We start from the raw sequence: 456,856 nt of genomic DNA on the forward strand, positions 1-456,856 counted from the left end.
CCTTGTCAATGAAACTTCGTTTTTTGCTTTTTTTCTTTTCCACTCATCTCCCGGCCCGTGGCTGACCGTCGGAGAGGCAGGGTCACGGTTGGCGTGGGCAACAGCTGACTAGAGACGGAGCTGACGAGTGAAGCTCTGGGGCCTGGCTTCCGGCGGCGAGGCCTGGAGAAACACAGAAGTCACCAGAAGAGTGCGGAGAACCAGCTCCTTCGGGAGCCAAGCAACACGGCGCATGTGGCAGCCAGCCAGTTGGGTTCTCGAGGAGGGTGGCCAAATTTATTGGGGTGAGGTTCATGTCAACTGACCACCAGCGCTGCCTCCTGAGCTGCACGTCACCCGCCGTGTCTAGGTTAGCAGCCGTCTCACTCTGCTTCAGCCACAACCAGGCTTGAACGGCCTGTCTCCTCCGTTACCACGTGAGCTGTCTGCAGGGCTGAGTAGTGTCCCCCCAGCAGGTTCCCCCCAGCAGGTTCCCCCCACCCCGGGAGTGGGTTTGGGCCTGGTGCACGGTAGATCGAGGCTTGGCTGAACTGACAAAGGGATTCACGTTAGAAGCAGCTAAGAGATGCTTTTTGGGCCTTCTTGGCACAAACCACAGTTAGAAGATGCAATTAATAGCTCCCCATTTTAATTTTTTTATTTTAATTCATTTTAATTTTTTTTTAATTTTTAAAGATTTAATTTATTAACGAGACACCCACAGAGAGAGGCGGAGACACAGGCAGAGGCAGAAGCAGGCTCCCCGCAGGGAGCCTGATGTGGGACTTGATCCTGGGACTCCAGGATCACACCCTGAGCCAAATGCAGACGCTCAACCGCTGGGCCACCCAGGGGTCCCAATAGCTCCCCATTTTTAAACAGAATGAGAAGACAGCTGACCTACGATCCAGGAGAACTGCTCCGAGTCCTGGCTCTACTACTCTTTCTGGTTGGATGACTCTTGCCAAGTTATTTGACCCACTTGAGCTTGAATTTCTGGCATAAAAATACGCGCCCTAATTAAGCTGAGGCGTATTAAGAGACACGCATGAGCTCACACAGGTGAAAATAAGTGTAAATGGGAAGTAAAAGGTGGACAATGTTTGTGCTATTGAAAAAGATACGAGTTCAGTCCAGTGATTGTAGCAGGTTTTGTCATGTTTTGGTGTCTTCTCTCTCTGTCTCTTGGTTTCTCTTCTGCAATCACCACCCAAATCCTGGCTTTTATGGAGCTCAGGTGAGAGTTGGGGGGAAAAGGTGAGAGGAAACAGGGCGATGTATTAACATGCAGACACCTGGGAGCTAGCGATTGACCAAACGCGCTCCCTCCGTGGGTAGCAGTGTGGCTGTCCCAGCCCGAGGGAGGATGACACTTTGCTACCCAGGAGCGGCCACGTGATTAATTCTTTAGTTCTGGTCTGTGGAATGTGAGTAGAAGTTGCTTCTGGGGGGGGCCCTTAAGAAGTGGGTGGGTTTTCTCCATACTCTCCCTTTCCCTCTGCAGTTTGAGCATCAGGGACCTTGAGGCCATAAAGCATGACAGGCCCACGAGGCCACAGGAGCCTGGGGGCCTAAAGAAGCCATCTGCTGACCAGGAATGTCACCCTGGGCTGATACAGGATTTAGAAATAGACTTCTCCTGTCCTAGGGCCATTGAAATGGCCTCATTTTCCTTTTTTTTTTTTCAAGATTGTATTTATTTATTCATGAGAGACACAGAGAAAGAGGTAAGAAACATAGGCCGAGGGAGAAGCAGGCTCCCTGCAGGGAGCCCGATGCAGGACTTGATCCCAGGACCCCAGGATCACAACCTGAGGCAAAGGCAGACGCTCAACCCCTGAGCCCCCCGGGTGGCCCATGGCCTCATTTTCCTTACACGAAGCCTTAGTCCTCTCCATTTGCCCCCCCTTCCTTCTAGTCACATGAATAACCTTTCTCTGGATCCACCCTCTTGAAACAAAATGTGTGTGTGTGTGTGGGGGGATGTTTACTAAATACCCGTAAGGCTCTCTCTCTCTCTGTGTGTGTGTCTCTCATGAATAAGCAGATAAGTAAAGTAAATAAAATCTTTAAAATAAAAATAAATAAATAAATACCCATAAGATTGTTCATCATAGCAAGAACTAAAAAAAAAAAAAAAACAAGCCTATTTTTTTCCTTCTGCCTTAAAAAAAAAAACACTTAAAAAAAATCTGACCCAGTTTGAACACCTTACACATCTTTACTGGGCTGTCCAAGGGTGCTGGGAAATACAGGGAATTGAGTAAAAAGAAGGCACCATTTAGTTTGCAAGTGGAGTTGCGATGACAACAGGTATCATAACCAGATGCTTGAAAAAAATTTGTTGATCCACCCAGCGACGCAGAAGGGAAGAGCTGGTCTGTGCCACGTGGTGGCATCTGACGGCTACCAGCAGGTGTAAGCTCTGGGCCACAGACACCTGCAGTTTTGCATGTTGTTGGTCAGACCACAAAAGTGCCCCCAGGGGCCAAGCAATTTGCCTAAGGTCATGCGGTAGGTGAGAGGGGGAGGCAGGGACCCCAAGTCCAGGGCTCTCCACCACCACGTTTCCCAGCAGAAACCCTTTCCCGGGTGATTCCGAGGTCCCTTCCACGAGAGAGAACACATTTGTTCTTGTCTTGTCACTTGTTCTGGCCAACGGGTTGTTAACAGACACAGAAGAAGGGACTCGACCCGCATGTGCGTGCTTGGGCTCCTCTTGCTCCTGCTTTTGCCCCCACGCGGTTGACATTCAACGTTTATTATTTCCTAACAGCTGATCGATCCGTTAATAGAGGTTCCTTTTAGTGCACCCTCAAGTTTTCTCTGCTGCATTTATAAGGAAAATAATTTTACAAACCTTGGTCAGGAGGCCTCCTGGATCCAGATGTTCCCAAGTTCAGAAAGATTTCCCTAAATTCTGGGGAGGGCTGGGGCGAGTCTGCAAAGGAGATGCTGATCATTCGAGAATGAGAATCTGTTATTGCATCTTGAATAAATAGTTCGATATTGTAAACGCGACCCTCCTCTTATCTTTAGGTTAAAGCATTAGGGTGTTCAATTCTGGCGAAGTAAACAGATTGCTGGGGAGGGAATTTTTGCATGTGTCCGGAATTTGCACAATCTGAAGTGCCAGACTGTGGAAACTCTCCATGAAGCCCCAGGACTAGGGAACACCCCAGTGCCTTCGAGGGCATCCTCCTGCTTTCAGGAAGGACCGTATTTTTCTTTTTCTTTTTTTTTTTTTTTAAGGACCGTATTTTTCAACACGGTATTTCTGTTCTGATTTGTCAGAGATACATCCCCATTTTGGAAGATACAGAAAGCAATAATGGAGAAAATGAAACTCGTCTATAATCTTGCTACCCAAAGATAATCCTAACCAACACTTTGGAATTTTCTCTGTGGCTTTTGTTTATTAATTTTTTAAAAAAGATTTTATTTATTTATTCATTCATGAGAGACACACACAGTGAGAGGCAGAGACACAGGCAGAGGGAGAAGCAGGCTCCATGCATGGAGCCCAGTGTGAGACTTGATTCTGGGACCCCAAGATCACACCCTGGACCGAAGGCAGGTGCTAAACCACTGAGACACCCAGGGTCCCTTTTTTGTGGCTTTTTTTCCCCTTTCTGTGGCCTTATTTTTTTAAATAAATTTATTTATTTATTTATTTTTAATAATAAATTTATTTTTTATTGGTGTTCAATTTGCCAAGATATAGAATAACACCCAGTGCTCATCCCGTCAAGTGCCCCCCTCAGTGCCCGTCACCCAGTCACCCCACCCCCCCGCCCACCTCCCTTTCCACCACCCCTAGTTCGTTTCCCAGAGTTAGGAGTCTCTCATGTTCTGTCTCCCTTTCTGATATTTCCCACTCATTTTCTCTCCTTTCCCCTTTATTCCCTTTCACTATGTTTATATCCCCCAAATGAATGAGACCATCTAATGTTTGTCCTTCTCCGATTGACTTACTTCACTCAGCATAATACCCTCCAGTTCCATTTTCTGTGGCTTTTATTTTTTTTTTAAAATTTTTATTTTATTTATTTATGATAGGCACACAGTGAGAGAGACAGAGAGAGGCAGAGACACAGCCAGAGGGAGAAGCAGGCTCCATGCACCGGGAGCCCGACGTGGGATTCGATCCCGAGTCTCCAGGATCGTGCCCTGGGCCAAAGGCAGGCGCCAAACCGCTGCGCCACCCAGGGATCCCTTTCTGTGGCTTTTAAAAATGTCTTTTATCCTGGGGCACCTGGGCTACTCAGTTAAGTGTCTGACTCTTGATTTTGGCTCAGGTCACGATCTCAGAGTCATGAAATGGAGCCCTAAGGTCAGGCTCCTTGCTCAGCAGAGTCTGCTTAAGATTCTTTCTCTCCCTCTCCCTCCCCCAGACCCCCACACATGTGGGGTCTCTCTCTCAAATAAATGCCTTTAAAAACTATATTCGATCCTGCTTACTTTTAGTGTATAACTTGATATCTCTTTTTTTTTTATAACTTGATATCTTAAGGATTTTTTTCATGTCGTGAAAGACTTTGTAAACATCAGTTTCAATGAGCACTACTGCCTCATCAACAGTTATCTTGTCATTTTTGCTACCAATCCCCTCATATTAGTAATTTGGTAATTTCCAGTTTTTCACAAGTGTAAGTAATACCTACACACCTGTTTGTATGCAGCTTTTCTTAGCTTTTATGATCTTCTTAGAATAGAGCCCTACAAGTGCAAACTGAATATTTTTAAGACTCGGGAATGAATTTCTGAATTAATTAAATTAATTAATTTCACCAGTTTACACTCTTACCAGATACACGTGAGAGTTTCTGTTTTGTTTTTCCCACTATTCTTTGAGGATACTTTAAACATCTTTGCAAAAGATGCAAAAAAAAAAAAACAAAAAAAATTTTTTTAAACCCTATTTTGTCTTAATTATTTGAAGTCTGTGTCTATTCCAGGCGTGCTCTGGGGTCGCTGAGTTGGCTGGAGAAACAACCAAGCTGGTTTCACTGAACTCCATAACTAGTGACCTCAAGCGGGCTCTTGTTTTTGCTTTACAACCTACCCCCGTTTTCCCAAACTATTTCACACCTTCTCTTCTTTTCTCCAACCTCCTCTCCCTCCTCACTGTCTGCTGATGACCTCAGTCCGTATTTCTACATGCTTCCCCCACCATCCGGCCTGTATTGGCGCCCATTTACACTGCCCATAATTAAACCATGGTCTGGGATGAACTCTTCTTTGATAGCCTCCAGATTTAATCCTTCCCTGTCCACCTCAGCACCACTCTGGCAGTTCTCTTCTCTCTCCCCTGCATCACTTCAGTTATCAGACAAACAGGCTCCAGTGTCTCCTGTCTTAAGGACAAAACAAGCCCCCAAACCTCCACTGACTTCACATCTCCCTCAGCTACTACTTCTGTTCTCTCCTTGATAGCAAAGTCCTCAAAAGATGCGTCTCACTGCCTCTGCTTCTTGTCCTCCCATTCTCTTTTGGCCACAATCAGTCTTCATTCTGCCCAAAAGGCCATTGTCAAGGTCACCAGTGACCCCCTGTTGCCAACAGTGTATCTCCTTGACCTCTGCCACACTTGACGCAGTTGGCCATTCTTTTTTTTTTTTTTTGAAGATTTTATTTATTTATTCATGAGAGACACACACACACACAGAGGCAGAGACACAGGTGGAGGGAGAAGCAGGCTGCATGCAGGAAGCCCGATGGGGGACTCGATCCCGGGTCCCCAGGATCATGCCCTGAGCTGAAGGCAGGCGCTTAACCGCTGAGCCACCCAGGTGTCCCTACAGTTGGTCATTCTTAATGATTTGCTTCGTATTGGCTTCTGAGGTACTGCTAGTTCTCCAGCCTACTGGTTGCTTTGCTCAGTGTCTTTGCAGTTTCTGTGTCTCCCCATCTTAAGGTTGGAGGCCCCAAGGCTTAGTTCTTGGACCTCCTCTCCTCTTTATTCACCTTCCCTGCCTTTGGATCAACCCAATCTCATGACTTTAAATGACATCTACATGCCAATGACTCCAACCTCATTTTCTCCCTGAGCCCCCAGTTGGATGCATTTTCTCCCTTGTGCATCCAACTGCCTGCTTGACTTTGCCAACTGGTAATCTAACATCTCAAAATTAACATATCTAAACGGTCTCCTGATTCCATCCTTATCATCAATATGCAGTCTTCCTCAGGCAAACACTGTCCTTCCACGTATTTGTTCAGGCCCCGAAACTCTGGAGTCAGCTTTGATTCTTCTCTCTCTTTTTTTTTTTTTTTTCACACTGCTGATCCAATCTGTCGAGGACTCTGTTGACTACCACTTACGGATACGACATCCACCTCTCACTACCTCCAACACTTCCAGCCTCATCGGAGCCACCATTGGTTCTCCCCTGGATTACTGCAAAGCCTCCTAGTTAATCTCCATCATTCAGCCTCCCCCCCCCCCAGAACCATCCTCCATACACAGTGGCTGACTCACCCTCTTAAAGCTAAATTCAGATCACGTCACCCTCCCTTGGCTTCCCATCCACCCCACACAGAGTAAAGCCCAGGTCCTGGCCTGCGGGCCCCATGAGCACCAGTCCCTACTATTCTCTGCCCTCATCTCTTCCCACTGCTCTTACTCACTGTGCTCCAGCCAAATGGGCTTCCTTGCTGCTCCTCAGACGTGTCAGCTCTCATGTTAGGGCCTTACAGCTCACTGTTTACTCACTCAGAGGCGGCATTCTTCTCCAGCTGGCTCAGTGCTTCAACCTCCTTTCCTTTTTGCCTCTTTTCTTGGGTCCTGTCCCCGAGAGGGCCACCATAAAAAGGCCTTTGCAGAGAGGAGTAACAGACCAACCAGATGATAGATGCAGGTGTTCTTGTCAAGGGGACTGCAAGAAAGTGCCCCCGCTAGTTGGGGGGATCTAGTAAGAACCCACTCTTGCCCCATGACAGAAAGACTCAGCTTCCAACACCTTTTCGTCTCCGAGAGAGCCAAGTCAATCTATGGCAGTACCTGTCAAGGAGGAGCTTGCTTTCTTCTAATGCCTCACTTCTCCCTCCACCCCATCCTCCACCCACTGTCCCAGGAGGGATCAGAAATCACGGTGAGCAAGATGGTGAAGGAGGAGAGAGGAGTACAAATAAAATTGCCTTAAAGTCTTTATCATGTCTTAATCTTTTCAAGAATGAACATTTTTATTGAACATTTGTCCAATTACTTGACATTTATTTAATACTTAATTAAAATAAAGTTAACATTGGGATCCCTGGGTGGCTGGCGCAGCGGTTTAGCGCCTGCCTTTGCCCCAGGGCGCGATACTGGAGACCTAGGATCGAACCCCATGTTGGGCTCCTGGTGCATGGAGCCTGCTTCTCCCTCTGCCTATATCTCTGCCTCTCTCTCTCTCTCTCTCTCTCTCTCTGTGACTATCATAAATAAATAAAAATTAAAAAAAATAAAGTTAACATTGATTTAAAATTGTCCATTAAAATAAAAAAAATAACATATACTGCAGATTATTTTCACCTCCTGAAAGTCCCTCCGGGCAGCCGCTGGCTGTGGAGAAAAGTCTGGGGGCAGAGCCTGGGAGCCACCGAAAGGACGATAGAGAGGAAGACCTTCTTGTTTTTCCCCTAAATCTCTTGCTTTTTCATGTTTCACAGAAATCTTTTTCCCAGCAATACACATCAGTGGGTGGGATTTTTTTTTTTTTTAAGATTTATTTATTTATTTGAAAAAGAGAGAGAGAGAGCTTGCGCATGTGCCCGCACGGGCGGAGGGGCGGAAGAAGAAGGAGAGGGAGACCCCTAAGCAGACTCCATGCTGAGCGTGGGGCCCGGCGTGGGGCTCCACCTCACAACCCATGACATCATGTTCTGAGCCGAAATCAAGGGTCTAACACTCGGCAGACTGTGACATCAGATGCCCCAGCAGCTGAGTTTTTTTAACCCAAAGCAAGTAACACATCATCTGAACATTGACATTGAAATAGATTTTAGGGTTTTGTTTTTTTTTTTTAGGAATTCTGGCTTGTTCTATCAGGGAAGACTTCCTGGAGGGAAGTGGATGTCCACAGAGATTGGATGACGGGGACCATGAGTGGATGCAGCCAGGACAGAAGAAGGGGTGTTCCAGCTGAAGGGGATCAGAAGAGCCCCCCACCCCCTCCCTTGCAACATGCAGCTGAAGGCACTTGAGGAATGGCAGATGGTGGAGGAGCTTCCCGACTTCCCCTTTTCTACCTAAAAGCAGGTGGTTAAATTCCCCGAGAGAGATGCCTTCCCTGTACCAGGAAGAGAACATTCTTAGCACGGGGGAAGGTTCCGTACAAACCAACCGCCTAAAATGACTCTGATCTGTCGTTGGTGTCCCCCAAGCTCTTTCTAGTCTCCGCCACACCAAGGCTCCTTGTCTCACCACAACCCCCAACATTGGTCATTCTTTGTCTAAAATGGTGACGCAGCTTTGGGGCCCAGTGGCTTCTACAGGTCTTTATTTTCCATTTGAAGACTTGCATGGACAAGTAAAAATGTCAGCTAAACTGTGTACCCTTTTCTCCTGTTGGTCTGTCTTACGTCAGTCGAAGTCTTCGCGCCACTCTCAGAGGGCTGAAGGAAGTCCTTCCTTCTCTACACAGCCGAGGTCGTGTCACGAGGGCGGCACCCAGGACCTGATGGGTTGCTAGATGTTGCAACCTGCCCTGGGCTGTCCTGTGGGGAAGTGGGGTGCCCTGTGCCTGCACTTGGGCCCTCCCCTTTGAGGCCATGGGAGATGACCATGGTCATTGTGGAGAGGTCCCCAACGGGCAGGAGTTCTGGAGGACATGAGGCTAGGCCTTCCAGGGGCCATGGCAGGTTCGCTCAAATATTTTGACACGTTTGGGTAATCAGTTGCTTGAGTCCCCGGGAATGGGATGGAAGCTATACTGTGGAGAGGTGATGAGAGGGGATTGGAGTTGGGGGCTCAATCTGGAGCCCGGTGCATGGCCCCAGAGGGCACTCCTTGTGGGTATGTGGCAGGAGGCTCTCGGAGGCTGGGAAGCCTAAGGACGTCAGGGACCTCAATCAAACCGGGGCTGGCAGTGAGAAGAGGGCAGACCCGCACGTGGGAGTGAGGATGGGGTTTGCAGACAGTTTGGCCCCCGGGCTAGCTCTAAATAATTAGAACTAACGCTCATTAAGCGGTCATGGGCTAGAGGCCTTCCAAAGTGTCTCGCACATATTGACTCAATAGGTGGGAAGGGGGTGGATCCATTATTACAATCCCACGTTACCCTGGGGAAACTGAGGCACAGGAAGGTTAAGTAACTTACCTAGCACGCAGCTCGTTAGCAGCAGAGCCAGGGTTTGAACTCAAGCTGTCTGGCCGCGCCTGCCTCTCGGTGATGCTGGAAGACAATGACGATGACGATGACATTAATGTGCACATGGTACATGTCTTGCTCTGGCCTTGTTCTAGGGTCTGGAGAGTCAGTACCGAGTGGAACAAAGCCCCTGCCCTCCGGGGCTTCCATTCTAGTGCAGACGGAGGGAAAAACTCCCCACCACCAATAGGTGACAAAATAACTTGAGAGAGGGGGGCACCTGGGCGGCTCAGTGGTTGAGCGTCTGCTTTGGGCTCAGGGTGTGATCCTGGGGTCCTGGGATCCAATCCCGCATCGGGCTCCCCTGCTCCTCCCTCCGCCTATGTCTCTGCCTCTCTGTGTGTGTGTCTCATGAACAAGAGAGCTTTATTTTTTTTTAAAGATTATTTATTTATTTAAAGATTATTTATTTATTTATTTATTTATTTTTTCATGAGAGACAGAGAGAGAGAGAGAGAGAGAGAGGCAGAGACACAGGCAGAGGGAGAAGGAGGCTCCATGCAGGGAGCCCAATGTGGGACTCGATCCCGGGACTCCAGGATCACGCCCTGGGCCGAAGGTGGCACTAAACCCCTGGGCCACCCAGGGATCCCAACCAGAGAGCTTTAGCGAGTGACGGATGCTATGGAAAGCTTAGGCAGGGGGCTGTGACGGAGGGGGACAAGAGAGGAGTTCCGGGAACGCTCAGGGCACGGATGACTGTGCATGAGCAGTTGGGGCGTCGAGGCCTGCAGGTGCCTCGTGAATGCAGACAACCCTAAGCACCTGCCACTTGCTGCCCCAGCCTGAGGTGCCCCCTCTCCCCCGCCCCACCGGATGCAGTGCGGGGGGCCGCCCTGAGGTCGTCTCACCCAAGTGTTCACTCCTTACACGCCTAGCAGCCGCCCCCAGCCGCCCCCCACAGTTGCGGCAGGCCTAGAGTTTAATGTTCAATACGTAAAGAAATTAAAAAAGAAAATCTTTTCCCTGTTTGTCCAGTGACGTCGGACTTCTGGTGCAGGGTGTGCAGCATGCATTTTTCTCCTACCGTTTAATGTGCTACCACTCAGACTTGAAAAGAGATCCCTTGGGAACCAGGAATCATGACTTTTGAGTGATAAGATTTCCTCTGTTCAGCAGCCCAAAGGGACCGCTCTTTCCTGAGAAAAGCTTATCGTTGGCTTATCATTTGCCTTATCATCCTGGGACCGGTTGCAAATGGAAAGGGAAAATATCCCAATTTTAAGGCAATTCCGAGGAAGTACCGGTGCAAGGTCAGTGCCTTTGCGTCGGCAAAGTAAACATATGGAGCATAAAAGCGTTTCAAGAGTTCCACGGGAACAGTGCCACCGGCTCAGATTGTGGAGTGTCGCACCAGGTCCGCACCCACCAGCTCCCTGAGCTTTAAAATCATCTGCGAGGCAGGGTCCTGTCCTGTCACCTAGCTGGCAGCTGGGTCCCTGGAAGGAAAGCAGCAGATTGGGAAAGTGCTGCGCCCGGGTGCAGTGCCGAGGCCTGGGTTCTCACCCTCCCTTCACTGTCCCCTGCGCCCACGGCAGGTGCCTGGCGGTGAGGCTCCCTGCTTTCTGGGCCTCCCCCTTCCCTCTGCCCCCGGTCCCCTCTCTGGTCATCGCCCGGTTTGGGGAAGGGCAGGGTAACTGTAGCCAGAGAGGCCCGGCCTGTGGGGCTGGGACCCTTGGGACAGCAGATCTGGCCCCAGGAGTGTGGAAGCAGGCAGGGCAAGGCGGGGGGCAGCCGGCCGTGGGCAGAACCACAGTTACAGGGAGCCTGGGGGGTGGGGCTAGCAGATGGCAGGGGCGAGCCAGGGCCAGCTCCAAGCCCTGGGCAGGGCCTTCCGCAGGGAGCAGGTGTCCGCCGAGAGTCACAGGTAGGGAAGGCCCGGCCTTATCAGCGGACTGTGGTGCGCTGGGCCAATTGTCACTTCTCTGGGCCTCGGTTTTGTCACCCACAGGAGGGCCATGTCCTTCCCACTGAGACGGGGTAGTGAGAGTGACCGGGGGCCGGGGCTTGGGACAGGCTGCTCTTGCAGCAGGTGTAGATCCAGGTGTCGGCCGAGGCGCCAGGGTGGCTGGGTCTGGAAGGCAGGGCTCAGGTGGGAGCCGGGGAAGCAGCAGCTCAGCGTCAGGGGGACACAAGGCGGTGGGACTAGTTGGCCCACCAGGTGGCCAAGGTCAGGCAGGTCCCTTGTTAAGTACTTCGGGGCGGGGAGGGGTAGAGAACAGCTCCCCTTAGAGCCCCTCCTGGAAGAGTTCTCTAACCTCCAGCCTGCTGATGGCTTTGAGAGTCCTGCAGTTCCGGAGGCTCCTCGGCTTCGCTGGTTCTCACCCTCACCGCCCCCTTCTCCCACCCCAGGGTGGGCCTCCCTAGGAACTCTGTGTGCCAAATTCTCTTTTGAGTTTCCAAATTCTCTAAATGCTTCCTCCAGAGAGCACTGATCTTAGGGCTGGGGCCGGGCTCGGAAGCAGCCGGGCCGGGGGGACCAGCGCAGGGGTGCGGCCTAGCAACCCGGCAGGGCCTGGCACTGTTTTCTTTTCCTTTGTGAAAAATACTCTTTTTTACTCTGGAGTAGCTGTAGGTTTATAGGAACTTTGCAAGGATGGTGCACACAGCTCCCACACAGCCTTCCCCCTCTCCGCCTAGTGTTACCGTCTCACACTTACACCCCAATACCATGTGGCAGCTGAGATGGGATCCCCGGGTCAATACGCTTGACTATCTACTCATTTGGATCCTCTTTCTGTTCTGGAACCCAATGTGGAACCAGGTTACGTTTAGCTCATTGTTCTTTTCCTTCTTTGTCTCTCTCACCCCCAGCTTATGTGTGTGTGTGTGTGTGTACACCTCCCTGTTCTCCCGCCTTGTGGATGGGACAGGGAGACTGAGGTAGGTGAGAGGGACCGCCAAGTGGGGGCACGAGTCCCCTGCATTGGGGACAAGTCACTATGATGCCTTTTGTGAGGAGAGGCCCATGGTGTGGCTGGATGGAGAGGGCCCCAGGGACTTGATCACCCCTCACCAGCAGGAAGAGGAGGCTTGACGGCCGGTAGGCTGAGAGAGCAACTGTCTGTATCTGGGAAGTAACAAGACCCAACAGAGAAACCCATGAAGCTTCAGGGGCCCCTTTCTGAGGACAGGACCTCACCAACACTCCCCCTCACCAGAGATGATCCAGGCATCCCCTCCTGGTTCCACAAATGGCGGTGGTTCCTGCGGTGTCCCCTTCAGGGCATGACTCGCACAGACCCCGGCCCGACATGGTTCTCCTGGTATCTCCCACCACCACCTCGGGAGACTCTACTCAAGTCTAGTATCTGCTCCCTGTGGGAGAGGAGAACCTGGGCCACAGAGAGACAGGGACTGTGGACACAGAATGAACTTTAGCCACTTCAAAGTGGAAAGAAATGGGGGCCTTGTGTGTTCTCCAGCTAAGAAAGATGTTGTGAGAGGTCTACCAGATGGCTTAAATGAGGCTCAGCTTTCCCTTAGAAGCTCACTGCTTTTGAGTCCCCTCAAAGACACCAGAGCCCCAGAAACAGATCAGGGTGCTTGGGCATCTCTCAGGGAGTTTGCACGTCAGAGTTGGGCCCTAATACCCAAAGGCCACTGATCTGTTTCTCATCCATTTTGGACACTTGGCCAAGCTTGTCGTGGGGAGAATTCAGAAGAACTGCAGGGTCAGCTTGCAGGGGGAGGGGGTTCCAGCCATTTTTCTCCTTTATGCCCCATGCTGGGCTTCTGGCTGGGCCAAGGAGCACCACGCATGAATCCCAACCGAATTTTCCATGTTGCAGCCCTGAACACGTCTTCTGCCTTTGTAACGCGTCTGGAGCAAAGGTCACCTTGACTGTAAACCGACGGGTTGGGAACAGTCTCAAAGATTTACAGCTTGCAATGCCATGGCTTGTGGCTGGGAAAAGGACACGGAAGAGAAATTTTTGGAGCCATCAACAATGAGGCCAGAGCATTTCCATTTACCCTTAGCCCCACGAAAGGATGTGGAGGGAGACGGGTGAAGTTAGCCTTGGGCAACATCTCCCACAGCCCAGGGTGGGCGGTATTTCCTAGCCTCATGGGTGATTCTACTTCCCCACCCCCACCCTGTGTCTAGCCTCCTTTAGAGCAGTTCCATTGAGGGGGTGGGGTGGGGAACATGCACCAGCTTCGGTGTAGACCAGTTCCCACCAGGAGAAGGAGATCAGTGACCCAGGAGATGACAAACAAATTTTGTTTAGAGAACAAGCGACGTCTTAGAGGGCAAAGCTATAGCCTCCTTAGGTTTGTCTAGATTCCAGCGCTCATACCCCTGCCTTGGTGACTCTCCAGAGGACTAGGCACTTCCACAAAAATGCCTTATTTCCTGGCTGATAGGGGAAGGACAGAAGGGAGGAAATAGGAGCCTTTACCCACCAGAAGGCAAGCACGGCGGGTGGTGCCATCAACACGTTCAGAGAAACTTCTCCAGTAATAAACTATGGAAATGATCCCTGAAAGTATAGTCTTGGGCGGTGCCATCCAGGGCTGATGTGGTGCACGGTTCTGCTACCCTGGAAGGCCTTCTCGCCTTCTCCGGGTCTCATGCTTCCCAGCTGGGTCACACCATCTCGGCCCTTTCCCACTCCAGAGCGAGTTGTGGTGCATCAGGGGATAAGACATGTGGCAACACAGCTCTTTGGAAAAGAGCATGACCTGGCCATCTTGTGCTCATGGGAGCAGGACAAGCGCAGCATGTCTCGCCGTCCATGCTGACCCCCTCCAAGCCCTCAGAGGCCACACATGTAATCAGTGGGGGGCGGCTTCTGGGAAGGCGTCAGGCTTTCAGACACAGTCATATGTGAGGGAAAAAGTCCCACAATGTGGACACTCAGTGGACCGAGGAGGTGGCTCTTGTGCGCGGTTTTGGCATCTGTCAGTGTCATGGTTGGGAATCCATCCTGGTCCTTTCGGTTGCTTTGGGATCTGGGCCAAGTGTGGTAGGGGAGACCCCCTGGGGGTTTCCTAGATCTACAGGGTCTGATTCATCCGGCTCCAGCCCACGGTGATGACAGACATAGTCCAATTTTGGGCAGGGACCAGCCAACTCAAGTGTTAATAAGAGACAAACCTACTGGATGCTTCTGGAAGTATTTCAGCTTTGTGCGCTTCCCTTATCTCCTTTCCCACACTCAGCAGCAAAACAGCTAGGAAACCACAGGCTCCAAAGAGTCTCTGGAGAAGGGGTGGTGGTTAGAGCTTGTCTTCTAGAAAGCCAAGATAAAGTGGAGGAGCCGGCACACATATCCACGTCGGGACATGGTGCCTCCGTGATGGTTAGAAAGGTGGGCGGTGTCTTGAGATCTGAAAAGGAGAGATGGAGGCATCAGGTGTCGGGGCTGAGGGACATCCTCAGGAGTGTGACCCCTGGGAGGCTCTGGCCACGCTGTCCATTGGCTAAGGACACCGGATACTTGATAGGCCCTTGAGAGGCAGAATTTGGGAGGATGGCCTACAGGAACTCCCTCTTTAGCCAAGGAAGGCAAGATCCTCTTTCAGTCAGGGTTCAGAGCTGCAGGCCCTGGGTGAGGAAGCAGGGAGAGGATTGATTAACAAAGTATTGAGCAGCTCACAGCATCTCCAGGAGCTCCGGGTGTGTGGTTTGGAAGCTGCACCCCGGGGATAGCACCCCATGGCAGGAGCCATGGGACCCATATGACGAAGGAACACTTGCTCGGCTGAGGGGCCCACAGCCAACACCACAACACTGGGCACCCCAACACAGAGGCCCTGCTGTCCCTAGGACCTGGAGGCCCTGCCCCCAGGACCACCCCAGCCCGTCGCCAGAACTGCTGAGCTCTCCCAGCTTCTTCCGGTAGGTGACAAAGCCCCGGCCACGTCCACTCCCTCTGCCTGTGAGATGTGGGCTCCGCCTCACAAGGTGGGGCAGGGGGTGGGGTGGGCCCAAGCACAGAAGGGGCAGATCCTTGGTGACCAAACAGATGACAGTTGTCCCCTCTAAGGCAGGAAGTGAAAGGAACCGACCGCAGGGGTTTCTGGTGCTGCTCTACTTCCTCGCCCTGTGTGGACTCTGGGAACCACTACGGTCTGGCCTCTTTCCCCGTGAACCCGCTGACCTGTTCTTGTTAAGGCCTCCCGTGACCTCCATCTTGCTAAATTCCGTGGTCGTATCTCCGTCGACATCTTGGGCAACCTCTTAGCAACATCTGCCAGTTAGTCACTCCTTCTTGAAACACTGTCCTCTTTTGGCTTCCATGACACCTCACCCCACTGCTTCCCCTCCACCCACCTCCGCTCTGTCATCTTGGCCGGCCCTGCTTTCTCTGATTTCTGGACACCGGCGTTCCCCAGACGTGGTTCTGGCCCCTTCTCTTCACCTTTGATGTCTCCTCCATTAGCTTCACCTGTTCTTAAGACTTTTTTTTTTTAAGATTTTGTTTATTTGAGAGAGAGAGAGAGAGAGAGAGAGAGAGAGCACAGCAGGGGAAGGGGCAGCGGGAGAAGCTGGCTCCCCACTGACCAGGGAGCCCAACTCGGGGCTCGATCCCAGGACCCTGAGATCATGACCTGAGCCAAAGGCAGACGCTTAACTGACTGAGCCACCCAGGGGCTCCTCTTGGGACTTTCAACGCCATCTATGTCCCGATGGCTCCTGCATTTCGGCCTCTAGTCCAGTTCTCTCCTTGGAAGGCCAGGCCTTGGACTCCGTTGCAATAAAAAGTCCCTTAAGTTGAAGATATTTCAGACTTTTAGAAAAATTGCAAAAATAAAAATAGCACCTAAGACACCTGCACCCACATTCACCTCATGTGGACATTGACACCATTTGTATGCATGTACTTATGTGTGACACACACACACACACACACACACACATCATGGCCTTTTACTCCAAACCACTTCGGTATTTTTAGGGGTGAAGCGTATTCTCTCGCATAACGCAGCACAGTTATCAACCTCAGGGAATTTCGCGTGGCTCTGGCACTTTGCTCACCTCCACCAATCCCATTTCAGTCTTGTCGGCTAACCCAGAAATATCTTCTGTGGCGTTTTTTTCACCTTCTGCGCAGGATTTGGTCTAGGACCAGACTTAGCATTCGATTGTCATGTCCCGTGGGCCTCATTTTATCTGGAATCTTTCCATGGTCTCTTCAAGACCGTGGCTGGGTATTGAGCAACTCACAGCATCTCCAGGAGCTCCGGGTGTGTGGTTTGGACACACACCCAAAAAAATGGGTGTGCTGGGAGGACGACCCCTTGATTTTTTGAAGAGAAGAGGCCCCTCCTATTTTGTTAAATAGAATATTCCTCATTTTGGGAGTGCCTGCTGTTCTCTCCTGATCGGGGCCAGTTACTTACACTCTGTTGACACGCTACCTGGGTTAGTGCGTGGTTTTCTCGGAGTGTCCCATCTGGAAGCACACAGTGTCTCTCACTGCGGATGTTAATTAATTTTGATCACCTTGTCAAGGTGCTGTCTGAGTTCCCCACTATGCAATTGCTGCTTTTTTTTCCTTTTCCTCATAATTAACACATGGTTTGTGGGGAGACACCTTAAAACCACGCAAACCTCCTGTCACTCGTCAGAATTTACCTCTAGATTTAGCATCCATTGATGCTTCTTGTCTGATCTATCCGTTCCTGGGATGGTTGGAAAATGATGCTTTTCTAACTCCAGCGCTGCCGACATGTTGACCTGTCAACTCTTGACATGCCGCTCTAAGTAAGAGCTTTCTCCCCCATCCATCCCTCCCTTCCTTCTCTCTTTCCTTTTTTTTCCCACATTTTTAGAAGTTCATCTATTTATTTGAGTAATCTCTATACCCATGGTAGGGCTTAAACTCACCACCTGAAGGGGCACCTGGGTGGCTCAGTGGTTGAGCATCTGCCTTCGGCTAAGGGTGTGATCCCGGGGTCCCGGGATCAAGTCCCACATCGGGCTCCCTGCAGGGAGCCTGCTTCTCCCTCTGCCTGTGTCTCAGCCACTCTCTCGTGTCTCTCATGAATACATAAACAAAATCTTGAAGGAAAAAAAAAAAAACCCAACCAAACGTTTTTGTTTGGACCCTGGCCCCAAGGTCAAGAGTCATATGCTCTTCCAACTGAGCCAATCAGGCGCCCCTGCTCCCCTCTCTCCTTCCTCATCAATTTATTATTGGTATGGACTCATGAATTTTGAATGGTGTGTAATTCATTAATGCACTTAATTATTTAGGTGCTCAGATCACGTTTTTGACATCTTCACTTGGCTGTGTCACAGAAAGTTCAAATTCTACACATTCAAATTGGGGAACTCTTCATTTCCCACCACAAATGAATGAAGCTCCATCTCATCTTAGTCTTCTCTTCCTAGGAAATGTCACCATCATCTCCCCAGTTGCTCAAGCCAGAAACCTAGACGTCATCCTCAATTCTTCTGTTTCTCAGCCTCTATACCTAATTCATAGGTGTAGGCGGGTTCTGTTGGTCTATCCCCAAAGTATATCTTGAGGCCTCCTCCTGTCTGCATTTCTACCCCATGGCTCACATCCCTGCCACCCTCACCTGTCACCTGAAATGTGGCAATATTGCTCCTTGCTCTACCACTGTCTCTGATGCACATTCCAATCCCTTGACACACACGAGCCAGTGTGACTGTTGAGGAAAAATTTATAATCAGATCATGTGTTTCTCCTGCTTCAAACCCTCCAATGGCTTCTCGTTGCATCTAGAAGAAATGACAGCCTTGGGCACCGCCTCCAGAAGTCTGTGGCCTCTCTGACTGCGTCTCCACTACTCCCCCTGCCCTGCTTCCCCCCACCATGAGGTGCTGCCCTGCTGGTGCTGTAAGGGGACACCCTCACACCCAGGGTACCTGATTGACTTGCCCCTGCCGGCCTCCCCATGGAACCTTCCCCAGAGTGCTTCCTCGACAGGAACCCCAATTCTGGGGATCATGTTCTACTGGGTATTCTTGCTATTGAGCCATAGCTGCTGTTCAAGGGGTCGTCCTCCCAGCACTTGGATTCAAAAGCAGTTTGTGGAGATGACTCATGTGGGCTGTGGGTTCAAGAAAGCCATGGTTCATGGTTTGGTTTGGTTGGTAGGGCAGAGAAGGAGATTACGAAAATGAGGAAAACGTTCTGCCCGGAGTCAAGGCAGAACAGTGGACAGAGGCCCCCCCTTGATCCTCTTCTTAACCCCTAGGAGGGGCTCCACCAGCAGCCACTCCTCCACAGCAGCCACTGTGCTGGCACCCCCATGCCTCCTCCACTCCCTACTGACTTCCGGGTTTGATAGCTATTAACCTCAGTTGATATGTTGGGCTTTGGTTTTTGGTTCTATCCCTGGATTATTGCTCTTTGGAGATTCTGGGTCACCCTCTTTTTAAAAAATATTTTATTTAAATTCAACTTGCCAACATATATTATAACACCCCGGTACTCATCCCATCAAGTGCCCTCCTTAATGTCCGTCACCCAGTTACCCCAACCTCCCACCCACCCTCTCTTAATCTCACTTGTCTAACAGACAAAACCAAATGGACACCTTCTCCTGGGGGTTCAAATGGGACTTGGGTTCACCTCTCACTCCATCCTGTGCTCCCAGGTCCTGCTTGTCTTCTGGGCTCCAGCCCCCAAGAACGTCAGGCTCCCCCTCAACAATGTGAGTCCCTGCCTCAAGCTCTGCCGCCTCTCTTTGTAAGTGGGGGCCTGGGGGTGCTGGCTATGAACACGTGGCAGTCCCATCTTGTCACTTCTTGAAGCATCTGGTTGGGACCAGTCTTTCTGGCAAAGCAGAGCCTGACTCTCTGGATCCTTGGGACCCTGCCTTGGCAAGATGGGGTCCTCATATGATTTGGGCCGTGGGAGGGCAGAAATCTAGTCAGCAGTGTTGGTCTCTCCCTAAGCCTGGTTTAAACTCCTAGGAGGACTGGCCTTTGCCCTATACAACGGGCCAGGGCTGGGCCAGCAGCCTGACCCCCAGAGGGGCTCCTGGGGGTCCACCATGGGCTTCTGCATCTGGTGCATTTCTGCTTTGTGGCGGTTTGAGTATCGCCCACAGCTGACAGCCTCCCTGAGGCTTCTGGAAGCTGAGGGCTGGCTTTGGGGGTCTTTCTGGGGGAGGAGTCGTTGGGGGCATTTCTGAGACTGTCACCTGAGCTCTGACACTTACCAACTGTGTGGCCTTGGCCAAGTTCCTCGGCCTTTTCTGTACGGTTGGGATGATATGAGTCCTCTGGCACTGGAATCGGGAGGATAAGTGAGCGCAGCACACCATGAGTTCTTAATAATTAGTGGTAATTACTGTTGTTGCTGCTACCACTTACTCATCCTGCTTATAATTATTTGTTTACTGCCTTCCCCAGTAGCTCATCGCTCTGTATCTGTCCCATCCTCCTCTCTGGCCTCAGAGCCTGAATATCACTACGCATTGATAATGAATGAATGAATGAATGAATGAATGAATGAATGAATTTGTTGTGACGACAGTTAACCAAGATGCTGTGAAAACTCTAGGCACAGAGAGGTTCTTCATCTGGGGCAGGGTAATGGCCAGGCCATTAAGAGCTGGGCTGCGGCAGGCCGGGCGGGCGGAGGCCCAGGGCTGAGCGTCAGGCGCAGAGGGAAAGCCCAGGTGCTGCCATAGGAAGGTCTCCAGGTGCTTCTCAAACCAGGTGGCACCACCTCAGCAGGCAGCTTCTCACTTCTGACTTCTGGGTGAAGTCTCGGCCACCGCCGTCTGTGAGGCCTCCTGTCTCCTCAGAGGAGGAGGAGAACGCTCTGGGGCCAGGGTCTGAGCAGTGGGTGATGGCTGGGCCAGTCCTCAGAGAAAATGCCATCTCTTTCCCGTCGGCGTGAACTCTCACATTTACAGTGTTGCCAAGCTGGAAAAAAACAATAACATAAACTCCCCTCCCCTGTGACCCCTGAAGAGAGAGGAGAAAAAAGCCCGGCCCCGACCAGGAAACAAAGTCCCCTCTGTTGGAAGACACGGGCTTCTGTTCAAGTCCCCAGGGTCCCTGTGGTGGCACTCGACTGAGCTGGGCCCAGCAAGTGGGGTTTACTGTGTGGTCTGGGGCAGCCCCCCAAGGCCTGGCCTTGTTCCCCACCGCGGGAGAGGGCAGCCCGGCTGGGGCACCCAGCAAGGGGCTGATCCCGCCAGCCCTGTGCGATCCCAGGGGCCTGAATGCCTCTCCTGTCCCGGGGGGTCAGTGCTGCCCACCCCCGGCCCCTGGGAGCCCCGACCACGGGCACATCACGTCCCTTTGCCAAACTGAAGCCCAGTGTGTGTCCGGAGTCCCTCTCCTTCAGAACAGTCTTCCTTTTCACTGCTCTGCTCAGGAAGTAGAAAAGGTTAACATTTCCATCTGCTGCCTTGGTTCCTGCTGTGACTCAGTTTCTGACCGAGGAGTCTTTTTTTCCACCTTCCAGGGTGGAGTTTGGAACTGGAGACTCAACGCAGCGAGGCTGACAGCACGGAGCAGTTTGGATGTGCCGCTGGAGAAGGCGTCGTGCCACCTCCACCCCAGGGTGGCCATGGGGACAGGCAGCCCTGAGCCCAGGACCTCAGAGAGGCTCGACCTCATGCACATTTGAGAGGCAAGTGAGCCTGAAAACATTCTCGTCCGGGCCTCCCTGCCTCCCCCAAGAGCTACAGACACTCACCTTCCCTGCTCTCGTTCTGCATCAGCCCCGCCTGTTCTCAGCTCGTTACCTCATGGCTCTGCTCTCTGTTTGCTCAAGTGACAGCTCATTTATAAGGAAACCCTTGCACTGTGGCTGGGAACTTGTGGAGATGCCATACCTTAACCTTTGAAGGCTCTACGGCCTCCAGAGCACTGACGAGGCCCACCCTCAGGAGCCCCGGGCCTGTGCTTTCTCACTCACTCTGACTTCTTGGGGAAATAAGGACTTCCTTCTTCTTCTTCTTTTTTTTTTTTTTTTTTTTTAAGATTTTATTTATTTATCCATGATAGAGAGAGAGAGGCAGGGACATAGGCAGAGGGAGGAGAAGCAGGCTCCCTGTGGGGAGCCTGATGTGGGACTCGATTCCAGGACCCTGGGATCACGCCCTGCGCCAAGGGAGATGCTCAACCAGGTATCTCGGGAAGTAAAGACTTTTTCTCAGCAGGGTCCCCAGGGCAGCCTTCCCTTCCTCCAATAATTTTTCAAACTAAGATGCTTCTCACAGAGCCTCTGTGGCATCTGGGCCTTTGTTTTGGACAGGGGCCCCGGGTTCTGGGACAACCGCCTGCAGGTGGGGGCTACCCTGACGTGGCTGAGCAGGGCCTCATGGCCACGAGGCCCTCAAGGTTTGGGGAAACTTGTGCCCTGAACAGACTGCAGAGCGTCTGGGGTGCCGTGGGGAGCGTTGCTGTGGTGACTCAGGCCAGCCTGCCTTTGGCCTAAAGATCTGTTAACCTGGGGAACTTCTCTGGTCCCCAGGGTCTGTGGGTTCAAATAAGACGCTTTAACTTCCTAATGGTTGGGGAGGGAGTGAGACCACAATCAGCTGGAGTCATCAGGGGAAGACAAATGTCTGACTGGTAGCTCCACAAAATTCTAAATTTTCAGCCGGATGGCAATTGTCCCACAGCTATTATAGTTTCTGCTGCAATGGAGACATCCTGAAGGGTGTTTCGCCTCATTTAGGAATGATAAATAAATAAATAAATAAATAAATAAATAAATAAATATAAAATAAAACCAGAAAAAGAAAAACATGTAAAATAAGAAGGTGATTGGAACCTCCCGTCAAGGCTTATAAAATCGAGACCTGGGTTCTCAGAGGACACAGGAAAAACGTCATGAGATGTTTGTAGCCTCATTCCTATCCCCAACCCCAGAGACAGACTCTTGTCTTTTTTTCGTTTTTTGTTTTTTTTTTTTAAACATTTAGTTTTGTAGAACAGAATTACACAGAAGTCAGTCCCTTACAGGCCACGACTGTTGGCTTTGACGGCTTGGTTTACAGCTACTGGAGCCACTTCTGGTTTAAATATCATTTATAGGGATCCCTGGATGGCTCAGCAGTTTAGCACCTGCCCTCGGCCCAGGGCATGATCCTGGAGTCCCGGGATCAAGTCCCATGTCGGGCTCCCTATGTGGAGCCTGCAAAAAAAAAAAAAAAAAAAAAAAATCATTTATACATCTGAAATCTAAATAGCAACTCTGATCGCCAAACAACCGGCAGGCTGGATCAAAATCCCTAACGCTGCCCAGCTGCAGGCCTCTGAAGAGGATTTCCCGGGCCGCACTGGCCTGGTTCATCTGCACGGTTAAGTGAGCGGCTCCAGAAGGGATCCAAGGCGGCCGGGAGGAAGGAAGACTCGAGTCCGCGAGAGGCCTGCCCACTGCCCACTGCTCACCGCCGTGTAGCCCGGTGGCTCCGCACCGGCGGCCGCCTGGCTTCCAGGGACCGGGTGGCACCGTCTGCGGACGTCGCTGGTGTCCCCGCGGAGGGGCAGGGCTGCCAGCGGCACCGGGGGAGGCCAGGCGGCTGCCGACGTGCCCTGGTGCTCACACGACTCTCCCCTGAGCCCCCACGGCGAAGGCCGATCTGGCTTGAAACTCAGTCAGTGTCGAGGTTTGAGCGACCGTGGTAGAGACACTGCGGGACACGTGCGGAAGCCTGAGGCACAATGACTATTTTCCAGGAATTCACAAGCGACATGGTTTTTAAAAGGCCACATGATGGACACGAGACTCTCCTCTTCCAGCTGCCCTTCCTCGTTCTGTCTCAGATTTGTGGGGAGGACAGGAGTCCTGTCACGCTTCTGGGCCAGGCGTCGTGGTCAGGCCGAAGCCGCAGAGCCGGGGCCTCAGGTGACGGGGCCACTTGCTCCGGCTGCCTCTTGGCTGGACCCTGTGCCCTTCTCAGGGGGCCAGTGAACAGCTAGACCCATGTTTTTTATTTTGTTTTATTTTATTTTATTATTACTTATTTTATTATTTATTTTATTTTTAAAAGATTTTATTTATTCATGCATGAGAGACAACAGAGAGAGAGAGAGAGAGAGAGAGAGAGAGAGAGACGCAGAGACACAGGCAGGGGGAGAAGCAGGCCCCATGCAGGGAGCCCGACGTGGGACTCCAGGATCAGGCCCTGGGCCGAAGGGAGGCACTAAACCACCGAGCCCCCCAGGTGTCCCCTAGACCCATTTTTCATTTCAGGGGGTCCACAGCTCTGATAGGAGACGGTGGGAAGAGGGCGGGCAGGCTGTGGGGCAGCACTTCCGGTCAGCTCTGGGGAGCCTCCTTTCCTGTTCTTCGTCTCTGACTCTCGCCCTCCTCAGGCTCCCCGGGTCCACCCCCCCCCCCCCCCCGTTCCGTCTAGCACCCAGCTCTGGAGCTAACACCCGGGGCCAGGCCCAGCCCTCCGTCGTCTCCCTGCCACATTCCACGGTGGGCCTGACCTGCGGGGTGGCAGTCCCGGCCGGGGCCTGGCCCAGCTTGGGCTTCTCCAAACCTAGGTTCCGAGGCGACGTGGCTGGCAAGGGTACCCCCGCTTCTAGACGTGGTGCCGAGGCATGGAGGGCTAACATAGGACGACGTCCGTGGTTTGTATCAGAATGCTCTGGAAGGTGGGTACTGGGGGGAGCTGACGAGGTGACACAGATGTGCTGTGGGCCCTGGACGACGGTCCATGGGCGTTTACCGTGCGTCTCTCTCAGCCTTTGCACATGTTTGGAATTTTCCTAAGATGTGCACAGGCCGCACTTGACCCTCAGAGCGGGCCGGGCGCGGGCTGGGTGCCAAGGCTGGGAGGGCGCTGGCGCTTCTGACTGCGGCCTGGGTTTGGAGTGGGAGCTCTGGAAATCGTCCTGCTTCTGCGGAAGGTCGGGCTCCGTCAGGCGGGCGGGCTCGTGGAGGAGGAGGGGGGTGGACGAAGGGTCCGTTAGGAGGTGCCGGTGAGGGGAGGGTGGGCTGGAGTCCACCCCTGAGAGCAGCCCTAGAGGCGGGAGGGCCTGGAGGAGGGAGGAGGCCACGTTGGCCCTCCAGGTTACGAGGATCGGGCCTAGAGGTGCGCCCGGGTCAGAGAGAGAGCGAGCGAGAGGAGGTGGTGACTGGGGGCAGCGGATCAGAGACGACCCCTTGTTTGAAACCTGCCTGGGCCGGGAACCAGGCCGCCCAGGTCTCCGTACTCGATGTCTGCCCGAGCCCTGGGGTCCTCTGCGCTTCGGCTTTGGGTGGGAGGGCCGGGGGCTTGCTGGCAGGGCCTCTTAGGTGCGGAAGCAGGAAGTCACTTAACAGCACCGGGCACTTTGGCCGTTACCTGTGGCTCTGGTAACAAACCTCCTCCAAACTTAATGGCCTAGAAGAGCGAGCATTTTAATGTTTCCCAGACTCAGCGGGGCGGCTCTTGGGCTGGTCTCACGTGGGGTCTCCCATGTGGTTGCGGGCAGGTGATGCCTGGGCCTCGGCCACCTGAAGCCTCCTCGGGCCTGAGAACAGTTGGCCTCTCCATGTCACCTCGAGGCATCTGCCTGCCATATGGCCTCTGCATGACGTCTCCATGTGGACTTTCTGGCAGAGGAGCTGAGCTTTCTACACCAAGGTTCAGGTCTCCCCAAAGTGCCACAGCAGAAGGCGTTTCAGGGCTTAGCAGGCATTTGGCCCGGTGTCACTTCTAGCACTTTCTGATGCCTAAGCAGTCATGGGCCAGCTCAGGCTCAGGCGCAGGCTCAGGGAAACAAACTCCAGCTCTCGACGAGGAAATGACGTAAAGAATTGTGGCCATCCATAGGCCACTACAGGGGCCCTGTTTGGAGCCTGCTTGGGAGAAGAAGGGAGCAGCGGTCACACTAAGGAGCGCCACCTTGTAGATGGGGGAGATCCCAGCACCGCCATCCCTTGCTCCCTCCTCATTTTGTCTCTAATTTGGAAGGCACGGATTATAAAGGTTATAAAGTCTTTAGATGCTTCTCCAGACCTCATGTCATCATGGTGAAATGGTGTCACCGTGATCTCTCTCTGGGACCAGTCCTGGGTCGACCATCACCTCACTGTGCCTTGCTCTTGAAAGCCATTCACCCAACAGGACTCTGAAGCCAGACCTGTCCCTACGTGCTGGGGGCCTCCTCCATGAGGTCAGGCCTTGGCCACACCCTGGCCCATCTTAGTCTGTTGGGGCTGCTACAACAAAAATACCATGGACTGAGTGGCTTAGACAAAAATCACTTATTTCCCAAATCCAGGCTCAAGATGCCAGCAGGCGAGGTCCTGCTTCCTGGTTCCCTGACGGCTGTCTTCTTGCCATGTCCCCACATGGCAGGAGTGAAAGAGCTCCCTGGGGTCTCTTTATAAGGGTACTAATCCCCCAATCACCTGCCAAAGATCCTACCTCCAAATACCACCACACTGGGGATAGGATTTCAACATATGAATTTTGGAGGAACAAAATCATTCAGCCTAGAACCTGGTCCTTTCACTCTCCTCCTTCTGGACCCACAGAAAGGAGGTCTTCGGGGGATGTGGGAATGAGACCCTCACTCAGCTTTAACTGAGTCTGGCAAATAATGGGTCCAGTGGGCCACCGAGGGGAGCCCAGGGGAGACAGCGGAACAGAACACCTTCACATGTTAGCATCTGCTTAATTTTCCTGCAAGCCTGAAGCTCAAGGGTTAAAACTGACTTTAAGGGGAAACAAGGGGTCAGTCCTGGTGGACTCAAGGGTCAAATCCAGGTTGGCCTGACCACTGTACCCAGCCTGTCCCCACAGCGCCGAGTCACAGTCCCCATGGCCTCCCTTTGGGGGGGGCAGAAGGTGGGTGTAGAGAGAGTCAGCCCTGTGCTCGTGCCCAGATGCCTTGGGGATTCCCTTTCCTCAGTTACAAAGGGCCTTCACTTTGGTTTGCTACCTGGGTCAGATGTTCTCAATTTTCTTTCTTTTCTTTTCTTTTCTTTTCTTTTCTTTTCTTTTCTTTTCTTTTCTATTTTCTTTTTTTTCTTTCTTCTTTTCTTTTCTTTTCTTTTCTTTTTTTCTTTTCTTTTTTTTTTTAAGATTTTATTTATTTATTCATGAGAGACACAGAGAGAAGCAGAGACACAGGCAGAGGGAGAAGCAGGCTCCATGCAGGAATCCCGATGCGGGGCTCGATCCCAGGACCCCAGGATCATGCCCTGGGCCAAAGGCAGGCACTAAACCCCTGAGCCACCCAGGGACCTCCCCAAGTTTTTAACGATGTTCTCAATTTTCAAGGAGTGAAACGTTTCTCATTTCATCTTCCCTTCATCAAATAATTTGGGTTCTGTCCACAAAGAGTCCGGGGGGTTGGGGGGGGGTCCCAGCCACCTGCAAACCTGGAGGGGAGAGAGAGTCTGTGCCTGTGCCAGGCCAGCAGAAGGGAGCGTGTCACTCTGGCTCCTGGCTCTGTAATTGAGATTTGACCTGTTTCCAAGTCCGTGTGTCTTGGAGGACTCCTTCATTCTCTCACTCTCCTCTGGCTCCTGGCCACCTGCCTCCCATCTGTCCCGGTGCCCAGGTAGGAAATGAACACCCCAGGCTGTGGGCCCGGGGCCCCAGGCTCTCTCCCTTCTCCGCCACATTCCACACGCAGGTGGGCTCTGCGGGGAAGACATTCCCAGGCAGAGCGTGGCATTTTAAAAAGTCTTTGAAATACACTCCTATTCCAGGCAGGACTGGCGGTGGAGGCGTGGAGCGAGGTCGGTTAGACTTGCGATTCTTTCTCGGAGATCGATTCGGTTTCAGTTCTGTGCAGAAGAGTGCACTGCAGCCCTTCATGGTTCCTCCTGCTTTACCCCGCACGGGTGTTTCCCTGCCCCCTCCCCCACCTAGCCCCTTGCTAAGCACCACTGGACTCAGCAAACACCAGGAGGCACTAAAAGGAGCACTTGTTGGCTCAAAGTAGTGGCTCCCAACTTTGGCTGAGTGTTAGGATCTTCAGGGAAACTAAAATACACGGGTGCCAGGCTCCCAGCCATAGCTACTCTGATGGAGGACCGTGTGGATGAGAACTTCCCTCGTGACGCCAACATCAGACAAAGGTGGCAAGCTCCTACGTGATGCCCTTTCCCTCCTCTGCCGGCCCTGCTCGAGCCTGTCTGAGCCTCAGCTGGGGAGCTGCTCATGCGGGTGTCTGCGGCATTGCCCTTTGTCAGCCACCCGGACCGGGTCAAACTCTGCTGGTTCCCTGCGTATTCACACAATGTGACCCGCAGAAAGGGGATCTTCGCTGGAGATGTCCAAAGGGCCTTCAGTCCACCACCATCAAAGGATACAACTTGCAAGTGTCTGCAGATGGCTCCGGAAGCCACTGTAGAAGGGATGTCGTGCCACAGCTGGCCTGTCGATGGAGGAGACCTCGGGGGCGGAGGGTGGGCAGGCCACATCTCTTTCCCTTTATCTGCTTGGCTTCCCCATCTCAGTAAATGGCAGCTTTATGCTTTCAGTTTCACAGGCCAAATACCTGGGGATCATCTTGGATTCCCGGCCTTTGGTCACATTCCACATCTAACCCATTGGCAAGTGCCGTTGGCTCCACCTTCAGAATATATTCAGATTCTGACCACTTCTCACCACCTCCACTGCTCGCCCAGGTCCCTGCACCATCTTACCTGGTGCAGTGAGTTCCTTACCTGGTCTCTCTTATTTTGTCCTGGGCCCTTCGAGGTCTATGCTCTCTCTTTTTTTAAAAAAGATTTTATTTATTTATTCATGAGAGACAAGAGAGATAGGCAGAGGCATAGGCAGGGGAGAAGCAAGCTCCCTGTGGGGAGCCCAATGTGGGACTCGATCCCAGGACCCCGGGATCACACCCTGAGCCAAAGGCAGACGCCCAACCACTGAGCCACCCAGGTGTCCCCAAGATCTATTTTCAATATGGCAGCCCAAGTGCTCCTTTCAAAATGCAATTCAGAGTTCACCACTGTTGTGCTCAGAACCCTCCATTGGCTTCCAGACTTACATCCAAAGTCTTCCCATGATCTGTAAGATCATATAGTGTGGGGGCTGATATGTCTTTGGCCTCATTGACACTCTCCCCCTTATTCACTCCCACCCAGTCATACCCACCTCCCTGCTGTTCTTTAGGCTTGTGAAATCCGCTTCCACCCCAGGACCTTTGTACATGCCATTCTCTCTGGCTGGAATGCTCTTATCTTTGAGATCTGCACAGCCCAGGACCTTACTTCCTTTACGTTTCTGCTCAATTGTTTTCTTATCAGACTCAGGCTTCCATGAGTACTTTAATTAGTGCCCCCCTCCCCCTGCACCTTAACTCTCATTTTTATTCTCAGAGCTTATACCACCTACACATTTCCTGTTTGTTTTTGGCCTTGTCACTAGATTGCATGTTCCACAGAGCAAGGTCATTGATGTAGCCCGGCCCAGGACAGTGCCTGACACAGAAAGTACTCAGCAAATATTTGTTGAATGGCTGAAAAAATCTATGAGGTGGAGCGTGGGAGAGGAGGCTGGAGGAACACCAGGTCTTCCAGGGGCTTAGCACCTTGCTAACTAACCAACCTGCAGGGCTGCGTGAGGCTGGGATGACGGGAGTGTGCCCTGGTGGCCTGTATAGCCAAGGAAAAGTGCGCAGAGTCGAGGTTCAGTGCCCTGACTTTGTTGCTGTTCCTGGTTGATGCCACAGACCACATAACCTCTGAGTTGAGTCTTCTTAGAATCATTCATTCCTCTTCTACAAAAGTCTCCTTAGCTGGGGAGGCCTGACGTGCAGGTGGATAGAGCTGGGGTGGTTGGAACGAAGCGGAGTTTTTCTGCTTCCCCCAGGCCTGAGCTGGCTGTGGCCTCCTTCAGGCTTGGGACCCGTGAACCGAACTGGGTTAGACCCTCAGTTCCCGGGAGGGGTGGCGTGTGAGTAATGAGCACGTCAGACATCAGACAGCTGAGGGAGTGCAGCTTGGGAAAAGTAAGCTCTGGCAGGGAGACGGGAATGAAGGCGATGGCTGGGTTTAGGAGGAATGGAATGGAGCCCCCGGTGGGGGTAGCCAGAGAGCTAGTTGGGTGTAAACTGAGTCATTAGAAGATTGCATTGTGTGTTCCAGAACAACCCGGCACATTCCCTGCCATTTCTTCTCTCCCTGCTGATAATAACTTTCCTGACATTACCTTATTAATCACCAGCCCCCCCCCCAGCCCCCCAATGATGGAAAGACAATAACACAGTTGAAGAAATGGAGGGATGAGAAACTTCTCGAGAGGGGATAATGTGAGTGACGATGGTGGGGGTAAGGACCTCTGAAAATCCTCCCCTCCATAAAAACAATGAGAACACTGGCCAAAAAATGGTCAGAGTCAACGGCCTCAAAATTCTGCAAGCTACCCCAGGGTTTGCAACAGTCGAGATCATACATTTGAGCGGCTGAATCTTAGTAAGAATAGTGCGCTTTGCGGTGTGTTGACTTGCTCTGCGGCAGCTAGTAAACGGGCTTGGCAAGATTGTAAGGTGCGAGCTCACTATACAAAACTCAGTTGTGGGATCCCTGGGTGGCGCAGCGGTTTGGCGCCTGCCTTTGGCCCAGGGCGCGATCCTGGAGACCCGGGATCGAATCCCACGTCGGGCTCCCGGTGCATGGAGCCTGCTTCTCCCTCTGCCTATGTCTCTGCCTCTCTCTCTATCTCTCTGTGACTATCATAAATAAATAAAAATTAAAAAAAAAACTCAGTTGTATTTCTATACTTGAGCGATGAACAGTCGGAAAATGAAATTAAGAAAAGAACTTCACGTACAAGAGCACCGGAAAGAATTAAAATACTTAGGAATAAATGAATACACACACAGGGGCACCTGGGTGGCTCAGTGGTTGAGCACCTGCCTCAGACCCAGGTCATGACCCCTGGGTCCTGGGACCAAGTCCCGCATCAGGCTCCCTGCAGGGAGCCTGCTTCTCCCTCTGCCTGTGTCTCTGCCTCTCTCTGTGCATCTCTTATGAATAAATAAATACATAAATAAATAAAATCTTAAAACACACACACACACACTTAGGAATAAAAATGAAAGAAGTGCTAGCATTATACAACTGAAAACTATAAAATATTGTTGGATGAGATTAAAGAGGTCCTCGAGGAATAGAAACTCACCCTGTGCTCATGGATTGGACAACTTAATATTGTTACATGGCAATACTCCTCAAAGTGATTGGCAGATTCAATGCAATCCTACCTATTAAAATCCCAGCTGGCTTTTTTCTTTCTTTCTTTCTTTCTTTCTTTCTTTCTTTCTTTCTTTCTTTCTTTCTTTCTTTCTTTCTTTCTTTCTTCTTTCTTCTTTCTTTCTTTCTTTCTTTCTTTCTTTCTTTCTTTCTTTCTTTCTTTCTTTCTTTCTTTCTGTCTTTCTTTCTCTCTTAATGGCAAGCTGATTCTAACATTCATACGGAAATGTAAAGGACCTAGAACAGCTAAAATGATCTTGAGAAAGAACAAAGTTGTAGGATTCATATTTTTCAAATTCAAAACTTACAACAAAACTCTGCTAATCAAGACTTTGAGTTAGTAACATAGGGAGAATCATATGGATCATTAGAATAGAATTAATAGTCCAGAAATAAAACCATACATTTATGGTTGCTTATTTTGACAAAGATGCCAAGATGACTCAATTGGGAAAGAACTGTCCTTTCAACAAACAGTGCTGGGAAAACTGGATATCCACATGTAAAAGAAGCTATTCCCTTATCTCACACAAAAATTAATTCAAAATGGATCAAAGATGAGAGCTTAAACCATTAAACTCTTAGCAGAAGATGTAAGTGTAAATCTTCATGACTTTGGATTAGGCAATGTTTTTTTTTTTTTTTAAATATTTTTGAATTTTGATTTTTAAGTAATCTCTATACCCAACATGGGGTTTGAATTTACAGCCTCGAGAGATCAAGGGTCACATGCTTTACCAACTGAGTCAGCCAGGCACCCCAGCAATGTTTTCTTAGATATAACACCCAAAGCAACCAAAGAAGAAAAAAATAGACCAATTGGACTTCATTAAAATTGAAAACTTCTGTGCTTCAAAGGGCACTTACGAGAAAGTGAAGGCAACCCACAGAATGGGGGATATAATGACAAATCATATATCTCATAATGGTCTGACATCCGGAATACATGAAGAATTCCTAAAACTTAACAATACATAGACAAAGAGCCAATTTTTAAAAAAACGGGCCAAGGATTTGAATAGATGTTTCTCTGAAGAAGATACACCAGGGACTAATAAGCACGTGAAAAGATGCTCAATATCATTAGTCATTAGGAAAACACAAATCCAAACCACAGTGAGATGCTATTTCGCATCTGCTAGAGTGGTTATGAGAAAAAAGATGGAAACTAGCAAGTGTGAGAAAGGGTGCAGAGAAGTTGGAACCCTCGCACCGCTGGTGACAATTTAATGATGAAGCCATTTTGGAAAATGGTTGGTCAACTCCTCAAAAAAGCTAAACAGAGAGTTACCCTATGACCTAACCGATCCACTGCTAGGGAACTGAAATCCTATGTCCACACGAAAGCTGGGCCTTGAACGCTCAGAGCAACAGTGTTCACATCAGCCAAAGAGCAGAAACAGCCAAAATATCCATCAGCTTGTAAATGGGAAAACAAAATGTGGTATATTGGTACAACTGAATATTAGTTGACTATAAAAAAGAATGAAGTAGTGATCCATGGTACAACACGGATGAATCCTGGAAACATGGTAAATGAAAGAAGCAAAAAAAAAAAAGGTCCCGTGTTGTATGGACCCACTTACACGAACCATCCAGCATCGGCAAATCCATGGAGACAGAACGTAGATCAAAGTTGCCAGAGGATGAAGGAGGAGCAATGGGGGATGACTAGGATGAGTATGAGACTTCCTTCCGGGCCGATGAGAGTATTCTGGAATTAGATGGTGATGATGTTTGCACGACTCTCTGAACATACTCCAAACCACTGAATTGTGTGCTTTAAAAGGGTCAGTGTTATGGTATGTGGATTATCTCTCAGTCAAAAAATGTTTTAGGAAACTTCCCAAGGACACTAGCGAGTTTGATAGTCACGATTTGAATCCAGTGCCCATGAGCTTAAAGACATTTGTCGCCAAGTCCTCTGAGCCTTGGAGCTGACTCAGTTACCCATAGAAAAATGGCTTTGTTGGGTATCACGGCGTCTTCTGGGCCCAGCTGTCTGGATGTGTGCTTGTCACCAGGGGCTGACCCAGACACAAATTTATGCTCAATACCACACAGCATCCTTGCCCCTCCCACTACTAAGATTTTGTTACAGGGTCAAGCCTGGGTGTCTGGTTTGCTCTTCCCTTGGGATGACATCCTCTCCCAGGGGCTCCTCGTCTCATGCAAACGGGTTAGGGGTGGGGCCCTACTGCCCCTCTAGCAGATGGGACAGGGTTCCTGCTTAGGCTAAAGCTGGATCTCTACCTCTGCTACACTATTATTATTGTGGGAACTAATCTCCTTTCCTTTAGGTATTTTATTTATTTTATTTTATTTTTTTAATCACATAGCCTTTATTTAGAAATTATATATATGTTCTTTCTAACTAATATAGCAGCATAAAATCAACATAAAAGTAAACTTTGAGAAGACTGTGACAAAGATGAAATAAGTACAACTTAAATAAATACAAGTATAAAGTACAAATGGGACATTCGTGGCGTTTATAATGTATCAAACAATTCCAAAGTCCAACGCAACTCCAGATTTTTATTTTTTTAAAACTTTTTTGTGATATATACAACTTCATTAAACAATTTAAAACATTATTTTTTTAAAAAAATTTAAATTCAATTTGCCAACATAGAGCATAACACCCAGTGCTCATGTCATCAGGTGCCCTCCTCAGTGCTCGTCACCCAGTCACCCCATCGCCCCCTGCACCTCCCCTCCTGCAACCCTTTGTTTGTTTCCCAGGGTTAGGAGTCTCTCATGGTTTGTCTTCCTCTCTAATTTTTCCTTTAGGTATTTTAAATAGGATAATATTTCTCCTCTTCAACTCATATACCTACCCATCCACCATGCCTGCCATCCATCCATCCATCCATCCGTCCATCCATCCATCCGTCCATCTTGACCAATCCATGTTCTGCTAGGCTCTTTGCAAAGCATCTTGCTGGAGTACGGTTTTGCCCGGGTTTGGGAATATGGGCCAACTGATTTTTCTCTAAGTCTTCTAGAGATTTAGGAGTCTAGGAGGGCAGGAGGTCCTTCTGGGTTGTGTGTGGGGTTGACATGCTTGGCAGCCATGATGATGGGCCAGGGGGCCCAGGCAGCCTCACAAAGGTGGAAATGATTCTGATCCTCTGCTAATTTCTTTCTTTCTTTCTTTCTTTCTTTCTTTCTTTCTTTCTTTCTTTCTTTCTTTCTTTCTTCTTTCTTTCTTTCTTTTTCTTTCTTTCTTTCTTTCTTTCTTTCATTTTCTTTTTTCTTTCTTTCTTTCTTTCTTTCTTTCTTCTTTCTTTCTTTCTTTCTTTCTTTCTTCTTTCTTTCTTTCTTCTTTCCTTTCTTTCATTTTCTTTCTTTCTTTCTTTCTTTCTTTCTTTCTTTCTTTCTTTCTTTCTCTTTCTTTCTTTCTTTCTTTCTTTCTTTCTTTCTTTCTTCTTTCTTTCTTTCTTTCTTTCTCTTTCTTTCTCTTTTTTCTTCTTTCTTTCTTTCTTTTCTTCTTCTTTCCTTTCTTTCTCTTTTTCCTTTCCTCATCTTTCTTTCCTTCCGTTCTTTGCCACAGAGCCAGCCATTTTCAACAAAAGAGCTTGCAAATGTAAAAGCTTCTCCCCGAGGGCTCCTTCTGCCTGGCACAGACCTTTCATCACCAACCCAACTTGTAATCTTGGGTAAAAGAAGGTTCTCCACTCATTTTCAAAGACCAAAAAAAATAAAAAAAATAAAAAAAAAGCAAAGCAAAACAAAACAGCCACATCACGAAGTTGCTCCACGTAATGAGGCTTGCTCTGTTGAGCTGTCATTACTCCGGGCTCCAGGAGGGCCTGGGCTGCCCACTGGCCTCCCACCTCCCCCCGGCCAGTCAGGGCTGGAGTTAGCAGCTGGACAGCCCAGGAGGCCACCCGGGAGGGTCTGAAGAGAGGCCAGTTTGGGGGGCTGGGCCTCACTTAGAAATTCCTGGCTGGTCAGTGGCAGCCAAGGATGGGAGAACAGTCCTGTCAGGCCTGCCACCACAGCTACCCCCCAGAACCTTCCAAATTCAGGCTTTTGCTCGAGTCACTCTTACCCTTACCTTCCCCCAGGACTCCCTGACCAGTCCTCTGGGCTCCTAGAATCTTGCTCATCCTCGAGAACGAGTATAAGCGCCACCTCCCGGGACCGGGGAGCCTCTACCTCCCACAACTAGTCATTCAACAATAGTTTATCGAGCACCTTCTCAGGGCCAGGCTAACGACAAACGGGCCTGGATCCCTGCCCTTCCCCGCAATTGGAAACAATCACGGGACAGCGTGCTGGAAGCATCCGTAGCTCTTCCCAGGGATTTTCAGGGTGCCACATGCACTGCTCTCTCCCTCGGTCAGCCAGGTGGCCTCATCTTTTCTCTTTTAGGGTAGACTGGTGGTCTTTGCTTTTTATTTATTTTAATTAATTAATTAATTAATTAATGTCTTTGCTTTTTAAATAAAATAAGACTAAGAAGAGGGCCTGTCTCCTGAGGTTATCGTGAGGATTTAATGAGTTTGTTTGGTGCGAAGCCCTGGGAAAGTGCCTGGCTCGTGGGAAGTGCTAGGTGACAGCTCTTGTTATTTTGTGCGATAACGCTATTCCTCTTTATTATTCTCTTCACATATGATGGGACCGTGGGCCCTCAGGCTGAGCCTTCCCAGACTCCTCAGTCACCCTCCCAGAAGGGACCGAGTACAGGGACCAGTTCCCTTCACCGGCTATCTGCTGCGTCAGGGGTTCCCCCTGGCTTGAGGCCCGTACCCCACAGGCCAGGGTTGGGGGGACATCCAGAGGACTCCGCTGTCGTCTCTTTTAGCACCACAGCTCTGGTGCTAACAGTAACAGCCTCCTGAAGGGAAAGCCGTGGTTGCCGGGCACCCAGCTGGGGCCCCTCCGAGGAATCACCCCTGTGCCTCACCCGAGACACGCGATGGTGAAGCCCGAGCGCCCAGGTTCTGACCAGGAGGCTGGTGTCTGCAGATGGAGAGCACGGGCCCTGTCTGTGGGGTCCTGGAGGGATGGAAAGCCCTGGAGCCCAGGGGCCTCCCGGGGGCCCTGCACCCCCACCCCCTCCGAGCTCGTGTCCATGCTCAGCTGTTGGACCAGGCCAAAGGCTGCCCTGGCCCCCAGCGAAACTGGCCAGAGCCCCTCACCTCCAAGGGGTCACTTCCCCCAGGGAGATGCCTGCACTGGCTACCACGTCCTGCTCGTCAGGGGGCTTCATCACGCCTTCGTGGGCCCCGAGATGTCCGATGCTGAGGCTCATGTTGGAGGCGAGGCCGGGAGAGGCGTCTGGAGCCCCGGGGCAGGGGGGACTCCGCGGCTGGCCCCACGTCGGGGGACCCGGGGTTTCTCGGCGGCGGGGCCTGGGGGGATGCCCCGGCTTGGGCAGCTGCAGGGCGAGCGGCGCCGGCTCAGGCTGGCTTCTGCGCGGCTCCTTGGCTCCCCGACTTCGGTGAAACCTGCAGCCTCAAGGCTGCTCCATCAGGCGGTGCGGGACCGGCCCGGGGGGAGCCGGCGCGGCTCTGAGGGAGAAGCTGATGTCGTGGTCCTTAGAGGCATCCTGGGCGCAGGGACGGGGGGGGGGGGGGGGTCACCCGCAGGCCAGGGGAGGACGGGGGCCAGCTGCACGCGGCGGCCTCCCACAGCATCTGGCAGCGGCCGGTCAATCACTATGTGGCCCCCCAAAATGAATACAATGTCGGTCATATCTTAAAAAAAAAACAAACAAACCAAAAAACCCAACTGCTTTTTTTTGGAAGGGGGGAAAAAAAGAGAACCGTCTCGGAGAAAAACAAAGGAGCTTTTTTCTTTTAAAAAGCCACACTCATTTTCCAAAGGTCCTTGGTATTTTTTTTTAATGCTGATAATAGGTGTTTTTTTAGAAACTGTTAGAGGGCAGCCCGGGGGGCCCAGCGGTTCAGCCCTGACTTCGGCCCGAGGTGTGATACTGGGGTCCCGGGATCGAGTCCCACGTCGGGCTCCCTGCGTGGGGCCTGCTTCTCCCTCTGCCTGTGTCTCTGCCTCTCTCTCTCTCTCTCTCTGTGTCTCTCATGAATAAATAAATAAAATGAAAAAAAAAAAGAGACTGTTACACAGCTTCTTCCTAAGGCCTGAATTACAGGCGCCTCTCCGGACTTCTACGGACACTTCCTAGAGGAATTCTCAGTAGTCCCAATGTACAGGAGGATCATTCTGGTCGAAGAGGCTCCTGTTGATCTCATTCCAGTCCTTGCCAGGACGGGACGCGGGATTGCATGGGATTGCATGAGATTGCACAGAATTGCACGGGATTGCACGGGATTGCACGGGATTGCACAGGATTGCACGGGATTGCACAGGATTGCACGGCTCCTTCCTCGGAACGTCCCTGTGGCCAGGCCTGGGTCCCACGGGGTGTGGGCCAGCCCTGTGTCTGCAGGGAGGGAAGAGGCTTCCAGTGAGGACTGTGGCCTCTCAGGGGTGTAAAGCCCACAGCACAGGGGCGAGGTTCTCTTGGCAAGTTGAAAAAAAAAAAATCTGATCTGTTTACTTCCCCAGAGGCTGGGGGCAGGCGCCCAGTGTTGAAGGGCCCTGCCCTTTCTAGAGAATCGCCTCCCTGATGGTGCTGCGCTGCACCTGACTCTGTCACCCAGACACCAGCAAACGTGGACGGTCCCTAAGTGGGAGTGGTCCCTTAGGGTCCCTAAGTGTCCCTTGCAAAAGGCAAGCGGAGATCCGGGTACATCTGAAAAGGCAGGACTGCAGAGCGCCAAGCCACCGCGCACCCATACCCACACCTGACGAAGCCTTCACTGTGTGCTCCCCAGAGGAAGGGGGTATGATACACGCACCCCGGGGGTGCCCCTGTCTCGTGCCTGCACGCGGAGTCCCGGGCCCAGGCCCCTGCTTGGGCGATGCTCCAGCTGCAAGCACCCCAGCCCCCACTCTGCTTCCTCACTGGTCACAGGCCCAGTCTGGAACCTTCATCTCAGCTGGGGCCTGGAGGGACCGCGTGTGAATGAGGGAATTCAAACCAGGATGGGGGTGATGGATAGGCTCCCAGGGCTATTTGTATTTGAAAGAAGCCCCTCTCTCTCGGGGAAACGCAGCTCCAAAGACAGACTTCAGATGTTGGGGGGCAAGGAGCCAGGCCAGCTGCGCGGAGCTGTACTGCAGCCAAGCGACCGACTGTCTGCTCTGCGGCGGTCTTGCGGAGCTGCCACGGAGTCCCGCCTCTGCGGAGAGGGCTCCCGTTTCCCCCGGGCTCCCCGGAGAGGCCAGAGAGGAAGGGAGACCCTTTGGGGGGACACTGCGTACTGAATATCGGGCTTCTGGAGCGTCGTACTCGAGCCTGCAATGTGTGGCCATGCACGCTCTTTGAAGAGAGTCGTTCAAAAACCTCGAGGCCCCCAAGGACACTTTTCAGGGAGGAATCCTTTCTTTGTCACACGGGTATTCCCCAGACCACGCCTCGGTGAACTGAGCCCTCGCACCTTCCCCCGTGTCCCTTGCCATCTGCCCTCTTTACTTTTTGTGTGCGATGCCCCGGAATCGGAGCAACCCGGCATGCTGCAGAAGCCCTGTGGGAGCCCCATCCCACCCCCCAGGAGCCAAGGCCAAGGCTGCTCAATGGGCTGCCTCCCCTGTGCTGCCATTTCCACTGCCCCCCCAGCCCCCGAACCATGTGCTCCTTTCCAGGCCACTGTTTTCAGGGCTGAATCTTCTGTGGGCCAGAAAATGTTCTGTAAAAGGAAATGGGCCCACCAGCTCTGCTAGGACTTCCTCTCTTCCTGGAGCCTCGAGGATAGGAGACGTCTTAATTCGTGTTGGAATGAAGAAAGGCTCAGTCTCATTACATTGGCATCAGTATTTATTAATATAAATATATTGCACCCAGAAACCCAACTTTAAAGTCCCGTCTGAGTAAGCGTCCTTATTTTATTTCATTTCAATTAATAAGGCTTCATGTACGGCATCATGAGACCAATTACACAGAGTACTCCTGGCAGGCTCATTATTTTCTTGTCCCATTGCGGCCAGCATAGGGAGACAAACCTGCTGTGGGATGCTCAGGCTGACAGGTGTCCCCTTCCCTTCCCAGGTCAAACCCTCACTACTATTCCTAAGGCCTCAGAGTTGTACATCATTTTAAGAAATTTCTTTAAGAAATTTAAGAAATTGTAAGATATGCGGACACTTCGGGGGGTCACACCCACTGTCTCTGGAGCCAGAGTTCAGCGACCAACAGCTGATTACTTTTTCAAGGAAAAAGCTGGCAGCTCCAAAGCACTTTGACGAAGCCAGGGAGGAGAGCCTGATCCTGGTGCCTGCCTGGAGGAGAGGGCCTTGTGCGGCGGCTGATGTTTCTTGGAGCTGACGTGTCGGTTGCTGAGATTTCTTCGAGCTACGTATGACGTTCCCACCACGCTCTGGATCCAAACCACCTTCGGAGAGAGTTCTGCTTTGCTCGGGGTGGCCAAAGACCACAAGCGCCACTCAGTTTTGAGGTTATGTAACCCCGGCATTCCAAAGCGTTCGGCCCCGGCTGCTGCAAGAACAGGCAAGGCCTCTGTTGGAAGGTGGAAGCCCCAGACGGTGCTCAGTGTCAAAAAAAAAAAAAAAAAAAAAGTCAAATCATTTTCAACCAGAGAGGTTTGCTTGGCAAGCATTTCCCCCCGCCTCTGGAGGAGATTTTTGTTTACAGGATTCAACAATGACAAAAAAAAAAAAAAAAAAAAAAAAAAAAAAAAAAAAACCAACCCGCACACATAATTGTGCATTGTTCAGCTTGTGGCACAAAGGTCAGCTCTCGGCACTCAGTAGTTTTCCAATTCCTGATCCTTTTTGATCTTCTGCAGATTAGTGGATTCGGGGTTTTAGTTTAAGGCAGCAAGACGCAAAGAGGGAGGCGAGGGGCAGGAATCTGGTGCCTTCCTATCCGACAGCAGTGTCTGTCCAGCTGGCGGGGGAAACCCTGCTTGTCCTAATCTAATGATTCTTTGTAGCTTTTAGGCCGCGGACCCTGCCGGTGACACTGTGCTGTTGGGGCACTGGATTTGGGGGCTCAAACCCTCTGTACAACAGGGGCGGTTTGTGGGGGTTCTGGAGCCAAAACCACATTGAAATGACGTGGTTCTTGCAGGTCTTGCGTGAGGGACAGGGTCAGTTGGCCATATGAGATTTAGAAACAGGGACTGTAGTGTTAGAATTTGGTTCAACATTTTAAATTTAAGTCTTTTTAAAAAAGATTTTATTTATTCATGAGAGACACACAGAGAGAGGCAGAGACATGGAGAAGCAGGCTCCATGCAGGGAGCCCGATGTGGGACTCGACCTCGGGTCTCCAGGGTCACACCTGGGGCAAAGGCAGATGCTCAACCACTGAGCCACCGGTGTCTCTAAACTTTAATTTTTAAAAAGGTTTTATTTAGTTAAGAGACAGAGCATGAAAGAGAGAGCGCACCTAAGCAGGAGGGAGGCGTGGAGGGAGAAGCAGGCTCCCCACTGAGCAGGGAGCCCGACGTGGGGCTCGATCCCAGGACCCTGGGATCATGGCCTGAGCTGAAGGCAGACGCTTAACTCACCGAGCCATCCAGGGGCTCCTTAAATTGATTTTAAATAGATGAAACAGGGGATCCTGGGTGGCTCCGCGGTTTAGCACCTGCCTTCAGCCCAGGGCCTGATCCTGGAGACCCGGGATCGAGTCCCACGTCGGGCTCCCGGTGCATGGAGCCTGCTTCTCCCTCTGCCTGTGTCTCTGCCTCTCTCCTCTGTGTCTTTCATGAATAAATAAATAAATAAATAAATCTTAAAAAAAAATAGATGAAGCAGTTGAGACCCAGAGGTGACAAGCCCAAGGTCACACCTCACAGCAGCATCTAGAACTTCCTTTCTACTGACTCTTCTACTTCGAGTTTACGAAGCCTTCCGCCACAGGATCCAACACCGATTCCTTTCCGTTTACCTGTAGCGCTTTGGCCACAGCAAACCTGAGAGAAAGGGAGGGGAAGGGCAACGGCGGGGACTTCGTGAGGACACCCTGACCAGAAGGCGGGAGCGCGTCAGACTCTTCCTCAGTGTTTGAAGGCTAGATGTTACTGGTTGGAATAATTTTTCGAAAGTGGACATTTATCCCTTAAGGCGACAAAGTCACGTACAACCTACTAGATGCGAGCGGGCATTTGCCTATTCTTTGATGCAACTCTGGAAGACCAGGTGTCCAGGCAGGAGATGCTGGCTTAGAACTTGCGGGGTCTCTCTCACACCTGTGATTGTTGGGCCCTAATGGAAAGGGGACAAACTGGCGGACCCCCGCTTGTCCCCCCAGTCCCATACCTCTCAGCTCCTCTGCTCCCTGGAGGAATTTAATCCTGGCTGATTTGACAGGGGACAGGCACAGGAAGGAGCCAGGTGGAGCGAGGGCTGAAGCCTCTGGAGCTGGTTCTGGAACCGTGACCATGCTGTCCCCAGAAAACTACTTCTCAATGGCTTTCAGAGCCCCCTAGTTTTGTCGAGAGAAAATCCCGCTGGCATTGATGGATTTCTCCTCCTCTGACAGGTCACTGGAAAGGGTGTAAGTGCAAAGAATTAAATGATTCATTCCCAACGTGTGACAGGCGCAGGTCCTCCGGACCGATCCACTGCCCCGTGTGATGAGGTCATCTTGCCGGGGCACACAGAAGGTTCTGGGGGGAAGGCGCCCCTGATGCTGTGGCCATTCAGTGCATTCATTCCTCCCGGTGCTCAGGGGTAACAATGAACCTTCTCAGGGCTCCCCGGGCTCACTGGGGAGACCCAGCTGGTGTCCATGCCTTTCAATGGGACCCCCCTGAGGCAAACAATGCATTTATTATAATGTCCTGGCCCCCGGAAGGGCCTGGGAACAGCCTGGAGTGGCCCGTAATTAAGTGCGTTTAATAATAAAGGCACAGACTTCTTAGGTATTCCAAGAAGTGAAAATAAACCCTCCTCATGTCTTCTCTGTCCTCTTCCCCTCCCCTATCAGCTTCCCCTTTTACAAATAAGTCAGGAGTTACATGATCTTTCTTTCTTTCTTTCTCTTTCTTTTCTTTCTTTCTTTCTTTCTTTCTTTCTTTCTTTCTTTCTTTCTTTCTTCTTTCCTTCTCTCTCTCTCTCTCTCTTTCTTTTTCTTCCTTCCTTCCTTCTTTCTTTTCTCTTTTCTTTTCTTTTTCTTCTTTTTTCTTTCCTTTTCTTTCTTACAATTGCAAGGATGTCTGGCCGGTGGGGAAAGGAAAATTTAATTACATGAGAACATTCTTCCCATGTTAAAAAAAAAAAAAAAAAGGCTTCTGCGCACTCAGGTAGTTAGGGCACAGGTGAGATTTGTTAAAAGGCCATTCTCAGGGCACCTGGGTGGCTCAGGGGGTTAAGCACCTCCCTTTGGCTCAGGTCAAGATCCTGGGGGATCTGGGATGGAGGCCTGCATCTGGCTCCTTGCTCGGCAGGGAGATTGCTTCTCCCTCTCCCTCTGCTTGCTGCTCCCCCTGGTTGTGCTCTGTCCAATAAATAAATAAATTGTGAAAAACCCATGCCATTCTCTACCCGACTCTTGGATTCTGGGCCCAAACATTTGGGGCTGTGACCCTCTCGTGGAGGGGCACCCCCGGGGTTAAGCTGGCCCTGCGAAAGGCACTTCCTCAAGTTTGTGGCTGAGCCCAGGAAGGCCCGGTGAGAGGTGTCCCTCCAGCAGTGTTCCTGTCCTGGGTCCCCACACCTCCCTCCGAGCGGCCGAATGTGTGCAGGTGGTTTCTGAGAGGAAGGAAAGCTCCTCTTTCTTCCAGGGAGTGGAAGGAAGCTCCATGAACTGCGGTCAGGTTGAAGAAGAGAGAGCAGCGAAGGCAAGGAGAGCTCGCCTGAGGTAAGAATAATGCACCAAGGGGGCCACCACCGCCCCACCTGACCGGGGGTGTGGCCTGCTTTCTTGAGCTTCCTTAGGCCTCAGTTTCCTTACTTGTCAAGAAGGATGTTAAAAGGACAATGAATAGTCAAGAGTCTGGTATTGGGAAGTGACTTGCCTTCCTTGTATGCAAAATGAGGTTAAAAAGTACCTGTTTTGCACACATCGTTGTGAGGACTGAACGGACCCACCCCTGAACGGACCCACTTAGCAACCCTGGTGCATTCTAGGTCATCAGTGAACACTGGCGGCTGCCCTTGTTATTATTACTACAGTTCCTAATGCTGGTACAGGGTTAAAGGGACTTACTGGGTTGCGATTGCATCACTGGATGATTCAGTACACAGAGCAAGCATCTGGCTGGAAAAACAAGACAAGTCGGCGAGCTCACGGGGCAGTCCCGACTGCACTGGAAATCTGATTGCTTTTATTTCTTTGACAGTTGTTAGGGGGTTAGGCTGGTGAAACAAATGGGTGTTTTCTTTCCTATGATTGATTAAAATGAAACGAATCTCTATAATTTCACTACATATGGACAAATAAGTCAATATTATTAACAAGATTAGTTTTTCCAACCCATGTCAGGAAAGCACACGTACATCGGTACTCCCCGCAATTCTGACTTTGCATCACCGGTGAAGAGGAAGTCCTTATGTGGTCGAACAGAGCCTGACTTTGGCTGCAGCGTTTGATTTTAAACAAAGTGACATTGAGCCCGTTGATAAATAAAGGTCAGCCGAAGAGCAGGTGGGGAATAAGGTGCACTTTGAAAGAAAAAAGAACAAATCTTGAAAAAAGAGGTGTTTTTGTTTGTTCGTTTTATAGCTAAAGACATCTCCAGTTACCATTCAACTCAAACAAACTGCCTTGCTTTCACTTTGCTTTAAGTAAAACCATAAGGCGTTTGTTATTTCGAGCCTTACATTTTGGCCACCAAAATACGTGACACTTGTGAGAAGTGCTGGACGAACAAGAAGACACAGGAAATTCAAGGCAAGACATCCTTTATCCTTCCACGCTGACAGCACGGAAATAGGACGGTCTCTCTTCATTATTTAAAGTCTTTAAACAGTCGAGTGGGGAAGGAAGCAATGAGGGATCTTTTGATTCCTTTTTAGCTTTGGCCAAGAAAATGGAATTATTGAAAAAAAAGATCTGACCTTTTATAAAATACTGCTGCTGGGCGGCTTTTCAGTGGGTTTAATACTATAAAATCATCGTTTGCTGGGCGATGGAGGGTGGAGGAGAAAATAATGATTCCTGGTGGGGCGAGTTTACGCAGACTTGTATCTCGATGGCAGAAAATGGCATGAGAATGACTCCTGTTCCCTCAGGTGACCAGATGTTCTGTTAAGGCAAAAGCAAGGAATTCTCTTTCCCTGAGCTTTCTGGGTACAAACCAAGCACCACAGTTCTCAAACCGTCTTCCATGAACCCTGACACCTTTTATAAAGTGCAGGGCAACCTTTCCCTGTGAACCCGTCAGTGGTGGTAGATTTCCATGCACAAGCTCCTCTCCCGCTGCTTTCCTCACTTCTGACTCCTGAAGCAAGCACAGAAGAGCCAGAATGCCAGAATTATCCAGTCATTGCACAGGGTCACTTTACAGATGCCTTCTTGTCTTCACAGCACGCCTTACTCCCATCTTGTTTCAAATCCCGGGGTCATCAGGGGGGATGAAGGGCACGTCTTAAACAGTGGACAACATGGTGGAGGTGAAGATCTGCTGTAAAATCTGAGGGATGTCCTTGGTATCCATGGCGACGAAAGAGCGGCCAGCTGGTAGAGTTCTCTGAAGCCTGCCAGGAGGGAGAGGGAAAGAAAATCACCATTGCAAATGGGGGCTCCCCTTCCACCTCCTGCCCTCTCACCAAGCAAACCTTGGCATCCAAATGATTTCTCAGGAAAGGAAGTTTTTGCTTTCTAATACCTTGTCCCTGCCTGCAACCCAATGGGCTGTCACCAGGCAATGAAAGGCCTGGAAGGGCAACAGAACAGAGACAGGCCTGCTGAGAGAAGTGAACCAAAAGAGAGGTCTTTTCAGTGAGAAAAATCAGTTAATTTGAAAAGAAGAAATTTCCTTCCTTTTATTACTGTCATTTCCTGGTATTCCCGAGGCAAAACAGCCCTAGGGAAGGATCTGGGATTAGCTCACCTGGGTCCAGCACATGCATTGGCCTCACAGTGTACTTTTAGGTGTTTTTCCTGCCTTAGAAAACACCCCCCCAAGATGCTGCCCAGCCAAACCCCAGGTGGTTCTCTCTCTCTCTCTCTCTCTTTTTTTTTTTTTTGCCTCACATCATACAACATGAAGGGGAATCTGACTTACGCAGTTGCAGCTTGGATGACACTAAGGTTACATAGGCTTATGATAATTTTTTTAAATGGCAATTTATCATTTGGAACAAAGGGCCATTTTTGAAAGCAATCAAAGTACAAGACACAGTTCTATCCAAAAGAACGCCTCCTTTCACTGTGCCAACAAAGTTTGGTTTTGGAATGACATTTAATAAAAGTCAACCATCCTGTGTAGTATCATACATTTGGCATGCCTGGTAACCGACCAGCTAATTCTGCAACATATCTTTTGCCAGTGGATGTTGGACCATTTCCCTAGGAAACCACAAGGGTATTATTGTACTTTCTTAAGTATTCAAACAGGATCTGTTCACTAGAAAGACAAAATAGCTATTTCAGCTCAACTAGTATTTGTTGAACTTGCTGTCTGCTTAATACTGGGCTGGTCCTGAAGAAAATCTGAGTGGAAAAGGCATGGTTTGCATTCAAGGGCATGGAAGTTCTAGAAGGGGCTACAATACAAAACTGAGAAAAATCAGTCAGTTGTGTTAAAGTGACTGCAATGACATGATAGTAAGGCAGTTCTTAATGTCCCTCTGTGATCCTGCAGTGAGGTGAAGGGAATAGAAAAAGATGCCAAGCTGTTTGGACACTAAAACATTTCATAATCTAAACAGGACTCTATACCTCAGAGAGTGACAGGTAAAAGACAGGAATAACAGAAAGGTAGGTGGTCTGGGCAGGAATACTGTTTTGGGGGGATGGAGGAGATATACTTTCATTTGTGTTTTTTGCTTCATACAAATATTTCAAGCAGAGAAAAATCACAAGTTCTTTCTGTTTATAATTTGAAAAGATAAACGTTAGTGTGTTCAAGAAATCAAAGTGTTTCCAGAGCTCTCCTTTTAGCTCATCTACAATGGTATCTGTTATCTGGCCATAAACTTCTCTACTGAATATTCCACATGTTCAGTGTAGCATCTTACTATATATTCTGTTTTTCATGGTCTCCGCGTGCTTCACCTGCCTGTCTCCCCAGTGAGAAGAGATATATACATACACGTCTATATGTATGTGTATATAAATAATATATTTTATATATTATTTAATATACATAATATAATAATAATATATTTTTATATATTATTTATATACACATACATAGCATCTTCTGCTAGGAAAATAGTAGATGTTTGCTACTATATTTATTTTTTTAAAGATGTATTTATTTATTTATTTGAGAGAGAGAGAGAGAGAAAGGGAACTCACCGAGGGAAAGGAAGAAGCAGACTCCCCACTGAGCAGGGAGCCCCATGTGGGGCTCAGTCAATCCCAGGACCTTGAGGTCATGACCTGAGCCAAAGGCAGACACTTGACTAAGCCACCCAGGTGCCCTGATGTCTGCTACTTTGAATATGATTCAAATATGAACTAATTAGAACTGAGCTTGAGACTTTGACGTTAAGTTCAAAACATGTAAAATACTGTCTAGTTTATTAGTGGACAAATCAATTTGTTATTCTATTGTTGGTTTAAGTAGAGACTGAAAAATAATCAATTTAGAATTATCGCTCATCCGAACACAGAGTATTATATCCTCTCAAATCGACTACCAGCTCCTTGACTGTAGCAACTCGACTGCCTACCCTTCTATTTTCTCCCCCACTGCCCCTCGTGAAGCCAATCCCATGAAATGGCATGTGCTGGGCAGGTACTCAGGTGTCCCTATACCTGTCCTTTGCCGGATCCGGAGGGGATGCTTACCTGGTTGCTTGATCACCTAAAGAGCCAATGAAAATGGCAAAAGCATTTACTTGAGGGTTGCTTGTCAGGATTTGGGCAAACTTGGCAGGATGTATTCCATATCGTGACAGGTTTGCATCACTTAAGACGATGACAAAGTACTCGTCAGCTTCTTCTTTGACTATTTCCTTGATGGCATGCTCTGTTCCCTCTAGCGTGTGGTCCCCACTCATGCAGAATTGAGCATGGGCATGCATGGTCTGGGGGTAAGAGATGTTGCACGGAAGCCATGGGTGAGAAACTTTTAAACAAACATAATGATATTTCTATTGGCCATGAGAAAGCACAAATACCCATTACTGCCCTTGAATAATAAATCTCTAAGTAAGTTCTATTTAATTTGCACCTTAGAGTGACAACAGTACACAGTGATATTTATATGCGGTTAAGACTTTTGTTAGAAACAGGGAATGTTTCCAAACTCTCCCAGTTGGCACTTGCTCTTAAAACTCAAGCTGCCATTTAAAGTGGGAAAAATGTAAGAAAACATAAAACTTGGTATCACACACACACTCAGTGGGAGGCAAAACTCCAGGGTGGTCCCTGAGATTCCTGCCCCTGCTATGCACAGCCTGCATAATCCTCTCCTCTTAAATGTGGGCAAGTCCTGTGAATGCACATGGAAGAAAAATGAGGAATGGGTTCAATTTCTAATGAACAAAGTTGTAGCACTAAACACTGTACTTAGAACTATGGGGGGCAATTACCTTAAACGCACGGTGTGTATTTCTATTGTAGATCGAGGTATGTGAAAAATATCATTAGAAAATACTAAGTACTTAAAAGGGGTCATCCTTTTTCTTTTACTGAGATATGTAGGGACTGAGAAGACCTGTAGAGGATACAGGAGGGGACCCAGGCTGTAGAGTCCTGATAATAATATTACTCAGTATTATTAATAATAGTATTACTCAGGGTAATGCTGAGTACCCTGGAAATAGGTAGGGAACAAAGTTTAAAATTTGTACTGTGGAGAAAAGGATTTTAGGCACGAGCGTTTTCTCCGTTTAATGCTCGAATGTTTGGAACACAGTTCTGTATCTCCTGCTACCTCAGCGAATCTTTTCAGTGATCAGAAGATGCTTTACCTAATCTGGGGGAAGTTTTCACGATATAGAAGTGACTTAATTTACTTACCTTCAGGATTTCTAGTCTTTGCTTATTGTCCTTGGGGATTTTGTTAAGGGGAACGAGACCAATGTTGTAGCCATCTCCAGAGTGTCCAACGATGTCATACTATAGGCAAGAGAATCAGAGAGTTAGAGGCCTCCGTCCACTAAAGAATTGTCATCAGACCTATAAGCCTCCAACTCTCTGGTCTGCTACTGTACAGAAGTGCTCGACAGATGGCCGTGGAGAAGTACGGAGAGACGGATGTGTGTTTATCAACAAAGGCAGATACACTCCAGGTTCCTTTACTTCTGGTCCATCCTCTTATGATTTCTACCAGCAGGAGGTAGAAAGTATAATGAGGGCTTCAGGGGCTACCAAGAATTCCATTCTTAACTCTCAGAGAAGAGCTCAAAAAAAAAAAAAAAAATCACACACACACACACACACACACACACACACACACACACACACACACACAGTGGTAGCCAGAATTCCAATGTGGCCCCCAAGACCCCAGCCCCTGCTATATACAGTCTGCATAATCCTCTCCCCTTAAGTGTGGACAGGATCTGTGAATGTGATAGGATGTTACTTGTGATTATTTACGTTATGTGGTAAAGGGGATCTTGCAGATGTAATTAAGGCTGCTAATCAATTGACTTTGAGTTAATTAAAAAGGGAGATTATCTGGGCACGCCTAATTTAATCATACAAACCCTATAAAGCAGAGAGTTCTTCTGGCTGGTAGCAGAAGGGAAGCCTTGAAGTATGGGGGGCATGTGACATGTGGGAATTGTCTGTGGCCGGGATGGGGGGTTGGACTCTGGGGTAAGGCCCTGAGAGTGGCCATCTAGTAGTGACCCTGGCTAACAGCCAGCAAGGAAACAGGGACTTCAATCCTACAATCACAATGACCTGAATTCTGCCAAAAATCCAAAGGGGCTTGACAGCAGAGCCTCTGGGTAGGAGCCCTGTCTGACTGACATCCTGGTTCCGGCCTTAGGAGATCCTGAGCAGAGAACGCAGCCGAGCCTTCCTAGACTCCCAAACTCCAGAACTAGGACCTAAGAAACGGGTATTGCTTTCAGGTGCTATGTTTGCAGCAATTTGTTACACAGCAGCAGAAAACTAACACAGATGCTTTTTAAAATCCTGAACGCAAAGTGGAAGGTGTTCACCATAGAAATTACAGAAAAGCACAAAAAGGAAAGTAAGAATTATTCATATTCCCATTATTTAAAGATAACATCTGTTAATGTTTTGTTGTATAAGTTTTGAGGCTTTTATTTCCTCTCCATATACGTGTAAGAGGTTGCACATTCATACATATAGATGACATCTATATTTTGAATTTAGGAAATAACTTAATTCTTTGTCTCACAATGCACATCGTGAAAGGCTAGAGCTGAGAGTGGGGTGCAGCATTTTTGTGGAATTTGGAAAGAAGTTCAGGACCCGCAGCAACTATAATTGGAGCAAGGTGGTTCTTAACTGTTGGGTTTGTTCCCAAATTCTCTTCTTCCCTCCTATCTCCCTCTAAGAATTTTCATGATGCTCATGTGAAAGTTAGAACGGACTTTGGGGTATCTGGGCAATTAGGGCATCTGCAAAGAAAACTCTGAGTGTGGGCAAAAGATCTTTTGGAGTATCTGGAATATTACTGAGGAGCAAAATGCTTATGCCTCACTGCTTTCTACTCACCAGCTGACCATCAGTCAACAGCTGTCTTTTGAACACGTACCATGTGCAAAACATGACTCTAGGTGTCGTAGCGGAATGCAATAATTTCTTTTCATGTCTATTCCTTTTTAACTGGTGAGTTCTTTGAGGCCATATCTTATTCATCTTTGAATTTTAGTATCTGTGAGTGTGCCTGGTGTGTTTATTGCACAGATGCAATCACGTTGGGGCAATAAGAAGCTTTCCTTTCCCATGTGGGCTACATTCTTTTACAAATAAGCTGTTTGGAAGCTGGAATGCATTTTTCCCCACCATGTGATAAATGGTGGTTAGCCCAAGCGAGCTGACAAAACACCCCATACTGTAACTGAAACCACTGTACTTGAAATGAAAAGAAGTAGAAAAATTTCACAGACTCAGAGATGTGGCTGTTCCCCCTGCCAGGAGCGAGACATGTCTGCCAAGGGCAAATGCATAGAGACGGAAGAGCAGAGGATCCCTTCGATTGAACCCTGGGGAGTATCCTCTTTGGCGGGTGGAAGGAGGACACAGAGCGGAGTGGAGAAGACACAGGAGACAGCATTTGGTGAAGCAGGATAAGGGGACAGCCCTGGAGAATCTGTGTGCAGGGTCTCAGGGAGTGGTTGTGCAACTGTGCTGAATTACACTAACCCCAGCCATCCCAGAGGAGGGTGACTAGTGAGCCTGGGGCCTCAGAATTGACAGCGGCCTTTGTGGGGACAGTATTAGGGAAAAATTTGTGGGATCGGAAAGGAAAATGGAACTGCATGTACAGCGCGTGCTGGGAGAGAGACGTCCGTGCATTCTGCAGGCGGCAGAGAAGGGGCAGTGGGGAAGGAGATTAGGGTCGCAGTCAGAGGGTCTAGTTTGGAGGAGGGAGGACACCTCTTTTCCTGAGATTTAAAAAAAGGCAGGAAGAATGGGAAAGGATAGAGAGAAGTGCATAATCAGAAGGGACAAGTAAACAAATGAAGATGTCTAAATATTTAAAATCTATAAACTAGGCCACAGATTGTTAAATAAGGTATATTCTGTTCTCCCTCTTTGATCAGTAAATATAGATTATAATGACCTGGAGAGCCAGGGGCCCTGGAAGTTCTGTGCAAGAACAGGGTGGCGTGGGTGGCACCGGCCCCTTGCTCACACCCACACGCCATCATATCCCTCCACACAGCTGTCCCTGGGCCATACCTCAGACCTGGGTGTTCACACCATTGGCCAGTCTGCCCTGAGAAGATGGACCCAGAAAAGGGACCCACGTAGGTCCTGGAAGCAGGCTTGGGCTCATCTGAGGTTTCTCGGGGATCCCCGAAACCGGGAGCATGATCTAAAAATTGGCTCTAGGGGCACCTGGGTGACTCAGTTGGTTAAGCATCTGCCTTGGGCTCAGGTCATAATCCCGGGGTCTTGGGACTGAGCCCCATGGCAGGCTCTCTGCTCAGCAGGGAGTCTGCTTCACCCTTTCCCTCTGCCTGCTGCTCCCCCTGCTTATGCTCTCTAATAAAAAAATGAAATAGTAAAAAAAAAAAAAAATTGGCTCTAACTTGGCATATCTGCCTTGGCCCCATAGCTTCTTTACTTCATTGGAGGGGCATGGTCAGAAGAGGGCCAGAGCAGGGGGTTGGGCAGGGGCTGGTGCGTTACCTACTCTGGGTTTTATTTTTTTATTTTTTATTTTTTAAAAAGATTTTATTTATTTATTCATAGAGACAGACAGACAGAGAGAGAGAGAGAGAGAGAGAGAGAGGCAGAGGGAGAAGCAGGCTCCATGCAGGGAGCCCGATGCGGGACTCGATCCCAGGTCTCCAGGATCACACTCCAGGCTGCAGTCGGCGCCAAACCGACAATTTCTCTGTGAGAGAAATTTACCAGTGCATTAAAAAAAAGCTCGAGACCCAATGCTTCCTAAGGATGTAATAAATCCCATATGTGAAAAAAACATGTCCTTAGGAGAGTCTGCTATCAATCTGGTGGAAAAGGTCACAGAATTTGAACCCTCTAAGCTGTCCAGCTCTTGACAACGGCTATCTGCACCAAAGTGCTGGCTTCGGTGGATGCCTCGGGTGCCCCCCGAGCGCTGGCACTGGCACGGATGTGGGGACAGCTTGCCTGGTCCCTCCATGGCAGCACGCTCCAGGCTCTATCAAGTCTGATTTGACAATGGTCACGGCAGGAACTGCTGGCAGCCAAGAATAAGGCCGTCCTGAGAAGGTACCGGGCAGGCTGCCTTGGTTTACGGGCCTGGTGACCTAATCTGCTAAACAGGATCTTACACCTGAGGGGAGAAGGGCAATTCCTGGAAACAGAGGGAGGTCTCTCTGATGTGGCTCAGGCAAGGGGGCTGGGAATGTATTAGACTTTCTCCTCCCTATTAACTGGAGGTTAAAAGTCTTGCTAATCAGACGACCATGGGTGAGGCTGCATGGATACACGTATTTGACCACGTGGTCTGCTCATAGGCTTGACGTTACCTGGTTGTTGTGAAGAAAAGAGTGGATTATGAAACAAACAGCAGTCAAATGAGCTGTTGGATGCTCTTTAAGAACATCAAAAACAGATAGTGGCCGATTAAATACTTCGGAAACCTCCTAGTAACTATCCCTCTATCATTTGCTTGACTGCGTGCTCTACCTACCTACCTACCTACCTACCCACCACCCACCTACCATTTAATTATTTGCCCAGGAGTAGAAAGCATACCATACTTTTTCACACAAGTGAGGTAAAAGACAGCTGAATTGCCAATCTCCCTTTCTTCCTCCCTCCCTTCTTCCCTTTCTTTCTTCTTCTTCTTCTTTTTTCCTCCCCTATTTTCCCCCCTCCCTTTCTAATTATTTGTGGTAAGGAAAGTGCTATTTGCAGAAGGATCTGCCTTTGTGTCTCGGCAAAGGCCGAGAAGACACACCTCAGGGACAGGATGGGGCTTAGAAATGGTTTGCAGGCTCTGGTTCTCATTTTCCAGACAGGCTTGGGGATTATTCTGCGCCCAAAGTAAATAAAATGGTTGAGAGGAATCCAAAGTACGTCCAAATGTGGAACATTCCCTGGTGTGACTGTAGATCATTTTAAGCTTCCATTAAAAACAATACTTCTATGTCATAATTATCTAGTATCTGCCATCCAAGGACCCCAACACATTTTACAGACAGAAATTTGCTAATCCTCAAAACCGTCTGGGCTCAAGGAAAAAAAGTACACAAACTCATTCATGTCCATTCTCCAACAGTTGATCGTGCCATTCACCTGGTCTGGTTCCTGCTGTGACCACTGTCCAATCAGACTCGACAGGGTCTCAAGCTCGCTGCCGTGCAGGATCACAGAGTCATTAAATAAGAACCTCACTGTTGTTATCAAACCACCTAACATTTAGAGGGTAACTTGTTTTGAGTAGCTCAAAAATTATACCACCGTGATTTCTCCACTCAAGGTCTCCCTTGGGTCCTTGTAGAGTCTTGCTTTTAGCATACACATAAATAATAGACCACAGCAGTAAGAACAGCCTCAATCACAGAAGGCTCATTTTAATACTTTTTTGGTTTAGAAGTTTGCTTAAATGCCCTTTTGCTTTATTTTCTTCTGAAAAATCTCATTCATTTAAGGAAAGGTATTCAAATGAAAATAAATGTTAAGTTTTAGTCCAAGACACATTTATCAGCATATAAGAAGGCTGGTTGGTGATATCTGGGCTGCAAAGAAATCTCAGCTTAGAACAAAGAGCTATTAGTGTGTGTTTTTTTTTTTTAATGAGTAAGATTTATGTTTAGATTTCTATAGGGAAGGATAATCATCTAACTTTAGGAAAGGCTATGCTTTATTACACAACCACATTATAGCTGGTATGAGACAATCATTGGAGGCTATTTCTCAAGACTGATGACGTGTGAAATTCTTATCTCCTAGAAATCCAAGCACACCATTCTAAGATGGCACCATTGACAGAGGGCAGTAAAGGCTTAAAAGATGAACATGTGACTTAAAAGGTCAAGAGAGGTGCCAACAGAACCCTAATATTAGCCAATAAGCTATAGTAGCTAGCTAGCTAACCTTTCTTCATATCATAGAAATCAATATAAAAAGAAGGATCTGAAGGTCAACGATTCTAGACTTACCTCTCATATTAACAAGCCTTTTGACCTGGGGTAAGTCATTGAATGTTTCTTTTCTTTTTGTTTCTTTTTTTTTTTTTTTTTAAGATTTTATTTATTTATTCATGAGAGACGCAGAGAGAAAGAGAGAGGCAGAGACACAAGCAGGCTCCATGCAGGGAACCTGACATGGGATTCGATCCTGGGTCTCCAGGATCACACCCTGGGCTGACGGCGGCGCTAAACCACTGAGCCACACGGGCTACCCAAAAAACTGAACTTTTCTAAATCTTGTTTGTACCTTATAAATAATACTGGTTGGATGACCTCTAACATTATATGCTTATAAGTCACTCCACCTCTCTGACAAATAGGAATAATCTCTGTTTTATCTAACCTCACAGGGTCACTGAAAGTATAGGAAAGAAAGAAATACATGTAATGAATATAATGTCAGTGTTTGTATAGTTCTTCACAGTTTATAAACTGCTTCTATATATCTCATCTCATCTGGATTCTCTTCACAGTCTCTGGGGTGGGTATTCTTTACCTCATTTCACAAATGAAGAAATGAATGCTTGGAGAGATGAACAGCCTTTCTTAAGGTCAGAGATCTAGTGCTAGCAGAGGTGGCACCTGCTACCTGACTCTAAATCCCAGGTGCCCTGACTCTAAATCCAATGTCTTTACCATAGAGAAATAATCATTCCCTAACTGTTCCCCTCGCTATCCGGCCCTACCCCAACCTCTTTGAGTCTACCAACTGAGCAATTCTGCAACAATTGAGTCAATTCTGAATTCTTGCTTCACTTTGAATGGAACCAGAGAACTCTGTACACCCTTCTTTGTTCTTATCTCCATGTTACAGTAAGAATTTACTCAAAGCCTAAGCCTGATAAGATGATTTCTAAATGTGTGAAATGTTCCTGAGGCATTGGGAAAAGGTTAATTACAGACACTGAGCTAAACTGTTGATAGAAGAAATTTTCTCAGCAGGTGCTAGTTTGTGAGTCATATCTTTCCACACCCTTTTGAGAATTAACCCAGCCTTTCTGACCAAGATATTTTTGAGAAAAGTTATGCCTATTATACCTCACTTGGATGATGAAGTGCTAAGGGAAGGAAAAGATAGAGTCTTTATGTAAATGGTACATTTGGTCCTGAATTACAGCTTTGTAAAAATACTAATTGGGCAGAAATAAAATGGCTGCAAAAAAAACAAAAAACAAAAAACAAAAAACAAAAAAACAAAACAAAACAAAACAAAAACCAAAAACAACCAGGGATAAAACATCAACTAAGAAATAAAGGGCCCTGAAGTGGGAGTTAGAACTCCTGGCTTTTTCCAGTGTAGCTATGTGACCTTGAGCAGAGGACTTAATCTCTCTGGATTTGATTTTCTCATTTGTAAAGCAAAGAGGTTAGTGAAAATGATGGCCAAGGCCATTCCTGCTCCCAAGCTTCTGTGAAGATTCAAAGGTTCACTCTAGAAACAGAATGAAAAAGTTGGCCTCACTTAGTCATAGGAAAATCTGTGCTTTGCTTTCTCTTGTCAAAGTCATCTAAATTTACCTGAGGACTGATGAAGCCTTTTCTAAAAAGAAAGCCCTCAGAGTCTATAAGAAAGAACAATCCAGTATTGGCTCTTGAATAGTGGTTTTTTGTTTTTTTAAATCTTTAAAATGTTTTTGAGTGGTGGAAGTCTTTCTCCAGATGAAATATTGCACAAAAGCCCAGATTATGAAACATCATGCAAAATCAATATAAGTGGAATTGTTTTGGTTTAATTGGGGATGAAAGGGGAAGGTGTATAACTTCCTTTCCGCTCACCATTGCTCCCCGACACCCTTCGAGGGTTCCCTGTTAGGAAACCATGGCCTTAGAATATGATTTATTGTCCACAAAAACAATAAACTTGAGTACTTTTTTTCAAAGTCCAGTTTCTCAGTGACTAAATAAATCTGTTTTCTGGTGTCGCTACTTGAGTGCGCAGAGGAGAAACAGTCACCTAACTTTTGGTGATATGGAGTACTTTGAAGAAAAAAAAAGGCACTAAGAGCTTTTGAAAAGCAGGTCTACTCTAAGGTTACAGTGAAAACATTCCCAGGAGTTTGCAGAAATCACAAGGAACAAACTGGAATGAAGATAAAGGGAAAAAATGTTTCTGGACTTAAATACGATGGTTGACACAAATGTCACCATTCCTCTGTTCACTCTGGTGTTTAAGCGCTCTGTGAACATTAAAAATTTTGCTGATTATAAGATTGAAGGAGTTTATGATGATGATTAGCAAATAATGTTATTCCTGCCTTAAGAGACTGACTGTAAATGCTGTCCCAGAGAATAACTGAATGCAATTGGTAGACCAATTATGAGAAACTTTAAAAGCTCCAGATGGCTTTGAAATGTGTCCTGCCATTGCATTACCTTTTCTTCTCAGCAATTCTTACTCGAGGGTCCCTGTGGTTTGGCATGGCTCATGCTAAGATGGAGTAGAAAGTGGAGGCTGATTCCAAATGAGCCTCCTGGACACGGACTGTAATGACCCAGAGCTTGGGAGCCGAGCCCAAGCCAAACGAGACACACGGCTGATGCCAAGAGAGAGGTTTCGGGGAAGAGTCCAGCTCACCAGGCCAGACCGGTGGGTTCGGAAGGTTTCAAAGCAAACGTAGATTGGACACCTTTACAAAGGAGGGATAACTGCAGGAGGACCACATTAAGAGCATCTGGAACTGGGGAGCGAGGAGTCTCAGAGCACATTGCTGATTCCTACAGACACCCCAGGTGATGCCGTCTTGAGCCATGGAATTTAAATTTTTCACTAGGAACTCCTAAAACTGTCATTTGCTCATGCATCATTTTATATTTGTTGGGAAAGTTACATACCTACAGTAGGTATTCCTAGTCCTCATGCTTCTGTCGCAAATGAGAACATGTAGCATGTTGAGCTGAATGTGGTGCAAAGATACAGAGCAGAGGGAATGGGACACTGCCACTTAATGTACACGCATCAAATATCATTAAGAAGATACCACAAAAAATCCACTAACAGCAAGTGCCATCGGAGGGGGAAGTGGGAGCTGAGAGGGGGCAGAGGCTTACACTGAGGCCACACTCTCACTCTTTTTGTACCTTCTATGCATGTTTAATTACAAAAATTAAACAAAACAAAAAACCCTCTCAGGGAATCGCAGTAGGCTCTATCCCCCTCTTTCCTACCCTTGACAAAGGAGGCCGGAGACCCCCCCACCCCGCCCCCAGCAGAGATCGGGTGGCCGGTGGCCACTCAAAATCTTCAACATGTTGCCTGGAGGTGATTCAAAGTCTCTAGTGCACCTGGTGGGGGCGGGGTGGGGGGAGCCTGTCAGGAGTTCTAGAAACACCTGGAACATTGGGACAAGATAAATGGCACTATGAGGAAACCACCAGATGAATCCAGGATGAAGGACATGCTGCCAAACAACTGATCTGAACTTGCAAGAGAGTGGCCACCCCGAAAAGCAAAGGGGGTAGTGACAGGGGAGATGGCTGCCTCAGATTAAAAGAGGCTAAGGAGACCCTGCAACCAAAAACCAAGAGTGGGCTTTTACTGGATCCTGGATTGCAATTAGGGGGTGGGGGGTGGGATCAATTAGAAGAGACACTTTGGGGATATGCTTATCGTGGTAGGCACTGAGTAATGCATGGAATTGTTGCATCATTATGCTGTACACCTGGAACTAATATAACCCTGCATGGTAATTATAGTTCAATAATAAAAAAAAAAGACAGCTTTGAGATAGTGGGGAAAAGTGAATTTGGATTGGACATTAGCAGCTATTATGGAATTACTGATAATTTTCTCAGATGTGAAAATGGTATTGAGGTTGTGCTAGAGACTGTTCTTACTGTTAGGAGAAGGATAATAAAATATTGGGAGGTAAAGCATTATGATATTTATAATTTACTTTCAGATGATTCAGAGGAAGGAAGAAAGTACATATTTAGAGAGAAGCATAAAGCAAATGAGGGAAAGTATCAACAATTAGTGAAACTAAGCGAAGGCAATATGGGTGTTCATTTTACTGTTCCTTCCACTTTTTTGTAGGTTTACATTTTTTCAAAATAAAAATATTGGGAAATAAAGGGGAAATTTTAAAAACAAAACAAAACAAAAATGCCAAAAAGGGAAAACAAACAGAAGGGCAGGCTCCATCCTATTCGGTCTCCAAATGGCCTTCTGACTTTGGGAAACGTCCTTAATGTTTCTGGGTCTTAGTTTCCTGTCTGAGGAATGAGGAAACTGAATAAATGACCTAGAAAAGCAACCCCCATTCAGAAATCCATGGACATGGTAAAGAATTTGCAGGAAAGGGACTCCTGTGCTTTCCCTGTCCTGCCTCCTCCCCATCCCTTGACATACTGGTCCCAGTATCACTTTTCCTCAAAGAGCTTGTTTTATGAAGTCTTAATGTCTTTTCCTTTTGTTGGAAAGATTTTAATGCACTGGGGACTTTCTGTGCTCCTCAAAAAGTTCTAAAGGAACCGTAGTGAATGTAAGTGGTATGTTTATAAGAAAATGCACAGACCCCAAACCATTAAAGTGCTGTCTATTAAGAATCTAATAGCATAAAAAAACCCAACGATAAAGATACTTCAAACTTCGAAGGAAGTTTATCTTATCTTGGTGTGTTGCTACAATTTCTTGCTCTAAATAGTGACTGGATTTGGTAATAGTTTATATTGCCATAGTAATGTAATATATGGTTATCTTCTCAATATATCTGTGGTTTTACTGATAAAGACTGAGGAAATGGTTTGCACTGTGGGAACCAAAGACTATCAGCAAAATACTATTCTAGGGGTGAAGCCTTGGGGGGGGGTGCTGTCTGGAGAGGAGTGAGCTGTTACCACATGTCTCTCGCTGATTCTTCCATCAGAATTGGTAGTCTTTATGGGTCTCCCTCACTAGGCTATGAACCCAAGGATGGCAGGACACTCTGTCCCTAGCAGAGTACTCTGCCCTCAGCACGTATGCAATTTATGTTTGCCATTTTATGGAAATCCAGTACGTCCTATGGCAACAACTGGGTGATAACTATTGATTAGAAACAAAACAAAACAACATCCTGGGAAATGCTCATTTCCGTGATATTGTTTCTTTTTGGTGCGATATATCCAGTCTCATTAAGAGTCGTTCCAAAAAAAAAAAAAAAAAGAGTCATTCCATACAATAGACTTTTCACTGAGAGAATTGGACAAGTATCAGTCTCTCTGTACACACCACTGTAGGGGATGGAATGAAATATCAGTTTGCTCTGTGATAATCACACCACTTCCCTGCAGGCTATTGGAATGGTTCTCTGAACTCCCCATTAGTTTTGTCACCTTCTGCCTTCTGTCTAATTCTTTACCCAGTCTTGGGGAGCCGTGTCAACTGATTTCTTGGTGAACTAAAAAAATCTTTCTAGGGCAGCTCAGTGGTTTAGCGCCACCTTTGGCAGATCCTAGAGATGGGGGATCAAGTCCCACGTCGGGCTCCCTGCATGGAGCCTGCTTCTCCCTCTGCCTGTGTGTGTCTCTGCCTCTCTCTCTCTCTCTCTTTCTCTCTGTGTGTCTCTCATGAATAAATAAATAAAATCTTAAAAAAAAATCTTTCTAAAAACTTAGAAAAAGCAGTTCTCAAAGGCACAGAAATCCTCTTTCTAACTAGAAATTTTATTCTAGATAGTATGAACATGTATGCCAATTTTAATGGTGATATGTTTACTATGATCTATAATGGATCAACATCTCCATATAACTCAAAGGGAGCTGAGGAACATTGACCTTCAAGATTTACAGAAGAGGCAGGGGCACCTGGGTGGCTCAGTGGTTGAGTGTCTGCCTTTGGCCCAGGGTGTGATCCCAGGGTCCTGGGATCGAGTCCCACACCGGGTTCCCTACAGGGAGCCTGCTTCTCCCTCTGCCTATGTCTCTGCTTCTTTCTCTGTGTCTTTCATGAGTAAATAGATAAAATCTTAAAAAAAAACCCAAAAGATTCACAGAGGAGGCAGATGGGCTGATCTAAACAGTAACAGAACCCAAGAGTTTTAAAACACGGAGTGAGATTTATGCTGATGTGATGGATGTATGTTTAAGTATACTCTGGTCATCTGTGGTCCAAATGACTTAGGGATTATACTCAACCTCTTACTAGAAATGATTTAAAATATATCAAAATGAGTATTTTCTAGAAAATCATAAAACAGAAAAAAAGCAAAAAATCAAAATCAAGAAAAACTTAACATCTAAAGGGAGGGAAGGCTCAGGGAAGGTAAAGGCTGAACACCAGGGCACAAGCTATAGAACAGAAGGCTGTCATGGCTGGTCTTTGAGTTTGGCTCTGAGCTTTCTGGCAACTAAAACCACGAGGCAATCCTGAACAGTTCCATGGTTTTCATGAATCACGGCGGGAAACACAACCCCGTTCTTCAAGGGAAACAAAGCTGTTCCCTACAGTGAAAGTCCACATCCTATGTGGGCTTGTATCCCGCACTTGTACAGAGCCTGGCGAGCCGCCTTTTCCTACCACTTAATTCTAAAAGGAATTTCATGTGGAGCTTCCTATAAGGGACCCTGGGAGACCTGGAGCTCTAAAACGGGCTAAAAGGGGGATCCCTGGGTGGCGCAGCGGTTTGGCGCCTGCCTTTGGCCCAGGGCGCGATCCTGGAGGCCCGGGATCGAGTCCCACATCGGGCTCCCGGTGCATGGAGCCTGCTTCTCCCTCTGCCTGTGTCTCTGCCTCTCTCTCTCTCTCTCTGTGACTATCATAAATAAATTAAAAAAATTTTTGTTTAAAAAAATAAATAAATAAAAGCCAAAAGAGGGATGCCTGGGTGGCTCAGGGATTGAGCAACTGCCTTTGGCTCAAGGTGTGATCCTGGGGCCTGGGATCGTCCCATATCAGGCTCCTTGTGGAGAGCCTGCTTCTTCCTCTGCCGGTGTCTCTGCCAGCCCCCTCCCCACCTCTCATGAATAAATAAATAAAATCTTAAATAAATAAATAAATAAATAAATAAATAAATAAATAAATAAATAAAACGGGCTAAAAGGGAATGAAGTGATGGGTTCCATCTAATCTGTTTCCATCATAATACACAGACACGCCTTAGGACAGCAATCCTGTAAGTGGGATGTCGAGCCTATTTCTTTCTTTTATTAAAAATATTATTTATTTATTTATTCATGATAGGCACAGAGAGAGAGAGAGAGAGAGAGAGAGGCAGAGACACAGGCAGAGGGAGAAGCAGGCTCCATGCAGGGAGCCTGATGTGGGACTCGATCCCGGGTCTCCAGGACCTCACCTCTGGCCAAAGGCGGCGCTAAACCGCTAGGCCACCGGGGCTGCCCTCGAGCCTATTTCTGAAGGACGTGTTCGATCCTGAAGATGATCTAGAATGCCTATGGAGAGACTGTGCACCTTCTACACATACACCGTTTCTCTCCACTTCTGATGGAAATACATCTACCACTTCTGATGATAACCACACAGCACATGACTGTGTTATCTGCTCCGGGAAGGGCCAGAAGTGCAGGTGCTCTTGTGGACTGATGGGCTCATCATGGGCAGTCACCTGGCTACGGGGGATCCCTTCTCCACATTCAGACCAGGAGGCAGAGCAAACAGTGCAACAGCAAAATGGATGTGGATTAAATGGGAGACTGCATTTCTCCCAGGGTTGCCATCTTCACCGTTTGGGGGGCGGGTGTCATCTATTACGTGTAATCCTTGCGCACGTGGATAGGCAAAGCAAGGCTGCGATCTGGGCTCCTTGAGGATGCCCTCATAGCTTGGGAGGCTGTCTGCTTGGTGATGGGGCAAGAATAGGGTGTGCAGGGAATTGGGATGAGGATGGCGGCTCTGGGAAATTCCGGGAAGAGACCTGTGGTGTTTCTAAATGCTGGTTTTACTCCATAACATGACTGACATCATACCCTTGTAAAGTGCAGTGCTTTCTTCTACAGAAATTGCTAGTCCTTTAAATTACAGTATTATTTTCTGATGATGAGGGCACATAGAACAAAGGGTTCTCTTTCTCTGTGCTGGGAAGGGAGCTGATGAGGACACGATGTCTGTCCACGCAGGTGGAGCTCACACCCACCTGTCCATCATCACGCCCTAACTTGAGGTGACCCTTGGGCAGATGTGGTCAGTGACGCCTCTCGCCATCTTTAGTCCATGCCATACCTTGAACTTCTCCTCATAGTTCTCGAAGGCTTCCATGACCATACACACGGCCTCCATTGAGCGCTCCAGCCGGCCATCCACCCCGTTAAAGCGGTACATGCTGCCAGATACATCTACCACCAGGCACAGGCGCTTGGGTTTCTGTTGGGGGCTGCCCAGCTGAGGGAGGGAACAACAGAAGAGCCTTGTGAACCAGAAAACCATCCCTGGTCGCTGTTCTGAGGGTCTCAACAGAGGCTCCAGGGGGCTAGCCACGGGGCACGCACATCAGCTGTGGGCTGGGCATTGCATAAGGCTGTCCCGGCAGGTGGAAGGGATTGTATTTCAGTAAATGGAATCTCAGACTTGTGCTGGTAGCTGGGGCCATATGGGAAAGATTTTCCTTTCGAATATGGTCCTTTCAAGGCCCAGCCTAGTCTAGTAAAACTGCCTGACTGAGGCTATTATTCTCAAAAATAATAATCTGGAAAGACTGAAACCCCAACATGTCATTTTCCTGTCATGCCTTGGAGTCAGTTACACTAGCAAGATTGAGTTATTTTGGAAGGCCGCATCAATTTTACTCCTACCTGTTATGTAGTGACCTGCAAATCATTTTCCCATAAGAAATGTCAGATTTCTGAAACAAGGTTATGTGTGAGAGGGGGGTCTGGCAAAGAACCGAGGGAATATATTTCTTCAGTGTTTTCTGTTACTGGTAAGCTTTCAGGTTTCTCTTCCTTCCAGTTACTGCATTACTACTCCTCTTTACTTGTCTTGGCAGTTAAAGCATGAAAGTGGCATCCAGTTGTTGTTGAGTGACAAGTGTCGATTAAAATGTGAAACTCCTGTGGGTTTCAGTTTGATTTTGAACTCATGCCTGCCAATGGGCAGAATTAAAAACAAAAGTCTGTTTGTCAGTTTTACTTACAGGAAAAAAGGAAGAAGAGAAATTCCAGATTATCCTGTCATTAAACACTTGCTGACATGTATGAAAGCTAATGAGCACAGTTAGTAATTTAACAAACATAGTGTGGGTATTTGAGCGCAATGATTTCAGACAAAATTCAGTATATTTCTTAAAAACTGGTTGAGTCGGCCTGAATTAAGAACAGTGCCACATATGCTTCCATGACCACTCTCAATTCAGATAGATCTGAACACATTTGTTGACCGCGATGAATCAGTAAAGAAAGCAGTTGTTGTTGACTCATGCCAATGACACAGAAGTGAGTACTGCCCAAATTACCAAAAGAGCCTCTCTGAATAAACATTTAAGTGGAGTAAGTGACTACTCTTCCCCACCAGTCACTGCACCCCCAGCTCTCAGGGGCTGCTCAGCAGTTCTGGTTATTCAGGGACGTCGGGGACCACAGAGCCCTCGAGAGGAGAGATGCAATATTTCACCTACTGCCATTTTATTTTTGCCACCTTATTGCAAATATTTTAATATTAGGGCTGTCTAAAGCTCTACATACTACAGCTGGAATTATTTAAGGGAGAGTTTCTTATTTTCTAAAATTGTCTTCAGGTTTAGGATGGGTATAGACCTTTAAAGTAAAAGGCCAGGAGGAAACCACTAAGATTGCTTCAGGGTTTTTACCAGCATAATCCTCCAGGGTTCATGGAAACTGAGTGTCTTCAGTTTCCCCTCCAGGGGGGCTCCTGCTCTGTGTCTTAGGAACTGATCTGCATGGACAGCAGGGGCCTTTCTCCCAGCTGCTAGCTGGATTCTGCGGATGGAAGGCCCTGACAGCAGATCTGGTTGCCATATTTAGGGTTTATGATGTTTTGACAAAGATGGCAACCCAAGAAAGCATCTGTTTGTAAAGAAGCCTGAGCTCCATAGACCCGAGGTGATGAGTTCACCATCGCTTACCTGTGGCTCCAGCTCACCCCGGCGTTTGTAGATGGCTTTTTCTCCAGTCAGCCCCTCAATGATCTTGGCATCATCCAGTTCCCCTGTAGCTTGGTGTCTTAGCCACTGTCTTTCTTTACCTTTAGCCTACGAGGACACAAACACACACGCACACACAAATCCTTATTTAAGTTACTTCTGGAGGATACTTGACACCCTTACTGCATGAAGAACAGGAAACACACCCGGGATCTTTTCAAATAAGGGATGGTTTTGCATAAACACAGTTTCATAAATGGACTGGCTTCTGCTCCGCTGACAAAGAATGCCCTTTATGTAGATTTTGCCAATTTTAATCGTTTTAACACATGGAATGATAAAATGAACTCACTCAAAGCACGTAAAAATGGGAAAGCAGTGTGCAAATGAGCCCTTGGAGAGACATGCAAAATCCAGAAATGTAGCGGTGACACATTTCTTATGCATTTTCTGTCACGGTACTTTTAGCGAATTTCTTAGGTAACACAATAATCAGCTTGAACTTGTTAACATTGTCTGCAAGCACAGAGAAAACGTGAGCTTCAGAACTTTTCCTTTTGGAAAAGAAGTTATTTGAGTTCTCTGTGACTTATGGTGCAAGGGGAAACAGCTGAAAACAATAGTTCATGAACATGTCGTGTCCCCCATGTCTCACTCATCAGAAATCTTCGGAATTACTTTTCCAAAGGCATTTCCACAGAATATTTTCTTACCTACCATGACTTATAACTATGCCAGGTGGACCAAGATGGTGGTTAAACAATCAAGAATGACAATATGCCAGTCAAGGCATGGGTTTGTTATAGCCAATGACTGAATTTACATTAAGAAGTGGGAAAGAATGGCTAGAAAATTTTTATGTGTGCAAATGAGAGTGCCAGTTAAGATCATGTGCTTTTGAGTCAGACAGCCTGGTCCCAATCCTCCCTTCACTGTGATCAGATATCTGACCTCAAGCAAGTTACTTAACCTCTCTGCATTTCAGTGTCCTCATTTCTAAAATAAAGATAACACCAATTCCTGCTTGGAGTTATTGTGAGGAGTCAATGAGCTACTATGTGGGATTGGTTGAGGAAGGGCCTGGGTATCTGTGTCAGGGGCTATCGTCATCATCATCATCGTCATCATCATCATCAAATGGGGCACATTATAGGCAACTAAGTCCACATTAATTTAAGCACACTTCCATCACTGCGTCATGGAGGTGGCCGTCGTGGAAAATGCAAAGCCAAGCTCTGGGCAGCTGGTATCTACGTCAGGGGCAGATCAACCACTACACAAAGAAGCTCTAGGCTGGACTACTTAATTTCTTGTTCTTGATACCCTTGCTGCAAACAGGTGCAAAATTCCCTCATTTGAATACAAAAGTATTAATGTGAACATGAACTAAAGACAGAGACGCTCCTAAGCCACCAGCATAAAGATATTATATTTGGTGGGCAGTTAATTCCAGGAATTATCTTATACGCACCCCTTGGAACTACGTTCTTTCCTAATGTGCGTTCTTGGTAAGAGCACCATGATCTTACGGAAAAGTAGGATTCATCAGAGCATAGCTCAACGAGCTCATGGAACTCTGCGATATAATGCAGCTACGGTTAGGAGGAAGGGGTGAGCAGAGTCTTCTAGAATCCTTTCCCACTGGGCTATGGATCAGAGAGACAAGCGTGACCACACAGTGCTGACCTTCTCAGGCTCCCTCCCCTGCAGCGGTCATTGGGACCTGACTCCTATTTCTTCTTCCTTGTCATGCCTGATGCCTGGAGTGGATCATTCTGCAAGTTTCCAGGATACTTTGTGCAAGGAGACGTGATTGGGGTGCACATTGAAGTACCCTTCAATCCCGAGACTCTATGATTCTTGGAGATACCACATTGCAGAGCACTGGCTTCTAATGCCTTTCATAGATGAGGACAGGCCCTCACAGACCAGTCTAGGCTGGGAAAATAAGCAGTGCAGGAAGTACAAGAGAATGCGGTAGCAATAGTTAGCTGTCATCAAAGCAGCACGGAAGGTGGGTTCTAGGGCTGGGTTTAAGAGGAAGACGGGATTACAACAGAAACAAGATTACGTGACATGTCACGTAACAGCCATGCCACTGTCATCACTAAGTTTCTATTTTCGACGTTTTGTCAATGCACTGACAAGGCAATGGCATTGAAGAAGTTCAAGGGAAGCTGTTCAGTTTCCAGTGGGATGTAATTCAACTAAATATAATATGGAACTCTCGGTTTAACCAAATAGGAAACGTAGGGTGCATCACAGTTTCCAATAAGTCAATCCTAAAGGAATTGACGAGGTCCGATCATGAGCATGGGTTATTAGAAAAGAAAAGAAAAAAAAAGCACTGTGTCACTTTGTAGCTCTGTTTTACTTTCTTCATACTTATCATTGTTTCCAAATGTATTATTTACCTCTTTGCCTCTATTATCTATGTACTCCATTAGAAAGTCAGGTTTATGGCATAACTTATGTAACCCACTGCAGCACCTAGAATGATTCCTGATACATAGTTGGCGTTTGATCAAAATTCACTGGCAGAAAGTTGATTGCTACCCTAAAATGTTACGTGATAAACATATAAAAACATGTCCATACAGTATTATCTCAATGTATATGTCTGTGCATCATATACATGCAAGGAAAAATATATGGGAGAAAACAAAAATATTAATAATCATGGTTAATTTGGGCTTGTGAAATTATGGGTGATACTTTCTTCCCTTAATTTTTATATAATATCTTACCTCTCTTCCTTCCTTCCTTTCTTTCTTTCGAGAGTGAGAGAGCACATGCCTGCACATGAGTTGGGGTGGGGGGGAGGGACAGAACCTCAAGTAGACCTCCCATGCAGAGTGGGGAGCCTGACACGGGGTTCAATTCCACAGCCCTGAGCCCATGACTTGTGTGGATCAAGAGTTGGACACTTAACCAACTGAACTACCCAGGCGCTCCTTCAATTTTCATATAATGAACTCATGACTTTTATAATTGAAAACAAACAAAAATAAGTTCTTTTTTCTCAAAAGGATTTAAAAATATCCTTTCATATTTTTTTAATGAAATATAGCTTTGAGACTAGCTTTCAGGTTATAGAGAGCTTTAATGTGCATACAAATAACTCAGGCATCTTGATAAAAAAAAGTGGTTTTTGGGATCCCTGGGTGGCGCAGTGGTTTGGCGCCTGCCTTTGGCCCAGGGCGCAATCCTGGAGACCCAGGATCGAATCCCATGTCGGGCTCCCGGTGCATGGAGCCTGCTTCTCCCTCTGCCTATGTCTCTGCCTCTCTCTCTCTCTCTCTCTCTCTCTGTGTGACTATCATAAATAAATAAATTTTTTTTTAAAAAGTGGTTTTTGATTCAGTAGGTTTGGTAACAGTTTTTGATTCAGTAGGTTTGTTAACAACTAGCCCAGCAGCACTGCAGAATTCTTTTGCTAATAATTAGTAAAAAGGATAAAAGGGGATCCTTTAGGGGGCCTATTATTGTCCCTGCTAAGGAGGCTACAGAATCATAAAATGCTTACTTTTCCCTTAGAACATTATACTTGTCTGCTGTCTCTGGATTCACCATCATGGAAGAAACTAGGGATTTTAGATCTTGATTTTCTCATGCTGATGTTGCTTCTTTCCCTACATATGATTATCACCCCTTAAGGTACTCTCTGGGTTGAAGACTATTTCCATTGTGTGTGCCAAAAGAAGAAAAGAATAGTAAAATTTGGGGTGAGAGTGAGGGAGGCAATATGCTTTTTAAAAATAAATCTGCTATGCCTTTCTTTTCTTTGGGGGGGGTCAAAATTTAAAATTTAAGTATAATACACTTATATAACAGTCAAGTGCATCAATCTTAAGAGCTCAGTGAACTTTAAAAGTGAACACCCCATGTAACCACCTGTACCCCCACGGCCCCCCAGGGCTCCTTCTGGAATTTACCCTCCCTCTGCCACAGGTAACTTCCTATTCTGATTTCTATTAGCGTGGATTAGGTGTGCCCGGCTTTGGACTTCATAAAAATGGAGTCACACAGAATGTGCTCTTTTGTGTCTGGCTTCTCTGGCTCCACACCGTTGCTGTCAGGTTACCCATGCTGCTGTGTGTAGCAGCTCTTTATTCTCGCTCACTGCTGGAGTGATATTCAATCCTAGGATTTTGTCACAATTTCTCCATTCTACAATGGCATTGTTTCCACTTTGGGGCTATTAAGAATAATGCCACCGGGAGTGTTTCCTAAGCATGTCCCTTGGAGCACATGTGTGTGTATTTCTGTCGGGCAGGGACCCTGGATACGTTTCAGCTTTAGTAGATACTGCTAAACAGTTTTTCAAAGTGTTTTTTCCAATTTACATTCCCATGACCAGTATGAAGGTTTCATCTGCTCATGGCCTCACCACCACTTGATATTGATGGCTTTCAAAAAAAAAAAAAAATTGCCATTTTGGTGGGTGTATATAGCATATTCCCTTCCTTTTTTATTTTTATCTGTGGAAAAATGAATTTTGGTTCTGCTTGTCATTGATATTTTTAGGAACACGAACCAGTAGTTTTTGTTTTTGAGAAGTGAAAGTATGCACTAGGTCTTTTGATCCAGAGCGACCGGGCACAAAGACATTTTTACAATAGTAGCACTATTCATTAGTTTTCAAGTCTAGAACTTGCAGATTAATATGGGCAGATAATTTATTATCTGCCATGTAGCCAGCCCACCAATTTTTGGAAACTCAAAACAGGAAGAGGCCTGTCAGAATGGATAGTCTTGGAGGCAAGCAGCGGCAGCGGGAGCACTTTAAAAATTTACTGTGGGCTGGAACAGAAATATTTATTATTATGGAACGTGTATTTTGTGGGACTCACTGAAATGCATCCTTAACTAGTAAGTTCTTACTGGATTTAACGTCATGCTTTTATTGATAACAAAGGTCCAAACATGAGCTTTATAGTATATTCCTATTACATGAAGTATTCTTATAAATGTCCATCTGTTTTGTATTATACAATAAATTCATACTAATGAGAATTTATTATATATAAAGCTAGGTTTCACTAGTAAAAATCTATGTTACAGATTTTCTAGAAAAGAAATACAGTTTTATTATGTTCATGTAAAGAACACTTAGACTCACTGAAATGCTCAGTGGATGACATAGTCTGGTTAATTTATTTTCTGGGAAATAACTGGCTAACCAGAAAGTACATCCACACTCATCCGAGCAAGGAGGATATTAGGAGGAATACACTTGAAAAACCAATTATCTTGTGGTTTGTGACACTCGATCTTGTGATTTCAGCACCGAAAGTATTCTGATTAATGTTGAGTCTTCACTTATCTGGGTTGTGGTTAATTAAGACTTCCTTTACCTAAACTACTAAACTCTCCAAGTAAGCCAATTTTTTATTATTCCTTCAGAATTTATTTAATGAGGGGATCAGAAAGACTTAAGTCGCAATTTTTATAGAAAGCACATACATTCTACAGAATAAAACATGCAGATGATCATCAGTAAACACTTCTTGTGTGAATGAATAAATGTAAATGGATATTTGAGGATACCTGGGAGCAGCGATTCTTTTATTAAGCATTAGCTCTGTTATTCTTAACATTTCTTTGTGTTCAACCAACATATACTTACTAATTTGCTATTAATTATGCTATTAATCTGCACCTTAAAAAAATAAGATGCTGGATTCAGGGAAACTTGGGCACAGTAACTACAAAATAACACATGATAAGTCAGTGGAAACAAAACATTTTTCTTTGTGGTTCTCAGTATTTTGACATAGCTAAAAAGATTTTTCTACATTATCTGTTAGGTCGCTAGCTGCTCTAAATGATGAAACAGTGTTGCCCAGAAAAGAGAAGACACAGACCTTCCTATTTTAAGGAGTTCCCTGTTTCCTGAAGTGACATCTCACTGCAAGATTAAACGGTGATTCATGTACTTAACAAAGACGACCCTGGTTAGAAGAGTTTGCTTTCCTGTTTGCTGATGTGAACTGAAACTATGACTTTGGGTCACAACGTACTGTCATTTTATAATTTGTTTTTATGAATAAAAACAATTTTGTATTTTCTTCATGAATATATATATATATATATTTTTTACCTCCAAGGAGCCAGGAACCACACGTAGCAGTGTGCATGTTACAGCTGGCAACTTACAGGTTCAAATTGAGCCCTAGATCCAGCTGGCCCTGATTCCCCAGTGGACCTCATCTCAGTAAAAGACAGCCCCTCTCCCCATCCTCTGGGCTGTTCAGGCCACAGGCCCACAGGCATCTCTGCCTCCTCTTTGTCTCACAGCTCACGTCTAGTGCGCTGGCAAATGTTCTAGGTTCTCCGCATCTACCGTCTCTTCCCATTTCCAAGCCCGTCCCCAGTGCCAGCGCCTTTCTCTCTCGCCTGGGCCACTGCCATGGACCCCTGCCTGGCCTCCCTGCTTCTTCCCTTGCCCCATGGTCCCCTCTCCACACAGGAATCAGAAGAATCTTTATGTGAAGACTCAAGATTAATCAAAAACACGTAATTTGCAGAAAATGCGTTAAAAAAATGCTGGTGTGATTAAATTTTTAGACGCCCGACTGACCTCTTTAGTTATTTTTCGGGACTGAAATGGAATTCTCACACTTTTTGCTTCCTTCTCTACCTCCTATCACCTTCCTGATTTTTGCTTAATTTGTGAGATACTCTGAGAATTGAGGCCCCGCTCATTATTATTTCGCTTTTTAAAATATTGTGTATCTTTTTCAAAGCATTATCCTTGGTATTTGAGCTTTCTGTGAAACATATTTACCACAATTATTTAGACTTGATGCTTCGTTTAACTGATTCTGGGGTTCACTGAGAGTTCTTTTATACCATGAATTTCCTGTTCTTAAAGAATTCTAATTCCCTTAATTGGCTGGAATATTTATATATACGTGTGTGTGTGCATGCACATATGTGTATACATATTTATTTCAAAATTATTTTCAAAAAAAGTACTTAAATGACATATATTTTTAAGGCTCTGAATATCTGAAAGTGTCTTTCTGTCTCCTTGTACTTTGGCTGAGCATAGAATTCTCAGGTCACATCTCACCCCCACCCCCTTCCTGCAGGTGTTCCGTTACTATCTTCTGGCATTCAGCGTTTCAGAGACAACTAATGTAAGATGAACATTTTTCTAACAATAGCTTATTTCTTATCTGCTGGTATGCTTTTAGGAGATTTTCTTTGGGGAACGTTAGAGCTCCATGAAGCCGTGGTGAGGTGCTCATCTCTTTTTATTACTTTCACCTGGTCCTGTGTGACGTGTTTTTCATCATAGACTCAAGCCTGTCTTCAGCTCAGTACAGGTTTTGTTGTCCTTGTTGTTGCTATTTCTCTTGTTGTTTATGTGTTCTTTTTGATCCTCTTTGGGAATACCATAGGCTCAGTCGGCATGTATTTACTGAACACGCACCACGTGCCAAGGTTCTACTTATGGCAATGGCTCATGGCTCTGTGTGTTAGCTCTCTGCTCTGTTTTTATTGATCAGCTTTCCTTTGGTTTTTTATCTCTTTGTTTCCTCTACAGACTGGAATAATAATTTAAGTTTCCATTCACGTTGGTACTCAGACTTACAACTGGATTGAGGCTGCTTCCTCTACTTTCAGATTTCAGTTTTGGCACTGCATTTTTAGTTTTTTTTTTTTTTTTAATAATCTTTCCTTACTGCATTCAACTCCCTTATTATTCCTGCTTGCTTCTTAGCCAGACCTTTTTAAATCCATGTCTTACTTCACATACTTCAAGTTTCTTTGAATTGTGAGAACACAAAGCAGATGTTTTCTAGAAATCTAGTTTCTGAAGAACGCACTCCAGCCTAGCAGAAGCATCTTCCTCTACACCTTGGAATGCTTGTTACTCTCCCTCCCGGCAGAATCATCCCATAGACCCTGTGTTACTTCACTTTTGGGTGTCCCTACTCTTGAATGATGAGATCGCTGTACAAAACCATTGAGGAACAGATTTGGAATAGACTCTCCTTGCTTGCACTGACTCGCCACTTTGTTATCACTAGAGTTCTCCTGGAAGATTTTATTTATTTATTCGTGAGAGACACAGAGAGAGAGAGAGAGAGAGAGAGACAGAGACATAGGCAGAGGGAGAAGCAGGCTCCATGCAGGGAGCCTGACGTGGGACTCGATCCCAGGACTCCAGGATCACGCCCTGGGCCGAAGGCAGGCGCTAAACTGCTGAGCCACCCAGGCTGCCCATCCTGGAAGATTTTAAACTGGTGTTCTTAGTTGAACTAAGTCTACACTACTTAGCTCAAGAACTCAGTAGGGAAGGAGCTGGAATTGTGGACAGTCCCAGCATGAGAACTTCATCTCCACATCATTTCTTACTTTGTTTGGAAAAGCCATCGCAACGGGGCCACTTGGCATTTGTTTGATCTCATCTTCAAGCCAAGTATAAGTTAAGGCTGGTCTGGCCCCTTTCCCGGTGTTATTCCCTCTCCAGCCTTCTATTTGTCGTAGCCACCGCTGAAAACCTAGACCTCCCCACCCCCACTGCTCCCAGTGTTGCTGCTTTCAATTGCTGCTGCTTGGCAGAGACAAAATGGAGGTCAAGTGATCTGCTACTCACCAGCTTCAGGACTTCTTTTTTATTTTTTTAAACTTTTTTTTTTAAGGATATTATTTGCTTATTCATGAGAGACACAGAGATAGAGAGAGAGAGAGAGAGGCAGAGACACAGGCAGAGGGTGAAGCAAGCAGGCTCCATGCAGGGAGCCTGATGTGGGACTCGATCCCGGGTCTCCAGGATCAGGCCCTGGACTGAAGGTGGTGCTAAACCGCTGAGCCACCCGGGCTGCCCAGCTTCAGGGCTTCTTTTCCCCCCTCTCCATGCAAGGGAGCTCAACTGGATTCGGTTGGGTTTCATGCCCTTCCTGGCTAGTAATGCTATTTCTTAGGGAGGTTTTTGAGTTGTCGCTAGTACTATCATTCATAGGGTCTCATCATACTCCATTCAGCACAAATTCTTCAAAGCTTCTTGCAAGTCACTAGCACTCTTTCATAATTTCTACTGTCATATGGTTTTTCACTGCTTACAGCTTTTTGTTATTTTAACATTTTCATGGTCATCCAGTGAAAACTGAGTCAGATGCCTGTGTTCAAGCAGCCTAGAAGGCAGGACTGTATTTCTAGCCTGCACTTGGTTGAAGTTGTCCCCTCATGGCGACTAATGTCATGTGCTGAGTGATGAGCCATTTGGGTGCTAAAAAGAGTAACTGGCATTTTACTACTCTCCCCGAAATGCAGACATTCCCTGATGTGGCTGGTCCCACCTCTCCTCTCCCTTTGCTCCGTACTCGCACCTTCATCAACACTCCTCTTCTCTTGGCTTGGGCTGCTTCTATACAGATGACCTTAAGAATGAGGACGCAGATGTGTTTATAGATATGCACCCTCTCTGGTCCTAACCTTGCTCCTGAACTCCAGATTCGCATCTTAAAATCTTCAAATATCAGGCTTGACATTTTTATACAAAGGTGTCCCAGGAGTGAGAAACCCTGACAACATCCAAACCAAACATTTGCTTTCTCCACAAGCCTCTCTTCTTCCTGGCTTCCCTACTGCTGTTCTCTAGGGCTTGGAAACCTCAGCATTCCCCTCACCTCACATTCAGTCAGTCACTGTCTTCTTGTCTTACCTCCAAACTGTCCCATCCTTTCCATTTTCACTTCCATTACCCTGGTTCGGGTTCTTATCACTCCTTACCTGGATACCGGAAATAACTATAATGATTTGATTTCTGGGTTTGCCCATGTCTCTCTTCTCTGATACTTTTCCTCTCCATGGTTATGAAGCCTCCTAAAGAAGATACAACTATACGACTCCCTTTCTCAGCCACGTTCACACTCCTCCCTTATTATGGAATACGGCCAGCATGGTGCTCAAGGCCTGTGGGGGTTCACTTTTCCCTCATTTTTTCTCCCACTACCCACTGCTCCCAGCTCCATCCCCAAACTCTGAACTCTAGTCCCTCTGCACTGTTTGTCATTCCCCAAACAGCCTCGTACTCAAGGCTTCTTGCTCTGTTCATAGGTTCCTTCTGTCTAGACCAGAGCTATGCCAACTTTGGTGAATAAACAGTTGCTACTGGTCCATGATGAAATAGGTTACAGAAGTGAATGGTAAGCATTAAAAATGGGTATGGCAATTTGACAAAGTGCTTTTATGTTTGCTGAGTCTAATATTAAATAATATGGGTTTGTATCTCATATGTTCATTTTTATATCTTTTTTTCAGTAATTCATTTCTGTTTTATTTTATAAAAGTATTAGTCTGTGATCAATGAAAAAAACCTGGCCTCTCTCCACATAAGGTTTGAGAAGCTCTGGTCAAGACTGTCCTTCCACCCCAAGAGTTACCAGTTGAAACTACGCTATTCTTTCTTGGTCCAGCTCAAATGGCGGCACTTCCTCCATGAGTTTTCTCTACCTGCACAGCCCAGAAATTGCTCACACGTTTGTCTCCATAACATGGTACTTTATTTAAAACACTGCTGTGGCCTTTATTGTATTGTGTCTTCTACTACAACTACACATGTATCCTCTTTCCCAGGTTAGTTTGAAGGCAAGAAACCTTAGGCAAAAGAGATATTCAACAAACATCTACTGGGTAAAGTACAGTTATTATAAACTAAATAAAAGGAATGGGGAAATGCTTTCCATTCTTTGTGTATGAATACAGTGGGGGCTCAGGAATAAACTCTAAGTTCCTTGCCTGACACCTACCTGTCTCTTAGTTCCAAGTCTTTGGGTGTATTTTACACCAAGTGGAATCCTGCTCACACTGAGGGTTGGTCCTCAGCTCACACCTGAGGCGGCACAGTGTCATGCCTTTGTCTCTGCCATATTCTCTGCTGGGGCACTGTGTTCACTTTCCTTTAACTGGCTAATACTTGTGTATTTTTCAAGAGCCAGCTCATGGATCCTTTCCTGAAAAATAGATCCTAGAATCCCTTTCCCCTGGGCTTCCACTGCATTCTATGCATCTGTCTACCCGGACGCCTACCATATTCAACTGGAGTGATCTGTTGTTTGGGTGCCTGTTTTCCCTATTCCTCAAATCTCAGCCTTCTGGAGTGCAGGGACAGCATCCCATGAGTCTCTGTGCCCTCAGTGCCAAGCACAGTGCATGGCACATGTCATGGTTCAAAAACATTCTTTATCTCCAGCTAAACTCATTTTGAATTCCTAGAGGAAACAAAAAGGAACATAATTGGTGGTTCATGGAGATATCATGCTAGCCAAAGCAATCAGAGAAAGGCTAATTTAGTTTAGCCCGAGAATGAAATTACTGATTGTAGATTAGCAAAACGCTGGAGAGAAGATATGATTACAATCAGTGGCTTTTGTGGAAGGGATATTTTCTTTTGTTAGGGAACGCTGGAATCAGATTCCGATTCTGAACCAGTATAATTGAAGTTATGATAGACTCTATTCTAATAAGAAAATTCTTGCTATTGATTCATAAAAGGCCCAATAACCAGGACTCTATGATATCCCATATAGAATCCAGTCAAGAAGCAAAGGGAGGTCACCAGTGATGGCTATCTTAGTTGAGAAGAGAGCCACAGCTGCAACAGATGCACACGCTGAAGCCGACATTAACAGGAGTGGCAACAACGTTCCCTTTCTTCACATCTCAGTCCAGTCACCCGGAATCAGTGCGTGGGCTTGAAGCTGTACTTTGAGAAGTCATCTCAAATGATGATTTGCTAGTTCCTGGCCAGACTTTCTGCTGTTCACCAAGGAAACACCCATGGTTACTGGGATTACACAGCAACCTCAAGGCAGCTGGGAGCTATTAGTCAATCAGAGCCACACAGGATTGGCAGACGATGGCGAAAAGGGGACCAAACAAAGCCTTCTTGTTTTGGTTACAAACTAAAGACTCATATTCCATCCAAGGCTCTGTCTCTCCTTGGCCAGTAGCTGTGTTTTTAACAAGCAATCACTCTCTCTACATGGAGCACTAGAAGGCCCACCTGAGAATAGCACTTCTGTGGATTTAAAAAAAAATCTATATATATATTCAATAAGGGAAACACTTGAAAATGCTATGTTGGCATCTGGATAATGATGCAAAACACTTGACGAGTATATGCGAGAAGGATACTTCCCATAGACTTGTACAGTTGGCAGCAGATAGCAGAGGCCTAACAGAGAATAGGGACCCGAGCTTCGGGCTCAGACACCTGCTTCACCACACATGTGACCCAGGACAAGTCACATCATCTTTCTATCCTTCAGTTCCCGGCGTACAAAGCAGGAACAAAATAGCTGCGTTTCAGAAGACTGGGAAAATAGATGACTTACATGCCTCAGCTTCCTTATCTATCAAAGGTAGAAAATAACTCTTACTGGTTATCGTAAGGATTCACCAGCACAATGAGTGAACGTCAAGGACGTGACTGGGTGTCTGGCTTGCAATCCAGGCTGATGAGTATTAGCAAAAACCATGGAAGTAACGAGGAAACAAATTCTTCCGTAGAGAATGCTACGCGCTAATAAGCATGGTTTTAAACAGTTTACATGTATCATCTGAGTCAATCTGCATAACTTCCCTGTTATTTGTCATAGCCTTTTACAGAACCCAGGCTGTCTGGCTCCAGAGCTGGCACAATTAGTCACTAAGGGATGATGATGACGACGACGATGATAGAAGAGATCTTGATAATGCCGCTGATAACGCAAGGCATCTAGTGGCATGTCTGGCACATGGCAATTGCTCAGTAAATGCTTGCTATTATTAAAATGCTCGTATCATCTGTGAAGAGTTGGAGAGATGGTAGTTCTACATCCGTTTTAGGCTCTCATCCAAGGATTAAATCATTTTTATTCCCTTTCTTTTATCTTAAAACTCTTTCTTGCTATTTTTTAAACCCAGGTTCTCTTTTTCAGATTTCCAGGGAAGAAGAGAATAAAAACATCCCTGAAATAGTTAGTGACTCTATTTGAGGATATCTAGAAAGTTATTAACCCCGATTGCTTTATGTTTTTTTTTTAATATGTGCCAATTTCTTGTTTTTCATCCATTTAATTGTATTCGTTGCTTGTCTTTGAGCCCTTTCCAGTTTTTTTTTTTTTTCCACATCTCTCTTGGAGTGCAGAATGCAAAACCTGACACTGTTTCTGATACTGGTCTCATTACTGTGGATTTTAGTAGAAATCACTCCTTAATGGTAACTAACTCGAACCCAGGCTTAACTGGTGTCCTACTTGAAGAAGTCACAGTAATGGGTCAACCTATTCTTCCTTTGGCTGATCTGGTGAACAAGGTATCATTTATCTTAAAGAGCTGATGTGAGGATTAAATGTGGTGATGTTTGTAAAAGTCACTAGAGACTGGTGCCCAATGAATACCAATCAAGATCAGATGAGGATTCTCATTCCTTCAATTAAAAATGTATTCTCGAATTCCTCTCTGGTACTGTGAATAATCTAATGGCCCATTTGTAACCAGGGTAAAACCCAATGCTGTCTGCATGGAAACGTGGAATCCAGGGCCAGGTTGTAATTTTTTTTTTTTTTAAAGCTTTATCTTTTCATTTGGGAGAGAGAGAGAGAAGAGGCAGAGAGTAGGGGTGAAGAGAGAGAGTCTCCAGCAGACTCTCTGCTGAGCATGGAGCCCCATATGGGGCTTGATCCCACGACCCTGAGATCATGACCTGATCTGAAACAAAGAGCCAGAAGCTCAACTGACTAAGCCACCCAGGTGCCCCAAGGCCTCTGTGACCTTCTTCTTTGCCACTGTCCTCTACCACACACATGCTTTTTCCAGCCACACCCAATAACCTGCACTTGTACATCCCGTGTCCTGTGTCTGGAGCGCCCTGACTCCTCAACCATCTGAAAAATCCTCAGCATCTTTCAAGTGTGAACTCAAGTGTTATATTTTCCATGAAGACCTTCTTGTACATTCCGTAGCATCGTGCACATACTTCTCTACAGAATGTAAGAAATCATTAGCCTATTTGTCTTTGGGTTCCTTCTTTTGAGGGCAGGGGCTGCATTTTGTTTTTCCATCCCTAATATCTGGTGTGTATCACAGACTTAAGAAATGGGCAACTCACTAAAGCATTCATTCTTCAGTCTTAGCAATAAGCACTGCCGTTCATCGCCCCTCACATCCTGTGAACCACCCACTTTGGTTCTTTTTCATCTTTTGCCTTACCCTGGAGATCACAGCCCACCCAGAAGGTGCCCTCAATACCCAGGGTGATAAGCACTGGTAATTGAGTGTCTTTACTGGAAAAAATCCAATCATTCCATGTTACCTTTTCACACAATTTGCATATGGATTTTTTCCAAAGCAAATTCTCCAAATAAGAGGTCTTTGCTTGGGAAATACTGAAGCATCTTAATCAGTATTCTAAGGGACAAGAGCAATATTAACTGGTTCTGAGACAACCGCAGTTAAAAACTGAAAAAAGGCAGGCAAAGTAGGGGTTGGGAGAGCACAGGAGGAGATGCCAGGAGACACAGAGAATGCACAGCTGGATGATCCAAAATGTTCCTCCGTCTCCAGAGTCTGTAACAATAAAATGATTTGTAGGAAGACAATTCTATCTGTGAATTTCTAGTTAAGGTGGGATACTCACAGATCTCAAATGAGGGGGAATCAGGACATCTAGTGTCTTCTAGGGTTGCTGGTCAAATTATTGCTTCCTTGATTGGACAGGTGTGGTCAAATATTTTTCCTTGGAGAACTCACCTAAGAAGGCCATGGAGTGATCCAGAGTTTTGCACAAACATTTCGGCATGAATATTTTTTGACCGGCTGATTAGGGTTTGGATAACTTTCTCCAATAGTTTTGGGGTGGGCCCAGCTTTGGGCCCAGATTATTTTCTTAGTTCATTGTTGGAGGATTACCTGTAAATTATCCAGGATGACTCGGAGGGAGTGCACCTGCCGTCGAACAGCCCCTGAGAACCTTTCGTATGTTGTGGCATCATATTCACTCATCTGGATCTCCTTTAACCTGAAACCAGAAGGGGTAAAAAAAAGATAACAGCTGAAATAATGTAGATGTGGTCTTTTACTTCCATTCATCTGCTGCTAGAACTGTAGCAATGTCTTAGGTAATTGAGGTTGCCTTGGAGGAGAATAGGCAAGAAGTAATGTTTCCAGCTAGGAGTTTCGAAGGAAGAAAATGTCCAGCAGTGGGCTGGTAAATGATGAACAAGTAGCCTTCCAGAACAAACCGAACAAACCAACCAAACCAAACCAAACCAAACCAACAAAAAGCCCTGATTTGTAGTATTTGCTGACTTCTGTGGGGTCAATAGTCCCACGGTGATCAATTCCAAGCTACTAACAGGAAGATCACGGAGCACTGACTTGGAAAGAAATGTGCGCAACTGGCTCCCATGAGCCAATGAGTCAGCTCTTTAGCAAACCATTGCCATAGCCCACAGACGTGTCATGGTGTTGGCAGCTGGTCAGTTCATGTGGCAAGTTCCTAGAAGAGAGTCTGTGGGTTGCTTTTAGAGACCAAGGACAGATATTGGGTTGACCAAGATAACAGTCCAGGCCCCAGGAATGTAATTGAATGTGTCGTTAGGTAGAATATAAGAGTTTTCTGGAACTGCTGTGTATTTTTAATGAGATAATTGTGTTTTGATATTACTGTGGCTTTGAAGTTCCATCCTGCTGGCACAGTGCTCCTTTTTTTTTTTTTAATTTTATTTATTCATGAGAGATAGAGAGGCAGAGGGAGAAGCAGGCTCCATGCAGGGAGCCCAATTTGGAACTCGATCCCGGGACCCCAGGATCACGCCCTGGGCCGAAGGCAGGTGCTAAACTGCTGAGCCACCCAGGGATCGTGCGCGCAGTGCTCCTTTTTTGTCGCTCTTCCTCATTGGCTTCCAACTGCAGCCCCACTAGTGCACTCGCAGTTCCCTGACACACCACACACCCACCACTCCGAGCTCCTGCTGGGCTTGTCCTTCACTAGGAACTTCCTTTCTCTGTCCCTCTGCCTAGAACTCCCACTTACTCTCCAGGACTCAAATCCATGAGGACTGCCTCCAGGAAGCCTGGACTGATCCCAGGTCTGTCTTCTGTGTTCTCACAGCACTTTGTGCTTCTCGATCTCAGAATATTTATTACCCATGCTACACCTGGTCTCTCCAACTAGACTCCTTTAGGAGAAGGATTGAATCTCCCTCATGGTTAGGTGTATGGCGCCTAGCATGGTGCCTAGCACTTCACAGGTGCTCAAAATGAAGTGAAATGAGTGACTGAAATAAAAGTAAGACTCAGGCATCTTAAACTAATCCTAAGAGGAAGGTTCATTCACCTTCCCAAAGTGAGGCTCTCTTGGGTTTTACAGGGTTGTATCCATAATACACTACATTTGATTATGTTTCTGTAAGTTTTGATAAATGTAATGGTGCCAATCCTAGGACAGGCAATAATGAACACATATATACAAAGCCCAGAGATAGCATGGGCTTCTAAACTGCTGTGCACATGTGCATGTACGTGTATGCATGCGTGCAGTGTTGGGAGTATGGGAGTATGGATCCCAGGTCCATAGCTGAAACTCTTATCTCAAATATAGATTTATCATCTTGAGTGGAACAGAAACCCCAAATGGTGAATGAGAATGAACAGTCTCTATTCCTCCAAGTCAGGCCAAGTGCTAAGGAGAATCCAGCCATCACAGGGCTGAGTGCTGGAGGCCTGTTAGAAACACATAACCGTAGGTCTCTACGGCCATGGGCAGATCTGCAGTTCCTGCCCTAACACCTGGAAGGGTTAGCTAACACCAACTCAGCTTTCAAGATCCCACTGGAAGGATTTCCAATGAAATCCTGCTCGATCCCTCCAGTAAAACTGATCATTCCCATTCATGCCTTTCCTACAGATACCTACTACAAAACCTCTGCACGTTACAGCTTTTACTAGAGAAGTCTGCTTCCTTGTTTCATAATGTTTTCAAATTTTATTTTCCACAGAAGGAAGTATGCTTTACATTGAGATCGAGTACACAAAAATGAATACATATGCATATGTGTGTGTGTGTATGTATAATTAAACCAAAAATTTCATGAAAAATACATTTACCACATGGATAGTTTCTCTTCTATTCCTCTGGGAGAAGAAATAGCCTTATTTTTTTCTGTGAATTTCTAATATCTAGCACAATGCCTGGCACTTGGTAGCACTCAATAAATGCTGTTAGGTAGCACTTTGAAAACACTGACTATCAAAAGGTAAATAATAGCTGAATGGTGTTTCCCAAGGTGACATGCCAAGGGGCCCTTCTAAATCTAATTTACTCTGTTCTGAAGAACAGCTAGGAATACGTGTACGGGACTTGACCTCCTAACAATACCTCTTATGTTTGGTTTTGGCAATCTCTTAAACCTCTCTATAAATTTTCATTAGATTAAGTTATGTCTCAAGTGTCAAGGCTGACAGAAGCTGGGCACCAGGAACATTGCAGGATATGCTACTTCCCCCCTTCATTCATAGGAAGCTAATATGCTCTTTCCCAAAGAAGGGAGATTAGTACTTTTCCAAAGGGAGGTTAGAAAAAAAATACAGCTTGTCCTTAGCAGGGGGAAAAATACACACACATACACACATATGTCAAGAAAGGAGTCAGGCAGTTGGCAAGTCACCTTGGGCAGACTGGTCTTTGTAGTCAGATGAGAATCAGCTCCAGTTATAGGGCTACCTCAGGCACGATCATGTTGCACCCAAAAACACACTACATACTGTTGTAATTATGAAGAAATCTGGAAATCATATTCCAGGTTGTGTCAGCTTTCAGAAAGATCACCTACAAGGTGTTCAAAGCTGATAAATTCTGAAAGATGAAGACCGAAGCAGGGAATGGGGAAAGAAAATAGGAAATTTTAGCCTCTGGATCAGATAAGCTTCCCGGTGTTAATACTCTCAAGCCCGCAAAACTAGCTGGAAATATGTCTTTTTGCTGCTTTAACCCTGATCAAAACTGCAGGGCACAGCTGCTTCACATCCTAGTAATCTATGTGGACTAACTGCATTTTGTTGGCACGGTATATTTTTAAAGGGTATATTTATTGTTACGTAAGAGTCTGGGAATTTTGGTTCTCATTTTACTTTTCTTATAGGTCAGCCTTAAATACTATAATTTTGGATCAGTTATGAGGAAAACAAACATAAGCTGAGATCTACTGTGTAAGGCTGATTAGTTTTACAAATGGTTGTAGGTACAACGTCCACAGCTGGTGCCCACCTTAAATGCTCTTTTAGGCATGGAAAAGTACCTCACCATCGATTTCATTCATAGTTTGTTGGTTTAATGTTTCTGCCCTGCTTTCTCCCTGTCTTATATTGTCTACCTCTGTTAGTCCTCCTGAATCAATCTATCAAAGTTTTAACTTAAATCCCAGTTAATTAATATACAGCATAATATTAGTTTCAGTTGTACGGTATCATCAATTCTTGATGTACAGAAAGAGGCATCAAACTGGAATCCAGATACAAGTGAATGCTAACTAGAGGACATTTTGATGATGACAAGAGCCTATCAGTAGCGTTAGGCTCCGTAAGGCAATATGGGGGACCTCCAGGCGGATGGCTGGGTGTGGCTGTCAGTCTGGTTTTAGCCAGTTTCTTTTCTTTTTTTTAAAGTTTTTATTTATTTATTTATTTTAAAGATTTTACTTATTTATTCATGAGAGACACAGAGAGAGTGGCAGAGACATAGGCAGAGGGAGAAGCAGGCTCCATGCAGGGAGCCTGACCTGGGACTCGATCCCGGGACTCTGGGATCAAGCCCTGAGCCAAAGGCAGATGCTCAACTGCTGAGCAACCTAGGGTGTCCCTTAAGTTTTTATTTTAATTCCAGTTAGTGAATATACAGTGTTATATTAGTCATCATGACGAGTGCTCTCCTTCATGCCCATCACTCATTTCACCCATCCCCTGACCCAATCTGGCTTTAGCCAGTTTCTGAATTAAGTATTAGCCAATCTGTGAATAAAGCGTTGCTATTCATGTGTGCATTATTCATCCCACCGCTGTGGAATGAGTGCACTGAATTCGAGGTACTGGGGCTACAGTAGAGAACAAAATGCCCTGCCCTCAGGGGACTAAAAGTGGAGAAACAATCAACTCTTAATACAAATAACATAATAGGGGGAAAGAGTGAGAAGAAGCATGGAGAAAAGGTATAGGCCATGATAAAGCTTAAAAAGCATAAATGACCTCATTCTACATGTACCGAGAGTTGCAAAATAGCTTTAAAACAGACTATTTGATGATAGTGAAGAACGATTACTTTTTAAAGACATGATAGTCGTAGTGCGTGTTTTTATTTTTTTAGGGGGTCTTACCTTTCAGAGGTTTACTCTGAAATATTTACAATGAAAAGACAGGACATCTTGGATTAGCTTCAAAACAATCCAGGGGTGGGGCCTGGGAGTGGAGCCAGATTTTTCTTCTTGAAGTTGGGAGAGCAGGTCCATCGGGTTCTCTCTCTGGGTCTCTCTCCTTTTATTTATGTTTGAAAAGTTTCATAATACATAACGTTAAGAGAGAGCCTTTAGCAGTACTAAGTTGGACACTCACCAAAGAGGAGTAATTACTACAGGAAAGTAGAAAGCACCCACCTTGCTCTCTGTTTTGCTATGCCCTGAACTTCTCAGGATTTCCACGTGTTTTTATTTCTTCCTCTCTTTTCTCATACTCTTGCTCACCTCCTGTCTTTCAATCACCATATGGTCTTCTCTTTTACTTGGACTAGATTCTTCTCTGCAGTGATTAGCAGAGGTGTATGCTTTTTTTACTCCCTTCCCCATGTTTTCCCTTTCCTTTCCCACTGCCACTAAATTTAGTTGCCTTATAAATGCTCCTTGACATCTTTTCCCTGCAGGCTGGGGGTTAATAGAACCAGGTTCCTTATCCCTACCATGGAAATCACAAAAGGGGTTGTATACTTGTGCCCAAGCACCACTGAAAGGTCTTTCTGCCTCCCCATGTGCTATGTGTATCAAAGCACTCTCTCTATTTGTCTCCTTGTGCCAAAATTGAGACCCCTCTGAGCATGGCAACAACAGGAGCTCGTTAGTCGGGGAGGGGAGAATGATGCATATCTAATGTTCTGGTTCTTTTCCTAAATGGATGTTTTATTGTTTATATGAAATGTAGAACAGTATTTGAATCCTAACAAGTTCTTTCATATAGCATTCCTTCCACCTTTTTTTGAGAAATTTAAATTGCTTTCATTTCTAACAGTTATCTGTCCCCTCTCAGAGAAGGAGAGAGGAAAGTCACCCATCTCCAGAAGAAAAATTGTGGGCACAGTGAGCATAAATAAATAGTTTCAGGTCTCCAGGGAAGTCAGCAGAAAGGCTGGGAGTGACACTCTTGCCTTATTTACCTGCTGGGTACACGAGGGTCCTACAGGCTTTCCTGAGGGTGGGGCAGGAGGGGCCCGTATTTTTGTCCCTATTGTTCTGTGCTGTTTATTTGCAGGATGTGTAAGCACAGCGTGTAACGTAATACCAGATGTTCTACGTGGGAGGAACTTCATAACTCACATACACTGGAGCATGCTTTTTTCCAACGGCACCCAGCCCCTTCCATTGGGCATGACGGTGTAAAACTGCCTCCCAAAGCACCACCAGTTCCCTCAATCCTGAAGGAGATATTGCCCATCTTTTGGTATTTTTTGCTTTTGGCTACGGAACACATGTGGATGTCTAGTGAAAGCATCATGCGGATTCTTATTCTTTAGATGGTTCCAATCCAAGTGGCCCAGATTGGTTCTGGATCGTCTAAAAGCCACAGGCTTGTTGGCCTGGATTTCAAGGCCTCCCTTCACCCACTGACAGGGACTCCACATTCAACCTCGCTCCCCACCACCCCAGCTGGAACCCTTTATCCTGGGGAGGCCAGCTGGCTCTCTCCACCACAGACACTACGCTCATCCTGCTCTGGGGCCTCTGCTCATTTAGGTTTCCCCTCCTGGCAGATCCAAATCCTGGCTCAGCTCAGGCCCCACCTCACCTACCTTAGGCTTGACTGCATGGGGCAGGGGGCACAGCTCCCATACCACATGACTGCAGCACTTGAGTGTGTGAGCGTGTGAGTGTGAGTGTGCGTGTTCACGAGTCCCGTCCCCACATACATCCATGAGATTCTCTGAGGGCAGGAAGAGAACATCACGGAGACTTTTCTAAATTCCCTTTGGAGACTAAGAAGGGATATGGATGGAGGGTCTTGAACTTTAATTTCTCCTAAGAGCTGTTATCTTTGGTTTTCCTTTCTAATGGGCTCAGCTCCCTTTTATACTCAGCCATATGGGATCGATGCATTTAATACATCAAGCAAAAAGGACAAGGCATTGTGTTCGCTTGGCTGTCTGTGCTGGGGAGGTGGGCGGTAGGGGTCTCTGTGCTGCGGGAGGTGGAGAATGTGAGGGCTGGGGGCAACTCAGGCTCGGCCACCGGACACAGAGCCAACCTGCCCCGGCAGTGGCCCACTCACCGCTGCTGAAATGCTTTCTGGCCCATCTCTCTGGCGGCTCTCTTGACCTCCTCGGGAACTGCGTCCTTCTCAGCCTCGGACACCTGGTACACGGTATGGCCTGCGTCCAGCCGGTAGGGACCTCCTTTGCCACCTAGCCCTGCGGTGTCTCTTCCTCCTGGAAGAAAGCCACAAAAATCCAGTGGTGAGTCTAAAAAAGCCACAGGCTCGTTGGCCTGGATTTCAAGGCCTCCCTTCACCCATTCCACATTCAACAAGACAAAAAAGTCAGATCTCGGCTCAAAAGCAGTCCCGTGAAGCATGTTAACTGCACCTAATTAGTAATTCAATATTCAGATGACCTCCCTCTGGAAACAAAGGGGATCCCCCTATCTAGGGTGTCCTTTCTCTTCTCTATCCAGCCAGGGTTTATCCCATAGTTCAAGGGTCAGTCCAAATTCCAGGGCACCTCCTCACCTGACAGGGAGTGCTCCTGGCCACTATTTATTATTTTTTAATATTTGTTTTTTTCTGGTCTCACTAATTAGTGGGTGGGATTATATCTTACACATTTGTATACCTTTGCACCTATAAGAGTGGCTTGAACACCACAGATAACTTGTTATGTGTTTGTTAATTAAATGAGCAACACTCCTTGTCCCTCACATGTTACCTTATTTTTCCCTAAAGTAAGAGAGACAGCTAGGATAGAGATACAGTCAGCCTTAGGGACTGTCAGCTTCAGAACAGTTTTCCTAATACAAGCCCAAGTCTGCATGCTTGTAAGTGTACCTTTGTCTAAACTGTTTATGTTGTAAATATAAATTAAATGCCTGGAAGTCCAGGTAGATAAAACTGTAAGAGGTGGCAAGGACTTTGGCTAGCTAGAGAAAGCCTGCCTTGTCTCAATAGATTCAGATTCAAATTATTATAAAACACTGTGCTGCTGACCCCCCAAATACATATATTGGTTAGCCTGGGCCTCTGAGCTACCAGCTTATCACCTCTTTTATAATGATTAAAATACTAGCAATCAGTTTCTTTTGTTCATTCACACATAACTTGGGCACTTAGATGAGAATTCAATATTGGCGGGGGGGATATCGTATCATATTGTATCAGAGACTAGTGTTACGTAGCAGAGGGTTGTATAGTTAAACTGGACTGCCTGAATTTGAATCCTGTGTCCGTGCGCTAGGTTGTGTGTCTTTGAAGGAGGTTCCTTAACTTCATGGTGTCTCAGTCTCCTGTTCTGTAAAACAGAGTCGCTAGTATTATTTACTTCTTGGCATTGTCACGAGGCTAAAGTGCTTAGAACGGTAACTGGTGCAAAGTAAGAACTACATTATAAGCGGCTGCTCTTACTATTATTATTCAGACAACTTCCAGTCACACAGAATGAGGTCATTTCTAAGTTTAATAAAGTGGAAATTTTGAAAGCTTTTAGGCTTCAGTTAAATTATGTCACATTTATCTTTTCTCCTTTGGAGCCATAACTGGTGTAATAAACTAAAGGTAGGAACTCAGCACGCACTGCTTCCCTTACCAAAGTCCAGGTAGGTCATTTCCTCTGGGGAAATACCAGGAGAAGAGCCTATTAATAATAGTCTGTTTATCCTTTGATTGGAGTACCTCTGATTTCATTTTTATTTAGAAATCAGTGGTGGAAAATTGCTTCTTAGATGTGTGTGATTGCTGGCTCTCACTCAGGGACAGCCTGTAGGCAGAGGGGCCCAGTAACTGGAAAATGAGTGAGTGACGGAGGCAAAAAAACTGTTTCTTTGGATGATTCCCTTCCTAAAGGAAGTTCCTCTCAGGCATTGGGGGGTGGGGTACATAGGGGTCATGGTTTACAGCATTTAAGGCTTCTGGGGAGCCGAGATGATGTCAGTTTTAGTGTAGAGGAAAAACACCCACAACTGTTCAGAAGGTGGTATGAACGGTGCTCAGCATGGGTCCCAGGAGCCTGTGGGGCAAGTTGCACCGGGGTGGAGAGGGCATGAGTGGGGAACTCTTCGTGCCGTCTACTTCTGAGAGCCCTTAATTTATACTATTTAAATGAAAATGCTGGTCAGAAATAGTGAAAGGGAATAGAAGGGAAGGGAGAAGAAATGGGTAGGAAATATCAGAGAAGGAGACAGAACATAAAGACTCCTAACTCTGGGAAACGAACTAGGGGTGGTGGAAGCGGAGGAGGGCGGGGGGAGGGGGTGAATGGGTGACGGGCACTGAGGGGGGCACTTGACGGGATGAGCACTGGGTGTTATTCTGTATGTTGGCAAATTGAACACCAATAAAAATAAATTTATTATATAAAAAAAAAAAAAAAGAAAATGCTGGTCAGAGGTTCTAGACTTCAAGGCATAATCTTGAAGCTAATCCTAGACATCCTATTTCAGCTTCAAAGATATGGGAAAATAAGCAAGGGAGGTGCTCTGATGATGAAAGAGGGATCAAGTGACTTGGGTGAGTGCTAAGTTCCACGTGGAGAATTCTGAGGGAGAATGACAGACAGACATACAGAGAATCTGAAGCCAAAAAGATCCAATAGATGGAAAAATAAAGGCTAAGGGAAACAAAAGCAGGGCCTTCAGTCTGGACAGAGGTGAACTAGTAGAGTCAAACTGAATAAAAAGGGAGAACCTCTGCTCCAGAGTAAGCCCACTGCTGGGAAAGACCTGCATCTGGCTACCTCGCTCCACAATGCATTCCATATGGATTAATCTTGCTGGCTTGACACTAATTTCAAGATCAAAGGACATTTCTAAAAATACCCTTTCTTTAAAGCTGATGCTTGATGAATAAACAGAACAAGCAAGAAGTCTCCAGGCCTATGTGATAGCACATTGTCTCAGCATAGAAAGCCATTTCCTCCTGAGCCTGTCAAGGCCAAGAGGCACACACCATCCTAAGGGAAGGCGAAGTACGGAGCTCGTGCCAGCACTGCTCCTGGCCAAGATAAGATCGGACAGTGCGCACACCGTCTGGCCCTATTCCTGCAGCCCAGCAGATGTGTCTGCTTCAGCTGTCGCCGAGGAAGGAGGAAGACAGCAGGCATGGGAACAATGCTCCCGTCAGGCAGCCAAGAGGAAGGAATAGACCACAGCCACCGGTTCCAACTGCAACCAACTCTCTTATCTCAAAATCCTGCATCCTCCACATACTCACTTCTGAGATGTGGAAGGCAAGGCCCACTCCTCTTCCAAGTCAGCTGGTCAAAAAGGAATCTACTATAGATTGCAGGCAGCATGCCAAGGGCACGGAATTTAAAAGAAGGGATTAACATTTATAACGAATGCATTCTTCAGACCAGGTCCTGGGCTCAGCACTTCGTGATCATGACTTTGTTTAATCCTCATCACCACCTTGTAAGGTAGTTAATATTTTCCCCTCTTACTGATGTAGCAAGGTTGGGGGTTCAGAATGGTCTCGGGGCTCAGGATAGCAGAGTCTGTGGGACTCCCAGTGCCAGGGTTTTTCCACGTGTGATGTCATGCTGGGACACAGGGTGAAAGGCACAGTCCACCTGACTCACGGGGATCGCAGAGACGACAGAGGGTCCCTGAGCCTTCTCAGGGGTGTTGTCCAGTTTATATGGGCCTGCGAGGCCTCGGGGAGCTCGACCCAGGAGAATGCCAGGGCTACCAACCTGTTCCACCAGCCCAAGTATTGCCGCCCACGTGAGGCATGTTGTCCGGGTCCTCCTTCCCGTGTTTGGGGGAACTCACGTCTTTGCCACTGTCTCTGTGGATCGTGATCTACAAATGAAGAATTGAGACATTATCACTATCTCATGACCAACACCAGAAACTCTAGGGCAGGAAGAATTCTTTTCCCCCAAATCTTTAAGGTATCTTATAACCTCAGGCCTATAGGACACAACGGTTGCTGTCAGTGTCTCGCAAAAAAAAAAAAAAAAAAAAAAAAAAAAATCTCGTCATATTTAATATCCATTTTGTTGGGAAGGAAACATTTAATTAAAAAAAATTCCTTAAAAAAAAAAAAGAAACTGGACTGAGTTACAGTTTCAGAATTCTCCTGGGGCAGGACATGCCTCGGGCATTTACACAACGCACAACACCCACCAGATGCAGGGAAAGTGGATCTCACTGGAGACTGACGCTCTGGATGGTTGAAAAGGATCACTGCCCAGCTGTTCCAGCCGAGTAATGGCAGATACACGTTTGCAAAGAAAATTAATTTTTAAAGAAATCCCAGTCTTCTGAGAAATACTTTGTATAAAATACATGGAAAGGAAAAACAGGAAATGTATCTATGTGTGCTTCAGTGGCCTACACACAGACATGAAAAACCCCTCATTTATTTTCCCAACCCTCTCTAATTTTATTATGGTGTTTTGTAGGCTTTCCTAATTCATCTTTTTTTTTTTAATTAATTTTTATTGGTGTTCAATTTACCAACATACAGAAAAACCCCCAGTGCTCATCCCATCAAGTGTCCACCTCAGTGCCCGTCACCCATTCCCCTCCAACACCCGCCCTCCTCCCCTTCCACCACCCCTAGTTCGTTTCCCCGAGTTAGGAGTCTTTATGTTCTGTCTCCCTTCCTGATATTTCCCAACATTTCTTTTCCCTTCCTTTATATTCCCTTTCACTATTATTCATATTCCCCAAATGAATGAGACCACCTAATTCATCTTTATTTTAAAACCAGATTTACTGTTTCTGCAGCGGCAAACAGAAGAAGCTGCGTTTTAGCCCTCCTCCGTGAGAGCCTGTGGCTCATTGGTCCCTAATTTCATTCAGCACAGATTCATCAAAATGACTGATAATCACCCGAGAATTCCAGTCCTACTAAGTTAGTTCAGTAGATATCACTCCACAATAAAAAGAACTTGAAGGAGTCCCACTTCATGAATCCTATGAGCCTGCTGTCAAATGTAATGATTTCCAGGGCAGATCAGATAAAAAATCCATTTATTTGTCTAATAAGACTTCTAGGAGATGTACTGGCAAGACATCATGTGAAGTACCATGGGGCCTGCAAAAGCCATGGAGGACTGGTCACTGCTCTCTAATTGCTTAGGGTGGAGGAGGGAGGCTTGCAGATGGCCCTGAAGCCTGATGCCAGGTCAGTCTTTAGAGCTGACGCATTCCCTGTTTGCACCTGCCCTTTCATTCTGGATGCTGAATTAATGAAGGTGGGCAAGTAATTTAGAATCTTTACAAATGAAATGACTATTAAGAATGAATTCAGGGACGTCTGGGTGGCCCAGTGGTTGAGCGTCTGCCTTCAGCTCAGGTTGTGATCCTGGGGTCTTGGGATCGAGTCCCGCATCTGGCTCCCTTCAGGAAGCCTGCTTCTCCCTCTGCCTGGATCTCTGATTCTGTGTCTCTCACAAATAAGTAAATAAAATCTTAAAAAAAAAAAAGAATGAATTCAACATGACTTGCCTTGTCTATGTCCAGACTAATTTCAAATGTTACAACATCATAGAGAGATGTCTGCCAATAGCTTTGGCAAGATTAACGGAGTTTTGGCCACAATTTTAGCATACTTTAAGAAAATTTTAGCAACCAGGACATGACAATTGATATGAATTCCACTCACATAATCAGGCTCTAAAAATGGATGAAAATAAATATTTTCTCCTTTTTACAATTAAACTATGCAGAATAGCTAGAAACATTTAGAGAACAAATAAACATTTAAAAAACTTTTCCAGGGGCACCTGGGTGGCTCAGTGGTTGAGCATCTGCCTTCTGCTCAGGACATGATCCCAGGGTCCTGGGTCAAGTCCTGTGTCCAGCTCCTTGCAGGGAGCCTGCTTCTCTCCCTGCCTATGTCTCTGCCTCTCTCTCTGTATGTCTCATGAATAAATAAAATCTTTAAAAATACCACAAAACCCCAAAAAACAAAAAAATAAACTTTTCCAGAACTTGTCACCACTTTCTAACTTCTCCAGAGGTAATGTAAGAGATTAAAATATTAAAATATGTATACTGGCTGTAAGAATTCTAGACCAGCACTAACCGATAAAATTTTCTGTGTTGATGGAAATGTTTTCATTTATGGTATCTTATATGGTAGCTATTAGCCCGCTGTGGCTACTGAGTACTTGAGGTCCTGAATTTTAAATTTTACTAATTAACTAAAACTTAAATTTAAATAATCACATGTGGGTAGTGGCTATTTCACTGGACTGCACAGCACAAGGACAAGCTTGCCTCAGCCCAGCAGATACTGTCTGGAGCTCTCTGTAGCATTCTCGAGATGTTCTCCTTGAGAAATGAGAAAAACAAGGAATGTTTAAGAACTCGGATAGGGTTTTATTCTGTTGCTAATTTAAGAAACTTATATAAAAGATATAACTATAGTCTAATTGGCTTTTCCAAATACAATGGAACTTACAAATGGAGATATATTTACTATGATAATATAGGGTTTTTAAAAGATGCACTTATGACAATCGTGTCACCACTCAGAAACACTTCTGCATGGCTTCTGGGGGAGTCTATTCTTTAGACTTCTTTAATATTTTTAATGGTGGCAACTATGTGTTAAAACTAAATAAAAAAAATAAATTTTTTTTAATGTTAAAACTAAATTTGATTTTTAATCAACAGCCAAGGGATACTTAGAGTTGATTTCTTGTATAAACTATTTGCTAACTCGTTATGTGCCCTTTGGCAAGTCAATTAACTTTTCTGGCCATCGACTTTCTCATCAGGAACTAAGGGGGTTGAACTGAATGATTTCTACCATTCCACCTACTGTTGGGATGCTCTGATTCCAAATCTGGTGAATAAGGTGATCAATTTGGGGTTTTACCCCAAACACGTGTATTTATATAATAATAAGATTAGTTTGCTTATAAGAGTTGTGACTCTGCTTTAGGCCCACCCTAAAAGATGAAGTGCCAAAAATGGTCTGAGCAATGACGGCATTTATAAGACTAACTATTCTGAGCATTATTTTTAAGAACAAATACTAAAAATGATGGCACAAGATAAAAGAAGCCTTTCAAATTGCCCCTTTCCGTGACCCCTGAAATCATGCTCTTGGAGTTGCAAAGACACCTACAATGGGCCAACAGGGAAGCAGAAAATTGGCTATGAAACTTCTGGGCAGAAAGGAACTGGTATGTTCTTTGCCGCCTGTGTCTTCCCAGGCCATCTGCCGGGAAATGGCATTGCTTACATTGCCAACAACACGGCCGCCATAAGCCAATCCCAAATGGGAGCCTAGAGATGTTTCAAAATTGACAAATTCTTGACAAAAACAATCATCAGCCCAAACCTGATTTATTCCAGAGAAATACATACCACAGAATTCCAGGACACTTACTTAAAAACAAAACAAAACAAAAACATTTTGGGAAGTTTATCTAATTTTGTGTCATTTTATAAATGTCGCTATACTCACAGGAAGATATTTCTCTAGTACATCTGCCAAAGGGTTTTCAAAGGCATTTTAGGGCATCTCCTACATGAATTGACAATGGTTCATAAAAAGTACAAGGCAGGAAGTCTAAGACAGTCCAACCCAGGAGAGAAACTGAAACAGATACTAGGGAAGGCCTATCCTTTGAGGAAGCTTGTTTCCTGGGGACAGACAGACATGAGCCACTGGTCATTCTAAAGGTTGATAAACTGCTGAATACTTTGAAGTATGCTTTGAGGATTTGGAATGCATTTCCTTTGAGGGTTTGTTTCACCTAGAACGAGATTAAGTAAGTCGTCCCAATTACTGAAATAGATACTACTATATTCATTTAAATGGATCAAAATACTCCCCAAACCACAAATATCATGGACTTTTACCACTTTAAAAAAAAAAAAAAAGATTTATCTTAGGGGGAGGGGGTTGAGGGGAAGTGAGTCTTAAGCAGATTTCAGGCTGAGTGTGGACCCTGACGTGGGGCTTGATCCCATGACCCTGAGATCACCAACTGGGCTAAAATCAAGAGGTGGATAGTTGGATACATACTGACTACACCACTCAGGCGCCCTGGACCCTTACAACCTTTGATACAAAGTGATGTATGCGCTGAGACCTCTGATGTGTTTTTCACGGCTGACACAATCTACTTCCTTTTAGGTAAGTGTGCCGTAATCCTAGAAACTGTAATCCCAGGAATCCTCTTACATATGAATTAAAATGGAAAAAACATGGATCTTGTAAAATAGAACTCATAAAAATGTTCCAGAGTAAAGCAACCCAAAATCAGAGCAGGGAAGGGACATGACTCATCAAAGCCTTGTAATTCTGGGTATAAAGCTCATATATTTTAGGATCCTCCTTAAGTTCAGGATTTTTAAAAACCATCAATAAAATGATATAAATAGCCAAAATATAATTTTGGAAGAAAAGTTAGCTCTTGGAGGTATGACTGGACAACATAGCTGATTCTCATTTTCCAGCTGGAGACTAGGTGTGGTGCAGCAGATATTTCTAGTTGCCTACCCAACATCCACACCCTCTTGCTTCTTTTCAAACAGAAGTCAGATGCATCGTTATTGAGTGGAATTAAGCAGAGCCATCCCATTGCCCTTTGCCAGTGACTGGTTTAGGCAAAAGGATGTGGCCTGAGATGGAAGAGAGAGTCCATCAGGAGGTTTCTGGGAAACATCTTCCTCCCAGAGCTCTCTTGCTGCCCTGGATGCACTGCTCTGCCCTCCCCTGAAACACATATGCACTTGCTGCCTTGGGAAACACGGTGAGGGTGTGATGCATAGAGGTGCAGCCTACGTCTGATAATCGTCTGGCAACAAGACGAAGGTGGCAGAGGGAAGGATGGAGGAGCTTATGTCCCCAGTGGCACTGTGGAGCTGCTGAGCCAGCCCTGGAGTCCCTTCACTCTGATCTTCCACATAAGCAAATAATACATGTCCTTCTAGTTTAAGCTACTGTCAATTGGGTTTTCAATTGCATGCAAATTAATAAAATTGCGTGTTGAAGGATGAATGACAGGCAGCAGGGCTGAAGCTACTGTGTTGACCTTTTGGAGGATGTCCTATTTCTAAAAGGAAGACATTCTTTGAATTTTTTGACATCAAAACTGTCATCATAATTCCAGCACAGAAATCCTACTGCTTAAGGGTAGCCTACAATCTTCTTGATTGGTTAGCAGGCAACTGAATGAACTTATTCATTCTCTTATTCCAACATTCCTGTGTATGTTTATGATACATCTGCTACTCACTGGGACACAGAGATACATGAAACAGGATCTTTGCTTCTAGAAGAATACTGTACAAAGGGGAACAAAGTCACAGCATAGGGCGATATAGGCCAGAATAAGGTACTGAGCAAACCTGCCTAAAACATATTTCTGTCTGAGGTCACTGTGACAGATTAGAAATTTCTTTCATAGCTACAATGAAAGTCACATGAATATGTGCCTAGGAATGATGGTCTTTCATATGAAGACAGCTGGTTAAAAAAATAAGCTGACCCTCATCCAGTTTTCATAAGTAACATGTAGCTTCTATAATGAAATGCATGACAAAAATACCTTTATCTGTAGGTACTTTCATGTGTCCCAATTTCTACTGCTGGCAAACCATCAAGCATGCAACTCATCTTCAGGTCTTCCCTGGCTGATGGCAACATCTGCTTTCAAATACGCAATGGCCTCCTGCCCTCTTTAATCCCTCTTCATTTTTACAAAGTAGGAAAGGATCTCATTTTTGATAGTTAATATTAAAAAATTACACTGTGGCTGATATTCATTCATACTAAGTAATTAAGCCCAGAGGGCATTCACACTGTAAGTGCCTTTAACACTAACCGAGAAATCAAGTCTTCCCTTTGAAAGTCTAGGCATAAGCAAGCAGACAGAGTGGCAGATGGAGAGGATGGGGCAGGGGATGGGGAGTGTGTACTTGGTCTGCTCCCTGGCCCTGAAGACAAATGCTCGTTATGGCGATTGTAGTATTACATGTAAGAAGCAGAATAGCTGTCTGTGGTCTGTCTTGTGGCAGCTCTTGCTCTGATGGAGTGGGTGGACTCTTCTGGCATAGAAAAAGTTCCCGTCTTTCCTCAGCGGCTTCTTCAAGTCACCTAGCAGCCCTTCTCTCCTGACTTTGAGCTGGACCCCTTTGCCCATCTCCCCAGACTCAACCAAACTGTCTTACTCTCCTCCTTTCTGCTTGAATGCTCCTAGCAATTCATATGTATTTTGCTTTCCGGCACAAGTGATGTGCTTGGTTAAGTTTTTTTTTTTTTTTTTGGTTAAGTATTTTTAAACATTTGAAATTACAATCTAAAACACCTCCCTTCCTCTATCTGATACGATGTTCTGGAACACATACCTATGTATACATCCTCTGTTATTTCTCTAATCTGAGTGTACAGGTTCTGACAAAGAACTTTCTCACTGAAATGATTCTCTTCACTAAGTCTATCATTATGCAACAAAAATACTCTGTTTGATGAAAATAGAGGACACTTTAAAGATTTCACAGACTTGGGCTAAAAAGGGGGACCAAGGATCAGTTTATAATTTTACTTTACATGTTGTTGTCTGACAGCAGTAGCTGGCACAGTGGCTTACACACATATCCTTAAACATAATAGATGCTTAATAAATATGTTAAACGAACGTGTGGGAGACTGCTCACAACAGAATATGAGTTTAATCCTCTGTGTACAAACCTCTCCACAACGAGCTGTCAGCTGGGTGTCTGCTAGGACTCTTCCTGGCTCTTTCCTGCCAGCCTATAATTGGCAAACAGCACAGCAGGGCCCAGCCTCTGGGTCAGCAGAGAGCCGTCTCCCAACAGAGGCAGGAAACACATGGCCCTACTGGCTCTGGGTTGTTCTTAAATCCTGATCCTGCACCTCCCTCTGCCTGACTCTGATCCCCGCAAGGCCTCAGCTCAGTTTCTGGCCGATCCTTTCACTGGGCCGGGATGACTCCCCCTCCTGGCCTCCAAGTCTGTGGGTAGTGGCCTCCTTGCTCTCTGACCCACAGAGAGCTCTTTGAATGGCTGTCCACAACAAAATTACAAGGCTGCAGAATCCATCCAAAACAACCTCTTAATTTACTTAGAGTATTTATTCATCTCTTTCTTCTACTTCAATTCAAACAGACACAAAAGATGAAGAAGACTTTTGGAAAACGTGAGAATGGAATATAGAGGATGGGATCAAGAGAATGTCTCATGGGATAAGAGGCTATAATTACAGACAAATATTTTTTTTAAAAAAGATTTATATATTTTAGAGAGAGAGAGAGATAGCATAAATAGGAGGGAGTGGTAGAGGGAGAAGCAGATTCCCTACTGAGCTGGGAGCCCAATGTGGGACTCTATCCCAGGACCCCGGGATCATGACCTGAGCCAAAGGCAGACGCTTAACCGACTGAGCCACCCAGGCGCCCTACAAACAAATCCTTATGGGAAACCAAATGTTATCATCGTGTATGTGTGAGTGTCAAAAACACATGTAAAAAACCCACAAATAATTGGCGTGGCAACAGTTTCCTGGCACAGAAATGCACCCTCCCCGCTGCCACTTGCAAGCACATCCGGTATTCTACAGTGTTCCCCCAGAAACACCTGCTAATTGAATTCAGACAGTGGAAGTGGGGTAAACCATCAGGTCTTTATTTAGTCAACCCTATTTTTGCCTCTTTAACTTTCAGGAGCCCTCCAAAGGTTACTATTCAACACTGGAGTGAATTCCAGCCTGGCCATCAGGCTTCCATAGGCAAGGAAAAGGTCAACAATGCAGGGCCACCTCGGCTATAGCAAAGCTGGCGAGCACATGCTTTTGGTTGTGTGGTATACGAGGTGGCCCCGGCGAGGGATAGCTACTGTCATGTACTTTTATCATTACTGCAGCTAAATGATCTCTCGTGATGTTTCCCGGCCAGGTGATTTCAGTCTCATATTGAATTTTTGTGTTCTAAGAGGTAAAACCTATTTGGGAATTTTTAAAGCTCTTGTGCCTTCCACGTCAACAGAATTCTCTGAGGTGTTACGTAGCTAAGGAAAAGAAAGGATGGGTAGAAAAGCCATTTGTACCACTAGAGTGGATGGAAGCAACAGGGGCTTTTAATACAACCCAGATTCTAAAAATTCTTGGAAGCACCGATCACAACCCACATAAATGCCCCTGACATAGGAATCCTCTGAAAATAGAAACGCTCAGTGGATCAATGCTGGGCAGCTCCTCACAGCGTACTTCCTCTAGGGCATCCCACACTGGCAACTGGGTTTCCATTTTCTTTGTTTTCACTGAAATCACAGTCTGCCACTGGCTCTCTCTTCTTCCAGTTATCCTTCATACAATCATGGGTTCATCATCTCAGGCTGTAATAATGTTTATAAAGTGTTGCCTACCGATGTTTAGCCTGCACTTCCCTAACCATTTCCTCAGGTTCACGGAGTTTCTGTGGAACCTATGTTGTAACATCCGGCAGCACCATCTTCCTTGCTTCCTTTGCAACAGGGCCCACATTCTCACACACTTTTGACAGCCACTGTGGGTCAAAAGTAGTCATCAGGATGCAAAATAACGTCATAAAGAGAGGCCAGAGAGAAATAAGCTATATGCAGTGTGCACACACTTAAGAGAGAGTGGTGCATTGCTCAGTCACTGAGCACTAATGGTTTGTGCTCCAAGGCTCATTCTGTGACGGAACATTCCAGGCTGCCGCACCGCACTAGCTCAAATGGGCTGAGAGTGAGCATGGGCAAAACACAGCCATTAAGTAACTGTGATGTACACTTTTATCAGACTCCACTTATGTAGGTGTGGACCTCTACACACATTTTTTAAAAGACCGTATTTCTTAAAGTGATAAGTAGCAGTGCAGTGACTCTGTGAACCCCAACCGGAGGTATATGGAAATGTGCAGCCGGATAGGTTTACCGGTACGGATGCCCTGCCGTGAACATCCAGAGGGCAGGACGAGGTTATAGCACCTTTGTGTCATCTTCGGCACCTGCCACAGCCACTGTGGTCACTTCGAAGCTGCAGGATGGCTCTCGAGGTACATAAGCCACAAGAATATATAGAAACCTGCTAACTGCTCTCCTGGAACTTAGGGGGGGCAAGGTGCAAAGCAGAAGCTTTGGGGTGGGAGAAAAGACTTCTACTGGATCTTGCTTTGTGAAACATTCTTTTAACTGTAGTTGTGCTTCCTATGTGAGCAACAGGTTAAGAACACTCAATACCAATGGGTCAAACTTTCTAAGGACGTTGTGGCAGTTATGTGACATAGGTTAGGTCACGTATCTTGGACACTGAGCTACACAGTAATTAGACACAGACAAATGGTTCCTAATAGTGACTCTAACTCATTAGGGACCTGTGCAAACACAAAGGAGTTTGTCATCTTCTCCTTTTTGTTAGTTTTCCAGTTTTTCTCAACAGTCTCCCCTTTACACCCTGAAACTCAGACTCCCCCAAAGACAAAAGCCTTGGCTACCATCCCAGCACATTCCCTCTGCATTCGCCTCCCGTGGTTCCCCTCTCTCCCCACACTTTGCTCTGGGCACCCAGATCTGAGGATCCCCCCCCTCCAGCAGCGCCAATTCTTGTGAAGCCTGGAGGTCAAAGGCAGGAGGCAGCAGGGACTCTGCAGCACGAAGCTGTATGTGTTTCCAAGAGTGCCACTCAGGGCCATAGGTGACGAAGGGGATCACTCAGAAGGGAGAGGGGCCGGGCACCCTCCAGAGACTGTCTGGGGGCTGAACTGGGGTGAGTGGGGTGGCAGCCAGTCCTGCTCTCCGTGGTTTCTCGGTGCTGGTACTGTCTTTTACTAGTAGTGACACTAATTCTTCTTGACACTCAGGAATGTTTTCTTGTCGGTCTCCTTCTGCTGACATCATTGTACTCTGGGTCCTCAGCAGTGTGGTGCTCTAGTTGTGCAGCCAGGCGAGGGAGCTTAACGGAACCTTGGTTTTAAGAAATGCACTTCATACTCTGCTGTTGACTTAACTTGACATGCTTTAATGTCATTTTTGGGGGATGAATAAGTTTAACGTAGGGAATGGGTTTAGGTATGTGTACGAGAGATTTTATACAAAGAAGAGTGCCTGAGTGGAGTCTGAGGGGATGGGGTACTCAGCTGAGCTCGGGCTGAAGGCTGGACTGAAATTGCAGCCCCCCTGGGGCCCCAAACTCCTTGTGTGACACTCAGCAAGTCATTTAACCTTTCTGGGCCTTAGTCTTCTCATCTTCAAAATGAAAAACCAGATGAAATTCTTTCTAGTTCTAAGTTCCTTCTTTGGGCCCTTATCTACATTTATCTCAGTTCTAGTTTACGGGAAATATAAGCTGTCACCAGGGATCAATTTGACTAAAACCAGAGTTAAGTGTAAAGAATATTTTGATAGAGTCACATAAACGCTTGGCTTTTCTTCACATGGGTTCACTAAGATTTTAAAACAAAAAAAAAAATTTTTTTTTTTTTTGAGAGGCAGCTTGATGTCATGGAAAAACCATTTTACTGGGAATTAGAAGGCTGGCTTTTAACCCTGGTTCTGGCACTAACAGGCAAAATGATTTTGGCTAAAGTTACCTATTTTCTCTTAGCTTTCTTCACGCAGAAAATGAAGGGGGACTGGCAGAAATGTAATTCAAGTACACTACGTGGTTCTTCTGGTCGATAACATTTAACATAGTATAATATGGAACCTGAGTGCTGGTCTAACCAGAATTCCAGCACAAATTGGCTGGGGGGTGGTGGGAAGCATGTGTCACAGAGCAGGTGTATGGAGGTACGACTGAGTGTCATGGAGTAGGCATGGGAAAGTGTAAGGATGCCACCCTTGAACGCCCATGGTTGAAGTGAAGAGATCATACTTAAAATGGAAAATAATGAAGAAACAGAAACATGTTAGTAAGAGATAACAGGGGCAAAAAAAAAAAAAATCAGCAAAAGGAGCTGAAAGTGTTTGTCTCTGAACCATTTCTCATACAAGTCTTTTGAAATTTATTTTAAAAAGCTTTACTTATTTTAGAGAGAGAGAGTGGGTGAGCATGGGATGGAGGAGCAGAGGAAGAGAGAGAGAGACAGTCCCAGGCAGACTCCTTGTTGAGCTCAGGGTCCAACATGGGGCTCTGTCTCACAATCTTGAGATCACCGCCTAAGCTGAAGCAAGGAGTTGGGATGCTTAACTGACTGCACCACCCCAGTGCTCCACAAGGCTTTTGAATTTAATTTTAAAACCCTGTACATATATAACTTAGATGAACCATCCGTTGCCACCCTTTCTTTTTTTTTTAAAGATTATTAATTAATTAATTAATTAATTAATTAATTATAGACAGAGAGAGAGAGAGAGAGAGAGAGAGGCAGAGACACAGGAGGAGGGAGAAGCAGGCTCCATGCTGGGAGCCCGACGCGGCACTCGATCCCGGGGATCGTGCCCTGGGCCAAAGGCAGGTGCTAAACGGCTGAGCCACCCAGGGACCCCCACAGTTGCCTCCCTTTCATCCTTTCCTGTCAGACCGCCTACCTGCTTGTAGTAGTTTTCAGCAAGCACAGACCAGGAGCTGGACCCTCTACTAGATGCTAAGGATACAAAGATCCATGATTTCGTTCTGTACCCTAGGGAGTTTTCAATGGTGTGTAGAAGGAGGTGGATTCGTTATTTATTTATTTTTTATAAAGATTTTATTTATTTGGCAGAGAGAAAGAGAGCGAGAGAGCACAAGCAGGGGGAATGGTAGAGGGAGAGGGAGATGCAGGCACCCCGCTGAGCAGGGAGCCTGACGTGGGGGCTCGATCACAGGACCCTGGGATCATGACCTGAGCCGAAGGCAGACACTTTACCTCCTGAGCCACCCAGGTGCCTTGGATCTGTTCTTATTAATCAGTGCAGAGAGCGGGTTGGGGTGCTATGCCAGGGGTAAGTACAATGTGCAAGTGGAATATAGTGGAAGGGCTCTTAAGGCGGGGTGTCAGGACCACTATCAGGGAATGTTTCCCAGAAGAGGTAACGCCCAAGAAGAACCTTGAAGGAAGTGTAAAGTTGCTCGGTACAGGAGGCTGGAGGCTGGAGATTTCAGGCAGAAAGAACAGCAGTAGGGGTGTTTAATTGAAAATAAGAGGGTTAAATGATAGTTGACATGGGGAGCCCTTTGCTGGGCTCACAGCTCTTGCTACAGCACCCAGCACAATCTACCTGCGTAACACATATTCACTGAGGCTTGTGACGATGCAACACCTCATCCTAGAGCCCATCTAAGTAGGAAGAACTAATCAGAGCACCCAGAAGTTCATCACGTGAAGACCCCAAAAACCAAAGGAGTTAGGGCTCATCACTCCTACATTTATTCTCCTTCACTGAAGATCATCAGGGAGAGGGAGAAATGTATTTATAACTGTGGAATCAGTTCACCGCTAATCAGTACATGCATGTAAACAAACAAACAACCTAAGTCAGTCTTTGAGTATGGATAAACACTTACACTCAGGATTTCTAGGATGTGAAACCCCCCTCGCTGCCTCTCTTCCCCATCACCATGCCGTGCTATACTAGCAGGTGTGGCGGTTGTTGTGTGCCCGCCTCTCTCTTTTTAAAGGAAATCTCATTTGAAAATCTAATTTAATTAATTTAACTGCACCGATGTTAGGAATGCAGAGAAGTGGTGTGGGGCACTGCTAAGAAACGAAGTGACCCGAGTTCTAGTCCTGCTACCTACGAGCTACGCAACCGTGAGCAAGATTCAAACTTGCAGGTCCACAGTTTTCCCATCCCTTGGATGGGAATAAGGATACATGTCCTCCTGGAGTTCCTGTGAGGGTCAAATACGGCGAGAAGCAGTTGTGTGACTCTAGGAAAAGCACTCCCTGGCTTTGGACTTCCAAGTTCTGCATCTACAAAATGAAGAGGGGTTGATCTGTTTTTTTTTTTTTTTTTCCCCATTCTGAAGCCTGTGCATGGCTGTGTAAAGATGCTTTCCAAAACTGTAAAGTCCCATTCAAATATGTGAGGCAGCAGAGATGTATTGTTATTTTACTAAATAAAACAGAAGGGAAGGGCCAGCTCATTCTATTTTTTTAACAGGCACTTTTATAAAGCCCTGCCACTTCTCTGGTTCTTTCTGAGCACCAACCACCTCAAATATGGAAGGGAATGAAGTCGCCTTGAAAGAGAATGTGGAGTGAAAAGGGCAGTGGCCCGGGAAATGAATCAGCAGGTGAGACTGAGAGGAAGCGGCGAGAGGCAGGAGGAAAAGTCAGGGATAGACTGTGGTTATGAAGCCAAAGGAAGACTGAGCTTCGACAGAGTGTGCTGAGCTCAGAGCAAGGGAAGGCCACATGAGGTGATGACTGCGGGGGGGCCCATGGAATTTAGCCACCTGTTGAGGGTCCTCAGGACTCTAGCAAGAGGTGGGGCTAGAATTTCATACGAGGAGGAGGTGTGAATGAACAGTGGTCTGGAAGCAGAGTCAGTGCGTGGAGAGGATTGGATTCTTTTAGGTTGGATTCTTTTAGGAGGCTTCCCTGTGAAATGGTTTAGAGTTATCTAGAGTAGAGTTTGAGTTATAGAAAGTGCGACCTGTGGGGTCTGGGAAAACAGGAGAGCATGTTTCAGTGCTGATGCTCCCAGAAGGGAGAGCGAATGAAGATACCTGAGAAAAAGGAGTCAACAGCATGGAGGTTAAGTGCCTGGGAAGGTGAGAGGAGAGGCGGGCCTTTGTAGAGAGGAGGGGAGCCTAGTCCTGCCGTGGATGGGCTTGCCCCTTAGGGCTTGGGAAGCTGGAAGGGCTGCATTCTGGTAGCTTCCATTTTATTTTGGAAGCACAAGACTAGAGTATTGTGTGAGAGCATGGTTAAGAGTTGCTTGACGTATAAAGAAAGTAGAGGCTGCATGAAAGTCATTAGGGAGATTAGGCCGAAAAGACTTTTTTCCCATCTCAAAAGAATTTTAAAATTTCCAAACATATTCCTTTAAATGGAAGTTTTGTGGCATATAACCATCTGTTTGGAGATTAAGTATTAGCTATGTTGGTTGTGGAGAAAACGATAAGGAGGTTGGATTAGTGAAATCTGAAGCTTTAATTTGGACAAACTGCAAGTATCTGGCCAAGAAGAGGGCCATTCTGCAAATGATACTTTCTAGAAGATGCTTTTGAATTTCCCAAACAAACGATGCTTTTATTCCTTTGGGGTCTCACAGTACTCCTTCTCCAAACTGTCCTCTGTGCCATAACAGTCTGACAACTCGTGTGTGCCTATCCACCTGCCAACCTCTTTGAGGATTTTCAGTCTTTGAGGATTGAAAAGGCAAAAGCTCACAGCCCATAGCTTAATTGTACAGTGTGCCTTCCAATACATGTTGGAAGGCATGGTGATGTAACCAAGAGGAAACGTTATCTGATTTGTACAGACTGGCCTTATACATGTCGAGGAAGACTCTCATGGCATAAAGTGAGGTATCTCTGTAAGAACAAAGGATTTCCAGAAACAGCAACATAACAAATGGGTGGGCCACGCTTGGAAGCGATGTGCTCTTTACGTGGGCCACATCTCCGCTCTATTTTACAATTTCAAGAGCCCGATGTAGCCTAGCAAAGAAAATTCAAGGAAATGAAACAACTCCCTCCCTCTGCTCCTATTCTTCTGAGGTACAAAAGACAGATAATTATCTAAATTGTTTCTCAATATGAACAAAATGGAAAAGTGACCTTTGAGTCTGTGACAGAGTCTATTCATGTCAGTGTTTTTAGCAGAGGCAAAGCCATGTCCAGGCTTAAAGAATGCTCACAGGAGCCAGCTTTTGCTCTCCCTCATGTTACAGAGACCATAAATAAATAGGCATAGTTTAACAGGCAGCCAGACCCAAATGGCTCACACTCACCCTTGGGGAGTGATAAAATTCTCCTGCTGGTAGACTTACATAAACTAAGATGCAGTGAATTTTTTAAGGATACTCCCTTTGCTCAATAAACCTGAATGTTTTAAACTTGAAAGCTGGCTTGACTACGAGGGAAAATAAATCAATGTGGCAAGAAAAAGCAACCATTCAAAGTGTTGGTAGATTAACTGAAACATATAAGAGATCAAATTCAGTGATTTAAAATTCATATGCTTGCTAGTTAAAAATCTCTACTTCTAGTTTTCTGCCTATTTTAAAACACACTAGAGGAGCTGTATCTAGTGATTTGGCTAGTCCCTGCTAAAACTGGACCTTCTGTCTTGTTTATATTCAAAAAAGAAGGTAGACTGGATTTCAGGGTCTGAGGCTTCTTATGGATTTATCTATTGGTTGGTGGCAATTATTACTGGCTTAATAAATTAATCCAGTTGATCATTCTGATGATAATGAAAATCTTAGAATTTTTTGGGAAAGTGATATTTTTAATTTACTGAAGCAAAGTATCCAAACAATTAATTGCTTTATTCTGTTTAAAAAGAAAAAGACGGGATCCCTGGGTGGCGCAGCAGTTCGGCGCCTGCCTTTGGCCCAGGGTGCGATCCTGGAGACCCGGGATCGAATCCCACATCGGGCTCCCAGTGCATGGAGCCTGCTTCTCCCTCTGCCTATGTCTCTGCCTCTCTCTCTCTCTCTCTGTGACTATCATAAATAAATAATAAAAAAAAAAATAAAAAAAAATATTAAAAAAAATAAAAAAAATAAAAAGAAAAAGACATATGTTGATTATGCTGGAATTAAAATAAAAAACTTAATTAAAAACATAAGAAAAAACATGAAAAAAATTACAAAAACAAAGAGGACAAGATAAACAAGAACAGGCTGGAGGAAGCAATAGGGGACTCTGTCTGAGAAGTCCTTCTATACACTCCTGATCTCTGATAACCCCTGGGTTTATCAACAACGTGCAAATATCCAACAGCACACGTTCTGTCCTCAAGAACTCTCATTCTTTCCGCCCAGGTGTAGATGCATATTTTTAAAAAAACCTTCAAACAGCAGCTTGAATGAAGACAAAGGATAAGAAGGAATAGCAAGGGAGTTATGTTCTTTGTAGACAAGATACGGATAAAAGGGTGGGGGGCATTTTCTGGGGGAAAGTATATACCGAGTGTACAAGTAGAATAAGAATTACAGTTCTTGGGGGGATCCCTGGGTGGCGCAGCGGTTCGGCGCATGCCTTTGGCCCAGGGCGCGATCCTGGAGACCCGGGATGGAATCCCACGTCGGGCTCCCGGTGCATGGAGCCTGCTTCTCACTCTGCCTGTGTCTCTGCCTCTCTCTCTGTGACTATCATAGATAAATAAAAATTAAAAAAAAAAAAAAAAAAAAAGAATTACAGTTCTTGGGATCCCTGGGTGGTGCAGCGGTTTGGCGCCTGCCTTTGGCCCAGGGCGCGATCCTGGATACCCGGGATCGAATCCCACGTCGGGCTCCCGGTGCATGGAGCCTGCTTCTCCCTCTGCCTGTGTCTCTGCCTCTCTCTCTCTCTCTCTCTCTCTCTCTCTCTCTCTGTGACTATCATGAATAAATAAATAAAATCTTTAAAAAAACAAAACAAAAAAGAATTACAGTTCTTGGGCAGCCCGGGTGACTCAATGGTTTAGCGTCACCTTCAGCCCAGGGTGTGATCCTAGAGACCCAGGGATCGAGTCCCACGTCAGGCTCCCTGCATAGGGCCTGCTTCTCCCTATGCCTGTGTCTCTGCCTCTCTCTCTGTGTCTCTCATGAATAAATAAATAAAATCTTAAAAAAAAAAAAAAAGAATTACAGTTCTTTCAGAAAAAAAAGTGATCTTAAATATTCATAAAACAAAACCAATTCAAACTAAAATCTTAATTGTATGATGAACAATTAGGTTTCGAAGCATTTAGAAATGACAGGTTTTTGAGAGAATTACAAGCTAAAGTCAGGTAGATTATTTCACTTTGAAATCGCTTTAGAAATTTAATGTTTGGGGGACCTGGTTAGGGTCATGCGTAGAAGGTCACGTTTGTTTGGAATTCTGAATTTCCTTATATGTACCAGCTCAGCTTTTTTGAAAAGAGTTATAACATCTATTTACTAGTGAGGGGCCAGTCCTGCTGTGATGCTGATGATTCGTTTTAAGATGGCTCTTACGCTCTCTTACTTCTAAAAGAAAGCAATTTCCATCAATCTAGAGAGATTCTGACCATGGGGAATGATGTCTCCCTGGCAACACCAGGACCTTAGCTAGTGAGCCAGCCATGCTAATTTGTATTCATATGGTGTGGTATTCTAGAATGCGTTATAGGTTTATAATCCAAGAAGACTTTTATTAAAAAAACCGCAAGTGGAGGAGTGAATAAAACCCTTCCTTGGTATGCAAATATGTCTTATATGATCATGTGTTCTGGATTTATATTTCCAAAATACCAGAGGAATCCTACAAAACTGCATTCTAGATAAAATAAAACAAATGAAAATAATATGACTAATAACCAGTTTCTCACATGTCCCGTTGTGTGGGGACGGTCCTAGTTAGTGCCTGTTGTCCCAGGGTAATTATTAATGGCACCATTTCAGTCTCATAAGTGGAATTATACAATCATTCATCCTATAATAACTGAGCGTTATACATATTACAACCCAGCCCCTTGGAGGACTTTATAACTCCTTTTGGGTATTTGAATTAAACTCTGTTTCTGGGCAGCAATTGCCAAAGGCAATACTGGGTTATATACATCTTGCCATCTGAAAGAAGAACACGTACATGTTTGTCTACATTTGTCTGTAAAGATCTGTTTATTCCACGTCCATATTAATAGCAATTTTGTTGGATGCAGACGTTTTTAAATTTTAAAATAAAAAATTTGAAGTTTTGAATTTTTGAAGTCTTCAAAATTCACAGATAAAGTTTCTGGCATGTTTCTCCCAGTGCCTCTTTATAAAAGGTTAATAGACAAATTTCAGATTTTTAAGGTAATTAATTCTATGGGTTCTAGACTAAGGCAATGTGACAGCTCTGGCCACGTGGGTCTCTTCTCTTTTTTGCACCTTACATCCTCACTGACCTTCTGGCTTTTTCCTTGTGAACAAGCCCCTACCCTGAATCCCTCTTCTTGTAACCAGGTCCCTGTTTGGTTTCCTCCTGCACAAATCTGTTTTGGTTCCCTGCTTTGTCCCTTCTCTAGAGTTTTAGGGATCTCTTCACCTGATCTGGAACCTTTCCTCCCTGGGCTCCCAGCCATTACCAGGCATCATACATTCCTGATTCTCTACTTTGTGTTCTTGACAGTAAGACTAGACATTCAGAACTTCTCATCTTTGAATAGCTGGCACCTGGCACAATGCCTGGAGTATAGTAGATCCTCAACAAACAGCTGTTAAGTGAATGAATGATGAGTGAACCCTGCGGCTTTCTTCTCATTGACTGGAGCTTGGTTTCCTTATAAGGGCCACTTCCACCCTGGTTCTTTTCATTGTTGACAGGGCTCAGGGAGCTAATGTTGCTTGCATATATTACTGTTGGATGAGACAAGACAGGCACAGAGTTTAAAGAATGCTGGCATGTCCCTAACTGCACAGCTGCTGTCCTGGCTGAGGCAGTGTGAGTGCGGATGAGGTTCACACTATGTGTCACTAGCACCAGGCACGGGGAGGATAGCCTAGAGAAAGAGGCTCTTTCTTTTTCCCTAACTGGTTTGTCTACAGAGGGCTCTCTTGCAATCCATCCCCCCTATGGGAAAGCCTTCTTCCGCTGTGTACAGTGGCCAGGTGTGCTGGTAGGGGCATTGGTAGGACTGTCCCTCCCACGAAGAAATGTTTTACGTGAGTTTTGATGAGTGCAGCTCTTAAGAAACAAGCACCTGTGAAGGAGTGAATCTACTTCTCCTTTTCTTCCTTTTTATTGTAGGTAAAACCCAATCACTTTGCTAGAAAGGTCATAAAGATAGACTTCATCAGAATTTAAAGACAAGAATTTCAGTGTGATAGCTGACTAACTCAGATGTTTTCATCGTGTCATTATATTAAAGTGTCTTTTTCCCAGGAAGGGAAAAAAAGACTTAGTCTTGAGAGTCTAAGAAATCTCCCTTAGTCTTGGAAGAACCCTTGGAGGGCTCTTTGGTAGGATCTCCTCATAACAGCCTCTAATCCACACATGAAACCTAGGCATGTTGCACATGACAAAAGCAGAGTGTAGGGAGGTGGTATGCCCTGCCCCTATGTACCTTTCTAGGATGGTCAGAGAAATGAATCCTAATAAAGATATGCATTCCTGCTACTCAAAAATATCTTCTAATGTAGCAGTTAAGAGCAAAGACATGAACCAGACTGCTTGGGTTCAAACCCTGGCTCTTGACACTTATTAGCTGGATAAGGTACCTCATCTGTAAAATGAAAATAACCATGGTACCTACCTCATAGGGACACTGTGGGGTTTAAAAAGGATTAGTACACCTAATCACTTAGAACAGAGCCTGGCCACAGTTAGTGTTATAAGGTTAGCTATAGTTACCACTGCTTTACTTTCTGGGAGTGAAAAAGGTATTGCTTACTATAAAACATTCATTTTTCAGTAGAGATGTGCCAGATACATAACATGTTAATATCAGCATTGGGAAAAAGTGACCCAGAATTTTAATCAAGGATATTTTCTGAAATTTAAGTTGAATGAGAATTCAACACTCTGTCTAATTTTTATACTAACACTCATGATCTGTTCATTCATGACCTCACACAGGAAGTTCAATATTGCTGCAAGTATTACAAATACCAAACTGATGTTTCCTAATGTAGCGCTCTGTCCAGAATGCAGCAGGCCTCTTTTATGGCTCTGGCAGCTGGAATGAAAACTTGATTATTTCTGAGCTCCTGAAAACATGTTTGCTCTCAGCTGCAAAAGATGTGACATGAAGGGGACTCAAAACATTTCCAGCTACGTAGCTGCTCCAAGCAAGACTTGAGAGAAATGGATACCTTAAAAAAATGAGAATAAAATGTGAGGAGTACCAAGGAAAAGGCCATTCTTTGCCTACAAATCCCAAGTTAGGATTTGCACTCTATTATTATTATTATTATTATTATTATTATTATTATTATTATATTTTAAGTAGGCTCCATGCCCAGTGTGGAACCCAACGTGGGGCTTGTCATGACCCTGAGATCAAGACCTGAGCTGATACCAAGAATCGGATGCTTAACCAACTGAACCACCCAGGTGCCCCAGGATTTTCACTTTAATGCACTTTACTTGTTCACTTGTTAGATTAAATTTTTTTCTTTTCTTTTATTTTATTTTATTTTTTTTTAAATTTTTTTCTTTTAAAATTAGGTAATATTAAATGTGAGTTTTGCATTTACATCATATTTTTCTGGGCACATCCAAAAGAATGAAAGGCATATCAAACAATGCAAAGATGAAAATGTGTGCCATTTTTCTTCTTGTTAAAATTTCTTATAGAATTTTCCTGATTTATTTTATCTTATTTTTTTATGATAGTCACACAGAGAGAGAGAGAGAGAGGCAGAGACATAGGCAGAGGGAGAAGCAGGCTCCATGCACCAGGAGCCCGATGTGGGATTCGATCCCGGGTCTCCAGGATCGCGCCCTGGGCCAAAGGCAGGCGCTAAACCACTGTGCCACCCAGGGTTCCCAATTTTCCTGATTTATATGTATGGAGTTGAACAACAGAAACTACCTAAACTGGTTTCTGAAGAGAATTCATGCATTCACTTACTCATTCACTCAGTGAGTACCAGTGATGAGTGCTCATGTGGCTGTCCATGCATTAGGAAGGGAATGTGGATCATACATCCATGATCCCTGCCCTCATGCTGTTCACAATCTAGTTACTTCACACATATTATGTCTAATATTCACAATTCTTCATGTGAGGCATTGTTATTTCTACTTTGCAGACCAGCAGTCTAGGGTTGGGGAATGTTAAACAACTTATTGTCACATAGCTCTTAGGTGATAGAGCTAGGATTCAAGTCCCAGTCCATTTTATTCCAAAAGCCAGGTTTATTAGATTTTTTACTATATCACACTGGCTTTAAATAATAAATGTGTTCTTGAAAGTCACAGAAGTCAATGTTTTATAAAGCCCATCGCAGTTTAAGGAAGCAAGGAATATTTCTGAAAAGCAACTGCTTTTTCCTTTTTACTGTACATCAGATTTGTAGAAAACAATGAATATCAGTAGGGCTAGTATAGTTTTCAGAAGGTTAGTAAAATATAGTATTTCTATATGGTTTGAATCAGTTTTATACCAGGCAATCTTGAGCATAACTGGCAAACTTAGTATCTGCTCTGGTGGCACAAATCTGATAGTGTCACTTACTGGCCACAGGACATTGGGTGTATTACATAATGAACTTCTGTTTCTTCATCTGTAAAAACCATCACCTAACCTAGTTCATGGAGAGCTACAAAGAGTAAGTGAAGGAAAGCATAGAAAGTGCCTAACAAAAATAAATAAATAAATAAAGTGCCTAACATTGGTCGACAAGCTCCAGCCTCTTCCCTTCCTCCCACATACAACACCCCAGCTTCTCTAACAATGGTAGTAAAGCCTATCTCTGCTTAGCGTTTACAGACAAAAAAATACCTCCGGTGGAAATGTGCCAGAGCATGAAGATCACTGATCCTGATGCCCTGCTTATGGTATAATATAAGACATAAATGAGGATTAGAAGCTTTTAGGATCCATTTCTAGATGGCTCAGGTTTAGGGTGACCGAAGAAGGGTTTGAATAGCTAATCCCTAAACCACAAGTAATCACCCATTTATGTAAATGAGGTAAGGGTAGAGAAACACACGATCACAGAGAATATACCTACAGACCAATGAGATTCTTTTTTTAAAAAAGCAAACATATACTCATATAAATGTCTTATTTGAAATTGTTATCCTGAAAGTGTACGTATTTATTTCATTCATTCATCTAAGAAATCCTGACTGCATGTCCAGTAAACTCAGGTCACTGGGTTAGCACCGGGCATGTGGGGATGAATAAAACAGCAATGCTTTGTCCCTTCAAAATCAGTTCGCATGCGGAAACAGTCACAGTATTTGTTGTTAAATAAATAATGCTAGATAATTCAGATCAGGGTAGTCTAAGCCTGAGTTTATCATAAAGCCAGTTCTGGATCCCACCAACTAGGAGAAAACATGAAAGCTACACATATCTTAGAGCATCAATACAGTCAGCAGAGAAGGTCCCTCCCAACACAATAGAAAAGTGCTTTTGGACTATATCTGTAGCCCCGAGAGAGTGGTCTCCTGTTTCCTGAGCCTGATCACTGTTAATTATGATGATAAAAAAAGATTCTCTTTTTTTAGCCTTGGAAAACATCTTATCCAAATAACTTTTCTGAAGCTTGACATGACATTATTTATCTCTTTCAGTTTTTAAAAGTTTTCCTGATTTTTTTCTGCCAATAACCAAGCTGTCTTTCCTCACGGGGAACAACCTTGATTTCTGAAGCAGCTCTTCCCTTGACATTACTGGGGAGGTAGGCATTATTTCCCCTGAAAAGCAAACAAGGGAATAAAAACAAGGTGACTCAAAGGATGAGGAAGTATGTTTTTCTAGAGAACAAAAGGTCCTTTCACAGTATGTCAAAGACTTAACTGTGAACTTTCCTGAATATAAACACTGTTCAAATGGCAAAAGGAATTTCATCTATGTCTATAAAAGGTCCTGAACAATAGTTCTTGCTGGAAGCTGCATTTGGCGGGCAAGTAAAATAATCTTTTCTTCAGATACTTTGCATACAGACCTACAAAAACCTTTTTATCGTCTCAGGAGTGATGCAATTATAATTACCTTCATAGTAGCAATAATAACACACAGATCAGAGCACTTGCTAAAGGCAAGTAATGTTGTAAGTTACAAGTAACACCATTTATGCTTTGGGTCTTCAGGAATATAAAGAAACACTCTAGGAGAAAGTTTAAAATAATAGGCTGATGTTTTCCATTTAGCATAAGAGTTTAAAACTTACAGGGCACTTGATTTTTAAAACAGATTTTGTTATGATAATAGAAGAGGATTGTTGATATTTTAAACTGACAGGAATCACGAGGTATCAGCTAAATAAAATAAATATTCAACTTTTCCTACATTAAGTTTTATCCTTCACAAACCTCCTTGTTCTAATAAATTTAAAATTGATCCTGGTAATTGTGTTTATAATATTTAACAGCTATATGCTATAAGCAAATGTATAATTATTGCGAAAAGGTCAGAGATCTTTCCTTACCTGTCTGCAGATTTTATTATGTTTTTAATTATTTAAACTAAATGGTTATTATTATTATCATTAATCCAAATTGTAATGCAGCTAACTGCTGGGGTTCTTTCTCCCACCATTACAGAAGGATTGCATAGGTTCTAGTAAATGACCTATAAGGGCTAAACCTCACAGTCAGAGGATGTTGAGCTTTTATTTTGGGTTTTCTACTTCCAAATGAGGAGTATAAAATTACAGTCAGATATTCTCCAGGACCCTTTGGTCGGGGGTGAGAGAGTGGGGGCTGGAGTTTACTGTGCCACAGAGATCAGCCTCTGTGTGACATTCCCCATTCATGCCCATGGGGCTTTGCAGGGTCAGTTCTTACCAGGATCATAGAAGGAATGTGTTGTTTAGTCAGATCCTTGAGAAAGGAGCTTGGTGCTTCCTCAGAGTCCTTGGGAGGGTGGGGGTGGGGGGCACCGAGGAGCTCCTGAATGATTTATTCCATGTGGAAGAAAGAAGGTATAATGTCTAGAGAAGGTGATGACATCTCCTGGAAGCCACCCCTGGTCAGAGTGGGTCTGGCACTTTTCCTGGGGGAGGAACATGTGATTTCAGGCTCTCGGAACAGACCCAGCTGGGCAGAGGAATCATGAGGTTCATGTTCTAAAAACAGTAAGAAAGAATGGTCCCTCCAATTCTCTCTTCCTCAATTCCCTTTTCTTAAGGAAAGGAAGAATCCTAAAAATACAGAACTGACTTTTCAACTTCTGTCATGAAATAAACATAATTTCAGGTAAGTCACTTAATATTTCTGGGGCTCAGTTTACTCATCAGGAGTACCTTGTGATCTTTGAGGTTCCTAGAGTCAATAAATATCATGCATTTACTAAGCACTAATAGTTGCTCTATGATGAAATAGATTCTATGCATGGATTATCTCATGTATCTTTGTAGTTCCTCTTTCAATTATCATAATTCCCATTTAATGTAGAGAAACTGAGATTTAGAGAAGTATTGTGAGTTGCTCATAGTCACATAGCTAGTCTGTGGTGAAGCCATAATTCAAAGGCTAGTCTGTCCGATTCCAGAGCTGGTCCTTTTTGGAGTTACGCCAGATTCTCCATTCCATGATTTTCACAATAATGAATAGGTGTAGTCAATTTGTTACAAAAAGGAACCATTAGTTTTCTATGGGAAGAATAAACTAGACATAATCGACAGCTTTGGTCGATTATGAGAGCAAAGCTTCCCTCAGCTTTTGTCTGCTATATCTTCTTTCCTAGCATCTGGCAGGGAAGAACTGTCAATCTGACTTATCAAAGACCAGGACATCCACTGGGCTACATTTTTCTGAGTGTGCAGAGTCATTGTGCATTCAGTGTGTAAAAGGCTCCCTGGTAGCTCCTACTCTGGTGAAGTGAGCTGACCAGTGGTATGACTTTTCTCCATTACAGGGATCCAGCCAATCTTTTTCTTTCTTTTCTGCCTCTTCCATGCTTGCACCCAATAGGGGAGTTCAGGTTGGGGCATCCGCTGATCTAGCTTAGAGTTTAGGGGAGGAAGCAATAGACCCGTCTCAGCTTCCAGACCTAAGTTTTTGCTTTCTTTGTTTTTAACTACTCCTGCACTGAAGATAGTTGGGTACTGGTCCGCTTACTAATAGATGAGTACATATGCTTTGGTACTTTGTGTCCCATTTGGCTAGTTTTCTTGAATTTATAGCTCCCTTGGTTTAGAATCCTGAAAAGATAAAGTATAAGCAATACGTAAGGCATTCCTTAGTCCTAGTCCAATATCTAATACCTTCAAAGTCTCAGGTTGTCCAAAACAAATACAGAGACTGAACTAGTGACTTGAAAAGCTCCCACAAAAGAAAATTCAGGCCCTGACTGTTCACCATTAAATTTTAACAAGCATTTATAGAATTAATAAATATTATTCACAAATTCTTTGAAGAGAAAGGAACATTTTTCAAGCGAGCTCAGCATAACTCTGATGCCGAAACCAGAAACAAACATCATAAGAACACTACAGATCAATACCTTTTATGAATATAGATGTAAAAATCTTCAACAAAATAATAGCAAACCTGAATCTAGCAATATATGATAAAAGGACTGCGTACAATGACCAAGTAGGCTTTACCACAGGAATGCAAGATTATCATCACGTGAAAAACGATTCATGTAATATACACACTAACAGAATGAAGGAAAGAAACCTACATGATCATCTTAGTAGATGCATAAAAAGCATTTGACCAAATTCAGAACTCCTTCATGTAAGAACACTCACAAACTAGGAATGGAAGGGAACTTGCTCAACTTGATAAAGGGATCTACAAAAACCCCACAGCCAACATCATACTTAATGGTGAAAGACTGAGTGTTTTCCTTCTTGATGAGGTACAAGACAAGGGTGTCTGTGCCACATGTAGTCAATGTTGTACTAAAGAATCTAGCCAGGGCAATTAGGTAAGAAACTGAAATAAACATCCAGATTGGCAAGGAAGAAATAAGATATCTCTATTTGCCAATAACATGATTTTGTATTTCTAGAAAATTCTAAGGAATCCACTAAAATATGTTAGAATTAGTAAACAAGTTCAGGAAGGTTGCAGAATACAAGACCAATAATAAAAGTCAATTGTATTTCTGTACACTAGCAATGAACAATCTGAAAATAAAATTAAGAAAACAATTCCAACTGCAATAGCATCATAAAAATATTGTAAAACATATACTCTGAAAACTATAAAATATTCTTGAAAAAAATTAAAGAACTAAATAACTAGAAGTATCTCCGTGTTCATGGATCAGAAGGCTTAATGCTTAGATTGTGCTATGATCAGAATGTTGCTATCTTTCCAAATTCTTATGTTGAAATCTTAGTGCCTGATGTGATGGCGTTAGGAGATGAGGCTTCTGGGAGGAGCTTAGGTAATTGGAATGGAGTCCTCATGAATAAGATTACTGCTTTTATCAAAGAGGCCCCAGAGAGCTTGCTAACCCCTTCAACCATATGAGGACACAGTGAGAAAATGCTGGCTACGAACCATGTAGAGGTTTTTCACCAGAATGGTGCCTTAATCTTGGACTTGCCAGACTCCAGAATGGTTAAGAAATAGATTCAATTCAATTCCTCCCAAATCAGAGCTAGTGGGCTCCCCAACCCTGCCCTGCCAGAAATGCCAAACCGATTCTAAAATCCATATAGAAATGTAAGGGATCTGGAATAGCAAAAACAATTTTGAAAATGAAGAAAAAAGTTGAAGAAGAAGAAGAAGAAGAAGAAGAAGAAGAAGAAGAAGAAGAAGGAGAAAGTTGAAGGACTCATACTTTTCAATCTTATAACTTACTGTAGCTTACAAAGCTACAGTAATCAAACCTATGTAGTGGTTGTCATATAGATCATTAGAATGAAATTGGTAGTCCAGGGCAGCCTGGGTGGCTCAGCGGTTCAGCGCTGCCTTCAGCCCAGGGCGTGATCCTGGAAACCTGGGATCAAATCCCGTGTTGGGCTCCCTGCATGGAGCCTGCTACTTCCTCTGCCTGTGTCTTTGCCTCTCTTTCTCTGTGTGTCTCTCTCATGAATAAATAAATAAAATATTAAAAAAAAATTGGTAGTCCAGAAATAAACTTATACATCTATGATCAGTTAATTTTGACAAGGATGTCAAGACAATTTAATTAGGAAAGAACTGGCTTTTCTACAAGTAGTACTGATAAAATTGTATATTTACATGTAAAAGAGAAATTGTACCCCACCTCATCCCATATACAAGAATTAACTAAAATAGATTAAAGGCCTAACTGTAAGAAAACTATAAAACTCTTAGAAGAAAATATAAGTTAGCTCTTCAAGACCTTGGATTAGGCAATGGTTTCTTAGATATGACACCCACAGCACAAGCAATCAAAGGAAAAAGTGGATAAACTGGATTTCATCAAAATTAAAAACTTTTAAGCTCCAAAGGATTCTGGCAAGAAAGTAAAAAGACAACTAGCAAAATGGGGGAAATAATTGCAAATCATATATATGATAATGGTCTAATATCCAGATGTATAAAGAACTCTTACAATTGAATAATAGATAACCCAATTAAAAAATGTGGAAAGGATTTAGTCATTTCTCCAAAGAAGATATACGAATGGCCGGTAAGCACATGAAAAGATGCTCAACATCTTTAATATAAGGGAAAGGCAAATCAAAACCACAATGAGGTCCATTTCAGATCTACTAGGATGACTATAATAAAGACAGACAACAAGCGTTAGCAAAGACGTGGATAAACTGGAATCCTCAAAAACTGGTGGTGGGAATGTAAAATGGTGTAGCTCCTTTGGGAAACAGTCTGGCAGGTGCCCAAAAGGTTAAACATAAAGTTGCCGTATGACGTGGCCATTCCACTTCTAGATATGTACTTGAGAGAACTGAGAACATCTGTCCATACAAAAATTTGTACACAAATATTTATAGCAGAATTATTTATAATAGCTAAAAAGTGGAAACAACCCATATGTCTGTGAATGAATAAACAAAATATGGTATATATACAAAATGGTAACTATTCAACAATAAAGGAGATTAAGTACAGATACATGTTACAACATGGAAAGGGGGAGAAGAGGGAATGGGCAGCAATGCCCTAATGGGTATGGAATTTCTTTTTGGAGTCAGCTTAAACCACTTAATACCATGGCTGGACATTAAGTGGTTTAACTTTGAAAATTATTTTAATTTTTTAAGTGTAATACATACCAGGATCTAGAAAAAATAAATATGAGGAAAACACAGTCCCTGGCTTCAAACAGTTTAAAACCTTACAGAGAAGAATAATGCAATTTCACAAGCAAGGCAGGTTGTGAAAAGTATCATATGAAAGGCATAAGCCTAGTGGGTGGGGAGGGTTGAGGGAGGTAGAATTTGAGATGGATCTGGGAGACTGGATGGTCATGACCCACAGAAACGGGACAAGAGTGATAGAAGGGAAAGTGCCACAGATGGAAGTAGCATGAGCCTAAGTGCAGGAGGGGCAAGGATGGGCTGTGTTGGGAAAAAGCCAGTAATTTAGCTTGAGGTGTAAATGGGGTGCTTCCAGGCTGGAGCATGCCATGGAGGCCCTGAACACTGCCAAGCATTGGTTGTATTTTTGGGTTAACAGTGGCTCAATTTCTGAAGGCTTCTGACCTAGAGTGACATGTTCAGAGCTACTATTTATAAAGAGTTAACTCAGTAGTTTATGTCGAATGGATTCATGTAGGAAGATTCTGGACCTTAAGCAAACTTTCATTTTTAGTCAAGGATTAGATATTGCAATGTTAAAAATTTCCATTTTTAGGTAAGGATTAGATATTGCAATGTAACACTTCCGTTACTCAAGAATACAATAATAGAATGCTAGGGAATTCAGGGATACTTGTATTAGATGAACAATATATGAGTTATAGTCAGGCAGAAAAATCATATTATCTGTATTTCTTGTGGGATACTTTTACTTTGTGTGTGTGTTTCTTTGTGAATCAGTTTTAGAGCAGTCTTTCTGTTGTTAATATTTTAAATATTGTTAAATTTAATATTGTTAGCATTCAATGACAAGGTTATTGCTTTTTCTTTCATACTAAAGTTATTTCTCTCAAAACGGACTTCCAACTTTATGTTTCCTAGTGTCAAAACAGAATTCACTTCCAGTACAAAGATGTACCAAGGCACAGAATTTTAGAGTTCAAGGAGATATACGAGAATCTTTTTTTTTTTTAAGGGTTTTATTTATTTATTCATGAGAGACACACACACACACACACACACACAGAGAGAGAGAGAGAGAGAGAGAGAGGCAGAGACACAAGCAGAGGGAGAAGCAGGCTCCATACAGGGAGCCCGACATGGGACTTGATCCGGGGTCTCCACGATCAGGCCCTGGGCTGAAGGCGGCGCTAAACCACTGAGCCACCCGGGCTGCCCTAGAATCTTTTATGTACACACTCAGAAGGAAGACATTGTACCACCAGTGGTTCTTTTATTATCATACAGTAACACAATTAATTATACATTCATTTACTGATTGACTGACTCATTAATAATTTATTAAGCTCTGGCCCTGTGTTAAGCTCCTAAGCAGATGCCTCAATGGGACATTTATTCTGCTTTTGGGGAGCCTGCCCTTCTGACACCAGCAGTTAGAGATCGTGTGTGGCCAGGGCATAAGGACACCGAGAAAGAAGAGAGGAATTCAGCTGGGGGGTGCTCAGCCTTGAAGGGTGAGACACAGAAATGGGTGGTGGGCATTCCAGCCAGAGGACATGACAATGCATTTGGAAGAGCTGTATGGAGAGTGTTCTAGCTTTATCCTTCTCATTCTTGTTCTAAGTGGAGAACTTTGCTTTGTCACTCATAAAATACATTAAACAAAACCACTCTGGGACAAGTTAGATTCTTCCCCTTCCAGTTAAGACCTACATTGTTTCTCCTAACTTAAATAGCATATAAACCAAAAGAAAAAAAAATACATTTGATATACTATGGCTTCTTAGAGGATATGCATATAACTTTGGAAGGAGAAACATATTTTTTTATCTCTTTCTGCCTGGATAAAATTTTGAGACATTTATGATTATTTTCCCCTTTTCCTTTCCTCTAATTTAGGTAGATTCCATTTTTCAATCTCAGGGTAGGTATACAAAAGGAGAGAAAGAAGAAGCAGATTGTCCACCTTTTTGCTTTTGTATTTTAAACCAGGGGCAGGCAAATGTTTTCTGTAAAGAACCAGGTAGTAAATATCTTAGGCTTTGTAGGCTATGATCTATGTTGCAACTATCCAGGTCTGCTCTTGTAGTGTAAAAGCAGCCATAACAAATGAATGGATGTAGCTATGTTCCAATAAAACTTTATTTAAGGACACTGAAATCTGAATTTCATACAGTTTTCATGTGTCACTAGATATTGTTCTTTGATTCTTTTTCAACAGTTAAAAATCTAAAAAATATTCTTAGCTTGTAGGCCATACAAAAACAGGTGGTGTAATTTGCCAGTTTTAAGGGCTTAATTCCATTGGGAGGACTTAAACATTTTGTAGAGCAAGTAAGGGAATTTACCAAAATAGGTAAGTTACTTCAAAAAGCTTATAAGTTAATAGGGCTTCATTTCTTGATATGGTCCTTCGTTGGTGAGAAGAAAGAGAGATCTGTGGGTCCCAGAATATTCTATCACCTCCACCCACAAAAAAATCTGAATTTCAGTCTCCTCTTGAAAATGTCCAAATTGAGCCTGCATTCTCATATGGCAACAGCTAAGTAGAGGCTTCTTTCTTATCTGGGGGCATGACTTTCTGTTTACTTCAGACCCTTCTGGTCTGTGTCCCCCATTCAACACCTGTAAGCATTTGGTCTCCAGGGCAGAGAAAGAATGATTTTCTCCTCTACGGGTATAATCTCCATTGACATTAGTTTTCCGACCCTAGGGAAGTCATATGGTGAAGAGGAATAAAAACATGGCCTTCTGAGTTAGATAGATCTAGGCTCAAATCTCAGTCTTGTTCATTGGTTAGGAGAGTGACCTAGGAGACAGAACACAAAGACTCCTAACTCTGGGAAATGAACTAGGGGTGGTGGAAGGGGAGGAGGGCGGGGGGTGGGGGGGAATGGGTGACGGGCACTGAGGGGGACACTTGACGGGATGAGCACTGGGTGTTATTCTGTATGTTGGTAAATTGAACACCAATAAAAATTAATTTATTAAAAAAAAAAAAAGGAGAGTGACCTAGGGCAAATTACTTAACCCAACCTCCAGAATAAAACAATCAAATGGTGGTTGTAATGGTTATCTGAGAGAATGTACTGATAGCGGCTAGCACATCCTAAGCAGTTAATAAAAAAAGAATCACTAGTACAGAGAAGTTCTTTGATGTTTATCTTCATTTTAGGTCCTATCTTCACTACTGCCTTTTGCAGAATGGCCTAAAAGATCAGCTTACAATTTATCTCATTTTATAGATCAAGAAATTAAGGTCCAGAGAGATAGCATGACTGGTTAAAGCCACGTATGAGTGGTGGAAGCAGCAAGAGGATCTAGATCTCTTAATTGACCTGAGAAAATTCCTGTGTACACACAAGCTCACTAAAAGTTCTAGATTCTTCTCGTAAAAGCTTTTAATAGTTAAAAGATCTTCAAATGGAAAGAACATTGACTCAAGTCTTCTGGTTATCCTGACTGTACTTTTTAATCATAACTTCCAATATAGTGAAATGACAACAGTTATTAGTTATTGAAGTTCTGTTAGTTGTTGAAATTATCTGAAATATTTCTGTTCTAAGCTCACAGACACCCTCATGTGGTCAGTAGAAATCCTAATTCCAGCCAAATGAATAAGAAAAATCTGAAGCTATCTAACGATCAAAGATAGCAAGATGGATAAGCATCAAAAACAATAATAAAGTCAGTATACTAATATTATTTTAGGCCTTGGCCAATGGCCAGATGAAAAATTATTTATCTCTCTCTGACCAAATCTTTAATGAGACTGAAAGATTATAATGGATAATTTTTTAGGCCTTGTTCACAACCCAACTCACTCTGCTATAATAAAGAAAAATATTCAACATATATGGTGGCTACATTATCTCACATCTCTGTAGAGTTTCCTTCAATATATATATAATTATGAATGACAAAGCATTCTGGGATTCTCCGACTAAAACTGGTATGTGTAGGTAGTTCAACCTGAAGGTTCTGTTAAAATGTCTCCCGTCAAAGGTAAGTACAACTAAATTAATTGGAGTAAAAGTGCTAGAGCACAATTAGAGAGAAGCTGATGAGCTGCAAATATTCAAGTTGCTCTGGACATTCATTCAAGAGGGTAGGTTAATTTGGTGAGTTGGTTGAATGGAAGTACTTTAGAATGCTTCTTTTCTATTAACAGGTTGATGATCTAAGTCAACAGGCAGTACCCAAAGAAACTGCACAAAGAAATAGTATTCATACCTGGACAGAAAATCAGAGACAAAAGTAATTGGCTTGATTTTTTTGTGCCACAAATTAAAGAAGTACTAAAAAATGATGACAGGCATGTCAAAAGGACAAAGAACTGGCTTGAAGGGGTTCCCACTGGCTAAATCTGGAACAATCTGAACATTAAAATAAGATTGGCAAGAGTTATAACCTGTTAAATAAGATAGAAATCCATGAGATAATACTAATAAAAAACAAAGCGTGGTGGGGTGCTGCCTGAGTGGTACAGTGGTTAAGTGTCTGCCTTTGGCTCAGGTCATAATCCCAATGTCGGGCTCCTTCCTCAGCAGGGAGCCTGCTTCTCCCACTCCTCCCTGCTTGTGCTTTCTCCCACTTTTTCTCTCTTGAAAGAGAGAGCTTTCTCTCAAATAAATAAATATAATCTTAAAGGAAAAAAAAAAGAAAAACAGAAAACTCCCCAAGGGATAAGAAAGGTGTATCCTTCCTTATCTTAGAATACCAACTGATAAATGCAGGATGACTGATGAAATTGGGAAAAATCATTGTTTGGCAACCATAGGAGTAATAATTGATTCAAACAAGAATCTCTGATGGATGGTAAAATTAGTGAAAGTTTGAGGAGACATAGATATTCACATAGTCTCAAAATGTATGCCCATAAAAGACATATATTAGTTATAAAAGGAGAAAATATTAGCTTCATTCATAGTGGAGAAAAACAGTGGAGATAGAGAATACTTTAACCAGATGTTCGAAGTTAACATCACCAGTCATGGGACAAACGAACACTCTGTGCCACATAACAGGACACACTGAGAAAAACACAGCATCACTTCTGTGATATTTCTGCCACAGATGTATAAACTAAATCTCAAAGTGAGAAAACATTAGCTAAACCCAAATAGAGGGATATTTTTACACAAGAATTAGGCTGTGCTCTTCAAAAATGTCATGGTCATGAAAGCCAAGGAAAGGACGGGAAACCGTTCTGGATTGAAAGACAACACATGATCTCTTTGTCTCTTTGTGCTAAAAAGGATGCTATTGGGACATGTGAAATTTGAATAAGTTCTGTGGATTAAACATTGATGATGTCTGGTTGCCGACTTCCTGATTTTGAGGTCTGTATTGTGGTTATGTAGGAAAGTGCTTTTGTTTTGAGTTAATACTCACTGAAGCGTTTAGAGGCAATGAGGTATCATGTCTATGGCTTACTTTCAAGTGGTTCATGGAAACAAAATATATATAGAGAAAGATAAAAAGTTTTAAAACATAATTAGATTTGGTGAGGAAAATAAAAAATTAAATTATTTGTTTATACCTGAAGACAGGAAATTACAAATAGGCTTGGGTTTAATGTTCTAAGGGGGAATGCTTTTCCTTTTTATTGTTTTTATCAGCAGTTGTCCTTCATGAACAATATATTCCTTTCAAACTCACCAAAGATTAGAAGAGACAATAAAAAACTCAGAGTGGAAAAGGCCTGTTCTGTAAAAGATACTCTGTTTTATATATATGTGTCTGTATACATATATATATGTATGTAAATTATATATCTCATATATTTTTATAAACATATCTATCTATCTAAGTATTTCTCGAGCTGAATGAGAAGGAGAATTATATTCAGAAGCTTGAAGTCTGTTTAATTTTGAGAGTGGTTAGGTTAGAAGCTTATCCCTATCATCAAGCCAGAGTGATGCGTAGCTAATTTTTAAACTTCTAAGTAATTATGGGCCACGGGATAGGAAAAAACATCGTACTTTAGTACTAAGAGAGCCATAGTAACTATAACAGGTTCTATTTATTGCTGTGAAACAGTTCTTACATATTTGTTGGGAGGTCTACGGGTTAACTCAAACCAGATTTAGAACACATGAATTTGTTTCTGATATTATGTCAGGGTTTCCCCTTTCTGGGCAATGACTTATATATGTAAATATGATGGCAGAGTGGTTGAGGTAATGACTCACAGTCAAATGCGGCACTTTCCCCTTTGGCTAGCACAAAACCTAGTTACGCTTAGACTTCCTGACTAGAGCTCTAGAGATGTCATCGCTCTTTGTGGAAAGGATTATTCAACCCATACCAGCACTGTGAAATGCAAGGCCTTTAACGGCATTGTGTTCACTTCCTTTTTTTTTTTTTCACTTCCTAAAACAGGAATACCTAAGTGCAAAAAAAATAATGAAAATTATCCAATATTGGTAAGTTCTTTGCACTAGGAGAAAAACCTACCATAATACCATCAGAGGGCTGTCAAAAAAAGACTTGACCATTTCATTCAGAACTCTCGCAACTGGAAAGTCTCATAAGACAATTATAACTAGAATATTTATTTCTGCCCTACTTGTGCTTAGAAAACCAAGCATATATTTCTGAGGTATTCACTCTAGGAATTAAATGGAAGATGAAATTAATGAATGCTATGGATCAACGACTGGCCTAATTATCTTCATATTGCATTTGCTAAGCATCATGTTTCATGAATGTCACGCTGAGTGCAAAACAAAATAAATCTGACAATAGTTCTGGCCTTCAGGAAGCCCTAGCCTAGGGAGGTCATTAGTTGTCACTACCAAGGGGGTGGCTCTAGCTGTCAAAACTGCCAAAAAGAAAAAAAAAATCACAGGTTCAAGTCTTTTGCTTATTCAGTATTTCTTTAGGGCTATTTACCCTATTCCCAATTCCTGATTTTGTGGTTTGGATGGGACCAATAGAGTCCTTGCTCATTCCAAACTCTAGGAGTGAGGACATGACCTAAGTCTGACCAATTAAGAGTATTTCATCCCTGTGGTCACAGTGATTGGTTCGGGATGGGCTTGTGACCTCACAGGCCTATTGGACTATCCCTGGAGACTTCTGCTGAAATGACTGGCAGAGACATGCCCCTTTGGCTAGAATTGCCAACTATGAGAACCATGTGTTGCCTAGCGCTGTGAGGAGGGCTATCTTTGCCACTAGATGGAGAAAAGGTTTTGTAACAATGAAGCAACTCCAGGAAAAAGAGCCAAGAGGAAAGAAACTAAGTCATATGACATATGTTGAGCCCTTGGTTTGAGCTGTGCCTAAGGCCGGGAGACTTCTTGGTTACATGAGCCAATAAATTCCCTTTTGTAGTTTATGTCAATGTGAGCTGAATTTTTGTCATGTTTAATGCTCTATGTAAGCATCATTTTTCATACCTTTTCCATAATAAATCTGGAATCACATGAAATAATAGGTCCTCTCTTCAAAGGTATAGGGATAGGTTATTCTTTTAACTGTCAACCCTAGATTTATTCCAGATTTATTCTCTGAAATCATAAATGCCATGCAATGTGGCTATATCTTGACCTGAGTTAGGTTCAGGATTAGCAATGAAGGTCTTGTACACTATCATATTTTTCCTCTTTGATGACCTCCATCAGTTCCTAGCCACAGGAAGCCTAGAGACCTCATGCAGCCTAGTTTCTACTATTCAGGTAACTCCTTACTGCACCACTCCCCAAAAGGTGCCCCTTGCTTTTAGTTAAGTTTGTCTTACAATTTGCTACAGATATGCCTAACCAGACTAACATCCTTTCAATCGCTTTTAAAAATGTCCTGTGTCCACAAGACTGTGCTGATACTAAATTGCACCCTGTCTTCTGAAGTCCCCCAGCCTGTGGGTTTCTGGTGGTCACAGACCTGGCTCTTACTGCTGCCCCTGCTCCGGTATATCTTCCACTATCTCTTTGGGATACTTGGTGTTCAACCTAGATTTGCCCTGTGGGCTTTGTGCTTGCATCACACTGGCTATGATGTTTGCTTACTCTTCTTCTGGTTTCTGCGCCAGGTCACTCCTGGATTTGTTGTGATCCAAGCCTATGGCACAATTCATCCTCTTATTAAGGAAACACACAGTGCTCATTTGTATCCATGCCTGTGGTCATGATTTTTGGAATGCCTGGAATGCTCTGACCTCTCATTTTGAGAGGTCAGAGAGAAATAAATTTTGTATTTATTTATACAAATAAAATAAAAGTTCAACCTAAGCCCCATCTCCTTCACTTATAAATTTCGTCTGAATACATACTTCTCTTCTGAACTACTGTATGGCACAGGGCCCAAACTCCCCAATATAAATTGAACTACACATTGCTTTGTACTATGTCCTGCTGTTTCATGACTATCAGCCTCATCTCCCCAGTCACATAGTATAAACTCCCTGAGGGTAAAAACCATGCCGCATATTTCAGTATTTCCCCATCTCCCCATAGGTCCTATATTGGTGGGTACAGAGTAAGTGCTCTATAAGAACATTCTGGATGGCTGGTTTCCAAGGGACTCAAATATCTATTGTTTGTCCATAATTTCCATAATTCAGTAGATGACCACCGGCCCATCTCACAAAGAAACTCTACAACTTGGATCACCACCATCTCCCTAGGAGATTATGGTTTGTTGACTTTCCTGAAGGCAGGTGTAGAATATATACACTGTTATATGAAAATCAACTAGAAATACAGGGTGGGGTTGAGGGGAACCAACAGAATTTTTAAGGGACTGACTGAGATTCAACTAGTAGAGCAATTAGATTATACATACAATGACATGACAGGAAAACTTCCTCACCAAAAAAAAGTATTTAGAATGGCAAATATGTAATTATATTTGGATCTACAGGCGTCAATTGTTGCTTGAAATCTGTGGCTAGAAGGCCATTCATTACCACATATTGAGATTACTTAAAAGTTTTCACTGTATTTATATGCAGACAATTACTGATAAATCAATTAATTTAAAAATGCAGTGACAGTTTTTTTGTAGGTACACAAATATGGCTGAAATAAGATTGATACTTGAGTGGTTAAATAAAATCATGAGAACACAGCACTTTGGAAAAGAAAAGTAACTTCTAAGTGAATAAAATGCCAGCTTCCTCTGGGACAGACCAGCTAGTCTAGTTCCTCTGGCTTTTGGGTCCCAGCCAGTTTTCTGCTCTGCCCTGCAGAAGGCTTCACACTCCCACTCCAGAAATAGTGCACATTTCTCTACGGGATCCAGTGCTTTTAGCAGTTTTCTGATGGAAGCAGAGAATATTGATAGCTCTGTTGTTAGGCTATAGATCATGGAGGACATATATGGGCTGTGCTGGAAAGTGAGCACAAGTCCATGGGAGAAGACCCATTTTCCTGCCTCTGTCTTCCTATCAGCAAGTCCTACAGAGGTTCACATGAAACTGGTTCTAGAAAGTCATTTTAACCCCCTACTGGGCCTTGTGTCTTTTAACTTGTCACCTTTTAAATGTGTTACAGAAATAGGAGACAAGACATTGAATTAATGCAGCTGACTTGAGTATGCCAAATACTAGCAAATCAATGTCCAACCCCTCCTACAGAGTTTATTTTTGCTACCACTCCCCCGCCCCCATAAGCATTTGTTTGTTTGTTTGTTTGTTTGTTTTTTAATTCCAGTATAGTTAACATGCAGTCTTATTTTAGTTTCAGGTATACAATATAGTGGGGTTCAACACTTTTATACCTGACTCAGTGCTCAATTTCCAAGACATCTTTCCTGTTCTTTGAAGGTTCCTATGTTAAATAGCATCATATTTCTGTTTTATGACTAACATATTTTCTTTTACTTCTCTGAGAATATCAATTGTCACTTTGTGAAATGTTCTTTCTCCATCACATTTGTTTTCTCTGTTCATTTGTCTTGATTTCCATTATTTTTATAGAGGAGGCTATCCAATAGTATTTAAGAATAAGGCATTACAAAGTGGGCTGAAAAGTTTTTGCACAAAGGTAGGTCTTGATAATAAGTGGGTCTTCTTGTAAGGTTACTAGGGAGAAACTTGCAAATGTTAGCATCAGAAAGGTTTTTCTCTTGGACATGTCAGTTTCCAGAAAGGATTTTTCTACTCTTCTGCTCAAAGTGTATAAATGTGGATGCCAGCGTCACAGGGATCTAAATAAGAAAAGCAGACTTCCGCTTTATCTTCTTGTTTTCTATATGATCTCACTCTTGTCCCAAATTATACAAATCTCCATTATAGCTCCTGTTTTTGATCAATCTATAGAAGAGCCAGTGGCCCAGGTGCATAAGATGGAGAAGAAAATCTGGATATCTAAATGGTCCCTATATAGACTTCCAATTAATCTTCCAATTTTTGGTGCCACCCTGCACTCCAACCTTCAGAGGTACATGGTGCCTGATGTCCTAATGCTTTGTGGCTTCTGCAGAGTATAGCAGCTTGTGCCTTACTGGAGGAATGGGTTTTAGTTCTCTAGTTAATAACTCAGTTACTACCCACCCATTTATTTTCCATCCAAAGTGTCAGTGTGTTTCTAGTTCTCTTTGTCCATGTGGGTACTTTTTTTTGATCCTTTATTGTTCTTTTACTAAGATTTTTGGCGAGAGACAAAACTAATCACATGTATTTGATTTATCAGAAGTCCCTTCCCCATTTCCTGAAAAACTGGGTTCAGGGATTATTTCGTCTTGGAACTCCTTCCAAAGAGACAGTCAAGTTTTTCTGTGCTGTCTTCTGATCCTTTGATCACGCTTCTATCGGTTTATTTACCATATCACACTACAATTTATTTGGTTATAGCTCTGCTTGACCTTAAGTTCCCTGGGTCTGTATCTGTATCCTATTTATTTCTTTCTCCTAGCAATTGTGGGTGCTCAGCAAATGTTAACTAAAGAAATGAAAGAATGGTTCAAATGGTTTTAAGAAGAGAGGTTAGAGATGGTACCTGTGGCCTGCCCTTTTGAGGAAATAGAAAATAAAAAAAGAGACATTTTTAGAATGTTAGAAGGAAAGACAATAGAGTACTACTGCATATGGAAAAACTAAGACAAATCCAAATTTGACTTGCTCTTTTTAGTGTTCTTAGGACTCAGGCTAGAGATGATGTATATTTTGCTGTGTGTTTTCTGGTCCTGTTCTAATTTGTCTTTTGAATAAGGCTAAACATTATAATCCTCTGCTGACAATTGTCCTATCATTGATTTCCTGCTTTTCTTCAAGCTGACAGGTTTAGGCACAGACCATTTTTTTAATTCCTTTTTTGGGCCTGACAAAACTTTTCCTAAACAGGATTATAAATAAACCTCACATCTTATAACACTAAGATAGATGATGAATTATGTAACTCATTGGGTCATGATATAATATTAGTTGTTTAGGGGAACACTGCTTCTTATTAATTTGGCTTTGTTTCCATATAAGCATTAAAGAACTCAATGGCCGAATATTACCTAAATTCTAAGTTCCTAACTTTTATTTGTTTACCGAGCGCTCCATGCCAGATATTAATACATTTCATTCTTAACACAACTTTGCAAGGTACAATGGTATTGTCTTTATATCTAAGTGGAAAGTAGAGCCAATAGGCTGTACTGCTTATGAATAAAATTACAATTTAATTTATAGATGTGACAGCAAGGTTTTATTTCTATAGCCATTGTGATGTGGTGCTTATACAGAATTATACACATAATGGGCTCAGAATCATAAAAATTCCAGAGCCATTGCTGGCCAACATATTCAATCTATTTGACATCTCAATTTATAACTGATATATTATAGAATTAATTTATTTTCCTTACATACTGAAAATATTGCTAAGATTACTTCTTTACTTGCTGATCATATTGTTAAATAGTATGCATTGGGGATACAGTACCATATGGAATAATCATCTTAAGGTCTGTCACGAAAGAAAGGAATTGAAATAGTTCTGTTGCTTCTGATTTAAAAAGCAATTTCCTAGGGTTAGGTCTTTTCTACAATGAGAAAGTGAGATGATATTTCTGTTTTTATATTAGTTTAAGACATTATAATGCCCTCAATTATTGTAATTTATAGGATTATTATTTTTGTTGGATATGCACAAAAGGTTAATGAAAACTCATGGCCTCCCTGAAAGTCATAAGCTTGTTGATTTGCTGGTCTTAGTGGGGTGGTTGCTCACTTAATGTTAGTTATATTTAGCAATTACTGACAAAGTTGTGATCTAATGGAGGCACTGCTTCTGGAGGAATGTAAAAATTAACTGGTAATTTCCTTCAGAAATGGCGTTTATAAGAAAGGAGGCTTGTACTCATGAACCCATGAGTGTCATCCTACTTGAGTGCAGACTTCATTCCAATTCTCTGCTCAGACTGAATTCCTGGTTCAAAAGAGCATTGTCAATCTATAAATGGAACAACTACATGTGTCAACATTTCCTAGGGATAACATGATACCATCTCACCTGTGTTCTTAGTACTTCTTTCTTTTTTCTGCTTTCTTTCTCTCTCACTCACATTTTTATTGTCTGATTTCTGGAAGACCTTGCAGTTAGGTAACTGTGATAATTCTCCTTAGAGAGTTAAAGGTTTAATCAAGCCAGTGGTATCCTGGAGCTTGACTGTACCACTTTTGTGAGAGATGGCTGCTAAATACTTAGACATTTAGCAAGTAAATTGTTAACTTTTGGCAGCTTGAAAGCAGCTACGGAGGGAGTATTTACACTATGGAAACTGGCAAATGTTATAAACGGCTCCACCCTCACCTCCCCAAAGAGCTGGTCTATCAGCACATCACTGGGTGTTCTACTCCCCCAGCCATCTTGCATTTTCATTAGAAACTTTATTCAAATCTGGAAGTCTTATTCAAAATCTAGATTCAAAATGAATTTCTATGGATGGGAGTTTCTTAACAGGAATAAACATGGGAAAATCATTAGAGGCATTGCTCAAATGTTAACATAGGCAAATGGCTAGACCATCTTGCTGAAAATGAGCTCTATTGACATATTGCTAGGAGATATGTGGGAAATTATACATTTTTTTAAAAAGCACTACTGTTTCAGGCCAAGGAAGATTTCCAAAGATACATGTACAGAGGATAATCCTACAGAGTATGGATTGTTTTATAATAATGACCCACTGAATTAGGCTGTTAAGTATTTTTAGAGTTCCCAGCCAAGGTGAAGAATGAAGTACAAGAGTAAGCTATGAACTATCCTCCTTAAAAAGAAAAAGAATTGCAAACCCCCTTAGAGCATGTGGAGAGAACAGTCTGTATACTGTAAAACTAAATGTACTAATAGAGGTCCAATGAAATGATCTAGTGCTTTCTAAAACTGGAAGCAGGACTTTCCATCTTACTGAGATCTTAAAAAAAAAAACCAAAAACCAAAAACCAAAACCCTGTTGAGCTAGTAGTTAAAGAGAAGGCCAGGATTATTTACTAAAGTACAGCAATCTACCTTGACTCATAATCCTAGAATATCTTCTTTAAAAGGGGGAAAAGGATTAGTGGTGGTTAATATAAATTAGTTATCTTTTCTATGTATTTGTTTTATGCCTCTACTGTGCATCTACTGTGTACTAGGCACTATCTTCACTGTAAGAATGAGTAAGTGCCAGTCCCATGATGTGTTTCAAAGATTCTAACCATTTAAAAAGTATATAGGTAAATAAGTACTATTCGAAGGCTTCAAAGAGATTCCACCAGTAATACACAGAGGGTTTACTTTCTAATTAGTTTATTTTAATTAGACAATAACATTTGAAAGCTATTATCTTTTAGCTTTTGTACTCCCACAAGAATAATCATCGGGAGCTTTTTAGAGAAGATGATTTGATTTCTGAAGAAAACTGGGGTGTAGCTTAAATAGTCTTCTTGGGATGAATCCAAATGTAACTAAATAAAAATATGAAAAATATGCTTTATAAAGAACACAATGAAGCACAGTCAGAAAAATTTTTACTTATAATTAACACATGCTTCTAAAAATATGGAGTCTAAAGGTAATAAATATGAATTCTTTTTTTAAAAAAAGATTTTGAGAGAGAGAGCATGAGAGCAGGAGGAGGGATAGAGGGAGAGGGAGAAGCAGATTCTCCACTGAGCAGGGAGTCCAAAGTGGGGCTCCATCCCAGGACCCTGGGATCATGACCTGAGCCGAAGGCAGAAGCTTACCTAACAGCCACCCAGGTGCCCCATAAATATAAATTCTTAATCATGGGCTTTTAGAACTACCGAGTTACACTGACACTATGAGTTTGTTGTTATAGCTGTTTGCTGTAAGAAAAACACATGTTCCTATCAAAGCATGTAAGATTAATGAGCACATTTTGTATGCAGAGCTCAATAAATATTCTTCTTGGAAACTGTGCTCCTAAAAGAAAACTATCAGTGAATTGATTAGGCAAAACCAAAAATTCGAGCAACAATGGCTTCTGAACTGATAACTCTAGAAGGCTGAAATGTAGCAAGATATAAAAGATAGTGTTAAAGCATGTAACTGACATAGTTTATCTAAGTATGAACAGTTCTTTTGCTACCACGCAGAAGAGTCAGGGAAAAAAGTGGGTCAATAAGTAAGGCATGGCATGACCGGTAGTTTGCTCAGCCTTCACTGCTGCCCGAAAGGAGCACCTCGTGACCAAGAGGAACCACACAAGACAGGCGTGTGTAAACCTCCCATGCCAGCAGGCCTGGGGCTGCCTTTCAACTACTGAAGTGCAAAGCAAGCCTTTTAAATTTCTTGATGTAAAATAAGTCCATTTCGCCACTAGATGGAGATCGGGTTACTCTGCCAGGAACAGGGAAAGCGACTGGCATTCAGCCAGTGATAAGGATGGTACTGAGAACATACTCTTTTCTCAATATTTCTAAGAAAGGCGTTTTTCCAGCTCCAAAACCAGGAGTAGACATATGCTGAATAAAGGGCCCATAAAGGAGGAATAGATTGAAGGATTGCACCTTATGGGGAGTGTAAAAAAGACACATTTTTGCTTGTTATTACTGTTGCTCCATAATGATTCCTATTTAGATTTGGTTGTGTAAACTACTTGTAAATAATAACATGAGCTGGTCTAAGTAAAAACAATTAAATATACCATCTCATTATTTATCAAGCAGAGAGGAGAGGTGTGACCAAGAGCTAAAGCAATGGCAGACCTTTTGGGCAATGAATCCTGTCTGTTTAGACAATAAAGATGCATGCTCACAGTCTGTTTCTTGGTTTGAGTATGAACATAAATACAAATTTCACTATCAACCAAGATGGATTAAGGAACATCAGGATGAAGGGAGAAGGTAGGATAACATCTGTTCTAATTTTCCAAATGAAACTAATATCCAATTCTCAACTGTAGAACTTTATTTCTAAATAAGTCTTGTTTCTATTACAACTGAACTTTCAACTGGAGACATAAAGTTATATATTTCCTGGAAGATGTTTGGTCTGGGAAGGATCAGATGTTGCCATGCATACTGTAGCCAAATATTTTGATTACTTTTGAGATGTTAGATAATACATTTCTAACTTCATAACTATGGATATTCACTCAATAAATATTGATTCGGTTACATAAAAACAAATGAATAATCTGTGACAGTTTAAAAGAACAATTCCATTTTTTTTATCGAATGGGTTCAATGGCCAATGTAATTTAGTATATGTGAGTGTGAGCAAACACAAGCATATTAATTGCCTACTGTGGATCAATCCTTACACTAGGAGCTGAGAACAGGAAGGTGAACAAGAGTCGGAGAAGTCACTGGGAAGAGAAAAGAATATGGCTAAAACACAAACAGGGGTTAACTTTTGGAGCAGTCAAAACCAGTTATGAAAATCATGAGTAAAATTCCTTCTTAAAGTTCTGTTGTGGAAGAAAGTTAATTTAGGCCACAATCTTGACCATAGGAAAAATATGACCTTTCATCTCTATGACACATGAGAAATTGAAATGAAATATAAGAAGTACAATAATTTTTACTATTTGGCTTCAATCACTGTAATGAAAAGAATCACTTAATTCAAAGGAAGCAGAAACTAATGTTTAGAATAATAAGAGAATCAAAACCATGGTTAATTAATTTTCTAATTACTGTTATGGATAGTGACCAACATTCAGTCTGTTGCTTTGATAGATTCACTGGACTTAATGACATGTTTATTTTTGAGCAATACATTTGTTTTAGCTTAATTAAATTAATATATTCATACCCTTTCAAAAGAAGTTGAGGTTGCTTGCCTACGTTGGTTTACGATCCTCAAAATGTTCCTATAAGCTTTTAAGAATCTAAGAGAAATATGTATTACTCATTCATAAATCTATACATTTCTCCCCTAAGGGAAATCACAAAAGTAACCATGTAAAATAGTAATTATCAATCAGGTATCAATGGAATAGTTGGTAGAAATTTTTTGTCTTGCTACTTGGCTCTTTACAGAGCAGCACAGCTGGCAGGAACCTACTTTTCTTTCCTACCTTGCTGTATAAAAATGAAATGTACACAGCCACATTTTCTTCTGAAGATTAACATAAATCAATAACAAATAAATCCTTTTATGATATGCTTCAGTACTTATGGGCACACAGCTTTCCTGTTGTTCCCGTGAGTTCTAGACAGCAACCAGATTAGCTGGTGGCTGAGTCATTTCTGGAGTTTTCCTCTCACCTTGGTGCCCTGCTTCCACATTTCTTTCCAGCGCATGGTTGGGTCTACTTCTCACTACCACTAAGTTTGTATTATCGGGACCTATACGGAAGTTGGTAAAGACACACCTCTACTGGATGCCTTATTTGCTTATCTTATCTAGTCTATAGGCTTTGGCCTTAGGGTAATGGGCTGCATTTTATATCAGTATTTCTGCTTCCTTGGTAGCATGTAGAGAGATGCTGAAGATGATGGTAGTAAAAGAACAGATGTGAAGGCAGTGCTGGAAACCGATTAATGCTGGAGGTTAAACAACAAAAGTTGATTGTGTTCTCATGTTGTGATGTGAGGGGCCTGCATATTTAAGCACTGGCCAAAAAAAAAAAAAAGAAAAAAAAAGTAAACGTTTTAACTTTTTCACTATCTAGAGGGATAGATTTGTCTTTTTCTATTATGAGAAATTGTTTTAGCTATTTAAGCAACAATATTTAAGTTTGGGGGCAAGAAGTTTCCACAATTGTAGCACCTGGAACTAAATTTATACCTGAGTATGCACCTTTTAAGGTCAATTTGAGTGGTACCTGCATCTGTCTGTCACTTTGTCCGATCATGTTTCTCCATTCCATGAGCGATCGCTGCAGATGTTCAAGTCCAGTTTCCCAAAGCCTGATATGACCTCCCATGTCAACAGTAACAACACCGCCTTTGTCCCACTCAGCTAGAAGGGCATCTGTGTCTGAAATAGTAGATAGCCATGTGGTATACGGCGAGAGAGATTCTGACCTGATAACGAAATTACAGTAGTCAATTGTTTGGTAGTAATGAAGCTAGTTTACCTAATTTGGGTTCATTAAACATGCTATAAAGAATTCTAATAGCACATTCTAAAAGCATATTAAAAGACACCAAGAAATCCATCTGTAAGAAAAAAAATACACAGTTATCTATTGATTATTTATACTTTGCTGTATTTGCGGACCCGTGATGATACTAACATTCACTGTCAGAAAGAAAAGAACTCTAAACCAACTTATATCTCATGCACCTGCAACACTGGACTTCCTCCTTAGGGCTCTAAGTTTCAGTCTAAGTGCTGACACTGATGTCTTGTTTATGGGCCTTAACTGCATTTGTATTATTATTTTGCATTTTCTAGCTTAGGAAGTTACAGGAATTTATAACAAGGAATTTGTATATTTCTCATATTATATATTTCATACATGTACATCTTTCCTTTGTTATATATTCATTCCTAGGGATGCTGCTTTTGCCTATAAGAGTCAACTGCATACTTCCTTTTCCTGAGTATTGCTCTCACTATATAAAACAAACAGATCAGAAATTCTAATTACCAGTGTTAGCTCTCTAAATACATTTGATATTTTCAATATGAAATAAGTGGTCTAGAGGGATTGTCTGATCAGATAATAAAAACATAATAAACCATCAATGTAGATCTGGGAAAACCACAAAACCACTATATGTTGGGTAAAATCTTATAATATCCTAAAGAATAAACCAAGACTAGTTTGACTTTTTTTCCAGTCTGCCTTAGTAGATATTCCACACAGAGTGACAAAGCTAGCTACTCTGGGACACAGAAGTTTTAGAAAATGTTAATATGAAGAGGATGATAACAGTAGGATGGGTCCTAGGGTTTCAGAACTATTTTACAGTTCCAGAAGGACTCAAAGAAGGTAACATTTGATATAAGACAGGATTTATCTCATGGGGTTCTCTCAAAAATATGTGCCTTAGGAAAAAATTAATAGGTACAGATGGTGAAGTAAAGGGCTATTCCAGAACAATGATGTTTATCTACATGCAACAATAATGTTTGAAATTATTCCAAAAGCACTCAAGATGTAAGACGTGGCGTACTGTATATACTGGCTAAACGTCTAACTCTTCATACCATGAAACTTGAAATTTATAGGGGCAATTTCTTCAGTATGTCACAAAAAAGTGCTAAAAAAAGTGCTAAAAAAAAATCACGTATTTACTACAATTTGCTCCCCAGCTCTACAATCTCTTCTTCATCTCATTTTAAATGTATATTCCCCTTTATACATAATAGCAAGATCTTTAAAGAATACATACAATTATAGTAGAGCGAGGCCCAGATTTTCATACACTCACAGATGAGAGCTAGGCAGTATCATTTTACAGATGCAAGCAATACAAAGATTTGAGGAAAAATAGTCAAGTTTTACTGGGAGCACAAGTGATGTATTCATTCTGGCCCTGTAGTTACATACGGTGTTACTGTATTTTATGTTATTTGAAGTTAGCCATCAGATGGAAAATTCCAGCTATCTAGCAGAATGCTAAATTTAAGCAACTAGCAGGAAAACTGAAATCCAGATGGGTTGTTCTCTTGGATTGCATATATGCCAAAAATGGCAATAGCTAATCTCAAGAGAAATTCAGGATATACTGATAATGAACAGACTCCAAATCACATGGCACTTGAAATATGGCAAGTCCAAACTGAGATATTCCAAAAGTATAAAATACATACTGATTTCAAAGACTTAGAAGAAAAAAGGAATATAAAATATCTCATTAAAATTTTTATATTGAGCATGTGTCAAAATGATAACATTTTTTTAAATTAAAAAATATTTTATTTATTTTAGAGAGTACGCATAATAAAATGATAACATTTCAAATACACTGAGTCAATAAAATGTTATTAAAGTTAATTTCAACTGTTTATTTTTCCTTTTTTAAGTCCTTTTTTAAAATGTGGCTAATAAGAACTATAGAATGACATACATGACTTATATTCTATTTCTGGTGGACAGTACGGCTCTAAATGAATGCATCATGGCGACCAGCTGGCATTGGCTCTATACACAGCTGTTTTTCCAGATGTTTTTTCCATGGCAGGTATAACATATGGTTCACACAGAAAGTTAAAAGAGAAAAACAATGAAATAAAAACTAGAGCTAATGAAAGAGAAATTAAGAGAAATAGTGGAAAAAAAAGACTAATGTAAAAAACAAAAAGTTGTTCTTTGCTTTTGTGGCTTAAACTAATATTATATTTTAATAAGCACATAATTCATCTGGAATAAGTAATTTCCCCAAATGACTAAAAGCCATTTTCCATTAAACAGACACATTAAGATGCTCTAAGAAGGCACACTTACATATGTTGGAATAAGTAAACCTTTCTTTTTGAGTTATGCTTTTATTATTCCTAGTTATTGAAACTGATTATGGGTCCTAAGAAATGAAACTGTGTTTCTGAGTTACTGTGTACTGTCATGTTTGGCTATTTTCTTTTAGGAGTTGGAAGAGTTAGGTGGAAAGTGGCCTGATGATGCTGTGGGTGACTGACAGGTCTTGGTGTGGCTGACCTTTCTTTCATGCTCCAGGCTCCTCTGTTGGGAGATTTCAGATGAGGTTTTCACCCCTGTGTTGTGAGGTCTCAGTCTTCTGTCAGGAAGTATATGTAAGGAGGGGATGTGATGTCAAACTAGGCTAAAGCAGAATAAAAGATTAGAAGGAGGCAATGGCCTGGGTGGAGGTGGGCAAAGTATGGAAGAATGAGGGAGCTAGGCCAACTAGACGAGCGCAGGTGCATGGTTCAGCTGAAAGAGGGAGTTCAGGCATGGATACATTCAGAAAGGGACAGACTCCTGGTGAGGACACTTGTGATCCTCAAGGGTATAACCAAGCACATAATTTTCCTTCGGTATCCTCAGTCTAGCTGGTTTGGGTACTTTGCTTCCATCACTGGACAGTGATAGAAGCAGTAAATGGTCATGAGCTCCATTACAAAATCTCTGGAAGCCTTTAGCTACTGTAAAGCCTTCACAAAATTTTATTTTATTTTATTTCTTTTTTTAAATTTCATTTTTTAAAATTTATTTATTTTTTGTATATTTTTTTATTGGAGTTCGATTTGTCAACATACAGTATAACATTCAGTGTTCATCCTGTCCAGTGCCCCACTCAGTGCTCATCACCCAGTCACCCCCTTCACATAAAAAAAAAAAAAACAATTTTAGGGGATCCCTGGGTGGCTCAGTAGTTTAGTGCCTGCCTTCGGCCCAGGGCGTGATCCTGGAGTCCTGGGATCGAGTCCCACATTGGGCTCCCTGCATGGAGCCTGCTTCTCCCTCTGCCTGTGTCTCTGCCTCTCTCTCTGTGTCTCTCATGAATAAATAAATAAAATCTTTAAAAAAACAAAAAACAATTTTAAATAAATGCTAATTAAATTCCTTTGATATTTTGAACACATTTATCTCTGAAAACTAAAATATAAAGTTAAGTATGGTGGATGGAGCTCGAGAGTATTATGCTAAGCAAAGTAAGTTAGAGAAGACAAATACCATATGATTCCATTTATATGTAGAGTTTAAGAAACAAAACAAACAAGCAAAGGGGGAAAAAAAAGAGGGAGAGAGAGAGCAAGAGAGAGAGAGAAACCAAGGAACAGACTCTTAACTATAGAGAATAAACTGATGGTTACCAGAAGGGAGGTGAGTGGTGGGATGGGTGAAATAGATGATGGGGATTAAGGAGGGCACTTATTGTGATGAGCACTGGGTGTTGTTTAAAGCACTGAATCCCTAAATTGTACACCTGAAACTAATAGAACACTGTATGTTAATTAACTGGAATCTGAATAAAAACTTTAAAAAAATAGTAAGGATGAATATTTCTGCAATACTGAAAACATTGTTTCAGATACACAAAAACTGATCACTGGGATACATCAATGAATAGATCAATGATAGAAAAATGAAGCCTCATAGGTTGACTTACACCTATATATTGTTTGAACATTTTTCCCAAAGGAAAATAAAAATAGCAGTAAAACAGGCAGAACAGCAGCAAGATACAAGCCAACTGCAACTGGGAAAAAAAAAGGAGCTTGCTATTTTTTTTTTTTATTTTTTTTTTTATTTTTTTTTTTTAGGAGCTTGCTATTTAAGGAGGCAAAAGCACACATTTATTCAGAGCGCTTGGTAAGACTTGACTTGCTTTTAATCAGACATACAAACTGAGAACATAGGTGAAAGTGGATTACCTGGGAATAGGGATATATCGGAGTTTCTTTGATTGAAGGTCAGTGATTTCTATATAACCAGCTGTTTGTGGAGGGGTAACATCTGCAAACAAGTCATGACACGAGCTGAGTATTAAATTACTGCACGGTATCAAAATAAGACCAGAAGAAAGCATGAATGTTGCTAAAAGTGGAATGAAGTTAGCAGTGGCCTAGGGCAGAGCTTTGAGACCCACCTGACAAGGTCCTGAGCCAAGTCTAGTCTCTAGGGTTGTTTTTGTCAAGGAAACACAAAGATTGTCAAACACCATGGCATATTAGGCATAATCATGGCATATTAGGCCATGATTCTTTACTGTCAGAAAATTACCTAAATTCTTTTCATTGTCTTTACTAGCTTCCCAAGATGAGACATTTTAGCATTTACAGTTTATTTGAAAAGATTTCATCACTTGAAACACAAAGATTGTCAAATACCTGCATATTAGGCCATGATTCTTTACTGTCAGAAAATGACCTAAGTTCTTTTCATTGTCTTTGCCAGCTTCCCAAAATGAGATGTTTTAGCACTTACAGTTTATTTGAAAAGATTTCATCACTCGAATTGTTTTTCCTTCTTAGGAAGTCATAATGAGAGTATAATGTGGTGGAAGCACCCATATAAGTGGGTACAAGCCCACTTTGTAATCAGACTGGCCAGGTATACAATCCTGGCTCTGGCATTTCCTAGTTGTGTTTTATGCTGGTCAAGTGAGTTATCTCACTGCTTTTGTCACTTGTAAAATGGGGTCACAACAGCATCTGAGCATCTGAGCACATTATTTTGAGGCTTAGATGAATTTAGTGAATGAAAAGCACTTTATTAATAGTTGCTCAGCACATGGTACTTGTAATTATAAGGGCCCTCTGACATAGGTGAGGGTGAGGTGAGGATGAGCCCATGGGATGAGGACTCTGGATCATGGAAGCTATGAAAGGGTTGGGGAAAGAGAGGGTATGACAAACAGGTGCCAGAGCTCCCATCTCCAATTCTGGAATTGCTTTCCAGCCAATTCCAGGGGTCTGCTGACTTCTTTTCCAAAGCCTTGAGTACCATCACGCATGATCACTGGCTGACACCACCAGAAACTCTGCTCAGTCTTTATAGGTAGTGATCTTAATACTGACAGCAAAGACACATGATTCCTGCTTGAGAGAGGAGGAGGCTGAAGCTAATAGAGGTACAATAATAATGTGACTTGCTTGAGGTAACATAGCTGGAGAGTGACGGAGATGGCTTTCTAACCCAGGCCTTTCTGGCTTTGAAATCTCTGCTCTGTCCACCATTCCACACAGCTCCCACCTAAGCTGATCCTAGGGCAACAACTTTTTAAAACAGCCTCATTTTACAAGAGATTGGTCATTAATGTCTCTTGAAAAAAAAAATCTCCCTTACACAGAACCTTACAACTTCACGTTAGAATGAGATATCCAGGATAAGCACACTGAACTTATCCAACTTATAGTTTACAAAAAATAAGAAACTTGGTATATTTATTTCATGTTTGTAGCCGAAGGTTTTTGAGTAGACCCTCTGAAAAACTCAAAACTCAAAATATGTCTTATTTATTCAACAAACATGGTTAGGCTTACTTTGTACCAGACACTATACAACAAAGCACTGAGGACAGAGAAGAAGGAGATGTGATTCCTGTCTCATCTGAGGAGCCCACAGTAGAAAGAGGAAAAGTTCCTTTAAAAACAAAAGCAAACAAAAAACTACAACAAAACAAAATCCACTGTGGTCCTCTGGGGACTCAGAAAACACTCCAGGGTGGGACTCACAGGCCTGGGGCCAGGTATGAACTGCAGAGTCAGGCAGGGGGAAGTGTCAAGGGTCAGAGGGCTAGGAGGAAAGGAAGGTAATGTCCAGGGTTAGTGGAGGGTAAGAAAAGACAGTTACTATGGTAACCTGACCACCCGGCTGAATTGGCTGTCCCTAGATGGCCATTTATATAAAACAAGCACGCTTATCATCAGTCACACACAGCCTGCATTAGAAATGCTGCCTGAGATAGAAGGTCAGTCTTGGATAAAGTTCTGCACCATATATCATTTTTGACAGTTCCTGCTGCTAAGACCCAGCTGAAGTGGGTTGAATTATTTATAGACCCAAGTTCCTTGCCAAAAATGACCAGTTATTGAAGCGGTTGGGATGACTCGAGCTGCCTAGCTAACCAACTTAAATTTTGGCTTGTCACTCACGGGTGCTTTTTTTTTTTTTTTTTTTTTCATAAGTAGTAGTATTAAGCTGAGCTACAGGCCACCAGTGCTTTCAGACGGCCCATGAAAGCAAAGTAAGCCAACTTATTTTAAAATATCTTTTCTTTCACTGTGCAAATTAATTCCATGGCATAAAGAGGGTGAGAAAAATGCAGTAATGGCTGTGTCTATTTCAAGAAGGAGAAAGTAAGAATTTTACTCCTGGCGCTAAAAAATATTTTCACGTATCAGAAAAGGCAATTTGTGGCTATAAAGCACTTCAGAACAGTATTAAGGGAGTGGTGGTGGTGGTGGTGGTGGTAATGGTGGTGGTGGTGGTGGTGGTAATGGCAAGCAGCTGAAAAATAATCAGAACTGACGTTTACTGATTTGAAAATGAATCAGCTCAGAATATGTGATTGAATTAAGGAAGTGAACACCGTGGCCAGATTTCCCTCGAAATTTGGCCAAATCCTTGTCTATCCATTTTAAACATTTCAACACTATAGAGAGGACAGAGGCTCAGTAAATTTCCATTATATTTACAGTCCAGGTGGATTTCAAAGAGAGGTATAAGCTATGCGTGGGGATGAATTCCCTAATGATGGAAGGCAAGTCACAGCTCCGTGTTTACTGCATAGGTCCCATGAACAGTGGGGACAGCTTATATGCACAACACCAAGGTTAGGAGGACGTATAAAAGCTGTCAGACAAAACAACCGAGAACACATTCAGAGGGAGGATGAAATCATATTAAAAAATTCACTCCTTTTAGGAATGTAATTTGATGTACACCTGTTAACTACCAAGTTTAATGCACTTCTGTGTTAAGAGATGAAGAGTGATATGAAGAGCCCTACAATGTGGCTAGTTGCCAAATCTTTGAATTTACTCAAAGTTCAAAACACAGAGTATCACTTCTAAACCAGAGTTGTTATTTTGTGTTTAAAGAGCTGAGGTCTGTAATTAAGAAAAAAGAAAAAGAAGAAAAAAAAAAGCTAACATTTAACTAGAAGAAAAACAACTGGAAGACAACAGTAAATCTCTCCCTGTCTGCAGTCGGCAAAAGTTATACCATCTTTGTGAAAGCCACCAGGAAAATAGCCTTTATAGTTTCTATTGATTTCTTTAATAAACAGGCTGATATGCATTAGTTCCTGACTAATCAGATGGCTGGATTCTATTTACTTAAAGAAAAATAACTATTTTTTTTATTCCAGTGTTGGCTCACGATTGCTTCTTAACCAGAGCAAAGGTATTTCTTATGCCATAATCTTTCTTCTACTACTTTGGAAATTATATATTCTATTCCACATAATATATATATTCTATTGACACATAAACGTAATTAATATCATTGCTTTCCTCTTGAACAATATAAGGCACAAAGAACACTTTAACATCAGTTACTCCTCTCTTAACTTGTGGATTATAATGGTCTCACAGTTTTGTTACATGCTTCTTAAAATTTCACAAACTTATTATTTTTGTTCCTTATAACTGATGCTTGTTAGCTACATATTTACAAATTTCTCATGTGTCCTCATCTGAACTGGCTGATCTCCAAGGTCTGTGCATAGCTATCTTCCTGGGATCTCCCTTTATCATTCTCCTAGGGTTTTCTGGTTGTTTTTTTTTTTTTAATAGTCCATGTTTATGAAATTTTTCCTATGTGCTGGACACCATTCTAGGCACTAACAGGCAACTCTCAGAAGAGTAAATCACAACATATAAAAAGATTCTCAAGGTTATTAAGAATTAGGGAAAGAGAAACTGAAACCACAATACAAGGTCTGATCCTTACAAGAGTAGATAAGGATTGGGAGCACAGGACTTCTTTTATGCTGCCAGAACAATATTTGGGAAACAATTTGGTAATTCTACTCTTAGATATATATCCTATGGACTCTCAGCATGTACACAAGGAGAAGGGAATGAGGCTATTCATTGCCTATTATCTGTAATAGCAAAAATCAGAAAGAACTTAAGTGTGCATCAACAGAGACCAGATGAATAAACTGTAGTGTGTTCAGCAGTGAAAATAAATGAAGGAGCTATCAATATGGATGATGACAAAGACCATTCCCCTGGGACCAAACTCTAGTCAGGCTCTTCTGGATCCTCGTTCCAAATAGGCCCCAACTTTTGGGCTTCTGTGTTCATCTGTGCACTGCTCACTTTTAGCAACAGTCTTGCTAAGTCAGTTTAACCAGAATCCTCCACCCTCAACATGTGATCAGGTGTCCTCATCCTCCACCATCCTCGAGGTAAGGTCTCATCACCCTGGCCCACATTCAGCAAGAATCCTCCCAGGCCAGTTTAGCCAGAAGTCTTCCTTATCCTTGATTTCCTCTTAGTTTTCTACCCACTGATACCTACCAACAATTAGAAGCTCTATACTATCTGACTTTGACACTCATTATAAAGAAGTGTCAAAGCTAGAAAGTAATCAAGTGTGCTACTAGTGAAGGCATAGACACAGAGATCAATGCAACACAATAGAAAATACAGAAAGAGACCCAAACATATGTGGTCAGTTGATATTCAGCAGAGGTCCAACTGCTGAAATTCAACGGAGAAAGGACAGATTTTCCAGCAAATGGTGCTGAAACAAGTGAATATCCACATATAAAGCAATGAGTCTCAATCCACACTTTGCACCATATAAAAAAAAGATCTCAAAATGGAGCATGACATGTAGAATTCAGAACTACAAAATTCCTAGAAGGGAGATTTTCCCTTCATCAAAATGGGAGAAAATGTTTGAAAAGAATGTATCTGATAGTGGACTTGTACTTCAGAATATATAAAGAACACACAAAACTCTTTAAAAAAAAAAAAAACCCAAATAACTCAAGGGCAAAAAATCTGAGACATTTCATGAAGGAAGGCACAAATGACAAGATGCTCAACATCATTAGACACTGGGGAAAATGCAAATTAAAATCATCATGAGATACTGCTGCATGCCTCCTAGAATGGTGAAAGACTGACTGTACCAAGTATTGGCAAGGAGGCGGTGCAACCAGAACTCTCCTTCATTGCTGACTGGAATGCAAAACGTATTGTCACTTTGTAAAACAGTTTGGCGGTTCTTTCATTTAACGTAAAAATGCCACTCCTACGTATTTACTCAAGTGAAGCAAAGACTTATGCTCACTTAAAGATTTGTGCGCAAGTGTTCACAACAGCCTTATTCAGTATTGTCCAAAAGAGGAAATGACCCAACTAGCCCCCAACTTGTGAATGAATAGACAGTGTGCACATCCACACAACAGACTACTACTTGGTGATAAAATGAACTAGTGGCACACACAATAATATAAATGATTCTCAAATACATGACATTAGGTGACCGAAGCCAGAAGTGAAAGATCATATACTCTATGATGCTGTTTATATGAACATTCTGGAAAAGGACAGAAATCAGACCCGGTCAGGGGATAGGGAAGAGGCAGAGAGGCTGAGTGCAAAGCGGGGGTTTGGTGAAGATTGAATTGTTCTTTGTCAGTTATGGTGATGGTTACACAACTGCATGTGTTTGCCAAGCTAGCAGAATTATATGCAAAAAAGGATGACTTTTACTCCATATAAACTGAAACTTAATAAGAACGAATGCATACTTTAAAATATCATAGATGTGTGGGGAATGGGTAGGATGAGGAAAGAGGGGAAGAAGAAACGTCAGCAGGCTGTTGCAATATTCCAGTGCAAGATGGCAGTGATTTGGATGTTGGTAATAGAACTCTAGTCAAGTAGTATACCAGTGAGGTTGTATCAAAAGGACATGGTAATTTATGATGGGATTAGATAGAGAGGATGAAGGAGAAGAAGTATCAAGGTAGACTCCTGGGTGCACTAAATTCTAGTACAGTTTCTTGTATTCCTGGAATGTTGTCATGCCCCTGTACCTTTCACACAGGGTTCCCTCTTCCTGAAATAATTCCTTCATTAGATTCCCTCCTATTCATCTTTTCAAGGGTCAGCTCATAATCACCAGTCTGGACTACAAGCTTCTCCTTTTATAGATCATCTTGTGAATATACCTATCATAGTAGTATATGGAGACTGTTACTTTATTCACCTGCCTCTTCAACCTTAAGAACATTTTGGGGAAATGATGATTTCTTTGGAAGGAATTAATTCTAAAGATTATCATATAATCAGGACTTCTCAAACCCAGTAACAGATTATAATACATCTAGCATTATATTTATTAAGTCCACAGTGATAATAATGAATGTAGACACAGGGTATGTTACGACTATGATGCAAATAATAATCAGTGGCTCAATGATCAAACAATGTCATCATTATCCATTGTGATGAAAGCCTGTGTAGTTCAGTGAGAATAGACCTGGAAGACTTGGTGCAGATCTGAGCTCTGGTGGCCACTTTGGGGCTGGGATGGGGGGGACCCTTGGCCTGCCATCTGAGCTCCCTCTGTCAGCTTCCCTGCATACAAGTTAGAGAGTTCATCGACGACAGAATGGAGATTTGAAGGTTAAATACATGTATACAAGGAAAAGTGATCAGTACAGGAACTGGCATATGTTTTGCAGTAATAAATATTAGACAGCTCTGAGAGCACTGCTAAGGCAGTAATTCGCATGAGCCCTTGGCCTTTCATCATGGGAGTTCAAGACAAAAGTCGGCCCCATATTCTATCCCTATTGGTCTGATGATTTTTAAGTCTCTTTGACAATAGCTTCTAAGTAAAGTTATCATATAGACTGTAAGGCAAAGGAAGAAGAGTTTTATTTATTTTATTTATTTTTTAAAGATTTTATTTTATTTATTCATGAGAGAGAGAGAGAGAGAGAGAGGCAGAGACACAGGCAGAGGGAGAAGCAGGCTCCATGCAGGGAGCCCGACGTGGGACTCGATCCTGGGACTCCAGGACCACGATCTGGGCCGAAGGCAGGTGCCAAACTGCTGAGCTACCCAGGGATCCCTCTGGAAGAAGAGTTTTAACAGCAGTGGCTTCCACCACACACTGCGAGAAACTGAGTGAAAACCTTCTGGGCATACACGTAGGTCTTTTTAGCTACTTGACCCTGATAAAATTACATTTATAAATACAGAATGATAATGACAAATTAAATATCCCTACCAAAAGCAAACTACACCTTGACTACCTTGGCAAACTAGGAGTTGGTAAGTTTCTTACCTTTTGGGTAGATATCTTTTAGAGGGACTTCTCCTGGGGGCAGAATCCTGACGATCTGGTTAGTATCTAAAAGAGTCACACAATTGCTTTGTTTTGGAGTTTCACTTTTCTTTTTTCCTCCATAGAATGTTGTATCAGTGACACTTGGTTTATGCAAGGATGATGGCCTTTTCCAAGAATAGACTTCACTGGGTGACTGAAAGAAAAAGATTAAAGTGCTGAAATATAGGGGAGCTCGGTCAGTTAAGCGTCTGACACTTCATCTCAATTCAGGTCTTGATCTCAGGGGATCAAGCCCCATGTTGGGCTCCATGCTGGGCGTGGAGCCTACATGTAAAAAGAAAAGTACTGAAATACTGTTGACCCTTGAACAATACAAGTCTGAACTGTGCGGATCCACTTATATGTGGATTTTTTACAGTATAGTAAATGAATTTTCTCTTCCTCATGATTTTCTTAATGACATTTTCTTTTCTCCAGCTTACTTTATTGTACATATAAAATGTACGTAACATACAAAATGTATGTAATCAAATGTTTATGTTATCAGTAAGGCTTCCAGTCAACTGTAGGCTATTAGTAGTTAAGTATTGGGGAGTTGAAAGTTATTCATGGAGTTTTGACCGTGTGAAGGGGGTCAGCATCCCTAACCCCCATGTTGTTCAAGGGCCAACTGTACTATAAACTACGTATACCACACCTGGTATAATGCAGCCCTTTAAGCAGACACCAGATACTTGTATTTCACAAGTATAAAAAATCAGATTATTTCTCAACATTTTTGAATTTAGTATAGAAAATAGCTGCTTACCAATAATCATAATTTTCAGGCAAATGTGAAATATACAACATATTTTTTACCTTTAGATGAATTATAACTAAAAAGAGGGAGTATAACAATAAAGTCAGTTTGAAAATGAAATATCTAATACACCTACTCTCTGGCATTGCCAGCATTCTGAAGTCCCTGAGTGTTCCTTACTATTCATATTTCTCTGTCTGCCCTAGATGTTTATAACTCTTCTGGAATTTTGAGTTAATTTTCCCCCTTGCTTTACTTAAATTTTTTGCCATATATGTATTTACCCTTCCCTACCCCCAAATCATAGATACTCTCCTATATATTTTCTAAATGTTTTAAAGTTTTGTTTTTCACATTTAAGTCCTTAATCCATTAGAGATTTATTTTTGTGAATGGCATGAGGCGAGATTCATTATTTGTCCTTTTTCCACTAATTGGAAATATTGTCTAAATACCATCAAATACCAAATGGTACTGATCAACACTGTTACTATAAAATACAGTTCTGAATATGCATCCATCTGTTGCTGGGTACTTACTCCACTCATTTATTTTTCTATCCCTACACCCATACCATTGTCTTAGTTACTGAAGCTTCATAATAAGCCTTGAAACTTAGTAGGGCAAATACCTCTGCTTCTACTTGGTTCTTCTTCACATCTTGATTATTGTTTATCCTTGCTCTTCCATAAAAATGTATGAGCTGGATTTGTCAGTATTTTTTAATTTTAGCCGTTCTAACAGGCATATAGTAGTATCTCATCATGATTTTAATTTGCATTTCCCAAATAACTAGTGTTATTGAACATCTTTTCATGTACTTAATCTCTTAGCCTCTTAAAGCAAATTATGTGCCTTTTTCCCACATTTACCCCCAATATATTGAAAACCAGGAGTTCATGCAAATGGATCCAATTCTGGAGTTCTCCCTTTCTCTATCTGTTACTCCCTTCTCCAACAGTGAGAAACTAGACTTCATTATCTTTAATAGATTTACTTTTCTTGCTCAATTCCACTGAATGTGACTTATATCCCATCCCATTACGAACCCTCCCTCCTGGGCAAATGCCTTCCTTACTCTGCTTGGTTCTGAGAGCCCACATTGGGCAACACTCATGAATGGATGCCTCCTCCCTTACTGGGGCTTCTAAATCCTACACCAGGCTACTTCTACCTCTTCATGGGCACTGTCTGCATCCTGCCTGGAGTTGATTCCCATCACTGGTGGTTACACCCTCCCCCATCTTGGAATGGGCTCATCTGCTCAGACTCTGACCTCTGATGCTTCACACTGAGCTACTGTTTGCCCATTTTCTATATTGGATGATTTGTTTTCTTGCCTTTGAGTTTTAAGAAAACTTTGTAGGTTCTAGATACAAGTCCATTGTGGGAAATGTGATCTGCCAATATTTTTTCCCAGCAGTACCTTTTGATTCTCTTAGTGTCTTCTATAGAGCCGAAGCTGCCAATTTTGAAGAAATTTAATTTATCAAAAATTTTGATCATATCTGAGATACTCAGTAGAGCATTTAATGTAAGTGGTGATGGTGAGTATCCTTGTCTTATTCTTGATATTAAAAGGAATGCTTTTAATGTTTTGCTATTGAGAATGATATCTGCTATAGGTTTTTATGGCTACTTGGCATTAGGTAAGGAAGTGATACTATGTTTATAATAATTTAGGTGCTTCTGATAATGCTATAAAAAATTAATAGGTGACATATCCCTTTATTGATAGATTTATGAAGAGTCAAAAGAGATTCACATAAAAGCAGAAAGGCACTGTGGTACAGGAGAAAGGATACAGGTTTGAGGGTCAGTCACACTTGACCTCAAATACCAGCTCCTTTACTCATATTTTTTTTTTGTGGCCTAGAGGATATACCTTCTCTGTTTCTTCATCTTTATTTTTATTTATTTATTTATTTTTTTTTTAATTTTTTTTTAAAATTTATTTACGATAGTCACAGAGAGAGAGAGAGAGAGAGAGAGGCAGAAACACAGGCTGAGGAAGAAGCAGGCTCCATGCACCGGGAGCCTGATGTGGGATTCGATCCCGGGTCTCCAGGATCGCGACCTGGGCCAAAGGCAGGCGCCAAACCGTTGCGCCACCCAGGGATCCCTGTTTCTTCATCTTTAAAACCTTATAAAATTGTTTTAAAAATTAATTGTCATGTATGAAAGGATTTAGAATAGTGCAGTGCCTGATTTTTGTATTAGGACCTAAAAAATATGATTGTTATCATAAAATGCTGAAAGGCTGCCTAACTGACCGTAGTCTTTTATTTAACAAATATTCACTAACATCTCCTATGTGTTGCTTACCATACTGAGTAGGGGGGTAGGACTTTTAATTTAACACTAGTCCTATAGGCTATAAAGCATTTCTACAGGGTTAATACAAGGTGTCTTATACTCAGTGCCAAATACTTTTTAACCGTTTTTTTACAGTAACATTATATTTCTATACTAATTTCTTCAATCAGAAGATCAATATTTTAAATGAATACACCTTCAGAAACATAGCTCTAGTTTTTCCCTACTGAGGGCAGCAATCATTGAGAAAGCATATTAAACACAACTCTCATTCAGTCAAGGCTATGTAGATACTGTATTACAACAATGTGTTTCATTTTCAGTTATATAATACCATAGCGAACGCTTTTTACTTAATAATTAGGAAGACATATGGCAAAATCCTAAGCCACATATTATCCACTGGGTTTTGGATTTCAGATACCTTATATCCTGAAGTAGTCACCATTCATTAATTACATTAAAAATCTGAGATTATTTGAGATTGGTGTACCATCAGGCACAGCCCATATCTTTATCCTTAAATGATTCTATTCAAAAACAAAAGCTACAAAGGTAATCATGAAAATTAAATGTTAAATCAAAATACACGGAGCTACATCTAAGGTCATTAGATGGCATCTTGGACTTAAATAACCTTTATATTTCATTTTCCCCCGTTTTCATCAGGGGAAGATGGTGACTAGTTTCATCTGAAGTCAATTACAAATAGCCTCTTCTTTACAGATAATGGTACATAACAGCAGAAGAGACCACTTAAGAGCAAATTAAGTTGAGACTATCACCATAATCTGGATGCTGCAAAGATATGAGAAATCAGAGCAAAACTCAATGGAAAGTGAATTGATGTTCAAGAGTGTTGAAAAAATGTAATCCACAGTGATGAGACCCCCCCCAACAAATATAACTAACAAATTCTAGAAGACATATTATTTTGTCAGTCTCAAATGCTCCTCTTGACAGATTACATAAGCACACATTAAGACAACATAATGTAAAATTATAGTCAGTAGGTTAAACATTTAACCGTGTCACATGGACTCCCATGTATAAAGAAGACTGGTATCCCATGACTAAATCACATAACTGCATTACCCTCCAAATGTTAATTTTAAAGAAGCAAGAGAAGTTCAATAGGTTGAATGCATTTTCTAATGACTGATTTGGAATATAGACTTGATCTGAAATGTTTACCAGAATATTGTTACATTTTTAATTAGCCCTATGATAGCCTTATAGATTACAGGCTAGACTGAGGAGAAGAAATATTTATTCAATAATTGAAAAAAAATGGTGCTTACCATAAGATCTGGGAAGCCGATAACAACTGTAGCATAACTATTCTTATCTGAGAGAATTCGGTTAGGAGAGGCAATTTTCTGTCCCACAGCTGAACTTAGATTTTCTGATGATAGCTGATCACTTGAAATTTTATGAGGTATGCTGAGATCTGTTTCTGAAGTGTCAGAGAAACATTAGATACCATATGCCCCAAGATTTCATTCTCGCTAACTTGAACAGAAAAGCACCAGTTAAAAAAAGAGAAAACACTTTAAATTATATTCACGGCCTTTTGTTTGAGAAAATTCAGTTTTTACAATCAAGGCATCTTCTCTAAATGAATACAAGTATTTACTGAATTTGAAATTTCATTAGCAATATATATTATTAATAGCACCCGCAGGAAAGATGTGAAACTGACCCAATCCAGTGCTGGTAATGGTATGTTTTAGGTTTTTTTCATAAGTACTATTCACCCCTCAAAACTGTGATGAATTAAGTAGAAAATCTGAGGTCCTGTGTAGAAAGAGAAAAGATGCAACCCTAAAAGGGTAATATATAATTACATTTAGTATACATTTAGAATTACATTTAATATACACTTAGAATGTATATTATTTATACATTTAGAATGTATGAATGTATATCTAAATGTATAATATACATTTATACATTTAGAAACTAAATGTATATTAAAATTCTGCTTTCTCAGTTAAAAAAATTCAAAGAACTTAAAAGATAGTACATTCTTATTTACTAGTTCTAATGTAGCTACTAAGTTTCTCTCTTGGCATAAATTTAACATTTGTGGATGTTATTGTTCTTAAATGATGCTAGAAGACTGTAAGCATGAACCGTATGGCCATAAACACAAAGAACACACAATTTACCTTGTATAACTCCAAATCCTGAGCTAGGTGGTTCTTCTTTCAACATGTACAACTGGCAAACCCCACTATCCTCAGATTCAATATGTGCAGGCTTAGTTAAAAGATATTTCCTGTAAACGAACAAAACACCTAAATGAAAAGTTTTTCCTTTTTGATAATTGTGAGTCCAGGCTATGAAAAATCAGAATTCTACCCCAACCCCCCGCCAAAGCCTTGTTTTTATATTTTGAGTATGATTTGCAGTTTCAGAGTTACACTCTGAACTAACAACTTCTCAACGTGGTATATGGGGAGCATTGCATAATAACAATGCAGTAATAAATATGAACTAGAATCCTGTAAGAGGAAGGGCTGAAAAAAAAAAAAAGCAACCCTAATGCGACACACCTGCGTTATCATGGAACCTGCTATTGATAGGACTGTTTGATTAGCCAGTAGGTCAAGTGGCAACCTGGCCTCTTATTTGTGACCAGATGAGGGACAGAGGCCCTAACTGCTATAATTCCCCATCTATCTATTTTTAAGGTTTCTAAAATAGGGATGTATGAATAGCCAGAAATCTTTTGCAGCAATATATTTCTGCTTGTCACCCAAGGGGCAGAGAGAGAGTCTGTATTTAGCCAGTCAAGGTAATGCAGGAGGGAGGGGGACAGAAAATTTACTGTGCACCCTTTTTCATGCCACGTGCATATATAATTCCCTTTCATGAAGAACTACAGCATCCAGTGGGAGGGAAGCAACACAAACATGAATGTAACTATATAAGAGCAACCAAGACAAAATGAAGAAGAAACTTCTAGGGGGTGAATTTTGTGAAGCTCCAAAAAGGCAACAGCTCTAGGACAGACACCGTGGTCCTCCGAAGAGAGGATAAATCAAATATCTATTTTGAAATATCTCTAGTTGGGCAAGAATACCATGAATTTTCAATGTAGTAATGGGAAAAATCCAAGGAAATATGGATCATACATAAAAGTCATTATGTTTTTACTGTTAACTTCAACATCATTCTCTGAAACACTTTATAATTACTCTGTGAAGTGATATTTAATTTATTTCCATTTTTCCCTTCCCTTTCCTTTAATTTTCATCTGCAGAGATGCCAAATTCAGAAATTGTTAAAAGCCGGACATTGGAAGACAGAAGAGTAAGGATGCTGGATAACTGCATACACATGGTTGAGCTATGGTACACTCCATGAGATGCTATGTAGATCTACCCACTGATTTGTTTTGTCCTCCACCAGAAGCCACTTGTCCTCTGCTACAAGAAAAACTGTCTTGAGGTTGATGGGAAGTGAGATGGTGTGAGTTCGACCTTCTAGAACATCCAGCACAGTCAGGTTGTTCCTGAAAGAGGAGAAGAAAACTATCTGAAAGGAAATGGTGAGGATAATGGATGAGTAACAATGGCATCGTCATTTCATGATCTATCATGCAACCCTAAGAAGATCAAAACTAAATAATAACAAAGAAAAATGTTAATTGAGATAATGGGGGAGGGGAGGCAGAGGGAGAGGGAGACAGAGAATCTTATGCAGGCACAGAGCCGGACATAGGGCTCAATCTCACGACCCAGAGGTCATGACCTGATCTGAAATCAAGAGTTGGAAGCTTAACCAACGAGCCACCCAAGTGTCCCAAGCACTGTCATTTTTACGTCTGTTTTTAAATACTCTACAATGCGGGAGGAGTTACTTTTACAATAAAACATTTGCAATTTGTTACATTGGTTTTATAATAAGCAAGTATAATTAAATGAGGAAACAGAATGGACAAAACAAGGATCCCAGGTTAAATCTTCTATAACAAAGAGCTCACCCATTTTCTTTGTAGAATACTAGCCAGTTTTTGTGCGAAAATTCTTTACACATTTTATAAGTTTCCTAAAGACAAAACAAAATATTCACATTAAATGTGTGAGATGCAGTCATGTCTCTTCAGCTGTTTTTTCTTAAATAAAGTTCTTTGACATGTAAAACATGTAATTCTCTGAGAAGCTACCTCTTTATTTACTTCAGATTGTTATCATAATGTAGATCAAAGTATATTTCAAAATTTATTTCAACTATGTACTAAAACATCTTTAGGATAAAAATTTAAAAAATAATCCCAAATACTGATTAGAAATAAACCTACTATCTTGTGGTTAACTGTGGAATTTATACCATGATATAAACACATAAGAAATATAGTTTTTGTAGATTTGAATATATTTATGGTATTTAAGATATTTGGGTGTTTTTTTTTCATGGTCTTTTAAGACTTAAGTATGCTCTTGCATAGGGCAAGAAGTCAGACTTATTTTATATCTATTACTTTTTTTTTAATAAATTCAGAATAAATTCTCTTGGGTTGGCCTAGAACTTATTTACTAGTTTAATTTAGTTAATATATTCAAATGTTTATTTATTTAGTAGGTGCAATCAGGTGTCATATTCATCAGTTTATTACATAAAGCCAAGACATAAACATACAACTTGAAAATAGTTCAGTGACTGTATGCTCAGGAACCTGTCATGAATATCATGCTCAAAAAGTTCATGATGATCTATTATTATAGTTCAGTCCTGACAAGTCTTCATGTGAGTATGAGGTCTACAAAAAAATAAGTTACTGGTAACTTAATGATATGTGTATCTATGTCTATTTGTATTACATTAACATCTACAGATGCACAATGAGAATTTTCTTGTGCAGTGCAGTTATAAACAATAGGTACTGAGAGGGATGGGCATGCACACATCTTTCAGGTAGAAAGCTCCAGAAATCCTTGGAAATTTCTGGACAAGTTGAGTGTTCTTTACCGTGTCCTCTTTACTCCACCAGGAAGGTTTCTTAGACGGAACCTCTTCTGAAGGGAGGATGAGACGTCGAAGTGCTTGGCCAGTGGTATCCAATAATAGGATAACATTACTCTGGAAATAAAGTGAATAGTAAAAAGGTCAAGATTCATTCTTTTTTTCTTTCTTTCTTTCTTTCTTTCTTTCTTTCTTTCTTTCTTTCTTTCTTCTTTTCTCTCTTTCTTTCTCTCTTTCTCTCTCTCTCTCTCTTTCTCTCTTTCTCTTTCTCTCTTTCTCTCTCTCTTTCTTTTCTTTCTTTCAGCAGTAGGCTCTTGGCAATGTGGGAATAAAGAATACAGTGGTTAACCAAAGGGAAGATGATGATATTGAAAGACTTAAGAGACACCATAAAGACACTACGTGGTTTTCCTTAATATAGAATGTAAAGAATATATATATTTATAAAATCCTTTCTAAATATATGCTACTTAACCATGATTCTGTTTTATTATATACTTGAGGAAATTAAGAGGATCAATAATTTTTAAAGTCTGTTCACTTTTATTAAAATGATACTTGGGATCCCTGGGTGGCGCAGCGGTTTGGCGCCTGCCTTTGGCCCAGGGCGCGATCCTGGAGACCCGGGATCGAATCCCACGTCAGGCTCCCGGTGCATGGAGCCTGCTTCTCCCTCTGCCTGTGTCTCTGCCTCTCTCTCTCTCTCTGTATGACTATCAAAAATAAATAATAAAAAAATAAATAAAAAATAAAATGATACTTAAAGAATATTTTGTTGAAAGCTGTCTTACACTGTGCATAATTAAATCTTGTTTGTGGTTTTCACAAGGTTTACTTCAGAAGATATGTACATGATAAAATGATGGTTTAGCCAGAAAAGATCAAGGATCCTAAGAACCTAGTTTGCAATGAGTGTTTCTTCATTTTAAAATTCACTAAGCTTGAAGAACTCACAGTGGTGCTGTAATGATATACAAACAAGAGATTTCTCCAGCCGTATTAATTATAGTTTCGCAAATGAAGTAATAACCTCCCAGTGGTTAGCTTTTTTTTCCCCAGAAAAAAATGTTTAAATAAACTTTAAACATTTAAATCAGTGAACAGGAACACATGAATAAGAATTTAAAATTGAGAAAGGCAGAAAAGACGAAATATTTTAAAGAGACACAATGAACTTGGCTCTTTTTGGTTAAAACTTAAAAGATGTTTGAAGATTAGACAAAAAGGCTTGCGAAAAAGGGCACCTTTAAGTTCTTTTTCAGGCCTCATTGTTATGCAATTGTCTTCTTGATTTTCTTTTGTTTTGTTTTAAATTTAGGGCTCCTCCAGTTGTCCTAACCTGTATGAACTTTCCATTTCACAAACTTTCTTTGGGGAAAATGAAGTCATAATGCATCCAAAGAATGAATAGTTTGCAAGATACAGGAAACAAATAAATATCCGTTTGCTTATTCCTTAATAGTTACTGAACAGCTTAGGTTTAAAGCATAAAGGAGGACACAATGTTGAATTGACCACCACTCTTGCCCTGTCTTATGTAGTCCAGTCTCAAATGAAAAGAAATGCAACAAGACTGATGATTCATCCATACATCTGGGACTTCATCCTGTGGTTTCAAGTTTATTTGACTTAGCTAATTGTACTGAAGTGCTCAGGCATTAAAGTCATTATATTTGTACTGTATAGATTCCTACACTCCAGATGGTGGCTGTATTAAAAAATCCTACTAAGCATGTTGACAGAGCTTAAGCTTCTCTGCAAACATCACTCTTTGAGCGCGTCATTGGTATAATATGCAATTCTCCATTCAGAATGTACGTTAGGGATATTTTTTTAAAAAATCATCATTTCCTATGAGAAGTATTACTTCTGGCCTTTGAGAGTTCGAAAAACGGTGGCAATACCTTAACAGTTTTACTTAAGAAAATGTATTAAGTCAAAAATTTATAGTCTCCATTCTAGATTAAATCTTTTTTTAGCAAGTATTTTTTGAAGGAGACACTCTTTCTCGTGTGGCAAATGTGAACTACATTAACATGATTTCATAGCACTTCAGCCATTTGGGATAATATTAACTCTTCTAAGCAAAAGAAAGTCCTAAAAATAATGTTTGATTTCAAAATATAATTAGGCAGAAGAATAAACAGATGATTAAATAGATATGATGAAGCAGAAAAAATAAGTACGGTTTTGCATTTTTCTTCCTTTTTAGGGCCTAATACTTATAGGCTCATAATTTGGCATAAGTGGACTGAAAAACTGTTATCGTCTCACGTGGCAGAAAACATACATATATTTTCATCCATTGTTGTATTTAGAATGTTTTAGAAGCAATTGGCAACACCAAGGAGCTCTGTTGCTCCGTCCTTTTAGATGTTAATGGCTTCCTTCTGTAAATGACTAATAATATATTCTGTCTGAGTTTAAAAATAGAATTTTGCGTCACATCTGAGTACGTGTAACTGTGGCTTTGGTGCTCCTTTAGGGGGGCAGGGAGAAGAAGCAAGTGAGCAATTTTATTATGCTTGTATCTGACTGGGAGAAAAGTAACCTCTGGATGACCTCAATGTCCTAAAGTCTGAAATTCTAAACTCTGTACAGATGAAATAAGTAATCTCATGGCAGGGGAGGGGGAAGGGAGGAGGGTCTTTATTTTTAGGCATGGCAAAGTTTCCCTTCCCTTACTTCAGATTTTATTTTAGCGAGGAAGTTCTGAACAACTTTTTTAGCCAGAGAAATGCATCCTTAGCAATGCTTTATAAAGACAAGAGATAGAGGAATTAATGGGAATATTTCTCTACAATATTTTAGCTCTGCTTTCAGGAAGGGCAGAATGGAGAAGGAAAACAGAACTGAGGGCAGTGCACTTATTTGCTAGTTGGGGAGAATTGTTCACCATTTGCTAAATTTTACGGATGCATCCTGTTCAGATGGAATTAAAGAGGTCTGAACAATCTGCTTCTCCACTCCCTGTACCACGAGGTCTTATCTCCGAACAGGGCCATAATATAAAATAGGCAGCTAAGAGATCCTCTCTGGGAAAAGAAGAGGCAGTTAAGGGTACAGCAGAAGCGTTCCTACAAGCTGTGCATGCTTGCTTAGGGTGCCAAGGTAGTTTTCCAGAAAATGGTTCAGACTCTGGTCAAAGGGCCAAGTCAGGTAGCAAGGAAGACCAGGAGGCCAAGGCTGGCTATGCAAGTTAGGCACCTCTTTACACTCAACAGAGTATTAATGAGCAATGTTGCCAAATAACTAGGTCTTTTGAGAAAATATAACACTTGCTAAGAACCTAAAAATCTTGTACTTTCAAAGAACTGGTATGTGTAGATTTGACAGCTAATTTGACAGCTGAAAATCTGGCAGGATCATTTGGATAAATACTCCAAATTTAGATTCTTATTCAAATTTCAATTGGCTTACTGAATTAAAAATCACCAAGAAATGTGCTTTTTATGACAAATTCTTCTCGTTGTGGAATTCAATTCAACGGCATTGATGTTTTATTAGAAACCTATAAAGTGAAACCCTTATTCCATGTGCTGGACACACATTTTTATAAGCAGTATCTGGATATTTGTAACTCTGCTTGTAAGAGAAAGTGAAAATTAAAAAAAAAAAGTGAAAATCAAAAAAATTTACTCAGAATTTATGATAATTATTTACACAAAGTCTAAAGTTAAAGTTGGCTTATTGACTCAGTGAAACACTGACATGTGTTATTTATGCAATATTTCCTCCTGATTAGACATGGTCTAAAAGTATTGCTTCTTGGTGACACTGTGCTCTCCTAGTGACTTTAAATACTTATAAATAACAACATTGCATTTCTTGAATATCTTCCTATTGTGAATATGTCTTAACTGTTCAAACTATTCTTTTCCCCAAATAGTTGCCATGAGTGAGAGGGAGGATGCAGTTTAATTCTGCTGGGGCCAATCCAATTTCGTTTGAATCTCAGTTTTACTGTGTATTTAATGGGCAGGTTATCTAAGCTCTAGGAGCCTCCGTTTTCTCACATGTAAATATGGTTAATGGTGACCTCAATGTGCTGCTGCAAGAATGACATGGGATAATGTATGTCATCTTTTATTTGGCACATGGCCAGCATTTAATAATCGATCCTTCTCCTTGAGGGGTTCATCACTTGCTTTCTGGGATACCATACTCCCTGGGCTGCCCACCTACTTTGCTGGCCACTCATCTTCAGTCCCTTTGGTTGATTTTCCCTGAATCTCCCTGGTTTCTTAATATTTTATTGCCCCAGAGCTTGGACTTCTTTATCCACACTCACTCCCTTGGTGATCTCTTTCAGTCTCACGGTTTTCAAGAAGATTTGCGTGTCAAGAACCCCCAAATTTGTATATCCTGTTTTGATCTTTCCAATGAACTTCAGGCTCAATTATTTGTATGTCTTAGAGGTACCTCATATTTATTATTTTTTAAAAAGATTTTTAAATGTATTTATTCATGAGAGACACAGAGAGAGAGGCAGAGACATAGGCAGAGGGAAAAGCAGGCTCCCTGAGGGGAGCCCAATGTGGGACTCAATCCAAGGACCCGAGATCACACCCTGAGCCAAAGGCAGGTGCTCAACCGCTGAGTCACCCAGGTGTTCTGGCACCTCAGATTTAATCAAATGTCTCATCCTTCCCAAATCAATTTCTCAACTCAGCTCGTGCCTTTACCCTTGGAGTTGCCCTTAATTAACTCTACCCTCTCTCACCCCATGGCTCCGATCTGTTCAGAAATCCTATCAATTCTTTCAACATACATCCAGAATCCACTATTACTGACAGCCTCCATCCTCTAAACTGCAATTATCTCTTGCTGGGTCACTGAAAAAATCTTCTTAACCAGTCTCCTTCATTCTGCCTTAGCACCTATAGAATATTCACCACAGAGGAGCTGGAGAAATTCTTTAAAAATCTAAGTCAGGTCATGCTACTCCTCTGCTTGAAACGCTCTAACACCTCCCTCTTCCACCCATAGGCAGGGCCCAGGACAGTACAATGGTCTGTGAGGCTCTGCACAATCTGCTTCTCCACTCCCTGCACCATGACCCTGCCCCACCCAGCTGAGCAACCTCTGTGACCTCACCTCCTTGTACTCTCCCTCTCAATCTTTCCCACCACACTTCTTTAAAGATGGAACAAAAGCATGCTCCAGCCTCTGGGCCTTTGAACTTACGATTCCCTTTGCCTGGAACTCTCTTATTTTAGATATCTGTTCTTATTTCCCTCAAGTCTTTGCTTAAATATCCCCACCTTAGTTAGGCAATCCCTGCCCATCTACCCTATTTTAAATGGCAATCTTCCTGCCAGCCTTCTATTTTACTCTCCCTTACTTCTCATCTTCTAACTTGAGATGCAACTTAATGATTTCTTTTGCTTATTATTTACCTTCCTGCACCAGAATGTAAGCTTCTCAGGACAGAGTTTTGTGTTTCGTTTGCTGCAGCATCACCAGTAATAGGCGCATGATATATATTTGTTGAATGAATAATACATTTGGTATGGTGGATACTAGGCAGATAATAAGTATGCAAAACATCACATTCCTTTCTATTGGTATAGTACAGATTAACTTAGACCTTTGAATTTTCACTAATTGTAACACAACTTGCTTTTTGATATATATCTTCTGTGTAGAATTATTTTAAGCCTGATTCTAAGCATCTGTACTCTTTATTAGTGCTATCTTACTAGTGGTGGCTAGACCTTGAGCATCATTATAAATCAAAGGGTCTCAGTGTAGTCTTGCAGGGAACTGAAAGTTTATGTCATTCCAAAATTCAGATGTTGAAATTCTAAACCCTGATGTAGTAGGAGGCGGAGCCTATGGGAGGTGATTAGGTTGTGAGAGTGGAGTCTTCATGAGTGAGATTAGTGCCCTCATACATGGGACACCAAGGAGATTCCCCTGCTTTTTCTGCCACGTAAGGTAACAGTGAAGAGACAGTGATGTAGGAAGTGGGTTCTCACCAGACACTAGATCCAGATCTGCTGGTCCTTGATATTAGATTTCTCTGCTTCCAGAACCATGAGAAATAATTTTTTTTTAAAGATTTTATTTATTTATTCATGAGAGACACACAGAGAGAAGCAGAGACACAGGTAGAAGGAGAAGCGGGTTCCTTGCAGGATCAGGACCTGAGCCCATGGTAGACGCTCAATCGCTGAACCACCCAGGCATCCCAATTTCTGTTGTTCTTAAGCTCCCTGTTCTATGCTAGTTGTGTGACAGTAGCCTGAACAGACCAAGACAAGTCTATTCACTGTATTTATAAGGCTGTTACTACATAATGTCATTCAGGTTTCAGATACAACGTCATTACCTAAGAGGAGCACTCTTTGATACTGTTCACTCTTCCATCTCCCCCTACCCAACCCCTATCACTTACTCCTTAAGACATTACCTTATTTCTACATATTATTTACCACTACCTGAAATGGGTGTATTTATTTGTTGGTTTCCTCTGTCATTTATCTCTCTAAGAAAGAATGTAAACTTCACAAAAAAGAATTATCTGGCCTCAAATGTCATCAGTGCTGGGGTTGAGAAACCCTAACTTACATGCTTCCAGAGTCACAGGTCAGGTCTAAGTCTCTACAGAGAGGAAGATATTGGCGTTCCTTTGTGGTACTGACAAAACACAACTCCCATCCCTCCTCAATCTTTACGAAAGCATGTGTTTTCACTCATGTGGCAAGTTACTCACTCTTGCCTTTTCCTTCACATAGCTCACTCTTGGCATAATTGTACCATAAAAGTAGCCTGGGATGCATTACCTGCTGCTCATGGAGAATCACTTGATCCTTGAGGGGATTTCCTAGAGGTGCCACTGTCACAAATGGGTGCCAAACTCTACCGGCTGTTCTTGGGAAGATGTCAGAAAAGTCCACCAAGTAGCCACTTTTCCCAGCCATATTCATAAAGTATAAGGTGATGGGGTTGCATGCAACTACATAGAGGGTATTTTCCTCGTTTTCTGTAATGACAAAAAGGTGTTAATTTTGTGGTCTGCAAGAGATTTTCTTTCTTTTTTAAGATTTTATTTATTTATTCATGAGAGACACAGAGAAAGACAGGCAGAGACACAGGCAGAGGGAGAAGCAGGTCTGTGCAGGGAGCCCGATGTGGGACTCAATCTGGGGATTCCAGGATCACACGCTGAACCAAAGGCAGATGCTCAACTGCTGAGCCATCTAGGTGTCCCCGCAAGAGATTTTCTGACTGGTCAAGAGGTCCAGTGAAATCTGATTCATGAAACTGAGCACATAGTTGGAACTCAGTGGATGACTTACAAATGGGATTGATTGGGATATATACATATACACACACACACACACACATACACATACATACACAATAACTCTGATTCTAAGCTCTCAAAATACTTTTCTCTCACAAATACAAAAGAGGTAAAAAAAAACAACAAAGAAAAAAGCAACAGAAGCTCAAATTTGTATATGTAGACAATACTAAAATAAGGAGTCAAATTATAGGAAGGGCAGCATCTGAGTTTTGTCTTACGGGCAAATTCTTACTGACAGCAGTGGAAGGTTGTTTTGAAAAGGAAGGCCAGAAAAATAAATAAATAAAAAGAAAAAAGGAAAAAAAAAAAAAAAAAAAAGAAAAGAAGGCCAGGACAAGGGTTAACCAGAAACATGTTCCAGATCAGTGACACCTCTCACAGGCGTGGGGCAGAGGATCTCAGCATACTTATTTCCAATCCCGAGAGATGTGACAAGGGCCAAAGTTGAGACCGTATCCCCAAAACCCATATTTATTTTCTACTAGTGAAAGTAAAGTATCTTCACAAGAGCACCAGTCTTTTACCAAAAAAAGTGTATTTTTTTAGAAGGTTTTATTTATTTCTGAGAGAGAGAAAGAGAGAGAGAGAGGCAGAGACACAGGCAGAGGGAGAAGCAGGCCCCGTGCAGGGAACTTGACATGGGACTCGATCCTGGGTCTTCAGGACCATGCCCTGGACTGTAGGCAGCACTAAACCGCTGAGCCACCCGGGCTGCCCAAAACCGTATATTCACTAACAATGAGACTGATTTAAAGCACGTATTTTCACTAACAATGAGACTGATAAAAGAGAAATTACAGAATGAATCCCATTTACAATTGCACTCAAAAGCATAAGATACCTAGGAATAAACCTAACCAAAGAGGTAAAGGATCTGTACCCTAAAAACTACAGAACACTTCTGAAAGAAATTGAGGAAGACACAAAGAGATGGAAATATATTCCATGCTCACGGACTGGAAGAATTAATATTGTGAAAATATTAATTTTCACAGGGCAGCCCTGGTGGCTTAGCGGTTTAGTGCCGCCTTCGCCGGGGGTGTGATCCTAGAGACCCGGGATCAAGTCCTGCATCGGGCTCCCTGCATGGAGCCTGCTTCTCCCTCTACCTGTGTCTCTGCCTCTCTCTCTGTGTCTCTCATGAATAAATAAATAAAATCTTTTAAAAAAATATTGTGAAAATGTCAATGGTACCCAGGGCAATTTATACATGCAATGCAATCCCTATCAAAATACGATGAACTTTCTTCACAGCGTTGGAACAAATAATCTTAAGATTTGTGTGGAATCAGAAAAGACCCCGAATAGCCAGGGGAATACTGAAACAGAAAACCAGAGCCAGGGGCATCACAATGCCGAATTTCAAGTTGTACTACAAAGCTGTGATCACCAAGACAGTGTGGCACTGGCACAAAAACAGACACATAGATCAATGGAACAGAATAGAGAACCCAGAAATGGGCCCTCAACTCTACGGTCAACTAATATTCAACAAAGCAGGAAAGACTATCCACTGGAAAAAAGACAGTGTCTTCATAAATGGTGCTGGGAAAGTTGCACAGCCACGTGCAGAAGAATGAAACTAGAGGAAGCCTGGGTGGCTCAGTGGTTTAGTGTTGCCTTCAGCCCAGGGTGTGCTCTTGGAGTCTCGGGATTGAGTCCCACGTTGGGCTCCCTGCATGGAGCCTGCTTCTCCCTCTGCCTCTGCCTCTGCCTCTCTCTCTCTCTCTCTCTCTCTGTGTCTCTCATGAATAAATAAATAAAATCTTTAAAAGAAAAAAAAAAAAAGAAGAATGAAACTAGACCATTCTCTTACACCAGACACAAAGATAAACTCAAAATGGATGAAAGATCTAAATGTGAGACAAGAATCCATCAAAATCCTAGAGGAGAACACAGGCAACACCCTTTTTGAACTTGGCCACAGCAACTTCTTGCAGGATACATCTAGGAAGGCAAGGGAAACAAAAGCAAAAATGAACTATTGGGACTTAAGATAAAAAAGCTTCATCTTTGACTAAACTTTTATAAGCTGCTCAATAAAAAGCTGAACTCCTGAAAAAAAAAAAAAAAGCTTCTGCACAATAAAAGAAACAGTCAACAAAACTAAAAGACAACCTACAGAATGGGAGAAGATCTTTGCAAATGACATATCAGGTAAAGGGCTAGTATCCAAGATCTATAAAGAACTTAGTAAACTCAACAGCAAAGAAACAAACAATCCAATCATGAAATGGGCAAAAGACATGAACAGAAATTTCACCAAAGAAGACACAGACATGGCCAACAGACACATGAGAAAATGCTCTGCATCACTTGCCGTCAGGGAAATACACATTAAAACCACAATTAGATCCCACCTCATACCAGTGAGAATGGGGAAAATTAACAAGACACAAAACAACACATGTTGGAGAAGATGTGGAGAAAAGGAAACCCTCTTGCACTGTTGGTGGGAATGTGACCTGGTACAGCCACTCTGGAAAACTGTGTGGAGGTTCCTCAAAGAGTTAAAAATAGACCTGCCCTACGACCCAGCAATTGCACTGCTGGGGATTTACCCCAAAGACACAGATGCAATGAAACGCCGGGACACCTGCACCACAATGTTTCTAGCAGCAATGTCCACAATAGCCAAACTGTGGAAGGAGCCTTGGTGTCCATCGAAAGATGATGGATAAAGAAGCTGTGGTCTATGTATACAATGGAATATTCCTCAGACATTAGAAACGACAAGTACCCACTATTTGCTTCAACGTGGATAGAACTGGAGGATATTATGCTGAGTGAAGTAAGTCAATTGGAAAGGACACCCATTATACGGTTACATTCATTCAGAGAATATAAAGAATAGTGAAAGGGATTATAGGGGAAAAGAGAGAAAATGAGTGGGAAATATCAGAAAGGGAGACAGAACATGAGAGACTCCTAACTCTGGGAAATGAACAAGGGGTAGTGGAAGGGGAGGTGGGCGGGGGAATGGGTGACTGGGTGACGGGCACTGAGGGGGCACTTGACAGGATGAGTACTGGGTGTCATACTATATGTTGGCAAATCGAACTCCAATAAAAAAATATAGCAAAAAAAAGCACGTATTTTTATTCAACAAAGCTGATTTTTAGGAATACACAATATTCAAAGAACTTACAAGAGGAAAAACTTGCTTCTGTATTTTCACCCCAACGATCCCCATCTAAGGCAAGTGAGAGACTTTCTCCTTTTCCTCTGTCACCACCTCTGTTTAATAGGAACTTAATAACTGCCATCAATTGAAAACTTCTGCTAAGCCATACCCAGGGAACATTGCATGAATCAGTAGGTAATGGCAACAGTCCAGAAATGTAGATGCCAAAGTTCACATCCCTTATTTGCCGTTCTTTACAATAAGTTTAGCGACTACAAATCACTCCAGCCCGGCTTTTGTGGTTCATGCAATCATCAGACTGGAATCCCAGCCCCCAAATCCAATGTTTCTCTTTTTCTTTTTCCCCTTCTATTCTTAGCACATGCCTGGGTGTGTTTAACTTTGTGCTACAATTGTAATGAGAAACAGACATATGCATACAAAGTTAGCAGCGCTTATGTAGATTCCACAATAGTATTTTGTTAGGTTGTTACAGGAAATTAGTTCTAAATTACATACAATTACTATCCAATCCAAAAATGACACTGTTACTGAATCTATCATAGACTCCTTGATGTTTAGAGGTTCTTTTAATCCCTCTTAAAAAAAAAAATCAGTCCAGGAAGGAAAAATCAAAAGAATAAATTGACATACCACGTGATGTAGCAATGTCACAGATTAAGTTAATTTCATCCAATGGTAACTTCCAGGAGGCACATTCTTCAGTAAAGGTTTGGGATCTTTCTTCATATCTTTCTATTGGATATTCCTGTATGTTTATAAGTGCTGGACCCTAAAATAAAGTAATTATCTGGGTTAAGGAATTTAGGTGGTTACCAAAATGTAGAAAAGCTAAAGTTCCTCTAAAATAGAGTTTAAATTCAAAATACTCAACGTGTTGAATTAACTCTTCTAATTATTTTGACTGCCATGGTACCTATAACAATAATGATACCATATACTTGCATTTATAAATGCTTTCATTTGTGCTATCTTATTTGACTTCTCACTTTCTTTTCTTTTTATTCACAAAATATACCAGATATAAAATCCCACAGGATCTCTCATTACTTCATTCCTTCTTAAGCCAAAAGTTAAGTTTTGAACTCCAAGTATTAGGACCCAGGGCTGTCCCAAACAGGAGAATAATGTAAATGTATCAATCAGGTTCTGATACAGTTCCATTGTAAAGAATGATTATTATATCATTATATAGAAAATAAGGGCAGGACCTAGGTCTTTGAAATAAAATATTTAAAAAATGGAATTTGAAATAAAAAAAATGCTTTCTGATAACCACTACTTTTATTTATAAAACGTAGACTATAACACACACACATAGTGAAAAGTATTAAATATTAACATAAGCAGGCAGAATTAATTTAATAATGTTATTTATATTAGGGCTGGGTACTTAGAGATGAGAACTATATAGAAAAACTATATAGATGGAACCAGAGTTTCAATATCTGCATGTTGTACTGTCCTTAATTTATCAAAAATGTCTGGGTTAGATATTGGCTCTTGTAGCATCCCTGCCACACTCTACCTCGCCCCTTTCTATCTAGTCTGTATCTCAGGAGCTGGAAGTCTAGAAACTACATTCCTCATACTCTCTTCCAGTAAGGGTTCTGGATATGATTCAGGTCCTGCCAACTAAATGTACTTGAATGGCCCACAGGTCAAGTTTGACCCACTGCCTACTTTTGTAAATAAAATTTTATGAGAACATAGTCATGTTTCTCTACTAAAATATTGTCTAAGGTTGCGTTTGTGCTACCACAGCAAAATTGAGTAGCTGCAACAGAATCTGTACGGCCTCAAATATTTTCTGTTTGGCTCTTTACAGAAAAAGTTAGCAGATCCTGCTTGGCCACATAGCTGCCAGCAACAGGGGTGGTAGTAGAAGCAGGAACATTGAACTTGAGACTAAAAATCCAGTGGTGGCCCATTGACTTCTGTTTCTTCTGTCCTTTCTAATGATTTTATAAGCGTCTAATTCGTCACAGTAAATCCCTTTCTGCCTGAAATACAAAATGGAGTTTCTGTTCCAACTACTGATGACTGATACTTCTTCCCTTTGCCTCTTTACATGACAGCAAATATCATGGAGTAACTGTCCTAGGATAAAACACAACATACCAAAACTCACATACACACAACATACCTGACTCTAGTTTAGGTTAGCTCTTAGGAATTTTATTAGCCATTAGTAATTACATACATTGAGTATTATTAATTATTAATCTCAGAGGCCAGATTGCCCTGAGAGTTGGAGCAGAAGCTAAACCTAAAATAACCTCAGAACAAGTCATTTCTGAGATTGTATGGGTTTCTTTCCAGGGAAAATATAGAAAAATCTGTAACATTCAATATTTTAATGAAGAAATAATGGTATCAACCTTTATGTCTATATGGTGAGTTTCTGCTGGACACAACAGTTTTTGTATTCCATTTCTTGACTGACCAATTGTCCAGTAGCCCATGAACGTCTGCTCTGGCAGAGGCAACCTGGCAAGGATGATTTGAAAAGTAAACATTTCTTCTTGTTTCCAAGCCATAGTAAAAAAAAAAATAACGAGCTATTATCAACCACATAAAAAATTTTTGAAGAATGCTTCACTTACAGGTAAGTTATACTTTATTTTATGAAAAGGTAGTCTACAATACAACATTTAGAATATAGTTTAAGAAGATTACACTCCTGCCATTTGCAATGACATGGATAGAGCTCGAGAGTATAATGCTATTGAAATAAGACAGAGAAAGACAAATACCATGATTTCACTTACCTGTGAAATTAAAGAAAGAAAACAAGCAAAGGGAAAAAGAGAGAGAGGGAGAAATCAAGAAACAGACTCTTAACTAGAGAACCAAGTTGATGGTTACCAGAGGGGAGGTGGGTGGAGGGACTGGGGAAATTGGAGATGGGGATTAATAAGTGCCCTTGTCGTGATGAGCACATGATGATGTATGGAAGTGCTGAATTGTAGATCTGAAACTAACTGTAAGTTAACTAACTGGAATTTAAATAAAAACTTAAAAAAATTCTGAAACTCAGAAGGTAAGGTCCTATTCTGTTTTTACTTTGATGATAAATATAATTAAGGTTTACATATTTTTTCCTTGAGTTGGTAAAATACTTAGTGACTTAACACCTCAATTCCTAGTATAGGAAGGATATAGAGAAAAAATGAAGCAATTCATCCATTTTTAAAGTCTATTCTATTAATTTGGAATCAAATAAATACTACACAATACTACCAGTCACATATTTTTAAGTTTTTAAGAACACCATTATTGTATTCTCTCTTTTAAATGTAATAAAAACACATTTCTGTGTCAAAAGGGTAGATCTTGAAAACCTGTTGCAGACTAGAATCTCTTTCTCTTTATTCAGTGAATAAACAGCATTCTTCACTTGTTTTCAGCAGTTCACTAAAGGAGAATTGAATCTCCAAATAGAGAAAGAGAAAACAAAAGGACACACCTAATTTTCGTCTAACCTAGAATTTGTGTAATAAAATGCAGGAAGCCTGGGTTCTAGTTCTTTCATTAACTAGCTCTGCAAACTTGGGAAGGGAAAGTTGGCTAATTTCTCTGAGTGTTAATTTCATCTTTTGTGAAATGAAGGGGATGATCTGCAAGGTTCCTTACAGCTTGAGGAGTGAGTGGAGGGAAATATCAGTGCTAGATTCCATAGTCTTACATTACCTTGGTGCTCTGGAGTGAAAGTAAATAATCAGAATGAAAATACCTATACCTACCAATAATCAGTGCCCTGGCAGACAAATATGCTTTGTTAAAGCTTATAAAAAGAGCCTCTAAATGCTTCTCAAATTAGCTCTTTAAAGACAACAGAAACAGTTACACATCTTGAAATCTAATTAGAAGTGGACAATTGCTTTAAAAACTGATCCTTGGTTGACAGGTTGATATCTACCCTTAAAAAATTGATCAAAAATAGCCTTTAATCATCCCACAAAAATATACAGATGCTTAAAAAAACCTTCATCCATTTGAGAAAAAGTAACTTTATTCAACTTGCAGTTCTTATGGATAATTTCTGAGATACTCATGAAATCTGGTTTGAACTTGAAAACTCATTCTAAATAATACTCATGGAAATTACACGCTGCCTGGCTCCATCCAAAAATACCACTAGCTGTTTGGTTGGTGGCGTATGGGAAGGGCCTTCAGGTACCCCATATAGAAACTATTTTGGAACCACACAACAAGATTGCTGTTGGCAATAACAGCTAAAACTGAAAGATACACGTAGGGTGTTCTGGAGTCAGACAACACATGGACTCCATCCTGCTCCTTGGGAACACGAAGTGTTTTCTCCTAAGACTTTTCCTGTGGGCTCCAGACTGGTCAACTAAAGTACACCAAAGCCCATTTATTTTTCACTACTAGGTCCTCCCAATAAGCTGTGGAAAAAATCTAACCAACTATTTCCCCTTATCTTCAATAAGTCAGTAGTCAGGGGGGAGGGGAAGCATTGTATTTGGGTGCATGAGCAAGCTTTGGAATTGGAAACATAATCAACATTAATTTGGGGCTAACACTAAACAAATAATCAGGTAGCAAAAGGCCCTACATTCCATTACTGAAATCTGTCACCCAACTTGAACAACACTTGAATTGTTACACCTGATTTCATGGAAACAACAATGGTATTTTCCATGATTTTTAGGTCCTGACACTTGTGTTGTTTAACTCTGTTAAAGTCTTGGTTGGAATGATGTCTGGATTTGATTTTAGTAGGGAGGAGGATGAACTTAAGGCCTATAAATAGCACTACTTTTTAATCTTCAATGTCATTCATGAATTTATGTTTTTTAAAACAACGAAGTATTCATATGTTGTGATGTTTCTTAATCCCTTGTGGAAGTATTAATAAAGATCTGGAAGTGAAAGTTTTAACTAAAAGGTGAATACCAAAAATTATGACTCAGATCAAATTATAGCACTTGAGCAAGTTATAGAAAGCCAAAAAAAAAATGTTTTTCTAAACATGCATACAATTCATAACATGATGCATATGGACACCAAAGCTGAGTAATACAGTCTGAATGACATGCAAGAGATTTGTCTAAGATTGTTTCCATAAAGAGGTGAGCTGGGGTTTTAAAGAGTATGCTCTGGCAAATTTCTGCCTTCTCTGAACATTTGCCAATACTATTTCTGGAGTCTGAAAGAAACAGATGAAAAAGATTTGGATCTTTTTAGGGGCATTATGCAATTGAAAGTTGTTGACGTACCTATTAGCAACAATTCCTAAAACATCTCCTTACCACAAGAACTACTAATTTTTATCGGGAGAGTGGAACCCTTCAGGGTAGTTCCAACCAACTCTCAAAACTTCATCAATTACTACCATCTTGGAGAAGAAAAGGAACTCCGATTTTAGCAGTCCTCACGAACTCCTGAAGTTTTAAATCTAACCTCCGGTAAAAATTAGGTTGGACTGTCCAACTGAATTTACTAGAGCCTTTCATAGAATAACCCCAACACATAATTTTTCACTTTTGGCTCTTAATGCCTTCCTCTTCCTCTCCAGCCAATTTAGGCCTTAGCCACCTTGAACTGCCAGCTGCTCTTCCTGAACACACTATGTATTTTCATGCTTCCATGAGGCTATTACCTCTTCCCAGAACTCCTCTACTATTGCCTCTTTGGTGAAGTCCTTCTCATTCTTAAGGCCCAATTCAAACATCACTTTCCTTTGCATCTCTAGCCCATATTTCTTTCTGAGCAGAATGAATCTCTTGCTTTTCTGGGTTTCCATGGAAATCTGCACATTTGGAACTTTTAGAAACTTTTATTTATTTTTTTTAAAAGATTTTATTTATTCATGGCAGAGAGAGAGAGAGAGAGAGAGAGAGAGAGAGAGAGAAGTAGGCTCCATGCAGGGAACCCAACGTGGGACTCAATCCCGGGTCTCCAAGATCACACCCCAGGCTGAAGGTGGAGCTAAACCGCTGAGCCACTGGGGCTGCCCCTTTTAGAAACTTTTAGAATATAGTTCTGTAGAATTTGCAATTTTCAAATTTAAGACCTGATACAGAATAAAGATTTACAGAGCAAGATCAGAAGTGAATCCCTTGCAAATATTTATATTTACTAAAATAAAAAGCATACTTAAAAAGAGAAAATAGAAAAGCCCCCTTGAAATACTTTAAGTAAGTAATAATGGATATTACTATTTCCCAGTTACCCACCCTCATTTACTAGAAACTTCTGAATCTCCCTGCCCTAAAATCTCACACATCGCTGGCAAATTACTTTTGTTTTGCTGCAAATGCCATGCACACAACAACTACGTATAGATGCATTTCCTTTCTTTGCCTGGCTCTGCATTAGACTTGATGGCTTTCACTTTTTTAGATTTGCGTACTTCTGTCACCTAGGTCCTGCTGAGGTCACAGAAATGAAGAATAATTTGGATGCATGAGATGGACAAAGATTTGGGGGAAACTTGGTATTCTTGGCTGACAGTTCTCAAAAACATGTCCCAATAATCCAGAATGCCACTGTGTAGTCTTAGCGCTGGTGCCTCGCGTCACTGTGCCAGAGCAGACACTGGCAGCTTGCTCCACACATCTCTGGCTTTCTTCCTCCTCGAAGAAGTTGCCAAAGTATGGTTCTGGGGCTTAAGATTCCTTTCTCTCATCTTTCTTCAAGTTTTACTGCAAAAACTTCTCTTTTTTTTCTGCCATCTGCTTTACAGCCACATGTATTTTCTAACCTTAAATTCTTCCCTTTTCTAATCATCCACATCAAGAATGATTGGGATTGAATCTTTCCCAGTTGGAAATTCCCCACCCTTCCAACTCCCCACAGAGAACCTCTGTTATTTCCCACAAGAAGGACTCATAGGATGAGATAACCCTACTGTGAATATAGCACTTTGAATAGAACATTGCATGGCGAGGTTGGCAGTTTTCGTGTTTCCCAGCGAGATGAATTTATCAAGGGTAAGGCTTACATCTCACTTGAATCTTTGACTCTCTGGTACTCAGAACCCATCCATTCTGCCACTGAAATCTCTCTTGCTCTTGGGCCTCCTTTCCTTCCTACTGCTATAGGCCAGTCCTCACTGATCATCACCTGGATAGCTGCAGCTGCTTCCAGACAGGTCTTTCTGCTGTCAGCTTCACTGCCTTTCAGTTTGTTTTGAAAAACAAAACAAAACAAAAAACAAAACAAAACAAAACAAAACAAAAAGACCCGGAAAAAAACCCAAAAGTAATCTTTCTAAATTATGCATTTGAGCATGCTACTTTCTGGCAGAAAATTCTTCTGGGATTCCCTGACTCTTTTCTCCCTTTTAGGCCCATCAACATGGCATGCCCTCACTTCGCCCTTTGAGTCACCAAACTACTTACAATTTCCAAAATGCACCACAGCCTCTTAAAACTGTCTCTGCCTGAAGTGTTTTATTTGACTAGAGAGGGCCCAGTAATCCCTTAAGTGTTCAGCCTGGTTAATCCTCCCTGACTCTCCTAGAGCAGAAGGCAGCAATCCTATGTCTCTGATTCTCTCTAGTGTGCCTCTCACATAACACAAGTCACTCTACTTGAGGGACCTCCTTGAAGGCAGATATGAAGCCTTCTTAACCTTTATATTTCTGACTCCCTACCTCGTGTTTATTGATGTAGGAAACAAAGGCAAAAGAAAAAAATTAAATTTCCTTACTGCCTACAGTCCATTGACAAGTCCTTGAAACAGGTAGAGTGACCTTCCTCTGGGAGCTCAGCTGCCTGGATGTTGACAATTTGCTGAGGGCAAAAGGCCAGCCCCCCAGGATCCTGTAAGTCTTCTTTAACATACAAAAATTCCTTTGGAAACTTCCTTTTCTCCATCCACCAAGATGCAGGTTAGCAATCATCCTCCAAGCATATGGCCCACTAATAGACAACTGAAGGGTCACATGACTAAGGGTTTACTAAGCAGTAATAAATGACCTTTGCCTAACAACAGCTAGCCGCCTTAGGATCCTGGAAACCTTGTTTCCAAAATACCGTGGAAGGTCTCAAGGATTCTTTCTTGGCCATGGGCTCCGAACCTCACCACTTCAAACCACACCATTTACCACATAAATGCTCAATGCTGTTTGTTAAATAAATCAGTGCTCGGCTACCTCAGAAGTGCCAACATCTTTACCAACTTGTTTCTCATCTCAAGACCACCACAGCATTCTTCCCCCATTGCATTTTGACTGCATGACTCAATAAATGATGCAAACTACTTTGCAGTTGTATTTGGAAGAGTTAGTTATAGGTGGAGATTGGGGATTTCTATGCAGGCAAGTGACAGATATCACTTGAAAATGCTTAAGGGAATCCAAGGATAATTTTGTAAGACTGTTTAAGATGAGTATGAAAGAAGACTCATAAACCTTAATGATTTCTATGTAGACTGATTATATTTTAAATTTTTTCTGCATCTTCATAAAGGAACTGAAAGCAAATAAAATGGCTGTGAAGCTACTTTATAACATACCAAGGGAATATGGGGCAAAGGGTATGAAACTATAAAACCCAATTCCACTCTTCTGCTCATTATAGTTCTGGGATGTCATTATATAAATCTTATTACTTTTGAAAACTAGGAGCTTTTTTATGAAATGAAAGTAAATCATCATGCAGAATGGAACTGCACACCTTAAAACTCCAGGATCAGCACTGTGGACTCATTTGTAAAAACCAAGACTATAAAAAGAAAATTATAGCACATATAGTTTGGAAAATGTAAAGAGAATCACAAAACTTTAAGAAGAGTCTTAATTTAATATGATAAACAGTAAACTGATAATTATTCCTATTTTCAAAGATAAACCTAATTAAATTACTCCAAAGAGAGGCCCTGGCTGCAATGTTCTCCTTGATGCCTCTGGTACCCCAGAATTGGCTTTGGTCAGAGAAGCAGCTGCTATTGAGGTTCCAATTACACAGGACATTTCTATGTCTTTAACATAGAAAACCAATTCTAGACAGATACCCTTTGAGACATTCATTATAGATGAAGCTGTTCTGTCTGCAAATATGCACAACAATTTTTATTTTTCCTGCTTTGAAAGTGTTGTCTTCCCTCATTCGATATGTTTATGATGATGTCTACCAATGCATAAATTTACTTATATTGTGTTGAAATGCAATAGAAATGCCTGCTTAATGTGATTTCTCCTTTGCTATTGGGAAGGGTGTCAATGTTAAACCCTAAGGGCAGGCATTACAGTGTGGTGTCCCCAAATATGGCAATTTCAGAATAGACCTTTACTTCATTATTTTTATTTTACTTAAATAAGAAAACAAAATGAATAATTCCAGTGCCCAGATAGTTGGTAGACATTTAAAAAAATAAAATATAGAAAATAATACACATTAGAATATTAAAACAGTACAGAAAGTGGGGCCTCCTTTCTCTTCTGCAGGGCCTCTCTCAAAAGCAATTACTATCGATAGCTACCAATCTATTTTTAACTTGTTTAAAATGTGAGTCTATTTAAAAAGTTTAATAAAAATATTGGCTGGGGAGCCAGCTGAATAAGCGTCTGACTCTTGCTCTCAGTTCAGGTCTTGATTTCAGGGTTGTTGAGTTCAAATCTTGTGCTGGGCTCCATGCCGGGTGTGGAGCCTACTTAAAAAAAAAAAAAAGTTAAGAAAAATATTAGCTCATAAGGACCTAGATCTTATTAATTCAAAGTTACCTATTTTGCCTGAAAAATGAAATTTAAAAAAATTTAAGAAAGCATATGACGGCAGAGAAAATATAGATGTCAATAGGACATTGGAAGTAATTACAAGGGCATGGAGATTGCTTAAGATTCCTTCTCTTTCCCTCGGCATTTCCTCCATCATGCTCTCTCTCTCTCTCTCCAAAAAAACCCCATAAAAAACAAACCAACCAACAAACAACAAAACTAATTTAAGAATAAACTAAGCTGCATTAAAAAAGAAATCAACAGAGTTGATGACAAAATATTTAGAGTAAGATGGATGATCATTTAAGTATTTTATAGACATGTGTGTCTCCTAGGGAAGACAGGGAAAGAAAACCACAGGATGATAACTTCAGAGAATAGAGATAACTTCTCTGAATGTTTGATTTATTTGGAAATGATCACAACCTTTGAGAAGAGTCTATAAATTAGTTTTGTGTTCCAAATTAGGAAGGAATAATGGCCCGTCTGTTTTTTTTTAATATGGCAGACAAAGCCTAGTTTTTATTGTTCAAAATGGGAACAATATGTTTTTATTATGTTTTATTTCATGATCCTTCACTATGTCAAAAAAAAAAAAAAAGAAAACTAAACTGGGAATGAAGGGTCTCTAAAATGATCTTTGTTGTGCCAAAAGTCCATGCTAATCTGCTTTTTGACTTACTTTTCATTGCACAATATCACTGGGGACTTGGGACCCCCCCCCCAATCTGAATCTATTATAACTCTATAAAGAATTTGTATATTACACATGTATGACATCATATTCAATGATAATTCCAACATGCTTACTTAAAATCTCAAGGACCTTTTAAACCAATTACAGCAATTTTCAGTATCCAAGGACTAACTCTGATTTATAGTTTGGATACCAATTTTATATTTGTACTTAGATGTTTTTCTGTATGTTGGTAAATTGAACACCAATAAAAATTAATTTAAAAAAATAAATAAAATAAAATGACAGGAAAAAAAATATTTGTACTTAGAACTGGAATTAAAATTATGTATATGCATATTATCTGCCCCTTATTAGCTTATCTAACCTTAGGCAAGTGACATAACCTCAAATTTCTCATCTACAAAATGCAATACTAATATTATATGTATATATATAACATTATATAGGATAGGTTTGTTATGAAGATTATCTAAATTAATGTAAAGAGAATGCCTGGAAATGTGCTGGGCACATAGTTTTCTGTAAGTTGCTTTCATTACCATCATTAATATGGTTATTAATTAACATAAACATACAGGTAGAGTATATTCCATTATAAATCTATGAAATGACAATTCTCTCATCTTAAGAAATGTCAAATTGACAGTGGCATATAAATTTAAGAAAAGATATTGTATAAGTCACTTAAAATTATGTCACAAGATACAGATTTTTTTCTTCCTTTGAAGCAAATGTTTCTCCAGCATGTTGAGTTCATAAATTACTCTGAAACACATTTTTAAACTTAGAAGAACTAATGCACTAGCAGTATGTTTATTTCTAAATAAAAGAAACTTCAAAAAAAAAAAAAAAAGAAAGAAACTTCAGAAAAGAAGCTCATTTAAGGGAAAAACAAGAAAACTCTGCTTTGAAATTTATTATCTATCTCTACTATAGTAGATAATCATTATGCCATTGGTTGGATCTTTGGACTTAATTATGTATGTGTGCACTCATTTATTACCCCCCCCCCCCAACAATGACGTTTGGAACTCAATAGCTCAGGTTATTTTTTTAAGAGCCTGAATTTTGACCCAAATCCTTCTATCTCTACCTAAATTTCTCCCAGTGTGTCTCCTTATTTGGCCACAGCTACCTGGCCTATCCTATCTCATATATTAGAAACTTAAAAGGGAACGATGATCAAAAAAAAAAAAAAAAAACCTCTCAGGAAGTACTAGTGGGAAGAGACCAATGTAACGTGAGGGTCTAGGTGTAATTCTGATCTCAGTACTAAAAATTAGGAATATATTGTAGATCAGAAGAAGAGTTGCATTATGGCATGATCACACAAGGTAAAATAACCACCTAGTAAGACTTAGCCTAAAAGTACCAGGTTTAGCCAAGGTTTATTAAAGAACTTTGAAAATCTGCAGAGATGAGTGATAGGTACCATCTTGCACCCATTAGGAGACAAAAGGGGAAGTGACAGCATCTCTTCTGGGAATTCACCAAAGAGCACTGATGTGACATCACTAAACAGCCAAAATATATTCTGATTGCAGCTGAGGAAAAAAGTGCTGTAGAAGACTGTACAAACAGTGGTGTAGTATCATCTGTGCCCATGTGAAAACTTCCTTCTTCTACAGTGCCTGCCTTACATCCCATTTTAGTTATATACAGTGGGTAGCCAATTATTTTCCATCCCCATCTTGAGGGTGAATGTGAACACTTTATTCTGGACTCAATGTAATTTTGCTCCCATCCAATAAACACTATGGTTGGATTAGGGAACAAGATTATGAGGCTATAGCAAGGATTTTTTATTCAGGGCAAAAGGATATTAACAATAATTAAAACATTTTGTCTTTCTTTTTTAGGAACAGAAGCCCAATGTGGATCTTCTTCACTGACATAGTATATGCAGAGGTGGGCAGGAGCAGCCAGGAAGAACTGGAAGAACTGGTCTAGTGAAGTACAATGTTTATGTCCTTATGGGGCAAAACTTCAGAGGTCTATGTGATTACTATTAATGGTGTGCTACTCTAAGGAGAAAAAAGAAAACGTTAGTATCAACTTCTTTCTTATTTTTGTTTTTGCAAGGAGAGAAAATTAAGGTTACATTAAAATGCAAAGGATGTTAGAATAGGAAGGAATCTTATCTTAATAAAGTTCCCCTTATTAACTTTATGAAAATGACCCTATATTCAGGCCTTACTAGGACAGTCTTATTTTACATCTCTTTTTACAGTTACTATTAAATGTACCCCCTTCCATCGTTAAACATGGACTAATTAGAAGCTAAAATAATTACCCTATCTGTAATAAATGCCCTCATTTTACCAACGGGCTAAGATCTGTTTCTCCAGCACTGACCTGGCACACAGGTTGAATATGTGATGAACTGCTAAATTCCTAGGCCATTGCTTTGTCACCTTCCCATGCTACCCTAGCAAAGTACAGGACGGACTATTCAACAGAAATAGACATATGGAACCTGTAGATTTCACTTAGAGGGCAAGAAAATGACATCACTACTCTTCAGCTGCCCAAGCCATTGAAATTTACCGATGTGGAAAAAATGTGTGAATGTGCAAACTGCAGTCTACTATTATCTCCAACCCAAGGGAAAATTCACTCATCTATGAGACTATTTTTAGCTATATGCAGTGGGTGGACAAGCAGTTGTTTCCATCCCCATGTTAGGCATGAGTGTGACCATCTTGCTTAGAGGCTCAATGTACTATTTCCACTCACAAATATTAGAGTTAGAATTAACTTGCCATGGCAAGATTTTTCAGTTTAGAACGGAAGATAATACACTAAACAATTTTACTTGTCTTCCTTAGAAACCTAAAATGCCAACCATTTTCTTTCGATTGACCTTACCAACTGATATGTATTTCAATTTTTATTTCAAGTGTTCAAGCATCCAACAGTTATTTTTAAATCATAAGCCTGGCTTCCATGAAGCCAGAACTCTATAGAAATTTGTTAACAGTAATAAAAGCCATCTTGTTTCCAACTGAAGATAAAGATATAGTTCATAAAAAGGAAGTAAAAAAACAGAAGCACTTATAAGAAGTTTGCATAATAAAGATAATTTCTTGAACTCTCTAATATAGAGGGCAAACTAGTTTCACAATGCCTACAAACACCGCTAATCAATCAGTAAAACAGTATTTTAGAGAAAATTGTATTAGTAACTGACACCAAATGACTCTTTTAAAAAAAATTACTCATTCACTAGTAATATAAATCAATTCACTGATCATTTCAAACATAACTCCATCTTGTGCTTTACCATAAAAGGGAAATATTTGTTTCTCTTTGAGAATCCTTGAAAAAATTCTTAAAGCTTTAAAAATTTATTTTTATCTATATATAGCCTCACAAGTTCTTATTATAACTTTAAGGAATAAATGAGTAAGGATGATAAATACACTTAGGATATATATGTATATATATATATATATGTATGTGTGTGTATAGCTGGACTAATCATTAATTTATACTTAACAATTTTTTTTCTAAGAAAAGTAGAGAGTGCCTCCTATATGAGATTAAATTTAAATAATAATTTGAAAGTAATTACTGTCCCTTGAGAATTATGGTAATTGATAAGAAAAGATAGCATTAGATGCATTATCAATTAAGTGATACAAATCTAAAACTGTTTTCTAGTGAATTTGCACTGACTTAATTACTAATAAACTGTATCAGCTATCTTTCCGGTAAACATTATTTATAAGATTCTTTACTAAGGTTAAGTACGTAGCCTATAATTTCAAAATAAAAGGCAGGGAATTGGCCTACATGAAACAAACCCACTTGTTTTCACTACTTCTTTCTTTTTCAAGCTGAAATAAGTAACCAACATTCTCAAGTTAAAAGATTATAAATTTAGAAAACGATCACAACAGAAAAATATATGGTGACATAAATAAGATCATCTTAACTAAATACATATTTTCCCTTTATGTAGTTTTCATATTTGTACCATGATTTTGCACTAGATTAGGAAATAATGAGACTCACAGTAATTCAACAAAAGGACAGAGACTGTTAAAGAAACAAATATTTCCCTTTATTTGATTACATTACATCTATTCATGAGACATTCAAAATAATTAAAATTCTCAATTTACAGACCTATAAATAATGCTATTTGACTGAAATCCAGCCAGCAAATAGCAATATGTATGTGAAAAGGTTACTCATGGAATTTCCACACTATCCCAGTTTAGTAGCACATAACAGTAGACTCAGAATTATCACCATTTCAGAATCAGAACAATAACCCCTAAGAGTATTTGATCAATAATGAGTTTGCCTTACTCCTTCGCCAGCTGCACATTGGTTGGTTTTGCTCCGATAGGTATCCCATATTTGTGCAAAGTGTTAATCAAAATCTCTCTCATGTCGTTGTTGTACGAATCAAAGTCAAACACATTCCTAACCACACTGGAAAGACCTTCAGTGGGAAATTTCTGTATTTAAAAAAAAAAAAAACCCTTATGACACATGTGATAAAACATACAATATAATAAAGATTAAAAAAATGATAGAACAATAATGATTGAATAAACTTTAGCAGATATTTATGAACCTTTTCTGGTAACAAGATAAGAGGAATATATACATTTTCCTTTGTTTGCTCTGATAACTTAATATTTTCCTTTTCAAATAAATATTAGAATTTGAGGGGGAACACTTCCTTCTCTCAAATGCTAAATCAATGCTCTGATCCTGTTTGGTGACTTTCATTGCCTTTAAGATGAGTAGTAGATTGACTAAATAAAAAAATGCTATTTCCATAGAAAGAACAGTGTTGGATATCTATATGGATTTAGAGAAGTCACAGATCTGTGAGTAAATGAAAGATAAAGGAACAAGAAAAGAAGAGAGGAAGAACATAGAAAGTATAGTAAATAGACAAAAAGGGAATAGCGGAAGGAAAGAAAATATTACTAACAGCGAGATTTACACTGGCTGTGTACTCTGTGTCCTCTACTGGCTCTGTCTTGATTTTCTTTAGGCACAGGGATCAGAGCTGGGCTTTTCATGGTTTAATACACAGAATGAAGCTTTCTATTTTCCTTTCTAGATTTTCCTTAGAGGACTGGGGATAGGTCAGAGGTCAAGAGTCATTGGGTTGTGACTTTTTGCTAAGAGACTATTATTTATTATAAAAGTACTGCTGACCTGGGTTTTTTGTTTTCTTCACCAAGGTGGACTATATATTGTACATGGCTACAACGGATTGCATTTTCCTGTCCATTTACTGACTTAAAGAACTTTCTTGCAGTATTTACAGGCATATAATAGTTACTTCCTACTGAGTTTTCTATTTCCGTGTCTTTAGTTTTCAAAATGAAAATATTTTTCACTCAGATACAATATGCTTATTGTATAAAGTCCAACAGTGGTAAAGTTTCCCTGCTGTCTCACTCTCTTGTCTTCCTTTGCCTTCCCCAAAAGACTCACCAAATTTCCTAATTCCTTGATGATGGCCATGGCATAGAATTTCACCTAAGTCAATTCAAAGGCTAACATAAACTGTTAGTCTTCCAGATTTAAAATTTAGATTAAAACACTTCATATTATATAATCTGAATCAGTATTATATCTTAGAAATTGAAAGACATGGTATAAATTAAGCAATCTAAAAACAACCAAGATTGATGGTTCGTTTTAAACCTTTATGCACTAGCATGTGTCATACCTGTAAATGCTTCACTATGTTGACAACTTCTCTGGTAGAATAAGGATAGTTAATAATGCCCTGGTCAGCTAAACTCCTCAGCTCTCCAAAGGCAGCTACAAGCTTCTCAAGGATGGGCTCGGGCACATTTGGTCCATATTGCCTGAGCATTTCGAGCTCTGAATGGGGTTTGGGATTATCAACTGCATGGCAGCTAAAAATATCACCTGTAGGAGAAAAGATTCACATTGAGCATGCCAGTAATCCGTTATAATGCCATAGGAACTATGGAATGGTCATTTAAAGAGCCATTGGTTGTTCACCAAAGCACTTCTATTATTAAGTGTGTAAAACTGCACAGAAAGCCTGTGCAACAATAGGATGGTATAGAGTAGAAAGCAAATCACTGAAGCAGAAAAAAAGGAAATTGAATGATGTGTGGTTTATTCCTCACAGATTTATTTCTGTTAAAAAAAATTATATAATATTTGAATACAATCCCAATGGGAGATACTCAAATAAAAACAAAAAAGAGAAGACTCCCCGTGTCTCTGCCAATCCCACTCCCTCTTCCATAGGCAGCCAGTATCCCCGTGTCTCTGCCAATCCCACTCCCTCTTCCATAGGCAGCCAGTATTAACAGTTCAGTGTATTTGTTCTTCAATACCTGCATAAGTCTTTTTAAAAATGCATAAATACAAACCTATAGTTTTGGTGATTTATTCCTTTTCTATTAATTGGAAAATACTTTTCATATGGTCCTGAGACTGCATTTGTAACACATGTTGAATATTTTCAGAAATTATATACACCTATCGTGTATATACGATATGTGTATATACACGTGTGCTTCTTTATGGATCCAGAAAGAGGGAATTAGTAGTGCTGCTCTATACATAATTTGTATCTTGTACAGATTGCTAGAATACACTTTGGAAGTTAGTTTTGGAAAAGGAAGCCCTCAGAGACAATGTCTAAACTAAAATTAAGAAAAAGGAACATAGAAATATTTCAACTGTAATTTAGGCAACTTGAGATTATCCTGGAACAGTATAACCTTAAGACAGATGATTTCTCATATTAAAAGTTCACGTAATTTTACTGATTCACAATCCAAGAAACCAGGGGCCAAAGGAAGTTACAGTAAAGAGATATGCATTATTTGGCATGTTCATTTTAAAAAGAACTTTCTAGTTCTTAAAAATCATTCAAATTATAGGGGCACCTGGGTGGCTCAGTTGGTTAAGTGGCTGACTCTTGATCTCAGCTCAGGTCATGATTTCAGGCTCATGAGATTGAGCCCCATGTAGGGGGCTCAGCATGGAGACTGCTTAAGATTCTTTCTCTCCTTTTCCCTTTGCCCTTCCTCCTCTACTCATGCACACACTCCCTCTCAAAGAAAAAAAATCATTCAAATCATAATTTATCATTATTATGTATTTATAAAAGTAACTGAATAAAATGCAAGCCATGATAACTTCAAGCTGGTATCTCACAGACTACACACATTTGAACACAAATATGAAGTACATGTTTTTTGCTGAAAATCAAATATAATACATTAACCCTTTATTCATTCATTCATCAAATAATTATTAAATATCTCCCATGAGCCAAGTACTATTCTAGGAATTTTATACATATCAGTGATCAAAAACACAAAATTCCTGTCCTTATTAAGTTTATATTCTGAAAATTAACAGTAACTATAAATGTTAGAAACTGTATGTTTCCAAGAGAGAAAAAAAGAAGAGAGAAGCACAGCACAGGACATCAGAAATGGTAATGGTTGGGGAGCTGAGTCAGGTAGGTCTTGTTGAGAAGATGACATCCGAGCAAATGCAACTATTGGTAGAGGAAAGAACATTCCAGGTAGAGGGTTATAGCTAATAGCTAATATATAGCCCTAAGGCAAGTGTATCTCATATGTTCAAGAAGCAGCAGGAGAGTAGAGTGACTGGAAAAGAATGAGTGACGGGAAGAGCATCATAGAACAGAATGAACATGAAGTCAGAGAGATAGACTCTTCTGTAGAAATTCTATATGTGTATAAGCATATTCATGTATATACCTCTTTCTTGCCTTTTGTTTTTTTTTTTATTAATTCAAATGATAGACCACTATTATGGCTATTTGTTTCACTAAATATATCTTGAGGATTGTTTTTGTTTCCTTTAATCAGCATAGGTAAAATTATCCCATTATTTTTTTTTTTCACTGCTGCACAGACTCTATTATGTGGGTATTATGGAATTACTTTATCCAGTCCCATCTGAATGGACATTTGGGTTGTTCCCATTGTTTGGCTACTTCCTGTAAACAATGCTATATTGTCTATCTTTGTACTTAAATCATTGTACAGGTAATTCTCTTGAATAAATTTGCTGATATGGAATGTCAGATCAAGAATCCTACTAGAAGACTGAGCCTGCTTCATATTGAACATGAGAATTATTGGTAGCTAGAATTACCTCCTTGCTATAGAGAAGTCCTTCTAAAAGTCTCCTGATGATGAAGTTTGTGTAAGGGCCTCTCTGATCCATGTGAATCAGTCACCTCAGAGCTGGTCTCAAATCCTTAATAGTTAATGGGGATGTGACAAAAACCACACTACAAACCATTCCTTATTTTGTGCTTTACTGCAGGACCTTTTTTGTCCTTTTAGTGGCTCCAAACAACAAAGTATAGTATAATAGTTTGAGAAAACAGGGTCTGGAATCAGACAGACTTCAATTTGAAGCCCAGTTCTAACACTCTTATCTAAGTGACTCCAGAAAAAGTGGATCCCTCTGAATATCTGATACTCTCCTTCTCTAAAATGAGGATAACAAATATTCTCACCAGGTGGTTGTGATGATGACACAGCACATGCAGCATTCAATGAGACCCGCTTCAGCACTGCTACTAAGACATTATTGTTACTGCTATTATTTTTTTTATTGTTTTCATTAATGTTTTTACCTAAAGTACCGAAGAAATCATTGCCTAAGAAAGGAAATCCAGGTCTGTTGGCCAAGACAATCATTCTAAAATCAGGATGAATCACAATAACGTTTTCTCTTCCATTGACATTAGCAGAATCTGAAAAACAGAATTTCTATTTAGTCTTTATTCATATTTAGTAATTCTTAGGAATATCAAGTGATGGCCTTGAAATAATGTAAGCAGTCATGTTGTTAAGTCATAAAGAACTCCAAAACTCTGGTTGTCATGATTTGGTTATAGGGAAAAAAAAACTTTCTTGAGAATTGTGCTTAAGAACAGAATACTGATGAAGCATCTACTGAATTTTACAGGGACTTGTATTTTTATGTAAATTCAATGTACATCTAAAAAGCAAACTTGTCCAAATATTGTTTTGCAGTATTTAAATTTGGCTTGAGGTGCTATTATTTCTCAAAAAAAGAAAAAGACAAAGAATCCATAATGAAGAATAATCCGAAGGATACTTGAAGGACAATCCAAATATCCTTTGGATTTCATAAGATCAGTAGCTGCATCACTTTGCCTGCCATCACGCAGCAAATGAGTGATTCCTTTTTCCAATTATCTACTCTGAAACTTAATATAGAATAAAGCCCTTGAGCACCTAGTCAGCTCATTAGTGCAATGTTGACATATTTCCAATTAAAGAATTCTACCTTGGTTCTTAAAATAAGTAACTGCAAGTTGATGGAAACTTCCTTTGTGCAAATGTTTAAGGCAGTAAAGAAACTGAATATAATATTCTACTGGCTGATGTACATTTCAGATAGAACTGCTAGTCTAGGCGATAATTTCAGATGGTAAAAACTTTATTGTGGTTATTTTGAGAAGGAATGCTTGTCATCTGGGTTTATTTAAATTCCAGCCTTAGGCTGTCCATCTTTTAAAAAGGATAGCTGTGAAGCACCTGCAGTTTTACTTGAGATGACTCTGTATGAATCTACACTTAATCTTTTTAAATATAATCTTTCAAATATGCCATATATTTATGCACTAAATACAATTAATAGTCTTAATGTTTGAGCCCCGTTAATTTTAGTTGTGGTGGATAAAAGGGTATGTGTCACAGGCAAACTTTAGTTAATTAAAATAAAAATGGCAATTAAAAAATCAAAACTGAAAAAGGAAAGAAAATGGAAAACACAGCTCTGGAAGTGATGCTTTAAGAAACCATGTTCAGAAGAGCTTCAGAGGCTCTTGTGTTTAAAATATTGTGTACAATCAAATTGGAGTTTAAAAATTAGGATGACTCCTTTTCTTCCAGACTACTCTTCAAAATACATTAGAAAATGTAGAGGATCACCAGGAGATAATCACTCTTTAACTACAATTTTGTTTCAGCAATTTTTTTCTTGTTTTCTGTTCACTGTCTTCAAAATGCATCTAAAAAGGGCAGACGGATTCTGATCCTGAGAGTCTGAATGAGATCTTCATAGGAGGTAGTATCCAGGCTAACTCAAATTCTCATTTTTCCCATAAATTCACTGTGAAGTCGATATGTTAGAATATTTTTATTATTTATATTTATACTTGTATTATTTATATTGTATGCTAGTTTCCTAGGCTTGGAAATGGCCATCTCTCAATGATAATGTCTAAGAAGAACCTCTCTACTGAGGCACTTGTACATTTTCAATGGGGTTTTCTTGACATATTCTCTTTGAATATTGAAGATTTTAGTTCTTAGTTTCAATTTGCTTGGTTACTCTGCTATTGCCTATATGTATTTTCAATGGCTAGTTACAGATGTTCAAGTCTTCTCATCACACAAAAATTTAAATTAGAAACTAGAAAATATTCTCACATTACATCAGACAAACAATTTTTCTTTATAAGTTAAATGGACAAATGAGACTCATCAATCTACGGTTTTTCTAACAATAAGGAAAATAAATAAATGAATGAATGAATTGAATATAAGAAGATAGTCCTAGGGATCCCTGGGTGGCGCAGCGGTTTGGCGCCTGCCTTTGGCCCAGGGTGCGATCCTGGAGACCCGGGATCGAATCCCACATCGGGCTCCCGGTGCATGGAGCCTGATTCTTCCTCTGCCTGTGTCTCTGCCTCTCTCTCTCTCTCTGTGACTATCATAAATAAATAAAAATTTATAAAAAAAGAAGATAGTCCTAAGCACAGGATAACTTCTTCCTGAGGTAGGGGTGTGTGGGTGTATGGGTGTGTGCACACGTGCGTGAATGCATGAGTGTGTGTGTATATATACACAAGTGCACACACAGATTCAGATATCTATGAAAAAAATATATATATATAACATACAAAACTCCCTGGCAAGTTTTTCTAATTATTGAGTAATAATAACATTAATTTTAATATTATAAGTCATAGAAAAATGCTAGAGCTTTTAAGAAATCCAAATAATAAGAAAAGAAAACAAACTGCACAAAATAATGGAGAGATGAGTATAATAAGATTATAGCTGGTATTCTCAGAGTAGAAAAATATAAAGCTGATTTGTCTTAAAAGTACTATGGAAATTTTTAAAGGTGCTCTCTGGCTGTAAAAATGTGAAACAAAGATTCAGATGTACTGACTTTTAAAAATGACTGTCAACACAGACAGTTTCAGTTATATTGAATTTATGCTTGTTGCTTGTAGATTAGTCAGCTAAGTGTGTGATTTGATACCAAAGATGTAAAATCTGCATATATTGAAAGCCTTTTTATATACTCACTTGCAACAATGCGTCTTCCATCTGCTAGAATCATTTCTCCATTTTCTACTAGAGTTTTTAAAATACAGGTGACATTTGTTGGGGCTTTGTCTGCCTCATCTACCACCAGAACATGACCCAACTTTACTGCTTTAACCTTTAAAGACAGAACATTTATCATAAACAAAAAAATGAAAGCAAATGTTTTAAAATTTTTATCACCATTGCTTTGGGTTTATAATAGTAGCTAGTTTTATTTAAGTTATGGATATACTACCACAAAAAAAAGTATGTAGCAGAGCTGGAAACAAAATTTATGGATCTCTACCAAAAGTTTCACATAGTTACTAAACTGTTAACTCTGCAGTAATCACTTTATTTCCCTTTAGCATCATAATTATTCCTATGTTGGTGATGTCCGTATTTAACATCCCAGAGTAGTGTTTTAGAGGAGATTTAAAACAAGTATAACGAATATAGAAATTAAAGTGCCATGGGAATTAAGAAGATTGAGACATCACAATCAAGAGTAGATATTAGACTATTGCATTTGTTATAGCTCTAGAAGTACAGGATTTTAATAGATCAGAATGGATGGTGAAGACATAAGTATTCAAGATACCCACGTGGGATTCATTGATTCCCTAATCAATGGTCAAACTCAAGAAAGCCTGAGTCATACTGAGGGAAGAGTGAATATGAGTAGTCTATCTTGGCTGAAGCAGAGGTTAAATGTAAGAAAAGAGAGAATGGTCTCAAAGGGTAGATCAGGTTTCTGCTACAATTTGATTGCCAGACCAAGAAATATGTACTTTATCTCATTAAATAATAAATTCATAAAGATTTATGAGTTCAGGCATGATAGGAATGAAGCTTGGAGCTACATTTTAGGACATTCTATCTGGCAGCAATATGCAAATAGACTAAAAGGGGTTTACTATAATAATTTGGTAAAAAAGTGGTTTGGGGGACCTGATTTTAGGGGGGGAGGAATGGAAAAATGGAAATAGAAAGTATTAAATTGATCTGAAGAGTTTTTGGAGGTATAATCTACAGTCTTGGCAAGAGATTAGATGGGAAGTAGGGAAAGGAAAAATAGGAGACTGTCCTAGGTCTTTGGTGTCTGAATAAATGGAGATATTATGAAGAGAAAGGTAAAAGCTAGGATAACCTCTTAAAACCATTTTAAGAGAGTAGATGGGAGAAACACTCAATGAATTTAAATGTAAAACCAAAACTTATTTTTTTAATAGTAAGAAATATCTCAGAACATAAAGTGAACCATATAATAAATTTTTCTCATTATATAGTTTTGGCTAGTAATTTTAAGGAAATACAGATTGAGAAATAGATGATACCTCTACCACAAATATTTTATTCATTCTTAAAAAAAAGCTGATACAGGCTTTTCTCTTTAATTTTTGGGTAAAAATAAACTGAATTTTTAAGAGGCAGAAAATAAAGAGCTTCCTAACACTAATTCCCACCCTCCCCATCTCTGTTCAGGAAAAGTTAGGCCCAACCTGGGAGAATTCAGAAGGGAGATTCTAAAGACTTTAATCACTTCAAAAACCTCTGGACCACCAAGGTTCTCATGTGGGTCTATTTGTGCCACTGACACAAAGGAGTTATCTACAGAGAGGGACAGGCCCAGCAGGCCAGGATCTTATGTGAGAAGGTGAGGAATGGCTTTTTCCAGCTACCCAAAACACGGGGCTAATATTTTATTCATTAAAATCATTTTTAAAAAATTCTAGAAGCATTATCTAATTCTAAACTCTCATATTTGAAAACAGAAAACATTTTTTTTAAAAAAATTCTGGAATGATAAAGAAATCATTAGAGGATTTCTATCATTCCCTAAATCACTCCAAAGAGCAAAAAACAGAATAAGAAAACATTTTATTTTCTCAATTATTCGCATTTAAACGTTCACTTCCCAAATGACATATGAATGAGTGTTTTTCAGTTAAGACTGAAATCTTACAAATCCTCTCTCAAAGGCTGAAATATAATCATCATTGAGAAAAATACAGTTGAGAATATTTATACAGTTAGATTACTAACCAAAGGTGAGTCTTCATATACAATTAGTCCATCTTTAACAGAAGGCTGAAGAGTAAGGGTTTGTACTGTGGTGTCCCTAAAATTAAACCAAAACATTTTAAAGTTAGTAAGGAAATACAATGACATGAATAAAAATATTACACATTAATACTTCTTTTCAAGTTTCTGTTCACCATTCTGCTTTTCGCAAAATAAATAGCAATAAAACTCCATTCAGCAACAGTAAATACACGTAAAGTAATACAGTAATACAAGGTACAAGTAAAAAATTACAAGGGCTTGGGAATCCATCTAGGTTTACAGATTATCTAGGAATTTCCTTTTTCTTTCTAGGAATTTCCCTTGTGATCACTTCACTCCTCAAAATCACCTCCTGAGGGTGAAGAGGAGAGATTAAAATATATGTTTGCACTACAGAAATAATAGTTTTAATATTTGAAAAGCATTTTGACAGTAAGTTCGGTGATGACTGGTTGTGTTGACATCATGGCTAATTAAGGTAACTCTGTGAATTACACATTCTGGCCCAACTTGCCGTCAGTGTGTGCAAAAGCCAGACTGTCTCACTTCCCTCCCAGAACTGTAGATTTTTTAATAGTAAGGCAATCCATTTCATTTTCTTAAATCTATTTGCAAGTATGTGCCAGACCTTGCTTTAGATCAGGATATTCAAATTTTCAGTAGTGAGCTATGACTTTCTCACATAAGATATGAAGTTCATATCGCCTAAGAATATTTTGGCCAAAAATGTAGAAGCTGCAGGTGATAGGTAGGTCTAGACATGCTCAAGGGGACCAATTTTATATATTCATCTTCTACATATACTCTATCTTTAAAGCAAAAAATCCTACAGCCATCTTGAGCATGTCAAATGGAGAATTAAATTACTTTCAAAATGTGAATAGCATCTTTCTTTTTAAGAATCAAAGTTGTCTTTTCAAACTACTCTACCACTTATTCAAGTAATATGTGGAGTTATAGTCATATTCTTCTGAGTACCTACTATGTGTTAGGCTTGGAATGTGAACCTCAGGGTTTAGTGCTACAATATGTTTCTGAAACCTCTCTCCAAATGCTAACATTTATCACAACCTGTTAAATTTCTAAAATGTGTATCTATTTAAAAAAACCAATAAATACCATATGACAATCACAAATAAAACAAACTTAAAATGTCTTTCAAGTGAGTTTTTGCTTTAGCAAAACAAATTAATCAAAATCAGTTAATTGCCTTGAGAGGCAATTGTGGAGTAGTGGAAAGACTTTGGAGTCAGACCAATCAAGATTGAGAATCTAGTTGTCACTGTCTCTCAAGGCAATTATCTGATTTTGATTAAATTTGTTGAATAAATGAATGCATGAATAAAATGACAAAGTGCTAAAAGTTAAAAATGGATGCTGAAGCTTATAGCACAACATACAGTATGTGGATTTCCAAATATATTGGATCATGAGCCCCCTCCCCCTTTTTTAATAGAGAATCTGAAACTGTAGAAACCACTTTAGTAAATGTTGCGTTAGATTAAGTCTAACTCTCCTCAATGTAAGGAATCTTCTTTTTTTTATATAAGATTTTATTTATTTATTCATGAAAGACACAGAAAGAGAGGCAGAGATATAGGCAGGGGGAGAAGCAGCCTCCAGAGAAGCAGGCTCCATGCAGGGAGCCCAATGTGGGACTTAATTCTGGACTCCAGGATCATGCCCTGAGCTGAAGGCAGGTGTGCTTAACTGCTGAGCCACCGAGGTGTTCCAGGGTGGCTTTTTTTTTTTTTTTAATTAATCCCAGGAATCTTTTTTTTTTTTTTATTAATTTATAAGCACATATTAGTACAGTCATGTCAAGAAGTACACTTGGGGTTGACTAGTCAAAGGACTATGTCCCCATAGTTCTGGTTTATGTCCAGCATGGACTCCAGTTGAGTTGAATTTAGAGTTATTGTTATGAGTGACTTCTCCATTAGAGTCCTCATTTACCAGGGCTTGAGCAGGTATATTGGCAATACAACTATTAACATTGAAAATTTCTAGACTGGACGCCTGGGTGGCTCAGTGGTTGAGTGTCTGCCTTCAGCTCTGGGTGTGATCCTGGGGTGTGGGATCGAGTCCCACATGGGGCTCCTTGTGGGGAGCCTGCTTCTCCCTCTGCCTGTGTCTCTGCCGCTCTCTCTCTCTGTGTCTCTCATGGATAAATAAAATCTTAAAAAATAAAATAAAATAAGATTTCTAGACCACCTAACTTCTTTGCACCTAGCTTAAAAGGCTTCTCCTTCTATTTTGACTTAATGACGATTTGCTTCAGTTAATTCCCTGGAGGTCTGGCCTATTGTCCTTCTTGACCTCTATTCCAAGCTCCCCCCGCCCCCCCAAGATTCTGGCTCTCATGGATCTGATGCTTGTCCTGTGATCTACCGCTTCCTATAGCCCAAGCACTACACTTTACAAAAAAATTCAATATTGTTCTTTCATATTGGCTAAAATTCAAATTAAAATGCGTTTGATATAAAGCCTTGAAGATGTTAAGAAACGTGAAAACATATTGTGACACTTTATTTGATGCTTATCAACTTTTAGTACAAATAAAATGTTTCTTATTCAATATAATGATATCTAGTCATATACCCATTTTCTGTATTCCTGGGTCTTATAAGTCTCCTATAGGATATACTTTATGTTATCTTCTACTAAAAAGTTAATTTTTAGAGTTTTAAACAAATAAGCATATAGTTTATTTTCACATAAATTCGCTGTTAATATTCTAGCAATACAGAAGGGGGGAGGTGGGTGAGGAAAAGAAAGAGATGTGTTCACACAGATTTTTTTTATAGCAATATAATGAATTTCTCACCTAGTTTGTCACATATTTAATGGGCAACAACATGACACCTTCTAGCACCAAAATGGAAAAAGGAACTCTTATGTCATTGTCAGTGGGAAGGAAATTCAAGCTGAATTCCAATTTTAAAAAGGCAAACATAATTGTTCTATAACACTTGAATTCTGATAGGATACAACTTGCCAAATTAGATTTATCAAAAGACTTCTGTGCTAGAAATAAAAACCCCAGGTTTGACAGAACATGTATAAATCAGATGATTTCCAAAAGGGACTACAAATGAGAATGAATACAAGTGTAAAGCATGGCTTTCAGTGGAGTGAAAAAGAGGAATTTATAGGAAAGTAGTGGTTTTGTTCTGTTCTTTTCACTGATCATCCTATACATCAAAGGAAAAGCAATGATTAGTAAAATATGTAAAATAATATGCAGTTAGAAAAACTGTTCGGCTTATATGATAATAAGTTTCACTGGTTATGTAAGAGTGGAAAATAACCCACCATCTTCTGCATAGTGCTTAACACAACAAGAAAAAAGCTTGTTTTTCAAGGTACCTTACAATATTATAAACTTCAAACTTAGTTAAATGATAAGGTAATCATTACTGTCACAAGTAGCATACAGCCAGTATAATGATTCTTTTTCAGAAACATTGATTAAAATCATTGCTCTGTATTTAGGAGCATCTTGGATCAAAATATATTAATTAGTTTTCCACACATATAGGCAATAACCCTAAGAGAATATTTTATTTGCTACCATTTTAATTATATTTTGATTTTTTTCTTCTCAAGAACAGCTTTGAAATATAAGCTTATAAAAAAAAAATAAAAATAAAAATAAAAAAAAAGAAAGAAATATAAGCTTATAAAAGTTTAAATAGTCAATAATTTCAACAATATTGGGGAGAAGGAAATTTAAAACACACTCAAATCACATTTCCTTAGCCTAAGTTTTAATGAAAAGATGGTTTTCCAGTTATAACTGTTATCCTTAATGTTTGAATTAATTAGAATGTTCAGCTAATTGCTGTCATAAATGTTCTCACTTCTCACTGTCTTGCAAACTAAAGCTGTCTATCAATTAAAGCCTGTGTAGATAGAGGGGTTACTCAAAGAAATACAATGCTAAACTCTAGTCTTTTTTTAACTCTGTGATTTAAAAATTTTTTAAATTAGAGTTATTAATGTTTTGATAGTGATTTAAAATTATTCCAGATGCAATAAAAGTAATTAGGTTGTATAAAGACCAAGTTTTATCAAAATAAGGAAAAAGAAAATTGGCCTTTAGAGAGCAAGCCAAATCTGTTCTTGGAATTTTGCTTGTAAAGGTACTTAACTAAGCTAATACCTGCTGATTTACTGAGGAGCAAATGATCTCAAAATAGTGATGCTTATTTTGAAAATGATATTTTAGTAAGTTGTGTTTAAACTGGCTTATGATTAACTTTCTTTTAGAAGAATAGTAGCTAAACATGAGTGAAGGAAGAAAGAAGACACCTAGAAGTTTCAAATAGCTAACAAAATTATCTCTAACTTCATAGTTCATTAAATAAAATTGGCTATACGAATAAAGTACTCATTAATATGAGTCAAACATGAGAAAGCAAAGAGAAAATATAGCACATAGGAGGCACTTAACAGATATTTGCTTAATATTTTTAAAAGAGGGATGATTATGAAAACAGAATTTAAATCTTAATTTTTGCCAATAAGAGATAAGCATAACATCACTGATTGAGAAGTAAATGATGCTGAAAGATATTTTCAAGTGAAAAAGAGTTCATGGTATCATCAGGAATATCATTTCCATAGGCTTATTTTAAATAATCAATGAAATAAAGGTAAGGGACACTAATAAGAATTTCGACCAATAAAACAAAGTGGTAATTAGACACAGTTGATACAAACAAATTTAAAATTTAAATGATGTTTACAAATATTCTGGCTCTCTTGAATAGTAACACACCACTTCTCTACCCTTGCCTATAAAAAGCAAATATATTTCTCCATGTTGAGAGAGAAACTCCCCAAGGCCCTCAAGCAGAAACAGCCCCTAATATAAGCAGTGCTACCATATAATACAAAAAAAAGAATGGCGCAGCCCGGGTGGCTCGGTGGTTTAGCACCGCCTTTGGCCCAGGGCGTGACCCTGGAGACCCGGGATCGAGTCCCACGTCAGGCTCCCTGCATGAAGCCTGCTTCTCCCTCTGCCTGTGTCTCTGCCTCTCTCTATTCTTTCATGAATAAATAAATAAAATCCTTAAAAAAAAAAAGAAGAAGACAAAATTAGCTGTGATTACTGCAGTATTTGTTAAAAACCAGCTCTGGCCTAAATGTGAGTCCTCCAAAATTGGTCAATCACTTAAGCTCTCAAAGCCCAGGATTACTCATTTCTACAGAGGGAATTAGAATATATGAAGAATGTAGTAAAAAGCCAGGAAGTTAAAAATGGAGAGAGAAATGGTATTATTATATGTGCTTTGAATGCTTTGAGGAAAAAGTCCTTTTAATAAGATAAGCAAAATATCATTTCTGCCAAAGTGACTGAAAAGACTCCAGTTCTTAAAATAGCTGTTTGGGAGGACTAACAGTTTATTTAGTAGTCAATCACTCATCAGTAATGTGTCCAGATGCAAAAAATCCTAACAAACCATAAAGGAAAGGAAGACATTAGGGAGATAATATTTATGGAAGGAAATCTACTGTGATGCAACACTTCTTTGCTCTTCAAGGGTAGGTTCACTGGGAACAGCAGGTAGAAAACAGCCACAGTAAAGTAATATCCAATGGAAGCTAAACATTTCAAAATATGCTTCATTTTCAAAATCTACTTCCCTCCTCACATCTCCTAGCACTATATTAACACTTATTTAAAAAGAAATTCCTCCAATATGCAAAAGCCATGCTGATAATCACATCTTTTAACAAAATCTGAAAGTTTTGAGCTGTCCAGCCTTTAAAAATAAATCTATGAATATGATATATTTAAAAATTGGATCTTTGGTCTTTACTCTGAAAACTAGCTTTCTGGCTTGGTGAATTTTAGGAACTCAGAATGATCTAGTTTCTTTGTGGCAACTTCATTTCCCCTTTTCCAGCCCCAAAAGAAAAAGTTATACAGGTCCCTTATTTCCCTTTTCCTCTGACATTGAACAATGCATTTTCTAATCAGTTTTTAAAATCAGAAGAACAAGATGCAGATTCAATTGCAAAACTGAGTGGGCAAGGATGCACACTGTGTCCACTGTATAAATCTTTATCAGAAAATAACGAGTAATTTATATTTTTTAAAGGCCTCAATAATTGGATAACAACATAAAAGTGTGATAGTCAGAAATTAATAAATGAATACATTTTCATACCAGGATATTACCTAATCTCTCATTCAGTAAACATGTATTGAATATTTTACTAATGGGCATTGCTTTAGATGTTAAAGTATCTATGAACAAAACAGGTGGAGACTCTTTCCCTTGAGGGGTTTAAATTCATAATATATTTAAGTGAACTTAACTCACCATACTAATTAATAATGGACCATCTTTGGTACAGTATGAACTAGATCTTGCATGAGATTAAATATCGAAAGATATTTTACCAGAGGAAATTCAAAATAAAACTGAAATACCTATTTTTGATCTCTAAGACAAATGAGAAATAGCCTGCTGCTACTGAAATCCATCAAAAGACTGAAGTCCACCAGTTCTCCAAGACGCTGGCTCGGCAGGTGTCTCGTGGTTAATTACCCTAAACACATTTTCTGTGTGATACTTAGTCCCTAAAACTCACTATATAAGTGCATTGTTTATATATCACAATATTATTCAGTATACCATAATCTTGAATTATTTTATTCTCATTTCTGGCTGTTCATCAACTTCAAAAAACTCAAAATGCTCGGTGTTAAATTTATGACTTCAATGACTCAGGTCAAATAGAAAATAGTATGTAAATAAGCATATATTTGGAGAACTCTTAAAGGTTTTTTTTTTTTTTTGAGTTTTCTGTAATGTACCTATTTTATTTAAAATTTTTTATGATAGATTTTCTTAAGGAAAATCATTTCAGCCTTAGCCACTTTCTTGTGTTACTTTATTTTATGTTTTGTAAAGATTTATTTATCATTTGAGAGAGAAGGAGCATGCATGCATGTGCATGGAGGAGAGCAGTGTGAAGCAGACTTCACACTGAGCACAGGGCCCAACAGTGTAAGAACACACTGGGGCTTGTTCTTACCGCCCTGAGGTCATGATCTGAACTGAAACCAAGAGTCAGATGCTGAGGGACTATACCACCAGGAGCTGTTCAAGGTCATTTTAATGGCAGAGAAGGAACAAACATCTCTAACAACTTAAAGGCCAGAGGACAGGAGCAGAGCTCTAAGCACATTTCCTTGTCATCTTATGTTTTATCTTAAAATTTGATGGGGATTTTGAATGCTACTCTATAACAAACCCAGTTGTTTCAATACAAAAAATGGATCAGTTACCACGAGAGAAACAGCAAGGAAAGCTGAGCCAACACCTGCAGGACACTGGGCTGAGCTGAAGACAGCTGACACTGCAGAGCAAGTTCAGCCTCTGGCCACTTTTGCTCTTCTGGTATCTATCTTCTTAAATCCAAATTTAAATAAATGAGCAGTCATAAATGGCAATCATGTTTCCACTGCTTTATGAACTCTGTCAGGATAATCACTGTGGAGGGCCTCCAGAATGATGCCATAAAGACAGTCCCAGCACTTTCTGACTCATGCTGGTGGGCTTTCCGACAGCTCACCTTTTCAGATATCAAGCAGCTTGTGTCTTGTTGGGACTTGAAAAGTATGAGTATGAGACTGTGGTTCATTTGTCCTGTTCTCTCAGTTGAATTTAGGTATTATGGCCATTTATTTAAGGTTAGTCAAGAGATCTCCAAAACCACACCAAATAAAAGGAAAAAAGTACTTAATTCATAGATAAAACTTACAAAAAAAAAAAAAAAGGCGTGTTTGTAAGAGGCAAAAGACGAGAAAGAGGCTGCTATCTATCAATGATACTCAAAAGTCAGCTTCTCTGTGAGGCCTTCTTTGGTCAGCCTATTCAAAACTGTACGTAAGTCCAGCTCCTCCTCTGCTTTATTTTTCCCCAGGGCTTACTTACCATCTGATGTACCATGCATTCTAATTATTTTGTTCTTACTCTCTCTCACTCTCTGTATCTCCCTCTATCTCACAAGCAACTAGAATATAAACATAAAGCTGGGGTTTTTAACTCTTTTGTTCCTGATGTCATCACTCATGCTAGAGAAGTGACCAGCATATAATAGATGTTCGATAATGTTTGTTGAAATGGATGCATGCCACTCAGCTATTTGAGTCACACACTCTAAGGCTATAATGAATTATTGGCAGTGTTTTACGCACTGTGTGAATTGCGTACATTTTTAAAAAATGTTTTATTTTTTTTAAAAGATTCTATTTATTTATTCATGAGAGACACAGAGAGAGAGAGAGAGGCAGAGACACAGGCAGAGGGAGAAGTAGGCTCCATGCAGGGAGCCCCATGTGGGACTCGATCCCAAGTCTTCAGGATCAGGCCCTGGGCTGAAGGCGGCGCTAAACCGCTGTGCCACCCGGGCTGCCCAATTGTGTACATTTTTTGCTGAAAAGTTTTTCTTCCCTCTCCTCTGGCAAACTATTCAAACTATCCCTTAAGGCTCAGCTCGAATGCTGGCCCCTCTGTAAAGTGTTACTTCTTTCTCATTTCTATCCTCTTGGGTGAACTAATGTTTGATAGAAAGTATTTTACACTTAAGAACTTTTTAGTTGCTCATATGACTGTCCTTGACTGTGAGGACAATGCATACCATCTACACACAAGGGGGTATCAGCTACATATCTAGTGCCTATCACTGTGCCTCATACCTTTTAGGCATGCAATAAATGTGTGCCCAAAGAAAGGATGAATGCATGAGTGTATTAAACAAATATTATATACTACCAACACGTAAGGCAGATTATTAGGGATGATGGGTTATAAAAGATCAGAGATTCTGTTCTTAAGAAGCACACATGATAAACAGACATAAAACAAATACAATTCATGTCAGGGGGTGATAAGGTCAATAACAGAAATTAAAGTTCAGTGGGAACACAGAGGAGAAGGCAATTAATTCTGACTAAAGAAACAATTAAAACAATTAAATATTGTTTTAATTGGCAGGTATGGATAGAAAAATGCTTGTAGGCAGAGGAACAGACAAACACATGTAGAAATTAGGAGATATAAGAGAAATTTTGGGGAACACTGAGTATATATAGGATATAGTTGCATGGAGGGGAACAGAGCTGGCCAGGTGAGGTGTTCAGTCTTCAGTGTTCAGTCTTCTTAAATGTCATGTCCAAGAGTTTGACTTTCATTTCATGGAAATGAAGGATCTGTTCATTTGAGAGAGAAGACTCTAATGGGATGTCTCAAAGATGGATGGGAAAGAAGAGACACTGCATTTATTCATTTGGATAACAAATGTTTATCAAACATCCACCACGTTCCAGACATCATGCTGGAAGGAGGCAGTTCAAAGACATATCCTTACCCTTAGGGAGACCTCACTGATCAACAGGGAAGACAGAGATGGGAACATGTAATTGTGATAATGAATGACATGCACAACAGCAGAGACTGTTCTAGGTCAGTGGTTCTGAATATACTATCAACAAAAGTTTTTTCTGGGAAAATATATTCTAAAATATCTAAAAACAGTAACAAAAACTGAACTAAGATGAAAAACGGTAACTTAAAAATGTTTTAGATTTTATTTGTTAATAATACAAAAAACTTTTGTTCTCATTAAATATTAAAGAAGGATATTTTGGGGAGAACAATGTGATTGATATACTTTAGTATTTGTGTGATGCAAAAGTTTAGTCCTAAATTCAGTTTGAGACCTGTTAATGGCTAATATAGCTGAAAAAGAACTCACAAAGAGATGGAGATCCAAACAGAAATGCAACAATGTCTGTACCCCCTATGACACAACATGTATTTTTCATTCTCATTTATCAGACTACAAACGATCTCATTCCAACCAGGCTTGGGAATTTCCATCTCTCCTGATGTCTATCAATGGCTTTGCAAGCTAATCAGTGGAACATTTTTATTTTGAAAAAATAGGTTCAAAACTCACCAAAACTCTTCATTTATAAGATTTTTAAACATGTTAGGAAATTGTATTTGAAATTGTTTTAGTGTGGAGATGAGACACTTTAGGAATACATGATCTATTTCTATATTTCAGCACTTCTGACACCAAATATGTGGGTTTTTCACACCTAACAGTTCTCTAATTCTCTGAAGACACTAAACGGGTGTCTACAAGGTAATTCAATTATGCCACTATGTGGCGGAGCAAGCACAGACCCCACTGGTCAAGGGCTCAGTTTTGCAAGAATGCCCCCACTTCAGACACACAATTCCAAGTCCTGTCTATACTTTCGACAGAACAGCTATAAGTCAGGATTTCCCAGGACCCTCTCCTCAGGTTCCATAATTTGCTAGAACAGCTCTCGGAACTCAGGAAGGTACTTTACTTACTACTCCTGATTTATTATAAAGGATGCAATTTAGGAATAGCCAGATGGAAGAGATACATGAGGCAAGTGGTGGGGAAAAGGAGGAATGTGCATAGGGCTTCCATGCCCTCTCTAGGCACACCACCTTCCTAGCACTTCAATGTGTTCACTAACCCGGAAGCTCACCAAACTCCACTGTTGAGGATTTTTATAGAGGTTCCATTAAGGAGACATGAGTGATCAAATCACCGGCCATTGTTTAACTTAATCTTCAGTGCCTCTCCTCTCCTCTCTTCTCCTCTCCTCTCCTCTCCTCTCCTCTCCTCTCCTCTCCTCTCCTCTCCTCTCCTAGAGGTAGAGGGGTAGAATTGAAAGTTCCAATCCTCTAATCACAGGGTTGGTTCCTATGGCAACAGGATCCCAGTGGAAGCTAACCAGGAGCCCAAGAGTTACCTTATTGCATGTGACAAGACTCAGCTCACTCCTGAGATTACAGTCTTTTTTTTTTTTTTTTTTTAGATTTTATCTATTTAATTCATGAGAGATGGGGGTTGGGGGGAGTGTGGCAGAGACACTGGCAGAGGGAGAAGCAGGCTCCTCAAGGAAAGCCTGATGTGGGACTCTGGGATCACGCCCTGAGCCAAAGGCAGATGCTCAACCACTGAGCCACCCAGGTGTCCCTTAGATTACAGAGTCTTAAAACTGGGGAAGAAGATCAATGTTATAACAAAAAGATATCTTATTACTTAAAAAATTACAAGAGTTTTAGATGCTCCTGTGCCAGGAATGGGGAATGAAGACCAAGCATATATTTCCTATTCTATCACAACATCACAGGGTAAAATATATTATTTTCAGCAATAAAAAGGTCTGAAATAGTTATAAACACCTGACTTAAAAATGCTCTCTCCAGAGCAAATCTTTTTTTGAGAGAGAGAAAGAGAGAGAGAAAGCAGGGAAAGGAGGGTCAGAGTGAGAGTGAGAGAGAGAATTCTAAGCAGGCTCCACAGTCAGCATACAGCGCAATGCAGGGTTCCAACTCAGGACCCTGGGAACATGACCTGAGCTGAAATCAAGAGGCAGACGCTTAACCAACTGAGCCACCCAGATGCCCCGAAAATTTTAAGTAGTTATTTTCTACTTTACTGCTAAAGCATGATTTTACCTTGAAGGATCCAATTAAATGCTTTCTTAATTCTTAAAATATTTGTTATGGGGCATCTCTCTGACAGTTATTGAACAGACATCAACAAATTGTGACCTGACTTTGTAAAAGATAAATGTCTTTTAATTTGTAGGTTTGACACATCTTTTAAATACTTTACAATAAGATTACAAGTGAGACTGTAGTGTAAAAAGATTTTTGTGGTTAGTTCCCATCTCATTACAAAATATGGAAATAATTCTCATTTTATATTAAAAGTCTTGGTTTTATATGCCACTTCAAACTGGTGACATCCGTAACACTTTGTGCAAGTCTACTTTCAACTTCTTTGTAGCAGTGCTTTGTTTTGAATCATTATGAAGAGAATACTATTCATGTGTGGTGAACTCCATAATCTTACTCCAGAGACTTTTCTCTTTTCAATAAAATCGGATGCACATTCTGATGGTTTAACCTACATAATTTTCTGCCAATTTTAGTTCGTTTATATTTATATCATTAATACTACTTTCAAACCGGAGTTATTTTTCAAGAATGTTTTAAACCAGTGTCTATTATGCGAGGACCAGCTTAGCTAAAACTAGGTTAAGTAAGACTTACCAGGCAGAGTTGGTGAGAAAGGGCATTCTAGGTGTAAAAAGCTGCATGTGGCAAGTTATGGAGTCATGAGTATGCACGTGATACTTGAGAATCATAAGCAGTTCATATGGTGTAAGAATTAGTATGCGGGAGAGAAAGGGTAGAGGTAAGACCAGTGAGGGGGCTCAAACTGGATGCTGCTGGCAGCAGGAGTCATCAGAGGGTTCTGAGCAAGACAGTAAGTGATCAACTTTATTGGCTGGAACAACATGAAGCATGAGAAAGACAGACCGGAGGCTAAGCTGTTAGCCAAGGGACTGCCACGATAATCTTGGCAAGAGAAGATGAGGAATGGCCCAGAGGAGGAGGCAGAGAGATACTCTGAAAAGAAACTAATGCCAATAGTCCAGGCATGGCCAGTGGGAAAGGAAAAAAGGAGGATATTTTGGTGACCTTAAGAAACAAAAACGAGAGTTCATAATGATTGGGTGTCAAGATGAAGGACAGGGAAAGATACAAGGTACACAGTTTACAGGCCAGGTGACTGGATACAGAATTCCATAAGCGCAGAGAGAAAACATCTCTTCTTTCCTTTACCAATCATATAATTAACAGTGCCTTACTAATACCTGCCATGCGCCAGGTATAGAAAGGGGGCTGGAGGACATCAACAAAGTAGAAGTTGGTTATTTGGATTTGAAATGCCCCAGAGACACCTACGGGGATATTTTTAAAAGAAAAATGCAGGTCTAAAGCTAAGAAAAGAAGGGGCAGGAGATGTGGCACTCACCTATATTTGGATAGACAATAGTACAGACTTATAGAGAGGACTTTTAATTTTAACTGGCTCCCTACCACATACCAGGTGCTGTCCTAGTTACATGTGACATATGTCATTTAATCCTTATAATAACTCTCTGATAAAATTTGGGCTCAAAGAGGTTACCCAAACTCATGCTTTCTTTGTAAAATGTGAGGCTTCTTTTTAAAAATATGAGGACACCTGCATGGTGCAGTTGGTTTAGTCGGAACCAAACCGACTCTTGGTTTCAGCTTAGGTCGTGATCTCATGGTAGTGAGACTGAGCCCTGTGTTGGGCTGGATTGGATCCATGCTCAGTGCAGAGCCTGCTTGAGATTCTCTCTCCCTCTCCATCTGCCCTTACCACTTTCTCGCTCTCTCTCTAATAAATAAATAAATATTTTTTTAAAATGTGAAGCTTCCATTTTATTTTAGCCCAGTTTTATAATAAATGATTTATAATTTCTGACACAAGGTATCCTAAAAACCATACCTTAAAACATATTAAAGTGCTGATTATCCCATTACTGCCATCTAACCAGTTATGAACAGAAACCAGTAAAAAGTGTTAGTAACCCTCTTCAAGTAACACACCATCAGAATTGAAGTCCTGAGTGGTAAATGATATTCAATTATATACAACTGCCACTGAGAGTTAAAAAAAGCCTTATATTCCCAATGTGTGTATATAATATAAAAGACACCTTTGTTGCTACAGAGTGCAACACTTGCAGTCCTGTTCCTTGCTTTATTCAGTTTCACTTGGCTGCAGGCTCAGACTTGGTCAGTTCCTGACTTCCTATTCTAATCAAGGAATGAGACAGATGATACCCTGCTCTTGCTCAAAGAGGTTATAAATCTCATATTTGGGGATTTATAACAAGTCACATATACTTTCTGCTTCTGTGTCCTCTATTTTTAAACAAAGATTTTATTTATTTGAGAGAGAGAGCGAGCATGAGCAGGAGGGGTAGAGAGAGAAGCAGACTTCCCACTAAGCAGGTAGCCCGATGCGGGGATCCAAGGACCCTGGGATCATTGCTGCCAAACTGATCCATTTTCTCCTTATCACGTTAGCCTTTAAAACACTTTCACATAATTTCCATTATAGCATTGATACGTCCTGTTTATTGTATTATTTACTTACTTATTGCATATTTCCTCATCATCACCAGAAACAAAGCTTCATGACAGCAATGACCTTGTCTGTCTTGTTCATTGCTGTATTCTTCAAGGCCTACAACAATGCTGGAGACTGCACTTTCCCCTCAGTAAAGGTTCCCTGTAGGATATGCCGTTGGTGTCCTACACAGATCTCCTTTACCACCAAATGCACCTGGCCCCCAGCTACTGTAGCAATGAATTCTGAAAGCACGTAGCCATGCCCCTTCTCCAAAGAACTGCCCTCCACCAGTGGGGAGCTACTCTGCCCAGAAATGTCTGGGAGGTTAGAGGTTCCCCCTTATGCTCTCCTTGGGGGCAGCCCATAACCAATGACTTCCTGAGATGAGGGCAAAACAGCCTAGCCCTCTTGCTTCCAGATGGGCTAACTGGGAGTTCCATTCATGCTCCAGAGCTCTCTGTGAGGAGGCTGAGGCCAGACCTCAACCCAAACCATCTCTTTTCCATAGCCGTATCCTAACTCCTTTGCCAACCTGCAAGTTTTACTTCAAAGCACTCCCCCTAAAATTACTTGTGCAAACATTTCCATCTCTAGCTCTGCTTCTAGAATACCCATCCTAGATATTTTTGACTGTTTGAGTGAATGAATGATGCAAAAATGTAGAAATAACACTTAGATTTTTCTAGCAATGTTCTGAACTCTTCCTGTACAAAATATTACAGATATATGACAGTTAATAGAAAGTACTTACCGGGAGTTGTGAACTGAGCAATCCTATTAGGACACAAATGTATTTACTTAATCTAGGCACCTCATGCCATCTCTGTCTGCTTTTGTTGTCACTGCTGCCATCATCTAAAGAGTCTGGCCACAGCAATATCTGCCTCGCTTACAAGGACTAGCGCTTTCTAAAGCCTTTTAGATTTTAATAAATAAAAAGACTGTGGAAAAATATAGGGCACTGGTCCAAGCTACTTCTTCGCTCTCTCTGCTTACCTAAGGGTGCTGTAAGAAATTGGCCACTTATACTCACTGGAGAGATCAATAAAGAGAAGAACAGATATAAGTGGTTAGGATGCAATGTTAAGCCTGTTCAGATAATCTGACATTGAAACAGTTGTAAGCCTGAATTTATTTTTTATTACAACTGACGACGGAAAGCTTTTTAAATCTCTCCCCCATCAGAGTATCCCTAATTTTATAATATAAGTCAGTGTGAGAAAGTAATTCTCTTAACAAAAATGTGTTTTACAAGTTAAAAATCCACAAAAGTTTGGAAGACTGTAAATTAAATTTACATTAGTGATTGGCTTGAAGAAGAGGTGATGAGATTGGGGTGGTGGTTGAAGGGGACTTTAGCTATAATTACAACATTTTATTTCTGTAAAAGGAAGAGTAGAATCAAATTTGAGGAAAATATTAACAGTTGTTAAGTCTCAGTGATAAATTTGGGTATGTATCATATCATTCTATTTCCATTTCTTGGATTTTTAAAGTTTTCCCTCAATCTAAAAAAGTACATAACACTTGAAAGGAATGTGGCTCTTCCCTAATGGCAAGGTATATGGCAAAACTAAGACAAAATGCATAGGGCATCGGTGGTTCTCAAGCTTGTTCAACTTGTGGCTTAGGAAGTAAAAATGAAAAATCTTCCTTGTTTCCAGTCTTCTCTTCCAAAACAACCTACAGCATGCTGGGTGCTGGTACTACTAGTGTCAGGGGTCTGTGCACAGCTCTGAATCAGCAACCTCTCTAACCCTCAACCTGTGGGTGGAGTGCCGAGAGAGCCGAAGCAGCGTCGGCCTGGGAGGGACATCACCTAAAAGGCTAAATTAATTTGGTTTATGTTTTTATGAATTACCTGGGTGACAGTTGATGATATACCTCAGGGGAGAAAAAGTAAGTTTAATAATCTGGAAAACTGATCAAGGAAACAAAAAAATGATATTTTATATTACTACCGAAAGATGGAAATATATGGGGTAATTGGCCAAAGGAAAGACCTTGGGGTCAAGTTGAGCAAGGATTAGAAATAGGATGCTAGAATTTTAAAAAGTCAAGCTATTATACATGGACTGAGGTCTAGAAAGTAAGACTTGTTTGACAGTCTTACCACATGGCTGGTGCTTTAGTGAGGAACTGATTAAGGTTCTATCATCATGAAAATACTATTTGATCAACACGACAAAGTTAAGATGCAAGGCGGTGCAGTGTTTAGAGCAGAGGGCTGATGCCAGGTTGTGAGAAACCAGCTCTGTAACCTCAGCCAAGTTACTTAACTTCTCTGTGCCTCATTGTCCTCACCTGCAAAGCAGAGAGGGAAACAGTACTGATCTCACAGAGTTGTAAAGAGCAGCAATGAATTACACTTTGAATCCAGCTTAGAACAGTGCCCAGTTCAGAGCAGCTGCCATGTACATGTTTGTTAAATAGGGAAATAAAAGTACATGGAAATTTAAATGGATTTGAAGATCATCCAGAAAAGAGTAAAAAATTATTGCAAACTTGAAGATTTATGTGGAAAGGTTGGAGGAACTGGAATAATTCCTTTAGTGCAAAAGAGGCAGCAGAAGGCATCATTAGTGGGAAAACTGCTGTCCAACGGCTGATAAAATTGTTTCTAAAATAGCTTTTTCAAATTCCTAATGGGTAAGATGAGACAGGAATATCTCAGGGGTTTTGCGCAGCAGCTGACATGTGACGTGTCTCTAGTTCTCTGACGCTATCAGTACTAAGGATGTTTTGATGGCTCAGTAATCATTTTTTCTATGAGACTTAGAAAAGCTTTTAGTTTTTCTCTTTTCTGTCAATACAACCATTTTCCCTCTGGGACTTTGTGAATTTCCACATTATAGTGTCACGTTCAGTTTTCGTCAGCATGAGGAAAGTCTTGTACGTTGAATTATGTGGTGCCCATATCTCCCTCTTGGCAACAACCCTTGCATCTGTGCACAAACATCCTATGTTATACCAAGCTGCCTCTGGCTTCCTGGGTTTTAGATAGTATGTTGCCAATAACCCTAATGTCCTGTTCTCTGTTCTATACTTAGAAAACTTCTGCTTATCCCTTGACACTCAGTTTGAGTGCCACCTTTTCCAGATACCTTCACCACATCACATGCACATACTCAAAGTTGGGCAGCCCTCCTCAACATTCCTACAGAGCCTGCACATGCTTCTTTCATAGCTTACATACAACATCATATTGTAAAGTTGTCATCTCACCCCCAGACAAGCAAGCAAGGTCCTCTAGGTGACGATTGGGATCATCATCTATACATCATCAGTGCCTTAAAAGCCACTGACAAACAGTAGGAATCTAATACATACAAATTAGATAAAAGAATTAACAAATAATGAAAAAGCTAGACTCTGGCCTCAAAAAGTTCCTACTTGGATGGAGAGGTATGACTGGGGAAAGTGGAGAGGATGCAAATGAGATGTAGAAATTGAATATAATGCAAATCAGAGTGAGATAAGAAAGTGGGGTATGTGGGAAGAAACTAATTAGTTTGCCTACATATCTAAGTGCCTAAAATATGTCAGACACTGATTGATTTTTTCCACACATTCTCATTTAATTTTCACAACCATCATGCCAAGTATTTTTATTTCAATTTGGTAAGTAAGGAAATGAGGACTTGAGAAGTTCAAGGCCACCAAAAAAATGGCAAGGACATGGCTTGTTCTCTAAAACCCATTTTCTTTCACAATGGTTCACATTTAGTCCTACGGAATTTCAGAAGAGGGAAAAGTTATACTCAGAATCACAAATCAGAAAAGCTTCCATGTAGAAGTAAAAATGGACCAAATCTTGAAGGATTAAGAGGGAAACAGAGTGCATTTCAGATGGAGGAATAAAGACAGGTATGGATACAAGTCCAAAACTGGTGAGTAGGACATGGAATGGCACAGTCTGGAATAAGTTGAGCATACATGTGGAAAATCCCACTAAAGAGAAAGTTTGGACTAAACAGGGAACCTGGGAACTCTATATTCACAATGGGCACCACTATTAGAAAATAACCAACCAAGAGCATACAGGTCATACTACTGATTGGATCTGTGCTGTCATCTTCATATATGAAGGGTAGCAAATGAAAACATTAACTGGTAAAATAAATATTTCAAAGCTCTAAGATAATAATTCTTCATATAGAAGTGTCCTTTTGTCCACAGATGAAATATAGCTATAGAAGTTGACATATCAAATACCCTCTTTAACGTCAAAGTAACATAACATCGTGGAAAAACAAATAAATAGATGTACTTTACAAATATGAACTATGTAGTCTCTTCTGTTTGTAATATATGCCATAAAATTAATTATATCTATTAATCTTTTAAATTATCTAAATCATACACAGGACATCTTGATTTTAACTGAAGACATGAATTAAATTATGTTTCACGTATGAGATCTGAACATTAAAACATAAGATGGTAATACTTAAAAAATACACTGGTTGTATGTTTTATTCATGTATGTTTGGTGATGGTTTTACTTATCAAGATTTTGTTTTGAGTGGCCCAAACTGGTTTTGTTGGAATGACAACTGTAATTTATACTGAATATGACTGATTATTTAGATGGTAACATCACAAATCCATTAAAAGGAATCTAAAATAAACAAAGTAAAGATGCTAAGTAGGACACCCATAGATCAGAGAAGTCCAGAACATTTTATTGGACTACTATTTTTAGGTCTTTTAAAACACGTTTTTCTTGAAGCAATTTTATGACCTTAAACTTTACGGCAAATATAGCCCTAAAGCTGTATATAATGAAAAACTCCTCACACTGAAATTAGTGAGAATATCAAGTTTAGTGACAATCCTTTAATATTATATATTTTAAGTAGAAACAGAGAGTTTTTACTTCCAACTTCATAGTAAGTATCAAATATTGCCAAAAGGTCCTGGGTCCCTGTTATAATGAGTAGAAAATTGTAATACATCATCAATTATGTAGCAATGGGTGCTATAAACAAAAATAATACAAATGTTAGGCTTCGAAATTTTATTACATCTTGAATTTAGAAAGTTTTTCATAGATAACACATTTATACACTTATGTGGGCAATGTCAGAATTACCACGGAATATAAATAAGCAGCACAGTATTCTTTACTAATATATGGATCATTTGTTACCTTAAGACAAAAGGTTGGTATAAAAGACATTGTAGGCAGAAAGCAAGATGTGGTATCTCTCTCTAATCTTCTAAACTTTCTAAAGCACCTTGAATACCATCTTCTTGCCTATTTAAAGATATTGGAATATAGAGCTAAAAGATACTAGGAATGTCTTTGTCTACCTTTCTTAATCAGAGATGAAAGAATGGAGACCCAAAGGGAAACACAATGATAAACAGTCTCAAACACATACATAAATTAAAGGTTGAAAATCTATTATTTAAGCATCCATAGAAGAAAATTTAAAAAAGAAAAGCATACTAAACCCAAAGAAAATTAAAAGAAGCATATAACAATGATAAAACCAGAAATTATTGGATAGAAAAGAAATACACAATGGCCAAAAGTTGCTTAAACAGACCAATAATATTGATAACTTTCAGACAAAACTGATCATGAATAAAAGAGAGAGAAGGCAAATAACCAATATCAGGAATAAAAATGAAGATATCATTACTGATCCTAAAGACTGTAAAATATCATATGATATTATAAACAACTTTATGCCAATAATTAGAAGACAAGAAATAATTTCTAGAAAAATAAGACTCATCAAAACTTCTATGACTAAAAAAAAACTTCTATGACTATTAAAAATAATGAATTATAAGCAAAAGGTCTGTTTATAATCAGTATGATGGTGACATATACCCAGGAATAATTACTAAGTACCTGTTTTATTTCTTTGCTTCCTTTTTTGCTGATTGTGCTAAGTAATATTATTTCATAATTTACAATCAGAATTGGTTGACATAATTCAACCTAATACATCTTTCTTTAAAAATATTTTGGTGTCCAATATATACAAATGGAAAAACTGCCCTATCATACAAAGGGACTCTTACATAAAGTGACTTCTTTCTTTCCAGGGCATAAATTTTTGAGCTAATTTCAATCTCTGATGCCATCTTCAAGAGAAGTTGGCTTTCTGTTTGGCTATCTTATAATCTAAAATTTAAATTAATTTGTTTTTGCTTTAAGTTGACAATATATGCTTGAACGCATCAAAATATATACCAATTAAAACTTTCAAGTAATTACATATTTTTAAGGGCAGTAGAAACTAAACACAATGCGACCACAATAAAATAGCACAAATTCTCCTAAGAATGAACAACTGCAAAGCTCACTGTGTATCATACTTAAAATGTAAAATATGGTCTTTCCATGTGTCTTGTGGCTCAAAAACTTTAGAACTGTGATGTTATAAACAAAAGTTATTCAGGTGAGAACTAACAAACTAGTTAAACTTCATGATTCTTTCATTATTTTCCTCAAACTTTGTCCAGGAAGGAAGAAAAACTGGTTTTAAAGCTTACAGGTGAGGGGGAAAAGTCGTTTTTCAGGTTCACAGGAACATAAAATATTGAAATCATAAATAAGAATAGTATTAGAGTTCCTTAAAAACAGAAATTATGTTGATTTATCTCCTAAAACACTTAGTCCTGTAATCTTGACATAGTAAATTCCTAAAAAACAAGTGAGTTGAAATTCCTAGGTTTACATAAGGGATCATTCATACAAAGAAAAACTATGAGAAGCTGAGTAAATAGGTTAGAAATTTTCTGAAACAAAAAAAAAAAAAAAGAAATTTTCTGAAACTATATAGGTAACCTATACAAGTTAAGAACTTGCTATGCCAAAAAAAATAAAAATAAAAAAATAAAAAAAGAATTTGCTATGCCTTATTAAAACTAGCAAATCAGAATTTGTAGATATTTTGCTAAATTTATTTAAGTATTTCATATTTTATGCTATTGTAAATAATATTTGAAAATTATTTTCCGATTGTCCATTGCTATTAAAAATACACAACTGATGCTATATATTGACCTTGTATCCTGGGACCTTTCTCAATTCACTTATTTTGATTTTTTTTTTTTTCATAAACTTCCTAGGATTTCCTATATATACAAACATGTCATCTTTATATAAAATTTTACTGGAGGCCTGGGTGGTTCAGCAGTTGAGCCTTTGCCTTTGGCTCAGGGCGTGATCCCAGAGTCCCAGGATCAAGTCCCACATCAGGCTCCCTGCATGGAGCCTGCTTTTCCCTCTGCCTATGTCTCTGCCTCTCTCTGTGTCTCTAATGAATAAATAAGTAAAATCTTTAAAAAAAAAAAAAAAAAAAACTTCTTTCATTTAAACTCTTAGTTTAGTTTTTTGTTTTTTTTTCTTATCTTATTGCACTGGCTAGAGCCTCCAGCATAATGCTGAATAGTGAAAATTCTTGCCTTTTCCCCAGTCACAGAAAGAAAGCATTTAACTTTCACCATTAAATATAAGTTACCTGCAGGTTTTTCATAAATGCCTTTGATCAAGTTGAGGAAGTTTCCTATTATTTTTAATTTGCTGCAATGCTTTATTATGAACAGTATTAAATGTTATCAAATGCTTTTTTTTTTTTTGCAAGGATTGAGATGATCATATGGTTTTTTCCCTTATGCTGTAAATTAAATGAATTACATTATTTGGTTTCAGTTTTGTTTTGTTTTGTTTTGTTTTTTTAATGTTAAATCAGCCTTATATTCCTGGGATAAAACTGACTTGGTTATGATGTATTATCCTTTTTGTATATTCTTGAATTTGATTTGTTGATAATCTTTAAAGATTTATTTTTTGTATCCACGTTCATGGAAAATCTTGAACTGTAATTTGTTTATATTATGCAGGGTCTGTTGGTGAAAAAATATTTTCAGCTTTTGTTTATCTGAAAATGTCTTTATTTTCAAAGACTTTTTTTTGCCAAATACACTAGTCTACACTCACTTTTTTCATTCTCTTGGCACTTTCAAAACAATCATTTTGCTGAATTGTGGGCTTAATTTATATGACAAATCAGCAATTATTTTTATCATTTTCTCCTGTATGTAATATGCCTTTTTTTCCCTCTGTAAGTTTTCAAGATTTTGTCTTTCAATTTTCAACAATTTGAGCATGATGTATTTTGTTTTGGTCTCCTGTTTATCCTGTGTGAGATTCACTGAGTTTCCTGGATTGGTGATTTTATGCTTTCCATCAAATTTGGAAATTTATCCATTATATCTTCAAATATTGTTCTGCTCCTTCTTTTTCCTTTGAGTCTCCAATTGCTCATATGTGAGACTTTTTTTAGGGTTGCCATTCCTATATTGAGAATTCCTAATTACTCCCTCATTATGCTCATTTTCCCCCCTTTAAATGCCTGAATATATTTATGGCAACTGTTTTTAGACTCTGGCTGCTAATTCCACCATCTGTCATAGCTCTGTTGACCAATTTTCCTGCTTCTTTGTATGTCTAGTAATTTTCTATTGAATGCTTGTCATTTTGAATGCTATGTGTTGTTAATAGATTTTGCAGTCTTCCTTCATTTCATGTTAAGTTTGTTTGGCTAACCAGTTAAGGGACTTTTGAATCAGACTGACCTCTTAAAGACATTTCCCCTCCAACGTCCATTCCCTTAATTTTTAATGTCATTCTGTATGAGAAATAAAGACTTCTCAAATACTACTAAATAGCAAGCATCCTTGTGTTTTCTCAAGGCTAATTTTTAAACTTATTAAAGATGGACATAGAGTAGCTTTTATTCTAGGGATAGACTGGCTCTACTTCTAATGCACAGACTTTACAGAGTATCTTCTGAATACCAGGACTGAAGGCTCCTAACCACATGGGAGCTCTGGTAGTTGTTCAGCTCACAGATCTCTGGTAGTTGTATATTTCCTAGTGTTTGTGAGTCTTGTACAGTTTTGTAATTTACTATGGTAGGACTAATCTGGTGCCACTTACTCTATAACAGCCAGTGGTGTAAATCCTAAGACGGAGTTTCTGACAATCCCTCAGCTTTATATTGGTTCTCTTCTCTTCCCCTATGATTTATTAATTCTGCCTTTTTTTCTCCTACATTTTTCTCTCAAGAATATATCATTACATAATGAAAGGACCCAAATGAGAAATTAATTCCTGTCAATCAATCCAATGTTATTTCTACTACACAATATTTTTTATCTCCTGGGATCAAAATAACAATTCAATCTAGTTTTAAGTTGCTTGTTACTTGGTATATTCTTTTTCTTTCTCTTTCTCCCCTCTCCATCTCTCTGTCTTTGTCTCTCTCTCTGTTTTGGTAATAGATCTACTACTTAATTTTATCTTAGGAAGATTTAGAACAGGTTGATTGAGAAAGCTAGAAACAGCTGATTTCTAGAATATCTATCTGGCTAAAAGCTGTCCCTGAACCAGCATTCTGATCTCAAAAAAACTAAATAATCCAGAGTGTTTATAAGGAAGACAAGGAGATTAATAACTTATTCTACATTTTTGGTTCTTTACCTCATACCTGAGATCATATAGTTTATTGTTTCTCCTTGTGAGCTATTTTAGCTTCCTGTTAGTGAATGGGCTTAGCTTCTACATATTTTTATTCTAATTTAAGAACCTTTATGTTGATGAAATCTGCTCCTAGAATGTAATGTTCAACACTCTCTGTCCACAAAATATCTATTAATTCATGTTTATAAAGCATTAGTCACTAAAAAAATAAATTTTGCAATGTTTTATTGCCTTTTAAGGAGAAGAGGGATAAGGACAGGAGGAAAAGAAATGAAACTGGTTTATAAAACGGGCTTTTAAGAAAGTATTTTTAAATTGCACTGGGAGAAAAATAAATGATTGAATTAGGTCTCAAGAGCCTGTGGGTTTTATACTCTTACCTGTGCAGCTGGATGTATTCTCGGGGCCTGTTGAGCAAGTGAAGGAATCTGTCAACAATCTTGTTTTTTCCTACACCCTGTAATTACATAGAGAACATTAAATAAAAAGAAATTTTTGTGGAAGTAAAACAAAATAGAAGAATATTTTGCCAAAACCTATTTTCTCAAAGTGTGTACTGTTTCAGTTCACTATTAATGAAAACATACACATACATACATCCACACATATATGTTTACATATAGCAAACAAATATGCACAGCTTCTATGACATAAAGAGATTATTAACAAATTTACTTCTAAATACACTAGCTTCATTTACATCAAATACACTAACCACACTCTTCTTATTTAAAAGGAACTTCATAATTATTTTTAGCTTCTATTGTTTGTTTTTCTGTTTCATAATTTTATACTTAAGTATAGACATTGCAACACAACATTAACTATTGCAGATTTGAAGAATGGCATCAAAGGCAATAAAGTAAGTATAAAAAAATGACTTTTCTTATCAGTTCCTTGGAAGTATGGTTTTTAGTTACAGGCAGATTAATATAATACTGTACTTCTGTTTTAATTAAACACTCATTTCTTCTCCTTTTATCCCACTTTCCAGTCCCTCAAAACAGTGGAAACCTAAATTATAACCAGGGTTTATTAATAAGTCTCAACTATATCTGCTTTTGCCAGGAATGTCCTCATTTCCTTAACATTTATTGGTGCTGAGAGTTGCTGTCCTTTTGCAGAAGACAGACTGTTACAAATGGAAACCATTCCCATGCTAGTTCCCTATTTTAAAGTTTTCACCTAGGAGTGGAATACTCTATTAATGGGATGTGACTCTTTTAACAAGTGGGTTGTGTGGGAAGAGTAGAAATGGTTAAAAAGCTAACTACCATGTATCATATGTTATAGCAATAAATAACACTTGTTGATTTCTTATACCCTGCCACACTCTATGCTAAGTATTTGCATGTGTTATTTCTTTTAGTCATCATAACAATTCTAAGAGGTAGGTATTATGATTACTACAAACTCACGAATCAAGACACCAAGGCTCAAAAAAGCTAAGCAACACGCTCATGGTCACACAGCTAGTCACAGGGGAACTGGGATTCAAATCCAAGCCTCTCTGATTCTGCTGCTGACTGAGCCAGCCAGGAGCCCCCTATGATATAGGTTCTAATAGCCTTAAAATCTTTCTCTTTTCTTTGATCCACTAAATATGTCATAAGATGATAGATGCAAGAGAGACCAAGGGGACTGGAATGATTACCAACTACTTAATAAATAAAACAGAGGTATGAAGCACACACAGTCAGTAGCAAGCAATTAAAATCCATTGTACATCCTTGAATCAGAGAGAAACACAATGAAATCAATGTTTAAAGAAGGTCAATATGGCAATAATATGCAAAATATGCTGACTGACAAAAGGAGAGACTTGTATCCAGAAGATTGTTTATTCATTCAACATAGTAACAAACATTTATTGGGTGCTAGCGTATGTCAGGAGAGATGGCAGTGAACAAGACACAGGTAAGGTTTCTTCTGCTCTTATGGAGGAACTTCCACTTCAAGAGTCTGGAGACAGACTGGAAGGTAGATTAGAAAAGTAGGTAGAAAGGCATCAAGGTATAATTGACCACTAAATAAGTAAATAAAGTTATCAAAAAGTGATATTCTCTATACAGAATTAAGTTTGGGTAAGGCGGGATCCCTGGGTGGCGCAGCGGTTTGGCGCCTGCCTTTGGCCCAGGGCGCAATCCTGGAGACCCGGGATCGAATCCCACATCGGGCTCCCGGTGCATGGAGCCTGCTTCTCCCTCTGCCTGTGTCTCTGCCCCTCTCTCTCTCTCTCTGTGACTATCATAAATAAATAAATAAAAAAAATTAAAAAAAAAAAAGTTTGGGTAAGGCAATAGTGAGTGGGTGGTAATCAATATTGATTTAGAAATGAAGACCTTTCCTTAGGTAACTTTAAGCTAAAATCTAAATGATAAGGAGCCGGTGTTATGACGATTAAAAAAAGGGCATTCCAGGAAAAAGAGTTGCTACCGCTGATCTCCTAAAGTGGAAATAAACTCAGGATACTTGAGGAACAGCCAGTGTGTTCAAGTGTTGTGGGGGAGAAAAGAATGTATGAGATAAAGAAATAAAAGTAAGCAGGGCTGCGGGGCACCCGAGTGGCTTAGTTGGTTAAATGTCCTACTCTTGATTTCAGCTCAGGTCATGATCTCAGGGTCCTGAGATCGAGCCTGTGTCAGGCTCTGCACGCAGCGGGAAGTCTGCTGGAGATTTTCTCTTCCTCTGCTCCTGCTCTGTCTCTGTCTCTCTCTAAAATTAACAAATAAGGGGTGTCTGGGTGACTCAGTCGGTGGAGCATCTGCCTTCAGCTTGAGGTTGTGATCTCAGGTTGATGGGATTGAGTCTTACATCAGGCTCCCTGCTCAGCAGGGAGTCTACTTTTCCCTCTCCCTCTGCCCCTCCCCCTGCTCCTCTGTGCAGGCTCTCTCAAAGTAAATAAGTGAATCTTTTAAAAAAAATCCAATAAAGTAAACAAATAAATCTAGGAAAAAAAAAAAAAAAGTAGGGCCTAATCAACTAGGTTTTACAAGCCAAGGTGAAAAAATGGGATTTTATTCCATGAGATGGGGAGCCACTGGAAGACTTTTTAGCAGAGAAGTGCCATGAACTAATACAGATAATAAAAAAATCACTTTAGTTAGGTACGGAGAGTGAATGATAAGGGAGGGAGTAAGAATGGAAACTAGGAAACCAGTTAGAATGCTACTGCAAGAGTCCAGGTGAGAGACAGTGATGGTTTGGGCTAGGGAGGTATAAATGGAGAAGGATATATTCAAGTTGTTGGCAAGTAAAGTTGATAAAACGGACTGACGGATTAGATATGGGAGGATAAAGGAAAAAGAAAGATGAAAGATTACTTCTAGGTAATTCCTTGAGCAAAAAGATGGGAAAGGGCTAGGGGAGGAAGACTTTTTTTCTAGAGGAGAATCAAGAGCTAACTCTTTCTTCAAAGTACTTATTATCATTTAACATTCTATCAATTTATTTACTTCTTATCCTTTTTCCAGCCTCAATTTATTTACTTCTTATCCTTTTTCCAGCCTGGAAATGTTAGATCCTTGAGAAGCTTATTTTGTTCACCACCATATTGCTAGGGTGTAGAACAGTGCTGGCACAAAGTAGACACAGAACTACTGGTCAAATGAATTAATGATGTTTCCATCTCCACAACTGTTTATGGCAGAAACCCCAGCCACTCTCGCTACTTCTCACTCTACCTCTCAATTCATAACTAATTCCTCTCGTTTCTACCTCCAAAATATATCTTATGTCTGCCAAATTTCTCCAGAATCATTTTAAACCAAAGTAATGTCATATTTTGTCTAAAAAAGTGCTTCTCAAGCTTTGATGAGCAAATGAATCACCTTTGAGATCTTGTTAAAATGCAGACTGATTCAGTAGGTCTGGGGTGGGATCTGAGACTATGCATTTCTAAGATGCTGCCAAGTGGCACCAACGCTGCTGGCCGGCAGACCATACTTTGTACGCCAAGAATACATACCTGCAAAAGTCTCATGATGGAGCTCCCTACATTCATTCATGGTATTTAAAATGTATTTCTCACATTGCAGCCAGAGTAAATTCTTGACAGATAAATTAGATTGTGTCATTCTGCTCAACCCCATTCAATAGCTTCTCACTGCATTTAAAATTAATTTGGAAATCCTTCCTGTGAGCTGTCTGGTCCCAGCGGCTCTACCCTTCTCTCCAGCCCTCCTGTGCCACTCTTTTCCTCCTAAACACCGTTCCAGTCACATCCAACTTCCTTCAGTCCTTAAAAGATTCCAAACTCTTCCTACCTCAGGGGCTTTTGCACAAGCACATCCTTCTCCTTTAGGGAGCTTTTCTCTCATTCATCATCTTAGCCATTTTCACTCGTTACCTTAATTCCCTTCCTCACAAAGGCCTTTACTACCTCCCTATGTAAGTCAGGCTCTTCCTCATCTCCTATACTCACCTGTATTTTTCCTTCTTAAGCATAGAGAGATTTGTATGTGTGACAACTCGCTTGAAGTCTCTTTCCACTGTTCTGTGAACTGAAAGTGCCATGTGGCCAGGGTCCAGGCCTATTTACTGCTATGTCCCCAGAGCCTTGCACAGAGTCTGACACAAAAATGCATGCATGCAATAAATATCTGTCCAATGAATGAATGAAATACAGAGAATTTGGAAAATACCAGAAAAGGGTATAAATCCCAGTAAGATATAAACTGTGAACATGTTAAAAAAAAGATAATGAATACAAGAAACTGTGATGAGTTATAGACTTGTAAAAACTGGGCAAGTTTTTGCAAATGATCCAATTTATACATTTCACCTACGAAAGATTCAGTTATCGGAGCTGTCAAACTGACAAACACACTAAAGTAAGGAAAATGGATCATTTCATCCTCTAGGAACCTTTTTTTTTTTTTTTTAAGTATTTTATTTATTCCTGAGAGAGAGGGGTGGGGGGCAGAGACAAAGGCAGAGGGAGAAGCAGGCTCCATGCAGTGAGCCTGACATGGGACTCGATCCTGGGTCTCCAGGATCAGGCCCTGGGCTGAAGGTGGCGCTAAACCACTGAGTCACCAGGGCTGCCCTAGGAATCTTTTTGATATCTAACTGGATTTCTCCTGAAAACAGTATAAGCCTAACATAGAAACAAAGAGAAGGAAAATATTTTCACACTTGCACATATACTACAAAGCTCTGTAAGCTTTAAATGGCATGCTACAACAAACAGAATTTTAAATAGATACATTTAGATGAGTAAAGTGTGTTTGTTAATACATCACCTCTGTTAATTTCAATGAATCTAGAGAAAAGCATGTATCACAAATGCATTGTAATGTCAGAAATGTGAGGACTGCCTGAAAGAAACAAATCATGAAAAGCTACTATCAGGAGTTCCTGCTCCCTCCCCACTTCCAAAGTTACTGAATCAACCATGTCTTTTCAGACTGTTCCTGAGCAACACACTGTTTTAGGGGCTTACAGTCCCATAAATGTAGGATGTGACGTGAAGTCTCCAGCTGCCACTAGGGAGTTCTTTTGCTGTATTCTTTATGTTAGGGTCTTTAGAACTTCAACCTCAGCTGTCTTCTTGCTCCATATACTCTCTCTGGGCGATCACACTCATTCCCATAACTGGAATCGTCACACATGGCTCACACTTCTTTCCTAAGCTCCAGCTGAGACCCCCTATTCTTAACTGTCAAATGAACTTCTGCACCAGATGTTCATACTGGACTCATTATGTTGTCACCGAAACCTACTCCTTTTTCTTTTTAATCCAAGTATAAGAGTATTACCATGTACCCAGCTGCTCAATGAATGAATCTTGGAATGTTTTTGACTATTCTATTTTTTCCCCATGGTATCATTCAAAAAGGCACTAGAACTTGCGTAGTCTCTACCTGAGAAACATTTTGATTCTTTCTTGTCCCTCCTTTCTTTCCTTCCTATCTTCTCCCCCTCCCTTGTCTAATCCATCAACTGTTTTAACACATAATGTTAAAGGAACTATACTTGCTGAGCAAGATATGATGGTAAGTAAAACAGCCACAGCCCATGGCCACATTCACAGCTTACAGTATAGTAGGAAACACAGACAATTAAGCAAACATAATCGATTGGCCTGTAATACATGCTTTGCTATGGAACATCCAAGATGCCTCAAGATTTTAGCAAAGGGCTCAGGAAGGCCCACCACACACAGTGATGTTTACTAGGGGTATCAAGGAGGTAAGGGGAAGCAGAAAAAAGAGGAATGCTTCAGGTAGAGAGAACAGTGTGTGTAAAGACTTGAGGGTAATCATGAGCTGGAGCACTGGAGAAGTCTGAGAGAAGTCAAAGGCTAGGGCAGGTACAAGGTAGGTGGTGGTAATAAACAACACAAGAATGGCAGGCAGGGTCTAGCCCTGGCAAAGCCTTGGAAGCCACTTTAAAGAGTTTGGACTGTTTCCAAAAAGCACTGAGAAGCCACTGAAGTGGAGGGGTCATAGGATCAGATTTTGATTTTTGGAAAATCATGCTGGTATAATGATTTGGCAGAGAGAAAAAAAGAAAGCACAGGAGAGCAGTTTGGAAACTCTTTAAACAAATAGGAGATGATGGTGGCTTAAACTGAGGAGAAGAAATGGAGGGATTTAGGAGATATTTAGGGAAAAGAACTAATAGGCTTTGGTGATGGACTGGATGTGGGGATGAGGAGATAGGGAAGTCAAAGTTTCTATTTTGGGCAACAGGGTGGAAGGCGGTGCCATTTACTGACAAATGAAACAGGGGAGGAGAAGTGCATTTACTGGGTGGGGGAGGGAAGTTTAGTTTTAAAAAAGGCAGTTTAATTTTGGATTTGTTTACTTTGAAGTGCCTGCTTCCCATATCTGCTCCTTCCTCTCCAATGCACTGTCACTTCTCAAGGGCAGCCCATCATCTTGCTTGGACTCCTAGAAAAGATCCTATTTGGTGTCCTTCCTCTGGACTCACAACAGGCCAACCCATCATTTGTTTTGTTATTTTTCTAAAACAAGATCTCATCAGGTCACTTCTGACTTCATTTTAACAGCTCGGATAGTTCCTTCGAGGAAATGCTAAAAGCATAACCTCAGAAGGAATTTCTGTAAATATCCTGAGCAAAGAGGAACAATTACAGTGATGTGCCCTTTCCAATCATAGTTCTTGCTTAGAACAGAAAATCCTCAGGGTTAATTTAATTGAATAAATACATAAATAGTATCTTAGTTTTCTACCATAAAAGTTACACATATTCATTTTCCTCACTGGGAAATGTAAAACACAAAACATTACCCAAAGTGCAACTGCTAAAACAAATCTGCTACCATATTCATTTTGTTCTTGTGAATTTTTAATGTTGTCATTATTCTGTATGTATAATGTGTATTCTTTAATAGAAATTAGTATGAAATCATTTTTACATCATTATTAACTCTTATTGAGGATAATACTTAGTGAGTGAAAGTTTAAAAAGGGAAAAGGATGCTGTGGAATGAGAAATCCGAAAAAATACAAATTGTCTCATGAGAATGGTGCTTTCTTTACATTACTGTTCTCATTCTGTTCTTTCTGACAATATACCGGAGACAAGGACCTTCACAGAGGTAGGAGTTAGATGGCCCTTTGACCACAGGAATAAGAGAAGCAGGGAATATATCATGTCCCACAGATGGGAATCAAACCGAGGATAGGACGGAAACATGCTTCTAGTTTCTGGGAGAGAAAAGATCAGGGACCATGACTTTAAGGACTTTGAAAGATTCTGAGATTCTTAAAAATTCCTCAGGTTTATGATTTTAGTTATCCTGTTTCCTCAGAGAGATTAGCAGTAACATCCTTTAAAGAAAAAATCCTGTAGGCTTGGCATGCTGGATGAGAAGAACATACAGAATTTGGGAAATGCCATCTGTATTGTATATTAAGAGGGAGGGCGAGAAAGAAGGAGAGCAGAAGAAAAGATCTAAGGAGGAATGGAGAGCAGGCAAGAGAAGATAAGTTTAGGGATGGGATTTGGGCTAAGAGTAAGTGTCCTGGGACTTAAATGTTGAAGGATCCCTGCCATAGCAGGTCAACTTGCAAGCTGCTATGTCAAGCCCTCTAAGTTTTACTCAAACATGGTCTTATTTATTTATTTATTTATTCATTTATTTATTTATTTGAGAGAGAGAGAGAGAGAGAGCAAGCATTTGAAAGCGCATGAGAGAGAGAGAGAGAACGAGAGAAAACAAGGGGGGGGGCAGGGCATAGAGTGTGAGGGAGAAGCAGACTCCCCGTAAGCAGGGAGACCCACATGGAAAACTTGATCTCAGGACCCTGCGATCATGACCTAGTGGAAGGCAGATGATTAACCGACTGACCACCAAGGTGTCCCTCACTCAAACATGTTCTTCACCAACCAACAGAGTCCAGAACCTTTGTGCTTCCACACCCTCACTATGTGTTTCGTTCTGAGGAGAAGAGCCCATCCTTCCGGCATCCAGCCACCTCCTGGCTCACTCCTTAGTGTTCTGATGAGATGTCTCACTTTCTGGAAGCTCTGCCTGACTCTCCCATTCTTTTCCCTCCTTCTGTTCTGAGCACCAGGCTTTCCTCCTTGGGGTTCCTAAAGTGTTGTCTTACAGCACTCAGCACACTGACCTCTAGTAATGTGTCAGGTGCCTTGACAAGAGGATTGGTGGCCGGGATCAGCCCCTGGCTAGCATGCCTCTCACCGGCACCTCACACGTAACCTGCGGGGCATCGCCACTAACATCTGAGAAAAGAAAGAAAGAAAGGAAAGGGAGGTCATGCGACATGCTCTTGCTAAAGGAGGTAGAAAGCTGTTCCAGGAAGCTTCTGCTCCCTTTGTGCGGACAAAGAGGAGGAAGCTCTGCCGCATGCATGCACACCCCTTCAGTGCTTAATCGCTTGAATCCTCATGCCAGCCCATGTGAGTAGGAGGTCATGTACCTATTTTGGGGAGAAGCAAACTTAAATTCTAAGTAGTTAAGAACCCGGCACCCAGTGGGATTTAAGGGCAAATCCATTCTGGGTGAACAGACTGGGCTGTGTTCTGTTACATTATACTGCAAAAGAGAATGTCGGGAGGTCACCTCCCTGCACTGATTTACATGGGAGTTTACATCCTGATGTCACGGAATCCAGATCAGTCACTCCAAGGTTATCATGGCCTAAATCATGCGCCAGGAACGCCCTGTATAGAATCCAAGGCTCAGAAGGGAGAACAGTGAGAAAATCAGGTTGGATCTTCCCTTCTGCAGTAATTTTTAAAATGGACTCCAAGGCAAGTGCTAACCACCACGAGTGCTCGCTTTCCTCACATGTTTGCCTGATCTTTGGGGCATTCGCTGCAGTCCCCCCTAATTCTTTAATAACATTCACACAGTTAGATCAGCTTGTATAATATTTACAGATTTCTTTTAAAAAACTGCTATATGAAGGTCATTAACAACTACCGACTACAGAAAAAAAATAGACTAATATTAGAGTAAAATCAGGAGAAATAAGTTATGGCTACCTTTTTTTGTTTAACCTTAAAATTTCCATCGAATGTTAAACTTTCTAATCCTTTGCTTCCACCTGAAAACACACTTAATATACTAGCAGTTACGAGACTTGGATTACACACTCCACTTCCTGTGTCTCCAGATGGAAGCCTCTACCACCATCTTGAGCCTAGATTTGCTCATTTGATTACAGAGAGCCTAGACAAGCTGATCTCTAAATGCTGTTTTATGCTAATATTCTGTAATCCCATGATAAAATGTGAGATTACTGCTCTATCAATCTCTGGGAATTTCTTATTTTCCAAATTCTCTCAGTGAACATACATTACTTAGGCAGTGAGAAAAAAACGATTAAAACTGAATAGTAAACCATCCAAAACAATTGCACAAATGTCCACCCTGTCACAGAGCCAAGGAACAGTACCCAGAAGTCAGACGAGAAGACACACATTTTAACTGCACTACGAGTTTGCATGGCTCGAAAACACCCTGACTTAGAAAGCTTTCTGTCAGAGTCATAACCTTTTTCTTTTTTAAAACTTTTTTTAAGATTTTTATTTATTTATTTATTCATAACTGGAATGATAAAATCCACTTCCCTGTAATTTCTCTGTGAGATACTGTGTTGCTATAAATGGCAAAGGTATATTCTTTGCTAGTTTGGTCATTAGGTATGACTTAAAGCAGCCATGACAAACATCGTGGGGGAGATAGAATTTGTGTATGCGCAAGAACAAAATACGGATTTAGAATGAGAGCAAGAAAAATAATCACTAGGAAACACTGGATCAACAGAGTAAATGTTAAAGAGAAGATGGCAGAGTGGTAAAGAATTTCCACATTGTAATTCAAGCAACTTCACTAAGGGGTTGGAGGAGGGACACAAGATAATTTAATATCAAATAAAGATGAATGTCCCCCAAGTATTTCATAGCCTTGGGACTCTCAGGCTGCTGGAGCTACTAGAAGCACAGCATACTTAGTTATCAAATTCTCTGCCACTACCAGCTGGGTACTACAGGCAGGAGGTTTCTGGACAAAGTGTTCAGTCCCTTCCCAGACACTAGCCAATTATGCTGGCATGGCAACGTGGTATATTTCTGATGTCACATGGTAGCAACCTGCCAGGGCTCAGTTCAAATTATTAATTAGCAGAATTCACACATCCTTTAATTTTGGTAATAAAATACTCACGGTCTCTCAATATTAAATAATTCAACAAACATGACTTTATCAGGAGAAAAACTAAGTCCATGATCACACATTAATAAATGGAAGAGATACAAAGAATTATACAGAATCATATAGTAACAATGTGCATAGAGTTCTGCTTAGTTGGCATTAAATACACTTTACTAATGTTCCCAGTGTATAAATATCTTAAAGTCAAAGGCTATGAAGATCAGAAAAGAAGGCAATTATTTCTAGTCTCGAAAAAAAATGGATATGGTTTGATGTACTATGACATCAACCAGGGAGATAACCGGCTTCACAAAATATACTCTAGACAATATTTCCTCAGAAGTTCATTAATATTGGTATAATTCTGAATAAAACACTTTTATTCATGAAAATTTGTTAGCACCTCTCAGGATAAAGAGAACAGGAGGATATATCTTTCCTTTTTCAAAGAGACCTGGGAGGTACATCGGCTAAATACAACTCACAGCCTTTGTTTAAATGTTGATTTGGAATAAACCAACTGTAAAATGACACTTTTGGAGATAACTGAGGAAAACTGAAAATAGGGTATCTGTATATCCAGGGATTATTATCAACTTGCTAGGTGCAATAATGGAATTATGGGTATATTAGAAATAAATGCTGAGATATCTGTGAGAAAAATGTATTACATGAAAGAATAATGTATGAAAAGACAACATAAAAAAGGCGTTGGGGGAATAGATAAAATAAATTGGATAACATGCTGTTAACTGTGAAGCTAAGTAACTGCTACAAAGGGGTTCATTATATACTCTACTTTTTGTAAAAGTTATAAAATGCCCTGTACTCTGGATGTGAAGCATTGTCCCTGGTCTACTATAAGCACTCAACAATAGTTAGCAATTACATAGTATTACTGTTGTTGCTGTTACTATTATTGTTAACTAGTGTAAACAATAGTGTGCTATGATGAAAAAGAAGTTTGAGCTTGGGCAGTCTGAGCCCTAACTCTGCCATTAACTAGCTATGGGATCTTCAGCAATATTTTAACCTTTTTGAGTTTTAGAAGACTTATTTGTAAGATGTGAACCATAAAGACATTTGCATCAAAAGGTTGTTGTAGAACTAAAAGAGATGATTTTTTTTAAAATAGAAAATTGGAAATTATAAAATGTATATTACCATTTTTAACCCTTACTCAAAAGAAACCTATAATTCAACTATATATGAAATCAAATACATACCACAACTTTAAAAGAGTGAAAAAATACTATAAAATTTCAGAAAAAAAACAAGATTATTTCTATTTGAGGAAGACTAAGAAAGGCTTCACTGAAGAAGAAACATCTGAGCTTTTGAAAACTGGCAGGATTTTCCTTGGCAAAGATGAAGGGAAGCACGGTGTGAAGCAAACAATATGAAAAATGACTGAGGGAACAAAAGGGGCTGGCTCACTCAGGGAGGGTAAAAAACTCAAATTTGGAAGAACTAAAATTATAAAAAGGAGTTTGGATCCAGGTCATGGTCTGTTTTGAGTGTCTGTGTACAAAAGAGATTTTATCTCATAGGCAAGGAGGAACCACTTATAACTTTTAGCAGGAAAATAAAATTAAGAGGTACTTTTTTTTTTTAAGATTTTAATTTATTCATTCATAAGAGACAGACACATAGGCAGAGGCAGAAGCAGGCTCCCTGTGGGGAGCCTGATGCAGGACTCGATCCCAGGGCCCTAGGATCACAACATGAGCCAAAGCAGATGCTCATCCACTGAGCCACCCAGTTGCCCAAGAGGTACTTTCTAATGATGGAACTGAAAAGAATACCTAAAGAACCAGTACTATGAAAACATGAAGCACATGAAAAGTCAGGGACAGAAAAGACATCTCACATAAAAATCAGCCAGAGCTGACTTTTTATTAGATAAGGAAGACATAACACAATAGAATTTTGATAAGGGCAAAAAATATGAACTGTGAAATACAAGGAGAGCTTAAGTATGAAAACTTCACCACACCACTATTATTGGTAAAATGATACAAAGGGATGGCTCAAAGAAAGGAAGGAAGGAAGGATGGATGGAAAGAAGGAAGGCAAGAAGGAAGGAAGGAAAGAAGGAAGGAGACAAATCTGGCAAATTACTGGATTATATTCATTTAGAAGTGATTGTGAATTTTTATGTTCATTAGTAAAATTAAAATTTGATGATTTGCTTTGCAATTTGATCTAACATGATATAGAGATGGTTAAATTTTTACCTTCTAAAATAAAATGCTGCAAATTAGAAAAATAACTCTTACGTAAGGAGATACCTGAGCATATTAGAACTCTATATTGCTGGAATAGTTCTTCCTTCAAATATCTGATAAAATGCAACTGTCTCTCAAAACTCAAGCATTCTTACATAAATACTTAGTTTATTCTTAGGGAGTTTATAAACAATAATAAAAATTATGCACCTATGGGTTGATTCTATCACCCAAAACATTCACAATCAGTATTCTGTGTATCAAATAGAATATAGCTCTATAAGTCAAAAGAAAAGAAAGCAGGAGAAGGAAAGAGGCTTATCCTCCAGTAGAGTTGGGACAGAAGTATCATTGACTCAAAACAAAATAGGGATTTTTTTTTCCCTCTCAGTAAAGCTAAAATAAGTAGAAACTCATGCTATGATTTAAAAAAAAAAAAGAAAGAAAAAGAAAAAAAGCCAGCATGAGAACTCCTAATTCCACAAAAGGCACATGTAATGTTATAATTAAAGTAGTAGAAAATAATGAGTGTAGCAGTATACTAAAGTCATTCTATAATATGCAGCATTATGTACTAACGGACCATCAAATGTGTGTAATTTCAGACACATATCTCTTTTGGCTGACAGGCAGCAATTCTGCTTCTCTTATTGGAAAGCTGCTGTGCTATGCCATAAAATCCTACATAGAAAACTGAAAGGATAAAAAATATCAATTTTATTTCACCCAAATAAGATGTGAGCTACTTAATTTTGCTATGATAAGTAATGTTTATGGAACTGTTTTCAGCTTCCCAACAGTTATAAAATCTTGTCTAGTATCAGATTTCTTCAAAAAGACAGTATCATATGGAAAGAAAAGGTGGGATTGGGCCTATAAAGATGAGAAACCTTAAAAGACCTCAAGATCACCACTTAACTCTTGAATTTCCTCATTGTAAAAGCTGCTCCTGATAATAGAGCAATCTGTCAAGGCATCTCTAAATTTATAACTTTAACTATTAAAAAGTTTTTTTCATGGACATCAGCCAGTTTCTAGTTTGCAAACAGAAGGTTAGGTAGACGTATGTATGTACAGATAGTTTGTATTAAGATATTCATCGCAGTTTATCACTTAATTATACCAACCCACTGCTGGTTTCTCTGCTAAGATTTAATCCCCAAAGCTTAACTTCTAACTTTTTTTTTGAGAAATCATTATGTAATGTTTTAGAAAGAGAAAGAAAGGAGCCCAATCAATTGCTACAGTTTACTTAGGTTCAAAATAAATCATGTAGGGGTGCCTGGGCGGCTCAGTTGGTTAAGCATCTGCCTTCGGCTCGGGTCATGATCCTGGAGTTCTGGGATCAAGGCCCATATCAGGCCCTTTGCTCAGCAGGGAGTCTACTTCTATCACTCCCACACCTTCTCCGTCTCCCTCTGCTCATGCTCTCTCTCTCTTTCAAATAAATAAAATCTTAAAAAGAAATCATGTGATTAAAACAGGCATTTTCCCACTTGTCACTTTGCATTTGAGTGAAAACCAGTGGTATCGCCCCATGAGAGTCAGCAGTTCTCAACCTACCAGTTGTACCGCTACTTGCTTATTATCCTTTTCCTTTTCTCATTATTTTGCTTCAGAAGATAGAAACAAGAGTGCAAGTGAGAAGGTGCATAAAATATTGAGGTGCTGAAATATTGAAAGGTACTGATGAAGCAAGGCATTTTCAAAGCTATTGATGAAGTATCTGAGTTTTGATGGCTGCAAAAGCACACATTCCTAAAAAAAGAAATCTAGATGATCAGAATTCTGAGGCAAAGCATGAGGAAACAACATGAAACTCCATTCCATCTTCAGCAAAATACATCTCCATGGGGTTCTTACTCTGCATTTGCCAACAAGTACTGCAGGTGGCTTTACACTCCCTTGTACATACTAAATGGAAGCAGCCAAGAGTCTAATGAACTTGGAGGGCATTCTGCAAAGTGAAATATGACAGAGAAAGACAAATACTATGTGGTATCATTTATATGTGGAATCGAAAAAAAAGAAAAAAAAAGTCAAACTCAGAAACAAGAGTAGAAAAGTGGGTAGGGATAGGGTAATAGGACGAGGCTGGTAAAAGGGTACCAAATTTCACCTATAAGATGAACAGGCTCTGAGGATTTAATGTATAACTTGGTGACCTAGTTTAATAACACTGTATTGCCTAATAAAATTTGCTAAGAGAGGAGAACTTAAATGTTCTTACGATGACAGAAAATATGTAAAGTAGTGGATGTGTTTAATTAACTAGATGGGTGGAATCCTGTCAGCATGGATACACATATAAAATCATCACCCTGTACCCATTAAATATATTACAACTTTGATAATTATATGTTAATAGAGCTGGGAGAGAAAAGGAGTCAAGCTATAGAATCTTGCTAAGATCCAATGTTAGCTTTTGAAAACATGTTTGAAAGGAACTGAAATTGGCGAAAGTAATTAAAAAGTTCTGTTTAGACTTTAGTCACTTTGGTTCAATTTCTACCCCTTGACCTGATAAATGTAAGCATGCACAAGATTAAGTGTCACTTAATTAGGTGAATTCTAAATAGCATCTAATTATTATTATAAATTTAAAAATATTACTATTTCATTATTCTGTCCTAGTGATAATGCTGCCAATCTTTGATCCTGTCAACATATAAACCTAATTAAGTTGAAGAGGCCTCTTAACTATTCACTCTGTTAAGTAGGCATTCTCTAGATTCTAATTTATTTGTTTCCTTCACTGATGACACTTGCAAATTTACAAAATAAAGAATTCAGTCAATATGTTTCAGACTCTCCAGAAAATAATCCAACTAAAACGGAATTTTAAATTCATATTACTTCTAATTCATTTTAACTACCAGTTAGGAATCTATTCTTGGTAGGCCTCTAAAATCCAGTAATTTATTCAGCAAACATTTGTTGAATGTCTACTGTATGCCAGTCAAAAATCACTAAGGCTTTTCTCAAGGGGCTTTCTGTTTAGTAGAGAGATGGCAGGTAGATATATAAGTCTACGAGAAGCTAAAGGAAATCGATAACTGGGCTGCTATAGAAGCTCAGGGAATGGGCCAAAGCTTCAGGCCTGTGTTCAGGAAGACTTTATTAAGAAACATATTATAGAATATTAGAGCCAGAGGGACTTTAGAAAATACCAATTCCAATCCCATCATTTTACAGATAAGGGGAAAAAAAGAGAGACAGATGGAGAAGAAAAAAAAAAAAGAAAGAAAAAGCCAACTAAAAGTAATAGCAATCTACCCAATATCACCTAGAGAAATTGAAGAGTCTGGGTGAGAAAGCAGGTCTCTGGATTCCCAGCTTTCTGGTTTCCTATGATAGCACACTGCCCCTCTGGGGTTGGATGGATTTCAAAAGGCAAATATGAAGGAAAGAAGAGAGTGCTGGTAAGATCAAAGACTGGGATATGACACTGATAAGAAGATATGTTTGGAAAACAGTGTTAAATTTATCTGAGGACAAAAGTTTGAGGGGAGGAATGAGACAGGCTGTGAGCCGAGTGGGATCAGACAATGGAGGACATCAAATGACAGGAGGACATCAAACAACAGCCTAAAAGGGTTAGTCCTGTTCATGAGATAATTCCATGGACACAGGAGCAGAATTTATTCAGTAAATCTGCAAGTGCCTTTAACATTGGTATTATTAAATGACACTGATGGTCTTAGAGGTTTATCATAAATGAACAAAAAAACTCTTCTGATATGAAAAAGGCCAATAAAATACAGCACATTTATACTGAATACAATCTCTCTCTGTCAATTTTTCTTTCTCCAAAGCAGAGGGTGACAGAACAAGGACAAAATAAGGCAAAACACTGTGATCTGCTGATGACAGGGGCAGTTTGTGACAGCAGCCATTGAGAGATATTCATGATACCCTGTGCCTCCACTTTGCTCCTCCTGAGAATCCCCAATGTGCCAGTTCTGCCCAGCGCTTGCTGAGCCAACCTGAGGGAAGCCTGAAAATCAATGGGATCGCCTATCCTCACCAGATGCTGGGGTCTAGGCATCCTCACCTCGCTGCTCTTCGCTCTACCCCATTGCTTTGCCCTTTGTCTACTGTCTTGCTCTCCTCTTTGGGACTGGAAATAGCCTAGAGGTACCATACTGGATTTCTCAGCCTTCATATAGCACTCTAGAGTGATTTCAAAGCATACCGCCCCCTTTTTCATTTATCAGAAAGTGGAAACAAACCTCTGTTCAATCTCACCCTCATCCTGCAGAGCTCTCCTCAGTCTCCCAGAGGTTAGAATATGCCTCCTGTCCTTCTGGTTACTGGGTAGGTTCTAACTTTAACCTTTCAACCTAGACAACTCTTGTGAGATCCTGACTCTATATCTGCTCAATGTAAACTTTGTCTTTGCCAAGAAACTCTTACTGCATCCCACTCACTAAACCCTTATGGAATCAGTATAATCTAGAATATTTCAAAGCTGCATCATAGCTTGACCTCTAGGGACCTTCCGTTTGAAAGCCTGCTCCTTAGGCAAAATTGTTCTTCAAGCCCCAGCTCTATATATTCTTGGTTTACTCTCTTTGTCATGCTGGTCTGCTACTACCAACAGAGTCTGTGTCTAAGGCCATTCAGGCAGAAATCTTGAAAAGGACACACTGAGCATACCAGGGTCTAACCACTTATAAAAAGTTTGTGAAATCTCTCGGCTATATAACAGCATTTTTCAACGTGAGATGAGAGTCATTATTTTTTAGAGATAGGTGAAAAATTGCCTTCCTGGGTTTTGAAATCAAGGTCTGAATACTGGACTGCTGACTGCTCTCCATCCTTCCACTCTGGTACAGATACTCATCAGGAAAAACGATTTTTCCTTCCACTCTGGTACAGATACTCATCAGGAAAAACGATTTTTCAGTAAATAAAGGTAGGTAAGAGTCTTGAAACAGTGAACAACAACAACAAAAATCTGTGAAAAATTCATCACTCTTCTTTTAACTCTTATTTAGAAAAACATGAAACAAAAAAATATTAAAGTCCTTTTTAAAGCACAGTGAAATAGATTTAATTTTAACTGAGCACCTACTATGAGCCAAGCACTGTGTGAGGTTTCTTCTGTGCATTGCCTCATGTGTCTCTTACCCGAGTGCATACTATTTTTATTTCCAGGGTAGATATCAGGGAACTGAGCCTTGGTAAGATAAACAATTTGCCATCACAGTCACAGCCATCTGGGAAAGGGTTCCTATTGTACCTTTAGCCAGCTAACCTCTAAACCTGTGCACTCAATCAGTAAGCCATTCAACTGGCTCATTTTAATTAAAAAAAAACAAAAAACAAATCAACCCTTTAAAATTGTAAGTACGAGAGGCTAAATATATAAAGAATATGTATTGTTTTTGTAACTTTTTAAAAAAGTAAAAATAAAGACCAAACTCCTTCTGAATGTTTTTTGTTAATTTAAGACCTAGTTAAAAAACCAAAGTTGCTGGTCACCATGAATCTGATCATTCAATTGGGGAACATCAGAAGATGTTCCATCTTTCCATCCATCCATTGCTTCCATAAACACTTGCTGAATATCTACTATGTAGCAGACATTGTTCTAGGAACTGAGAATACAGAAACAAGTAAGAGAACTATAGACTAGTTGGAGAGACTATCATTCTATATGTAAACAGAGTAACATTATCAGAGTGATGACTACCACTAGTGTGAAAGAAGGATGCAGAAGCAGAGGAAACTTGACTCAGCTAGGGACAAGGGAAGACCCCTCAGGAGGTAGGGGAGGGGGATAGAGGAAGGGAACTGGGAGTGCTCCATGTAGAGAAGAGCATGCACCAAGGACCAGGACAGAGATAAGAAACTGAAGGTAGTTCAGAGTGGCTCAAGCTACCACCCAGTGAGAGAAAGGAAGCCAAGGCTTAGGACTATAAAGGTGGGCAGAAGCCAGATGCTGCAGGACACTGTTAGCCACACTGAAGACTATAGCTAAGAGCCATGGGAAGCCAATTTAAGCAAAAAAGAGAGACCTAGTCAGATTTTAGTTTGACAAGTATCAATCTGGCTGCAGAGCAAAGAGTAGATCAGAATAGGAGTAAGGTTAGGGTGGAGCGGGATCCCTGGTTGGTGCAGCGGTTTGGCGCCTGCCTTTGGCCCAGGGCGCAATCCTGGAGACCCGGGATCAAATCCCACATCAGGCTCCCGGTGCATGGAGCCTGCTTCTCCCTCTGCCTGTGTCTCTGCCTCTCTCTCTCTCTCTGTATGACTATCATAAATAAATAAAAATTAAAAAAAAAAAAAAGGTTAGGGTGGAGCTATATTGGCAAAGTACTGCTGTAGCCCACGTGATAGATGATGGTGAGCTGGGCTAGGGTGACAGATGTAGGAAAGAGGAGTCAACCTTTATGAGGTATAATGGACATAACTTGATGAGTGACTGAATGGTGATTGATGCTCTGAAGTAATTCTAAAGTGTAGAGGGTGGAAGACCCTCTAAGTTTCAGCCATACATAACTCACCTGATTACCAACCAATAATAGGTGTTCTCCAAGAAGAAAGTCTTTCAGCATGTCTTCCATCACTATCATGTGCTAGAGAAAAAAGAACTAGAGGTTAATCATGTTTTGCATTATCAAGGTGAAGTAACAGAGTTAACAATAAAGATTATCTTCATGCTAAGTAAAGCATTTAGAGTTTCAGTTCAAGATGGCAGTGTAAAAAGATCCTGATCTTACCTGCTCCCATGAACGTACAGATTGTACAGCAATATATGAAATAATTACTTCTTAGAAAAATCTAAAGGCTACCTGACTGATGACTATGCACTGGACAAATAAGAAGAAAATCATCAAAGCAAGTAGGAGAGGCTGGGACACAGTCTCACCACAACACCCCCCCCCCCCCCCAGTACAGCATCCTATAACTGGGAGGGAACTCAAAACATGGAGCTTCTCCCTGAGGAGTGAAGGGTTCGCACCCCACATTGAGCATTCCAACTTTTAAGACATACACTGGAGAGATGAGCCCCCAAAACATCTAACTTTGAAAACGAACAAGGCTCACATCCCAAGACCCATGAGACCCTGGCAGTCTGAAAAACTGACCTGCCCTGGAGCCTACCTCAGAGGCAGCTGACTGTGCCCAGACTTAAAGTGAAGGAGGCTCACCTGCTTATATTAAAGCCTTGGCCTGAGGGACAGGCATCTCATTTAACACATGCATGTAGAAGCCTACCGGAATTCTCTCTGGGGATGGAAACTGGCAAGTGCCATCCTTCTGTTCTCCATCTGCTATGATTCAGAGTACCAGAATCTTTGGAAAAGAGCTTTTGTGTGTCTGGTGTCTCAATTTTTATGGCTGCCACCTAGGATTGCCTGGCTATGGAGGCCAAAGGAGCTTGTATTCCTGGTCCCATACGACTGATAATTGGTGCTGCCCAGAAAGGAACTCAGGCCTCTGGCACCCTGATTTTTGTGACTGCTGCTAGGAGATACCTCTACATCGCCTGGCTCTGGTAGCCAGTGGGGCTTACATTTGGAGGCACCACAGGATTGTAACCCGGGGACACAGTTCTTAAATAGCTACCATCCCAGAGTAGAGCAAGAGGCAGCAAACCCAGGAGCTCAATCTTTCTATGAAGGCTTACAAACTAACCATCATGACTGAGGCGTGAGGGACAGTATTTAATTTAAAATGAATCTTGGGGCTGGCTACAATCCTTGCTAGAGACCCCAGAGGGCTGGTGTTATCTTTGTGCTCACCCTCTATCACACCAAAGCACCAGTGTCTCCTGGAAGGGAGCTTTACACACATCTGTGTCCTGGTTTTTATGTCTACTGCCCTAGTTTCTAAAGCTGTCACCCAGTAGACACTCCTTAATCACCTGGCTCTGGAGCCTGGAGGTGGGGAGGCCCTTACATTTCTGGGTTCCATGGAACTCTGGCAACTATAAAGATGGTTCTTGGCAGGCTACCAGCCCAGGACACTGCACAGACAGTGGACTGAGGCACAATCCTTAGTTTTCTATGAAGGAAACCTCTCTGCTTGCCTTGGAGATTCAGTCTAAGGAACAACCTTCAGGTTTGGCACACATTTAGAGGCCTATGGAGTTCTCTCAAGGAACACAGGCCATCGTGGATGCCATCCTGGCTATCTCTCTTAGCCTTGCTCTAGTTCATCAGTATCACCCAGAAAAGGGCTTACATACTTGTTTGGAGCCCCAATCCTGTGGCTGTCACCCAGTAGATAGCATCAGATCACTTGGTTCTTGTGATCAGTGGGGCTTACACTTGTGGTACATAGGATTATATTATTGGGCATACTTTTAAAAGCTGATGCCTGAGGGTGTGGTTTCTAGGCAGCCTAAATTTAAGTGCTGAGTCTCTCCCATATGAGACACACACACAGATCTTTGCACATTCTCAACTACTGGGAACTATTAAAAATATAATAGGTAGCTTGGACAAACACAAAGATTTAAGAGATAATAAAGAGCTAAGGCACAGTTGAATGACAAGGTTCATTTTCTGCATGAGGCCACTCCTTTAACAGTGGGAAAAGTAGTCATCTCACACGCTGTATAGAAATCAACAGAGACAGTTAAGCAAAATGAAAAGACAGAGGATATGTTCCAAATGGAAGAACATGATAAAACTTCAGGAAGAAAAAAAAAAAAAACTTTAACAAAATGAAGTAAGTAATTTACCTGATAGAGTTCAAAGTAATGGTCATAAAGATGCTCACCAAACTGAGAAGAATAGATGGATGCAGAAGAACTTCAAAATAGAGATGAAAAAAAAAGTTTTTTTAAAGTAGCAAACAGAAGTCACAATGTTGAAGATTACAATACCTGAACCAAAAAGTTCAATGGCAGACCAGATGAAGCAGAAGAAAGGATCAGTCAACTCAAAGACAAGGCAGTGGAACTAACTCAATCAATGCATCAAAAAGAAAAAAGAATTACAAAAAGTAAAGATAGTTTAAGGGACTTAAGGGACTAACATTTACATCACAGGGCCCCAGAAACAAGAAGAGAGAGAGGAAGAGGTAGAAATTTTACTTGAAAATACAATGACTAGAATCTTCCCCAACCCAGGGAAAGAAATAGACATCAGATGTAGGTTCCAAATAAGAGGAATCTAAAGAGACCTATACTATGACACATTATGATTAAAATGTCAAAAGTAAAAGGCAAGAAGAGAATATTAAAAGCAGCAAGAGAAAAACAACTTGTTACATACAGGGGGACACCCATTAGGCAAACAGCAGATTTTTCAGTGGTAATATCACACACCAGAAGGCAGTGGTGTGATACATTCAAAGGAATGAAAAAAACCTTGCCAACCAACAATACTGGCAAAGTTATCACTCAGAAGTGAAAAACAGATAAAGAGTTTTCCAGGTAAGCAAAAGCTAAGTGAATCATCACCACTAATCCGACTGTATGAGAAATGTTAAAAGGACTTTAAGCTGAAAAGAAAGGGTACAAATTAGTAATAAGAACATGTATGAAAATACATTTCATTGGAAAGGTAAATATATAATAAAAATAGTGGATTAATCACTTATCAAGATAGTATGTAGGTTAAAGGCAAATATATAAGCTATTTTACTGCTTTTAATAATTATAATAATTATGTAAGGGATTACAATAATAATTTTTTTAAAGATTTTGTTTATTCATGAGAGACACAGAAAGAGAGAGGCAAAAAAAGACAGACAGAGGGAGAAGCAGGCTCCATGCAGGGAGCCTGATGCAGGACGTGATCCCAGACCCAGGGATCATGCCCTGAGCCAAAGGCAGACACTCAACCACTGAGCCACCCAGGCGTCCCAAGGATGACCATAATTAGTTAAGGGATATGCAAGATAAAAAATATAAGATGTGACATGCAAAACCATAAAACATGAGGGAGAAGAGCAAGAATGTTGAGCTTTACAATGGGATTAAATTTAAGTTGTTATCAATTTAAAATAGGCTGTTGCAAATATATTATTTTAAGCCTCATGGTAACTACAAGGAAATAACCTATAGTAAATACACAAAAAATAAAGAGAATATAAGCATAACACTAAAGAAAGCCAACAAACCACAAAAGAGAATAAGAAACAGAAAAACTACAAAAATAGCCAGAAAACAATTAACAAAATGACAATAAACACATACCTATTAATAATTACTCTGAATGTAAATGGACTAAATTCTCCATCAAAAGACATAGAGTGGCTAAATGGATAATATACCAAGACTCAACTATAAGCTATCTACAAGAGATTCATTTTAGATGTAAAAATACACAGACTCAAAGTGAAGAGATGAGAAAAGATATTTCATCTAAATGGAAACCAAAAGAAAGCTGAAGTAGCTGTACTTATATAAAACATATTACTAGTAAAGAAATTCAATCTTTAATCAAAAAAACTCTCAACAAATGAAAGTCCAGACCAGATTCTACTAGTGAATTCCACCAAACATTCAAAGAATTAATACCAATCTTTCTCAAACTCTTCTGAAAAATAGAAGGGCACTCTTCAGAACCACCATTACCCTGATACCAAAACCAGACAAGGAAGGAAATTATAGGTCAATATCCTTGAGTGAACATAAATGCAAAAATTCTCAATGAAATATTAGCAAGCCATAATCTAACAATAAAATAAGGGAATCATACACTATAATCAAGTGGGAATTAATGCAAGGATACAAGGATGGTTCATTGTATTCATTGTCTGCGAATCAATTCAATGTGGTACACCACATTAACAAAATGAAGGATAAAAATCATGATCATTGCAACAGATGTAGAAAAAGCACCTGACAAAATTCAACATCCATTTATGATAAAAAAAAAAAACTCTCAACAAAGCAGTATAGAGGGAACATATCTCAACATAATAAAGGTCATATAAGACAAGCCCACAGCTAACAACATACTCAATGGTAAAAAGCTTAGAGCTTTTACTCTAAGATCAGGATCAAGACAATGATGCCCACTCTTGCCACTTTTATTCAACACAGTACCAGAGAAATCAGAGAAGGAAAAAAAAGGAAATTGGAAAGGAAGAAGTAAATCTATCACTATTTACAGATAGCATGATATTATATATGGAAAACCCTAAAGACATTATCAAAAAGCTGTTAGAACTAAAAAAATTCAGCAAAGTTGAAAGATACAAAAGCAATACAAAAAAAAAAAAAAAACCTGTTGGTTTTTCTGTACACTAATAATGAACCATCAGAAAGAGAAAACAGTCTCACTTACAATTGCATTAGCAAGAATAAAATACCTACAAATGAATTTAACCAAGGAGGTAAAAGACCTGTGTATTGAAAACTGTCAGACATTAATGAAAGAAATGGAAGATACAAATAAATGGAAAAATATTCCATGTTCATGGATTAGAATAGTTAATGTTGTTAAAATGCCATACTACCCAGAGTAATCTACAGATTCGATGCAATCCCTATCAAAATTCCAATGGCATCTTTCACAGAAACAGAACAAACAATCCTAAAATTTATATGGAATCATAAAGACCCCAAAAAGTCAAAAAGTCATGAGAAAGAAGAACAAATTTGAAAGCATCACAGTTTCTGATTTCAAACTATATTATAAAGCCATAGTAATTAAAAAAAAAAAAAGCTGTAGTAATCAAAACTGTGTAACATTGGCAGAAAAGATATGTAAATTAGTGGAACATAATAAAGGGCCTAGAAACAAACCCATATATATCAATGGCCAATTAATTTATGACAAAGAAGTCAAGAATGGAGAAAATATGGAGAAAGGACAGTCTCTTCAATAAATAGTACTGGGAAAATGGACAGTCACATGCAAAAAAATAAAACTGGATTTTTTTTACCATACATAAAAACTATCACAAAATTATTATATTATAAAATTATATTAAAGACTTGAACGTTAGGCCCAGAAACCATAAAACTCCTAGAAAACATAGGCAGTAAGCTTATGACATATGTCTTAGTGGTGATTTTAGAATCTGACACCAAAAGCACAAGCAACAAAAACAAAAATAAGTAAGTGGGGCTCCATCCAACTAAGCAGCGTCTGCCCAGTGAAGGAAACTATTAACAAAATGAAAAGGCAACCTAGTGAATGGGAGAAAATACTAACAAATCATATATCTGATAAGGGGCTAATATCCAAAATATATAAAGAACTCATATATTTCAACAGGAAAAAACAAACAATCCAAGTAAAAAGTGGGCAGAGGATTTGAATAGACACGTTTCCTAGGAAGACTTACAAAAGGCCAATGGGTACATGGAAAAATGTTCTACATCACAGCATCAGAGAAATGTAAGTCAAAAACCTAATGAGATGTCACCTCATACCTGTTAGAATGGCTATTATCACAAAGACTAGAAATAACAAGTGTTGATGAGGATGTAAAGATAAGGGAAACTTTATGTATTGGTAGAATGTAAATTGATCCGGCCACTATGGAAATTGGCATAAAGTTCCTCAAAATATTAAAAATAGAATTACCATATAATCTATCAATTCTACTTCTGGGTAATTTTTTGGAGAAAGCGAAAACAATAATTTGAAAAGATATTTGCATCCCCACCTTCACTGCACCATTATTTACAACAGCCAAGGTTTGGAAACAACCTATGTATCAATTGGTGGATGAATGGATAAAGAAGATGTGGCATATATAGACACAACGGAATATTATTCAGCCATAAAAAGAATGAATGCCTGGGTGGTTCAGTGGTTGAGTGTCTGCCTTAGGCTTAGGTCATGATCCTGGGGTCCTGAGATCGACTCCCACATCAGGCTTCCTGCATGGAGCCTGCTTCTCCCTCTGCCTATGTCTCTGCCTCTTTCTGTGTCTCTCATGAATTTAAAAAAAAAAAAAAAAAAGAATAAAATCTTGCCCTTTGTAACAACATGGATGATCCTAGGGGGCATTATGCTACTTGAAATAAGTCAGACAGAGAAAGACAAGTACTGTATGATCACTTATATATGGAATCTAAAAAATATACATGTGTATATTTGAAATATATAAACAAAATATATATGACATATATATACTGAAAAAAATAAAACGTCTAAGCTCATAGATATAGAAAACACATTGGTGGTTGTTATAGGCAGGGGGTAGGGGTGGGAGAAATGGGTAAGTTGGTTTTGTTTTTGTTTTTCAATTTAAAAAATTGAATAAAAAAGAAAGAAAACATCTACTATAATAGACAATACTCAAACAATTCTCAAACAATTTTTTAAAATAAAAATTAATGCTGTGGTTGTAAGTTATATAACTAGTTAGGTCACTGATACCGAAAACTTGAAATAGTCCGCCTAAGCAAGACAAAGCCACTCATCATTACTTACAAAGAGTTTTTGTAATTAGCTCAAATAAATTTTCACTATTGCTTTATGTAGGGTTGGCTTATAATTTAACATAATATTTAAATTAATACTTGCTAATAATGTAAATATCATAAGCGTTCCAAAATAATTGGAGATTTCCATGGAACATTTTACACTAAATTGCTCTTAATCATTACCTTCAAAGATGTATAACTTTAGAATTAGAAATATATTATTTAGTTCCCACATTTTTTATTTGAATTAGGACAGGATATAATAAAAGAACAAGATTAAAGTTGTTCACAATAGCTACGAAGGAAATTACATTGCTCTTCTATATCTGGAAAAATAGGCCAACCATAAGTAGGTCACAAAGGCTCTACGTGGGGTTTGGGGGAGGAAATCTATCCCAGAACAATTAATATCCCTATTTCTTTCTCTTGGTTTTCTGTATCAAAACAGTAACAGCCTCTTAAGTCCTGAAGTTATTGAAGCTCCCTATTTGTGGAAAAGGCAAATTAACTGTTTGCATTTAATACATGCTGCAGATATTTTTCTAGTTTGTTACTTGCTTTTCTTTTCTTAACTTGTTTTATTGATTTTTTTTTGACATCTCATACATTTTCCTCTTACTTGTCAAATTAAGCTGTACTTTCTGAGTTCTTTTCTTAGAAAAACTGAGAAAGATTTTTCTTTCCTTCAAAAACAGATGAGTATTTCTGAATGTTTATCTTTGTAGTTTTTATTTTTTTGAAATGCTTTCAGATACACCATTGAGCTACGGTTTTAACAAAGCTTGAAGTAGGTGGGCCTGCCAATTTATTGTCCACTCTGGAACACTTTAACGAATCAAAAGAGATGCTGTTATAAATTAAACACCAATAAAAAAATAAATAAATAAAATAAAATAAAAAAAAAGAGATGCTGTTAATAATGAGAGACAACAAACGTAAACAGGAACTATTTTAGGGCCTATCTTAGGCAGGCCAATGTGTGTGGTTACCCTAGTTAAAAGGGAGTCCTACAATACCCTTTATTCTGGGTTCTAGTGATAATATGGTCTGGAGACTTCTTCCTTCTAAAATGAAAAGTTAGTGCCAATTTCCAGACAACATTTAAGCCCTTCCAGGGCTAATCTACACGAGAAATAGACAGAAAAGCTGGAACGAGCACTTGCATGGCCAGATAAAAAAGCAATGTCAATCCTGCAAAATAATTCCAACTATAGTTGCATTCTTCTATCCTGTACTCATGTTCTCCTACTTCAAACCCTCATTCCATCCAACTTGATTATTCAAATCAACAAACTTTAGCTAAGGCTAAGGTCACTGCCTACGTAATTCTTCTCTTAACCTCTTGGCCCACTTGAATACTACAGTTTCTTAAAAGTCTCCTCTTCCAGATAGATGTCCATCTCTCCTGAACCCTCCCACCTGTCTAACAATTTCTCTCCATAATCTTTTAGGTGGGATCTTTTTGTACCAATTCCTTAGGTACTGACTTCCCCCACGTTCTTTCATTTGCTCTCTCTCAGTATCTTTTCACATGCTCTCCTCAGGAGTCAAGGGTTAGGGTAGAGTAGCTTGTGCCTAGTTGCCCACGGGCACCCACCCAAGGGAGATGGAGGGCTGTGTGTAGAGTTGGGTATCCATGTGTTGGTGCCTGATGAGCTACTTCTGACTACTCTCCCCAAATCCTCTCACCCATTCCATTGCTTCAGCTATCAATTCTATGCTGAACTTCAACAGCAAGACTTTCCTCCTCAACTCCAGCCTCATATTCTGAGCCACTATGTCCTTGGTTACTTCCCAGTCTCCTCAACCTCAACATATCCAAAACTTGTCTCATTACTTTCTCCTCAACCTCACTCCTTAGCCTGTATCTTTTACCCCCATTAATAGCATAACTTCCTACCACCTGACCAAACCTCGATCATCATCTTCCTGCGTACTTCATGCCTCCTTTATCAAGAGCCAGGTAAACATCAAGTCTAAGCTATTAAGTTACCCAAAAGTCAACGGTATCTCTCCCTTCCTTTCTATCCCCAGTTTTCATTTAGGTGTTTGCATCTCCGGCCTAGGTTTTTATCAGCCAATTTGGCTTCTCTAACTTCAGTTTCTCCTTGAGGCAATGTGCTCTTTATAGTACTGACAGTCACTTCTTCGTTCAAAATCATGTCACTTCTTTTTTTTTTGAAATTCCTTAAATGATTCCTAATACCATTGAAACAAAGGTTCATCCTTACTGCCTTTTTCTTTTCCTTGCACTAAAGGCTACTTACTTTTTTGTTGAGGTATGCTTGACATTACAACGTTAAATTCATTTTGAGTTGTGCAACATGATTGAACGTTTATATACCGTGTGAAATGATCTCCACCATCTGCCACCTTGCAAAGTCAGTACAATAGTATTGATTATATTCCCCGTGCTATACATTACACCTCCATGACTTCTTTATTTTTTAACTGGAAGTCTGTATTTCTTGACTTCCATCACCAATTTAGCGCTCCACCCCACAGAACCCCTTTCTCCTTCTTATCTTCTTGATTTGGTCTTAGCCTCATCTCCCGTCACTCTCCTCCAACATTATATTAAGTCAAAAATTAGAGTCATTTTCTGTTCCATTTACTTTTCCACCAGACTATGTGCTCCCTGAGGCAGAGTCTTGCCTTTCATCTTACACATAGTTCAGTAACTCTACCCACTGCCTAAACAGACCTACTATGTGTCCTCTCCACTCTACCCCCTTCGTTTAGATCCTTCATCCTTCCTAACTTGCATCTAGACTACTGCCACAGCTCCCTAACAAGTCTCTCTCTGCCTTGGTTCCAACTTATAGACAACATTAAAGAGCGAATGCAAAGTTATCATGGGAAATGTCCTTAACACCTTTCAGTGGTTTCCTCATTTCTTCTGAATAGCATCCAGATTCCTTAATTAGCAAGGCCAACATGTTCTGACCCTTTCCTAACCCACTGGCCTCATCTCTTGTCACTATTCTACTTGAAATCTTAGCTCTGTGCCAGTGATAATTAGTTATATGTAGCGTCCTAAATGAACTGCTCTGTCACATATCCAAGTCTCTGCAAATGCTGATCTCTCTGCCTGAGAGAGCCTCTCAACTTTGCCTGGTCAACTCATTTTCCATGATCATTCCAATCTAGGACCATCCATCATCTCATCAGTGCTACCACAGTTACCCGTGTGTACTTCCATCACACTGTAATCTTGTGTATTTTCTTGTCTTTCTCCCCTGACAGACCTAGGTAATTTGAGCCCTGGAGCTACACAAGTATGTGTGTGTGTGTATGTATGCATGTATGTATGTATGTATGTGTGTGTGTGTGTTTATGTGTATGTATTTTAATCTCTTTATCCAAACACTTCAGAACAAGGCTCGATACATGGTAGACATTTAGACATTTTACACATTCTTTAATGACAGATTTAATAAAATGATACTTCCAATTATGAACATTTAAAATCTTATTCCTTCTTTATTAATCCACTAAACACACATTTGTTCAGCATTCACTATATGCCAGGCATGTGCTATTTGCTGAAGACTCAAAATAAGGAAAAATAGACTTGACTTTAGGGGTGTGGAAAACACATTTAGAAAATCTATTTCAATACCATGTGGTCCTAAGGGGATCACAGAACATAGAATAGCATAATACGGAAGCGCCTAAATATTCAAGAGACATCGAAAAGTACTGCTTCGAAATGAAGTACAGCATGAAAGGAAACAAAAACCTATGCAACAAAAGCAAATTTAATCCAAAGCCACGGTTCCTTGAATTGGTACAGCTAAGATTTTTCATTAATGGTTAATTCATAATGCTTGATGAAGCAAAGGTACATCTGGAGACAGGATACAGCCAGTCCCTCAGGGCTGCTGTGTAAAGTTCACAGCAGCCCTGCGGTCCTCAATGTCTATGTCACAAATACCATGGCAACAGACACTGTTCAAGGGCACAATGGCCCTCCCTGCTACTGAATTTCCTACATTCTTAGTTGCTGGGAAGTGTTTTCAACCTTTGCTACCATGAAGTTTTTTGAATTGTCACTTATAACAAAGTTTCCTGGTTCTTTTTTCTTTATTCCTTTCTACTACATGGACACTGTGTGTGATGCCATCAGTGCTTAGAAATAGTAAATTTTCCTTATAATCATGTTTTTGTCTTTCTTTGACAGGCAAGGTTCTTTTCCTCCTTTGTGTTTTAAAAGTATCTTTATTATCTGTTCATCTGTCCACTTCTTGTGTAAGAGCATTAATGCTCTGGAAGAAAAGTAAAACCTATGTTAGTTAATGGGCTATAGAATAAATACATAACAAATACAGGTGATGCCTTTGCCTATGTCATAGGGAGTAATTACAGTTTTGACAGATTTCAAAACATTGGATCGTGATTTTTATTGAGAAAGAATTTGCCCCAATACTTCTATGTTGTTAATATAATATAGGGATATAAATTATGGTACTAATTGAACAACAAATATGATTGAGAAATAACAGATAAAAACCTTTTTTAATTTTCCTAACTCCTCAGTAGAGTAAAAATAGTAAGAAGTGGGGGTGTGGGGGTGGTGCAGTCAGTTAAGTGTCCAACTCTTGGTTTTCAGCTCAGGTCATGATCTCAGGATCATGAGACCAAGCCCCAGGTAGGGCTCTGTGCTCAGCACAAAGGCTACTTGGGATTCTCTCTACCTCTCCCTCTGCCCCTCCTGCTCATGAATTCTCTCTCTCACTCTCTCAGAATAAATAAATAAATCTTTAAAAAAGAAATAGCAAGTATAAGTTCTTCTAACATAATTTAAGGTTTTTATTTACATGCATATTAGGGACCAAATATAGAGAAAATTTTAAGTATATTTCTTTTTATAAAATAAATATATAACAACTTGACATAAAATCTGGAAAAGAAAAAATTCTTCTACATTATGGGTAATTTTCTCTGGAAAACATTCTTATTAAAATGAAGATTTATAGTAAAGATTTCTGGGGATAGATTTATTTCTGTGTCTTAGTAGAAGGTCCATAATTATTGGTTAATTTACAAATAAGAAATTATCTATATTCCTCCCTTAAAAAGAAAAAGAAAGACAAATAGAGAATAGAAAAATATTAGGGATTTTCAGGAAAAGGAAAGGAATATGAGGAAAAGAACAGGACACATCCTCTTTGAACTACTGAAAGCAAAAGAGAGGATGAGTATTAGCTCATTCTGCTTTTAATTTAATGATATATTCACTTTATTTGCCTGGAATCTAGTGCATGTGCACATATAAAATATATTACTCTAATCACAGTAGCAACTCTTCCAATTTTCAAGTGTCTTTGAAAAGAGTTTAAGAGTTTACAATGCCTTAATATAAGATGTTTCAACATCTCATTTTGCATCATATGAATTGAACTTAGCAAATTACAAAAGTAATTAAACATCAGTTTCACTGCAGAGTTAATTACCACAATGTAAGAGGTGATTTATCCATAAGTGCAAAGCAATGATCTTACCTGAAGGTTGTCATAGAACAGAACATCAGGCACTTTCATTTTCTCATGGGTATTATAGATCGGTGCACTAATGGCTCCAATCCTCAGATTTCCAGATGCTATTTCACCTAAACATTTCACACAGGATAGAGTTACTTGTAACCAAGTTCAATGCAAACATAATGCAATACAGCATCTTTAACATCTTTGGGACTCATTAACGAATTCCAATTTAACATTTAAAAGAAGTAAGCTTGAAGGTAGTAATAAAACACAGATTTATGTAATATGCTTAAAATGTTTCAAAATATAACAAATTTTACATAAAATAATGCATGTAGCAAACAACATGTAGATAAAATTAGAGAAGAACCAACCGCCCCCACCAGAACTCAGTGAAGCCACCTTCATAAGCTTGTTTTGTCAGAGACTATAACATATAAACAAACCAAATACATATTCAAAAGTTCTGAAGTACTCTGAATATCATTTCTGGGGACCCATGAATAACTCCAAATGAGAAGCCCCTAAAATTCTAGTAAAAAAGTATTGATTAACCAACTCACCCCAGACCCCTGAAATTACTATTTCCAGGGATAGTCCAGGAGATCTGTATTTTTAAATAAGCACCCCAGGTATTACACAGTTATTCTGTGACAATTACTATTTGATGTCTCCTATTTGCTTTAAATAGTTGGTCCAGAATGAGAGTATGAGCTCATTACAGCCAGCAAACCCAGTAATAAATCTGAAGTCAAAGAACACATCTCATTTGCGTTCTCTCCAGTAAAGAGATATACATGTTCACGGCCTGACATATTCCAAGGTTAATAATCATAACATTAATGGTAGTAGTTGTTAGAGTATTACTGATGATCACCATAGGAGCTATCACTTACTAAGGACCTTCTTGGGCCAGATCTCAAACTAGAAGTTTCATTGTTTTCTCACATAATTTCATGTAATTCTCTTAACAATGAGACAAGAACTATGAGGAAGCTAAGGACATAAATTAAGTAATGTGTTAAAACCACCCAGCTAACATGGGCAGAGCTAAAAATAGAACTTAGTATAGTCTAATGTTCTTTCTGCCAAGTGGGGTATGTTTAATCCTTTGACTCCAAATAATACTCCATCCTGTGGAAATACCCGAGTAAGCGGACAGATTACTATGATGCCTTAAACAACGGATCCATCTATCCCGCCCCCACCCCGTCCTTCAAATAAGAAAACTGCCCTTTTGTGCTAAAGCATTTTGAAAGACAAGTGGAGAAAAGTAACATCTGTGTTCTGGAGTACTGCAAAAGATTTTGACCTAAAAATATCAACTGTCACCCTGTTTAACCAGTGCGGAGTGCAACACATTTACCAAAGCACATGAGACCTCTTCCTCCAATAGATCCTTGCCATTTCCCTTTTATTTACACATTCTACAGGGATGAAAACCCATAAGCTGTCATGTTGAGAACCTACTGTTTATTTACTACCAGCAGTTCTCTGAAACAGATCCAATATAAAATTGTACAGAGAAAGACCAGGATTGTGGCAGGGACTTTACTATATACATGTATGTTGAGATGACACACATAATTTCAAATTCAAGTGCATCTGATATCATCTATGGTTTAGTTTATGGAACACATCTGTTCAGTAGATTTAGGGCTTTAGGACAATTTAATTCACTCAAGTAATGTTTATTGTTAAAATTTCAAGCTTGGAAAGGGAAATGCATTCAGAGGCTGATGGTACTTGTACTTCCTTGGGAGAAACCTGCTAGCTATCTACTAAGAAATCTCATGGAATGTTATTATTAGGGATGCCTGGGTGGCGCAGCGGTTTGGCGCCTGCCTTTGGCCGAGGGCGTGATCCTGGAGACCCGGGATCGAATCCCACATCGGGCTCCTGGTGCATGGAGCCTGCTTCTCCCTCCGCCTGTGTCTCTGCCTCTCTCTCTCTCTCTCTGTGACTATCATAAATAAAATAAAATAAAAAAAAAAACAAAGAATGTTATTATTATAGTCCATTTGTCAAGGCCCTTAGTCTGGAAGACTCAAAACCTAATTTTGTCATATCAACTGAATGCAAACCTGACTCTCAGAAGAATATTAAAGTCATATATTCTGATCTACATATAAATTCTGATATATAGGGGATCCCTGGGTGGCTCAGTGGTTTAGTGCCTGCCTTTGGCCTGGGGCGCAATCGTGGAGTCCTGGGATCGAGTCCCGCATCAGGCTCCCAGCATGGGGCCCGCTTATGCCTCTGCCTGTGTCTCTGCCTCTCTCTCTTTCTTTCTATGTCTATCATAAATAAAAATTAAAAAAAAAAATAAATTCTGATACATAAAACAAGAATAGAAAATATTACAATGCAATGAAAACTGCAACTTTTATAAGGGCCTATGATACATTGGATGCCCTATCAGCATATTATTTGGAGGGAAACCTATACTGAAAGCCAAATCCTCATCAGAATATTATTTCGTGAACCTTGTCCTCCAAACAAGGAGAGTGCATTAAATGAATTCTCCTCAAGACAGATGACATTAAAGATAAATGGAACCAGATGAGTCAAAAGTCTCTTAGGTTCATTATCCCCTATGCAAGGCTTAGATGGAAACTGCTAACACTAGCTTGTTACCAAGACTGAACAAGTTATAGTCAGAACAACCCAGTCCTTCAGTGGATGTGTTAAAAGATTCAAGCAAGTAACATTATGAGTCATAGGTCCCAGAGTTATTGACTCTTTGAGCTGGCTCTGCATATCTACACCCAGATCCATCAGTATGTGGAGTTTATAAGTTTACTCAAAAAAAGTAATCTCATTTCTTTATATATATTTTTAAGACTTTATTTATTAATGAGAGACAGAGAGAGAGAGAGAGAGAGGCAGAGACACGGGCAGAGGGAGAAGCAGGCTCCATGCAGGAAGCCTGATGTGGAACTCGATCCGGGAACTCCAGGATCATGCCCTGGGCCGAAGGCAGGCGCTAAACCACTGAGCCATCCAGGGATTCCTCATCTCATTTCTTTAACACCAAATTCCTGTCTCAGTGTAGCCCCAACTATTAAAAACATCTACTACAAAGAGGACCACAATAAGTCCTTGTCAGACAGTGGCTCTGCATTGGATTTTTGATAGAATATGTAATTACCTCAAAAAATAGAGAACTTTTTGTTGTGCTCTAATTGAAGAATCAGGAACTTCTACAGGAAAAGCTAAACTTTCCCAAAGCTCAAAATACTTATGGTTACCCAGAAGAAAAGTCCCACAAAAGACAATATGAGTGGAAACAGAAGGAGTAAGAAGGCATGAAAATGGTACTCTGAATATTATTTTATTTTAGATCAACCTAGAACAGTTTCCTGAACATATCCCATAGGACACTAGTGGTCCTCAAAATGTAAATGTTGGACAAAGAAAATAGAATTCTAGATTCTATGGTGAAATATATTTGGGAAAAAAAGGTAAAACCAAATCATGCAAGTTTATTTATGGCAGGGATTCTTAGAGCCTTGAATATGTTTTATGTCAACTGTGAATCTTCAGAGGAGGACCTATATCTGGTATGCACTGAAATAAAGGAAATATTCTGTTTCTAAAAAAAGATTTTATTTATTTGAGAGAGAGAGAGAGAGAGAGAGAGAGAGAGAATGTGCACACAAGTAAGGGGGTGGAGTAATGAGAGAGAGGAAGTAGACTCCCTGCTAAGCAGGGAGATCCCAGGACCCAGAGATCATGACCTGAGCACAGGCAGGTGCTTAACCAACTAGCCATGCAAGTGCCCCCAAATAAAGGAAATATTCTAAGATTTAATTTGTAAGTGGGTTTCAATTTAAAAACAAATAAAAGATTCTTTTCTTCAACCCAATACATAAAACAAAGTAGATGGAAAACAAAGCCACTTTTTATTGAAATTAAAATAATAAATAATACAAATGTTTGATAATTATTATTTCACTTAAAAAAGAAACAAGTCAAATACTTACATTTGTAATTCTCCAGTTCTGGTTCCTGATGATTATCCGTACTTATTTCTATTGCAGCATCTGCCAAGTTTTTTTCTAATGCTGACCTCGCAAGGCTTGGTAAGAACCTGGTGGGGCAGGGAGGACAGAATGATAAAGTCAAAGCTTACTGTGATTCCTAAGTATCTTTTTGGCACACACACACAAACAAACTCTTTCTCTCCTTCTCTCTCTTTATCTCAATACAATCAATTAAGGAAGATGAGTCTTGAGCCATGAAATCCAAGTAATAAAAAGTCTTGAAATAAATATAAACTTTAAGTACTGTGAGGATGAATATTTGTTGATCTCCTCTAATAAAACTTACTTGTAATTAGCAGTATTCAGGTATATACAACATTTTATAGGATAAGACTTAATTTACTTTTTAAAATGGATTTAGTGTACCTTATAAATCTTGTTTAACTGTTTAACTGGATTACCAAATTTTCTTAAATAGATAAAACAACACTTTAACCTGCTCTAACCTGGCAATCAGAAATTCAAATTAGTGGATTAATGATGTTTACTTTCTAACACAGATTATTCAATTTAGGATTATACAGTATGGTCTTTCCTTCCATTTAAAAAATATACCTGCTTGTCTATTCTATATATATGCTGTCAAAACAACAATCTGGTGAGTGGCAGAGGCATTCTTCATCGACAGATAGATTGCATGAGCCTCATGGGCTTACATCATGAAAATGAAGTTTTCCACCTACCTAAATCAAGTTGAATCTGGAATTTATGATCCCAAGCGAGCCTGCAGAAATGATTTTTAACCTTTTACCTGTGCTCCTACTATAAAGTAACTGCTATTGCCACAATATTCCAAATAAACTAAGAACATAACGCTTTTTTTAAAAAAAAGATTTTATTTATTTATTTGAGAAAGAGAGCTGGAGAGAGAGCAAGAGTGTTGGGTGAGGGGGTGTCACGGGTGGGGTGGAGGATTAAAGGGAGAGAAAGAAGCAGACTCCCCACTGAGTGGGGAGCCCAATATAAAGCTCAACCCCAGGACCCTGAGATCATGACCTGAGCCAAAGGCAGATGCTGAGCCACCCAGGTGCCTCGAACATGACACTTCTAACTTAGGATTTCCATAGCTCTAAATCCTTGGTGGTGGCTCCTACAGCCTTGAGTATAAGCTCTAGCAAAAGAGACACTGGTGTGAGCAAGGCAGCAAAAGAATGTGTGAGGAACTGATGGATTTCCTGTCCCTGTGACAGAATTCACATACATGACCCTGTCCCCTACTTGCCTCCTCATTTTGGTTCCAGGCTATAATTGGGGGGATTTCTATCACTCTGTGTCGGTAGCTCATCAGTTGAGCATCAAGTAGGACTTACTGTTGTTCATCTCTGACCTTTCATCGTAGTTCCTAGATTGTCACCTTTTTTAAAACCAAGGCCTCACTTCATCTTTCAGACCCAATACCTGGGCTTTCATCTTGTTTCCAGAGCCCCGGTCTTGGCACCATGTCTGACCTGCCCATCTCCACACATTAGTGTCCTACCTAGTGACATGAGGTCCTACAGCTGTACCTCCATTACTTCCTGTCAGACCACCTTGATCAATAATAACCACTTTCAAGTTGAGACTGTGTGGTATTCCCAGAAACCCCTGACATCTATACAGCCTGTTCTCAACACATCCTCATTGACTCCTGAACTGGGACATTTCTAGACTGCCCTCCGAAGCCCGTAGGGAACTGCAAAAAAAGGGCATATAGGCATCCCTTCCATTGGCAGTGACAGACACATTGTTTGCCAAAATATGATACTCTTTTCTACTGAGATTGAATGTTTCAGAATTATTCTCAACCTCACACCCAGACAGCACTACCACATAATCAAAGGTAATATGGAAGCTGAAATATATTTACCTCTAAAATCTACATTTTAAAAGATACCGGCTGACCCCACAAATGAGGAGAAAGTACGTCAGGTAGTATGAGGTCAACCTTAATTTTTTCTAGGTTTCAATTTTTTCTAGTTAATGACTTCCTTTTCCTTTGCTCACTGATATTTTCTACTTGCTTTTTTCTCTCCTTCTGTGGCCTTTTGTAAAATAAATGAGTGAATGAATGAAATATCACTCTATCCTACTTTCCTAGAACAAAAGCAAAGGCATATCCTGTTGTAAAGTTTTAAAGCGTATTTATCATTATGAGCATTAGTGCCTTTTAAAAATCATTATCATTGTTATCTTCATTTACTACCAGCAATAAAAGAACTGGAAAGTCTCCAGTCTCTATAGTCTTGGTTGTAACAAAAAAATAAAGATTCAACCACATTCCAGGAAACACAGAAACAGGAGTAGTTACCCGAGGCTAACTCAAATAACTGTGTCAATGTCACAGAAGTGAGATATAATCTTTGGATTAAAGAATAAGGATGGTAGCATGAGAAGCTAGAGTAAGGATGGGGATGCTCCCAAATTACCAGTGCAGGAAAGATGGATGTTGCCATTAGTAGTAAGAGTGGGAGAAAAAGACTGTGGGTCTCAGGGGTTATCAGACAGCCTTTTGACTTCTATTTAGAGTGTGTAATTAGTTAATTGATACCCGTGATTTTAATATTAAGTTTATAAACAGCATTGGAATATTTAAGATGATATATGGCTTGGGATGTGTGGGTGGCTCAGGGGTTTGACTGTCTGCCTTTGGCTGAGGGCGCGGTCCTGGAGTCCTGGGATCCAGTCCCACATCCGGCTCCCCGCAGGGAGGCTGCTTCTCCCTCTGCCTGTGTCTCTGCCTCTCAATCTGTGTCTCTCATGAATAAATAAATAAAATCTTACAAAAAAAAAAAAAAAAAAAAGATAACATGGCCCATCCTATTTATAACATTAGTTTATTACATGTGAGTTATTTACTTTTCTGGGAAGGTTTTGTTTGTCAATTCAGACAGATGAAGTACTAGAAAAGGAAAAAGGGCATATAAAAGTTATTAACAAATTTCAAATGTTTGAAGGTACTTACTTTAGCCAAGATATCTGGAAGACAAATGGAACCAAACAGTTTCCAAAGACCCATTAAAATAATTCAGATTTGCTAGACTTATAGAGTAAGCTGAGTAACAAAAAAAACCTAAAGATCTAGGTTTCTGAAATTATAGTCTTAAAACACTCAACAGCAATTTTTAAAAAAAAAGTAGGCTCCATGCCCAGTATGGGGCCCAATGTGGGGCTTGAACTCGTAGCCCTGAGATCGAGACCTGAGCTGAGATCAAGAGTCATATACTTAACTGACTGAGCCATCCAGGTGCCCGAACAGCAATTTTTAAAGCTAGAAATAAATCCCTGAATAGTCTCTCCCGAAAGCAAAATCATTCTTCAGAAGAACAAAAAATACACATCAACAATAATTATAATCATTTCATACTGTGTATGATTAGTCCTATCAGGCTCATGATTTTTAAAACATTACTTAATATAAAGAGTGGGAATTTTATATAGATGTCATTCATTTTATGTCACAAGAAAATTCTTGAAAAATATTGTATGCAAAGTAAGTTTTTGGTGAATGGGAAAATTACCCCATTACCTCAATGTCAGAGACAGTTAATCTTCATTTCTAATTTTTATAATTCTGCCTCAAATTTCAACGCTAAAGAATCATCACCCCCAAGATTTTCTATAAGTAAATACTGTAATGGAATGCAAAATACTTGAGTGGAATAGGACTCTTATTATAGGAACTACACATTAACTCTTCTACAATAAAAACTTTTGGAATATAAAAGATCTGATAACTTCCTAACCTTCTAAAGTTTCTTCCCTTTGGCTTCTTAGGTTTTCAACTATCCAGAAAATGAAGTAGGCATTTAGCTCCAAGACTCGGTGTACATATTAAAGTATATGAGAGAAGAGAAAAAAAAATAGTATATGAGGATCAAGTACCTAGGGAACTATTCCCTCAGATGAAGAAATGTTCCAATCTGAACTCAACAGGCATAAACAAATGAAAAGTATTTTTTTTTTAAGTATTTTAAAAATTAAATTAACAAGATTTTAAAAGCCAAGCTAATATTCAATAAATTTAATGTTTAACAAATTTACACTAGAGCATTTCTTTTGTTTTGTTTGCTAAATAATAGACTTCATGAATATAAATTATATCAATTAAAATTTTTTTGTGTGTGAAATTCAATTTCTTTTCACTGCTTCAATATGGAATAAGGTCATTAAAAAAGAAAAAAACCTTTATGCACCAATAATTTTCTTTCTTCCTTTCTGTGATTGTGGTATTCTGAATAGAAGGTTAGTAAAAAAGGTTTTTTAATTTGTAGGCTTGCTAAAGCCAACAGATAATGCATAAATCAAGATAGCTGTTGAACTTTTTGCAAAGTGCCATAGAGTGGTAATAAAGTAGAGCTTAATGTGGTCAGTTGATAACACTGGAAAAATTAACTTATATAGTGAAATATTTGTGAGTAGAAAAAGCAAGCAATTTTAAGTTTTTTAAATTGTTTAAAACTATGAAGTATTTCAAACATATAGAAAACTACAGGGACTATTAAGCATTTAATATCTCTCCATCCCTGGAGATAATTCTCAACCTGAAACTGGTGTGTATTTCTCTTGTTCATATTTTTATTTTGCTATATATGTATGAATTAAAAATAATTGCATTTTTGTTGTATTAACATTTTTAGAGATGGCAGTATATACCAACTCTCCTCTTGCAAACTGTTTTTTTTTCTACTTGATATTAAACTGTCATGATTGATACACATAGAGCTACTTCATTTTAACTACAGTTTAGTATCTCATTACATGAATATTTCAATTTATATATTCATCCCTACTGATGGACAGATAAGTTATTTCCAATTTTTCATTATTACAATGATGTGATGAACATTCTTATACATGCCTCCTTATCCATTCATTTAAGTATTTCTCTGAGGTGACATCGAGAAATAGAATCCTCAACTCAGAGTATTAATATACTTAGGCATAAAGATACTGTGAGATAACTCCAAAGTGATGACACTTCCCTTCCAACAGTAGTAATATAATTACATTTTCTTCTATTCACAGAAAATGTTAATTTTTATAGGGAAAAGTTATAAGAGTATAAAATGATAGCTGATTTTTGTTTTAAATCTCATTTCCCTGATTAATAATTAAGTTGAGCATCTTTTCAAATGTTATTGGTCATCTGAATTAACTTCTGTGCATGCCTATTCATCCTTTGCCCACTTAGGGTTGATTCTTTCATCTCTTTAGTTTGTATACCTTATAGTCCCTGAATACCAGTCCTTTTGTGATTACAAATTTTATCAAAGATCTCTTGGTTTGTGGCTTATAACTTATAGAGTGGCTTATAACGTTTCTGTCATATATCTGGATTTTACTTTTTGTATGAGATAAATGGATATTTTTCATTTTTAATCATCTATTGACAAGTCCATCCATTCTCACACTGACTTATAATGCTACTTTTGATATATACTAACTTCCCACAGATGTGTGGGTCTGTTTCTGGTCTCTGTAGTCTATTCTAATAATCTATTTGCCTTTCCTTGCACCAATATCATACTATAAGCAATGAATATAGTTTTATAAAGGATCCTGATATCTGACAGAAAAAGTACAACTCTTAATGTTCCTCAAAATTTCCTCTGCTATTATTTCCATGCCAATTTTGAGATCAGCTTGCCAAATTCTGTATATCCTTAGTAGTATCCGATTAGATCATATCTATATAAAATTTGGAGTAAAACAGCTTTACAATACTTCCCTTCCATGAACATGGTACAGCTTCCCTTTAAGTCCTTTTCAGCTTTCAATAAAGATTTATGCTTTTCTCCATAAAAGCATTACATGTCATTAGACTTACTCTTAGGTGCTCAAAGCTTTCTACTATCATTTCAAATGGGATTATTTTTAAAAATTAGACTTCCTCAATTGATTGTTAGTGGAATATAGGAATGTCACTGATTTGGATTTATAAGTAATCTCACTAACTCTATTTTTCTTTTTTTTTTTTTTAAGATTTTATTTATTCATTCATGATAGACAGAGAGAGAGAGGCAGAGACACAGGCAGAGGGAGAAGCAGGCTCCATGCAGGGAGCCCGATGTGGGACTCGATCCCGGGTCTCCAGGATCACGCCCTGGGACAAAGGCAGGTGCTAAACCACTGAGCCACCCAGGGATCCCCACTCTATTTTTCTAATGACTTATTGTTTCTCTTGAATTTTTTAGGTAGCCAATCAGATAACTTTGGGCATATGCTCTGGATGAAAGTATAGAAAGGTGACATTCTTGTTCTGCTCCTAACTCTAAAGGAAATATAAGTATTTTATCATAAAGATGTTTGCTTTAAACTTTTGGTATATATCCTTTATACCTTAACCTGAGCTGAAGGCAGATGCTTACCGACTGAGCCACCCAGATGTCCTTCTTTTTTATTATTCTTTTAATATGGTTTCATGCAAGTATGATTTTGTAAAAAAAATTCCATAAGCCAATATTTTATATAATTTCCAAGCAAGTATAAAATATATTAGTGTAGACTACAAAGATACTAGTTTTGTTAAACTTAGGCAATAGGAGAGTACCATCAAGCACGGAGTGTTCCAATGGTAATTTGGGAGGTGCTCAGTATAATGCTGAAGAGTACCAGTTCAGAAAACACATAAACCACCATTCAAATCCTAAACCCACTTTTCATTATTTACTACTCTCTGACTTGAGCAAGTGACTTAAATAAATAAGTTTCTTATCTATAAAATATCTCTTAAAATTGTTATGCCTAAGTAGGATAAGATATGTTCTAATAACTGAACACGAGATTGAAATAGCTACATATTCAGGCAATACTTTCTCCAGACTTATGGGTATTGACTATTAATTAAACTTATGTTACCATTCTGGCAAAGACACAGAAACTTGAATTTAGTGAGAAAGAGGAATATGGTTACCTGGAAAGGCAGGCTTTAGTAACTGCACTGTGAAGATTTTCATTTGGGTACTGTGACAGTCGACGAGAAATCCGCAACAGCTGTCTGGTGGAAAGTGATGCTGCCAGTGACTGTGCCTGTCAAAAGGCAAAGACAGCCTGTTAAAAAGAGTCTTGTTTCAACTTGCTGAGTCGCTTTAGATGAGTAGCAGAGCAGAATTCATTATTCCTGAAGGACAAGGCCAAACTTAAAATACATGTGTACTGTTAATGAATTACAAATAAAAATAAATGAAAACCAATTTACACTTAACAACCTTAAAGATGGTTTTTTAAAAAAAGAATCTATAAAAAGTGTTTATCAGTTAAATTCAAGAACACTGTTTTCATTGTGCTAAGTGCTGAGAATATATGTTTTTTGGGTGGAGGGGAGAGGAGGTTGGATGGAGGAAAGATGTTACATAATACAGGTCACACCTGACTTACAAATAGCTTTTACTGTACAATTAACTATTTGCTCTTTTTTTTTCCTGCCTCCACAAAACCTAACTGTTAAGATAGTTTGAAAATGCTCAGAGCTTTAAGTAGATCTATGGCTTCTGATACAGAGAAAAGGAATCGTGGACAATTTAGGTTTCTGACCACAGAGGTGTCAACCAGTTTGTCCTTTGGGTGGCAGCTTGCAGTTTGAAATCCTTCCCTTAAACTGCCAGAATAATTTCACTTTGTTTTCTTATTCTTAAAAAAAAAGAAAGAAATTCCATTAATAGAGCTGCTAGTATGGAACTCAGGATATGTGAGTATGAGTAAGTATTTGTTGACATGGTATTGAAATCATCCTAGTGGGCAGTGTAATGTAATGATAAAGTTTATCACTGTTGGAATCAGACAAATCAGGCTCCCATCTATTAGCCTGGTGGATTATTTGACATTTTTAAGCCTTGGTTTTCTCATCTTTAAGTTGGCAATAATAATGCCTTCACTTTTAAGGCTGTTAAGAGTGTTAGTATCCACAGTCTATAAACAACTTACCAAATTCAACACCTAAAAAACAAATAACCCCGATAAAAAATGGGCAGGAGACATGAATAGACATTTCTCCAAAGAAGACATCTAGAAGGCTAAAAGATATATGAAAAAAAGCTCAACTTCACTCATCATCAGGGAAATACAAATCAAAACCATGATGAGATATCACTTCACACCTGTGAGGATGGCTAAAAATTAACAACACAGAAAACAACGATTGCTGGTGGGGATTTGGAGAGAGGGGGAGCCTCTTACACTATTGGTGGGAATGCACACTGGTGCAGCCATTCTGGAAAACAGTACAGGGTTCCTCAAAAAGTTAAAAATAGAACTACCTTACAACTCAGCAATTGCACTACTAGGTATTTAACCAAAGGATTCAAAAATGCTGATTCAAAGGGATACATGCACCTTGTTTATAGCATCATTCTCAACAATAGCCAAATTACAGAAAGAGCCCAAATGTCCGTTGACTGATGAATGGATAAAGAGGTGGTATACACATAAACACACACAATGGAATATTACTCAGCCATAAAAAATCTTGCCATTAGCTGTGACATGAATGGAGCCAGGAGTATTATGCTAAGTAAGTCAGAGAAAGATAAATACCATATGATTTCACTCATATGTGGAATTTAAGAAACAAAACATGAACATATGGGGAAAAAAAAGAGAGGCAAACTAGAAAACAGACTCTAAACTATAGAGAACAAACAGAGTTGCTGGAGAAGAGGTGGGTGGGTGGGTGGGATAGATAAATGGGTGATGTAGATTAAGTAGGGCACTTGTGATGAACACCGGGCATTGTACTGAAGTGTTGAATCACTAAATTCTACACCTGAAATTAATATTACACTGTATGTTAACTAACTGGAATTAAAATAAAAACTTGAAACAAAAAAAGAGAAAGAAAGAAAGAAAGAAAGAAAGAAAGAAAGAAAGAAAGAAAGAAAGGTAGGTAGGTTGTTCTAAAGCCCTTAGGTCAGACACATAGGTGTTCAACAAATGTCAGCAATTTTTGTTGAAAGTCAGCCTCTTCAAAATGGAAAAAAAAAAAATCTAACATAGGAAGGGGATGTGACTTGTACTTTAGATGAAAATTTTTTTAAAAGATTTTATTTATTTATTCATGAGCGACAGAGAGAGAGAGGCAGAGACATAGGCAGAGGGAGAAGTAGGCTTCCTGCAGGGAGCTTGATGTGGGACTTGATCCCAGGACCCTAGAATCACAACCTGAGCTGAAGGCAGATGTTCAACCACTGAGCCATACTAGGTGCCCCTAGTATGAATTTAATGTATCAGATTATTATTGGATTAATTCCTAATTTAGATCAGCAACATTAGGAGACAGCAGTTTTCACTGAAAACCAGAAAAGAGAACTTTTGAAGCAACTTGCTCTTTAGGAGGTCAGAAGAGGCCAGGGTGAAATGTCACAGGAGGCGATGAGGGCAGTACAGTGGCCCTGAGCCCCTAACAGAACACAGAAGAGGACTCCATGAAGTTAGCAGAGGGTTCAGGATAGATGGTGGAAGGAAGCCAAGATGCCCAAGTCACCTCTACTTGCTTACTCCGGCATTTCACTGAAGGTAGTCTCTGCACATCCAGCAAAGAACAAAGGGCACTGACCTCCTCCCGTGTGTATTTTGCAGCTCCAGGAGATGCTGGTGTGCTGGAGCTACTATTATATTTCAGCTACAAGATGGGTTAAAAATGGTCCTTTGGGGACTAGGTTGGGAGCATGATCATCATTTATGATGTATCCTCTTTTCTATTAAAGAACACATTCTATGTCTCAAAGAATTCATTTACAAGCAAACATTTGGTTCATCCTTGTTTTCGACAAATTTGCATTCTAGACAAGGAGACAATATTTAAATATAAGAAAGTATAAATTGCAATTCAAACTAGCATATAATTTAATGCCAACATAAGCGAAGCACTTGACAACTGCTAGAGGGGCTTTAAATTAAAATGTTCAAGCGGGCAAGAGAAATGCTATGAACAAAGGCATGAGAGCAAAAGGAACAGAAATAGATGCAGAATGTGAGGAAACCGGCCCACGTCTACTAGAACGTCTTGCTGGGTGACAAAGACCTGATACTTGGAGGAGTTTGGTCTTACTCTAAAGGCAACAGGACTTTGTTACGTGCAAAGCGGTAATGTGATTTTAGAAAGATTAATCTGGCGGTCGCACACAAAGTAGCTGAAGGACAGAGAGACCTGAGACAGGAAACAGAAAGTTACTGCAGTGATCTGTCAATAAAATGATAAGGTACAGAAAGGTTACTGGCAAAAAAAAAAAAAAAAAAAAGACTGGAGAGAAGGAATCAACAAATATTTCAGGGAACTTGGCACCAGATGGATATAAGAAAGAAGGAAGAATTGAGAATAAGCTTATTTCAGCCAGTATGATTTAAAGTATCAAAAGCTAAATATGACCTAGCAATTCCCATGTGGGTCCACAAAAAAATTCCCATTTTAATCATGGCAAATGTTTGATAAAAAACTCCAACCTGAGGATTCTCATGATGAGAGTTCCAATAATCCCTATGGTAACTTCCTCACATACCATATTCTAATCTCATCCAAGAATGACACTGAATTCAGGCTTCACATTTCATTCCAGTGTTCAGTGAGGGAGGCTGTCTATTGATTTTGAAAAATGCCAGTTTTCTCATTTGATAACACCAAGATGCTTTACAATAACATCCAGTGTTAAAAAAAAAAAAAGATCAGAACAAAGCTTAATGTTGAACCATTTAAGTGTTGAATAAAGGGTTTGGTTATTTCTGCTCTCACACTATCAAATAAAAATTGAGAATGCACTTTAATTTAAAAATTCTTAATGTGTTTAATGTTTATAACATTAACTTTTTTTTTCTTTTTAGGATTTTATTTATCCATTCATGAAACACAGAGAGAGAGGCAGAGACATCAGCAGAGGCAGGCTCCCTGTGGGGAGTTCGATGCAGGACTCCATGCCAGGACCCCGAGACTCGACCTGAGCAGAAGGCAGACACTCAACCACTGAGCCACCCAGATGCCCCTATAACATTAACTTTCTGACTGTAGTTTTATCTTGCAAAAAAGAGTGTGAGGACATGAGCACATTCCCTTTGGTACCACAGTGATGGAGTTTAAGAGCACAACTCAAGGGCTTTTTTATATTAGCAAGATTAGTAATTGTAATTCAGCTTAAAAATATGAAGGATTTGATCAGAAATTTTTTTCAGTAAGTTTCTCTTTTTTTCTTAAAGAATTGTTTCTTTTATGAAAATAATACCAGTCTCAGGAACAGAAAACTTGAGGGACAATGTGTCAATAAGGTAGTAGTTAATTAACTAATCACTTCATTCATTCATCCATCAAGCATTTGTTAATGGTCCCTCATGGGCCTGGCACCAGGCCAGAAAATGGGAAGAAAAGAATAAACAACAGTGTGTTCAAGTAGTTCAAATACTAATACTAATTGAAGAGATGAAAATAAACCTGTGATACAGCCACATCTGATCAATAACAGAATCGTATGTCAGGCATCAGGAAAGCAGGTTGGGGAGAGAGGTTACTTCCCTCTAAAGGGCAGAACAGGGAGAAAGCACATCCCAGAGTCACCGGAAGTAGAAGCAGAGGCATCTGTAAAGTAAGAACAGTCAAGGCAGAGGAAACACTGAGTGCCAAGGGCCCTAAGGCAGACACAAGTGGGTTCAAGGAACAAGAAAGAGAATGCTGTAGCTGAAAAGAACAAGTAAGGGACAAATTGGAGATGAGGTTATCAATCAGGGGTTATTAATAGGGGATCTGTGACAGCTGGAAAATGGTCCCCTCACCAAAGATAACCAATTCCTAATCCCTAGAACCTATGAGTTTTACTTTACGTGGCAAAGTTGACCTTGCAGACCACATTAAATAAAAAATTTTGAGATGAAGATATTATCCTGGATTATTTGGGTGCTCCTAAATGCAACTGCATATATCCTTGCAAAAAGGAGGCAGAAAGAAGTCTGAAGAGACTCAATGAAGAGAAGGTGATGTGAAGAGGGAAGCAGAAATTAAGATAGTGACATCCCAAGTCAAGGAATGCTGGTAGCCACTGGAACCTGGAAAAGGCAAGGGACAGATTCTCCCCCTTGAGCCCCTAAGGGAGCGCTGCTGATACCTCAGCTTCGACTCAGTAATACACATTCCAAACTTTTGGCATCCCGAAGAGTGAGAAAATAAATTTCTGTTGTTATAACAGAAATGCAGTTATGGGTAATTTGTTACAACAGGCACAGGAAAGCAATCCAGGGACACACAAGGAATGAACTGTTGGTGGTGAGGGTAGTCAAAAGGAAAGAGCAATATTCCAGGAGAAGGATTATGAAACCAAATACTAGGACAATTACTGGTGATAAGTAAGAGAATGGATGAGACATCATGATGACAAACTGATGAGATGTGCTTTCAGGTTAAGTGGAGATCATGGGAAAGCAAGGAGACAGATTATTAACACAGTCAGAAAACTAAATAAGAAATAGGAATAGATTTAAAGGGGAAAGACAGTTTAGTGGTACAAGATATGTTGGATTTCTACCAATCCCAAAGGATCCAGTCGGGACGTGAAAGAAACCATCTATTAAGTAGCTACTAAGGAAGAGATTCTTCACACACATTCTCATGTTTAATCACTACGACTTCCTTATGAAGTGGATGGCACTTCCCATTTTACAGAGGAGAACACAGATTCAGAGTTGGTGATAGCCCTTGATCCTTCAACATATGCAGTGGTTTCCAACTTTTTAAACATGAAGCCCTTCTTCTTTATTCCCTAAGTGTCCTGAGTTTTAAAAGATTTCATTTACCAAACTGCATTTGTTAAGGAAGAATTAGCTCTTTATTTATTTTTTGCTATTCGAATGCATATGTAATCACCAATCACGCTTCAGATTGGCATGATATGACCAGGCGTCAGTACTAAAATTCTAGCCCAAATCAAATAACATTTTATCCCTTTGTGGGCAAATATATAATTTGCCTTGGCCTATTTAAAATATTAATTATTGTTTCAAGACCCCAGACTGAAAACTAACCTTTTCACTTCACCCCTGATAGGGCATGAATTATTCTGGGTGTATTAGATGTTTGACAGTAGGGGTTAGTTTTTGTTAATAGCGCAAAAATGTTTTCAACTGTGAATGCTAAAAAAAAAGTCATGCAAAAAATTTTAAGAGGGGGACAGAATATGCCACCCCAAAATATGCTATTTTGACATATTTATTAGTTTGAATTAAAGTTACTTAAGAAACAGCTAGTGCAAGGACATTCTGACCCTCCTCTGTCCCGGGAAAGCAGGAAATAAATCTACCCTATGAAAGGCACCCTCTCTGTCCCAGGAGGGTAGAAGGCATCCTTATCTCTAGAAATAGGGAACAAAGGGCCAAGATGGCAATACAAACAAACGTTGTTACTTCGTCATTAATTTACTACCCTTACTACCCCAGGCCCGAACTTCTTTGTCTTGTTAATTCTTTATAAACTTATTTTTTGTCTAAAAGGTATAAAAGCTGTCTGCTTTGGTCACTGCTTTAAGTCAAGTATTTTTATGGGGCTCCTGTACATATGGAATTAAATCGGATTTTCTAATATTAGTCTGTCTCATTTGAATTTAATCATTAGGTCAGCCAAAGAACCTAGAAAGAAGGAAGGGAAAAGTTTCCTGCCCCTACACCATCCCAGGATGGAAATACAATTAGAATCAATGAGAAAAGCGAAATTAGAAGCTGAAGAGAAAGATCTGGTCATTAACAGAAGAGGTCACACTTGAAGTGTTAAGACTGGATGAGACTGCTTAGGACAGGAGCCCGGGGGCCAAAACCGAAACCCTAGGATCACCAAGCTCTAGAACTAGTTGTTTTTCTATGAGACCAGCCATGAGTAGCTAGAGTAAATAAATGTTCAAATCCCTGAAAGAGTAAAATATATGCACAGGGCAAAGCACAGTATAAGAGATAAAAATACCAGCTTGAAAAATAGATTTTAAAGCATTAAACTCTGAGAACATAAAGCAACAGCATGTCAACAACAAAAAAATCCTATGGGAAAAAGCACAGACTTACCGTGGGATCCTGTGTCTCTCTGAGTTTGTGTGTAAATGATAACAATCTGTCCAAAGCTTCCTGAGGTATATTTGGGACCTATTTTATGAGAGAATTGAGAAAAGACAGAAAGAATAAGTGGGGATAGCTGACTAATTAACCAGAAATTCTGGCTACTTAGCAAACAATATTAGAATTATATTTTTAGAAAGTCCCTGATGATAAGTAACACTTAAGCTTCTGCTTTCTCTTTAACAATCAGGAGGTTAAAACCAAGCCACTCTTCATTTACAATCCCATCACCAGGATAAAAGAGAAAGGAGCCTCTAACTCAATTAAAAATTGGCACAAAGTGTCCCCATAAACTTTTCATAATTATTTGTTAGCTCCGGCATAATTTTTTGAACACTAATTTAGGCATTTTTCTTATTAAAATCAAACTCCTTCACTTATTAGTAATCTGTCTATCTAGTGATGTAAGGCATCCGGTACAAAGGATGGATGCCCAGGCTATTCATTTTTTAAAGGACTTTAAAATCACATACATAGGGGGCATAATCGGTTTATCAATGAACTCTAAAGAACAGTTGCCCAAATAACACACACTGGTTGCTTGAATTCTAACAATTTTAATCTAATTAAATAGTTAACTGAATTAAATTATGAGAAATTTAACGGTAACAATGACATATCTTTAATTTTAATTTACAAAGATCAGAGAGTTGTTAGAACAATGACTGGTATACTGTAATCATTTCAGAAACTATGGTTAGGTAATCTACCCAAGATCTAGAAGCTGTTAAGGAGTGGATTTGGCATTTCAGAATAAGTTGTTTGACTTGAAAGCCTATGCCCTTATCCACCACTGCACGCACAAGATCTAAAATTAATCAGCTCATTCTGGTGTTTAAAAGGGGATGAGTGCATTTATGTAAAAAGTTAATTATTTGTGATTGAGAACAACACTGCCTACTAGAACTTTCTGTGATGATGGAAATGTTCTTTACCTATGCTATCTAATACAGTAGCTGAAAGCCCCGTGTGTTTACTGACCACTTGAAATATGACTGAGAAACTGAACTTTTGAAATTTATTGAATGTGGCTAGTGCTACATTGAACAATGCAGTTCTAAAACTCTAAAAGGTGAAGCACTTAATAACACATTACATATACTACAAGCCACCAGATAACTAATCAAGTAAGTATATGATACATTACAGTACTGAGGAGAACAGAACTACTTTGTATTTTCTAAAGGCTAAGGAACTAAAATATATTTGGCCTCCCTTTATAGGAGGAACTTAAAATAGTCATCTTTGGCTGATTTTTACACGGAAAAGGAATCCTAAAACTGCCTCCTCATGAGGAAAATGGAGAGAGAGCTTATATCCATGGTTCTTAAAGTCTGGTCCCCAGATCAGCAGCATGGGTATCACCTAAGAACTTCAGAAATGTATATTCTCGTGTACCACCCCAGACCTAATACCTCAGCAATCCACATTTTATTAGGCCCTCCAGATGATTTTGAAAAATGCTGAAGTATGAGAACCATATATCAGGAAATTTGGGAGTAAATGGGAAGAAGCAGAAATGTCCAACTCTGCTCTGACAGGTGTCAAGAGTACCTTAGAACAAGAAAAGTTGAAGGCAGCAGGCTAGAGCTAGCCTTACTCTTACCATTTCCTTAATCACTTGAATTTCTTCACTTTTGACAAGTGGTTTCATATAATGGAATAAGAACATGGTTAAGAATTCTGGTCCCAACCACTGCTGTGTTGTGCTTCCAATAACAGGAGGCTCTGCCAAAGCAATGATTCTGAAGGAGGGGTGGACAGGAAAAATGGATCTAAAAGGGGAAAAAAATAAAACAAACAAACATAAACTTTCACACCAGAAATCAGGTCATGGTAGCTAAAGCCTAGGGCAATGATAAGCCTCCTGCTGTTTTTTTTTTTAATAATAAATTTATTTTTTATTGGTGTTCAATTTGCCAACATACAGAATAACACCCAGTGCTCACCCCGTCAAAGCCCCCTGCTGTTAATACAGTCAAAGCTATTATCCAAAGAACAAGCTTTGAAAAAAATCAGGACAAATAAATAAATAAATAAATAAATAAATAAATAAATAAATAAATAATAAAAAATAAATTTAAAAAAAAAGGAAAAAAATCAGGACATCCAAAGAACCTATCATTAAAACAAAAAAAAAGAGGGGCACCTGGGTGGCTCAGTCAGTTAAAAGTCCCACTTTTGATTTCAGGTCAGGTCATAATCTCAGGGTCATGAGATTGAGTCCCACATTGGGCTCTGCGCCGACTGTGGAATCTGCTTAAGTGTCTCTTCTTCTCCCTCTGCAACTCTTCCACTAGCTGTACTCTGTCTCTCTTCTCTCCCTGCCCCTGCTGCCAATAAATAAAGAAATCTTAAAAAAAAAAAAAAAGAATAAAGATTCACCTACTGCTAAAACATATGTACTGTTTCCACTGATGATCTCCATCCCTGCACAAACCATTGTTTTGGATATGCCGTTATGCCTCCAGCAGATTTTCTCCATAGTCCCTTGAAACAAAATTCCATCCAGTTCATATTCATCACACAGGTTCCTTTTCTTTATTCCAAATCCCCTCAAAATCTCCTATCTTGCAAGAAATCCACTCTATGTCAATCATAGAAAGACCAAGGAGTATGATTCAGGATGAGAAGACTTTTCACAACATAGAAAATTTAAGCAGCATGAGGGACTGGATTAAATTTAAAGTTTGGATTGACAATAAGAATATTTAGGTCTTCAAAAAGATAGAGAAAATGAAACTTTTACATAATTTACTCTTCTGTCATTTTATAGGAAATAGTATGATTTTTAAAGTGATCTGTTTTATAAATCTCTGCTAGGGAATCCAAGGATGTAAATATTCTAGAATACACAGAAGAATAACATAAGACTTCCCACCATTTGTGAAATGACTTGAGTATGACTGGGAGAATGGACTAGACACCCCTTATGATCTAATCATGTGGGTGATAATGCCAGTTCTTATTAATTGCACTCTAAACCCCAGTGGAAATAAAACTTTAAAGGGTAATATTACCCTTGCTATGAGAAAGAAGAGATAAAAGCACAAACACCTGTGGAGATCGTCACAAAAACAAAAATACAGGCACATAACTGGCATTTCCCCAGAAATGGACTATTCATTGCCATTACTATTACAATAGAGCCCAATAGTTAAGTGAGTAGGCAGCTAGAATATTAGGAGGTAGGACATGTGTGGCGAGAACCAGATAAGTACTCTGAAGAGCTGAGGTAAGAAAATGCCCCCCCAATACAACAGGTAGATCCACCGAGTCCCTGACTACATGATCTGTAGTTTTAGAGGCCACATCATAATTTGTAAACCAGGGTAAAGCAGTTTTTAGAAATGTTCACATGAAAAGTCTAGAAGTTTTCATAAAAGTTACCAGATATCATTTCATTTCTCTAGGTAGGAAAAAAAGAAATCCTTATTTACAGATATTCAAGCAGGGCATGGGAATGATCTGTCCAAAGGAGTTGTTCTGGGAAAACAGGAAAGAATAACAACTTGAGCAGTGTCTGAAAGTCCTGGGGATAGCATGATCACTGAGGACTGCCAGCAATTAGATAGTCACACAAGGGAATCTAGACGCAGAAAATTCTGTGATCTAAAAGCTAAAACGGGAAGGTTATCCCATTTTCCACTTCTGCCAAGTGGTTTGCCATATTCCAGAAAACTAAGCTCCATGGCCTAACAACAGATGTTGGATTCATCCTTGATCCTCCTCTTTCCTAGTTGGGACAAAAGAAGGTAGGAGAGACAGAGTTGCTTTGTTGTGACTTGACTACACAAAATTAAATTTGCAGATGTAGTTTCTTACTCAAGATAATGAGGGATACTAAATCAGGGAATAAACAAAGCAAAAATCCAACACGTAAGCCAAAAGAGGAAGTCCAATTTATATCCTTAAACCAAAAGATCAGGAAGCAGGTATCACAGCTGAGCTGTGAATTTAGGACTAGAAGAGTAATTAATAGGAGAACAAGCAACATGAGAGCAAACTAGGTGGTTTGAGTTTAAGTAGGTGATGATCGCTGCTTAGGATATACACTGCCTGTGGCTTGCTTTTTGGTACTGACTCTAGCAAGGGTACGTGAATAAGCTGCACCAATTTAAAGAGGGCACTTTCTGAGACAGCAGCTGGATGTGTCAGGCAGAGAAATGTACACTGACTATGAAGCCAGCAAACTCAGCCAGCAAACTACTGAATAACAGGATAAGGACCTGTCGTGCTGCTAAGTCTCCCCCAAAGGCTTCCTTACACATAAATAGGTCATATGGAAAATCATTTCCTGATAATGATAGGATTTCCATGTCTGAAAGTAGGACAACAGGGAACTCCTGAGTATCTGCCATCTACTTCCAGGTGATTTAACATAACCGCCGTGTAATACAAAGGCTGGATAAGTGGTAAATAGTGAAGAATTAGGAAACAAGCACAATTGAAAGTCAAAACCAAGGTTAACTTTAATTTTACTAAATTTAACAACAATAATAACAAATGAAACTAAGGTATGGCTTAACTTCAGATAAGTAAATATTTTATAAAAGTTAAAGATTAAAAAGGCAAAATGCCCTTTTTATTTTTATTTTTTATTTTTTAAAGATTTTATTCATGAGAGACACAGAGAGAGAAAGAGAGAGGCAGAGACACAGGCAGAGGGAGAAGCCGGCTCCATGCAGGGAGCCCGATGTGGGACTCGATCCGAGGTCTCCAGGATCAGGCCCTGGGCCGAAGGCGGCGCTAAACCGCTGAGTTACCCAGGCTGCCCCCAAATGCCCTTTTTAAAAAAAGATTTCAGAGGTGCCTGGGCGGCTCAGTCAGTTAAGTGTCTGCCTTTGGCTCCGGTCATGATCACAGGGTTCCTGGATCAGTCTCATGTTGGGTTCCCTGCTCTGAGAGGAGTCTGCTTCTCCCTCTGCCTCTCCCCTGGCTCATGCTCACTCACTCTCTCTCTCTCTCTCTCTAATAAATAAATAAATAAAATCTTTTTAAAAAAAGACTTCAAAAATAAAAGTATTGAGGTCAATATGTTTGTTTGGGGACATAAACATGTTTTAGAAAGTAAAGTGCTCTCCACTGCATCTCAGCAGTAAAAAGGAATGAATTATTGATACATATAACAACATGAAAGGAGCCAGATCAAAAAGAGTATATACTGTGTGATCACATTTATAATAAGTTCTAGAAAATACAAGATATATCAAGTGACTGGAAGTAGATTCCTAGAAGTGGAAGAGGAGGGTGACAAGGGTCAAGAGAGGGATTACAAAGGGGTCTGAGGACCCTGGAGGGGTGGTCATAGACATACTCATTAACTCGACTGTGGAGATAGTTTCAGAAGTATATATGAATATCAAAAATTGTGAAACTGTACACTTTTTTTGTGTGTGTGATAGTCACACACACAGAGAGAGAGAGGCAGAGACACAGGCAGAGGGAGAAGCAGGCTCCATGCACCGGGAGCCCGACGTGGGATTCGATCCTGGGTCTCCAGGATCACGCCCTGGGCCAAAGGCAGGCGCCAAACCGCTGTGCCACCCAGGGATCCCAAAACTGTACACTTTAAATATTTAGTTTACGATATCTTATTATACCTCAAAAATGCTACTAATAAAAGAAGAATGACTTCAGTAAAGTCCAATCTTTTGAAGGAACTTAGATGGTAATTTTTGGCAAATGTGTATATTAAGGAAATGACACAGAAAAATTTTAAAAGACATTAATCATAAACCAGAAAAAGACTTTGTAACTGGTCTTTATACTACAGTGTTCCCATTCTGAACCTACAGGGTATGCAGTTCCGCACACAGCCCACACTTCACCTGTTTTTCCTGTGCCACGTAGCAAACTGCACAGATGCATTTCTTACTCATCTTTATACTATAAAAGGTCTAGAGTGATACTTGGGAGACAGCAGATGCTAAAAACTAAATAAATGTATTGTTGTTGTTAAGAGCCATCATTGTAAGAAACTTTCTAAAGACCTTTGATGGGAAGGACAAAAGAAAGGTAACTGATAAGAACTGGGAATAATGGCTTTCCACTCAAAAGAAGAGCAGCTAGTCTAAGTCTGGTCTTGAATGAATATGTTAGAGAAGGTACATCCTCTATATCAAAAATACAGGGCTCCTGGGTGGCTCAGTTGGTTAAGTGTCCGACTCTTGGTTTCTGCTCAGGTCATGATCTCAGGGTCATGGGATAGAGCCCTGAGTCAGGCTTCGTTCTCAAGCAGGGAGTCCGCTTGATATTCACTCTCTCCCTATTCCTCTGCCATTCCCCCCGGCTCATGTTCTCTCTCTCTCTAAAATAAAAAATAGATCTTAAACATAAAAGACAAAACCCAAACACAATAATAATTAGACTCTTCACAGACACAGAGTTTAGAACTTTTCTCTGACTATAAAAATGGTTATTTTTCAAAATCAGAATTTGCTTAAGACTCTTTAAGAATCAAACCGGGCATAAAATCCTTGATCTATCTTGAATTTTGTTAAAAATTGACATGGCTTAATTTGCCAACAAAGAGATGCTGAGGTTTCTGGGGAGGCAGAAGAAAATTCTCAGATCCTACCTATCTTCAAGCATGGGAGTAAGAATAAAAGGGTCTGGAGAAGCTAATCAAGCAAGGATTACACCCAATGTCCAGTTATGGTTCACCACTGATCAAGAAAAACTGGGAGATTATAAACTGTTTTCAAGGTTCAATCACAATCAGTACAAATAAAATATTCAATAAAAAGGTAAAAATATCAGAGCACATATAATTATAACCGAGACTAGGTCACTAATCTTTATCGCTCTCCTGAGGTAACCATAGCCCTTTCTTGGTAAAATAAACTATTAGTAATGCACAGAAACTCTCAGCCCCCTCATCTATGCCCTGACCAACAGCAGGAAGGAACACATTTAGCAGCCTATAGTATTTGTACTCCCCCTTTCCCCAAAGAAGTTTTTCTCATCAAAGGAAACAGTTCTATTTTGGTCCTTATTTCCTGTGAGAAATGCAGGCATGGTTTCTGGTGTGTGTGGCCATCATGCTACTTCTAATCACCATGTCCACTGTATTCTTGGTGTCATGCAACAAGAGAAGGAAAGTTGCTAACATTTCTGATGCCATATCTAAGGGTACATTAGCTGTGTAATTACCTGCAAAGAATGCCTGTAGAGCATTCTGATGAAGATAAATGACCTTGGTCAAGAATTAGAATACAATGAAGGTCAGTAAAGGAGTCAAATATAATTGTTTAGAAACTAGGCTTCACAGTATGAAGTTGAAAGGCACTGTAGTCCACTAATAGTAGCTATTAAATTTGAGATCCTGTGGTTATCAGACTTATCATAAAAGGCAAAGTATTCCTGTTAGCAGGTTCAAAAAAAGTTAACACTGCTAGCTCAGAAGGTCATCTAAAACTAGATTACCAGAATTACTTTTACCTTGAGTTTCCTAGAATTTGTACTAGGTTAAGATTTATTCACTCGTTCAAAAACATTTACTAAGTGATCAACTATGGGTCAGGAATTGTGACATTCAAGACAAAGAGATGAAGTACAGAGCAACAATACCCTGCAACACTAAAGTCCTAAATTCCAGTTAATTCCTGAGGCCCAACTGCATCCTTCCTTGCCTCTCCTTTGACCACATGAAATGCCCATAAATTCCTTTTTTGCAACAATTTGATTTTTTTTTTTTTTTTTTTTGGTTACTTGTCACTAAAGAAGTCCTGCTAGACATAAATATGAGAACCGGTCCTATCTGAAAACAAACATACTGAAATTTACTAACCTGGGTCTAGGGGCCAAGAAGCTCTTAAATCTTCTTTCCTTACATTCTAACTTTGACTTTTCCCTCTATCTCAAAATTCCCCAAGGAAACAAAGCATTAATAGCTGAGTTTCTTTAAAGACTATCAGGAACAATAATCATTTCACTGAACTTCAATTCTGTGCTTAGGGAGAGAAATGAAAGGATAGGTGATTCAGATGATGGGTTCCTAACTTATAGTTCAAATGCTAATGCCAAGAGTGACCTATTAGATATGCAGAGCACATAGGATCAACCCATGCATGACAGTGGGCCATATTACTTATTTTTTTTTTTTTTAAACATAGGATCACCGTTCTTTTTTTTTTTTTTTTTTTTTTTTTTTTTTTTTTTTTTTTTTTTTTTATGATAGTCATACAGAGAGAAAGAGAGAGAGGCAGAGACACAGGCAGAGGGAGAAGCAGGCTCCATGCACCGGGAGCCTGACGTGGGATTCGATCCCGGGTCTCCAGGATCGCGCCCTGGGCCAAAGGCAGGCGCCAAACCGCTGTGCCACCCAGGGATCCCCATATTACTTATAAGAACAACTCAAGAAATAAATTAACTTCCTTCCTCAAGGATTACACATTTCCCACTTTATGCTATGCTATGTCCTTTTGGGTAAGCCATCAGCTCTCAGCTAATAAACAGCCCTGAAAGAGATACTGTCAACTGGCATAAACTTACTCTATTCTTCCCTAACATAACATATTATAACCCTAAAAGAAAATATATTTAGAAAAAAAAAAAAAAAGAAAAGAAAATATATTTAGGTGGCTCTAGAAAAAACCATAAAGGACTCAAGAGACTTCATGACTGCAGAATTTAGATCCAATCAGGCAGAAATTAAAAATCAATTAAATGAGATGCAATCCAAGCTAGAAGTCCTAACGACGGGGGTTAACGAGGTGGAAGAACGAGTGAGTGACATAGAAGACAAGTTGATGGCAAAGAGGGAAACTGAGGAAAAAAGAGACAAGCAATTAAAAGATCATGAGGATAGATTGAGGGAAATAAATGACAGCCTGAGGAAGAAAAACCTACGTTTAATTGGGGTTCCTGAGGGCGCGGAAATGGACAGAGGGCCAGAATATGTATTTGAACAAATCCTAGCTGAAAACTTTCCTAATCTGGGAAGGGAAACAGGCATTCAGATCCAGGAAATAGAGAGATCCCCCCCTAAAATCAACAAAAACCGTTCAACACCTCGACATTTAATAGTGAAGCTTGCAAATTCCAAAGATAAGGAGAAGATCCTTAAAGCAGCAAGAGAAAAAAAGTCCCTGACTTTTATGGGAAGGAATATTAGGGTAACAGCAGACCTCTCCACAGAGACCTGGCAGGCCAGAAAGGGCTGGCAGGATATATTCAGGGTCCTAAATGAAAAGAACATGCAACCAAGAATACTTTATCCAGCAAGGCTTTCATTCAAAATGGAAGGAGAGATAAAGAGCTTCCAAGACAGGCAGGAACTGAAAGAATATGTAACCTCCAAACCAGCTCTGCAAGAAATTTTAAGGGGGACTCTTAAAATTCCCCTTTAAGAAGAAGTTCGGTGGAACAATCCACAAAAACAAGGACTGAATAGATATGATGACACTAAACTCATATCTATCAATAGTAACTCTGAATGTGAACGGGCTTAATGACCCCATCAAAAGGCGCAGGGTTTCAGACTGGATAAAAAAGCATGACCCATCTATTTGCTGTCTACAAGAGACTCATTTTAGACAGAAGGACACCTACAACCTGAAAATAAAAGGTTGACTATCATAAATAAAAAAAAAAAAAAAAAAAAAAAAAGGTTGGAGAACCATTTACCATTCAAATGGTCCTCAAAAGAAAGCAGGGGTTGCCATCCTTATATCAGATAAATTAAAATTTACCCCAAAGACTATAGTGAGAGATGAAGAGGGACACTATCTCATACTCAAAGGATCTATCCAACAAGAGGACTTAACAATCCTCAATATATATGCCCCGAATGTGGGAGCTGCCAAATATTTAAACCAATTAATAACCAAACAGAAGAAATACTTTGATAATAATACACTTATACTTGGTGACTTCAATCTAGCTCTCTCTATACTAGATAGGTCTTCTAAGCACAACATCTCCAAAGAAACGAGAGCTTTAAATGATGCACTGGACCAGATGGATTTCACAGATATCTACAGAACTTTACATCCAAACTCAACTGAATACACATTCTTCTCAAGTGCACATGGAACTTTCTCCAGAATAGACCACATACTGGGTCACAAATCGGGTCTGAACCGATACCAAAAGATCGGGATAGTCCCCTGTATATTCTCAGACCATAATGCCTTGAAATTAGAACTTAATCACAACAAGAAGTTTGGAAGGACCAAAAACACGTGGAGGTTAAGGACCATCCTGCTAAAAGATGAAAAGGTCAACCAGGAAATTAAGGAAGAATTAAAAAGATTCATGGAAACTAATGAGAATGAAGATACAACCGTTCAAAATCTTTGGGATGCAGCAAAAGCAGTCCTGAGGGGGAAATACATCGCAATACAAGCATCCATTCAAAAACTGGAAAGATCTCAAATTCAAAAGCTCACCTTACACATAAAGGAACTAGAGAAAAAGCAACAAATAGACCCCACCCCCAGCAGAAGAAGACAGTTAATTAAAATTCGAGCAGAACTCAATGATATCGAGACCAAAAGAACTGTGGAACAGATCAACAGAACCAGGAGTTGGTTCTTTGAAAGAATTAATAAGATAGATAAACCATTAGCCAACCTTATTAAAAAGAAGAGAGAGAAGACTCAAATTAATAAAATCATGAATGAGAAAGGAGAGATCACTACCAACACCAAGGAAATACAAACGATTTTAAAAACATATTATGAACAGCTGTACGCCAATAAATTAGGAAATCTAGAAGAAATGGACGCATTCCTGGAAAGCCACAAACTACCAAAACTGGAGCAGGAAGAAATAGAAAACCTGAACAGGCCAATAACCAGGGAGGAAATTGAAGCAGTCATCAAAAACCTCCCAAGACACAAGAGTCCAGGGCCAGATGGCTTCCCAGGGGAATTCTATCAAACTTTTAAAGAAGAAATCATACCTATTCTACTAAAGCTGTTTGGAAAGATAGAAAGAGATGGAGTACTTCCAAATTCGTTCTATGAGGCCAGCATCACCTTAATTCCGAAACCAGACAAAGACCCCACCAAAAAGGAGAATTACAGACCAATATCCCTGATGAACATGGATGCAAAAATTCTCAACAAGATACTAGCCAATAGGATCCAACAACACATTAAGAAAATTATTCACCATGACCAAGTAGGATTTATCCCCGGGACACAAGGCTGGTTCAACACTTGTAAAACCATCAATGTGATTCATCATATCAGCAAGAGAAAAACCAAGAACCATATGATCCTCTCATTAGATGCAGAGAAAGCATTTGACAAAATACAGCATCGATTCCTGATCAAAACCCTTCAGAGTGTTGGGATAGAGGGAACTTTCCTCGACATCTTAAAAGCCATCTACGAAAAGCCCACAGCAAATATCATTCTCAATGGGGAAGCACTGGGAGCCTTTCCCCTAAGATCAGGAACAAGACAGGGATGTCCACTCTCACCACTGCTGTTCAACATAGTTCTGGAAGTCCTCGCCTCAGCAATCAGACAACAAAAAGACATTAAAGGCATTCAAATTGGCAAAGAAGAAGTCAAACTCTCCCTCTTCGCCGATGACATGATACTCTACGTAGAAAACCCAAAAGCCTCCACCCCAAGATTGCTAGAACTCATACAGCAATTTGGTAGCGTGGCAGGATACAAAATCAATGCCCAGAAATCAATGGCATTTCTATACACTAACAATGAGACTGAAGAAAGAGAAATTAAGGAGTCAATCCCATTTACAATTGCACCCAAAAGCATAAGATACCTAGGAATAAACCTAACCAAAGAGGTAAAAGATCTATACCCTAAAAACTACAGAACACTTCTGAAAGAAATTGAGGAAGACACAAAGAGATGGAAAAATATTCCATGCTCATGGATTGGCAGAATTAATATTGTAAAAATGTCAATGTTACCCAGGGCAATTTACACGTTTAATGCAATCCCTATCAAAATACCATGGACTTTCTTCAGAGAGTTAGAACAAATTATTTTATGATTTGTGTGGAATCAGAAAAGACCCCGAATAGCCAGGGGAATTTAAAAAAGAAAACCAGAGCTGGGGGCATCACAATGCCAGATTTCAGGTTGTACTACAAAGCTGTGGTCATCAAGACAGTGTGGTACTGGCACAAAAACAGACACATAGATCAATGGAACAGAATAGAGAACCCAGAAGTGGACCCTGAAATGTATGGTCATCTAATATTCAATAAAGGAGGAAAGACTATCCACTTGAAGAAAGACAGTCCCTTCAATAAATGGTGCTGGGAAAATTGGACATCCACATGCAGAAGAATGAAACTGGACCACTCTCTTTCACCATACACAAAGATAAACTCAAAATGGATGAGAGATCTAAATGTGAGACAAGATTCCATCAAAATCATAGAAGAGAACACAGGCAACACCCTCTTTGAACTTGGCCACAGTAACTTCTTGCAAGATACATCCACAAAGGCAAAAGAAACAAAAGCAAAAATGAACTATTGGGACTTCATCAAGATAAGAAGCTTTTGCACAGCAAAGGATACAGTCAACAAAACTAAAAGACAACCTACAGAATGGGAGAAGATATTTGCAAATGACGTATCAGATAAAGGGCTAGTTTCCAAAATCTATAAAGAACTTATTAAACTCAACACCAAAGAAACAAACAATCCAATCATGAAATGGGCAAAAGACATGAAGAGAAATCTCACAGAGGAAGACATGGACATGGCCAACATGCACATGAGAAAATGCTCTGCATCACTTGCCATCAGGGAAATACAAATCAAAACCACAATGAGATACCACCTCACACCAGTGAGAATGGGGGAAAATTAACAAGGCAGGAAACAACAAATGTTGGAGAGGATGCGGAGAAAAGGGAACCCTCTTACACTGTTGGTGGGAATGTGAACTGGTGCAGCCACTCTGGAAAACTGTGTGGAGGTTCCTCAAAGAGTTAAAAATAGATCTGCCCTACGACCCAGCAATTGCACTGTTGGGGATTTACCCCAAAGATTCAGATGCAATGAAACGTCGGGACACCTGCACCCCGATGTTTCTATCAGCAATGGCCACAATAGCCAAACTGTGGAAGGAGCCTCGGTGTCCATCGAAAGATGAATGGATAAAGAAGATGTGGTTTATGTATACAATGGAATATTACTCAGCAATTAGAAACGACAAATACCCACCATTTGCTTCAACGTGGATGGAACTGGAGGGTATTATGCTGAGTGAAATAAGTCAATCGGAGAAGGACAAACAGTGTATGTTCTCATTCATTTGGGGAATATGAATAATAGTGAAAGGAAATATAAAGGAAGGGAAAAGAAATGTTGGGAAATATCAGGAAGGGAGACAGAACATAAAGACTCCTAACTTGGGGAAACGAACTAGGGGTGGTGGAAGGGGAGGAGGGCGGGTGTTGGAGGGGAATGGGTGACAGGCACTGAGGTGGACACTTGACGGGATGAGCACTGGGTGTTTTTCTGTATGTTGGTAAATTGAACACCAATAAAAATTAATTAAAAAAAAAAAAGAAAATATATTTATTCTTGGAAAGCCAAAAATAGGCCACAAAATTAAATCAGGTTTAGCCAGGAAAAGACAAAGAAATTTACTAACAATCCATATCATCAGAGTAAAGCAGATTCTATAACATGACTGTTTAGCAACAAAATAGAGAAAAATCTGTGTACAATCACAAGAAAAGAGTGTGTTTCTCAGGCAAAAGAAGGAGGAATACTAATAAGGAAAGGAATTAGGCTTTCAACTGGTAGAAATATTTCAGAATCAACTGTTAAGACCTCTTGCCTCTGAGAAGTCAGTGAAGACCTGACAAATTGACAGAACGTAAGAAAGAACAGAAAATTAGAATTTCAGTCCAATAGGTTCAACATCTAAACTGATGAAAGATGCAAAAAGAGAGATCAGAGGAAATGGGAACATCGGAGTAGACAGAGATCTAGCATGACATGTGTGCTACAAATATGAAGGGCAGCAGATCCAGAGCAGGGCTGGCTGGAATGTTTCTATGGGGCAAAGATGAAACTGATAAAAGCCTGATGTGCCTGAACATGCTGAGAGGAGATTTAGACAAGAAGGGAAGTGTCTGGGGTAAAAAAAGTGATAAATACACAGAAAACAGGGTCACTTTCTCTTCTGTGTTCCCATAGCATTACTGCAGAGATCTCTGTTCTAACATTTAAAAGATGCATTATAATTATTTATCTCTGTATCTGCCTCTCTTCATATGTATGCAATCACTAACTTTAGGAAAAACAAAACATATGTTAAGAAAGGAAAAATGACTGTAGTTTACCAAATGTCTCAGCTACTGTACAGTCCTTATGCTGTGATCATCATGTGGACATTGAGTGAAGTTCTAAAGAAAATTATTCCATGACTACTCAGGAAGAATGAGAGATGAGATGTATGTTTATGTAGTGGGAAGAAGGATGATAAAAAGAGCTAAACTTTAATTTTGCATAGTAAGAAAACAATAATTCCTAACACTGAAAAATAAATCAAGAAATATCAATGAAAGCATATTATGATATAGTAATGTGATGTATGGGGGCAGGGTAGCTACACTTGTGGTGAGCATAGAATAATGTATAAACTTGTTGAATCACTATTGTACACCTGAAACTAAGCATTATATGACAACTAAGCATTATATGTCAACTATTCTTTTTTTAAAAAAAGGTATATTATTTAGTGATAAGGAGGTGAGTACCTGAAAAAAATAGCTTGAAGCTGAAAGTAGTGTCCGGGCTGTGGGAAATGGGGAAGTGTCCGAGGACAGATGACAGAGGACTGGTATGTTTCACAAAAAGCCTTTCACAAAAAGCTATCTGGCCCAAGTTTCATGCATGTTTAACAATGATACAAAACTCAAACGAAAATAAAAAATAAGTGAAGGAAACCAAGCAATGCCCTTACAACTTGTTTCCATCTACTCGGAATGACTTCTAGAAATAGAACTAACTGAGCCTAGTCTGTATTCATGGGAATGATGAATTTCAATAGTGATGAAGATGGAACACTTTGAGGAGGAGGTACTACTAACCAATGTAAGCCAAAATCTCAACACGATGCTTAGGGCCACTCTGTTCCTGAAATTGTTTTCATTTGTAAAACCTCTTGTTACTATTAGGGAGAATTGGGTGCTTCTCAGGGAAGAGGGGCTGTCATTTCCTGGACATCTGACTACAAATACAATGCTCCTGAAGTCCAAAGGAGCCTGACAAGGAGGCTTGCTGAGAGCTACTGCCTAACTGCTTTGATTCATCTCCCTGAAAACATAAACTGTTCCCTGATGGGTGGTGGTTCATAATCAAATACTGTACAAAAGCTGACTGTTATAAATTAAAGGTATGAAGTGAGAAGGATCTTTAGAACTTCCCTCCCTAGACAATCAACCAAACTGTTTACTAGGCTAGAGGAATTTGATGATGTGTATCCCAGAGCATAAATAGCTGTGTATAATTAAGTGAATTTTTAAATAACTTATACAGAGATGTAAGGAATTTAATATTAACTTTCTATAAAAAAAATTCCAAGGAAATTTTTAAACAAAACTTTCCTTAAACCATAAACACAATAAGAAATACACATAATTATCATTTGTAAAATTTTAATGTTTAAAATATGTCAGCAAGCCCTTTGTGGGGAGGAGAAGCTTCAATTAAATAAGATTCAATTAGGTGACTAGGTATTTGCCAAGTTAACAATCTCTAATTATGTCAAAATATCTATGAAAATGTAAGGAGACAGAAAACATATATATATTCCAAATGACCTAAAAGGAAAGTAGTATGTAGCTAGAAGAAATATTTTGCAATTTTTCAAACACATTGAAAATTTGAAAGAATAGAATATGAATACCCATATATCCTTCACCTAGATTTCCCCAATTATTGAGATTTTACCACCTTGTGTTCTCATTCTCACTTGCTCTTTCTCTCTTTCTATGTATTGTATACATGTACACACACGTACATATCTTTTTTTTCACCGTGAATCATCTGGAAGGAAGTTGTTGATCTCTTTTTACATTATCCCTTAACTCAGTGCACATCTCCTAGGAATGAAGGAATATTCTCCTTCAAAACCCAAATACCATTATGATACCTATGAATTTTTACTCAATATCATGTAGTGTACATAGTCCATATTTAAACTTTCCCAATTGTCACAAAGTATCTTTTCTAGCTGTTTCCATTTTATTTCCTGATCTGGGATGCAATCAAGCCTCCTGCATAACATTTGGTTGGGACATTTTTGGTAGGAATATGTAAATAAGCCCCAAAAGGTAATCCTGCGCCAGGTGGTTTTACCTCAGTAATAAGTGATCACTTCCTAGGAGGGAGGGCCCGGTAAATTATGAGAACTATGAGGGTTTTTTTTTTTTTTCCTGAAGGAACAAAGTACAGGGCCAAAACCGAGCTGCTAGGACAATAAAGGGAAGATTACCTTCTCAGAGTTAATGTTCTCATGAAGTGTTGAAACACAAGCAAAAGTAAGACTTAGAGTATAGAGCACATCTTGGACGACAAACTCAAGTTGTAAGAAATGCCAGATTATGAGCATACTCAGGATGCCAACTTATTAAATGATTTAAAGTTTGCTTGGCTTGACCCTAGGTTTAGAAGAATAAAAAGAAGGCACACCTGACAACAAGAATGAGGACAATGCACCCAACATTACCTCTTCTGTAGCTGCTCGTCCGACAGTTGCAGCTCTTCCTTTAAACGCATGTACCTGTCTTCTCTCAGCAGCCTGGAGCCATCGTAGAGGCTTAGCTCCCGATCGTGGATCAACCTAAGGGAGAGAGGAAAGTCAGGGAACAAATTCATCTGTCTTGAAGGCTGAAGTCACTAGAGGTAGAATCAGTTCACATTTTAATCCTGTCTATTATTACAATTGAGTCTAACAATTTCGTTTGATGCATCTGTTGAAATTTCAAGTTGGCCGGTGCTATTATACTTGGCAAAACTACTGGTGTCTATCCTGGAGAGCAGTAGTCATGGTTACTAGATGTGGACAGTGAGGAGGAGGATTGAGGAGGAGCTGGAAACGGGAAGGAGGAAGGAGATGAAAAGAAGTAGCTGAATGAGTGACTCAGGATAACCATGAGGTACATGTTAAATCAACAAGGCAGGTGGTACATACTCTGAGTCTATTGTAACTCCTTAAGGGAGAGTATTACCAACAAATTTCTGTTTCTGGAATTAAAGGTTTTAACATATCAAAAATCGTTATAATGAAATAACTGGTGCTATTTCATATACCAACCATGATGGTGACCTGACCATCCACAGCACAGAGAGCATTGTCTTCCAGATGTCGGAGGCCTCGAATAGCACTACATCCAGATTTTACACCAACCGCTGAGTCTCCTTATGCCCACATCACAGTCCCCCCACCATGACCTCCACTCAGTAAGCACTGAGGAGAGGGGAGACTGTATAATGCAGAGGTTGGGGGATCCCTGGGTGGCTCAGTGGTTTAGTGCCTGCCTTCGGCCCAGGGCGTGATCCTGGAGACCGGGGATCAAGTCCCACGTCAGGCTCCCTGCATGGAGCCTGCTTCTCCCTCTGCTTGCATCTCTGCCTCTCTCTCTCTCTCATGAATTAAAAAAAAAAAAAAAAAAAAATGCAGGAGTTGGGAACATGGGCAGTGAGGCAGTCAGATCTGTGTTCAAATCCAGCTCTGTACCTCATTAGAGGAATGACTGGGGAAGGGGAGAACTACTACTCCATCTCTCTAAACTTTTCTCTTTTATAAAATTAGGGCAGTCATATCAACCTCACGGTATCGCTGTGAAAATTAAACACCTAATATAAGACAAATGGTTACTGAAGTTGTTCTTAATCTTGGCAGCACATTAGAATCTTCTGGGAAGGGTTTAAAAATGCCAGTGTACAGGACTCATTCTGGATCGCTTATATCTGAATTTGAGAACATGGAGCTCAGGCATCAGTGATTTTTAAGCCCCATCCCCACAAGGTGATTCCAAGGCTGAGAACCTGACAAGCAGTGGCATGTTTTCCCCACCCAAACTGAAATAAGGAAACAATTACACAAATGTTCGAGTTTATAAACACAGAGTGAGATTTTTAGTCTATATAAAACATCATCAAACATCCATTACATATTTTATTTTTTTAAGATTTTATTTATTAGAGAGAGAGAGAGAGAGCATGAGCAAAAGGGAGGGGCAGAGAGAGAGGGAGAAGCAGAGTCCCTGCTGAGCAGGGAGCTGGACACAGGGCTCAATCCCAGGACCCTGAGATCATGACTGGAGCTGAGGGCAGACACCTATCCAACTGAGCCACCTGGCACCCCTCCATTACACATTTATATAAGGAAATATACTTTCTCTCTCAAAAAAATTACAACAGGATCAACCAATAATTTAGATCTATGATTCATAAGGTGTTTGAACACAGTGAAGCTGTGACTGACAAATTGTAAGAAGTGTTAGTTGTATGACTTACTTGTATGTACCAATCAGCATGTACAAAGTCTTTCAAAATTACTACCTAAAAGTTTTCTTTTTCTAACTCTTACACAGAGAATTTTGCTATGGCAGGCAGTGTTTTTTTCCCCAAATGTTCATTATTTGAAGTTTTACTGTGTTGTGTTTACGATTATAAAAATATCTGCTGTTCTGGCTGGAAACAGAAGATAAGTTTCTCGTGATCTACACGACCCAGTTTAGAAAAAACTGACAAGAGTTCCACACCTACTGTTTACATGGTGTGTTTTTTTGTGTGTATGACTCATACAAACCTTTGCAATACAGCAAGCGTGCCCGCGTTGACCCGGTGAATGCCATCCAAGAGGACCAACTTTCCTTCCAGGGCAGCATTCACAAGGGGTGAGGACCGCCAAGCAGTATCTCCATTGGGAAGAGTGTATCTCTGCTGGAGCAGGTCACGTGCTGTCATATCCTGAAACCAAGCCCCACCAACCACCAAAGAAAATGCAGAATTAATTTTTAAGAGAGGGATGGTAGAGATTTTTGGTAAGACTTTATTTATTTATTGGAGAGAGGGAGAGAGAGAGATAGCAAAAGAGAGCACAAGCAGAGAACAGAGGGAGAAGCAGGCCAGCTTGCCGAGGATCCTGATGAGGGGCTCGATTTCAGGATCTGATGCCTTAATTACATCCCAGGACCCTGAGACCATGACTTGAGCTGTAGGCAGATATTTAACTGACTGAGCCACCCAGGCGCCTGTGGATGGTAGTTTATTTAGCTTTATAATTACCTCTCTGAGCATACATTCCATACAACTAGAAAGTCATCTTCTCCAATTCACCAAAGAGAATAATTTTCTTGGTCATTTGAGGTTTTTCCTGCTACTCATCCACATAATATAGCAAGAGGAAGGGCTTCCCCCTTCCTTTTTATTTAGCATTTTCCCCTTCCCTTTAATTGTTCATTTGAAATGTATACACATGATGGTAGTCACTGCCACTTGACAGTAATGTAGTTTTATTCAGCCAGCTTTATTTTTGCTGGGACCAAAATGTGTGAGTTCCTTTTTAAGAATTAGAGGCCATAAAAAAAGAAAGAAAGAAAGAAAGAAAGAAAGAAAGAAAGAAAGAAAGAAAGAAAGAAAGAAAGAAAGAAAGAAAAAGAAAGAAAGAAAGAAAGAAAGAAAGAAAGAAAGAAAGAAAGAAAGAAAGAAAGAAAGAAAGAAAAAAAAGATTTAGAGGCCATACAAACTCAATGGGGGGGAGATGCTTATCAATCCTGTTCCATTTTCTTGCAGCTGAATTCTCCTGAGAGGTCATGCTAGGTGCCCATCACAATGACTCAGTATATTTGAAGAAGTTTGAAAATGGAGGAAACTGAGGAGGACAGTCATCAGTTGAGGTACAGGAATTGGCAAACAATAGCATAGCAGTTACAAGCAATTTTTTAAAGCACACTAACACACAATGTGTTAGTGCTAAAACAGTATAATAGATTTAAGCAAACTATTAATAGCAGTGGCATAAAAATATCTACTTTAAAAAATTGGGGGTTCCATATAATACTAAGTTTTTTCTTACATGTATTAATGATGAAAATAATAGTTTGTTTTCCATTATCAGCTTCAGAGAACTTTTGTGCAACTTATACCAAAATCTCAATTTCTGCAATCAATTTTATTGAAAATTTTAGTCTTTTGTAAATTCTTTGATATCCAATTCCAGTTTTAAGAAGACAGAAAACTAAGAAATTTGTTTATATTCACAATGGCAACAGATCTACATTGAAACCAAGATTAAAATGTAAGTCTCAATTATTTCCATTTTCTCACTATCAAGGAAGTACTGACTTAGGAAGTATGAATAGGCTTATGTTGAATCATAAAGACACTTGAGAATAATAATAGTCTCACCAAGTCCCCATAGCTTTAAAGGTCTGGCTTTGACACATTATCAAAATTGGGCTTAACTCATTAATTTTATTTACTTTTTTAATTATGAATTTTAAATTCTATGCAAACTATATGAGCATGGCATTCTTAGCTGCCAATGATACATGCCATAGTCAATACCATATTGAGCACCATTATCAGTGTTGACTGAGATAGTTTATGGTGAGGATGAACTCATTCCTATTCATGGGTATGCCACATAAGGAGAGAAAAGGAGGGGTGCCTGGGTGGCTCAGTCAGTTAAGCATCTGTCTTCGGCTCAGGTCATGATCCCAGGGTCCTGGGATCGAGCCCCACATTAGGCTCCCTGCTCAGAGTCTCCACTGACCAGACTCCCTCTGTCCCTTCCCCTGCTCATGCTCTCTCAAATAAAATGCTTAAAAAGAGAAAAAAAAAAAAAAGCTAAAAGCACAGGAAAGGTATCACTGTGTAAGAAAAATAGGACAAATCAAAATAAATGTTTGTGATCATTTTCATAACTAAATTATGAAAAACAACCAAATACACAGAACTCTTTAAAAATTAATATACAAATTGATAAAGTTAAAACTCTTGGTACTAATTATCTCAGAAAAATATTTATTATAGAGCTATATCATATATTGTTCTAGAGAATAAAGAAGACAGAAAACATGCTTCAACACAATAGTTCTAAATCAAAGATACGTATCAGAAATAGCTGGGGGAACTTTTGGAAAATACATAAGCATAGGCCCAAGATCTGGGTTCAATTGATTCAATGTGGGGCTTACTACTTGTACTTTATTAGACATTAATTACATAGATGATAAATTAAATGCCACCCAACGGGGAAACACTGCATTAAAAAAGAAACATTATAAACTCAATGTGAAATTTTGTGTCATCCTATTTATTTATATCCCTCTCTTATTCTAGTAGGAATTATAAGATTACACAAGGATATATGGAATGTATAAAAAAGTACTACAAATTAAAAAGTGGAAAAAAATGAAGAAAAAAGAAGAAAGAGTAAAACTTATTTCCTTTAGGTATTCCTACTGGTATTCAGAGGAGGTAACACGAATAAAGCATCCCACTGATACCATATTTTAAAGAAATGGATGGGTGTTAATTTGGAAAATGCCAGCTTCACATTGAAAATATATGGTATCCTGACCCATTTTAGCTCTTGAGTCTTGTGTGGGCCCAGGAAAAAAAAGATGAGGAATACGACTCTGGCATGAGAGGCTCGGACTTGTAAGGAGCTGAGGCTAGCAACTGGCAATATTTTTTTAAAAAAATTTCAACAGAGAAAATTCCTTACTCTCATACCAAGACATCCTGAATCACTGTTCTGTGCACGCTATGGAAAAGCAGTACTTCATTTGGTGACTATTCCAAAATACTTGCATATCTTGTTAATTCACACACTGTCTACAATACATGCTTCATTCAAATGAGTCAATATTTACTAGTAAAAATGATGAAAAAGACAACCAGTACACAGGGCTCCTTTTCCAACCTAGCAGCTAGAGCCTCCCTTTTTCTGACTGAAGTGAAGCATGATTATTTGTTGCTACACAAGAACTAACAGATCGCCAGCGCTGCTAACGCCAACCACAACTACAGACCAGAAATATTCTCCCTTTCTTCAATCCTCACAGGAGTAAAAAAATGGAAAACACTTGGCATTTCTTAGAAGACTAACTCAATCCAGTTTTACCACCTAAACTCTCTCATACTATCATGGCAAAAAAGAGCCATTCTTCACTTCTAGTATGTCTTCACATTAAAATAAAAACCCTCCTGAGAAAAAGAAAGGAGGATTCCCTTTAATAATACAAGTTGCTAGCTTTCATAATTAAAATCCTGTACTTGGAGAAAAGATGAAGATTCCAGCTTTTCCTTAATGAGATAATTACCCTCCACTTTCCATAATATTAATTAAAATCAGAAATTATTTTTGATTGTGCGAGAGTGTAAGAATACCAAAATGAAACTGAACTTTTGTGCAACTGAACCTAATCAAACCTAATTATTGACAAAATTTTTTCAGTATAGTCTGAATGGGTCAGTTATATGAATTAATTTCGTAATAAGCTAATCTTTCAAATAAAGTAATAGCATTTCCGTCTATAGAATATTTGGATTTTAGTACTATAAAACTGTTGTAACATCTGTATTTATTTAAACATATACTGTATTATGAAACTGTTAAAAATATTTCACATCTTTACTCTTCCTGCCTACACATGCATCCTTAAAGCAAGGAGAAGGGTAAAATTTAAAAGAGTGTGCTTAATCCATATGATTATTTTGAAAGTACGCTAATTAAATTTAAAAAAGATAAATGTCCCAATTTTTGCATATATTTTTCTTATCCCTGAAGCTTTTGAACTTAAGAGAATAAAAATAGTACTAATGATATCATAGAGCCCAAACCATTTCCTCTTTCTGTATTTCCTTAAAAATTTTAAAACAACAGGACATGAAATCCAGTTCCTTTACAGCTACCATTGTCTAATCTTGAACACCTCACCTTCTCATTCAGATCCCTGGAAAATATCCAGATATCTCTTAAAATTCAGTGTCATTTGGAATTTTGTTATTTTATTGTTTTATTTTCATTTTTTGCAATTTTGCTCTTTTGATTTGCAAAGGAGAAACTCTACTGAAAAAAAAAAAAAAGCCCTATTAAAATGAGAAGCATGGCTGCATGAAATATATCATAAAACATAGATCTGAACCCTAAAGCCGTTGTATACCTTGCAGGTTCATAAAGAACTATTTTTAACCTGCCACCCGTATAAAAAAATGCTTCCTTTATATATACAGTGCTTCCTTTATGTATACAATGATGGCCTTACGAGCCTACCACGATTGCCTTAAGTGACTCTGCTACAGATGAGATAAAGCTGATTTTGAACCATTTATAACTCTCTTCATTATAACCAATGGGTTCTATTCAAGATGATCTCCTTTGCCTTGCAGTACCTTTGAATGATATATGTTAACTTTTCTGACATTTCCTTGAGAAACTTGGATGTAAGTCATTAGTTTTATGAAATAAGTTTAATAAGCATCTTGTGTGTCAAGGGACTAGAATAAGACTAGGATTAGTTTTCTAAGGCATAGTATCATTCAGGAAGATAAATGAAAATATTACAGTGAGTTTTTAGCATATATAAAGAAATCTGAACTACATCTCTTTAAATATAAATATTAATAAGAAAGTAAAATTTTACAGCATAAAGCATATATAATTTTTCTGGTGGACAATTTATATTATTATAGTAAATGGAGGATACCAAAACTATATCAAGTATGTAAACTTATGCATTTCCACCACATATATGAACCCAGAAAAATTTCAGGAAGTACTTTAGTTGGCTTACAAAAATATGTATAATACAATGTTATAAAATTTGAAATAAGTGGATAAAGAAAACTAAACAAGGGAAGATGAAATGAAGAAAAGTAAAGATAATACACAAAAAAAGGTATTAGAAGAAGAATTTAAAATGTGAATCTAATCTTTTTAAATCTAACACACAAAAAAAGAGAGAAATAAAAAAGTTATGTAAGTCGCAACAACCACAGCACTGACACCAAAAAAAAAAAAAAAAAAAAGCAGCACTATACTTTTTGATGATGAGATAGAGAAAAATTTGTTCCATGGGTCAGGTCATCATATAAAGTACAGTGTGTTAAGGAGTTAAAAATAGTAACAATAATTATAGCCATTAATACTTATGGAGAGCTCACTAGGTGCCAAGTACTTTATATAAATTAACTCATGTAATCCTTATAACTCTAAGAGAGAAGTATAAATATTGCCTTCATTTTGCAGACGAGATCATTGAAGAGGTCTGCTTACCCAAACAAGAACACATGCTAATAAGCAGAGGAGCTGGGTTGTCCTCAAAGGTATTATTATAACAAACAGAGCAACAAATTTCAGTAAATGAAATGCAACAGTGAAAGAGCTAGTTTGGATGAATCAGTACGTGGATGTATGGTAGAGTCAATATAGGAATGTACCAATTACACACCTCTCAGGCTGCCCTCCACGAACACTATTTCTCAATCAAGTTCTTTGAGAAGAGTGAGAAAGTAGTATGGTACGACCACTCTCCAAAATGCCCCCAAATGTAGGTAGTCTCCATTGTCGTTTAAAAATATGTTTGTATGCATGTGTAAAAGATTAAAAGATCCTTCACTTTCTTAATTCTGAAATAAAAATATACACTGTGGGCATTCAATTTTTTTTGGATATGTAAGTATTATTAATGACTTTTTTTTTCTCCCAAAAGAAACTAGCTGACATTCTGCGGGCTTTCCAGGTCTATCTCAAACAAGTTTTGCTCAAATAAACAAAAATATCCTGCCAAAAAATATCCTGCCAGTAGAGCATAAATACTAAGAAAATCTGGGATTTAAGTGAATCAAGGAATACACCAAGGCTAACTGGTGTAAGCCATCAACTTTGCAATAAGGGATTAATTATGTCCATACCTATTAGCAGAACACTGCATAAATATTGTATAAACACAGAATGTTAATAATTTTTAGGTCCCAGAATAGAAATGAAGCCATTATTTACAGTCTAAGCATGCTCCATGAACAGAATGTAAGGCATGCTGCCAACATTCCTCAGTGTCATTTATGTTTGATCTTAAAGAAGCTTCTCATTTTACATATTATAAAATTATCTGTAAACTCTTCCATGCTTCTCCTCCACGTTCTTCTCATAAAGAACTATTTTTAACCTGCCACCCGTATAAAAAAATGCTTCCTTTATATATACAGTGCTTCCTTTATGTATACAATGATGGCCTTACGAGCCTACCACGATTGCCTTAAGTGACTCTGCTACAGATGGGATAAAGCTGATTTTGAACCATTTATAACTCTCTTCATTATAACCAATGGGTTCTATTCAAGATGATCTGCTTTGACTAAAGACTCATTCTATGAACACAGAACAAAATTCTTTTTCTAAAGCTAACCAGAAGTCAAACCCACTGTTTCACTAACGATTGACCCAACAAAAGCAGATCTTAATAAAGTTGCAAAATAAAACATAAGTCAAGGTCAGTGTAAAAAAAATGTCCTATGTACTCAGTGAAGACACCCAATCAAACATCCTTCTGATCTTCCTGTACTATAAAGGTTAGGAAACTAGAAACATTATTTCTTAGACGCTTTGCAACTGAAGTTCTGTAGGTGACCCAGGTTCTCTAAGTATTCTCACATACACACAACTGGGAACGGAAAAAAGTGTCAGTGAGCAATGAGTGTGAGGTGGCAGCCAGCTTCAAGGGACTTGTTCTTTTAGAACAGCCACAGCTGAAACTCTCTTGGCTCTGTCATTTCTAACTGACAAAATCTAAACACTATTCCCCATCTCTCCCAGAAATTCTGTAAGCTACTTAATACCCAGTGATAAGACCCTTTCAGTATTAGATGGTCAGAATGGATTCTATTGCCCACAACAAAAGCCACAACCTAAGGATAGCAATATTGTAATAAGCCAACTTATTAAAGCTTGTGCAGAAATGTTCATGGACAACAAAGTATATAAAAGAAGGTGAGAAGCCTTTCAAAAAGAAAGGTAAATAGCAGGGATCACTGAACGGAACCCCAGCAACACACAAACTAAAGAATCACATTTTATTCAAATGGTAGCACAAACTCTGCTGCATTTTATCACAAGCGTATGACGCTATTAGAAGAACACGTGAGAAAATTACAATCAATTCTGCTTAAATATTTGCAATGATATCTGTCTTTTTAAAAGGAAGTGATAATATATAAAATCAAGGGCATTGTTAAGTATGAATAAGCAGTTCAGTATTCAGTAAAAAGAACAGATATGGTATTTGGCCTCATTTAGCCAGGCTCAAAACCCTTCTGGCCAGCCACATGGAAATAGCAGGTACAGTAGAAGCAAAGCAGGGTTTCGACTCCAAATCTGCTACTTCCTTATAATACAATAAATGGATGATGTGAGGAAAATATCTTTAGAATTAAATGAGATGTGTGGCACCTAGTGGGTACTTGATAAACAACAGCTGGATTAGAAACAAATAAAAAAAAATACAAATACATCAACATTTAACAATAAGTCTAAGCTAACAGCTCAGAACACCCAATAGAAATCATGTGACAATGCTGTATGACAGAAGAAATTCTTGTTCTAGGATTTAAAGAAAAGGTAATATGGAAGGAAGCTATGCAAAGAAAAGTTGACAAAGGTCAGATTTGAGCTGGTCTTTTAAAAATAATGTAAATTTTTCAAAATTATTTATCTGCTCATTAAGCCACTGTTCCAGGTGTTGAGGATACAGCAGTGGAAGAGATAAACACGATCTCTACAGAGGGAAGAGAACAAAAACAGACGAAAGGAGACAGAGGACAAGAAGGAAGGAAGAGAGGGAGGAGACATGACTAAGAAAAAGGATCACGTAGCGGGTCAATGCTATACAGAAAATATTGGGGAGGGATCCCTGGGTGGCGCAGCGGTTTGGCGCCTGCCTTTGGCCCAGGGCGCGATCCTGGAGACCCGGGATCGAATCCCACATCAGGCTCCCGGTGCATGGAGCCTGCTTCTCCCTCCGTCTGTGTCTCTGCCTCTCTCTCTCTCTCTCTGTGACTATCATAAAAAATAAAAAAATAAAAAAAATTAAAAAAAAAAAAAAGAAAATATTGGGGAATGTGATAGCTAAAGACTTGGTGGGCCATGGATGCTTTCTCTCAGTATATTTAGGTTGTAATTTGACAGACGAGAGGCCATGCAAACATTGGAGGTTAGAGTATTTGAGGCTTAGGCAACAGCCTGTCCAAAAGCCCAAAAGCAGAAGCTAGCCAGATTTAAGGGACTGAAAGTACCCAGTGAGGCTGAAGCATAATCAGCAAAGGGTCATCCAGCAGGGAGAGAGAAGGCTCGAGAGGCAGGCCTCCCAACCCTGGGCAGTGGTTCTCAACCCTGGCTGCCTGTAGAATTACCAACCAGCTTTTGTCAAAAATTCTAACCAGTTACTTCAAACTGTCTGGTGATAGGACCTGGACACTGGAAGTTTTTCAGAGTTCCTTGGGTGGTTCTAGTAGGCAGCCAAGGTTGAAAAGCATTAATGGAGGGCTCATAAGCCAGGATACAGAGTTCTTAACTTTATTCTATATGACAGGAAGCTATTGACAGATTCTAAGCAAGGAAATGACATGATCTGATTTACTTCTACTATTGTTTAGAGAATAGATTATGGGATGCAACATATTCTAATTAAATATCTATATCTGTTTAATATTTACAAATTAAATATCTACAATTGAGTGTATAATTTCAATGTTTTCACCATGAGATAAATTTTAAAACAAATAAATAAACTGAAAACTATAAGATATTAATGAATGGAAGTGAAGAAGACACAAATAAATGGAAAGGTATTCCAGGCTTATGAGCTGAAAGAATTAGTATTGTCATAATGTTCCAAAGCCTAAAGCAATCTACAGATCCAATATAATCCCTATCAAAACTCCAATGGCATATTTCACAGAAATGTAGCAAACAATCCTAAAACTTGTATGGAACCACAAAAAGCACTGAAGAGCCAAAAGGTTTTGAGAAAGAACAAAGGTGGGGGGGGCATCACATTTCCTGATTTCAGACAACATCACAAAGCCATAGAATTAAAAACGATGATGTTGGCATAAAAACAGACACATAGATCAATGGAATATAATAGGGAGCTCAGAAGTAAACCCACACACATGATGAAGAAATTTATGACAAGATAGTGAAGAATATACACTGGGGAAAGGATATTTTCTTCAGTAAATGGTATGAGGAAGACAGCAGAATCATATACAAAAACACGAAACTGGACCTCTATCTTACACCATACATAAAAAATCAATTCACAATGGATTGAAGACTTGAATGTTAAGACCTGAAACCACAAAGCTCATAGAAGAAAATACAGACAGTAAGTTCCTTGACATTGGTCTTGGATTTTTTCTAATGTGACCAAAAGCAAAGAAAACAAACCCAAAAATAAACTAGTAGGACTACATCAAACTAAAAAGAAAAGGTTTCTGCAACAAAATGGGGGCACCTGGGTGGCACAGTGGTTGAGTGTCTGCCTTTGGCTCGGGTCATGATCCCAGGGTCCTGGAATCAAGTCCCACATCAGGCTCCCCACAGGGAGTCTGCTCCTCCATCTGCCTATGTCTCTCTCTGTATGTCTCTCAAGAATAAATAAATAAATAAATCTTAAAAAAACAAACAAAACAAACAAAAAAATAGAAAACCAACAAAATGAAAAGGGAACTTATTAATGAGAAAAATATTTGTAAATCATATATTTGATAAGGGGTTAATATCCAAAATTATATAAAAACTCATACAACTTCACAGGAAAACAAAACAAAACAATCTGATTTAAATATAGGGATCTTGGGACGCCTGAGTGGCTCAGCAGTTGAATGTCTGCCTTGGGCTCAGGGTGTGATCCCAGAGTCCCGGGATCGAGTCCCACATCGGGCTACCTAAATGGAGCCTGCTTCTCCCTCTACCTATGTCTCTGCCTCTCTCTGTGTGTCTTTTGTGAAAAAATAAATAAAATCTTTAAAAAAAAATAAATATAGGGATCTAAGCAGAAATTCTTCTAAACAGCCAATAGGTACAAGAAAAGATGCTCAGCATCACTAATCATCCAGAAATGCAAATCAAACCACAATGAGATTACCTCAGACCTGCTATTATCAAAACGACAAGAAATAACAAATGGTAAAGATGTGGAGAAAAGAGAGCACTTGTGCACTATTAGTGGGAAAATAAATTGGTATAGCCACTATGGAAACAGTATGAAGGTTCCTAAAAATATTCAAAATACAACTACCATGTGATTCAGCAATCCCACTTCTAGGTATATATCCAAAGAAAATGAAAACAGGATATTAAGAGATTATCTGTACTCCTGTGTTCACTGCAACATTATTCACAAGAGTCAAGATAAAGGAAACAACCTAAATGTCCATCTATGGATGGATGGATAAAGAGAGCATGTTTTCTATACATATAATGGTGTATGTTTCAGCCATGAGAAAGCAAGAAGCCCTGCCATTTGTGACAACATGGGTGGGCCATGAGAGCATTATGCTAAATGAAATAAGCCAGACAAAGAAAAATAAATACTCTCTGGTATCACTTACATGTAGAATAAAAAAAAAGTCAAACTCTTAGAAACAGAGAATGGAAAGGTGGTTTGGTTATCAGGGCCTGGGAGAAGGGAAATAAGGAAAAATTGGTAAAATGGTACAAACTTTCAGGTATAAGATATATAACATCAGGGTGCCTGGGTTGCTCAGTCAGTTAAGCATTTGCCTTCAGCTCAAGTCATGATCTCAGGGTCTTGGGATTGAGCCCCATGTCAGGCTCCCTGTCAGTCATCCATTCATGCTCTTTCTCACTCTCAAAAAAATAAAATCTTTGGAAAAAAAGATGAATAGGATCTGAGGATACAATGTAAAGCACGATGACTACAGTATTACATTAATTGATATTTACTAAGGGAGTAGAACTTGAACATTCTTGCCAAAACAAAAGGGAGACTGAGAGAGAAAGAAATATCTACAGATACTCAACCAACATAACTGATGTGTGTTCTTAAAAATCCCAAGTAAGGTTCCATATGCCAAATATATTTTCCACCAAATTCTCAACAATGGGTCTAGAAATATTGGGTTAGAGCTACTGGAGATATTCATAGCTATAGTAGATCCTAGAAAAAGTAAATGATGCTAGACTACTGACTGGCTGCGGGGTTAGGTTGGATAGGGAGAAGGCTAAGAAGTGTGTCAAAGCTGAATTACTTAACAACACTTTTGCTCAGTCTAATGTGTCCCCTTCGGCACTTTCCTGACAAAACTAAAACTGCTTTCTCTGAATTGATCCCCATGGCAGACACTGTGCAGCAGGGAGCCAAACACTTTTTCATTAGGTGGGAGATAGGGGAGAGTGGATGGATTCAAGGAGGGTCATTAAGGATAAATGTGGAGCCTCCTGCCTGAAGCAGCACAGAAAGAGGCTTGCTAAGATTAAAGAAATAGGCTGGTAGAGGAAGCAGGTCAACCTCACCTTGCTCACCTTCTCACCTAGATGAGGGCATAATGGGCATCACTCCTTTCCTCTGCAGAGGCTGCCTGCCCATAGCTACCTAATTCCAGAAGAGTTTAAGGGAAGACAAGAAGCATCATAGGAGCTGGGAATGGTCAAAGACCTTCTTTAGATTGTTAATATCTTAACAGTAGTCCATAGAGTATAAAATCAGGAATGTGACTTGTACCACCTTGAATTCCAAGCTACTTCAACTCTAAATCCCCAGAGGCACTAAACGAAATCTGTTAAAGAATACCCTTCCCTTTGCTGTCCTTTTTGACTGTCTCTAGGGCTTAATCAAATGGCTTTCATGTCAGATACCTCAGAAAGCCCTGTTTCTATTATGAGACCAGCTTGTAATCAGCAATAAAGTTCTACACATTCAGAAAGTGGTTTGGACCCTGAGTAATTGTGTTTTTTTAATAGGGGAAAAACAGAAAAACAAGGCATTTTGGAATCACTAAAGGCATCTAGACAATAAAGCTGAGGATATATTTACTTTTTATTTCCAAGATTAAAACATTTGCAAAATACGCTGTACATACAAAAATTGTGAATTTCAAAATCAAACCAAAGTTTTATCTTTCTTTTCTTTTTTGACATATTCCTCATAAAAATAACATAGATATATAACATCATCACTAATCTCATTACTCTCTAGCAAACTCCTCATTCTTGCCATGATCTTTTTTTGACTATAAAATACTAAGGCCCCTTAAAAGATTGCCCTAAGAGCTTAAAGGTGGAAAACAAGTGACCATAATTTGACATCAGAAAATTATGATTAAAAAGACATAATGTGTAACAGCCCATACAGGAAACATGAAGGAGCAAGTAAAAAATGATCTTTTAAAGAGTGTATTTGAGATTAAATGACCATCAACTTAAAATAGACTGCTATATATTTAGGATGTTATAAATGAACCTCAGGGTAACCACAAACTCAAAATCTGTAACATATACAAAAAAATAAAGGGGAAGAAATCCAAACACCATACCACAGAAATTCATCAATCACAAAGAAAGAGTGTAAGAGAGGAACAGAGAACTACAAAAATGACCAGAAAACAATGAACAAAATGGCAATTAGTACATATCTATCAATAACTACTTTCAACTACTAAAATGGCCTAAATGCTCCATTCAAAAGACACAGGGTGGCACAACATATTTTTTTTAAAAATCCATTTATATACTGCCTATAGAAAACACACCGCAGACATGAAGATATGAACAAAATAAAGTGAAGGGATGGAAAAACATTTTCCATGAAAACAGACATGAGGAAAAAAAAAAAAGCCAGAGTAGCAATACTTATACCAGACAAAATAGATTTTAAAACAAAGACTGTAACAAGAGTTAAAAAGGGCATTATAAAATTACAAAGGGGGAAGCCCCGGTGGTGCAGCGGTTTAGCGCTGCCTGCAGCCCAGGGCGTGATCCTGGAGACCCTGGATCGAGTCCCACGTCAGGCTCTCTGTATGATGCCTGCTTCTCCCTCTGCCTGTGTCTCTGCCTCTCTCTCTCTCTGTCTCTATGAATAAATAAATAAAAATAAAAAATAAAAAAAATAAAATAAAATTACAAAGGGATCACTCCAACCAGAGGATGTAACAATTATAAATATCTCTGCATCCAACCCTAGAGCACCTAAATACATCAAGCTAATATTACCGAATACAATGGGAGAAATTAATGGTAACACACTAATAGTAGAGGACTTTAACACCCAACTTACATCAATGGATGTAAGGAAAATCAATAAGGCAACAGTGTCTACAGATGACACATTACATCAAATGAGCTTAACAGATACATACAGAACATTCCACCCAAAAACAACACCTGACACATTCTTTACAAGTGTACATGTGGCATTCTTCAAAACAGATCACGTTAGGCCATAAAATAAGCCTCAATAAATGTAAGAAGACTGAAATCATAACATGAATCTTTTCTGACCACAACAGTATGAAACTAGAAATAAATCATAAGAAGAAAACTGGGAAAAACACAAACATGTGAAGGCTAAACAATTCTAAATAACCAATGGGCAAACGAAGAAATCAAAGATATAAAAAAGTACATGAAGACAAATGAAAATGAAAATATAATGGTCCAAAATTGCAAAAACAGTTCTAAAGGAAATACATAGCAATATAGACTTACCTCAAGAAACAAGAAAAAACTCAAATAAACAATCTAACTTTACACACCTAAATGAACTAGACAAAGAAGAACAGATGAACCCATTGTGAGTAGGAGAAAGGAGATAACAAAGATCAGATCAGAAATTAATGACACAGAGACCAAAAATAAATAGAAATAGAAAAAAAAATCAATGAAAGCAAGAGCTGATTCTTTGAAAAGATAAACAAAATTGATAAGCCCTTAGCCAGATTCATCAAGAAAAAAAGAAAGGACTCAAGAGAAAAGTAACAACTGACACCACAGAAATACAAAGGATTATAGTATTCACTATGAAATGGACAAATTCCTAGAAACATACAATCTTCCAAAACAGAATCAGAAAGAAATAGAAAAGTCTGAACAGACCAATTACTAGTAACAAAACTGAACTGGTAATCAAAGAACTACCAAAAAATAATGATCCAGGACCAGATGGATTCACAGGTGAATTCTACCAAACATTTATTGTTTTTAAAGATTTTATTTATTCATGAGAGACACACAGAGAGAGAGAGAGGCAGAGACACAGGCAGAGGGAGAAGCAGGCTCCTCTCAGAGAGCCTGACGTAGGACTCGATCCCGGGTCTCCAGGATCACACCCCGGACTGCAGGTGGCGCTAAGCCGCTGCACCACGGGGGCTGCCTCTACCAAACATTTAAAGAAGAATTAGTGCCCATTCTTCTCAAATTATTCCAAAAAAATGGAAGAGGAAGAAAAACTTCTAAATACATTCCAAGACACTAAAACTACCCTGATACCAAAACCATACAAAGACACCACGAAAAGGGAAAACTCCAGACCAATATCCAACAATATTTTCAATGGATCACTCACCCTCACCCTGATCACGTGGAATTTATTCCAGGGGTGCAAGGATAGTTTAATATTTGCAAATCAATCCACATGATACATCACAGTAACAAGATGAAGGATAAAAATCACGATCGTCTCAATGGATGCAGAAAAAGGGTTTGACAAAATTCAACATCTGTTCATGCTAAAAACTCTCAAAAAATGTACATTTAGAGGAAATATACCTCCACATAATAAAGACCATATATGAAAAACTCACAGCAAACATCGTGCTCCGCGGTAAAAAACTGAAAGCTTTTCCTCTAAGATGAGGAACAAGACAAGGACTTCCAGTCTTACCACTTTTATTCAACATAGTATGAGAAGTCAAAGCCACAGCACTCAGACAAAAAAAAAAGAAGAGGTATCCATATTGATAAAGAAGAACTATCACTATTTGAAGATGAAATAATACTATACATAGAAAACCCTAAAGACTCCACCAAAAAAAAAAACTATTAGAAGTGATAAATGAATTTGGTAAAGCTGCAGATACAAAATAGCCAGAAATTAGTAGTAGCATAGGAATCATAGTCAATGATATTGGAATAGCACTGTATGGTGACAGATGGTAGCTACACTCCTGGTGAGCATAGCACAAGACACAAAGAAGCTGAATCACTACTTGTACACCTGACACTATATAAAATTGTGTCAACTATAGTCAAATAAAAAAATTAAAAAGAAAAAAAATTCTCCCAAGATTCCTAATCAAAATTACTTCAAAGTACATTTAAAACAAAAGTACTAATTGAGATGATCAAGTATAACAATGTGTTCTTACCAATAGTACTGGACTTCATTACACAGTGTCCTTAAATTTGGAGCTATTCCACAGAGAATCCCCAAATTTGAAAATCTTTCCTTCTTCAAGTTTACAGATCCCATGTTTTTGCATCACCAAGGATGGTAAATGAAATACCTTTCAAGCTACAGTTCCTTATTTGGTAGGATTCCTTGGTCACTTGTTTTCTTCCCTGGGCTAATGGATTTGGTTTTATCGTAATGTTTATTTTTATACACATGACCAAAGGCCTCCTACTGTGTTTTTAGAAATCTAATAAATACCTCATGATAACTAAATTTGTTAAGATAATACAAAAGATTTTGTCTATTACTAAGAAGTACACGGTTTCAATTAAATAAGAAGTCTAGTGCATAGTTCAAAAATATTATAAAAGATTTGAATATCAAATTTGGATAGTTTTTTAAAAAGCAAATATAAAATCTATTGCCTTTTAAGTGGCAAATTTGTGCAACATAAGGCTATTTTTTCTAAATGAAACTTTATAACTGCACAGTTAAATTTTAACACACTTTTCATTTTTTACAATATATAAGTTTAAAAGATGATCAAGTTAAACCAGCAGTATCTTGACTTTTCAATACATAACTCTGTGCTATGTCCTGTCATATACACACTCCAAGTAGTTCGAGTTGGGAGCTTAATGTAAAATACTGCAAGTGTCATTACATTCGACTTTTGACTATGCCTCTGTCAAAATGAGAACCTAAGATACATTTCAGAAAGCTTCAGTTATAAAAATAACACACTGTTGAGATGGATTTCTATCAGTTGAAGACAACCATGAATTTTTTTAAATTCCCCCATTTCATTATGTTGTTTTTAAAAAGCTAGCAAGTAGAAAAACAGACCAAGACTGAAAAACAAACTGATGTGACAACACTAGCAGGCTAAAGCAGATCACGCTGATGTGAAGCAAAGCATTTCAAATAAAAACAGATGGTAGTAGGGCCTCGACCCAGTTCCTTCTTATCTCAGAGTGAGCCTCATTGTCCACTGCTTATTGTTTTTAAAGATGTACAATTAGCAGGCAAAAAAAAAAAAAAAAGGCTTGAAAATTAATAAGCTAGAAACTATTGTACAAGCTTTGGCTAATTTGAGGTATAAACTCTGGCACTTAACCTTTCTCATCCTTAATTTTGAAAGTCAGGAAATTCCACTTTACTGGCATATTTTAGAGTAACTCATTGGTTTAACTTTTTTGGTAAATAACTTTGATTACTTCAAAGAGGCTGCAGAAAAAGTATTAAATCATCACGAAACTTTATTTTGGAAAAATACTGGAAATACATAGGAAATTACAATTCTAGAACTGAAATGAATTTGTCTCAAAATAGTCTCCTGCTTTATCCTATAAGAACTTGTTCTCAGAAATCAGAAGTTGATCTAAATAATTCTCTCGCTTTTTCTACATTACAGAACACTATAAATAGAGAAGCTCTTGAATGGTTTTATGGGGAGAATGAGAACAATGTCTGAATAATCACACCTATCCCTGACATACATAAAAATAAGTCATTCCACCTTAGAATATTTTTAGATTTACCCCAACCTCTAAGATGGTACATATTTCCTGAGTATCTTCTTCATGCCAAGCACTGTGCTATGGTCTAGCCCAATGGCTGTCAATTCTATTGGGCCCCATACACCCATTTTATAAACAATACCTTGTAACATTTGCTTTATAAGCTTGAAAAAATCCACAGGTAATACAATGCACCTATACACATTATTTCAAATAAAAATATAGGATAATGCCTAAACTTTAGTACAGGGAAAATAACTTGTTATAAAAATACTACATAACTTCAACAAATACATAGTCACAACTACACCAAAAAATATAATGATGAAGTCAGGTGCTTGTAGCTACAGAGAGAATCACTATCGATATGAAAACTATATAGGCTGATGCAGGTGTGCTTTATTTGTAACTCAAATATGAATGGCAATGCTTTCCAGTGAGGTGATCTAAAATGGTCAGGGTGGTAGGCAGAAACATGCTCTTATAAAGACGTCCATGAGCCTGTGAACGTGTTACTCTGCATGACACAGGAAATTTTGCAGATGTGACTAAACTAAGGACCTTGAGAAGAGGAGATTATTCTGGATTACCCACGTGGGCCCAATCTTAAAACATGAGTCTGTAAAGCTGCAGGACCTTTCCCAACTGTGGTCAGAGAGACACAGGGAGGGCAGCACAAGGAGGACTCAGTGATCTGTTGCTGGCTGTGAAACAGAAGGTGCTATGTGTGAGGACTATCCGTACAATCTAGAAGTTGAAAAAGGCATGAGTGAATTCCTTCATAACCTGGGTATAAGGAAAGACTGTCTACCATGACTCAAAAGCTAGAAGTAATAAAACAAAATATTAATAAATTAGGCTACAAAAATCTTTTTTAATTCTATGAGGCAAAAAAAACCTTATTCATAGATAAAGGCAAAGGACAACTGATGCAGAGAAAAAATAGAAGCAGCATATATCACAGACAGAGAGCAGAATGACTAATACATTAAAAACTCAAAAACAGATGGGAAAAAGGACCAAAAACTCAATAGAAAAATGGGCAAAAAAAAAAAAAAAAGGTAATTTAGCAAAAAAAGCCATAATGTTCCTTAAAATTAGAAATGATTCTTTCCTAATATAAGAAATGTCAATTAAAACTACTCTTAGATACTATTTTGAATTAAACTGGCAAACATTAAAAAGCTTGGTATCCCTGTCTGTTGGCATTATTGATGGGAAAGCAAAATGGTATCATGTATATAAAGGAAAATTTGGCAATTCCTAACAAAACTACCCATGCATTTATCTATCAACCTCACAATCCCACTTTTAGGAATGAGTCCTGAAAATACACTTCTAATGATATAAAAAACACATGTGCACAAGGTCACTCACTGCAACTTTGTGTGTAATTACAAAATAATGGGAATAAAACTAATTGTCCATATATAGGAGACTGGTTGGATAAACTCTGGTCTGTCCATATGAGGGAATAATAGGCTAAGACAATGAAGAAGGATGAGGAAGATCACTATGAAAAGACAACTGCCCTTAGTTTATAGTTTATTACAAAATTCACAGAGGATATAGAATTTGCAAGTTTCACTTTCATCCTGACAACTACTATGTGCCATGTTCCTACATGCTGCTCCTACCCCCTAAGAGCTTGCAAATGATGGGACAGGCAAATAGCTAAATTCCATCAATTCCAACATAAACACTTTTTTACGTTTCTATATCCCTGAAATCAGGATGCATCTTCAGTGGACAGAATCTTACAACAGCTGCTAGCCAGAGAATTAATTCTCTGCCCATTTCTGAACTCAGTTTTTATTTTTTTTTTTTCTTTTTTTTTTTTTTTTTTCTTTTTTTTTTTTTTTGAACTCAGTTTTTAAATGTTTGTGGGCAAAAAAAAAAAAGGACAACTAGAATCCATTCATGTTTTAGTCAATAAATTAAAGACCACTCGGGAAAAGAATAGGAGTCATAGCTATTGCCTTAAAACATTTCAGTCAACCCCCTGTTAAAATCAAGAAAGTATCAGTATCAAAATTCAAATGGCTATCAGTAGTTTGGAAGAATATCCTGGAAACAATGGAAGAGCATTCTGTTCCTGACAAAGCACAGAGGGTGAGGAGAATATTATGTGAAACAACATACACATCTACACCTGAACCAAAAAATGCTTTAGAAGAGTCAGTCTCTGAAGGTAAAGGAGTTTTGAAAATGCTTCCACCATTTATCGCAGTTTTACTTTCTTTTTTCTGCATGCACAAGCGACACAGGATCTAAATTAGGTCTAAAAGAGTTCTTCCATTACGAATAAAAAAAAAATGCTAACTGATAAAGTCATGTCATAATTTAATTTGCTGCACTACCTTCTCAGCGAGACACAAAATAATGGTGTGTCTTATAATTGATGGCATGTTAGACTCAATCAGATACAGTATTATTACAGCACAGAACCACAGATTGAAGAGCCAGTGAAAGGCACAGGGAGTACATATAAATCAAACTGGGACATAACAGAAAACAGAGAGACAGCAGCAATGGAGCTAAACTGTGAAGAGTAAATGATCGGGTCCACAGGAGAAGGAGGTTCATACAGCACGAGCAGGGCAAGAAAGCATAGCTGCCTCACACAGCAAGTCATGCTGAAGAGACCGAGCCATTCTTGATGGCTGGAGTTAAAACGTGAATGTTAGCCCTATGGTTGAAGCCTCAAACCTGGCTATGAGAGGCTTGGAGGGGCCAAATTTAAAAAGTGGTGTGCCAAGCAACAGAATTTGAATAGTATCCTCCAAACTATTAGAAGCTGAGTCAAAGGCTTAAAGCAGGGGGAAAATGACAAAGAACAAAATTGTGTTGGAAGGATGGGTTGGGAAAAACCCAGGCTGCAAACAGGTGGGAAGCCTAGGAAGTTAGTGTTGATAACCACGGTGAGAAGGGCTGAGCACCAGAAAGAAAGCTACTGTTACAGGAACACACAGAAGTGCTGACATAAATACCAATAAAAATGTGATAAGATTCTGAGCAATTAAAAAGAACAAATACTAAAACACCCAACAATGTGGATGAAGCGCAAATGCGTTATGCAAGCGGAAGAAACCAGACTCCAAAGGCTGCTTAAATCCATTGTGGAAAAGACAAAATAGGTAGAGAAAACAGATTACTGGTTGCCAGTGGCAGGGAGGGGGTGGCTACAAAAAGGCACAAGGGAATTTTTTGAGCTGATGGAAACATCCCATTATCTCAATTGAGATAGTGGTTATACAACCAAATGTGTTTATCAAAATGGACTGAACTTTACTATATGTGAATTGCACTCAATTAAAAACAACAACAACAACAAAAACCCTCTTAATTAAAAGAAGAAAAACAAAAACCACCAAAACTGTGCTAAGGTGGAACAAAGCCACACTCATTCATTCATGTGTTGCCTGTGGCTGCTTTTCTCCTGCAATAGCAGAGTCGACTTGTTTCAACAGGGTCCACCTGGTCCACAAAGACAAAAATATTTATGATCCAGCCCTTTCAAGAAAGAATTTATCAACCTTGTTATAGAGTAATTTCACTCATTTGTTTGATGCTCCTTAAAAAAAGCCCATAAGTGTCCATAAAAGAAATGGGAAGACAGTAACAGAATGTGCATAAACATTCAGTTCAAGCTAACTAGAGAACAGAAATGAGTTGTTTTCTAAATACATCCTGAATTAAATCTCCAAAAGAAAAGAGTATATATTCGGTTCTAAATAACAGCCATAGGTTGTTTTTAGAAATGTTCACAAAACCCTCCCATTATATTACCACATCTTCTGATTCGACCTATTGCTTAAATTATATATTTGATAGATATTTTTTCTTGTTAAAGTGACAAGAGACTGGCTTTTTACTGAAGTAATTAGCTAGTGCTCTAAAACTGCTTCTTTATATAACTTCTATGAAACAACTAGCTTTTCTGTGTATTTGAGGTGTGAAGTGAGTGTGCATTCAAATAATTAGAGACGTTATCACTTCATTTCCTTAAAGCTGCAAAATATGGATAACAAAGCTTGTGGCATTTTTATTTTAAAAATAAAGCACAAGCACTATATGAAAATCTTTAAAATGTGGTAAGGAAAGAAATTATATCAGCTGCCTAAAAATGATTTTGATATATATGAATTGTATTCATTATTTTTAGAATGAAGAAATGTAATAAATGATGAAATGTATAGGCAATAATCACAATGGTGACTTTAAAATTAGTTGAGCATAAATTTGAGTAACCTTTTCCAATAATGGTCATATATTACAGAGAGCCACCTACACTCTGTTGTTTCCAATAAAGTTTATTTATGAAGCAACTTGTTGGAGTAAGGTTGTAGTTTGTGGCTTTACAATTTAATTTGTAAAATTCCCTGTGTGTGCAACTGCCACCTGCTTATTAGTACCCTGATGAAATTTACTGAGGTAACTAACCCATACAATGCATAATTATAATGCACTCTAACTTATCTATGAGATTATGACAAACGTTATAGTTATTGGTCCTTGTAGCACAACTCTGACATTCCAGGCAAGAAATATGAAATCCTATTGAATAAAAATGTTCTTTCAAATTAGAAGGGAAATTTTATCCTGCTGACCTTGAAATTTTTATATGCACCAAATTTTATACTTTGATAGACTGCAATAAATTTTAAAGCACATTCAATACAAAGGAGATAGGAAACAAAGCAATGTCATCAACAAGGAGAATCTGAAGAAGACACAAGATAGGAACCTTAGTAAGCCTGAGACTTGAAAAGGATTGCTCACGTCAACCATTTTAAAGTTCTCAAGTGACGATGACATACATTGTTTTCTAAGAATATATTTTGTAATACAAGAAATTTGAAGGAGCTGAGGTAAATAAATTCTAAGGTAACCTAATGAAGATCAGTCTAGTGAGAAAAGAACAAATACAAAGAAGAGAGGAAGGATGACACATGGTAGCGAAATAAGAAGTCAAGAAGACAAGATGAGCTACATAGAATCATAGAAAGTCTGCCTCCAAGGTTGAATATTAACCATTTAAATGAATACAGCTATCTGAAAATCCTGATGAGAGAAAAATCCAAAGTCAAGGCAAAGACAAGAAGTGAGTAAATAAATCCAAGACATAGAGTAGTGAAAACAAAGAAGAAAGAATGAAAGAAAGAAAGAAACTTTCCACTGTGTTTGGTTAAACAGGAAGAAGTAGAAATTGTAAATAAGATGGAAGATAGAGAAAAGGATTTGGTTTGAGTTTAGCTATAGGAAGAAAAACTTAGCTAAAAAATCAAAATGACTCTAAGATTTCAATGTTTTCAATAGTGATTATTCTCATTAAAAGTCCCAGGAACTCATTTATTCTTAAAATTCTTATTGGAGTTGACTTGGCTTTTATCCAACCAGTACTTTAACAAAAGAAAGATATCTCAGCTCTGGTGCTGTTTATGATGGTGTGGAAAGAAATCTGGAAACATGCCCTTATCTGGTTATGAAGGAAAATAATAATAACTTGGATTTCTTCAATACTATGAAATCACTGGCTTCAACACTATAAAAAGAATAACCAGTTAAAAGAATCTGACCTAACACTTGAGCCAAGTGATTTAAGATTTTTATAACCTATTATAAAACTTACTTTATGTACTGCCACAAATTTGTGTTAAGGCTCTGTTTTTCTTTTTCTTCATATGAAATCCAGTTCTAAAAATAGCTGTCTAAAAATAAAGCAAAACCCACAGATTAAGTGTGGCTTTATACATGTACAAATAACAGGGAAATCTCCACATCTTCTAGGAAAACAGATGTTGGGTTACTTATTCCCACTAAATTCTCTATGTCAGCTCAAACTTCCAGAAAGTTTTCACTAATATGGACTATACTATTATAAAACCCAAACCCATCTTTAATTCTAGCAAATTCGTCCATCTGTCCAAGAGAGATCAATGAACTCTACAAATTAATGTGAAAATGTGAACAAAGAGTCTTATATTTGATCTCAGGAGCTTGGTTTCTATCACGAAAACAAACTGATTAACAGTTTACAAATCTGTAAATGTCAATACAGTGCCTAATTTATGCTTTAATCCAGTTCATGGAAAGAAGCTGAAGCTCTATGGAGAGAGATGGAAACAGACCTCACCTACATTTTTATATTTCTCTATCCTTTTTTGAAGTCTATGCTTTCAGCAATGATTTTTCTTCTAGATATTTCTGTAAAGACTAATGAACAGAAAAGCTAAATTGGAAAAGGGGTTTTCAGCATATGCAATTAATTTGCATAATTAACTCTGCGTAGTTTTCTCAATCCTTTCTGGTAGAATCTTCCTACCTTTGTTTAGCCATCAATTAACAAACTGAATAAGAAAGTAAAAAAACATTAAAATAGTATTCTTGTTAGCTTGCTGTCACTCTCCAAAAATACATAAGAAATCTGTTCTCAGCCTCTTAAACTAATTATTTCACATATAAAGATAAGATTTTCAATGACAGGATACTTTGGATAATTTTCCAGTGGAACTGAGATCTGAATTGGTAGATACAAAGACACTCTCTTGCTTGGTTTTTCTTTTAATGAACAGCAGAATTAGGTGACCATAATTTTCACAGCTCAAGCACAGAATCTTAGGATAATTTACCACTACCAGTAAATCACCATAAACTGACTATAGAAACCTGATAGAGAAACCATATTATCTGGAAAAACTGATGAGGTAAAAGTATTTTTCAGCTTTCATGAGAATGAGAGTTTTTATTTTATTTTTAAAGATTTTATTTATTTATTCATGAGAGAATAAATAAATAAGAGACAGAGAGAGAGGCAGAGACATAGGCAGAGGGAGAAGCTGGCTCCATGCAGGGAGCCTGATGTGGGGCTTGATCCTGGGACTCCAGGAACATGCTCTGGGCTAAAGGCAGGCGCTAAACCACTGAGCCACCCAGATGTCCCAAGTTTTTATTTTAATGTGAATAATCATGTGTATAATTTTAGTTATAATACTACTAACAAATTAGGTTGGAGTCATAGAGAAAAGAAATATTATCCTCAAAAGGTCTCCATATGATTTCAAAGCAATGGCACCTGGGAAATAAATTATCCTTGTATTATCCTTGACCTATAAGTGGAATATAAGATACCATAGAAAAAATTAACTTATTTTACAAATATATTAATGATTTGGGTCCCCCCTCAAAATTTAGTAGAACAGTATTTTCATTGGAAATTAGAAAGGTGATATTTAACAGGTTGATGAAATGATAAAATGCAATCCTCAGATCACTTCTAACATGAGCTACGTAAGGGTAGAGACAGATGAGCTAGCATACTGAACTACCTTCCTTCTGATCTCTACAAAAGACATCAAGAAGAGTGATTTCATAAGAGGGCAAGGTAGCCTTCATGGCATCTTCCGGATATTTAATTTTAAGATAAACTCCCTCTCCCACTTCCTTAATTCCCTTTAAAAAGCCAGTAGATCTACAATTAAGTCATAAAAACTCATTTCAAAATATATTTTCAGTGGGTTCCAAGACTTGTCACCTCCCGTACAGTGTAGAAATTACTTTCTCTACATGTTTATAGCTAAAGACCAAGGATATCACTACTATTTTAATCTCTTCACTTTTATTTTCTTCATGATTTCATAAACTTGGATCCTATGCTTCTTCATAGATTTTATTTAAGCTCTGGTCAATTCAACCAATAGGCACAAATTACCCTAAAGCAGTATTGAAAGGAATCTTTTCAACGCTTTGAAGGATGAGCTGCTAACAATACTTTCTATAATCCAGAGTCACAATATGTGACTGGTTTGAATGTCATTTTTCCAAAAAAAAAAAAAAGAAAAACTTTCTTAATGTAAGTTAACAATAAGAAAGTTTAACTAAAGAATAAACTAAAACTGCAAAATACAACCTAAAATGTACCTAACTAGTATTACATCCACTTAAAAAATTGTTTAAAGAATAAAAACAGAGACTTTGCTGTAAGTAAAAAGATCCACCCAAAGCCTAACATATAGAATCAATACATTAGTAGGATAAAATGCCTTAGGAGATACCATTACAAACAAATACACACGAGAAAACTTTACTCAGTAAAAACATCAGTTGTAAGTTTGCTTTTTTATCATTCTATATACAACATGTACATTCACAAAAATAATTCAAAAGACTTAGGAATAAATTTAACCAAGAAGATAAAAGAAAACTATACAACATTGCTGAAAGAAATTAGAGACAAATAAATGAGAAGATATTCGTGTTCACAGATTGAAAGACATATTAAGATGATAATACTACCCAAAGTGATCTATAGATTCAGGGCAGTTTCTATCAAAATCTCAACAGCAACTTTTTCATAAACAGAGAAACTTATTCTAAGATTCAAATGGAAACTCGAGGGATCCTAAATATTTAAAACAATCCTGGAAAAGACAACAAAGTTGGGGGTCTCACACTTCCTGACTTCAAAACTTACCACAAAGCTGTAGCAAGCAAAAGAGAGTGGAATTGAGATAAGGATAGGCAGATAAAATAAGGGAAGAGAAGAGAAGGCCCAAAATTAAACTCTTGTATATATTGCCCAATTGATTTTTGACAAGAATGCCAAGACTAGGGCAGCCCAGGTGGCTTGGCGGTTTAGCACCGCCTTCAACCCAGGGCCTGATCCTGGAGACCCAGGATCAAGTCCCACGTCGGGCTCCTTGCATGGAGCCTGCTTCTCCCTCTGCCTGTGTCTCTGCCTCTGTGTGTGTGTGTGTGTGTCTCTCATGAATAAATAAATAAAATCTTAAAAAAAAAAAAGAATGCCAAGACTATTCCATGAGGAAAAGACTGTCTTTTCAACAAACGCTGCTAGGAAAACTGGATATCCATATACAAATGATCTGAAGCTGGACCCTTACTTTTCACTGTGTACAAAAATTAATTCAAGATGGATCAAGGGATCAAAGACCTAAATGTGAGACCTAAAACTATAATACTCTTAGAAGTAAACATAGGGAAAATTCATGATATTGGACTTGGCAATGACTTATATTCTATGTAATACCAAAAACATGGGCAACAATAACAAAAATATAAATTAGACTTCATTAATATTAAAAATTTCTGTGCATCAGTGGAAAGTATGAAGAGTGAAAAGACACCTACAGAATGGGGAGAAAATATTTGCAAATCATGACTGAAAATGGGTTAATATCCAGAATATATAAAGAACTCCTACAACCCAACAACAAAAAGACAAACTAACTGAAACATAGGCAAGGAATTTGAATAGGCATTTCTCCAAAAAAGACATACAAATGGCCAATAAGCACATGAAAAGATGCCCAATCTCATTAGTCATTAGGGAAATGCAAATCAAAACTACTAAGGAGTTACCACCTCACACATTGCTGGTGGGAATGTAAAATGGTGCTGCTGCTCTGGAAAACAGTTTAGCAACTCCTCAAAAAGTTAAACACAGAATTACCACAGAATTACAATACAGCAGTATCATTTCTAGATATATACCTAAAAGAACTAAAAGTAGGAATTCAAACAGATACTTATACACCAATGTTTATGGGAGCATTTTTCACACTAATCAAAAGGTGGAAACTACCAGTGTTCATCAACATTTAAAAGATAAGCAAAAAGTAGTATATCTATACAAGAGAAAATTATAAAGCCATATAAAGAAATGAAACTGATATATGCCATAACATGAATGAACCTTGAAAACATCATGCTAAGTAAAATAGAGACAAAATGACAAAAAGTGTATGATTCTACTTAAAACAAGTACCTAGAATAGGCAAATTCATAGGGGCAGGAAGCATAGAGGCTACCAGAGTCTGGGGTTAGGGGAATGGGAAGTTATTCTTTAATGAATACAGACTTTCTACTTGAAGAAAAATGTTCTGGAAGTAAGTCAGACAAAGAAAGACAAATACCATATGATTTCACTTAAATGTGGAATCTAAAAAACAAAATGAATAAACAAACAAAAAGCAGAAACAGATCTGTAAATACACAAAACAAACTAGTGGTTGCCAGAGGGGCGGGATGAGGGGGACGGGTGAAAGAAAAGGAGATTCAGGAAAGAAATTTAAAAATTCTGTAAATCAATAGTGGTGGCAGTTACACATTTAATTCCAAGGAACTGTACACTTAAAATTGGTTAAAATGGTAAGTTTTATGTATATTTTTCCACAAGAAAAAATAGTCTCTTCAGTGAAGACCTAATTATCTCCCACTGCTGCAGAAACCCATTTTGTTTAGATTTCCAAACTACTACTAAATGTGTTCTGCGTATGTATGCACCTGCAGGTAAATTGAATCTCTCTTGAAAAGCAGACCCTGGTATGTTGTGCACAGGAGATGTCCCAGAATGCATTTTCAAAAATTCCAAATAAATATAATTGTACTCCAAATTGCTGTTGTCATTTATGTACATCAAAATTAACAAGTCATAACTCAAGGAAGAATATTCTTAGGTTCTACTGATGGTCCAAATATGTATGTTTACAGTCCAAGTGCTAAAAATGAACGTCATACCTGATAGAGCATGATGGGTTCTATGTTGTATCCTAAGTTATCTGCAAAGTTCTTAGCAATGACTGTTTTTCCACAACCCTACAAATGGAAACACAATCATTCAAGGGATAAGTCAAAACAACCAAAAGTCAGGAAACAAATCTGCAGTGAGACTGCTATTCTTACTTTTCCTCCAATTAAACATATGTCCTTAACCATGTGAGACTGCATCATTTCAGCCAATAGTTGTTTATGGCTTAAAGTCTGTATAAAATGGTCTGATGCACAAGGTTGATTTATTGGCCTGGTCCCAGCTGGCACCTATAATTAAAGAGAAGTAAATATAATATGCATATGTTTTTCTCAAAACATTAGTAAATGAAAGCACATAACTATGCTTTAGAAGCCCCTAATAATTCCTTGCTCAATTTAATTCTGTACTGTTTTTGATATTTTAATACAGCAACAAGTATTTTCTCATTCACAGATCTGATCATCATTACCATCAGCCCTCCAAATCAATCATCCCTTTAAAATTAAAGCTCTGCGCTGTCAGATATTTTCATAAGAATCATGTCATTTTCAGGCTATTTATAACTTATAATAACAATGTCACTACTTGAGAATGAAGCTTTTTGTCCAAATTCCAATGCTCAGTACAGAATTTAGAGTCAGTCCATCAGGACTCTCCAAAGTCACCACTGACCTCCTGATTTTTAAAATCCATGTCTACAAATCCTTTTCCACTCTTAGCTTACCACTCAGAAGCATCTGTTCTTAAAATCTCTCCTCCCATCCTTCACACCTACTTCTTTTATTTCCTATCTCCTCCTTATTAGTCTCCTGGGGACCCCACTAGAAGATTTCCATGTTCTGCTGAGGACTCAGGACTTGATCATACTGTACGCAGCATGAACCCTACAGAATTATAAGTTTGGAAGTGACAAGCGCAGATTAGTATTTAAGAAAGATCATCCTGGTGGTAACAAAAAAGGCTAACTGGAAGGGACTGCAGGCAATGAAGTCAGAAAGCCATTATCAAAGGGAAACAAATAATGAAATCTTGTTCACACCTCATGCCTCTGGACAAACTGTTTAAACTGCCTCAAGTGTCTTATCACCTTTCCACTCCTGACCGCTGGAAAAATCCTATGTCATCCTCCAAGATGTATATATTTGTACATATATTCCACAGCCATTCCAATGTAATCCTTACTCATCTGATTCTATTTAGACCATCAGCCTAGTAAGGTCATTCATCTGAAGAGACAGCAGAGCGTAATGGAAGTGATCCTATCTAGAAATCTCATCTGTGATGTTTCTCAGCTGGTGGCCATGGGTGAATCAATTACCCTCTTTACATTTCCGCTTTCTAATCTATAAAATGGACAAAATAAAACCTGCCTCCAGGGTTATTGGGGGATTTAGTGGCATAATATATGCAAACAGGCAAATATAGTGACTAATACAGAGTGGGCACTAATAATTCTTAATACAGAGCCTGGCTCACAGTAGATATAATCAATGTCCAGTTTGATGAATGAATAAATACATTAATAAGTATTAATAATATCATTAAAGCACATAAAAAGTTTATAATTAACGTGTACTCTGGCACATAAGAAGGCAAGCATTTTTCTTTCCTACATTCGCTTAAAATTCACTTAAGTCTGTGTTTTTCAAGCTGTGTTTCTAAGGGACAGTTTCTCATCACCTCTTGGGGTTCTCAGGGCCCTCAAAGGAAAAGAGGTAGAGCAAGCAGATGGACCTCTATGACCAAATATCCTTCCCTTCTTCTAAACACTTTGTAACTAGAACAGCTCCTCTTTTAAGTGTTGCATGTAGCTTAGAAAGATTTTATTTGAATAGAGTGGTCCTTAGCTGCTAAATATGTTTGAAAATACTATTTCTTACTAAGGACTCAGAATACACAATGCTTTATTCAGTACTTAATTTGATTTTTCCAGAGGTCAACTTTGCTTTTTGATGAAAAGCTATCCCTGTGTTTCTCCTGAATTTTTCCAGTTTACAAACATACATGACTGTGGAGCCATAGATAAATAGAGATACAGATATATATATAGATGTGACATTACAGAACCAAAGAAGATTTATAAGAGGATGATAAACCCAATTTAGGTTATAAAAAATGCGCAGAACAAAGCACATCTTAGAAAGTATAAAGCTTGATCTGTTACCTGAATGGTCACCTCTTTTTCTGCAATCCGGACAGTCACCGCAGCTTGGGGGGCAGGGCTTTCCACCAGCCTCTCCACTCTCACCACCTCTTTAGGAAGCATAGAGCTATCTGAATCTTGGAGTTCAAAGCGCTACAAAATTACAAGAAAATCATGTAATTTACATTTTATTTATTTTTTTAAGATTATATTATTTATTCATGAGAGACACACAGAGAGAAGCAGAAACATAGGCAGAGGTTCGAGAAGCGGGTTCCTCACAGGGAGCCCAATAAAGGACTCGATTCCCAGACCCTGGATCAGGACCTGAGCCAAAGGCAGATGCTCAACCACTGAGCCACCTAGGCATCCCTACTTTTTATTATAGTATTAATGTTGGATATCCGGAAGATTCCATCTTAATTAGAACTGAAACTCACTCTATATTATAAAAATAGAGGTAAAAAATTAATGAGTATTTTTTCCTGTTTTTACAAATGCCATTCTCTTTAAGCCAATTAGTAAAGGTAATATGCAAATAGTCCCTAAAATTTACTAAATGACAGGAAATGGAGACACTGAATTCCAGAACTGCTAGCAGTTTGCAGCCTACACTTCTTGTTAATCAAAGGTTCCAGTTTCCTGGAAAGGACGATGAGACTCCTGACAACATGTCAAAGTAAAATAAGACCTATTTTGGTTGATTTCTTAAATCAACTGACGTTAATGTTGCCTAAAATTAATGAAACCAGAACTTCCTGAACACCCTCTGCTGTTTGCTTATGTGGTTAGCCTAACTGATTACAATAAATTCTAACAGTCTTCCAGAGTATCACTCATGGTACCGTGCCTTCTACGGTGTATGTTCTCAGTATTTATCAAACTGGTTGTAAAAGACCAAGACCATTGATTCTTTCTCCATGTGGATCAGTTATCAATGTTCTAACACTTAGTTACAGTCCTCATACCAGCTGGTTATATTTTTTAAAAATGCACACAAGAATACAAACAAGTATATGAAAAATGAGAATACTAATTAAAAATTAATTAAATCCTATGCCCTTGGATAGCAGCATGTTCAAGATGAAAAGCTCAATTCATTTTTAGTATCAAATAGGCAGAAATTATTCCCCCAAAATACTACTATAGTTTTAGAACATTATCACTATAATGAAAGAACTGAACCTCAATGCAAGAATAGATCACTGCTTATCCGACAGAATGACACAACTCCAGAAGTCAGAAGTACTTAAGACAATCACTTATTACTTTAACCTAAGAAAAATTGTCTATTTGTGCTACTATTATTCAAAAATATAAGTCTTATATATTATGCATTTTATACATGCATATTCCCATAGTATTGCATAATTTGGTAGGAGTTGCTTCCATGTAGTAGACAAATAACAATTATTGACACTTTAATTTCATGCAAAAAAAAATGCTATACTGTATTTTAAGGGAAGTTTAATAGGAAAAGAGTAAGGCCTTAGCCAAGTAAATTCATTAGAATTTAGAACCTAGAGCCGTTAAATTCTAGGAAAACAAATATATTAGCTTAAAGGTATACCCGCCTACCATAACGTCAGCCTAACTTGACATAGCATTGATTGCAGGGAACTTATATTCCAGAAATGAACACTAATGCCTTGAACCACTTGCTATAACTGGTTATGTCCTTATAAATAATTCAAGCTAAAATATTTCAGTAGAATTAAAATAGTAGGCTGGAATACCCTAAGATAGGAAAAGAACTCAAGTTGCAAGATGAATTACCACCTGCTGGCATAGGAAATTTAAAGGACTATTAACCAAAAAGGTAACTGAGGAATAAAATACATATATTATTCTCACAGACTACAGGTTAGCAAGAAATAGAAAATCAAATAAACCAAAGTTCATTTACTTTACCATTTTACATTAATGAGTTGCTCCTATTTATTCTGGCATGTCATTTAAACAAACAATACTAATATATTTTTTGATACACTTTCTTTGGGATTACATTATTTGAACCATAAAATATAATATAATGAAAGGGACTGTTAATTACATGTTGGTCTGTAAGGCCTCCATACTCACCTTCCCAAGTCCTAATCCTGTCCCTCCAAACTATTCATTTTCTTTATATCTTTTTCTAGGATGTGGAACACTAGAAAAGAAATCCTCCATACTACCAAAAAAGTATGTAGCCCCCAGTCTGTGCTGGGCTCCTTCCCAAAGCCAATCAGCAACTAACACAAACCAATACTACTCTCCCTTAGGATCATCTGAACCAATTCATTCCTGTGTCAATAGGTCATCTAGCTGCCTTCTCCAACCACAACAGAGCCTTCAGGCACATACCCCTCCATTCTTTGCTAGAATATAAACTCCACTGACAAAATAAAAATATATCTATTGGGTTCACTCAAAACCTCCAGAACCTAGAATCACACATGGGGCATAGTCAATGGTCAATAAAGGTTTGTTATATGAACAAATAAATGAAATTCTTTCCCTTTAATCCTCAAAACCATCTCTATTTTCAACAATCCTCACTTCTTTTCCCACCATCTCAGTAGAAAAGACTTTTGCTTTAATTATGAGCAAGTGGAAAGCCACTATAAGTCTGCTTTCTCCATCTCAGTTAATGGTAACTCCTTCATTCCAGATGCTGGGTAGAAAAATATGTTCTTCCATTATTCCAAACCAAGGCACAATGGTGCTCTGAAAATGTCCTTTCCTGCCTTTCCCAGATCATATTTCCATAAATATTTTCCATGTATTCCACAGATTATATCCTTTCTTCCTATGAAGATGTTTGTCTTCCCATTTCAAGAAACAAATGAAAAGCCATTTCTTGATTCTATATAATCCTTGAGTGACCCACCATCTTTTCGCTTTTCCCCATTTTTAAAGGTAGTATATAATTACTGTTTCCATTTCCTTATCTCTGATTTACCATCCAGCCCACTGATTTTTTGGCTTGCATTCCCACCACTCCACTAGCATTATTTCTGGTAAGTTCACCAATAATATTCTATTTGCCAAACTAAAATAAATAAATAAAACTAAATAAATTAGTTTTCCTCCTATTTTACTGTTCCCTCCTTCTCAGTCTTTCCAGTGGGTTCTTTTCCCTTAACTGAGCAGTGTACACAGGGTACCTCAAGGGTAGATATTTCATATTTTCTATATTCACTGTTTAAATAATCTCATCCAGTTTCAGACTACAAACCATCTGTATGCTGACTACTCTTCCTCTGCCTCATTTGAAGGTTCTCCGCACACTGTCCAATTCTTAAATGTTGTCTCTACCAGTGTTTAGTCTTTAGATAGTATTTCTTCTCATCATATATGCAACTCTTCGGTTTTTTTCACCCATGTGATCAATTCAACTAATACCCATTACTGACTCCCAAGTATTTATCTTTAATATCAAAAGAGCTCCAGATCCATATATATGTTTTCAAGTCTATGAGACAGACACACTTGGTCCTACCTAAAAAGGACTGAGAGCCAAAACACAGTACTAGAAGGTACTAGAAGACCAAATATACTTGTTAATACACTGCAACAAAAGCATACCACTTGAAAGTAGAGCAGATTCACAGAGAGAGTATTTTCTTTAAGATATCCTTAACTAAAAGTTAGGAGTGATTTTATGTATATAGAAACATGTTTTTAGAGCATCAACATCATACAGTGAGTACCATCTGAGATTTCTCTCAGATTCCTTTTAGCCATTTTAATAGTTTAGGAAAAAATGATGTTCTGAATTTCAGCTAACTATATTTTCAGTGAGTAATAATTTTTCCTTAAAAATTGTCTAAGTGGTTATGCTAAAATCCAAATGAATATCTAATTCATATTCAATTATCCATTAATTTCTATGACAATGTAGGTCAGAAAATGATTATCCAGGAAAAGTTATATATGCACCTTCTTGGTTTACAATATATAATAATATTTCTAATTCTTAATTCAATATCCTTCCCCAATTCAACAACATTGCCTTAATCTTCACCTCTGGTAATTCAAAATTATCTAAGAATATATAAAATTTCGTTCCTGTGAACAAAATAGCTTGAGAAAACAGAGAAAATTAGAATAACAAATGGGCCACATGGACTGTGCCAGGACAGATCACAAAAATTATACCAATAGATAGACTGCTACCATTTTTAAAAAGAGTGATTTAACACTTTGATCTGGTTGTATGTATCAGTGTGTAAAGATCTCACAAAAAGAAAGTTCTTTAGGTTCAGACAAATGAATTTAAGCTCTCTATCCACCTTTATGTATGTTCCTTAATTAGCTCTATACACAATTAAAGCAAGAAAAGATAATCACTTTTCTAATCGTATCCAAGTAATATTCTGTTTTCATTTTTTTAGGGTCTAAAATAAAATTTAAATTATTTACTATTTGTAATATGGACCTTTAGTCATTTTTCTATGTTCCTCTTAATTATAAAGGCCAAACAAAATGAAACAATACTAGCTACTTTCTTTAGAAAACTCAACTCCTTAAAGGTATTCTTTAACTCATCTGTATGACTAATTGTTTTTTTTCCTTTAATTCCAGTAGAGTTACATACAGAGTTATATTAGTGTCAAGTGTACAATATAGTGATTCAACACTTCCATACATTAGTCATTGCTCATCATGATCCCCTTCACCTATTTTAACCATCCCCCCTACTCACCTCCCCTCTAATAATCTGTTTGTTCCCTATAGTTAAGAATCTGGTTTTTGGTTAGTCTTTTTTTTTTAGTTGTTCATTTGTTTTGTTTCTTAAGTTCCACATATGAGTGAAATCATATGGAATTTGTCTTTCTCTGACTTATTTCTCTCGTTATACTCTCTAGCTTCACCCATGGCAAGATTTCATTCTCTTTTATGGCTGAATAATAAATATTCCATTGTATATATCACTGCAAGAGTTTGCATTTCCATTAACACTGTACAAGTGTCCTTTTTTCTCCACATCCTCACCAAAACTTGTGGTTCTTGTGTATCTGATTTTAGCCATGTTTACAGATCTGAGGTGATATCTCATTGTGGTCTTGATTTGCGTTTCTCTGATGATGAGTGATTCTGCACATCTTTTCTTTCTTTTTTTTTTTTAAGATTTTATTTATGTATTCATGAGAGACAGAGAGAGAGAGAGAGAAAGAGAGAGAGAGAGAGACAGGCAGAGAGAGAAGCAGGCTCCATGCAAGGAGCCTGATGCAGGACTCGATCCCGGGTCTCCAGGATAATGCCCTGGGCTGCAGGTGGGGCCAAACCGCTGCGTCACCAGGGTTGCCCTGCACATCTTTTCATATGTCTGTTGGTCATCTGTATGTCTTTGCAAAGTATCTGTTCATGTCTTCTGCTCATTTTTTAATTGGATTATTTGTTTTTTTGATGTTGAGTTGTTTATACATCTTGGATAATAACCCTTTATTGAATACATCATTTGCAAATTTCTTACCCCATTAAGTAGTTTGTCTTTTGGTTTTCTTGATTGTTTCCTTTGCTTTGCAAAAGCTTTTTTATTTTGATGTGGTCCCAACAGTTTATTTTTTGCTTTTGTTTCCCTTGCCTCAAGAGACATATCTAGAAAAATGTTGTTATGGCTGATGTCAGAGAAATTACTGGATATGCTCTCTTCTAAGATTTTTATGGTTTCACAACTCACATTTAAGTCCTTAATCCACTTTGAGTTTATTTTTGTATATATGTAAGAAAGTGATCCAGTTTCATTCTTTCACATGTAGCTGTCCAGTTTTCCCAACACTATTTGTTGAAGAGACTATCTTTCTCCCATTGCCTACTGCCTCTTTTGTTGATTAACTGATCATATAATTGTGGGTTTATTTCTGGGCTTTCTATTTTATTCTATCGATCTATGTGTCTATTTCTGTGCCAGTACCATATTGTTTTGATTACAATGGCTTTGTAGTATATCTTTAAATCTGGAATTGTGATCTCAGTTTTTTTCTTCTTTTTCAAGATTGCTTTGGCTATTTGGAGTCTTTCATGATTCCATATAAATTTTAGGGTTTTTTTTTTCTAATCCATGAAATATGCTGTTGGTATGGTGATAGGAATTGCATTAAATTGTAAATTACTGTGAGTAGTATGAACACTTTAACAATATTTGTTTAACTAGCACATGAACACGGAAAATGTTTTCCATTTCTTTGTGTCACCTTCAATTTCTTTCATTAATGTTCTATGGTTTTCAGAGTACAGGTTTTTTGGATTTGGGGTGCAATTGTAAATGGGATTCTCTTAATTTCTATTTCTGCTTCTTTATTATTAGTATATAGATATGCAAAGGATTTCTGGATATTGATTTTCTATCCTGTGAGCTTATTACTGAATTCATTCATCAGTTCTAGCAGTTTTTTGGTGGAGCCTTTAGGATTTTCTCTATATAATATCATGTCATCTGCAAATAATGAAAGTTTTACTTCTTCCTTACCAATATGAATGCCTTTTGCTTCTTTTTGTTGTCTGATTGCTGTGGCTAGGTCTTCCAGTACTATGCTGAATAAAAGTGGCAAAAGTGGACATCCTTGTCATGTTCCTGATATTAGGGGAAAAGTTCTCCATTTTTCACCATGATGTTAGCTATGGGTTTTTCATATACAGTCTTATTATATTCAGGTATATTTCCTCTAAACCCAGTTTGTTAAGGGTTTTTATTATGAACAGATTTGTACTTTGCTAAACACTTTTTCTCTATTGAAATCATCATATGCTTTTTATTCTTTCTCTTATTGATATGATGTATCACATTGATTGATTTGTGAATATTGAATCATCCTTGCATCCCAGGAATAAATCCCACTTGACAGTGGTGGATAATTTTTTAAATATATTGCTGGGGGCTCTCTGTGCCTCCTGGATCTAGGTTTCTGTTTTCTTCCCAGATCAAGAAGTTTTCAGCTATTATCTCTTTAAATATACTTTCTGCCCCCTTTTCTGTCTCTCCTCTTTCTGAGATACCTACAATGCAAATGTTATTATGCCTGATGGTGTTGCTGAGTTCCCTAAGTCTATTTTCATTTTCTATTACTTTTTTCTCTCTCCTGTTCCATTTGATTGCCTTCCATTATTCTGCCCTCCAAGCTGCAGCTATGTTCTTCTGTTTCCTCCAATCTATTATTTATTCCATCTAATGTGTTTTTATTTATTTTTTTCAAAGATTTTACTTATTTATTCATGAGAGACACAGAGGAGAGAGGCAGAGACATAGGCAGAGGGAGAAGCAGGCTCCCTATGGGGAGCCTGATGCAGGATTCAATCCCAGGACCCCAGGATCATGACCTAAACCAAGGCGGATGCTCAACCCTTTAGCCACCCAGATGTCCCATTCACCTAATGTATTTTTAATTTCAGTTATTGAGTTCTTTATCTCTGATTGGTTCTCTTTTGTTTTCTATCCCCTTGGTAAGGGTCTCGCTGAGGTCCTCCACTGTTTTCTCAAGTCCAGTGAGTATCTTTATGACCATTACTTTAAATCTCCACCAAGCATATTACTTATTTTCATTTTACCTCTTTTGCTGTGAATTTGTCCTTTTCTTTCACTTGGGAAATATTCCTCTGTCTCATTTTGTCTAACTCCTGTATCTATTTCCGTGTGTCAGGACAGTCAGCTACATCTCCAGGTCTTGAAAGTAGTGGCCTTAGAAGAGGAGGTTCTACAGTGCTCTGTAATGCAAAGTCTCCTGTTCACCAGAACCTGGCACTTCAGGGGTGTCTTCCATGTGTCTTACATGCATTCTACTGTTATGGCTGAGCCACTTCTGCCTTCAATCCAGTCATTTGCAACAGCTCTCCTTCCCTGTTGTGGACAGGGTTTGATCCCTGTGTTGTAAGTAGACCAATCTGGGGCCACCTTGGGCCAGTCCGGGGCAAGAGTCACTTTGTCAAGGTGCTCATACCTGTTGGAGCTGTTTGCACACTGCCAGGTTTATGGCATCACTTTGGGTGTGCTCTGGTCATGATATATAGGAGGGGGTGTGTCCAAAGAATGCAGGGGCAGGGCACACTGTTAGCAAGTTAGGTAGGTTGTGTTAGTGCTACACTAGTTCATGTAGTCCATCTGAGGGATGGGGAGAGAAATGGTAGCTGCCAGCATTTTTGTCTTGGAGAAGTCTCCCAAGGATCCCTGTTTCTCCACCACATGCTCTGAAATTAGTAACCAAATCTTCCTCCCATTTACCTCAGTATTTTTCAAACTGCTATTTCTATGTTGTATTTCAACTGTTATGCTATCTTTTTAAGGGTGGGTCTCAGACTGCTATTAGCCTCCCAGAGCCCAGCCCATAGATTTTCAAAGTGCCAGGTGTTAAGCCCCACTAATTGTAAGAACTCACAAAATTCAGCAACTCTGGTTTTCAAAGCCAAATGTTACAGAGATGCATCTTTCCAGTCCAGGTCTCCATACCTGGGGGACCTGGTATTAAGAGCCTGTACTTTCCCCCTGAGTCCAGTGTGTCCCTGGACCCACAGACAGTTCCCCAGGTACATTTACCTCCTGATCACATCTCCACCTTTCCTACCCACTTTGATGTGGCCTCTTCCCCGTATTTAGCTGTCGAGAGTCTGCTCTGCCAATCTTTAGGTTGTTTTCTGGGTTATTTACACTGATGTGGGTGTTATCTAGTTGTATCCATGGGACAAAATGCCCTTAGCATTTTCCTACTCCACCATCTTCACTGGAAATCTAATTTGTGTAACTAGTTTTGAAATCAGAGATCAGAAACACATCAAAGTGGCTTCCTTATAAAAATAAATACCTTTGTTTATAACTGAATTTTCTAGGCACTGAATATCTTCTCTCAGTTGTATCACAAAAGAGTCCACATTGCTTCATTTTATCAGACTTTGCCATGACATTTTCTTCATCCCTGACTATTTACCCTTGTTCCTCAGGCACTGAGCACTGTGCTGATGGGCATCCAGGGAGCACATCTGGAATCACAGCCTCTTTCTTAAACACTACATGCTCTATTTCAATGACCAATGCCAACTTAGTTCAGATGTTGGTTAAATCAAAGATGAATTCTAGTTTTTTCAGTGCCTAGAATACAACTTAAAGTAAACTATATTTTTCCCTTTCTTCATTATGCTAATTTAGATTTTTTCCCCAAATATACTTCGTAGCATCTATAAGGAAGAGCTTTTTATTAGTTTTAAAAAACTTACTAAAGTACCTAGAATCTACTTCTGATTTCTCACTATCACTAGCTACATAGAGAATACTTTTTTTTTCTGTATTCCCTTTGTAGATTTTGGGATAGGGAAGAAACAAATACTACTCCATTTGCTTAAGGTGGTAAAATCTTGGCCTCCAGAAAATGAAGGGCCTACACATACAGGCAAGAGCTTAGTGTTCACGTTCTACCTACTGCTTAGAAATCTGTTCCTTAATCCAAAGTGCAAAGAAAAACAAAAACTATCTTTCATAAAAAGGAATTAATTTGGGTAAGTCAATAAATCTCTGCCAAGAGTCAACATGTCTAAATATATTGTTATAAATTATGACTGGTCCTTTAGAAAACACTACCATTAAACTATACAATGAGGAAACTATGCCATGCATATTTTGAAAGAAAATCATGCTCCATATATTATGAACCACATACGATAAAAAATAAGAGTTTCATTAGTTTAAATAACAGGTGTATAACAATTTCCATAGTTTAATATAAAGGACTCACTTTTCAAGTTAATAATTTAAGTTATAGGCAGATAAATTTTACCTTAGTGTCATATAGTTATATTTGTTTTTTAAATTTATTTATTTTGAAACAAGGTGTAGTGAACATTCACTTTATAAAATATTTTATCTTGAAATAACTTCAAAGTTACAGGAAAGTTGCAGGACACAGTTGTTCGAAGAATGTCTCTTTTGCCTTCACTCAGATTTCTCAATGATTACCATTGTAGCACATTTATTCCCTCCTTCCTCCCTCCAGCAGCACCTCCAAACCCATTATCATTGGTATTTTTCTGAACCATTGAGGAGCAAGCTGCAGATATGATGCTTCATCACCCCTAAACATTCTAGTTCATATTTCCTAAAACAAGAACTCGGGACAACATAATCACCACATAAGCTTCAGATCAGGAAATCATTTTAATAGAACACTGCTATCCAATCCACAGACTGTATTCAAGTTTAACCAACTGTGCCAACAACGTAACTTTTTCCTATCTGGTCCAGAATCCAATGCAGTGCACATGTTGCATCTAGCTGTCATATCTCTTTAGTCTCTTTCAATCTGAAGTAGTTCTTTAGCTTTTTTGTCTTTTATGGACTGGAGAATTCTGAATAATACAGGCCTTTCATTAGGTAAGATGGCCCTCAACCTAGGTCTATACCATACTTTCTCATGGCCAAACTCATAAGATGAATCTTTACCCAGAATGTCCCTGAAATGAGGCTGAACTCTTCTCAGCTCAACACTCAGGAGGGACACAATGTCAGTTTGTTCCACCTGGTCAAGTTGCTGTTTACCATAAAAGGATAATTTTCTTCTTTTGTAATCAACTGAGTATTTTGGTAAGAGATATTCTTATATTACATCAACATCCTATTCTTTTTGTAATGATATTTATTTATTTATTTATTTATTTATTTATTTATTTATTTATTTATTTATAAGAAAGAGAGAGAACATTAGTGGGGGGAGAGAGAGAATCTCAAGCAGAGGCCCCCTGAATGTGGAGTACGATGCGGGGCTCAATCTCACAACCCTGAGATTATTGCCTGAGCTGAAATCAAGAGTTGGATGCTTAACTGACTGCACCACTCAGGTGCCCCAATATCCTATTCTTCATAGAACATCCACTCACCAGCTTTAAAATCTTTGATGAAAAAAAAAAAAAAATCTTTGATGACTCCTGCCTAAATCAGCTACCACTGGTGGTTGCCAAATGGTGGTTTTCTGTTTATATAATTTCTTTTGCATTCATTCAAGAAATTTTTCTTCTCCCTCTTATATTTATTTATTCACTTAGATCAATATGAATTTTGGGACTCCTATTTTGTTCGATGGTTTATAATTAGTTGTTACCATTGTTTATTTTGAGGCTAAACTTATCCTCCATTTTAGCCAACAGAAGGCACTTCAAGCTGGCTCCTCTGTCACTTTGGCATATTAACATCATTTGTGAAACATTTCCTTACTTTCTGGTACAGTAAGACGATCCAGGTTCATTTCATTTTGTACTTTCTCTGTGCTAAGCCCTGAACCAGCTCTATGTCCTAGGAGTCCTGATTCCTTTTAGGAAGCGTGGTATTTAGAAACCGAGGTCTCGGGATCCCTGGGTGGCGCAGCGGTTTGGCAACTGCCTTTGGCCCAGGCCGCGATCCTGGAGACCCGGGATCGAATCCCACGTCGGGCTCCCAGTGCATGGAGCCTGCTTCTCCCTCTGCCTGTGTCTCTGCCTCTCTCTCTCTATCTATCATAAATTTAAAAAAAAAAAAAAATTAAAAAATTAAAAAATAGAAACCGAGGTCTCAGCACTTGGCATGATCATTGCCACTGGAGTGTCAGATTTTAGGCGTTCTTAGAGGACAAAGCTAAAAAATATGTGTCTGTATTCACAAATACACTGTATCTATTACTCTGTTTAGATATATTGAAAAAAAGATGAGTTCATTCTAATTCCTCCAATTCCAATTTAACACCTCAGGAGTCTTTCTTCCCCTCTTCCTTTCTATATTTATAAATTCTAATTTCAACGGTAAGAAACACAGCTCTTATAATCCTCAATATATTCACTCACTCAACTGATTTACTTATTTGTTAAATGTAGCTAATGTCCCAGCCACACCAACTACTTCTGTACTTGTTTCCCTATCACTGCCATTCCCATGCCTTCATGCCTGGAAAAAAGAGAGGGAAAAGCAAGGGAAGGCAAAGGAAAGGAAAAAAGATGGAAAGTGAAAAGTAGTAAGGGATAAAAGGGAGAAATGAGAAGAAGGGAAAAGAAGGGAGGAGAAGAGACAATGGAAAAGGAAAGGAAAGTGAAACAGATACGCATTTTTTTTAATTTAAATTCAAGTTAGTTAAAATATAAGACACTTACTTTTAAAACACCTTCCACAGCCATCTTCCCTTCATGTCCCAGTAAAATAGTGTATGGGTAAACCCACTGGATTGCATGTTTGATTGACATCATAGGAAAAGAATCCTATTTAGGAGCAAAAATGCATAGGAATGAGGAATATCTAAAATAATCACAGAAAATTGATCTGAAATACATATAAGACATTGAAATTCCCTATAAACAATAACCAACAAGTTTCTCATGTTTTCTAGAAGACTACACAAGTAAATACTCATTACTTCCTCTTCTCTTCCTGTTCCACACCCTTTCCCTGGGTAAGCTCACCCACTCCCACCTTTCAGCTGCCATCTATCTGTTAATGGCTCCCATGTCTCTGCCTCTGATCCTGACCTCTTTCCTAAGCTCTAGACTTGAACTCTCAATTGCCCAGATGTGACTCTAGATTTTCCATTGACTCCCATTCAGCATATCTGAAACTAGAAGTCTGAACACATTTCCCTACCCTACTCACCCCAAAGTAGCTTCTCCTTCACTTTTATTCCAAATCTGAGTTAGTCTCATTCACATGTACTTAGCTTCACAGTTATAACTGTAAGTTAGAAGTACTTGTAACTCTAAAAACTTTCTTCCAAATCAAACTGTCTTCCCAATTCTGTTCACTCTACTTTCAGAAGTCTATTAACAAGGACAATTAGAGAAATTTCAGTATAGGTTGTCTATTAGATGATATTGTAGAATTACTATTAACATGATGAGGGGTATGATTAACAGTTCTGGTTATAAGAAGAACATTCTACAGAATTCTTACAAGTTGCACACTGAAGTTTATAAGAATACTGACCACAATTTACTTTTTTTTTTTTTTAATTTTTATTTATTTATGATAGTCACACAGAGAGAGAGAAAGAGAGGCAGAGACACAGGCAGAGGGAGAAGCAGGCTCCATGCAGGGAGCCCGACATGGGATTCGATCCCGGGTCTCCAGGATCACGCTCTGGGCCAAAGGCAGGCGCCAAACCGCTGCGCCACCCAGGGATCCCCCACAATTTACTTTTAAATGGTTCAGAAAAAAAGAGAAAGCATTCAAATGTGGCAATATGCTAAAAATTGGTGATTCTAGTTGAAGGCACTGCGGATGTTCATTTTACTATTTGTGAACTTTTTTTTTTTTTTAGATTTGAGAATTGTAAAAATAAAAAGTTCCAAGCAAAAACAAAAAGAAGGAAAAGTGAAAGACATGCTAAACAGGAAGAGGGAAGCTGTTCTAAATATATAAAACAGGGTAAACAATACCTGTAAAACCTAACTCAGTCTCAGGAGACATAAATGAATAGCAACAACAGTTTAAAAATAAATGTCTTGTCCTGGTAGTATTCCTACTACCTGGGATGATGCTCTCCTTAGCAGAATCTCTCCTGTTTGCTCCTTATGCCACCATGCTCTCCCCATCCCTCCTCCCTGCCAGCAGAGGTATCATCCTCCAACATATATCTGATTACTATACACTTCATCTACTTAATATCTCATGGGCCACTTCTTTCACCCCATAAAATCCAGAAGCTGCACTCACCATGCCAAACACTTGACAATAAAGTTCTAACCTCTCTCTCTTCACCATACACACTTGCTCTAGTAATACAACTCAGCATTCTTCAAACATACCAAGTCCTTTTGTGATTCAATACCTTTTTAAGTGCTGTGCCTCCTGCATGGAGGGCATTTCCACCACTCCTGACACAGCTCTCACGACCTCTGGTAAACTGTAGTGGACAATGTTAATGCTCCACCAAACATCTCAGATCTGTTTTTATCCTTTCTGAATCTCTCACCTTTCCCTTTCAACAGCCAACAGCTGCAGGGCTTTTAAAGAAGACTGCTCTTGAACTCCTGAAGCCAGCTTTGCTACAGGCCGAGAGCAGCTAGCGCCTGGAAATTTGTGTCCCTTGCAATGACCACTGAGTAATGACTCCTGGTTCCTGAGGGTGAAAATACCAGCTCCCTGCCTCACGTAGGAGCAAGTGTGAGGCACAGCTTAGACTACAATATGCCTCTGCAAGCTCTTCATGCCTCTTCAGGTGGAGTCCTCCTTCCCCCTGTGGAACTTTTAGCTGAGTTGCTGTCTACCTTCCCTCCTCCAAGGCTGGAAGCTCTTTAAGGGCTCAGGGCATGTTGCTGGTCTCTGTCCAGTTTACTGCGCTACAGCCAATTAATTGCAGGTCTTATAATATTTATAGAAGAATATGACATGGCAAACTGAAGTGATTAATCCCCAAGGATTAACTTTTAAATATTCTTCACCACATTTGGGTATACAAGTCATTAATATATTTTATACATACCAGGATTTGAACTGCAGCTGGTAAACTATCTAAAGGAAAATCTGGAAGTCCAAGAGTAGAAGATTCTTGGGAACAAAGAGTGGTGGCAAAGGACAGGAGCTGAGAAATTCTAGGGGAAAAAATAAAGTGATGTTAAATGTTATTCTAATAGTTTTAATATATAAAATGTGTTTATTTTTAAAATGTAAAATGGCTGAGCCAATTTAATCTAAAAGATGACACTAACTATTAAATTCTCAAGAAACAACAGCTTCGGGAACCCTGGGTGGCACAGCGGTTTGGCGCCTGCCTTTGGCCCAGGGCGCGATCCTGGAGACCCGGGATCGAATCCCACGTCGGGCTCCCGGTGCATGGAGCCTGCTTCTCCCTCTGCCTGTGTCTCTGCCTCTCTCTCTCTCTCTCTGTGACTATCATAAATAAAAAAATAAATAAATTAAAAAAAAAAAAAAAAAAAAGAAACAACAGCTTCATGTTATAATATTCCATTTAAACTTCAGAAGCTGATTAGATACACAGGTATATTTCTTATTTAAAAGATTATTTTTGTTTATTTATTTGAGAGAAAGAAAGAGAGAAAAAGCAGAAGTGGGAGCAGAGGCAAAGGGAGAGAGGGAGAAGCACCCTGCTGAGCAGGGAGCCCAATGCAGGGCTTGATCTTGGGGGCTTGATCCCAGGACCCCAAGATCATGACTTGAGCTGAAGGCAGATGCTTAACCACTGAGCCATCCAGGTGCCCCCAGACAGATTTCTTAAATATGACAATGTGTGAGGTTTTTCACAACCTGGCCCAAATTTATCCTGCCAACCTCCCCTCCCACCCTTCCTCATCCAAACCTGAATCCCAGCCACCAGGAGCTTTTTATAGCCTCAAGAACAAGGCATGCACTCTCATATCCCATGTTTTAAAAATAACTTCTTAGAATTCCTTACTTCCATTCTTTATCTGGCAAAAGCATACTCATTCTTTAGAACCCATCTCAAATGCCAATGTCTTTTTGAAATTAAGACGCTTACTATACAATATTAAATGAATATATTTCCATATCTTTAAACTCCACTAAGTCTTGTTTCTTGCCTTCAAGAATCATGTCTTATTAACCTTATCATTGGTACTTACCACGGCTACTGAAAAATTCTCCAAAGAACAGTTGTTGAATGGATGAATTAATCAGTCAATCAACGTGCAAAACAAACGAATTCAATGTTAAGTGTCCAGATATTTTTAAGAGTCTGTGTGTGTATGGGTGTCTCTGGATATGTGTGTAACTGAAATACTTACTTCTCAGCAGAGACACTGGCTCCAACTGAATATAACAGTTTAAGTTGGTCCTAAAATAACACAAAAACATCAAATCAATAAGGAATGTAACAGACTAAATGCAAAATTTTATAGAAACATTTCAAACTTTGAATGGACACTAGTAATAGCAAAAAAAAATAATTTCTTGATACTTTTTAATCCATCAGATAAATAACACCACAATATTTTTTCTTCCTAGTTTCTGGAGATTTTCTTTACCTTATATCTTTTTCTCTCCATTAACTAAGGAAAGTGACATACAAACACAGTAACATTTTTATAAAAGTAAACAAATATAAATAGAAAAGGTACTTTAAAAATAAGTGATCCTTGTTCATACATACCTTAAAGGGCAGATAATAAATATCTCTGGCCTGAAATCGAGAACGGAGAGGGGGATCTAATGGATTCCCAGAGTACTTAGGCACCGGCAAGCCCAAGGCAATGACTCGGAAGTTTTCACTAACCCGAACAATCTTCCAAGCATCCAACTCTGTTTTGGTATGATCCTGAAAGAAAGAGATCAAAACTTACAGCATAAATGATGCAGATTACAACTGCAAGAGCTGCCAGGCTAAGGACTTTAGGCCCTGATTGCTGAGTAAATTGGAGAACCACCTCAAAACCAAACTGTCAAGGAAGGGAGCAAAGTGAAATCGGGATCACAGTGCCAGGGAAGGCTCACAACATGAAGACTAGTGTTGAACAGAGAAGCAGCTAATACATCAAGGAACAAAGGCAATGTAGGTCAGATCTCTAAGCTGGAGTCATTAACACAGAGAAACTGAGTGGGGAGGGTAAGGAAAAATATACTGATTCAGACCAGAGGATGTAAAAAGGTAGTCCTAGAAGCACTGACCACTCACTGGTAGAGCAGACACTGCCCATGGACCTCAAATAGACAACCAGGGTTATAGGTCTATTTCTGCCAAGGTATATTAATAGTAACAACTAACAGGTATTGAAAAGTCACCATGTGGTTAAGTACTTTTGATGAATTTTGTTCATTTAAATTTACCAGAATGTAAATGAACATTTAATTCCTTTTTAAGGATGAACAACCTGACATTCAAAGGAATTCTATAACTTGCTCATGGTCCTGCAATGATATGGTGGAGTTGAGACTGGAAACGATACAGGGTTTTGCGTTACAATTCCTGGTTCTAGCATTTGGCGTAAATTCTAATGAAGTGACCAAGAGCATGTTATTATACCCTCTGACCCTCAGCTTTGTCATCAATAAAATGGGAACAATATCACCAACATTACAGTGGCTATTAGGAAAACTAAAACTGAGAGTGTATGTGGAAGTAACTGGCCCAAAGGAGGCCCCTGTTAGATGGCATCCTTTCTCTCTCTGCCTGACCCCATCAATGGCTCTTCACTGTCCTCAGCTATACAGCTTACAAAGCTTATATGAATGTGCATACCCTCAGCTTTCAGCCTATCTTCAGGGGGTGCAGCCCATTTGACAGTGTAGAAACTCTTCACATGACACTCAACACTTTTCCTGGCTCAATTCATGTCTGATTCTCTCAGTCTCAGCAACTATTGCACACCCACCCCTCAGCCTGCCTTCCTGGCCCTGTGCTCCAGCCCCATCTCACAACTGTGGCTCTCCAGATACATGCTGCTTCACCAACACTGCTCCACTTGCTTGAAAGATCCTTTTCACTTTGCACAGCATAAACACAGGTATCATTTAAAGCTTAGCACAAACAACATTATCGCTAAACTGGACCCTCCCTCCATTAGAACCATTTTTGTACCCTCCACTGCATCGTATGCAAGCTTTTATCATACATGTGTGCACTGACTTCTGTTCATTACTACCCCATGCTGGATCCAAGCTCTTGAGAGGACTTATCTCTTAAACATAAAAGGACAAATCTCTGTTGATTGCATGAAATAATTTAAAAACATAATGAACAATTATTTTAAGCATAGCCAACATTATGACCCTACTTGAAGTAACAAGGCTAACAGTGATGCTATGTCGCATGCACTAGAAAACAAGAGTCAGGATCTAACCCTGCTGAGAAACAACCAAAAGAATCAAACCATAACAATCCTCAGAGAGCTGAATATTTTTATTTTCCACTTACCCAAAAAAACAATCATGATATAAATAAAATTTATAAAAGTGGAATGTATCTATTTCCATAATAACAAAATTCTACTACAATTGCCTCTATGAAATCATTAAAATTTTGAGGTATTCAGATTTAGTATGCTAGAAATAGATGAAACTTAAATGATGGTGTTGAAATCTTTTTATCACAGAAATTGTCTTAGGGTGGTGGTTTTTTGTGAAGGATCTTGCCTTCATATTCTACGAGATTTTTATGAGACAGATTCTTTAAATATAGAAATGACATTTATCAATGAAAATTAAGTATTTATACTGATATTTACATTGGGAAAAGACAATGTACTATATCCTTCTCAGTAACAAGCACTCCTTGTATATACTAAAACCCTCTGCACCCTGTATCTCAAACTTTTGTCCAAAGTAATATGTTCAATAACTTTGCACAAAATTCGAACACAAATAAAGAATATATCACACTTCTCATTGTGAAGTAACTGCTATACTTAAGAATAAAAGGTCCCATATCTGAGTATTCTTTTCCAAATCATTTACTAAAAATGACAAATAGCTATAGGGGCAAATAACAGTTCTCTTTTAATTAGAAAGTATCTAAAGAGAAAATGTTCTGCCTAGCATCTACCTACTTGAAAAATAATATAAATGACTATTCTCATATTTATTCATATTACTTATAAAATATTAATTAAAATCTAAAAAAATTAAATAAATGAATAATAAACATGTCTTTCATTTCAGTAAATTAACTCTAACAATATGAATGAATGAATTTAACTTTTATTACTGATTAAATCCTCAACTATCCTCTTCTAATTATATTCATATGATATCATCTTCAGAGAGATCCAAAACAAGACAGCTATGCCTCACAGTGAAGACACCATCTAGAGACTCTTCTAAACAGTAAAGAAACAGACTGGTGATGGTTAGCAAGACAGGTTTCTCAGAAAACAAACTCACACAGAGGGAATGAAAAAGAGCTATTTCTGGTCCTGCCAGCCATGGAGCATCAGTTCAGTTAGAACCTCTGGTGCCAACATGTATTTAGTGCCCACTGTGTCCTGGGCTTGTATTTGCTGCATCAAAAAGAAACATACAACATAGATTCTGTTCTTGAGTAATTTGTAACCACCTTGGGGCAGTTAAATTAGCATATGTGTACCTCTACAGCACAGGTGTCAGAGAGACTCTAAGTCCTAGAATGCAGACTTGCCCTTTTGTGACATTACATGAAACCCTTCTCCAAAGCCTCTGAAGGGCCCCACACCCTCTTATTGTGGCCCTCTTTATATCAACTTGCAACACAGCATTTAAAGATCTTATTGTACTTTTTAATTCATTCAACAAATAATTCTTGAGCACCCCAAGTGTCAGGCATTGCTCTAAGAGCTTGAGATAACATCAGCAAAAAAAAAACTCCTGCTCTACTGAAAGTTATAACATAGTAGAGGGAGGCAGCAAATAAACTAAAAACATAGCAAGTAAATAAATCCTATGAGATATTAGAAGATGAAGGAAAAACTAGAGCAGAGTCAGGGAACATGAGGGCAGAGGGGATCCTGAAATGTCAAATAGGCAGGTGAGAGCAGGCTTCACTGATAACAACATTTGAGCAAAGATTTAAAGGAATACAGAAGTAAGCCAGGCAGGTATCTGGGAAAACCATTCTGGAAGAGCAAGTGACTTCTGCAAAGCACTAGAATGCCTACCCAGCAGATTTAAGGTATAGTAAAGAGAACACACTATCAGCTGGAGTGAAATAAAAAATGACAGCAGGAGGTAAGGCCAAAGGAGCAGTAAGAGCTCAGATCAGACAAGACCTATTTTCCATTGGAAGACTTTGGGTTTTATACTGAGGAGAGGGTTAGGAACAGAGGTCTGATCTCATCTTTCCCACGTTTTAAAGAGATCACGGAGTGTTATGGGGGGAGCCAGAATGGAATCGGGGGTTGTTAGAAGGGTCTTACAACAATGCAAGCATCAGATACAGGCAGCCTGGACCGTCAGAGTACCTGTTAAATATCTTATTCACTTCTGCCAATATCTACTGGAGTTTGAACTTCTGGAGGCCAAGACTATACTTTGCCCATTTGTCTTCCCTGAGCTTCTAGAAGCCATTAAGACTCTCAGTACGGTTCTTGGGAGACAGAAAAGGAAGATAGGAAAGGAGGGAGAAAGAGAAGAGAGCGTTAAAAGGGGATGGGGTTGGGAACAAATAGTTATTATATTGCCAAAAAAAAACCCAAAAGTAAAAATCTGAGGGATCTTCTAATATGATCTGCAGACTCATGACCTAAGTGCAGCAACCTGCCACAGCTATGAGCCACCTGAACACTTTCCTCATTCCTATACAATCATGTCTTACAACAAATGGCACCACCCACAGCTTAGCTGCCAGGATAAAGGAGCCGGATTTTTCTTCTTACTTGGAGAAGCTTGTCATAACGCTCTGAAGACATGAGGAAACGTCCATCTTCAAGCTGCATCTCCCTATTTTCCAGCAAGTTGTTCAAAACGGGTAGAACATTCCTCTCCGCCTTTTCCAAGCCTTCCAAAATAAGGGTTCTGCCTTCTGTGGCTGCACGGACCGCACACTATTGCCAAGAAACAAAAGCAATATGAGAACACTGTAGATGCCAGAGCATGGTCTCATTTTTCGTGTAATGCAAATTAAACTCGTGGTTCTTATTAGAGGGACCAGGACACCAGGAAAGCTGAGTTTGGAGATGTTGGTTTTGTTGTATCTGCCCCTATGATCTTAGGCAAGTGATTTTTCATTCTTCAGGCCTGCTTCCCTATTTGTAACATGAAGGGATGGGAAGAAAGGATCTCTGAGGCTCCTTTCAGCTGCAATATTTTAGATAGTTGCCCAGTGAAGCAGAAAACCGTAGCTGTTTGTAGCTGTTTCTGAATCCACCACAGAGTTAAACAAGAGAACAGATCCCTTAACTAGAAAAAATAAATGAAGCGTATGGTCCACCCTGACTCTCCCGCAAGCTTCTTGCGAGGATCAAATATGCTAGGTGAGAACTTGTGGGGGTGGGAATCATTGAAACAAGAGTCACCATCAAAATGAACTTGGGTTTGTGTACTGTTCAATGCTGACAACATTATAAACTTACCAAAACAGAAAAAGAGTCAGGTTTTACAACAGACTTATTATAACTATAGTCCTAGAAGTCTTCCAAATAAAGTTTAAAAAATTAAACTTAATTTTTAATAGAATAAAAAAAATAGGAAATAAAGTAGACCCCAAACGGTGAGAGACAGGAAAACCAACCAAAAAAGTACTAAAGATGTGAAAAAAAATATTTCTTTAATAGATAAACCCTGAATAAAATCGAAAAAAAAAAATACTTTTTTGGTCAAAAATCCTTGAAAACATGGTTAAAAAAAAAGAAAACCTCAAAGACATTTCTCCTGTTCATTCAACAACAGACAGAGAATTAACATGCTAAACTTATGCTCTCACTCTCTCCATAAGTCTCCTTCTTCGGCCTCCATGGTACTGTCTTCTCTTAGAAAAACCATTTCTCTTTTGTCTGCCTGACCATTCCCTGTAGGTAATGCAAGAATCACATCTTTAGCTCACAGTTCTTACTCTACGAGGTCTGGCCTGAGTGATCTCATTTAATCATAAAGTTCCAACCACCTTTATGCAGATGATTCCCTAATCTTGAGCCCCCCTGCCAAGCTCCACCACAGACTCATCATATGGTCTCAATTTAGACTCCACAAAACACCTCAGGCTCCGCTGTACAACACTGAACACATCATCCTTTCCTCTAAATTTGCTCTTCCTCCTGTACTTTCTATTTAAGATGGAAGTACCATTCACCCATAGCAGGATCTTTGATTCCTATCTCACCTCTTACATTCAATTTATCACCATGTCCTGATGATTTAACTTCCTTAATATTTCTTTAACTCATCCATTCTACCCCCTTACCTCTCAGATACTCCCCCTAAGTCTAAGCTCCTCAAGTTGGCATATATATGTCCTTTACAATATGGCATCTATGTATCTATCCAACACCATTTCCTGGCAATAGCTTAACTCATATGTGGTGTTTTTGCACCAATGGACTGGTTGTGACTTCCTCTTAAACATATATATAACCATATAGCTTTACTAGAAAAATCTGTATATATATATTGACCCTTTTGCTTAAAATTTAATTTTCTCAAAAAAATTTTAATTTTCTCCACAGTAGTTAGCCCAAAATGATCTGGATGTTTGATGGGAAGATATAAAGATTATTTCTTTTTTTTTTAAAGAGTTAATATCTAGAGAAATTTCTCAAATAGCAATACAATGACTTTCCAAGTGTAGACAAGAAAACAGACATTGTTTAATCAAATATCATTTCAATAAAATGTTGAATTTTACACTATATTTTAGAATTTAGCTTATTTATAAATTTTTATGAAAACTGCATTAGACTTAACATGATCACCTCATTTTAAAAATAAGAAATGTATGCATAATCCTTCAAATCTATCATTTTCAAATATATTTTAATTATTTTCTACCAAACTAGCCATCTTGTGGTAGTAGCTTCAGTTTTTGTTTTTGGTTTTTTTTAAGATTTTATTTACTCATTTATTCATGAGAGACACAGAGAGAGGCAGAGACATAGGCAGAGAGAAGCAGGCTCCCTATGGAAAGCCTGATGCGAGACTTGATCCCAGGACACTGGAATCATGACCTGAGCCAAAAAAGCAGATGCTCAAACACTGAGCCACTGAGGTACCCCAAGTAGCTTCACTTTTAAAAATAATGCATGGATATAAGTGACTCTGTATTTCCTAAAAAAAAAAAAAAAAAAAAAAAAACCAAAATTAGAATCTCATTTTTGAGATTTTGTAAAACACAAAGCCACAAAAATGGTTTCTGAAACATTAAAAATCAAAATGTAAACTACTTCTTATAAAAATTCATGTTTCAGCTAACATCTCAATTAAGCTTTCTTTCAAAAGAATCTACTGCAAGAAAGCATCACTCATAAGAAGAAAACATAAATATAATTAAGAGAAATAAATATAATTTACAATTATAATTCAAGAGAAATAAATGTTATCAAAACCTATGGTAATATTCTTTAAAAGTTCTATCAATCTTTGTTACAAAACAGACTAAATACTGTATTTGACTTTTAAAAACTTCATAAAGATGAAAACACATGTTTTCTAAGATAAAACTAGAAATACAGATATCAAAATTTAATGGTTTCCCAACTGTGTGGCAGGGAAGACAAAGTGTAGACAACATAGGGCAACAACAAACACTACTTCTATTTAACTCAGATATATTTTGGTTTGTTTATATAAAGAATCTTTTCAGAGGCATTTGGAATAAGCTATATAGTGAGAGATCAGAAACGGAAGCTAAATACATAAATAATTCCTTTCATCTACTCTAATGGAGGTAGGTGCTGTGACCATAAAATGGAAAAAATAGTGCAGATGAAAGATGATAATACTATCTAAAGACCACTGGAGGGTGGCCCGGGTGGCTCAGCGGTTTAGCACCTCCTTCAGCCCAGGGCGTGATCCTGGAGTCCAGGGATGGAGTCCCATGTCCGGCTCTATGCATGGAGCCTGCTTCTTCCTCTGCCTGTGTCTCTGCCTCATTCTCTCCGTATATCTCTCATTAATAAATAGATAAAATCTTAAAAAAAAAAAAAAAAAGTTAAAAAAAAAATAAAGACCACTGGAAAACCTAACAAATGCCGCACCTCTTCTCCAGAGTAAAACGCATGCAGGTATATGTATACAATGGAGACCTCAAGTTAATAACCTTACTAGTAAAGAATGATAGAAAACCACCATAAAAATTCTTGTTGGAAACAAGAATCATCAATGGTTGGTAAAATAACTGGGTAAAAGTGTGATGAGAAATGGAATATTTGTATAGATTCAAAAATATCTCCCTGCAACACATTTATAAGAGACAAAAGGAAAAATAATACAACAGTGGAGGAATCTGGAAGTTACCGCCTTAACCAAGTGATCAAAATTAACATTTCCAGTAAAGAGATGTATCGATTTCATGTGCTAAATTTCTAATATAATGCTCTGAGACAGGTACAACACCACTTCTATGGTATTTTTGCTAAAAACGCATGATCTCAATCAACTCCTGAGGGAACAGACAAGCCCAAGTTGAGCTACATTCTACAGGATGACTGGCCATGAAGAGAAGAGAGAGACCTGCTGGTAGTAAGGGCAACTGAGCTGGGACAGTGCAGCTGATGGCAGCCATTTTTTTTTTTTTAAATGAAGCAAAAAATTGAACATGTTCCAATGGTGATGAGGAAGAGCTGGTAAAGGACAGAAAAGAGAGTGCATAATTATTGAAATAAAACTGAAGAATTTGCTACTTGATGTTGGAGATAGTTTGACCCATCGACTGAGAGGGAAAGTCATAGGGTCTACAGTGTAGTAACTGGTATGCATGAATCAAGTTCTTCCATTTATGCTATTTGATTTAATCCTCATGACAGCCCTCTAAAGTAGACACTATTTTACCCAATTTTTCAATTGAGGTTATACAGCTTGAAAACGGCAAAGCTAAAAATTTTAACCTGTCCTTAAGTGATGGAGAAATTAAGTAGATAAAGAAACAAGAGGTCAATGAATAACGCAACCGCAGATGATTAGTAACTTCACAATCTAGTTTTACTAGGCATTGGAATTTGTTGTGCCTGTTTAAAAAAAAGAAAAACAAAATCTGCACAATACATTTCTATACATACAAGAGACTCCATTCAACTCAAACTTTATTTGACTATGTAGCAGTGCCCTAAAGTTTTCTAGGGGTAACTATAATCACATTTTCCCCAAATTAATATTGTTTTTCAAGACAATTGTGATATTATGATATGACTAAATATATATTTGGTCAGCAGTTCCTGCTGTAGAACTTCTAAAACTCTTGGAATTTACTGAGTGATGGAGGTGAAAGGGGAATCTTTTGTTATTCAAAATAAATCCCTCTCAAACATACCAACCGAGTTTATGCTAATGAGGCAGATCTTGATTGATCCCTAATACCTTTAGGGTGGGGGATGGTTGCCAGAAAAACCTACCACATGATAGAGCTGGAACATTAAGTCCTAGCTCCAGACCTCTAGGGAGAAGAGAGGCAAGACTGAGTAAATCACCAATGGCCAGTGATTTATTTAATCACTCAAGTCTATTATTGGAACTCCCTCAAAAACCCTACACAATAAGATCTGGAGAGCTTCCTGGTTGGTGAAGACATCCACATGCCAGAAGGGTGAGACACCCCAAATGCAACAGGGGCAGAAGCTCCTACACTCGGGACCCTTCCTGTCCTCACCTGATGTACTTCTTCATCTGGCTATTCATTTGTATCCTTTATGATATCCTTTATAATAAACCAGTAATTATAAACAAAGTGTTTCCTTAAATCCGATGAGCCATTCAAGCAAATTATTAAACTGAAGGAAGGGGTTATAGGAATCCCTGATATACAGCCAGTCAGCCAGAAGTATAGGTGGCTCAAACCTGCAGCTGGCATCTGGAGTAGGGGTAGCCTTAGATTACACCTCTAACTTGTGGGGTCTGTGTTAACTCCAGGTAGTTAGCATCAGAATTGAACTAAATTCTAGGATACCCTGTTGGTGTCTGCAGAGAATTGGAGAACTGCTTGGTGTGGAAAACCTACACATTTGGAGTCAGAAGTGCCACGAGCAGAAACAAATCATAACAGTAGTACACTGTCAAATCAAAGAAATCTCTGGAACTGAGTAGCAGTGAACTAGTCTTTTCGCCAAATTTATGTAGGAAATTTACCCTTTGTCTTCATCTTTCTACTCTAATTTCTATCTTTGACGATTACTCCTCCTACCCCTCAAAGACCAGTCCTTTTTGTACCTTGAGCTTAGTGGCATCCCCTCCCACCTCCTCCAAAATCTTCCAACAACTATACCATTTCTTAATTGCATTTTCAACTTCCTTCTCTTCTACAAACACGTCTATACTTTAGGAAAACCTACAGTCTCCTAATACTTCCTAACATCCTCTCTTTATTTTCAAGCCCCTTGAAATACAGTCCCATACACATTGCCTCTATAAGCCTTTATCATTCTTGTTTTACTGAAACTGCTCACTTGCAAGCACCAAAAGTCAAAAGTCAAACAGCCAAGTATCAGGTATTTTCTTGATCTTCATGTTCTCTTTGCCTCCAAGTATTTTCCTTTGATTCTCTCTGGTGCTTCATCTTCTATCTTAGACATTTACCAAGTAGGTTTTCCCTCTGGCTTTCCCCAACCCTTCTGACACCTGTACTCTTTACAAAATTAAAAAAAAAAAAAAAAAAAAAAAAAGAGCAAACATTTCCTAAGGTTCTATCCTCAACCTTTTTCCATTTGTTATTTTATTAGCGAAGTTCTAACCTACAAATTCTTACTTGTTCACTGAGTAGCCATTATATGGCAGGTGCTATGTTATGTGCTACATTAAGTAAACAGCAACAATAGCAATAGACGGCATATTTTTCATTTTCTTTATCTCATCTTTCCTGAGAAACATACCATATGCCCCTAACCATCCTCCTGAGCTCCATACTCCCATTTCCTTTTTAACATCTCCATAGAGGTATTCAAACTCAACATGCTAAATCAAATACGACTTCTATCTTAAACCAAACTCTCTTCCTGATGTTGATTTCAATTAAAGCCTACCAATTAAAGTCTCACTGATTCTCTTGCCACCCAGAATTCATTACTTCTGACTCCTGAAACGACTCAAGTATAATCTCTAAATAGTTCATGCATCCATCACCCCTTCAATCCTCACTAGCATCATCTCAACAGGAGCCTTCCTTCACTTCCTGTTCATTTTACTGAAAGAGTCCATTGGAACAGGCACCATATCTACATATCTATTATTGTCCATTGTCCTCAAGATGATCATATTTTACTTGCTGGAAGTTAGAGACTGAATCACGCCATCTGAAAAGTCTATTCCAACAATGAAATCTATAATTATGCAATGTAGCTCAACTTTATTAAGAGTATTATGTTTTAAAATTCTTCAAAGCTTTTTTTCTTATTATTTTACACACAATTTGAGTGGCAATGACGGTGGATGCTTTATAGTGCAAATGAAGCCAACGATAAGAATATAATAAGAGGATTATAAATTTATAAGAGTGCTGTATTTATTTTTAGAAAAAAAGAATGAAAAGAAAAAATTCAACATGCAGAGAAGGATCACCCAAGGTTTTTAACTTTCTTCCAGACTTGCCCTTTGGATACGTGGCTATAGACCCAGTACATACTCGTAAATTAAAATGTTTAAATGCAGGCAAGAATACAGGCTAAAAGGAGAAAACCTTAATAAGATGCTTTTTGGTAATAAAATCTGAATCACTGAATTTACAGAAATAATACTAGTTAGTAATTCAGCATCATCTTGCTTCCTGATTGTTCCTTAAAATAGTCTAAAAATGATGAAAATAATCAGTACTGCCAAACTTTATTAATACAATCTCATCACATTTGTAAAGTATGTTGAAAAAAAGTTTTAAAAAAAAGAATAATGTTTCAAACAACTACACAGCAAATCCATTAAGTAATATATCTACAACATATTGTATCATGCAGTAAGTCTCTTAATTAGAAATGCTGGAGAGAGAAAAAATTGTTACAGGTTTTGTACCCAACAGAGGCCCAAACGTGTTACCCTCCCTGCATCGATGCCCCTTTGCCCCCTGTCTACTCAGCACGTAAGGGTGGAGCCATAATGCTGAAGTTTTCCTCGTTCTCCCATAAGCCTGTTCATCTCCCCAACAAAAGTCTCAGGTCCCCAAAGGGTGAGAACCCTGCCTTTGCATTGTCCTGGTGCAGAACTGGCTCACAGAAGACTTTTAGTGTTTATGGAATAAAAATGTAACAGCTCGGGATCCCTGGGTGGCGCAGCGGTTTGGCGCCTGCCTTTGGCCCAGGGCGCGATCCTGGAGACCCGGGATCGAATCCCACATCAGGCTCCCGGTGCATGGAGCCTGCTTCTCCCTCCGCCTGTGTCTCTGCCTCTCTTTCTCTCTCTGTAACTATCATAAATAAATAAAAAAAAAAATTAAAAAAAAAAATGTAACAGCTCAATTAAAAGATGCTGTTATGTAAGTTTAGGAAGAATTTTTTATATGAAGGATAATAGTTATCTATGCCCACACTTGTTATGAGAAGAGAACACGTTTAACTGTCAGCATGAATGACTAAGGCTATATATTTCAAATATTTTCTATACAGATTTTTTAAATAAAAAACTTTCAAATAAAGTAATGGTGGTATACTTTTCCCTTGGAATCTTAAAAAGAAGGGAGCACTACATACATATTTTATGTGGAATGAATATTTGTAATCGTTACTCAAAGTAGAAATTACATCAACCATAAGGATCCTTTCCTGCCCTTCAAGCTATAGAACTTCCAAAGACCTAATTTTCTCAAATAGAAATCAGAAAAAATGCAGCCAGATCCTTCTGGACAAACCATATCACAGCTTTAACAACCCAACATGCAGGCATGAAGGGTTTCAAGATAAAAGAGGCTGCATGACCTAAAAATCAAAACCTGTCTAAGCCCCTGTTCTAGATTTGCTTCTGACTTGATAAAAGACCTTAGGCAAACAATTAATCTGGAGGTCTGTGTCCTCATTTACTAAATGAGAATATCCTCAAGGGGTATTGCACAATGCCACTATTTATGAAAGAAAACAGTACTGCAAAAGACATTTAAAGCTATCAGATCTATTAAAATAGAAATTATTATTAATATAACCATGATTTAATGAAAATAGATTCCAAAGAGCTTCAAATGACTCAAAATGGCTACAGTAACAGTACCGAGGAAGCCAAAGAAAGATGAAAATAATTACATTTTAAGTTCATTTCAAAATATCAGAATAGGATCAGATTGATTTTTCATTGCACCCCACTTACCTGCTATTGGTAATTCAAGCTAGTTACTTTCCTTCTCTGAGCTTCCATTTCTTTCTAAATCTATACTACTTACTGTGCTTATCTCACAGATTCTGGTGAAGATGAACCAAGATAACCTCTGGCTCACAATAAACCTCTACAAAATGATTAGCTGTTATTACTATCAATACTGTCATCCTTGTAGTCCTGGTGGCCATCATCATCATCACCATTGCTCTTTCAGGGAAATAGCATATGGTACAAAGGACCAAAACTTTGGAATTGGACAGATCCTAGTTCAAATTCCACCTATTATTTATCAGTTGTATGTCCATGGCCCTCTAAGGCTCTGTTACTTTACCTATAAGATTGGGAAGTCATCTCCCTCCTAAGGATGTTCTGAGGATTAGATGCAATCACATAAAGCACATAGTACTATAGAGGTCTCAATAAAAGTTGTTTTTCTACCTTGATTTTTAAATTTTATTTTATTTCAAATTCTAGGATAGTTAACCCACAGTGTTATATTATATACCCTGATTCTTTTTAAAGAATTATGTAAATCTGTCAGTTAACATTATATGAGTATACAAGAGTTGGCCTGAGCAAGAGGGTAACATGGTAAGGACCAAAGGCCTGAGTTCTGACTAACACAGAGGCCAGAATAAACAGAGAGAGACCTTCTCGAACTGTCCAAGTGACAATCAGAACATTTTATAACAATATGGTTGTAAAGGGTCTGGTCCAAGTAACAGAATTCAGCCACTTTCCACAGCTTTGTTTCTTCTATACACAAAGAAGAAGAATTTTTAAATTCCAAATACTTAATTTATCAATGAACTTCTGAAATACAACTTTGTAATTTTATTTTTTTTATTTTATTTATTCATGAGAGACAGAGGCAGAGACACAGGCAGAGGGAGAAGCAGGCTCCCCGCAGGGAGCCCGATGAGAGACTAGATCCCAGGACTCCGGGATCATGCCCTGAGCTGAAGACAGACAGATACTCAACCACTGAGCTACCCAGGCATCCCTAACTTTGTAATTTTAAAAGTGGTTCCACTGGAAAGTAGCTTCAGCAACCACAAATACGATTAAGTGTACAAGTAAATGTTTTCCTCTATTTGCTAAAATAAGTAAAATGCATTTTGACAAACTAGAAATATTATTTTCTGATCAACAGCACTGTTATTTGATTTATTAGGAGTTGCTTTTGATGACCTACAATATTTAAGCAGTTCATTAAGAAAAGGTTAATCCTTTTTTTTTCTCTATCAATAAGAGAGAATCAAGAATAATCCCAAACAGCCAAACTGGGTGGCTTAGTAGTTAAACATCAGTCTTTGGCTCAAGTTATAATCTCAGGTTCTGAGAAGGAGCCCCACATGGGGCTCCCTGCTCAGCGAGGAATCTGCTTCTCCCTCTCTCTCTGTCCCTCCTCACCACTTGTATATACTTTTTCTCTCTCTCAAATAAATAAAATCTTTAAAAAAAAGAATAATCCCAAACAGAAGACATTAAAATATAATTCATTTTCTCTATTTTGTATATGATCAATAAACACTTTATAAAGAGGAAAAAATATAATTGTTTAAAGTGCATTTTTATGCTTAATATTAAATACATACATCATACATTATGGAACTGCATGGTACCATGTCAAACAAATTAACAAGACTCTAATGTGAAAAAAGCTCCTGGCTTAGGAAAAGTTAAAGAAAATCATTTGAACTTTCCCATCCTGGATTTTTACTCCCCAAATTATCTTGAGTGTCTTCTCTCAATAAAACATTAAAACCGAAATATAATTTATTTGTGGGTTAGTTAATTTATATTGGTTCAAATTTGAGTAATGGAAGCAGTTTTCTATTGACTTAAAGTCTTCCACTCTAGCTTTTTGTAGTCACATAGCAAAAAAGAGTATTAGTAAAGAGAATGTCAACAAATGAGGTAAGAAAAATATCAATGATAATTTACTTTTTTCAGGTTATTTTATCTTCTGAAGCAAATGAAAGTTAATGTGGTAACAAAATATCTTTTGGTCTCCTTATGTCTCCATGGGTGTCAAAATGCCAATCATATAAATTTCTTTAACCAATTCTTTTTTAACAGCTTAATCTGTAATCCACTCAGCAAAGTAGTTGTATAATTTTAAATTACACGAACAAGTAGGTAAGTTTGGCAAATATTTATATATACAAAACAGTGTAAATTTCCATTTTCTTAACAGACTATAACTTACTTCATTGTACCCTTTTCCTTTTCCATATCCTCTCAATTCCTTGATATGATAGAAGCAGTAGGCAATAAACATATAAAAAAGATTCAGCCTGCTTAGTAATTTTTTAATGCCAATTAAATCCTACTAATTTGGCAAAGTACATTCAAAGAAATACCCAATACTGACAAGAATCCATGAGGCAATCCTCATCGCACACTGATGAAAGCATGAGTTGGAACACCCTTTCCAAAAAGTAATTTGGCAAAATATATTATTCTTGAATTATTCTTGAAAATGTCTAGATCTTTTGATGAGTAATTATACTTCTAGTATTCAAGTCTAAAAAATACTCAGAGATTACATGATACAAATAAAATGATATTTAACAAAGCCTTATTTATAACAGTGAAAACTTAGAAAAAACCTAAATTACCAACATGGGAATATGGATAAAATGGGAATGTTAAATAAATAATAGCACATCTATTAGATAAAATACTGTATGGACACTAAATATTATATTTTGAGGAATATCTAGTATCATAGGAAGATGCTTCTGATAAAATATCAGGTTTTTTAAAAAGCTGGCTATAAAATGATATATATATGGTATACAATTTTTGTAAAAATTATTGTACATGATTAAGTAGATATGCATGTAGGCACAGTAGAAAATGATATAGAAAATATTTACACTGTTGGCCTTGAAGGGGAAGAGAAAAGTAATTTTTATATCCTTCCCAATGCCCTTTAGCAATTACTTTATTACACTATCCTTCATTACTATGGTTTTGTTTCCCCCATTAGAACATAAGCTCTATCACACCTGGGTGGCTCAGTCAGTTAAGTGAATGACTTTTGGTTTGGGCTCAGGTCATGATCTCAGGGTTGTAAGATTGAGCCCCATGCCTGGCTCCGTGCTGAGTGTGGAGCCTGCTTAAGATTCTCTCTCCCTCTTTCTCTGCTCCTCTCCCCACTCCCTACTCCTGCACCTGTGTGTGCACTCTCTCTCTAAAAATGAATAAACGAAATTTTTTTAAAAAAAGCACTACAATGACAGGAATTTGTTTCTTTTGCTCACTGCACCTAGACAGTGCCTAACACACAGCAGTCATTGGATAAATATTTAACAAGTTCTCTATATTATGTATATATATATATATATATATATATATATATATATATATATATATACATGTATCTATAAAAAGCATTTATAATATTGTTAATCAGGAAAAAATAAACATTATTTTGAAATAAAATACAAATTCCCTACTATAGAATTATTAACCTAATTCTAACCTTCAAGAGTAGCAATACAGGTTAACCTCTCACTTTATCATCAATCATCCTTAATCCTGCATGCAAATAAGTGAAGAAGTTAATAGTCATGACCCTCAACTTGGAACTGGGGGTTTTGCCAAGGTTTCCAGCTGAAATGTCAATTAGTAATCACTTGAATGTCAGTCACATATGCATGCATCGAACACACTGAACAATCCAAACTCTCTCTCCCAGCACCCACCACATGGCCACAGGCATTTTTTCACTGATGTTGGCCCACCTAGGTTAGAGCCATCACCTACTAGTGAATGATGATAGTGCCTCCCCCTTGATAACCAGACATCAAGTTAAGAATATTCATTATTCTTAATGTTCCATTATTATGGTTAAGAGTATTAAACAAATAAAAGAAATTCCCAAATGACCAGATGGTAGTCAATTGGCAACTTCATCTATCTAGAATCCAGATGAGAACTATTATTCATTCTGAAGATTCAAAATAGGTGTCAAAAAAACAAATCTTTTCAATTGTAGAGCCCCTCTGGTCTTAACCGGAACCTACTTATTCTTAATTTACTTAAAATTTTAACAAGATTGATTATCCAAAGGAGAAATCTATCATCAAATGTAAATGCCAGTCATATTCCAGACAGTTTTTAGGTGCCAGAGATAAACAAGAAAGTTACATTCTGGTGGGGCACACAGACCATAAACATGGAAACAAAGAAATAATTAGGTAAATTCAGATAGTGATAGGTACTCTGAAGATCACATTGTGTAACATGATGGCACCATATATGTGGAAGGGGGGTGTGCATCATCAGTGATTACTAAAACGTTCTGAGAAGTTATAATCTGAATGATGAGGAGGCGGGAATATATAGATCTGGGAAAAGATCATACCAGGCAGAGGAAATATTAAGTACAAAGGCTGTGAGGGTGGAAAGTGTTTGATCTATTTTTAAGAAGAGAACAAGGCCATGCAGCAGGAGCTGAGAAAGCAAGGGAAGGGGAGAAAGGAGCTGAGGTAGACAAGATCTGGTCCCGTAGAGTATTGCAGGCCATATTAAAGGGTTTGGATTTGGGGATCCCTGGGTGGCGCAGTGGTTTGGCGCTTGCCTTTGGCCCAGGGGGCAATCCTGGAGACCCAGGATTGAATCCCACATCAGGCTCCCGGTGCATGGAGCCTGCTTCTCCCTCTGCCTGTGTCTCTGCCTCTCTCTCTCTCTCTCTCTCTCTCTCTCTGTGACTATCATAAATAAATAAAAATTTTTAAAAAATTTTTTTAAAAAAAGGGTTTGGATTTTATTCTGAGTGTGATGGGACTGCACAGGTGTAAGCAAGGAACTGTTGTGATCTCATTATGAACAAATAATAAAGACCTATTAAAAGAAGAAAAATATGAAAATCAGATACTATCTCAACAAACAGTCTGAAGTAACTTAGGAAAAGGACAATGTTCCTATACCACAATCACTGGCTCTGAAGGTGTCCGTGCATTACATCCTAAGTAACTGATGTTCATCATAACAAGTAGGACTTGCCAAGAAAACATAAAGTATAAGATACTAGCATTGATTTATAATAGCACTTTAAATATTTTTTAAACTTTAAAATAGATATCATCCAAAAATATGCTTTTTAGAATGGCAGGGAGAACATAATATTACATAGCATTATCTAAATAATTTACTTTAAGAAATACAAAGTTTTAAGGTACCTTTAAAAATAGTAAGCATATTAAAAATAATAATAGTAAGCATATTAAAGTCCACTTTCACTTCCTCACTATTTGTACTGCGACAATCAATCCAAATACAAAATTCACTCAAAAAGTATGTTTTTAAATCCACACTCTACCAGAGCCAGTTCTTCCGGTGTCATTAAGTCTGTTCCCATCTCCTCTCTGCTACTTAGGCCGTAATCGTGGTTTTCTACGCCCTCTCCCGAGCTCCTTACTCTTGGTCTCAGTACATTCAGAAAAGAAGTAGGCATTGTAAAGGTATATTTTCTTCCCATGTGTAATTAGAAATAATGTATAAAGTAAACCTTTGCATCATGTGAATAAAACAGGTTTCTTTAAAATGTACTTGTGTGCTTCATCCACAAAGGATTACTTTTTAATTGGAAATGTGAACTTCTCAGGTTTTCCACTACATGGTGCCAAGTGTGATCACCATTAAAGGTGGTGACTGCCAAATCTCTCCATTTTAAGTACATTTTTCCTTTTGTAACTAATAAGTAATCTATAAGACAAGGTGAATATCCTGGTCTTCAAAAATTCATTCACTCAGTGTTTCCTTTTACAATTATATTTGACCCCTGAATAACATGTTTGAACTGGATAGGTCCTCTTACATGCAGATTTTTTTCAATATAGTACAGTACTACTGTAAATGTGTTTTCTTTATAATGTTCTTAATAACATTTCCTTTTTTCTACGTTGCTTTATTGTAAGAATACAGTATATAATGCAGATAATATACAAAATACATTAAATGACTGTTACTGTAAGGCTTCCAGTCAACAATAGGCTATTAGTAGTTAAATTTTGGGGAAGCCAAGATTTATATGCAAATTTTTGATTGCTCAAGGGTCAGCACCCCTGACCTACTCACTGTTCAAAGGCCAAATGTATATTCTTTTAAAGTAATTAAATGTGCTCCCGAGGAAGCTTTCAATTTAGAGAGCTATGAAAATTTCTTCCTTGCCCCACCCCAGATTCTGGGTCACATTTCCCTGAGGTAAGCTCTATTAACTGATTCTTGTGTATCCTTCTGGAAATTTCCAATATATACACAAACATTTATATATTTCTCTTTGTCTTTTTACCACAAATAGGATCAGATTACATATGCTGTCTTGCAACATCACTTACATGCTTTCTCCTAGATTTCTTTCCTATTACTACATACAGATTCATTTTATTCTTTTTAATGGCTCTAGAGAATTCTACTCACCATTATTATTTAACTAGTTTAACTAGTTTCCTAAATATTCTTTTTTTTTTTTTTTTTTTTTTTTTTTGAGAGGGAGAGACAAAGATGAGGTGAGGGGCAGAGGCAAAGGGAAAGAGTACCTTAGGCAGACTCTGTGCCCACTGCAGAGACCTACTTGGGGCCCAATCTCACAACTCTGAGATAATGACATGAGCCGAACTTGAGAGTCAGATGCTTAACCAACTGAGCCAGCCCGAAATTGAGAGTCAGATGATTAACCAACTGAGTCCCTCCTAAATATACATTATTATAGTTTTCATTTATAGTTTTATATGATATCAAACAATGCTATGATAAACACCGTTGCATATGTAACTTTGCATGCTTTATACAAATAACATTTGGAAGAAAAATTGCCAGAAACATAACCGCTGGGTCCAAATATATTTAATTTTTTCTCTATTGATCAATATTGCCAAATTTTCTTTCAAAATTGCATCAACAGCAATGCTGCTTCCTCATAACCTTCTTCCTCATCAACAACGGACATTAGCAGATTTTTAATCTTTGCTAATATGAGAGGTGAAAGAAAAACAATAGCTCATTAACGTTTTCAGTTTAATTTTTATAAATGAAAAGGTTAATAAGCATCTTGTCATGAATTTATTAGACATTTGAAATCTTTCTCCTATGAGTTACTTATTTAAAATCTCTGTCTTTTTTTCTACTAGGTACTTCTAATGAAGAACAATAGTTAATATTTTAAGCTATTTGTTTGAAGAAATATTCAACAAGCTTCATTATAATATTAATAAAATATTATCTTATTTGGTAATCTGTACCTAAAAACCTCCCTCCCTGCCCCCGCCCCCCCCCCCCGTAAAAAGTTGTAGTTCCTGGAAGTATATATTTAATTTCACTATGTTTAACACACCTTTCTACCTACTTGACTTTTAGATCAAAAATACTTTTATAAATGTGCTAGAGAATTTCCTGTATTAAAAGCTCCTTATCTCCTCTTCAAAAATTCAAATTTTATTTGCAAGTACTAGGAAGCAATTAAAAATTCAGAAATCAGCATATTGATCTTTAGGTAACATTTTAGAACCACTCATTTCATCTACAGTTTTTTATTTAGTGCTAAACCAAGAAGGCATTTCCAAGAACAGGAAAACCAAAAATCTAAATTAAATCTATCTAAAGAAAGCACATTACGTTATCTTTCACTATCACACAGGCTATATCTTTGTACTTTAAAAATCAATTTTGCATAGACCTGGACTAAACAGTTATGTGTTGGAGTGTGATAAGAACTTGCCTGATCAATGTAAAAAGCCGTGCCTGCTCGGATCTCTCGACGCTGTTTGAGATCACTTTCAGTGGTGTCCCTTGACAGGGCAATGTATTCGACTTCCCGTTTGGTCAGCTCCTGCAGAGCAGAGGGTGAAATTGTTCCAAAATTTTAAATCAAATTCCCAACATATGCTTTGGAGTCACTTATTCAACAATGCCACTGCCCTAGAGAAAAGCATCTTAAATGTTATTCTGAATTAAAACCTTCTGAGTCTTAGCTTTGAGAAAAATGCAAAACATTGAGCATTCATCAAAACATGCATGTACCTCTCTTCAGAGCTCTACTTTTGCTGCACCCAATAGTTTACTACTTAATAATGATTTACTTTTTAAGCAATAATAATCATAATTAGATCTTATCTTATTATCTTCTATACAATTCTTTTCAAATACCAATGAGTGATAGCTTGCCGACTTGCTTTTTTCACAAATGAGAGCCATTTCAGTAAGTAATGTTCACCGTTTTTTAAAAGGGCATCTAAATTAATGTAATCCACTTACCAAGGTTTTCCAACCTTACATGATACACTGGGTTCACACTTTACCAAGTGTGAAAATAAGGTAAATATCAAGTGAGATTAACAGAAGAGGGAAAGAAAACAAACATAGCTATTCAAGAAGGACAAGGATGAAAGGATGAAGGGGAGGAGGAGAGGGAAAAAAGAATTCTTTCACAAAAAACAAACACTTTTGGTTTAAAGAGGAAACCATCCAGAATACATTTCTTTTAGAATAATTTATTCATCCCTAATGTCATTTTGCCATACATGTGACAATCATGCACAAAAAGTTTTTAACATTATCCTTCATTTTACAACACTGAATTAAAAACAACAATGCTCTCCAATTGAATAAGGCATACAATATGTTGTTATTAAACAGGGAGAACAAATTAATTTACTGAAGTATAAAGAAAAAAATTGAATGAGCATGCCATTCATGGTAGGAGAGGATATTTCCACACAACAGAATGTTTTTTTCTCTGCCTCATCTCCATGTGATACTGATAAAAATAGGTTATTGTTGTCATTTTGTTCTTAGAAAATATGCTTGTTCCCATGCACCCATAAATTTATGTATGTATGGAAAAAAGAAAGCATTTTAAACAGAGAAAGCATACGTCACAGTGGTGAAGATACGGTAATATCAAACAATATTTTTCTTTTTTTTAAGATTTTATTTATTTATTCATGAGAGACACACAGAGAGAGAGAGAGAGAGAGAGAGAGAAAGAGAGAGGCAGAGACACAGGCAGAGAGAGAAGCAGGCTCCATGCAGGGAGCCCGACGTGGGACTCGAACCCGGGACTCCAGGATCAGGCCCTGGGCTGAAGGCGGTGCTAAACTGCTGAGGTTTAGGAATTTTTTCTTTTTTAGCACACTCGTAAAGAATCAATTATACCTATAATTACGGAGCAGTTTGTATACCATGTACTTTCTTAAGTACAAGAGAAAGGCATGGAGTTATTTAAAGTAGGAATCCTGGGAACTGAGTTTAATTTTGAGTATGCTCAGGAGTACCTCACTCAACACAATCCTCATGTTGAGATCCACTGGCCTAAGGCACATCTGACAATTCTCAGCAATCCTTTCCTCTACTCTTGCCACTCAACCGTGGTTCTCAACTAGTGGCAAAAGTGCCACCACTGTATGCCTGCCAGAAGGCATTTGGAAATGTCTGGGGGTAATTTTAGTTGTTGCTTTCGAGGATGAGGGATAATCTGGAACACTATTGACATTTAATGATACTAAATACAATGTCCAAGACAATTCCATACGCGCAATACGTCAATGGCACTCTTGTTGAGAAATACAGTGCCTGGGTTTGTTTTTTTTCCCCAAGGTTTCTGTTGCTTGCGTACCACTAATGAGTTTATTTCTAATTAGTCACAATTAAGCCCAGAGGAAGAGCTCCTCTTAGTTTCCTCTAGCTTCTGAAAAATGAAATTGTCAGGGAGGCAAGTCAATAGTGAAAAAGTTTGGATTGAGCTGCTAGGTACCAAGAGATCTAAGGCTCTCATCACATTTCAGTTCTATGTAAGTTTCTTTCGTATAGCTGGCCTTGGAGTCTATACTATACCTCCAGTAAGACTTCTCTTTTCCCTTACTTTTTCCTTCCCCAATAGATAGGGATAATAATAAAAATGATAATAATGATAATAATAATAATAATAATGAAAGAAGAAGAAGACGATGACGACAACGACGAAGACGACAGGGATAATAATAGCCATAATTTATTGCATCCTTTTCATGTACCAGGTGAAAATACAAATGATTTTTCATACAGGATCTCTTTTGGAACTCACAACCACCCTGGGAGATAGCAGACTATACTGTGTCAGGATACAGAATCAGGCCAAACTGTTCAAATCCCAACTCTGCTGTTTACTAGCTATGTAAACATCAGTTATTTCAACACTCTGTGCTCAGTTTCTCCATCTGTATAACAGATATAACAAATGTACTTATTTATAAGGCTATAATGAAGATTAAATCAGGCACTTAGAACAGTGTGTGGTAATAGTGCCATATAAGCATTCTTTAAATATTCATTACCTACCTTTCACGAATAAGAAAATCAAAGTTCTTGAGGTGCTATCATTTACCCACAGTTGCTAAGCATATAAACCAGGACCTAGACCTAAGCTTTTGAGTTCAAAGTCTGCACTTTAGCCATTATGTCCTATTGCCCCTCCAAAATCTTTTTAACAGACTCTATCTTCAGATCCAAGACTTTCCCTACAAGTGTGAGCCTCATGGGGCTACATCAAATTTAACAGACTTGCTTTTCTGGACATTAATTCTATTTCTTGGCTTTTGAGGAGGACAATGATATCATGCTTTACTTCTTTTATTGAAATTTCCAATTCATTTTGTTGTTTACATTATGAGAGGACTTGTTTTTCTAAAAAAAAAAGAGAGAGAGAGAGAGAGAGAGAGGAAACTCTCATTTTTTATTCATATTTTAACATAGTCTATTTTGTCAAAGAAAATATTTAATTTGTCAAAAAATTGTATTACACTACTGAAAGAAAGCATCATGTACTGCTGTGTGGTGTGTCTGTGGTGTATTTTACATTAATGCTTAAAACTAGCTGTATTTTTAGGATGGCCTCAAGAAAACATGAGTCATACTTAAAAGCATTCCAGAAATAGAAACAAGATGTAAGACTGTACATTACGAACATCTGCAAAACAAACTGCCAAACTGCCATGCATAACCTAATATAAACACAGCCCTGTGCTCAAGAGAAAACCCTGACTTCAATGTTTTTAGGCACAAGATGCTACCTTCCAGGAGTCCACATAATGATAAACTGATGTCAAAATAATACCAGAGAGCTTGATCCTATATTCTAACATTTCCTTCCCAATGTAAAAATAAAACATCTGGTTCATGTTGGGCTACATTCCATATTCAATCCCTAGCCAATACTTGTTTCAAAAAAAAAAATATGTACTATTTTTGCCCAGGCATATTCAAGGGCTTTAAAATAAGTCTATTAAAGGAATCCAGATTATAATTTTCTCCCTCCACAGACTTAAATTTGTCATACATGTAAAGATTAAAATTAAAATTTCAGAAAATTATGCACAGTTCTAATTTCATTATAATAAGTCCTTTAAAACTAGTGATGTTTTCTAAGCATCTCAAGGGGCAACATATTATAATGGAGGGGAAAAAAAAGGCTTTGAAGCCAAACAAACCTAGTTGTGATTTCTCATCCTGTCCTTTATCAGTGTCCTTGGACAAGAATTCTGAATCTTCTGGGCTTAAGTTTTCTTATTTTCAAAAGAGTAGTAATAATAACACTTATCATGTATGACTATTAGGAGGATTACAGGTAAAGCACCATGTCAAACCCCTCAGGCAGTGAGAACCACCAAAGGAAAGATATTAAAGCTTTATCCTCACCTGCAAAATCCTCAACCTGATGTGCATCCTAGACAGCAGGCTGCACAGTGTGGATTTGGTGGTAATGAATGGCTTCTGGATTTATACTCAAATAACCTTCTGGACCTAGAGCCCACCCTGAAGAAATAAAGGAGAAAGGAACCCAATATTTACCACACCCCTAACTAGTAGAGCTTATGTTAGGTATTCTTCATGGCATTTTATTTTACACACCACAGTTATCCTACAAAATAGTATAGAAAGAATTTGAACCCAAGCCTGCCACACACCCCTGCATTCATTCCTACCACATCATGAGAGATTTCAAAAGAATCACATCTAATCTTACTGCAAGTACACATTCATTTACTAAATAATCACTTATCACTCTACTTGGATAAAACGGACGTCAAAGTAAAAACATACAGTATGTTTAAAACTGAAATCCTCATTATTTACCATAGGCTAACTTAACTAAGAAATTAAATCATTCACATAACTACATTTGTTAAGGAGCTACTATATAGGCTTAGCATCAAGAACACAAAAACGAGTATTAATAAGGTCCTCTAAATGTGTCGAAGGAAAACAATGCATATATATATAAAGCCTCAGTATACATAAACCCATTCATCTATAATGTAGACTGATGAGTCTGATCCAATATAGCTATAATCAAAAAAAATTTTTTTAGATTTTATTTATTTATTCATCAGAGAAAAAGAGAGACAGAGACATAGGCAGAGGGAGAAAGAGGCTCCCTGATGTGGAACTCGATCCTGGAACTCCAGGATCATACCCCAAGCCAAAAGCAGATGCTCAACCGCTGAGCCACTCAGGAGTCCGACTATAATCAAAATTAAATGAGAAGTACAGGGGATCCCGGGGTGGCTCGGCAGTTTGGCATCTGCCTTTGGCCCAGGGCGCAATCCTGGAGTCCTGGGATTGAGTACCACATCGGGCTCCCGGCATGGAGCCTGCTTCTCCTTCCTCCCGTGTCTCTGCCTCTCTCTCTGTCTATCATAAATGAATAAATAAATCATAAATAAATAAATAAATAAATAAATAAATAAATAAATAAAAGTACAATATTGGCCAGCACAGTACTCAGCATAGAAAAGGCATCCAATTTTTGTTAAAACAGGAAAAACACACCAAAATTCATTAAATAAATGGAAGCATATCCTTGTGCAATGGTTAAGTGTCAAGCTGTTTTTTTTGTGTAAAGATATCAGAATAAGACTATGTATATATATACATATATATGCATGTTTTTCTTGTATTTGCATACAGAAATACAGATAAGATACCCCTGAAACTAATAATATGGCAATATTATTTCATAATATTTGGCATATATATTATGCCAATAATATGGCATAATATTTCATAATAGTATGAAACATAAATGGCAACAGAGGTGGAACTAAGATTTCTCAATGTGCATTTTTTATATTGTTTTGGTTTCTGAACCACATAAATGTATTATTTCTGGGCAGCCCAGGTGGCTCAGCGGCTTAGCGCCGCCTTCAGCCCAGGGCCTGATCCTGGAGACCCAGGATTGAGTCCCACTTGGGCTCCCTGCACGGGGCCTGCTTCTCCCTCTGCCTATGTCTCTGCCTCTGTCTCTGCCTCTCTCTCTCTGTGTCTCTCATGAATAAATAAATACTTTAAAAATATATATATTATTTCTACAAAAAAATAATGTTACCTTTTTTAAGTCAAGTTTTAGAAAATACTTGAGATAGGAAAATTTCTGTAATATAGTGCATTGTGAAAATGATCACAAAATTGTACATATAGAACATTTTCTTAAATAATGTATGTAAATGGTCATTCATAAAAACACTGTGTACATTTATTTATAAGATTTGACTCACACAAAGTATGTTTTCTGACCAAAATTAAATTGGAAATTAATGATAAAAGTATCTTTGGAAAATCTCCAAATATTTAGAAACTAAATAGCACTCTTGTGAATAACACATCAGGTCAAAGAAGAAAAAAGGGAAATTGCCAACCACATGGAACAAAGAAAGTGAAAACAGAATGTATCAAAATTTATGGCATGCCAGGAAAGCAGTACTTAAGGAAAATTTTATAGCACTAAATGCCTATATGAAGAAGGAAGGATTTCAAGTTAATCACCTCAGCTTCTACCTTAAGATACCAGAAAAAGAGCAAGTGAAACCCAAAGAAATGCAATTTATACTGATCAGAGCTTAAATCAATGAAATAGAAAACAATATTTTTTTAAAAAAATCAACGAAACCAAAGGCTCATTCTTTGAGAATATCAATAAAATTGACAAATCAGGAAAGACAGAAGAAACAAATTACCAAAATCAGGAATATGAGATGGGGGTTGACATGAGTACAGATATTTCCAATACTGAAAGGAGAATCAGTGAATATTATGAAAAGTTTTATGCCAATACATTCTACAACTTAGATGAAATGGACAGATTCCTTGAAAGACAAATTCCTTAAAAAAAGTCAGCTCTTCTTGGGGTACCTGGGTGATTGAGTTGGTTAAGCATCCAACTCTTGGTTTCAGCTTAGGTCACAATCTTGTATTCATGGGATCCTGCCCTGTGTCTAGCTGGGCACTGAGCATGGAGCCTGCTTGAGATTCTCTCTCTCTCCTCTCCCTTGGTCCCTCCTCTCCCCCCACCCACTCTCGCAAGCACATGCTTGCCACTCTCTCTCTCTCTCTTAAAAAGAAAAAAAAAAAAAAGGCAGCTGTTTTTCAGCTAATACAAGAAAAGTTAACTTCAATAGCTATATCGAACAAAGAAATTGAATTAGTTAAAAATCTTCCCATAAAGAAAACCCCAGGCCAAGATAGCCCCAAGGTGAAGTCTACCAAACATTTAAGGAAAAAAGCCAATTTTACACAAACTCATTCAGAAAACTAGAAAGGGGGAAACACTTCCCAATTCATTCTATGAGACCAGCATTGCCTGAATACCAAAATCTGACAAAGACATCACAAGGAAAGTGTTATGGACTGAATGCATGCCTCTAAAATTCATGTTGCAATTCTAACTCCCAACATGAGTATTAAGGGTACTTCTATGTTGAAATTAAAAAACAATACCACTTATAATAACATCAAAAAATATGAAATAGTTGAATGATGACTGACAAAATGTATACAAGACCTGTACACTGAACATAACAAAAGGGTGCCTGCACAGGTCAGTCATTTAAAGGCCAAACTTTTGATTTCAGCTCAGGTCATGATCTCAGGGTCCTGGGATCAAGCCCTACGCCGGGTTCCATGCTAGGCAAGGAGTCTGCTTAAGATTACCTCCTTCCTTCTTCCTGCCCCTTCCTGCCTGCCATGCCCTTCTATCTCAAAGAGGAAAAACAAAAAGCAAAACAAAACAAAACCATTACTGAGAGAAATTAAAGATGTAAATAAATGAGGAGATATACCTTGTTTATGGATTGAAAAGCTCAAAATTATTAAGATATCAAGTATCCCCAACATGATGTATAGATTCAATGCAATTCCAATCAAAATCTCAGCAGGCTTTTTGTGGAAACTGACAAGCTGATCCTAAAATCAGATAGATGCAAAGGACCCAGAAGCCAAAACATCTTTGTAGAAGAGCAAAGATGGAAGACTAATGTTACCTGACTCAAGACTTATTGCAATACTATAGTAATCAAGATAGTGAGACTTTGGTGTCAAGGCAGAGATCAATGGAACAGTCTAGAAATAGACTTAAAGTATATATGAACAACTGATTTCTGGCAAAGGTACAAAGGCAATTCAGTGGAGAAAGGATAGTCTTTTCAGTAAATAGTTCTGAAATAATTAGATAACCACATGTAAAAACAAACTTTGACTCATACCTTATATAAAATGATCTTTGACCCACATCATGTATAAAAATTATTTTAACATGGATAATCTAACTAAATGTAAATTGTGTATACAACTGTGAAGACATCTAGGGAAAAAAATGTGTTCTCTGGTTAGACAAAAATTTCCTAGGTATGATACCAAAACCACAATCCATAAAAGTAAAAACTGATAAATTAGATCTCACTAAAATTTAACACGTCCACCCTTCAAAAGACACATTTAAGTAACTTAAAAGACAAGTTCCAACCAAAAGAAAATATTTGCAAGTCTTATATCTGATAAATTTCTTATATCCAGAGCATATGAAAAACTCTCAAAACAACACAAACAACCCAATTTAAAAAAAAAAAAAAGTGGGCAAAAGGTTTGAACAGATACTTCCAAAAAATATACAGATGGCAAATAAGCACATAAATAAATGTTCAACCTCACTAGTCACTAGGAAATGGAAATTAAAATTACTATAATATACCACTACATACTGATTAGAATAGCTGAAATTAAAAAGACTAGCCATACCAAGACCTGGCAAGAATGTAGAGGAACTAGAACTCTTATACATTGCTGGTAGAAATGGAAAATGACACAACTACTTTGGAAAACAGAATGGCAGTTTCCTGAAAAGTTAAATATCTACTATGTGATACAGCCATTCCACTCCTAGGTATTTACACGAGAAAAAAGTTTTATGTCCATATAAAGATATACATGAATGTTCAGAGCAGCTTTACTTCAAGAGCCTCAAAACAGTAACAGTGATGTCCATCAACAGATGAATGAACAAACTGTAATTACTCAGTAATAAAAAGTAATGAACTATTAAGACATGCGACATGAAAGAACCTCAAAATAATTATGCTAAGTGATAGAAATCAGATAAAAACAGAGTATATATTATATGATTCCATTTATATAAAATTCTAGAAAATTCAAATATATCTACAAAGCAGATCAATGATTCCCAGAAAATGGAAGAGCCAGGGGGCATTTTAAAGGGGACCAGTACACTTTGGGGGGTGATGAATTTATTTGATCAATATTTTAACTACAGTGATGTTTCATAGTTACATACATATATCAAAACTTATGAAACTGAAAAATAACCAACTTATTAAACTGTACATTGAAATATGAAATTTATTGTACCTGTAAATTATACTTAGTAACATTTTTAAAAGATTAAAATACCACATTAAAATGTTAACAGAGTTTATAATTAGAGTTATAAATGATTTCAGTTTTATTCTTTTGCTTTTCAGTATTTCAGTATCCCAATTTTTTTCTATTCGTTGCATTTGATTTTTATAATAGGAACAAAAATGTGTGTATTTATTTAGAAATACCACATTGCAAAGTAATAATAGCCATACTGGAAGTACAGAATAACTGATACACAGGGAAAGTAGTAATATGATGGGTAACATATATTAGAATATCTTGACTAATCAACAGATCACAATTTAACACCCAAAATTCAATTTGCAACTCAGCTTCTTATAAAGTTCTTATCATCCATAACATATTGTTACATTGTGATAATTTACTGAAGACATCTTTGTTGGTCTTAGGGTAGCTAGTCATATTCGTGATAAGACTATACCAACCAAAAACATAAAATAAAACCAAAGATATGACCTTTAGTATAAACACATCTCAGAAGAACCAAGAATTTTTTAGGCCCTGTCAAATGAGTCCAAGTTCTCTAAACATAAAGCATGAACTTTTTATTTCTATGACTCAGGTCATAGAAAAAGTGATTATAATAGATGTATTCTTTAGTAAGTTTCACTTTAAACATGAGGGCTTTACTAGCTATTTTTAAAGTTACAATCTAATACATACTTACTGTAATGAAGAAAAAAAATCCAAAAATGTAAAAAGAAAAATGATCTCTCTTGACCCTTTCCATTCGCAGCCTCACTCCTAACCAAATGCCCTCAAAAAAAATAAAAAACCGGGGGGCGCGGGTGGATTAACAAAAAAAAATAAAAAGTAAAAAAAATAAAAAACCTGGAGTGTAACTTTCCACACTTTTTTCTGCATACAAAAGGATGTATAATGGACCTATGAAAGGTGTTTAAGCTGTTAAAAGAAAAATAGTATCAGACTTCATATACTACACTAAAGTCTGCTAACTTTTGTTTTTCAGTCTGCAACTTTTGCTTAACAATATGGCATGGCCACCCTCAAGGTCCACAGATATAAATCTAACATTCCTTTTTAACAGCTCCAAAAGATTCCATAACACGGGTAAACAATAATTTATTCAACCATTCCTCTACTGACACACTCATTGCTTCTAGTTTTTGTCACTATCAATAACACCAAAATGCTACAATACATATTGTGTACCAATACCCTTTATATATTGACTTTTTTTCCTTAATGAATGGAACCTGAAAAAGAAACTGCTACATCGAGGTATACATATTTTTTATTTTAATAGTCACTACCATATTACTTTCCAAAGAAGCCCTATCAACTCACATTTCTACCAGCAATGTATGACAACACCTTTTCCCTGCAATCTTGTAGGTAATGGATAGTATAATACTTTCTGTTTTTTAAGATTTATTTGACAGAGAGCAAGTGTTCACATGCATATGCAAGCAGGGGAAAGGGCAGAGGTAGAGAATCTTCAAGCGGACTCCCTGCTGAGTGTGGAGCTCCACACAGGGCTTGATCCTACATCCCATGAGATCATGACCTGAGCCAAAACCAAGAGTCCTATGCTCAACCGACTGAGCCACCCAGGTGCCTCTATAATACTTTTTAATCTTGGCCCAGGTGATACATGGAAATTCCTATTTTATAGTATAATTTGCATCTCTCTAACTATTAAGAAGGGTTGGAACATACGTTCATATACTCATTGGCCACTTGGGATTCCCTCTCCTGTGGCATGCCTATTTAAATTCTTTGCCTATTTTCTACTGGATGATATGATGTTTCTCATCAATTTGTAAGATATATTTGTATATTAAGAGTATTAATCCTCTATCTATCTATCATATGTGTTAGCTATCCATTAAAATGTCACTTTTAAGTTAGGGGTTTACTACCTGAATTCATTTTCTCTTTCAAACAATGTCATTGTTAGCAGTTAAATTACCACATAGATCCAAAGAAGCCTATTTATACATTACATATTTCAAAAATTGTGCATCTGCAATGAAAGTTGCAGAAAGCAGCAAAGAAAATAAAAGGTAACAAAATGCATCAAGAAATGTTGTCTTTAGCATGTTGCCTAGGAGAAAGAAGACGAAAGAAAATTTAGGCACTGAATGAAGGCTACTGTAGTGACTCTGGAGGAGACTTCAGGCCATGGTACACAGCTTTAAGAGTTGATGGGACTCTTCCCTTTGAGGGCGCTACTCTACAGAAATCTCAACTGAAATCTTTGTCTCCAAGTAAATTCTCATGTAGTAAGTAGCAATTAGTACACTACTGAAAATAAGGCAAATCTCAAGGATCGAACGCTTTGCTCCTCAGACTATTGCTGAAGCTCTGACTCTATTCTGTAAGTGATTCTTCATTAACACCTTCCTGGAGGCCTTTTGTGTAAGCTTTGCCACTCATTCATTAAAACTGACAAGCAGCTGAAATGATCCCGGACATTATCCACAGACAAAAAATGACCATTTTTCCATGCTACTGTCATTTACACGTTGATGAATTCTCAAACCTCTTGAAATTATTTACAAACATCCCTGTCCCCCAAAAATCTTTCACATGGTCGACTTTATGCCAAAAATCACCACTTTAAAAGCACCATGTTGTAATTCTTGCATAAAACCTTTGTGTGCCCTAATTGCTTGGAAATGAGTTCAGTGTGTCCAATAAACCTTAAACGACCTCACATATAATTGGTCCACTGACTGCAACAAGAAGATTATGTAAGGAAGCAGAAATATACTCTGAAGTCAACTTTAAAGACATCTATTAAAAACCTGCTACCCTGGAGCATAACTTCATAAGGCGAACACTGGAAGAAATACCAGCTTGATACAATATAGTTTAACTTCAAGAATAAAAGCATGAAGGAACCCTTTTTCAACAGCTAACAATTTCATCTAAGGCTTGAGATTTGGTTTTCATACAAAAAAGTAAAACTCTTCAATTACCCACTTGAACACTTGCAGGAGTGAGACTAGGGACTAAGATGGTAAGTGGGAGTTATAATGGTTAAGGCAGGAGGTGACAAGACCTAGATAATAAAAAAGCTGAAGAACAGTCTAACTCCTCTGTCTGTTATGTGCCCAGCACTCGGCTAAATGCCGTGTCCAACCCTGTTCAAGTAAGAAGCTGACGACCAACTATAAAATATAAGCATTCATTATCTCAGTTGAATGGTCAGTGAATTAAGAAATTTTACTTTCATAAGATAATACTGCTTTCACATGGTTCTAAACTGAATTTTAGACTACTTGAGAATATTCCCAGTCTACAGCATCTCTGTCGGCTAATAAGATCTCTGCCACTTCTATTAAAAAGATGTAAAAAAAAAATAATAATAATAAAAAAATAAAATAAAAAGATGTTAAATATGAGTATCAGGGTTCATGTTTCGACACTGTAATTTTTTATTTCTTCATTACTAGAAGGTAATAATTGATTTTCAGTGCTCTTGGAAAAGACAGAAATAAAATAGCATTGCCATGCCTCAACTATTTCAATATTTTTCAGTTTTCAATATTTTTCATACTCTTAAATTCCAAAGGAGTCACTTAACAGACCAATCTTCTCTGCATTCTCAAATTTAAAGAAAAGTAGCCAGAAATACTGTAACAGATTATTAAAGAAAAATCAAACTGAAGTCAGGAAATCTGGGCTTTTGCTACTAATTAGTCCTCTGACCTCTTTCTTATGGTCCTACTTTCCTGATTATGAAATGAGTTTCAAAGAGGATAATAATTGCTAAAGTTCCTTTTCTTAACAAAAGTCTGTCTTTTTATGTTTCATTTAAAAATGTTAAATATGCAAATAGCAAAGAGTTAAATGGAAGCATAAAATATGGGTAGGAAAGTAACAGGGTATCAAACTTCAACAAAACACCATTTTCAAAATATTTATAAAGTAACTCCAAAAGAGGTTAAAAAATAATATAGATATTAATTATAAATATATATCAATCATAAAAATAATATATATAGATATATATCTCAAAGTTCTCTCATAACCAAAATCCATTATCTCCAACCAGTCATGTAATAGCAAGAGTAAAGCCAAACAACTATGGTTTTCCTGTCATGGAAACAGTCCCTGAGAGAGGGAGAAGTAATTTAAATAATATGATACTTGAATGGAATATAGTAAGTAAATGCCCCAAAACATGTTTTATTAATAATAATCAAATCCAATCAATATGTAGCAACCATAATGTGCTTATGGAGATATGTAAGATTTTAATTGACTTATTAGCTCAGCAACTTTTCCTACTTCAAGTTAACCAAACTCCCAAGTCTTTTCCTTACAAATGGGTGCTGTTGCTCATACAAAAGACAGAAACAATGTTAATAACTTACTACTGGGTAAAACATGCTACTATCACTTTGATATACAACTATTACTATATCTAAAGATACTTGTGTTATGAATATGGTGGGAACAATGATGAACGCATAGCAAGCACAGAAAATGCAAATTGAAGTCTATACACTATCCAATTGCTTTCAATATAAACTCTCTTCTGATAAATTTCAGAGTAAACTACTAATAACTAAACAGAAAAGAAGTGAAAAATTTTGATTGCATAACAAATGTATGAAAACAGCAATAAAAAGTCAAAGTATGCTAAACTAGAAAATGTTGAGGGTTTTTCTTTGTTTGCTTTTCTAGGGGTTTTTTTGATGACAATATATTTGAGTTTTGCTGTATTTAAAAACTGATACCTTCTATACATGGAACTTGATCTAAGCCAACCTCTACTATGCTGCCCCCAGTCATTTGCAAAATATGAAAACATGTTCATTCAAAGCCAATGTTTGTAAGACTTAAAGTTGATTGATATTATTACTAAGATCACTAGTAATGACTCCCTCCAGATTCATTTTTTAAGGGATAACTGAATGAAGATGTAGATGTTTTTAACGTATCTCTTAAGCAGAATCATACCAACCCTTAGTATTAACCATATTCAACAGTGTTACAGTCATAGGATAATGGGAAATAAGGAGGAACAGAATCAGGAGATTATGGAAATGACTGTGTCAGGGACTCATATTTATTGAGTACTGTGTGCTGGGCACTATCTTACACATTTCACGTAGGCTATTTGATTCCTATTTGATATTTGAGGCTTATAATACACCCATTAGGTTGAAATGATTGTATCCACATTATCAAGGAGATTTGGAGCAGTTAAAGGACTACAGAAACTCACACATGAAGGAAGGAAGGAAGGAAGGAAGGAAGGAAGGAAGGAAGGAAGGAGAAAAGAAAAAAGAAAAGAAGAAAAGAAAGAAAAGAAAAGAAAAGAAAAGAAACAAAAGAAAAAATAAATAGAAATTCGTATCTAGGAAATAGTACAGATAATTTTTTTAAGTTTTTTTTTAAGATTTTTTATTTATTTATTCATAGAGACAGAGAGAGAGAGAGAGAGAGAGAGGCAGAGACACAGGCAGAGGGAGAAGCAGGCTCCATGCAGGGAGCCTGACGTGGGACTTGATCCCAGGTCTCCAGGATCACACCCCAGGCTGCAGGCAGCACTAAACCGCTGCATCACGGGGGCTGCCCAGATAAAATTTTAAACATAATCCTCCCCCTACCAAATAGATGTTTATATACAGAACACAAACTATGTAACAGTTTTCCTACCGTCTCTCACCAGTGGATATTATGCCTCACTTCTGAAGTTCATTATAAAAGTTAGCTACAGGGATCCCTGGGTGGCGCAGCGGTTTGGCGCCTGCCTTTGGCCCAGGGCGCAATCCTGGAGACCCGGGATCGAATTCCACGTCAGGCTCCCGGTGCATGGAGCCTGCTTCTCCCTCTGTCTGTGTCTCTGCCTCTCTTTCTCTCTCTGTGACTATCATAAATAAATAAATAAAAATTAAAAAAAAAAAAAGTTAGCTACATTCATCATAAGAAAAGATACAGAAATCAGGGGGAAAATGAGTGTTTTGTTTTTTTTTTTCAATTATCATGTAAGGTGTTAAAATCTATTTTGTTAAGTTTTCTCTAGGTAAATAGAACAGTTTCTTAAAGATTTAAGAGTCCCTAGGCTCACCTCCAGAAAAGAAAACCTATCAATTACAATATGATTAGGCATAACCAGTAAATAATGAATATTAAAAATAAATGTTCCTGACTCCCCCACTTCTAGTTAGGATGAAGAGAGTTGAAGAGAATTTTACTTTCAACCTAACAACCAGAACAGGGCAGTTGATCTGTAAAACTAAGTTTCCTAAAACCCGTCATAAAGCTAAGAATACAAAGAAATCTGAATAAACTAGATTCTAGAGAGTAAGGAGTAATTTCAGGGAGAGAAGAAACCCACAGCTTACTTTAATACCCAGTAGGATGTCAGGAGGAGGAGGAATCTGACCTAGGTGTATCAGGATAAGCAAGCTGAACTTTCAGCAAACTTAAAATGGCCACACACAAGGTGACATGACTAATCAACCTACTGAGAAGTTTCAGTCATGAGAGGATCTGCACCTACCCACTAACTCCTTCCAACTGGCACAGGGGTGAACACTAATACCCAGACACAATGGCAAGAACGGAGAGGTTATTCTTCCTGAAGCATGCTGGACCTTTCGTGAGTCCAAGGCGACAAACCACAAGGCTGGGGATGGGACAGAAAAAGCAACAGAAATCCCTCCAAGGCGCTTCATGTCTTTATACCGTATAAGGGAGCAGTTCTCAAGGATGGTGTTAGGGCAGAAATGCTGATATAAATTCTTCTGCAGCACTCTTGGCCTTCATTGATATGGCCTCTGGAGGCCAGAGGCAGGGCAACAGCATCAAGAGAGATCTGGGTTGAAGCAAGCGGAATATAGGACTAAACGGCAAAGTTCCCCAGCAATCCAAAGATGTAGCTCAACAAAGAGAGACTAGCCATGGTTTGTAGAGCTGAAAATTCAGCTAGAAAGCATAAAGAAAGCTCTGGAATCTCACCAGAATTCACATCCCAAACATTACTAAGAAAATCCTGATCTTTTCAATACCTTTGAAGGCAGAGATAAATGGGATCTAACTAATCAACAACAAAGCCCAGTCCCAGCTCAAGCACGTATTAGTTTGACTCAGCATTCCTCCTCCAGTGGTCCCCACACCCCACACCATAGACATGGGGCTTAGCAGATGAAGAGGCATGCCCTTTTTGGGCGTAAATATCATTTACTTCAGTCTCTACTTCTTTCATACACAATGTCTGGCATACAGTAAAATATTATGAGACAAACAGAGAAGCAAGAAAATGTGATCTATATTCAAAAATCAATAAAAGCAGTTCTAAAAATGGCCTATATGCTGGAATTATTAGACCATGAAAAATGTTAAAATATCAAGTGCAAAAGGAGGACAACATGAATGTATTCAAGCATGAGAGATGGAAAATATAAAGAAAAACTGAATGAATGTAGAAATGAAAAATATACTAGCAGAAATGAATGAATCAACAGGTGGGATGAACACAAGACTGTACAAAGCTGAAAAGAAAATCAATCAACCTAATTATGGTCAAGAATTTTCCAAAACCGATTAAACTTATTAACCCAGAGACTCAAGTTGCTCAGAGAAATGCAAAGAAGATAAATTCAAAGAACACACCTAGGTACACCAAAGCCAAACTTCTAGTTAAAAAAAGAAAAACTAAAAAGAAAAATTTAAATGCAGATAGAGAAAAAGGGCAAATTACAACTATTAGTACAACAAAAATGACACCTGACTTTTTATTGGAAACAACAGAAACCAGAACATAATAAAATGGTTTCTTTAAAGCACAAAAAAGGAAACAAAACCCAAAACAAAACAAAAACTTGGCATTCTATATCCAGTGTGTTGGGAGGGAATTCCTTTGAAAATGAAAGCAAAATAAAAACCCATGTTAAGATGAACAACAGATGAAGGGCACCTGGCTGATTCAGTCAGTAGAGCATGCAACTCTTGATCTCAGGGTTGGGAGTTTGAGTTCCACCCTGGGTGTAGAGCTTACTTTAAAAAAAAAAAAAAAAAAAGAGGAGTGCCTGGGGGTTCAGGGGGTTAAGCAACTGACTCTTGATTTCAGCTCAGGTCATGCTCTCAGTCAGGTCTTTAGATTGAGCACTGCATCTGGCTCTGCACTCAGTGGGAGACCTTTTAAGATTTCCACCCCTCCCCCTGCTCATGCTCATGTTCCCAATCTCTCTCTCTCTCAAAATAAATGAGTAAAATCTTAAAAAAAAAAAAAAAAAAAGAGAAAAGAAAAGAAAAAGACAACAGATGAGAGAATTCCTATCACAAGCCTACTAAAAAGAAGCGATAAAAAAAAAAAACTATTCTGGCTGAAAGGAAATGCTTTCAGATGGATTTCTGACTCTGCAGGAAGAAATGAAAAGCAACATAAAATATTAAAATATGGGTAAATATTAAAAACTTTAAAAATAACCTCCATTTTATACATATATATTTAATTTAAAATTCCATTGGTTGCCTAAAATAAAAAATAACAATGTTGTGGTGTTCTTAGCATATGCAAAATTAAAATATATGATAGCAAGACTACCAAGGTTATGAGAGGTATAGGAAAGTATAGTGTTGAAATGTTACCACATTGTTCCTAAAATATATCTTTTATTTGAAAGGAGACTATGATAAGTTCAAGATGTATATTATGATCCCTGGAGCATCACTCTTCAATGGAGTACCCACTAGTCATGTGTTGCTATTTAAATTCAAGTTTAAATTAATTAAAATTAAATAAAATCTAAAATTAGTTTCCTTAACTGCGCTGTTCACATTTTGAATGGTTAATAACCACATGTGGCTAGTGCCTGTTAGAACTTCACAACACAACTATAGAATATATCACATCACAACAGAAATATAGAATATATCCATCACTTCAGAAAGTTTCATTGGACTGAACTATACTAGAAAAAGAGGTGTAACTAGATAGCTAATGGAAGAGACAAAATGGAATATATTATCCCTGAAGAGAAGAAGAGATGTACATAAAAATATAAACAGGAGAAAGAGCAAAATACCATTAAGATGGTTGACTTAAACACATCTACATCAATAATTATATTAAATATAAATAGGGTGAACATTCTATTTCAAAGAAAGAGCTTGTCAGAATGGATAAATAAGCTGCTCATAAGACACACTTGAAATATAAAGGCACAGACTAGCTGAAAGTAAAAGAATGAAAAAGACCATACCATACAAACACTTAGCACAAGAAAGATGGTGTGGCTTACATTACTATCAGACAAAATTAACTTTAAGAAAAAAACTGTTACCAAAGATAGCATTGCATAATAATAAAATGGACCATTTATAAAGAAGATATAACAATTATAAATGTGTACATACCTATTAGAGAGGTTTGAGATATACAAAATAAAAATTAATAAAGGGAAAAACAGACAAATCTACAATCATAATAGAAGTTCTAACACCACTTTATCAGCAGTTGATTGAAGAGGTAGATAAAATCAATAAAAACATAAATGACTTGAACAAGGGGATCCCTGGGTGGCGCAGCAGTTTGGCGCCTGCCTTTGGCCCAGGGCGCGATCCTGGAGACCCAGGATCGAATCCCACGTCAGGCTCCCGGTGCATGGAGCCTGCTTTTCCCTCTGCCTGTGTCTCTGCCTCTCTCTCTCTCTCTGACTATCATAAATAATAAATAAAAAATAAAAAATAAAAAATAAAATAAAATAAAATAAATAAAAAATAAAAAATAAAAAAAACAAAAACAAAAAAACAATACTTGCTCTTAAAAAAAAAATGACTTGAACAATACTGTCAACACTGACCTAATTAATATTTATAGACTATAACACCCAATATCAGCAGAACACTAATTTTTTCAAAGTTTACATGAAACACTCACCAAGAAAGTCCATATGCTGATTGTTAAGTCTCAGTAATTCCAATTTCAAAGAACTAAAACTCTACAAAGTATGTTCTCTGACCATAATAGTATTAAATTAGATACTCTGAACATAATAGTATTAAATTAGAAATCAGTAACTGTAAGATAAAGAAAAACAAACCAAATACTGAAAATGAAGCAAACATACCTCTAAATAACCCCTGACCGAAGAAAACATTTGTGACTTTTAGAAATATCTTGAATGGAATAATAATGAAAACTTAAATCATCATTTGTGAGGCAGAGCTAAAGCAGTTTAGAAAGGCAGGAAACAACACATGTTGGAGAGGATGTGGAGAAAGGGGAACCCTCCTGCACTGTTGGTGGGAATGTGAACTGGTGCAGCCACTCTGGAAAACTGTGTGGAGGTTCCTCAAAGAGTTAAAAATAGATCTGCCCTATGACCCAGCAATTGCACTGCTGGGGATTTACCCCAAAGATACAGATGCAATGAAACGCCAGGACACCTGCACCCCGATGTTTATAGCAGCAATGTCCACAATAGCCAAACTGTGGAAGGAGCCTCGGTGTCCATCAACAGATGAATGGATAAAGCAGCTGTGGTCTATGTATACAATGGAATATTCCTCAGCCATTAGAAACGACAAATACCCACCATTTGCTTCAACGTGGATGGAACTGGAGGTTATTATGCTGAGTGAAGCAAGTCAATCAGAGAAGGACAAACATTATATGGTCTCCTTCATTTGGGGAATATAAAAAATAGTGAAAGGGAATAAAGGGGAAAGAAGAAAAAAAAATAGTGGGAAATATCAGAAAGGGAGACAGAACATGAAAGACTCCTAACTCTGGGAAACCAACTAGGGGTGGTGCAAGGGGAGGTGGGCGGGGGGTGGGGGTGACTGGGTGATGGGCACTGAGCCAAAGGCAGACACTCAACCCCTAAGGCACCCAGGAGTCCCAGAACTAGAAAGTTCTTAAGAAAAAAACATAGACTATCTTCACAACTTTGAGATAGGCAAAGATTTCTAAGACATAATAAACACTAATCATAATAAAAGATAAACTATGTAACCAAAACTTCTGCCAACTAAAAGATACCACTGAGAAAATGATTAGGCAAGCCAGAGACTGAAAAAAAGTATTCATAATACATATATATGACAAAGCATATATATGCTACTCTCTCTGTGTCTAGAGTCTATGAAAAACTTCTACAAATCAACAATAAAAAGGCAAACTTTTTTAAATAAGCAAAATATTTAACAGATATAACACAAAAGATACACAAATAACAAATAAGCACAGGAAAATATCTTTGACCTCATTACTCATCAGGACAGGCAAATTAAAACCATAATGAGAGGACGTGCACTACTAGGCTTCTGAAAATCCACTCCTCCACAAAGGCAATGGCAATACTAGTAAAAACTGTCAAAAATCAATTGTTTCAGAAATCTAGAAATTAACAAGAGACTTTCAACAATCTGACAAGCATTTATCCAAGAAAAATGGGTGAACCTTAATATGAACAGTAAGTGCCATAGTCTTTTAACTTCCCCTGAACTCCCTCCCCAGCTTTGTGGAAATCTTTGAAAACCAACCACCCACAACGCTGGGGAAAACCAGCAGCCTGGCAACCACTGAATGGGACAGAACAGGGTTGCAGCTTCCTAACAGTCCTTCCCCTAGAAAACTATTCCTACTTGACTTCTCTAACAGCTCCCTGAAAAGCTCCTTTTTTAGAATTTGACTTCATTTGATCCACTCAGAGCTCAAAGCTCAGTGTGCAAACAACACTACCCCAGGGTGTTTGTAAAAAAAAAAAAAAAAATCAACAATTGTTTAACATCACAGCTGCCTGAGGCACCCAAACCAGTTGAAGCTAACAAAAGGACGAACAACACACAAACAAAACAACTTAAAAGGAATAAAAAAGGGAATAAGATGTCCTAAGGAAGGCTTGAGACATCACAGTGTAGGTCTATGAATCTAGAAGGCCATGCACATGTCTGGGAAAGTTATGAGAAGGGCCTCATGGCTCACCTCTGGTTGACACTGAAGCTTTGCACAAGCAGGAAGACATACTTAAAAGTTGCCTCTGGAGCTTCATGGAAATCATGCCCAACATGCACACTCAGGCCCTGGTCAAAGACTGGGAGAACAGATGTGTTTGAGGCATTTAAGAAATCTCTGTCCCATCACTGGCTGGCCAGTAAGCTAACTGAGCAGAAACTTCAGTGGTTGCATGTGACAGAGTATAGGCTTCAGAAAAACAATCTGTTTAAGTCATTAAATGAACAAGCAGAGAGAAACCAAGCCCGAGGCAGGTGGGAGAAGCTGAGGTCCAGAGTTGTCAGATTATACTATTCAATAAGTCTACTCAAAAAAAAATAGGAAGAAACACAAAGAAATAATAAAATATAGCAGGCAGAGAAAAGAAGCAGCTATCGATAAAACTATTTTTCAAGAAGTCAGACAGGGAACTTAGTAAAAAACACCTTAAATTTGCTTCTATAAATATGTTCTAAGAACCCAAACAAACCAAATCTAAAAACTTAGGGTATAATAATATCTCACTGAAATGCCTGGGTGGCTCAGTGGTTGAGCGCCTGCCTTCAGCTCAGGGCATGACCCTGGAGACCCGGATCGAGTCCCCATGCCTGCTTCTCCCTCTACCTGTGTCCCTGCTTCTCTCTGTGTGTCTCTCATGAATAAATAAATAAAATCGAAAGAAAGAAAAGAAAAGAAAGAAACAAACAAACAAACTATAGAGGCCAGAGGCAGTTAAGATGACATATTCAAAGTGCTGGGGGGGGAAAAAAACCTATCAGCCAAGAATTCATCAAACAAAAAAGGTAAAGTCAAGAAATTTCCAGATAACCAAAATTGAGAAAATTCATCTATCCTACAAGATCTATCCTACAAGAAATACTAAAAGGAGTCCATCCTTCAAGCTGAAATGAAAGCACACTAGACAGCAATCCAAATGTACTCAAAGACACAAAGAATGCTAGTAAAGGTCACTACACATGTAAATATAAAGACAGGATAAACAAACAAACAAAAAAGACAGAATAAACATATTGCTATTTGTAATTCTTCCCTTCTCTTGATTTAAAAGATAACTTCAGGTAGTGATAATTAGAAAATTGTGATGAAAGATTTTAATGTATAAAGACATATTTCATATGACAATAACACCAAAAAGGGAAGTAGAAGAAAAGAGAGCTATATTAGAGCAAAGCTTTTTGTACACAATTGAAATTAAGTAATTATTAATAGGAACAAGTTTGTTTCAAGCTAAACTGTTAATTGTAATCCCTAGAGTGGCCTCTAAGAAAATAACTCAAAAAAATATAGTAAAAGAAAAGTGAGACAGAGTGGGAGGGGACAGATAGCGGAGTCATTAGGGAGGTAGAGTCATTGGAAACTTTTGTTAGATGAGAGATTTCCCTCGAGGAGCACATAGTCTAGTGGAAGAATCTGAAGAGTGAACAATTATCTACTTTGTGTCCAATGACTAGAAAAAAGGAAGGAGAGTAACAGGAGATGAGGCTGAGAATAAATCGTGAAAAGTAAGGAGTGACCTTGGTTTCCAAGGCATGAGGAGTCATTTAAGGAATTCTGAGAAAAGAAGACATGATTTTGAGCAAAAAAGTGACTGCTAGTCATTAGGGAGATGCATATCACAACGAGCTACCACCCCATACTGATGAAGATGGCTATCATAAAAAGGCAATAGTAAGTGCTGGTGAAGATATGGAGAAATTAGAACCCTCAGACATTGTGAGTGGGAATGTAAAATGGGGCAGCCTCTGTGGAGAACAGTTTGATAATTCCTCCAAATGTTAAACATAGAGTTACCATCTGACCTAGCAATTCTACTCCTAGGTGCATACCCAAAACATATGCCTGTCCAAAAACTTCTATGAATGTTCATAACAGTACCATTTATAACAACCCAAAAGTAGAAATTAACCAAATGTCCATCAAGGGATGAAGAGATAAGCAAAAAGCAGTAGAACCATACTAGAGAATATTATTAAGACATAAGAGGAATCCCATACTGATCGGTGCTATGACACAGATGAACCTTGGAAACACTATGATAAATGAAAAAAGCTGACGCAAAGGCCACGTATATTGTATGATCTCATGTATATGAAATATTCAGGGTAGGCAATCTACAGAAACAGAAAATATATTGGTGATTGCCAAAGGCTGGGGCGGGGGGCAGCTTACAGCTGTCGGAGGACAAAACAAGGAGTGACTGTTAATTGGTACAAGGTTTCTTTGGGGTGTGATGAAAGTGTTCTGAAGTTAGGGGCATGGCTGCACAACTCTGTGAATATATTAAAAACTACTGAGTTGTACACTTTAAAAAGGTAAATATTTGGGGAAGCCCGGGTCGCTCAGAAGTTTGGTGCCACCTTCGGTCCAGGGAGTGATCCTGGAGACCCGGGATCAAGTCCCATGTCGGGCTCCCTGCATGGAGCCTGCTTCTCCCTCTGCCTCTGTCTCTGCCTCTCTCTCTCTGTGTCTCTCATGAGTAAATAAATAAAATCTTTAAAAACAAAACAAAACAAAAAAAAAGGTAAACTTTTTAAAAAGGTAAGTTTTACATAAATCAATTATATCTCAATAAAGCTGTTGTAAAACAAAAACCATGGTAAGTTACTATTTCACACCTAGTAGAATGAGTAAGCTCAAAAAGACTGGAAATTCTAGTGTTGGCAAGGATATAGAACATCACTGTTGGTCAAAGGGTAAAATAGCATAACTACCTTGGAGAATTGTTTGGCAGTGTCTTAAAAGTTAAACAGCTATCCATCCTATGACACATCAATTCAACTCCTAGTTATTTATTCAAGAGAAATGAAAAGTTATGACTACAAGACTTATACAGGAATGTTCACAGCACCTTATTCATAACAGTCTAAAAATGGAAACCCTCCAAAAGTCTATCAACAGAACAGATAAACAAATTGTGGTATATTTATACAATGGAATACTACTCAGCAATTAAAAACAAATCGATAAGCCCGGGAACATGGATGAATTCCAAAATCATTATCTTGTTGGAAAGAAGCCAAATACAAACACAGAAAAACTTTATACTATATATAAAACTAAAGAACAGGCAAAGCTAATCCATCATGGTAGAAAAAAAGAACACTGGCTTCCAGAGCAGACCAGAGGGGAAGGAGCACAAAAGAATATTCAGGTGATAAAAGTAATCTTGGTGGTTATATAAGTTTATAAAATTATCAAAATTAACTAAAATGAATACATAAGATCTGTGCATTTTATTATATGGACATTTTATCCCAACTTAAAAAAAGAAAGAGTAGTACATGAAAAAATAAATGCGTCACTGAAATATTTGAGGGTGAAGTGAAAAGATGTCTGGGATAGGTTTTAAATACTCCAGAAGGAAAAATAGGGGTCATTTAAAAGAAGACTGACATATATCGATAAATGTTAAAACTGAATGAGAAGTACATCATGTTTATACTGTTATTTCTAGTTTTGCATATGCTGAAAATTCCCATAATGAAAAGTTAAAAGTTATTCATTCATAAATAAATGACTATTTCTTACTGTAGTTCTGTGGCACGAGTTCTGGGCTCTTAGGAGTTTTCAACTTGTAGGATACATCTCCAATATTAACTGTTTCACCTAAAAAGATAATAAGGAAACACACCATTACAAGAGACAAGAAAACCACACACTATGCTTTTCCCAACCATGACCACCCCAACTATTATAGAAATGTACCACACACCTGTCTGTGTTTGGCCCCATGGACATACCTGTCTACATTAACCACTATGTCCTCAAACTTGTATCCAAAGTATAGATAAAGGAAGCATTGGTGAAATTCACATTTTAAATGCTACATCAGCAAAAAAAGGCAAAGTACAATAGAATTTTATCAACTGGCCTTATTTTGTCATTAATAGCAATACTAGTAAAGTCAACAGCAATACAGAAGGATGTATTTTGTTTAAGATCATCCAAAGCACCCATAAGGTGGCATCTTTAACACAATTTACAACCTTTTTAAATCCTTATAGGTTCTTAATTCAACTCTATACAACTTGAAGTTCTCCAGCAATGTAATCCAAAAAGGCCATATTTCTAGGAAAGCTGAAGCCTATATGCCGAGAATTCCTACATGAAACAAGCAAAACAAATTGTGGCAGATTTGGCAAAAGTTCTCACTTCTATATGGTTCTGATTTTGTTTCATAACATTACTGTTTGGTTGATCTTCTAAAGTGCAGGACTAAAACCAAAACAATCCCTGGTTTGCTCTCTCCAAGAGCAAAATAGACATACTGATCCCATCTGCACCTGGAACTTCATTTGTAAAAGGCTCAATGACACTTAGAGAAAGTAGCTGTGCAGGGCACTTCGGTGGCTCAGTCAGTCAAGTGTCTACCTTCGGCTCAAGACATAATCCCTGAGTCCTGGGATCGAGCCTCACATCAAGTTCTCTGCTCAGAGGAGCCTGCATCTCCCTCTCCCTCTACTGCTCCCTGTTTGTGTGCTCACTCGCTCTCTCTCAAATAAGTAATAAATAAATAAAATTTTTTAAAAAGAAAAAGTAGTTGTGCAAAACACAACTTTCAGCATTGCCATCTGTGAGCTAGTTAGGTATCCCAGAGACTAAGGCCTTAAATCACTGTAATAATAACAAAAGCAGCCAACATTTGTTGAATGATTACTATCTTCTAAGTACTTTATACATTCCCAGAATAACTATGTGAAACAGAGGCTTTACAAATGAAGAAATCTGTAACTCCATGTAAAAAAAAAAAAAAAGATTTTATAGATGAAGAAATATTCTACAGCTATGTGGTAAGTTGAGAGGAAACATCATGTAAAACACAGATATACTTTCTAATACAGAAAACGTGTATATTTAGAGTGTAAATCAGACTTTTCCTCCGAATTAGTCTAGATATCAACTAATACTTAATGAATACTGGCTATTTGGCAAATATTGTTATAGAAATGTCATTTATGTTACTTCATTTATTTTTTTTAAGATTTTATTTATTCATGAGAGACACAGACAGAGAGAGGCAGAGACACAGGCAGAGGGAGAAGCAGGCTCCATACAGGGAGCCCGACGTGGGTCTCCAGGATCACGCCCTGGACTGAAGGCGGCGCTAAACCGCTGAGCCACCCAGGCTGCCCTGTGTTACTTCATTTAATCTTAACTCCAAGTAACCTGTGGTTCCCGTGAGTTATTTCCTATAACTGCTGTAGCAGAAACCCCATCTCAAGTTAGCCTAGTAAAAGTCACTGCAGTTTCTGTTGCAGCAGTTACGGGAGGGAGCTTCGGGACCTGCGGGTCATTGAAGAGACCCAGGCCCAGTAACTAGTCCACAGCACGGAGGGAAGGCGGTGGACAAACAGCAGTCACACAAAGTCACACCCCAGGGTAAGTTCACTGAGACACTGCCCCTGGCACCCCTAGATCCGCACCTGGGCCACCACGACCAGAGGACTTTTTCCCCCATTTTCCTTTTGATATTTTTCAGACCTGTAGAAAAGTTGGGAAAGGACTATTTTAAATTCCAGAAGATCCTTCATCTGTAGTCTAGTCTTCAGATGCATCTTCTAATAAGGACACTGCCCTCAGGTAAACTGTGGAGAACTCTGCATAGTTCCCTGGTGCCTCAAAGTCCTGGGGAGGGCATTTAACTGGCCGAGCCTTGGTTCCCAGCCCTGCTGCTGGGGGCAGGCAGGAGAAAGAGCTGACCCTCTGATTTCCAGGGTAAGGTGGGGGCCGGCCCTGCCTCCTTTCAAGACTTACACCATCAAGGATTCCACCACTTTCTCCCTCTCTCAGCCCCCTCTCCTGTTTCCTTCCTACCTTACCATGACTCCTAATCTTCCTTGCTTGCTCTTCCTCTTCTCCTCAACTTGATCTTTTCTAAGCCACTTTTCTATTCCACCTACCACATCTCCTTGATGAGCTCTTCCAGTCTTACGCCTTTTAGTGCGACCAGTGTATTACTGGCTCCCAAATTTATATCCCTGGCCCACACCACAGAACTCTATACAGGGAAAGCAACAGACACTGAGATGCCTAGTAGATGCTAAACCTAACATATTCAAAACTGTGCTTCTGATCTTTCCACCAAAATGTGCGATATCCACAATATTCCCCAGTTCTGCTAATGGCAACTTAATTCCTCCAGGGCCTCAGATCAGGAATCTTGCAGCCATTCTTAACTTTTCTCTCTCGCCTCCTCAGAAAATCCCACTTACTCCACTTCTCACCATATTCTCTACCAACATAATGTTGACCCAAGCCAGTTAGGGGTTTATTACTACTTACACTAATTTTATCACTTGAAAAGCATTAACTCTCACCTACTGACAGTTCTCCTGTCTCAACTCTTGCACCCTGCAGTTTATTCTCAACAGAGCAGCCACAGTGATCATAATAAAATAAGTCAAAAAAAAAAAAAAAAAAAACAGTCAAGTAGTACAAGTTCTCACTCCATCCTCATCTTTGCAGTGGCCCAAAAGGCTGTTCTGCTCTGGCTCCCCCATTTCCTCTCTAACCTCCTCTCCTGCTAGTGTCCTCCCAGCTTACTCTACTCTAGCCACACTGGTCTCCACACTATTCCTTGAACATGTCAGATACATACTCATTTCAGGCTTTTGCACTGGATTTTCCTACTAACTGAAATGTTTTTCCTAAACATATCCATTTATTGATCAGGGCCCCAGCAAAAGCGGATGCTACATTCAAACTGAGTAACTAAGGAGAGTATAAAAAAAGACTAAAAGAGAGTATAATAAAAGTATAATAAAAGAATTTGTGAAAGTGGGACAGTGTTTAAGAAAACCAACAAAGATAGTGCAAGTATCCTGGGCTAGTGACAACAGAAAGCTATTGCCACCCCTCCCCCTGAAGGGGCCTAGTGGAAGCAGAAGGGGAAAGAGAGCAAACAGAGAGAGTGAGAGTACTTAGAAAGCTTCCTAAAAGGAGCTGTGACCTTTTGTGTAGGAACACAGCAAATCTACAGTGGTGACGTGGCAACGTAGAAGAGGGGGGATTAAACATGAAACAAAAATTGACAGAACTAAAAGTAGAACTATGTAAATCCATCATCATTCTTGAGTATTTTATCTCAGTAACTGATGGAAGAGTGAGAAAAAGAAATAGAAAGATATAAAAGTAAGAATAATGATTTATCAGCCTTTGGCTAAGATTAATTAGAAAACAGAATAAGGGATCCCTGGGTGGCGCAGTGGTTTAGCGCCTGCCTTTGGCCCAGGGCGCGATCCTGGAGACCCGGGATTGAATCCCATGTCGGGCTCCCTGCATGGAGCCTGCTTCTCCCTCTGCCTGTGTCTCTGCCTCTCTCTCTCTCTCTCTCTCTCTCTCTCTCTCTGTGTGTGTGTGTGTGTGTGTGTGTGTGACTATCATGAATAAATAAATAAAATCTTAAAAAAAAAATTCTCATGATTTAAAAAAAAAGAAAACAGAATAAGGGGGCAGCCTGGGTAGCTCAGCGGTTGGAGACCCGGGATCGAGTCCCACGTCGGGCTCCCTGCATGGGGCCTGCTTCTCCCTCTGCCTGTGTCTCTGCCTTTCTCTCTGTGTGTCTCTCATGAATAAATAAATAAAATCTTAAAAAAAGAAAACAGAATAAGGAAGACCTGAAAACACTATTAAACACTCAACATAAATGACCTTTACTGAACACTACACCCAATGAGGACAGAATGCATTTTTTTTTTAAATACACATGAAACATTCACCAACTAGATCTTAGGCTGGACCACAAAGCAAATCTTTAAAAATGTCAAAGGACTGAAATCATACAAAGTATGTTTTCTGATCAAAATGGAATTAACTGGAAATCAATAACAAAAAGATAACTGGAAAGTCTTTAAACATTTGCAAATCAAGCAAAAGGCATCTAAAAAATCTAAAGAAGCAATCACAATGGAAATCAGATTTGTTAAGAAATAAGGTAGTGATCAATTAGTCATATCTGCTGTAGGCAAAGAGGAAAATGACATTTGCCTTTCCAGCCTCAATGTTGGTATTCTTGGCCACCTTTTGTTACCATGCTATGCTTTTCCTGAATCACCTAATCTATGCCAATAGCCCAACTTTGACCTCTGTACAACTAAAGTCTTAAATGTCTCCTTTGGATCAGATCTCTCTCCTGAGTTCCATACCGATCAGTAGGCTACTGGACACATTACTTACATATTCCAGGATACCTCAACTTTAGCATGAGAAAAACAGAACTCTAGATTTTCTGTTGTGTGTTCTCCAACCAGCCTCAACCAACTCTACCTCTTTTATTCCCATCTCAGTGACTGATGCTTTATTCCCTGGCCTGAAAGGCCTATCCCTCTCTCACACCCCTTTTCCTTCAGACAACTACTCTTCAAATATCCTTTTCTCCTCACTGAACTTATCCTATCTTTTCCTTCTGCACACTCTCCACCTCCATCAAGAGTCCCACTCCTGTCTTTCTGCTAGCATAGTACCTGGTTCATGTTTCTCATACTGTATTACAATTATCAACTATTGTTCTTCTACAATAATTGTCTGTAGAGTGCATACTTTCTAAGGGTACAGAGCACAGCAGTCTTAAGAAATCAGTTTTTCAGATCCTCACTTCCATGTGTTCTTCCCTAACACTGAACTGAGAATGGGCCCTACAGGTTCTCCATTCCCACAGGCCTTTTCAGGAGCCTCCCATGTATTTTACCATGGTGGACGGTACATTGCTCCAGTGGGCTAAACAAATGAGGCATAGAACATTATGGTTTGGGAAAAGTCTCTTTTAAAGACTATTCAAATCAACATACACCTGCCTAGGAATACTTTTCCATGTCTTATATATTCCTACTAAAAGTGAAGAACAGCTTTAGAAATGACTGGACTATTTTGGCCTGTGTCAAATAGAGTACATTGCAGAGCAGAGACATGAGAGTTAATATTGTCAAATAATCCAAGCTGGGAGAGTTCAGAGTACAAAGCAAAGAAAGCTTCAAAAACTGGCTCTTCACATATTAAAGGTAAGCTGTTTTTTCAGCTTTTCTCAATACTTCTCTTGAGAACGAACATACTGTTCACACACACACACACACACACACACAAAGGCACCTCTGAACATCTGAAGCAGTACATATGATTGATGCTGATCCATTTTAATGTAACTGAAATAGTTTTCAATACTACCAAAATTTTCACAGTACACTGGAAAAAAAACCACAGAAAGAACTTTTAAATGTTTCTTTCAGGTCAGATGTTTATCTTCCAAAAAGGTAGTTAAAAATTTATTCTCAAATGTTACCATGAAATATTCATTCCAATTATAGTCATTCCTCATCTTACAAAACGGTTCTTTTCTCTTACTATGAAAATGTTCTGTACTAGCTTCTGAACCAGTGAGTTTTCACTAAGTACAATGTCTTAAGTTTGATCAGGAGTCTAAACAAACTGATGAATTTATTTCTGATGTTTATACATGACTTTAATTGTTCCCTAAAGCCCACATACAAAGTTCATTACACATTTAACAGATAATATCATGCCTTCTACCATAGTCCTCATTACATAAATAATTTAACTGCTGTTACATTATTTATTATAAATTATTAAAGAACAAAATTGCATTACCCTATATGATGAAACAGGTAATTTAAATATGTAACCACTAGACTTCTTTATTCTTATCTTTAATGTATTTAGTAATCAAGCCTATAAAATGTGGCCCGTAATTCACTCAGTGGCTTTTAAAACATTCTCTAAAATATATATTAACATTCATTCGAATTGAAAGGAAAAATACTTTTTTTCTGTCATAAAGTCTAATTTAGCTGATTGAATCGATAGTTACAGATTACTTTTTTTAATTATGAAAACTAAAATTTGATGAAAAATTAAACAGGTGATAAATGCATTTTCTCAAAAAAATACTGTATTGGCAAAGGTACACTGAATGGTTTTAATTTTATCAACTCTTTCTGATGAGACTAAACAAGCAGCCTCTTTGTGCGGAAATAACCATAGCCATTTGATAAATTTTGGTAAAGGCGTTCTACTACTGATCCTCCCAGAAACCGAGGCAAGAGTGATTCTAGTGGCTAGGTCAGTAACTCTACTTACAAGTCAAGTGGCATCCAATTCTTTGCTATGAACAAAACTGAAAGGCTATAATTAAGTTGTCAAATAAAATAACATTTTTGAAAATCAACATTTTGTTTTGGCTCAGACCTAAAAAAGTCTGCAAAGAACTGAGTGATATTGGTATATCAAAATTATTTACATTGCAGTAATAATAATATTCAGTTAGGGACTATTAATTACACTAATTAATATTTAACTGGGGGAAAGCACCACTCATGTTATTAATAGGTCTGTTTCCACAAAATTTTAGGTTTTTTAGAAATTTGAAACATATTGATATTCTTTTGAACTGTGCTTTAATAATTGTAATGATAGATATGTTTGAACATTAGATATTTTTGTTGCAGAAAAATATGATAAAGACAAAACATTTCAATAAAAAATATTAAGATAAAATTATGAGGAGTAAGTGTAATTGAAATACAAATTCAAGGAGATAAAAAATGCAAACTTTCTGACAGTTAAGTAAGAACTTTTTATCTATTTTTCAAAACAGAGATAGTTTAACAAATTACTAGGATATTCTGATTCCGATTAAAAGATATACTTTGACTTGTTAACAATCTTTGTTTTAAATGTCAATATTTACAACATACTGGAAAACACCATACTCTGCAACTATCTATCCTTGTCAGGAAAATTTCTAGATATCAACTTCAAACTATACAAAGGGATACATGTTTGCTAAGTCCTTTTAGGAGATAAGTGAGAAAAATGTTTGAAGATCGCTGTTCGGTCTAAAAATTCTGTGGGCAGGGCCTAGGTTTTAATGATCTTTGTACTCACAGTACGAAAAGTAATATATTAAACCAAGTAGGTATTCCATAAATGTTTGATAAATGAATAAATGAAAGATTATATCTTTTAATTAAATCCTGTTTTCTTAATTGGGTTCTGTTTTAAGCCCTGTTTCACTGATTTTCTGCATTCTTTGGTAACAATCTCTCTTCCAAAATGCTCACAAAGAGCATTCATTTAAATGAAGTAGTGAGTATTAATCCATAGGGGAATGGAGATACTGATCATAACACAATAGGTAACATAACTTTGGCAGAAGAAACTAACGTATACCTTTCCTCAAATATACTATTTTGGTTAAGTGCAATAATTTTTTTAAAAGATTTTAGTTAATAATATAAGATATTCATTATGGAAACTGTTGGAATAACTAGAAGGAATTAACAAGTACAGACTTACAGAATATGCTGCTTAACATTTAATTACATTTATTATTACAAATAATGCAAAAAAAAAAAAAAGCACACATAACTCAGATTAACCTAAGTCTCTGTATAGCACAAACTATCACACAGATACTGCTACCAATAAACTGATAGATATTTTATTCAGGCATGGAAGGTTGGACTTGAAAATGAAAAGCCCTGAAAAGAATCCAAAAGATAAAACCTTCCAAATAAAGTTAAATTTAAGGCTCATTTAGAGTAATAAGGCTCGCTTTTTTCACTTGCAATGCTCCTAATTTAAAGGAATTTCCCAAAGATTTGTAGGAAAGTAATTTCTATATTCAAACAATAATAGTATCTTTTAAATAATACTTATTCTTGTACAAACCCCTTTGGATATTATGTACTTGATGTTTAGCAGACAGCTATTTTGTTTTACCTGCTCAATATTATTTTCCCGTTGGACAAAAGAATTCCTCACTCTAGTGGGGAAGCTCAACCCATTTGGTTTAGGTAGAGTACCACTCATCCCACCTTTTACCCCTGCACCAAAACCTCCAGAAGTAAGTATCCTGCCCAACCCTTGACAGAACATTCCACCATCTGGCCACAATGATTGGTTTAGAGATGGGCACATGACCCAAGGTTGGCCAATAATTGTTCTCACAAGGATTTTTGTCAGAGCTCACAGGAAAAGATATTCTCTCTTCTTCTAACAGTGTGAAATGTAAGGACAATCAAAACCTGGGGCTGTCAGTAAGGCTCTCACTGCTACCACTTGAAGAAATCCTGGCAGATGTTGAGACCAATACATCAAAAAGTAAATCCAACAAGTGGAGAGTGGAAAGTGGGGGAACAGTGGGGAAAGGCAGAGAGAACCCAATCCCTAAGGATGTTTGAACATCCCACATCTAGCCTGCAACCACTGGACCTACCTCTCACCTATGTGAACCATATTTTTCTATTCATGTTTTCCCCTGAGGGAAGGGAATAACTCTTGGTTAAGAATCACTGATTTAGTGTACCTTTTTTTTTTTTTTTTAAGTACAAAACTTAGACCCAAGAGAAAACCAAATTTATTCACAATTCCCAGATTAATCTGCATGTTCCTACCACAGGTCTTCCCAACGATTTATTAGGTTATAATTGCTGGGGGATTTTACTGCTAAATGCTTATCATAGAAGGGTCACAATGCCCTCAGAGTCAAAATAGCCTGCTCCAGGTTCAAAGTAGTTAATAATTTCCCCAAAGTTCAATACCTAGTAAACACAGAGCTAAGACTTGAACCATAGTATAGTTTTTCCCTTTACACTGCATTTCTCAGTTGAAGCAAGAGTTCTCTATTTCCCCTCACCAGAGTCATTAATTCTATTGTAGCCCAAGAATAAAATCTTAAAATCACAAAAAAAAATGATTTCTGGATGGATATCTATTGCACTTTTTATATATTTAAAAAATAGACAACCTGTAGCATCTGACTGGCTCAGTCAGTAGAGCATCTGACTCTTCATCTCAGGATTGTGAGTTCAAGCCCACACTGGGTGTAGAGATTACTTAGAAAAAATAAAAATAAAAATAAACATCCTGAATGTCCAAGAATGGGAAACTGGTACAATAAATTATATGGATAAATAGAAGAGCTTAATATCCACCTAAAATAATCATGTATGGCAATATTTATCACTGCTAATATGCTCACAATAATGAGTGACAATTATAAAATATACATTATCCCACTTTTAAAAAAGAAATGTGTATCTGTACAAATATATGTATTTTTGAATGTCTAATAATATTAACAATAAAAAGTTGACAATTATGACTTTGCATGGGAGAATTAGTCCTTAGGGGATTTATATTTCACTTTTTTATTTTTTTTTTAATTTTTATTTATTTATGATAGTCACACACAGAGAGAGAGAGAGAGAGAGAGGCAGAGACACAGGCAGAGGGAGAAGCAGGCTCCATGCACCGGGAGCCCGATGTGGGATTTGATCCCGGGTCTCCAGGATCGCGCCCTGGGCCAAAGGCAGGCGCCAAACCACTGCGCCACCCAGGGATCCCTATATTTCACTTTTCTAAAATGAGCAAAAATTTCTTCTACGAAAGTATTTTTAAGTATTTCTTTTTTTAAAAAAAAGATTTTATTATTTATTCATGAGAGACAGAAACATAGAGGGAAAAAGCAGGCTCCTCACAGGGAGCCCGATGCAAGACTGGATCCCAAGACCGAGATCACACGCTGAGCCAAAGGTAGACAGACACTCAACCCCTGAGCCACCCAGGCGTCCCTATTCAACCACATTTAAAAAGCAGAAGAAAGAAAAATTGTGCTAAAGAAAGCAATCAAAAAAGATTTAAGTGGATGAATGAGCTTCCAATTGCTGCTGTCACAAATGACCACAAACTTGGTATCTTCAAACAACATAAATTTAATCTCTTACAGTTCTGGAGGGCAGAAGTACAAAATCGGTCCCAGGAGTATAAACTCAAGGAATGGGGAGACATTCACCTCATTCATCTGTATGAGCCAGAAGTCTGATGCAAATGACTTGTCAATATTAGTCATGTATCCAGTAAATCTGAAAAGCTCTGGTAATACATCTTTATGTTTTCTTTTTTTTTTATGTTTTCATTTTTTATGCACACGACTGTGTAATCTCAGAGCAATACAATATTAATATTAACCATTTTAGTGTGTACCACTTTTTTTTTTTTTTTTGCTTCATTGAATTGTTTGGTGCCTCCAATTAAATGAAAGAAACATAACTTGGATCTTTCCCATCACAGAGCAGGACTTCAAGTTCTCACCTTGAAAGATGAAAGAAGGTGCTGATTCCTACCACGCCTTCATCAATTGTAGGAAATATCCTTTATTTCTGAAGAGTTTTTATTTTCATTATGAATTGTTGGTGTGTGTTATCACAAGCTTTGTATCTGTTGTTATTTCTTGATCAAAAAAAATTTTTAAGTACAGCGGACATATAATAGTACATTAGTCCAACATAAGGAGTCAACAATTATATATATTATGTAATGCTTAGCATATGAAGTACAGTTATCATGCATCACACAAAAAAATTATCACAATATTATTGATTATATTCTTTAACTGTATTTTTCATCCCTGTGGCTCATTTGTTATGTAATAAATATTTCTTTAAACAAATTTATTTCATACACAAAGTCATAAAGACAGTGAATCCTTTAATAACAATGTTGTTAAATGACAGCACTAAACATATTATGGTGGATTTATACAGGTATGTTTCCAAGTTTATCACTTGATCTTGCTCCATGGTATATCTAAACCTGTTTAATATCAGAATCCTACTGAACCAACCTGTTTGGCTCCATTCATGAGAACACCAATAATCTTTATTGAAAACTTTTTACGGTAGCTTACCTCCTTGTAAGCCTCTTTGTTCCTAAAACTAAGAGACAATACGAACTGAAGTGTAAAGAGGTATTAAAAATTTATAAATTGTGGATACTTGAACTATCCAATAGCAAAGGATAAAAAGCAGTGGGTTTGGGGATTTTTTTTTTTTTAACATAAAAGACCCCCTCTTCCATCTGCTTACCAGGCTTTGTTAAGCTCCTATCTTAAAGACCCACAAGGCAATTCCAGCCTCTTCTGCTCCTTCTATGTATAAATTTTAGCATTATGAGTCACTGAGTGCTCATTATGTACAAAACGTTGAAAGGAAACACCAAAAGGAATATAAAGATAAGTAAGACATACATACATTCCAGGAGACAAGAACAGTATACGATGTGAATCTATTGTTTCTGTACCTTGTTGCTCTTTTTCCAAACTACTAGCGAGCAAGATCAATTACACAGAGAAATGAGTTACTGACACAGACAGGTGAGTTACTGGTCACATGTGTCTATGCAGCTGGGAGCATCTCCCCAACCTAAACTGTAACTGATTACAGCATAGTGCTATTTGTGGTTTTATTTTATCTGTGTATGACCTCTGGTTCAAAATGAGACATTCCAACCTTGATGGCCAACATTATGTCCGCGGATAGCCAAGAGCCTGCCTCCTGTTTACCTGGCTCTCCATTTTTTTTTTTAATAGAGCCCACATCTCTGGTGAGGATCCAATGGCACTGATCCACAGTCCTCCTTCCTTCAACTTTGCAACAGCAAGACAAGTAGGTTTAGCACAATTTACTCCCTGTGGTCTGATCCTGCCAAGGTCAGTGACTGAGTCTAAGAAGTTAATATGTTGTCTGTAATGTGTTCATGAGTCTCACATTTGAGGCAAACCCTGCACTTTGATTTGCTGGACATAATTTTTTAAGTTTGTATGAATTAACTTTTTTCCATATGCCTACTCAACTAGTTCTAACAATTCTAGACCTAAAGTGACTGGTCTCATTTCACCTAAAGCCAAGGAAACGGAATAACTCTTGTAGCTGAAAATGAATATACTAAGAATCATAAAGAAGTTAACTTTTATTGAACATTAATATGTGGCAGGAATTATATGAATCAAATCCTCACAACAATCCTATCAAATATACTCGCCTTACCCTCATTTTACAGTTAAGAAAACTAGGACACAAAAGTAAGCCACCCACCCTCAAGTCTCCATATCCAGACGGTGCAAAAATGGACTCCAACTCATTTGTTTAACTCCAAAGCCCAAGTTATAGATTATGCTGCACTTCTACCCTTGTCCTCTCTGCTTTCTAAGACAAAGAAGCAACAAACAAAAACCTCCATCAAACAAACACCCTAGAGTCAAAATAAGTGGTAAAGAGGCAGAATTTGAAATCACAACTCTACACAGGAAAAAGAAAAAAAAAACACATTTGTTCAATGAATGAATGAATGGATGGATGAATGAATGAATGAAATGTATGGGACCTAATGAATGAATGAAGGGAATGTATGGGACCTACACTTCACCACAACGAAAATGATTGGGGCGGATTGGAAGACAAACAAGGAAACCTGCAACTTCCTAGTAAAAACCTCCATTATTCTAAGCAACAATGACACTGGCAAAACATTGCCTCCAATCACCTTGCCATTCAAGAGCCACAACACACATCCCTCTCCTTAAAGAGCACAAATGCTGACTCTGACATAAAACCAAACCAAACCAAACCAAAACAAGATTCCTAAAACCAGCTCTGGTGGATGCAAACAAACAAACCAACCACACACACACAAAAAAAACACAAAACAAAGCAAAAGAAACACCAAAAAGCTGAGCTTAGAAATCAGAGCACTGATTCTACAGCTGTCACTAGTTAGGGGAGTGATCGCCTCCAACACACTTTTCCTCTTCTGAGTACCTGAGTCTCAGGTACTCAACTGTGCACTCATGAGTCTTAAAATTAAGTTGTGGGGCACCTGAGTGGCTCAGCAGTGGAGCACCTGCCTGCAGACCAGGATGTGACCCTGAAGACCCGGGATCGAGTCCCACGTCGGGCTCCCTGCATGGAGCCTGCTTCTCCCTCTGCCCGTGTCTCTGCCTCTCTCTCTCTCTCTCTCTGTCTTAAATAAATAAATAAATAATAAATAAATAAAATCTTTAAAAATAAAAAAATACATAAAACCAAGTTGTGACTTTCAGCTCTAACAAGATGTGAGCGCCGTGAGAAAGGAAAGCCCCCTGGAAAATTCAGAAAGGCTTGCGTTATACATTTAAAACACTGTAACGATGGGACGGATCCTCGGCGAGAAGGGGTGCACCTGCCGAGCCGACACTAGCCCGGGCGGGAAGAGGACGCAGCCCGGCCCCCAGGCCGCCGACACTCGGAGGGCAAGGTCAAGCCTGGGTCTCAACGACTCCCGACGGCTGCGGGCTGCCTTCACCCCAAACCGGCATCGGGGGCACGGCGGCCGCGGCGGGGAGGGGAGTGCACTACCCCGGGTCACCCCCGGGTCACCCCCGGGTCACCCCCGGGCTGCAGGAGGAGGCCCGGAGAGCGCAGGCGCGCGGCCCCGCGTCACACAGCACCGGCTGCTAGAGGCGGCCGCGAGCCGCGGGGTCCCGGCTTCCCGCGCTTCCCGCGCATCCCGCGCATCCCGCGCGGCGCTCCTCCCGAGGCCAGGCAGCAGGGGGAGGGGTGCGGAGGAGCGCGGGGCGTCGCGGGGTTACCTGTGTCGGCCCCCGCCCCGGCCTGCAGCAGTCGGACCTCCGCCCGCCCGGGGCCGCCGGGCCCGCCCCGCACCACCTGCCGCAGGAGCAGCCGCACGCGCCGCGCCGCCGGGCCGCCGGGGCCGCCGGGCGCGCCGAGGAGCAGGAGCCGGGACTGCATGGCCGCCGCGGGGAAGGGGGAAGGGGGCGGGGGGCGGAGCTGCGGCGGCCGGGGAGCGGGTCCCCGGCGAGCGGCGTCCGGGACCGGGCAGCGGAGGCGGCGCGGCGAGAGGGACCGGAAGCGGCGCCGGGTCCGCCAGAAACTCCTTCCCCCCGGCGCCGCGGGCTCGGCCGTGTGGGGCCCGTGCGGGCGCAGGGACCCCGCGGAGCGCGAACCCCGGGAGCCCGCCCGCGGCGCCGGGAAGCCGGGCTGCGGGGCTCGCCTCGCGCACCTGCGAGCGCTCACCTGCCTCCGCCCGGCCGGCCTCGCTCGGTCCCCTGCAGGCCCGCAAACTGGGTCCGGGTGGGTGGGGGTGGGGGACGCCTGCGGGTTTTAGGAGCGCTTGCCGGGGCAGCTCCGGGGTCCTTGCACGGGGCTCCCTCTCCACCAGCGGCCCCGTCTTATCATTACTGTGCGCTTTCTTGCGAGCGGCTTCACACCATACCTGTTTCCATACAGTGTCTTTTTTTTTTTTTTTGCATACAGTGTCTTTTTATTTTATTTATTTTATAAATATAAATAAAAATGTATTTTAGAAATATAAATAAAAATAAATATATATTTATTTTTTATTTATTTATCCATGAGATCCAGAGAGAGAGAGAGGCAGAGACACAGGCAGAGGGGGAAGCAGGTTCTTTGCAGGAGCCTGATGTGGGACTCGATCCCGTGACCCCGGGGTCACGCCCTGAGCCCAAGGCAGGCGCTCAACCGCTGAGCCCCCCAGGCCTCCCTCCACACACTGTTTTAAAAGCCTCGTCCTTTATCTTTCTCCCCCTATCTTTTGATTACTTGCATGCTAAATTTGATTACTTGCATGCTAAATTTGATTACTTGCATGCTAAATGCAAAAGTCACATCTTTAGTGATACATACAAATCGCTGGAATGTGAGAAAGGACCCACATCAAGCCCCTGTTCAGGCGTTCTGCAGTGGAAGAGTCTCCTAAATATAACTTACGTCTTTAGAGAAAAAAAGTAAGGAAGCTGGCTGAAGCTGGCACCCTGTTGTGCATGCCAAAGGCGAAAGGGGGCCTACCCAAAGCCAGCTAAGCCTGATCTAATTATATGGCATCCCCAAAATGTCAGGAGTGAACGGGCCAAGGCCAAGGGTTTAAATCGGTTTGTTTGCAAGGGTGCAGGACAGACAGCAACAGAGCAACAGAAAGAATGCAGAAGGCTTCACCTGCAGCTAGAGGCCTTGGTAATTCTGGAGCTGTCACTATCTTTGACTCTACATGGAGCACTGCCTATGTCAGGACCCTGTGAGGGGTGCTGAGAGGTGGTAGGTGGCCATAAAAGATAAGCTGAGCTGGATGAGGCTTTGTGCATCTTGCTGAGGACTTGGACCTAAGGGGTGAAGGCTGAAACAGACTTCTAACCTAGTTAGGACATAGTGAAAATAAGGGTAAATGTTTGCAAAGTGCATTACAACATGGTTTCATGCATGTGTTCTCATATGATCTTCAGCCCTCTGAGACTGCTGGGGGAAAATGATGGAAATGTAGGATGTAACAGTGTACGAAATGTTTTCCCCACTTTGAGTTCATTCTATGTGCCAGGCATTATGCTAAACACTCCCATGCAATACTTCATTTCACACTATAATTGAGGTGCTGTTATTATCCTCTATTCTATAGGTGAGGACACTGAGTCTGGAAACGTTTAGTCTTTTTTTTTTAATATATTATTTATTTATTCATGAGGGACACAAAGAGAAGCAGAGACAGGCAGAGGGAGAAACAGGCCCCCCGGGGGGTGTTGGATGCGGGATCCAATTCCAGGACCCTGGGATTACTACCTGAGCCAAAGGCAGAAGCTCAACCACTGAGCCACCCAGGTGCCCCTGGAAAAGTTAAGTCTTGATCAAGACATCTGTATGTAATCTTGCTGGAATGCACTTGAAACAGTAGAAGAATAATCTGAGGTAACTGAGCAAAATGAATGATGTAAACTCTAAGAGCTCTTGGAGTTGAGACAATGGGGAAATCAATACAGGTTACAGCATTCAATCATTCAGCAACACTTTTTAAGCAACTATAGTACAAACAGTACCCTGCTAGGGACTGTGTAGCAATGGTTCATTTCAAGTACAGAAGACAAATACAGAAATGAAGAATTATGATACAAAAATATACATGTGTAGGATGTTCAGACTCAAGGGGTAAAGTGCTTCACCAGGGAGAGGTCAGTGAGGTTTCAGAGAGAATGTAATGTTTAAAATGGGTCTTAAAAAATAAATTACACACATACATACATAAAATAAAAATGGGTCTTAAAAAAGACTTGAGAGTGTTCAAGTGGAGAAGAGGGTAAGTCATATCTGGCAGAAGGAAGAGCATGTACAAAGGTACAGAAAGCTGGAAATATGTGGCAAGACTGAGAATCAGAGTGATTCACTGTGTCTGGAGGTCAGGTATGTCAAGTTTGTGGAGATAAGACTGGAAAGAGAAATTCGGGCTATGCTTCATGTAAAGTGAAAGAGTTTGCATATTACCCTCCAGGAAGTGCCAAAATGAGGATATTTTAGAATGACAAATCTGCAATGTGAAGGAAAAATTTGAGCCAGAGGAAAGGTAACACCTGAGGTTTACTGTGAATGCTAGTTTAGACTTGGATAAACAAAGAAGTGGGTATGGAGTGTGAGCAGAGGCTTACAGTCCTAACAAGCAAGTCCTGACAGGGACAATGATACCAGTCAGGTGAGAAGGGCATAATCTCTAGGAGAGCAGGGGAGGGAAGAAAAGATTATACAAAGAAGAATCTTGAATGGCAGGGATGAAGTTGGAGAGTTAGACTTCACCATATAGGCAGCTTGGGCAACCATTGGATGTTTTGCTCATGTTTTTTTTTTTTAAGATTTTATTTATTTATTCATAGACACAGAGAGAGACAGAGGCAAAGGCACAGGCAGAGGGAGAAGCAGGCTCCATGCAGGGAGCCCGATGTGGGACTCGATCCCAGGTCCCCAGGATCACACCCCAGGCCAGAGGCGGCGCCAAACTGCCGCGCCACCAGGGCTGCCCTTTGCTCATGTTTAGATGTGACATGAATTGTGAATTGAGTAAGGAAGAAAGGAAGCATCAAGTTCTAGCTCTGTGGCAATAAAAATAGTCTCTGCTTGCAACAATGAACCCCTGTCAGTGACAATGAGTCTGAATCAGAAAAAGTAGACCTCAGCAATGTTCAGAAGATAAACCAGAGGTCTTTGGTTTTAAAAGATGTCTATCACAACCTCTGTGTAATTTCTCTCAAATTCCCACTGAAATAACCAGTCACATACTTTTTAAAAAACCACACTACCAAAAACTGGTATTGATTGTTCATTTTTTCCCCAGAGTCTAGAGGAAATATTCTTCCTACTATATTAATGTAACTGGATGGAAAAATTCAATTAATAATCCATCCTTGTAAAAAATAATAATAATAATCCATCCTTGTTTTGCCCTATTTTAAAAGGTAAGTGCTTCATCCCTCTTTACTGTTCATCCTCCTGAGAAATCATAGGTCCACTGTGTGGACCACACCAGTGGTTCTCAGAATTCAGTGCACAGCCCAATCATCTAGAGATGTAGACTTCATTCCCCACCCCTACCCAGAGATTCTGACTCAGTAGGTCTGAAAAGGCCCAGGAATGTGCATTTTTAATAATACCTATAGGAGATTACCCACATGCCACACATTTCAGTCACAAAACTAGGTAACAGTCCTTTCCATTATTCTGTTTTGCTGCTAAAGCTGCCCCACCTATTCATCCTCTTCAGCACTTTTAAAACAATTTGTAAATACTCTCCCCTTATCTACCAAGCAATCAAAATAAAATAAAATAAAATAAAAACTGATAAGGGAATTGGAGAAAAGAGGAAAGAAGAGAACAGATGATGACCTCTTTGCATCATGAAATGTTTCTAGACAAGGACATGGCAGGGATAGTAGCCCTGAGAATACTTTGAACTGTAGGTTTCCTTGAACTCCACTATTCAGAGTATGAAAAGGAACCTGAAGGAACCACAAGAGCCAAAGCCTGCTCGATCTTAAGATCTGTGAAAAGAATCTGACCAGCAATAAGTGGACAGACAAGAGGGCCAAAGACAACTTGGCCAGTCTGTCTGCTAGCAAACACCAGGTCAGGACAGATGGAATATTCTGTATGCAAAAATAAGTAGAAAGGAGGAAAATAGAATCCATTTTAAAATACTGTGAGACAAAGAAAATAAAATAGTATGTCAATTCAGAAGGTAGGTAAATCACTGAAAATTTATTACAGTGATGAGGAGGGGAATTGCTACTTTTGATGGTTAAGGTTGCAAGAATACATATCTTTATGAAATAAGAGTGAGCAAGAACATGAGAAGTTGAGAGAGAGAGAGATGAGTAATGTAAGAAAGATATACTAGAGGGATCCCTGGGTGGCGCAGCGGTTTGGCGCCTGCCTTTGGCCCAGGGCGCGATCCTGGAGACCCGGGATCGAATCCCACATCAGGCTCCCGGTGCATGGAGCCTGCTTCTCCCTCCGCCTGTGTCTCTGCCTCTCTCTCTCTCTCTCTCTTTCTCTGTGACTATCATAAATAAATAAAAAAATTAAAAAAAAAAAAAAAAAAAAAAGAAAGATATACTAGAGGAACACCACACACACACACACACACACACACACGACAATAATGCTGGATAAAAACATTTTAAAACAGCACTTAAAAATTAATTGGCTTATAACAAAGTAGGGAAAATTCTCTAAATCCCAGAATAAAGCTGGAGGAAGAGCCTGGGAGGTTGAGGAATCATCAAAGGTGCTGGATGCCCTGAAAACATCTACTCTCCCTGGTGCCTGTAGCTATAGGTGACACACAGGACAGGGAGTGAATTGAAGACCCCAGCATAAAGCCAGGGTGGGATAAGGGCTACACAGTTAGCTAAATGGTAGACTAGGGGGAAAAATTGCTGAGGTAGACAATAAGGCATCACATCTATCTGCTTAATTCTAGGTAGAAATTTTTGTTTCTTAAAGAATTTGGGGCTTCTCCTGACACTCAGATGGGTTTGATGCCTGAATATACAGAATTTGCTTGTTGTGAAGAAAATATAAGGCAATAATTTTAATTTAAACTGACTCAGTAAAAAAAAATTGACTCTGTAAATATATAGTATATTTTCACAGGACAGTTAACAAGCTTTATTTGATTAACACAAAAAAAAATTGGCAAGCATAAGAGGGAGAGTGCACATTTTCTGCAAGAACAAATAGAACATAGAAATGAGTTATGTTAAAGAGCATAAAGCAACTTTCAACAAAAAAGAACAGAGAACAGAATTTCAGATCTTAATGCAATTAAGCAAGAAATCAATTTCATGACATTTTCATAAAATAGATATACTTCCGAATACTAATGGTTCAAAGAAGAAAATAAAATTAGAAAACACTTGGAACTTAACAGTAATGAAAATGCCTCCAATTAAATCCTGTAATGTAGAGCTAAAGCTTTACTGTGCTTAGAGGCTAAAAATTAATGGACTGGTCTTTCAACTTAAATATAAAAAAGAGAATAACAGATTAAATCCAACGGAAGTTGAAAGAATACTAAAAACAAACAAAAAGTAATAACATGAAAAACAAAGATAAGAGAATCAACAAAAAAATTAGCTATATGTAAAGACTAATTTTTGTAGCAGAAATAAAATGAACTTAAGAGAAAGTTTGGAAAATAAAGTTGCACTAATCTCCCAGAAAAAGGAACAGAAATATTAAGAAAAAGCAAAGTTTAAAAATTAAAGAATCAGTTCAAACATTCTAATGAATGAGTTCCAGAGTTCAAGAGTTCCTCAAGTAGAGAATACAATGAACAGGGTAGAAAATCATCAAAATTCAAGAAAACTCCCCAGAAATGAAGGAAGCAAGTGTTCAGATTAAAAAAGGCTTAGCCCAAGGAAGCTATTTGTGAAATTTCAGTAAACTGACAACAAACACAAATATTTGCTAGTTTTCAGGGAGAAAATCAAGCTTTACATCAATAATTAAGAATTAGCACTGAATTTCCAAAGTCATAGCCAAAGGGAAAAGAGAGAGGCAGTATAACCCCAGGTGCCTGTTTATCAAAACATAATAAAGATGCCAGTAAGAAAACTTTTTATTTTAATTTTGCACTGAGTTATAATATTTAAGTTTGTTGAATGTTTAACGCAAAAATGGCATATTTTTTATTTATGGGTAGATTAGGGAAAGAAGTTTATCCTCTATACATTACATTTGTCCCTGGAGAGAAATTTGTCTGCTATAGCAATAATGGAATCCAGAAGACAATGAAACAATGCCTTCAAAATTTGGGGGAAAAAAATATTTTCAAACATTATATACCCAGCCAAACTATCAATTAAACTATCAATTAAGCTGGAAGAAACATTTTCAGACATGTAAAAATCCCCAAAACAATGTATTTTGATGCATCTTTTCTCAGGAAGAGGGACAGGGAGCCAAAAAAGAGGAAGACATTTGACCTAGGGAGATAAAGATGTGGCCCAGGAGAAAGGAAAAGGAAATCCTTAACTGAGGAAGAGAGAGCTGAAGGAGATGGCTGTGCAGCAGGCCAAAAGGCTACCAGTCTCCATAGGATCTGATCAGAGAGTTCAAAGAGACTTCAAGACAATCAATGTCACTAGATATTGTTAAGAAAATGGAAACAAAAATAGTTAATGAGTTAATAAAGATTTCATGAAAAACTAAACAAACGAAAGATTATTAATTTTGAGGAAAACAGAACGTGCAGGAAAGGTAAAGTACAGTGTAGTATGTGGCTTAACTGTAACTGGCATTCATGTAGTCATAATAACATAAACATTGAATATTATGCTAGCCAAATTATGATATAACTGAATTAGTAAGATAGGAGGATAGTGACTAGTGAGAACAGAGCTAAATTCCCATCATCCAAAGTCGAAAATCAATAGATAACACCTAAAACTGAAAACTCAAGTAAACATCTGAAATTGAAAACTCATGTAGTAGAAATATAAACATGTTGTTGGAGATATTAAGAATTGGGATAAATACAGTTAAAGAGATGAAGACAGTTGTGGGAAATGGATTGATGGGGAGTGGGACTTCAGGGGATTGCTATTTTCTCATAATTATCTTGAAAAGCTAGATTTGGGGAAAATAAAGGGATTGTGCCAATATTTATTCTTACCAGTTTGTATGAGGGTCTCTGCCTCCCTGATCCCTTCCCTACACAATTAAAAGAAGGAAGAATGGAAGGAATGAGGAAAGGAAGATGGAAGGAAAGGAATAGAAAGAAAATCATTAATCTATTTGGCACCTCCAAACTGACATTGTTATTTTAATTTCTATGCCTTTGATCACCAGTGATGATGAACACTTAACTCATATGGTTAAGTCATTTGCACTTTTGTTACTAATCGGTCTGATACTCCTTCCATGTATTTTTTGAAACACTGTTCTGATTTTAAAAAATATATATTGTTCTGATTTTAAGAACTCTCTCCATATGAAGAATATTAACACTTTTTCAGTAAGTTGTCAATATACATACATAGCTCTTTCCTCCCAGTGCACCTCTCTAGCTCAATCCTCAAATCCTTGTGAAAAAAATAAGTGGAACTAAGGAATAAACATGAGGTAGTAAAACCATAGGCTTTGGAACCAGGCAAATCTGGGCTCCAATCACATTTCATTTCTAGTTGTGTGACATTGAGCAAATTATCTAGCCTTTCTGAGCCTCAATATCCTCATCTGGAAAATATAAATAATACTTAATAGAATATTGTGAGGATTCAATAATAAATGGAAAGTGTCTAAGAGATCACACAGTAGGTATTCAGGAAATGTTAACAATTTGAGTAAACAAGCATTGGACACGAGGTGACTTGATAATTTAAAGGATTTTAAATGGATATTAAATGTAAATTAGATATGGGCAGTGTCTAGAAGTCTTGATTAGTATGATAAGTAGCTTTTGTTATATTTGAAGAAAAAATATATATGGATATGGATACAACAGTCTTCTGTCTCTTTACCTCCAAAAGAGCAATTTCTTGGTTCTTTCTCTGCTGGATAGTCTGTTATATTTCCCTTTCCACTTTTTTCTAATGGGAGTCATCACTTTTCCTTTGGGGACCTGGTCCCACCTGACCAGGCAGGGGCTGGCCATATGACTCACACTCACAGAGTTTGACCCAGCACCAGTTAGAGAATTTCATCAGAGATGGCTATGGGTGCAGGGACTCTTTCTTACTCAGATTACAGATTCTTACAGCCCCCATGTAATTCAAGAACTGCTGAGACCATATTTGCTGTAATTCAGGGAAATCCTGCCTGAAACAAGAGAAAAGCAAAACAAATGATTAAGGCAAAGAGAAACAAGGTATCCTGGCAATATGTTTTGAACTTTGAATCAGCCAAATCTGAACCACTCCTTCGGACATCAGCGAGAAAATAAATATTTATTTAATGTGCATTTGACTTAGCTTTTGTTACTTATAATTTCAGAAATTCTGACTGATGCCAACTTTCCCCCAGAAGCCTTGCACAAGTGGCTTGGCTGAGAGATGTGGCTGTCTTTAGTATCAATCACCTAAGAGTACCTCTCTATATATGTGAAAATATAATGAGCTGTAGATTATAAATGCAAGTCACATCAAGCTCCTAACTTATTAACAAAGGAAAAAAAATTTTGGTCAAATGAAGATGGCCACACATGTGTATTTCTCTAGGCCCCTAAAAAATCCCTAAAGGGGCACATCCTTCCAGCACAACTGCTCACTCATGATAGGGTATTGTCAAGTGTGGGAAGCTCAATTCTTGTAACACCATAATTTTCATTATATTCAAGGCCTATTCAGGAAAAATGTAATCAACCTATGTACTTCTAGGTAAGGAAATATATATGTGAGGCTCCCTTGATCCCTGATTTCATCCTGCATCTCAAAGGCCAGCAAGGGAGAACAGAGTGAGCCCAGGCATCTCCACTCCATATTTTCCAGCATTCTGGAAACCCATTTCCCCAGCGCCATCCTTTGACTCTGAGTTAATACATTATGCCAATTGTTCTTCTACTGAATTTGGTCTGAAAACCACAATCACAAAACCATTTCACCATGTAAGAGCTTTTCAAGAAGCTAAATCAGAGACCAATCTTCACTGTTTGAAAGGATTATCTATAAGATCCCTTTAAAATTGTCAATCCAGGGATCCCTGGGTGGCGAAGCGGTTTGGCGCCTGCCTTTGGCCCAGGGCACGATCCTGGAGACCCGGGATCGAGTCCCACGTGGGGCTCCCGGTGCATGGAGCCTGCTTCTCCCTCTGCCTGTGTCTCTGCCTCTCTCTCTCTCTCTCTGTGTGTGTGACTATCATAAATAAAAAAAAAAAATTAAAAAAAAAAAGATTCTTTAAAATTGTCAATCCAGGGATGCCTGGGTGGCTCGGCAGTTTAGCCCCTGCCTTCAGCCCAGGGCGTGATCCTGGAGTCCTGGGATTGAGCCCCATATTGGTCTCCCTGCATGGAGCCTGCTTCTCCCTCTGCCTGTGTCTCTGCCCCCCGCTCTGTGTCTCTCATGAATAAATAAATAAAATCTTTTTAAAAAATAAAATAAAATTGTCAATCCATAGTGTATACAATTAATTGATAAAAAGCAACATGTGCCCATTTTTTCAAGACAATTCTATTTATTTAAGATATATTTTCCTTTGTAAATGATTTATCCTTAAGGTATTTCTTCAAAAGAATCTAGTTATCACAGAATATTAGCCTCTTATTTTATAGCTGAAAACATTCCATTACTCTGTAACCTTATGGAAGTCCCCTTCATTCAGCACCATTCAAGGTATATAAACATGTATAAGTACCATTTTCGTCAGTAGTTCGGGAGTTATTGAGCTTTTACTCTTGGTATTCCCTCCATCCAGAATTCTCTTCCACAGCTAGTTCTTTCTCAGTTTCAGGTCTCAGCTTAAAATGCTCCTTCTCAGAGAAGCTTCCAGATTCCCTATCAAAGTAGGCCTCCTTCCCTATTTTCAGTCTCATTGCCCTTATCACATCCTGTATGTGCTATCCATGTTTCATTGTCTCTCTCATTCACTGGGCCCTAAGCGACAGGGCAGGGTGTGTGTGTGTGGGGGGGGCTGTCTGGTTGAGCATTTTCTCCCGAGTGCCTAGCACTTGACCTGGCAAAGTGCTCATTAAGTATTTCTTGAATAAATGGAAATGTTTTTCTACATTCTTAACAAGTCTCAAAAAATTAGCAAAGACTGGTAATAGCTGCCATTACTCCCACCAAAACCAGACTTCATAACACAAGCCATGGATAATGAGGTTGGTAAATAACACAGTCACCATTGCTAACTTTGCTGACGTCACGGTTTATATGTATGTTTAATAGTTAAGACTATTAGTTTTAAAAAAAAACATTTTTCAAGTTTTAAAAATCATGGCAAGATGCACATAACATAAAATTTACCACCGTAACCATGTTTAAATAGACAGTTCAGGGGGGTTAAGTACATTCACATCGTTGTGCAACCATTACCACCATCCATCCCCAGAAGTCTTTTCATCTTCCACAATCAAGTCTATACCCATTGAACAAATGACTCCCCATTCATCCCACTCCCAGCCTCTCCCCACCATGGTTCTACCTTCTGTCTCTATGAGTATGACTACTCTAAGCACCTCATACAAAGTACCGGGTTCTCCAGAGAAACAGAACTACCAGGTTGCATAGATACATACTTAGACATAGATTTAGATACAAGAGATTTATTATAAGGAATGAACTCACACAATTATGGAGGCCAGAAGTCCCAAGATTTGCAGTCAGCAAGCTGAAGACCCAGGAGAGCTGATGATGTAGTACCAGTCTAAGAGCTGGCAGGCTTGCAACCCCAGAAGAGCTGATATTTCCATTGGAGTCCAAAAGCAGAACACTGATGTCTCAGCTCAAAGAATCAGGCAGTTGGAGTTCCCTCTTCTCTTTTATTCTATTTAGACCTTCAACAGAGTGGATGAAGGCTATTCATACCAAGGAGGACAATTTGCTTTATTCAATCTGCCAACTCAAAGGTTCATCTCATTTGAAAACATCATCACAGACACACCTACCATCACAGAATGTTTAAGCAAATAACTGGCATCTCATGACACAGCTATCTGGCTTTTTTCTTATTACTTAGCATAATGTCCTCAAGATTCATCCATCTTATAGCATATGTCAGAATTTCCTTCTTTAATTTTTTTTTGGAAAAAAAACCCAATTCTACAGTTTCTTTCTTTTTTTTTTTTTTTAACTTTCTAAAATTGAAGTAGAGTTAACACACAATGCTCCATTAGTTTTAGGAGTACAACATAAGGGTTGGACATCTCCATGTGTTACTCTCTGGTATTCGTCTGATTTATTTCAATTACCCTCTAGGTCCATCCATATTTTTGCAAATGGCAAGATCTCTTTTTTTTTATCTGAGTAATATTCCATTGAATATATATATATATCACTTTTTCCTTATCCATTCATCTATTGATAGACACTTGTGTTGCAGAACTTCTTTCCTTTTTATTTTTTTAAAAGATTTTATTTATTTATTCATGATAGACAGAGAGAGAGAGAGAGAGAGAGAGAGACAGGCAGAGGGAGAAGCAGGCTCCGTGCAGGGATCCTGACATGGGACTCGATCCCAGGTCTCCAGGATCATACCCTGGGCTAAAGGCAGCGCTAAACCGCTGGGCCACTGGGGCTGTCCTTTCTTTCCTTTTTCAGTTTGAAAAAATCCCTTTGTGTGTATATACAGGTCTCCTGAGGGACTCTTTGAACTCCTTCCACCTTTTGGCTCTTGTGAGTAATGCTGCTATGAACATGTGTATACAAGTATCTCTTTCAGTCCCTGCTTTCAATTCTTTTGAGATACACTTAGAAGTGGAATTTCTAAATCGCATGGTAATTGTATTTTTTTTTTATTTTGGGGGGATCCACCATACTGTTTTCCACAGTGGCTGCACCATGTTACATTCCCATCAACAGTGTACATCAGTATACACAAGTTTACTAAGTGTTCCAGTTTCTCCACATCCTCCCAACACTTGTTATTTTTTTTGTTTTTGTTTTTGTTTTAAATATTTTATTTATGTATTTATTTGAGAGAGAAAGAGCGGGCAAGGAGCAGAGGGAGAGGGAGGAACAGACTCCATGCTGAGCACCAAGCCCAACATGGGATTCTACCCCACAACTCTGAAATCTTGACCTGAGCCCAAATCAAGAGTCAGATGCTTAACCAGCTGAGCCACCCAGGTACCCCTCTTTATTTTGTTTTTGATAACAGCCTTCTTAATAGATGTGATTATTAGCTTTTCTATACTTAATTTTAGTCACTTTGTGTCTGTTCCTACCACTTTTACTAGATTCTTTGATATTACCTTTTGAAGACTGTCAGAGATGATGCCTGATAGAGTAGATGACTAATGAGTACTATTTAGTGGTGATTTTAAAAAGATAATATGGTAAATGGAGGCTAGAGAAGAAATAGAAATAGTTAGGCTTGGGCAAAACAGTCCGTATAGGTAGCAAAGAGGAAATAGGCGTGCCTATGGGCAGTATGTTATAGAAAATTTACTTTTCTTGGAACCAAATGGATATCATAAATATAATAAACATTTATATTTATAGTTGGAGAGGGAGGCAAGAATGGAGGAGAGAGCAGTGTTCCTCATCATTTAGAATGACTCCATACCAAATACACTGACCATCCTGAAATGATAGAAATATTAGCAAGTATATCTACTAATAAAATGTAAATTTTATAATAGCTTCATTTGTACACTTAAATATCATACAATATTATTTGTCAGTTATACCTCCCTAATGCTGAAAACAAAAAAGAAAAAAATATCTCCTAGAACAAGGTGAACCTTGACTTTTTTTAAACTATTAATCTCCACACAACCTAACCCTTTATTTTTATTTTTTTTAAAGATTTTATTTATTTATTCATGAGGAACACAGAGAGAAAGAGGCAGAGACATAAGCAGAGGGAGAAGCAGGCTCCCTGCGAGGAGCCTGATGTGGGACTCAATCCCAGGACCCTGGGATCTTTGCCCTTAGCCGAAGACAGATGCTCAACTGCTGAGCCACCCAGGCATCCCAACCTAACCCTTTATATTCTCATTTAAAGAGCCCCAAATTTAATTGTAGATGATTATCTGAAATTACCATTGTGCCTTATCTGTGTTATGACCAAATCATGTGTGATATCTATTTTCTTTTAAATGACAATGCCATTTGAAGTAAATAATTCAGCATCGTGCATTATAATTATTCATAAAGAAAGATTCATTTGTTTAAGTAGCATTTATCACACCCTTAGAATATACCAATGCATCTAGCCTCCAGGAACTTAAGACACTAGATATGGAGAAGGGAAAACATATATCAGAGCTTGAAGTAACGAGGCAAAAACGTCACAGGCAACATATGAATGAGTTTAAGGAAAGTGCCGTGCAACATTACGAAATGTTCACTGTATGCTACTCACCGTGTAGCTCACTAGAGGAATGGTAGTGAATAAGCCACCTCCCTGCCCTCATGGAATTTATCATCTATTTAGGCTATGTTATATTTAAAAGCTTATAGTTTGCTCTGTTGGTCAGTGGTTTTCAAATTTTGCTTTGAAGTCTGCCCTACACTAAAGAATTTGGTCTTTTTTCAGGTTCCTGGTAGGGATAGAAGTGTCTTTGTTAATCGTGAGCCTTTTGGATCACGTTTGAGTTATGCTAATGAGGAGACTCATGGTGGGCCCCTACATAGCTTGATGGGGGCTGGTCATGCTTGAAAGACCAATGACATGATTTGAAGGTCAGTGCTTTGAACCACAGGATGTCGGTCCAACTTCCTGACATCTGGGTAGGGGAGAGAGGATAGAGATGGAATTTAGTTATGGAATCAGAAGTCCTATAAAAACTCTGGGCATGGGATCCCTGAGTGGCTCAGCGGTTTAGCGCCTGCCTTTGGCCCAGGGCGTGATCCTGGAGTCCCGGGATCGAGTCCCACATCAGGCTTTCTGCGTGGAGCCTGCTTCTCCCTCTGCCTGTGTCTCTGCCTCTCTCTCTCTGTGTCTCTCATGAATGAATAAATAAAATCTTAAAAAAAAAAAAAAAAAAAAACTCTGGGCATCAAATCACATGGCCAAACTTCTAGACAGGGAACTTCCTGGTTGATGACTGCACTGATGTGCTGAGAGGTTGATACATCCTGGTACCATAGGGAGAGGGCATGAAATCTGCTTGGGACCCTCCCAGACCTTGTCCTATGTGTCTCTTCATTTGGCTATTCCTGATTTGTATCCTTTATTTAAAAAACCTGTAATCTTGGGACACCTGGGTGGGTCAGTGGTTTGAACGTCTGCCTTGGGCTCAGGTCCTGGGGTCCCGGGATTGAGTCCCCCACCCGGCTCCCCGCAGGGAGCCTGCTTCTCCCTTTGCCTATGTCTCTGCCTCTCTTTGTGTGTCTTGTGAATAAATAAATAAAATCTTTGAGAGAAAAAAAAATAAGCAAAAATAAGGAAACTGTAATCTTAAATTTAGTGCTTTCCTGAGATCTGTGAGTCATTCTAGCAAATTATCAGACCTAGGAGGAGTCATGCAAACCCTCCGGATTTGTCGGCAGTTGGTCTGAAGTGAGGATAGTCAGGTTGAGGACTGTGTCCTTCAACTTGTGGGGTCTGGGCTAACTCCTGATTGTCGGTGCCAGAGTTGGATTGCAGGACCCGTTGATGTCCAAAGAGAGCCCCTTTGGGGGACTGCAAAGGAAGGGGAGGAGAAGGAGGCACCATCCTAGTTGTAAATCCTGTTTTCCTTATTGGCTTCCTGAGTAAGCTTTATTGAGTGCTGATTTTATTTCAACCCCTGTGATTTTTGTTTCACGAGTGGGAAAACCGAGACTTAGAGGGGATAAATCACTTACCCATATATAAACGTGAAGTGTCCAAGGACTTGACTGTTCCGAAAAACACAGTAAATCCAAGAACAACCATGGAAGAAAAATTACCAGGTGGCTAATTATCTGTGAAAATCAAAAGAGAAAGAGCCAAAGCTAACTTAAGGTTGTTACCCAAAGGAAACCACTGTTTGGGCATCTCGGCAACCACAAAGGAAGAAGGATGTCACTTTGAGCAGCAGTGATTACTTTGCATAACAGAGAAACAAAAACATCTAAAGTTCAAAGGTGAGTGAAAAGAGGGAGTAAACAGAGAAGGATCACGAGGTCTGGCTGCCTTACTCTTCGTTAAAGCCTTGGGTTCCTCACCCATAAAATGGAGAGCTAGTGATCTGGGGATTCCAGGTTAGTTACCCAGCAGCACCTTGACATGTTTCGGGTTCTCAACAGACAATAATCCCCTTTCCTTCTCCTTAGTGTGCACAGTTAGAGCAGAATTGAAAAATGATCAGGGACCCAAAGCAGAAACTTAACCACCTCAACATGTTCAATGTCTACCCTATTTACTCAGACCCTTTTACAAATCCAGTGAGATGCTGTGATTATAGCAGAAATACCACAGTTGCTTTCTGTTCCCTAGCTAGAAGTGAGGATTGTTGGGAAAGGGTCATGCTAAATCACAGCCCATAATCATGCATAATAAAATTCGGTGTGTTTTAAAACATTTGAATCTTATGTTTTGTATTTAATAATTTTATGGTTATATAAACAGTAAAATGAAATTATAAAAATACTTGTATTTAAAACATAGTTGGTCCTAGGCTCAGATAGTTCTGTATAGGTTTCTGACATGAATGAGCAGAAGAACACTGGATAATTGCATGGGACAGGTTTGTAGCAAGATAGCATTTGTGCCCCGTAAATCATCTACCATCCCCAGTCCCTGGCAATGGTGCCAGGAATGGTTTCTTGTCATTGTGACAACTCCAAAACCACCTCCACAAATTTCTAAACTGTACCTTGTGAGGGGCTGCTACACCAGGTGAGAACTATTGCCCAGAGCTTCCCAGACAGGAAAGACATTTAGGGCAAAGAACAAAGGTCTCTTTATTTACCCGGTACAATTATAATCCTCTCCTTGTTGCTTATCAACGGTTCTACTAAATTGTGTCATCACTGCCTTGTGTGGCCTTTGCTCAAATGTGAGCACTTCAAGGGCTGTCGGCCCAACTTCTTCAGAGGCCCCCCTCTGAAGCACAGTGTCCTGAGGAGACCATCCAGCTCTTGCCACTGTGGCAACTTCCACAGCCTTTGCAGCTGGGATTCCCCTCAGGCGTGGGGAAGCCACATGGCTCTCATTCAGAGGCATGCAATGGTGTCCCTGACTCACAGGAAGCTCCAACACCCTTGCCAAGTAAAGTCATGAGGAAATGGCTGTGCCACGGCCAACTCCTTCCCTTGGACCCTTCCGCTTCACTTGGCTTTGGGGGTGGAAGGGTTAGGATATACAAACGTACTGCCTTGCTCTCCTCAGGATAATAGCAAGGCTTTCATTTCTTCTCCCCATCCCTGCCCTCCCCTTACGTGCTAGGGAGTCAGGCCCAGTGCTTGCTGATAGTGCTAATGCAACTTCTGCTTGCTCTGGGGACGGTGCCCAGCTCCAAATGTTGGTAGGACTCTTGAGAGTGTGGAGTCATTTTGCTTCTGCCCTTAGCTCTGGGCCCTACTTGCCAATTCCATGGAGAAAGGAAAAATTCTTCTTAATATCCTGTTATTATATACAATTGTTGCCTCTGAGGAAGAGGACTGAGTGTCTGGGGTGAGAGGCACACAAATACTTCATTGTGTACATTTGTACTGATAGAACTTTGTACAGGTGCATCTATTACTTTATTCAGTTAAAAGTTATGTATTTTTAGGACCCAGAAATAGACTCACACTGTATGGTCAACAAATCTTCAACAAAGCAGGAAAGAATATCCAATGGAAAAAAGGACAGTCTCTCCAACAAATGGTGTTGGGAAAATTGGACAGCCACACGCAGAGGAATGAACTTGGACCACTTTCTTACACCTTACACAAAAATAAATTCAAAGTGGATGAAAGACCTAAATGTGAGATAGGAAACCACCAGAGTACTGGAGGAGAACACAGGCAGCATCCTGTTTGACTTGGGCCATAGCAGCTTCTTACTGAACACACTGCCGGAGGCAAGGAAAACAAAAACAAAAATGAACTATTGGGACTTCATTAAGATAAAAAGCTTCTGCACAGGGAAGGAAAGAGTCAACAAAACTAAAAGGCAGCCTATGGATTAGGAAAGGATATCTGCAAATGATGTCTCTAATAAAGGTTTAATAGCCAAAATCTAAAAAGAACTTATCAAACTCAACACCCAAAAAATAGCCCAGTTAAGACATGGGCAGAAGGCATGAATAGACATTTCTCCAAAGAAGACACCCAGATGGCTAAGAAACACATGAAGATGCTCAACATCACCCCTCATCAGGGAAATACAAATCAAAATCACAATGAGATACCACCTCACACCTGTCAGAATCGTTAAAATTAACAACACAAGAAACAAAAAATATTGTCAAGGATATGGAGAGAGGGGAACACTCTTGCACTGTTGCTGGGAGTGCAAACTGGTACAGCCACTCTGGGAAACAATTTGGAGTTTCCTCAAAAAGTTAAAAATAGAACCCCACTATGATCCAGCAATTGCACTACTAGGTATCAACCCAAAGGATACAAAAATACTGATTCGGAGAGGCACATGCACCCTGATGTTTATATCAACATTATCAACAATAGCCAGACGATGGAATGAGCCCAAATGTCCATTGACTGATGAATGGATAAAGAAGATATGGTGTATATACACAATGGAATATTACTCAGCCATCAAAAAATGAAATCTTGCCATTTGCAACAACATGGATGGAGCTGGAGTGTATGATGCTAAGCAAAATAAGTCAGTCAGAGAAAGACAAATACCATATGATCTCACTCATCTGCCGAATTTAAGGAAGAAACAGATGAACATATGGGCATGGGGAGAAGAAAAAAAAAGGAGTGTAGGAAATGCCATAAGAGACTCTAAATGATAGAAAACTAACTGAGGGTTGATGGAGGGAGATGGGTGGGGGATATTAAGGATATTAAGGTATTAAGGGTATCACCACTGGGTGATGGGTATCAAGGAGGACATTTGCTGTGATGAGCACTGGGTGTCATATGCAAGTGATGAACCACTAGATTCTACTCCAGAAACCAATATTGATTGCAGTGTATGTTAACTAACTAAAATTTAAATTAAAAAAAGTAAACGCTCCCTATTTTTAAAAGGGAGGAGGACAGCAGCGGTTTAGCACTGCCTTCAGCCTGGGGCGTGATCCTGGAGACCCAGGATCAAGTCCCGCGACGGGATCCCTGCATGGAGCCTGCTTCTCCTTCTGCCTCTCTCTCTCTCTCTCTCTCTCCTCTCTGTGTATTCTCATGAAGAAATAAATAAAATCTTTTTAAATAATAATAAAAAAATAAAAGGGAGGAGGAGTAAATTAGCCTATATGCCTTGACTTGAAATGATATACATGATGTATTGTTCAGTTAACAGAACAAGCTGCAGAGCAATGGGCATAATAGTAATAATAGCAACAGGCATAATAATAAGAGGCATATTGGTAAAAGGAAAAGAAATGAACTGTCCCCCCACGCTCATGTTGGTACGTGTTTTGTATGTGCAGGTAGAGGTGTGGAGGCTTGCATACCAGTCTGTTAACATAATTACCTCAGAGGCCTGGATGAAGGGATAAGAAAAAACTTCTATTTCCTTTGAAATTATTTTAAATTACAAAAATGACACATACTTGTTGTGACAAATGCAGGTTCAAACAAGTGCATGTTGTTTTGTAATTTGCAAAAGGAAGGAAGGAAGGGAAGAGGGAGTAGGTGAAAGAGAAGAAGGACTATCTCACACCACCATGCCCACAATCCCAAACCCAAAGAGCAAGTCAACAAAACAAGGGAGAGCTCTCTTCTACAGGTGACCCTTGGTCAGACCAGTCTCAGGAATCACTACTGAATACCAGCATTGATCTCACTCTCTCAGGACCAGCTCAGTCTTTCAGGAACAGGGATCTTCTCTTAAACCCTCCAAGACTTGTAGATGATATCGACCATCCTTCTCCAGGGTAGAAGAAACATTTCACTGTGCTTGTAAGTAAAAGAAATAAAATCAAAATTTAAATACCCATCAGTGATTAAGAAATTTAGCCTTCCCCAACCTCAAGTAATTCCTTTTAAGAACAAAATTTGAAAGAGTTAAAAAAGTGTAAAGATGCTGGATGCTCCTAAGACAAGAGAGGTTTTCTGATTTTGTTTTTAGTTTTTGTTAGAAAATTTTATTTTATTTCATTGTTTAATTTTTAAGTATTTTTTATTGGAGTTCGATTTGCCAACATATAGCATAACACCCAGTGCTCATCCCATCAAGTGCCCCCCTCAATGCCCAAAACCTAGTCACCCCAACCCCCCGCCCACTTCCCCTTCCACCACCCCTTGTTCGTTCCCCAGAGTTAGGAGTCTTTCATGTTTTGTCTCCCTCTCTGATATTTCCCACTCATTTTCTCTCCTTTCCCCTATAATCCCTTTCACTATTTTTTTTTAATCTTTTTTATTTATTTATGATAGTCACGCACACACACACAGAGAGAGGCAGAGACACAGGCAGAGGAAGAAGCAGGCTCCATGCACCGGGAGCCCGATGTGGGACTCGATCCCGGGTCCCCAGGATCGCGCCCTGGGCCAAAGGCAGGAGCCAAACCGCTGCGTCACCCAGGGATCCCCCTTTCACTATTTTTTATATTCTCTATATGAATGAAACCATATGATGATTGTCCTTCTCTGATTGACTTGCTTCACTCAGCATAATACCCTCCAGTTCTATCCACGTCGAAGTACATGGTGGGTATTTGTCGTATCTAATGGCTGAGGAATATTCCATTGTATACATAGACCACAGCTTCTTTATCCATCATCTTTCGATGGACACCGAGGCTCCTTCCACAGTGTGGCTATAGTGGACATTGCTGCTGTGAACATCGGGGTGCAGGTGTCCCGGCGTTTCACTGCATCTGTATCTTTGGGGTAAATCCCCAGCAGTGCAATTGCTGGGTCATAGGATAGCTCTATTTCTCACTCTTTGAGGAACCTCCACACAGTTTTCCAGAGTGGCTGTACCAAGTCACATTCCCACCAACAGTGCAAGAGGATTCCCCTTTCTCCACATCCTCTCCAACATTTGTTGTTTGACAAGGGAGGCTATAGGAGGAAACTGTGCATAAGGAGGTTTGGGTGTGCAGATTCACTTCACTTCCCTCCTCATGGTGACCTGGCCTAGCCCAGGCCTCCAAGCAGCAGCTGAGCCTGAATGCTTTTCCTTTCCCACTTGAACAATGAGTGTTGTACCCTTTAGGAAACAACTAGTAACACAAATCTTATAGCCTAATTTAAGGTGGGAAAAAAATGATCATGCACTTCAGATAGGCAAAGTTGTTGTTGTTTTTAAAGTTTTGGTGATGAAGATGAGAATGGGGTAAGAGACTCACCTTACACATCACTGGTGGGTGTGTACATGGTACAGTTATTCTGGGATATGACATGACAACATGGATCAGGGACCTAGAAACATTTTATACCCCTCTAAGACTCTAGGTTGAGGAGACACAGGGATGTTATCAGAGATTTGGTCTAAGAATGTTCTGTGGGGGGGATCCCTGGGTGGCTCAGTGGTTTAGTGCACCTGCTTTTGGCCCAGGGCGTGATCCTGGAGTCCCGGGATCAGGTCCCACGTCACGCTCCTTGCATGGGGCCTACTTCTCCTTCTGCCTGTGTTGTGTCTCTGCCTCTCTCTCTGTGTCTCTCATGATTAAATAAATAAAATCTTTAAAAAAAAAAAAAAAAGAATGTTCTGTGGGGCATTATTTAAAATCCTGAAATACGGAAAGTTAATCTCTCAATAAGAATGACTAACTATAGTATAGTCATCAGACCTCCACATTATAATGTTTAAAAAGCTGGGAGATAAAAGCATCTATTCAACTGGATTCCAATTTTTAAAAAATGTATGACAAGGATATAAAATCTAGAATACGTCTGAGCGGTCAGTTCATGAACAATTATACATTTTTTATCCTTTTTCTGTTTTAAACATTTCTATAATAAATATATATTTGTCATATTATTAGAGAAGATAATAAAATGAAGGGAAAGAATCAGCTCTATTCTCACATAGAATGAATTCTCCTTGACACATTTAAACCCATGAATTTAGGACAACCCTGTTATCTGACCAGTGTTAAGTGATTGAACAGTCTGTTTCTGGATTCATAGATTTCCCTAAGGTCCTGAAACATCCACCTATTTAGCTATTAAGGAGCCATTACTCCCAGGCTCCAAAATAAAAATCTTTTTCCTTTCTCATTTTTCTCTTTTTCTAGAGAGGAATTTCTCTATACAGGTGAGAATTTGACAGCAGTGTGTGCCCCCTTAGGCATTTTAAAGAACTGACACCTTGAATGGGATTCTGAACAGAATTTGTGCAGATGGGATTAAATATCATCCTGAATTGAATTGGGCCCTCCTCCTGTCCAGCCACTCTGGAAATGTCTAGTAAGCTGTTTATTGTGTGAGTCTAGAACTCAGGAGAAGGTGTGGGCTGAGATGCAAATACGGGTCCATTAGGATATGCAAGGCAGTGGAACCCCTGGGAACAGCCTCCATCTAAACCCACGATGCTAGAGCTGAGGGGACCTGGGCCGCTGCCCCGCCATGCCTCCTATCCGCCACCGACTCCCTGTCCTAGGACTCACTCTAACAGCCTATTAAAACATGGTGGATTACTATGACGTTCTAGGCGTGCAGAGACATGCCTCAGCTGAGGATATTAAAAAGGCGTACCAGGGGGATCACTGGGTAGCTCAGCAGTTTAGCACCTACCTTCGGCCCAGGGCATGGTCCTGGAGTCCCGGGATCAAGTCTTGCATCGGGCTCCCTGCATGGAGCCTGCTTCTCCCTCTCTCCCTGCCTGTGTCTTTGCCTTTCTCTCGGTGTCTCTCATGAATAAATAAATAAAACCTTTAAAAAAAATAAAAAGGCATACTGGAAACTGGCCCTAAAGTGGCATCCAGATAAAAACCCTGAAAATAAAGAAGAAGCAGAGAAGAAATAAGTAGCAAGTAGCTGAGGCATATGAGGTGTTATCAGATGCAAAAAAAGGGACATCTATGACAGACACGGCAAAGAAAGGCTAGATGGTGGAGGTGGGGTTCATTTTGACACTGTTGGAGTTTGGCTTCACATTCTGTAACCCAGATGACTTCTTCAGGGAATTTTTTGGTGCAAGGGATCCATTTTCCTTTGACTTCTTCAAAGACCCATTTGAGGACTTCTTTGGGAGCAGAAGAGGCTCCCCTGGGAGCAGGAACCAAGGCGTGGGGTTGTTTTTCTCCACCTTCAGTGGATTTCCATCTTTCCAAGGAGGGTTTTCTTCTTTTGATACAGGATTTACTTCCTTCGCATCGCCAGGTCCCAGGGGCTTCACTTCATTCTCTTCCATGATATTTGGTGGTAGTGGGATGGGCAACTTCAAATCTACATCCCCTTCTACTAAAATGGTAATGGCAGAAAAATCACTACAAAGAGAATTGTGGAGAATGGTGAAGAAAGAGTAGAAGTTGAAGACAACGGCCAGTGAAAGTCCTTGACAATAAATGGTAAGGGGCAGCTGCTACGCTTGGACCACGAGTAACAATGCATGCGTGTAGCAGACATGTTAGCTGTAACGGGCACCACTGAGGACTGACAGGGACACGCTTTTTTGAAGATTTCAAACAAACTCAACTTTTTTTGGGTATATATTTGTATATTTTGTATGTATTTTTTTATTGGAGTTCGATTAGTCAACATGTAGCATAACACCCCCCACCCACCTCCCCTTCCACTACCCCTTGTTCGTTTCCCAGAGTTAGGTGTCTCTCATGTTTTGCCTCCCTCACTGATATTTCCCACTCATTTTTTCTCCTTTCCCCTATAACCCCTTTCACTATTTCTTATATTTCCTGTATGAATGAGACCACATAATGTTTGTCCTTCTCCGATTGACTTACTTCACTCAGCATAATACCCTCCGGGTCCATCCACGTGGAAGCACATGGTGGGTATTTGTCATTTCTAATGGCTGAGGAATATTCCATTGTATACATAGACCACATCTTCTTTATCCATCATCTTTCGATGGACACCGAGGCTCCTTCCACAGTTTGGCTATTGTGGACATTGCTGTTAGAAACATCGGGGTACAGGTGTCCCGGAGTTTGGCTGTATCTTTGGGGTAAATCCCCAACAGTGCTGGGTCATAGGGTAGATCTATTTTTAACTCTTTGAGGAGCCTCCACACAGTTTTCCAGAGTGGCTGCACCAGGTCACATTCCCACCAACAGTGCAAGAGGGTTCCCCTTTCTCCACATCCTCTCCAACATGTGTTGTTTCCTGCCTTGTTAGTTTTCCCCATTCTCACTGGTGTGAGGTGGGATCTCATTGTGGTTTTGATGTGTATTTCCCTGATGGCCAGTGATGCGGAGCATTTTCTCATGTGCTTGTTGGCCATGCCTATGTCTTCCTCTGTGAGATTTCTTGAACTCAACTTGCAGTATAACTGTACCTAATCTAAAGTATTTAGACACAGCTCATCAGAGCCCTATTTGTCAACTCAAACTTTTGAGTTTATTGTTGGGACCGTTGTTTTGGTTTTTTTTGGTTTGGTTTGGTTTTTGTTTTGTTCTGTTTTGTCTTTTAAAATTGTTGTAAATATTTGTGTGCACTTTGCTTTTTTATTAAACATAATCCAAGGTGGCCATGACTCTTTCGTACACTAACACCAGAACGGACCTGCTTTTCCATTGTGTTTGAAACGTGAGCCAAGTAGAGTCAGCCTGCTGTGAAGTTCACATTGCCAGGATGAATCTTCCACAAAAATAATCTCAATTTTAATACATTTTCCGTTTAATATAAATTGTGGATGTGTTTCTTTTTAATTTTTTTTTATTATAGGCACACAGTGAGAGAGAGAGAGAGAGAGAGGCAGAGACACAGGCAGAGGGAGAAGCAGGCTCCATGCACCGGGAGCCTGATGTGGGATTCGATCCCGGGTCTCCAGGATCACGCCCTGGGCCAAAGGCAGGCGCCAAACCGCTGCGCCACCCAGGGATCCCTGTGGATGTGTTTCTAGTTGTGCATGAACACTGGCAACTTAGTAAGATTTGACAGTTGTTTAAATATGTAATGTTAAGCTTAGGTTTAAAAAAAAAAGTAAAGCCGGTAAACTGGGTCTTTGTCATTTGCTTAAAAAAAATGTGGATGTGTTTGGTGCATTCAAAAATAAATAAATAAATAAATAAATAAATAAATAAATAACCCACAATTCTCAACAGAGAGAGGTTTTGTACCCCAGAGAACACGTGGCCATGTCTGGAGACATCTCTGATTTTCAGGACTGGGAATAGGGTGGTCCCAGCACCCAGTGGGTCTCAGGCTAGGGATGCTGCTAACCATCCTACAGTAGACAGGACAATGGCTTCCAACGAAGAATTATCTGGCCTACAATATCAGTGGTGCCCAAACTGAATAATCTTACTTTAAAGAACTCACAGGTATTTCATATTCATTTTAGACTTAGATGAACTCATCCCAACTCTCTCAAAACTTGATTCTCCTCCTAGGTCCCTCTCCTAGTCAATAGTAATCTATTTTAATCTTTTAACCAAATTAGAAGCCTTAGGTACCCCTTAAACCTTTTCATACCTTTACTTCTTACATCCAAGCAAATCCTGTCGAATTTACCTCTCTCATAGCCATCTATTCTTCCCTCTTCTTGATCCCCTAAGGTTTAGGCCTTAATGTTAACTTTTCTGTGTGCTTCAGGAACCTCCTGAAGTTTTTCTCTTTCCAATCTTGTCGCCCTCTCATCTCTTCCCCACATCCTTTCCAGTATGATCTTTCTAAAATGCAAATCGAATCATGTCACTTTGTTGTATGATATCTTTGACTGATTTCCTTAAGCTCTGTGTGTGTGTGTCTGTGTGTATCTCTTATTCATTATTCCCAGACCAACCCCAGACCAACTTCTAATTTCTTAGAGAAGTTTTCCACAACTTTTCAGACAAAGTTAATTTCCTGATCATATTCTTTTATACTGCCATGTATCTCTCTGTCTTTTTAAAAAGATTTTATCTGTTTATTTTAGAGAGAGAGAGAGAGAGAGCACAAGAAGGAGGGAGGTCAGAGGGAGAAGCAGACTCAGTACTGAGCAGGACCTTGATGTGAGGCTTGATCCCAGGACCCCAGGATCATGACCAGAACTGAAGATAGGTGTTTAACTGACTAAGCTACCCAGGTGCCCCATGTATCTTTTATAGCAATAAGCACCACTGCAACTTTACATTTATTAGTGATTCTTTGATTAATACCTGTCTTTCCACTAAAGTGTGGGCCCCGTGGGAGTAGGAACCATGTCTTTTGTGGTTGTTGTAATTTATTATATTCCCAGCATCTATTATGGTGACTGACACATGGTAGGAACTCAATACATATTTGTTGAATGAGTGAATGCCTGAATAAAATAAATGAGCTAATACTTTGAAAGCTTTTAGCATAGTGCCTGCTTTGTAGTAAACCATCAGCAAATCTTAGCTATTAGTGATAATTAATTAAAATTCCCAAATGCATTTACCCTGAAATTGCTTTGTAATATCATGGACCCAGTATTCCTTGGATGCTTTGGAAAATGCTGGCATAGATTGTCTTTTGAAGAGTTTGGTTATGAATGAAAGGAAAGAGGTGGGAAGTTGCTAAATGAGAATTCAAGATCAATGAAAAGTTTTGGTTTCTTAATGGGAAAGGCTTGGAGTGTCAGGACAGAGCAGCTCAGAAATATTTTGCCAAATGGTTTCCTTTCTACAGAGATGGTTCTATTTTTTATTTTTTTTTTTATTTTTTTTTTAATTTTTATTTATTTATGATAGTCACAGAGAGAGAGAGAGAGAGAGAGAGAGAGAGAGAGAGAGAGAGGCAGAGACATAGGCAGAGGGAGAAGCAGGCTCCATGCACCGGGAGCCTGATGTGGGATTCGATCCCGGGTCTCCAGGATCGCGCCCTAGGCCAAAGGCAGGCGCCAAACCACTGCGCCACCCAGGGATCCCGACAGAGATGGTTCTAATGAACAAGTCACACATTTTACCATCTTAAAGTCAAACACAGTCTCTTAAGTCTCCGTTGACTTGACTTCAGGAGTATTACAATAGTTTCTGTCAAAATCCCCTCCCCTTTGGAGCAAGGTGGGTGCTGTTTGACAGTGAGCTGTAGGCGCAGCTCAGAGTTGCTGCTACATAATGCGGGGGCAGCGTAGAATATATTTGGTGCTCAGGTAATCCACATGAGCATCTCTTGGTTCTCAGTGGCCCCATTTTGATAGTAAATGAACAAATACAGAAACTGCAAGGTCATAGTAGCAGGGGCTCCACCCGTCAGGAATAAGAGTCTGGGTGACAGTACTAGGCAAGCCACCGAGGCCAGGATAGCTTCTGACTGAGGTTAAGGGGCAACCAGAGTTGGCAAAGGAAGAGGTTGGCATCAAGTTATCAGTATATTCTCCAGATCAGCTGCAGAAGTGGGGGCTTTCGCTCTTCCCACTGACTTTATTTTTTTTTTTTAATTCTGCAGGAAATGAGACCAACCAGAATCCTGGGTAAGCTGTTTCCAAACAAAGGAACTTACTATGAAAATGCATAGGGGTATGAATGGCATAAAAAAGTGGACTGTAGTGGATACTGTAGTGTTCTGCTTAGAAACCTCTTTGGGGCCCTGAATACCCCTACCTCAGATGCTGGACTATCATCTGCTGATGTCCCACAACTTCTACAACTTACAAGCAATGGCATGACTGATTCAGAAAACTTCCAGAAGAGATTTAAGTTGCTTAGAAAGTATCTTTGCTCACCCCAAAACGTGTCAAATAGATTCAGCTCACCGTCAAACATAGATCGTTTATGAAGAAGGTTTGTATTTGTAAGTGTGTTTGACAAGAGCTTCATCTAGAAGGATCTGAATTATAAGGATAAGCATGATCTCCTCAACTCAACAGTTTTGGAAAAAAAATTACAAGGTCTAAATAGGAGCTCTTAGTTATATTGCAGTATTTCAAAAGAACCATTTAAACTCTTAAAAATTCATGTACATAAAAAGCATGTTGTGAAAATGTTCTTTGTTTCAATAGCTTAATTTTAAAGCTACCTGATTTCCTGGAAAATTTTATTACTTAAAATTATAGTTGTGAAACAGAAATAGTGATGTAAGTAAATATGTCCTCTTTAAAAAAAAAATGCTCTCCACCACAGGAAATTGTTCTTTCTCCTGGAGAGCAGCCTATGGCCAGTGTCTGGCTTCTGCGGATATACAAAAGCCCAACTGGGCTTGCCTTGGTATGGAACAATACTGAAAGGCCAACCCCCCTTCAGGTTTGGCCATAAGATGAGCTAAATTCTTAGCCTTTCCACCTGCTCCATCTGCTTTTCTTACTTCTTTACCAGTATGTCATCTTAGAGCACTCCCCAAAACATCTTAGAGCACTCCCCAAATTGTGCTGTGCACAATTCTCCATCTCAAGTCTGTTTCCAGGAAACCCACCCTAAGATAGGGAGGCTTAGAAGATAGCACTTCGTGCCATGGACTTTGACATTCTTGGTATGGCCAGCATAAATTGTGATACAAGGAGTCTCCAGGTGGCTAGAGGAAGCAAAAAGATGTGAAACATCCCTTGTAGATGCTCAGAAATATCTGGAAAATCTCTATCGAGGAAAATGAATGGTAGGGTTAAGGAAAGAAAAATTTTAATGAGACCTCATTTGTTGGAAGACAATGGTGAAGTACCAGGGAGCTTTAGATAATACTTCTAAGGAAACAGTCCAATTACTACATGTGTGTCTCTTCTAAAATTAGATTGTATCGTGCTATATTATAATCACTTTATCTTTAGAAGAGAGATGCTCAAAATGTGGTTTGTGAACCAACTGCATCAAACCACCTGGGGGCTTATTAAAGATGCAGATTCTAGAGTCTCACCACCCCCCACCCCCACTCCACATACCAGGTCAGAGTCTCGGGAACTTGTGAATCTGCATGTTGAACAAGCTTTTTATATGAAATATTTGCAGACTATTTAATGGGTATGGGGTTTCTTTTGTGAGTAATGAAAATTTCCTGGAATTAGGCAGGGGTGATGGTTGCACAACATTGTGAATATACTACAACCCACTGAGTCATGCACTTTAAAATGGTTTCAAAGGTCAATTTTAAGTTATATGAATTTTATCTCAATTACGGGCAGAAATCCACATGAGCTTGCCAGGGGCTGCAACTAGGGGGAAATGATGGACTACAGAGGGTCATGAGATTTGGCGAGGAGTGATAGAAATTTTCCATATCCTGCCTGTGATGATGTTACATACCACCTAGAACTATCTGCCTAGGGCACCCGGGTGGCTTAGTGGTCGAGCATCTGCCTTTGGCTCAGGGCATGATCTCGGGGTCTTGGCTCAGGGCATGATCTCAGGGTCCTGGGATCGAGCCCACATCAGGCTCCCCACAGGGAGCCTGCTTCTCCCTCTGCCTATGTCTCTGCCTCTGTCTGCGTCTCTCTTGAATAAATAAATAAAATCTTTTTAAAAAAAGAACTATCTGCCTAAATTGGTAAATTTTACTATATGTAAACTATTTCTCAATAAATGCACCAACAAAATAAATCACCTCCAAAAGATTCATAGACATGCTAAAGTGTGAGCTCTCCTTCTCTGAAGCAGTGGTCTCCAAAGTGGAGACACTCCCCTTCCCTTGGTTTTGGAAGACAAACCACTGGGGCCTGGGAAGAAAATAATAGTAATCCTATCTACATATGTTTAAATCTACAGACAAGAAGAAAATTATGCTTTCCTCACATTTTGAGATCCACTTTAGAGGCTTTACTAATGTTTATTTACAAAATGACGTGGTTGCCCCCACTCTATCTGTGTCATGTCAGGTACACAAAATGTTCCAGGGAAAAGTAGAACATCTTGCATAATGAGGAAGTTGACCTCTGTGATCTCATTCATTCACTTGCTTTCTCATTCATTCATTACTGCCACAAACTGCTGTTTACGTGGGTTTATGGATTATAATACCTACCTTTTTTTTAAATCTACCTTTAAACAAATCCTCAAAATATGGACAAATGGTTTGAAAAAAATCACAGCAAAGATGCTGCTGATTGAAGGTGGTACTAACATTGTGAGTCAAGGGGACATGAAATGACAGAGCTGACCTTTTTGGGAACTGTTCTTTCATCAGTCACATTGGGAGGGGAAGCAATCATGGTCTCAACAGATCTGAAAGAGTGGGCTAAAGAGTAAGAAATTAATTACTTTTAGAAAGAAACTTGTATTGAAGAGAGACCATTTTGAAGATGGAAGTTTGGCAACGTCTCCACCATTAAATGAATCTGTTGCCTCATCAATGTAAACATAACACCTACTGAAACTGTCATATCTGCACACCTAAAATATTTGGGAAAAAAACTTGGAAATAGAATTTTATTTAAATTTAATTTTATTAAAATTAAATTTTATTAAAGTTATTTAATAAATTAATATTAAATATTAAATATTTATATAAATATAAATTTAACATTTTATATTTATAAATTAAATAAATATTAAATCTATTTATAAATTTATAAAATTTAATTTTATTAAATTTAAATTTATTAGATTTTTAACGAATTTAAGCATCTATCCAATGGAGAATTTCAGTAGGCTTTCAGCCCACTTGTTAAAAATTTTAAAACACACTTCCCAATTACTTTGCAAGAACAACCAATTGATACCAGGGAAGACGGAAATCGACCATCTGGATTTCAACAAAGGCTGCTGCATAATTAATGTATAGGAGAGAAAAATGAGTATCATTATTTAGTAAGTGCTGCCAATGATGCACTTCTCCCTTTGAGTCTGTGTATCTTTGTGAGATACTTTACCATTAAAACAAGTGTAGCTATCAATCAAATTAGAAACAGGCATTGAGATCAATGAATCACAAAATGTCAAACCCCAATGTTGAAAAATGATGCAGCATATTCAACCACATGGCTTTCACTGGAAAAAAAGCTAACATGAGAGTTTGATGAAGTCATTCTGTGGTGTCCACCGTGGACCCCTTCTTCACTCTCTCCCTAGCACTTTCTTCCTTTTGCTTTCACACCATTAGTTGCCGTCTCTAAGGGGACGAACTCCAAATTTAAGTCCCTTGCTCTGAGTTGTGTCATTCCAGCTCTTGAGATATAACCACCTTCTGGTTCTGCGGCAGGTCCTTCAAACACAGTATGTCTGGGACAGAGCTCAGTATGTGTCCCCACCCCTACCCGGTTCCGCTCTTGGTCTTCCTCAGCTGGGTTAGTGGTACCACCTTCTACCTCTTTTTACACCCCACACTCCATCGACCACCAAAACTTAATTGTCTACCTATCTGGCTTTGCTTTTGTCTTTATCTTTCCTTTTGTAGCTTGAGTTCTCTATGCCTATCTGTCTCTCATCTTTTCCTCTCATTCTATTTCTAATTCTACTGCCTTCCTCAGCCTTCCTTCTCCTCTGCCTGTCCTGTCACCCAAAGAGAATACCGAAGCATTTTTTTTGTTTGCTGTATTTATTATTTATTGTACTCAAGCATGAAATGGAACACTTTCTATTTCTCTTTTTAAAACCTATATTTATGTCTGCCTTGACGGATTTTTGTTGTGGTTGCTGTGGGTCAGCAGGTTTGGATAGAGAAGGAAAAAATTTCCACTCCAGAATTAGTAAATTAGTGTTTTCCTTGTAGCCTGACATAGTTAATACAAGGCCACTTGCAACTCCTAAAGAAGAAAAAATTGTTAGGCAAATGTTCGTGTTACCAGGAATCTGGGGCTACTTACGCAGCTCCGGTCAAAAGCGCTATTTTTAAAGACAAGATTTGCCTGGGAGGAAGAAGCTTTGTAGGTTGAAGGAGGGCCTTCTAATGCAAAAAGGAGCCTTAATATTCCTTATTAATAATGTTCATTAAGCACTATTTAGCAGAATTTGTTTCCGAATGCACATTATTAATGTATATGTTATTGGGGACATTATTCAGAATATATATGATTTAGGAAAGTATCCTAGTAAATTTGTTTCTCGCAAAAATGACTGTGGTTCAAAGAATCTTTAAAGCAAGACATATATTTAGCATTCGTTTTCAATGGGGGCATTTGAGCTGTGATACTGATTTTTGACATTTGCTTTTGCTGAGGCTATGATACATTAAACAGAGGGTACAGGATTTTCCTGACTTACTTGGGCCAATTTAGCCCAAGTTCCTTGCCTGTTGTAAAAGTGGCTCTCCCTTACATCAGGTGCTGAGAATCTCCCTCCTTCACTGGGATCCCTTTCTCTCCTGCTAAAGTAGATCCTCCACAGCCCATAATGAAATCAGACTCTCACGTGGACTGCTGTTCCTTAAACCTCACCGCTCCTCATCTTGTCCACAGCCTCAGTCCACTCGTCACTATGCCTCAAACTGGTAGTAGAATGGATTCAATTCTGTAACAACTGCACTACGGATAAGAGGCTTAGTGTCCACCCTCAAAGTGCTCACCATCTCATAGGAGAAACGGAAGCAAGCAACTAAAAATGCTAAGTTAAGAGGGGGACCCTAAGGAAGGTTCAAAGGGGTCTGGCCAACCCAGTCTGAGGAGGTTGGAAGGACTCAGTCAGAAGAAATGAGTGGAGGCATGATAAGATGAGGCCCAAAGGGTGGCAGCAGCCAGGTACGAGGAGTTTAGATTTATCCCCAGAGAATTGGAGTCCTTGAGGAGGAGAGCAGCATGATGAAATTTGTCTTATGTCCAGGATGGAGAACAGACGGGATACATGAGAGTAGAGACAGGGAGAGTCATGCGAGTTGCCAGGGAGAAATGGTGAGAGCCGGATCCAGGCAATGGCCAAGGATGCAAAACAGAGATAAACTAGAGAGGAATTTAAAGGTGGAAATAAGACAACATAAGGTACGATGGGGCAAGTGGCTCAACCACGAAGAATTAAAGAGAAGTCTTTTGAGAAAAGGGGAGAGAGTGAGGGGGAAATGGAGATGAGAGGTGGAATCTGGAGAAAGAGGGGAGAGGGAGGAGTGAAAGGGGAAGGAGTTCCCATGACTGCCCTCACAGCACTCCCAGAACCACAGGTTTGTGTTTGCAAGGTGAGGGAGGGACTGACAGACATAGGAGATGGCAAAAGTCAAGACAAATTGAGATTGGCATGGTGGAGGGGGAAAATCCGTCTATCCTTCCTCCTCACATCCACCCTCCAAAGCCTTGACCCTTCCTCCTTTTTGAGTTTCTGTTTTCATTTTTTGAGTTTTCTTTACACTCTAAGTTGCCATGTTGAATTGTATTGTGAAGGAGGTGAATGATCTTTTCAAAGATATCTTGATATGCATAATATCCCTAAGAATATATTGTAGCCTGGGTGTCTGGATGGCTCAGTTGGTTGAGCATTAGGTCTTCATTTTGGCTCAGGTTATGATCTCAGGGTCCTGAGTTCAAGCTTCGTGGTGGGCTCAGCCCTGGGTGTGGAGCCTGCTTAAGACTATCTCCCTCTCCCTCTGCTCTTCCCTCCCTGTTCAAGAAAAAAAAAAAAAAAATATATATATATATAAAACTGAAGAAGAGGTAAGTTCTTACAGTTCTAGGTACGTTAGCCTTTTGTGGGTTCACCCAGGAAAGTAAATGCAATTTAGGGCATTATTTCAATAGGAAATATGTTCCAAATTCCAAACAAATGTCTTACAACTAACTTTTGGAAAAAAAAAACTCTATTTGAGCTTGAGACTAACCATATTAAGTATATGCTATGAAGAGGAAAATCAGAAAATGCTTTAAACACTCTCTTCTTAAACTTTGGCATGTTCTTGCTTATTACTCACTATTTGAAAGTGCATGATAGCTATATTTAGAAGGAAAGTGAGAAATTCAGTCAAGAATGTATTCATACATCCATAAATATTTGGCACTATATGGATAATTTCTTGCGTTTACACAGAAAATGATCCTCAAAGCACTTTTTACATATATTGTTTTTTTAAAAATAAGGTGTCCCTGGATACAACTGGATTCCAAGAGTATGGTACCGTTGACGAGAAAAGGCTGGTAGGGATCTTTACTGAGGTTGGCAGAGTGCCATTTGGATTAGCTGCTGAAATGCCACATGTGGTGCTTTTCAAGATGGAATAACCCATATTTGGGGAATATACCACTATTAGACATTTGTGTGGTTGTCTATAAACCAGCCACACTCTCGTGGATAGTAGTGGGGTTTCTATGAGGGGAAAGGACTTTCCCTTTGTCAGTCATGTAGGGGAGAAGTCTGTAGGACATGAAGCAGGACATGAGGCTACAGGAGTCGACCTGAGACTTTGTCTCATTTCTGGAGTCAGGGGTCAGTTGGTGAGCATGGGAGGCCAAGTGATGCAAAGGCATTTCTGATGATTTGGAGTGGATACCTAGAGGTGTTGAACTGTGCGCGGACCCAGGAATGTGCAGTGCTCAGAGACCCCTTCAAGGAAGACTCACTGCCCAGCTATAAGTAGCAAGGCCAGCTGCCAGCCTCCAGCTGTTGACTGCCTCAAGTCCACCTCCGCAAAGACAGTCCTCGCTCTGGTGCTTCCACTGGACAAGATCTGCATCTCGGTCTGATGGCTCTCCTACTCAATCCCACTCCCTCCTTTTTCTCCCAGTAGGTTTTCTTCCCCAGTAAACCTTTTGCACTGCCAACTCCAAGCCCACATGTGCTTTCCAAAGGCTCTAACTGACACACGCCACAGTGAGGAAGCAGCCAGCAGATGGTTGGGAGTGGTCACTCTAAGCAGCCCAGGAATGGCTCTGGGCCTGCGCAATAGTTATTCTCTGTGTCATACTTTCTTTCTAATAGCCTCTAAATGTCAGAAAATCTCATTAAAAGTCCCACGCTGATGTCCACCATGTGAGGAAGGGAAAACCCTCCACGCCTGCAGAGAGAGAACATCTCAGGAGACTTGATCCCTGCAGCAGCAGCAGCAGCAGCAGCATAGCACCTTGACAAAGAGGATGGAACGGAGGACCCCAGGGCTCAGATTCAGGGCTCCCACCTCGGCAAGCCCCTTGGGGCACCGCAGAGGCAGCTAGGATCACTCTGAGGGTCCTTGTTCCTGGTAATAAGTCCAGGACTGACTTATGCCATTAATCCTGGGTTGCAGTCCACTAGATGTGCACCACAACAATCCAAAAAATAGATCTTATGGTCCCCGTTTTACAGATGAAAAAATTGAGACACCGCTTAGAAGTTTTGTAGGTATTTTCACTATCTCATGACTGCTGGCCAACCCCCCACCCCATCTTCTCAACAGAGTGTAGCTCTTGGTCACCATTTCCTATTACATTATTGAGCCTAATGTCAAAGGGCATCATAGTGGTCTGAAACAATTCAGGGCTTTAGGTGTGGGGGGTCAGTCCTCTAAAGAGCGGTACCATAGAACTCTCTCACCTCTAGACGCCTTTAGTGTTACCAGGAAGCTCATTTATTTGTTTAAACAAGAGGGCAGTAAGTTTGACGGAGGTGGGGATGGGGCATATGGAGAGTTTGTGATAGTAAAGTGAAAAACAAAACAAAACAAACTACACATTTCCCCCCGATTATATTTCTGACTCTCCCCCATCTTATGAACAGGACTATCTGTCGAAAGGCTTCAATGAGCAGGTATTTTCTAATCTCTTAATTATTTAAAAGAACTGTAAGGTTAGAATCCTTTTTCCTACTAATTCTGCACTTTCTGAGCCCAGAAAGTTCCTTGATCCCCTTTGATCCCCGTGACTCCTCCTGCTGTCTGGGCTTCCCCTGAGAATCTGTTACTTCCTACAACAAACATTTCCTTCTAGGTAAGGAATGTTTGATCCTTTTCCCTTTCTGGTGAATGTGCTGGGAGTAATGCTGCCCTTGTCTCTTATTTTTCATTGCTTTTGCATCACGCTGCTAGCTTTTCTTTACTCTGCTGTCCCTGTTTTGGGGGCTGTTGCTGCATTTTAGTATTTGTGGCAAAGCTCCTTTGTTTAAACCCTGGAATTGGGCTGCGCTCCACTAGTTCCCACTCTGTTCTCTGGTTTTGTATAAAGTTGTAGCTTCTTTTCTCTCTTCGGGTCCTCTGGGAATTTTATTTTTCCTGCCCTCACATCTTTCCTAAGAAAAAATGGAAATAAACATAAAATATTTACCAATTTCTGATTTTGTTTTGGCTACTCGAGACTTCCCATAAGAGTAAAGTAGTCAGAATTCTTTATTATGTCTTCATCTGGTATAAATTCTCAGCCGCCCTGGGCAAACAACTGAGTGGTTATTGCTAAGCCTGCTTTATAGGAGTAAAAATAATTATCCTTGGATTTCTTTTTCATGCTCAATTTTCTCCTGGACTTTATTTCTGAGCTTTGTATCTTTTCCAAGGAAAATGAACAATGATTTTACTGACCTTTATTATGCTTCAAGCTCTTAATACTACTCTGCATCTAAAGGAATTTTTCTTTTATTCTCTGGACCATGAGCCAGAAAATATTTTAACCAATATTTGCTGGAAACTTTATTCTCTGGTTGTCATGCTCTGTGGGACAGTTTAGCAATTTCCTTCTACCTGTCATGACTGCAGAAGAAGAATGGAGTAGTGTTGCTCCATAAAGATACTTTGACCTGACCTCTGCAACTGAGAGGTAAAAAGAAAAAAAAAAAAAAAAGAAGTTAAATGGGAAAGATTCATGTTTAACTTTGAGTGATTTAACACATGAGAGGCACTATGATACTATGAAATAATTCTTTAATAATTATACAACACTGTTTTTACCGGGATGTTGAAACCCACAAACTTTTTAAGTTTTGTGCCCTGTTTCTGGAATGGTTTCTACTGGATGACTTTTGAAGGGGGAATGGATACTTTTTAATATAACTTTAACATGACCATTCAAGATTCTCACACAGCTTGATCAAGTGAGAAAAACTTTTATGTTGACCAGTATTATCTCTTGTAATTTGAAAATTTGTACTTTAAAGAAATCATAGAATTGAGACAGCAAGAAAATCAAGAGATCATCTAGTTTAACTTCCCATAGAATGTTTAATTCTCCAATGTATCATTGAGGTGTGACCATTACGCTCTTTCTTGGATGCCTCCATTGTAGAGAACTCCTCCAAAAGCCCATTTTTGTTAAACAAGTCTAACAGTTAAAATCTTTGAACCTGAATCTGCTCTAGTACTTCCATCTTTGAAACTAGCTTTTCCTTCAGGAATGACTCATATCACTTCCGCTCTTTTTATTGCAGATCTTTATCTATTTTAAAAATTGAGGTACATATCTCCTTACTTTCCTTCTTTCCATGTTCAGGTTTACAATTCTTTCTCCACCTTCTTTAATTTGCAAATGATACTCTCAAATGTGATGTGCAAAGTTATGCTCAGTTCTTTTTTGTTTCTGTTTTTCTTTTTTTAAGATTTTATTTATTTATTCATGAGAGACACAGAGAGAGAGAGAGGCAGAGACACAGGCTCCGTGCAAGGAACCTGATGTGGGACTCAATCCTGGAACCCCAGGATCACGCCCTAGGCTGAAGGCAGGCGCCAAACCACTGAGCCACCCAGGGATCCCCCGTTGTTTCTGGTTTTTAAATTTTTTTTATTACTTAAATTTTTAACTGTTTTTTATTATTTAATTTTTAAATTATTTTATTTATTTAATTTTAACCTTTAACCTTACAAAAAATAATAATTTTAACCTTACAACATTATATTAGTTTCAGGTGTACAACATAATGACTTCACATATGTATATATTGCAAAGTGATCACTGCAATATGTCTGGTTAACACCCATCATCACCAACAGTTCTGATTTTTTTCTTGTGATGAAAACTTTTAAGGTCTGTTCTCTTAGCAGTTTCCAAGTACAAAATACAGTATTATTAACTACAGTCACCACACTGTACATTATTCCCTCATGACTTACTTATTTTATAAATGGAAGTTTGTATCTTTTGACCACATTTACCCATTTGCCCCTCACACCCTACTTACCTCCCTCGCCCCCAGCTGCTACCTATCTGTTCTCTGTGTCTTTGAGTTTTGTTTTGTTTTTTGATTCCATGTGTAAATGGAGTAATATGTATTTGTCCTTCTGGCTTATTTCACTTATTATGCCTTCAAAGTTCACCCATATTGTCAGAAATGGTAAGATTTCTTTTCTTTTTATGGCTGAATAATATTCCATTTTATATGTATATATTATGTCTTCTTAATCCATTCATCTAAACGGACACTTAGGTTGTTTCCATGTCTTAGCTATTTTAAATAATGCTGCAATGACCATTGGGGTGCATTTCATTTCCTTTGGATAAATACTCAGAAATGGAATTGTTGGATTATATGGTAGTTTTATTTTTATCTATTAAGGGAACCTACATATTGTTTTTCCACAGTGGCTGCACCAATCTACATTTCCACCAATGGAGCACAAGAGTTCCCCTTTCTCATGGGGTACTTGGGTGGCTCCGTCAGTTAAGTGTCTGATTCTTAATCTTGTTCAAGCCCCACGTTGGGCTCCATACTAGGTGTGGAACCTACTTAAAAAAAAAGGGGGGAGTTCCCTTTTCTCCACATTCTTGCCAACATTTGTTTATCTCTTATCTTTTTTAGAATAGCCATTCTAACAGGTACAAAGCGATATCTCATTGGGGTTTTGATTTGCATTTTCCTAATGATTAGTGATGTTGAGCACCTTTTCATGTAGTGAGTGGCCATTTCTATGTCTTCTTTGGAAAAATGTCTATTTGATTTTTCTGCCCATTTTTAAAAAATATTTTATGTATTTATTCATGAGATACACAGAGAGAGAGCAGCAGAGACAGACAGAGGGAGAAGCAGGCTCCCCGCAGGGAGCCTGATATGGGACTCCATCCCAGGATCCTGGGATCACAACCTGAGCCAAAGGCAGACACTCAACCACTGAGCCACCCAGGTGTCCTTTCTGCCCATTTTTAAATCAGATTTTTTTTCCCTATTGAGCTGTATGAGTTCTTTATATATTTTGGTGATTCATCCCTTGTCAGATATAAGATTTGCAAATATTTTCTTCCATTGAGTAGGTTGCCTTTTAATTTTATTGATGGTTATACTCAATTTTAACCTCTGACTTTGCTATTATACTCAATTTTTGCCTCAAAAGACATCATCCAGAAAGTGAAAACAGCCCACAAAGAAGGGAGAACATATTTGCAAAGCATATAACTGATAAGAGACTTGTATCCAGATATTTGAAGAACTTGTATAACTTATAGATAAAAACCATAAAATAATCCAATTTCAAAATATTGGATTTGAATAGGCAAAAGATTTGAATATGTATTTCTCCAAGAGAGATTTTAAAAGTCCATTAAAGCCACAAAAATTTAGTCAACACAACATGCATAGACAATGTGCAACCACAACTTCTCATCTCCAGCTAACGTGGGTGACTACTGCTTCTCCAATGACAACTCTAGCCCCACTCCATTCCTCCTGATTTCTAGAAAAAAACTATTAAGCTAATCCCTGAATTGCCCCTGCTCTCTGACAGCACTAGAACAGACTCCTGTTTCCTTGGATCCTCCCCCAAATCACCTAACAGAAGCCCGAATCCTATAATAAGCCCTTTTAACACCCCCATCCTGAGACTCCCTGTGGTTCCCCATGGTGTGAGGTCTCCTTCACCATGGCAGCTAATAACCCTTCATTTGTTTGACTGTAACTATGTAAATACTACTTTCTTACCAGAGTCTTTGCTGGGCATCACAACTATAAATAAACTTATATTTCAGAGGAAAAAAAATAATTGGGAGGATTTGAATATACATCTCTCCAAAAATGATATTCAAAGTCCAATAGAGCTAGGAAAATGTACTCAACATCGTTAGTCATTTAGGGAAATGCAAATCAAACCACCAAGACATATCACATGACACTACTAGGATGGTTGTAATAAAAAGAACAACCACACAAACTCTTGGCAAGGATGTGGAGAAATTAAGACTTTCTAATACTGCAGATGGGAGTGTAAAAACCTTGGAAAACAGGTTGGCCATTCTTCAGAGATTAAACAGAGCCACCTCCATTGACTGAGCAACTCCTAGGACAATTTTGGGAGAAATACGACTCTTCCCAGTCTTCCGGTTTGGCAAGGCAAGTGTGTCTTCCAAAAGTGGGGGTCATATGTGAGTTCTAGAGAGATGGCAATCAGTCAAAGAAAAATGGAAGGCTATCATTTCATGGACCAGAGAGAAACCAAAAGCCCAGATTCCATTTTATTTCTGAGGAGGAAAAAGGGAACAATACAAAGACTACTAAATTCATTTCCATTTCCCCATTTGAGTTTTCATCGGCTCCACTTGCCTTCCCATGGCAGAAAAAGGTTTTCGTGACCTACAGGTGTTTTCTGAGTAGAAAAAAAAAAAAAATCAAGCATCCCCACCTGGCAGGGCTGCTGTCATAGCAGAGGTGGGGAACTGTCAAATGTGTGAGCATCCTGTGGTTCAACAAATAGAATCCAAGGCAGGAGATGCACACACGGGAGAAGGGAGGAATGAAACAATTTCAACGTTGCCTCCCCATTCAGTTTCTGAGTATGTGTTGAGTTTCCCCACTTTAGATGAACCTCAATCCTGCCTATTGCCTATCGCCCTGCTATGATTTACAAGAAATGGAATACAGGAAATTATTCCAGCCCAGGCACATTCTCCTCGAGTTTCTTCCCTGCATCTCTGCCCTTCCTATCCTGGGTTGAACTAGCTGGAGAATACACACACCTTGCACGGTGCATCCTCTTCCTAAGCCTGTGGCCAGCTCTACGCAGCCAACTTGTACATTCTACTCTGTGTGGCCTTACCTTGTTTCCTCTTAAAATTCCAGGATCAAAGATACTGCCTCAGATGGCACATTACAGCCCATGCCTTATCCTGCAAGAGACAAAGGAGAGAGAGAGACATGACCTTTGGAATCACTTCTTCTATCTCCAAGTGCTATAGCCTTCTACCCTGAGGACACCCTCCCTTAGGGGGCTGTAATGAAGGGGTAAAGCTGTGCGTGGCTAACACTTCCGCACATTCTGTCACATAAATTGTTTAAGGCTTCACCAGGCTATAGGTATAGATAAGGTTATGTTAATAGCATTTATCAAATTTGTTCGGGTAAATGGACTTTTGCCCATTCAGCTTACTTGTAAGTCCTTCTGCAAAGACTCCTCCAAATACTTCTGGGAGTCCCCAGACAATATCTTATATGCCTTTGCAAACAAATTTCCTCTCACACCTGCCATCTGCCAGCTTACTGGGGCATTAGCACCTCCCGAAACAGCTGAGGACACAGCAGAGCTTTTGAGATGTTAAAGCGTTGCAATGTTCTGTTCCAAAGCGGGAGAGTGCCTCTTAGGTGTTACACTCTCAAAGGGGGCGGAAAGCTAAGCTTGTGCTGTGGGGTTATCTCCTTTAGCTTTTCTTTTACAGATCCCCTCCTAATAATCCAATATAACTCCCAATGAGCTCCGGGTCAGGAAACAAATTGCGTTATCAGTATTGAATATTGGAGATTGATATTTGAGATTCAATGCTATTTCCGTAACATCCCATCCTCCCCCAATAATCAAAGCTTTCTTACCAGAGTCAAGCTCTTACAATGTCTAGCATCTGCTTTCTGCAGGATGCGTTTTCCTCAAGAAGCTTTTCGGAGCTCAGGATGTGCTTCTGGAAGACTCATCCCACTGTTGTGTCGAATATGTTCAGACACATCTGATTTTCAGCTTCCTGTGATGCAGATGTATTATTTCCACAGTAGCCCTTTCTCAGCCAAGACAGAGCATTGGTTTGGTTAAGATGTTCCCAGTGCAGATAACACAAGGCCTGACTAATGAGAGCTTAAACAAATAGAATTTCATCTGTGTCTCATAACAAAACATTCAAATGTAGCAGCCCAGGGCCAGGGCAGTGGCTCAAAGAGAGTGTCAGGGGCCCATGCTTGCTCGTTCTCTCCTTGCCTTTGCCATCCTTAGCTCATGAGCTGTTATTCTTACATCCCTCATGACGGCTGTATGGCTGCTGCATCTCCAGGCCTCAGGTCAGCCCTGCGTGCAGAGGGAGAAGGAGAAAAGGCACACCTGCAGACTTACCTCTACCTGCAGCCAGCCTCTGGTGTGGAGTGGAGAGGGCGCTCTCCATTTAGTCCAAGCTGTCCCAGCTGAAAACAGATTCTCTGTTAGATATCACAAGGACATCTGCTATGTGGAATCCTTAGACATTCTCCTGGCAGCACTGGACTCTTGTCAATTCACTTTGCGTCCCACCTTCAAAGTGGGCCACACATTTCCATGGCCTGCCTGTCTTGGTGAATGATAACATGAAGCTAACTCACTAAATGGACGATTTAGAACCTTAAGATTTTTTTTTTTTGAACCTTAAAATTTTTAATGAAGTTCCTTTAGTGGCTTCTAGAAAGCCATTGAATGTTTTAGGACATTCCTTCAACTAACCATGTACCATGCCAGACTATTTTCTAGGTCAAGAATTCATCTGATATTCCAGAACTTCTCAAAGTATGTTTTATAGAACACCAGTCTTATCAGATGAAACAGGTGCAGAAACAGAAATGCTGCATATTTATATCTGGCTCTTAGAGCTATACAGTGCACGTTGGCATTTTAGATGTTCCTTAAAGGTACCATGTAGATAAGCTCGTTTAACTGTTTACCCCATTGCTTCTCAAATTTTCTATATAAAAGAACCATTTGAGACATAATGGCTATGAACATGTAAAGGAACTAAGGTTCTTTGGAATTCACTTTGGAAAATACCAATGTCCTCCTCTTATGTTAAATTCTAGCTATGTTGTCCAACCAAGCTTATCAGTTTGAGTTGTCAAGTGTAAAGTATAAATAATATGATACCTATAAGGCCATTTTCACAGTTTAACATGCTTCCAAGTGGTCGCTTTTACCTTATCCCATTTGAAATTTATTAATACAAATCCTCTTTTTAACAGGAAATCCATAATGTAGTTTATTCATATAGATTAATTAAGAAAAAATGTTGGGTGGCTCAGTTTTGGTTAAGTGTCTCAGGTCATGATATCAGGGTCCTGGGAGGGAGGCCCTCATCGGGCTCTGTGCTCAGTGGGGAGTCTGCTTCTCCCTTTCCCTCTATGCTCTCACTCTCTTTTGCTCTTGCTCTCAAATAAATAAATAAAATCTTTTAAAAAAAAGTTTTAATGTTAATTTGCAGCAAAGCTTTTATTTATATTTTTTAAAGATTTTATTTATTTATTCATGAAAGACACAGAGAGAGAGGCAGAGACACAGGCAGAGGGAGAAGCAGGCTCCATGCAGGGAGCCCAATGCAGGACTAGATCCCAGGACCCCAAGATCACAACCTGAGCCAAAGGCAGACGCTGAACCACTGAGCCACCCAGATGCCCCTGTAGCAAAGCTTTTAAAATAAAAACTAGCCTGATTTCTTAAAAAAAGGGAAAGATAACTGCACACAGTTCAAGAAAGGAAATAATATAACAAAAATAAGTTAAACTTAAGAACATACAGAGATACTAAAGAGAAGAAAAAAAATTTTTAAGTATGCCACAACTAGGCAGGAAATAAGGAGCCTATGATAGTGTAAGCTACCTAAGTGAACTCAAAAGAAATCAGTAGTGTAGGCATAAAGCCGAAGGGGAGAACATAAGAACAAAACTATTGGATCATAGCTGCTGATGGGTTTCCACAAAGGTAAATAATTTTGAGGAATCATAATTAACAGAACCCAAGTTCAGATTATATGCTTCATTAAAACCTTTGGTCAGTGAGCAGAACATTCTCAAAGTACCTTAAGCCTGTGCTAATTTTATATCATGGACACATAGTCACGAGCAGAGTCATGGTGATGAAATACCAACAAGAGCCAGAGCCAAATACTGCCAGCCTCATGATGATGTTGGAGAAGCAGTGGAGGCCGTGGCCCCGAAGGTCACAGTGCGGTTTTTGTGGCCGCCAACAGATAGGGCCTTCTGTGAGTGCTGTGAGCACATTGCAATTAACCACAATATCACATTTAACTCCTCGAAGGCAATCTCTCTGACTTAAGGGTGAAGAATTGGTACTTCTACAGCACAGCCAAGCATGAGCCAAAATGATCAATCAGAAAATACGTAACTCTAAATCCCTGCCGCAGAAACAAACACATATGGATGCCATCCTTTATGTAAGTGAGTTTATGTGAATCTTATATTGACTTTTAGTAGCTATTTTACATCTCGTTTCCCTAGGGAAGACTAAAATTTTACTTGTTCTTATGATCAGATCTGTTCATTAGTTGCAACAAAATACTGCCCTGTTTTGTTACTCTTCTAAAATAACAGAGGCTGTTGTAGAAAACATGCAACCCAATAAGATGAGATTCTTTGTGGAAAAATCTTTTTCTGAGGGTTGGGATGATGAGCAGGGGAAGCAGGTGAAGGGGAATTTCAGGACATCTCATTATGTATTTGATGGTTTCTGAAAGAATGCAGCCTCAAATACTATGCCAATGTCAAATTTAGCGATCGCTTCAGGGTAGAAAATTTAAAATCTAATATTATATATGAGAATTTAAGGAAGAAGGGATTTTTTTAGAAGGGGGAGAGGCAGGGGGAGAGTAAGAGAGAGAATCTTAAGCAGGCTCCACGCCCAGCGCAGAGCCCAACACGGGGCTCCATCTCACAACCCTGTAATCATGACCTGAGCCAAAACTAAGAGTTGATGCTTAACCGACTGTGCCACACAGATGCCCTGGGATTTTTTTTAAAAAAGAGATTAATGTATAGTTAGGAAATCGACTATAAAATAAGAGTTCTCTTGAAAAAATACTGATTAGCGTTGCAGGTACAACAGCATTTGTTTCAAGGTAGGTCTTGATCATAGTGGACATTTAGCTCTCTGGCTGCAATTATTATTATTATTATTATTATTATTATTATTATTATTATTATTTTTACTTATTCATGAGAGACACAGAGAGAGAGGCAGAGTCATAGGCAGAGGGAGAGGCAGGCTCCCCGCTGGGAGCCCAATGCGGAACTCTATCCCAGGACCCTGAGATCACGACCTGAGCCAAAGGCAGATGCTCAACCACTGAGCCACCCAGGCTCCCCTCTGGCTGTAATTAGAACAAGACAAATTCAGCACCTCGACGTGAATATGGAGGTAGGTGGGATTTGGAACTCTAATATTTATTTAGTTGTACATTTATTTCAGAGGAGGAAGAGGTCCTATTCTATATGAGCTCTGCTCACTCTGGGAAGACTTGCCTGTTGAAAACAAGTCCTAAAAAAAAAAAAAAAAAGAAAAAGAAAAAGGAAAAGAAAACAAGTCTGTGTTTGTGTTTGTGTTTGTGTTTGTGTTTCCTTTCTGGACCACACTCAAATTGGGTGCCTATTTGGCGAACTGTCCCACACAAATAAGATGGAATAAACAAGTGTATTAACATTTGCTATGTTCAAAGAGCTATGCTCCCGCCAACACATGGCCAACCTGTGACGGAAGCTCTGGATTCTTAAAATCATGAAATCGAGTGGGGAAGTTTTTCCTGTCCAAGTGTTTTAGTTCGATGAGGATACAGTAGGAAATCCCAGGGAAAGAAGCTTCTTTTTATTTATTTATTTATTTTTTATTTATTTTTATTTTTATTTTTTTTGGGAAAGAAGCTTCTTAAGGAACTCTGGCTAGTCTTAATACAGTCTCCCTTAAAACATTTTTTTTAATTGTGGTAAAATATACATAATATGCAACGTGTTTAAGTGCACAGCTTAGGGGCAGTTGGTACACTCACGCTCTTGTGCAACCATCACCAGTGTCCATCCCCCAGAAGTCTTCATCTTGCAAGACTGAAACCCTGCATCCATTACAGCTGAAACTCTATTTCCCTTTCCCCCAGGCCCTGTCCCTCACCCCTCTGCTTTCTAGCTCTATGAATTTAACTCCCCCAGGTGCTTCATATAAGTGGAATCAGATAGTATCTGTCTTTTCACGTCAGGCTTATCTCACTTAGGATGATGTCTGCAAGGTTCACCTATGTGGTAGGATGTGTCTGTAATCTCCCATTGCAGTGGCTGAGCAGAAAAGAGGCAGCCCCAGGCTCTTGGTCTTTTTATATCCATATAATATTTCATACCAGTTTTCTTCAAAGGGACTTTAGTTAAAGTTTGCCTGGGATGTGATTTGAGTCCCCATTAAGAAGAAACCCAATAATAGTGTGGTGTTGGTGATGGGCGAAGCACAGGGAGAGGCATGAAAGAAGAGGCAATTTTGACCCGAGGTTCAAGTCATCTGCTCCACTCACAGAGGTTCTGGAATCCACAGATGTGGGTAAGTTCTCACATCAACATATTTCGAGAGACTTAAAAAAAAAAAAAAAAAGCAAAGAAAATTAAATAAAAATAAAAAAAAATTTAAAAAATGCAAAGAATGCAGAGAATACTGATGTTTCTTTGTATTGCCCAGTCCCAGGGCTACCTGTGACTTCCACCCACTGCCCAGGCCTGCTAAAGCCGATCCATCCTCTGTGACAGCCTTTTAAAATTTGACATCTCCTCTTCTTGAGCCAGAACACCTGAGTTTTGCTGAATTAACCGACTTTTTTTTTTTTTTTAATGTGGTTTTCTGGTCTTGTAGAATCCAATCTGCTTCCCTTGAGATGTCTCTTAGGTGGTCACTGTCCATTCGAAATGGGGCGCCCCAACTGCTGCGTTCCCTAAGAGTCTACCCATGGTTGGCACACCTTGAGGACAGCACATGGGTGAAGGTTAGTAATCCCTTGATGGTAAGAGAGGAAGATGGTCCAGGCTAGTCTAAACTAATTGCACGAGCCCTTGGGGGCAGAGAGATTGCTCCTCCTCGTGGCAGGGGGAGAAGTGGGAGATTGGAGGTGAGAAGGATGCACCGGGAGGCAGGATTTCCATCGCTGAGGTGGAGGGTGCCCGTGGACCTGAGAGTGGCCTCTGGGTGCTGACACTGGTCCTCAGCCAAGAGACAGCCAGAGAACCAGGCCCTCGGTCCTGAGACTGCCAATAACTTGAGAGAGCATGGAGACAGATCCTTCCCCTCGTTGAGCCTCCAGGTGATGCTTCAGCCTCCAAACCCTTGATTGTAGCCTCAGGAAACCGTAAGAAGAGGGTTGTGCCTAAAAGGTGCCCCACTCCTGAATAACAGAAACTGAGCTAATAGGCCAGGGTGGTTTTGAGCCACAGAGTTTGGAGTAGTTTGTAAGGCAGCAACAGGCAACAAATACACTGGCCTTCTCCATCCCAACAATCCTCTGCTTGCATCTCCTGAACATAGGTTGCTCTCAGGCTTGCATACTTCTGTTCGGGAAATTTCCTGGCCCAGGATATCCTCTCTTCCTTGTTCAGATGGACACAGTTTACTCTTTATGTGCAAGATATGTCTCAGGCATTATTGCCATTAGAAAGTGCCACTCTCTTCCCTTACTGTGCATTAGTCCCTTTGGACTGTAGGAATTTGTGCCTTGAAATCTCCCCCCCCCCCCCCAAAAAAGAAATCTCCTCTCCCCTCCACCCGGAAGAATTTTCAGTTAGCAATTTTTAAGATTTTATGGAAAAAAAATAAGATGGTGAAGGCTGAAATTGTGAGACTAAGTGTACAAACGTTCTCATAGGTGTTTTATATTCCTTAAAATAATACAAGTATTTTACCAGCTAGAGACTGTTAACCATCAGGTTCTACATTTGATATGGTTAGTGACTGGCAGTCTGCTTTCTGTATTTACCACCCTTTGCTAGATAGAAACTTCTAAGGGCTTCCTTCCACTGCAGTTTTAGTGAGGTGCTGGTAAATTTCTCCTATTTTTGTTTCAAGAGGTTGTGTGTGTGGGTGTGGGTGTGCGCATACGTGTGTGTCTACGTGTGTGTGTGATCTCACCTAAATAATGCTTTTTTTTTTTTTATGACTTTTAACTCTGGGATTTTGACTTCCTCCTGCCTCCTATTCTGGAGAATGTGTCACTTAGGTTTCTGGCCCGGGAAACGGTAGGAACAGAGTAAGTGATTCTCAATCCACTGCCCAGTACCATGAGGTTATATAACTTTCCTGATCACTTCACATCAAACCACAGGCCCTGTTATGCTCCCTCCCCACAACCAGCTGAACCTCTCTTTTCCTTTAACTGTGGTACTAAAACCTAAGAGATGAACACCATCAATTTCATTTCTCTGGCCCCCAGGATTGCAAAAAATTCTATTTTTGCCCCCCTCTCTACTTCCACTGTGTATCTTAACCCTAAACTCATTTTTTCTTTCTTTTTTTTTTTTTTTAAACTCATTTTTTCTAATTGCAGCATATCTTTTTTACTCAGAAGCAGGGGATCCTCTAAGCTTTCATCCTCAGATTCACAAGTACATCATAGCATGTAACTGGCCCCTATCATGAGACAGGCCCCAGGGCTACAAAGGGATAATTATGTAATTTTATGCTTTCAAGAAGTTCATTTGCAGATACAAACAATCCAGTTCAGCAGATAAAGCAGTATCCAGAAATTAAAGCAAAAAACGGTGGTCACCGTAAATGTCATCAATGGGATACAATATTTAAGAGATATCCCAATAGGCAGACTACGCAGGTGGAAAAAAATTGGGCCATGGAAAATATTTCAAGATTCAAGTAGACATCAGAGAAGTCTGTTAGGAAGTGGCAAGACAGCAAGATGCTTAGAGATTCCGATGCAGGATTTTTTTTTTTTTTTTTAATGATAGTCACACAGAGAGAGAGAGAGAGAGAGGCAGAGACATAGGCAGAGGGAGAAGCAGGCTCCATGCACCGGGAGCCCGACGTGCGCCACCCAGGGATCCCCCGATGCAGGATTTTGGTCCCCGGTAGGGAACTGACAAAAAACAGAGCAGGGTCTTGGTTCTTTAGGATTGAAGAGCTAGTTAAAAAAAAAAAAAAAAGACAAGACTCCCAAGTGGAAAATCAAATCTGTGACCCAATTACCGGAAGTAGGCCACAAGGCAGGGGTTGGGTCTGGAATACAGTTTTAAAAACTGGAGCAAACCCCAAATTCTGTCTCATTCTACAAATCTACTTGCATAAGTATGCAAATATATACATGCAAGGCTGTTAGTTGCAGCCACTGGTAATAGTGGAAAACTTAGAAACAGCTAAATAAGGGCACCTGGGTGACCTAGTCAGTTGGGTGTCGGACTCTTCATTTTGGCTCAGATCATGATCTCAGGGTCCTGAGATCCAGCCCTGCATCAGGCTCTGTTCACAGCAGGGAGTCTGCTTGAGATTCTCTCTCTCCTTCTCCTTCTGTTCCTGCTCCCTGTGCTTGCTCACTCGCTCTCTTTCTCCAAAATAAATAAATAAATCCTAAAAAAAAAAAAAAAAAAAAGAAACAACTAAATGCTCACCAGCAGGGTCCTCCTTATATAAATGACGGTATATCCAACCAAAGAAATACTTTACAGCTTTTTTTTTTAATTTTTATTTTTTTATTTTATGATAGTCACAGAGAGAGAGAGAGAGAGAGGCAGAGACACAGGCAGAGGGAGAAGCAGGCTCCATGCACCGGGAGCCCGACGTAGGATTCGATCCCGGGTCTCCAGGATCGCGCCCTGGGCCAAAGGCAGGCGCCAAACCGCTGCGCCACCCAGGGATCCCACTTTACAGCTTTTAAATTCAAGGTCATATGAGCTGATGTGGAAATATTTCCAAATGTATTATTAATTGAAAACATTGAAATGCAGAGCAACGCGAACAGTGTGATATTACCAGTACACAAAAAAGGATGTATCTTAACCATGCACACACATACACACCCACAGGCACACGCACTTACATCTGCGTATGTATATTATTCAGTGTCCTTTTGGGGGTTAAAAAAAAGAACATTTGAGGTATCAAACTGAGGAGATTTAATACAGCGGGGTGTTAAAAATTGTTGCATAGCCCAACGGGGAAGGTTGGTTTATCCAACTGTGGATAACTTTAGGAAACCACTAACACCTGATGGAATAAAAGAAAAAGTTATTTAACCAAAAGTCCATAGTTGCTGTGGTATTGAGGCTGCTAGGATAAATCCTAAACACTACGCATTCTAACCATTTTATCTCTTTCACGTGCTTTCTTCGGGTTCCCGTTAGGCTGAGGGATGGTCTTAAAATAGCAGTCTACCAGTATTCTTATTATACGTTTAATGGAATTAATAAATTGTGTCCAGGGGAGGGATCTTAATTTTTGGTTGGATGGTTGGTTTTTAGACAGACTCTTCTTGTTTGGTAAATGTTGAATGAGAGCAGGAAAAACACCTAACTTTTGCGTAACTAGTTAGGACAGTGGGGGTAACGAGAAAGGGGGAAGAGCCTGGTACGTTATTAAAGATAAGATAATTTACAGTGATAATCTACCAATGGTTTTATTTTAATCTATCAGAAAAGAAGATCTTTTTACAACTGCATGAGGAATGTATTGGGGTTTTTTGGAGATGTGTCCAAATAGAGATGTGTCATACATCTTTAAGAGACAAGTATGTTACTTCTTTATAATAATTGAGTCTATTTCATCATGAAGACGGAAGGTCTTTGTATCCGATGCTTCTTGGGCATACTTTGGTTCTCCCCGCCACGCCCACCTCTTATTCCAGCCCCTACTGTGTTGCACGACCAGTTCTGGGCACATTCCTTTTTCCTGCAAACACAACCAGACAGAGACACAGGCTTCCCACCCTAGGCTTCGCTGTTGATGCTCAGGCAGGGACGTAGTGGGAACCCACAGCACGCACCAGCCTGCAAAGGCAGGGGCAAACCTTTGACGGATTGGAGCCTATCGAGCAATGATTTTTTTACCCTGGTTGGGCAACCCTGAGTTCCACAAGGCAAATGACCAGTAAGGGTGAGCGAGCAGCCAGGAGGGCATCTTTCTATTGGGTCTCCCCACTTCCCTGCTTTGCCCCCTTGTCCTTCATCTCTGCTTTCTAAGTCACATGCCTCAGTAACTTACTTGAACTTCAGTACTCGCTTGAGGTTTCGCTCTACGGGGAGCCCAGGCTAAGAGATCCTTCAACATGCAACACTGTGGTTCTGAGGATGGTCCAATTCAGCGACTGCTGGGAGAAAAATGCATGGAGGATACTGTTAGAGCCAAATGCATAAGGCCATGACCTGACTTGGGGGACTTTGTTAGGATTTTTGTGGAAAAGAGCAAAATGGAAAACTCCAGAAGTAGGAGGAATAACTGAACCAGATGCTCTCAGGACTCTCTCTGCAGACTCATCTGCTTTGTTTCTGTCTCTGTGTCTCTCAGTCTCCCCTGCTTCTCTGGCTCACGGGGAAAGAAAGGGCCCCAAGTGGGTGCCCGGGCTAGTGGCAGGAGGGGTGGGCTACTCTCACTCCTTTTCCGGCTTCCCTGTGGAGGCTCTGCTATTAACTAACACTCCCAGGCTTTTCTGCAGCCTGACTCCCCAGTTTCTCCCCAGAAAATGTGGGATTTATCTGATTTGTGAGTTTGGGAAAGGGATTGAATTTGGTGACTCAGCTGCATCCTTCCTCCGTTCTTTTTGTGGTCAGCCTGTAGGGAGCAACACAGTTTCTGCTCCTCCAAGCAATAAGTTTTAAAGGATTAGACACCCATGAAGGGAGCCGACTTGCGTGCAGCTGTGCCTGTGACTGGGTGGGTAATTCTCTTTAATTTAGGGATGGGACGTGAGCAGACCTGGGTATTACATACTCTGCTGAGCTCTCCAGGCTGGCTTTGATCAGTAATACGTGTATCTTGATCTCCTAGTGTCTGAGTCCTCCATCTAGCTCCCAAAGGGTTCTGAGCTTGGCTGGATATGTTTTCTATACTGATTCTCTTGAAACCCCACGGTCACCAACATCCCTCGGGCTTTGATATCTTACATCTTCATACTCACAGACAGAAGGTTTCAGAAGGTTAAGTCACATTGTAACATGGCATCTCCATCCTGCCACAGCCGTGCCTCCACCGTGGACACAGCCGTGTAGGATCAAGGGTCACCAAGGCTCTGGGCAGGACTGGCTCACAGCCACAGTGTATACAGGTGTGCATGGAATTGGTTGCAGACACGACTGCTCCATCGTCGGAAACATGCATCGCCCCGTGTGCGAGGGCAAGAGTTTACCTCATTGGAGTCAGCACTGATCCTGATGCTGGATCCTAACCCATTGGCCTAAGAGGATGACCTGTGACTATTAAGGCATGTGTTTGTGTGGGGTAAAAATCCTAAGATGCTTGATCTGATCGCAGCTGGAAAGATGTTCTCAAAAGCTGAAGGGCTTTGAGCTTCCAGATTTAGCGATGTCTGCTCCTTCCTCAACCAGTTGTCCCAAGGTTTTGTCTCTGTCCTGTCTCCCCACTATTTTCAAGTTGTTCATCTTTGCTTCAGGACATCTGCATAGAAAGAACAGAGGCTGATGTGAATCACGAAAGCTTACTCCGCTTCCCCATGACAGACCTCTGCCTCTACCCATCCCTTACCTTCTTCCCTCCTGTCTCCACTGGAAAAGGGGTCCTTCCTCCAGCTCATGCCATCCATCTACAGGGTGCAGTGGTGTAACGTTGGGCTTAGGAATCGAATGCCCTAGATGTCCGTCTTGGCTCCACCATTTCCTACCCTTACAACATCATCCTCCTGTGCCCATCTCCCCACAGTTCACCTGCCAAATGCAGCCAAAAATAGTACTAATTTGAAGATTAACTGAAAGAATGGACACAGAGCACCTTCCCCTGGGTCTGGTGTGAAAAAGGAATAGCAGTTTCTCACCACGTTATAACCACACCGACTTCCCTGTCATTTCTAGCCCTTACCTCTCCCCTAAGCCCGGAGACAGTTAATGTATGGCCAGATGTGCCCAGAACTTAGAGACCCCGGAGTGCTTTCATAAATGCAATGAAGGCAAGTATCTAATGGATTCATATCTTTCAATACCCAGTTATCGGCCTGTATGGTCTACATGCACCTTAGACATTTTATGTGCAAAGCATATTTAGCATATTCCTCACCATGCAAAGTGGGTTCCCTGTCCTTCCCCCTCTACCACCTACTTTGTCACCCTAACCAGAAACTTCTTTCTCCCTTTACTTCTACTAAAACACTCATTGTCCTTAACAAGTCTTGTCAGTCCATTGCCTAAAACTCACTGGATTTATCTCTTTCTATTCGTTCGCATTATCCCAGCCAAGGGTGCGATCTCCCTCTTTTGTTCCAGCTCCTCTTGTATGTTAGAATGCCCTTTTCTCCTTTGCTTACTTCTACTCTTTCTTTGAGATTTAGCTGAGACCTTGTTTCCACTAGGAAACCTCCTATTCCGCCCCCAAGATCAAATTAGGAGCCCCTCGATGCTCTCTGCAGCAAATGACCTGTGGCGCACTGTGCCATAGCCCGCTGGCCTCCCGGGGGACAGCTCCTGTGCCGGGCCCACTCCTCTATGAGGTGTCTCTGCACTTCGCTGCCTTGAGCTTTCTCTGAATCGACAGGAAACTGCTCAGCCTGGTGGCAGGAGCATCGTGGAAGCGGAGCAGAAGCAAATATCTGCTGAGTCAGCTCCCAGGTAATAGCCAATGGGAATCAGTAGATCCTCCAAGGGGTGGCCTGAGGTCCTTCCGACACAGTTCTTCGGAGAGCCTCCAGTGGGACGGTGGCTCCAGTCATCATAGCCCCACTGCTGTTTTTTAGTAGCTTTTCTCCTTGCTCACTTTCCACACGTCCTCAGCCCTGCTTCCTGGTGTGACCACCAAATAAACTACCTGTCCCAAATATTTCTCTTAGGGTCTGATTTTAGGAGGGTGGGGGTAGCCAAACTAAGACGTGCTCTAATAGTATCCAGTCCATACCTCTGCCATCACATTTATTATATTGAATTATCACTGCTGCTTTACCTTAATCAACCTTTGTATCTTTAATGCCCAGTGCCCTGATATAGGGCCTGGATTAAAATAGACATTCTATAGAATATGTAAATGGATGGGGTGGAGGGCGGAGGAGAGAGTGGAGAGAGAGACAGAGGAGAAAGAAATATGGAAGAAAGGGAGGGAAGCCAGACCTTTGGCCAACCTTGCTTTTCTTCGGGCTGACTTTTCCTACTGTCACACATTTCACTTTGTGAAAGTCCAAAATTTGAATGCACATTGCAGATGTAGGATATTATTGAAAAATCATCTGAAAAGTAAGACACAGACACAGGGTAGGCTCTTTGCTTGTTTTTTTTTTTTAATTTTTTTCATTTATGTTAATGTGATTACATGACTAAGCCCCTCCTTGACACCATGATACACTGTCTCAGACTTGCTGTGAACAAAACAGAACAATGGTTCTTTGGGGGCTGCAATTAGAATAAAGTACCTGTGAGACGGTGATAAAGTTGGAATCAACAGAGGCCCCACCACTGAAGGGTGAACGGTTTTCAACTTCTTGGGGACCTTTGTAAGCAGGATGGAATATGGGAGATGGGAGCCAAAGTAGGCTGGGTTCAGGGGGTATTTAAATACCCCGATGAATCCTTTACTGGAATTTCGCAGATGATTTCTTCAAAACCACTTTAAAGAGAGCAAGCTTCGCCAGTGAATAATGTGATAACCCAGCATATAATTATTTATGAAGTCCTCACAGTGGCACCTAGATGCTTCAGAGATATTGATGCATGGCCTGGATGCATCCAGAGCTTTATGGGACTCAGGGTGCATTTACAACTGTAATACAGGCCGATGTTTAATGGAGTCACATTTTTAAAAGAATAACTCACTGCCAAGGCACTCGCCAATGTTCAATAGTTTCATACTACCCAAATACCAATCTCAGGGGAAATAAGAGTAATAAAGCATAAATAAGTGGGCTTGGGCTTTAAGTTCTTGATCTCTGGAGGGCATTAGGGCCAGGAAACAAAGTGGTCATTTAGGAGAAGTAAGAGTTAGTCATAGCACATGCCTACACTTCTTTTCTGATTTATTTCTTTTTGCCTTTTAATTTTTAATATTTTATAACTTAATTTTCCTTTCTTCCGTTTTAGTGTTCATTCCGCTATTCTTTCTCCAGAAATTCTTTTGTTTCTATTCAGAAGATCTAGATAGCGAGGGCTCTTTGGCCCAAATCATTTCCTTTTTGAACAGATGTGTGAGGTCAACAGATACCCCTTTCGTAGCCGATTTCACCGAAGCTGATTCTTGTAGAGAGGGATTTTCACACAAAACTAATGTTTTAAAAACTTAAAATACATCTATATTTGGATCTGTGATCTATAAACAGCAGGAAACCTGCAAGGCTCTAAAACCTGCCATTCCCACCCCCAGCCCCCCCACATTATCTCCCCTTTACAAAGCTTTGTGTAGCCCATCTTCGGAAACTATCTCAATTCTCCGTCAAGAGAATTTACCTCCACACAGTGTGCAGCCTTTGGATTTTTCTGACTTTACCCACAGATGTCACCCCAGAAATGATGCATACCACTCAGCTCAATTTGCATCATTACACAAAAGGGACTCTCCTTGGAAACCTCTTATGTGCTTCTAAAACATAAGAGCATTTCAAAGGAATGTGTTCTTTTTAAGATAATAACGGCTGTTAACTCCCCCACTAGATCTTGCTGAAGTATTTGACAATTAACCCAGCTTACCACTGGCTTGAAATGATTTGACAGTGATTTAACTCTTTGGGGAGATGGCTTTCTTTAACTTACTACTAAGATTTTTTTTTTTTTTTTTTTTGCTTCGCTTTGCTTTTCAATGCATTTTAGCACATTTAAATTTCATCTCTGTTCCTCTACACTTTGGAGTATAAATCCATTTTTAGTTGTGTGTGTTTGTGGTTCTTGTGTGTGTGTGTGTGTGGTTCTTAAATTCATAGAAAATTGTTTTGTTATGAGCTGAATTGTGTGACAATCCCCTTGCCCCCCAACACCCCGAAAATTCGTATGTCGACCCTCTAGGACCTCAGAATGTGACTGTATTAAGGGATAAAGTACGGTGATTCAGTTTAAAGGGGTGATTAGGGGGCACCTGGATGGTCAGTCAGTTAAATATCTGCCTTGGGCTCAGGTCACGACCTCAGGGTCTTGAGATCAAGCCCCGAGTCAGACTCCCCACTCGGTGGTGGGGAGTCTACTTCTCCTTCTGCCCCTCCTCTCTGCTCATACTCTCTCTCTCTCTCTTTTAAAAGGTGGGGGGTGATTAAGGTTATATGAGGTCATATGGGTGGGTCCTAATCCAATCTGACTGGTGCCCTCACAAGAAGAGGAAATGTGGACACATACCCAGACCTGAGGGATGCGCGCACGGGGAGCAGGCCATGTGAGGACACAGCGGGGAGGCAGCCATCTCTCTTCAACCCAAGTAGAGAGGCCTCAGAGGAAACCAAACCTCCCAATACTTGGATTATGGACTTTCAACCTCCAGAACTGTGAGAAAATACATTCCTATTGTTCAAGCTGTCCAGGCTGTGGTATTCTGTTATGGCGGCCCGAGCAGAGCCACACACGTGGATTCCAAGGGGTCACTGTAGCTTTGGCTTGACGCTCTTCAGTGTCAGGGAACATATCTCTCCTCACTACCTATTCTATTTAGGGCAACCCTTGGGGAAAGTATTTCCTCCTCTTCTGAGTAACTGTGACTTCCTGCAGTAATTCTACGGCCTGAAACAATATCGTGATGCACAAAGGGCTATCTTTGAGTCTCCACAGAAGCCCGGGGCTTCCAAAATACAATTATAATAAATTGATTTAAAATGACCCAAGTGCTTGAATTGTCAGGCCGGGCTTCTGAACTCCTCTAACTGTCTACACAGACTTAGTTGGTGAACTCAGACTCCTCTGTCTCCACTGCATTCCTTAAGGCTTTCTGGTCCCTTCCCAGTCCTCTCATTCTGTGCTGCCTTGACCCCCATCTTGCTGGGCTTCCTGCCCGTAGCTTTCCGTCATGACTGCTAGAGGTTATTTTATGAGCATCAGAAGGGTGAAAGACTCTGTGGGCTAATCATCAACTCCTAGCCCCCTTGACCATTTTTATTTGGTGAAATTAAATTATGATGAATAATGAAGCCTGCCTTGAAGAGACAAATAAGACACCTACCTGAAGGCAGCTTAGGAGCACCAGATGGGAAAGACAAATTCTTTGCCTTGCCTAGAATTTGTGTGTTCCACTAACATCTGAAAGACTGTTTCTACCCCTGCCACTGACAGTCCACTTGGATCATAGCAGCCTGGTGATGATCTTACATTCTAAATTGTATTTGCACAACCATCTCTCCCCTCAGCTTCCCATCTCACTCAGGGTAAAACCTGACTCCCCGTGAGCTCTGTGACCAGAGTAGCCTCCTGCTTTCCTCAGACACCTCAGGCTCCCACATTGTGGCTTTTTGCTCTTGTCATTCCCTCAGCTTAGAATTCATTTCTCCCAGGTATTGGTTTGAATTTTGCTCAGATGGTACTTTTCATTTTTTTCACCCTCCCGAGTCCCACCAGTAAGAAGAAGAATATTGACGATAATAGCAATAGCAACAAAACCACAGTCTTTCCCGCCATGGCTTAAAGTTTTACAAATGGTACTTCCACTCAGCACTCTGGGGAGAGGCACGATTTAAACTGTGTAAGTGCAGGGTGATTGGGTGGCTCAGTTGGTTGAGTATGTGACTCTTGATTTGGGCTCAGGTCATGATCTCAGGGTCTTGAGATTGCACAATGCCTCAGGCTCCGTGCTCTATGGGGAGTCTGCTTGTGATTCTTTCTCCCTCTCCCTCTGCCCCTACCCCCCTGTTGTCTTCCTTTGTCTCTCAAATAAATAAATGAAACTTTTAAACTATGTAAGAGCCGTAGTTAAGGACATGTGTTCTCTACTCTCACATGTACCACCCTGGGGAACTCATATGATGAAAGCTATTTCAAGGATACAGATCAATATTGGGGGCACTTATTTGCAAACCTGGTTCCAATTATATATATATATAAAGTTCCATTTGGTGAAAATACTCTGCATGGTACTGTAACAATGGATACATGTTATTATACAGTTGTCCAAACTCATAAGAAATACAACAGCAAAAGTAAAACCTAAGCAAACCATGGACTTTGGGTGATGATGATGCGTCCGTGTAAGTTCATCAGTTGTAACCAATGTACCACCCATGGGGGAGGTCAATCATGGGGGTCGATCATGGGGGAGACTATGCATGCATGGGGGCAGTGGGTATATGGGAAATCTTTCTACCTTCTCCTCAAGTTTTTTTCCCCTAGAATTAAGTCTAAAAAAATTCTTAAAGAAGGGTTACATTTGAAGGCTTTTCATAGATCAATATAAAGGAATGAATGAACTGATACAATGGGAGCACTCAAATATCCTTTTCTTTTCTGCCTAGACTTAGGTCAAAAATGTAATTCTTAGTTTACCCTCTTCTCACAGACCAGGTCCTTGGGGAACATCTGAACTAGTCCTAATGGAGGTTGTTCTCAGGGGATGATGTACTTACTACATGTCTTGGGGTCCTCAAAGATTCATCTGAACTTTGCATCGTTACCTTTAAGGAGTCTTTGTCCTGTCTCATTTGTGTTTCTGTGGCTGTTGGAATGGAGCAAGTATCATGCTCTACTGCACGCATGTCTTCATCTGCTTGACTTTGTATACTCCGAGCACTTTAAGGATGAGGTCTTTAAGATTTATTATTAAATTAATACATGCTCAAAAACTCAAATAGTGCAGAATTGAAAATTCCATGATATCCCCATCTCTTCACGTCTATGCCCCAAAGGTGTCCCCTGTTAAATTTCTGAAATACCTTCCTGAATTTATAAAAAGCAGATATTTATTCATAGCAGGCAGGATTATTTTCAGGACACCACATTTAGGAGTGCAAAAATATAACTTAAAAAAAAACTTAAACAACAACAAAAAAATAACATCTTAATCTTTATTTTGAGTACCAGTTCTGTCAAGTGGCAGAAAATATTGTCAATGCAAGGGAAATGCAGGCATTTCAAGGTCTTCTCAGTCAAGTGAGGAGCTTCCTCTCTGCTCGTCTGGACTGTATTGGTGTGCTAGGGTCCAGGCGGGTGGAACAGAGGCTTGGCAGGGGAGATGGCCAGCCATCAGTCAGCCCTGAACATGAGGCATCTACCATGGAGCCCACCACCACACCTGGCCCTGGGCCATTGCCATCTGTCAGTCTGCCATATTGTCAATTGGCACCAGACAGGTAGTTGAAGGTGCATCTGCTGAGGGGTTGTCTTTTCCTGGCCCAGGGGTCTCAAGCAGCTATTGATTTTTTATCAGAAACCAGAGGCTGCTCTCTGGGCCCAGCCAGTGAGTGAAGCTGTCCCAGGCCCATCTGCCTGGCACCCCTTATACCTGTCTCTATCCTGTGCTGTGACAGCAAAGAAAATTCTGTGGAAGCCCTGGGGCAGGAAACTGGACCCCCCCACAATGCTCTGGAGCTCAGCCCAAGGTGGGCAATGTGCTGACCCTCATCACTGTGTGGTTCCCACCAACTCTCCTCTCTGCTTCTCCTTTCTCTCTTGGAATATTTTATCCAATTTCAAGCAGGAAGATTGGCTCTTAGATCAACATTCATTTTTTCAAAGCTATTGTTTAACCTATTGTCTCTGCCAAGAGTTTCAGAAGGTCTATTTTGAAACTAAAAAGCTGAGAATTGATTCTTTTGTTCTCTGTTCCATGTAGCCTTGCTCCCCTGAGGTCTGGGCTGCCCCGGTGCTGCCTGACTTGGGTGGAGGGGAATGGCCCTGTGATGATGGTGGGACAGGAGGTGAATCACAAACGCTTTAAAGAGTTATCTCACCACATCTATAGATATCCTTTTTATTCCCCACAAGCGCAATCCTTCCATTCTTACTGTCCTATAACTTGCTTTTTCCACTCAATGAAATCTCAGGGATATTTTTCCAAATCAGGATATGTCTGTTTACCTCAAACCTTTCCACATTTGCATAATATGTCATGGTCTCAGTATATGATATTGTCTATTTCATTAGTCCACTGTTGATGGGTATTTAAGTTGTTCCAGGTTTCAGCTTTTCAAACAAAGCAACAATGAGAATACTTATAAGTACATATTTGATTATTTATATGAGATACCCATAGTGTACTTTGCTAGAAATAGAATTGCTGTAGCACAGAGAATATCCATTTTACAGTTTGGTTCTTATTGCCACACTGTCTCTAAAAATGTGTGCCAATTTACACTCCCACCAAAAGCATTTAAGAACATCAATTTCCTACAACATTCATCAGCACTAGGCATTTGTCAAGCTAGAAATTGGTTTCTTTTTGGATTCTTTTTTTGTGTGTGTAGATTGCTCATTAATTTCCTGAGCCTATCTTATCTCTATTGAACATCTTTTTTTTCTTATTCATTTGTACAAGATCTTTATATGTGAAAGAAATTAGGTCTTTGAATAGTTTTCTTGATTTGCTTTGTTTTTAACTCAGTTTATGTCTCTTTTTTTCTGTAAATAGGTTTATGTTTGTTAGAGTAACATCTACGAAATCTCTCAAATCTGTACTTTTCTACCTTTCATGACATCAAAGAACACTCCAATAATAAGTGAATATTCATTTGTATGTCATTATATTCTTTTGTGTTTCTCTATTTTAGACTTTATCGGAATTCATTCAGGCATAAGGTCTAAGGTCTAAGGTGGGGGATATAATGTTATATTTTTCCAGATTTTCAGTACTACTCATTGAGTATCACATATCTTCTATTGTGTACTTTTCCGTAAGAAGTACTAAATTTGGTTATATAACCTAGTCTCAAAATTTTTTGGATTATCTAAAATAATCAGGGTCACGGTGCTCACTTCTTCCTCTTTCCCAATATTTCTGATTATAATTTCTTTCAGCTGGTAGGCAGAAGTAGTGTTTGCTTTTATGTGTGTCTGGCAAAGAGAGGCGACCAAAGCCAATGACCCCACCTGCTTCTCCTTCCTCCCAAAAGACCGGCGCTCCTGTGAGTGGATACAGACAGGTGCTCCCCAGAGAGGTCCTGCTAGCTAAAGGCTCACAGTTTCTGTGAGCAGTGTCAGGCTTGTTAAAGCTGTTCCTAGTACCTTAGCAGGCTGTTCTGTTGTAAGGTTGCAAGGCTTCCACACCGTCACAACCCTGAGCAAGTTATAGCCAAAATGCTTGCTCTGAAAATGCAGAAAATTCACCCCTATGGAAGATTGGAGTCTTGAGCCTCACCCATCTTCCCTCCTCGGTGGCTGACACTTTCTGAGCAGAGCAAGCAGGTGATTATGCCTTCTCACCTTTCTCAAGAGTGGGAGTGAGCCTCGAGCTCAGCTCCAAATGCCTGCACAGTGACCGTGAAACCCAGGAAGTGAACATGAAGGTAAATGTTACATGGAATATATGAAGATGACAAGTGCTATGGATAAAAGCACAGCAGAAGAGGGTATGTGGGAGATCCCACGTGCCTGGGGAGGGAGGAGCAGGTTGCAATTCTAAATAGGGCAGTCGGAGTAGGCTTCCTTGAAAAGTGACATTTGAGCAAAGGTATATAAGAAGCAAGGCTGTGAGTCATAAAGGCTTTGGAGTAAAGAACATTCCAGATAGAGGGAGCAGCCCTTATGAAGGTCCTCAGGGGACATGCCTGAGCACTTAAGGTATGGCAATGAAGAGCAGCATGAATGAGAAGAAGGCACAAGGAGAGAAGGCCAGAGAGGTAAGGAGTGGGGGCGGGTGCAGATCATGTGGGCCTTGAAGGTTCTATCAAGTTATGGCACCGTCACACCTCATTTTTATTATTTCTTTCATAGTCCAAAAGCCTATTAAAAACCCAACTAGCACTAAAATAATTCAAGTGACACATGGAGAGTCAATTAAATTGGGAATTCACGTTTTTTCAATACAAAATAGGATGGGTATTTAATGTGAAGTAACCCAATGTTATACTATAAGATAAGTAAGAGTGCTATTGAATAAGCTGAACACATTTAGATGAATATGTTTGTTATATTATAACCTCACTACATTAAACCCATTTAGATGAAAACTACTGTTTCATAACTAACAATATTAGAGGTGAAAGAGAAAAAGAAATGGGCAAGACAGAAACATGCATGTTGTATATGCCTTTTTCTTAACTCCTTTCTCACAGGGCAAACAAATAAGTAAATTAAAACAGAAACAAGGAAATGACAAGAAAAAAATGCCTGATGGCAGTCTGTCACTTCCTTGGGAACATTTATTTGCTTATTATTTGAAGAGGCACCATTGTCTTGGACCAGAGCTCAGAACCAGGGTTCAGGCTTGTTTAAGTGCTGCTGGATCTTTGATTTTCACTTAATTTGGTAGATGTAAGTGCATGACTTCCCTTCCAGGCCTGGGTTTCCTCTTCAGCAAAGTTAAAAATAACTAACTAACCAACTACATAAATAAATGGCCTAATTTTTTTTTTTGGTGAAAGATTTGAAAAAATTAAGAAAGACATTTGTTTATATCAAATTATAAATCTTCCTGAAGATCAGTGCTGATTTAATCTATTCAGCAAGTAGTTATCAAGTTAAAAGGGAGGTGGAAGTAGAAGACCCGGTGAAGAGCCTGAGAGAGTGGTTGGACAGGTAAGGGAAGAAAGTATTGGAGAAATAAAGCAAGGGGAGAGTTTTGGGAGGAAGCAGAAGGCCAACGGCTATTGCAAAGAGATCAAGTATGTCAATGCTATAACCTTCTGATAGATTGGCATTTAAAGAGTTCATTCGTGACTTCATTAAGAATGGTTCTGCTGCACATGGTGTTTATAAACACCCTGACATGTATTTTATCATTGTCCTATGCTTTGCCTGTTGAAGCACCTAGAGTGGTTTCTGTGTTCCTGATTGGCTCCTCATTAGTACGCAAGGCACAGCAGCTAGGTCATGGTTGAGGTTGGCATTCTCGGGCTGGGTGGAGAGAGGTGGTACTTACTATCCCTGCTCACTTCTGTGTGCATCACTGACTTGTACAGAAGCCAGCAGACTCCTGGGGAGAAATGAAATCTTGCTGAGTTGTAAACACAGATGTCGACACACGGAGAACTGACGTGTGAGTGAGTCACGAGGGTAGCGGTTGTGATGAGAGGTGATAAATTACTAGAAGAACATGGACCCTGGGGCAGAGAGTCCACCTTGAAAGGAGTCAGGTGCCATGAGGGAGAGAGCTCCAGAGTCAAATGAGTAGTGGCCACATGAACAAGTCTCAACCAAGCCAGAGAGTTCATGCCCTGAAGGAAAAAAGCTGCATGTAAACCAAAAAAGGGACTGTAACAAACTCTGGAATGCCTCTACCCCCAGACAGTTTTCTGTAGGATCCCTTTAACAGACCCCACCCAGGTGGAGGAGAGCTGCCATTCACTCAGATGTGCCGATTTCTCATAACACCGTGAGCTTTGAGAAGATAAGCATCTTGGAAGGTCAAGGGCAATGACATCAGCAGAGCCTGACGATAAGCAAAGGTGACAGTTTGGCTTCATCACACCCACCTAAAAGTACCTCCTGGGGACCCCCAAAGCTTTGGGAGAGTCAAGCAGGATTTTATGAGGCCAGAATCAATGTAATTTTTAAAAATAGATATTTTTTAAGATTTTATTTATTTATTCATGAGACAGAGAGAGAGAGAGAGGCAGAGACACAGACAGAGGGAGAAGCAGGCTCCATGCAGGGAGCCCGAAGTGGGACTCGATCCCGGGTCTCCAGGATCAGGTCCTGGGCTGAAGGCGGTGCTAAACCACTGAGATACCTGGGCTGCCTTTTATAATTTTTTTTAAACAAAGATTTTATTTATTTCAGAGAGAGAGAGAGAGAGAGAGAGAGCAAACATGAATGGGAGGAGGGCCAGAAGGAGAAGCAGACTCTCCACTGAGCAGAGAGCCCAATACGGGACTCGATCCCAGGACCCTGAGATCGTGACCTGATCCAAAGGCAGACGCTTCACCGACTGAGCCACCCAGGCACCCCCTAGAATCAATGTAATTTAGATTACAAAGAGAAGACAATGTAATCAACTATCTCTCAAACTTCTAGGGAGGTTAAGATTTTTGAAACCTGAAGCAATAGAAGAATTCTCTATTTTATATCATGGAGGTTTTGTATTTGGAATTTTCACCTAGATTTAAAAATTCATGTATGGATTGCAGATGATAGCCTCTAATCACTTTTTACATTAGTTATTATAGATCTTTCTTTTTTTTTTAAACAAAAGCTAGTTCTAAATTTTTTTTTTTTTATGATAGTCACACACAGATCGAGAGAGAGAGAGAGAGAGAGAGAGAGATTGAGAGAGAGAGAGGCAGAGACACAGGCAGGGGGAGAAGCAGGCTCCATGCAGGGAACCCGACGTGGGATTTGATCCCGGGTCTCCAGGATTGTGCCCTGGGCCAAAGGCAGGCGCTAAACCGCTGCGCCACCCAGGGATCCCCGTCACTCAGGGATCCCCCCTTTCTTTCTTTTAGGTCTTTAAATCTGGCTTCTCCCTCATTTGGCCAAATTATGCCAGTGGTTGAATAATTTGGGTAAAGCAAAGAAAACCAACTCTTGCTTCACTTTATCAATAAAATTGCTTTCCAAATTTCCCAATATGTTTTGTCTTTATTTTTTATAAAAATCAAGCTATTTTCCCCCACCTCTCCTTTGTTTCTCTGTTTTCCCAAATTCTTTCGCTATAAGAAAAGAAGGAAATTAATATTTATTGGGCTCCTTACTATGTGTGAAGTTTTAGTATAGATCAAGATTGTGTTTATCTTTTAGTATTATTTTATTTATTTATTTATTTATTTTTAAAGATTTTATCTATTTATTCATGAGAGACACACACACACACAGAGAAGTAAAGACACAGGCAGAGGGAGAAGCAGGCCCCATGCAGGGAGCCCGAAGTGGGACTCGATTTCCGGGCCCCAGGATCACACCCTGGGCCAAAGGCAGGCGCCAAACTGCTGAGCCACCCGGGGATCCCCTATATTCACATTTTAAATTTGGTTCAGGAACAATTTTCACACTGCTCTCTTTTTGTAGATTTTGTAAGAATCATACTTTACTTAAGATACTTAATTACTGTTGCTGTGATAGTATCTAAATCATTCATGTTTATTGCCCCTTCCTATAGCCCCAATCTTTTGTAGTTTATTTTGTAGATGCGGATTGTGTTAAAATAGTCATTCAGGCTCTGCATTTGCAAAAAATTTCTCCTGCCTTAAACAAAACAAATGACAACCAAAAGCCCAAACAAATTAACTAATATAAAAAAAAAAATAGCAGCATGATGGCATTATGATGGGTTTGTAGGGAGAATCAAGTGTTTTTAAGAGCTCTATGCTCATTTTATTCTCATGACTTGCTTATGTTCTATTATATATATTTAAAAATCTTTTACTCTGAATCTTTGATTGATAGCTCTCGCTTCCTTTAGCTATTTCCATTAAATATCACATGTCTCCATAGCTTAAGAATTTTACAGGTGGATATCCAGGAATAATTCTCTAGATACTTAAGAGAGATTCCTTGTTCTTCCATAAGAGGACAAGTTAGTTTCAGTAATTTCTCTCAGTATGATCTCTGTGATAATGTTCTTCTCTTTTTCTTTGCAATACTACTCACAGATTGAATTGGAGAGATGTTTCTTTAGGTCAATAGATTTCTTTAGAACTGCTTTAAATTTTAAATCAGCTCTCTTAGGATTTGGTTTTCTATTTCTGCTGAACTTTTAAAGATACCTACTGCTCTCCTAGTGGGCTTAGGATGGAGGAAACCCTGGTGTTCATTTCTTCCTTACAGATTAATTCAGTTCAAGTCCCAATGGCCAGGTGACAGTCTCAACTTCCAGTTCAATAAAAGAAACATTGTTGTAGATTTTAAAGCAAATATTATTTCCTTGAGAACTGTGGCCTTAAGCCAGCAGAACCTAAATTTCAGGGATGGAAAGCAAACATTTGTGGGTTCCCCCATGTGCTGGTAAGAGGATAGATCCCTATCACCATGCTTTGGTTCCTGGGCATTCTGTTTATAGGAGAAACACCACTGCATATTGGTCCCTTTGATCAGGTTCAAAACGTGTACTCCATCCTATGAGGCAATACTCCAACCTGTACCTTGTCAGCATTCCCTAAAGGCCTCTAGATGATGGGAACTTGGGAAGATCAGTGAATTCTGTGGACATGAGGCCATTGCACCACTCTTCTTGCTATAAAATTAGTTCTTCAGTCAGAAGCAATTGCTAAATTGATTATTTTCATTCAACTCCCTAATCAATCCAAGTTCTTTTTGGCATATGTCATAAAGTATAAGTATAATTGCTTATTTATAGTTTATTGGAGAAAATGACCTCATTTATAGTCAGTCTTTGTTTCCTTTTGTCATCATGTCAAAAAACCAAAACAAAAAGATAAGGGGATGACAAAGAAATGTGAAATGCTGTGACTGATTTCATTATTATGAGAGTATTAGTCCTTGTTTCAATTAGTAATTCAAAATCTACTTATTTGTCTAAAATACATTATTAGCTAAGTAATCCTCAAAGTATTCGAAAGTAAAAACCTTAAAACAAAAAATTCTTTAAAGGAGCTTCAACATTTTGGTATATTATGAAATGGATATTTGATAAACATAGAATTTTAGTACATGACTTATTGATATTGGTTATATTGATTGATTACATGTGATATATTGATTGATTACATGTGATATAACATATATAAGTTTAAAGATTACATATATATAAAAATAGATTTGGTTATATTAATTGGTTGTATTGATGTTGATATTTAGAATTTTTTCTTCAACTAATAAAACATTGTTAATAGTTTACTGTGCAACTTTCCAAGCTTTTTTATATGCATGTATATATGGATACACACAGTTTTTTTGTTGTTTGTTTTAAATGTGGCATCATACTGTATATATTGTGCTATAAGATGCTTTGAAATGAATTAGAGACAAAAAAAAGAAAAAGAAATGAATTAGAGACATCTTTGCATGTTAATGTCTATGGATGGATGTGACCAAATGGTTTTAGGAATTGGTTTTATAAATCAACTTAAGGAGAATTAACATTATATATGTAATACTTAAATAATTTATAATAACACAAACATTTAAATATATAATATTTAAGTCTTTGCCATGCAAGAATAAGATACATTCATATTTTCTTAAATGCTCTTTAGCTAACTTTTGTAGTTTTTTTCATACAAATCCTATATATTTCTATATACCCTAGGTATTTTATATCTTTTGCTACCGTTATAAATAGGATTTTTCAAGAGAACTGATTATTGCTATTGATTTTTGTAAAAAAAAAAAGTCTGTAGCCATAATAGTGAACATTTCTGTCTTAACTCTCTTGGTTTTAAGGGATAAATGTTAAGGGTGATGTTTGCCATTGTTTCTGATTGATGCCATTTTACAAGTTGCAGTTTCCCTCTTTTCGTAGTTTATACAGAGTGTTGCTGGGAATGGGTATTAAATTTTATCAAATGGTTTTTAAAGGCATGGACTTTGGGATGATATTTTGAATATTTCAAGAAATTTGATTGTGAAAATTAACACCCAATTCAATCATTATCTTCTGGATCTTCATATTGGTGTGAAATTGCCAATTATAAAATTGTTACATTTATTGAAGAAGACCATTAAAATCATTTTGATAAATCTTAAGATTAGAACTAGTTACGTACTAGTAACATCTGACTTGTAAACTGTGTTTACTATTTGAATTGATTCTATTGAATTGATGTATAGAAGAAGCCAATTGAGTCTTATAGAAGTCAAGCTTAGAATAGAAACCATAGTAATAGGAGATTAAGAGAGATTGTTTTTATGTTTTTTCAACAAATGGTAAAGCCATTTATAAATTCATGCACAAACTAAGAACAGCCTTATGATCTTTACGGAGCATCTGTCAAAGAAAAGTATAAATACCTCAGTTAAACTTTGAAATTATATTGGAAAATATATTTATGCACTATGGTGGACAAAGATGAAAAAATCACGAGACATGTTTAAAAACTTCTAAACTAGATATGAATAAAGTACAGGCTCCTAACTCAACACCCAGGGAGAATGGAGTGAAAGGAGCATATATAGACAATAATTAGGGGAACGGACCAAACAAGGCGGTCTGTAAAAGCTTGTCCCCTACTCATGCCAATTCATCCCTTTGTCTTCTGGCCTACGGTATCCCTTGAGATGGATTCCTGACTATTTAGGGCCTTGGGAAGCTTGAGCTGGGCAGCCTCAGGCAGAGAGTCTTCTGCGGTATTTTTCTTGCAGCCCTGGCCAGCCAGGCACCTGGCTTGAGGCTCTGAGGACAAGACAGGCACAGCAGGGAAACTGTGGGGATGATTGTTCCATAGCCTTTCTCAATTCAACCAGAGTATTTTTGGATCATGTGAGACATCCGTTGATCGAAATCCTTTGGTGAGCCTGTTAAAAACCACACTACTGAAACAAGGTGGACATTGAGCTCTTCTTATGGCAATGTCCAATGATATGCCAAAGTCAGCAAACTTGTATCAAAACACAAGCACATAAAATGTGTATTTTAAATGAAGGTATGACTTTTCTACATTTGAAAACATTTTTCTCTTCTCAAAATAAGGTTTGTCTCTTTCTAAATATTTTGATATAAAAGACCTTTCTGTTACGAAGTGATGGCAATAGTAGACAGTGTCTTTCTGCATAATTAGTTATTTATTTAAAGTAATGATCAGTGCTAAAATGAAGACATATAAGGTGCCATGTGAGCTTGTAAAGAGGATCAACCGGAGTTCAGGGGTCAGGGAAGGCAGTCTCAAGCAAATGGCACATGTACTAGCTTCATTCAGGCGGGATCTGTGAAATCAGCCTATTTACCACCTAAGTGGTGGGAAGTATTTCAACATGGTACCCTGTGAGCAGTATTTTTGATAGTTTCTTTTCCCAGGTAGTGAACAGAGAGTTCTATCTCCCAGAAGCTGGGGGCAAACATAAAATTATAAGTTAGTTCTGCAAAAAGGAAGGAGAAATTGGTCTGAGATGCTCCCTAGACTTATGTTCTTTCCTTCTCTTTCTTGGTGTTTTTCTCTCCTTACCCCCCTAGTTCTATCTTCTTATGATCTCTCTGCTTCTTTCTTCTTTTTTCCTGTCCTACCTATGACAAGGGTCTTAGAGAAAAAGGCATTAATGGGAAACAAATTTCCAAGCCATCAAAGGTAATGAATTCAGACTATTGTAATGGTAAACTCCTGTAGCATTTGAACCGATTATGTAGACACTTGGTGGTGACAACTTGTCTTCCTCGTGGAGATCTTTCCTTTGGGAGCTCAGTTACAAAAGTCACGCTGGGTACTATTCAGAAGACAGCAGTAAGGGAAAGAGAGGAAGTGAAATGTCTGTGCTGTTTGCCTTTTCTGAACCTGCCTAAAGGAACCTAATATTGTTCTCTGGTGCCGCGTTCATTAACTCTCCCTGGACTGATAAGGGATGGCATCTCACTTCACTGCATCCTCCAACCTACCTATTTCTGAAAAATAATTGCCTTTTGGCCTTTTTATCCCCAGAGAACAAAAGTCGTAAGCAGGCATGAATCTATGATGTCATCAGAATGGTAGGGAAATCGGTTTGTTCTTAAAATACTTTCGTTTGTCAAACTGAAATAATAAGAAACTCTTTGAACAGGTTCTTGGTTACAAACAAAAAAATCCACTCTAGCTAATCTAAGTATAAAGGGATTTATTAAATTATGTAGATAGCTTGTCCTAAAGGCTAACATGATGAACTCTAGGTAGAACCTCCCAGAACCACATTGCAGAACTGGCCTCCCAAGTGACCTGCTGCTTCTCTCAGGATCAGAAATCCAGTTAGAAGCCACTGCCATCTCACGCTGCTAACATGGACCACACTGCCTATGGCTAGACCCATCCCTTCCAACGAGGCTGGATCAAAGTCTCTTGTGGTTACGTCTTGCTGGCACATCCTCAGTCCCAGGTCTGAATCCTAGAGACCAGAGAGGCTGGGAAATAGAGCTTTATGGACTTTGGGAAGGAAGGTATACAATATGGAGAATTATCACACTGTGGAAAGACCATTCAAAAGATTTGGGGCAGCTATGAATGAGTGCTCTTCTCTTTAACGTCCTCCGATTGGTCTCTCAACCAAAAATTTCCCTTTTTTAGGAGATTCCAGAGTCTGGGAACTCTAGTGAGCTAATAATAACCTTAGAAGAGAGCATGGGTGAAGCTTAATTACTGAAGATCTTGGACACCATGTGAAAGAGCTTGACCTTGATTTGGTAGGCAATAGGGTGTCACTGAAGGAGAGAGGAATGTCACTGGAATATATATATGTATGCCTAAAGCTCTTCCCTTTTGAGGGTGTTATGTATTTCCACGGACAAAATTAAATTAAAATTCTGTCCTCTAGTCAGGTTTTTATTTAATTTTGTCTGTCTTGCTTGCATGTTACCTACTGCTAGTCATCTGCAACAGTAGTAAAATTCTATATGGTCACTGTTGGTCCCTCTCAGATACATGGAGTCTTGGTGTGTGAGAATTTTGACCTTTTAATTGTTAATTCCAAATGCTTCTGGATTGGTTGCTCTGGGTCATGCTCCTTGTTATAAATACTTCTTAATGTTTTTCCTATCTTTGCCAACACCTTAGAGCCGATCGAGGAAGGAGCCAGGGTTGTATTCGACTGTGGGAATACCTGGGGTTTATCACTGGTCTCTCTGAACCTATGAGCTCTCAGGGTGGTTCTAGTTACAGACCTCTGCTCTCTATAATCCCGCAGAGAGGTAGGCAGAGAAGTAAGCAACAAGGCCAGTCTTGGTTGTCCATGTGATTTGATATCAGGACTCATGATGTCCCCATGGATGTTAGATAAACCTAGATTGTAGGAATGAATTTCAGGGTCCCAGTGTGATAAAAATTCATCATTAATTGAATAAAAAAGAATAGGTACATTTGCCACATAGCAAAAGTAATTTCTTCTTGGGTGGAGGCGAGACTAAAAGTAGACCAGGAAAAGACTAACCATCAACAGTATTAGTTAAAAAAAAAAAAACTAACAACCTTGTATTTGAACGTCTTGGCTATGGGGAGCCAGGTTGGTAAAGAAACAGTGGGGTGTCTTTGGGAGAGTGGCACCGGGTGTTGCAAATGCCCAGAGGGCTGTTGCCCAGGAAACAGTCTTAGCTTCAGACATGACCACAGTAGCTGAAGGAGACAAGGATCCGGAGAGGTGATGGCTCCAGATCTTAGCGGTCAGGCTGTTCCCTGTGAAAGGGAGAAAAGAGCACATATGTAGTTCTAACTGCTTTTCAAGATGAGACCTGGAAGAAGTGGGGACATCTAACTTTTCTACAGACAGCGCTGGTGACTGGACTCCATGGAATTTTTAAAGGCAGAGGGAAGATCTCAGAGGGGAAACAGGAATCCCTGCCCAAGAGGCATCTCAGGTCATTTGAAGGATGAAAGGTGCCCTCTGAGCGCTGTGGCTAGAGAGTTATAGAATGCTCACGTAGGGACCTCAAGGAACTGAGTCCCCTCATCTCATGGGTTCTGGGTGGATAACTGATGGGCAGCAGCTTCTTGAAGTTATAGGTAGACTTCTGCTCTTGCCCTGGTCTCCTCCCCTCTGACTTACCATTGCTGTGCCTTAACAAAAGTCAAAGGCATGCTGGCCTGTGTTCTCCTTCTCCCCCATCTCTGCCCTGAGAGTGGGGTGTGGTGGGGGTGAATATTCATACCCATGTACACTCTGCACATTGTATCAAGGCACAGAGTGTTTGGAGCATTCCGCTCTAACAAGAAAAGCCATCAAGTCCCAGCCTGGGGTGGCATGTTCTTTCTTTTACTCAGTGTTCAGCAATTACTGCTTTCCCTTAGGATTCTCTCCCCATCACATGTTAGTGTTGACAGGCTGGAGGGTCGTTTCCTGACCTGGGAAGGCCTCAGGTGGGCAACCTAAGCCAATCAATGTCATATATAGTATTGATGAGCATGGACTGTGGAGCGAGGCTGCTTGCAGGAAATCCCAGCTCTGCTCCTTACTAGGTATCGTGACCTCCTGGTGCTGCATGTTCCTTAACTGTGAAGTACAGAAATAGTAGTACCTAGCTCTAGGGTTGCTTTGGGTTGAAATGAGAGCATTTGTGTAATTACAGTCTCTGGCTCATAGCAGCTGTTACACAAGTGTTGGCTTGTAGGCACTGGGATAAAGTTTTCACTCAATAATAATTTATTGATGGGCACCTGGTGGCTCAGTGGTTGAGCGGCTGCCTTCGGCTCAGGTCGTGATCCCGGGATCCTGGGATCGAGTCCCACATCAGGCTCCCTGCAGGAAGCCTGCTTCTTCTTCTGCCTGTGTCTCTGCCTCTCTGTGTCTCTCATGAATAAATAAATAAAATCTTTTTAAAAAATAATGTATTGAGCATCTACTATGTATCAGGTACTTAAATACTGGGAATAAAGCAGTGAACAAGACCAAGTATGTGCTTTTATGATGCTTACATTCTGGAAGGGAGGCAGTTAGTAAACACAT

General features: G+C 39.6%; 1 protein-coding gene and 2 pseudogenes across 1 annotated transcript; 1 reads left to right on the forward strand and 2 right to left on the reverse strand.

The window, feature by feature from the left end:
• Positions 1-13,734: 13,734 nt before the first annotated feature.
• Positions 13,735-13,832, reverse strand: LOC121477190 (annotated as a pseudogene).
• Positions 13,833-42,740: 28,908 nt separating this feature from the next.
• VWA8 (von Willebrand factor A domain containing 8) lies at positions 42,741-385,285 on the reverse strand. The gene is made up of 45 exons (XM_041731061.1): positions 385,002-385,285; positions 371,111-371,188; positions 350,651-350,721; positions 346,652-346,762; positions 330,366-330,533; positions 326,174-326,338; positions 325,809-325,858; positions 324,530-324,638; positions 322,209-322,313; positions 310,149-310,280; positions 308,137-308,271; positions 307,972-308,049; positions 280,303-280,463; positions 278,215-278,328; positions 263,136-263,304; positions 261,479-261,556; positions 254,373-254,488; positions 247,421-247,527; positions 243,453-243,559; positions 231,110-231,181; positions 212,098-212,174; positions 188,155-188,230; positions 186,109-186,244; positions 183,393-183,512; positions 180,453-180,658; positions 179,066-179,217; positions 166,739-166,847; positions 164,991-165,129; positions 160,686-160,885; positions 153,904-154,014; positions 152,918-152,982; positions 152,321-152,446; positions 151,098-151,207; positions 150,228-150,382; positions 145,809-146,004; positions 138,419-138,500; positions 133,956-134,157; positions 88,574-88,682; positions 84,946-85,102; positions 78,331-78,439; positions 63,403-63,528; positions 61,545-61,703; positions 47,574-47,672; positions 46,398-46,636; positions 42,741-44,134 (listed from the first exon to the last, which is right to left on the reverse strand). The coding sequence occupies exons 1-45, from the start codon at positions 385,159-385,161 to the stop codon at positions 44,026-44,028; spliced, it is 5,655 nt and encodes a 1,884-aa protein (XP_041586995.1). The 5' UTR covers positions 385,162-385,285; the 3' UTR covers positions 42,741-44,025.
• A 21,733-nt stretch (positions 385,286-407,018) lies between these two features.
• Positions 407,019-407,937, forward strand: LOC121477160 (annotated as a pseudogene).
• The last annotated feature ends 48,919 nt before the right edge of the window (positions 407,938-456,856 follow it).

Source organism: Vulpes lagopus, chromosome 16, assembly GCF_018345385.1.
Source record: "Vulpes lagopus strain Blue_001 chromosome 16, ASM1834538v1, whole genome shotgun sequence".
Lineage (NCBI taxonomy): Eukaryota > Metazoa > Chordata > Mammalia > Carnivora > Canidae > Vulpes > Vulpes lagopus.

What these genes read in the sequence shown, in the direction of transcription:
- VWA8 (XM_041731061.1), bottom strand. Translation starts at nt 385,161, where the DNA reads ATGCAGTCCCGGCTCCTGCTCCTCGGCGCGCCCGGCGGCCCCGGCGGC. An exon ending in GCCAGTGTCTCTGCTGAGAA is followed by an intron (nt 324,639 to 325,808) that starts GTAAGTATTTCA and finishes TTTTTCCCCTAG; the next exon opens with AATTTCTCAGCTCCTGTCCT. An exon ending in GGTGGAGTAAAGAGGACACG is followed by an intron (nt 152,983 to 153,903) that starts GTAAAGAACACT and finishes TTTTGTCTTTAG; the next exon opens with GAAACTTATAAAATGTGTAA.